The sequence below is a fragment of the Dipodomys merriami genome, unplaced genomic scaffold, assembly GCF_024711535.1.
Source record: "Dipodomys merriami isolate MVZ:Mamm:240054 unplaced genomic scaffold, mDipMer1.0.p SCAF_20, whole genome shotgun sequence".
NCBI lineage: Eukaryota > Metazoa > Chordata > Mammalia > Rodentia > Heteromyidae > Dipodomys > Dipodomys merriami.
The window spans coordinates 32,012,242-32,458,090 of NW_027203382.1; the positions used below are offsets into that span (position 1 = coordinate 32,012,242).

Sequence of the window (445,849 nt, forward strand, 5' to 3'; positions counted from 1 at the left end):
CTGGATATGTGGGTGAAGAAACTTTTAAAGGCTGGGGATGTGGCTTAGTTGTAGAGTGTACTTACTTAACATGTGTGAAGCCCTGAGTGTGATTCCCCAAGACTGAAAAAAAAATGACTCCAGCCTCTGCTTCCATCCCACTGGACTGATGTGAGAGGTTGCAAAAGAAAACCATCCAGTTGATCCCTCAATCCTCATAACCAACATTGCCTTGTAAACCAGTACAGTTTGGGTGTAGGTGGTTATGCAGTAATAGATAACTGATAAACAACTAAATCTCTCTGTCTCTGTCTCTGTCCCTCTCTGTCTCTCATAAGGAGACTTCTCATTTCCAAAGTTGTGGAGCAACTGAATATGTGATTCTGTGTCAGGATTTGAAGTTCTACTTCCACCTGCCTCGAGAGGATATGGATGCTCTGGGAATGGCAAAACGTCTTCCTTAATTTGCTATCCTGAGGTGATATTCTCCAAAGCTGGTGCTGATAGCATCACTCCAGTGCTGAAGACTAGCTAGTGCTGGCAATTCATTCTTAGATAATGTGATTTATTATTCATTTTAACTAGGCATAAAACCAGGCAATAATCACAGAAAGTAATGGAATGAGCCTTAAATGGAAATCACTTTGTTTAGAGACATGCCTGATAAGATAAACACAAGGGCACCAACATAAACTCTTTTTCCCAGATCACAAAGTCATGTGGTGGCAAGGTCATGGCCAGTATCACAGTATTTTATCTATTAATTTATGGTAATTTTTCATTCCTTGTATGTTTACCATGTGCTAGTGATCTGTGCAATGGAGTAAATATGGTAGTCCCTTCTTATCCAAGATTTTGCCTACCGCAGTGTCAGTTAACTATGGTCAACTATGGCCCCAAAATATTAAATGGAAAATTCTAATTGTACACAATTCATAGACTTCCAATTACTGGATCATACTATCATTGATTGTACTGTAATCGAGCATCTTACTAAAACTGTTCTGTTTTAATGATTATTGTTGTTAGTATCTTAACGTGAGGGACCAGATTATGGTGGGGCACATATGTGATCCCAGCTCTCAGGAGACAGATATTGAGAGAATCATAGTTTGAAGCCAATCTGTGAACAAAAGGCTAGCCAAGATGCCATCTCAACCCACAAGCCAGAAGTGTTTTGTGTTTGTAATCCTAGCTACATGAAAGGGCACTGACAAGAGGATCATGGTTCAAGACCAGTCTGAGGCAAAATTGAACTGTATCTGAAAAATAACTAAGGCAAAAAACTATATCTGAAAAAAACTAAGGCCTGGCAGCATATATCAAGGAGTCAGGCACCCACTTACAAGCCAGAGGTTCAGATTTTAACCCCAATTTTGCCAAAATATGTGTGAATATCTAGAATACTGGGCTTAATTTATAAATTAAAATTGATGATGGTAGGTATGCATTATGTATGTATAGATGAAGCGTAGTATGTGGAGGGTTTTTGGTGCTATTTGGTGCTATATTGGGGGTCTCGGGTGTAACACCCTGTAGGAAATAGGGGACTACTGGACTGACTCCTAGGTCCACTCAGAGAGCAAAAGGAGACAGTGTATGGAAATTACTGGACACTTGCTATGTACTCAATAAATGATAAGTACCTTCTTCAAGAGCCTAGTAAAACAAACTCTTTGGATTGCCATCCCAAGGGCCTTTAAATTGGAAGACTTTCCCCTACAAACAATACCCCAGGTATGAGAAATCCATCACTGGGGAGGACTACAGAAGGAACGCAACATCCACCCAAGGTCTAACCCAGACAAGTAGACATTTAAACGACCTGTGAGAAAAGAAAGGAGCGGGTGGTGGATAATTAGCACGAGCGCATGGAATAATTCACCCTGCTGCTAAGGCAAGCAGACAGGGCTGAGTCAGCTCTGGACATGAGAATTAGGGGAGAGCAGGCCTGGATGTCTGGAGTTCTTTCTGTCAACTTTTTATAAAAAATAAGTACCTCTAGCTGTCTGTCTGTCTGCTGAGGAGACGATCCATCACAGGGTCTGTGAAAGTAGCTTTCCTTGTGCCCGTCCTCCAGACTTCTGTTGTGGTTACACGTCTCACTGTGGTTATCCTTGTGTCTGCGTCTCCGTCTCCCTTGTATCATATGTGCTGCGTGTGTAAAACTCTTTATGTGGAGTCTGGGAATGGTTTTTAATACATTCAGAGCAATAAGCCAGAACCTCCACCTTAAATACCTGCTTCTGCCATTTCTCATCAATGGAGTTGCAAACACATATGGGAAGCAGCCGCCCGTGACCAGCCAGGGCCCCACCGTGCAAGGAGAAGCAGATGGGGAGAAAAGGGAGCTATTGTGCTGAACACCTGTCCAGCCATCGGGAGCAGAAGACAAGGCGCTCTAGGGGCCATGCCACACAATGGACAGAGCCCTGGTTTGTAGACACAGTCAACAAGTGACGCCACAGGTGTAACTTTCATGGCGATTTTAGATGATGAGCAGAAAAATCACTTGAACTAGGTTTTCTTTCTTTTTTTTTTTTTTTTGGTTCTTCTTTTCACATTGAATTCTAAGGTGAAATTGTTGAAGCTGTTATGAGATGCCTTTGGAGGTAAATTGATGGGTTCAAATTCCAGGTCTGCTGCTGGTTGGCTTTGAGATTTGTGGCAAGTTATTTAGCTTGCAGCTAAATTTCCTCACATTGCCTCTCCCCCACCCCCCGAAAACAAAAGTGGGAATAATAATGTCTGTCTTGCAGGCAGCTGGTGAAGCAGATCATGTGGCAATAGTATAAGCAAAGTGCCTATCCCTGCCCTGGAGTACTGTAGTTGCTTCATGCATTAAACATAAATTATTTATGTTGATAATGATTTTCATAATGAAGGGCAGAAATATTGCAGAGTGAATAAAACCAGCTTACACATTTTGATTAAATATTCAAGTCAACCTGTAAAAGGTCACTGGACCTCACTGCATCTATGAAATGAAGAGCCTTCTATCTGACATATTCACAGACTTGGTGTGCTAATGTCCCTTTGCTGAAGTCTTATATTCCTTTTCCCTGAGACATCCAGATGTCTGCTTCAAGAGATGTGAGGGGCCTCAGGATTATAGTCTAGGTCAGGATTCGTCTGACTCTGTGTAAAAGACAAACTCAGTTTTTATTTTACTTTGGGATGCTGGGGACTGACCCAGAGCTGTGCACAGGCTAGGCTTTAAAAAAATATTTGATGGAAAATTGCTTGTGTCCTCAAAGGAGAATGTTATAAACATCTACTACTATGTTTGTGCTTTTAAACTATTATTGTTCTGTTTACAGAGTAAAAAAGAACTGCTAGTCCTATGTTTTGCTAGCAGTTTTGTAATAAGTATAATAGTGAATAGCTTTTCTAGACTCAACTAATACAAAAGAGAATAACCATTGTTCACATGCCTGTGAGAGGTACCAGGCATCTTGACCTCCTCCGAAGTGGATACTTACACCCAATCTTACAGAGGAAAAATCTGAGGATAGGCATCTTGCCAAAATCCCTGCTGGGACTCAGTGGTATTGATTCCAAAACCTTTGCTCTTATCTGGTCCACTTGAACACCTCCAGGCTCAGCATCATTTACTTGATACTAACAACCAACAATAGGAACCTAGCTGCATGGCGTCTCTACAGTTGAGATTCTGCACACTATCCGTGCTTTCATCTTTGGAGTGACCCTGATGTTTCACCCTGGGTCTAGACGATAGAAACTCTCTACATATGTCAATTATTACAAGATGCTGAGTGTCAAACCTTTAATCAAGTATGTCACGGGAAGGCTACATCTGGAAAGAGTTATCCAGATGTTAGAAACCCCTTTGGCCAGCAGTTGCCAGGCTTCTGTCCAGGTGATGAGAACAGGACATCTCCCCCTCCCAACCCCCAGCCTCAGTATGTGAAAGATAGTCTGGAGTGACCGAGAGCTAGAAAACCGATAAGTACTGTTTCCCTGGAAGGGGCTTCAGCGACCTGGGTCACATACTTTCAAAAGCAACTGTATCCTGATGATGACTTGGAAGAAACTCTAAGCTCGAGAACAATTTGCCCCTTTTCTTTTCTCATGATTTCTGCCACTTACTGGGAAGAGGAGTGAGATTTACTGTGTCATGGCCTCACACTCAGGGCACACGTCCCCACCATGACCTGAAGGTAGGAGTTTATTTTTAGGTTGCTTTCCTTTCCACTAAAGAAGGAAGAGAATAGAAGAGAAAGGACAGGACAAGAAAGGAAAGGAGAGGAGAAGAGGGGGAAGGAAAGGAAAGCGGAGAGGAGAGAGTGGAGGGAGGGGAGAGGAAAGAAGGGAGAGGGAGAGCAGAAGGGGAAGGGAAGGGAGGGGAGGGGAGAGAATGCACGTGCAAACCCTGAATCCCAGAGCAGCTGGAATCATATAACATGTTGCAGAGAAATAAGGCAATGTGGGCAGGGCCTCTGCTAAGAGGACTAGCTTTGGTAAGAACTATGGCACCATATGAGGAGATTGGGCTCCCAGTGACTCACACAACTCCCTTATAAGACAGGTAACTGATTTCAGATCAAACTTTATGATGTGATTCAAATTACATGATCCTTTGCTTTTGGTCTCAGTATGCATTGCTGATATTTGTCGCTGATGGATTCTAGCCTGTTAATAGGGAAGCAATATGGCATCAAGTCAAATGACTAAAATGCACAGATGAAAAATGAGAACAATTTGCATTCAAATACATTACTGTCTACCTAAGTAATCAGGTATGAGTTAACTTTAGTTAACAGAAGTGTTAGTTTTCCCTTAGAACACAGGTATAATGTTAATACCAAACCTCATAGAATGGCCATGAGGCTCTAAGGAAAAGATGTATGCAAATCACTCGACACATGTAAGGGCTTAATGAGCCTCACTGTGGTGCTAGTGGTTGCTTTTGTACATTATTCTAAGAATGCTTCGTGTCTTCCTGTTAGTTGGAAGGCCACCAACCTCCTTTGGAGGAATGGTAGGGATTGGGATCACTTGTATGGAAACTCAGTTGGCTAGTGACTGGGGCCAGAGCGGGGAAAGACTGCTGGGAAGAGCTCAGAGCTAGCTGATGCAAGTCACATACTAGCAGACTCCACTTGTCATCTGGCTCAATCAGCTCAATTCAAAAAACCAGCCTTCCCACAGGAATTTCACACATGCAAATGAGTATTTTGATGGTCCTTGTAAAAGAACCTCTAGTTTAGTCTGAACAGTCCTTGCCATTTGCCAGCCAAAGTCCCCAAGATAGACCAAATTGCTGCCCAACTCCTCCAGTCTAAGCTCAGCCTCAGCAACCACAGAGGTAACAACTTTCAACCTTCCACTCCTCCAGGATGCTCCCACATCACTGTTGAGTGAACAAACCCTTGAGTTCTGTGAGAAGTGAGCTGTACAGCACTTAGGCCTAGAAAACGAAAGGGCATTCACATTCATGCCCACCTTTCAATGCTATGGTTCAAGGAGAAATGTCAGTGTAACCTTTAAGAACAAGAATTCTTGCTCTACAAAGCCAGTAGAACCACTTCGAGGTATGCCCATGTTTCTCGATGCATACAACATGTTGGCTCTCCTTTACATGTCTCTAATTATTTACTTACTTCTTTTTTCCTTTCCTTAAAAACAATTTTCAGGACAGTGAAATAATTGAGCTCTTGGAAAGATTGAAGCATAGTTTTGTTTTATCCGGTACATCTGGATTATTTTCACCCTAGGCAAAGATCCATTAGCATCACACAAAACAAAACTATATTGTCTTCAAACTGTTTTGTTGAGTAAAATTTCCACTGTAAAGCAAATGACATTTCTATGGCTTCATATAGAAAAGATTCATAGGTACTCTTACTTTTGGTATAGTCCTTGCTTGCTTTCTACTTCTCCCTCAAATGTAGGATTGTCCCAAAGATATATCCGGGGTCTCTTCCTCAGTCTCAGTGTTCCTGATTGTGGAGGTGCCAGCCAGAGTTATGCTGAGAGACAGAGGAGGAGACTGATCCCTACACCAAAACATTGAACTTTGGCCAGGCCACAGGACATCTAAGAGAGAAAAGTTTAGCAGATTCATTTCCCTTGAAGTATACAATACAGTCTTTAGCAAAAGCTTCATTCATCTTTCATGTAGTCATAGCTTGAAAAGGTTCCTATTTTAATATATCAAGAGTCATATCTGTTTGTCAAGGATGCAGATGAAATGTCCCTTTTGCTGACTTTTTTTCCATAAAAGCCTATGGGTCTCCTATGTCATGCTTCTGTGTAACAAAATGTTGCTTATAATGTCTTAATAAATCTCTGTGCTGTGGGATCATGTGGGCATGCTGATGGCTTGAGGGCTGTCCCCTGAGGATTATAACATGAGGGAGCAGGCAGGAGCTTTGCCTTTAAGGACATAGGTCTCTCAGCCTGAGACGCAAGTCAGGGTTATTGTTCTTCATGTATTTTAAGGTCAAGTGAGAGATTCAAGTTGAGAACCAAATAGAGTCTTCTTACATGGGTCCTGTCTAAGCCACCTGAGGGCTAGAGCAGAAAAAGTGCCCATGCCATCCCTTCCTCATTTGAATGTGAAGCGAATTACTTCTGTAATGGAAAACAAATCCTCAATGTCTAATTCTGAAGTATCATCTGGGAGCAGGTATAAATAAGTCTCCATTCCTCAGCTACTCCCTCAAAGTCAATCTGCAGCATTCTGGGAAGTTCTCAAAGTGGTCTGTTGTGCTTGGGTTAATATTTTGAAATCATTTCAACTCTATGTACATTGTGTGTATGTGTGTGTGTGTGTGTGTGTGTGTGTGTGTGTGTGTGTGTGTGTGTGTGTGCGCACGGGCATGTAAGTATGCATTTGTGTTGGTAGTACTGGAGGTATGAACTCAGGATCTTGTCCTTACTAGACAGACATTCTATCAGTCATCCATATGTCCATCCTCATCAATACTTGGTATTTTTTAGCTTACTTCTGGCCTGGTCTATACCTGGACTGCAATCTACCTTGTTTATGCTTTCCATTATAGCTGACAGTCACCATCACACCCAGCTACTGATTGAAAAGGGGATCTCCTGGATATGTCCAGGCTGGCTTTGAAATGTGATCCTCTCAAGTAGCTACAAAAACAATGTGAGCCAGAGGTCTTAGTTCTTTCTGGATGTATTGTCATTTTTTGTTGTTGTTGTTATTTTTTTTAGACAGTCTTGCTATATAACCCAGGCTGGACTTGAACTCTCCATCTTTCTGCTTCTGTCTTGTAAGTGCTAAAACTACAGGTGAGCATCACCACACCTATTATTGTTATCTTCTTTCATTTGTCAAATGCAGTGCATTTTCTCTAATGAGTTACTCTGTTAGAACATAATTCTTATGGTTATATTATACGCTTTTGGATGGACAGTTTATTTAGCTAGTATTCTGTTGCAAATTAGTTTTAATAATAAATAATTCTACCATAAATATCTTTGTACATCTTGAATTCTTGTCCTGTAAATAAATTCCTAGATCTTGAATTGGGTAGAAGTGTGCTCATAAGAAAGGGTTAAAGTTATTATTATAAATGAATAATATAATATAATATTAAATAGCATTAACCATTAGCCCAATGAATAGTGATTTTTCTAGAGAGAGGTCTTAAAATTGAAAAAAAATTACACAGTTTTAAAAATACATTTTAAGGAATAAGAACCATTCCAAATGGATTACTACAAAGAAAACAATTTGAAGTTTTGAATTGTCTTAATAGTTAACATCTTTGTTCTCTAAAATTTAAATTAGATATAGTATTCTTGTGGGGGAATGATAAACATATTCAAAAGAGAATAAAACAGACATCCTTTACTCGTTATATTTATAAACAAGTCATGCAAGGTCAGACAGACATTCTACACTTCATTTGAAAGCTAGGCATGCTAAAGCTTGTTCATTCTCTACTGGAAAGATATTTTAAAGTCCTTGTGGTCCATAAAGGATTAAGTGGAATGTATGACTTGTATCCTTCACTAAATTTTAAGAGAAAGGAGTTGTCACCAATGTACTTTGACCAAATGCCTTATTAAAGACACCACCAAGAATGGGGCCTGGAAGCCAGGAGGGCTGGCCCTGGCAGCTCCTTATTCTGTGCTTTAATAACTCATTGGCAACATGATGAAGTCGTTTATGTTCCAGACTTTGCCTCCTAGTATCTAGATTTTTATAGGTGTTTTGACTGAGGTGTAGAGAGACTTTTTTTTTTTTGGCCACTGATTTCTATTCCAGATTGTGGGATGTGAATAATTTGGTAAATTGACATCAATGGGTTAGACTGTTCTTTGTTACCAGAAGCCCCTGGGCTGCCTGTTCCACTGGATGGTCACAATAATTTGCAACCACAGAAGAATGGCTGCTGGGCACATATACCCAAGTTAAATTTCCTTTTGCACGTTTTCCCCTTCCCCCATTTTAGATATTTAGGTAGCCACGAAAGTCTGAGGCAGCTCTCTCTTGTGCATTCATAATTCTGGCCAAACTTAGGGCTTCCAAAACTAATATCAGGCAGGAAAGATCCAAACCTTAGTGCTTTTGTGGCTTTTTTTTTTTAAATTCTGGGGCCAGTTTTCGGCCATGTTTCCAATGATCAGTCTGTACTCCAGTTATATACTAAATACTTAAACTGTGTGTGTGCTACAAATGATGTTTTTCTAGCTTGTCCTTATAGCCTATTAAACCAGAATTGGCAGTTTTCCATCCCTTAGGAGAAGCATTTGGCATAAATAATATTGTCATTTGGGAAGGCTAGACATGGTTTGAAGAAGTGACCTTGTATAAATATTGTCTGAGGTATGACTGAGGCTAGTATAGTCTGGGCACTGGGCCCTCCTGCTAATGAAGTTGCTTCTTATAGCAATGGAGCCATCTGAACTGAAACTGTTATCAAATATATCAGAGGCTGTTCACACAGGAACCCACTTATTTAGGAATCCTCAGGGTCTGGAGGATGGCAGAGCAGGGCTGAGATTGTGTTGTCTTTTTAAAAGACAAGATGTCCTAGAAAGTGCCTTTGTCCTTACCACATAACTTCCCTCAGTGTGGAGACTGCTAAGCAGGCCAAGAGTTTGTTGATTTCCCCACCCACGTTTGGGGTGAGCTGCTGGCACTGAGTGCAGAGTCTAGGGTATTGCTGGGTATTGGCTGGGCTGTTCGTGGTTGACTTGGTATATCAATAGCACAATACAGTCCCCAAAAGACAGTTACTTTCCATTCCCTCTTTCAACACCCTAATTTAGGATTTCATTTCCTCTTTCCTGTCCTATGTTGCTCTACCGGTCTCCTAATTATTCAGAACTCCTTCCCTTCACTTTCTCTTCCTTCTATTAATTGACTTGCCAGATTTGTCTTTTCAAAAGCATGATTTTATTTTCAACAGTCTATGTATGTATCCATTCATTCAATAAATATTTATTGAGTGCCAACTGTGTGTCAAGCATTTTCCTCCCTCTTAGAATAAAATTTATAGTCTAGTGGGGGAGACAGATATTTGACAAATAACCAGGCCACTGGATATATTATAGAGTAGAGTTAGTGTTGTGTAGGCAAAATAAAGCAAGGTTCTTCAGGAGTATGAAATAAAGGAAGCTTACCGGGATGGAATGATGAGGAGAAACTACTGGGGAAAGAATGATCATGAAATTGTGCAGGTCTTGACTAGATAGAAGAAGGGTTGAGCCTTTGGGACAGGATGAGGTTGGGAGAGGGATTCCAAACAGAAGAGGGAACCAGCCCTGGCAGTGGGGGAAGTCTGGAGGACATGTGATTGAAGTAGACTGAGAGCACCACACTGGGAGGGTCTTATAAGGCCATGTTAGGAATTGTGGTCTACATTCCATCAGCAGAGTAGAATCACTTAGAGTATTCAAACAGGCTTACGCTTTGATAAGACTAGTATTTTGGTGGGGAAAAAAAAAAAAACTCCACAAAACACCTTGGGCTGCAGTAGGAAGACCTGAAGGACAATAGCTGAAGTGAGAAGTCACGTGATCTAAATACTAAGTGTGCAGGCAAGAGATAGACAGGTTTGAACACTGTTTATATGGAGGAAGAAAACCACAGATGTTGATATGAATTGGAGATGAAGAACAAGGGGAGGGAATTGTCAAGGATGGCAAGTTTCCCATTTACTCGTTTATTGATTATGGGAATGCTAAAAAAAAGAGAGTTAAAATTTAGGAGGAAATCCTGAACAAAGACCAGAAGCAGGAGCATACTAGATGATTTTTTCAGGGAATAGCACAGAGGACAGTAGTTCTTACTTTGAAAATCTTAAATCCAAAATACAATAAAATCTCAATCCTTTTGGGCACTAACATGATGGCACAAGTGGAAAATTCCACACCTGACTTATGTGACAGGTTGCAGTCAAAACACAAGTACACTAAAAATATTGTGTAGAATTACCTTCAGGCTATGTGTATGAGATATATATAAAATATACATAAATTTATAAATTCATATATAAACATACATAAATGCATAAGTAAAATATAAATAAATGTACAGAAGATACTTCATTATGTATGTGAATATTCCCAAATTCAAAACCATCAGAAATCAAGCACTTCTAGCCCCAAGCATTTCAAATAAAGGATTCTTAACTTGTAATAAAAGATAAAGTCATTCAAGTATGATGGAGAATACAACAGATTAGGTCACACAGAGACTTGTAGACCTTTAGAGAAAGATTTTAGCTTCTAACTAAATAGAATGAAAAGATATTTCAGGCAGAGCAATTTCATGATCTGATTTTTTTTGTCGGTCATGGGGCTTGAACTTTGGGCCTAGGCACTGTTCTTCAGTTCTTTAGCTCAAGAGTAGCACTCTACCTCTTGAGGCACAGCACCACTTCTGGTTTTCTAGTGGTTTATTGGAGATAAGAGTCTCACAGACTTTCCTGCCTGGGCTGGCTTTGAACCATAATCCTTAGATCTCAGCCTTCTGAATAGCTAAGATTACAGGCATGAGCCACCAGCACCTGACCTGAGTTACATTTTTGAAAGATTCCTAGGCTACTATACAAGAAATACTTTAGAAGTCAAGTTCAATTTCAAGGGGAGCAGTTGAGTGACAATTACAACAGTCCAATTACAAGATGCCAGTAACTTACATCAGGCTTGTAAGGTGGTAAGAAGTAGTGAGATCCTGGGCGGATTTCTGAATATGGAACCAGCAGCATTTTCTGATGGATCATATATAGGGATAAAGAAAGAGAGGAGTAAAGGATGACACCATATATATAATATATATTATATATATAATATATGTAACTATATATATATAACATATATAACTATATATAGTTATATATGATATATATAGTTACATATATATATATATATATATATATATATATATATATATATATATATACATAGTTACCAGAAAGATGGATTGCTATTTACTGAATGTAGACTTCTGTAAATTCAGAATTGGATTTTGAATATTAGGTTTGATATTCTTATTAGCTGTCAAATGGAAAGATTGAAGTTTCAATAGGTGGTTTATGTGGGCTAAAATTCAAATAAACAATCTAGAATAAAGATAGAAACTTTGGTACATTTAAGGTAAATGTAAATGGTACTTGAGTCTGTGGGAAAGCATAAGTTGACGAAGGGAATACATATAATTATAAAAGAGGAACAAACATTGAGAAGTAAAGTGTAAAGAAGAAGATGAATTTTAGTCAGTAGTGCTCAAGGTTAACATAACCGGTTATAAAACATAATGACAAAAAAAAAGAAATGTACTCATTACCTTGCCCATGTAATTGTAACCCCTCTGTATGGTATTTTCACAATAAATAAATAAATAAATAAAATAATTCGGTCAATAAAAAAAACATAATGACATCATATGTCCCCTGATATGACACACAAAATTATTTCTGAGGTCTATTTGCCAAAAAATATAACCATGAGAAATGATCAAACAAATGCAAAATTAATGCTATTTGCCCAAGTTAATTGAGGAGTACTCTTCAAAAGAGTTAAGATCATGAAAAATGAATGATTGAGAAATCGTTACAGCTTAAAGGAAACTAAAAAGCCATGACCAATACATGCAATGTGGGAACCTGGATTGGATCTTGGAACAGACAAAGGATATTAGTGGGAGAACTTAAAATTCAAATGAAGACTGTAGTTTTGTTAATAATATTGTAGCCATCTTATTTTCCTGGTTTTGATCATTGTACTATGGTTCTATAACATGTTAGCATTAAGAGAAGCCTGTTAAGGAAATGAGGGGACATTGTTTGACATTTACAACTTATTTGTAAATCGAAAGAGAAAAATTAAAGAAAATTAAATTTATAGCTTTCAGACAGGATCCTTAAGGATGTGGCTGCCCTTAGGTTCATTCTTTCAACTTAGCACAGAGAGACTGGAGAAGCTGACTAATCTATGGACTTTCAGACTTACCCCTAAGAGACAGTGAAAGGTTAAGCAGGGTTTGTGGTGTAAGATGAGAAAATATATGTATTTGTTTAAGGCAAATAAGAAAACAGAATAAATACTGGGTTAGGCCCATATTCAGGCAAACACCCAGTTACTTTCAATTATTCATCCTGTTCTCCAAACAGAATTGACCATGAGTTAGTCCATGACTCACAAGGGTGTTAGCACATTGTAACGTCTGGCCGGGAAGATTGCTCAAATCCCAAAGGATTATCCTTGAGGAACTTTGCAGCATCCTGTTATTTTTTTTTTCTCTCTCTCTCTAAAGTTCAGGCAGGAGAGGGCATTTGAAGCTTGTGGACTTAAAGGTAAGTTGTATGTAAAGTATATACACACCTGTCTCAGAGGATTCCATACTAAAGATGACAGTGGGATTCAGATACCAACCTGCATGGTGAGGAAATGCCAGGAGTAGACTGGGGAAAGAAGGAGAGACACTGAACTTTCTCTGCCAACTCTGCCTAGGGGGAGGAGAGAATAGAAACTTCATCACAGCAAAAGGGCTAGAGGTTGTTGAAGATGTTAAATGAGGAATGCTAGTGGTAAAATCATATATTAAACATTGGCTTTGGAGAGACCGCCCAGGAGTTTATAAAGAGGTTCGTAAAGGAAGAGTTGGGATTCAGTCCCTACTTAGAGAAAGGGCGAAGCAGTCAAAACATGTGCTCTTTAACCTTCCTACTGTCTCATGGGAACAGGCCAAGCATCCAGAAGAGTTTTAATCTTGGAGTCCAGGGTATGATCACCCCTCGATGGTGCCCTACCTCATTGCCTGACATGACAGGAAACCACAAGTCCATGCTCTGCCCTTGGAAACTCTGAACTCATCCAGTCCATTACACTAAGGTTCAAATCCTACAAAATACTATTATGAAATGTACCCACCGCTTTCTGGTGCTTACCTCATGCTAGCCTCTTTATATAATTGCGTCTAATCCTTTCAACAACTCATCCAAGTTGTCCTTCTCATCGCCATTTTAACGGGGGGATTTTATGGGTGAGGAAATCAGTTGAGCTCCTCCCAGTTCATACAACCGATTAAATAGCTGAGCTGGAATTTGAACCCAGGGCTGGCTTCTCACAGAGTCCCAGAGCTTTCCATTGGCCTGGTCACCTCCCAATCTTGGAGGATCATAGTACCAGGAGGAAGTAACCCCTGAGAAATATTAGCAGTTCTGAGGAGCACCATGGTTATCACTCGTGGAAGGCTGCTCAGTGTGCACACAACTGCAGGATTTCAGGCAGTTTTCCTGAGGAGAGGGCCAGCATGCCCCCCCCCCGGCCCCCTGCTGCCTGGCGGGAGTACTGAGGAGAGTTACAATAGTGCAGGCCAGGAAGAGTAAGGGGGCAGGGCAGGGAGCGGCCTGGCCTGCACACCTGGACTCCTCATGTTGGAAAATCATGAGGATGTTGTCAGTTTTGGCCTGCAGCTACATTTCTGGCTGAAATTTTGGGTGGCTTTACCAAGCCTCCAAGGCGGAAAGAACAAATCATGCTGAGAGAAACAGGGGCTTTGACAAGTGAGAGAGATCCGGGTGCTTGCTGGCCCTTTGCCATGAACTTGACATGTAAAGAGGAGCAGAGAAGTTTCCTTGTTACTGTCAAACTCTGTCATCTGCCCTGGGCATCCCACAGAGTGAGAGGTAGTCCGGCCTCAAGCCTGCTCCCTGGAGCGAGCTTCTTTGATGCAGAATTATAGAAGAGTCCAGGCCCCCCAAAGACATTGTGTAATGACCTACCACATAGATGAAATAGACCCGCTAAGAACTAGTTTCATTAAGTGCAAACGACAAAGGAAGGGTTTGTGTGTGTGTGTGTGTGTGTGTGTGTGTGTGTGTGTGTGTGTGTGTGTGTGTGTGTGTGTGTGTGTGTGTGTGTAAAAAAATCAGCATTTTCCCAGAAAGGTAAATGAGAAAAAGAAAAGAAAAGCAAGTTGAGTTCAGGTGATAGGTGTGGGGAAGCAGAACAAAATAGATTCTGTTCAGAAGAGAAGCTCCTGCCTGTCCCTAGTTTTATGTCACTTATTTTTCCCTTCCTTGGCTATATTGTTCTCTGGCTGCTCTGCTCTTACCCACTTGTTCCTGCTCCCACAACAGCCTTTATTCCTCCCCTTGCTGCCCCTCATTCCTTGTGTAAACTTATTCTCCTAATGGAGATGGAGTGACTTCTAAATGAATGCTCCTCTTCTGTAGCTCCTATTACTGTCTAGACAGAGTTCAGACTTAAGACAACAGATTTGACCCTTCCCTGTCTGTCTTTGCTCACCTGAGTCTTGTCACTCTTCATCTTCAATCCTGAGCCATTTGCAGGTGGTTTTGGCATATGGAACACCGCTACTGCCTCTTCCTCTTGCTGTGTAGCCCTTTGCTCTTAGGGCTCATCTTAAATGTCAGTTCTTCCAGGAAGACCTCCCTGGGTCCTGATCCCTGGATTCTCAATCCTGCCAGGCATTGGTCTTCAGTGCTTATCTCTTGTGGCCACTATCCTACCCTAAGGCAGGTCTGCTTCACTCCAACAGCTGTATGGACTCTGTGAAGGGAGATACTGGATCTTGGTTTCAATAACTCACACGGGGAGTAGCACAACATTTAATAAGCATTCATTAAATGAAGAAATAAAGGGATTACATTTAGGTCAAGGTTCTGACCCTGACTAATTTCCATCAACATATACATCATTCTTTGAGTGAGTTCATCACTTCTATAACATTGCCTTAATTACCCCTCCTCCCTTCTCTCCCTTTTTTCAAAGATTATATAATAGGTTTCACCTTCACACACACACACACACATACTTTGATCCTTAAAGATGGCATATTTTTGTGTATTTATTTATTTAGATATATTTGCATTACTGTACAATGAACTCAAGGCCTTGTACTTTCTAGGCAGATGTGCTACCACTTGAGTAATGCTTCTAGCCCCTTGTTAAGGTTGATTATTTTCCAGGTAGGGCTTGCTTTACACCCAGGCTGGTTTAGACTTAGATCCCCCTCCTTAATCTCTGATCATGGAGGGTGATTTGTGTGCACCGTCATACCCAGACACTGGCTGAGATCAGGTCTCACAAACTTCGTTTTGCATGGGCTAGCCTTGGACTCTGATTCTCTCATCTCTGCCTCCCCATTTTCTAGGATTGCAGGCTGGGGTCACTGTGTCTGGCTCCATGGTGGCATTGTAAGGACAGGTGACATAGGAGGGGGACATAAAGCGTAGCAGTTGTACAATCAACTTTCACTTTTCCAAAAGATATAAAGCCCTTTCTGAGGTGTTTGCCTTGGAGCCTCTTTTGAATGTGGTCAACACCCTGTCCCACTGTCCCCTGGACAGAATGCTGTGTCCCGGCGGGGCTCAGCTCTGCTCACTGGCTTTAGGGCTTGGACACAGCTCTACAAAGCCTTGTATTACTTCTCTAGCAGAGATCATCTGGGCTTAAGTTGGGGGCAGTAAAACAAATTAGATACACCAATGACCCTTCCAACTACAGCCACGAAAATAAAGTGAAACACATTTGTGGCTGTCTTTATTTAAAGCTATCTTTAAAGAGTCTTTAACCCCCCAAAACAAAATAATACTCTTCTTTGTTTCTTTCTTATTGTTGTTTGTGTGTGATTAATTGGAGGTAAGAGTCTCAGGCTGGGCTTCCAAACATGATCCCTAGATCTCAGCATCCTGAGTAGCTAGGTGTGAGTGACTTGGACCTGGCTAAAATGAAGCATAGAAATATACACAGCAAACATGAGGGTTAAATGAAAATATCTAGCATATATCTGATAACTGCATAGAGGAAATAATTTTTGAATGAAAGAATTTTTCAGAAGAATTTAAAAACTATAATCTCCCAATCTAGGAATGTAAATGATGCCCAGAAAGGATCAGGAAAAGCATGTGTACCTAAACATATACAGGTGGAACTGTAGAATACTACTAGTAGTACTGTTGCTGTTTCTGCTAATAATAATAATAGTACCAGATAAGATACTTTGGTAAACAGATAGATAGGTCCTCACTTTTAAACATGAAATTACTATGCCACCCAGCAGTTCACTGCTAGGTTGATAGCATAAATGAAAACACATATTTACATGAAACTTGTAGATAAATGTTCATAGTAGAAGCACTCTTAATTGCCAAAACTTAGAAACAAACTAAATGCCTATCAACTTATGAAATAATAAAATAGGATATGACATATCCACCCATTACTATTCAGCTATAAAAAGACATTGAGCCCCGATGTGTGTTACAACATAGATGAACCTTGCAATACCATACTTAAGTGAAAGAAGGCAATCACCAAAGGTCACATACACTCTAGGAGTCCACTAATATGTTATGTCCAAAGTAGACAAACCCAAAGATATAGGAAGTAGATAAGAAGTTTCAAGAAGGTGATGAAAAAGGAAAAGGAAAAGGAAAGATATAAAAAAGAAATGGTAGAGAAAGAGAGAAACTACTCAGACTACAGACACTGTGATTCTACTTATATAAGAACAAAACTTGGGGGCTGGGAAGGTGACCCAGTGGTAGAGCACTTGCCTTGCATGCATGAGGCCCTGGGTTCGATTCCTAAGCACCACATAAGCAAAAGGAAAAAAAGCCAGAAGTGGCGCTGTGGCTCAAGTGGTAGAGCACTAGCCTTGAGCTGAAGAGCTGAGGGACAGTGTCCAGGCCCAGAGTTCAGGCCCCACGACCGGATCCGCCCCCCCCAAAAAAAGAACAAAAGTTGGCCAAAGGAACTATCATACTAGAAAAGATGTGTATATTCTTGGTAAACTATAAAGAAGAGCAAAGGGTGATTAATGTAGTATCCACATGCTGTTTTTTTTTTCTTTTTTCGTTTACAGGGTGAGGTAATTAGAGAAAAGTATGCAAAAACTTCTGTGACACTGGTAATGTTCTGTTTTTTATCCTGGGTGGTGATTATACATTTCATTAGTATTTCTTTAACCTCTACAGAGAGACTATGTTAAGTTCTATATAGGATATGTTCCTCAATTATATACAAACTCAATTTTGTGATATTATGGCAAAGATTGGATGACACAAAACGCAAAAAGTTCCTAGCGTATGAGAAGTTCTCGAGATGATATGTGCATAAATCTAAAGACAGAATCAAACAACTTTTCCCTGAGACCTGCACCAGGTGGGTTGGGAAGGCACCACAGGGGTGGGGTAAGGACAGGGGACATCTTCTGACCCTCACTTAGGATGCAGAGACCCAGACATTGTCTGGAGCTCATCTAGCCCTTGAGGCATCTGCCAAGTGAGGTGAGCAGATGCATTCCAGAGGATGGCATGTTTACAGCCTCTTGGCCTGACATCACTGTCATAAAAGCAGCCAGCCCAATCCCTTCTTTCTCATGTAAAAATAAACCCCAGGTTATTTTACCATTGGTGCCACTGTTACAATTCTGACTGCTTAAGGAGAGATGACTTGCCTTACGATGTACCTCAGCACCCACCATCCATTAGAGCAGAATGTGAGGTGGCCACCAGGCAATGTTTGCTCACCTCATCTCTGCCCATGAGGGTTTAACACCCTGGCTGAAGGCCAGTTTTACTGGTGGTCCTCAAGGTCTTTTTCCAATCATCTTAACTGAGCACTTGATAAGAACAAGGCACTGTGTCAAGCACATGGTACTATGCATTAAAATTAAGACTTCTCAAAAGTTATTCACATTTTAACCCTAAGAATCTGTGAGGGTGACTTTATTTGGAAATAGGGTCTTTATAAATGGCCAAGTTAAGATGAGGTCATGTTAGAATGGGCTTTGATCCAAGATAAATGATGCTCTTATAAAAAGGAGAAATTTGGACACAGAGAAATGTGCACAAGGAGTATGCCAGGTGATTAGAATTATAAGGCCATAAGCCAAGGAACTTCCAGAAGCTATGAGAGATGTTGTCGGACTGTTTGTGTCCCTCAAAAAATTGTTTTATATGCCCAATGTGAGGGTATTGAGAGGTGGGAGGTGATTAGTTCATGACTCAGAGCCATCAAGAATGGGTTTAATTCTCTTATAAAAGACCCTAGAGGGTAGATACTGTGAGAAAATGGCCATCTGGGAACAGGAGCAGTAATCTGGCAGACACTGAATCTACCCACTTCTGATCTTGAACTTTACAGCCACCAGAATGGAGAGAAATACTGTTTATAAGCCACTCAGCCTATGGTATTTCATTATAGCAGCTTGAATGAACTAAGACAGAGACTTGTAACAGGTACTTCCACAGTGTCTTTAGAGGAAGTCAGACCATGAGCTCGTGTTACATAAAGGACAACACTATCACCTGTTGGGCAGTAGCTTCACTCATCATCCAACAAAAGCTCCCCGTGTCTACTTAGGAGCCAGATACCATAGTAGGTCTTCAAGAATAAGGCAGAGTTTCTGTCTATGAGTAGCTCACAGTCTTGGACCTTCCTGTGCTGAAACCAAATGTGGAAGAAAACAATGAGAATCCAATAAATGAGTATTGATACTGCTAAGTGTCAAGGGAGAGCTAAAATGGGAGTATTTCATCTTGAGCGAGCAATTCTGGCTTTTGCTGGTGTGGAGAGCAGGTGACATTTGAGATGAGGTTTTTTTGTTTTTGTTTTTTTGTTTTTTGTTTTGGTCGGTCGTGGGGCTTGACCTCTGGGCTTGGGCGCTGTCCCTGCGCGCTTCAGCTCAAGGTGAGCGCTCTACCACTTGAGCCACAGCGCCACTTCCTTGAGATGAGTTTTGAATGCTGAGTTTGTCAGGAAGAGGACTACTACAAGGAATAGAAAGAAATATGTACAAAGAAACATGACAAAACAGGTGACATTTAGAGAAGGGTAAATGTTTGGTGGGGCCAAAGCATAGGGTTCTGAATGAAGTGAAAACCCTGGGAAGCTGGGCAAGAGCACTTTGCAAAGATCTTTCCTTGTTAGTTCAGGAAACTCGTGTCATGATTGGCAATGTGGAACTTTTGAGGGACTTCTTGTCTTTTTATAATGTATAGTAAATAAGGAAGTGACATGTTAGGATTTGCTTTGAAACATCTAGTATTAATAGAGGAGGAAAGGGTAGAACAGGAAGGGCAATGTTTTAAGAGGCTGTTACCACATTATTCATGACCACAAATTGAAGACTAGAACTGGGTGGGTGATGGCAGAGTAGACTTGGGATGTAGAAGATAGTGTCAGTTGACGTCTGGGATGCTTTGTGGCCGCGAGGTATTTCTTGAATACCCTTGCTAGTTTGGGGAAGTGCCCAATTCACGAGTCTATCTTTCTCAAAGAAGCAACCAGAAATTCTCTTTCTCAATTTCCATGACAGATGGGTTCAAGCATGTGGTTCACCCAATGCCACAAGGCCTTTGATTTGAAAGAGGAGAGATCATGTGGAATTCTCTGTCAATGCTAGTGGAAAGACAATAAGTTTGAGAGGCAGTGGTCTTAGTAGCATCTGGATTTCCACTGGTGATTTCCCTGGCAGAGTGGTTGAGTGTTGTTCCTGTGGGCAAAGCCTTCTGCTTGGGCCTGCTGGCCCTCCTGAGTTTGTGAGCCACCTAATAATTTCAGCTTTAAAACTGTCTTTTGTTGTTGGTTAAACTAGCTAGAGCATATTTTGTTGTGTGAAAAATACCATAAAAATAGAAATTGATACATATGGAAATGATAGGACTCAGTGGATAGATTGGGGTCAAGGCAGAGGTGGAAATTTGGATCCCTTCTCAGCCATCTATTTTGGGTGCCCAGGTTGAGCAGTAAGTCATATGTTAGCTAAGCTTGGGACAATGACAGAGAAAGGAGAGCTAGCAAAGATCACTGAAGCCATAAAGAGTCCAGTTTCAACATGTTGCGTTTCAGTTTCTTTTGGCACGTGTTGGTTAAGGACAGAAATATGAATCCTCTTATCAGCAAGGAAAGCTAATACCAGAGGTAGGATTTGTCGGAATGTATATTCATATTAAGTTATTATTGAGTGCTTTCAGTGTACTGCACACAGAGGGAACTGTTGCGAATAAAGTCCCTGATCTCATAATCCATATGATCCAATGGGATAAATCAGAAATAAGTAAAAAAATATTTACAATGATCTTGCAAAGATCGTTGCAAAGAAAATAGGTCAGAATAAAGAGATAAAGGGTGATGGTAGGAAGGATGGAGGGATGGGTATGTGAGAAAGGGGTCCAGGGAAATCCCTCTCTGAGGAGGTCCCATTCGAGTAGAATTAGGGAGTGAGCTTCACCAAAGACAAAAATAGAAAAATAAGCTTAGAGCAATTAAGGAAAAACAAGAAGGATAATTTGGTTTGAGTAAAGTAAGGGAAAGGAGTATGGTCAAAGATGGTCTTAGAGAAGTGGACCAGGAAGGCCTCAGTTCACATAAATCTCTACTGCTGGACAGAATATGGAATTTAAAAAAATCTTACTCTAAGCTAGGTACCTTTGGCTCATGCTTGAAATCCTAGCTGCTCAGGTGGCTGTGATTTGAGGATAAAGGTTCAAAGGCAGCCTGAGCAGGGAAGTCTGTGAAGCTCTTATTCCCAATGAACTACTCAGATAAAGCCAGAAGTGGCACTGTGGCTCAAGTGGTTAAGCACTAATCTTGAGCTCAGGGACAATGCCTACTCCCTGAGTTCAAGCCCCAGGACCAGCATAGAAAAAAAAATCTGATTCTCAGTTTGACAAAAAGGCATAGAAAGTTTTAAGCAGGAACAGAAATATGCTGCCCATATTTTCAGGCATAACCGCTGCCATGGGAAATCTTTGGGTGTGCAAAGAGTAGAAGAGAGACTAGTTAGCAATTATGATGATTTAGACTAATGATGGTACTTGGATCCTGGCTGGCTTTATTTTTATATAGATAGACAGACAGACAGACAGACAGATAGATATTTAAGATGCCATTTATTTGTGGGTTGTGGGGCTTGGACTCTGGGCCTGGGTACTGTCCCTCAACGATTCAGCTCAAGGCTAGTGCTGTACCGCTTGAGCCACAACACCACTTCTGGCTCTTTCTGATCTTGTGGTGCTGAGAAATTGAACCCAGGGCCTCATGCATACAAGGCAAGTGCTCTACCACTGAGCCACCTTCCCAGCACCCTGGCTGGATTTAGAAGGCACGGCCATTAGGACTTGCCAGTGGGATTGTTAGGATGAGAAGTCTAGTTTGAGCCTGAGGAGTGAGAGGACCAGTGGTGTGAGTTACTGAAGTGTGGGAGAGAAGGTTTGGGAAATGGTGGCAAAAATAAAATATTTGGATTTGCATTTCAGTTAGAGATGCCCATTAGACCAACAAAAAAAAGAAATGCCTAATTTTGTCAATTGGGAAATCATCTGAGATAGTATTATGAGCCACAGGACGGGATAAGGTCTTTAGAAGGTGAATGTAATTTGTGTAGAGGTCTTCAGATCTAGCACTGTGTTCATACCCATAGTAGAGTTTAAGCAGATAAGAAAGAGCTAGCTTCTTATATTGGGGTGGCCCCTCAATATTGGGGTCCGTGATCAAAGGAAAGAGACTGAAACAAAGCGAAAGTCAGACAAAGCGGTATTTTGCGCCAAGCACTTAGAAACAGACTGACCGGTCAGGGCAGCCTCGCAGAGTGAACCCGCCCAGCTGCACAGGCTAATTTTTATAGGGAACAGTCCATGCAGTTTAGGCTGGCCACATGCAGGTGGCCAATAGTATTGCAACACTCACACAAAATTGCACACTCATGTTGGATCACACACAGGTGACCAATGAGGCTACAACTTATCCCTAAGCAGTTGTTTAAACTAGCCTACCACTTTGGTCAGTTTTGGCACGTGGGTTTGGGGGGCAAAAGACAGGGTTTGCATTCCTTGGTGGGTAGAGGGGGGTTACAGTAAGGAGTACATATGTACTCCTTACTGATTGGATGTGTCCACCTGACCTCTCGTCTTTGTTCTCTAGGCTCTGTTATCAGAGACTTGCAAACCACATTTTTACTGGCTTCCTAGACTTGTTTCTCAAGTTAGTTCCTCTAAGCTGATTCAGTTCCTCTGGGGTGGGGGTGGTGGTCCTAACATTAAGATGGGGTCCCAACACATCAGTAAATAGGAAGAAATCTGGAGACTGCTGTGCCACAAACATCAAATAAGAATAAGAGTAGGTTTCAAGATGGGAAATGTAATGAACAGTTTTAGTCTGGCTGCAAGTTTGAGTAAGGAAATGACTAAGAACTGGCCAGTGGGTTTGGTGGCATGGCGGTGGCTGGTGGCTCCTTGACAAGGCCAGCTTACGTAGAGCACTGGGGATAAAGCTCAACTAGAATGGACACAGCAGGGAGTAGAAAGTTAAACAATGGGGGTTAGTATGCACTCAGGACTAGGAGGAAGTGCAAAGGGGGGCCAGTGATTAAGTGTACACTTAGTACACTGAAGTTATGAGCATAGCTGAGCTTCCTCAGAGTAAATATGCAGATTGGTATGAGGAGAGAGTTGAAGAACAGAATCTTTAGGCATCATCAAGAAATATAGGCAACTTCCTCCAAAGATAGATTGAAATGAACTAGCTAGGTGGCAAGAGAAGCTGGAGAGAATCATGATCCAGAAACCAATAGAAGAGACAAGGTTGGAAGGCAGAGGTGGCCAGTGCAATCAAAGTTTGCAGATAGGCAAAGAACAAAGAACCACTGGAGTTGGCTATTAAGAAGTTCTTGATTATTTCAACAGGGCAATTTCAATAGTGGGAAGATGTGATCCAGGCTATGTCTGGTTAAGGAAGAAAAAGAAGGTAAAGCACAGAAGGGAGATGGAGGGATGGAGAGAAAATTGCTACAAAAAGGTGAGAATTTTAGTCTTCAGGGAGATTTCAGCAGAAAGTTTTGCTGGCAGGAAAGAACAAAAGGCAGTACAGAAATAGAAGGAGGCGATGAATATAAGAAAGAAGAACAGCAAGTAAGAGGTGGGAAGTCCTTAGCTGCTGGCCTTTATTTTCTCCTGAATGTAGGATGTCAGACAGTGGTGGAGGAGGAGAATATGGGAAGACACCTTCAAGGGTGCTACGCTAATACATTTACATACTATATGATTTACCTACTATTTTGGTGTTTCTCTCTCTGTATGTCTCAGCAAACCTTCCAACTTTCATCAAACCAGCTGTCTCCCCACCTCCTTCCTCAAATCCCACCTGCAGCCCTGGGAAAGCCTGCTGTCTGGGCTGAGTTATGGATGAAATCTTTATCTTTCTTCTCTGGCACAAGTCTTTCCCCAGGAGGTCTGTGCTGAACCCACCGCAAGTCAAACACAGAATAGGAAAACCAGAAAATCAGAGCGAGAACTTTTAAAGAGAAGCATGTTGTGATGCATTAGAAATGTTCAAAAAATAGGCTAAGTTTTGAGAGTGGGTTTAATAGATGTGTGCTACCTATTTGAGGATAGAAGCCTTGCTATAAGGCAGGGGTGGTTTTGTTTTGTATCTCCTTAGGAAGCAGTTTAAAGAAATGGTTAGGACTCTGGCCTTGGAACTTGGCTGGAAATGAGTCATCTTGGCTAGTTACTATATCTGTCAGTGTCTCAATGTCCTCACCTGCAAAAGGGGGATTGCAATAGACGTCCTTCCCAGGGATTGTTGTGGAAATTAAATGATTGAGTATGTATGAAGTCCATAGGACCGTGCTTTTGTTGAAAACAGTCAATAACTACTAGTTGTTCATGTTAAGTTTATAGGCTTGTGAACCCTATGATAGGAAGTAACTCAAGATGAGACTAAAATGCCCTTATAAGAATGTTATAAGGGAACTGGGAGATGGTGGCTCACACCTGTAATCCTAACTACTCAGAAGACTGAGATCTGAGGATTGAAGTTTGAAATCAGCTCGGGCTGGAAAGTCTGTGAGACTCCTACCTTCATGAAACTACCGGGAAAAAAAAAAGCCACAAGTGGAGCTGTGGCTCAAGTGGTAGAATGTTAGTCTTGAGCAAAAGAAACTTAGGGCACCCAGGCCCTGCTGCCACAAAAACAAACAAACAAACAAAAAATCCAAAACATATAGGGGTGATCTTGTGTTGGTGTGAGAAGATGGGGTTTGGGATGTAACATCTTCTAGTCTTAGATTCTTTTCCCTCACCAGGGCAATTTTCAGGCATCCTAGGAGTGCTCTGTGGCAATCTTGGGACAGAATGTGAGGTTGGTGAATGGGGAATTTCTTGGGCCTCCATCCATGGCCATTCCTTAGAATCTCCTTCCTGAAGTTGCTAACTGTTGCTCTAGAGCCTGATGATCTGCTTTGCTTCCTGCTCATCTGGGTTTCCTCTTCCTCATATTCCTATGTGGAGCCATTTTTTATGAGAACTTACCAGTCCTTGGTGTTGATTCTTCAGATGAGAGTCTTTGCTAGCCAGCTGACCAGAGGACTTGGGTATCTTTCCTTCTAGGCAATATTTGCCTTAATGCAGGTCACTATGAAGAAGACAGAAGGTTGGGTGACTGTGAGAACACTTAGCAAGGAGGTAGACTATGGAACCCACACTGGGCAGAGCAGAGAAATCCAGACTCAGACAGGTCCGCAGGACCCATGTAAGGATTTGAAGACCTTAGGAAAGTTATTCTAGAAGGTTTAAATTGATTTGAACTCTAAACCCTGGAAATAGAAAATAAAGTTTGTCTACCCAGTGGATGGGTGTGATATTTATATAAAACATTGGACTCTGAAAAAAATAGATTTTTGAGATCTATTTAAGAATAGATATTTAAGTCTGGGGATAAGAATAGCAAAAGTTCTTTGAAGCTGATTTGAATGTTGGCATCTTATATCCCCTATGATAAATGTATGCAGTTAAATCACTGAATAGAACACAGCCCAAGCCCCCCTCCCAGACTTCATAGTACCCTCTCCAGGTGATTCCTTCTAGAAGTAATTGGGTAAGATATTGCGCCCTCACATTCTCTCTCTCTCTCTCTCTCTCTCTCTCTCTCTCTCTCTCTCTCTCTCTCTCTCTCTCTCTCTCTCTCTCTCTCTCTGTTTGACAATGAGGAGGGTGGTTCTTGTCCAGCTATTTAATGAGGGAGAGGGTGATATCTCATAAGTAGAAATCTCAACACTTTTACTGGATCTTTGTGTAACTAAGAGAGCAGCCAATAAAAAGTTCACGTCCTCTGCCTAAAGAGAAAGACCGCCAAATATACAGTTTTTTTTTAGTGAGAGGAAAACAGTAAGAACTATAAAAGATATTTGGGGACAACCAGAGAAAATCGAATAGAGATAGCATATTAGATCATTGCTACTCAGAACATACTTGCCGTAGCAGCAGGAGAAGAATGGAACATGCTAGGAAGGAAGTGTAGAATTTCAGCCTCCAAATAAGTGATTTATAGGTGCACTGAAGGTTGATAAACAATTTTGTTGTACTGATGTTATATTGCTTGTAGTTAGTAATGGTGTGCAGGAGTGTGTATGTGTGAGTGTGAGTTTGTCTGCCTATCTGTACATTTGCTTTTAACCATATGAAGGTAAAGCCTATAAAATAACTAGATGCCAGAGTCTTGGATGGCACCAAATATTGTCCTTATGGAAGCATTAGAACAGAAACTTCTAGGTTGAAGAGGGCAATCATGAAGACATATGCTACACCAAAAAGAGAAAAATGCTAGAATTAGGCCAAGCCCAAAGGGATGGCGCTCTGGAGTCTCCTCACATGTGGGAACTCATTCTTGCTTTGGGCCAAGTCAGCAAGTTTAGGAGTTCCAGTGTGTCTTCTAAATTCAGTAGGAAATGCCTCTCCTCTTGGTTGGAGGACTGTTCATTTATTGTAATTTCCTTTGGTTTCCCCCAACCCTAAAACCACATACCCCTTCCACATTGTGTGATGATGAGAAGAGAGAAATGAGACCTGCCCAGTGTTGGTGGAGATTTTTGAAGAGGTAGCATCCTTGCTCCATGGGGAAGAAGTCCCTGGATTCCAGGTGGCATTTTTCAGAAGACAAACTGGGCTGTTGCCAGCTCCTAGGTCTCATTTAGTGTGCCATCTCCCCTGTCAATTTAAATGCTACCTTCATGGTTCTGGATCATTGCTGGGACTTTTTCTTTGTCAAATCACCTAAGCTGAAGGGATGAGGATGAACCTTTCCCAACCTCTTTATTTCTAGAGGACACTGACTCCTGGCATTTATTTTCAATAAAACCCAGCACAAACCAAAGACTGGGAGAAGTAGCTCCACCCCACTTGTATTTCCAAATTCCATTCTGGTTTGGAACTTATGTGCACAAGTTTCATTTTGAAATATGAAAAGGTAGAAGGATCCAACCTTTTTCTATTAACAGTAGACAAAGATAAGCATCTATCCACAAAGGTACAAAAGATGATGCTGCCCTTCTGGAATACTGGTAGCCAATTGAAGTTGTTTTGAAGCACAATGCTACCCAGGAGGCCTAAACCAAAAGAACCAGACATTCCAGATTGACTCAAATAATTCCATGTTTTACATGTAATGTTCTGGCACCTCAGTGATTTCCATGTTTGTTCCAGTTTTCATCACGCCCTGTGGTTTGAAATGGCAAGATCGATTGTGAAGTTGACTGCCTTCCTACCTTGTGACTGTCAGGTATAAGATGTTGTTTGTCAGGAATTAAAGAGGGGAAAAAAACTCTTTTAATTCAAGAATGCTCTTTCAGCAAGTATAAAGAGGGGAAAATTATTTTCTGGGGCAGCAGTCTTAACAAAGAAAAAGTCAAAGAAAGAAAATTCCCCATGGAAATTGTGGATTTTTGATGAACTTTTCCCTTTCTGCACAACTAGGCAATTACTAAAACTCAACATAAAAGCATTAAAAAAATTCTTATTGTGTCTTATGCAGTATTTAGTAGAGGAAGAAAGTGGTACTATTAACAATTGAACCATATGACTCTCAACTGCATTGTAACTTGACATTGAAGGCAAGTCACTATCCTTTTAGAAACTCCAAGTAGGAATGTTAAATCTTTTTTTTATTTTCTTTTGATTTGGAAATTCTTGCAACTCAGAGCTGAGATGTCTGTAGCACAGGCCATGTAACATAGTTATGTTGTCTCTGATTCCACAAAACAAATCTTGCCAACCATGCTGGGACAGATCGATCCTCTAGTAAGGCCTGTCTGCACGGGCCAGACTTTATCAGTCTTCAGTACTCCGTGTGATAATTACCTCTTGCCAAACATACTTGTCTGAATTATTCCACAAAACACACTTGATAAATGGGCTTCTCAAGACCATTATGTCTCGAAGAACTTAAATTAGTCCCAGATGATTTTCTTTTCAGTTAAAAAATGAATTTAAATAGAATATCAATGTAAATGCATTTCCAACTCCAAGTTCCCTTTCAACCACTGAAGAACATTCTGGCACTAAGTGATATACCTATTTCTGACATTTATGGCTTTTGTTTTTCTTGGACACAAACAAGATCTCAGGTGGCTGTATTTATTTTTTATATTTATGACCCTTTTGTATGTGTTGGAAACAAACAAGCTCTCAATTTTCTACCTGTAAAATAAAATAAGAACAGCTGCTGTGTAAAGATCTTAGGACGATTAAAGAAGATAATAACCATAAAGTACTGGGCATGCATTGGGTGCTCCCGGAATGTTATGACTTAATTCCATGAACTCTGCAACAGTAGACATACACAGATGTGAGGAGTTGATTGAACTAGAATAATCTCTCTTCCCAAATGAACAGATTTATCTTTCATTGTAAAATAATGGATTTCAGAGCGATTCAGGGCTAACTTTTGTGCATCAGCTAACTTTTCAACTTTGGGCTGAGGACATAGTTCAGTGGTAGAGCACTTTGCCTAATGTGTGAGAAGCCCTTGATTTGATTTCCAACTTCATAAAATATAATAATAAAATAAATCGACTAGTCTTCCTGATTTGCCTTTCCAGTCCTACTCCATGTCACTCCCTTCATGTTCCCAGTTGACCAGTCTGAGACATGGTGCCCCACCCAAACCCACGTTCCCACATCCTTGTCTTATGATCTCATTCTTTCTTTAAGGCCCTATTCAAACATCTCTTCTTCTACAAAGTTACTGTCATCCAAAGACAATCTCTCTCTTGCAGATATTCTCATGATATTCAGTGTTTTTGTAAATTGAAATTTAGAGTAGGATTAGATTTATAGTAAAGGTGTACATACATTCCTAAGCTCATTTCCTCTGTTCTTACTCTGGTGCATTTGGCACAACTAAGAATGTAATATTGGTATAAACATTGAGCGAGTTTTACTTATGGTGTTGATGAGTGCAAATTGCATTGCATTCACCTACTCCATGAATTAGAAATTGTAAACTTACTGAGATCAGGCACTGTGGTCCTCAACTCATTAATTTCTGTAATATGTACTAAGTCTGTATTTACCAATGAAAACAAAGTAGACACTGGCATATTTAATGATTGAAAAAAACAATTGCTTGAATTGCCTTTGTTACTCACTGAAAAAGTATCCTCTATTTGTTTGCCTTTTTGTTTTACATAAACTTATTATTAAAGTCAGACAGTATTTAGAAAAAAATGTGATTAGAAATGTAGAGCTCATGGAAAAATAAAGTTAATTAAAAAATTAAATAAATGTAGAGCTCAGTGAATCTTCACTCCTGTAACTCTCAACTATTTCTTAAAATAGAATATTGCTTTCATTCCAGAAGCCCTCCCCAGCTCTTCCAATCACTACTGCTCTGTCCATCTTAACTTCTCATACTGCCTTCACTTTTATTTTAGTAATGGGACACAGTGTGTTGGTCATGGTTATAACTTGAAACACTTTGACATTGTTCTAACCCTTCTGAAGTGGCTTGAACCTATTAAAAATTTGCAACTTGATTAAGATTGTAGATTTTCCAACAATCAGACAATGTCCATTGTCTCTGTAGTTTATATAGTTTCTGCATGAAGCTTAGTTTATAATTGTACCTACTTGACTTCAGAGTGATTCCAGTCCTGACAACATCAGTCAGACTAGTATAGGAAGTAGGACATAAACCATTTTCATTTCTGTTCCTTTAGAAACACATGGAACAAAATAATGCTTCCCAAATGGAAATATACAAAACCACGGAGGAAATAGATACTATTTTTAGGCTTCCCAGAGGGTATCACAAATAACTGGGAGGAGAGTGGAAAGAATTCCCAAAACAGGTGACCTTTTAACGGGACAACACAGGAAGGTCAACAACTGTCTAGAGAATGCATTGAGTTGGAGGAAGGCGCTGGGCAGTAGGAAGGATGCCATCCTTTACAAATGGGGGGGGCCTTTTTGTATTTTTAAAAAATCAGTTTACTTTATTATTATAGAAGTGATGTACAGAGGGATTACAGCTATATGAGTCAGGTCATGAGTACATTTCCTTTTGTGCAGTGTCTTCTGCTCCCTCATTCTCTGCTAGTCCCTCCCTCCTGTTCCCACCCATGGGTTGTCTCGTTCACTTTCACCAGTGTCCAGTAAGTTCCACTGCTGTACTTTTGCACCCTTTTCCCTTCCAGTTGTGTACTCTCCCCCAACTCTCCTGAAGATATACACTTGAATGCACCGTACATAAGGAAAAAGAAGACAGAATCATCAAAAAATAAAAATATAAAAAATTTAAAAACTGAAAAAAGAAGAGAGGTCTCTTGTTTCCATATCTTGTAGTTTGTTTTGAGATATATTATTATACATAATATGTTATATATATATTGTGTTAATATAAGGAGGCACATAGGCATTGAGCCTTTGTGTTTCTCTCTTAAGAGTATCCTCTTTTGGTCTCAATGTGTGTATCTAGACTCCTGTGTAATTTATCATATCCCAGTGTATTTTCCATCTAACTTACACATATCAGAGAAAACATGTACCGTTTGTCTCTCGGAGCTTTGCTTTCTTCACTTAACATGAATTGTTCTAGTTCCATCCATTTCCCTGTCAATTACATGATTTTATTCTTTCCAATGTCTATATAAAATATCATTGTGTATAGGTCCCATATTTTTTGGATCCACTCATCCATGGTGGGGCATTTGGGCTGTTTCTATATCCTGGCTATTGTGAACAGTGCACCAAGAACCATGGATGTGCAGGTATCCTTCTCAAATCCCGGCTCATGGTGTTCAGGGTAGATGCTGAGGAGTGGTATGGCTGGGTTGTAGGGAAGGTCTATGTTTAGCTTTTTGAGGAACCTCCAGACTGCTGTCCAGAGTGGTTGTACTACTTTACATTCCCACTAACAGTGTAGTAGGGTTCCCTCAGTGGGGAGGGGCAGGCTTAAAATCCAGTTAATTTGGAGATTTAGGAGTTGCTGGCTATATTGCTGGCAGCCAGTGTGGCATTCAGAAGGCTAGGGCTCCTCTAAGAGCAACTCTTCTACAGTGATGTACTCATGAATCTACTACAGTAGATTCTTGGTGGAGGCCACAGACTGGGCGAGCAATGGTGGCATTGTCAGTAGACCACATTGTTCCTGGGAGGAGATGGAGCTGGGTAAGCATCTCCTTTGCGTTTAAAAGGAAAAGAAAAAGCCCACGGTCTTTCTTCTTTTGAATTTGTGCCACTGCTTCACTGCTAGTTCTCAAATCACTCAGGAATCAATACCTACTTTGCCAAGAAGATCCTGATTACACAAAATTACACAAAAACCGATCAACATGGGATTGAGAAAATGGTTTCTTCTAGAGATAAATAAAGTGTCACACTTTCTGTCATAAAGAAAGACTCCCAGAGCAAACAAAGAGGGAGTCACCAAGCGTGGGTCTTTCTGCTATATAGCTCAGGTCACAGATAGCCACAACTCTGAACACAGGAGGGATCTACAATGCTGTGACACCAATGCAAGATGCAGAATGTACTGTACCATAAATGGGGACAGCTACTTTGGAGAAGGCAGAAATGCACCTCACAGCTACTACTCTTCCTTCATTTAGGCCCAGCTTCTTTTCCAGATTTTGTTCAAATCTTTTAGTAAATAGACAAAGACAGTTTTCCCAGGAATACATTGGAGCTTATGAGGAATAGAAGTAACACTGAATGTGTGACATCAGTGTTCTGAAAAATCACTAGCCTTTCTCTCCACCAGGAATTGTCCACTTAGGACCTGATGGATCTCCTCTCCTCTCTCCTCTCTGCCTGCTATCACCCATTAAAGCTCTCCACCTCCCACTAAGGTTGGTGACTTAGTTCACAGGTCTTACAGAAGCTTGCCAGCCTCCAACAATCAGCCTTTACCCTGGTTCTCTACCATCAACAATGAGGAAAAGAGGCAAGGTGTTCAGGTTTTTATAACTACTCCATATAGGATCAGAGTCTTTGTTTGGCTTGGATGCCAGAACAACCATCAAGTCTGAACAAACATGAAGAAGGCTAAAGGGATGGTGTTTCTGCTACCCACCATCTATTAGAAATGGCGAACATCAAAGATGCCCCAAAATGGCAGTAAGATTTAAGCGCTCTGAAGCAATGTTCTCTAAAAATGTATAAAATGTTTCTGCTAAAGTTAATCATAAGTGGGAAAGTAGAAAATTATTATGACTAAGTAATGTTAAACATTCGAAAATCTGTTGTAAAGGAAAGGAGAAAACAGATGGAATAGAGATGTATCCAAATGAGTATGTTCACCAGTGTGGAGGGATAGGCTTGCTAATTTTGGGGGTGATCCACAGAGGAATTCTGAACCCTCTGATGTGTGATTGGCTTATGGTGAGTACATAATTCTCTACCTTCTGATTTTATTGGGGGTACAATAGGCAACCATTACCAGGACACTATATCCTCAGCCCTAACTTTTCACCTTTACAAGAACATGTTCTACTTTTCAAAATATAAAACGAGGAAGAAAAATTTGAGCTTTGGAAACAGATGTTCCCGGAGGGTAGGGGCAGGAGGGATGGGAACGCGGTAGAGGATGAAGGCAGGGAAGAAGAAGTTGTAGCTGTTCATGTGGTATGGTTGTTACCTATACAGCCTGGGAGCCCAGGTCTCTCCAAGGCTGCTGGTTGGAGCCACCAAACAGGGGAATGGTTTATCTCTAAGCCCAATGATGTCACCTTAAAAAAAGCCAGAAAGTGTTGATTAACCATGAAATCTAGATTAATCCCCCAAGAGGAAGTGGGGGATGAATCCTTTTGGAGGATGCCCTTGAAGAGATTGCCATCTTGAATGCCACCAGGCACCATTGCCTGCAAAAGTCCCCCCAATAGTAAGACTCTCCTAACCAGTACTCCCTTTCCCCAATTTACTGTAGGCTAGGCAGTAACACATGGGCAGAGTCGCGTGGCAGCCTCTGCCAGCCTTCCCCCAGGCTGCATGCTCCTGTGCTTGTGTGGTGGGCAGGTCCCTCCCTGGGCAGGTTCATTCTGTACTGGCAGTGGTCAACACACACAGACTAGCTGTGCTCTTAAAGATGGCTATCATCACGATGGTGAGACAGTTGCTTGGCTAAGGCCTGTTCAATCCTAGAGCCAAAATGGGTAAATGAGGCCCTGGACTACTCATTGGATGACACTTTGATCGCCTTGCTTTTTGAAAGTATAGGATTTTACAGCCTCCTGTCATAGTGAGATCTGTACTATAGATACATGACCTTCATGCATTTATTTTTTTATTAAAATTGTGTTTAATGATTTCATCTTGTCATTAGGACACAGCAATCCATGCCTTTGAAGAGTAACCGGTAGGCTCTCCAAGTTGGCTGCTGGCAGGACTAGGGTCCTGTGTCAGGCTGAGGAAAGGTGGGTAAAACAGAGTGGGCGCCCACCAGCATGGAGGAACAAGAATCAGGCTTGCTGATTCTTGGAGAGGCCCACCGAGGGATTCTGAACCTTTTGATGTGATTGCTCTTTCCTCAGAAAGTCCTGGGAGAATTTACATAAAGCCAGTATCCAGAGTGTCAGTAGTGAGCTGGTGTTGCCCTCTGGAGTGGGTTTGCAAAGTGTTCTAAGAATTCTGGGTGCAACTGGACCTTGTTTTAGGCCATGCAAAGGGGGAAAAGAATGGAAGCATAGGAAATGGGAAGCCATTGGGCATCTTGACACCATCTTGACCTCAGTGTATTTCCTCTTGGGACAGATTGTTACAAAAAATTGGCCTTGTGGTCAGTTTTGAAGGGATCCTCACTTGCTTGATCATCTGTAGCAGACTGTCCCACCCTATTTGTCATTTAGTTGTTTAGGCAGAAGTTACATTGTGGAACACTGTTCTCTCCAACCTCCAGCTCCTTCTGTGGGCAGGAGGTAGGAAGGTATTTGGGGCTTGGAGATGGAATTTGGGTCCAGGTGGGCAGGATTGGCACCTCTCAAAAATATCCCTGCCCCACATTGCCCAGCTCATTTGTTTGACCACATCAAGGCTTTCCACAATCTTCTTTTTGATTTTCTTGCCTTTATTCTTTCTCTTACAAAACAATGGTCTCACTAGGGCTACCAGCACAGTAAGTGCTACAGCGTGTTAAGATTGCCTTGGCAGGGAGAAGGCCTTTCTTTAACTGCTTTTGATCACTGCTGGAGTCTCAGTTCTTTAAGTCTTTTGAACTCACATCTATTGTTCCAAACTAGCTGCTACTGATTCTATAATCCCTGTTCTCTTTTGATTGTATTTCATTGACTCAAGTATGATGTCCTCAAGGGGATGTGGGTGTAGGGCAAAGAAGTTCCTAAACTGTAATCAACATCTTGGTACCCTTTGACAGATTGGAAACACATACGCAGCATTCACAACTAACTGGGTTTAGAAAACATGGCAGGTTTATGTAGTCTGGGAAAGACAACCCGGGCCCAAGACATGAGAGGAACAGATAGGGATGTTTGGTGGCTGCTTACATCAGAACTTCTCAAACTGGGGTCACCATCAACATCACCTGGGAGAACTTTAAGACCTCAGAGTCCCTGGATTGGGAGTAGGAAAGATATGCTAAGGCAGGACTGCTCCTATGGGCCTTTGCTACCTCATATAGTGGCCAGGACTCAGATTAAGCAATACAGCATTCCTGGGGCAGAATGTCTGGTAAGAGCATCTAGGTTCTGCAGATATATCTGGTCTAGTTTTCCAAACTTCTGGCTTTGCTGTTGGGTGTGGCCTTACGATTGGGACTCATAGCTGAAGGGATGTGAGAAAGGAAAGATGCTTCTGATCACCTGAGTGACCTGAGGGGGACAAGGCTTAGCAGGTACCTAAAGGCACAGAGAAGGATCCAACGCTTTGGTGAGTGACCCGTCATTGGCAGGAACAGTAACAGAAGAGCTTTACAGCAATGTCAGGCACCTACACACCTGGTTCCCAGTCAGCCAGCAAAGAGGAGCTGCAAGATAATCTTCCAGGAGTCTAGAACAAATATTCTAAACTATTCCAGGGTTGACCAAGTCAGAAACAATAATAACCATTACCAAAACCAAGCCTATTTGGCTTAACACTTAACTGGGAACTCTGTTGAACACTTTACAAGTATTAGCTAATTTTATCCTCACAATAAGTGTTTGAGGTAAACTGTGTGTCCAGTTTACAGCTGTAGAAAATTGAGACTCAAGGTTTAGGCAAATCATCTATGGATGCCCAGCTAGTAGGTGGCAGAGGCAGAAGTTGATTTGAAGACTGTTTGATGCTGCTGGTGGCTCTGTTGATATCAGAGGGCTCATTTCACTGGCGTGGTCTCAGAAGGGAGGTGCATACAAGTTGAAGGGTTGGGGTGGTGATAGGAACTGAATGACAATAACCCTGAAAAATGCAAAGAGCAATTAGAAGTCACCTCTTAACTATTTGGGAGTCTTGTGTCAATTTGGCTCATGGTCTGAGTCCTTAATCAGTCTATGACATCTTCATATCAGCCTGAGGGTTAGATAGGGGCATTGTAAACCAAGGCAATGGACCCAGATGTTTGTTAAAATTGTATTTTAATAGATAACTATTCATACTTCTTTAGGATTGTTTAAAAGGAAACCAGTGTAATTTTGTTAATTTAATTTTCTGACTTAAGCAGTGTCTATAAAGGGCTCACCAGTTTGGTCAGTGGAGATTGGCAGTGACTTGGAAACCTCATTGTCCTTGTAATACAGACTAGATGGTCTAGCAAGGGAACAGTAAAGGAAATGACAAAGCACCTTTTGGAGGATGATGACAGAAATCTACGTATGAAAATAATCACACCTTGGGGATCTTGGAGGATCTGTAAGCGTCATCCATTACTCACCAGTTGTAAGATCTCCCAGCATTAATCCACCTTGGCAGAGGAGAGGACATTACCAAATGACTACACTGCCTGCTGGCTTCTTCCAGGCTCCTGGCTGGAAAAGCAAACAAGTGAATATTCACTCTGGAAGATGAAATTGTTTCTCATAGAGAGTCTACCTCATAGAGGTCCTTCAGGCAAGCAAACCAGGATTTGAAATTTTATTTTTTATTTTTTTCGTTGATCACATTCCAACAAACTCTGGAGCACTGGAGTCCTGGAGGCAGTTTTCTTTCTTTCTTTCTTTTTTCTTCTTTTTTTTTTTAAATTTTAATTTCATTGTCAAGGTGATGAACAGAGGGGTTACCGTTACGTAAGGTAGTGTTTACATTTCTTGTTAACTTGTTACCCCCTCCCTCATTTTTCTCCTTTCCCTTCCCCTAACCACCCCCTAAAGTTCTACAGATCATTTCCAACATATTGTCTTGTGAGTATCGCTGTTGCATTGGTTTCTCCCTTGTCCTTTGTCTCACATTTTGTTGTTGCCTTTCCCTTCCCTAATTCAGATAAGTGTATATACAATACCCAGGGTACCAAAATCAAATACAGTGACAACAGGGGATAAACCATAGGGTAAAAACACAAAAGAAACAAGAAGTCACGTAGTACATTGAGAACAACAAAGAAAAATCTCTTTTGTCTAGGTCTTGGAGTTCATTGTGCTTAGCATCATCTTATAGGGTCATATGTACATAGCTACTGAGCTATTCTGCTCATCTGCTAAGTTTATCCTAATGTATACTAATTACTACAAACATGGGACCTATGTTTCTTTGGGTCTGGCTTACTTCACTTAATATGAATTTTTCCAAGACTGGAAGCAGTATTCTTAAGGTTTGTCCAGATACACGTATGTCTATGATCACCAGGACTACTTCCTAACCTTGTAATAATTTTAGAATAATATATGAATGTTGAACCTTGCCCCTCCTATATTGACTGAAAAGGGAAAACATTTGTTTGGTTCTTGAAGTACCTCACCATTTTAGGTTAATAGTTACTCCATTTCTAGTCCATGTGATAGTGGGAGAAGAGATTACCTGTAAAAAAAAAAACAACAAAACACCAGAATGAAACATTTTTCCCCTTATTGGTGGGATATGATTTTATTCACTAACAAATAAGGAAAACTCAAAAGAAGATGACAAAGAGCATGGGTATTCAGATGCTGGAAGACTTCCTTGGCCACCAGAGATTTTGAAATGGCTGCTCTAGACAGGTTGTCAAGAGATAAAAAGATAATCCGACACACTCGACTAATTTAACATTAGATTGGTGGCACATTACTAACCCTTTGTAGGACAGAGGAGACTTTCTTTGGAAATGCTCTAAGAGTACTACCCACAGTTTGCAGATAGACAGCATTCCCCTCCCAGCAGGGTTTGAAAGCAGGCCTCAGACCTGGCATTGGGAGCACAGCAGCCCTCTAGCCCAGTAAAAAATAGGTCATGGGAACATGTGACTATCACCAGCCTATAGAAGAGATGCATTTTTCTACTCAGAGCCCACAGAGTTGACAAGAATGTCTTTGTTCTTCATTTTGTTGGGTGACCATAGGCTTGCTGGCTTGGTGCAGAACTGTGTTTCACCTGGTACTTCAGAAGATTGGCGCCCAAAGCCCATAGTTGTGGTCCTGGGCCATGACTACACCAAAGGTTCTTCAGTTGCTATTGAGTAACTGAACTCCCAGAATTTTCTCATCAACAAAGCTGGGGCTTTGGCACGTGAGATGGTTTGCGTCAGATTCTTGTCACTAAATCTGGAGTCTGTGCCTCACACCTCTGGCAGAAAGATAAATGTCTGATGGAATGTTTATTGTGGCAGCATTGAAGAGGCACAGGCAAGACATGTGGAAGAAGCAGCTTCTCCAGTTGCTGAGCACTTCAGCTCAGGGGCCATTTTATCCTAGGGAGGTTGGGCCAGGTTTCTCAGAACTGAGATCTAAGAACAGAGCTCACCGAAAACAGGCAGGCCAGGAACTGCTGGGAGAAAATGGAAGAAAGAAGAGAGAACTCTTAAAAAGTGGACTTGGCAGGAAGAAAATCATGAGTGATCTTTGAGCAAGAAGCTTTCAGCATTCCAGGAGGAGTCTGAGAAGTATTGAGGCTGTGGAAGAGTGACAGCCAAGGGGGAGGAAGTGAAGAATTTTACATAGGGCACTTGTCCTAGAGGACATCATTCACATCATCAGCAACTTAGCTTTGATACTTGGGTTAAAAATGGTTTCTGCAGATTCTTACTTTTTTCTGATACATGGAAGGAAGGAATCTTGGGGAACTAGTATATTTTTTCCAATTCATACAAAAGCACCATATGGATGAGCAATCATCCTGAAGGAAAAAAGTACAGTTATCAAGAAACCATTCCATGGATTAAACCGTATTAAAATGGTAGAAACAATGAAGTGTCCTAAAGAAGAAATATTTATTACCTTTATTAACTTTATGCTTCAGATGGAGGGTAGTGAAGATTAATGTGTGTGTGTGTGTGTGTAAGATAAGAAGATCAATGGGAATGAATCTTCTGGTTTCAACAAGTATGAGAATACAAGAACTTTTGTTCTGAAAATTCCCAAAGGCTTTTTTTTGAGGGGAGGCATCCTATTTTGCCTGTTGCACTCCTCCCCAGAAGGGCTTGAAGCCATTTGTTGTAGTTGCTAGATGGGTTTAGAAAGTAACTGGAGAGTGAAGTGGGAATAGAATTACTAAGAATGTTTTTTCTTAGATATGGCATCCTTGATGTGTTGCTTCACAAAGAACATGCGAAACAAGTAAAGTGCAAATTGTATTTTCAGTTGCACCACAACGGCCTCTAATAAAATCACTTCAATTTCTTATTTTCTATATCCTTTGAAAAAAACAAGTTTAGAAAACTGAGTTAGGCTGAAGACAAAAGAAACCATAGTTACAGTTTTTTTTTTGGGGGGTGGTGGTGATCCACTAATCTTTGTTGTGGGTATGGTTTGTGCTGCCAAACTAAAAAGGCCTCTAAGAGATTACATGTGGAAAACAAACATTCTAATCTTGATGTTCTAATGGAGGGCATTCCACTGATTAGGTTTTTGAATAACTAGTTTGTTCTCCTCTAACTTTGGAGTATTTCTTAGAAAATGATGGCTACGGGAAGGGTACATGTAAACACCTGGATAAATTACTCATTGTTTCAGTGAGTCCAACTGATTTTCTGTCTGATAAATAAATTGACCTGCTTAGACTTGGACCACTAGGAAGTCTTACCAGGATCATTAATTACCTTTTCCAGTCATGGAGTCATTGTGCTCAGGAAGGGTGAGGGGTGTACCCAGCAGGCTGGGAACTGAGAACACACGAGCTGTCGACTTGTGCTTGTGGCTTTGCAGGTTGATTACATAGTTGTACTTGACATTGTGCTATTGGTGAAAACTTCTACTATCAAAGAACATGGTGAATTTACCGAAGAGCTCATTTCATAAGGGAATTCTTAAGGTAATATGAGAAGAAAAATTAAGTCTATTTTTGTCATTTTAAAGTCTTATGTCCATGTTCATTCTTCAGCACTCTGCCTTAAGATAGTGTCTGTCCAGGATTCATCTTACAGAATAAATTGGGGGAGTTTATTTATAAAAAACACACACAACAAAGAAATCAAGTGTCCATCAGTTTCTTGGACCCCTAAGTCAGTACTTGTCATTTTAGAGGCCTGGGAATTGATTTTGACAAGATCCCTGACCTCTCGGAAGAATCTGCAGTACATTGACACATTTATAATGTCACATTTGTGTTCTCCTAGTAAGCAAGTGTGAATGTGTTCACACACACAAATAAGGAGGAAGAGAGGGAAGGAAAGAGGGAAAAAGAAAGAGAGAAAGGAACTGATTCTTAATTCAATACTAAATCATGAACAGAGACCTTAGGCTCTGCTAACCAATGAAATAGAGAAAACTTGAGTGTATACATACACACACACACACACACACACACACACACACACACACACACACACAGAGGCATGCAACTGGTTGTGTGGACTGATTTGATTGGACTGAAAGTATTTTAAACTGTAAATTTGCAAAACTATGAATTCTATTGATATTTAGAATGATTTTTTTAACAAGATGGAGCATAACCTATGTGTTAGTTTTCTGTCACTGTTACAAATGTCTGAGATAAATCAGCTTAAAGAGAAGAAAGGTTTATTTTGGCTTACTGCTTCCAAGATTTCAGTCCATGGTCACTTGGCTACATTGCTTTGGGACTGTGTTAACACAGTACCTCATGGTGGGTATGAATGGTAGAAAGGATTTTCACTTCATAGAGGTCTGTAAGAAAAAGGGACTGGAACCCCAGTATGCCATTCTAGAAGGACCCCCACATCCCAGAATTTAAAAAACTTTAAAAAACTTTAAAAAAAAGTTTTACTGTTATTATAAAAGGGATGTACGGTTAGATAACTTAGAGTACCTTTCTTTTTGGACAGTGTCACCTCTTCCCTGTCTCCCAGTTTTCCTCCCAACCCTAATTTAAAGTTCTGTTAATTTCCAGTTGGTCTACAGATTGATGACCAAGCTTTTAACACAGATTGATGAGCATCACTTTGGGAGGATGTTTATGATCTAAAGGATGGTACTCTGTCATCCAGCTTGTCAGAGTTCAACTCCTGATAAACTAGAATCTGAGTCTATTCAGAGTTCTACTCCTGGTAAAGTAGAATCTGGGTGTATTTCTAATGATGAATTTGATTCTTATCCAATGAGATACTTGAAATTTAGGGGGGGGGGAAAGTCTGAAATATCCAAAATAAGACTTGTATGTTCCAAACTTTTAAAAATTAAGGATTAGAAAACACAAGTAATGCTTGGATTTGGACTTAAATTCTGGCCTATACACAGGCTTTTCTCATGCTAATTTTTCAAGTAATGTAGGCTCAGTGCAATTTCTCATAATCCCATTTCATCTAATTTACTTAAACTCCTGTGCATCTTAGTTTACATTCCATAAAAGCAAACATCATTAAAGCACTGGCATTTTAGCCTTTTCACTGAATTGTGTCTATCTGAAAATCTGAATCTAGCATTCTTGATCCCTTTATGAAATTGGATTTAAGAGGTAGTCAATTTAAGTAGCTCTGAAATGATTAAGGAGCCCAAAGATGAGGCATTTGTGGTCTCCACATCCCCCCGCCTGTGGACCTGGCAGGGGCCTCTGGATGGGGAATTCAGGGAGGGGTCTCTTGGGGATTACCTCTTGGTTTACTCCTGTAGAGAGGCCGCCAGCAGCTGCTTTCCCAGGCCGTGAGGTTTCCAACCTTGGGTTGATGTGCGGTTTTACTCCTTTGTCTAGCCCATCATGACTTCCTGTTCTTTTTCTGTAATGTTTTTCAGATCCGCTTTTTCCTGTTGCCTTCCCAAGGCTGATTTGGGTCCAGACTCTAATTACCTCACACACACCTGCACTCTCCTAATATCCTCTTTTCTGTCTACAACTTTTCCTCTCACCATTTTTTTTTTTAAAAGAAATTCTTTTCACACAGAATCTTCTTCCTTCCCTGAAGCATCATTTCCATCGCGCTCCCAATTGCATTCAATCCTGATTCAGGTCTTCTGCTCCCAAACCTCTGTCACTGCCCGCACCATCCATCTCCTTTACAACTGAATCTCACTCCAGCCAAGCAAACGTCCTGACACTGTCTATACAATGCTGGAACATCTGCTTAATCCAGTCAGCTCTGTCAAATCTTCAGTTAATCATCTGGATGTTTTGTCTACAGAACGCCAAACATCTGGATTGACTGAAGAAATTCTCTACACTGATGGAGGTTGTTCTTTCTGTCTGTCTCTCTCTCTCTTGTAAATGGAGTAGACCAGATGTTTTGGCACCACGTAGACACATTGCTGTCTCTTACATTTGTCTTAGTAGCTTGTCTGCACAACCTTCTCTCCACCTGGAATATGACTCGTCTCCTCAATGCCATGTTCTCTCTCCAAAGTATGGTCCGCATGCCATCTGGTAGAAAGCACCTTTAGATAAATTCCAGTAACCCATCTTTTGGTCCATTCTAGCATTCAGTAAGTTTTTACATATGCAATTCTTTTAAACTGAAATAATTGTTTGCTTTTGGAACATTGTTGTCTTCTTCTATCTCATTAGATGATAGGCAAAATAGAAGGTTTGCCATAAAGACAATATGGCCTATGTAAAATGAGACTCAGTAGCTCCATGAACAAGGGCAGAAGCTCTAGAAGAGTCTTATCTTATATTCTCCTTACTTACTCTTCTACTTACTATGTGACCTGGAAAAATTAACTTTTTAAGCCTAAAATTTCTTCCTTATTTGTAAAATGAAGATAGAAACACAACCTACTTCCCAGAGTTGTCGATAAGGCTTAAATTAGCTAATTCAGAGAAGTGTTTAAAAGGGTGCCTGGCATAAGGTAAGTGTCCATTAAATGTTAGCACTTACTATTACAGATGGTTACTCTTGTTGAAACTTGTTTTGCTTGTCTATTTCTCCTTTGAGAGTAGCAGAAACCCAAGGGTCTACCATTGGCTTGTTTAGGTGCAGGTCTGAGGCCTCAAAACCCTTTCTACATTTTCTTTTTCTTTCTTTCTTTCTTTCCTTTTCTTTCTTCCTTTCTTTTTCTTCTCTCTCTCTCTCTCTCACCCCTCTTTCTTTTTCTTTTGTATTGGTCCCTAGGGCTTGAACTCAGGGCCTGGACACTGTCCCTCAGTTTTTTGCTCAACTCTAGTGCTCTACCATGTGAGCTACAACTCCACTTCTTCCACCCGACCTTTCTTATACTACCTGCTAGCCTTCTGTTCTTTCTGGAGTCAGGAATTAGAATATTTCTTGTTAGAAAGAGCTCCTGCTGAAGGAAGTAATATAGTGGGCATGTAAGTGTGTGTGTGTGTGTGTGTGTGTGTGTGTATAGACTAGAGGCTACTCCAAATTGATTTGTGGATTCTTCTTCATCTATGACAAAGTGCCTTATATGAAAATGAGAAAAGGGCAATGTGGTGGTGGTTTTCCCACAGTGTCATTTATACAATTGTTAGAGCTGTCCCTAAGGTCAGGTTGTACGCTTCCGCCATTTTTTTTTTTAGCATAAACACATCTTTATGAAATGATGGGGATATTAAGTTATAAAATATGTAATAACCTATTTTGGGTCCTCAAGGATTTTTGGACATATGCTGGTCCATTCATGCATGTGTTTATTATTTCTTAGGAATGGCTCTAGGCTCTGAGACAATTGTGGAGAACTTTGGAAAAATGCTTGATTTCATGAGGTGAGTTCTGAGGTGAGAGGTGGGAGCTAATAACTGCCTTTCTCAGATTTGGTTTCGTTATCTGTAAATGGACAATAGTTCTCACTTCGTAGGGTGGGACAGTTAGTAAGAAGTAGGTAGGTTAGTCAGCAAAGTGCTTAGGAGTTAATGGTACTGTTGACTAGTTGCAATGGCAGATGCAAGGCTGAGCATGGGGGTAGGGAGATTGTGGTGAAGTACAGTGGAGACTGTGGGCTTCATTAAGGAGGTGTCGCTTATGCAAAGGCTTGGAGTTGCCCATGCTGGTCCTGGGGCTTGAACTCAGGGCTTGGGCTCTGTCCCTGAGCCTCTCTGTGCTCAAGGCTAGTGCTCTGCCACAGCACCATGTCCAGCTTTTTTCTGTTTATGTGGTACTGAGGAATGGAACCCAGGGCTTCATGCATGCGAGGCAAGTGCTCTGCCACTAAGCCACATTCCCAGCCTGGGAAAGCATATTCTAGGTAGCTGCAACAGCCAGTGCAAAAGCCCTGTGATGGAATATCAAGTCTTGTTTGATGAACAGTAGGAAGGATAGTGTGGATGCTGCTGCATGGGGAGAGTAGTATGAAAGCAAATCAAAGACTGAGGGGCAGGTAGGGCAATGACATGGAACCTCATGTACCGCTGTAAGGACTTGGGCCTTTATTATGGATTAAATGAGGTTCCAACAGTAAAGCAATATGACTTGTATTTTAAAAGTTTTATTGCCCCCCCCATGTTAATCATAATTCATAGGGAAACAAAGGGGAAAGTAAGGACACTAGTTGTGGAATTGTCTAGTAATCCACATGGAAGTTGATGGTCTCCTTGATGAGGGTACTGCAGCACTGGAAGAGGCCAAGTAGTGGTAAGATTCTGAATCTTTTTTGCTTTTGGTCGGTGGTAGAGCTTGAACTCAGGGCCTGGGAGCTGTCCCCGAGCTTCTCTGCTTAAGGGTAAGTGCTCTACCACTTAGAGCCACAGCTCCACTTTTGGTTTTCTGGTGGCTAATTGGAGGTAAGAGACTCACGGATGTTCCTGCCAGGGTTGGCTTTGGACCACAATCCTTAGGTCTCAGCCTCCTGAGTAGCTAAGATTATAGACATGAGCTACCAGGGCCCAGCTCTGAATCTATTTTGAAGGTAGAGCTAAGAAAACATTGCAGCAAACTGAATGTAGATGGTAAGGAATCCTGGCGACTGGAATGACACCTTGCCAATAGAAAAACTGTGAGATAGGAAAACTGTGAATGAAAGTTTAGTAGAAGCAGGTAGGAAGTATAGATAGGCGTTCCTTCGGGATATATTAGGTTTGGCAGACATATTTGCCTCTGAAATGTACTTAGCCTTCACATGATGTGCTAGGTCACTTTCCTAAATTTTGCTTTTTTTTTTTTTTTTTTACATTAAAACATCTCTTGCTGAATTCTCTGATTGCCAGGGAGTTAAGACCCATTCTCAATCAATTCATTCATTTCCACCAGTAATATAACATTAAAAATTTCCAACAGAGATAGAATGGTCCTTTTACCCTAAAAAGATGTCCCTCCAATTGCAAATTAAAGAATTTGTATATACCACACCAAAGGGAGAAGGAAACCCACAAATTATAAGTTTATTGTAATTGTTTTTTTTTTTTTGGGGGGGGGTCTGGTCATGGGGCCTGAACTCTGGGCCTGGGCGCTGTCCCTCAGCTCTTCAGCTCAAGGCTAGCGCTCTACCACTTGAGCCACAGTGCCACTTCCGGCTTTTTTCCTTTTGCTTATGTGGTGCTGAGGAATCGAACCCAGGGCCTCAGGCATGCAAGGCAAGGGCTCTACCACTGAGCCACCTTCCCAGCCCAGTTTACTGTAATTGTTGAAAACTAAAGCATAAAGCATATACTCTAAAGTAGTTACTATTTCCTATCTCTGTGTCCTTCATTCAAAATATAGTTTAATTAAAGTATCTGAATATCATCAGAAATCTTCAACCAAGTTCAGAAAAATAAATGAAAAAATCACTATCGTGTTTCCTGCTTTTGAAATTATCCTGATTATCAAATATTATCCTGATCATTTAAAGGTGTCAGTACATTAGCCATGACTGTTATTTTTGGCGTCATGAGAATAAGAAAATAATACTTGCTAAAAGACCAGTAACGCCTTCTTTTTGACTGGTGCTGTGAGTAAAGCCTCCAGAAGATGTTTTTGCTGATTAAGTAACATGAATTAATACCATGACCTAATCTTAAGGAAATAATTTCCAGCAGATGTGGAAGAGAGACCAGACTCTTGTCTGCATTTTGTTTGGAAGCAAGGGTGCTTTTTCTCTCTCTCTTCAGGTAGGATTTCTCACTCTCTAACTTGAAAATATTGTTTTTTATGTACATATGACCATATAAGATGATGTTAAGTGAAATGAACCCCAAGATAGGGACACAACTTGTTTTTTTTCTTTCTTGCTGTTGTTTTTAATGTATCTAAAATGTATTGTGTGATTTTTTTGTTTCTCTTGTATGTACTTCCCCCACTGGTTTATAACCCCTGTTTTTTCACTGTATTTGATGTCGGTGCCTTGCATCTTGTATATACATTTTTCTAATTAGGGGAGGGGAAGGGAAATAACAAAATGCTGAAACAGGATACAGGATGACCCATTGTAACAATGAGATGTACAAGACACTATGTAGGAAATAAAATTTACAACTTCGGGGGTGAGAGGGGAGTTGGGGAAGGAAGGGATGGTAGGGGAAGAACAAAGGAGGAGGTAACAATGCTCTATAGGAAATGTACTCATTACCCTACTCATGTAACTGTAACCCCTCTGTACACTATTTTTACAATAAAAAACAGTAAAAAAAGTTAATTGATAGATTTGTATATTATCATTTACAGGGAATAACTTAAAATAATAATTATATTTATCTTCCTTTTTCTGTAGAATTTCATTGCTTTTTGAATTGGACAAAGGATTAGCTAGGTCAGAAAATAATGATAAAAATAAAAATAGAAATATGCATGAAGATCATGACCCTGGCAAAAAGCTCACAATTTTGTGTGAATTCTTTAATTTCATTGTAAGTTTTTAGTTAAGTGAAATCAAATGGAAGAACTAGTTGTATACTGGAGGTATCTTCGTTGTATTAAAGTTAGCTAAAGTGATGGTACTTATGTCATGATAGCTAGAAGGCTACAAATTAAAACTTCCCTTTCATTCTTTGTCCTTCCCTTCCATCCCCTTAACCCTTCTATTCCCTTACTTCCCTTCCTTTCTCCTTCCCTCCTCTCCTCTGTTCTCCCTCCCCTTCCCTTTTAGGGATTTAGGTTACCATCATACCACATAAAACATCTCTTCACATGGGTGGATGAAACTCTTGGCTCCTCCCTGATAAAGTTGTGACCTGTGGCTGTGGTAAGGGGTTATTTTTGAGAATTAAAGACTATTTTTTTTCTATGAACATAGAACTTTTAACACCCTAATAAGATCCTGAAATTTACTATTTTTCCCCCAGAATTCAAATGTTACCAAGTCCTTATTAGGAAGGATTTCTCTACAATAGGGTTCCCTTATCACTTCTCTTCATTAAAAGCTAAAAGAAGAAAGGATATAACATGTACTTGGAAAGACTCCTGCTTTCTAGTAAGTGGAAGTGGTGCCACCTGATAAAGTGTTTGGAGTTACTGGAGGAGTCACAACTCTTGTTCTGTCAATGGCAGTGTTGAAGAATGTAACCCCTCAACTTCTCTACACCCCGTCCATACAAATTGCTCATACTGATAGGACCCTCAATGGTAACTCACTTCACACCTTCATTGCCTTTCTGGCTATCACTAAGATTAGACAGCATGTTTAGGCAATATTCTGCATTTATCTAACCTTTTCTATATAGGCCATGATGACAGCACCCAACAGGTTTATGTACCTCACACGTCAGATCTTATCAAGAAACTGGGCTGTGACAGTTTGATAAGGACACCCACTGTGGCTCACTGAATACATTCTAAAAACAACGGCAGCAAAACGCTCATCTCACACTGGCTAATGACCTTGCTTTATGGTGTCCTCTGCAATTTTAGATGCAGCACATTCAATGGCTGTGTGGTTTCAGAGGATGCAGAGAATGGAGGGTATGTGACAATGTGGAATTTTATATTGTACTATTAAATTTTAGAGACAGCCACATTTCCCTAAATTACCCTTCAAGAAAGGGAAAAGTCCACATTTAATTTTAGTTTTCATTTTGCCAACAGCTTCAAACAGTGAGTCTCAATGGTGGCTTAATCCAGTAATCCTATCTACTTGAGAGGTGGAGATTGGGTGATTACAGATCAAGGCCAACCCCCCCCCCCCACCCCCCAGGAAGCAGCAGGGTTGGGGAGGGAAGACATAGGGGAAGAAAAGAAGGACAAAAAGTAAAAAACAAAAAAAAACAAAAAAAACAAAAAAAACTTTGCCAGATTCCATCTTAATCACGGGGTTGTGGATTCATCTGCCTACCAAGCATGAGATCATGAGTTCAAACTCCAGACACACACACACACACACACACACACACACACACACACACACACACACACACACACACACACACACACACACACACACACACACACACACACACACACACACACACACACACACACACACACACACACACACACACACACACACACACACACACACACACACACCAAAAGCTACCAGTTGTTTTTATCTGGGCTCCAGTCTTGTGATTGGCAATAAGGACACAGGATGACCCACTGCAACAATGATACCCACAAGACAGTATATTAGAAATGAACTTTACAACTTCCAGGGTGGGGGTGGGGAGTGAGGGAGGTGGGAGGGGAAAGGGATAGTGGTAGAACAACAAGGGAACGGGTAACAATGCTCAGAAAAAAATGTACTTATTACCTTACTCATGTAACTATAACTCCTCTGTATCGCATCTTTACAATAAAATAAAAATTTTGGAAAAGAATAATGAACAAGAATAACGACATTGTTATCTCAGAATAATGTCCTTGAGCAAGACACACAAAAAAAGACCAAATATAAAATTTATGAAATCTAAAAGTTTTTACTTCATTTTTGCTATTTTATGTCTGGTATTTTAATTTATATCTCATTGTAATCTTGTTGCTAGTTATTCATGTGCCTCAAACATGTTTCTATGTCCAAAGGCTTTATTATGAGTACATTTAATAGAATATTCAACAGAATTTAATTATGTCTGTATATTTGCCAAAATAGTTATTATTCAGTTAAACTCACAGTGAATTTTCATCCTAATATCTGTGGGATGGGACTTTCCTTGGAGATGAAGCAGGATGAAGAACACTTAATCAGACTGAGATTTATATCATATCAAATTATCTTTTTTTTTGCAAGTACTTAAGTCTGAATTGAGGACCTTGCATTTGCTCAGCTTGCTTGGCTGATTGATATTCTATGGCTTGAGCCACACTTCCAGCTTAGCTTTTGCTGATTACTTTAGACATAGAATCTCTTGGACTTTTCTTCCTGGGCTGCCTCTGAATCACAATTCTCTGGATCTCAGCCTCCTGCATAGCTTCAATTCCAGGTGAGTTACCAGTGCCTGGCTTCAATTATCTTTTAAAACTGAGATTATTATTGTGACCTGTGCCAAGAAGGTATGTGGGACCCTCTGTTCTTGTGTTAATACTGGGTTGGTAAAGTGGTCACATTTGAGGAGGAATGTCAGGGAAACATGGCACATTCACATAGCCTCAGCAGCCATTTTTTAAAAAATGACCAGTAAAGAATGTGTTTAGAAATCAAAGTTGCCACTTGTGAATAGCTGAAGTAAAACTGATAATACGGCCTTTGTGTTAAGGGGAAGATAGGGCACACTTCCAAGTGCTTGTTGGGTGGCTCTGAGACTGATTAATGTGCATTGGAGTTGGTTGACATTTCCCCAGCATATTTCTATCATCTCCCTCTCCTCTTTGAAGCTTACTTTTTCCTGAAGCAAAAAAAAGTTCCTGTTAATATGGACAACCCTTTCTGTCTTCTCACCTCTGGTTTTCTAGATAAGGACATAAACAAATGATGAAATACTTGACATTCAAAAATGTATGAAGAATGGGACTTAAGCACTGATCATCTAGCTTAAGCCCACATGAAGCCTCCTGGACACTCCTTTCTCCTTCTCAGAGGGGACCACAGATTTTCTGTTTTACCATACTTCTGTTATATATGTATATACCCATAAACAATATTTAAATGCATTACGTTTTAAAGTTTTAGATAGCTTATTTCCATTTTTCACATTTTTAGAGACAGATTACGTATAGTTTTGTTATTTATTCTTCACAAAATGCTGAGGCTCAAATTCAGGGCCTGGGATGTGCAAAGTAAATGCTCTACTACCGAGCTATATTCTGTGTATTGATACTTACCTTTGCATTTTATTCTATGGATATACAGTAACTTACTTATCCATCCTCTTAATGATGCTTCAGTGTATGCATGTTATCAACGTCTCCTTGAACAATGTGAAATTTCTTTATAAACCTAGGATTAAGAATTTTGGATTAGTGAATATACACACATATTTGAGAATGTAAGAAGTTTTAGCAGGGGAGTATAGCCACTCATATACCCTTGACCAAAGAATGTTCTTCTGGGACTAGGAAAGTGGCTCAGTGGTAGTGTGTTTTGCTTTGCATGCATGAGGCCCTGGGTTTGATTCCTTAGCACCACGTAAGCAGAAAAAGCCAGAAGTAGCGCTATGGCTCAAGTGGCAGAGCGCTAGGCTTGAGCTGAAGAACTCAGGCCCAGAGTTCAAGCCCCACCCCTGACAAAAAAAAAGAAAAAATAAAAGAATGTTCTTCTGTTAGGGAAGCTTTTCCTCCTTGACTGTGCGTGTGCACTTCTCATAGGTCTCTAAGTGCTACCTCTGCAGTAGTATTGTTGCGGTTATATTTTGAGAATATAGAGAAAAGTCTAGAGAAAAGTCTACTGGGTTATTATTATTATGTTTTAAGATTAAATGTTGAAAGACAGGCACTATTCAAAAAGTGGCTGGTGAAATTTTATTAGGTGACTAAAATTAGTCTTGTGGTATAATTTTAGCATTTAGAGTCTAGAATAGGCTAGCTAAAAATAAATAATATAAATAATATAAATACTCAGTGTGAACGATTGACATCAAAGGTTAAATTCTTAACAAGTTCCAATGGCAGCACGAGACCTAAGTATGAGCTGTGCAGAGGAGGACGGAATGACAGGTGTCCAGCATCAGGCTGTGGTGTGTAGTGGACCTAGCTCACAGTAAGTAGAGAGGCAAAGCATCCTGAAGGTATCCATAAAGTGCAGGCACTGCCTAGAGGAAGGGTGAACATTTACTCAGATTTCCTTATAACTTAAAGCATGAGGCTATGAAGTCTTACTAGTTTGGTTATTTTTACATATTTAGATGCACAATAAAACCATCAATACTTGTATTTTTATTTGATACTTTTTTAATTATATCCCGAAGTTAGTGCTAGAGAGATTTCCCTTAAATAGTCTCTCTGCAAGAAATTCTTATAAAAACATCTTGAAAAAGAAGCCTCACATATTTCAAGAAAAATGAGCACAATCAGGCTTGTGCAATGTGCAAATGCTTAACATATAAGCTGAAGGAAACAGATTTTATTTCAGATTTAGCACTATAAAAGGTCAGTTAGGAAAAAAGCACGAACCAGTAACCAAAGGCATTTGCTTACATCATTCCAGAACTTAAAAAACATAGTCATTGTCTTTTATAACGAGACAACAGGTTCAAAACTACTTTTCACACCCCTACGTGATGTGATGCTGTGGGGAACAATGGCCATTGGAAGGCCATTTATTGCTGGCATATTCTAGCATGTTCTGGTTATCTTCTTTCTTTTTTCTCTCTCATTAACTTCTTGCTTTCTTCCCTTCTTCTTTTATTCACTGGATTCCGAGGATCATAGATTTCAAATGTATCTGAATCTTGCATGCTTGCATCTTTAACTTTTCTGCTTTTATCCTCAAACTGGAGTACATGTGACATCCTAAGGATGGAAGAGAAATGCTTCAGTGATCTTTGCATGAGCACTGAACATAGAAATTTCATATCCCACTGTCACTGGCAAAATGAGCCATAATGGTAAAGAACACCGAACACCAAACACCACGATGGAGTTGCTGCTTATGGGTCTTGTCCCACACGGAAATCAACCTCTCAGAAAACACTGTAGTTTAAAGAATGTGCCTGGGGGTTGTTCTGATTGGTTGTATTTCTAGTAGTGAAATCTCTGTCTTGCCTTCACTTGAGGTTCCTTCCTGGTGGGGGGGAATGAGAGTTCAAGTGATCCTCAAATTGTGCTCAGAGAGTAAATTCTCCTCACCAGGTTGAAGGACAAAACGCCAGACAATAAACCACACTTATCTGATGGTTTATGTTTTAAGTAGTTCAATGGGTCAAAAACAAGGATTACATGAAGAAAACTCAAAATAGTCAGGTTTGGGATGGTGCTCAGTGGTAGAGCACTTGCCTACCATGATCCCCAGTGCCACAAATTTATTTGTTGTGTGTATATATACAGACACTTATATGTATATTTATAATGTATATTATAGTGAGAGTTAAAAAAATGAAAGTAATATTGAAATGGTGTCACCAAACTTTTCTGGACAGTTGCTGGATTAAAAGTGGTTTTGTTTTCATATAAAAAGAAACTAAAGTTTTGGCTTAACTCCACGGCATGGACTGATTTTCTCCTCATACTGTTGATTACTATAAATCTAACCATCCTGCGTTCCTATTCCAGCAAACACTTACTAGTCTTAAGGTATCAACATGTGCTTGAATCTAAAGTGGTCATAAGCTGTCTGTCCTTGGCATCAGGGAATGTGTAAGTGATTAACTGAGCCCCCATTAGGAGGTGTGAGGAATAAACAGAGGAGTCAAAAAGATCAGACTTCAAGGTGACTGGATGAATTTGGAAGGAGAAAAATTCAGTTTTATACAACAAAACAATGTTGTTAAGGTTTCTCTACCACTTAGTTAAATCAAAAAATTAAGGTGTCTTATTCATTCTTTGCTTCATCACAGCAGATAGAGCTAAATTGCCTATAGGACTAAATACTCTGTATATACCACTGCAACTTTCAGATGAAACTTAAATAGGCTATTAATTTCTTATGCCCTGTATCTATATATAAGCAGAGATCTGGCAGTAAGTCCTAGTAGAGAACACTCACTCTTTGCTTTCTCCTCAATAGCTAAAACAAGGAGTGACATTTATTTGAGGGGAAAACTGTCAATATATTCAGATTTTGAAGAATCCTAATGCTCTTGGGAGAGAAAGACTTGCCATTTCTGAGCATTGTAGCTGCTACTCCTCAGGGTAAGTGGAAGCGCTCTCTACCTCTTCTATTCCACTGAGAAAGCTCATGAGTACCAGTGATAGATGACCTAGAATCAACTTGAATTCACAAATGATGCAAATCATATTCATATTACTGTACGTTTTAATTAATAATATGCTATTTGTATCAGGTTGCATAAAATCTCAGTAGAGACCCATGTGATAGGTGACTGCTACTTTTTATGCTATAGTTGCTTTAGTAAACACTTAGAAAATGCATCATGTAGCCACTGCACATACAGATAGATTCCAGAGTCTGATTTTCTTGTGATTTCAATTTTCTACAGTGTTTTAAGAATTAGCCTCGCAAAGTAAGTAATTTCTAACTCCAAAAAAAGGTTGAATGATCTATAGTCATAGTAACAAATAACCAATGGAATCAGCAGGAAACATCTACTAGACTGAGCCAATTAATGAAGACTCACTTAGGTTTAAATGATCAGTGATACCACCTCAGAACATATATTGCTGAAAGCCAACTAACCAGCAAGAGCCACATGTTTTTGGAAGTTGGCCAACCAAGTGGCAGACTCACCCAGTGAAGTGCTTCTGAAAGCCAGCCAATCAGCAACAATCACTTTTGAATGCTTGTGCTTCTAAGAACTTTACATAAGATTTGCAACTGCTTTGCTTGGTGAGAGCTAGCCTAATAACATTGCTCATTATGATTTGAATAATCGAGTTAGTGTTTTAATTTTTCATCAAAAGTTGGTCTTTCTGGCTGCTAGAGGCTTACAGAGCCAGACTGGGTAGGAAAGTCCATAGACTTTTATATCCAAGTAATCATTACAAGCTGGAATTGGTGGTGTGGCTCAAATAGTAAAGTACCAGCTTTGGAAGAAAAAGGGGCAGTAGTCAGGCCTTGACTTCCAGTCCTAAAGATCGGTGCGTGTATGTGCATGTGTGCCCACATGTGTATACACACAGAATGTTGGTCTGTTCTTCAATATTTCTTATAATCTATAGTGTTCCCCATAAAGCGCATTCTAGAAATTCTAGGTATATTATTACTGAAGGGAAACAAATTAAGAAGAATGTCAAGACTGTTCATTTAAGGGTTCTTTGCCACATATCAGGATTCAGCCCCTACACTGCATTCCAACAAGGTCTTAGTAGCTTGCCACATACTTAGTGGTTATGTTGATACCTAAGTCAACAGGAGGAAGTAGCTAGAATCACATGCTGCCCTTTAGAACAACTTTATTCCGTACTCCTACATGGATATTTTCTTCCCATCCAACTAAGTTATTAACACATTTCCACATATACGTCATTCTATTTTAAAAATGATCCCATTCTTTATCCCAAAATACAGGTTTTTTTTCTTTTGTAGTATCAATTTCAGGTAGAAATGGTCCACGTTTCAAAAATGATTTTACCAGACTTTGTCAATTTAAAATCACAAAAGAACACCTTCCTCTTTTTATGCCACGAGATAATCTTGCAAGTCTTGGCTCTGGTGTAGGAAATAAAATCTAGACACGTGAACAGCAGCACAAAGTCGACAAGGAGAAACAGATTTTCTTACAAATGTGAAAAAATAGAAAGCCATAAATTAAAGGAGCTGCCTGTTTCAACTGTTTGTTTCATACACCACTGCACTAAACAAGTCCAACATTTTGATTAATAACAAACCTAAACCCAGAGGAAAGAAGGGGCTATCAGCTTACAAACTACTTTAGATTTAATACCATAATACTTAGCATGGCTGGTTATTCTGCAATAATATTTAATCTTTAAGAGAAATAAAAGCATAATCAAAAATGCTTCACCCATTTATCTTTCAACAGGCTTCGGTCACTTCATTTTCAAAAGGAAAACAAAATAGTTATTATGATTTTCAGCATAATAAACTCCTGACCTATGTGCCTCCATAAATCACAGACTGTACAAACTGCAAGCATACCCGTGCGTCATAGACTCCAGCGAGGATATTCATGTAGACGGGAACACAGACTTACTCAAGTACACGAGGGTTGGGAGTTTACCTTCTCCCATGGCCTAGAAACTGCAAAGCCACTCTTTGGCTGGGCAAAGAACTGGCCAAAGAAGAGCAATGAATTCTTTTGGAATTAATTATGCACCAATCAGTAACATGAACATTTCAGAACATGACCGCTTGAAAGCAAAGACAAAAATCTGGTTGTGACTAATACAAATTTTCACACAGGCTCAGATTCTTAAATAAGAACACTGATTTTCGTGAACTACAGAAATATAGAAGCTTATATATACAGAGGTTGTGTTAGGAATTTTTAAAATGGAATTGTGAAAAATTAAAACGTAAGTGATTATTCCTTGTATACCTAGTTTTTAAGGTTTCCACACAGTTATGAACTAGATTAAGATATAGATAGTACTTAGTATCCCTAAGGAATGATTCTCAAACTTATAGTAAGTATCACAACATAGAGTTCTAAAGTTGAAATACATTTAGATTATTTAAGATGATCTGATATAAATGGAAGGGGAGGGGAACAACAGAATGGAGAGATAAAAGGCAACCAATACAACAGAGATATGCACAAGACAGTATGCTGGAAATGATCTGTACAACTCTGGGGTGGGGATTTGTGGAGTAGGAAAGCAGGAGAAAAATGAGAGAGGGGGTAACAAGTTCAACCTTACATATGTAATTGTAACACCTCTGTACAGCACCTTTACAATAAAAATAAAATAAAAATAATTTTGTAAAAGATCATTCCCATTTCTAAGTCATTTTTTTGTTTTCGAAAGAAACATTTATTTTGATGTTTATTTTATAAGCAGGACTGAGGAAAAAATATCAGATTTTCTCCCATACAGACACTAGACCTTAAAAATAATAACAGAATGACATAAGTATAAAATGGAGAGGGAGGGAGGGCTTTTTGGGGGTGGGAACTAGTGAAAGAATGGAGCGGAAAGATGAATGAAGTCTATTTAAATGGTTTAAAAAGGGGGAAGGGAAAAAAAAGCAAATGTAATGGGGGGACTTAGAGCAAAGTACATTTATATTCATGTGTGGGAATAGCATACTGAGACAATAGACATTAATTAAAAAAGAGAAAAGATATGTTGTTGCAGGTACTTTAAATGTTCTACATCTGTACTGATTCTCTATCCACAAACTCTTCGGTATACTCGGAAGTATTCTTTATTGCACCTTTCTTTTATATCATCCTTTTGGTCAAGAACAACTGAAGAGAGTGCGGGACGTCTGCCTGCGGAGCTGTTATCCTTCCTGTGATAACGAGGAAAGAACGAACTGAAAATGGTGATGTTGAGAAAGGCAAGAAGATTTTTGTTCAGAAGTGTGCCCAGTGCCACACTGTTGAAAAGGGAGGCAAACACAAGACTGGGCCTAATATCCACGGTTTGTTTGGTCGGAAGACTGGTCAAGCATCTGGATTCACTTACACAGATGCCAGCAAAAACAAAGGCATCACTTGGGGAGAGGATACACTGATGGCGTATTTGGAGAATCCCAAAAAGTACATCCCTGGGACAAAAATGATCTTCGCTGGCATTAAGAAGAAGGGAGAATGGGCAGATTTGATAGCTTATCTCAGAAAAGCTACAGATGAGGAATAGCCACTGCCTTAGTTATTTACTGCTAAACAAATGTCTCATGGCTTTTTAATGTGTACCATAATTCAATTGATTTCTAATATCAGATTTCAGATCATGAATGGCTGGCAGAATATTTTTGGACAGTCCTGATTTAAGTAAAACTGGCTTGTGGCTAAGTGAATATGATCTTAAAAAAATACTGTCACTTTTTTCCCCCTTCTGTCATATGATTAGACTTACTAATGTTCAATTTTTCAGCAAGGTAGGGAATAATACCATCTCCAAATCTGTTAAAGATTGGTTTTATAGGGCTGGGAAGTTGGCTCAGTGGCAGAGCACTTGCCTTGCATGCCTAAGGCCCTGGGTTCGATTCCTCAGCACCACATACGCAAAAAGAAAAAAGCCGGAAGTGGTGCTATGGCTCAAGTGGTAGAGCACTAGCTTTGAGCTGAAGAGCTGAGGGACAGCACCCAAGCCCAGAGTTCAGGCCCCATGACCGGATCAAAAAACAAAAAACAAAACAAAACAAAAAAAGATTGGTTTTATATTCAGATCTATATGGCGAATTATGAGAACATCTTTAAATACTGAGGAAATCCCTTTACTGTCTAGAATCAAGCAAAGCTAACCTGTTAAAGGCAATGGCTGAAGATGAGGAACAGTGTCTATATTTTTGGTCCTGACTATACCAATTTAATTAGAATGCCCTTTCTCTGAGATCTGCCTTTTACTTTATTGAAAGGCATTTTAGTGTGGCTTATGTATAAATGTCAAACAAAGAATATTTAACACTTGCCACATTTTATAGTTGTCTATCAGTACAGATGCTTTTAAAAGTGACTGATAAGATAGAATACGGACTTTATTTTTGAATTCTTTACTAAGACAGACCAAGTTATAATTCTGGATTTTCTTTATGCAGCTGTTCAGAAACAAAATTGTGGAACTACTGTGTATATGTGATTGATAGTGGTGCTTTTTGCCAACTTCTTAGAGAAAAGGTTTCAGGTAGAGAGATAATTTGTAAATTATGTGGCCATAAGACTTAAGATAATTACAGATAAATATTAAATGAAAAAAAAAGAGAACTGAATACTTCACTGTGATGCTTAAAGCTCTGTAACACCTAACTGCTCCCTATCTCACCAACACTTACTTTGTTTCTCTCACCAATTCTTGCCATTTCATAATTGCCTGGGGAAAGACTGCTAGTTGTTTGCAGTGGGATGCTCAGAGCCGAGCACAGTGATTTGTGATGGGAACGAAGCCTTTAGCTCCTCTGTACTAGCCAAGCCTGCTTGGCTAAGTTTGCTAAGCTACACCTGATCACCTTTTGTGAACAGGGATTGCCTTTATTTTAATGAAATACTCCCTGACACATCTCAACTCCATTGTCTCATGTCCCAGCAAGGCTGACAGTTGCTCCTGCACTAAACTCATGACAGTGAATGAAAGGACATTAAATAAATCAGCATGTCAATGTATAGATCTAGAACCTTTGTATCAAATAAAGGCTGAATGTTAAAAACCATATGAATAGCTTCAAAACCACTAGTTCTGGGCTTCTACCTTGAGAGATATTGATTTGATAGTCCTAGGTTGGGGTCCCACCATTACTAATAAAAACAATTTCTGATTATTATTGTTATTGTTATTATTTTGGTGGTCATCGGGCTTGAACTCTGGGCCTGGGTGCTGTCCCTGAGCTCTTCAGCTCAAGGTGAGTACTCTACCACTTCCACTTTTCTGGTGGTTAATTGGAGATAAATGTCTCATGGACATTCCTGCCGGGGCTGGCTTTGAACCATGATCCTCAGATCTCGGCCTCCTGAGTAGCTAGGATTAGAGGTGTGAGCCACCGACACCTGGCAATTCCTGATTATTTTAAAGTGCAAAGTAAATATCACAGAACTAAAGTTTAAGAACGTTAGGAGGGATGAATAATAGAGGGGTGAATTTGCTCATAGTGCATTACATACATACATAGAAATACCACAAGGAAACTCCTTGTGTAATTAATATACATTTTAATTAAGTACATAAAAAAGAATATTCACAATGTCAGATTGCTTTGTTTCATTATCACTTGGTTTTGCCCTTTCAGAGATGTAAAATAGTTGCTTCTTAGTAATAACCTAACTCACATACATGAAGACACTTAGTGGCCATTATTGAATCTATTTTTCCAACTAATTAGTACCGAGGACATTACTCATTTCTGAGTACTAGAACTCTATTCACTCAGCAAACATTTCAGGACTTTTAAGTGTACAGCTAATGCTAAGTACTAGTGATACAAAGTAAGATATGACCCTGGCCCTGCACTCCTGAAGTGAATGGACAGAAGGAGATGGCAAATGCATATTTTGGAACCGCCTACAAAGCAAGAGACAATAATGAGAGTGTCCACTGACACACCACTGCAAATAGCTTTTCCTTGTGAATTTGATAGAGTAGGTAGGAATCATTCCCATTTCTTTCTTTTTGCAGTGCTAGGGATCTTCCAGTACTACAGCAGTTTTTTACACCCACAGAGCTGCTCCCTCGACTATCAGCCCAAGACTGAAGGGGGAGAAACACACAGCTGGTAAGATGTTGACCAGGTGCTTTCTTGAATGTCTGCAAACTTTCATCTTATGAAAATGGATTTAACTTCATTCAGGAATAAGTTGGAAATTAACCCAGTACTAGATCTAGAAAGGGAGATTAATAAAAATCAGATTGGGTAGTGCTTAATATACGGCACAAAAATTTAAAACTGTAGCTATAAAGGGACGCAAGTGATTAGTTGTATGGCACCCAGGCTGAGAAGTTCCAAAAAATGTCTTGAGCAATATGGGTACATGTTTGGAAAAAAGCTTACTTGAAAAAAACCAAGTGATAATAAAACAAAGCAATCTGACATCGTGAATGTTCTTTTTTATGTACTTAATTAAAATGTATATTAATTACACAAGGAGTTTCCTTGTGGTATTTCTATGTATGTATGAAATGCACTATGATCATATTCACCCCCCTATTCATCCTTCCTAAGGTTCTTTTTTTCCTCTATACATTTGTGTCCTTTTATTGCCTTAAATAACTGCTTTCTGGAATCTCAGTCTCACTTTCTCCTTGCTCTTTCTAAAATGTGCATGCCGGGTAAGACTCCATTCAGCTGGAAATCCAACAGGGGTAGAATCGAAGGCTCAGGGCCTGCTGCTATAGGGGAATGTGTCTGGCAATCTCCTTTCATGCACTGAATTATTACAGATTGCCTTGCGATCAATGATGATCTCCAGGTCTTTTTTTCTCCATATATACATGCATATATATATATATATTTTTTTTTTTTTTCAAAAAAGCTGTGAATCTAACCATGAAAACCTTTCTGGTTTAAATCCTTCGGTGCAATGTCTACATAAGGAAACTTAAATTTCTTATGTGGCTTTTGTAATTTGGCCTTTGCTCCCCTCATTGATCTTCTACATCATCTCCCCACAACCCATCCCCATTACATAGTATGCTCCAGACATTCCAAATTCTTTCAGTTTCCTGAAGAAATCCTGCATTTTCTTGCCTCTTTCTGCCTCTCCCCACCCAATACACTTTTCATCTTCCTTCCCTTAATGAAGAGAACACCCTGATTCCTATCCTGGCCTACCCTTTCTCTAGCAGCATCAAGCCTTCTGGGCTCCCAGAAAACCCTGCCCACAGCTCTAGTTTTGTCTTCCTCACACTGTAGTGTAACTGCTGCTGCCCTTACTAGGTTATGTGGACTCTGAAGAATGGATGTTCTGTTTAATTGGCTTTTGTACCAACATTGGTCAGCAATAGTTGGCAAGAAGAATGCTCTCAATAAATGCTTATGAATACATACATATTTCTGAGAAGTTGGTTATCTCCAAAATCTTTGGCTAGAACCCTGGATTTTGTTCCCATTTCTCCTTGGTAGTAGTAGTACATAATTTCAATTTATTTAGCAATTATGTTTATAAACTTCTAGTTTTGCAGGGGATAGAAGAGAGATGGGGAGAATGATGAAAGGGGTGACTGATCAAGAAGCACTGGACATTTAGATAGACATGTTAAATTATAATTTCTTCTTCTTCTTCTTCTTCTTCTTCTTCTTCTTCTTCTTCTTCTTCTTCTTCTTCTTCTTCTTCTTCTTCTTCTTCTTCTTCTTCTTCTTTTTTTTCCCCCCGATTGGTGGTAGGCCTTGAACTCTGGGCCTGGGCTCTGACCCTGAGCTCTTTAGCTCAAGAAGAACACTCTACCACTTGAGTCACAGCGCCACTTCAAGTTTTCTGGTGGTTAACTGGAGATAAGGGTCTCATGGACTTTCCTGGCCAGGCTGGCTTTGAACTGTGATCCTCAGATCTCAGCCTCCTGACTAGCTAGGATTACAGGCATGAGCCACCAGCACCTACCAACTGTAACTTCTTTGTACAACCTTTTAAGTTTCAAAAAAAAAAAATCAAAATCCAAAATAATAGAGAAAAGGCTACTACTCAAAAAGCTGAAGCAAGGCGTTTTCACCAACGCTGAATTTATGCTATGAAATTCCAACACTTCCCTTTCTCAAATGGGCCTGGGAAACTGCTTAAAGATAACTGTTTGCCTTGCGTCTGCTTAGCTCTGACAGCCTTCTCTTCCTCACCACTCTGAGAATGGCATGTACAAAATTTGTCATACACATAATTTGTGTATTGTGTTGACAGTTTCTCATTTCTTTATTAAGTTTGAATTCTTAAAAAAAACCCAACTAAATAGTTCTTGGTTATTACTTATGTCTGTCATTCTATGAGACTGTGAATTACAAACTTAAATGATCTGGTTTAAGATTTTTGGTGGACATGGCTTCAAAGAAGATTTGTACTTTGAAACACAAAACCATCTAATTTTGTTTTTAAATAAAAAAAATCGAGCAAGACAAAACAATTTTCAAGTGTTACCCATGTTTTAGTTCTTTAAAAGGACCACACTGTTCTATATCAGAGATGGGCTGCAGCACACTTCTGTCCACGTCACTTCTCCAGAATGCTGTGTTACCTCCTTTCCATGGTATATGTTTTTGGTCCTTTCCAAGCCCCATTCAATTTCTACTTCCGCAAAATCTCTTCTGTCTGCCCTGGGCCTTATGATATGCCCCTACCTTTGAATTTCTGTAACATTTTCTCTAGAAAACTGTGGGATGAAGTCACACTTGAGTTTCAGTTACAGGTTAGTCACTGAGTGACTGTAGGACAGTTACATTGCTTCTCAGGGTTCTGTTTTCTTGTCTGTGTAAAGATGCACCCTATTTACTTCATATGGCTAACTGAAGTGATGAAAAGCCACCTTTCTTGCAAAATGGTACCTTTGCAAATAGCAAAGGGTCCCTGGATATTTTCCATCATTTTGACTTACATTGTACTTTGTGATTTACTCACATTGAGCCAAAACCTAATGCTATAGACTGAATGGATTAAAGATCAGGATGGCTTAGAGAACAAGATCAAGCAGTGAAAGGAGCTGGTACAGGCTTTCTCCTGGGGCTGCCTTTATAGAATCAATTAAGGTTAAATGAGGTAACTAAGACTAAACTCTCCTCTAAAAGGACTCATGTCCTTGTAAGAAGAGAAGAGTCATGAGAAACACAGGGGCATGGAAAAAAGGCTCTATGAGGGTACTGTGAGAAGGTAGCTATCTGCAGAAATTGGCCTTACCAGCATCTTCTTTTTAACTACCTAGAGTCTAATATGGTGAGAAAATAATGTCTGTTAAAGCCACCTAGCCTGTGGTATCTTGTGACTGCAGCCCAGAACATTCAGACTTAGCTTTTACCCAACTGTCTTTTTCTCTTCCAAGATCTCATTCCTCAGAATGAGATCTACTTTCATTTAGTCGGCACATTCTATTTCCTTGTTTTTGATCAATTTTATGGTTTAGGGGAGCACTGATCAAGCATTTATTAGGCCACCATATCACTGGAATTTGGTATTTTTCTTGGAAGACTTAGCTTACAAGAGAAAGATCACAGATACAAAACAGCATTTATAACATCGCATCAAGGGTTCATACTATTAACATGATTCATAATGACTGAGAGTAATTCAATTACCTTGCTAAAGTAGCACTTCCCAGATTTTCCCATATACATTCACATTTATTTATTTGTTTTCTTCTTTCCATGTTGTACCCATCGGAAGGAAAAAAAATCACTCAGTACAATCTAAACCTAAGGAGTAAAGAATTATCCTTCTTTATTCTTCATTCCCTCCTCTCTTACCACCCCCCCCTTCTCTACTTTCTTTTGGGGGTTCTAGAAGATGGAACTCAGGGCTTCACATATACTAGGCAAGTATGCACTATCACTGAGCTATACCTCTAGTCCCTTATTATTGTCGTCGTTGTCTTCGTCGTCATCATCATCACTTGTTGCTACCAGGGTTTGAACTCAGCGCCTCATACTTGCTCAGCCTGTTCCTCTGCTGGGGCTTAACCTCTTGAGTCATGCTCCAGCCAGAAATTTGTTGGGTATTTTGGAGATAGGGTCTTGAGAGCTTTTCTGCCTAGGCTGGCACTGAATCACAGTTCTCTGGATCTCAGTATACAAAGAAGCTAGGATTACAGGTCTGAGCCACTAGTACCTGGCTCCCTTATTCTTTGTATTAAAAATGTGATTACTTTTGCTTTTATCCTTTCTCTCTCTTCTTCTACTGGTATTCTTATTTGGATTCTATTAAGTTTAAAGAATAATTTTGTGCCAGGCATGGGTGGCTCATGCCTGTCATCCTAGACACTCAGGAGGCTGAGATCTGAGGGTCATGGTTCAAAGCCAGCCTAGGCAGGAAAGTGCAGGAAACTCACCTCTAATGAACCACCAAAAGGTGAGAAGTGGAGCTGTGGCTTAAGTAGTTCTAGCTTTAAGCACAAAAGCTCTGGGACTGCGCCAAAGTCCTGAGTTGAAGCTCCAGGACTGACTCAGAAAAAAGGAAGAAAAAACAATAATTTTAAAGTAATTTGATTTTAATAAAAAATTAACTATACTATACTAGAAACATACTACTTTTTGATCTTAATAAAAAGTTGCAATAGTCTTCATTTACATGAAGATTCTGATTGTTTCTTGATCATTATCATTTGGTGAAATAGATTCTTCAGCAACTGATGGGAAGCTACTGAAAGGCAGAGAATTAGCTACCACACTGAAGTCAGCTTTCCAGTTGACAGTATTGAAAATGCAGATACCCAAATATAACTAATACTGATACAGATACTTATGCTGCTAATGACAAACAAAGACCATAATAGTCTCTGGAGATTTGATAAAACTATGCTAACAGACATTTGGTACTTGCTATAAATAGCTATGTTACAAAAGCAAATTAATATAAAAATAAACTTTCAGATTCAGTTTGAGTGAATTATTGATCCTTAGCCATATAAATAATAGTGATTTTACTAACCCCAAACATGGCAACTACTTTTTCTTCTATGATTCTCAGTTCACTTTAGTCACTACATTTTGTGGCTGTTTAGAAAATTTGACATTTTCTTATGCTTTCCAGAATGTTTACAAACACCAATGAGATACTTTCATTTCTTCATTTTGATAATCAAAATGTACTTTTCAGGTAAAAACCCTACAAGATTTAAATTTAGGGCTTTTCTCCATCATAGACTACAAATCCTAGCTCTCACAAATATTTAAAGCTTTTTTAGTAATTAAGAAATCAGAGGGGTTAAGCACCAGCACATATGAAGAAAAGAAGTGTGAACTTTTTTTTCTTTTAACATAAACTAGATGGCAGAGATGACAATAACTCATATGAAGAGGCAGGGACAGGTAGACAAAACAGGAACGACTCCAGAGATTAAAGTATGTTTAAAGAAAAAAGAGTTCAAGTCCAGTGGAACAGGGTGCACAAGGTAGTGAGGACTGAGGAACCAAAGAGGTATAAGAGAAAGAAATCAGGAAGAGAAGTGAAGATGAAAAAAGACTTAAAATGAGCAACAGAAATATTCACTTAAAGGAAATAGAAAAATGCAGGCAGAAACAATAGCTAACAGACAAAAACAAAACTAAGAAGAGAGATCTAAACACTGACAGGAGAAAAACAGGAACAAAATTTTAAAACACTTCAACAAACAAACATAAGTAGAAGAAAATAGAACATTTGGAAAGCCAAGAAAGTATGAAAAATAGACACAGACTTTTGGAAAAAGAAAACAAAGAAGAAAATCAGTGGATTTTCTTTTATTGTTCATTACTAACATGGAAAAAACTCTCCTTTGTTCCGAATTTTGAAGGAATGTTAATATTGCCCCCTCAGTTTGGGGTTTTGAAAAGCCAACTCTAAAAATGCCTTTTGTTTCCCCTAGTTAAAAAGATTACATTATAGAGTGTCTTTAGTAAACACTGAGTATTGTTGGGCTAAATGTGAAATATGTAATTTTTAAAATATCTCTGGCAACAGGGGAATGCAGTTTCCTGGCTTTCATGCCTATCTAACTGCTTAACACGCAGCAGGACACAGGTGGAAAGATTTAAGAGGCTTTCCAGAATAGATCTGCAATATGCATTCTTACACCTGCCTTGGGGTTTAACCAACTGCTCAGCCAGTACGATGTAATCTATGGCCACTGGACTAATAGCTCCACATAGGGAAGACAGAATTTCCAATCAAAATGGCCTGGTGAGCAGCTGGAGTGCATGGCTGGCTGGCCACCTCTCTCAAATCAGGCTTGTGAACAAAAAACAAACTTCCTTAATGTGACAGAAATTTATTTCAGGGCAAATTGTAAGAAATCACGGAGAAGAGCTTTCTTCATCCAGAAGAAAAAGAGCAGAAAAAGAGGTGACTTCAGAGACTGGACAGAGAGCTTAGAATTAAAATAATCACCATCCAGGGTCAGCAACTCTGAGGAGGACCTATTTATAAAGAACCACATCGGTCTTTTGCAGGATTATTTATAGTCTTGTATAAAATGAACACTAACCAGGGAACTTGGTCTATAATCATCTTCTCTCTTGCTTCATTTTTATCACTACCTTAGAGAAGTTGGCCAAGAGAGAAGAATGGAATAAAAACATTTACATTTCACTGAGCTTATAATTCTATGCTCTACAGTGATGAGACACTTCTGCTTTACATTTAAATTGAATTTACAGTGGGTGATCCTATCAGCGTCTTTCTTCAGCTCCCACACTTTAAAAATTAGAATTTTTTTTTGTCAGTTATGTGGCTTGAACTGGGCACTATCCCTGAACTTCTCTGTGTTCAAGGCTAGTGCTCTACCACTTAAGCCATACCACTTCCAGCTTTTGAGTGGTTAATTGGAGTATCCCAGGAAATTTTCTGCCTGGGGCTGGCTTCAAACTATGACGATCATATCTCAGCCTTCTGAGTAGCTAGGATTACCTACCCAGCAGCACCTGACCCATACTTCTTTTAGTAGAACAGACAGTACTTATTAAGGAAGCATTACTGATCATTAACAAACACAATAAAATTAAAGCTCAAATTTACCTTATCTCAGAATATTAAGAATTGTGATAGAAACTAAATGAAAGATAACCAGTGTGAACAATCTTGGATTAACTAAAAAAAGATCCCTAAATAGTCAAATATCATAGGAATGGTATAAATTCCAACCATCATCATTACAGATCTACTGACTATAGTCAATTCTTAAAAATAATGGTAACATAGAAGATGAGAATGATGAAATATTTATTGGCACTGATTGTTCTAGATACCTTACGAAGTCTTTAAAAAGAGTTTCTCATTTAATCCACGAACTGATCTATCTCAAAAGAGATAGAGAAAAAGGATAGAGGGGTTATGTAATTTCTCCAATAACACACAGCTACTAAAATTTCCAGTCAGATTCTAAATTCGTATGCTCATACCATTTTCTATTTATATTCCTATGAAATATTGCAGGCAAATGATGCTGCAACTTCTTGTTCAAGTTGAACAAGCTTTTAAATAGCTTTCTGAACTTTGAGTATCATGGAAATATGAAATTTAACATCTTTTAAGACTTGAAAGAAGCTAGACAATTTTTAGCTTCCAGGTTAGTACAACCCTAAAGTCATTTGTAACAAAACTGCTGCATTAGAAAATTGAAAAACATGAAAGCAAACTCAGGGAAACTGCTAAGTGGGAATGCCATAAACACTGTCACATTACGTTGTACCCTATAAGCTGGGAATACTTTTCTTTTTAAACAACAGAGAATGTGATGAAATTACAAGTAACAACCAACAACAATAACGAATTACAAACAGAAGAAAAGATTTTGGATGCAAATAAAATCAAACTATTGAGCTCTGTCTGAATGACTGTTTCTGAGCACTTCAACTCCCTAGCTATGAGATTATGACCAGATTAATTTTTTTTGTGCCTCAAGTATCTTCCATATAAAATGGACATGGTAAGAGCTCTTAGCTTGTTGGTTGAAACAGAGTGGTGTTTGTAAATGTAAAAGTTAGCTGCTTAATGAAACTCCTATTTCTACTAAAATATCAGCTCGAATCCAACCGTTTACTTATCATTGTCAGATGAATTAGCTACATATAAAGAACTGCATGAAATTCAGAAATATTGAAATGGTTCCCTGTATTCTGTCAGACCACAATGGAATAAAATTAGAGCTCAACACCAAAAGCCATCATAGAAAATTCTTTAACTCATGGAGACTGAACAACACATTGTTGAATCACCATTGGGTCACTGAAGAGATCAGAATGGAAAATCAAATATTTATGGTATTTAACAAAAATGAACACATAAAATACCAGCTCCTCTGGGACACAGCAAAAATCAATAGTATTCTGTAGGCCCACAATGAGAAGAGTGAGGCTGAAACCAGGAAAGCAACTCCTTTTGCCATAGCCTCAAAAGAAAAACAACAACGACAACAACAACAACAACCTGGGAATTAACTTAACCAAAGATGAGATGGACCTCTATGATTAAACTTAAAACTTGAAAAAGGAAATTAAAGCAGATTTAAGGAAGTAGAAAAACTTCACATGCTCCTGGATTGGGAGGATTAACATGGTGAACATGGCAATACTGCCTGAAGCTATTTACAAATTCAATGCAATACCCATTAAAATACCAACAACATTCTTCAATCATATAGAAGAAGCAATCCAAAAATTCATATGGAATAACAGAAGACACTGAATAACAAAAACAATGCTTAGCAGGAAGAACAGTGCTGGAGGAATATTAATATCAAACTTCAAACTTTTATTACAAAGCCATAGTTATAAAACAGCCTGGTTACTGGCACATGAACAGGCCTGAGGACCAATGGAATAGAATCGAAGACCTAGAAAGGAATCCAGAGACCTATATATAGCCACCTAATCTTTGATAGGGAAGCCAAAACACAGGATGAAGGCTGGGAATGTGGCTCAGTGATAGAGTGCTCGCCTAGCAGGCACAAAGCCCTGGGCTTGATTCCTCAGTACTACATAAACAGAAAAAGCTGGAAGTGGCACTGTGGTTCAAGTGATATAGTGCTAGCCTTGAGCAAAAAGCAGCTCAGGGATGGTCCTCAGGCCCTGAGTTCATGCTCCAGGACTGGCAAAAAACCAACCAAACAACAGCCAAAAAAAACCCCAAAACCACAGGTTGAAGAGATAGGCTCTTCAACAAATGGTGTTGGCAGAATTGGCTATAGAAGAAAGCTGAAGTTAGAGCCTTATATAGCACCTGCACCAGAATCAATTCCAAAAGGATCAAAGACCTCAATGTAAGACCAAATACCCTGGAAATATTACAGGAAGGGATAGGGGAAACACAGGGTTCCTTGACACAGGTCAAAACTTCCTAAGATCCAGAAACACAACAAATCAAAGAAAGGCTGGATAAATGGAACTGCATTAAACTCAAGAGTTTCTGCATGGAAAAGGACATAGCTAGTAGGATAAATAGAAAGCCCACAGACTGGGAGAAGATCTTTACTAGCTATACATCAGACAAGGATTCATATCTAAAATACAATTAGAACTCAAAAAATTGAACTCTCCAGAAACAAATCCTCAAAGAAACAATCCCATCAATAATAAGTGAACTAAAGACTGAAAGACTTCTTTGAAGAAGAATGGCCAATAGACACATGAAGAAATGCTCAACATCTCTGGCCATAAAAGAAATGCAAATCAAAACAATACTGAGATTCCACCTCACCTCAGTTAGAATGGCCTTTATCAAGAAAACTAATAGTAACAGATGCTGGCAGGGATATAGCCAAAGGAGAACTCTACTATACTATTGATAGGAATATAAACTTGTTCAACCACTCTAGAAAGCAGTATGGAGGTTCTTCAAAAAACTAAACATAGACCTTCCATAGATAGACTCAGCAATCCCATTCATGCACATTTACCCAAATGACCACAAACAAGGCTACACTAACGCTACAAGGACAACCACATTCACTACAGCATTGTTTACCATAGCTAAGATATAGAATGCCTCTCAGTAGATGAATGGATCAAAAAAGTATATATGTATACAATGTATATATAGACAATGGAATTCTATGCTTCCATCAAAAAGAATGACAGTTGTAAGGAAATGGAAAGAGCTGGAAAAGATTATATTAGTGAAGTAATCTAGACCCAAAGAAACATATGCTTCATGTGTCTAGGATATTCTTAGTAGAGGATCACAATGGCTCAATAGCATATGACCATATAAAATGATGCTTACTGAAATGAACTCCAAGAAATGCAAACAAGAGGTTTTTTTAATTGCACTGTTTGCAGTTATTTCTTTTTAATTTTTTCCTTTGTTTTATTGCCTGTTGCCACTGTTTTTTTTTTTTTTTCATCCCTCTACCCTTTGTCTTGTAAGTTCATCTGATTTGATGAAGGGAAGGGAATCACAGACACAGTGGGACAAAGGGCAAACCAATTCAACAATGATACTAGCGAGACACTATATTGGAATTAAATTTTACAACTTGGGGAGGAAGGGAGTTGGGAGAGGAAGTAGGAGAAAATGAGGGAGAGGGAACACTGTTCAAAATGAAATGTACAGCCAGGCGTCGGTGGCTCACGCCTGTAATCTTAGCTACTCAGGAGGCTGAGATCTGAGGGTCATGGTCCAAAGCCAGCCCGGGCAGGAAACTCCATGACACTCTTATCTCCAATAAACCACTAGAAAACCAGAAGTGGTGCTGTGGCTCAAGTGGTAGAGCACTCACCTTGAGTTTAAGAGCTCAGGGACAGTGCCCAAGCCCAGAGTTCAAGCCCCACAACCGACAAAAAAAAAAAAAAAAAAAAGAGAAAAAAAGAAAAAATGTACTCATTACCTTAGTTATATAACTGTAACCCTCTGTACCTTAACTTTACATTAACATTTAAATAAAAAATAAAGAACTGCACATTACTCCTACATTTAACTTGACTGCATAATACCAGAGAAAAGGACTGGAGGTATGCCCCAAGTAGCAGACAGATTTAATATCCTGTACCACACACATACACAACAAAAACAAAACCAGAGAGGAGAAGTGATCTGACTAATTCAAATGACAGTAGCTGACAGATCATCAAACATGTCTAGAAGAGAATTTTATGGCTGATATTTATGTGTGGCTATCCTATGTCCTTAAGATTCACATAAGAGAAAACAGAAGGGCCTAAGGGCACCTGCTTGGAGACTTTGTTAATCATTTGTGCTTTCATTAGAATACCAAAGAGATGGAAAAACTTCTGAGGAAGAGACACACACACACACACACACACACACACACACACACACACACACACACACACACACACACACACACACACACACACACACACACACACACACACACACACACACACACACACACACACACACACACACACACACACAAAAAAAACCCAAAACAAAACACTTATATACCTTTATCAGAACATGAATAGCTTTAATTCCTCATGCTACTTATTTTCCATATGTGATCTTTTCCATTACTTTGAAGAGTTTCTGAAAACGAATTATTTTCCTTCTTGGCACCACCACTGCAATTCAGGTAGTGGTCACCTGTTAAATAAAGGAGGCTTTAAAAAAAAAAATTGATTCTATGGTCTACTGTCTAAGCTTTCTCCAGGTGTGGATAACTAAAAGAGAATAAGAAAGTAGCATATTACTCACTAATTTAAGCTTTGAAGGTAATAATATAAACGTAGAACAATAAAGGTCCAACTTGCTTACCAGGTACTACACAGGATTATACACTACAATAATTAAACAGTGGAACAATTGCATAGGGATAGGGGCCACCCCCAGCAACATAAAGTAATGAAACAGACCTAAAACATAGTAAGACTTCTCTCTATAATAAAGGTGCATTTAATATCAGTGGGAGGAAACAGAAGTGTTCAGTTGTGGTGGTGTGCCATTTAGAAAAAAAACAAAAAGGTAGTGGCGCTGTAGCTCGCCTTGAGCTGAAGAGCTGAGGGACAATGCCCAGGCCTAGAGTTCAAGCCCCACGACCGACAAAAAAAAAAAAAAACAAAAACAAAAAAAAAAACAAAAAACAAAAAGAAAACCCCTCCAAAACCCCCCTTGACCTAATAAGTTAAATAAATTCCAGGTGAGTTTTTGTTGTTAATTAAAAATAAAACCACAAAAATATCATAAAAGATGTATCTATATTTACCTAATCTTGAAAATTTAAAGACAGAAAAGGATCAGCATATGTTGTTGTAAGTATTTCAAACTCCATGTTCCACATAAAACAAAACAAAAAAACCTCCATAATTATATGGCCATGACAAGCTGGTTAAAAACAACTTAAACAAAAAGTAATATCCTTAATATTTAGCAACTTTTGTAAATAAAAAAACTTATATATATAACAGACTAGACAATTAGCCACCTCTATCCACAACAAAGAAATATAAATGGCCAGCTAATCCATTGCAAAAGTTCAACTTTATCATTAAACAAAGAAGTACAGATCATTCTAAGTGAGATGTTGTCAAAGATAGTCGACTGACTGTATCTGTGATTACTACATCTACAATGTACATGTGTACTCACATAATACCTAGGGAGAGGAGAACCAGCAACTTTTTACTGCTGGGATGGGTAACAATGACTCAACCTTCTGGAATGCAGTGTAGTGAAAATGTTATCAAAGGTTTGCGGAGTCTGCACAGAAAGCACTAGTGCCTGGTAGAGAGCACCAGTTGGAAAGTAGCTGAAGGAATTCCTGGGGTAATGTAAATGTTCTTTATCTTGGATTGATGGGTTTACATGAGTGCATGCAAATATCAAAATTCAAAAAGTGACTAGATAACTGTGTGCTCTCGTTTTAAAATCAGGATGCAATTACATTTTTTTCCCGAAAAGGAACCTGTTTAAAAAATTTGTTTTTTCCCTTCTCCCCAAATTATACCAATATCAAATACAGTGAAAACAGGGGTTATACCATGGGGGAGGGACATACAAAGCAACAAAAAAAATCGCATGGTATTCAGCAGTTTTATTTCCTCTTAGTTTAAGGAAATAACAATGAATTTACTAAACTTTTAACTACTGCTCTAGTATTGATGAAAAATGAGATTTTTTTCATAAAAGGACACACATTAATTACTATAGGCTTAGGATAGAATATTATATAATCATCAAACGACATAATGTAAAGGCATATTTGACTAAAAAGAAAGAATAGGGGAAAAAGAAGCATGGTATATTTCTACTTCTGGGAAAAGCATTTGTACACAATGTCTGGGGGATAGATAAAAACATTATGATGACTCTCTGTGGGACAGGAAATTAGAGCTTTTCCCCCCCTCCATCTTTCCCTTTTTACATGTTTTCTATACTAATATATATTAACCCAAATCATGTCATTTGAAAACACCAGAGAGGTGTTTTCTATAAAAAGAAACTGACAAGTTATTTAAAATTACCTATCAAGAAGTAAGACAATAAGTAAATACTATACATCTTCTTTCACTAAAGTTCACCTAAGGATTTTGATTTATTCTGTTTTGCTTTGAGTAAGACTCTTCATTGGTAATTTCTTGGTAGCCTGTATACTGTGGTAGTTTGGTGCAGAGGAACCAACCCAGGCCGCACACATGTGCTCTACCACTGTCCCATGCTCACAGCCCAAGCTTTCACTCTGCACTGCTTTGTTGTTATTCATGGTTACATGTTACAACTATGATGAAGTAACTTTTTTTCCCTCTTTTTTGGGGGGCTACTTTGTGCCAATCCTCAGAATCTCTGCTCTTTAAACATTCTTTCCAATAGAAGTAAATGACTTAAGCATGCAGCACAGCTTTTTGCAGTTCCAAGATGTTCCTGTCAACTAAAATTAAAAGAAAAAGAAAGAAAGGAAGGAAAAAAAGACTCTGGAGAGAGTCCACAATCCATACTGTATACTTGTATCAAAGAAAAGGTAATCTCTTCTGCTTTCACCGCCCCTTCTCTCTGAAGGCTAAATTTACATTAGTTAAACTCAGTTAGCTTCAGTATTTAAAATCTGGATTCAGCTAAAGAATATACTTTTTTTAAAAGGCTATTTTTTATTAGCACATTATCAAATAGCATCATCAAACTACTAACAAGTTTATACCTTTCTCTAGGTTTAAATTAACATGTACCCTTTCTTCCTGTAGTACCTTTCTGTCAGGTCGTTAGGTTAAGAGAACTGTCTAAATAGCCTTTCACCAATTTAATTTAAGATGTTTTGTTGGTGCTGCTTGAGTAATCTGTCAATCCTCACTGTACTGCCCCAGGTACACAAATGCCTGTCCTCGCACACACTTAGTATTTCCAGAGCTTTTGCTAAGAGTTTGGCACTGTGTAGAGTGCTTTTGATGCTAGCAACCTTACAGGTGAAGAAACTGAAGCTTGCAGTTTTGGCTGATCACTCAGGTCCTTAGGCAGTGGTCACAGCAGGAACTTGGACACAGGCCATCTGATTAGACAGCTGCCTGGATTATGACATGATAATTCAGAATGTGGGGTGAGAGAGCAGGTTCTCATCTCAGAACTCTCAGTGGAAGAGAGGAGTGACTGTTTCCAAGGGTGTATTTTTTGTTTTAAGCATGTACAAAGTGTTCCCCCAGGCGAGAGTGGGTGCTCATACTAGCAGAAGATGGATACTGTTGTTTTAGATCAAAAGCCTCTCAAAGCCAAGCTGAATTTTTCCTTTGTGCTATTGATGATCATTTCCTGTTGGGCACACTGCTGGTAGAAGCAGGAGTTCATGATTCTTGGTGTGATAGCCCACCACTTGTTTCCATGTGGTTTGGGCAAATAGCCTCATTTCTTTGAACTGTACTCATTTATAGACTGGGAATGATGTTGATTATCTGATGGAGTTGTGAGAAAGGGTCCCTACCCTACATGTAGCTCTGGTGAAGGTTAATGAGACAAGATGAATAAAGGTAGGGGCACCTGAAATATATTCCTGCAAACATGTGCCCAAGAATGAACTGGTGGCATCCTAGGCCACTTCACCTTCTACTGTAAGCAGAAAAGTCAACATAAAGAGTACAAAGCAAGGATATATGATTTCTACAGTTACATTCATAATTGTATTAATTTGAATAAATACTTAGCTAAAATATACTTAATGAGTAATTTCAAATGAGATTTTACATTCAAGTAGCTTATCAGATATGCCCCAACAAACCTATAAACATATATATGCTATGTTGGGAGGCAGAGAAAATTTACGTGGGAACTTTTATTTGGTTTCTTTTCCGTGCATGTGCGCGAATGTGCGTGTGTGTGTGTGCGCGCGTGTGTGTGTGTGTGTGTGTGTGTGTGTGTGTATTGGAAGATTTTGAACTCAGAACCTCATGCCTGCTAGGCTAATGAGCCATTCCCAAAACTTTGCACTTCAGTTGTTTCTCGGGTTGGGTCTCTTATTTTTGTATAGGACCAGTCTTGGATTTTGATCCGCCTATCTATGCCCTTTGTGGATCAGGATTAATAGGCCTTTACCATCTTGTCCAGTTTGTTGGTTGAGATAAGGACTCACTAACTTTTTGCTCAGGTTCACCTTGATCTAAGATCCTTCTGATTTCTACCTTCCAAGTAGTTGGGATTATATCAGGTCACCATTTGTTTTAATGTAGTGAACTGAGAAGAATCAAATGAGCTTCATAGATTTTAGAACTTCTCATTGGTTAAGTAAATAAAGGGTCATTTCCCTGGGCTCCTGCCTCTGCCGTGTTACTATCTACTCTCTGAACCCGAAGTCTCAGTCTCCTCTTTGGTAAAAGAGGCAACAGTCTCAACAACAACTTTTCACAACTTTATGAACACAAAGTTTCTTGCCAGTGACTGAAAGCACTTCATCATTGACTCCCAGTTCCTGTTTTAAGCAGAAATCTTCCTCACAGTGACATCTGATCTCTCTTGGGATACTGGAACGTAAATCCAGTGTGGATATATGTCATGTCTGAGGTTATTTCACATTCCACACCTCACACACTATTTACATTAACAACAATCAAATGAAATCAGGATAGCTTGCAACATATGGCAACTGAATTAACTTGACCTATGTGAATAAGTAGAAACCTTTAAATACTGTGCGCAACTCTAGTGCTGTTGCAAACTTTAGCTTTGCTTGTTAATATCTATACAAAGCTCAAGGATTCATAATTATATGCTATTGGCTCTACAGGTTCTAAAGCATAATTGAAGACAAAATGCGTATTATCTGGCATTCTTTTTTTTGGGGGGGGGAGGGTCTGGTCATGGGGCCTGAACTCTGGGCCTGGGCGCTGTCCCTCAGCTCTTCAGCTCAAGGCTAGCACTCTACCACTTGAGCCACAGCGCCTCTTCTGGCTTTTTTTCCTGCTTCTGTGGTGCTGAGGAATTGAACCCAGGGCCTCATGCATGCAAGGCAAGCACTCTACCACTGAGCCCCCTTCCCAGCCCCTTATCTGGCATTCTTAATTGGTAAGAGTATAGGTTGTAAGACAGCTGCAGTTTATTGAGCAGAAAAGGCTCATTATCCAAATGTAGGAAATCAGACAGCAGGATTTACCTACAGGATGGAAATTTGAATTTCTGAATTAAAGAAAGAAAGCATAGGAACAAAGAGAAACTCTAGAGCTCTGCTATAAGCTACTTGAAGCATAATTACAGTAACTACTGAAAGAATTACTCCCCAAAAGCTGATGATGAATGAGTATTTGGTTTGTATCTGATTGCTTAGTTTAAGTTTTAATGTTAAGGGGTTTCCTAGTTTTGGCAAGAAGAACAAGAGGGAGTACTTTACAGCTAGTGAGTAAAAAAATAGATCTAGTTCTTTTGAGATTATTTTGCAATACACTTTAATAGCAAAATGCATTCTCCTTTTGACTCTAAGAACTACCAATATTGCTTTGTTCAGATTAACTGAGCCAAGTACATTTTATTAATTTGATTTATGGCTTCAGGTATTATTGTATTATACACTCTTTCTCTCAGCTGGGGACCTCTGTACCCTTCCACAGCCCACAGAAACCTAAATCCTTCCAGCATTTTTTTGCTAACTGCAGCATGTCTTATGATGTTCAGGCCTCCCCTGCTTCCTGCACTCTGGCTTTCTTTGGTGTACACTATGTGAAAAGAATTGAAGTCTCAGTTCTCCAGAGTCTCTAAGCGAACACTTTATACCAAGTTTAGCTCCAATAGAGGCTGTTAAGAGATCCTGGAGATGTCATATCATGCATTGCACCAATCAGTCCACTTGTCTCACAGAAGCAGTTTGCTGATCACTTTTTGTGATTTCAGTATGCTGCTAAGGACCTACTCTTCAATCTGTGAGGCCAACAATGCACAGAATTTTCCCGAAGATATACATTACTCTTACTGAGGATAATTCAGAGCCAATTACTAAATATTTTAAAAAGAGAACAATGTCTTTCATGCTAAGAATGATTCACTATACAAATTTTCTTTTTTTTTTGGGGGGGTCCGGTCATGGGGCCTGAACTCTGGGCCTGGGAACTGTCCCTCAGCTCTTCAGCTCAAGGCTAGCACTCTACCACTTGAGCCACAGCGCCACTTCCGGCTTTTTTCTTTTGGCTTATGTGGTGCTGAGGAATCGAACCCAGGGCCTCTGGCATGCAAGGCATGCGCTCTACCACTGAGCCACCTTCCCAGCCCTCACTATACAAATTTTCTTTAAAAACACTGAAATTGCTAGATGTTGACCTGAAAGAAATGAAATCCTGTTAGGCATCGTCAAACTATTCAAAATGATGAGGATGCAGTAGACAACTCAGCACCATGCAGTTTGAGACAACCTAACAGTCATGTATACATCTTAAAAGAAGAATAGCTGCATGGTGCAGGTTTCAGAATCTTCAAAGAGAAAAAGGGAGAACCGGTATCCAATTCTGAAGAGTTGTGGTTCCAAGCGGGTAGGATAAAATACAGTGGTTCCTCACATCCCTTTCCTACCTCAGTTTAGCCCTGATTATGGACACAGTGCAACAAGTGCAAGGCAGAACACTAGAACGAATGTCCCAACTTCACTAGAACGAATGCCCCAACTTCCTGGCTAGAAAATGGTAAAGGGGAGACCTAGGATGGTAGGTGTTAGGGAGACTGTGAAGAAGGAAAGAGATCCCATAAAGTCAGTACACTTGGGGGTTTGATTCTAAACTTGATTCTAAGCTTTGAGAATTTAAGTAAGAGACAGATTCATCGCCAGATCCCAGGCAGGCAGTGGCCCATGTGAGAGACAGATAAAAATAGCAAAGTAGAGACCCTATGCACAAGACTGCCACTGAAATCAAGCCCTTTCCAAAGCTGGAGCTGGGTGGGCTATCTAGTATGGCAATGGTAACATTAAACATAAGATTTAACAAAGACTCTGAAACCCATTGTATTCAAAACAGTGAGGATAAAATAGACAACTATCTTGCATACAAGGATTAGGAAAATCTCAGCCTGAATGGGAAAAACAATAAACTACCAACACTGAGATGAAGACCCTGGAATTACCTGATAGTTTAAAATAGTTATTGTAAAAATGCTCCAAGAAACAAGAGCAAATACTCTTGAAATAAGTGGAAAGACAGAAAGCTTCAACCTAAATAGTAGATACTAATAGAAATAGAATAATTGAAATAAAAAACCCATCAAATAGGCCCATTAAAGATGACTTAGGAAAGAAAAAAAAAAGTCAGTAATTCTGAAGACAGATCCTCAGAAACAACACATTATAAACTGAAGAGAAAAATGATTGGAAAAACAGAAACAAACAGAGCCTAGGGAACCATGGAGAAACACCAAAAGTCTAAAATTCAAAATAGTAAAGAAAACTTAACATAGCAAATATGTTCATTCTCCTCAGATTTATCAATACACTGAATGAAATTCAAATAAAAATTCCAGGAAAGTTTTCTATAGATAGACAAATGGATTCTAAAGTTTATACAGAAAGGCAAAGAACTAGAATGATCAAAGGGATTTTGGAAAAAAGAAACATAGGCTTTTAAGAATCATACTATTCAATTCTAAAGCTTACTATAAAACCATAGTAATCAAGCTTATGTACATGATGATGAGACAAACACACAGACTGATGGAACAGATGGGAATACCAGAAGAAGACCATCTACACACAGTGGACTGACAGGAGACCTCCCTTCCACACCCATATACAGAAGACTGATCAGGAGAATCCTCACGTATACACAGAGGACTAACTAGGAGACCTACCTACACACAGTGGACTTCAGGAGACTCCTCACCCACACACAGCAAACTGACCAGACTGACCAGGAGAAGCCTCACATACATGCTGTGGACTAACTAGGAGACCTACCTATAAACAGTTGACTGGTCTTTGATAAAGTTGCAAAGGCTACTCAACAGATAGTCTTTAAATGTTTTTACTGGAACAACTGGACAGTTATATGAAGAAAATTAAATGACCTAAGACTCACACATTACATGAAGTTTTACTCAAAAGAGATAATAAACCTAAATGTAAAATGTAAAACACTAAAACTCAGTGAGGGCAGAATGAGTGAGATCACTAATGGAAGAAGTACGAGGTTCCAGAATAGAAGATCCTGACATTAAATGAGTGGGAGAAGATGTGCCTAAAGAGAAAAGGAAAATCAGGACTGGCTGTACTTACAGAAGCCAAAGCAAGAGAATATTTGGAGCAATCTATCAATATGACCTCTAAACCAAGATGTATCTGGTCTTCAGACTCATGGATTTTAAATGAAAATGTATGTGTTAGCATTGCTGGAATTCTGTCAGAGCAGTTGTGTGCAGTCAAACCAGTGAAACTGCTGTACAATCCTTCCATCTAAAATAAGGGAGGAAGCTAAGAGGAAGAGGTGGTTGTTGTTGTTTGATGGGAAAAGGCTTGACTCATGTTTAAATGATGATGAGGACAAGTCGTCAATGGAGGGAGAAAGAGAGAGAAGAGAAGCTTATGATGAAGCAGGATTCCCGGCGAGAGAAAGGAACAGGGTCAACAGTACGGGGCTAATGTCCACACTCACTAAAGAGCAGACAAGGAAAACAGAATGGATCCAGACAATTACTAATGAACTATTCGTTATCAAGAGAATAAAAGCAGTGTACCCATGTAAGATACATCAGCAACATTCCTAGAAGCCCAAAGTAATGAACTATATATATATGTATATATATATATATAAAGTATATAAAATATATTTTAGAAAAATAGCTAACGACAGCACAAAAATAAGACAAAATTTCAAAATTTTATATGTTAAAAACAAATCTGAAAGGTAAGTCATAGATGGGAACAAGATACTTGGAATACCTATGGTTTCCAGATTGTGTAAAGAACTACAAATGAAGAAGAAAAAAAAAAAAGAAAAGAAAAACCTATTAAGTAAAACCTTTAAACAATACTGTGTAAATGAAGAAAAATAGTTAAAAGGAAACAAAACCACAAAATCAAATGGTATGTAGATCACTTGAAAACAATTAGACTTAGTGAAGTATTGCTGTGGGAATGTCCAAGATTCTGCTGTAGCATGCCTAAGTTGGTGATTCTGTGCACACTGAATCTCAAAAATACCATAGTGACATTGCTTGAGAAGAATGACCAAACAGAGACATGGAAATAAAGCTTCCCATGTCCTATAGATTGGGTCACATCCACACAGGATGATGTGGGCACTCCAATTAAAATATTTGTTTGCTGCCATTGTACTTTTCATTCGCGATTTGATGGAAATATACACAAATGATTCTGTAAATTATGTGTATAAAGTACATACTTAAAGCTTTACCAGGAGAAGCAATGAGAAGAAGCTATGTTCACTAACAGTATCTTATAAGGTAGAGCCAAAAGTCAATCATCTTGCTTTTTTTAACATCTGTATTATTAAAATTTCACTGGATATTCAGACAACTGGTATTTATTTCTTATGTACTATGCTAACTTCAGAGAAACACTCTCCGGTTCATGACTTTCAAAACTTCCATCTCTAGCAAAAACAGTGACTGGTGTATAAAACTGATATTAAACACAAGCCAGAATTTAGTAGTAAAACTCTGGAAAAAAAGTCCAGACTTTACAGTTTTAACCCAGAATATTTAGGAGGAATTTTTCAGAACCAAGAATAAGACAAATCAGAGATGAGGCTTCTGACAAGAGCTGTGTCAAAAAGTGTGTAGTTTTATTAAAAACAGAAGCAAACCAGACTGAATGTGTATTTTAAAAATTCTTACAAATGTAATTCATTTCTCCTAAAATGTTATTTTCTTTCACTAAGCACTGCAAAGAACCTTAATCAATCCTTGAGATTCTAACTGCCTTACAGGCAAGTCTAAACTGAGTTGGGAGTATAAACTAGAATGACGTTTAGGGCGGGCCATTTGAAAGTGTTTAGCAGAAGCCTAACATGCACCCTCACTGACTTAGCAATTCCAATTTTAGAAATTTATCTTGAGAAAGTAGACAGTGGAACAGATAAAAATGTTCTTCTTAACATTATTTATAATAACAGAAAGTAGAAAGAGCCTAAGTACACACAGGCATGGTCATTAATAAGACAACTCAGACTATGTTTATCATATAATAAAATATTATGGAATACTAAATACTAAAATCATTTCACAACGTCATGTATGACAGGGAGACGTAGTCACTATACATTGCTGAGGGGAAAAAACAAGGATAAACTAAAACATATGATCCTATTCCCTCTTAAAATATACATGTACATAGAAATGTCTGGAAGAGTATAAATTAATATGTACAAATTACTAATGTAAATATTTACATATATTTATAGTATACAAATTAATATGTGCATATTAGGTATTTGATTTTGAGATCACAAATTGTTTTAATTTACTTTTGTGATGGGGCCTGTGGTCTGATTTTTCTATAGGGAATAGTATTTTCCTCATAATAACCATTAGCAACGTTTACTTCAGGCAACTATGCAACATTAAGGTTTTTCACATATTTAAAATACTGAATACTGTATGTACAATGGAAGAAAGGGGAAGGGGAAGAAGAAGTCAGACAGACCATTATAGTATTTAGTGAAGTTTAAGACAATCTTGCATTTAACAATCTGGAAAGACATTTTCGAAAGAGTATGTTAGTGAACAGTTAATGTTCACAAAATTTCAGTCTGCACTCAGATTTAATTTTTTGTGGTAAGAGCAGGTGGCTTTCTTTTTTATAAGTCTCTCCACTGCCTCGTTAGCTTTAGCTCTCTCAAAACTTTTCTTGGGAGCTAATCAAGCTTTATCTAACCAAACCCAAACTGGCATATGGACTTCATCCACATGGTCACATGAATGCTTTGGCTGATGCCTCCTGCCATGTGTCTAATCCATTTTATGAAATCCCCACTTGAAGATTGTTCTATAGCTGTACAAATTTGGTGCTGTAAAACTAAGAAAACACAGTGGCAAAGAGACTATCCTATCTGCAAAATGATAATCCAGTGTCACCTAACACTATCACCAAATATTGATGGTAAATAGCCAAACAAAAAAAAAAACAATCTTACTAATTCTGAGTGAAAAATGTCCACCATGTACTTCAGCTTAGTCTACTAGTAACACTTCTTTAAATGCCTTGGAAGACAGTAAAATCTGGGACTAATTATCAAACACCATACACATTGTTTACAGTAGAATCATATTTCTTTTCTTTCCCCTCCCACTTTTTTTTTTTTTTTGCATAAAAAAGTAGAATGCTGCTGAATGGTACCCAAATGTCTGTTGTATACCATGCCAATACAGCAGCTCAGCCAAAAATGTGAATAGGATAGCTTGCCAAGTAAAAGAAAACATAACAAATTGGTAATGGTTTCTATCTTGACAGAAAATGAAAATGATCCCTCAATGTGTGGCCACTCATGCGGACACATAAAAATGTCTTAGAAGCAATCATTTTACCTCAGATAACAGACCCTGACAGTGTAGTACAGCAGACTGGCTGGCTTTCCCTTCTTAGAAAAGCGGCAACCATGACCTACAAAATCATCTGGGAAGCATGTAATTTATGCATAACACACATGCACATGCCATGCACTCATAATATTTGCTATAAATATTAGAATATGAGTCTCTTTTCTTGTGTAGAATATAGTTTTATGAAGAGGGTCTGAATCTCCAGAGACTTGATAAAGCTGAACTGACTTACTTGTGAACAGAAATGATGCTGTTGCATATAAGGTTACAAAACCAAGTGGTCTATATTGCGATAAAAAGGAATCACAGAAGGACCCTATGTACATCATTCTACGTAGTGCTTTGAACACTAAAGGAATTTTTATTATTAGATGAAACAAATACCAAAAATATTATGGAGGTGCAAAATACACAGATCTGATTTTCTACTTATGAGATGACAATTGAAAACAGAAATAAACCCGTTGATGACCTGCTGATGGTTCTTCTTATTTTTTTTTCTTCAGACAGAGAAGTGGCCAACAAGAAAGATTTTTTTCCCCCTCATCTGGTGAAATTTGCCCGTTTGTTTAGCTTTATATTGGGATGTTAGATGGAACGTGGATGTATGGTCAACTCCATAAAAAACATGAATGACACTTTTAAAAACACATAATTGATATCTGAAGATAATGAGCAATTCAAAATGAGAGAGCACTGAACCAAGGGGCTAGGAAGAACATTGGGAAGTGAAATGATCTTGCCAAGTTGAAAGTAAATTTGAATCCTGTGGGTTAGGAGTTTCAAATGAAACTTCTGGGGTTTGAATTTGTTGGTGACTTTCCTGTTCAATAAAAAAGGGCTTAAATGGCTTATAAAAAGGTTAAAAAAACTTATTGGGCATCACACTGCTCTTACAAAACACCATCTTGATGAGTTAAGTGTAAATGAATCAGAAACACATGGGTCATATTTCCTTAAAAAATGCATATGGATTAAAAAATAAGGGGACGAGAACTTGGCAAAACATTTTTTGTGTGGTGGCTGAACCGAAAACATTTGAAAGATATTTTGAGACATTCAAGGAATCCAAAATAAAACTAAACCTGTCCAGTCATATAAAAACAGAAAGCTCTTCTATGCAGTGTACATTTATTTCCATGGGTCAATCAACACTCAATGAGCCTCTGCCTTTGGCACAGAACTGTAGGAGAAGCCAGTTTCTACCTTCAAGCAAGTTTGAATTTAAGTATAAACAAATAGATAAGTAACTGAAACATGCTACAAGAGATCAAGGATTTTCTAAAACTTGGCACCATGACCCAGATCATACGGAAAGTATAAATTAATCAAGGAGTAACTGTTTTCAGGGTGCTCAGGTAGGTAAGCTTCTTCATTCCATTCAAATGATCACTCGTTCAGCCTTTTGGTTAAACAAGTATATACAGTTATAGAGCCTTACTTGTTTAAATGTTTTCTCAGTAAGTGTTTTTAAGTCTTTTTAAAAAATATGTGTCCCAGTCCTCCTTCCTCCACCCTCTAGATTTGTGAGTATTCAACAGATCTTGCTAACAGGTTTCCTAGAGATGCAAATGCTGAACAATTCTGTAAGAGGGGAGATACTGTTTGGGAGGCCATGGTTCTGAGTTGGGGTAATGGCACATGTGATGGTCCAGAGGCCCCAGGAGGTGGGTCATGTGTAGGGGGTGTTGCACTCGCTTGACTGCTTTCACAGGCCTCAGCCAGAGTGCTGTGGGAAGCAGTTAGGTGTGGGAAGGCCTAACATACTTCAGATGAATCAGCATGGAGACAAAGGGGCACAATATTCTTAAAAGCAATTTATTATTTCATTCTGCCAGCATAGGATAAAGTTCTAAGCACTGGGTAGGTACATGCCATTATTTTCTTCATTTTCTCTCTCTCTCTCTCTCTTTTTTTTTGTGTGGAGGGTGATGAGGAGGAATGGTGCTGGGGCCTGAACTCAGGGCCTGGATGCTGTGTTTTAAGGCTGGTGTTCTACCACTTGAGCCACACTTTCACATCCAGCATTTTGCTGGTTAATAGGAGGTACAAGTCTGATGGACTTTCCTGCCTGGGCTGGTTTCAAACTGTGATCCTCAGATCTCGGCCTCCTGAGCAGCTAAGATTACATGCATGGACCACAGATACCTAAGCTTATTTTCCTCATTTGCTATCAGGGTCTTTAAAAGCTGAAAAGTATCTGAAGCTAAAATATAATTAAGTTCATATTGCTAAGGATCCTGTAGATCATAAACTTGAATTGGAAGCCAGTAGCAAATAGATTACTGAATAAATTACTGAATCCTAAAATGTTGGTGGGAAAGTTTAAAAATCACTGATTTATTATCTTTTAAAGTTGTTTCCTAGCTACTTAATGTGTGTCTTATCTTTCTCACAATTTTCAAAGTTACTTAAGGCAGAAACAGTGGCAAATATTTGTTGTTCTTTTACTACAGGCTAGCACTACACTGGCATTTACTGAGTGGTTAACATGTTCACTGATCACTTTAAATTGAGCTGAGATGAAGTAAAAGGTGCAGAGTCTTTACAATGATGGCAACAGGATCTGAAAAGAAAGTGTATGACATAATGGAAATATCCCCATAAGTGTCTCTACTTTGAGCCTCTACTTTGAGTGTCTCTACTTTCAGCGTTAATGCAAAGAAGTCAGAGCTCTTACCATCCTTCATCATCGTCTACTTCTGTTTCAGAAATGTCATTTTCAGGATTTTCCGCAATTGCTTGGGTGAGTTTAGACTTGAACTGGTTCAGCAGTGCAAGGGTCTGAAATAACGTTTTTTACTGGTAAGTTTTCTGATAAAGATAAATATAATTCTACAAGAAATACTTGAATTTGGTAGAAAGGAAAATAACTCACTTGGGTATAAAACATTTAAGATAAATGTTTGAGTTTTGAAGGAAAATGACAAAATTGCCTTCAGGCTACAATAATGACATTAATAAACTTGGATGCTGTCATGTTTGGTTCTCCACTGACATTTTTCTCTAAGATATTATTCATGGTTTTGTGATTCTAGGACTATAATTTATTTACATGGTAGACACTTCACTTTTAAAATATACACTTAATAGTTAAGTTTTAAATTTTATCAAATAGAAAGGTAATTCACTAAGATATGTGGAATAAAAAACCAAATACCAAATACAAATACTAGCCTTCAAAAATTTCCACAATGTAAAAATATGAGTATCAGGAAGGTAAAATGAATGAACACATTAACTACTAGAAGATGGGTAAATTGAAACTAGTTTTATAAGCTGTTGATATGTATCAGAGACTTTATGATGATTATTCCCTCTAATTCAATAAGTCCAATTCTGGGAATCTATTCTGGTAAAACAATGTGGAAGCACAAGGACATTTCTTATTAGCAATATTTGTATAACAGAACATGTCAAATGTTTATCAAAAGGAACTAGATAAATTTGGTAAAAAGCAATTAATATGTTATACTGTTAAATTATATACATAAAATTGCATACTGTTCTAAATTTCTAAGTGAAAGAAATATCATGATGACCTCCCCGTCCTTCTCCTGCCCTCTCTCCTTCCTCTCTCCCTCCCTCCCTTCTTCCCTTTCTTCTTTCTTCCCTTTCTTTTGTGTGCCAATACTGGGACATGAAGCCATACTCTACTTCTGGCTTTTTGCTGATTAACTGGGGATAAGAATCTCTTGGATTTGTTTACCTAGGCTGGCTCTGAACCACTGGTACCATTCTCTCTCTGTGTCTTTCTTTCTCTCTTCCTCCCTCCCTTCCTTCCCATTTCTCTCTCTCTCTCTCTCTCTCTCTCTCTGTCTCCCTGTCTCTGTCTCTCTGTCTCTCTCTCTGTCTCTCTCTGTCTCTCTAAGGTTGTGGGGCTTGAACTCTAGGCCTGGGTACTGTCTCTGAGCTCTTCAGCTTAAGGCTAGTGCTCTACCACTTGAGCCACAGCACCACTTCCAGTTTTTGGTGGTTTATTGGAGATAAGAGCCTAGTTCAGAATGTGAGCAGAGAATAATGGTTAGAAATTTTTTTCCTATTCTATAGTTTTAAAGAGTTTACTTAGTAAAGTGGCATAAAGTACTACCTGTCTGATAAAGGACCAAACATATTGAATTCAATACTAAAATGCTCATACTTCATAGGAAAAAGATAAGGAATGATATTTCTACATTATTATATGTAGGATCATCATTTAAATTCTATTCAATAATTTAATTTTTCTTCAACATAATTGATTATATTATCTAATATAATAACTGGATAACAGGTATGATAAATCATAACAAGAAATTAGCTATAAAAATTTATTTAATGAATGTTAGGATTAAAATTCATGAAAAAATAAATATTAGGCAGTCAAAAACCTGCACTTAAAAAACAAGAAGTGTCAAGATATCTGAAAGAAATAATTAGGTTACTGCTACAAAATGACAGTGGAAAGAAAGTGCATTTTTACAAAATTTAATGATTACATACAGAACACCTGAAAACACACAAATTACTATAGCTGCTGAATGAGATTTGTGAAAATGCCAACAAAATATCATAGACATTTTGAGAGCTGCCAAATGTGTTAGGACTTTGGCATTTTTTTTTTCTGTTTCTAGATAGATATTATGGAACTAAGCCTTCAAATAATATCAAATCTTGAGATTTAAGCCCTATTCATTATAAAAATCTCTTTCATTTATACATTTTATTGGATTCACTTTAAATAAGAAATAAGTTACTACAGAAATATTGGATAATAGAAGCAGAAACAACTATTAGCACTATACTATGAGTAACCATTGTTAATATTTTAGTGTGTATCTGTTTCTTGTATCTGCTTATATAAACACTCATCCATCTAAATTACATGAGTCTATCTATCTATCTACTTTTCATTTATCTATTTAGTTTGTACCTTAAAAATATCAACCCTATTAATTATTTTAGTTTGGCTGTACTGGGGTTTTGAACCTATGCTTGCTTGTTATGCAGGTGCTGTACACAGAAGTAATGTCTCAGCCCCACCCCCTTTCTATTGTAAAGATGCTGTACAGAGGGGTTACAGTATCATGAGTAAGGCAATGAGTGCATTTCTTGTCAAACATTGTTATCCTCTCCTTTGTTTTTCTCCCACTATCCCTTCCTGTCCCTATTCCTCTCCCCTCCCCCATCCAGCCCTTTTTACAGTCATTATTTGTGTGTCTCCTTTTTGACCTGGATGCACACCTGGACATTGATCTGCCTATTTTAAGCTTTCTGTTGTAGGTGTAATGACAGGCATGTGATGCCATGCCTAGGCTTTTTTCCTTTCAGATGGAGTCTCACAAACATTTTTGTCTAGGTTGGCCTGGAACCCTGATCTTTCAAATCCCAGCCTCCCACCTAGCTGGGATGACAGGTATATACCACTGTGCCCAGCTACTGGTTGAGAAGGGATCATGTATGTGTGTACTAGATGGATTTGAACCATAGTTTTGATTTTAGCCTTGGTGTGAGCCACCAGCACCCAGAAATGTATCAGCTTTCAATGGTGGACTTTGCAAAATGCCTTTCTGAGTACATAAAGAACAATGAAAACAAAGGACATTTCTTCATGGAATGAAATTCTAAAAATTTCTAGAAAATTACACCAGACCTGGATCTTTCTCCCAGAGTTAAAAGTGGCAAGGCATTTTGTTTTCAGAGCCAATTGGCATGCTATTGGCATTTGCTCAAAATTAAAAAACTAACAACAAAAAAATCCTCTTGGTCTTTTTTTTTTTACCTTCTTCTGTATTCAAGATGAAATTCTGTGAGCTCCATTGTAAAGCAAAAGAAGACACCAGGCAGAAAAGAAAACATCACAACAATACTGGGTCACATGATAAAGAAGATAGAATCTCCATGGAGGCATTTCTGTTTGGCATCTGCTAGGAATTACTCAGTCTTCTGGCTTTTGCTGAAGGAAGAAGTTGCCAACCACTTACAGCATGGTTCTTTAGCATAGCAAGAGACTTTGCATGAAGAGGTTATGTTGAAGACACCCAGCTTGGCAAACAGTCTGTGCATAGCTACACACAAGCATCTCCTACACAAGTTGGCCTCTGTGTCTTGACTCCAGCCTACTCTTGATATTGCTGCCAGGCTGGAGGGGTCTTCTCTCAATGCAACTGAGATCACATCCTTCCTCTCTCAATGGTTTCTTCATTGCCTGTAGGCTAACTCTAAATCCCTAATATGGCACAAAAATACCATACATAGGAAAGGGATATAACTAAGTAGATGAGCATTATCCTAACATATGCAAAGCCCTGTGTGAGTTTGATCCTTTCTGCAGTAACACACACACACACACACACACACACACACACACACACACACACACACACACACACACACACACACACACACACATTCATTAACCAAAAAATTGTATGGATTGACTTACTGCTTACCTCTTTTCTTCTCTTAGTTATGTTATACTCATACTTGTATTCTTTTTTTAAATTAAACTTTCAAAGCTCAGCTGATAGAACATTTTCTTAGGGAGACCTTCCCACATTCTTAGCCATGTTTAGGTTTTACTGTTACATATTTACAAGTTCCCTGTATTTATTCTTTTACTCTCTTTCTTGGTATTACTTGTTTAATTAGATTTTTTTTCCTATAGCTCAGAGGGGAGGGAGGTGTATGCTTGGTGACTACCAAATGATTACTGCATGGTAGTTTGAGAAGGGGGGGGTAGGGAAGGAGGGAGGGAGGGAGAGGATGTTGGTACTGGGTTTGAACTCAGGGCCATATGCTTTCACTTAGCTTTTTCATTCAAGCCGCACTCTATCACTTGAGCCATAGCTCTTCTTCCATTTTTTTGCTGGTCAATTAAGGATAAAGAGTCTCATGAACTTTTTGGTGCGCAGTTTTTAAAATGTGATCCTCAGATCTCGGCCTCAGCTAGGATTATAGGCATAAGCCAGCACTGCATGTCCACAAGATAGGTTCTTATTAATTATTTGCATTGAGGGGAGAAAGAGAGACAATCATGAATAAAGGCGATCATCAGTATGTTTGATGGTCATTACAGTTGCTATTTAGAAGGCTTTGAGATTCCATGAAAACAAGTTAATGTACTTAAAAAGTTCCTCAAAAGACTACATATACAACTCCCCTATGACTCAGCAATCCCACTTCTGGGCATTTACTCAAATGATCACAAACAAAGCCATATTAAAGCTACTAGCACAACTATATTTATCGCAGCATTTTTTCACCTTAGCTAAGATATGGAACCAACCCAGATGCCTCTTAGTAGATGAATGGATCAAAGAAATGTGATACACACACACACACACACACACACACACACACACACACACATACACACACACACACACACATACACACACACACACACACACACACATTGGAATTCTATGCTTCCATCAGAAGCATAGAAATTCCATTTGTTAGGAAATGGAAAGACTTGGAAAAAAAATCATATTAAGTGAAGCAAGCCAGACCCAAAGAAATACAGGTCCCATGGTTTCCCTTATTTTCAATAATTACTATATGTCTAGGATAATTTTATCAGATGAGCAGAAAGCTCAAAAGCTATGTCCATATGACCAAGTAAGATGATGATAAGTGAAATGAACCCCAAGATATACACACAAGAGGTCTTTCTTTGTTGTTGTTGTTTTTAATGTACTATGTGATTTTTTTGTTTCCTTTGTATGTTCTTCCCCCTATGGTATATACCCTCTTGTCACTGTATTTGATTTTGGTACCCTGCATCTTGTGTATACACTTGTCTAATTTGAGAAGGGGAAGGGGAATAACAAAATGCTGAAACAAGGACACAGGATGACCCATTGCAACAATGATACCCACAAGACACTATATTGGTAATGAACTTTACAACTTTGGGGGTGGGGGTGGGGAAGGGAAGGAATAGTGGGAGAACAACAAAGGAGGGGTAACAATGATTGACAAGAAATGTACTCATAGCTGGGCGCTGGTGGCTCACGCCTGTAATCCTAGCTACACAGGAGGCTAAGATCTGAGGATCGCGGTTCAAAGCCAGCCCGGGCAGGAAACTCCGTGAAACTCTTATTTCCAATAAACCACTAGAAAACCGGAAGTGGCATTGTAGTGGTAGAGCGCTTGCCTTGAGCTGAAGAGTTGAGGAACAGAGCTCAGGCCCAGAGTTCAAGCCCCACAACCAAAAAAAAAAAAAAAAAAAGAAAGAAAGAAAAAGAAAAAAGAAATGTACTCATTACCTTAGTCATGTAACTATAACCCCTCTGTACAGCATCTTTTCAATAAAATAAAATTAAAAAATTCATTTGGTATGCTATTTCTTTTGAAAATTACATATAAATTAGTGCACTGTAGTTAAAATTCCCTATACCCTTTTGTTGAACTTTTCCTATGATTATTTTTATTCTAAGTACTGATGGATGATTCTTCCTTACCAATAATAAGTCATTTAAAAAGTTTCTTAATAGATTAATTTAACCAAATAGATTTGGGTTTTAAATTTACCTTGATTTTGCATATTTATTCATATGCCTAGAATGGCATGTCCAAATATATATATATTGATACATATGACAAAATAAATTAATTTTGCTTTTGCTTTGTCCTTATCTTTTCAACATGAAGGGAGCTATAAGAGATTTCTTTTATCAAGTGCCAACTGCCTCCCAATCTCTGATCTAGTTCTATCTCTACCTATTTATTCATTTAGTGCTGATCCTCACACAGCCCCTGAACTTTTTTTTACGCCAGATTAGTGCTCTATCACTTGACTACAGCTCCACTTTCTGGTTTTTTTTTTTTTTGTTTTGGATAGTAAATTGGAGATAAGAGTCTCACTAACTTTCCTGCCAGGCTGGCCAAAATCCTCAAATCTCAGCCTCTTGTGTAGCTAGGGATACAGGTATAAGCTACCAGTGCCCAGCTTCTCTTTGAATTCTTTATTTTTATCAGTTTTTCATATTGCTACCTAAAACTTCAGAAATTACTTGCAACAAACAGGGTTTTATTGAAGAAGACATCAACTAGTGGGCCAATGTCTCATGTCCAGGTAGTGTAATTTCAAGTTGAGCTGGCTGTTTGGCATTTAATTTACTGGGCTGGAAGAGAGACTCTTATCATTTGCACTTTTTACTTCTCCATTTCATAATATTCATTCTACATGAATTTCTAAAGATATATGGCTTTAAAGGGTTTCTGGGCTTGATATGGGAGGACCAGGCTAAAATTTGGAAGTTTCAGATTTTTAACCTAAATGTCTGGAAAGAACTCTAGAGTTTGAACTCTTAGGAGTGGCCAAGGTTCTTGGATCCCCACCAAGGATGCATAAATTCATCCTTTTTAATTTGTAAGAGGTAGTGCCTCCCCCATTGTCTAGTCAGCCCTGAAAGGCAATGATTTAAATACGTGTTTTTGGTTTCTGAAGTTACCTGGTCTTCCCGGGAAGATCCTTTCTTTGGTTGTTGCTTCCTCAAAGCCTCATACTTTTGCTTTTCTCTTCGGTATTCTGCCACAGCACCATCTGGAGTGGCTTCTTCCTCTGGAAAACAGTAAGCAATACTTACAAGTTAGAAGTACACAGAGGTTCCTACTAATGCAAATGCTCACATCACTAAACAGAAAGTAAAGATTTGGGCTTAGGTTTCCTCCATTTAAAAACAAAACTAATAAGATCCATTTATTCAGAGAACATTTGTGTTCTCCTTTAGAAGGTAACTGGTGTTAATTTATTGACTAATTTTGCAAACATCTTTATTGTTTTATCTATTTATTTATCTTTATCTATTTTAATTGTTCTTCTCACTTGTATTTGTTAAATGTGATTGTAAATCACCTATCTTAGTTTTAAAATAACTAAGGCGCCCTAAAGTTAGCAGCTACACTTTCTTATAAGATATAATCTTCCAAATATGGGTAGATATTTCAACTACCTGACATTTTAGTTCACCAGTTATAACAACAACAGACTCTAACTTGATTATACTACATAAAATAAACATATATAAGTCAAGATAGACAAAAGAAAAAAATTCTTACTAAGATTTAGAAATTTATGTATTTGGTCCTACGATAATCCCATGTGAAGTAAATTAACGTGGGCTTATAAATTATAGTTTTATATATGTATATGTGTGTATATATATATGTATTCTGTATATTGGAAAATTTGTGACTAAAAGCAAAACAAGTAAGTCTAAACAATCTCTTCTTTGGCTGGTAAACCATGATGAGACAATGTAATAATGAAAGCCAGTCATCTTTCTACTCATGAGTGAGTGAATCAAAAGTGAGTTATCATTGTCTCACTGTTACCTAGTTTGAAGAACATCGTAAATGTGTACTACATTAACAACAGTAATTTTATTCAAGAGATCTTCTAGTTAAAATAAAATACATGAACGAAGAAATAATTGGCTCTTTTTGTGGTTACTTAATGTGATTTTGATGGCACTTGAAAGAAATGATCAGCTTTATAAGTAATTTTATATGGGTGCTTTTAAAGTACTCTATGTCCAGCTCTGTTTTCAAGACTAACAGCTGTAAATGCTGAGCATATTGATGAAAAAGAAACTATTAAATACAGAAATAATAAATCATCTTAGTGGGTTTTGAAGTTTTTCATGTATTTCTTTTGAATTATATCTTTGAATCTTTCTTCTTATCTTATAATGGTTGGATTTGCATACCTCAGGATTCCTATGAAACAGTTAATGCATTCCCTTTCCCCCTTTCTCCCACTCCCCTCAGTACAGGAGACTGTGTGCATTCTAAGCAAGAATTCTACCATTCTACTCCCATAAGGACATCGGCAGACCTAAAGATTTCCACTCTAATATCATCTTTCACAGCTTCTTTGTTGCATTTACCTCACAGTGTTATCACTTGCTTTCTATCGCTCTTTGAATATATCTTGCTGTTGTCTTCACTTTCTAATTTCTGCACCTCCTGTTTCTTTTTTTCTGGAACATGATAAACATCCCTCTTCTATTCTCCGATTAATGTTCCTTGCTTAACTCCTGCTCAATCTTTAGTCTCATATTGGCTGGCACTCCATTAAAGGATCTTTTCTCATTACAGTCACTAAAGTTAGATTTACGTGTTCCTTCTTTGAGCTTTCAGGGCACTCAGCACTTTACCACACTTCATGGTAACTTCTTGTTTACTTTGCTTTTACCTTCAGTGGACATTAAACGCCTTTGAGAAGTCATGTTTCCCCAGCACTCAGGGCAGCACTTGGCTCAAATACTAGAATCACGAAGAACAGTCAAATGATGGGATGAAGTAATAAATGGAATTGGAGAAGAGGAACATAAAGAGGTAGCAGGCCAATCTGGCCCAACCTGATTTACAGCAGTAGTACTTCACATGTGCCTGGAAGCTCCAGTTCCATCACTCTAATGCCTACAGCCTTTACCCACCATTTCCCAGTGACAGAATTTCATGATGTTCTAAGGAAAATTCTGGTGAGTATTCTTTGAAATACCTAATGCTTTCATGGTTGAAACAAATACACAAAAGATAAATTCTTTTTTTTTTTTTTTTGCCAGTTCTGGGGCTTAAACTCAGGATCTGGGACTGTTCCTGAGCTACTTTTTTTGCTCAAGGCTAACACTCTTAACACTTGAGCCACAGGGCCACTTCTGTGTATGTGGTACTGAGGAATCAAACTCAGGGCTTCATGCATGCTAGGCAAGCACTCTACCATTAAGCCACATTCCCAGCCCCAAAAGATGAATTCTTCACACACACACACACACACACACACACACACACACACACACACACACACACACACACACACACACACACACACACACACACACACACACACACACACACACACACACACACACACACACACACACACACACACACACGGGGGTACAAATGACTGAAAACCTTTATTTGTGGTGAGAATTTGAAAATAAATGCGAAGGCTAATAATGATGAATTCAACTATCTGATGTCACAGTAAGTCAAGATTAAAACATTCAAAACAAATTCAACTATGCTTACTTTTATTTTCATGTATTCCTTTCCATATGGTCTCTGTTAGTAAGGACCAACCTTTTGATTGCACTTTTCAGGAATGTGTAGCAGTGTTTTTATTCACTTTTTTGGAAACAGGCTCTTGGTATTTCCCCTGGCTATTCCCAAACTCATAATTCACACCGCCCTTACCCACAGCCTCCTGATTGCTGGGATTATAGTCATACACTCCATTGCTCACGTATTAGAAATCAGTGACAAGTAAATTGCTATGACTTCTGTTTATTGTTCACTCTAAAGATCTATGATACTATGATTATTAAGTCTGGTAAAGTTCTATTTAGATGGCATAAACACTAAAATTCTAACGTATTCAAGGTACATACAACCAAATGCAACAACACCTATATAAACACAAGTGCACCAAAACAGTTGCTCAATTTTTCAATTTTCTTACTGGGTATAAAGTATAATAACTAAGACTAATCAGAGTATATTCCATTTTCACGTTTTCATTTCTGATCAATACATTCTGAGTAATTTCCTTAACTTTATATTTCAGTTGTCTTTCCAGTTGTATCTCATCAGTTTTTAAACTATATCTGAGTTAATATTTTTATTTTACAAATTGTATTTAGCTTTTTTTTTTCCAAATTCATCCATTCTTTACATGACCTTAGTTATTCATTATTATTTTTATTCTTCAAAAAGTCTCTATTTTAAACATAATTATGTTTTATCTTTCACACTGTTCTTAGGATCCTTTTGTTTATGTCTTCTGGCTCTTCAGTGGTGGTCATTTTTGTTTTCTAATAATTTATTATTGAGATTAAGTGATTACATAAATTTCACAGTATTGTGAGACAGTAATACTTAATTAAAGTCACAAACACATTTTAACCTTCACAAGGCAAACTGTCATTAACATGGTCTATAAAGTTTGTGAATTCTATGAGCTTTGCAACAGCTTACACTAAGCTAAAGGAAAAAAATGTACATATTACCCGACGTGGAAGAAACAGTTGTATTATCAAAGCTAATTTTTTTTTATTGTGAGTTTATTTTTGTCTGAGGCTACCTCTTCTTCACACTACACAGGAACTCTTGGCACTCAAGATTGTGCAAAGGCTCCTTCAAAGAGGATTTGCATTATTTGCATTTCATTCTGCAAGATAATCAGAGGTTAAACACTACCTTTTTCTATGTTAAATTTTTGATTTTGGATTCTATACCATGTGAAAACATTCAGTATTTATACATTCAGACTTTCAGACCATATCTGTTAGGTAGTGTTTAGTTTAATTTTTTTTTTAATGAGACATTCTTTTTTCCTTCCTTCCCTCCCTCCCTCCTTCCTTCCCTCTCTGCTCCCACCCCAGCCCCCTTTCATTCCCTCTAAAAATGGAAAGGATTTTTTTGGCCTTCTTGACCAAGTGTATAGTTTTCTGTTTCCTACCTCTTTATATATACCTAAGGCTGTATCTTCTATCCAAGACAGAAGATGAAAATTCCAGATTCTAGCTATTAGAACCTACAACAGAGTCGAATATCATTCTAGCAACCTGAGTATTAGCATGCTCACTTAATATCCTGGTTATGTCTTCTTTTCGTTTCTGGTATCTAGGAATTTCCTTTCCCTTCCTCCTTCTTTTCCTACCTTCTTATTCTCAGTGTCTTTCCCTCGTGCCCATCATATTTTATTTATTTATTACATAAGAAAGAAGTTCTGTGTTAGCTCAGTCCATGCTACAGAACAAGAAGTAGTACACTCATTTCTCATGTGCTTGAATTCTGAATAAACAAAAATTAAAAAAGTAACTGGATAAATACAAATCTGGCTAATATAATGCAAAATACTTTACAGAATTATTTAAGTATGGAGTTCTCTACTATGGATTTTATTATAAATCTCAATGATAAATCTGAATGATTAAAATAATATGCAATATAATAACTAATCCTTAGCTGAAATTTCTGTGAAACATGCTAAATGAGTACAAACTAAGGATAGACTAAAAAAGGCACATTTATTGAGGAACTACTATATGTTAGACACCATGCTAAGATCTTTGATTACCCATGAAGGAGTATCCTTGGGGCTGTTTTACAAATGAGGAAAAAAGATAGGGCCATATATGATAAAAATAGGATACAATTTCAAGTCTGTAAAATATTAAAGGCTCACAGTATATCATACTGTCTTCAACTAATGTTTAAATTGAGAAAATGAAGTGCATTCTATGTGTCAGGTACTTGGAAAGATACTCTGAAAAAAATACAAACATATCTGATAAAGACTTATTACTCTTGAAATGAATCTAAATAGTAAAAGGAATTTAACATATGTGAAAATATTGAGAAATTGATGGGTACCAGTGGCTCAAGCCTGTGACTAGCAAATCAGAAGGCTGAGACCTGAAGCAGCTCAAAGTATCTGGTAGAAAAGTCTGTGAGACACCATCTCCAACTAACAAACAAAATGCTGATGGAAGTATTGTTCAAATGGTAGGGTACCAGTCTGAACAAAAAAAGCTGAGCAAACAATGAAGCCACTGACCAAAACCTAAGTATCAAATTTTGAATTCATGTGTGATATCAGTATCAGAAGGCTAAAGATTATGTATGTTCATGATTCCACAAACAAGGATCTAAGCATATACACATAAACTGACTAAAGGATGGTCTATTGATGGGAGAAGTTCCAAGGTGTAACTCCTCTGAACAACTAAAGAACTGGTTATCAAAATGAATATCAGGAAGCAGAAACATGTTTTTGGGGAGAGATTAAAGAAGGGAGCACACAAGATGAGCAAATGCAGTCATTATATTCATTGTACACTATACAAAACTGAATCATGTAACTAGGGGGTAGGAATGGGAGGGGAAATAATGTAGGAGCATGATGAAGGGAGTGAGTGACAGTGACAATGGCACATTGTACTCATAACCCGACTAATGGAATTGTAACCATTTTGTACAACTACTTAATGATACAATTACATTGTTTTCACAACGAAGATTATGTATATTATGGTATGAGTAAAAAGAGCTAGATGGGGCCTTGAGAATCTTCTAATTCAACTTTCCAGTGAAGAAACTAAGGTCCAAGTAAGGAAGTTATTTAGCTAGCTAGTGTGCCATGTGGGTGAGCAGCAGACCCTGAGCTAAAACATTCGAACTCCTAATTTAGATGACAATCCCTGGCAAAGACTAAAAGCTAATTCTATACTGAATCTTTTCTTCTGCATGGTAGAATGTCCACAACCCTTCCACAGGGGCTAGCCAAAAACTTAATTCTTGCTTCGCTTGCATCTCTCTACTGCTATGTAGTTATTGAACCAATAGCACCTATCCACAAATTTAGATAAGTGTTTAAACTCTCTCTTGACTCAGGACCAGAACTCAGGAGCTACTTGTTTCAAGTAGCTGATAAATAGATATGTATTTATGTGTGTATGTATATATACATATATAATATGGGCTCTTAAATGCCAGAATTAGTTAAAAAGGCTTATGAATACCTTAAGTTTTAGTGAATTTATTCCTTCAATATTAAACAAAAACTTTTATATAAATCAAGGTTATGAGGTAATAACAGTGAACATAATTTAAATACTGAAACAGATTTGTTGGACACAAAGTATTAATGCTACTGATGTGGAGTTATATCTTAATACACATTCTGAAATTACAACATTTTAATTAGATTTTTTAATACAGCAGATCTTGGTTAATTCCAGGAAAGGTACCAGACTTAAAAACAGCTAACACGACAGTTAACATTTCAAGTACTCACTGTATGACAAACACCAGTAATTGAACGACTTGTTTAATCCTTTTTATTAGCTCCATTTTTCTGATGAGTAAATTGAGGTAGTAGTAAGAGAGAAAGGAATTTATCTCAGGGACTATAAATCTGGGGCTACAAACCCCTGAAGTATGGCTATAAAATACAAACTTTTAACTAGCTTAGTTAGTTCTTCATGCTTGGAGAAAAAAAAATAAAGAAAACTTAAAAAGACAAACATTGCAATTGTACATAAAAGGCACCCAGGTAACACATCAATGTCCTGGTGAAGTAAAATCCCATAAAAATGGGGTAGGGGGCTAACTTTCCACTAGACCAGAACATATAGTTTAATGGATAATGAGAGAATAAGAGAAGAACAGCCTGCCGAACATTGAGTTTATGCAAGAACTTTCCATCCAGAAAGAACCTTATGGCTTCATCTTGATTCTCCCTGCTTAACTTTCCCCCTCATTCTAACCTTTCAAACACACGGCAGCAGTTCAGCATAGAATGGCAAGTGCCTTATCTGAATCATCCCCTAGGCTGTAAACTCACATGGCAGGCACAGCCCAGCTAGCATAGCATAGGCCTTGCATTTATTCTGTTAGTAGATGAAAGGACAAATCAATGGGTGAATCATTTTAAGTCTTGTATTAGAACAGTGTCTAGAGTCACCTTAATGCCAGACTAAAGAGAAGATTTCTGCGGAGTACACAAGGTGGGTCCCTACAATAGATTATTTTTAAATATTTTTTATTGTAAAAATACTGTACAGAGGGGTTACAGTTACATGAGCAAAGTCATGAGTACATTTCCTATCAAGCATTGTTTCAAGATAGTTGCCCAATTAAATGGAGCTATAACAACTAGATAATTTTGAAATATTGCTAAACAGAAGCTAGATGAGTTGGTGAAGCCAACTTTAAGTAAGCTAGCCTCGATTAAGGTCCCTAGGTATTAAGCTTTTGGATAGAATCCCATAACAGTTGCCATTCTCCTTGAAGAGGTCTTGGGGATAAATGACATATGTCCCCTTTTTCATTCAGAATGCCTTTGCTTCTGCCTGTTTTTAAAGAAAATTTGTTATGGAAATTATTGCAATGGGAACAGTCTGTGACATGAAAATGACAGCCTATATGTTTATATATATATGTGTATATATATATATATAAAACGATCATTTTTCATAAATATAGCCTTTAATATTTATTGTGTGACCAGAAGTTAAATCCTTACTATGTTTAAAAGATACTTACTTAAAAGATAAATGCTTGTCCAACAACCACGAAGCCCTGAGTTCAATCTCTAGCAATATGCATGCGAGCACCACCCCTCTGCACATACACCACAGGTGCACACACACACCACACACACACACACACACACACACACACACACACACACACCATTCACACTTGTTTGGATGTTATCTTCCAAGAGTAAATAAAAGAAAAAAAAAACCCAGTCTATCCAATGAATGACAAAATGAAAGAATGTTCATAACAAAGAAATAAGTTAACTATTTTCTATGTAGAAGTATATTTACAAAGAGTTGGCAAAAGGATGTTAAAAGTCTATGTTTTCTGTATTATGAACTCTGATAGGAAATCCACCATGTATTCATTCTCATTAATCAATTTTTATTTTCAGCATGTTTTCATGCCCCAAAGGAAACAATACTGGCTCCATCTGGTGGTCAATGAGCTGCTACAGTTTCATTAAAACTAGACGTGGTTAAACAGTGTAGGTGACTACCTGAAATACACTTGAATAATAAAGGTTGTTTAATTGTTTCATATTATTTTGGGAATTAAATTAATTTTTGTAAATAATGCAAAGCTATTTCCCTCTGTCTATTAGTTAATTTGAGAAATGTGCAAGTTATGAACTGTCTCAGAGAATAAATAAAGTTGAAATATATTGAAATTTTCAGATAGGATTATGATTTGGACTACATAAAGATATTTACTGATTTCCAGCTGTATTTCCCATTGGACACTTTGAGAAGAGACCCTTTATCTTGACTTTTAAATTCTGTATTAGAGGAATATATCCAGAATCACAAAAGGAAATACTAGCCTTGGGTGTTCTTAAGTATCAAACACCTGCTAATTTTAGAAATGAAAACCTGAGGTTCAGAGAAGTTCAATGATGGTGCTGGGCTGGAAATATCAGAAACCAGGTTTTCTGATGAGCCAGCACTGTTTGCTTTTGTACACACTTTCCTTCATGCTGAAGACTCATTGCAGGTGTACTGCACGCAACATAATACCAATTTTGGAACTATATACTTTATAGCCCAGTGTGATAATTGAAGAAATGGAATGTGGCTTTAATATAACTAAAATTCTCTGATTAGGAATTTCCTTTTTTAAAAAAATATTTTTCTTGTAAAGGCGATGTACAGAGGGGTTACAGTTACGTAAATCAGGTGTTGAATACATTTCTTTTTGAACAGTGTCACCCCTCCCTTATTTTCTCCCAATCCCCCCAGGAAACTTCTTAATTTTATGTATTTTCCCTTAAGGCATTGCAGATTTCTGAAAGTTTGTTTTAAAGCTCCAATTCTATCAAAATATAAAATCCTCTATTTTCAGAAATATATTGCTTTGTTGAGTTTATAATTCAAAAAGCAATCATACTGTTAATAACTTCTAGTCATAAAAGCATATAATTTAGGCTACTACAAAATATTACACTAAAATTCAAATGAATTGAAATAATCTTACCTAATATATTCAAAGATAAGGAAAGCCAGGTGTGGTGGTACATGCTTTAAATCTCAGCACTCAGGAGGTTGAGGAAGGAGAATCATGAGTTCGTGGCCAGCTAGGGTCAAACAGTGAGGCCCGGTCTCAAAAAGCCAAGAACTGTTGGTAGTTTAGTGGTTGCCTAACACATGCAAAGCCCTGAGTTTAAGGCCTCAATTCCTAGCACCAAGAGCAAAACAAAGAATAAAACGAAGCAAGCAAGCAAATAAACAACAACAAAAAAAAAAAACCCCAAAAACCTAAATCAGTAAAAATAGGTTCTGAATAAAAGCCACCAAAGTGGTTTAAATTGGGCTTAATTGTATTATCTTTTTCTAGAATAAACAGCGAGTTTACTCTACAATCTTAGGAGACAGACTGTCAGACAGATTCTATCTGATAAGTAGCTTTTTACCAGATGTTTCTCCATTCTTCTTAAAAAGGATTAAAAAACTGGAAACACAAAACAAAACAGAACTGTAACATACACATGATGATTAAAGTTTATTGAGTATTATTGAGGGACATGAATATCTTTTCTTCTGGGGGCTCCAGCTTTCTACTTTATAAGCTGTAGCTTGCTGCTCCTGTTCAAATTCCTGTCCCTCACACAGATTGATTGATGTTGCCCCCAGGTCCTTCAACAGAGCATACTTTGTACTTCTCCAGATGGTATGAACCACAGTCTTGTAGTCTGATGGCCACTTAGACAATACCTCCATGCCTCCCTGTGTTTCTGGATGTGGAAACTACACATTGTGTACACTATTTTGTTACAATAGAACAAAACAAAGCAAAATATCCAAATCCTTCAATACTAAAACTAATATTATGCCAGAAAATCAACTATTACAGAATATCTGCATGTCTATCAGTATTTAAAATAGGTTCTACTGTTTCATAATAAATCCATGAGATAATTTTTTCAAAGTACTTTACAAGAGTTAACAAACTGGTTCACATCAGTCCTTAAAACTTTTGCAAGTGTACTATTGCAGGGTATTAAAAAATATTCCCTAGGTGATTGTGGAAATTCAAGTAATAAAGTGGCTCCCCAAAATACAGATCTGAGACACAATACTAAGAACCCTGTGCATGCTCTCTGGCTTTCCCTAATTCTGTAACAACAGAAGGGGATTCTTCTCCCAATTTTATGCATGAGAGAGCAGAGGTTCAGAGAGGTTAAATCTCTTGCCTCAGGTTATATGGCTAATAAGTGATAGAGCAGGGGTTTGAAATCAGGGCTGTCAGACTTCAAAGACCATGCTTTTTCTCCTCTATTACACAGCAAACACTAGCGATGGCTGGTGGGGGGAGGTGACAGGATGGATGGCAAAGAGGGAAACAGTGACAGCTCCCAATGCTAAAAAGTCTGTATGATAGAGAAGCGTAACACACACACACTGCTAACTGTATGGATAGGCAAATGAGGTAAGATATGTCCTGGTAAAATATTTGTGAGGGGAGAGTCAGACAGAAGGGAGATCATATGGTATGAAGAGTACACAGTGTAGGCAACCTATTTTCTTCTTTGAAAATGAAGAATTTTCATTTCAGGTGTAAGTCAGATGGAGAACAAGAGAAATAAGACAAAAGTCTGATCATGAAAGTCCCTGAGTACCAGATTAAGTATTGAAACTTTATTTTTTGATGGGCAATGAGCAGCCATATTTTATATCCTTCTATACTGCAATGAAATAATTCATAAGTGTTTGTGAACATTCATAGAACTAAAGAAAGTGTGCTGAACTACTCTAGACTGTTAAATTGTTTGAATTCATTTTCTAAGATTTTTTAAAGGCTTATTTTCTTATTGCAGTACTTGCTGTAGTTAGTTGATAAAACAGGGTGTGTGTGTAAAGTTCCAAGTTTTTTGGTACCCACAATTCTCTTAAGTCAATGAACAATGCATTCCTCAATAATTCAATAAATTGTGAGAGAAAATGAGAGACACAAAGAGAGAAAGGTACACATGTACACACAAACACACACACACACGTGTGCGAGTGCACACACACATACTTGCTCCCCAAGATTTTAGGAAGGAACTTTGGAAAACATTCTGGTAAAATTATTTTTCCATACCTATCAGAATATTCTAATTTATACTGGAAAATATGTGCAACTATTTTAAAGCACCATGTCCAGTTGTTTCTGGCTCTGTTTCAGTGTCTCAGAATTCTTTACCTGCCTCAATCATGTTCTCTACCCAGATACTCAGATTCAAGTTCAGATTGCATGCCTGCCCCTAACTGTTATGTGTAGTGAGAGCTCCATCTCTTTGAGATGAACTGAAGGTATGGAAAAAGTCATCTAACTATGTTTCATCTGAAGTAAACTTGTGTCCAAATGGACTTTCTGGAACCAGAGGCTGGAGGGGGAGTTGGACCGGGGTCACCGCTCAATTTTAGTGGTAATTTGGTGAATTGTAGGCTAGCTCCCAGCCTGCTGATTCTGGCATCCAGCTAACAGGTCATGTTGCTTGTGGTTTATTTTATTTTTTAAGGAAACAATGCTTTGCAGTTTTACAGTGGAAAGAATATTGGATAGAAGTTCTAACTCCTCCTAAAATCTAAATCTAAGTTAGGGCAAATACTAAATATCTTCAATGTTTTGTTTCTTCATTTCCAAAATGGAAAGTACAATTCTTATTTAATCTACTCACAAATGTCGCAGAACTGAATGTAATGAAGCATGTGATAGAACTTTGCAAAGTGTTTATGTTATATAAATATGAAATGTTATCATTTGGCAGTGATCATTAGGCATTGTATTTTATGTCTGTAAGTAACTTTGTAGTTATGACTCCTTTCAAATAATTAAATCTCACTGAAGAATGAGTGTCGATACAATATTTAAAAACACTTGTTTAAATAAAATTCTGCACATTAAGTCTTATTTTCAAAGCACCAATAAAACTCTATAAGTGGAAGAAATGTGGAAAATTCTTTTATGAGGTGAACTATCAAAAGTTAATCTATATTTTCTACAAATTTGGATGCTCAAATATAGTAGTACTTGTAATAGGACTTAAAAAAATTTCAATTTGGCCAGGTGTTGGTGGCTCACGCCTATAATCCTAGCTACTCAGGAGGCTGAGATCTGAGGATTGCGGTTCAAAGCCAGCCTGGACAGGAAAGTCCCTGAGACTCTTATCTCCAATAAACCACTCAGAAAACTGGAAGTGATGCAGTGGCTCAAGTGGTAGAGTGTTAGCCTTGAACTGAAGAGCTGAGGGATAGTGTTCAGGCCCAGAGTTCAAGCCCCATGACTGACAAAAAATTTTTTCAATTTGCTCACAGGACAAACAGCATCTGCTAACATGCTAGTGTGATAGAAAAATCATTCTGTAACTCCTACTTTTTAGTTACTGCTTGTGCTTTTACTTACAGAGCCTTTCATGGGCCAGGCAGTATTTGAAGTACATAAGTATAATGGCTCATTTAAATGCTACAAAGAAGTAGTTGTTACTGGAAAGACCAGGGTCTTATACTTTAAAACCTATGCTTTTGTTAAAAGCTGAAAATTGTACAAGGATGTGAAGAGTAAATGTGGATGAGATCTAACTGAGGAGTCCACCAAAGTCAGATGCATGAATGTGAGCTTCCTGAGGGCAGAGACTTTTCTCTTTTTCATTGTTTTTGTGTTTGGAGCCTAGAAAAGTACCTAAGCTATCTCTCACCGATAAATCCTTAAAAGAATGAATGATTTGGTTTTATAAAAGTTAATTAATTTTTCTTAGAAAAAAGAAGTTATGAATGGAATGCTGGGTGCAGTGGTCCCAGCTAACTGGAAACAAAGGAGGATGCCTGAGAAGAAATGCACTCATTACCTTGCCCATGTAATTGTAACCCCTCTGTATGGTATTTTCACAATAAAAAAAAAAGAGTTGTAGGTCAGTCTGAGCAACACAGAGAGATCTCATGGTGGGAGGAGGGAGTGGGAGCAGGGAAGAAATAGAAAAAAGGAATGAAGATGGCAGAGACAAACTAGAGTAGATTGAAGGCTTTCCTTGTCTCAAACCTTGAAGCACTGTCATATTAAGTGCCTTTATATTTCCTTTTTCTGAACATTTCCTATGATGTCCCGAAAGTCAAAAGAATGATTAAAAAATAAAGTCCCAATTAAAAAAAAAACCAAACAGTTAAAAGTCTTACTCTTGTATTCTAAGAGCACATTTTCTGAGGAAAAGACAAATAAATATTTAAAACTATTTTGTTTTGAAATGACATTAATTAATTCTTTAATGTACAGGATTATTTGGGTTTGTCTGATAAGTTCTGTAAACTGAATTTGTCACTAAAAGCAATCTTATTCTTTTTGTTTCTTTTCCTGGTGAAGTGAAACATTTCTCACCCTCTTATTTTAGATTAGAATATAATTGCAGACACATTCTCACTGATTAATTGAAAAAAAAAAAACTCTTTGGCTTAGTCACTACATAAAACAAATGTATTGAGTGCAATGGTTCACATTCTATTCCCAGCTCTGTCACTCACTGGGATAAAAGCTCTAGTCTGTTTTACAAATGTTTTGTCTCTATTTTCTAAAATAAAAAACACATTAATTACTATTGTCTTCAAGGTATGCAGTAAATTAACTTATGTAATACACTATTAAATTACCCAGAAAAATAATTTTGAATGTAGAAAAATAAGTAAGCCAACCTTGAGAAATATTTCTGAGAAACTAAGTTCAGTAGTTCTTTCCCAATAAACTTCCCAGCATCTTCACAAAATACATACCACAGATTAACAAAATGTTGGCAGTAGTACAGCAAATGTTGCAACCATTTTCCCTTCAGCCATAACCAAATGGGTGAGAATAAACATGATTATTTTTCTATAAATATCTCAAATGGCAACTTAGAACAGTATAGAATAAAGTATCAAGGGACTTCTCCATGGGTTTATAGAAGAAAAAACACATAGGACTTACATTTGATAATGTTTTTCTTTAGCAGATCAGGCCAGAGACCTGAAGTCTCAAATGATACTTTACCTCACATATTCAGAAATAAGCCAGAAAAACGGAAACAAAGAAACCGGTGGTGCTAATTCTTGATTTGGATTATTTGAGCCCAAACTGTAAGAGAAGGTCTAGTAATATATAGTAATATATTATCATAGATACTATTTATCTAGTGTGCAAGGCCAAATCATAGTAATAGAACTACACACATAGCATAATAAATTTTTTTGTAGGTCGTGGGGCTTGGGTGCTATCTCTGCACTCTTCAGCTCAGGACGAGAGCTCTACCACTTGAGCCACAGTTCCACTTCCAGTTTTCTAGTGGTTCATTGGAGATAAGAGTCTCACGGACTTTCCTGCCTGGGCTGGCTTTGAACCACGATCCTCAGATCTCAGCCTCCTGAGTAGCTAGGATTACAGGTTTGAGCCACCGCCACCTGGCTCTAAAATTTTTATTTAATATTCTTTCTTAGGTATTCTAAGAACATATAGATGCTCTGTGATTATTATATATATTATATATAATATATGTATATATAATATATATGTTATATATGTTATATATTATATATATTCTCACTGCTTCATTTCAGAGCAATAAGGCATACACACACACACACACACACACACACACACACACACACATACACACACACACGAAAAATTAGGATTACATGTAGAAAATTCAGAAAATAAATCTCAAAGCCTATGAAAAAAGTTACCAATTTGTATCAATGAGAAGGCAAGGTTTTAAGACAAATTTACTATAGAAAATTCAATGTATTTCTATGTACTAGCTGTAAACAACTGTAAGTTCAAATAAAAGTATTTATAATAACATCAAATAACATAAAATACCTAGGGATATATTTAAAATAGGTGAAATATGTGTAGGTAGCAATATAACACAGCTGAAATTAAAAAGGCATAAATGGAGAGATAAACCCAATATTGTCATCATATCATTTTCCCTCCATTAATCTGCAGACTCAACACAATAGCAAAATTCTAGCAGGAATATTTGTAGAAATTTCCAAACTGCTTGTCGTTGATGATTTAGAACAGCTAAGACAATTTGAAAAGCAGGCAAAGTTGGAGGATGTTTTGATTGGAGTAGTTGATTTCAAGATTAATTATAAAGGTAAATTAATGAAGATAGTATGGTGCTGGTATAAATATAGCTATACAGAGAAATACCTCAGTCAATGTTCAGAAATGGATCCAATTTTTGCACTGGAGATTGAACTTAGGGCCTGGGTGCTGTCCCTTATTTTATTTTATTTGCTCAAGGTTGGCTCTCCACCCACAGTTTTTGGTGGCCAATTGCTTTTTTGATGGCTAATTGCTTTATTTTGATGGTTAATTGAAGACGAAAATTTCAGACTTTACTGCTCTGGCTGGGATGAACTGCTACCTCAGCCTCTCTGAATAGCATAACAGGTGTGAGCCAAAGGAGACAGGCTCAACTGGGTCTTAATACAGATGTGAAGTAATTCAATAGAGCAAAGGATAGTCCTTTTTCTTTTCAAGAGTAGTGCTAGGACAATTGGGTAACTATTCATATGTAAAAATAACAAGGACAATGACAACAACAAAAAGCTTGGATCCTTACCTCATTACTTTTATAAAAAACTACTATAATTTCATCACAAGCCTAGAAGAAAACAGGAAATCTTTACGTTTTAGGACTAGATAAAGCTTTCTTATAAAAGAAATCTTTGGAAACTGGAATCCATTAAAATTAAAATTGCATGCTCTTTGAAAGTACTATTAACAAAATGAAGGGCAAGCCACAAACCAAAAATATTTGTAAAACATAGATAAAGGAATGGTATCTAAAATATATATATATAAGGATGACTTTCAAGGCAATAACAACATGACAGCCCAATTCTATATGAGGAAAGTAAAAAAAAAAGACAAACTAATTTTAATAATGGTCAAAAGTCTGAATGGAAACCTCAGGAAGGAATGGGAAATTAGCACATGAAAAGATGTCCAACATCACTCATCATTAAAGAAATGCAAATTAAAACCACAACTGTAATGCCAATATACATTCTAGCTAAAGTTAAAAGACTGGAAATACAAAGAAGTGGCAAGGATTTAAAACAACTAGAGCTGTCTAAGTTGGTGGGGGGAATGCCACTGGGAAAGTAGCTTAGTGGTTTCTTATAACAGATGGCTCTCATATGACATAGAAATCCTACTTCTAGATATTTATCCAACAGAACGAGTGCTTCTAACAAATTTCTTCATATCAGTTTAAAGAGGAAAATAATAAAAATAATTGATAAATAAACATGTTACAGTAAATTTATAATGTAATACAATCATTAAAGAAGGAAGGTGAAAGAAGCCAGACATATTCTATACAGTACTATTCAGATGAAATCCTAGAGGCATCAGAGTATACCAAGAAAAAGAGAGTAGGGTAGTGGTGGCCAGGTCTCTAACTGGAGACAATCTGAAAGGGGACTTTTGGGGGATGATAGAAATGTGCTATGTTCTGACTATTCTGCTGGTTACCTACCTGTATACTTCAGTCAAATCTCATCATCTGCATTGGTGGAAGTTTTTTGGATAGAAAGCATATTACCATAAAGGACATTTTTAAGAGACACATTATTTTACTTCTCCACAATGAACGAATAGCAAAGTAATTCAAATGGTTAAAGCAACATTGGGTATAATTCTCATTCATCTGCAATCGGTACTGTGTAATATTTTTATTTGTTATATCATTATTTTGCTTTCTTAAGGCATTTTACAAAAATTCAAATATTTTCTAAATTAATAAATAGATAAATTAATACCTTATGGCAAAAATTCTCACAAAATGTGTTTAGTTTTTCAATGAGGCAGAAAAAAATCAGAAAAATTAACCTCATATGTACATATTAAGTCAATTTCATAGATGGTTATAAAACAATTTATCTAATAGTTATATGATACTTAATGACTGGGATGCATTCTGAGATGCACTGTTAAGGCAATGCCATCATCATTCCATATTACACAGTAGATGTACAACCCTGGAATGCAAATATGGGTTAATAATTTGACTCGATGTAATCAAGAGATGCAGTAAGCAGTAAATGCACAAGGCTGCTTGCTACTGACTTGAGTTACAGCTCTTGAGTTACTGACTTGAGTTCTGGCTTTTTGGTGGTTAACTGGAGATAAGAATCTCACAAACTTCCCTGCTTGGGCTGGCTTTAAACTACCATCCTCAGATCTCAGCCTTCTGAGGCACTTGCTTTACAGGAGTGAACCACCAACACCCAGCACAAACATTTTTTAATAAGTAGAAGGAATATACCCTAAAACAGCAATAGAAAGTATAGAATAATCACAACCTATATCATTAGCCTAGTTATCAAGTCCTATGTACTGTACATAGCTCAGTGTCCCAGTATTTTTATATTGGCAGCACAAAGACAGATTTATTTATGCCCACATCACCACAAACCATGACTAACTTGTGCAACTGTTTTCCTAAGTGTTAGGAATTTTTTAGTTCCATTTTAACTTTGTGGAAGTACTGAGGCACATGCCATCTTTTGTTGCCTGAAGTGCTATGTGGCACAAGAAAGTATCATTATATTTATTCTAGATCTGTAGTATCCAATGGAAATGTAATGAAGCCACAAGCAGAATTATAATTTTTCTAGTGATTATAATAAAAGTATAAAAAGAACTGAAAATTAATTATGAGAATTTAAGCTGATATATAAAAAATTATCATTTCAATATGTAATCTAAGTTACCAGTGAGGGAGTTCATACTTTTTGGCTTTAATTCTTCAAAATCTTGTTTATCAGCTGGGTGCTGGGGGCTCATACCTGTAATACTACTAAGGAGGCCAAGATCTGAGGAGTGAGGTTTGAAGCCAGCCCAGATAGAAAAGCCTATGAGACTCTTCTTCCTAATTAACTACCAAAAAGCTAGAATGGAGCTGTGGCTCAAATAGTAGAGTGCTAGTGTTGAACAACAACAACAACAACAAACAAAACTCATGTTAGTTCCCAGGCTGAGTTCCAGCCCAGGATGGGCACACAGATACACACACAATCTTGTTTATCATGCCCATAACTCAGTTTAATATAGACCATTTCAATTGCATTAAAATCACTGGTGGAGCTTCAGAATGTACCTATGGTTGGGTCTACCCCTCAGGCCTTGCAAATTTCGAAGTGATGACTAAATTGCAGGGGTTTGACAGTCGAGTGATAAAGGAGCCATCAGGAAAGGTATCTTAGAAAAATAATCTTAAACAACAAATTGAATATTGACACTTACTAGATACAAGAATTCTTCCGAGGAGAAGGAGATGTAACAAAGGCCATTATGGGAAGTAGGTTTGTATGTAGAAGAATTTAGTCTTTAAGGATCATGGTGAGATGGGATTACTGTGAAGGCAAAGCATAGGCCAGGCAGGGCCCCACATGCCATGCAAAGGACTTTATCCTGTAGGAAATGAGACACCATTAAAGAACTTTATAAAAGGGATTGACACATGATCATGCTTATGTTTAAGAAAAGCCACACACAGAACAAATTGGCAGGATCTGAGATTAGCAACAAGACCTGTTGGCAGCCAGTTAGCAGGTTGTTAAAATAGCCTAACAGAAATACTGTGGCTAAAATGGTCATGGTAGGACATAAGGGTCTGACTAGAGTTTGCAAGAGAAAAGTAAGAAGAATATCTTTTGAAGCAATTTCAGAATTTTGCGATCTAAATTCAGTTTTGTTTACTCAGAAAAATATAAAAAAGACTAAATCCTTATTAATGAATTATGTGTTTCTCAAAATATTTCTAGATATCTATACAAAGAAATAATTCTCAAATAATCATTTTTAGGTCTTAGATTTCATCTTCAAGAAATCTTATCCAATTTTTAACTTGCAGAATAAAACAATAATTCCACTGAATAATCATTTAATAATTTCAATATTTCCTAAGGTTCCTAAATTTTTTTAAAAATCATATTTAAAAATATGAATAAAGCCAGGCACTGGTGGCTCACGCCTTTAACCCTAGGTACTCAGGAAGCTGAGATGTGAGGATCACAGTTCAAAACCAGCTCAAGCAGGACAATCTGTGAGACTCATATCTGCAATTAACCACCAGAAAACCAGAAGTGCATCTGTGGCTTAAAGTGGTAGAGCACAAGCCTTGAGCAAAAGAGCGCAGGGAAAGTGCCCAGGCCCTGAGTTCGAGCTCCAAGACACTGCCCCCCCAAGTATAGTATGAATGAAAATACAGCTGATCTATATGGTATTATATGCTCTAAACAAAGATTTCACAAATTTCCCCAAACAGTATGCCCTTGACCACATTACAGACACTGGATTACAAAATTAAACTGTTTTCTAACTCAGGATTTCTATTGCACATAGGTTATTTCTATGGAATCACATCTTTAGATGACTGCTACACTCTTGTTACAGAAATGAAACTATGTCTTCTCCCACTCCCTCATCAGAGTCATCTTACCATTCACCTCACTGCTCTGAATGTTTCTGTAATTCATCAGCACACCAAATTTTGGTACTAAAAATACTGCCTAGTAGTTATGAATATTGCATAAATATGACATACAATCATTAATACTTGTTACATATTACTTACAAGATGCTTATTTCAGATGAATCAGTCTGTTATACCCAGCACAGGCTAGCTCCTTCAAAATTCATAGGAAGTGTCTTAAAATTTCTATGGGCTCACCAAGGTGTCACTAGACATTTATTTTAACTCAGTGGCACATGTGATATTACTCTGGTGTTTCAGACTCTATGCCATTGTGTTACATTAATATATATATATATATATATATATATACATATATATATGATCACAACACTTCTGATTCCAGACCCACCAGTGAATTACAAGACTCTGCTCTACCCTTTAACCTGGAGACTAAGATTACTTCCAATGTAAGACTTACATTAATAGAATAAAAGGTTTCTAAAAGGCTCACAATTGCTCCAGAAGAGCAAGATAAAGATGAAACAAGAATTAATAATGATGTATCTTGCCTAGCCAGAACTGACAAGGATCATACCAAATGTGTAAGATTAAAAGACTAGAGATTTTGACTAGATCTTTTCTGATTTGATAGAACTGAACTGATCATGCAATATAGAAGGTGGCTGACTGATAATGTTCAGGATGAGGATTAGCCTTTGGAGGATAATGTTTATATGCATCTCTCCAAAATTATTTTCTGAATAAAAAATATGTGCAATGTCAGATTTCTTTCTACATCAAGAAGAAGCCAGTAGGGAATGTTTCTGCCTGATGTTTTCTTGCCATCTAGACGATCACCATTGTGCTAGGTGAGCTGAAACTCTATACTGTATAACATTTATGAAAGTGAAATTTTCCTTGAGCTGAAACTCTATACTGTATAACATTTATGAAAGTGAAATTTTCCTTGTTCTGTTAAAACTAGTGAAATGGTATAGATAACAGATTACAGACATGATGTTTTATTTGGCTTAGTCTTTTAGCTTATTTAAAATGATGTTTATATAAAGATCACAAATAAAAGCTTAATTATTAACTGAAAACCAGAAGACACGTGTTCTTATCCAAGAACTCAACCATTGTTAGACAGATGCCACTTGCAAGGGACAAGTGTTACTTCCAGCACTGAGGTACAGCTACATTAGCAGGAGTGTAGGCACACAGGCAAATATGGAAACTGTAAGAAAGCTGTTAGCCTACATTGGTGCTTGGATGATATGCACGCATACCACCCTCCTCATCCTTTATGTTACCAACAGCTATTTATCTGATGGAACAGTGTTGACAGAACTTGAACTGGTGCCAACCCAAATGATGTGAAACAAGGTGGAAGAGTGCTTGCTGGAGGGAATGTTTCCTTTTTAGGAAGCAGAAGTAAGATGTTACATAGAAACATGGTTGGAACAGACTAGCACAGGTTTTAAAAAGCAACGGATCAAAGAAAGTCAAATAGATGGTCAATGGATACAAGAAGGTACTCAAATACTCATAGGAAAAGTATGTTTCAGGGAAAGGATAAATGATCATCTAAATATGTATATTAGCATCTCAGGTGAGTTTTAGTTGGTATAAGATGCTGCTAGTCTTCTTTTATCAGGCAAAAGCAGTGAAGACTAAAATAATAAATTCTAATCTGCTGAGAGGCCAGAGTACTTACAATGCCATCAAAACCCACACCCAACCTAGAATGTGAATATAAAAAGCAGACTAAAGTCAATCTGCTTGTTTAATTGCAGGAAAGAAGTAACACCTGATGCCGTTAATGGCATATGGAAACAGTTTCATTAATAAACCTCTTTCTTACTCAACAGAGATGTATTCCAGTCCCACAACAGAAGCCAAGGGTTTTCACCTCTCCTGTTCTCTCCTCTCATGTTAGTACTTGGGAACGGACACTGTGTTTCTTTCACTGGACAGTGAATGCAAATGCTCACCACTCTCTTGTCAAGCTTTGTGAATGTAAATAACCAATTGGTTATCCATGATGCAGTAACTGATGTCCCACATCCACAAAATCCAAAAATGTGTTCTAAATGTCAAATAGGAAATAAAAGACTAAATAAATTCTGTATCGTTTTAGTGTTATATGTTTTATTATATGAATTGTATAATGTATACACACTTAGGATAGTGTTTATGGGTACATATAAAAAAGCTAATATATGAACAATTCAGCATACTTTCTGTAAGTAATTTCTTCTAGATAAAAGAGTTTACAAATGTCCTTTTCTCTTCCTATCACCTAACCAAATACCATTATGAATACCATTATGTTAAAAAAGCAAATCATGACCTTTCTTGACTGGCTTAAGATAAACTTATTTAGTAGTTAGGTTATTCTGACCATGGCTTTGCTTGAATAGCCACTTAAGGAAGTAACTTCTGGTTGAGAAGAGAAGGGGATGATGTGGGTGAAATATGGAGCAATCTGATGGCAAAAGAACATATTTTACATTCCACTCTGTAAAAAGATACACAAAGGCTGTAAATGAGATATATGTAACTAATTTATCAAATATTATAAAAAACTTTTATCCAAGATATAAAAAAGCCCCAGAATCCTAAAAATGCAGTACGAAAAAATTCAAATGACAGACAAAAAGTTTAACAAAAAATAAAAAAAAATGAAGTGATTTGCAATCACTATTCTACAGGGTAAGGATTTTTTTCTTTATATAAAACATTATGCAGTGTTTTATCACATAAGATGTTGACTATTACTGCATGCAAAAAGGACTATACTTGTTGTCAGGTGATTTCGGTCCTATCAGCTAGGTTGTTGCTTTTAGGGAAAAATCAGTTAACTTATCTGAGTCATGCTTTCATTGTGTAAAATACCACTTGTCCTACTTTCCTTATAGGCTCTTGCCTGGGAGAAATGAAGGGAAGGCCCAAAGAGGGGGTTGGGTGGGGAGATGGAGGAGATGCAAGTATAGGCTTTTGTTAGGTATAGTTTGGCGGTCTAAGCAACACTTCTAACTTCCTTTTATGCTAACAAAATCATATATGTTTTAGACAACCAAGTGCTCATCAGCCAATGAGAAATGACTGTGTAAAGTCACTTTACTTCATCATTCACCTTATTCATTTTCCAATTTGCTTTGCAGAAGGCCTGATATTGTTATGGGTATTAGGAAAACAATGATAAAAATTCTAATAGGGAAAGCAGAAAACAAGTGAGTAAAGCATAGAACATAGCAGAAAGTGGTAAGAGAAAAAAGAAGTAGGGAAGGGCACCTGGGCTGCTAGACAGGGCACTCAAGGGCTCAATGAGATGAGACCTGGGAGGTAAGGAATGAGCCATGCAGTTCCTCTATCCAGAGGTTAAGAAAAATTCACAGCATAGTCATGGTCCTGAGACAGGCCTCATGACATGGGTTCAGATCAACAGATGCTGCTCAGGGTAGAACAGAAGCAACTGAGAGCAAAGTATAAGGAAATAAGACCAGAACGGTAAAGAGGGGAGAAAGGACAGATTATGAGAAACATAGAAGTAGATACATGTAGAACCTTTGATTTTTATGAAGCCCATTAATGAGTTAAAAAAGTGACTAGATCTGAATTAGAATTAAATTCCTAAAAAGAGCCCATTGTGCTATTATGTTGACAATAGCCTTCTCAAGAATACTGGCAGAAAAAACAAAGAGATCATTTAGGAGGTAAGTACACTAATCTTAGAGAGGAGAGAACTATCTCTAACCAGTTGTTAATGGAGTTAAGTGCTCAGCTTCTATATCCTGGATTTGCTGATCAACCAGATTATGTGAAGGGGAAAAGAAAAACATAGTCAATAATGACTGTAAAATGGAGAGAAAGGATGATTTCAGGAGGTACAGATTTGGAAGATAAGCTAGGTTGCTTAGTTTGGGGCACATTAAATTTGAGGTGCCGCTTTGTTAAAGATTAGCATATAGATAGTATGTAAGTTCTTGAAAGTGAAAAATACTGTCAAAGAATTAAATGTGTCCAGTGTAAGAGAGAAGAAAGTAGAGGCCAAGTAATAAAGGTGTTTCAAAAAGTAAGGTAAACAGTATAGATTCTGAGTAACAGATTACTTAAGAAGAGGCTAGGCATTTGTCTTGGCATGAAAAGTCTAACTGGGGTAAATTTAAGAGGTAAAGCCTGGAGAAGAAGTGGAAATAGTAAGTAGATATATTCTTTCAAGGAGTTTTTCAAAAAGGGGAACAGAGATAAAGGATACTAGAAATAATGTGAAGCCAAGAAATTAAATTTTTTTGGTGGTACATGGATTTGAACTCAGGGCCTCATACTTGGTAGGCAAGAGTTCTGCCATGTATACCACAATCTCAGGCCAAAAAATACATTTTTTTTCATGGAGAAAATAGTGCAAGTTTTCATGCTGATGGCAAATAAAATAATAAAGAGAGAAACCTGATGCAGTGGAGAATGGAGAGTGATACTTGCAAGTAGGTGGAGGGGGGTAGCGGGTGCAGGATGTAAGGCCCATGTTTAAGAGTTGGCCTAGGACTACAGAGCACTCAGGTGGTTACAGGAGAGCTAGCAAGCAAATGGCACAGGTGTAGGTGAGTTGGCAGTTGTAGTAACAAGATTTTCCCTCTGGTTGCTCACAGTTAGGAAATGTCACTCCTTCCCAGGGATGAGTCTAAGTCATATGATTATCCCACACTGTGTTCTGGCCAATGGCAAGTCTGTCAGGCTTTTTGCAGAGTTACTTCCTTATATTAAATACTAAAGGAAGGCCCAAAGGAGCAGGCCTTTGGCTTCTACCTTTCTTTCTACTTTGGATGTTGCTCCATCATGATGTAATGTGTGGAAATGCAGGACATCTTATGACTAGAAGAGAAAATCTGTGTCAGGAATTTAGTAATCATATGTAATATAAAAGGTTCATGAAGACAGAGATCTTTGTCTCCTTATGTATTCAAAGTGTCTAAAAAAGAGACTGGCACATAGTACTCATTGAATAAATGAACTATCACTGAAGTGTGCCATGCTTCCAGACTCACAATATAGTGATATGCATCAGCTGGGAAGGAAATAATCCTATTCTTATGCTAGAAGTACAGTAAAACACAGGTAGCAAACGTACAGGAGCCCTTTACTTTGAACTAAAATATACTTCACTGAATACTTGACACTGTTTTGATGATGATTTTTAAACTACACTATTCCCTATCGGTATTTTTTGTTAACTTCTCTAATTTCTTTAGAAAATGGAATTGAACATAAATATATTTCATAAATCCTTAGTAAGATACACATAAGACCATGCTGTGGACTAACATGTTTTATTCATTAACTTCATTTTCCCCCTTGTCTCCATTTTTTTTGACCTAGAAGTACAATCATACTGATGAAACATTTTACCACAGCTATCACCAGTTTTTATTGAAAAGCATGCAAGATGCCCTGTTTTAAACATTTAATAGCTTCAATGTCTGCTTTTTTCCTTTAGAAGAGTTATATTTCTGTGACCCATGCCAGCATACTCCCCTCACCCCTTTCATTTTAGCAGATACCATTATCTTTCTCTTCTGGAAGAATTTTTGTATACCTGAGTACAATGAACTCCTTCACCACACAACAGAAGAGAAAGTATTTATAATTTTATTATATAAGCACACATGTGGCATTATATGCACAGACATACAATTAAAGCTGAAATGTCCAAAGTCTGGACTAAAACCATATTTACACTGCTAAAGGCAAGAAAAATTATTTAGTCTACAGTAATGAGTAAGTAGCAGCAAAACAAATATTTGGTTGACTGTGGAAAGCCAATGTTTTCATTACTTGTTATAAGCATAAAAGCTAAAAACAGGCTGACCCAGCACATTCTGCCAGCAAAGAATACATGTATTCATCAACCTTTTGGCGACTATAACTCTGACTCCTAATTTATTGATTTTTACATGCAGTGAGGGCATAATCAATTTTGTACTCAATATATTAGATATTATGCACACATATGTAGATGCTTTCATATTATCCATTAAAAAAAAACTGAATGTGTCTAAGTGCTAGTGGTTCATGCTTGTAATCCTAGCTACTCAGGAGGCTGAGATCTAAGTATTGCAGTTCAAAGCCAGCCTGGGCAGTTATTTCCAATTAACTACCAAAAAACTGGAAGTGGCACCTTGGCTTAAGTGGTAGAGCACTTGCCTTAAGCAGAAGAGCTCAGGGACAGTGCCCAGGCCCAGAGTTCAAATCCCATAACTGACACATACACATACACACAACAAAAAACAAAAAACAAAAAAACCTTGAATGCAAATTCTTTGTTAGATTAAAATAGAACATTTCCTGTCCTGAAAAGTATTTTAATCTTAGACAATATATTCAATATACTAAGAAACTTATTAATGACCCACCTTGTCTATACATATAAATAGTTTATTTGATAATCTGCAAAATGGTTATAATGTGCTGGATTATAAGAAGCTTATAAGATGATTTACATGCATTTAAATATCTTATATCTAGTATATGTAGTCACTCCTGTTCCTGTTTTACAGATAAAGAAGCTAAGGCTCAGAAATGACATGCTTAACATAATGACTTTACAACTTTGGCGGGGGAGGGGGGAGTTGGGAGTGGGGGAGAAGGGGGAAGTAGGGGGGTAGGAGATGGGAAAGGGATAGGAAGGGGAAACAAAGGAAGAGGCAATAATGCTTGATAAGAAATGTACTCATTACCTTGCCCATGTAATTGTAACCCTTCTGTACAGTATTTTCATAATTAAAAAAAAAAGAAGAAATTACATGCTTAAAATTGCTGATCCCCAAATCAGAGTCCTCAACAACAGGAACCCTGAAATCATTCTATGAGCAAAGCAGAGGGAAAAATGCCCCACAGTAGTAATTAACATTTAGTAACTTAATTCCCATTTGAAATAAAGTACAAATATCCATTATGCCTACTTTAAAACAAAAACAAAAACAAAAACAGTCCTGGGGCTTGAACTCAGGGCCTGGGCACTGTTCCTGAACTTCTCTTGCTCAAGGTACTCTACCACTTGAGCCACAGTGCCACTTCCAGCTTTTTCTGTTTATGTGGTGCTGGGGAATTGAAATCAGGGCTTCATGCATGTAGGCAAACACTCTACCACTAAGCCACATCCCTAGCCCCATATGCCTATTTTTATGCACATGTATTCAGAGAATACAAAAGAGCTGGGAATTAATGGCATTTCTATGAGTGAAAATAAAAGTTTATTTATTTACTTATTTATTTTTTGCTGTTCCTGGGGCTTTAACTCAGGGCCTGGACACAGTCCTGATCTTCTTTTGCTCAAGGCTATCACTCTACCACTTGAGCCACAGTGCCACTTCCGGCTTTTACTGAGTGGTTTATTGCAGATAAGTGTCTCACAGACTGTCTGGCTCAGGCTGACTTTGAACCACGATCCTGGGATTTCAGCCTCCTGAGTTGCTAGGACTATAGATGTGAGCCACCACGCCTAGCAATAAGGTATTTGCCTTTTTGTTTATGTGGGGAGGAACAGTACTGGGGACAGAACTTAGGACTGCATGTCTGCTAGCCAGGTGTTATGTACTTGAGCCACTCCATCAGTACCTTTACACATTGGTTATTCCAAGACAGAGTCTTGTTTTATGTTCATGTAGTCCTGGACTGTGATCTTACTATTTGTGATTCCCTTTGTTGTTGGGATGACAGACACGTGCCACTGCCCAGTCATTGTTGTTTCCCAGAAGCTTGATGCCTAGCCATCAATTGAGTTGGAGTCTCACAAACATTTAAGACCAAATGACCTCAAAGCATTATCCCTTGATTTCTACCTCCTAAATAACTAGAATTACAGGTTTGAGCCACCATGTCCAGCTTCCTGTGTCCTTGCAATGCATTTCCATTATTTTTTGAGTAGTTTATTATTTTCTGATTTAGAAAGATATCCTAGGTTTTTATTATACTTTCCAAGTCCAGAAATCACCTTTTTTGGCTAAGAAACTCTGGTTACTTTAAATGGAAAACAGTAGATTTTAGAAAACAAGATTTGGAAGTTGCTACTGCTTCTAGATTTTCTCAATAACCAGAGCAAGGAGATATCCTCTTAGTAATTGTAGTTCCACACCAGAGTCAGTCCTGTCCTCTCTGTCCATGTTCATAACTGTTCTCAGCAGTAAAATGTTTTTTACTCCTTTGCTTCTTATTTTATTCAGGCAAATGTATTTATTAAAAAATCAATCATATGCTGGATGCTGTAATCCTAGTTACATAGGAGGTTGAGATTTGATGAGTGCAGTTCAAAACCAACCAGGGCAGGTATGTCCATGAGACTCTTATCTCCAGCTAATCATAAAAAGACAAAAATAGAGCTGTGGCTCATATGGTAAAGTGTTAGCCTTGAGCATAGAAGCTCAGGGACAGGCTGGGAAGGTGGCTTAGTGGTAGAGCGCTTGCCTTACATGTATGAGGTCCTGGGTTCGATTCCTCAGCACCACAAAAGCAGAAAAAGCTGGAAGTGGCGTTGTGGCTCAAGTGGTAGAGCATTAGTGTGGAGCTGAAGAGCTGAGGAACAGTGCCCAGGCCCAAAGTTCTGGACCCACGACCGGTAAAAAAAGAAAAAAAGCTCAGGGACAGTGCCCAGGTCCCGAGTTCAAGCCCCAGGACAGGCAAAGAGGTAACAGCTAGGAAGACCCATACCAAATAAAACATAAAATATTATTTTGATACACAGAATAATTAATATAAATAAATTATAGCCCATGATATCAGGTTCCATGAGTTTTTACTAACAGGGTAGGTAAATGGGGAGGGGGAAGGGAAAGCTCTTGTTTTCTAGGGAGTGGCTCTTATACTCAAAGTACTGAGCCTGTTAGGGAAGGTTTCTATTGCTCTCATTCCCTAAATATCATCATATACATAAAATGGTTTATCTACAGTACTTCAGAACCTCACAATGTCAAGGTCAGATTTGTTTACAGTACTTTCCTCAGAGAATACTGTCAAATCACTGTGTCAGAGTTTGAATTGACTTTGTCTTTCTTTCACTCCCTCAACAATGTAATGTTAATCATTTGATACAGGATTAGGTTTGTTTCCATTTTTGTTTGATTTGGTTTCTTTCTTCTGCTGAGGCTTGTTGACTTAATTTTTTAAGCATATAATTGGTGAAAGTATTTCCAAAGTTAAAACTATCCCCAAAGATAAACTCAGGAGACATTACTACTCACCAGTTAGTGAGTCTAGTTCCTTATGCTACCCCATTGTTAATAACCAATGTCATTTTTTTCTGATTTGTCTTTCCTAAGTTTCTTCCTGAAAAAGTAAGTGGTGTGTATATGTCTGTGTATGTGAGAGAGAGAGAGAGAGAGAGAGAGAGAGAGAGAGAGAGACAGAGAGACAGAGAGACAGAGACAGAGACAGAGAGACAGAGAGAGATTGTTTTGGACTTCGTATCTTTCACTTAATTTCAAAGAACACGAAGTTTAAATCCTAACATGCTTTTTCCCAGACAGCTTGGGAAGGAAGTGGTAAATTACTGCTTTTATTTGAAGCCTACCACTAATAATCCCCTTTCAGTACTAGCTGCCTGGCAACACACAGACTGCTAAAAGAAAACAAGCGAACAAACAAAAAGCTTTCAGAATTGTCATTACCAAATATTATGTTATATATTTTTAACTGTTTCTTTTTTTGTCATAGAAGAATAAGAATGTGTTTCAGAAAAGCATTAGAGATTTCTACCTTGGAAGCCTCAAGAGGCAGTGATGGGAAGAAAACCAATCAAGTTCCTCAAGGGAGTAAGTTTGAGGCATGAGAAAAGGCAGTGAGTACTAGTGATTTTTGCCCTACCAGTCCCGCTTCCTTTTATTAAGTGCTCTTACTGGAGCTTTAACTCAGAGCCTCTTACTCTTGCTTGGCTTTTCTGCTCGAGTGGGGCTCTACTACCTCAGCTACATGTCCACTTCGGGCTTTTGCTGGTTTAATGGAGCTAAGAGTTTTACTGATTGTCTGCCCAGGCTAACTTTGAACCATAATCTTCAGATCTTAAGCCTTCTGAGTAGCTGGATTACAAACAGGAGCCACCAGGCCTGGCTGACTTGATTTTTAGGAACAATTTCAAGATGGTTTGAATGTCAGTGATATAGTCGCTAGGCAATGACCGGCAGTTGTCAAGGAGGGATATGAAACTACTGTTCACAGAAGTAAGTTCTGTAGTGGAAGGCAGAGTTCAGAAGGGAGCAAGGTTTAAAAAGTTTGCTTTGAGGTCAGAAAGAGATGAATGGGTGTAGACACAGGGGAAAAAGCAGCTGTGGGGAGATTCTGGCAAAAGAACAAGGAGAAGAGAAAGTTGTTGAGGATTCTGGAAAGGGACTGTGCAGTTAGTTTTGAAAATAAGTGGGGTCACTTTGTCCTGAAACAAAAGACAGGCTGGAGAAATGTGTGGGGACACAGAAATCCAGTGTTTCAGAGGAATGAAGATGAGGAAGCCCATTTTTCCATGAACTATCTAACAAGGCAATCATGAGGTCATGTATAAGGATTAGTACAGGAGGCTGGGTTGGCACTGGAAAGTAAGAGCCTTGGGAAATATCTGGCCAGAGAGGCCAGGCACACTACAAACACTACAACATGACAGTCTATGTTGGAATTTCATTGGCTGTGAGATTTTAATAATGTAGAGTACATTTATCTACAGTAAAATTGGTGATGTTGATGACAAGTAATGATGTTGATTGGTGATGTTGATTTTTCTCTATTTAAGTGGAACACTTGCTGGATTTTTAAAATGATGTTAGCCATTCTAAAAGTGTTGCCATCCTCCTATTATTTAGCAAAGAATTTTAAGCTTGTCCATAAAGTCATGAACAATTTGTCAAACTCAACTGAAAACAAAGCTTATAAAAGATACAGTGTTTGTTCAATCTGAATTAGAAATAATGTATATTTGTGATTACATATACCCATTCTATTTTCATGTTATTTTAAATTAGTTCTAATGTCAGCAATCTACAAAATTGTATCTCTTATCACATTAACGTGGTAGGAGAAATTAAATTTTGATTTTCAATGAACATTGCTGTCACATACTAAAACTTGCCATTCTTGGAACTAGTTTCTAGAGACACTCTTGAGTTTTAGAACAAATCAAAGGAACCTAACGTTTCATAGCGGCTAATTCCAGCTCAGGCACAGAGATTTTAAAAAGTAAGGGAGTAAAAGCTCAAAGACATTTTTTAGAGTAACTCTAAGAAAAACATAGTGTAATATGTTTTGAAATCTGAATCCTAATAATTTCCTTCTCAACACTAATCTTACAGAACAAAATTTAAAAACAAACAACTGACAACTAATAGAACTGCCATTATCTATCTTGTGATTATACATTTACTTCTTTACTAATTGGCCCTATTTACTTGATATCCAATTAGAAAATAAACCTGATAGGTTAGATATTTTATCAGTTGGTTCTATGATTTATTCTCAATGCCTTGAAAACTGCTTAGGATGAAGGGACACAACCAATATGGACTACTTAACAGAAAATCTAATATAGAGTCCTAATTAGAATTAAAATTTGCACGGTGTATTATTAAGAATTGGATATGTTTGGTTTGATCTCTAGCACATGATCCAAGTAATACATGTGCTGTGTGTGCTCATCAGGGACTATGACCTGAACCACGATTCAAAATGAGTTAGGCCAATCTAACAATTTTCTTGGGTTCATAGAAAAAGGAACAAGATGGTAGGTCATTATTAAATATCTAAGATATCCTAGGTCAAGACTTTGCAAAATTCTTCTTTGTTGTTGTTATGGTTCTGGTGTTTTGAACTTTTGGGCCTTGCCCTGGCTAGACAGTATTTACCACTGAGCCATGTTCCCAGTCCTTTTTTGTTACTTTAGATTATATTTCAGATAAGAGCTCATATTTTTTTCTTGGAGACTAGCCTAAGACTGTAATCGTCCTACCAATTCCTACATGAATGTTGGCATCACAGGTATGTAACATGAGAGGGGGTCTTGCTAACATTTTATCTGGGCTGATCTCCAACTGTGGACCTTCTAATCTCTGCCTCTTCAGTAGCTGTGATTACAAGTATGAACTACTGTGCTTCAACTAAAATTTTTTTATTAAAGTTTTTAGGTTAAATTTCATCTTGAATAAGATAAGTACGTTTAAAGTTTAAAAAAATGTATCTTTATTTGAAATTAGATTTAAGTTAATGAAATCAGTATTTCATTGAGTATATGATATAGATTGATATAGAATGTTAAAAGGAAGAATATCTTAAGTAGCATAAGATGTTCACTGAGATTGTTAGGTGTTGGAAGCTTGGAGATAGAAATGAATACTGATGAATCATCTTTGAAAGGTATTAGGAAGTATACTTTTTTGGGACTTTGGATAGAATCTAAAGGAGTTTGGGAAAGTTTCACAGGTGATGAAAGTATCTGAGCTAAGATATAAAGAACAAAAATTCCACAGGTAAAATGATGGAAGCTGTTTAGGCTAAAACTCTGTCCAAGTAACATGACACAGGTAAAAAGAGTAAGGCATAGTCAAGAGCCCATCAAGATTGTGAAACACATAGAATCTATATGGGGAAAAATGGAGGAAAGGACCTATCACCAGAACTCTAAATGTTTGAGAGAGAAAAGGATGGGTACACATTTAAGGTGTTGCTTACTTTATCTGACACAGTCCTCTCAATCATCATGTAAAGTTGGTATCTCCACGATGGTGGACATCATCTCTCCCTGTACTTCAGGGTCCATGTGAGTTTTGTAGTGCTGCCTTATCGCTAGCACATGACTCCACACTGGCCAATGGGAGCTTTTTGTACATGATGGAATCCAAATAATATGATTTTTTTTTTGAGATTTCTGGGACAAAAGCAAAAATTCTTCTCCCTAGGATTCAAATCTGAGAAGAGCAAGAATATGCTATGTTCAAACCCATGGAGGGGTAGGACTGTCCCCAGGAGGACACAAACAAGGAAGTATATGAAGGAGTTTGGATGGGGAAAGCAGAATGATAAGATGGAGAGGAGAAAAGAAAATCTAGTTCTTCTTGACATCATTTCACAATCTTTTGGTCCATAATGCTAAGTACAAATTTTTGTGAGAGATGTCATGTGTACAAACAAAGTTTTGTGTGTAAGTGTAAAAACAGCATAGGAAAGACAATGAATGAAAAAAAAAATTTTAAGCTGGGCGCTGGTGGCTCACACCAGGAGAGGCTGAGATCTGAGAATTGCGGTTCAAAGCCAGGCTAAGTAGGAAAGTCCATGAGACTCTTATCTCCAATTAACCACCAGAAAACTGGAGGTGGTGCTGTGGCTCAAGTGGTAGAGCACTAGCCTTGAGCTGAAGAGCTCAGGAACAGTGCCCAGGCCCAGAGTTCAAGCCCCATGAACACCACCACCAAAAAAACAAAAAAACCCCAAAAAACCCAAAAGCAAAAAACAAAAGCAGTTTTAGTTGGTTGATTCTGCAACATTCCCTGAGCACTATGCTAAGGGATTTACATGAAATTTCTACAGATGCCAAAGCTGGGACACAACTAATACATGAGCTGTGTGTGCTCATCAGGGACTCTGACTTGAACAGCCATTCAACATGAGTTGGGCCAGGCTGGGAAGGTGACTCAGTGGTAGAGTGCTGAGGCCCTGGGTTTGATTCCTCAGCACCACATAAGCAGAAAAAGCCAGAAGTGGTGCTGTGGCTCAGTGGTAGAGCACTTGCCTTGAGCTAAAAAGCTGAGGGACAGCGCCCAGGCCCAGAGTTCAGGCATCACAACTGACAAAAAAAAAAAAAAAAAAAAAAAAAAATTAGTTGGGCCAGTCTAACAGTTTTCTTGGGTTCATGGTAAAAAGGAGCAAGATGGTAGCAAGAATGAGGACATTCAAATTTGGAATGGTCATTTTAAACCAGGTGCTATACAAAATTCTAAAGGATTATATAAAAGAAGAAGACTCAGTAGAAAGGAGAGTATGGGGGGTAGATGTAGAAGTCAGGAGAAAATTAGCTGAAATTAGATGAAAAAAAAGCCAACTGAAAGTTGAAATTAGGTTTACTTCAATGAAATCAGTATTTCACTAAGTATAAAATACAGATTGATGCTGGAGGTTCATACAAGGAGTAGATGTTTACTTAGGTGTCTAGGTAAGTAGTTTTTAAAATGCATGTTTGAAGCTTGAAACTAGAAATTAAGACTGATGAATCATAGTTATGAGAAATTTTGGGAGTTTAACCTGCACTTTTCATTCTATATAACCCTCTACAGTTTAGTTCCTATCTGAGACTTAGAGATTCCATTATATGCTTACAAGCATCTCTCCTTTACTTACATGAATATAAGCATAAAATCAGTACAGAGTAAAACAATACATCATCAGTGAGCTATCAAAAGGACCATACATTAGTTCTTTGCAAGATAAACAGGTTCAGAAAGTGAAGGAAACTTCCAAAAAGAATAAGATGAAACTGGGAGTAAAAATCTCAGGCTTTGTATCCTAACTGTACATTGTGAGACTAAGTAAACTAAAAATACCAAAGACAGGAAACCAATTAGGAAGTAACTACAGTATTTTTACAAGGGATTCTGGGGAAGGGCAAAATAGGGGGAGGAAGAACAAATATTATATTCAATATATATTATGTAAGTATTGAACTAAGTAGCTTGAGTAGAGATGCAATGAGGAAAGATGGAGAAAAATGGAGGCACATTTATCAAGAAGCACTGTACTCATAATTTGACTTGTAGAATTGAAACCTTTTTGTACAACTCTCAAAAAAATAAAAATAAATCAGATGAGATACTGAGAGATACAGCTAGAGCAATGGATGAAGTAACTCATGACAAAACAGTAAAAATGTAAAAGACTACAGATGGAGGAACAGATGAGCGGTAGTAAATAAGTAAAAGTCAATTTTGAAGATGTTATCAGTCTGGGTGCGCAATTCATGCCTGTAATATGAGTTTATTCAGGAGGCTGAGATAGGAGGTTCACAGTCCAGGTCAGCTTGGCAAAAAATGAGATTTTATTTGAAAAATAATTAACACAAAAAGGGCTAAGAGTATGACTTAAGTGGTAGAGCCCCATCTGCTAAGTGCAAGGCCATGAGTTAAAATTCTACTACTACCAAAGGGAGAAAATATATGAAAATGTTTTGACTTTGCTGATTGTATGAACAGTAATGATATTTATAATTGCAGTGGGGATTTAAACTGGCAATTGTTATTATGGGAGAAGAAAATGCACTTAATTTTAGTCACTATTAGTTTTAATCTTCATATAAGAATTAAATGTTACGTTTAATTCGAGTTCTCTTTTCAAATTGACTCTACAGTGACAAATTTACTGGGTCCTAATGACAAAAAAAAAACAACAAAAATCAGCTATTAAGTCTAAATAAAAGGCATGCACACATTCACATAACCATATACAAACATTCACAACCAAAACATTTATATCTTTAATGGGTATAAGAATGCTTTACATTGACAGGGAAAATACATGGAAATAACATAATAAAAATGACTTGAATTTATGCCCCGGATTTCTCTATGGAACTTAAAATCCTCAAGCAGACATTATCTCATTGTTTTAAGAACTGCTATGAAACAATCTGACATTTATAAAACACCATTCATTCTTATAGTCTTAAAGGCTAGAGAAGGCCTGGGAGAATGATATCTTCATATCTACGGAGGGAGGCAGGGACAGAGGGTGCAGGGGGGATAGAGCTGTGGTAGATGTTCTATACAATGGAGAGAGAACTCCACTTTAAAGAGAGCTAGTGGGAGACACTGTTAACCTGGAAGCCATCAGTAAAGAAGAACAGAAATGATCCAAACTAAGATTATATTATACCTGTCAAATCTAGGAAATTGTTGAACACTAATTGGTCTTAAGTATACAGTTTTTATTAATTTTACAAAGGAGGAAAAAATAAATAGAAGTCTTATTTAGCTTATAATTTAAGTTAACTTAAAAGATAAAAGTATTCAAAAAACAAAAAGATTCAAAACTAAATATATTTATGGTATGCAAAATGGTGTTTTGAAGTATGTATACATTGGGGAATGACTATTAAAATCTATTATATATATATATACATATTTATTTGAGATTTTTAAAGTATGTAACACTGTTAACTATCTATAGTCACTGCACTGTAGACTAGATCTCCAGATTATTCTTCAAGTGAAATCATGGATCATTAAATCGCCATCTCAATCCCACCCATCCTCTGTCCTGGTAATCATTACTCTGCTGTCTGAACAACTTCTTCATCTTTAGTGCTTTCTGTGAGGGTAGTGGCTTATTTTCTGTCATCCCATCAGGAATGCTAAATTGTTGATTTAACATCTTTGGGGGGGATTATATATTTTTTAAAGACTCCTCTTTCCTCCTTACATTCCCTTTAAGACTGGGACTATGTTGCTGAAAGAAATTTACCTTAAAAAATAAAATAAATGCTGGGTGCAGGTGGCTCAAATCTATAATTCTAGTTACTCAGGAGGCTGAGACATGAGGACAGTGGTTCAAAACTAGCCTGGGCAAGGAAGTCCCTAAGACTCTTAACTCCAATTAAGCACAAACATATAAAGCTTAGTTTTAAACTTATGGTCTGTTTAAGGTTATGCAGAGAAACAGAACCAAAAGGTATGTGTATGTATGTATATGTGGAGCTTTATTACAAGCAATTGGCTTTAATGATTAAAGAGGTTGAGAAGTCTCAAGATCTGCGGTCAGCATCCTACAGCCCCATGAGAGTAGATGATAGTTCCCTTCTGAGTCCAAAGGTCTGAAATCCAGGACAGCTGACACATTTAAGTTACAGTCAGCAGGCTTAAGGCTCAAGAAGAGTCCATGATTCAGTTGATGTATGAAGGTAGGGAAAAAAAAAACTTAGGCCCAACTCAAGGCAGTCAGTATGAGTTTCTCCCTATGTTAGGAAGGTTATCTTTTCAATTTTATTCAGATCTTCAACTAGTTGGATGAAATCCACTGATATTAGGCTGGCCTTAAAGTAATATTAAATGTTAGTATAATCCCAAATCATCTCCAATAACACATCCAAAGTAATCATTAATGAAGCATCTGGTGTTCCAGTAGACCAGTGAAGTTGATACAGTAAACTAACCACTAAATTAAGTTATAAGGGCCTCTGATCCATAGAAAAACTAACAGAATTCACTTTTCATGAAGCAGCTGGTGTCAATGTAATAGTTCTTATAAAGGAGCTATAATCAGTCAGGTGCCAGTGGCTCATATTGGTAATCCTAGCTTCTCAGGAGTCTTCAATCTAAAAGATTACAGTTTGAAGCCATTCCAACCACCCACTCCCTCAAAAAGATCATGAAACTCCATCTCCAAAATAACCAGTAAAAAAAAACTGGATTGGAAGTGTGGCTCAAATGGTAGAGCACCAATAAGCAAGCTGATCAAGCCCAAACCTTGAGTTCAACCCCAGATACTGGCAGGAAAAAAAAAAAAGAGAAAGAGTGACAGGTTCCTTACTTGGATTGGAGTATCACAACTAATACCAAAAACTAATATCTCACTTGTCTCCTCTAGACAAGAAAGAACCCAGAAGGAACCAAACATTCAGATCTTTCCAGCTCCACAACTATGTGATATATGTCAGCCACATGCTAACTATTTAGAATGGAAATTGCTGTTACTGAAGTAGAGGTTATTAGTCTGAGTCATATGGCATTGTTGAAGGTGAACCAGGAAAAGGCCATCGAGAAGGGTCTGGGAATAGCACAAAGTTGGAAGCCAAGGGAATAAAACTAGTGTAAACAAATCTTTAAGTATATTTTGCTATTGTGTGCATGTTCCATCTTGTACATATCATGAAATGTAAGATACCTACCCAAACTGCACAAAGTTAAATATGCATGGAGGAGCTACAGAAGATGGTGGCATTTTACTTGGGAACTTAAATGGAAGTAGAGGAAATACAAGGGAAGATATGGACATCATAAAATACTTAAAACTAATTTCTCAGTCCCAATCATATAACTGTGAGAGAACAGAACAAGTTTTCTCCAGGAATGAGCATACCAACTCACAGATACATGGGGATTTTGATTATCCCTACAAGGACACCTTTGTTGAGGGCACTGGAGTTGTCCTGATGTTCCTTCTCCTCTTGAAGCTTGGACTACTCAGTGCTTAGTTTTATTTGGTGAAATACTTAAGAATCTCAGCCTATGCCTTAAATTGTGATTGATTGTAGGCTGGGAGGCCTTATAAATATATAGATATGCTATATATTATGTAATCCAAGATCACAAGGGCATAAAATGGAAGAACTGACTAAAATCTAGACTTTTCTGAATTTAGACGCTGTGATCTTAACCATGACACCACATTGGCTTTTAAAAATCAAAATCTCACATTATTATTTGCCACCAAAAGAAATTACAGCATTCTACATACTTTATGTCTTGGATTCTTTAGTAGATTTTTTAAAATAGTTAAGTGAGCATAGAAAAACATAAAATGAGCTCATAAAATATAATTTTATTGTTGAAAGAGAAAAATCTTTAGTGGGTATATCTGAGTAGGTTATTTGGACATTGTGTAAAAGAGACAGCCAAAGATGGAAGAGAATGGACTTGAGCTGTGTTCTTTTTCAGTGAGAATGAGAATGAAATCTTCAAAGAGAGGTGCACAGAGAGCATGGGCTTTCTGTTGCAGGTTACTACCACAGAAAGAACCAAACATTCAGATCTTTCCAGCTCCACACTCTGTGATATATGCCTGCCATGTGCTAACAATTTATGAATGGTAGTTGCTGTTACTGACATAGAGGTTATTGGTCTGAGTCATATGGCATTGTTGAAGGTGAACCAGGAGAAGGCCGCTGAGAAGGATTTGGGAATAGCACAAAGTTGGAAGCCAAGAGAATAAAACTATCTAATGTAAACAAATCTTTAAGTATATTTTGCTGTTGTGTGCATGTTCCATCTTGTACATATCATGAAATGTGAGATACCTACCCAAACTTGACAAAGTTAAAACAAGCAAGTTAGTCCAGAGATGCTGTAGTTTGCTAGTCCTGCCGAAACATTGCTGTGGCCCTCTGTCCCCTACAAGAGCTGCCATTATCTATTCCCACATGGGAATCCCAAACTCCTTTTTTCAAACTTTTGCCACGTATACACATGCTACTAAACAGGAATAGTTTCTTAAAAATGTTGTACGAAAGGGTTTCAATTTGACATATCAATTTGAGTATAATGGATCCTGATTAATGTTGCCCCTTCTATTGCTTTCCCTTTCTCTCCCAATCCCACCAATCTCAAGTTACCTAGTCCATTTTCACATATGTACATTGAATATTATGACTGTATTTATTCTAACATTTACATTTTGCTAATGTAGAAATGGATATTGCATAAAAGAGACAAAGTTATGAGAAAATAGTACAAGCCCACACTCTGAATTGCACAGAGTAGATGAACACCAACTAAATGAATATCTTGAATGAAAAGAAATTAGAGGACAACCCCCCTGCATCTGTTCTAAAAACAATTAACATTAATTTTTTCAAGCAAATTGTTAGTAATATTTTAAAAAATCTATAACAACTTGGTTTTGTGCATACCAGCTGAATGTAATTCTATCACTTACTTCTGTTGGTGTTTGCCTTTTGTTGTTCCACATTAGGTTTGTAAAACATGTCCATGTTTCTGTGTGTAGTTATAGTAACTTTGTTTTCATGGAAAATAGTATTCAATTGTATGAGAAAGCATAGCACACTTTTCCCATCTACTATATATATATATGACATATATGTATGTATGCTGTTTATTGCTTCTAGCTATTATGGAGGCACATTAACGTGAATACTTCTGCACACATTATACATTTCTGTGATTTTTTTTTTTTTTTTTTTTTGTCAGTCATGGGGCTTAAATGCTGGGCCTGGGCACTGTCCCTAAGCTCTTTAGCTCAAGGAGAATGCTCTACCACTTGAGCTACAGCACCACTTTCGGTTTTCTGGTGGTTTATTGGAGATAAGAGTCTCACAGACTCTCCTGCCCAGGCTGGCTTTGAACTGCCATCCTCAGATCTCAGCCTCCTGAGTAGCTAGGATTACAGGCGAGAGCCATCAGCACTTGGCTACATTTCTAATGACTATGTAAGAGTAGAATCAGTGGTTTATGGAGTATGTGTACTTTTAACTTTGGCTAAAGATGGTTATTGCTTTCTAAAGTGAATGTATCAATTCGTAGTCCCAATACAAAATAATGGGAATTCCACTGTATTACATTTCTAGTAACAATGGATATTGTTACTCGTTTTCTCAAAAGTTATTTCTGGAGGCTGTGTGGTCTGGCTTTGATTTACATTTTCTGAATATTTATGAAATTGAGTAAATTTTCTTATAATTATAGGACTGAGTATTTTTCTTTGTGAACGGTCCATTGAAATCTCCTGCCAATTTCTCCCTGGGTTATTTCTTTTTTATTAAATATTAATTTTTTCCTTGATATCATGGCTATGCTGTATTTCTCTTCCCACTATCTGCTCCTGTCTCTCCACTCATATCAGATGCCTTGATGAACAGGGGTTCTAAATTTTAAAATGATAAAAATTCCGCCTATTTTCCTTTTATGATTATTTTTGCGTGTGCTTATGTCCTAATCCTAAACAAGGCTATAATGAAATTCTCTTAAAATGTTACCTAGAATTTTGCTTATCAGCCACATTTAAATCTAGATTCCATACAGAATTGATTTTTATGCTTGGTGATTTATAGGTCCTCAAATTAATCCAAAATCTGACCATCATTACTAAAAATGGTCTTGGTTCTCCATTGTCTTGAAGTGCTACTTTTTACATGTGTGAGTCTCTTCCTGGCTCTTTTGTTTTGCCCTTGATTTTATTCATATGATCTCTAGTGTTTGTTTTAAATTAAAACAAAAGGTGGTTTACAATTTTCTTTCATAAATGCCTTTATTAAATATTTTCAACATTGCATTAATTTCCTACATTTAACAGCAAACTGTGTCCGCTTTTATACTCTAGAAGAGTTTGTATAAATTAGTTTATTTGAGATAGCTCTACATTCAGTCTCTCTACTGAATAATATTTAGTATCCTATTTCTTAGATTAGCCTCAGAAAAGGGAAGTATTTTTAGTAGCAGATATTTATATATAATAAACCTATACTTTAAAAATGCTTACAGATTATTTGTATTTTATTTTCTTGTCCAATCTCACTGAGTTTATTGAACAGTATTTTTAAAAAGCCAGCACTTTGCTTTGCCATCCCCATGCTATACATTTTTTTGCTTTATTATTTCCTTTATCATTCAAGTTCAATTTTCTGTTAAAGAATCTTTATCGATAAAACTATTTTGACTATTTACCCTAAACATTTGTATATTTATTTACAAATTATATACACCACTAATAACAATTTCCTTGATCTTCTCTATTTGTCTTTCTAGACTAAAAGATAGATTAATAGACATAGAAATGCAGATATGCTCTTCCTTCCTTTACTGATATGGATTATCTTTGTGCCATTTTGGTCTAAGTGATAGGAAGAAAATAAGCTGGTCCTGCATGGACAAGAAGCTAGAAAAAATATAGCAAGAGGAAGTTGTGTTGTGTGTGTGTGTGTGTGTGTTTGTATGTGCTAGTCCTGGGACTTGAACCCAGGGCCTGGGTGCTATTCCTGAAGCTTTTTGCTCAAGGCTAGTGCTCTACTTCTGTGTTTTTGGTGGTTAATTGGCAATAATTTCACATACACTCCTGCCTGGCTGGATTCAAACTGTGATCCTCAGAGCTCAACCTTCTGAGTAGCTAGGATTACAGGCATGAAACATTGGAGCCTGGCTCCTACTGAGCTTTTAGTGTCAACTATTACATTAAAAACATTTATAGACAATAACTTTTAAAGTCTTAATTGTTCTTTATATTTTTCTATACGTACACACATATATTTACATATATTTAAATATTAAGACTTGAATTTAAAGGTTTGTTCTGGCTAAGTGTTCTACCACTTAAGCCATGCTGCCAGCCCATATTGTTATTTTTCAGTTAAAATCTTGAATTTTGCCTGGGGGCTGGCAGGAATTCTTTAACTTACACATGGTGTGTTCAACCATTTGAGATAGGATATCACTAGTGATTTTTGTCCATGCTTGCCTCAAAGCACAACTCTCTCATCTCTGCGCCCTACTAACACGAGCTATAGGCATGCACCACCATAGCGGCCTCAAATTTTAGTATAGGGAAACAACGCTGGTCTGGAAATTAGAGTCTTGAGTTCTAATTCCATAACTTTGCTTGTGATGTTGGTATATCCCTAAGCTGGCTGGATTTTAGGTCAGCCTTTTATTTGACTGACTCCTATGTAGCAGGTGGAGTAGGATTATGTGTTCCTTCCAGGACTAATACCATGATGATTACACTGGTATGTGCAATATAAATAGAGCACACTACATGCAGAATTACTGGTACTTAATATATTCCTTCAGGATAGCTTGTTTTCATATTTAAATATACAATATCGTAATCTTATATCATATTATGGATTTTTTCTAAAAACAAAACCACCCCAAAATATTACTAATATTTGCTATTTTGTTAGTTCTGAGAACTCATTATTCCTTTTGTCCTTTCTGCCATTTCCGTTTTTTATGTAGCTCTTAATAATATAACCAAGGGCTTATCTTATTTGGGTGAAAAAAATACTAATACTCAAATGCTGTAACTGTACCATTTTCTGGGAGTTTTTGTAAGGAATTTTGAAAATAGAACTATTTAAAACTGTCATCATATTACATTAATCATTTAAGAAAATCAGTCTAATGCCTCACAGATTAAATTGTCTAAAGTCAGTTTAATGCAACATATTCACAGGTTTACACTATGAAGTTGTGAAAAAGAATATCTTTTTCAAATTTGATTAAGTGCTGCAAGATGTTGAAGAAACTCAGCACTCAGATGAATTACTGTATATGCTTGATGTCATTTTTGGCAAACCTCAGAAAGTGTCACATAAAAGAAAAACATCATAGTTAAAATAAGGTCTTGACAGCAGTCTGGAAAAGTTAACAATTCCATTCCCAAAGGGGAACTTTTAATCAAACTTTTAACAATGATATAAATTACTCCCATGAGAGAATCTTAATACCAAAACAAAATAATAAATGTGTCTTATTGTGGTGTGGGTACAAACACTTGTGAGCACACATACACACATAAACATACACACATATCACCTCTTTTACTATCTAAAATGGACATACTTATAATTATTTCAATTTAGCCTCCAATCTGATTCTAATGTTTATCCAATGTTTCCTTGCTGAATTATCAGTGGCAATTTGAGAAAGAAAGAAAAAGAAAGGAAAAATGAAATAAAGGAGGAAAGAAATTTAAGGGGCAATATATGTCAACATTGGCTAAGGAATTTTAGAAACTGACTTTTTCTTTTAAATGACAAGTATAGGAAATTCTCATCAACAATGAAGACAGAGTTACAGAGTTCCTGGCTATCAATTCTTCAACATATCTTAAACTCTAGAGTTGAAAATAGTGGGAATTTTCTATTTCTTATCTACATTCATATGATCTTTTTTTTTTTTTTTTTTTGGTGGGTCATGGGGCTTGAACTCTGGGCCTGGGCGCTGTCCCTCAGCTCTTCAGCTCAAGGCAAACACTCTAGCACTTGAGCCATAGTGCCACTTCTGGTTTTCTGGTGGTTTATTGGAGATAAGAGCCTCACGGACTTTTCCTGCCAGGACTGGCTTTGAACTGCGATCCTTAGATCTCAGCTTCCTGAGTAGCTAGGATTACAGGCGTGAGCCACCAGCACTCGGCATTCACATGATCTTTATATCATGTTCTATGTCTTATACTAAGAGAATGAAGAATATATATATATATATATTTTTTTTTTGCTAGTCCTGGGGCTTAAACTCTGGGACTGGGCACTGTCCCTGAGTTCCTTTTGCTCATGGCTACTGCTCTATCACTTTGAGCCACAGAGCCACTTTTTCTTTTCTGGTGGTTAATTGGAGACAAGAGTCTCATGGATTTTCCTCCCTGGGCTGGCTTTGAATCATGATCCTCAGATCTCAGCCTCCTGAGTGGTTAGGATTACAGATGTGAGCCACTGGTATCCAGCAATGAATTATTCTTAATAAAGCATCTGTTTACTACTAAAGCAAATTAACCACTTATGAGTAATTTCAATAAAAAAGATTTTCAAAAGTATGTTACAAATTATAATAAAATTACAATATAGAGGCAAAAATATACTAGTACATTTTTCTGTTATGATGATAAAATTCAGAAAAGTAAACATTACAGTATTAATCATCTTATCTTTGGCAAAAGTAATATGTATCATTAGGTATTATTTCACTTTTTATTTTTTATGCTTTTGTACATTTCTGCTATTTTTTCCCAAAGGATATACTGTTCATTTACATAGTCATTTATCCACTCATTTCCTCCATACTTTTTTTTAATCTTAAGGACATCAATTGTATGAGAAAGCTAAAAGTATACTGACATCCGTAAGCTTTCACCTAGATTCACCAGATGTCAATATTTTACCACTTTTGCTCAAGTTATTGCCCTCTTCCTCCCTTCTCCCCTATTACATAACATGATTCTTTATCCTAAGTAGTTGATGGTATCTCCAAAACTATTATCATACTAAATAATTTAACATCAATACCCTAATATTATGTATTCTACAGACTTTATTCAAATTTCTCCAGCTGCCTATCAAAAAAGTCTTAATCATTTAAAAAAAGGCCATGACTTGGTGAGGATTTTTGTTTTCTTTTTTGGGTCCAGACGTGGGGCCTGAACTCTGGGCCTGTCCCTCAGCTTTTCAGTTCAAGGCTAGCTAGCGCTCTACCACTTGAGCCACAGCGCCACTTCTGGCTTTTTTTCTTTTTGCTTACGTGGTGCTGAGGAATCGAACCCAGGGCCTCAGGCATGCAAGGCAAGCGCTCTACACTGAGCCACCTTCCCAGCCCCAACTGGCATGTTTTTTAACTGGTATGTTTTGGTACATTATTTGGATGTAATCAGGTTAAACATACCTATCTCTTCAGTTCTTTATGTCAAAAAAAATAAAATTCTCCTAACTTTGTGAAATATATAGTACATAATTGCTAGCAGTAACTATTTTATTACTATATATTTGTGGTGCTGGGGACCAAAACCAGGGTTTTGCATATGCTCATCAAATTTTCCATCTATTGTGATCCATATTTTTTCACTTTGTATTACAACTTGCTCTACTTTTATAATTACCAAAACTTTGGGTTTTGCTTTTCTAGTTATTTATCTTTTAAAAACATTGAAAAAAATTGAGATATATGACACATACCATAAAATTCATTCTTTTAACTTATTCTTTAATCTGTTTTGAATTTAAAAATCCAGATAATGAATTTGTTAGCAACACCCTCTAAGTGAGAGGAAATTGAAAATGACAGATGATGTGTAAGGCTCTCTGAATCAAGTAAAAATATACTTTCACATTCTCAAGTAAATGAAGTAAATCAAGTAACACCGAGATGAAGCGCAGACTATTGGGAAAACGAAGTCCTGATACTTTCAGTCTCCAAGAAAAAATGATGATCCAATAATACCTTAACAGAACATTAACAGCCCTGAGTAAGGGACCTCTTTGCTCAATGAGGATTAAATCTGTGTGGAATAGGTATAACACAGCAAGTGCTATGGGAGAGCTTCTGTTTCTTATAAAAACCAAGACAAGCTGGTTTAACATTATATATTTGATGGAAGAAAAATAGTCAAAAACTGTAACTTTCATAGTATATCAAGCCTGAGGGGTCCTAGTGTGATTTAATCGAGTATTAAAAAGATAGTGTAAAGCAACTGGAAATGGCCCAACGAAATTTGAGAGGTATTAAGAACCTAAGGGATGTGTTTCATGAAGAGGCTTTAAATTTTTTTCCTTGATTTATAAGCTCAGATTGCCCTCTTCCTCTAATTTCTGGCACTAATCATAGAGCAAGCATTGTCTGCTCAGGATCTGACATTTTATCTCCCTAAAGCTGATTAGAGAATATGTTTAAACCTGAACCCCTATGTCACTATGTTCAGTCTGTCACTGGGTTTGAAATGACGAAACTTAAAAAAAAAAACCGACAGGACTTAAATATAATTTAATGAAAAGGATTTGGTAGTTTATTAAAGAACCTGAGAGAGCCAACACAGGAAACCAACTTTATCTCTAATTAATTATCAATCTCATTCAAAATTTATTACCTCCCAAACCAGTCCTATGGAGAGGCTGGAGTGATTTAGAATGGGACTACAGATACTTCAGGTTGTAAATAGGAGTGTCCTGTCATACATTTCTTTTTAGACACTGCTGCTATCTAAAAAAAAATATGCCACACACTTTATTTACCTAAATTGGGGCACAGGGTAGCCCTGCTGCTGATTTTGCATTCAACTCAGAAAACTAACTGTTCTGAAATTTGCAAAATTAAGTTTAATGCTGTTAAAAGTCAATTATATATGACTAATTATTGCATATTATTTGATATTGTTTCCTTTATGTACTAAAACATTGTCATATACATTATCTTGAATCTTTAAAAGTAAATGATAGAAAAGTGCAAAATCATAGTTACAATTATATAATATGTATCTCTAAGTATACATAATCTATTACATAACATTCCTATGATACAAGGAATAGAAGAGGCGTTCAAATTTATATATTAACATGTGATGTCAGGAAAATGAACCCTTAGATATGTATTTTAATGTTTTTTTTCTTTCATGCATGTGTTTCTAATGCATTTATAAGATTATCTCTTTGTTGCTTTGTATGTCCCTCCCCCACAGTATAACCCCTGCTTTCACTATATTTGATGTCAGTATAACTTGAGGAGGAGATGGGGAAAAACCAGTTGTTTAAGGATACAGGTGGACCTGTTGCAACAATGAGAAGTACAAGTTGTCATGTCCAAAACGAGCTTTACAACGTCGGTGCGGGGAGGGGGGGGAATGGGGGGGAAGGAGAAGGATTGGGATTGGGGGGGAGGGGGGAGGCTGGGAAGGGACGTGAAGGGTAAACAAAAGGAGGAGGCTGCAATGCTTGGTAAGAAATGTACGCATTATCCTGCCCATGTAATTGTAACCCCTCTGTACAGTATGTTCACAAATAAAATAAAATAAAAAAAAATTTATATATTAACAACAGATAGGTCTAGGTTTTAAAGTAACTTGTGTAGTACAATAGAGTAGATTAAAAAATACAACTATGACTAGATGTCATTCCTTAATTGTCACTACACATTTGGGTAAAGAGTATAAAAATCAATGAAATATTATTCTCTTGATCAAAGAGACAACAGAATTCCAGAACAGAATCCTAAAACAATGGAATTCCTAAAGAAAGTATCATGCCTATTAGAGCACCTGGCTTAATGGCAGAACTGCATTCATGTAAGCATGCCCACACAAGTATTTTAATGCATAGACACTAAGATACAAGTTTTTCTTGGTCTAATAAGTACTTCCCAATGATTCCAAGCATCACAAACTAAATTCTAAAATGAACTGTCAATAGTCAGCAAGTGTTAGGACTTTTCAGGTGGAATCATAAAACCAAAGCTTTACTTAAGCATTACCGTATTCACACAGACAGCTTGTGAAAACAAAGAGTATTATTATAGAAGTACAATTTTGAAAAGCATGAACAGGAAATCTGCTCTGGGATTTTAAGTATGTCAGATGTGTTGGTATGGCTTTTGTCAGATTTTTGTATATGGGCTTTAACTATGTTAACACAGTATTAAAGCTCATATTTTCAACTTATAAACTTTAGGTAAGAAACAACATGAATCTAGGAATAGCCATTTTTTTTCTTCTTACAAATACAAAATTCTTGTTTATAGAGTAATATAGGTTTATCAGAGGTTTTCTTACTGTTTAACTTCCTATAGGAAAGCTAAAGAATTATGAGGCATTTTACCCCTGCATTTACAAAAAGAGAATCAGTTGGATTTAAATAACTCCACTGCTAGTAACTCTAGGGATTCTAATATTTCCCTACTTATTTTATGAGAAAATAGAGCATTCCAAAATACTGGACAGCACTGTCACAAGAATTATCATTAATAATACCAAAGTCATGTTTGTTTTTTCTCCAGTCCTAAGGCTTGAACTCAGGATCTAGATGATGTCTCTTAGATTTTTCTCACTTCCAACTTTTTGGTGGTAAACTGAAGATAAAAGTCCCATAGACTTTCTTGCCTGGCCTTGCTTTGAACCATGATCCTCAAGTCTCAGTCTTCTAAGTAGCTAGGATTACAGGTGTGCGCCACTGATGCCTGGCAAAAGCTAATGTATTTCTAGTATATACATATTTCCATATACTAGGAGATATAGCACATGCAACAGGTAGAAATTCATGTGGCAATCTTGTTTATATTATACAATGATTTGCTACTTTAAATTATCTAAAAGGCATTTAAAAATATTAATTATCTGCTTCAAACTTTACTGGCAAATTAATATGTTTTTTGTTGTTGTTGTTCAAAAGACTAAGTCATACAGAATTACCAGAACACTTAGATAGTTCAGTGTAGTGTTAGACTAAAATAAAATGCTTTATAAAAGCCAGATATGTAAGCCACATAGCATAATCAAAAAGGCTTTCCTGAACAGGTCCAAGAGAGTATTCAGTTCAAGTGATGCATGAAGTTTCAGAGTCAAGGTCAAATAACACTTTCCCACTTCTTTTTAAGTGAAGATCCTTACTATACAACTACACATGAGAACTTCTGGATGTGTTCCCAGAATTCAGTTAGCTTTATCCTTGGAATATCTACAGCCTAAGTTCTGATATACACTGAAAGATGTTTAAAATTCTGCTTTGTTTCTATAATGTTATGCTGTAAGATAGCTCATGGTATCATTTGTAATCGCAGAGTAAAAAATACTTCCAGTCTTAAAAATTGCATAGCTGAAATTCACAAATCTTCCACAATAAACAATTTTCTATGATTTATTAACAATACTATCCAACTTTAAAAGATCAAAGGAAGCTTACTAGAAATTTAATTCCAAGAAAAAATGTAATGCATAATGTGCATCATAAATACATTCTAAGAAAGGATATCATTAAGCCTTCTAACAAGGTGGTGATAACATGGCTCCTAATAGCACTTTAAAAATATCAGAATCAAAATAAGATCTAGCTTGTGGGTTCTAAAGGCAAAACCTGGCTGACAGGAATCAGCATTTCTTTGTGATTCCAGAAGGGAGAATGCAGGAGCAGCCTGCAATACCAGAAATTAAAAAAAAGTTCAAGGGATAGTGGTAAACTGAAAGGACCAGGTCCTTATGAAAGACATGCATGGCTCTTGACTATGAAAGATCTTAATATTGAAAATACATGGGAGGCTCAGACCTGAGGACCGTGATTCAAAAACAGCTCAGGCAGGAAAGTCCATGAGACTCTTATTCCCAATTAATTACAGAAAAAGCCAGAAGTGGTGCTGTGGCTCAAGTGGTAGAGCTCTAGCCCTGAGTAAAAGGAGGTCTGTGACAGCACCCAGGCCCAAAGTTCAAGTCTCAGGACAAAAAAAAAAAGGAAGGAAGGAAGGAAGGAACGAACGAACGAACGAAGGAAGGAACGAAGGAAGGAAGGAGAAAGAAAGAAAAAGAAAGAAAAGAAAGAAAAAAAGAAAGAGAAAGAAAGAAAGAAAGAAAGAAAGGAAGAAAGAAAGAAAGGAAGAAAGGAAGAAAGGAAGAAAGGAAGAGAAAAAGAAAATACATCTCACCAGAAATGGAGCCTTGGCTCAAGTGGTAAGAGAACTAGCTCTGAATGCAAACGCTCAGGGAAGTTCCCAGGCCCTTAGTTCAAGCACCAGAAATGGCATAAACACATAAACACATAAACACACACACATACACACACACACACACACACACACACACACACACACACACACACACACACACACTCACACACACATAAATCATGGGAACTGGATTATTTTTGCAACTTTCTGGTAAGTCTTGTATTTTTTCAAAATAAAGAATATAAAATGGGCTATTCTAAAATCAGAAAACAAAATCAAAGCCAACAAGTAAATTACCCCCACTATTTTGGAAGCCAGTTTCAATTGTCACTCAGAGTTAAGGAAAATCCAGAAATTTTTGTTGAGGAAAATAACATTCAGAAAAATAATTCCTCATAATCTCTAACCATGACATTCAAAAGATTTTAGAGACTATCATCATTCACCTACATGGACTAAAGATTCAAATATTAACTTTTGTGTTAAAAATTCAGTCTTTTAAGATTCAAATCTTTCTTAATTATAATTAGTATCTCAAAGGCAAATAAATACACATATAGTCTTTCAGCTGTGCAGAATTACTATAATTATTTTTTATTGCATTTATCTCATTCCTATTTGATCATGGATTACAAAGGCAAGCACCATGCATTTCTAACTTCATAACCTAACTGTGGCACCTTTCCCTTTTTCTTTTCTTTTCCTTTCCTTTGACTCTCTTTCCTCTCTCTTTCCTCTCTCTCTTTCCTCTCTCTCTCTCTCTCTCTCTCTCTCTCTCTCTCTCTCTCTCTCTCTCTCTCTCTCTCTCTCTCTCTCTCTCTCTCTCTCTCTCTCTCTCTTTTGTTTTTGTGTGTGTTCTAGTCCTGAGGCTTCATTGAACTTCAGGCCTGGGCATGGTTGCTGAGCCTGTTTACTTAAGGCTAACTAGCACTTTACCATTTGGGCCAAAGCTCCATTTCTGGCTTTTTGGTGGTTAGTTGGAAATAAACGTGTCATGAACTTTTCTGCCTGGGCTGACTTTAAACCATGATGCTCAGATCTCAGCCTCTTAAGTAGCTAGGATTATAGGCTTGAGCCACTGGCACTCTATGCTGGTACATTTGTTCTTTTTTGGGGGGGGGAGGGCGCGGGTCCAGTCTGAACTCTGGGCCTGGGCGCTGTCCCTCAGCTCTTCAGCTCAAGGCTAGCACTCTACCACTTGAGCCACAGCGCCACTTCCGGCTTTTTTTTTTCTGCTTATGTGGTGCTGAGGAATTGAACCCAGGGCCTCATACATGCAAGGCAAGCGCTCTGCCACTGAGCCTCCTTCCCAGCTCAATGCTGGTACATTTCTTAAGGTACAAGGATATTCATGAATATTACTTTACTCAAAACAAATAAAAATTATAAGCAAGTGATTGATCTAGTTCAATGGATTGCTTTCAGGTGTCTAATACAGTTATAAGAAAAAATTCCCTGGGGGAAAATATGTATAATTCAAAATAAACAATAGTTCTTCAAGCTTTCCATATTGCTGGTACATCTTGTTTTTATTCTAGGTTATAGTGCTTGAACTCGGAACCTTGTGTTCTTGCCTAGCTTTTTTTTTTTTTCCATCCATCATGGGGCTTGAACTCTGGGCCTGGGCGCTGTCCTGCACTCTTCAGCTCAAGGTTAGCACTCTACCACTTGAGCTACAGTGCCACTTCCGGTTTTCTAGTGGTTTATTGGAGATAAGAGTCTCACAGACTTTCCTGCCCGGGCTGGCTTTGAACCATGATCCTCAGATCTCAGCCTCCTGAGTAGTTAGGATTACAAGTGTGAGCCACTGGCACCCGGCTTCAATTGCTTAGCTTTTTTGTACAAGGCTTATGCTCTAACGGTTGGGCCAAATCTCTTACTTCCTTCAAGTTATATGTAAATTTATCTTTTCTTTTAAATATAGTTTATAATTTGTGCTATTATAGATGAGTTAATTTTGTATTAGCAGTTAGTTTCATTCAAATATATATTTTATTTCAGTGGCTTTCAAAACTTCATGAAATGTAAGTAATTGAGGATATAGTTCAGAGTTATGTAGTCTTACTTCTGTTTCTTAAAACACTAATATGTTGTTTGAATTATGCAGTTTTGTTCTGCATCAGAACACACATTCTTTATGGCAAGATATGTTTCATCTTTTTTTTTTTGTAATATAGTATCAGTGACTCTCAAAACTCTAGACCATAGGAATCTTCAAGCTTCACAAAAACATGAGAATACAGTGGATATAAGTATGCAAAAGCAAATCTATTACATCAAATTTAGTACATGCTTTTACAGGCAATGGAATAAAATTTCTAATTTGGTTTAAAAGTGAATCTACAGTACAATTTATTATTTCAAAAAGAAAACAGACTTGAGAGTTCTAAGCCGTAGTTTCGGAAATTAACCTTTATATGTTTTCAGGTAAAAAAAAAAAAGTTCTATAGTAAATTAAAGATTTTTTTTTCGGGGCTGGGAAGGTGGCTCAGTGGTAGAGCGCTTGCCTTGCATGCATGAGGCCCTGGGTTCGATTCCTCAGCACCACATAAGCAAAAAGAAAAAAAGCCAGAAGTGGCGCTGTGGCTCAAGTGGTAGAGCGCTAGCCTTGAGCTGAAGAGCTGAGGGACAGCGCCCAAGCCCAGAGTCCAGGCCCCACGACTGGACCAAAAAAAAAAAAAATTTTTTTTTTTCATGAAATAAAATAGCTTTTCTAAAGCTATTCTAGCTTAATAAAATTTATAGTGAATCACAGACTATATTAACCAGCATAAACAGCAAGGTATTATTTTGATCATTTTTATCAATATTTAGATCTTCTATGTCAACATAAAGTAAAAACAAGTGAAAACCAACATTATGTATTTAATACTATCCAAACCAACACACAAATGTTCATATAAACCTTGAACATAGGTCCCAAATACTTCTCTGAAATGTTTTAGAGTACACACATACAAAAAATGAACATTTCATTCTTGTCCACTTACAATCCAGTTATGTGCTATGGTAGCATTAAGTTTTGTTTTATTTTTAATACTGTTAATGCTCATTAAGCCTGCTTGCCTGCTTAAGAGCCATAATTATAACCATCTTTCCATCGAACTTTCTTCTTTGAAAAATGCTCTAAATTTCTATTTATTTTATTGGCTACCTGTTCAAAGCAAGTAGGGGAAAGCAAACAAAAATCTCAAGAAGGAGGGAAGTGGGAAGCTGGAATGGAGAAGGAAAGAAGGAAGCTGGAGGGGGGGTAAAAAAAAAAAAAACCAACATCAAGAGAAACTGCAAAGTCCTTACCTTCATTTCTTTTCTCCACTTTTGTTGCATCTTCTAGCTTTTTTTGTTTTGCTGCTAACAATTCCCTCTTTAACTGTCTAGCTTCTTTTCTGAGCTCTTCACTATAAAGAAAAAGAAAGTTATTTTTAATCATATAATGTACTAGCATTATATAATTTACTTGTTTTGCTAAACAAAAAAAGTGAATGATGTAATTTTATTTCTGTATGCAATTATTTGTTATAAAGAAACATACCTATAAAAGAAAAAGAAGAAGAAAGAGGAGGAGGAGGAGGAAGAGGAGGAGGAGGAAGAGGAGGAGGAGGAGAAAAAATAAAAAGACATGATGAATTCCTGGATTCAGGATGTTTTAAGCACTACTGATCAAGGTTCACGTATTGGAGACTTGGCCCCAATGATGATGGTATTTAGTGGTGAAGAGGTGTCACAGTGGGAGATCCTTAGGCTAATAGGGATGGAAGGGGTCTTGGTACATCCAAGTATCTCTACTTCTCTGTTTCATGGTCATCTGTCATGGAGTGACCCAGCAGGTGTTGCAGATTGTCCTGTCAGAGTCTCCTATGCTATTTGGCCTTCCAGTATCCAAAACCGTGAGCTAAATAAATATCTTGTTTGTAAAATTAGCCCATCTCAGGTATTTCATTATAGTAACAGAAGTTTGATTAATGTAAACCTTTAGGGTCACCTGTGAATAGTTAAAGCTCTTCATATTGTATCTTTGAATGTCAAACATCAACTCTACAGCCAGCCACAGCTAGGCATGGCTCATGGAAGGCCTCCCCTTCTGGAAATAAGAGTCAAAGTTATTGAAGCGAAGGATTAGTAAAATCTAAAATCTAAATCGTTCCACATTGAGTGAACATTTAGGGATTCTTCTTGATTTTAAATCCCAGGCCTTTCTACCATTCACTAACCTGTATTAGATTTAGAAATTGACAGGCCTCATGACATCAGATACAAATAGTCGTATTTTAAAATCAGCCTTCAAGATCTTTGAATTCTGAAACTACCCTTTCAGATTAAAAATCTACTACCTTTTAAGAATCCACTACCTTTTAAGTCTTTTTATCCTTTTCTTCCTGCTCAAGTTGCTCATACTCCTAACAATCAAAGCCAACTCCTTAAGCATAGTTCCTGGTCTATCACAGCACCATAGTGATTCTCATTGGCTTTGTATCCACTCTAGGTGATAACTATGGCATGATCAGTCTTTTTACCAGTGATTCATTAGTTCTATTAATTTTCTCAACTGCCCTATGGACACATTATAGCTTCTCCTGGGAGAAATTGTAGATCTAGGTTAAGCATTTCCCCCTAGGACCTGTTCCAGAAGACAAAACTGCTGGGAATACGTAATGTGAGCCATGAGATGTTGCCATGGATCTGCCTTTGTAACAAGTTCTACTGATGATTTCTGTGTGCATGCAGGCTTGGAACTTCACAACAGAAATTAACTTCTCTCTCTTTACAATGTCAGGCTACTCCTACTCCTTTCATTGAACAAACAAATATGCTTAAGTTTCTCTGGATTCTATTCAGATCAAGTGATTATCTTCACAAATGGATTCTGTTCCTGAAAGGATAGTCTATATGTAGAGTCTACTTCATAATCTCTTGCAATCTATCTCTCTTGTACTCTACCGAAACTGCTTCGATATATATCACACAAATTCAATGGTCTTTTCTCAGTTCTTCTCTTCTTTGCCCTCTCTATCATTCAACAATGTTAACTACTTCCTTCCTGAAATTCTGTCCTAATCAGACTTGTTAGCATTTTAGCATCATGACTTTTCAGTCCTCCAGTTTACTTTTACTTCCTACTTATAAGTTGTTAGCATTTTTCTTCTCTATCCACTGTACTCAGACATTTTTATAAAATCTCATAAGATAAACTAACACTCATACATAGGTTATTCTCAACTCTAGATCTTTTGCCTCGATTTGGGGCCTGCATTTGTAACCATCTGTTACAAATCTTCATGCTAACCAACAGAAATTTAAGGTAAGACATACAAGTAATTTAAAGTTTTCCAGAAGCTACATCTTTCCAAAGTAAAACACACACACACACACACACACACACACACACACACATCCAAACTTTTAAATTATCCTTAAAATTCTATACCAAGCAATATAGGAAATATTAATGTGACATTTTTATATTTTTGTACAAATCTTTAAAATCTGGTATTCATTTTGCTTGTATAGCACATTGCATTACTTACATTTCAAAGACTCTGGTCTAGAAAGAAAACAGGTCAGATATTTTAAAATAATATATCCTACATTTATTCCTTCTAAAATAAAACTATTGGTCATGAAACCATTACCAATGAATGACCAGGCCCTGAACTTCTCCTAGACTCTCCCTTTCCTCTTCAATGAATTAGTATAGAAACAGATTTCACCATACTGCAGCTCCTCTTACTACTTATGGTCACTACCAAGTTCAGTTGCTAGAAATGTACATCTCAAATGGATGCAAGTACTTTTTATTTCTTGAAAGTTTATAGACACAATTCTAGAAATCTAAAGTTTAGTTATCTCAAGGAAAATGTAACTGGATAGGCCTCGCACTGGTGATAACAACTATATTTTTCCTCTATCTACGAGCCACATCCATTTCTATTATACTACTTTTCACATTTTTCTTAATTTGGTAAGTAATTCAGGATGGTATTTTTTGAATGCTAAGTCTTTGAGGTGGAGATTAGTTTGCATGTCTTAAACAGGAAATGATATATTTCTAGGCTTTATATATACTTCAAATTTGAAGTGTACAAAGAATGAAGCAAAGTTCACACTGTATAAAACACTACTGCAGAATCAATAGAACAGTGATTAAACAATTAACTTGGATTCAGAAAGGACTAATTTTAAAAGTCATCTCTACCACTTACAAGCTGAGTAACATTAGTTACCTAAAACTCAGTATTTTCTCATTATATAATATGGATAAGGTATGTATATTATTGAACATACATAATACATATTCAATAAAAGTAGCAACTATTTACAGGTCTATGCTTAAAATTTATTACTGTTTGTCATGGAGGAATAGCTATTGATTATATTATTTATTGTACATGAATCTTACTTCTACTTTGCATAGAGACTTTATAATTTTAAAGAGAAAATGAACACATGCTTGCTTCTAAGAACCTATCCTTAAACAGTCAAAGATTTAGATATGCCATTGAAGTATCATACAAAGTGAACAATGATGAATAGAAATTCAAAAAAGACAAAGTGAGACAGAAAAGGGTCTATACTGATCATTAAAAACTACTTTAATATACTGATTTTTTCAAGTGACTGAAGATTTACAATGTTGTCACAATCTTTCAGACTATTCATCATCACCATTTGTTAGTACTTGTGGAAAGTATAACTTTTCAAAAAATTAATCTTGACATCATAGACTAATTTTAGGATTTCAAATCTTACATTTTTCTGGAATATAATTCTGTCCATTGGCACTAAAACACATTTCAATCTGTTAGGATAAGAAGGAAAATTAAGAGTACATGCCACCATGTACTGCCAAACCTTGGGCTTTTGTTTGTCTAGGGAGCATCTTTTTGGCCCCTCCAAAGCTTAGTTTCTGTTTGGATGATAATGTTTTTTAAAAAATAAATATCTTTACAACTGAGGCTACTAAGGCATAATAATTTTTTCTGTAACTGTTTTTTCTAAGGTATATTTCTAATTTGAATATATTTAAATTTTATTATGGTTTGTTCATAGCACCATTAGTCATCAAATAATTCTGCATATATATAAATATACTAAATAAATATACTAAATAATATCTTCTGTGGAAGATATTAATGGAAGAAAGAATTCCTTTTATAAACAATAGCAATAAAACAACAGTAATCCTAATGAACTAATAACAGCCTAGAAATTAAGGTATCCTTTATGATTACAGTAATAGCAAAGAAATTGTTAATTCGATAATTTCTAAAAGTTGTATGGTACTGAGCTATAGGCAAAGAAATCAAGATGAGTAAGAAGTGAAGAAAATCCATCTTTGCTAGATTCTGTAAATCATGTATCTTTCCCACATCATCATCATCATCATCATCATCATCATCGTCGTCATCATCATCATCATCATCATTATCATCACCATCATCATCATCAATGCAGTACTAGAGTTTGAAATGTCGGCCTCATAGCTTGCTAGGGTAACACTACCACTTGAACCAAAGCTCTAGTCCTATGTTTTGCTGGTTATGATGGAGATGAGTTGAGTAAACTTTACAACTTGGGCTGGTGTCGAATCACAATCTTCTAGATCTCAGCCTTCTGAGTAGCTAGGATTACCAACAAAAACTACTGGCATACTTCTCATTTCTGACACAGGCATTTTACTGATAAGAAAGCTGAAATTTAGGGAGATGAAATAAAAACTTTGCCTAAGTCATATAGTCAAATGTAAAGGAACTCGAAACTAAAAATGAGACCTCTTAAATTCTAAGTCTGTACTTATTCCAGAATAATACAAAGACACCTGAACAAACTTTCTGTAAAGCTTCAATTCCATGTACATTAGTAATAAAAGCAGCACATGATAAAAAGTAATAACCTCCATGACAAAGAAATGACTGAAGTATTTTTAGTTTTAGTATAAGATTACTGAGGCTATGGAAGAGATGGTTTTAAGGAGATATATGAACTAGGCCCAGAAAGATGGGACAGGAATTAGACATGTGGAGACAGTATGAAGAGGGACCTAGTCAGTACATATAACCTAGAATGAAGGAAGAAAAACACAAGGTTATGTTAACAGGTATTTGTCTGTAACATAAAATAATACAAAGGGCACATTCCCTGAAGCTGTGAAGAGCATCTGGGGTATATGTGAGTGGTCAGAATATTTTCCTTTAAGTTTTTCATAATCTTAGGTTTCCAACTTTCAAGCAAGCAATTCCCCAACTGTTCTTATTGTGTTCATTTTACTCACTATTTATCCATTTCATTAAGTTACAAGTAATACCTGTATTCCTTAAGTTACTCTCTTAGAAGTAACTTGTGACCTATAATTTATCATCACAAATTCCCATATCTTTTCATCTTGGCCCCTCAGAAAACTCTAACTCTACTGATCCCTTTACCTTTCTCTGCCTCTCAAACTCATCTCCTCCCACCACTTTGACATCCTTTTCCTATTTACCCTGGCTTTATATTTCTACCTGCTCAAGAGTGCAGTCTCAAAGCTCTTTTCTCATTCCTTCTTAGAAATTTCAACTACACTGAGAATTTCAATTCCATTTTACCTTAATGCAACCAATATACAAAATACCCTTCCACTCTCAAGCTTAAATTCACTTTCCTAAGTATCAACTGAATACATAAAAGCACCAAATTTACCATTTTTGAACTTGGATTGATCTCAAAACAGAGTACCTTTTCCTATCTTGCTTATTTTTGATAAAGCCACCAGTGTGCTGGTGATCAGGTCTACCTTCTGATATCACTCCCTTTCTTTCTTTTCCACTCAGTATTCTCAACCTTTCTATGGTTAGTGTCAGCACTACTGCCCTGTCCTTTCACAGTTCCTTAAATCCTACCAAATTATTTCAAATATTTAAGATCCTCTCATGAGCTAGCTTCAAAATCCCTTTTTGTCAACTTCCTCTCTGACACATCTTCTATGTTTACTTTTAATTTAACTCAAAACATAGCAGTCATAATTACCTTGACAAACTTTGAGCTTCAGTACACATTCCCCTTAACATATGGGAAGTGAACTCAAGCATGACCATCTGTAACATTTACCTTAAAAAAAACTGGTAAAGATTATCTCAACCTGATTTTTTGACATGCCTTTGAAGAAAACATTAATCAACAAAAGTGAAATGAAATATACAGTGAGTTTCTTATAAGATGGTAAATAAATTTGCTAAAAGACTTTTGTTAGCAAGCTAATGGTTAAACATAGGTTTACTGAAGTCATTATTTCTTGTCATAGATGTTGCTCTCACACTTTAAGCCTAATGTTGCCAAAAATCTGATAAGAAAAACATATGGAAATGATTGAAAACTAAACATTATATCTTTCATGATTTTTAGTCATTTCATGGATTTTACCACTAGGCTTTCAAATCTTTTCATAATGAAACAAGCTGGTTGATGAACTCCTAAAATCACTACAATAAAAATTCACCCGAAGTATTAAGACTGTAGATCGTAAGTATTAAGACTGGAGCAAGATGTAGATTTATCATTTCTCAGAAGGTATCCATACACTATGTCTGAATTCACACACACAAAAATATATAGAAAATATTTAACAAAACTAAAAGGAAATCCCAATGTGTGTTTAAAACTTTGTTATTATTATTAACAGATTAACTGTACCTGTTATGATGGCATTGGCCAACAAAAACAAGCAATCTAAACCTTTTCTTTATCTCAAAACCAGAATGACAGGTTTTTGTAAAGTAATTCCATGTCTTGGAGTTGATTTTTGCTTAGGATCATCTTATATGATCATATGTATGTAGCTATTGAGCTATTCTTCTCAAGAGATTTTTCTTTGCTGTTGTTGTTTATAATGTACTATGTGCTTGTTTCTTTTGTATGTTCTTCCCATTATGGTAAATCCCTTGCTGTCACTGTATTTGATTTTGGTACCCTGGTATTGTATATACATTTATCTGAATTAGGGAAGGAAAGGGGAACAATAGAATGGTAAGACAAAGGACAAGGAAGGAACCAATAAAACAACAATATTCACAAGACAGTATGTTGGACATGATCTGTGCAATCCAGGGGGAGGGAAGTAGGTAGGGGGGAAGGAAAGTGGGAGAAAAGGGAAGGGGTAACAAATTTGACAAATGTACTTATTACCTTACTTATGTAACTGTAACCCCTCTGTACATCACCTTGACAATAAAAAGTTAAAAAAAATAAGAAAGGTAATTCCATATGAATTCATTTAAGTAATACAATGCTTGGCTTAGAATATGTATTCAACAGAAATGTGTTCCTATTAATAATAATTATTATTCTCAAATCTATTACCAACATTACTGCTATTCTTCATATGTATAGACTATAAGAATCAATTTCAGATTAAAAATTCTTAGATTAAATAAAAAGATTAACAAGGCAACTCTTTCCATTTTTCCACTCTCTGGATGTGTATATTTCAAACATGTACTGATATGGTTTTGTGTTCAATACAAGACTTAGATTAAAAACCATTTGCTATGAAATGGGGAACTAAGCATTAAAATTGAAAATAACAAAATACTCATATTTCAGTTATGATTACTAAACACTGAGAATAGAATTGCTTATTATTTTATTATAATCTAGTTTTAAAGGGTAAGAATAAAACAATCTTTCAAAGAAGTGTATATGTACTTAAAAATCTTATGAGGAAGGCTAACAGACAGCTTACATTGATTCAGTCTTAAGTGATCTTGAAAGGCCTCTTTCAGATGATAAATTTAATCTGACATTATCTACATAGCCTTTATAATCGACATAATAATTAGAAATAAACTAACTCCTACCCTTAAGCATTTTGCAATTTTGAAGGAGACAAAAAGGAATCTATATACATATGCATAGCCTTTATACTGATAATCTTGCTCCTTTTATGTTATAGCTCACATGTAGTTTTAAGTAGGAAGATGAAAGAACTGATATAGGATGTCATCAATCTCTAAACTCTTAAGATTTTTTTTGAAACAAACTAAGCACAAACATAAAAACAAAATCAGAAAATAACGATACATAAAACAATAGGCAATTTTTGCTATTCTAATAAGTAAAAGAATCAAAGATGTTATTTTATAAGACCTTAGCTTAGGCAATATTTAACAGAAGTAAATTTGTTTTGGCAGAAATTCAGTGGTAGAGCGCTTGCCTTGCATGCCTGAGGCCCTGGGTTCGATTCCTCAGCACCACATAAACAAATAGAAAAAAGCCGGAAGTGGCACTGTGGCTCAAGTGGTAGAGCTCTTGCCTTGAGCTGAAGAGCTGAGGGACAGCGCCCAGGCCCAGAGTTCAGGCCCCACGACCGGACCCTCCCCCCCCCCCAAAAAAAATTCAGTCTTTAGTCATATGACTATTCTACAGTCCAACTTTAGAAATGATATTAATTCAATATGAAAAACAAATGAGATTTCCAATTCTAGTAATACACTAGTAGACAATATACTAGATAAACTGAAAAGTATTATATCAATATCAAATACAGTGAAAGCAGGGGTTATACCATGGAGGAGAACATACAAAGCAACAAAGAAATAATCTTATAAATATGATAGAAACAATCGCAATAAAGAAAAAACATTTGAATACTTATCTTGGAGTTCATTTCACCAAACATCAACTTATCTGACCTTTTCTGCTTGTCTCAGACATATACCATATAGTTTACTTCACTTATGGCTTACTTCACTTAATATCATTTTTTCCTAAGTCTTTCCATTTCCTAACAAATGGGCAATGTCATTCTTTCTGATGGAGGCATAGAATTCCATTATGTATATATACCACATTTTCTTGATCCATTCATCTACTGAGGGGCATCTGGGTTGGTTCCATATCTTAGCTATGTTAAATAATGCTGCAATAAACATAGTCGTGCTGGTAGCTTTAGTGTGGTCTTGTTTGTGATTATTTGGGTAAATGCCCAAAAGTGGGATTGCTGGGTCATAGGGGAGTTCTATATGGAGTCTTTTGAGGAACCTCCATACTACTTTCCAAAGTGGTTAAACATGTTTACACTCCCACCAACAATGTAGTAGAGTTCCCTTCTGTCCACATCCCCTCCAGCATCTGTTGTTATTAGCAAGATCAATAGAAAGCCCACGGATTGGGAGAAGATTTTCACTAGCCATACAATGGACAAGAGTCTCATATCTAAAATATACATGGAACTCAAAAATAAATCCCCCAACAACAAATCCTCAAAGAAACAACTGCCCAATAAATAAGTGGGCTATAGACTTAAAGACAAGCTTCTCTGAAGAGGAAAGAAGGATGGCCAATAGACACATGAAGAAATGCTCAACCTCCCTAGCCATAAAAGAAATGCAAATCAAAACAACAGTGAGATACTACCTCACCACAGTTAGAATGGCTATAATCAAGAACTCTAATAACAACAGATGCTGAAAACTCTCTTATGATCAAATACCTAGAAGTACTAAACTCAGTATAGTTAAAAAACACATAGCCTAGAAACCAAAGAATTATCCAGAGTTTGAAAAATGAGAAGAGGGCTTAAAACCAGAGCAAGAAGCATTGAAATTATTATTGGAACACTGAATTGCTAGTGTCAGAAAATTAAGAATGTGGATTTTAAACAATTATGGGGATGGATCTAGGGTTTCTACATAAAATTAGAATCCTTCCTTCACTAAAAGTATGGGAATAAACATGCCTAATAACAAACACAGGAAGACCACCAAGAAGTTAGTCTGCTCAGGTCTATGCAGGTAAGCAGGATTTCAAGCTAATTATCATTCCCAGGATATCTGAAGAATATTTCTAATTAAAATCCCCAATGATCTGTAATATGCTGAAGCATCTGTTAGAACCAAAGGAAAAAATCTTCTCTGAAGGAAAGCATCCTCAATTTATATTTCACAGAACTCTGAAAAAAATGAGTTTTAAAAAGAAAATTAGGTGCCAATACAAAGATTTCATAATATCAAAGAGAACAAGGCCTTGTAAATGAGAATCAGAGAGCAGCAAATAACCTGATACTCAAAACTTCAGGTACTATAAAAATAAAATGTGCATTATATGAAGAGAATGAGAACAGAGCATTAGATGTGATCTACAATGTTAACTAAAGAAATGAATAAAGTTAAATTCAATGAAAAGTTAAGTAGCTGAACTGGCACAGTAGCTAATGCCTGTAATTTTACCTTGTTGGGAGTCAGACTGAGAGGATCACAGTTCAAAGCCAGTTTGGGCAAAAGTTAGTGAGGGCTCATCTAAATAAATAAACCAGGCAAGGTAATATGTGTCTATAATCCCAGATACACAATCTGAGGCTATTCCTATACAAAAATGCAAGGTCCTACCTGAAAAAATACCACAAAGGCAATCAAACAAAAAAGCATGAAATAATGGAAAAAGTGTAGCTAAAGACAGAATGGGTGAACTAGGAGATACATTTGAAAACACACAATACAGGATGTAAAACAGGAAATAGGATGTAAAACAAAACAGGAAAATAAGCTAAGTATAAGAGGTTAAAGACATGGCAGACAAAAGGTAAGACAGTATATTACAGATATAAGTGGAATTGCAGGACAAAACAGAGATTGAGGTGTAGCTGAAACAATAATATCTGAAAATATTGCAGAATTGATGAATCTAACTAGTCCTTAGATTCAGGAAGTTCAATAAATATTAATCAGGATAAAGAAAATAAACATATAGACATATATAGTTAAAATGAAAAATAACAAAGACAAAGTGGTCCCTAAACAACTAGTAAAAAGTAATTAAAATGCATTACTCAAAAAGTTCATACTTATTTGCATAGAAAGTAGACCGATCTAGTGTAGAAATAAAGCTGTAATGGACTTTCAGGTGACATAAATTGTATGTCATTATATCTATTAAACCAAGAACAAATAGTGGCTGGATGTTTAATAATAAAATGATTATTTCAAGTGTATACTATAAAAGAGGGCAAAGCTAAGTTTTCAATACATTTGTAATAAGATATTGTAGACTAGATTCTTCATCATATTCTGACATTTTTACTCATGACTTACAGTTGTTCATAAATGTTTCTTAAGTTGATGAAAGAATGAAATCATTCTTAACAAATTCATGGATATGAAAACTGAGAAACAGAACATATTTTAAAAGAATCCTAAGAACACTTGAAATGTTAATAAAATTTAATAGTAAACATAACGTGCTATTGGTACTACAAGCACGAAAAAGAGAATTAGAAACTGTTTTAACCATGGGATATATAGATGGGTCCAGAAAGGAAGAAATTTGGAATATCAGCAGTATAAGAATGAAAAATAAAGAAGGTTTGCAGTTAAGTCAACACTGCAGCAATTAACTTCTTCACAATAATTTCCAAGTAATGGATTAAGAATTTAAATGTCTTCAGGGCTTTATTCCATGCCATACTGATTTCTATAATACAGTTTATAATTCTGTTCACAGTAACTGTAGTTAATGGCCCCAGATCCCTGTCTTTCTACTTGGCCCCTAGTGGAGCTGGGATGATAGGTACAAGCCATTACACCAGCTTTATGTGTTGAAATGGATTTTTGATCAATTTTTCCCCAGGCTGGTGTTGAACCACAGTTCTCACAATCTCCACCTTCCTTGGCCCATCAAAATGGAAAATTTTATTTTAAAACTCAATTAAGGGGCTGGAGACATAGATTAAGTGGCATAAGAAAAAAGGTTCTAAGTTCAAAACCCCAGTACCACAAACAAGTATAACTACTATCTTACCCTCATATTTTTGGGGGGAGGGAGAAGACATTCATATTGTATTTTCCAGCAGCATCAGCAGGTACAGATCCCAGAGGACTTCCCTCGGGCCCCAAATTCATTGGCAGGCTGTTCAGCTGGGCGGGGCAGTGAGGAGCGCCTCGGGGTGCTGGGTTCCCCAGAATGATGCTCCCTTCATAAGGTACACAGGTGAGCCCCAGAATTACAAACACTTACAATTCTAGAAGGAAAGGCATGACTTGACAAGAAACAATCTTTCTAGATCCTAAAGTCAGATGCGGTATGGAAGAGACAAAATTTAGGGTGTAATCTTTGTCCTTATTCCAATATGGGGGACTTTTGACACAGTGGAGGGGGGACTCTGCCCCCCAGAGGCTGGGTCCTTCCTCCTCATGAAACCTTAGGCCAACCTCCCATTCATCCACCCATGTTGTCCCATGTATGTAAAAAAGAAGTTAATAATAAAGCAATCAAATACGTCATGAAGGTCTAACTGTTCCCACCCATACATCAACTCAGCTTTTCAGACAAGGCCTGGGAAGCTTCATTGGTCATCAAAGGGGAAAATAAGAGAGTGCAGCTACAAAATAGTTGTTTTTTTTTTTTTTTTAATGAAGTAGATAAATTAAAGCTATCATACTCAGAACTTGGCCTGGCTCAATTTGAAGCCTTTATAACTACTATCTTCTGAAAAAATAAAAATCAAATATGCTTTATCACTTCTTAAAAAAAGAACTACTTTTAGGAAATACTTGTAGGAAACTTGGAAATGTCTTTAGTCTTATTTCCATTTAGTATTATTGTATGTTAAATAAGAGTATTTTCTTAAAATATCCCATAATTCTTTTTTTTATAAAATTTTATAAAAAAATTTTAAAAATAATGACCAGGCAAACTTTTTACTAAGAACTAACAGCATTTGGAAAAAAATTAATAAGCTAATAAACAAAGGCATACATTAAGGGAAAATATTATCAGAGTACTAATCCTGGAAAATTTCAGAGGAAAAGGTGAAGATGTGTTGTAAAGAGTAGGATTTTTGTGAAAAGAAAGACATCTCAAATGCAACACCTACAACAGAAATCACTAGGATAGATGAATTCGACAAAAGGTTGCATACTGAAAAAGATAAGGTTATTTTTGTGAAGGCCACACTCCCTTGAAAATAGCTATCATTACAAATTTACATAATTTAAGATTTTCCATTTCTCACAGTCCTTGCTAAACATTTTTTACTGACATCAAAATGCATTTTTCTCATTATGTAAAAGAATGAAAACATGGCAAATGTATTTAAATATAATATACATGATATGACTTAAATAAGGAAAAAAGATGAAATGCAAGTTTTTTTTCTAGTTGATAACCTATACTTAGATCAGTATGGATCAAAATGGCTTCTAGAAGATCACAAGTTGTATTCAGTGTTTCACAGAGTTGTATTTAAGCAATCCTCTTAAATCACTAAGACTTCCCACACTTTAAGTTGTCCCTGTCTTTTTCATCCAATGCATTTCAGATGCAAAAGATCCTCCATCAATTAAAATTCCTTTATTTTTAATTCTTGACCATTTAAAAAGAGGTGAAAAGGTATGATATTCTGATGGCACTCAACAAGGTTAAAAGTGAGCCATCCTGCTTTGGATCTGTAATCAAGTATACCTAAATGGAGTCCATAATAACTACATGCTGATGATGTTGATGACTCTTACTTGGCTGGCTGTTTTTTCTAGCTTCAGATATTCCTTACTTGGTAGCTTGTAGTTCCCTAATTGCTCCAGAAAGTACTTCATTTGCTTTTTTTAGACAGAGCCATTACATAAATGTGATTTTTACTTACCTTACTCTGAAAACAGCCTTTCCTTCTTGTCTTATCTAACTGCTCTTCTCTCTCAGAATCAGGTATGTTAAAGTTCACCACACATGGTTAGTAGACTGCGTTTGCCTCATTCGAGTTCCTCTCCCAAACTAGAGCCAGGGTGTGTTTTATTTTTTAAAGCTTAATTCTGGCCTAATATTCTTGGTATTGCACCCTTTAATTCTCCAAGTCCAAACTCATGAACCCTGCTAGGTTCTTCATGGTCTCAGCTCCACTTTGTTTCTATCTCTAGCTCTTGCCTCAACCCTTGCATGCATCCCACATTTAATCTAAGACACTTCTCCTTCCCACATTCCCTCCCTAATAATTGTTCAGACCTCAGTGTTCATGCTACTTTCTCCACAATTCTTTTGTGACTCCATCATTGATTCATGAATTCCTGACATATATAATGTATTTTTTCAAATATATATTATATAAACTATAATATTATATATTAACATTATATATTACATGTTAATATTTATATATTATATATCATATACATTAGAAAAAGAAGTTCCTTTGGGTATTGGTAAACATTTGAATTCATTAGTCCTTCTTTAAAATTAAAACAAACATAATAATTAAAAATAACTTTAATCATATAAAATATTCTATTTTCAGGATACTTAATGAACAATCTTTTATTTAAGATCTAGTTAAAGCTGTGTTATCTATAATACTCTCACTGCATAATCTCAGATATTTAGGAGTACATAAAGTTAAGAAGAGAGTACAGTATATTCTGTCAAAAAATCAAGAACAGAGTATGGCATAATCTGTGGGATGAATGAGTGCATTTTATCACAGGGTGTATCTAATGTGGTAAGTAGTAAGTCTATTATGACAATGACAATAGAGATAAAACTTTAAACATAAAACAAATAATTTCCAGCACAACTGCATTATACATCCATAAAGGTAGATCAAATGGCTGGAAGATCTGACTTGACTGAAAGCCCAAATTGCTTTAAAACGGGAACAAAATTTGCTCTTCTCTCTCAATCAAATATACTGATAACTTGTTCTGAGAACAAGTTAGCTTTTGCCAAAAACCACTATGTCACTAGAGGTGTTTTGGGAGAATTAAGATAAACTTTCACCCCCCCCCTTTTTTTTGTTAACTTTTTGCTTGTTTCCTATTCTTAGCACCATGGAGGACACAGCATAATGAGGCAAGAAGAATGAAGTTTCTGTAATTGTTCAAACAGTAAACAACAGTTCCAAAGTCAGAGAAAAGAGAAAAACGCTTATGACACAGCACATTACAGCTTCATAGACACTGTAGGCACTAAGACCTAGCAGGGGCTGCTGCCTGACTTGAATGAAAACCCTCACCTACACTGACACTTTAAAATTCTGCTCTAAATGAATCTGTGGATTCTCTGACTGAAACCCTGCCTGGCACTTGATTGAAAATAAGCTGCATCCTTTCAGGCACCAGTGACTGAAGGCAAGATCTGACTTACAACCAGGCTACTGTTGCAGAAAGCACCAGGTTTTCTTTTCCACAAGCCTATGTTGACTTCATCCTAGGGGGTTTCCGAGACTTTGTTACCACCTGGCAGACAAACACCATGAAAAATCTGCTTGAACTGTACTAGACCAACCCTTCAAGAAAATATGGACAAGATGGGAGCCAGGAAAAGCACTTTGGAAACTACTTGCACCTAATAAAAACATCTTTTTAATTTAGCTAGTGTAAGATCCAAAGTAGTGCAGTCCAAATGGAAAAGATGCTTTATTTATATTTATGCGGGTTCTTAATTTAGGCTTGATTCATGCTTCATGAATAAGAACTACCATTTTATAGAGTTAGGTGAACATTTGGCTTTTCATGTACTCTCACTACCCTTCATTGAACCAATATGACAAGTGGAAAGATCCACTATTTGACCTTAATTTGTGAGTAAACAAAAATTTTGTTTCATAAAGCAAGGTCATTAAAATTATAGTTAATAAAGTAATATAAAGTTTCACATGACTGCTTTTTTTCTCTATTTCAAAATGTTTCCAAGTACTGTGTTAAGTACATCTAAACATAGTATTTCAATAAATCTTCTGAATCTACTGAGTGTTATTTTTACAGGTGGTAGATCAGAGAGAGGATGGTATACTCTAAGACAATACGGGGAGAAACATTAAGGTTAATGAAGCAACAAATCAGCTCTTCTGTAAGATAATCAGAACTACAAAAAATAAGCTCAGGAGAAAAAAAATGTTGCGTTTCCTATGATCTGCATTGTATATACTGAAACAAAAGTTGCAGTGGACAAATAAAAATAAAAATCTCTTTAGAAATAGTAGGGATAGAGAGAAAACATTTTCAATGAAATATAGTTTGAACAGCATTTCTAAAACCTTAGCAAACTATAGAACCGAACCACCTGAAGGCTTGTTAAAACACAGATTGCTGACTCCTGAGTTTCTAATTCTGTAGATCTAGGGTTTGGCCAGAGATTTCCACTTAGAACAAATGCCTTGTGAAGCTGATGCTACTGGTCTGTTGATCATACTTTGAGAACAAATGGTTCAGAGAAATAGTGCATATATAAGCAATTTTATTAATATTTTCTTAGCTTTGAAAACAAATCTATACAAGAGGCTCACAAAGGTAATTACATTTGGTCAAACTACAATATTTATAGATGGACACACTAAAAATTTAGACAACTGGGAAACAGTGGAAAAGGAAAGTTTTTCTTCTCAGGTAATGTCACTAATAAACAAGCTCTGACATTGCCCAGGAGCCAAAGGAACACAGGAGCCCCTCTACGAGCTTAACATGCGTCATTATTGCATTTTGTAAAGGCAATTTTTAGAATGACTTTTCTAAGATGTGGTTTCGGGGGAAGTAATACTTTTTGGGGGAGGAGAGTAGTCTAAAATTTGACATTGCTTGAGTTTTCAACTTGTTACCATCAGTTTTGTCAGTAATGCTATACTCTGGGGTATTAAAGTATATAGAATTTGCACCATAACACTACTTGTTCAAAAAGACACATACTTAGTAAGTCATATAACAGTAACTATACAAAGCTAATATAATAATAAATGAAAGAATAACAAATGGATTTTGGAAAGTACTTCCTTCCTTCTCTTCCCCTGAGGAGCTTCCCGTGACCCAAAGTCCTCAAGATCAACACTAAATGGTCCCTCTAGCTCTCATTATGCTATAGGTAAGTTAAGTTCTGTTATTCAGTGATGTTTGGTTTACACTTCACATGAAGTCAAAGTTCTTTAAAAAGTTCTAGAATAGTCAGGTTTCCATAACTCACACTTGTAATCCTAGCTACTCAGCAGGCTGAGATCTGAAGATCCTAGTTTGAAGCTAGCCAGGGCAGGAAAAGTCATGAGACTCATCTCCAATTAACTACCAGGAAACTAGAAGTGGCACTGTAATGCAAAGTGGTAGCCTTGAGTGGAAAAAGCTCAGGGACAGCACCCAGACCCTGAGTTCATGCCTGACAGCCAGCTCCCCCGGCACCCCCAAACAGGGCTAGAATATTACAGCAAGTTTAATTCCTCATGTTCCATTGATTTAAGAGTAACTCCTTATGTGACACTGGAAGTTTGCCCTGATGCTAAGAAGGCTTTCTTTGCCAGGACTTCTGATTCACTGTGTAATCTTAGACTCACTGTAGTCTTTTACTTGGATTAATGAAGCACTAACTGCTTTATTAGATCTCCTAAATTCCACATGAAAAATGTGCCAACAAAACAGAATCTTACTCTTGTTAAACTGTAAATTCACATTGTGATACCTCTTATGTAATGATACTCTACAACATACATATTTATAATGACAATAGTACTACTACTACTACTAACACTAAAAGCAAGTATCTCTTATATTTCCCATTTGTTAAGTGCTACATAAAGAGATCACAAGCTTTGAAATCACAAAGTTAGATTCAAGTCTGGGCTTGAAAGCTCACTCACAGTACAATACTAAGAAAGTTTACATAAAACTCCCTAAGGCTACTTCCTAATATGTAAATAGGAGGAACTTCTAGAGTAGTGTAGGATTTTGAACTTACCTTGATGGTTTCTTCTTTTTTCCAGCCTTAAGACTAACTCAAATTGTTACCCTTTTTTTTTTCTATTAGTTGCAATATTCTACAATCCTTAGGTTTGGGACAAGTTTATTACATACTTCAATAAAACAATGTGCAAGGTAAAGTGTTACACATTTCCTTATATTCTTCCTCATATATTGCAGTGAGTGATCACAAGTATGGTGCTGCTGGGCACTGGTGGCTCATGCCTGTAATCTTAGCTACTCAGGTGGCTGAGCAAAGCTAAGCCAGGCAGGAAAGCCTAGGAGATTCTTATCTCCAATTAACCATCTTGAAAGCCAGAATTGGACCTGTGGCTCAAGGGGCCTTGAGAGAAAAAGCCAAGAGGGAGTATGAGACCCATGTTCAAGGCCCAGGACTAGCACACACATATACAAAAGAAAAAAAAGTGTGGTACTATAATCTATAGAAAACTTTGCCACATTCTTTCCAAGTGTATATGAAACATTCTCAAGATAGACTACATGCTATCCCAAGAAACAAGCCTCCACATATTTAAATGGATTAAAATAATACAAAGCATGATCTCCAACCATATGGAATAAAATTGGAAATTAATATATTCCCAAACAATCAATGGATCAAAACAGTCACAAGGAAACCAAGGTACTCTGAGGTGAATGAAATGAAAGTAACATATTTAAGTTCATAGGATATAAAGAAATTCACAGCAGTAAGTACTTCCATTAAAAAAAGAAACCTCAAATCAATGATAGAGTTTTCTATTCTAAGAAACTAGAAATGTACTTTGTACTGTTTAGGCACATTTTAGGCTTATGTAAACATAAGTTACAACCTCATACTCTTTGTTTTTGTTTTTCCTTAAAAACAATCATATATTTAGAGAGAGAGAAAAAACAAACAACAACAGCCAGTGACCTACTGATTGTCAATGGTACAGTTGGGAATTGTACTTCTCAATGTCCTCAAAGTTAAAGTGATGAGCTGAAGATAAAAATTATTCTCCTTGGTTTTTGATTCATATTTTCAAATTACATCCACAAAGTGTGTATATTCATATAATCCATTGAATCCCAGGGAACAGATATAGATGGCTTATCATCTCTTTTACAGATGAGGAAACTGAGTCTCAAGAATCTTCCTTGACATTGTCTCAATTCTTAGTGACTACTATAATCTGTGATATATGCACACTTGGATTATTGTTACTATGGTTTTCTCATGTACTTTGGTTATAATGAATTATTTTGAGTTCTAAACATTTTAAATCTAGATTCATTTTCTTGTATGTACAACATATGACAAATGTAGATAGATTATTTCAGAATGTGTAATGCTTTTAAAAGATTATCTAAGATCTGTTACTTTAATATTAATATTTCAAGAAGATAATGTTTATATGTATGACTAGGCTGACTTACCATATACTGAAAATTATATACCAAATACTGGATTTTTTTTGTTCATTTCTTGGCTGTTAGGACCCAGTACAATTAGCAAAAAGTATAGTTCTATGAATAAAATCTTCAATGTTATAAACTAAAATTACTATGGGATTAAATGTTTAAATTAAAATTAAACCACCTTCATTCTAAAATTAAGGCAGATCTGTTTGCTCTCAATAATAAAATTAATTACTGATTTAATTATTTAATTTTCTGTATTCAACAATTCAATTTCTAGTTAATCCAACCCCAAAGTCCTTGTTTATGTCACACCAAATCTGTACGAATCAGGCAAGGCTATGCCAAATCATGCATCTTGACGTCGTTTCTTTCCCTTTATAGATTTATAGCACACCACTTGTAGGTGAATATTAACTTTTCTACTGAAGCCCATCCAACTACCTCCAAAATTAAAAATGCAATTCTTAGAATGCGACTGAAAACTGTGCCATTTGGGCCTATTATACTAGCTGTTTGAGTTTGATCTTTTTCTTTTTTAATATTTTTATTATCTTTAAGTACTTGTACAAAGGAGTTGCCATTCAACAAAGCAATTTATGAACACAGTGCCTCTTGATCATTGTCACTCCTTTCAGCATTGTTACTTACCCAACCCAACCCTCCCCTTCCCTCACTTTTCTTAATTTTTAGGTTATGTACTGAATATTTTTGCCGTTTAACACAGTAGCTTATATATACAAAGCATCTTGATCTATGCCATCCTTTCAACATCTTCCCTATTCCCCCCTTAAGCTACTGCCTTCCCTTATAGTTCTCAATTCTGTGGTATATACAGTGCATTCTTCCTGCATTCTACTTCCTTCCCCACTTCATTCTTCTACCTCTCTCCCCTTAGCTCCAGCTCTTACAAGTACCCATTTCCTGGTACTTACTTTGTTTGGCTTTGACTTAGTCTTTGTGAAGAATTACACTATTTGTGCTCTCCATACAGCTATTAGTTAGATTTTTTTCAACATATTAAACAACAGAACCATATTCTGTCAATCTCACTAAACAGAGACAGAGACTCCATAGCTTTTATTATTTTTTTAATGTTGTTACAATGTGAATTATGTTTGGGGTCAGATACATGGTTGCTTAGTAAATATTTGTGGAGCAGCTATTTTAACAATAATTTAAAACATTTCTTACCTTGCTCATGTAATTGTAACCCCTCTGTACAGTTTTCTCACAATAAAAAACACTTATTAAAGCATTTCTAATGTTGTTACTATAAACACAAAGGCAAACATATTAGCTTGATTTAATTATTCTATTATATACATATATGTGTATGTATATATGATATTTAAATATATGTCCTGTAGATACAATTATTTTTTGCTAATTAAGTAAAAAATAAATCTGCAATAATGATTTAAAAAAAAAAAACACATTATAGCTAGGCACCAGTGACTCACATCTGTAATCCTAGCTACTTATGAGGCTGAGATCTGAGGATCATGGTTCGAACCCAGCCCAGGTAGAAGGCATGAGACTCTTATCTCTAGTAAACTAATCAGAAAAAGCCAGAAGTAGTGCTGTGGCTCAAGTAGTAGAGTGCTATCCTTTAGCACTAAGAGGATCAGGAAGCTGGGCGCTGGTGGCTACTCAGGAGGCTGAGATCTGAGGATCATGGTTCAAAGCCAGCCTGGGCAGGAATGTCCATGAGACTCTGATCTCCAATAAACCACTAGAAAACCGGAAGTGGTGTTGTGGCTCAAGTGGTAGAAGGCTCACCTTGAGCTGAAGAGCGCAGGGACAGCACTCAGGCCCAGAGTTCAAGCCCCACAACCAACAACAACAAAAAATGAGGCTCAGGATTAGCAACCAGGCCCTGAGTTCAAGCCCTAAGAAAGGCAAACAAAACAAAACAACCCATTAGGTGCCAAGGACATAGATTTATCATAACACAGATATCTATTCATCTATTTAAAGAAAGTAAGCTATAAAATGATGCCTTATCCTCATTCTCAAAATGATAACAAACAATCCTAATTATTCCCTAAAATATATTAACACATGAGTAGGTGAATTTTGGGAAATGAGTTGTTTCTTAGGAAATAAAATTTGTTGGTTGGGAATTTGTTGGTTGCATTTTTTTGTTGAGATCTGATCCTACCCTGACTCTAGGCTCGACCATATATGAGACCTGGTAGGAAAATATAAATACAGAAAACTGGTTGGAAAATCTACTTTGGCCAATAAACACTAAAAAATAATATATAAGACAATGCTTAATAATCACTAGATTATTGGGGTTTGTACTTTTGGAATATATCCTCTTGGAATCTGAGATTAGGTTTTGAGATAATCCAAAGACAATATATAGAAGAAACTAGAGGAACTGGTCAGATAGGCAGAATCATGACCCAGGACAGATAGCACCAGTCACGGTCCCTATGCACTGTCTCAGGTAGCTCCAAGACACTCGACCAACCTTGACTAAAGTCTCACACACTGCAGAACAGACTGCACCATCCATTTGTACCTGTTTGAATTTCTGACTCACTAAGTATAAACTTTTTGTTTTATTTACTAAATTTTGGGATTTTTTAAAAACAGCAATAGACAATTGAAATAAGACTGTAGTATGGTATGTCATCATATGTATTTTGAGAACATGCCACGTTTACTTAATTATCAATTCATGATAAGAAATTCGCCATTATTTATGTTAAATCCTGCCCACAGTTAGAACAAAGTATTTAGAATACTGGAGAAAATAACAGTGCTTATACTATAACACTTAAAAATATTATTATATATGTAGAGTTCCTACTCACAAATTTATTTAGGAATTTTATGACAGAAAAATTGATGCTGCTCCATTAACAACATTAAAAATCCAAACTGATTCTAAATGAGGTCCTTATGTTGAACAAGTACAATCATAAAACAGTCAAAACAACCAGAACTAGCACTGAAAATCTAGCCTGAAAATCTCAAATACAGGCTGACCCTTTTGTCTTATCTGATGACATCTATTACATGATGTTGAGGTGCTCTGAAATAAAATCCTGGGCAGTCTATGTGGTGACACAGCCTCTGCCTTCATGGCTTGAATAGGCAAAAACTTTCTCTAAAAAGAATCAATGTTTGGAGGTTGTTTTACTATAAATGTTAATGACTTTTGCATTGTGTTCACATTGAGGGCTTAAATTCATTTTAAAATATAATTAAATACTGTTAAATACTGTAATTCTTCCATTAATAACAATCCACTGAAATTTCAATAAATGAATAAAATCATTAAATTGTAATGACTTATTGGTATTAAGAATATACTGATGGAAATAGGGATACAGGTGGACCCATTGCAACAATGAGACATACAAGTTGTACAAGTCGTATGTCTAAAACGAACTTTACAACTTTGGTGGGGGGGGGGAGGGTTGGGTGGGAGAAGGATGGGATGGGAGGGGAAACAAAGGAGGAGGCTACAATGCTTGATAAGAAATGTACTCATTATCTTGCCCATGTAATTGTAACCCCTCTGTACAGTATTTTCACAATAAAATAATAAAATAAAATGGGAAGAAGAAAAAAAATATACTGATGGGGTAAATATGGATAGTAAATGGAGGGTTATTTGAGGTTAGAGTACTGGGTTGGAATTACAGCTCTGATACTTTGTAGCTTATGACTTTAGCTCCTAAACTAAAAAATAAAAGGGTCTAATAATAACTACTTAATAGAACTGTGTACACAGGTGTGCCAAATAGCATGAACTTTATGTATCCTGAGTGTTCAGTTTTTCCCACTAGGGAAACTGGTCTTCTTGAAACTATGTAACTGTGGATACCAAGGGACTTCTATAGTAAGTTTGTAGATACAAGGTTTTTTGTTTGTTTGTTTGTTTTTAAATCAATTATACACATTGCAGATATTTTCTCCTAATCTGTGTCTACTCATTTTCTTACCAATATCTTCTGATAAACAGACATTTTAATTTTGCTGAATTTCTTGCTTTTCCTCCAAAATACACTGATACTGAATTTATTGAAGATGCAATTAAAAACCTAGTAATTAGTTATTAAATCATGAAGAAAATACTTGACCCAAGATGAATTTTCAAAAAGAAATTTAGATATATCACTAACTCTTAATCTTACGTTTCTATTTTAGCCTCCAACATCTGAAGTGAAATTGTAATTTTGCTCATTGCATTTTTATTTTTGATTTGTAGTTCTTTAGCAAGGCTATCTTAATTATGCAAATATACTGAGTATTATTTTGACCCCTTTAATTAAAAAAAAAAAAAAAGAAAAACCTTGACATTTCAAGGACCAAAGCTACTAACAGGTCTTTTCTGGGTTTGCTTCTTAAATTACCTAGGAGTAGGTCCCTGACAGAGGTCTCACTTGATAGGCTTTGTATTGCTGCTTGGTAAACCTGGTAGACATCACGTAGCCATCCTGACTGCTCATATTCTGCCCACACAAAGGCATCTGTCTTTGTCTTGTTTTGGACAGGTTTGAAAAACAGTCAGTGAATAAACGTGGTGAAAAGGAAGTACAGTCTTTATTAGGCAGTGATGAATGAACTGAATACTGAAATTTAAACTTGTAATAAATGGTGCTGCCTAGACTTTACTCCTCAAAACAATATATTGACCAGCTGTTAACTTACTCAAACCTTAAATCAAACACAAGCTTACAATGTCACCAATCTGGTACCTTCTCAGGAAAAATGGGACTGGAAAATTCATTGTCAGCTGATGTTTTTTTTTTCCTTTCTACTAAAATATCACTATTCTTTATAGGCTCTTACAAGCACATTTATAGATTTTTATCAACAGACTTATATTTGCAACTTGGACTAATTACATTTAGCCAGCAACATCTGGTTCATCACAAGATGTTACTGTATGAAGATCATTTACAGAAATAATAAAATTTAAAACATAAAACTGGGACATTCATATACAGAAAGTTTGTGGAAAGACAACTAAACTAAGAATAAGGTAATTTCTCTGCCTGCAAATATTCCTCCAAATATTTATCTTTAATTCAATTTCTAATCCTTCAAAACTATCACCACTTAAGATGATCTTTTCTTGTAATGGACATGGTATCCCTAATGATCCAAGTCTCTCAACTCTTTTGAAATTACTTTTTGCAACTTGAGTAATAAGCCTCATAAACTTCTTAAACCCAAATGTTAACAGCAGAAAGCAAAAAACAAAAACAATAAACCCCCAACAAACTAATTTAAGCCTAGACAATTCAAAACTCAAGATTCAAATCCAGGAACTGTTTACATCATACACAGTAAGTTTGCTGAAGTATATTAGTAGTTAAACAACTCTCAAAATATAAATATAGGATACTGTTTTAAGAAAACTTTAACAAGGGAACTCCATATTAGAGTAAATGCTTATTACTATTTCATCTATACAAATCTGCTTTTGAACATATAACCACACAAATTTTAATTTAATTTTCATTTAATGGCAATATACATATATATTTAATTAGCAATAATTGTTCCTCAGATAAACCTCATTTGCTTCAATACTGCCACTGCACAAAGCTGTATAATTTTTAAAAGCTAAAACAATTTGATCCTATCAATTTTTGTGTCCTTAAGTATTGATAGCAAGTAGGGCTTGCTACTGAAAACACTAACTCATAAAATGACACTTATTTGCTTTTGGAAGCTAATGTTCAGTATCTGCTAAGAAAAATAGTTTGAAGTCATATGTGTATATATATGTAATCTGCATGAAAAGAGAATGATTTGCAGCTTTTAAGCTAAAGAGACAGATGCTGCTAATATTTTCCTTAGACAATTTTCCTCTAAATTTTCATTGAACTATTCACATTTCAGATTTCTTACGGTCATTTTCTTTCTTTGATTCTTCCTGTAGTTCTAAAGTAAGACAAAGAATTTCCTTCTCTTAAAGAAAATAGGAATAAAAAAAGGAATTTTATTCTCTTAAAGAAAATAGAAGAGAAAAATACCCAAATAAAAAAGGTATTTATCCATATGTCTGCGACCTCATCTTTCTTGTCCTTTTAGGTAAAAAAGAGAATGTGAAGAATCTTTCTGAAGAACCTTTTTGTTCCCAGTGATTATAAAATGGTGGTGATGGAACATAAATAGGTACAAGGCTACCAGATTATCCCAAACTGATCATTGTGCAGGCTGTCTCTTGGCCATTTTTCAAAGCTGAAAGAAAATGCTTTATTTGTTTTGAGTCCCATAACATTTGGTGTCTACTCATAAAGTATAGTTCCCTTGTACACAATTCTTATGTTGTTTTGAATGAAATAATACATGAATTGACATCTCCACGTTTTAAACACAGAACTAACCAAGTCCTGTTCTACACCAACATTAGCTAAACAAGGCAAGACAGCTACAAAGCACCTGCTTTGCCATATATTCAGAGAAAAACACACATTTTCTAATGCAAAAACAAGTCTCAGGATGATAACTTCACTTATTGCTAATAAAATACAACTTTCTTCTACAATAATGACTTGGGAGTGAAAACTTACTGCTCTTTTTAAATTTATACCCAAGTAGTTTTTCCCAAAGATGACAACAACAATAAATCTCTTTTTAAAAGGCCAAGAATTGCTATTGTTAGACCATTAATATTGAGATTCACTAAGAATTATTTCAAGATAGTAAAAGTTTAAATATGATCGCAGTAACTATAAACTTGGCTCCGAGCACCAGTGATCTCATATCAGCCTGTAGGCACTGAAGGGTGAAAGAAGAGAAAAACTAAACAACATAGCTCCAAATGTATTTAAAGAGATTGTTTGTTTCTGATATCTTCTTTTTAATAAAATTTCAAAACTTAATTCTTAGATGTAGCTTAGGTGTAGTTTTCTTTTAGAGGGATTTGCACATCTATCTTTTACACGTGTTATAAAAAATGTTAGAATCAAGAGAAGAATACTAAAGTCATGGGTAGTTTTAACCCTAAGCAAGGACAATGAGAGTACTTTCATAAAGTAACACATAAAAACCAACACCAGGGCTGAAAATTGAAGTAACCGAATAAACTAAGAGCCATAAGAACAGTTACTTCTAAGATGTGCATCTCTATATTTTTATAGCACCAAAAAGAACACTGGTGTTATTAATACTCTCTATCCAAGGTCAGTTTTATAAAAGAATGCAAAATATTCAAGTACATCTCAGCTATGAGCTTTTAAGAAGCAGTTACTATCTGTAGGATATTGTTAATACATAATATACCAGTATTCTATACATGCTTTAAGATAACTATTATTGAAAGCCAAACAAGCAAGCAAACAAACAAAAAAACCAAATAGAAAATAACAGGTGTTTGAGACATTAAGAGAAACTAGAACGATATGCTGTTGGTGAGTATATAAACTGATGATATTGCCACAGAAAATAGTATGGAAGTTTCTTGAAATATTAAAAATAGACTTGTCATGCGAGCCAACATATATACCCCAAAGAGCTGAATGCAGGTTAACAAAGAGGTATTTGCACATTTATGCTCATGGCAGCATTCTACACAACAGCCAGAAAACAGACATAATTTAAGTGTCCATGAGAATAAGAAAATGTGGTAACAGAAGTGAAATATTATCTCGCCTAAAAAGAGAAGGAAACTCTAGTATACAAAGAGGATAAAAGTTGAGGAAAATGTAAATGAAATAATCCAATCACAAAACACCACATAATTCTACTTCTGAGAACTATCTGGAACAATTCTTTTAAATCATAGAAACAGGAAATACAATGGAAGCCAAATGCTGGGAGAATGGTGCAGCTCATCAGTTGAAAATTTCTGAGATCTAGTTGAGCATATAGTTAATACTACGGTACTGTACACTTAAAATATCTATGATGGTAAATTTTCTATTTGTGTGCTTTACCATAATTAAAAATGACGCTTTTTTTTTTTTTTTTTTTTTTTGTGGACAGTCCTGAGGCTTGAGGTCAGAGCCTGCCACTATCCCTGAGCTTCTTTTGCTCAGGCTAGCACTCTACTATGTGAGCCACAGCGCCACTTGTGACTTTTTGTAGTTGCACGGTACTGAGGAATCCAACCCAGGGCTTCATGCATGCTAGGCAAGCACTCTACCACTAAGCCACTTTTCCAGCCCCAATATGACTCTTAATAAATGAAGGGAAGAGATTGTGCCAGAGTTTGCAAATGAGAGTTGCTTTATAAGTAGTAAATAAACTCTTAAGGAGATGCAAAATAATGTATAGAAGTCCCACATTTTTCCCTCAGAGGAAAGTAGAAGTTCATCATTCAAGTCAAAAGGAGCTTCCAACCTCCACATCCACAAAGAAAAATTCCACCCTCTAGCACCTCTGACAGAGAACCAGTAACTACCATTTGAACAACCAGTACCCTGTAGCACTGTAGCCTCATTCTGCTAGAAGAATTTTCCTCCTTGTTGAACCTCAATGTGTCTCCTAGTAAATTTCATTGACTGATCTTAATTCTATCCTCAGTAGAGAGAAAAGAAATAACTTAGTACTGGTTTCATGTGAACACTTTTACTATAAAGAAGCTGGGAGAGAATGCCAATATTATAGTTTCTAGTTTCTTTGCCAATGTGTCCATTAACCCAATGACCTAAAGCATAAGCAAAAAGACCCACATAATTCTAAGTCATTTTCTCTTAATACAGAGTTCAAATGTTATCAGTAGTTTTGAAAGGAATGCTAATTTATTAAAAATCACTTATGTTTTAGATATTCTTTGTTTGAAAACACAAATATGAAAGCCCTTAATCTAAGAACCAAAAGGTTGTATCACCTGTGGCCAGAACCTGAAATAGTATCTGGCTCTTTTGTTCTTTCCCCAAGTAGTTCTCAGTCAAAAAAATGTCTTAGGCTGAAGATTAGAACAGAAGCATATTATCTTCTTATTTATCATTCATTTCATTTCATTTATGTTAAAAATTTAAACTGTTCAGCACAGCTTAAAGTGATTAACATGTGTTCAGTCAGTGTGATCTTTGTGCTAACTGTATATATACAAACATAAACTAATACTACATGCTAGCGGCAAATGTTAAATGAATGAAACACTGTACTCAATTACTTAGGTTTTCATCTTTAAAGAAATGACTTGTGTTTCAGTGCCAATAGAAAGCTGTTTGAGAAAATCAGGAAAGTAGGCTTTTTAAATTATACTGATAGACTTTATCAAGCCTTTTATGAAAGTTTGGTTTCACATGCTTAACTGAAACTTTATTAGCTTTTAAAAGGGTTGGAATTCACCTAAAATGGAAGAGCAAATGAGTAAGATAAACTGAATATGAGCAAATTTTTCAATGAAGTATGAATAAATGAGCATCTAGTGTATTTTTATACTTATTGAGTGTTCACCAAATCTTCAATAAAGATTAGCAAAAATTTTTACTTTGTATTTTTGCATAAGTAGTATTGTAAACAAATCATACCAATAAATTTTAATATTTAAAAAAATTCTAGTATGTTTATCTTTAAAAATCATGTAGGTATTTCAATAACTAAAACTACATTCCCATTTTGATTTTTCAGCACTATCAAAATTCTGCTAGTGTTCAGGAAAAGATAAGTAAATAATGAAAGAGAGTATCACTCACTGGCCTAATGAAATCCACTTTGTTCTCTCTAGTTTTTTCCTCTTGAGTCTTTGCTTATCATCTTGAATTTAAAAAACTACAGGATTGACAATAGCTTTATAAAGGACAGAAACTACCTCCAAACAGCAGTAGACCTACCAGGAGAGATCCTTGCCACCCCCCAGTGAGGGCAATTATCCATGAAAATGAAGTTGCATCCTGGAACAAGAGTAATCATCTCACAGAAACCTAGACTATTTCCCTCAAGTGATGACAATGATAACTTCTACAGAAGCCTTTGTAGAATCAGAATGAGATAGTGATCAATCAAACCACTGGTATGACCAAAATTATACATCTGTCAGCTATGAAAAGAGAACTAATTTCTGGATACTTCCCATCTTCCTGGGAACTGTGTCATTAGTGGAGTTTAATTTGGAAATGAAGTACTTTATCCCACAAAAAAATCAACATGATTTAATTAGAATTCAGATAATAGGCTCAATAGTCCTACATTTATGTAGTAGTTCCAATTTCTCTTGCATAAAAAGCTACTGACTTCAATTGTTTCTACTGTGATGTATCTGGAAGTCAATGAAAGACTCTCTGAGTTTCCTGATTATATATACCAGTAGTGATTTTAGGATCTCAAAATAAATACAAACAGCAGAAGTTTTAAAAGCTTTGAAGAAAACCTCAGAGTTCTTTCTGAACAAGTAAAGCAAACACATTTGGCATCTTCCTTCTTACTAACATATGCAACAACAAGCAGACAATTTTTTCAACAAATAGTATTTCATACAAACAGGGTTCCAGTGGGTCACACCTATAATGCTAGCTACTGAGGAGGCTGAGATCTGAGGATTGTGGTTCAAAGCTGGCCTAGGCAGAAAAGTCCATGAGACTCTTATCTCCAATTAACCACCAGAAAACAGTGGCGCTGTGGCTCAAGTGGTAGAGCACTTGCCTTGAGCTGAAGACATCAGGGACAGTGTCCAGGCCCAGAGTTCAAGCCCCACAACCAACCAACCAAACAAACAAACAAACAAAAAAAATAGACTCATCAGGAATGCTTTTTACACACTTTGAACAACCTCATAACATTAAGGAAATTAAGTGTTTTAATACAAATGAGATTCATTTGAAAGTGATGACAAGGATTTATTGACAATGGCATTTTGGAGAAGAATTTGATTTAAAAAAAAATTGTACTAGAGCCCATTACCTGCCATGCTACGGAGTTGGCTTTTTGTTCAAATTGAATTTTGTTATCTGAATGGAACTGTACTAAAAAATACATCAACAAGGGAGGCGGACATAAATAGAACAGTGTTTTCAGAAAGATGACTCCATCAATATAGCCAAACAAAGACCAATAGCAGACAAATCAATGATGCTACAATATTATGAGGCAGTAATGCAAAAATTTTCTGTAGAGGGACAGATCACAAATATGTGGCTAACAAACTAATCTGTCATTATAGCATAAAAGCAATAATAGGTAAGATGTAATTTCACAAGTGTAGCCATTTTCTATTAAACTTTATCTCAAAAACTGAGGGTAAGTTGGATTTGGTCTGTATTTGGTAGTTTGCCAATAATTCATTGAGGGCAAAAATAAATACCTGAACTTAGTAACTAAATATGCCAATGAAGTGATAAAGATGTAAAGAGATAGGTCTTTAAGATTTAACTATGATTTGATAAGTTTTGCTAACCTTATAGAATTAGGTAATTAAGGAAAGTAAGAGTCTATGACCATTGCCAAGTGTCTAGCCTGGGTAAACAGGGAAGTACATATATATTTACTGAGAGAGGAAATCTAAGTTGGAGAATAAATTGAGGTTGATTGTAACTTGTTTGGAAATGTTGAACAAGTTTATGTGGTGCATACAACTAAGATCGTTACAGAATGCTTTTTCCTCTCCACAACTTATCAGTTACCACATCCTTCCAGTTCTTCATAAAGCTCTCAGATCCCTCTGATATCTCCTCTATTCCCAATGCCTTGGTTAGTCCCTTATGAGTAAGCTGCAGGATGTGCTGTCCTGTGACCTATGGTCCATACTAAGTATACATTTGGTCATGCTTCCCAGCAATGCACAAGCTCATGTATGATCTGACTCATGCCTGCCTCCTGTAAACTGCTGCTAACAGCAATCATAGTATCCCTTTGTCTCTATATGATATATTCTGTTACCTTCAGCTGAAAATAAAACCTTCATAGAAAGACTTGTAGTCATTATGCTAAAATATTAACAGTTTAGTATAGATTGAGAAGATCTAGATTTTTCATCTTTACTTTCTATAATGTATCTCATGAATACATATTACTTTTTTAATAAAGAAGATCAAGTTAAAAACATCCACAAAGGCCAACAATAACCAACATTCTTTTCTGCCAACTGCTCAGTGCTTGGAAAGACTTCATGTTTCCATGCACTATCCCTGAAAACACTGCTTTACGTACAGCACACATCTCTCCCATATGGCTCCTGCTACAGGTCTGCCTGGGCATCTCAGCTCCCACAGAGCTTTTAGTTATTTAGCTGATGATTCCTACAACACTCCTCCAACTGACTCTCAGCCACAGATGCAGAGGAGAGCCTGAAGGGCTATGTTACTCGCAGGCAACCTATCTGCAGTAGTTTCCTCCCAAAGACAGCTCTTAGAGAACTGATCTAAGGGAACATTTAATTATAGTATTTTGGCCACAACAGACTTTCCTCAAGCAGTTACCATACCCTTATAAGAAGCATAAATAGTCCTCCTCTCTGGCCACTCAACCAGATGTCATATCTAGTTGCCATTCGTTCTGAACTCCTCTCTGGCCACTCAACCAGATGTCATATCTAGTTGTCATTTTTTCTGAACTCCATTTCTTTGTTTTTAAGTGCTTGTCTGCATTCTGACTTTGATTTTGATTCTGATTTTGATTCTGCATTCTGATTTTGATTCTGAATTCTGATTTCAAGTGTTTTATTCTCTGCCTTATATAGTTAGCACAGACACCTTCCTGATATTTATGTCTCTAGTTTCCCCTCATTGTAATCTACTTTTTTAGGAAATTATCAGAAATCTTAAATATAGCCCCACCAAAGGAATCAGAAACTATCTCAAGATCTATACATTCTAATCCAGTACTTCTACTGCCAGTATTTGCCTTATACTTGGACCTTTCCTATTTCCTGTGCTTTCTTGCCTTTGGGTACTTTCTCAAGTCCCCTCCAAAAAGGAATAACCTCCTCCTACCTATCTTCAACCTGTTAAGTTTTTAAAACATAGCTTAAATACCACCAATTCCATTAAGCTTTATTCACAAGTCAACTATTCTTGTCCTGAATTCTTTTAATACTGCTGATATCCACATATATACTCACCAACATCTGTCCTTGGCTCTATTACTTTCTTACATTATACCAGTTTAACCCTTATCTTCTTTATTCTTAGAATTTTCACATTCAACTAAAATTCCACAAACAGTAAATAAATAGTGAGTGAATGTTTCATCCCAAGAAATATTTTAAGGGCCAAGACTTTGTCCTCAAACATATATTCACTGTGTATCTAATACATTTAAGGGCCTAACCAAGCACTTAAAAAATGTAAGTACCTCACTTATTCATTCATTTAATAACCATACCAGGCACAGAGGTTACAAATTCACAAAACGCATTAAAATAAAAATCTGAAAATGATTCAACCTTCCATTGTTTTGAAAGATGTTCTTTTCTATCAGACATCTTCCTGGCGCCTTCTGGGAACACACTATGATGATTCATTATTTTGCATAAATACTCTCTGTAGAAATGATCACATTTAGACAAAGTGTAAAAATCATTTCAAATCCAAACCTAATTGATTTTATGAATTTAGATTACCAGACCTCTGTTTCTTTTCTCTGATGCAAAAAAATAAACAACAACAAAAAAACCCCAAAACAAAACAAAACACTTGTTATTTTAAGATTCAGAGTTATAAAATTCAGCTTTAATACTTATGGGGAAATGGGCTTTCCAGAACACTTGTAAGTCAGAGGCAAAGGACACCTGGGTATTAATTCTGCTTTTTCCCTCAGGATGAGAGAAAGTGTCCTTGCTGTTGCTGAGTTTGTTTCAAGAACTAGCAAAGTCTGGTAATTATAAACATTCCCTTAAAAGGAAGCACACAGATCGTTAGTTCAAGTTCTTCTGGAATAGTGATGAAAATGGAATAGTCCACAGATTGTTACTGCTTTCAGGATAGTGAATGTAAAAAGGGCATTGACAGTAAGAAATGAACTTTCCTGACTCAGGAATTCTATTTTGCTTGTATATTGTTATTAGCAGCTGTTTATCCCTATTAAGGTCACTGGAAAGAGACAAACTATGGTAAGACAAACTGCATCTGTTTCTAACTGACTTAAAAAAAATACACTAAATCTTTGGTTATTCAAACTGGGAAAATAAATCCAAAAACACACATATGTACATAAACATGTATGTGTATACGTTATATTCCTGGCTATCTGTAACCTACTCAAAATACTGTATAACATTTAGAGAAACTATTTTTATTGGATAATTATGCTAGTTTCTGAGGACAAAATCAATTACATACATCAATTAACTGCAGAGCATTAGGATAAATGTCTATATTCAAAAATCTCTAGGTAAACTGGGCGCCAGTGGCTTACACCTGTAATCCTAGCTACTCAGGAAGCTGAAATCTGAGTATTGCAATTCAAAGCCAGCCCAGGCAGGAAAGTCCATGAAACTCTTATCTCCAATAAGCCACCAGAAAACAGGAAGTGGCGTTGTAGCTCAAGTGGTAGAGCACTAGCCTTGAGCTGAAGAGCGCAGGGATAGCGCCCAGGCCCAGAGTTCAAGGCCCACGACTGACAAAAAACAAAAATCTCTAGGTAAAACATCCCAAACACTAGAAAGGTTAAAATTCCTTCCCAAGAAAACACTATTGAGGGTTTTTAAACTCAAAAATATTTGAAATGCAAGGGTTTATAAAACAGTAACAACTATGTCAGATTTTATACTTTGGAACAAGTATGACAACATTTTACATTAAGTGGTAAAAAAGATATCTGTGGGGTAAGCAATTTTCTTTCTTTTTGTTAAAAGTCAAAAACTGGAAATGTAGCCAGGTGCCAGTTGCTCAGGCTGAGGTATGAGAATGACAGCTTTGAGTCAGAAAACAAGACATATTCAATAGACTTTTGTCTCCAATTAATCAGCAAAAAATCTAGAACTAGAGGTGTGGCTCAGGTGGTATAGCACCAGTCATCAGTGGAAAAGCTAAGTGAGAACATGAGGTCCTGAGCTCAAGTCCCAGTACTTCCCCAGCCAAAAAAACAAAAACTGAGAGAATAAGTAACAAAACAGATTTCTTTAAGACTGGACCTCTTTCTCATTGGGCTTGCTCAGGAAAAGCCATTTTGCTACTTAATGGTAAGTGATAAGACTAATATTATACATAATGACTTCATTTGAAATCTTTTTTTCTCCATAAAAAGGAAAAATAATTAACATCTCATAAATTTTGAAACAGACTTAATGTTTTAGTAACTAAAGAAAGCAATGGAGTCAAATTAATAATTTTATCAGTATAGAAAAGCACTATTTAAAAAAGTAATAGAGTATGCTATTGAAGTTCTTAACATCTTTAAAACCTGACCCAGCAAGCCAACATTTAATTACATATGTTTAAGATTATAGGACAACCATTTCATACCAACGTGTTAGAATTTCTTCAGGAAATAAAAGACCTTCTAATAAATACATTCCAAAAATGCAGACAGACTACTAACTTCTGAGGGATCTTCACTTTGTACCTGGAAAAAACTTGAGATTGAATGACTCATGAACCACAATTACCCATATCCACAAATGCCCTGTTGCATACCTGGGTATTTGTTTGTATGTGACATTTGGAGGGGATAAAGTGGCAAGCACAAAACCCTTCTGAAACTTTTCCTTCTGTATGGAAAATTTAAAACAACTCCTTTGGAATAGAAACACTGCAGTAACCTTGCTTTCCTTAACTAAACTTAGAGCACTCAATGAGGGGCAGATTTTCTGGGCTCCGCCTTCTGCAAACAAATTTGAACATACTGAAAATTAGCCAGGTTTTACATCCTAGAATCTTAGATTTAGGGATGAAGACTGGAGAAACATTACAAACAGTACTGTTATTCTGTTGGGTGATTTAAACAGTAAGATTTATTATCTTCTTCTAGGCCAAATTTTAAGGCATTGGTTTTGTCAAAGTTGCATACTAACTCACATCAAATTAGTCTTGATGTGAATGGGCCAACTTACTCTACCCACATACTAAAAGTAGGAAAATGATTTGTTTCTTCTTCTTCTTTTTGTTTTAAAGGTCACATGCCTGGGACCTCTACAAATAGCATTATTATTAGGGGACATTTTTATGTGGTTCAAGGAATGGTAAAAAAAAATTTTCACAGAGCAAATGTTGATTAGCAATCGAATACAAGTAAAAATACAACAGTAAGTGAAATGTAAAACTAGAACATCTCATTCAATGCTCTACAAAGCAACAGCAAGAAATCAGTGCTACGGTGCCTAACTGCCTTGAAGTTCATCTGTCTTCTTTCCTGTCCCTGTCTCAGAACCACTGAGGAGTGAGTATTAGACTATCTCAAAAGATACAGTACTTCTAAGCACTTTGAGAAAATGTGTGGCCTTGGAATATTTAAACTTAGTTGCAAGGCATAGGCTGAAGGTTCATTATGATACTATTATCCAAGTGGTTTAAATGTGAAAACACAAAATACTCAAACATTTCCAAAACTGGATATGGAATATAACTTATAAGCTAGTTTTCTGCCTCATTAAAAATCATTTTCTTAGGTTATACAATTAAGTCTATGTACTTTATCACTAAAATTAACCTCACATGTTTTATGTCTTTCTTTGATTTTGATTGTCCATGTTTCAACAGTGGTAAGAAATGGATAGGCTTGAAAGAAACAGAAATAATATACATTATCACAAAACTAGAATCTTTTTTCCTTAGTCAAGAATACAGTGTTCTCTTTCATAAAAATATAAAAATACCATATAAAATAAATCAGAAAAGCCTCATCAATTTTCCTAGAGTTTTTCATTCCAAAAAAGTTTAGAGAGAAAAATTATTAAAAGAGATTGAATGTCTCACACAAAGAACAAATAAATAGGTTACATAAAAAACCTGCCTATGAATTTGTGGCACACTATTCTTTGTAATAGGAATGAATCCGAATTCCCTATATTTAGCAAGATAACATCATAGAGCAATATACAGCTATTTCCACTGCTAATTTACATAACGGAAAGTGGAAAAGTTTGCTGTTTCCACATCCCAAGCCAAAGTATATAATTATCTTTGCCAAATGTTCAGCAATGTACAGAGTTTGATTGAATAAGACATCCATAGCCTGTATTATATCTGTTTTGTAGACAAGCAAAGGAAAGGGAATACTGATTTAGTCTACAAACCTGTAAAATGTTTAAGACTTTTATTTTAGATAGGAGTTATTTATTCAGTAATTTTTTGAAAACTAGAATTTCCAGCAATAATATTTTATCTTACATTTTAAAGATACCATGTAAAAACAAGTGAAGAATTTTAGGGAAATATTCCAGTTTAAGAAAGTTTCTTAGGTCTACTATTATGTGCCCGAAATAATAACTTTTTATTTATCAGAATAAAATGAACTTGTAAGTCTGACACTCATAGGAAAATATACATTTTAATAGTCTTCTCCATTTCTGTTTTATTAATTCAGATTTTGAAAGATGTGTCTCTGTATGAAGGGATCTATACAGGCTCCAGGAACCTTCAGTTTTGGCCATGAAAACCAGGGGAACTCCCAGAATTGCAACTGCTTTTCCTGTTCTACAACTGAATCCAAGGACAATCTTTAGAAACAATTCTTGCTTCACTAAATATGAAGCTCACTTCTGGAGATGGCTCAGGGGAAAGGATTAAGAGCTTAGGTGTACACAAGTAAGAAATAGCATATTCTAAGCATATGAATGGGAAATGTTTGGAACCTAGGTATAGAATACATATGTGTCCTTGGAGTCTATAAAGAAATGCTTTAGTATATTTCAGACTAAATAAAAGGCAGAAAATAACAAGGACAGACATCAGTAAAACTAAAGGCAAATGCCTGTAAGTCTCCCCTTTCCTTCCGAAGGTGTCACTGCACTGAGAGCATTGCCTTTTGGCAGACTGAGAAAAGTGATTACCATCTAGTCTAACTTAGAGTGAAAGGCATTCCATAGAACTCTAAAACCCAAATTATAAACATCAGGTTAAAACAAAATATGGTATTATTCCAGATCTCTTATACGGACCTAAAAAAATAACATTAAAGTTCCTTTGGTTTAAAAATGGAAAGAAAGAAGAAAGAAAAGTTCCTTGTGTTTATGATATGTACAAGAATAATGAGATAGTATGAAGAGACATAATATCAGAGCTTTATAGAAGAGTTCATTTAAAGTTCAAATCAAAAATGTTCAGGGTTAGGCTGCACTTTACAAAGATGACAGGAAAAAACGCTGAAGTTATTACAGTATTATGCAAACAGATACAGTTCAGTAAGTATGCAAACTTTCCAATAAACAAATTTGATTTAGTTTCTTTAAAACTTAACAACTTAAATATTAGGGGTATCATTTTTTAAAAAACAAAATTTGAGATTGCTTTTGTAAAAATTCATGTAATTGATATTTACTATTCTAACAAGATGTTTCCATCCAGTGTCGTAAATCAATAGCACAAAAGTTCCAGCTGTGCTCTAAAATATAGCTAAAGCTACTTTTCCTTTAAATCAGAAGCTCTGCGAATATATTCAAGAAATACAGGAGCAATCAATAGCCTGTATGTCTTGAACAAATAATAGATTTTACTTAAGACAATGATTATACTCAAAATTCTCTTCCTACCTTGTATAGGAAGTAAGTCAACTAATCTAGCAAAGACTGTGGATGAACACCATAAGAAAAAGAGAATTAAAACTATCTGAATAAGTCACAGAGCCATAGACTTTCAAAAAAAAAAAAAAAAAAAAGCAGGTTCCAGGGGCTGGGAAGGTGGCTCAGTGGTAGAGTGCTTGCCTTGCATGCATGAGGCCCTGGGTTTGATTCCTCAGCACCATATAAGCAAAAAGATAAAAGCTGGAATGGTGCTGTGGCTCAAATGGTAGAGTGCTAGCCTTGAGCTGAAAAGCTGAGGGATAGCGCCTAGGTCCAGAGTTCAGGCCCCACAACCAGCCCCCCCCCCAAGAAAAAAAGCAGGTTGCAAAGAGCACATGAACTGAGCCAGGTGCAGGTGGTTCACGCCTGTAATCCTATCTACTCAGGAGGCTGAGATCTGAGGATCTCAGTTCAAAGCCAGCGCAGGCAAGCAGGAAAGTCCACGAGACTCTTATCTCCAATAAACCACTAGAAAACCGGAAGTGGTGCTGTGGCTCAAGCAGTTAGAGTGCTTGACTTGAGGTGAAGAGCTGAGGGACAGAGCCCAAACTCAGAGTTCAAGCCTCACAATGGACCAAATAAATAAATAAATAAATAAACGCATGAACTGAAAGCAAAAACCTGAGAGCAATAAAACATATAACCTTTAGGACTTGCATAGTTGTGCCATCATTTAACACTCAAGTCCAAGACAATCTAACTACCCCTTTATATCACATTGCAAATACTTCTCAAATCAAACCACTAGAGGAATCATCTCAAAGGCACACAATGAATAATAAAAGAATCCAGTTATAGAACACAGATAAAAGCAATACTCCTCCATCATTGCTTTCAGAGGAACTGGAAGTTACTATCACTTGAGATACTCTAAATAAGACATGCAAAGAACATTTCTTGAGGTCTTCAGAAATAACATATGTGTTGTCTACCTGGTCTGGTTTAAGTATGCATTGATTCAAAATCAGTGAGATACACTTGAAAAAAGCTTTCCAACACCAGAATTAATGGAATACATACATAAATCTCTATGAATAACACAATAATTTGCAATTACACAGGCTTATTACATACCAGGTACTGTTAAAATAGTTCATATATAGTAACTCACTGATTTATATACTAATTTTTATTGTAATATTTGTTGCTGTTTTTCCTATATATGATTCCTATTGCAATCAGAACTTCCCATTGCTCTTGTTAAGAGTATCTGGGTCCAACTACCCCCCAAAAAAAATGACCTTAAGGGAGGAAAGACTTGTTTTATTCAAAGTTCTAGTCATTACAGTAGAAGGGTTTGGCAGAACAGCTCAGGTCATGTCTGTAACAGAGAAAGCAGTATCAGGAAGGGACCGGGGCAAAAGACTAAGCCCCTAGGGCTGGGAAGGTGGCTCAGTGGTAGAGTGCTTGCCTTGCATGCCTGAGGCCCTGGGTTCGATTCCCCAGCACCACATAAGCAAAAAGAAAAAAAGCCAGAAGTGGCGCTGTGGCTCAAGTGGTAGAGTGCTAACCTTGAGCTGAAGAACTGAGGGACAGCGCCTAGGCCCAGAGTTCAGGCTCCACGACTGGACCCCCAAAAAAAAAAAAAAAAAAAGACTAAGCCCCTAAAGATATGCCTTCAGTGATCAACTTCCTCCAACCAGACCTGAACTTTCAAAGTTCCACAGCTATATAGAAATATATTTCAGAAATATATTCCAAGTCTGAATCTATCAATGGATTAAACCATTCATTAGGTCATCTCTGGAAATCATCCTCACAGACTCACCCAGAGGCAAGCTTTGCTAATCAGGTGTTTCTCCATCCAATCAAAATTAACAATGAGAGATTTTTGGATCTTTCCCTTTCCTCCCCTCCCCTCCCTCCTCTCCCTTTCTGTTCTCTTCCCTTCCCTTTCCTTCCTTTTCTCTTTTCCTCCCTCCCTCTCCTCCTTCCCTTTACATTGCCCAAGTGGCTGGCCGGGACCTCCTAGTCTGTCAGTTATAGACTTCGGTCACAGCCTTATCAGTAGCTAGGACTACTGATAAATACTGCTATACCAGGTATTTTCAAACTAATCCTATTATACAGTGATATTAAAGGCTTACTTTACAAATGAGAAAACTGAGGTGACTACTTGCTCTTATCCCAAGAATTTAGAGGAAGGCAGGACTTTGGCCCTGGAGTGTGTGCTCTTTTCAATTAGCAGAATAGGAGCAGTTCAATAGTATGGTTGACAGACCCCTGAAACCTTCTCAAGAAAGTCTATGAGTTAAAACTATTTTGATGCTACTACCAAGATACAATTTGCTTTTTCTTTAATGTTTTGACATTTGCACTGATGGTACAAAAGCCATGGCAAGTAATATGCTGGAAGTGTAGCATGAATTAAGTCCAAGGAAGCAAACTGTTCTGAAAGTCTGTGCATTTATTTTGTCAGGCACTAACAGTAGCAAAGAAAAAGAAAACTAATAATAAAGGCTAGTTTCATTTAAGAATATCCGCCAAAAAGCAAAAATTTAGTAAGTTTATAAAACTGCAATCATAAGCACTATATTTTGTGTGATAAAACAGAACTATGAATAAAACACTCTTAATTGAACATACAATCAATTACAAGGAAAACACTATGCAATTTAAGTTATGAGCTAAACCTTTTTTTTCTTTATAGCATACCTAAAATGAAAAAAAAACTATTCTGATTTGGAAACAAAAATAAACTTCTCACTTCAAGGATGACTGAAGATATCAAAATCCAGTGAAAAATGTGAGCATTCATGAAAAAATCAGAAATAAAACAATTTCAGACCCACTATTGTGAAACTGACCAAACAACCAGAAGGCTATTTTGGAGATTAGTGATAATTTTAACAAATGTGATCCTTATATAACAAAATGTATCAACATTTGGAAGATCTGAATAACCTGATGAATCAGTACTTTCCAAATGACCAACACATAATGTTAAAGTCATGCATGGGCGAATGATTCATTCAAAGGGTAAAATAAACCAATGGATTTTAATGGATAACAGATTATGGAGAGTTTATTGAATTGGTTTTAGACTTCACAGTGTCAATAACATAAGAAATTACTACCTGTTGAGTTTTTGTACAGTATCAAAGAAGAATAACCACAATTATCTGAAAAAGATGCTAAGTAAATGTCCTTCCTCAAACCACATATTTTTGTGAGACCAGATTTCCCTCTTATAATTTAACCAAAACAACAAAGTGCCTGCAACAGACTAAATGAAGAAGCAGATATTGAAATCCAACAGCAATTAGAGAGATTTGACAAAAAATAAAAAGGAGTTGAGGAGGTTGGGAGGGAAGAGATGGCTGGGGAAAAACAAAGGAGGGGACAACAATGCTCAAGAGGAAATGTACTCATTACCTTACTCATATAACTGTAGCCCCTCTGTACAGTATCTTTATAATAAAATATACATAAAAAACACTCTTTTTACTAAATAGAATATATTAAGTATACAAAGGAGTTTCATTGTGGTATTTCTATAAGGTAAATAATGTACTGTGATCATTTTTTTCTGATGTTTATATCATTTATTTTACCACTTAATGGAATTTATTGCTACTTTTAAAAACTATTTGATGTGTATTTTTAAATATTCATAATTTTAATTTCTAATAAATATTGATAGAAATAATCCAAAGAAAAGCTCTTTGGAGCTATCAATACTTTTCAACAGTGGTCCTGAAACCAAAAGGTAGAAATTATCAAAGTTTAAAAAAAATTGGTATCTAAGCAGAAGACAGTAGTAATGAATTGTAAGGCTATTAAGATAAAAAGGCCAAAAAAATGAGGCTGAACACTCTGGAATGCTTGGAAGAACACAAAAGCAATGTGTCATTTGTAAATAAACTATATTTTGTGAGTTTGGGGGTTTGTTAATTGTACTTTTTTATGGGGCTTGAACTCTGAGCTTGGTTTCTGCCCCTCAGCTCTACAGCTCAAGGCTAGCGCTCTACCACTTGAGCCACTGTGCCATTTCTGGTTTTCTGAGTGCTTTATTGGAGATAAGAGTGGGGGGGGGGGGACTGGGAAGGTGGCTCGGTGGAGCGCTTGCCTTGCGTGCTTGAGGCCCTGGGTTCAATTCCTCAGCACCACATAAGCAGAAAAAAAAAAAAAGCCGGGAGTGGTGCTGTGGCTCAAGTGGTAGAGTGCTAGCCTTGAGCTGAAGCGCTGAGGGACAGCGCCCAGGCCCAGAGTTCAGGCCTCACAACTGGACCAAAAAAAAAAAGAGTCCCACAGACTTTCCTGCCGGGCTGACTTTGAACCTTGATCCTCAGATCTCAGCTTCCTGAGTAGCTAGGATTACAGGTGTGAGCCACCAGCATCTGGTTTTTAATTGTACTTTTATTTATCTTTAAGTTAAAGGGGTTACCATTTAACATACCAGTTTATGAGTTCACTGTATCAATATCAGATCTTACAAACCTTACAAATCTTATAAATCTTTTATATCATATTTTGAATGAAAAACAAACACTGATATAAGCATAACATAATGTAATATTTCACTTAGATAAATCCTGCTAGGATACACAAATATCTTAAAAATGTGCTCTAATTGCATATCAGATGCTTAAGAATTGTTAATTGAAAAAAATAGCTGGGAAGGTGGCTCAGTGGTAGAGCGCTTGCCTTGCATGCCTGAGGCTCTGAGTTTGATTCCTCAGCACCACATAAGCAAAGAGAAAAAAAAACAAAACAGAAGTGGCGCTGTGGCTCAAGTGGAACACTAGCCTTGAACTGAAGAACTGAGGGACAGCGCCCAGGCCCAGAGTTCAGGCCCCACGACCAGCCCCCCCCCCCAAAAAAAAAAAAAAGAAAAAAGAAACTACTTTAAATAATTTTTTTTCTAAGACTTGCCTGCTGAAAACAATCAAGTATGTTGTTTTAGTGTAGTTCCAGTGAAATTTCATAGATTTCATATACACAGAAATGCATACACATATTTGGATTTGTATACAAATATATGTTAAATATTTAATTCTTGATATCAATTTTTTCCTATAGCAATTTTTTTCCAATGGCACCAAACTAAATTTCTCAATAATAAGTTACAGCTTGCTTCTATAGGAAACATTTCCTTATAGTCTAAATAACATACAAACAAAATTGCACATTATTATCAGTAAGTACCCTGAGGTTGAGACAGTGACTCTAAAACTAGAAATAGACTGAATTTTCTGGGTGTAACAAATAATCTCACAAATAAAAGTTAAAACTGAATCATAAAGTATTCAGGTAAGAATTGCTTTTAGAAAACTCATATCAAAGAAAATAATTTTATAAGAAATGATGCTAGCACAACAATCATGCTATTTGCAACAGAATGTGTTAAATCAAGACAAAAATACCCAAAGTCACATTTTTATTATTAACATCTATATGACCATATAACATTTGTGCACAAGTGGTTGGATATCACTGCTGTGACCAGCTTTCTAATAATGGCTTACAGGCCTTTTTGTTTTCCATGAACCCATTTTATTATTCAATAGGTAAGGAAACAAAAAGTGAATCTAGAAGCTGCTTCTGAGTATAATGTACCGTAGGCTGATGATGGTTTGAGGGCTTTCAGAAGATAATTCAGGAAAAAGTATTCCAGATCCTGAAAATACCATCTACGTTGTCATTAACAAAATGACCTTGAATACATAAATCACTTATCCTCTCAAAACTTTATCTGTAAATAAGAAATTTTCAGTGCTATGCTCTGAATATTATATTCTCATATATGGAATCCTCACAGAAAGGATTGGTATCCTTAGAAAATATAATGGTCCTAGATGTGTCTCTTTCCTATAATGCCACAGAACAACACAGTGAAAAGATAGTTGTCTAAGAACAAAAGAGTGTGCCCTCACCACACACCAAATTTCCTAACCTCCAGAACTGTGAGAAAAAAGAACAACAACAAAAAACACTTTTATGTAAAAAAGCCAACAAGTCTATGGCTAAGAAATTAGGAGACAGTTGATATGCTTCTTCCACCTTCAAGCATCTATAATTTATTAAAGTGATGCAAAGATTTAGAACAGGGAGACTAAGTGGGGCAGATTATATACTTTCTAATGGGAAAACGACAGTAGTTTGAGAGATTCATCCTAGCTATTTAAAAATGTATATCATACATCAGCTATTTTCCCTTGAATTGATAATATATAATAAAATGAACAATTTTAAGAATCACCAGAAAATCTAGAAAATATGTCACAGAATAACTTTCCAATCTTAAAAACAGAGTAAAATATTACAATTGATGTGATTTATACAGCTATGATTTATTGAATGCCTAACTCATCATGATAACAATCTGAAAGATAGGCATTGCTGTCTTCAGTGAAGAAACCGAGAACCAGAGAGATTATTAAATAACTCATCCAAAAGAAACTAAATTAAAAACTGTCCTAGATGACTGTGTCTCACTTAAAGCAATACTGTATTACAAAAACATAAAGCATTTATGATTCCTATAAGTACTTATGTTATTATTACATTTTAATGACTAATAACAGAAAATGGAACAGTATGGAAAAGTAAAAGGAGCAGTATGGAAAAATAAACTACACAAATACAGCAAAATAACTTAAAACATAGAAGAAACACTAATAGTAAAACTTCCAAAATTGGGTGAGATATGGGATTAGATGGCTTTTTAAGGTACATTCCAAATCTCAAACTTAAAAGTTCCCAATTCATTGAGGCTTAAATAGGTTATTTAATCCGTTCTTCAACTGACTACAGGAAGTAATAACTTTATGTTATACAAATTGTACATTAACCACAAATGGCAAGTATAATATTTAAAGGAATAATACGGGAAATTATATAAGGAAAGATTGAAAGACCTGTTATTTTTAACTTTTTATTTTCTTTCATTGTGCTTTCTAAAAGAAAAATATATTGACAATTCCAAAGAAGAGTTTAACCTAGTTACTCTCATTTTCATAAAATGAGGGAAATTTGGTTAGTAGAACAAGACTTCATTTTTCATTTCTATTTGATTTTTTATACTTAGGATAAGACAAAACATTCTCCACGTAGATACAAAAAAATGTTCCCAAGAAAATACCAATTAAAATTTAGTTTTTGGAAAAATCAAAAGAAAACTAAGATTCCTATGTATTATATAAAAGTGTAAAGAGAAGACAACAAACTAACAATTGTTATTATGATCTGTAGCAAGAAACAAAACAAAAAATTACTAACTTTGTTAAGTGAAAGAAGTCAGAATATAATCTCCTATGCCTTTCGTGGTCCTTTAGGTTTTAAGGAATGTTCTCCTTTCAAAAAATCTGACTGGCCAGGCACCAGTGGCTCATCCCTGTAATCCTAGCTACTGGGGAGGCTGAGATCTGAGGAACACGGTTCAAAGCCAGCCTGGGCACGAAAGTTTGTGAGACTCTTATCTCCAATAAACCATCAGAATACTGGAAGTAGCACTGTGACTCAAGTGGTAGAGTGTGCTTGCCTTGAGCTGAAGAGCTGAGGGACAGAAACCAGGCCCAGAGTTGAAGCCCTAAGACCAACAAAACAATAAAAAAAATCTGACTGATAAACAAAATCTGCAAATTGTGCAGTACAATATAAACATTAAAATGCACATCTAAGGGGCCGTAATAAATATAGAAGGAATTTATAGAACAACTGCAACAGAATACATTCTTTCCAAGTACACATGGAACATGTGCGTGGCCAAAACACAAAATCTCAGTAAACCTAAAATAACCAGAATCATATACAGTACATTGTCTCATCACAATGAAAATTTTAAGTCGATATCAGTAATAGAAGCTACATAGAACATTCTCAAATATTCAAAGTTAAACAGCAACTTCTATATAACCTATAGAACAATGAAGAAGACATAATGGAAATTGGGAAATCATTTGAATTGAATGAAAATAAAAATACAACTTAGTACAGGTTCAACTACAGAAACATGCAATGATAAGTAGAGGGCTGGGAAGGTGACTCAGTGGTAGAGTAATGATTGCCTTGCATGCATGAGGCCCTGGGTTCGATTCCTCAGCATCACATAAGCAGAAAAGGCCAGAAGTGGTGCTGTGGCTCAAGTGGTAGAGCGCTAGCCTTGAGCTGAAGAGTTGAGGGACAGCACCCAGGCCCAGATTTCAGGTCCCATGACCAACCATAAAAAAAAAGATAAGTACATAGAGAGACAGACAGACAGACAGACAGACAGATAGGTAGATAAATTTACTGATTCCTGCAGTTGTAGACAAGGCTCAGATAAGGCTGAAATCTACAGAGCAAGTAGGCCTCAGACTGACAAGCTGCAACTTTCTGGGTACACACTAAAGCTGCTATTTAGGTGGAAATTCTTCAGATTTTCAAAAGACTGAGTCAGCCCTCCAGGTTATCTGGAATAATCTAATTTATCTAAAGTTCCCAAGCTACCTTTACACCAACACTTAGATAAATGATTAACAATTAGAATCTGTAGCACAGCTAAGCTGACTACAAAACTGATCATAACAATACACTAAACTTGGTGAGATGAAGAGAAAGCAGTGGTTATGGAGAATTTCAGAGTTATCTCAGAACAGTCCAATATCAATTCTCTAAACATTCATCATAGGAAAATTTTAAAATACAGACAAGATAAGGAAAAAAGATATGAAAGAAAAAAATTCAATAAGAGTAAGTATGCTGAGCCAGGTGATCGTGGCTCACATCTGTAATCCTAGCTACTAAGGAGGCTGAGATCTGAGAATCACGGCTCAAAGCCAGCCCAGGCAAGAAATTCTGTGAGACTCTTATCTCCAATTGACCACTACAAAACGAGCAGTTGTGGTTCAAGTAGTAAAGCGCTTGCCTTGAGTTGAAGAGCTCAGGAACAGCGCCCAGGCCCAGAATTCAAGCCCCATGACTGACAAAAAAAAAAAAAAAAGTATGCTGTACAACTACCTATCTCAAGAAATACCATTATAGATCATGATAGATCATGTAGAGTTTTCAAAGACTAATGACACTAAATTTTCTTACTGTGTTCCAGAGTTAACTTCAGAGTCAAAAGTTGAGAGCTAGAAGTATCCTTTAAAGCAGCTAATTCCTTTTTTTTTCTTTTTGTCAGTACCAGGGCTTGAACTCAGGGCCTCAAGTTCTTACTGAGTTTGCTTGCTTATGGCTTATGATCTACCACTTGATTCATACCTCCAGTCCAGCATTTTGCTGGTTAATTAGAGACAAAATCTCAAGGGCTTTTCTGCTTGGGCTGACTTTGAGTCTTGATCCTCTGATGTCAGCCTCCTGAGCAGCTAGGATTACAAGCCTGAGCCACTGGCTCCTACTTTCAATTCCTTCATTTTTTAAATGGGTGAACTCTCCCAATAGTTCTCACCATTGCAACATACTGCCTTCAAGCTGCTTTACATTTTACTGAAATATCTATATACCTAGGACACGTCATCATACTAAACTATTTCTTTACTTCTATTTTTTAAATTCATCCACAGGCATTTTGTGAATTAAAAAAGTTCCCTCCTTCACCCAAGAAAAAATAAAACAAAAAGAAAATAAATTAACATCAGCAATAAAACCTACTTTCTCCAGGTTAAATGCATCTATTTCTTGGGGCTATGGTTCAGGGAAGAAGGTTTGATGAGATGAACCCCAAAGTTACACCTCAGGTCTACACTCCACATTTCACATCCAAATCTGCATACCCACTTTCAGTAGCCCTGCTTACTAACCATACATCATTTACCAATGGAGAAAATCAATTGGGTATTCCATAAAAAATACTATATTTATAAATGAGTCACATATAGGAAAAAAACTTTTAAAACCACTATTAAAACTCTTGGCATACCCAAACTCTAAAATTTGTAAATAGTCAAGCAAAAACACAATGTTAAGAATGAAATAGGAACACTTTATTGCCAATGGTTTGTTTTAAAAGGTGACATTTTGTGTTTGTTTTCTTTTGTAAGATCAGAAATGTTTCCATAAGTGCTATATTTGAAAAACATAGATGGAAAAAAATAAAGCAAAGCATTTCCCTAAGCAATAAATGTCACTGGATTTTCACCAGGACATTTATCTTTCTAAAATAAAACAGTTGCATACACCAGCTAGTTAAAGTTAGCATGTTATCTTTTCAATTTATTTCCTTAAGTGAAAATCTCTATAATCACATTTGTAGATATATTATTGTTGTTTTATGAAATTGTCATAACGTTTTTATTACAAAAAGATGCTCTCAAAAATAATCCTTTCAGGGTCTGGGAAGGTGGCTCAGTGGTAGCCTGCTTGCCTTGCATGCATGAAGCCCTGGGTTCAATTCCTCAGCACCAAATAAGCAGAAAAAGTCGGAAGTGGTGCTGTGGCTTAAGTGGTACAGCACTAGCCTTGAACTGAAGAGTTGAGGGACAGTGCCCAGGCCCAGAGTTCAGGCCCCACAATCGACAAAAAAAAAAAAAAAAATCCTTTCATTTCTATAAACATTCAAAAATAAATAAATAAATGAGATTGAAAAGAATTGATGACTTAAGTAAAATATAATCAATTTACATCTTTTTCAAAGAGACCTTTCTTTTCATTTTATTGGTAAAATTTCTCATACATTCTACTTAACTGGCTGCTGGCAGTATAAACTTCCCTTAAAATACACCTTTGGGAAAATTATTTAACCTTACCTGACTTGACATTTTACTTGAGATTTCCTTTACATTTAGAGTAATGGATTTATCTATACCATTTTATACTGAAAGTTAATTTTATTGTTATTAAGGTATTGTACAGAAAATTTACCATTTCATAAGTCAGGCAATGAGTACACGGTTCTTTTTTGGACAATGTCACCCCTTCCTTTGCTTTCTCCCAGTTTCTCCCTCATTTGATACTTTTTTATCATTGTTGGTGGTCATGGTAGGGCTTGAACTCAGGTCCTGGGTGCTATCCTTGAGCTGTTTCTGCTCAAGGCTAGGCTCTACAACTTTGAGCCACAGCTCCACTTCCAGTTTTCTGGTGGTTAACTGGAGATAAGACTCTCATGGACTTTCCTGCAGGAGCTGGCTTTAAACCACAATCCTTAGATCTTAGCCTCTTGTGTAGCTAGGATTACAGGCGTGAGCCAATGGCACCCTGCTCATTTGGTACTTTTCAACATTTCTTTCTTAGATAATATGATGGGTTTATGTTTCACAGAGGTGGATATTTCATCAACTTCATTTGATACAGAACTACAATCTCTATAGCTAAAAGAGAGATTTAGGAAGTGGGAGAGCCAGGATGCTTAGATAGGATGAAAGCTACTACATTTCTAAGTAGTTTTAAATTACCTTTCCAAATGATTCTCATGGCCTGAACTTGTCTCCTCTACTTCATGCTCATTATACCATTAACTACATACAGCCCATTAAGTGCTACTATGGTTGCTATATATGTTTGATAACTATTATTAGCCACTTGACAAATTAATTTTTTATTTTACTGTGAAATACATAATGGCTGGTGGATATTAAGAGAAAGTAAGTTACTTGAGAGAGCTATACTGTGGGACATGAAAGATCCTTTAAACTTTATAATTAAAAGCCATCATTATTTCATTTGACCAGGAGTCTGAGATAGGAAGGGTGGGTACTTATCACAAAGGAAACAGGTTCAAAAACATCGCTTTCAAAATTATATTAAGTGAAGTAAGCCAGGCCCAAAGAAACATAGGTCCCATGGTTTCCCTTATTTGCAATTACTAGTACATGTCTGAGACAAGCAGAAAAGGTCAGATAAGTTGATGTTAGGTGAAATGAACCCCAAGATAAGTATTTAAATGTTTTTTTTCTTTCTTGCAATTGTTTGTAACATATTTATAAGATGATTTCTTTGTTGCTTTGTATGTCCCTCCCCCACAGTATAACCCCTGCTTTCATTATACTTGATGTTGGTATAATTTGTGGAGGAGAAGGGCAAAAACAAACCATTTAAATAGGATACAGGTGGATCCATTGCAACAATGAGATGTACAAGTCGTTAGGTTGAAAACGAACTTTACAACTTTGGCCGGATGGGGAAGGAGGCGGGGGAGATGGGAAGAGATGGAAAGAGATGGGAAGAGATGGGAAGGGATGGGAAGGGACGGGAAGGGTAAACAAAGGAGGAGGCAACAATGCTTGATAAGAAATGTACTCATTATCTTGCCCATGTAATTGTAACCCCTCTGTACGGTTACAATAAACAAAAAAACATTGCTTTCAGTCAGGTCTCATTTCTAGTACATAATGCTAGGGTCTTCACAGATCATGGAAATAAAATAATATGTATCAAATAAATGGTTAAGATAGTGCTAGACATAAAATTTGTGCTCAGTTTTCCAGTGTGCACAATAATTCCTCTCCCTCAGTCTTTGCTCATTACTGTAGTTATTTGGTATTCCTTTTAAAATAACATAATTTAGAAATCTCACCAAATCTTCCTATTCATATTAATGTTCTCCAGAAATATAGAAAATCCAATATTCTTCCAACTTTGAACCTTTCAAATTGATTTAATTTAGTTGAAAAGATTTATTTATATTTATCATATATTTAACACATCAATAAAACAAATAAACTATGTTCATATTTTGTTACCATGGAAGATTCCTCATAATTTGGTCCCAACCTATCTTTCCAGATTTACTTCTAGCCACATATACTCCTCTAGTCACAATAGAATGTTACCCAAATACACCCTGTATTTTTCTCAGTTTCCTCTGCTGGAAATTCCCTTCCCACCCATTTCCTCTTATTCAAACTCAATTCCTTCTCCAAGACCTGTACTAGTACCATCTACTTGTATATAGGCAGGCTTCCTGATCCACAAAAATTAAAATTAATCTCTCCTTACCATATGAAGCTACTGTACTTTCTCTGAACTTGTGCTTCATTTAAAGTTCACTGGGTACTGAATGGAGCTGGCTCTAAAAGCTGGTAACTTTTTTTTTTTGTAACAGGTACTATCATTATCTTTACATGATTATATGGGGATAGTAGATACTTGAAATTTTTTATTGAATGCAAACAGAAATCTGCCTTATTTTAGCTTGTTTTTTTTTTTGTTTGTTTTTTTTTTATCACATCTGTTTCCTTAACTTCTACTCCTGGTTCCCTCCAGCTTAGTTTTCATCACTACAACGGGCATCTCTATAGACTTAATCATGTCATTTTCCAACCTATATCTTTTTATTGTTCCACATCATCTAAAGGAATACAGTTTCCAAACATAGTCATCATGGTGCAACCTTTACGAACCATTCTAACATCACATTCAATAAACTGTATCCCAGGGGAACATGTATGTTTAAGTCTTGGACTGCCCTTTACTAAAGTTGTAAATTTTTTTGTTTTTCTGATTATGTAGCCCAGGCTGCCTTCCAATTTGCAATCCTCCTGCCTCAGCCTCCCAAGTACAAGGGTTACAGGTATAAGGCAAAATGCCTGGATGAAATTGTAATTGTGAGTATGTTAAATTCTGAAATTACAACTGGAAAAAGGCTGGAAAGCTCTCTAGCTTCACCATTTTCTCCCTATTTTCTTTGTAACTTTCTAGTCTTATGTGAAATTGAGTAAATTCTGCATCTCTGAAAAACACAAAAGTTAGCATTAGAATCTAAGCTCTAGGTTCCTCAAAAATTAAAAGGATTACATTCCAGATTTTAAAGCAAAGAAGCTTTAAGTGCTGTTCATTTCTGGTCCCTTATTCATAATATGATGAAATGTGATAATATATAGAAAAATTTAAATCATGTTTTACTTACAATAGTGGTACAGCACTGGGCACCTGTGGCTCATATCTGAAATCTTAGCTACTCAAGAGGCTGAGATCTGAAAATAATGGTTTGAAGGCAGTTAAATCCTTGAGACTCTTATCTCCAAATAACCACCAAAAAAGCTGGAAATGGAGCTGTGGCTCAAGTGTTGGTAGAGTGCCAGCCTTGAGCACAAAAGCTCAGGGTCAGAGATAGCACCCAGGCTCAGAGTTGAAGCTCCAGGACCAACTAGCCAAAAATAAAAAGGCACATCCCAACAAGAATGTGAAAATATTTTATTTTCATGTTCACTTGTTTATATGTCTTTTTTGGTGAATACCTGTTCAGACCCATTGACTATCTTAAACATTGATTTTTTAAAATTTCTTCATATCTTCATTTGTTGTCCTACTCTGTCCTACTCTGTGTGTGTGCTGGTCTGGAGCTTGACCTCTGGGCCTGGGCTCTGTCCCTGAGCTTTTATGTTTAAGGCTAACGGTCTATCACTTGACTGCAGTGATCTGAAGTAGTTAGATTGCTGGTACATACAACACTGTAGTAAGGCTAGACAATTGCTCTGCCTGAAAACTGGGAGCTTGTTAACCTTAAAGAGCCAAATAAGATAAATACCTTTGGCATAGTCTACTTCTATGTCAGATTTATAGCTCTCCGTAAAGGTTTTATTTGTTTGCATTTTGTTTTAGCCTGTTTAGGTGCCAGGTGTTCATCTAAAGTAATCCTCAGCTATTTCAATACTTTAAAAAAGAAAAGCATAAATATACATAATAAATTTCAAATATTCTTAAACTCTTAGGGTTTTTTTCCCTTTCTTTTTTTATTTTGCCAATCCTGAGGCCTGAACTCTGGGCCTTGGGGCTGTCCTTGGGCTCCTTTTAATCCTTTTACTGTTCTACCAGTTGAGTCACAGTGCCAATTCCAGCTTTTCTGGGATTTAATTGGAGATGAGTCTCACAGACTTTCTTGCCTTGGCTGGCTTCAAACTGTGATCCTTAGCTCTCAGCCTCCTGAGTAGTTGGGGTTATAGGCATGAGCTGGAAGTGCCCAACTTAAAATCTTAGTTTAAAAAAACTACAATTATTTTTTAATATGAACATAAACTTTTATGTCTTTGTTAGAAAACCAATATTTATCAGTGTTTTGTGAAAAGTGACTTAAATAATAAGAAGTTCTGAGTCAGAGTAATTTATATATCCTGCCATATTATGACCATACCCACCAACCCCAAAGGAGCAATGCTACCGCTAACTGTCCCCTTCGGCAGGCTGGGGTTACGGGTACTCAATTTCTTTTGCTAGATGAACTTACATGCTAATTGAAAATGGTCCCAAATCACGGACACAGCTTGAAAGTAAAGATAGTTGGGCAAGAAAAGGAACAACTATTTTATCTCTGTAGAGTGACCATTGTTTTCTATGGGCATCTGACTCTAGCATTGAGAAAGACAAAATAATCTATATTCCAACTTGCCTTTTAATTTTATTTATCCTACTTTGCTATTCCTCCAACATACAGGAAAAGGTTAAGCAACAAAAGGTACTTTTATCTATAATTAATTGTATTTTATCTCTAATATTTAAATATATTTCTATCTCTAAATTTATTTGTCTATATAAAATATGAACGAAAAATCATTCACTGAAATACCAGTACCTTTGTTCCACAATTCTTTCCATACTACACAGCACAGAATAAAACAATAAAAGGAATAGAATATAATTTAAAGTATTTTCCAACTTAAGTGGAATACATTAAACTTTACTGAGACTATAACAATAAGCATAAAACCAAATAAAATACTGGGAATACAAATCATTACCTATGCCATACTAAATGTACTTTCTCAGGTAAATTACACAGGGGATAATGCAAGTACATACAAACCACCTAAAACTAAATCTTACCAAACTGCACAACCTGTATCGGAACACTTTGAAGCTAAGGCAAGGGTTTTCTTTTTAAACAAAGCTGGCCTTCAAGATATTTTAAGCTACTGTCAATAATGTGAACAAATAAGCATATCTGGAATTTTTCTATTAATTTGTAATGATTAATAAAACTAAAAAAAAACTAAACACTCATCTAAAAGAAATTGGCAGAAAGTTATTATATAACTTTTAAAGTTAAGAAAACACTCCTTTCATAGAATAAGAAAATCAAATATACAACAAAGAACAAATCTTACTTCCTATCTCATGAGTACTTATATACCTTTGATCTAATGCATTTCTAGAACAAATTGAAAATTCAAATTTAAAGAATGATTCTGCAATGTAAATTTATGTCAATTAATACCTACTTCTGACCACAAGAAATTTGTTCTTTCAATCAGGTCAGAAACCTGCCAATTATCATATAATAATTTTTGAGACTATTTAAAACAAAAACTCTATAAAGAAGCAGCTAAATAAATTATCAAAAACTGGAAAGCAGAATAAGTTAATAAACTTAGGAACTAGGAAAATATGTTATTGGTCTTTTTTAAAAATTGAGAGTAGAAGAAAATAAATCATATGATATGCTTCAAAGTAAAAATGGATATCCTATTTACGGTTTAACACATATATACATTTAAAGACCAAACATATTTAAATTAGCACACATTGAGTAAACTGAGCACATGTATAGCTATATCCATCTAATAAGAACTAGGGAATGAAGAGATAACAAATATTATTAATATATCAAAAATCAACAGTTGGGTAGAAAATCACTGTAGTAAATTCTGTGTGGTATCTGAGAAACTGCAAGAAGGACAATAGACCTGTACAAAGTAAACAAAGCATGAAGTGGATGGTGGTTTCCCAAAGAATGTGAGAAGGAGAAAGGATGTGAGCTCTAGGGCATAGAATAAAGAAATTGCCTAGGAAGAAGAACATAGATCAAATGCAGATAGGTAGATTTCTTCTAGGAATATGAATAAACTCTCTCACAGTTTCTGGTTTCTTAATGATATAACAAGGTAACCCACCAAAACTGAGAAGGGTGGGAATGTTTGGAGTTGCAGACTAATATGACTGTCTTCCAGGAAAAATAAGAAAATCAATTAAGAAAGCTAGCAGAAATAACAAAGCAGTTATTCATTTCCTCCCTCCCACATTCCCACCTGCCCTAGTCACAGTCATGAAAGAAATACCCTTGCTGTATCATGGAGATTGAGGTTCCGATGCACTAGAACAGACACCCCTAAAATGTAACTGAGACAACTTGAAGATTATTTTATCTCATGTGGAAAAGGCCAAAAGTAGGATATTCGAGATGGAATAGTAGTTCCACAAAGTCTTCTGGGGTATAGGCTGTTTGACCTCTCTAAAGTGCGATTGCTGGTCCAGCTGACCAATCTGTGTGCCTATTGGCTAGAGGAGGAAGGAGTGAAGGAGGTACTCCTCTTCCTTTCTTTCCTTTAAAACAGACTGTCAGACGGTTGTATTTCTTTTACTTCATTGGTCATGGGGCCAATGCTAGTTAAAAGAAAGATAGTGAAATGTCTTTTACTGAGGTAGCCCTGAGTCTAGCTAAACACCAGAGTTCTTAATACTAAGAGAAGAACAGATACTGGAGGGCTGGAGGGACAAGCCATCCTTGATATATCTATGTACCTCATGGCTTCCTAATACCCTCTCTACTATCAGTGCTACAGTGAGTAGACATCAGATCTACGCCATGCCAGATTCTCTCTCCTGAGTATTTCTATTTGGGACACAGCAATCAAGCCAATTTTTTTCTGAGGAAGGAAAGGCAATTCAAGGCTGCAGTAGAAGAGAAAACATAACTGAAAATGTGCTTTCCTGTAAAAGCTGTAAGCAATTCTTTTTGTATAGGTTTGGTTTTTAAGACAAGGTCTTGCCATATAACTCAGCCTGGTGTCCAACTTGTAATCCTTCTTCCTCTACCTCCTTTGTGCTGGGATTACAAGGCTTACAGTACCACTACTAGCTATATGTAATTCTTTATCTGGATTTGTACACCTCTCCTATTGTTCTATATAGAAATTTCTTCCCTTGACTTACTTTGAATGTATTTAGCTCTCTACAATTAAAGAATTCCTTCCAGGCACTAGTAGCTCAGGAGTATAATCTTTGCTACCCTGGAGGCTGAGATCTGAGGAATGAGGTTTGAAACCAGCCCAGGTAGACAAATCCATGAGACTCTTTTTTTTAAATTTAATTTAATTTTATTTGTGAACATACTGTACAGAGGGGTTACAATTACATGGGCAGGATAATGCGTACATTTCTTACCAAGTCCATGAGACTCTTATTCCAATTAACAAGCAAAAAGCCAGAAGTAGAGGTATGGCTTAAGCAGTAGAGCACTAGCTTATGAGCAAAAAGCCAACCGAAAGCACAAGCCCCGAGCTAAAATCCCAGTCAACACCTACACTAAATAAATAAATAAATAAAACCCCAAACAGAATCCTGATAATAAGAAAGTTATGATTGTAAGAACAAACTGCCCTCCTTATAATATAGTAAGAGCAATACAGGTTATTCTCTTTACTCTGGAAGAGGACAAATTAAGATACCAGGAAGGTGATGAATAAATTTACTATATAGTCACAGTTATCTACAGCAGTTTCTTTGTTCTGGTGAAAGCACAGAGTCTTTGGTATACTGTACTACTGTTCCCAGCTGCTCTCTGTTCTTCTATGTGAACTGTCTAAACATTCAGTGGCATCAGGTATCTACAGCAGTTTCTCTGTTCTGGTGAAAGCACAGAGTCTGTAGTATATTGTACTACATTCCCAGGTGTTCTCTGTTCTTCTATGTGAACTGTCTAAACCTCTTCAATGGCATCAGGCTTAATTACATCACTCCCTCTGGACAAAAAAAAAGATGAAGCAACTTCTAAGCAAAACCTTCTAAAGCTAGCATTATTATTCCATAAATCCATTATAATTCCAGTAATTCCATCATTATTCCTTCCCCTCTGACATTAGGAGGAACACATCTTCATCTCGGGTCTTGGAATGAAGATAGTATGAAGCAGATCCATAGTTGTTTAATGAAATGTTGCTGTTCCTGTTGCTATCATAGCATCATAATGTAAGATGACTAATAAAGGAAACCGTTCAGGATGTATGCTATATATAGGCATTCTCAGGTATGCCAGGAAGGACTAATAGAATAAAAATTTGATACCCGTTACCTCCGTGTTCTAATGTTATCACCACTGCTTAGTTAATTTATTAAGCTAGTAAGCTAACAGTTGTTAGCATATGTCTTTATTCTTTCAGGACTTCTATATCTAATTTGTTCAAAACTTGATAATTAGCCACCTTAACATCCTACAAATAGTAAGGTAGTTCCCTATTACCTCTCCCTTTGGCTAAAGTAATAATCCATTAATTTATCTTTCTGCTTCAGCCTCCTTCTGTGAATCTATCCCTACATTTATATAGATTTGTAAATACATTTACAACATCACATTTTGTTAGAAATTTTTTATGCCAATCTTTTTTAGCTGGACACAGATGAGTAAGTGCTTACCAGCCTCTTTCCAGGCTTTGCAGAAATGTCAGACTGGTACAGACTCAACTACTACTTGCTAATTTCTAGCCATGGACTATAAGAGAAGTCACCCCATCTTGGAAAGTCCCAGTTTGGGGTTTTTTTTTATTATAAAGCAAGAACCATACCAAAAACTATATTTTATAGTTTTATGGTGAGGGTGAATAAAATGAGTGGCTGCCTCCATTGCAGAATATAGCAAATATCTGTGGAATAACGGAACAACTCACTATAAACAATTCCACAGCCCTCATTTATTTATATGACTATCTTCTTTGTTAGACACTAAGTAAAATGTGAGAAGACCCTGAGACTTACGCAGTTGTATCTTGGGAGCTAGCACAGTATATATTCACAAAGCAGAAACTCAATGTTCACAATCCAAGTGGTAACATCTCTGAAAAGTTAGAGGGAAAGAAGACAGATGAACTAGAAACAGCAAAAATAAAGTACCTGACCATAATTTTCCCTCAGGACCTTGTGTGATTTCATGTGCAAAACAAAGGATTTTGTATCATGGTGGGCATCTCTTTCTTAACATGCCCAAACTATAGCCTATTTAATTTACAGGTGAATTTATAATGTAATGCCCAAGATGGCAATAAGTATCTCAATATTACTCACTGTGTTTACAATTGTTCTGGTTTAAAGAATACTTTGTCAAGTACAGAATAGTTTGAAGAAATGCTCCTTGTATACTATCTCAGTGATGTTTCAGGTTTTATTCCCTATAAGCTGATGCTTCAAGATCAATAGATAATAATTCTCAAGGGTAATACAAACAAAAAAAGATCCTAAAAAGATGAAAATACTTCTCCATTTGACAGGAGATTCTTCCCCCACATCGCTTCCTGTCTGCTGTACAAAATCTAATTGTAAAAACAGTACGGCCGTCTTACTTCTGGAGTATTTAACTGAAGTTCAAGGATTTTTTTGGTTTTATTTTAAAGGTGAGTCCTTGAATATGGATTAACTCGTTCCCAATGAATTGACTTGACATTTTAAAAGTGGTATTTTATTTCAAATAGCCCAAGAAACAGTTTTGCTGAGAATATCCAAAAATTCTAGCTCTAAAAATCCAAACAGAAGAAAAAAGGAAGCTTGCCAGAAATACCAAACTATGATATGGTTTGTATTATAATTGATACTATTCTAAGCTTTTAACCATAACAGAGAAAAACAATAAAACAAACCATTCCATCTACTTTGGGAGATTATGAAACATTAATTTAAAGAAGTATACTTAATGTTAAAATGTTATTTCTTTAAAATAGTGACCCAAGCTAGTGCTGGTATCTCAGGCCTGTAATCCTAGCTACTCAAGAATCTGAGATCTGAGAGCTGTGGTTCAAATCCAGCCTGAGCAGGAAAGTCCACAAGTCTCTTATCTCTAATTAACCACTAAGCCAGAAGTGGAGCTGTGGCTGAAGTGGTAGCACCTAGCCTTGAGCAAAAAAGCTCAGGGACAGCACTCAGGCCCTGAGTTCGAGCCCTAGCATCATCAGCACACACACACAAAAAACAAAATCAAAATAGTAGCATCAGGGTGATACATGTCAAATGGCTGATATGTGACTGATCTTAACTTGTAAAAATGGCAATTTTATTATCAACTCTGTGTTGCTTGTTTTTAAGACAGAATCTTACTGTGTAGCTCAGGCTGGCTTTGAACTTCCCATCCTCCAGTCTCAATTTACTATAAGTTGGGACTGTAAGTAAGTTTCACCATAGTTCTTCTCAACTTTTTAAACCTGGTTTTGATCTTTTGCTGAAACATAGATAATTGTTTACTTAATACCCATAATATTTTATAGGTATATCTAGTAGGGTACTTGTGATGATAAATTGTAATTAACTCCTTACAATTCTTTTTTTTTTTTTGGGGGGGGTCTGGTCATAGGGCCTGAACTCTGGGCCTGGGCGCTGTCCCTCAGCTCTTCAGCTCAAGGCTAGCGCTCTACCACTTGAGCCACAACACCACTTCTGGCTTTTTTCTTTTTGCTTATGTGGTGATGAGGAATCAAACCCAGGGCCTCATGCATGTAAGGCAAGCGCTCTACCATTGAGCCACCTTCCCAGCCCAACTCCTTACACTTCTTATTCCTACTTTGTGGCTATAATAGAATATCTGGAGATTGGAAAACTCATAAAGAACAGAGGTTTATTTCTTACAGTTCTAGAGGCTGAGAAGTCCAAATCTGAGGGTTCTACAACTAGTAAGGAACTTGTTGGACGATATTTACATGATCTAAGGTGGTAAGGTACCCATGTGTTCAATGTGCATTTGCATGAGAGGCAGAGAGGGGGGCAGAGGAAAGGAGGGAAGTACAGAAAAAAATATACTAGACCCTTCCTTTTATCAGAAACCCATTCTCAAGATAACCTGCTCATTCTGGCAGTAGTCATATTAATCATTGATTTGTCTTCATTATCTAATCACCTCTTAAAGGATTCATCTGTCAACAGGATTACATGGGTTGAAGTTTTTCAAACACATGATCATTTGGGGGTACACATTCAAACCACAGCAAGAATGTAATAAACATATACAGGCAGAAAGCATTTCTGTATTTTCAGGTACCAAGAGTCTGGAATATAGTAGTTCTTATATAGCTGCTAGATACAAGAGTAACATATATTTATGAATAGAATGGTTTAGGAAAAAAATATGTAAAGCAACTATTAAGTTTGCATGCAAACATTATCAAAACCAAGACTGATTTAAATGGTTAAAATCTGCTGTTGAACCTAAACATTTCCTTAAAATACATTTGGTCCAGACCAAATTATTACTCCAGACCAAAGAAACTGTAGATTTCTTTATTCACAAACCAATAATCCTACATTTCTATTTCTTTTCTTCTTTTGTTTTCTATTTCTTTCAGTATATTACCTGGAGGCTAAAAGAAAATGAAAGGAGACAGAAATGCTTTACATAGGTGATACCCTTCTTTATATACATTTTGATGAAAGCAGTAGATGATCAGTCCAATCATTTAAATTGGTTTGTTACAATGTCTGTGGATTCCAGTTTTTATTGTGGTACTATCTCTTAAAATTTGTATTCTAATTTGAAAATATGTACTATCTTTTCAATTTTTGAAATTTAAATATTGAAATTTTGTTTTGAATTTGCTAAAGAAAACCAAGTTTATACCGTACAGATAACCACATAGTTCCTGTCTGATCATAAAGCAAACAAAACCAGAACACAAAGTACAGAAACATTCACAAATTTTCTAAGGCTAAGAGAAATCTTAAGTTTTTTTTGAGGTGTCTAGAAATTCTCAGAAAAAAAATTCAAGTTTCCACAAGAAATCCGGGCTATATGTTACAAATCCAACAAACGAAGACAGAGTGAGACTAGCATTAGTAACTGTTCATTTATGTGTCCAGCCTCTGATCTTCAACCTCAATACTATCATTATAATACGATATTTCAAATTTAGTCAAACTAATGTAGTTCATGAGGAAAATAGCTGAACTGTACCAAATGAGAGGTCTGTTTCATGAAAAAGGAACTCTATTATCAGCCAGGCCCCGGTGGCTCATGCCTGTAATCCTAGCTACACAGGAGGCTGACATATGAAGATCAAGGTTCAAAGCCAGCCCGGGCAGGAAAGTCCATGAGCTCTTATCTCCAATAAACCACTAGAAAATCGGAAATGGTGCTATGGCTCAAGCAGTAGAGCACTCACCTTGAGCTAAAGAGTGCAGGGACAGCGCCCAAGCCCAGAGTTCAAGCCCCACGACTGACCAAAAAAAAAAAAAAAAAGGAACACTATAGTCATCCATGTATGTCAGATAAATAAAACATGGCTGATAAACAAGAACCTGTTCAAACACCAAAACTAAACTCATTCTGGTTAGCCTTGAAAGATTTTTATTAAATCTTTAGCTAGACACAGGTGGCTTACAACTGTAATCCTAGCTCTCAAGAGGTTGAGATCCAGAAAGATGTAAGTTTGAAATCAGTCCAGGCAGAAAAGTCTAAGGCACTCTATTTTCAAAATAACTATCAAAAAGCAGAGCTGGGGCTGAGCAAGAAAGCAGAGTGAGTTTGTGGCCCTGAGTACTGCCAAAAAGAAATTTTAAAACATTATTACAAAATCATTAATAGTGATTTGAGAATGTTTCATTATTTCTTTGATTTACAATTCAAGGAAAATACGTTAGAAGAATCACAATAAAATTAAATGATAGAAAGTTTATAAAATGACAGTATTTTCATTTTGACTAGTTTGCTTGTTTCACCTTATTTTTATTATTCAGTCATTTATTATCAGATACATAGATGCTAGAAACTAACAGGCAAGGATGAAAACTCAATTTAGTTTACATGACTAACTTGCAGCTGCTGAGCTCCACCTACAGGCAAAAGAAGATTCTTTCTAATAAGCTTTAAAATAAGACTAAAAGACAAACTATCACAAGCTTTCAATCAACCCGAATGCACATTAAAACAGACTAAATTTTTTTTTCTCATGGCCTAATAGCAAAACTTCTTAACTTAGTCAAAGGTAGGACCTCATTTCATATGTTTAAATGTTCAAATATTTTTACTAGAATAAATTATTTAAAAATTGTAACTATTTACTCTGTCTTCTAAAATTATGTGCTTTGCTACACTGACATTTAATGTTTTTCAAGACTCAAACCAAGTTCAATTGATATATGTGCCTATCTGAGGTGATGCTATGAAATATATTTTTTTTCTACATTATTTCATACTGCAGAAGGAATCAAGGGAACATGAATTTGTTGGAGGAGTAAGAAATTTCTACTTTATTCAGTTTTGGTTCACTCATTTGTACAAATATTTGAATACTATCCTATAATGTTTGACTATGACGATACAAATATAAATGGACACAATAAAAACTGTAAAGAAAGCATAAGAATATACAAAGAAGAAGAAAAAAATTAACTTAAAGTCATATGTATTGAAAAGAAATGCGAGGAGGGTACAAATGAAGAGTTAAGAGAATGTAGTACCACGTTGCTGACCTTGTAGTTAAGATATTAGCTTCTCAAATAGCAATATACTTTCTGTACCAATCAGGTGTGAGGTGGGCCAGTCTAAAGTCCTTTCCCCTTTTCCCTGCCCTTTCCTTCCTTTCTCTCCATTTCCTTTCCTCCTCCCCTTCATTTCCTCCTCACCTTCCCCTTCTCCTTCCCTTCTCCCTCCCTCTCCTCCATCTCCCCATTCAGGGCCTTACTTGTTAGACAGGCATTCAATTATCGTGCTCTCTTATGTTAATGGACCTCAAGGTAGAATTTTGCTTTATGCCAGGGCTAGCCTTTGGCTGCAATTCTCTTCTCATTTCACTGAGGATGACAGGCAAGCCACCTTACTCAGCCACTATACTTTTATCATAGTTGGAATAACAGGTGTGCACCACTACACCCAGCTATTGAGTGAGATAAAGTCTTACAAATTTTTATGCCCAGGCTGGCTTGGGTGACCCTGATCTCCACCACTCAAACTATTATGATTATAGGCTTAAGCTACTTTGACTGGCTTGAAACTCCCCCCATGTGAAATAAATGTTCCTGGACAACAGACAACAATTTAAATGGTAAGGTTCTTGAAGGATAAAATTTCCAAGGATAAAATTTACACCGGAAACCAAGGAAGACAATTGAAAAACAGCTATTACATTTATCAGTGAAAGGAACTGAGTTTGTTTCAGTGAAGGAATTGAGGGAAAGACAATTTGTAATTAGAAATAAATGAAAAGTCAGTAGGAAAATAAAATGGAGAACTTTTGTTAACATGGGGAGAGATTAAGCCTATTCATAAATTAAGGTGGGGGAGCAAGTCCAGCAAAGGGAGAAAACTGAAGACAAAGAGAGAGAGTCCAATGAAGGATTCCTCTCCTTTTAAAGAAAAGAAAAAGACTGGTCTGACAGGGTAAGATAAGAAAGAGAAAGGGATAAGAGTTGAAGTTTCCTTTTAGTTCATGAATCAGGAAACCCGGTGGTGTGCAGAGATTGAATTGAGATTGGAGGGGAATCTGTAAAAACTGTGGGGATTGAGTAATAAATATATTTGGAACTAGAAATCCAGAGAAATCAGAATAGTTCATAAGAGCCGAAGAGAAGGGTTTTGAATTTTTTTCACTGTGAATCCCCTAAATTCTTTACTAAGACACAACTACACACATTTCTCATAATACATTAGAAGAGTAAGATTCTACCATATATAAATTTGTTGACAGTTATATTTTAAAGAGGACTCCCAAACTTAAATGTCAGTCCTGATTGCAGGACTAACATCCAAACAATAAATAGTTTTAACAAATTCTAGATGTGAAATCTAATTGAAATAATTCCACAAATTTTCAGTAAAATTATACTTTAGCTTACCAGTAGGCTACTCTAGTCTTTGCCCACTTCTCAGATTAGAAAATGACTAAAGGATAACAGAGTCAAAAATTCACAAACATCTAGATGACAGGTTTGTACATATCAAGAACACTGATTTCTTTTTTTTTTTCTCCAGTTGTGGGGCCTGAACTCTGGGCCTGGGCACTGTCCCTCAGCTCTTCAGCTCAAGGCTAGCGCTCTACCCCTTGAGCCACAGCGCCACTTCCGGCTTTTTACTTTTTGCTTATGTGGTGCTGAGGAATTGAACCCAGGGCCTCATGCATGCAAGGCAAGCACTCTACCACTAAGCCACCTTCCCAGCCCCACACTTATTTTTTTTTAATGATTTTACATAGATATCCTAGTTATCTCCACACCTCAAGTTGAGTAGAGAATTTCTTTTAATATAATAATCATTCTATCATATTATGATATTTTAAGACTTTTAGTCTCTTTTTGTTATTATTGGTGGCATTTAACCAAAAATCAACTCCAAGATTTGAGACATAAACTATATGAAGCTAGTATAACTAACCAAAAGCACTGATGATATTTAAAAATTTCCTAAATTAATATGTAAATGTCTAGACTATATTTTCCTTCGAAAGCAGTGAGTTTAAAAAACACCTAGTGGCCAGACACATGTGGCCCATGCCTGTAATCCTAGCTACTCAGGAGGCTGAGATCTGAGGATTGTGGTTTAAAGACAGCCAGGGAAGGAAAGTCCATGAGACTTTTATCTCCAAAAAAAATCACCGAAAAACCGGAAGTAGCACTGTAACTCAAGTGGTAGAGTGCTATTCTTGAGCTAAAGAGCTGAGGAATAGCACCCAGGCCCAGAGTTCAAGCCCCATGACCAACAACAACAAATAAAGAACACCTAGTGATAACATAAATAAGTATTTTTTATCTTCTCTATCTTGACTGCCTTGCTTTTATTTTTTTTTCTTGAAGCCTTATTTTATTGGCACATTAGGTCAGTTTACCTCAAGATGCATAAAACTTATTTTATTTACCTAAACAATGACTTTTTTTCTTTTGGGTGGGTCGTGAGGCCTGAACTACTTTCTGCTTTTTCTGCTTATGTGGTGCTGAGGAATCAAACAAGGGCTTCATGCATACAAGGCAAGCACTCTACCACTGAGCCACCTTCCCAGCCCCTAAACAATTACTTTTATAAGCTTAATTTTCTTTAATTTTCATTGTAGATTAGCAAAGTACTTGAATACAGTTGTTTCTTCTACAGTGTACAAGATGCTCATACATTTAAGATTGTCTGCTTTTACTTTTATACCCTTAATCAAAAAAAAATTCACATAAATAGACACAGCAAGAAGGTAGCTGTTAATAAGTCACAAAGATGGCTCTAATCAAGAACTAATTGTGCTTGAACTATGACATTCAACTTTAGCCTCAAGAACTGTCAGAAATCAGTGTTTGTTGTTTAAGCCACTCAATCTGTGGTATTTTATTAATATTTCAGCAGCCAAAGGTGCTCCTACATTAATCTATTCTCTATACAACACATAATCTCTATGTGTCATTTAGTTGTAGAAACTTTTCAATGGCTCTCCACTATCCTCAGGACCACAAAGTTATTCCTACATTAACCACTAATGCAATTTTATGCTTAACAGGATACCCTACAAATAAGGAAGCTTTGAAAGTTAACCTTTTGTTGTAAGGAAGCACACACTTTTGAGAATATACTAAAATGTCATAAGTATACAGTAAATAAGCTTTACCTAGTTATGAAGAATTCAATTTTACTAAATCATTTTAAATTACATTGTAAATTTACTAATGTATATGATCAATTTTACTAACTTCTAAGGTATGTACTTGAAATTGTATTAAGGATAATGCGATGAGTAGTGGGGTTTAAGAAACACCTAATGATAACAGCAGTATTTTCTATTAGAAATCTAGTCTTAAAAAAGCTCCTAATTATTAAAATTAGAAAATATATGAATGTAATAAAAGAAAAAATTATATGTTTATGACTAATTCATGATTTGACTTAGTTACAGAGCTAAGGGCACACTTTTTTTAAACATACATTAGCTAGACAAGGGAGGATTTCTTTGTGACATTTCCACACATCCCATCACTATGAGAGGCTCTTTTAACATCATTAATTATGAATCATGAATATGACTATGAAAATCTTCAGCCAATATTGGCCTGAAATTAATCTATATTAAATTATTCAATAATGATTACTTGAGGAACAGGTGAATGTTGCTGAAAAAATGGCTAATTAAGGTGATTTCTGTGTGCTATTTCTGAGTTGAAAAATGTTTTACCTTCAGTGAGAATTTCTGGGGATCACTTTTTTTCTGGTTATATAAAGGAAAGAAAATGAGGGACTAGTGTAATGAAAAGGGTTTATTCCTAACCTTCATAAGGTTGAGACATAATAGAAAAATGTAATTTATATATAGTTCTGTCTGTCTTATCCCAAACTCAGACAAATAATATTCTAAAGTATTATTACTTTTTAGAAGCAGCATTATTTAAAATGTATTCAATAAAGTAGCAATAAAAGAATCATACTGAAGGCTTTTACTTGAGTTAAATTTCAGGAAAGAAAAATGGTGAGTCACAAAATTCAGTAAAATTTATCATCAGACTGAATTTTTTTCATCGACTGAAATTTCTTTTATGATACCACTGAGATTAGGAAGGGTTTATAGCATTATGTATTTTCAATCAGACTTGAGACATTTAAAAATGTCTTTGGACCCATACAGTTTATTCACAAGTTTTGACATATTTTACTCACCTAAATTATTTTGAGGCCCTCTCTTTCCTTTTAATGCAAATTACTCAAGTGTTCTCATTGGTATCAGACAAACACAATAGCTATATGTAAAAGTATGGAGAGCCATTTTTAAAAGATACGTATTTAAGCCTGGTCTCTTTTCTCCAAACAGGCCAATCTGTACCACTGTTAGATTTATCAAAATATTACCAAATAATAAATCTGTTTAATAGAAAATTAGTTTAATAAACCACTGAATCTCAGTTGAGTCGAAGTATAAAAAGATAAAAGTTCTGATACCCAGAAGCCTAACAACAGACTCACCTGCGGCTCACTGGTTTCTCCTCCACTTCTCCCTCTCCAGCTGATTTCACATTTGTACTTATGTCCTTTTTTAATTTCTTTGCAATTCTTTCTCTCAACAGGTTCTTCTCATCACTGTCAATATATTCATCTTCTCCACATTCATCTTCTCCATCCTGAAAAAAACTGAAACTGAGTATCTGCCAGACATTCTATTTTCCTTTCATTTCCACAGATTTATCTCTGACTCTCATTGTATAGTCCAGGTTTGTCTTGCTTCGTTTCCCTTTGCTTTGTTTTGTTTTTAACCAGAAATGTTCAAAAGAATCTTCTCCAGGTGGGAATACCCCTATGGTCTTACTATGTGAGAATAAGAATAACTCAGGAAGAGTTATTTACTCAATGTATGTCCAGCCTCTCTAACAAATTGCTCCCTCTATATATTATGTCTGTATATTGTGTCTATCAACATTTCTACTCTTTTTTTTTGGGGGGGGGGTCCGGTCATGGGGCCTGAACTCTGGGCCTGGGCGCTGTCCCTCAGCTCTTCAGCTCAAGGCTAGTGCTCTACCACTTGAGCCACAGCGCCACTTCTGGCTTTTTTATTTTCTGCTTATGTGGTGCTGAAGAATCGAACCCAGGGCCTCATGCATTCAAGGCAAGCACTCTACCACTGAGCCACCTTCCCAGCCCAACATTTCTACTCTTATGCCAGTGGAAATTGTGTTTCTTGAGGCACTTGGCTAACAGACTGACAGGTTAATTCAAGGAGAACAGGTATAGTGAAGAAGTTGAAATTTATACCTATAACCTAAATTATAGTTACCAGTATACTTAAAAAACGGCAATGGATCACCAATTCACTCAAAGCCTTAACCTGTCTCTGACATATTCTAGAACTCTAGCTCAGCAACACTAGTTAACTCTGCAGTTGTTCTTTCTAGCCTGAAATACTCTTCTTGTAGATACCTATCTTCTTGCCCATCGCTTTCCTTCACCCTTTGTTCATATGCTAACCTCTCAGTGATGTTTTTCTTGATAATTCTAAGAAATGGTAGAATCACTTTCTACGCCTTCTTCAGAGGCTTCCTTTCGAAATGTGCTTATTATTTATGATTACTGTTTCTCATATAATAAAGGAAATACTCCATGAGGGCTAAAATTCTTGCCTGTTTTGTTTACTGTTATATCTTTAACTTTCACAAGAACTTTAGCACTAATAATTGAAGAAGACATAAAAGAGAGAAAAGAAGGAACAATCTATACTAAGTGGATCATTTTCCTCTTGTGATTATTAGACCTAGTGAGTCTTGATAAAGCATTATTCTTGAGTGAGGCTTGTGAACCCCAAGAATAGTGGTCTTGGATATCAGGTTATTAGCATTCTTACATGGCTATATGTTTAGTCTCAGCCCCTATTGCAGATTCAGTAAACCAAAACTTCTAGTGAGAGAAATTGTGAATGCTTTCAACAAGATGTTAAGGTAATTCTTAAGAACTATTTTTTTTCAAAACTGCACAAATATTAATATAAAGTGTTACTTTTAAAGAAAATATTTTATTTTGAAAAAATGTGAGCTTTCTATAAATTCAAGCTGTATTTACATAAAATGAATACTTACATCATCCAAATCTCCTGTTGTATCACCTTTTTCACTATAAAAAATAAGTAAAAGGAATGTTACCTTCAAAGTAAATTTTTTAGTAATTGCTAGGATTCATATTCCAAAAATTTACCTCAATATACGAATCTCAAAACAGCACTGTAGAGCAGAGGAAATGTCTTACAACCGAGTTGATATTTATAGGCAGAATAAGACATATGCTCCATTAGCAGATATGTGAAATCACTGGATTTTTAACAAAGGCTTTAAAAAAATCCATAAGGATATTTTGCCTGCAGAAAACAATTTTTTTCTAATAAAAAAGATCCTAAGAAAAGACTTTTGGAATTGAAAATGAGCTGAACTCAGTATTCCAATAGTATTTTAGATCCCCTTTTTAAGACACTGGCCTAATATATCATCTTCATTAAGACATCTTTCCTTCTCAGAAAGAAGCAACAAAGACAGTAAGACAACTTCCTCTTAACACCTGAGTTTATGTGAGAATGTTTACTCAGTGAATTGGCCTAAAATATAGTAACTTCTTCCCAAAACCTTACACTCTGATTTGCTTGCCCATCATACCAACTGAGACAAGAACACTTCAACAAAAAAGCAATGCAACGTGCAATTAAATATTCAACTGTTAAAACAAACAACTTTCCAGTAATCACACTATCCTAAGATGAAATAAACTAACAATTTTAAGAGTAATTACTTCAACAGAAGTAGCCAGAAAGAAGACTGAAAGTGGCAACACAGTTCTTCCATCATGCTAGAGACTCTATAGCTTTTTATCAAAATATGGTTGGTTTGTTTGATCTTTTAGCTAGGTTTCTAAATTTGGATTTATGGGCTCTGACGATTTACTAATAAAGGAAGGAAGAAAGAATCTGAGCTTGAAAATAAGAACTTAAGATCATACCAGCATCATACTAACCTGTCAACAACTGGAACAGAACTGAGATGTGGATCATCCTTAAGGAGATCATGACTGCTTTTACTTTTGCCCTTCATGCTCTGGAAAAAGATGTACAATACCATTAGTGGAAAAACAAACAGTTTTCCAGAAGCACAAGATAGTCGTTACATATTAAACACATTAGTGTTTAATAAAAAATATGTCTCTGAAACATTCAGGAAAAACTAAAATGGACTGATAACTCAATTATCACTCCATTGACTGATAATAATGATCTTACTTAATTTATTTCAAAACAATTTTTTAAGACCAGGTCTCATTAACTAGGTAGCCTTGAATTTGTAGTCCTCCTGCCTAAATCTCCAAGAAGTGGAATTGTAGGTGTGCTCTATCAAAACTACTATTTGGAAACATCTTTTTTTCTTTCTCCACAAACTGATACATCATTAAAAATAAGTCTACTGATGACCAATTCTGACCTAAATCATCACGATTCACATATAGCTAATTAATTTTATAACCAATATATAAGAACTTAGAAGATAAATAAGAAGAATAATTTGAAAGTAATATATACTATGAATCATGAATCACTTTTTAAAATATACCTAAAAATATCAGATAAAGATGCCTACAAGGTGCTATTTTTAAAATGGTAACAAGCTACTTAGAAGACCCGCAAGCATAGGGCATTCATCAGGGTCTAAAAATTTATTAAATTTCATAATTTCAAAGCTCATGTTCTCAATAAGTTTCCATTATAGTATGGAAATAGGCATAAAAAGAAGACAGAACTAGAGCAATAGTGTAAGAAGTTACTATAGGAAACAGAACTAAAAATCACTACCACGGATGCTATTATTCTAATTTATCAAGTACAGGCTGTATGCCAGGCATCATGCTACAAACAGTTACGTCTAACATTCATAATCCCTCTCTCTCTCTAAATTAAAGAATATGAAGTGGTCATCATTAGCCCTGTTTTATAGATGAATAAAGAGATTGGTTTCTTAGGAGTCACAAGTTAGTGAATGGAACTGGGCCTAGGACTTAAATTCAGATCTTCCTAATAGCAATAATGCACAAAAAAATCTAAATGTATTATTTTTCTTGCTCTATTGCCCCTTCCACTTCAGACCCAGAACACTGGCTGGATTTCAGAGCTGGAATCGCACAGGCTACAGACTTCCCCACCACATGATAGGACCTGTGTCCTGGCACTGGGCCCCACTGTTAATTTTGAGAACAGCCCTTAAATTTGACAGGTGTATACCTTCAAAATTATACTTCCATGACAAAAATAATAGGCCAAATTTTTCTATATTATCATGGAGTTCTCTGGGCTTTAAAGATCTAATCAATTAATACATGGTTACAGTCCAGTTTTACCAGACAAAACAAAAAGTGTTTCTCAAACAGTACATCTAAATATACTTTAAATTGTAATTTAGTCTATACTACTAACTCCACAGTCTTTGTTAAAACTAAGGAGTTATGAAAAAGAAAATGTCAACTAATTATTGGATTGCATCTGTGTCCAACTATAAAAACTGTTCAAAATCAGAAGGCAGTGTATAAAAATAACATAAGGTAAGAAAAATGTAGCCAGACGTGGCCAACTATATCTGTAGTCACAGGTACTTTATGCTGATGTGGGAAGTTCATCTGAGCTCTAAAGTTTGACACCAAGCTGGGTGACATCTTCAGACTCTGTGTCAAAATAACAAAGAGGTAGTAGTTGGACCATGTAAAAGTTTTAAGATCTAATATTCCCTGAGTTTACAAGTTTTATTCCACAACTTGTACTATTTTTAAAAATATAGAATGACTTCTTCAGAATGTTGATCTTCAAAATGGAAATGGTACTCTTGGCTATTTTACACAAAAGGAGTGAATATGTATAAAACTGAGCACAAAGTGATCTAAACTATAATAAAATCTGAACATTTATTATTCAAGCCTTTGTCTCCCTAACATTCCTTTCTCCAGCCCTCAGGTTATCTTCAGGAATTATAAATTTAATTATGCATTTTTTCTACCTGGCTCCCTCCTGGAATCACAATCATAAACATGTAGTTATTTTTAAATAAGTCTTGTATGTCAAAAATCACAATGTTTTTTTGTTCTTATCATACACAAAAAATGAGCGGTAATGTGCATGTTAATTAGCTCACTTAATCTATTTACATATTTTAAACCATCATGTTGCATATGCAAATATATGCAAATTTCCATGAAGTTTAAATTATTAATAATGGTGAAACAAGGTTCTTAGCAGATGCCAGTGGCTCATTGCTGTAATCCTAGCTGCTCAAGAGGCTGAGATGTGAGGATAGAGGTTTAAAGCCAGCCCAGGTAACAAAGTTTAAGAGACTCTTATCTTCATGAAACCACTGTAGAGTGCTAGCCTTAAGTGAAAAAGATAAGGAACAGTATGTAAGCCTTGAGATCAATACTCAGTACTGTCTCCTAAAAATTAAAAAAAAAAAAAAGGTTCTTCCCAACTGTGACAGTAAATGCCTATAATTCCAATATTTGGGAGGCTATAGCAAGAGGACCTTGAATTCAAGACAAGTCTGGGCTGTAGAGGGCAAAAGGAAAGAGATTAGGTTTATGTCCCAAAACTTACTTTAAACAGCTTAAGGGGAAAAAACCAATGTATTTCACAGTAATTTAAAAGAACCCTTGACAATAGGAGGAAACTGTGAACTAACATAAGTATTACTATTCCAAATTTTAATTAACTTTTTAAAGTGAATTAGCATGATAATATGTGATCAACAAGTTCTTTAGGTTTCTTTCCTGCTATACTTAGTAACCGTCTGCATGCAAAGAAAACAAATTAAAAAACTGAAAAACTTAGAAGACAAACCCAAAGAATGTAAAAATAAGTTGACTATCTTTAAATGCCTAATCTCTCTGAGTGGGCTCAGGCCTAAAAAGTTTACCTGGCAGAAAAACACACTAAATATACTTAGTGAATTCAGTGCCAAGAGTCCCAAACAAATTCAAAACTGTCTGCAAACAAATCTAAAAATGATCATCAAAGGAAATAGGGGAAATTTACATTATTATCAGAAGTTCATAATACAGAATAAAGCTGCAGCAAAACAAGAACTAAATAGAATATCAGAAGAAGGGAGGAATGGAGGAAAGAAAATAGAAAGACAGAGATAAAGTGGTACAGAAGAACAACATGGAACAGGAAGCTAGAAGGTCTGGTGTAGTAGCTAATTTTATGTGACAGCCTATCTAAGCCATGGGGCCTAATTTTTCAGTCGACATCTGTCTAGATGTATAAGAAAATATTTTTTAAATGCTTTAGACATTTAAATGTTTAAGCTTTGAGACAACCCTCCAAAATGTGAACAGGCCTTATCTAAGCAACTGAAGACCTTAAGGGCGAGTATGAGGATTCCCCAAAAAGGCAATTCTGCTTTAAAATTGTAACATACAAATTTCTGCCTGATTTTCCACCCTACAGACTTTGGACTCATTAATTATTCCCAAGTCTACTGTACATATTTTGGAGTCGAGTTCCCACAATCATATGCCTAATTGTTATACATATATAAGATCTCTCTTCTTTTCCTCCTCCCACTTCCCTTCTCCTTTGCCTTATTTAATAAAGGGATCAACATCTAGGCCAAAACCAAAATAAACACAGAGTAATTTGGTTTTAGATGTTATGGTTTTGTCATGATATTGTCATATAACAAAACCACTCAAATCTCAATGGCTTTGTGGTAGACAAAATAGCATTCCTCAACTTCTACCAAATCAATTTTGAACTTTTGGCCTCCAAAACTGCAAGATAATAAATTTGTAATGCTTAAAACCACACACACACACACACACACATTCGTGCGTGCACACGCACATGTACATACACACAGACGCATGCATGCACATACATAGAGATTTTTATATGTGTAATTAAATATAGTCTCCCACTGAATGCAGGATCTTCATGATATCAGTGCTAACGTGTTAATCCATGTTTCTGTACTAAAAGGAGCTTATTAACACACATACCCACAGATGCACACACGTGTGCATGCTTTTAGCATTAGAAAAATACTCCAACTAGAGAAAAAAGGTGTGTATAACTTCTAACCATGCAATCAACTATAGTTCTATCTTCTGGAACTACAAATGAGCTACAAATAAGTTCTGTTAAGACATATATATATATATATATATATAAACTTATTTTAAATCTAGAAAGACAGATTTATGGCTCCCAATGATGTCCTTGTCCTAAGCCCAAGAACTTGTGAATACAAAGGAACTCTGAAGGTACATTAAAAAATTCAAGGTGGGCTGTTTATCTTGGATTATCAGAATAGATCTCATGTAATCACAGAGTGCTTAGAAGTCATAGAAAGAGAATCAGAGTCAGCGTGATACAATGAGAAAAAGACTTTATCAGTTATTGATGGCTTTGAAGGTAGAAGATGGGGCCACGCCAAGCAACACAGAAAGTTTCTAGAAGTTAGAAAAGGAAAGGAAATTAATTTTCCCCAGAGCCTCTTGAAAAAAGGCAGCCCTGCCAATACCTGCACATAACCCAAAAAAGCTTATTTCAGACTTCTAATCCCCTGAATACTAAAATACTGTTTGTTTTGTTTCAGAGTACTAAATTTGCATCAATGTTAGAACAGTAATAGGAAACTAGATAGATAGATAGATAGGTAGGTAGGTAGGTAGGTAGGTAGGTAGATAGATAGATAGATAGATAGATAGATAGATAGATAGATAGATAGATAGATAGATTAGATAGATAGATAGATAGATGTCTATATATATATGAATTCAAAAAATCATTGAAGAACTAGAAAAGTAAGTACATTTGAATACAATTTGATGTGCCAAATACTTTACAAATAAGACTAACACTATGACGGCCTCTGTGCTAGCAGACTGGCAGTCCTCTCTATACTATGCTCATAGCAGTCTCCTAACATTGAAGGTAAGTTTAATTTCATAGGATAAACTAGAATAGGAAAAACATTCTAATTAATCTAGAAAGTGGTTTACCTACTGTCTATCAATTTAATTTTGCCTGGATGAGGGAAAAAAACTCTTCTATAACTCTGAGTTTGAAGTAAAAATGTTAACATGTCTTATAGGAAGAGACATACTCCCTGTATAGCTGTGAACAAGGACAATTTGACTGCTCTTTTAAAATCTAGCTACTGAAAAACTTTTATAATGGGCCTGCCACTTGATGTAATCTGTCTCATGAAAACCACTGTGTGATTATAAGCTTTTATTAGGGAATATGTTTAATATTTCTATATGTTATATAAAAGGATACAAATAAAAATAAAATGGAACTATTAAGAAAGTAGTATGAGGAAAGGGATCTTACAGATACAATTTTCTTCAGATATTTGAAGTCTTATTGTGAGTCAATTTTTACTTCACCAAGTTTTTCTGCTCCTCAACTACTCCCTGTGTGAATTAGCTTTTAGCTTAAACTCCATCCTTCTCACTACCTTCCTTCTGACAGCTGTAATGAGTTTGCTGGAACAAAATATGTAAATGCTGCAACTGTGACCTAAACAATAAAGAAAATGTTAAACTCTTTATTCTAGACAAGGGTTTATACTAAATAATTCATCTAGGACTTATTAAGTCATATATACTCAGTTGACTTTATTGAATGGAAGTAAAAATTTACATTTACTCCTATTACATTTCAACTTCATTGTTCAAAAACTCAGGCACAGATTAGCAACAAAGCACTCTTTGGGCAGAAGCATTCAGTTAGCTATAAGTCTGACTGTATTACTCCCAGGTCACATTTCTTCACACTGCCCAGGAGAACATCATGACAAAGTCTAATAGTGTGCTTTTCTGAACTCAAGATACTATTATTAAGGCATCTTTCTATCAAAAAAAATCCTATCAAAAAAGAAATGAAGTTAGTCTGGAAAGTCACTTAACCAGTCTGCTTCCTCGTTTATTAAGAAAGGAAGTTGAACTAGGACCCCTCTATGCTATAAAATTCTATGGCTCTAAAGAGATTTTATCAGGTAATAGAAAGATACTGAAATAAGTAATGAAGGAAAGTTAAGCCATGTGAATGGGGTGAAGGAGTGGCTGAAATCCCACCTCGATAATCCATAAACCAGAGTGGACTCTGACATAAAGCAAAGCTGCAATTTAGACTGTACTGGCTATTAACTTGTGATCAGTCAGAAAGGTTCTGGGAGAAAGCTTAGCACTATAGAGGCACCTAAAAAGGAAACTTGATAAGCAACTGACTAATGAAAATTATTTTAAACCCTATAGAAATATTTAATTTCATTCAACCACTGAAACTACAAGTTGTTTTTAGCAATTTAAAAACTTAGTTACTGGCTTTGGCTCTAGTTATTTCATGCATTTGAAAATAGTAAAGCTAAATTTAAAAAACAGCAACTTGCCCTCCTTTTTCAAGATTACATTTTACCACAAAAACAACTGTAAAATGTATGAGGCATGATCATAATTTGAAGACTTGCATATAAATTAAATAAGCAAAAATACACTTGTATTCACATTTTTCTTCCAGAATCTATCTCATGTACTCAACAGCAATTGCTTTCCATTAAGCCAGTAAATTTCAATATTTTTTGTTCCATTTTTCTCAAACTTACTTATTTGACAAAAAGTAGACAAAACAGCTATATGCCAATTACAACATATATTGTTCTATTTTAAAACATTTGACATTCAAAGATATTTTCAAAATTCGGAAATGTGTTAAAATGAAAACTAGCCATGTCCTTAATTCATAACCCTAAGTGGTGGTATGTATGGTGTGTATACATACATATACACATTCACTGTATTTGATGTCGGTATAATTTGTGGAGGGGAAGGGGAAAAACAAATCGTTTAAATAGGGATACAGGTGGACCCATTGCAACAATGAGATGTACAAGTTGTTATGTCGAAAACGAACTTTACAACTTTGGGGGGGGGAAGTGGGGAGGATTGGGTGGGGGGTTGGGAGGAGGATGGGAAGGGATGGGAAGGGAAAACAAAGGAGGAGGCTACAATGCTTGATAAGAAATGTACTCATTATCTTGGCCGTGTGTTTGTAACCCCTCTGTACAGTATTTTCACAATAAAAATAAATAAATAAATAAAAGAAATGTGCATAATATGCAATTCTGTTACAGAAAGAACAACTGAAGTTCAGAAAGATGAAGTTATACAAAATCACACATCATTAGTGGAAAGTAAAGTTGTCATATGTTTATATGATCCCAATTCCAAGCTATTTCTACTCCAAGACACTTCAGTCAAAGATGAACAGAATTTACCTTCGAGGAGATTGCAGCCCAAAAGCTAAACAAAGCAGAGAATAAATGGTGTGATGCTGGCCAGGGCCAGGTAGTGAGATATTCAAATAGAAAGGTGTCTAGTAGGCAGCTGCAGAAAATAAGGAAAGCAAGCCTAAAGATATGGGTATGAGAGAAACTATATCACATTAAACCCCCTCGTCTATTAAAGAATCAGATGAGAGAAATAAATAGCACAATATTAGGATAATAATACTCATTTAATAATTAACTGTGAGTTGTAATTTCTTGGCAGAGAGGAAAATTTAGCCTTTGCAACCTTGGTAATGTTTTTCAGGGTGAAGACAGAAAATAAAGAGGTCCCTGGTATTATCTTGCTAGTATCTTTTCACATTGAATCTTAGACCAAACACAGATTGCCTTTGGAGGGTAAGTTTACAATATTCAGTATAATTTCAACATGTTGTTTTTATTTTAACTTTTACAGTAGAAAGCAGCAGAATAAAAATAATTTTTGAATATTTAAATGCATTTATTAGGAATAGAAAAATTGAAATAAATTTCTCCTGAAGTTTATTTCAAGATGAAAGTGAACAAAGATTCCAGTAGAATAGAAACTTAATTTTTACACAAATAGGCATAAATCAGCTCATTTCTCCTATCCTTGCTCTCCACAGCTGCTCAGCCTACTGAGGAGGCAACTGCAGCTTCAACCCAGAATGATGTATTACCAATGAAATTTCTCTGCAGTGTCTTAGATGGCTTGGTCTTGAGAGAAATAGCTTTTTCATCATCCACAATCATGTTACAGACTTAACTAGTTAAAAAAAAAAACTCTTAAGTCCAAAATTCATGGCCTACAACTCTAAACAAGCAATTTAACCTCTCTGAGTACTGATTTCTCTAGCTGTAAAAGAATAACCTCTATTTAACATGACTTTTGTAGCAACTACATAAACTAAGTATTGAGCAGAGTTAGAAGATGAATAAAATAAATCACAGTAATACTGCAGATATAGTGCTTGAGAGCATAGGAAAATTACGACTGGAAGAAATTTCTAGTCCAGGCTTGGTTAAAGATTGCTGGGGGGTGGGGGTGGGGAGTGGAAGTAGAAGTAATCAGGAGGTAATACTAAAGCCAAATGTTAAAGAAAAAGCTAAAGTGTAGATAAGCCAAGAGTGTTGTCTCCAGCCTGTCACCCTAAGTACTTGGGAGGTAGAGATCAAGGGATTATGGTTTGAGGCCAGTCCCAGCATAAGAGTTAACTATACTTCTCAACCAGTAGCTGGGCACAATGGGACACATCTTCTATCCTAGTGACAAAGGGAAGCACAAATAGGAGGTATGCAGACCAGGATAGCAAGGGCACAAAGCAAGACACTACCTTGGAAATAACCAGTGCAAAACGTGTTGGCTTAGTAAGCCTGAGGCTCTGAGTTAAAACTGTAGCCCAGCCAAAACAAACAAATAAGCAACAGCAGACAAAGAAAGAGAGCATACTTCATCCAGAACAAAAGAAAAATGAATGAGCAATGCGATAGTATGCAGGCAACTTCACATTTAGACATTTTGGTGTTTAGGACAAGGTCTTGCTATATAGCCCAAGTGGCCTCAAATTTGCAATCTTCCTGTTTGTGTGTCCCAAATGCTGGGATTTCAGGTGTGTGTCATAATGCCCTAGAGAACTTGACAGATTTTCGGGGGGGATAGGGAGACGACTGAAGCTTGAACTCAAGGCTATACACTTGCTAGAGAGAAGGTACACCACTTGAGCCATGCATCCAGCCCTTTTGCTCTGGTTATTTTTAAGATAGGGTCCCACTACTTGTTTATATCAATCTAGACCATGATCCTCCTATTCTTGCTCCCTTCTATTGCAGGATGCATACCACCATGCATAGGTATTAGTTGAAACTGAGTCTCAAGAGCCTTTTGCCTGGGCTGCACTAGAACCATGATCCTCCCAATCTCTTCATCCTGAGTAGCCAGGATCACATATGTGAGCCACTGACACCTGGAAGAACTTGACATCTTTAGATATTAATGAAAGGGAACCCTGGTAATTCCCAGATTGAACCCATATAATCATGACATGTAGTAAATCTTTCATTTTGAAGAGGTGTAAATTTGAATTACAAAATAGGAAAGGCTAACTAATGCATAGAGGTATAAAGAAGATGACTTCTGAGAAAGCAAGGTGAGCAGAATGATTGATGATACATATATATATATATATATATATAGAGAGAGAGAGAGAGAGAGAGAGAGAGAGAAAGGTTTCTATGAAAATATGAATTCAGTTTTGACATTTAAGTGCAGAAAGACATTTCTTAAAGAGACTAAGAATGAGAGATAAGAATTCAGAAAATTATTCAGCCATATCTCTCAGAGTTTAGAAAATTCATGTATGGACAGGAAGTAATTGAATCAATAGTATCAAATAAATTATTTAAGGATACTATAAAGAGCAAGAAAACTATGACCAAATTTGTTTATTTGGGGGAGGGGGGTCGGTCGGTCATAGGGCTTGAACTCAGGGCCTAGGCGCTGTCCTTCAGCTTTTACGATCAAGGCTAATGCTCTGCCACTTTGAGCCACAGTGCTACTTCTGGTTTATAGTTAATTAGAGATATGAGTCTCATTTACTTCCTGCTCTGGCTGGCTTCAAACCCAGATCCTCAGATCTCAGCCTCCTGAGTACTAACATTACAGGTGTGAGCTATTGGCACCAGGCCAAATTACTTCTTATATATGCCATTTTAATTCAGACTTAATGGAAGTAAGGTAAGCATAATGTTTGCTCTATGCCCAACATTAACCTCTCCAAACCATGCTCACTAATGACGGAGGTACTAGTAAAAATAAGTAAAAACAAGGGTGACAAGAATGTGCTTTTCAGTCAATGTTATTATTGTTAATATTGTTATGAAATATGTGACTGTCAAGCAAGTATGCAGAGTTAGGTTACTAAGTTTTAACTGTCATGATAAAGATTTTGAATCTAATCCTTTAGGTTTCAGTGCTCACTAATTTTCAAGAAAAGAAGGCATAGCAGAGCCTTTGTGAATAAAAAGCCTCATAGATGATTTCCCTGGAGAACAAATACCAGAATTTGTTCCAAACAATGGGAAGGAGCTATAGACATTTCAGCATTGAGTTTTGTAATGAAACATAAATTGAGGAAAAATCATGGGAAGGGCTGATAGAATAAAAGGTCAGGAGGCAATATACAATCCAAAATCATGGATTTTAGTTAGACTGGTTCAAACCCAGTGGTAACTATACTAATAGCTTATCTATAACTTGAATTCACTCACAAGTCAAAACACTAGTAACTATTTCAAAGGGCTGGGATGAGAATTAAGGAAGCAAATACAATAAATGTAAATAACATTAAAATGAGTATGAGTTTTGGTCTGTGACCGTATTTTGTAATAATGATAAAAACAACTGTCACCTAGCAAACCAGATTTAAAAAATAGAACTAAAATCTGAATTTTAGAATTAAACCAATTAAAAAAAACTTCAATCCCAGTTTCAATTGGTATAAAAAATAAATTAAACAATTTTAAGAGAGCAAATCAACTCATGTTGTACACACCACAGAGCAATTTAGTTTATACTTAATATGTATCTAAAATTGCTGTGCTAGCTAAAACAGGAGAAGATATAAAAATAAGAAAAAGTAAGATGCTAATCTTTTATAATTCAGAAGAAAGGCAAGCTAGTTAGAAATTACCTGACTAACTCGATTTACTTCTTCCTCTTCTTCTTCAGCTTCTTCTCCAAATGAAAGTAAACTAAAATTTCTAGTAAAAGTGAAAAAACACAATAAAGAAACAAAAAAATAAAAGAAAATTAGGAAGAAAAAGTTAGACAAAACTCATACACATCCTATTTTCAAAGGAAGAGAACAGACTAAAAAGAGGAACATTGTGACTATTTAATGATGGTATTATTTAGATAATATTACAATATTACTCAGGTCATCAATACTTCATATATTATATTGAACCAGTGACCAAAATCCATCCTGAGCATGGTTATGTACTGAGTCAAGCAAGATGGATATAATTAAGCTTTTGATATTTACCAAAACTAGTGGCAAGATGTAAATTTCTGAATAAGTAATACAGATGCATAAAACAGCACAAATATGGAACAATGTATCTTATTTTAAAATATATCTTATTTTAAAATTAATAAAGAACACAAAATGTCCAAACCAAAAAAAATACTAAATTCATGGGGAGAAAAGTCTCCTTTGATCCTTCAAATTAAAAAACAAGAAACAAAAAAAAAACCTCAAATAGGATACATAAATTAATTAAAGCTTTCTCAAATATTAGAAAAAATAAAGATCTGACAATAAGAATGCTTTTTCACAATGTATTACAAGAAATGACTACCACGTCATCCCTAATATATTTGCTATTCATGGAAACAAAATACACACACACATACACAGACACACAACTTTTGAGCTACTGTCAAGATAAATCACAGAGGTGTAATATTATAAATGAATATAGTAACAATGACCTTTCATAAGAATAAAAGAGTAGGAAGCAGAGCTATGTCTCAAGTGGTAGAGCTCTAGCCTTGAACAAAAGAAGCACAAAGAATGCATCCAGGCCCTGAGTTTAAGACCCAGGACCAGCAGGAAAAAAAAATAATAATAATAAAAACTGAAACAGTTAAAGAAGCCTTTCCCTCAGATCATCAAGTGCTTACTAAGCTATCTGGCTTACCACTTAGTTTATAAAAGCAACTTTATTTATTTTGTAGGATATGAAAAAAAAAGAAACTATTATATATTGAATACCTATACTAAAAAGAAAACAAACTAAAATTTCTAGTAAAAAACAATAGCAAAAACTATAGGATGTTTGCACATAACCTTTCTGACTTAATCTTCTCAACGACTTGATGCTGAACTTGTTATAAGCTCTGTTTCATATAACCAGGTACCTGAAGCTCAGCAAGATTAGTAAACTTTGCTTTTTATTTATTGGGTATGTCAGGATTATACTTATTGTCTGAACCTAACATTTATCTAAAAGTGTTGCTGTAATTCAGTAAAAGAGCAAGTTGAAATCCAATTCTTACCTATTTTAGTAAAAATGAGATATTAATAATGTGAAGAACAGTGTCACAAAATATTAAAATTTATTTTAAAAAGAAACGTCTACTTTTATAATGCTATCTTCAGTAAATAATACAGAGTTCTAAATGAAACAGCTTTACTTAAAAATATTTATAAGATTGCTGGGTGCCGGTGGCTCACGCCTGTAATCCTAGTTACTCAGGAGGCTGAGATCTGAGGATCGTCCAGCTTCCCAAATTCTTTATAATGAATACCTATTAATTTTTAAAAACAAAGTTTTTCACTAACTCACTTATATTAAATATATATCTTACACAAATTTTATATGGCATCTAGGACGGCACAATTTTAGCTAGGTTTAAGTTATATAATATACTTAAATATGAGAAATGTTCTATTGAAAATAAAACCCACACTCAAAATTCTGAACACTCCCCCACTCAAATTGGCTTTTCACTTACTAGTAAATATCTACCAAACCAAACTAAGTAACTTAGTGCCACTTTTAAAGTTTAAAATGAATATTTCCACTTTGATTACTTTGTGCCTTTAGGTTTCAATTTCTTGACTTCCTCCTCTGGTTTCTCCTTTTTGATCTTTTTAATTTCCCTTGGAATGATGTCATCAAAAGGATTAAACAAAACCTACAAAATGAAATATTTTGAAAATGTTATTCTAGTTTTAAATTCCACAAAAAATTAAAAACAAACATTAATTGTATTGACATTACAGTCTAAAATTGTCCTCATATATACATTACTAGTCTAGTGATAAATAAACTATACAGAATACTTATACTTACATGACCTATTTGTATCTTCCTAATAAGCTATGTGCTACTTAAATAAAAGTAGTGTATTTTATCCTTATTCTACAAAAGCAAAAAAGATAATTAGAGAATTTAAATAAGATACAGGAAGAAAAACCAAGATAGTCTTAAGAAACTTGCTTCCTCTATATGAGGTAACTTTTAAGTCACCTATGAAATCATTTCTTTGGGCTAACTAAACCTAATTCCTATAACATTCCATTATAAATGGAGCTTAACATTCATTGGATTATCATCTAAAGTTTCATCTTTGAACTTAAAACCCCCCAATTAAAGTTTTGTTTTGTATGTTAAATTTGTTTAGTTGCTTGGTCAACAAAATCAATAAAGTGAGAAATCATAATTACTAAGAAAGTTACTTTTGCCATTGACTAGGACCACTAAAGAGATGGCTGAAGAATCAGAGAAAAATTATTTTTAAAAAATAAGAGAAACATTCTTTTACCCATTCTTTTACTTCATAGGTACAAACTAAAGGATATCTCATGAAATAAAGACATGGAAGAGTCAGAGGAAGAGAACGCTCAAAGTATAGTAACCTTGTGCTCTTTCTCCTATGTCACTGACTAGTCACAGGTTGTTCATGCTCAGCCTCATCTGTAACCACAGATGTTCAATCTCTCCATCTCTGGTTAGGCTGTTACTAGAAAATCAGTGCAGCGCCGGGCACTGGTGGCTCACGCCTGTAATCCTAGCTACTCAGGAGGCTGAGATCTGAGGATCACAGTTCAAAGCCAGCCCGGGCAGGAAAGACTGTGAGACTCCTATCTCCAATAACCACCAGAAAACCGGAAGTGGCACTGTAGCTCAAGTGGTAGAGCGCTCGCCTTGAGCTGAAGAGCTGAGGGACAGCGCCCAGGCCCAGAGTTCAAGCCCCACGACCGACAAAAAAAAAAAAAAAAAAGAAAATCAGTGCAGCTACCTACCTCATTCGAAAACATTCTTACTTAAATACTGTGTTTAAATAAATCAGGATCATGGTATACTTAGTATAAACCTTCATCCAATAGTTTCAACTTATGAATGATTAGTTCTTCTTAAATGACAATATAAGTCCTCTATTGCATAATAATCATGCTCCTACCTCACTACTTCTGATTTTGTGTGGATTTCGTGGTCTTTCATCTTCATCAACATCAACTTCGGTTAGCCGCAGCATGTTGTATACTGTGTCCCCTGTAACCTTGCAAGTAAAAATATAAATTATTGCAATTGTTATATTTATCCTTTAATAGAGAACTTTTGTAAACACTTTTTGTAAATAATTGAAAGGGAATTTCACATTATTACATCAGAATATATGTAATAAATAATTAAAATGAAGTAATTTCATTTTAAGGGGAAAACAAGATAAGTTCGATCACTCAATAACGTTTCTTGAAATTTTCTATTACAGGCTTAATACTTAAAATAAAAATAAATGACAACTTTTATGCAAATATCATCAGCAAATTAGATTTTACAATAAGCAAATAGTAACAATGTGATAGATACTTTGCAAATATCTCACTTAATCTACCTAAACACACTAAACAAACTATCATTATCCTCTTTCAATAGCCATGACATCTGAGTCTCAAAAAGTTACAGACCCAACAACGTGGTTTTCCAATTCACAACCTATATACTCTTTGTTGTCTCTAACTACTCTCTAATGATAAATTTTAAAAAATCAATTTTCTGCATAACTTAGTCAAAACCTGTATTGGGAGTGACACAAAAGAATAGAACAATATATATTTCCTTACAAATGTTAAGAATTAAGCAACAATGTTAATTTAATTATTTGTGTCACTCTTAAATTAAACATTTCTTAAGATTTTAAAATACCAACTCCCCAACTGTACTGTTTGTTTTCTCTAACCCATTCTGCTTAGGAAATACGAAAGCAATTCTTACTGAACCAGCAGAGGGTGCTGACAAGCTACTATTGTTTAACATGTCTAAGAATTAAAATGTACTGGAATGTATTTATATTGAAACATACCGGAATATATTTATATTTATGAGATGAGAAAGTGTGAAAGAAGGAAACATTCAGAATGCTTTTTAAAGAAAATCGTTGAAGACTCTGTAGAAGAACATTTTGTCAGATGACACTGTAAGTTACCAGGAGTAAATAGTCCTATTCAAAGTAGTATTTCCAGTAAACTTTCAACATTAATATAACTTCCACTTTAAATTTAAATTAATTCACTTCTAAAAGAAAATATAAACTATAAAATGTTACTGCCTGAATGCCTTTCTAAAAAACTTAAAAACAATATTGGCTGAGTGGGAAAGCTGCTAATATTACTAGTCTGATTTTAAAGGGAGCACACATTGCAGTCATAACAAATGACCGACTTGAAACATGCAATAGTGAATTCAGGTAGTCCTTTCCAGTTAATATTCCAACCTAATTAAAAATAATAGATAAATATTGGGAATATTTTCAGGAAGGCGGCTGTTAAATAACTTGATCCTATGTACCACAGAAACATAACAACTAAGATTTTAAAAGAATAGGACAGGATGACTTGCCACTAACCTTTCCGAAGATGGTGTGCTTATTATTAAGTTCATCTGCTCGACCCAGTGTAAAGAAAAACTGGCTGCCATTATCATGAGGACCAGCATTTGCCATTGCAACCAAACCTCGCCGATTAAAACGCAACCGAGAGTGAAATTCATCCTGAAGCATAAAGATTTAGTGAACACCTCAATCATAAAACCTTTCATATTCAATCAGACCAGCACTGACAAAAATGATTTCTAATGAAAAGTGCTCAGGTTTGGTTACCTACTTTTCAAGTATAATCAAATCAGTTTTCTTATGACATTTACTATTTCTTTCTGTATATAAACCTAAATTCACTAGCCTCCAGGTATCTTCTAAATATACTCAGCCACAAACATATATAGCCCGTTCTATGGAACTCTGTTTACTTATGAATAGAGGAAGGATACACAAAGGAGAATAGATTTTTAAAGCTCATTGCTTTGCCAGGTGTCGTTGGCTCATGCCTGTAATCCTACTACTCAGGAAGCTGAGATGAGGTTCAAAGCCAGACTGGGCAGAAAACTCCATAAGACTCCTATCTCCAATTAACCACCAGATAACTGGAAGTAGCACTGTGGCTCAAGTTGTAGAGCACTCGCTTTGAGCTGAAGAGCTCAGGGACAGCACCCAAGCCTAAAGTTCAAGCCCCACGACCAAAAATCAACAACAACAACAACAAAAATTCATTGCCTTATTCTCATCCTTCAAAGTTCTCTAAATTTGTAAGTCCTATTATTTTTCTAAGAGACCTGTCTTTGAAGCATTATGAAATCTTCACTTAATCCTATTCCCTACCCCACTGTAATAGAAGCAATTACTTTCTTCTTTTAATTCAAGAAATACACCATGATTAGTTAATTTGATTGTACTGCATTTATTAAGTCCTAAATTGAATCTCCCCTAACTGGGACTAGTTAGGAGATATTAATTACAATTGGCTGTCTTCAAAGGAGCAAGTTATAGGCTGTTGACAGCAGTTCTCTCCTCCTCATAGGCTCTTTAACTGATTCCTTAATAGCTTAGTAGAATTTCTCTCTAGACCTGACAATGGAATCATATATACTAGTCATTCTATGTAATTCATTATTTTTGCAAAAGAAGCCATTGTCCCTTTATAAATAATTTTAAGAGATCTGAATTCAATGGATCACAACTGTGTAGTACATTTAAAAGGACCTAATTGAAAAACTTAACAAGAAAACTATGTTACCTGAAAATAAGAAAGTAAAAATCTCATAATAGGATACAGGAATGCTTCCTAACAGGTCTAAAATTATAAGACATGGCTCTGGTACAATCTAAAACACTTAACAGTGACATTTGAGGATTCTTTAATGACCATTTCATATTTTTAAGGCCATTATCATTTGGAAACTAAATCAGTGAAAATATTTTTCTCAAGAATCACAGTAAGACCCAGTAAAAGATATAAGAAAATCCAGAAACTCCTTCTCTTAGAGTATGTGTGTAGTTTTCAAAAACTCCTCTTAGAAGATTTGCTTATTCACTCAATAATGGTACCATGAGATTAATACCAAACATAACTTCAGTGTACTTGGATCCACTGTTGCTCCTAATCTCTTAGGTCTATAATTTTTTTTTTCTTAGATCCCTACTGGCAGTTAAGAACCATTAGCCTGGAAGTGGCGCTGTAGCTCAAGTGGTAGAGCGCTTGCCTTGAGCTGAAGAGCTGAGGGACAGCGCTCAGGCCCAGAGTTCAAGCCCCACGGCCGACTAAAAAAAAAAAAAAAAGAACCATTAGCCTATACTTGACTAATACATCTCTTTTCTTACTTTCTTTATGTCTCTTCTTCCTTCTGTTCTCCTTGTGATTTTCTATTATAGTATGCATTTTCTGCCACAGAGAACCATTTATATAGTTGGTGATAAATTTTACTATAAAGGACTGAATTGTGCCCTTCAAATTTTTTATATTGAAGACCTATCCTCCAATGTGACTCAATCTAAGCTTGTGAAGAAGTGCTGAGAGTAATAAAGATGAAATAAGGACATGAGAGTTGGGCTCTACTTCAACAGAGCTCATCTCCTGGAAGAGACACCAGAACTGGCTCTCTTTTTCCCCACATGAAGACTATAAGGCAGTCATCTGCTACAAGAGAGACCTCAACAGAAGCCACATTGGCAGACTTCACAGCCTCTAGAACTATGAGAAAGAAATCCTGTTGTCAAAACCACCCTCTCAAGTACTTGGTCAGACTACACTAAGTAAACTACTACAGATTCCAGATGATGTAAATAAAACATTATAAAATAAAATATTGTATGCAATATTCTAAAAAATTTCTCAATTATAAACCTGCAGAGATTAGATAGAGTCAGACATCAGGAAATAAGCTCTGTGGGCCTTCTTTTCTGAGTCACATTTTTTTCAAAATCATTTTTAGCTCCACCTGAATTCAATCTAGCATAAAAGGTTGAAATAAGAAACTCAGAAAGAATGCTTGACAGCATAATGGCTGCTGTTATACTGGCATAATTTTATACAGCTGATTTTGTATACTATGTGAGATGGTTTTTCTTCTTGTGGGACATAATCACTTTTGATTAAGCAATCGAAGCTGACTTGCAATAATAATAGCTCAGTTTTACCTTGAATGGAGCTCCATAAATAGACTCTCCTCCAGTCCCGGTACCGGTAGGATCTCCTCCTTGGACTATAAAACCAGGTACAACTCTATGAAAGATGGTGTTGTCATAATACGCTGAAAAAAATAAAAATTTAATATATAAGTTTCTAAAATTAACTATATCTATAATTCTGTAAAACTAAAGCCATAATAGTTATTTTCTAGAATATTCATACCAAAACCATATCTTCCCTACTTCTTATAAAATACTCTTCATAGAACATTTTTGTACATAAACCAAGATTCTCAAACTCTGGATTACTGTTTACAAAATAAAAATTAAGAGGGTAGACAAACACCATTGGTTCTCAACTGAGGGGAAGAAACAATGCAAAGTTGTACTCAGTATTGCTGGCTCACATCTGTAACCCTAGCTACTTTGCTTGAGCAGCAAAGTCCGTGAGATTTTTGCCTCTAATTAACTACCAAAAAACAAAACAAAACAAAACACCAACAAAAAAATGGGTCTATGAGACTTATATCTCTAATTAACCACCAAAAAAGAAGGGCAGAAATGGATCTGTGGATCAAGTAAACTAGGGAGAATAAACTAAGGGAGAATGACAGACTGAGTTCAAGCCCCAGTATGAGCACACATAAATATATATATATATATAAAACATGTTATATATAATACGTATGTATGTATATTTTATATATATATATATATATATATATATATATATATATATATATGTATTTTGAGTTCAGCATTGGATTTGTTTTCTCAAAACAACAAACTGCCAGCATATTGAATAGACTCAAAGGAGAAAGTTGGAGAAAACAAAAAAGAAACTATCATTCCAACATTTAGGAAGCCAGACCTATAAGAACCAGATATATTAGATGTTAGGGAAGGAACATGAAAGATGTTTTTATTACTCATGTTTCAAACTTTAAAATCACTTCGTCCTATTCTTTTTCTTCCTATTCCCATTAAGTATTTCATTATGTCAGTTTTGTAATTCAAAGTTTTCTTTAAAACTTTCCTAGGAGGATAGTGTTCTAGACCCACCGAGGCAAAAACAGACCTGATTTCAAAAATGAAAACAAAAGGAGTCAGAGGTATGGCTTAAATAGTAGTATATCTGCCTAGAAAACATGAGGTCTTGCATTCAAATTCAAATTCCATCCCCCCAAAAAAGAAATGTCTTTTAACTTGTGCCTTATTTATTTAGTTATTTAGTTATTTATGTTCACTACTCTTAAGGAATTAATGACTATTATTTAGTAAATAGAATCTAATGTAACTGATAAAAGACAGACAATGAAGAGACAAAGCTGAAATAAAGGTGATGAAGAGATGAATACCTGCATAAGTTAATTTTATTCTCTCCTCATGCTTTATAGAACAAATGGAATTATCATAGTTAACTATTAATGGAGCTATTGGTTTCCTTTAGTTTTATTAGTTTCCATTCTCACCTGTACAGTAATTTTTTACCCTACTTTTTCAATTGACAGTTTTACAACTTTGTACTTATAGATTGTGGACTTCTTTTCAATTGTGATCACAATTTTAATTGAGGGGACTATGTCTACTTACCCATGCTTTTATTCGTTTGCTTCTATATTCTAGAAATTGCTTTTTGTTGTAGTTGGTATATTGATATGAGCGTTACAAGATCTCGGTACACTATGACTTATTTAAATCACACAGTCAAAGAATTAAAAGGGGATTCTCTGAATTACAGTTTTAAACCTTGATTTTATCATTTATTAATTTATTTATTATAGTTAGGAGTGTTGTAGTCAATTCAGACATCACGCTAGCATTTCCAATAAAAAATAACTCAATCTCCTGACTGTTTAACTAAGAGAATTACTCTGCTTATTTTTCTTATTATTTTTCCATTCTCTTTTCTTCTTCCTTGTACTTTTATAAATCAGAGAATAACTTTCTGTTATAATTGAGCTTCATCATCATCCAGCGAAAGAAGACTCTCATTTTCTATTTACTCAGAAATAGATACCCTCTGTTTCTTCCATTCACCTGGTCATAAGTTGCAGTTTTACCACTCATTCTTTCTAATGTTTTTGTAATTTCACTCTCCTGTAAAATTTGAGCTTCTGATTCATCAAAACATCTTACCAGAAACAAGTCTGAATTTTCTGTCTTTTGTTTCTTAGCTTTGTTGACAGTTATTTGAGGTCTCTCTAACTAAACTACCTGTCTGAATCTATTTCCTTCCTGCCTGCCATAGCAATTATTAATAATGATCATTGCAGATGTCCTTCCTCTTCTCTCTCTCCTCTCCTTTGTTTCCTCCCTCCTTCAACCCCTCACACCCATTTTTTTTTATTCCTTGGTAGATAACTATTTGTTTAATTATTTGGAGAGTCAAATATACCAACCACTGAACATTGTGGATTCTTTTTTCTACCTTGTTTCTGATCTAAAATGCTATTTTCTGGTACCCTGAATAACATTTAAAATCAGGAATAACTTTGGAGGACAGTGATTATCCACCACTATCAATATTTTAAACAATACATGATATATCCCAGAAGTCAAGAAGAAACTGCAAAAAATATTTGAGCGAGGGGCCAGTGGCTCACACCTGTAATCCTAGCTCCTCAGGAGGCTGTGATCCAAGGTTCTCAGCTTGAATCAAGCCAAGGCAAGAAAGTCCACGAGACTCTTATCTCCAATAAACTACTCAGAAAAAGCTGGAAGTGGTACTATGGCTCAAGTGGTAGAGCACTAGCCTTGAGTCAAAGAAGCTCACCGACAACACCTAGGCCCAGCGTTTAAGCCCCAGGACTGGCAAAAAAAAAAAAAAGTAATAAAATAAAAATATTTGAAATGCTTACTTCCATAAGAAATTGTTCAGAAACAAAAAACATTCAAGTGAAAAAAATATCCTTATATGATAGAAATCTTAGAAACAAAACAAAACAAAACTAGAGATAGTGATAAGAACAACAGTGAAGTGCAGAAACTGGAATTTTGAACCAATAATTTAAAAATAGGTAGAATTAAGTAAAATAAGAGAAAAATATACCAAAAAAAGGAAAACTAGTATGAGAATAGGAATGGAAGTACGAGTGGGAAGGAAGGGTTCAAATATAAAGATAATTATCACAACCACATGGTTAGTATAATGAAAAACACAGATGGAAAGGTAGAAAGCCTGAAGATTTAAATATCAGATATACAAATGGAGGGGAAAGAAAGAAGGGGAGAGCAAAAGACTAGATAAAAGGCAATTGTAGCCATCAAGGTAAAAGTCAAGACTGCTGAGAGAAGAAATTGGTACATTTAGTTATACCTTGGTTTAGCTGATAGTGGAAGCTTCCAGTCCACTAAGCAATTAAATAAATTAGTGTTAAGAGGGAAGAAATAGAGTTCTGAAAATGAGAGTCATTTGGATGGAAGAAAACAACAAAAGAGTAAAGGCAGATGGCTGCTGGTAGCTCAAGCCTGTAATCCTAACTCCTCCAGGGGATGAAATCTGAGGATCATGGTTCAGAGCCAACCTGGGCAGGAAAGTCCGTGAGATGTTAACTCCAACTAACTAACCACCAGAGAACTGGAAGCAGAGTTGTGGCTCAAAGTGGTAGATTACTAGAATTAAGCAGAAAAGCTCTGGGACAGTGCCCAGGCCCTGAGTTCAAGCCCTATGACCAACAGAAAAAAAAAAAAAAAAAGAAAAGAGACAGAGAAGAGAGAATGTGAGGCAAACTTGGGAATACTCTCATATTTAGAGAATGAAAGAGAGAAAAACAGAGGAGTTAGCAGAGGAGACCAAAGAGATCAATTTCTCTGTTTATAAAGGATATAGATTTATTTAGGAAAGACCTGATATCCTTTCTATTTCCCCACACATAGCTTAATGTCACATAATGCTATCTAACATGAGTCTTCACTGTTGTGAAAAATACAATGCAATTTGTCTTTAAGTAAACAAAATTTTTTTCCCACAGAATACTGCTCAAGTTGTACTTACCTTCCAAACAAAGCTGAATGAAATTCCGGCAAGCTTTAGGAGCTTCTTTTGACCACAGCTCTATATCAATATCTCCAGCTGTAGTTTTCAGTAAAACCTGTAGGAAGAACATATCACTATATTAAATTTTCATTTTGCTTGAGGATCAGTTGAACTCAACTTGCAGCTTTCATTTTCAGTTTTAGAAGAAATACTATAATCTTTACTAGGCTTTTTTTGTTATAACAAACAAATTGTCAGATATTCATGGCACATTTAAATCACTCATACTATTTTCAGAAAAAGATCAAGATTTAAGAAAAATACTACACAAATAGTATATGCTTTCTTCAATTTTTGCAGTATAGGGGTTTGAACATTAGGTTTGGAGTAGATACTATCCCTTGAGTTCTGAAACAAGTCCTTTTTGCTCATTATTTTCACAATATGGTCTTTCTTTTTGCCTGGGCTAGTCTCCAATTCTATGTTTCCCAATCTTGACCTCCTGAAAAGCTAAGATTATAGGCATGGACCACCACGCTAAGCTAGTATATACTTTAAAAAAATACTGGGGTAGGGAGGTTATTAAACTTCAGGGCTCACACTTGCTCAGCTGGCAATTTACAACTTGACCCATACCTCCAGAATAGTGTTTTTTGCTAGTTATTTTTGCAGATAGAGTCTCCCAAACTTTTTCTACTCCAGCTAGCCTCCAACTGTCATGCTTCAAATCTTAGCTTCCTTAGTAGCTAATTTTTTTAATCACAGGAGAAAAAAAAGCATTCATTTGAAAACCAGTAATGCAAACTTGATTACTAAAGAGTTTCTTTTTCTATTACTGCAATAAGATTTATTCAGGAAACTAAATAACTTTAAAAGACATGAAATCCTTGAATTAGTACACATTAGACAGTTTTATAATTACTCATTTTGCAATTACTCTACCTTCGTATTTAAAATCATGCTATTCCTAATTTAGAAAATAATATTTTTTAATCTAATATTGTTGATGACTTCTTAAATGTTATGCCTTAAAAAAATCAAAAAGCTAAAGCCATTTACTCTAAATTCAGGAGCGAAACAAGGATGTCCACTCTCTCCACTTCTCTTCAATTTATTATTAAAATGCCTAGCTAGAGGAACAAGACACAATCCAAATAGGGAAAGATGAGGTAAAACTCTCCCTCATTTCTGATGACATGATCTTGTATTTAAAGAAGCCCATAAACTCCACTCCGAAGTTACTCGAGCTGATTCAAAACTTTGGCAAAGTAGCAGGGTATAAAATTAACCCTCAAAAAACAATGGCTTTTCTGTATGCCAATAATGAGAAGAGCGTGGCTGAAATCAGGAAAGCAACTCCTTTTGTAATAGCTCAGCCCCACAAAAAATAAAATACCTAGGAGTTAACTAAAGAAGTGAAAGACCTCTATGATGAAAACTTTAAAAACCTGAAAAAGGAAATCAAACCAGCACTAAGGAAGTGGAAAAACCTCCCAGGCTCCTGGATTGGGAGGATTAACATCATGAAAACGGCAATACTACCAAAGGCTATCTACAAATTCAATGTGATACCCATAAATATCCCAACCTTATTCTTCAATGAAATAGAAGAAGCACTCCAAAATTCATATAGAACAATAAAAGACCCAGAGCAAAAACAATCCTTAATAGAAAGAACAGTGCTGGAGGAATATCAATATCAAATTTCAAACTCTACTATAAAGTCATAGTAATCAAAACACCTTGGTACTGGCACAAGAACAAACCTGAGGACCAATGGAATAGGACTGAAGACCCAGAAATGTACCCACAGACCTACAGCCACCTAATCTTCCACAAGGGAGTTAAAAAAAAAATAGAATGGAAGAAAGACAGCCTCTTCAGTATCTATCACCCTGCACCAGAATCAACTCCAAATGGATCAAAGACCTCAAAGTCAAAGCAGACACTATGAAAACATTACAGGAAGGAATAGAAGAAACTCTAGGGCCCCTTGGCACAGGTCTTAATAAAGACCCAGAAACACAACAAATCAAAGAAAGGTTGGACAAATGGGATTGCATGAAACTGCAGAGCTTCTGCAGGCAAAGTACATAGCAAGCAAGATCAATAGAAAGCCCACAGATTGGGAGAGGATCTTTACTAACCATACAATGGACAAGGGTTTCATATCTAAAATATACTTAGAACTCAAAAAATTAAATCTTCCAAAACAAATCCTCAAAGGAATAACAGCCCGATTAATAAGTGGGCTAAAGACTTAAAAAGAGACTCTCTGAAGAGGAAATAAGAATGGCCAATAGACACATGAAGAAATGTTCAACCTCTCTAGCCATAAAAGAAATGCAAATCAAGACAACATTGAGATTCCACCTCACCCCAGTTAGAATGGCTATAATCAAGAAATATAACATGGTCTCCCTGATAAGCGGATGATAAATCCAAAATGTTAGGTGATATGACAAAACTAACAGGACTTAAGAAACAAAGAACTCCCACTCATCTGGTTGAACCACTACTAAATATCCCCATGCTGCTGATCACGTGTATGGTATATAACATATGAACACCGTTATATATCACAGACTGTGATAGACAATTTGCTCCAGGAAAGTTAGAATGAACGTGTGACTTTAAATGAGCATCATTATTCCACAATACTGTGAATTTCCGGAAATTAAGTAATCACTTAATCACAATCAAAAAAAAAAAAAAAAAAAAGAACCTTGGGGAAGGGAGGGAGGGAGGGGATGGTAGGGAGAAAACAATGGAGGGGGTAACAATGTTCAAGAGGAAGTGTACTCATTACCCCACTCATGTAACTGTAACCCTCTGTATAGAATCTTTACAATAAAAAAATAAAAATAAAAAAAAAGAAATATAATAACAGATGCTGGGGGGGGGGGGGGGGAGAGGGAGAGATGTGGCCAAAAGGGAATCCTATTGCATTGTTCGTGGGAGTGTAAACTTGTTCAACCACTCTGGAAAGCAGTATGGAGGTTCCTCAAAAGACTACTCCCCTACGGCCCAGCAATCATACTTTTAGGCATTTACCCAAACAATCACAAACAAGGCCATACTAAAGGTACCAGCACAACTATGTTTATCGCAGCATTATTTACCATAGCTAAGATATGGAACCAACCCAGATGCCCCTCAGTAGATGAATACATCAAGAAAATGTGGTATATATACACAAGAAAATGTGGTATATATACACAATGGAATTCTATGCCTCCATAAGAAAGGATGACACCTCCCATTTGTTAGGAAATACAAGGACTTAGAAAAAATGATACTAAGTGAAGTAAAGCATGCCCAAAGAAACATAGGTCCCATGGTTTCCCTTATCTGCAATAACTAGTATATGTCTATGAGAAGCAGAAGAGGTCAAAAGCTATATACATATGACCATATAAGATGATGCTAAGCAAAATGAACCCCAAGATAGGGACACAAGAGGTTTTATCTTTCTTGCTGTTGTTTTCAACATACTTATAATATGCTATGTGATTTTTTGTTTCTTTTGTATGTTCTTCCCCCATGGTATTACCCGTTGTCACTGTATTTGATTCCAGTGCCCCACATCTTGTATATACATTTTTCTAATTTGGGGAGGGGAAGGGAAATAACAAAATGCTGATATACGGATACAGGCTGACCCATTGTAACAATGAGATGTACAAGACACTATGTTGAAAACAAACTTTACAACTTGGTGGGGGGGGGGAGGGAGGAGTTGGGGAGATAGGGAGGAAAGGGATAGTGGGGGACAAACAAAGGAAGGGATGACAATGCTCTATAGGAAATGTACTCATTACCTTGCTCATGTAACTGTAACCCCTCTGTACAGTATCTTTACAATAAAAATACACCTTTAATTTTAAAAATCACCATCAATAGTAAATAGAATCCTTTGATCTCTTGTCCACCAGCTCCTAACTGGTAATGCATTGGTGGAAGCAGCCATCTTACAACAACTAGAATTCCTTCCTTTATGTCTTACTTTTTCTCTTTGAATCAAGGATTAATCTCATACATGCTAGCACTCTAGCTCTAAGCTATAACTCTAGCTGACTAGAACTCCTTCTCAGTGCATAGAAGGAAACAGCTTATAAATGGCTTACAAACAACTACAAATGAATGAAAGGAATAGTTGGTTTGTAAATTTGAACACCGCAGCATAGTTGGAGCTCAATTTCTCCAGGATCATTTCCCCTTTTTTGCCTCCAGTGTAAAAAATGTTGATTAATGTCAACAATCTGTGGCCACCACTGTCATTTAGGGTGTCATTTAGGAAAATTATTCCAGAATAATTTTCAAAATATGACTAGTTTTCATGGGAAGTCAATTATCATTGATATGTCATTCTTTTTAACCATCTAGACAACTATTTTTTGCCATTCCTGGGGTTTGAACTCAGGGCCTGGGCATTGTCCCTCAACTGCTTCTATTCAAGGCTAGCAGTCTACCACTTGAGCCACAGCACCACGTCTGGCCTTTACTGTTTATGTGGTACTGAGGAATCGAACCCAGAGTTTCAAGCCTGCTAGACAAGCACTCTATCACTAAGCCACATTCTCAGCCAAGACAACTTCTTTACTAAGGTTCCACAAATGTGTTTGGGGAAATGGAGGAGGCTTAAAAATATATTCAAGCCAAGAGTCAGTGGGTCACACCTAAAATCTTAGCTGCTCAAAAAGGTGAGATATGGAAGACAGTAGTCTGAAGCCAGCCTGGGCAGAAAAGTCCATGAGATTCCTTCTCCAAAATAATCACCAGAAAGCCAGGCTGAAGTTGTAGGTTCATGTGGTAGAGTGACAGCCATGAGCAAGCAAGTAAGTGTGAGGCCCTGAGTTCAAACCTTGGCACCCAAAAAGAAAAGAAAACTATTCTAGCTAGCTTGTCTTTTATGAATGACCCAAACTCAGAGAAGTAGTTGTAAGTTGTTCCTCCGTTTTTCCTACAACTGACTTTCAATTTCTGTTTCAGAAGCCCAGATAATTCTGCCACAAATTTACAGAATACTGATAAGCATGTTCTATCTTTTGGGGATTTTTTTTTGGGGGGGGGGGCTAAGGAGTTCTCCCACAACTACTCTTCAGTGACTAACAGAATGGTAAATTTTTAAATGGCTCCTATAATCATGCATAAAAATTATAAAAGAATTGGAAACGTTGGGAAGGGGAAACAAAGAAGGAGGCTACAATGCTTGATAAGAAATGTATTCATTATCTTGCCCATGTAATTGTAACCCCTCTGTACGGTATTTTCACAATAAAAAAAAAAAAACACAACCAAAAAAAAAAGAAAGAATTGGAAACGTAAACAGGTCTGATTTTTTTCAATGCTTTATAGTTCCTCTTCAAAAAATAAGCAGCATGCAATGTGTCAACTTCTGTGAAAGACTCTTTATATTTCTTATCCTATTTAATATTCACCTGCCAGGTAGAAATTTTTAATGCTATTTTACAGAAAAAGAGGTTTATTCAAGTCCTTTATTCAAGGGCTCTGAGTGTATGAACCTGAACCAAAAATGCTCTATGACTGCAAAGACTGTGCCTTTTCTATATCATTATAATGTTCTCCATATTTTCATACAACACTGGAAAAATAGTCCATCAAGTTCTAGGACTCTGCCATGTATAACGAAAGAAATCTCCATGGCTGCCATAGTTACAACTAATACAGAGAACAATGCCTAAATCAAAAGCAATCATATACTGTCTGACAATGAGCAAGACTTTCTAACTAGTCTTGACATGAAATATACCTAAAAGTAATATCCTGCATTGGATGGTGACAACACAACCCAAGCTTATTCTCATTCCCCTGGGAATGGATATAAACAGAGTCTGGATAACTCCCTCTACCTCAAAAAGTATCTGAATAGTACTATGTACCATCTTCTGATGTTCCATGAGAGCTGACGTTCATCATGTCCTATTCCCTATTCAATGAATTTAAGAACAGTTGTTTACTTTGTAATTTTACAGCAAAGTTCTCCAAGCTTTTCATAAATATGCCCCATTATAAGCAAAAGAGAGGGAAAAAAATGAAGGGATGGAGGCTTGAGGAGCAGTGAGCACTTGGAGCTAAAACAACCAAAATATGTATATTTAAATACATAGTAGACATTAGTATGTATATTTTCAAAGTTGCATAAAATAAGAAATTTATTAAAAGTATGTATACAGAAACATAAGAACTGCATTTTAAAAGAGTTGTATTTTAAAATAATTTTAATTGTATTATTGATACATTATATCATTTTATAATATTTTGAGACATAACCCTCATATCATTTGACCTTAATAGTCATACAATTTTACAACCACTACCACTAATTCCAAAATGTCATCACCAATGAAAGAATTTCTGTCCCCATTAACCATTACTTTTCATTTCTGAAACCTAACATAGAAATTGACATGGGCTTTGTAATATGTGTGTATGCATATATTTATACATATATGTGTATATATATGTGTGTGTGTATATATATATATATATATATACATATATATATATATATATATATATATATATGGCATGATCTCCTGATCAGAAATGTATCCTTGTTAAAGATTTTCATCTACATGAAAATGTCAACTCATATTCTAGAGTTAAATAACTAAACTTGCCTTTGGCCAGCATAATTTCAGTATAATTTCAAACTCAACGGTTCTTAATACTTCTCAGAAACTAAAAGAACATAGAATTACTATTCACCCATCCATCCATTTTTTTCAGCACTATTTGAACTCAACTATGTGTCAAGAACAAGTCTAGATGCTGGTTTCTGTTTTTATAGTATTTGTGTTCTATAGGGGGAAAAACAGGAAATAATAAATAACATTGATACTACAGCAAACACTAAAAAGGCCAACAGGGCCAGAAATGCTGGGATGAAGGACATGAATGAGTTCTAATATTTCATAAGAAAATAGATAAATGCCTGTTTGCTAAGGTTGACACTTTAACAAGTAAAAACGACAGGAAAGAACAAGTATGAATGACTTGGCTGGCAGGATAGGCAATCTAAATTATTCCATCTGTATTTATTAATTGGTGTGGATAATGTCCTCAAGAAACATTTCGAAATTTATTTTCATAGTAAAATAAGGTGGGGTGATGTAAGAGTAGAGGGTAGTGCTCTGGAAAAGATTCCAACAAGAAAGAATCTAAAGAACAGTTTTATCTAAAACACCCACAATTTAGAGCAAGGGCTGGGAATTATAGAACTTTTATTTTTGCTTTCAAATTGTACTTATTGCATTATCAGTTTGTGTAATGTAAACTAACATGTCAATTTCAATTTACATAAAAATGTATATATAATTTAGCATGAAATGCAAAAAGACTATCTTCCAAATTTACATTATCCCTAATTCAAATATATGTTGCTTGTTTGTTTATTTTTGCAATGTTGGAAATCTGTTCTTGGGCTTTGTGAATGTTAGGTAGGTAAGTGCTCTACTGCTGAGCAACATTCCCAGTTCCTTAACTCTGTATATTCTATTCCACTAATTTTTCTATTATGCTGGTTCATCAAAGACCAAATGTAATATAGATTAGATTTAGTTTAAAAAAATTCAGTTCACACACCCCACAGTTGACTGTTTAAGTTCAGACTATAAACAATCACATTGGGTGGGTAGTGACATACCCTGGCCATGAAATCTCTATTAGAAATTATTTTCCTTTGAACATGGTTACATTCCCCACGCTCTCTGACTATTCTCTCATTTTAAAACCAGCTCAAAAGCTAGTATCTGCATGATGTTTTCCTGGGATTCCCAACTGCTCAGTCCTCCTTTCATAGCAATATAATCTTCCAACCTAAAGCAAACCTATCAAACCAGGCGTAGATAGCTCATACTTCTAATCCTAGCTACTCAAGAGGCCGAGATCCAGTCTGCCAGCCTCGGAAAAATCCAAGAGACTCTTATCTCCTATTAACCACTAAAAAGTCAGAAGTGGAAGGCTGGCTTATTGGTAGAGTACTAGCCTTGAACAACAACAACAAAAAAAAAAAAAAAAAAAAAAAACAACTAAGAGAAGAGACCAGGCCCTGAGTTCGAGCGTCAATACTGGCTGGCATACTGTGAGACACATCACTGTAAGGTTTTTCTTTACTCAAACTGAGTTAAGCTCTTCTGTCGGTAACAATCTTACCCACCCATCTTTGCATCACCAGCACTTAGTAGTGTGAGGTGCCTAGCAGCCGTTCAAAAAACGCTTGCGCAGAGAATATTGTCCAAATCACGTAAGAAAAAAAATATATACATCTTTTTAAAAAGAATCAAGAGAAGGCGCCTGTGTGACTTGGATTGCACAAGGCAGGAGATGTCTGGATCTCGGTTTCAGGACCCATTAGAGTAAAAGCTGGTGAGTTCCGGGTTTTAGATGTAACCCTGTCCCTAGGCCCCCGGCAATCCCCGACCCCTCCGCGTCAGGGCATCGCTGGGGGAAGCCTGGCCACACCCAGGGGAACTCAGGCCTAGGCCTCCTCATCAGGGTACCCGAGGGGAACCCAGGCGTACGCCGCCCAGTCAGGGTGTCACTGGGAACCGGTGGGGGTCTCACCTTCCCATTCGTGGGAGGTTCCTGGATGTAGATGTTGCTCATCCTGGCCAACGCTCAGAGATGCTGCTCTCTGGAAACGCACGCCGACGAGCGGTCACTAGAGCTGTCCGCCGACCAGTACCGGATTCTTCAAGTTCACTCCGCCCGGGAAAGTTTCCCTGGGTCACAAGCTTGCACTAGAGCAAGACCGAAGCTAGCGCCTCACGGACGCCGCCATGTTGTTTATGGACTAGAACACCGCTAATCCTGAGAGGGGGAGGGATTCCAATGTCCTCCAGAGAAAAGGCGACAGTTCCCCCACCAGATTGACATCAGTTTAAATGTGACTTGTAACAACGTTAAAACAGAAGAGTCTGAAACCATCGGGGTTGTGTTCACTTCACTTTAGGCATGCGCAGTTCACACTCACCTCTTTCCCCCCCCCCGATATTGGCAATAATGGTTCGGACCAGGTGTGTCATGAAATGTGCCTCTCCCGGAAACTGCATCCGCAACGACTTGGTTCCGCTATCCCTGGAGGCGCCCTAGGCCTTCCTGCTGCGGTGTGGACACGGGCCCCGTGTGGGTGAAAGAGACTGCCTTGACCCTGTGGTGCCTCCGCAGCCAGCGAGAAGAAAACGCATTTTTCCACATCTGCTGGATCCAGTGACTTCTGTTACCAGCGACATGGCAGTGCCAGGTGAAGACCAGCAGCGGGATCCCTGCTTTCCAGCTTAGAAGGAAGCGGGTGGGGTCAAGTGGGCTAGGGCTCAGTGGGGAAGGGACAGATTCATGGCCTTAAAAATCGACAGATTCTGTTGGTTTACCTTTAAAGGTTTACGCTGCAAGTCTAAAGTAAAGAAAGAAACTCTCCTTCCCGCCCCCAGCCGGGTCAGCTGCGCAGGATTACAGGGAAAGTCTCCTGTAGACGGACAGTGGATTATAGGCCTAGCCGGGCGCCGAGGGACCAGGACCATTGGCCTTGAGTTTTTTGTGGCTTGAAAATAAAATCTGAAGTGGAAACACGTGGTTCTCCCCGGGAGCCGAATGCCCTGTGTTCGTACGGAAAGTGCGTTCTTGGGTTCCCTCCATTTCTAGTTCTTCCTGTTGTGTGGCCGCAGAACTTCAGCTTTGCCCTTCTGGGGCTCAGTTTTCCTATCTGTCAAAGAAGGCGCTTTGTTGAGTTCTATGTAAGGTCCTTTCTAGTCCCAGTTTCTGTATCCAAACTCTGAGGACTAAGTTCCCAAAGATGTCCTCTTTAGGGATTCAGTTTCTTAGGAAATTCAGGTGGGATTGGGCACCTCTTAAATTGGCTTTCCCACGGTGTATCTGCAGGACACTGTTTACACCCCAGCGTGGGGATGCAGAGTGCCCTTTACTGTAGAAAAGATTCTGAAAAGTATTGTTTCAGAAACGCTTTGTTTAAACCTGCCTCTCTCCGCATTGGTTGACCAGTTTATTTGATCCGTGGCAGCTTTTCTGAATCTTAATTTTACAGGCAGTTTTTAAGGGAAGAATTTTGTGCAGTTTGAAGAGGAGCACATCTGAAACTGAGAGAAGTGTGCATTCTTTATTAAGTTCTTTCTGTGTGCCAGGCACCATCCTAGGTAGACATAATTGCTCTTCACACAAAACTTCCAGTTTAGCAGTGAAGAGAGAGACATGGAGCTAGTGTCCCAGCAAGGAAAATTCAAGGTGTTGGGGAGCAGATAGTAAAACATCTAACAGGGTATAGAAGGGACCATCAGCACTTAAGAGACCAAAAGAATTGTGGGAAAGATGAGTACTTATAGGGGAGATTGCAATCAGAGGTAGAGGAAGAAGATGTATGTGAGAAGAGAATATGTTTGCTATGGATAATACTCCACTTGCAAATGTAGGAAAGTGAGTAATTAAAGAGCTAATAACTGACCTTAGATAGTATAGCAAAGATTTCAATGATCTTCTTTCACTTTTTTCAACCTTGCTGTGAAAAACACTAATGTTCCCATTTCACAGATGAAGAAACTGGGGGACAGAAAAGTCAAATAACTTACCTATTTTGAGCTATGAGTGACAAGTCATTTGGGCTCCTCTATACCATATGTGTGAATTCATCTTGCCTCAATATTGTATAACTTAACATAAATGACAGATATCATGGAGAATAGGAAGCCACTTAGGATTTTCATGCAGATGCACACTTTGGATAAATAATTCAGGTTATAGTGTAGTCTGGATGAAAGTTCATTAATTAGGAGTAGTTTTGGTGAGCTATGATGGTGTCTAGCTTAGCTTTGATCTGAGAGAAGCAAATAGGTTCGAGATGTATTTTTGATGATAGGATCACTAGAAATGATTGATTGATTCTATGAAGATGAAAAATGGAAATGTAATTAACCTAGGTCTCACTGTTAGTTGGGTTAGGACTAATTTCTGATAACTCAAAGCACAGTTTAGAAGGAAGATGACTTTACTTTGGAGCATGACACTAAGTATAACACAAGAATAGAAATATCTGATAGTCTGAGATACAATCTGTCTCTTAGGAAAGAAATCAGTGTCAAAGTCCATGATGTAGGTATCAGCTATACATGTAATGATTAAAGCTATAGAGTAGATGACTTTGCTCAGATATAGAGTGTAGATTATGAAGGGAAGATCTATGACAAGTCTAGAGACAAGCCTGGATAGATTGTCTAGGTATTCTCATAGGCCAAATCACTTGTGTTGATCTTAGCATCACACAAGTTGACCCTTTATTGAGAAAGTTTTGTGACTACCTGTGTAGTATGGGCATGCAAAAGGATACAACCTTGAAAACTTCAGTAATGGAGATTGCAGAAGGAGGGCTAAAGTAGTTTCTTCAAAATTTTCTTTGAAATTCCCAGAAACTAGGCTACAGATATATACCTTTCAATTCAAAATAACACTTTGAAGCCTATAGATAAACTGTTTTAACTTAGCAAAAATTGAGACAATAATCATGACAGGCACTATACAAGTACAATGCAAGTGCCTTAGGAAATACAGATAGAAAATGTTAAGGTAATTTCTTGAATGATCGATCCAGACAGTGTATTAAAGAAAATAGGGCTCCTTTGAAACCTTTAGACGAGATCATCAAAGAGAACAAGTATTATGCTGTGTTCTTTTATTTTAGGTATAAAGGATTCAGCTAGGCATTTCTTGGGGGTAGTTCTGCTAGTGATTATTACAAAGTGTGACTGTAAGATAATAAGGCTGCTTTCCACATACCACAGAAGAAAACTGACCTAGTCTGTTGGATGTTCACGTGCTTCAGCTGTTTTTTCTTAGCATTGTATGGTAAGCTTAAATCATTATGTAGATAACAATAGCATATTATAGACCCTTAGAGAAATCTCAGGAGCTTTGTTGTTATTAGAGAAATGGGAGTTGAACATAGGACTCAGTGAAACTTGCTTTGCCCATTTACAGTTGTTGAAATTAGCTCAGGTGTTGAAATCTTGTGAGTGATTCTCTAGGAAGACTTGGCCTGGGATAAGTGGCAATGTATGTTACTGGTGTGGTTGGCACAAAGCTCTAATTTTTGGTGGTGAGTTTTTGTTTGTATTTTGTTTTAATTGGGGGGGTGTCTTTTATCTTTCTGTGAAATCTTTAGAGCCAAGTTAGGAAATCACCAATGGCTAACAGAACATTTCTGTCTGATTACCACAATGAGTGAGATTCTTAAAAACATCACTGTAGCATCTCAGAATAGATAGAATTCCAAATTACACTATAATTGTTTTTTCTTTATAAACTATACTATTGGTAATTTATTCTCCAATTCATGTTGTGTTTTTGTAGGGTTTTTTTGGGGGGGGGAGTGTTTTGTTTTGTTTTTTGCCAGTCCTCGGGCTTGAAATCAAGGCCTGAGAGCTATCCCTGAGCCTCTTTGTGTTTAAGGCTAGCGCTTTGAGCCACAGAACCACTTCCAGCTTTTTTGGGTAGTTTTTTGGAGAAGAGGCTCACAGGGACTTTTTTGTCTGAGCTAGCTTCAACCTGTGATCCTCAGATCTCAGCTGCCTTAGTAGCTAGAATTACAGGCATGAGCCACCCGTATCCAGTTTATGTTGTAACAGTAATTTTCAAAACCATATATCCTATCATTTGTAGGATTTTATTTTAAATCCATATCTGTGAGTTTTGTAAAATTCTTTTTAAGCCACTTAGTTTTTCAGAGGCTTGGTTTCCTTGTTTCCATAATGAAGGGATCGATGGCTTAGAATTCTTCAGCTTCTAAAGTATTAAAATGCCAGTTCCCCCTCTCTTCAAGAATGAAGCAGGATTGTGTGACAGTGGCTCACTCTTAAAATCCTAGCTATTCAAGAGGCTGAGATCTGAGGATCGTGGTTCAAAGACAGCCTGAGCAGGAAAATCTATGACTTATCTCCAATTACCCAACAAAAAGCTAAAAGTGAAGCTGTGGCTCAAGTAGTAGAGTGCTAACCATGAGCAAAATAGCTTAGAGACAGCACCTAGGCCCTAAGTTCAAACCCCAGGACCAGCACAAAAAAAAGAATAAAGTGCATATTCCTGAAGATGGCCTAATCACCTTTTCTATCTTTTTCCTTCCACCACTCTTGCATATTCTCTAATGTTGTGAAAAATCTGTGGTTTTGGTTGTTGTTGTCACCCCTTTTTATTACACTTGCCTACATTTCCCTGTCTTTCATCTTAAAGTCTTGTCTGTCATTTCTTCATATTTATTAACAGAACCAGTGTCCTTATGACACCTGCATATTTTCTCATATTTACAGCCATGAGTGCATTATTCTAGACAGCATAGTATAGTGTAGCTTCCTTTAATGAGGGATTTTATTCATCTCTATGACTACTCCAAATCCCAATTCAGAATTGTATCCATAACAGGTAAATAATAAGTAAGCAGATTTATCTGGTCAGCAGTATTGATTTTTCTTTAGTTCACAAATTAAATTTCTCTGTTATCTTAAACCTGTACCTGTACAGCATCTTTTCTTCATAGATCATTATATGAGACGAGTGGATAAAAGTTATATGCATTTACTTAAATATTATCTTTCTCATGCCAATAGTTAAAGCAACTCTTCGTTTTGTTTACTTTTATCCCTCTTTTGAAGGCCAGATGATTTTGAGGGTTAATTTTATATGTACAATTAAGACATCTCCTGTTTTAAAATATTTTGGTTGCTAGATGCCTATGCCCGATGTGTAATCCTAGCTCTTAGTAGGCTGAGATCTGAGGATCACAGTTTAAAATTAGCTGTAGCACAAGTCTGTGAGACTCCTATTTCCAATTAACCAGTAAAAAGCCAGAGGTAGAGGTGTGATTCAAGGGGTATAGCAAAGAAGTTAAAGGAGAGTAGACTGGCTGCGAGTTTAAGCCCCAGTACACTTTCTTTGTTTGTTTGTTTCTTTCTTTCTTTCTTTCTTTCTTTCTTTCTTTCTTTCTTTCTTTCTTTCTTTCTTTCCTTCCTTCTCTCTTTCTCTCACACACATGCACACACAAATAATACATAAATAAATAAAAATGTGTCTTTGAGATCATTACATTTCATTTAAGATGATCTTTGTTCCTTAATTCCAAAATTTGTCAGACTTCTATTTAAATTTTAATTATCTCCACTCTTATAAACTGTGTCGCCATGAATGACTTCATTTGTAAGTCAGTATGCATTTGTAAAAGTAAGTTGAGAGGGTTAATTCACAGGTGTGGAATTGCTGGTTGAAGGCAGTCTGTAAATTTATAGTCCTGATAGATTACACCAGCTTGCTTTCTGTGGAGATAGTTCAGTGATAATTTACACTCTTGGCAGTGGCAGCAGTATCCTTACCCAAGCACCCTCTTCAACCTTTTCAATCTTTCCTATCATGAGAAGTGAAAATGGAATCCTACTACAATTTTAATGGATACTTCACTTATTATAAATAAAGCTGAGTGTTTCAGAGTCACTTCTACTTCCTTTTCTGTGAACTTTCTGTCCACAAATTAATGGTTTGCTGGATTTTACACAGTAGGAATAATTAACCTATGTTAGTATTGTGAGATGCACATATTTTTTTCACAAAATTTAAAGTGTCTTTTTAGTTTGGTTTTGATAAGGTTTACATTTAGGGTTTTTTTCTTATTGTGACAAAATTTAGATTGTAGGTCACAATTGAAAGAACTTTGAAGCCTGGATTGGAGAGAGGCTATGAATAACCGTTACAAACTTCTATAAAGGAGAGGAATTGACACCATTAGGTATCTTAGCTGAGTAAGGGTTTCATAGTACAATTTTCTGATTTATTTTGACCAAGGATTTTGAGTTCTGGCAGACTTAATCAGAAAAGGAAAAACAGGGAGAAAATCCTGGAAAATAATGCTCACAAAATAGACAAAGCCAAGGAAACTTTAAGAGTGGCATCATTATCCCTAGCACTGGTCCTCAAAACAGAATAAACTACCCCTTTCACTGTGCCAGTTCTCTCAGATTGAGGCTGTTATTTGCCTGAGATTAAATTGCAGAAAGAAGCATTCAGGTGGTCACAGAAATTAAAGACAACTGATGCTGTGATCTTAATTTAACTAATGGCTAGTGAGGAAATAGTTAATAGGCAGTTACATTATAAATAATGGGTTTTGTTATATATTTTTATATAAAAGTTTCAACTTTGTGAAAAAAAAAGATGGCCTGACTTGAAGATGTTTCATATTTTATTTCCTTTAAAAGTATGATATACTTGAATGATTCGTATCAGTGGTTTTTTTGTGTCATAAATGTATTTAATACATGCTGAGATGAGATTGTTTCAAGTCTATCTGTTACAACATTCTTAGTCTGTTGCAGGGACTATAATTGTGCATTTAGCACAGGTTTGTGCAGCATTATTCTGCATCTTTGGTTTCTATGGAAACACACAACATTGACCCGAATTCTCTGAGCTTTTTTTTTTTTTTCTTCAATATGCGGTTGATTTCATAATGAAAAAGCCTCAGATAGTATGAATCCAGCTTTATTCCAGTCATGGTTTTTCTATAATGTGGCATATGCATCCTTATACTATGCAGTAATGTCCAGTTTATGGAGACAAAGGGATTGGGCCATAGTGCTCAAAAAGTTTGGACTTAATAAAAAGTGACATGGTGTTTTGCACATGTTAAATGATTTTTTTTTAAAAAAGGCATTAAATACCATGTCAAATTTGACACTTTACCTTTAAAAGACTGGAGGGTACTGATGAAGTTCTTCTTAGAAGTGCTCAGCCTGTGAGCTGAGTGGGACAGAGATGATGTGAAATCAATGGAAAGTTCGATCACCACTTGTGGATGAGCACTGCTGCCCATGATCCTGAAATGACCTGAGGTCTTGAAGTCTTCTGAGTGCAGTGCTTGCGTCTTGTATATTCCTGGCAGCTCAGATCAACCCACTGATTTTCATGGAGGAAAGTCAGATTTTTATGTCTAAATTGTTCCCAAATATGTTGGTTATGTTTTTACATTTACGTTTTAAAAACAAGCATTCTAGCAAAACTGGTTTTACTAGAGCAATTCAATATTTGAGAGAAAAATGTAAATTAGGAAAAATAACCATTATATTAACCTCATAATATTAAGTAAATAATTTTGGAGGGATTTTTTTCTTACAAATTAGTACTATTTTCTGTTCACACTTAGCCATTTTAATATATATGTTACACTGAGATAGTATCTCCACTTGAATGGTTTAGAACTTAGATGCCCGTCAGCAAGGAAATGGAATAAGACTGAACTGAGCTTTATTGAACTCACTATTGGAGGTCACTTGGAGGTTTAAATAAATTTTAACTGTGTGTTATTCAGTCATATAAAATAATATTAATAAGATAACTGCTCAATATAGATGATCCTTTAAAACATTCTGCTAAGTAAAATCAGACTAAAGATAGTGTAATTTCTCCATGCATATGGGAAATTCTTTTTATATTTTTGTTTTAGTAAAGGTGAGGTACAAAGGGCTTAAGTCAGGTAATGAATACATTTCTTTTTCAATAGTGTCACCTCTTCCCTCATTTTCTCCCAGTTTTTCCCTCCTGACCACTCCCACAAGTTATATATCTCATTTTCAACATAGTGTCTAGTGAGTATCACTGCTACATTTGTTTATGCTTTGTGTTAACATTTCTGTGCTCTACTTTACCCTCCCCCAAACAGATAAACTTACATATAAAACCAAAGGTGCAGAAAACAAAAATAGTGACAAAGGAGAAAAGATGCAAAAAAAAGAAAGAAAGAAAACCTCTTGTTTTCATTTCTTGGAGTTCATTTTGATAACTAGCTATGTGCATATGATCATAAAAAATGATGTTTATCATTTATGTTTATCAAAATGAATTCCAAGAAATGGAAAATTCTTTTTTTTTTTTGGAAAATTCTTAAAAACAGAATAGAGATAGCCAGGGACTAAAGAGAAGAGAAGAGAGAACTTGTTTAATGGGTACAGTTAATGCTTGCAATGAGGTAAATCTTTTAGAAATAGGAAATGGTTGAATGCTTGTGCAACACTGTGAATATATTTTTATTCTATTGAATTGCAACACTATGAATGGTTATGATGGTAAATTTTATGTTGTATATATTACTGCCATTTAAAAGTCAGTTTTAATTTATTTCTAGTACTTAAACTTTCAGTATTGCCTCATATACTACAAATATTTGTAAACATTTATCAAAATTAGGCACATGAGTAGTTTGTTTTGCTGAAATTTGTGGTTGAAGTTAATGCTTCTTATAATATCTAAGCATTGCAGCCACTGTTCTGTAATTTCACTGGCAAAGTGCTTACTTAGTATATAATAAAGGCCCATGGTTTGATCCTAGGCACCACACATACACACAAACAGATACACACACACATGTGCACATGTGTGCACACAACACATACACAAAGAAGGAAAAATATATTATTTTTAATTTCTCATTTATGAATAGTAAATTAACAGTTTTCACATTTGAATAACAAATATTTTTCCTTACTGTTGTAGAATTCCTGAAATGTTCTTGACTCTACTATTGAGGGGGTAACACTGTTCCACAAGAAATGTACTCATTACCTTATTTATGTAACTGTAACCCCTCTGTACATCACCTTTACAATAAAATAAAATAAATTTTAAAAATAAAAACAAATTTAAGTATCTCTCAAGTGATTTGAATAAATTCAGTCTGAATAAATTGCTTTTAAGAGTCAGAATAATTTAGTAGTATTACTATAATGTATCAGAGATCATTTTTTTCTATTCAAGAAAGTTTTACAAACAAACATTTCTAATTTCATGTGATAAAGTCTTTATGCATCTCAGAAGACTCATCCAATTTTTTTTTTCAGGTTGCAACAAGGATAATGTCAGAGCTGGCTGTAAAAAATGTGGCTACCGTAAGTACACATTGTCTATAAAGTTTGTGAATTCTAAAAAAACAAAAAACAAAAAAAATCATCCTACTTTCTTTTATTTATAATGAGTCCCTTTCAACCAACTCTATTTGTTTATGAGTTTGTTTGTGCATACCAGTCTTCTAGCTTCAATTCAGCCTGGCACTGTCCATGGTTTTTTTTTTTTTTTTTTTTTTTTTTTCCTCAAGGCTGTGCTCTACCACTTGAGCCACAATGCTACCTCAGGCTTATTATTTTTATTTATTTATTTATCTGGCCAACACTGAGTTTATACTAATAATTTGATCTCTCTATGTATAACATATTTGTTATTGTAAAACTGTTTAGGGGGACTAAGAAGGGATAGAAGAGAATGTTAAGGAGTAACCAATAGCAAAATATATTTCATCTGGGAATGCAAATGGGAAAACAAAACTTACTGACTGTTGAGTAATTCAAGGTTAGGAGGATTGGGCAAAGTGAGGTGTTCAATTTGATTACTGTACATTAAAGATACATTAAAGTATATACGTGTTTGAAATACCATACAGAACAATTGTCATATACTTAAAAAAAAAATGTCAAGAAGAGTAGTACCAGGAGGGAGTAGGAGAACAGAGGTGGTGAAGGAAAGTTCATGTGGTTGGAATACTTTCTGTACATGTCTAAAAATTGAACAATGAAATTTATTGAGATTGGTTTCAAAAGGAGGGGAGTGGGTGAATGTGATCAAACTACATCGTATGCATATCTGGACATGTCAGAATTAAACCCTCTTGTACAACTAATTGATGCTAAGACTCAATAGACTTCTCGATACTTTGAAGAAGCCCCACCACTAGTCAGTCCTACAGATGGGAGGATGTAGGAGAGGCTGAAGTTCATTTCACCCCTAAACTACAAGGTTCAGAGAGTATCTTGTTTGTGAAGGTATCGAAGTCTAAGAGTTTGGTGATTTGGGACCCTATGTTTCATGGTCTTCAGTCTATTTTGAGTTAACTTTTGCATGTGTCCACCTTTCATTCTTCTGTATGTAGAGAACCAATGTCCCTCAATTATCTGTTGAAGAAGTTAGTCTCTTTCAATTGAGAGGTCTTCACACTCTTGTCCAGATTAGATTGAATACTACTGATATTTAGCTTTTACTCAAAGAAATGATAGTATCATATGATACAATTTCATAGGATTCATAACAATTAGAGCAGTGGGAGTGGAACAATTTTTACTTTAATACTTGGACAAGAACAATTAGGTAAAAAGTTGAAAAATTAATTATCTCAAATGTGTTTACTAATGGCTCAATATGTATAACAAAAACTGAATTATCAGGAAAAGTAGATAAATCAATAACATATTCTAAGTACTTCTGTCAAGTATTTAAACAACAAAATATACATTACCATTCTCAACAAATAGTGTATATCCTTATGAAATGCTTACCAGCTCTCCCCTAAATTCACTATATACCAAGCCACAAAAGAAATCTTATCAGTCACCAAAGAGCATACATACTAATTGTATTCTCAGATAACAGTGTAATAAATTTTAAAATCAACAATAAGAATAAGGTCTGAAAATTCTATGTTTGGAAACAAAAAAAAGCATTTGTAAAACTTATAAATGATGCATTTGGAAGGATTTTGCAGACTAGCTGACTGAGTCCTTCTGCTCTACTGAGATGGAAACTCCTCCAGCTACTTCAGCCCTTGGCAGGTATTTGCTACAGAAGCAGTAGATGACTCTGAGCTCCAGGCCTTTAACAGAAAGACAAATTCTATGCCTTGGGGGTAGTTGTAGGCTTTGACAGCCAGGGTTGCAGCACATGGTTGCAGGCATTAAGGCTCACGCTGAAGCCCCACTGTTACTACTTTCTAAGACTCTGGCATGAGACTTCTCAGTTGCTGATCTTGGCCAGCATGTCAGTTCTGCTGTCAGCACACTCATGTTTGTTCCTGTCCGTTCTTCCCTCAGGTACTTATGACTGTCCTACCCACGTGGATAAGTTATACATATTGGTTATATTATTTTCTGTACGTGTTGGTGTTGTATTCTATTTCTTACCAAGCTTTTTTATTAGCATGAATTAGTTGTACAGACGTAGTGTCTTTATATTTCTATACATGCATACCATGTGCCCATTAGCTCTCCCTCTCCATCACACTCGAATATATATCATTCCCTCTTAAAATAATTTCAACAGTTTTCATTGTTCTACTTTCATACATGCATATAAAGTACTTCAAGCATATTTATCCTCATTCATCTTCCCCTTTTGCTTTGCCTCTTCCCACTGATACCTGCCCATGGTAGAGTTGATTTTGCTTTGTTATTCATTTTTTAATACTATGCATTGAGTGTACTACAGGATTCACCATAACATTTCACATGTGCATGTATTATATTTTAATCAGGTTAGTCTCCTATATTGCTCTCTAGATTTTTTAAAATTATAATAGTTATGTATTTTTAGAAGGGGAAAATATAATTCATATCCTGAAATGTATAAGTACTCCCCAAAATATTTATTGAATTAGAAGTTTCAGGAAGAAATTCTCTTGTAGTACTGTGTTTGGGGGGGGGGGATATATATATATATATATATATATATATATATATGTATGTATATATTAAAAGTAACCAACTCTTTAAAAGTTAAAACTTTTTTAATTATTGAAATGAATTGTTTTCTGCTATTCAAAAAAAATACAAAGTGAATCTATAGTTATGTCATTCTATTTTTTTTTTAATTCAGCTGGTCATCTGACCTTTGAATGCCGCAATTTTCTTCGAGTAGACCCCAAACGGGACATAGTGCTCGATGTCAGCAGCACAAGCAGTGAAGACAGTGATGAAGAGAATGAAGAACTAAATAAATTGCAGGCATTACAAGAGAAAAGTGAGCAATATTTTTTTTACTCCATTTGCTAAACATATTTCTAAATGTTCCACTTTTTAATCTTATTTTTATATTGCATTTATCATTAAGATGTCTTTTCTGTTCCGTGTATAAGTTTCTGCACAGGTGAGAAATAGGCTGTAATAGACTAAGTAATTTGCCTAAGATCAAACACTGCTCAGCAGCAGGCCAACTGTTTCAGATTCCATAGACCATGTTTCTTTCCTGCCTCCCATTGTATCTGGATTTTGATATTAGACCAAAGATTAGATTGTCAAGTCACAATAACCAGCAATCTTGCCTAGTACCAAGCACTTTCTTTCCACTTCAAGACCAACTGGTCAATTTAACAGACGTTCCTACATTATTTTAAACATATACAAAAAAAGATCAGTCATGAAACATTTCTATTTTATGCCACATCTTGTGTATAAAATGGCTTATTCTTGCAATGGGATCAAATTTGGTGCTATAATTTTGTAAACTACATAATTCCATATATTCCATATGGAGGTTTCACACAGAAGTAAAATAAAACCTATTTCAATACAGCTTTAAGTATGGGATGAGAGACTTTTAATGGTTAAGCTCCATTTTATTTTAGTTGATCAGAAAACATTAAACAATGAACTTAAAAAAATGTTTATTTTCCATATTACTTCCAATTAAGAAGAAATCAAATATCAGGTACTGGGACAAGTTGAAAACAAAGAAGAAAGAAAGGGTCTCAAAGACAACAAATGAAAATCATGTTGTTTATGATAATTCAGTTGGTTGAATTCATGCACGTACTTTTGCTCCTGTTATGCCTTGATTATAAAGGATTCCCCCAAAAGCTCAACTGTTGCAGGTTTGATTCCCAGTTTATCTGTGTTCACTAGGGGCTTTGGAGAAGTGAGTGGATCATAAGGACTCTGATTTCATCAATGGATTTACCCATTGATAGATTCAAAATACGAATAGGTAATAAGGAGCTGTGGAATGTAGGGCCTGATCCTGATCTGAGAAAGTGGATCACTAGGAGAATATTCTTCAGGACTACCCATATCTCATCCTAGGCTTCTTCTGTTCTGTCTGCTCTACAAAATGTTCCATCACTGCCGTCTCCATGATATTTTGCCTTGCCATGGCCCAGAAACAATAATGCCACCAGTGGACTAAAACTTCCAAAACCATAATTCACAATAAATCCATCCTCCTTCTAAAATGTTTCTCAGGTACTTGTTTACTGCCAAAAAGTCTGATTAACACAACTCTCTACTGCAATATCACTAAAATGACAGTAAACAAGAGCTAAATAATAATTTCTTGTTGTTGTTAAAGGCATAAAACATTAAGATCAGAAACAATGGCAGTAAAATTGTAGAAACAGAAAAGGAGATTGATTAGTGATAATTCTTTGCACAATCCTTTGGCCTTGCTAGTTTACCATTAAAGTCTAGTGTTCTAAGCATCACTTGCTTAGTGCTTCCAGTCAATATTTTGGGCAATCAAGAGTTACATTTTTTAAAGAGAAGAATCATATATGAAACCTGGGCATAGGTCACATAGCAGTGATACATGTTGAAAATCTATCTTGGGCATTTTTGTCATACTGTGAACTGTATAACTTGTACTCAGGAAAGCCTATGTGGTAGAGCCTACTACACACGTAGGCTATATGGTAGGACAATTCAGTCCTTCATTGGCTACATCATCATAATGTGGTCCATGACTGTATATAAACTAGCAAGCAAAAGAGCTCGACTTGAAACGTTCAGTCTGTGCATGGAGAAGAAAACAAAAGACATTCAAGGACAAAAAAGAACTTGTAGACATTAAAAATGACATGATTAAATTGATTGAGTTGGAAGATAAAACTGAAGCAAAAAGAAAGAGGGGAAAAAAGATGAATGGAGTATCAGTTTAGGAAATGTTGCATTCAAATGAATCCTAGGAAGAAAAAGGTTTTAGATTGAAAAACTTCTACAGTACCAGTTCAGTGATAAAATATAGACCCATACAAAGTCCATATTTTTCAAAGTTCATTTCATAGAAAACAAGAAAAAAATACAATTCAAGCTGTAGAGTTAGGAGTTAAACAGGGGTCATCAATGAAAGGTCAGGAATTAGAATTGCTTTATGCTTCACTATAGCAGCATTAGACATTAGTAAGATATAGGTAATGCCTTTGGATTTTTTGAAGGAAGATTATGTGTGAATTACTATGGTTTTTCCAACAAAAGTAACCAGATATAAAAATAAAATAGTGCTTTCAAAATTTCAGTATCGAAATAACCTTTAAAAAGCTTTTTCTCAAAGAGTATGTAGTATCAGGAATAAATATGGAATAAGCTTTAATATAAAGGTGTAGATCAGCCAGGTTCCAGTTGCTCGCATTTGTTATTCTAGCTGCTTAGGAGGCAGAGGACTGGAGGGCCTTGGTTTGAAGCCAGCCTTGGCAGAAAAGTCTGTGTTCAATTGTCCAGCAAAATACTGGACTGTAAGCCATGCCTCAAGTAGCAAGGGTGCCAACCAAAGTGCCAATCAAGAGTGCCACGATCATAAAGGCTGAGCAAGTGCACAAGGCTCCAAGTTCAAGCCCTGAACTAGCACAGGAGAAAAAAAGGGGATTGGTAGGAAAGCAGTAGACCAAGATAAAAAATACATGGATTGAAAGTAGAAAAGAATACAAAGAATAGGAAGACAATATCTATGATACTGTAGATCATTTCTTAAGTATTTTATGCCTCTTCTACTTTTTTTTTAACCAGTACTGAAATTTGAGTTCAAAGCCTAAGTCAGCTCAGCTTGCTTGCTTTGCTGGGACCCTACCACTTGAGCCATGCCACTAGTCTGGATTTTTGCTGGTTATTTAGGAAATAGTCTTGAGAACTTTTCAGTATAGGCTAGCTTGAATCAACCTCCTGAGTAGGTAGGGTTATAGGTATGAACCACTGGTTCATGGGAGTGATTTGTCATTGTTGTTTTAATACTATTTTAAGAGGGGTTATTTTCTTGAATACCTTTTATAGATAACTCCTTGTTATTTATGTATAGAAACACACCTTATTTTTACATGTTGATTTTGTATCTTGCATCTTGACTGAATTCACTTACTTAAACCAGTTTTTTTTTCTGAAACTTTCAGAGTTTTTTGCATACAAGATTATGTCATGTGCAAAGAGATATTTTTCTTCTTTCTTTCCAATTTAGATGCCTTTTCTTTCCTAATTGCTCTGATGGGCTTTCAGTACTATGCTGAATAGAAAGTATCATGTCATTTTTAATGTCCACAAGTTCTTTACCTTAAAAGAAAAGCTTTGAACTTTCCATCATTATTATCGTGCTAGTTATGGGCTCGTCATATATACCCTTTATCAAAACAACATATATTCCTTTATAATTGACTTGTTCATTTATTGTCAAATGCTTTTTTCTATGCCTGTTGAGATGATTATTTGGTTTATATATCCTTCATTCTGTTGAGATGATTATTTGGTTTATATATCCTTCATTCTGTTCATGTTGTGTAGTATATTCATTGATTTACATAAATGTGACTATCCTTGCATTGAAGAAATAAATCCCACTTGATAGCTATATGCAATCTTAATATTCTGTTGTATTCTGTTTGGTACCATTTTGTTGGGGATTAATGCATACATGTTTATCATGCATAATGGCCTATAATTTTGTTTTCTTGTGGTGCCTTATTTAGCATTTTAATTAGGGTAATGGTAGCCTTGTAAATGAGTTTTGACATTTTCACTTGACTTAATTATTTGGAAGTATTTGAGAAGAACAGCTTTAGTGCTGCCTTAAATATGTGATAGAGTTCACTGGAGAAGTCATCTGTTTGTATACTTTTCTATATTGAGAGGGTTTTGATTACTGACCCAATCTCTTTCTTTTTACTAGTTTGCTCATATTTTCCATTTCTTCATGAATCAATTTTAGCAAATTATGTTTCTAGAAATTCATCCCTCTTTTTCTAGGTAGGTCAAGAGCTATTGGAATAGAAATAATCCTTTATAGCCCGTGCCAGTGGCTCACACCTGTAATCCTAGCTACTCAGGAGTCTGAGATCTCAGGATCTCAGTTCAAAGCCATCAGGAAAGTCCGTGAGATTCTTTTCTCTAATTAAACACCAGAAAACCGGAAATGGTGCTGTGGCTCAAGAGGTAAAGCACTCACCTTGAGCTGAAGAGCTCAGGAACAGCGCCTAGGCCCAGAGTTGAAGCCCTGCAACCAAAAAAAGAAAGAAAGAATCCTTTGTATTTTAATAGACATCCACTGTAAATCTCTTTTCAGTTTATTTATTTGGGTCTTTTCATTTATTTTTTATTTAGCTAAAGCTTTATTGATTATGTTAGTCTTTTAGAAAACACTCAGGTAAGGTATAGGAGAGAGAAGCCAGAAGAGTGCAAATTGCAGGCTAATCTGGATTACATAAGGAGTTCTGTTCTTTAATCTTTTTTTAAAACGACTTTTCATTTCTTTTCTTCTCTAATCTTTTATTTCCTTCACCTAATGAGGCCAGTCTTTTTGACTGAATTTGTTGGTATTTGGATTTTCCTTTTTGTTCCCAGTTTGTGTGTATGTGTTGTGTGTGCACATTCATGCATGTGTGTTTTATCTGTGATAGAGATTAAACTCAAGGACTTGTGCATAGTAAGCTTGTATGTTCCTGGTTATCTTACTAATTTTCTGTGTGACTATACCTATTGTGGACAATGGACAGTGAATTCCCCTACTATTATACAGCTGCCTCTTTCTTCTTCAGTTCTATTACTAATCGCTTTATGTATTCTGGTGCTCTGATGTGGACTGCTGCGTGTATAATTATACTTGTTACATGTTCTATTGAATAAGTCATTTGTCATTGTTTTTATGACATTTTCTCTTGTGACAGTTTTTGGCTTCAAGTATGATGTAAGTATAATCACTGGTGTTCTCATATGGTTATCATTTGCATACAGTATGTTTTTCCATCCCTTTGTTTTTAGCCAATTACCCTCAAAGATAAAATGAGCCTCTTGAGTGGCTTATGATTGATTCTTGTCTTTTCATCCATTTGTTCATTCTCTGCCTTTGATTGGGACATTTAGTCCATTTAAGATTAAAATTTTGCTAGGAGAAGACTTCTGCCATTTTATTCACCATTTTTGTCTGGTGTTTGCTTTTGTTTCTTCCACTCCTCATTTGTTATTTGAAGTTTTTCTGCAGTGATATATTGATTCCTTTTCTTTTGTGTATCTATAGTATATATTTTTCTTAGGACTCTTATAAATCATCTACACTCATGTATAAAAAAACTATGCTTTTACTGTTATATACACTTTATTATTCATATCACAATTTACCTCTTTATATTGTGTGCTCATTAGCTAATTTATGATTATTTTAATAATTTTGTATTTTAATTTCTGTATTAAAGTTAAACGTGACTTATATACCATTATTATATTAACAAATACAGTATTGTGTATTTGTCTATGTATTTACCTTGACCAATATATTTTAGACATTACTTATTGATGTTTCAGTTTCCCCAGTTCTGCCCAGGAATCTGGTCTTACCCGTAGCACTTAACACAGAAGGCTATGAGGTAGGTACTGACATCACTGATGACAAGGAAGATAAACATTTAGTCAGTCGAATGGCAGGCAAAATGCTCACAGCAGCCTGAAAGTGGAATGAACGGTGTTTAATGTTTAATTTGGTCCTGAATAGCATGGAATGCTCTCATCACAAGCTAATAACTAGAAGAAATCAAATACTTGATGTCTCTCTTTGAGTCTGGTCTAGAATTTCTCCCATGGTTAGGGGAAAATAGCACAATTAGGTCCTATTTCAAATGATAACAAATAGGCTGATGATGAGGATGACATTAAGAGCCTACTCCCCCTATATCAACAAGACAATCTCATTTATACTGAGAATATAATTGTTTCTATCAAACCTAGTGGCCAACAGACAGATATATAGAAGATCTTTAAGAAAAACAAAGAAACTCCCTGGAAAAACAGACATGCTGCAAGGAGCTAACCCCTTTCTAAAAGGCTACCTTGGCCTTTGGTTTCCTGGACCTGCTCAAAGGGAAGGCAGACAAGCGAGAAGAGTACACTTCTACCCCGCACAGCCCATCCCAGTGCTGTTTTCCATCCTAGCCATACCATCCAGCACTCAAGTTGTCCAGTGGCAACCCCCCCCCCAAACTATACCACTACGACCACAATGTCACCCCTTGCATACAGACGGGGAGCAGCACTGAAAGAATGTCAAACTGATTTTTTTGTACCTTTCTTTTTTGTTTGTTTGTTTCAACTGGACATGACTTGGAGCAAACAGCCATTCAATGTATTTACCTGTGGAGTAATCACCCATAGATCTTTCTGAAGCTACCACAGAAGAAGCACCACTTGCTGGTCTGGTGGCCTCTGTTCCACATCTGAGAAGAGACCTAAGGATGACTTTCTGCGTTGACTACCTTAAGCTTCTTGAGGTTCACAGTTTTTCCATCCAGAAAGAAGAGTTGTTCCCATGATGGACACATCTCCTGAGAAGCTGGAATGACTGGTTAGAACAAAGCTCCCCTACTCTCCTCAGGAAACCTGGCCAGCAAGCGTCCACTCCTCTGGCTTCAGGAAAACATCTTCTCTCCAATTTCATGTCTCAGCTTAGGATGTTTTCATGCCTATGTCATTAGGATGAGCAAGCTAGACTGTCTGGGGATAGAACCCAGGAACTCTTAAGGCAGTCAGTCTACCACTAAGCTACATCTTAAATAATGATATATTTTGTTTTCTTTTTTGTAATGCTTTCTTCCCTCATTCCACCTTGTCTTTATTCCTTTTGCCTTTTATTTTTCACAATTTAGAAAGCCAGTCACTGATAGCATTCAAGAAAGATATGGTCCACTCCAGACCCAGAAAGAAAGGATAACTAAGAACTACAAGGTGTTAAAAAAAAATATTCCCCAAATTTCAGAAAAATTTTCCTTTATAATACATTGTATCTTTGGTCGGGACTTTTTCCCCCTTATGTCAGTCACATTTCTCTAATCTTTGTATATTAAAAATATGACCATTCACATTGTCTTACACTATAAAAAAAAGATGTATCTTTAAAGGTTCTTTTGTTCGGCTTTACTACATGTTCCTATTTTTGTCATCTTCTCTATCTAACAAACAACTAAAATTAACATATTTACACACATAACAAATCAGTATAAATTCATGGTGACCTGATTTTTCCAACTTCCTTTTCCTCCACAGGAATAAATGAAGAAGAAGAAAAGAAAAAAGAGAAAAGCAAAGAGAAAATCAAATTGAAGAAAAAGAGGAAAAGGTATTTTAACAGCATATTTATAAAAATAAAAGTTACAATGTTAGTCCAAAATGATTATAAAATTTTTTATGTATTAATATTCAACAGTTGTAGTTTTATACCAGTAACTAAATTTTTTAATTGGACACATGTCTAAAGTCTTCATGTACAGTTTGTTCTCATATAGATGAAGCTGGAACTTAAATAGTACATGTCTACTATTAATAGAATCCGTCAAGCTAAAAATACCTTCAGATTTTTCAGAACCTTTACCAGCTACCTGTGAATTTTACTGTTGACTTTTAAACAACTGACTAATTGATCAAGAGTAGTAAGAATCAATATCTTCTTTGATTAATAACTACAGTTTCATTTGTTCATATGATTATAAATACACACATATTGACATTGCTTAGAGCACTTGGTCATATTTAGATCTGGTTTGGACCTAGTTCTCACTAAATTTATAGGTCCTATAATTCAGGTATTATGACTATAGTTTTCATAAAGCATTTAATAGCATGTTTTAATCATAGATAATTTATAAAGTAAAAAGGTTTACTTTTTGTTATTGGGATTTAAATAGTAATGTTTTTAACATAACTGCTAGAATCATAGAACTCAGGGTTTCTGACTGGTTTATTGTTGGATAATTTGTGCTAACACAGCAAGGTGAATTGCTGACAGCAAATGAGATTATTATCTTCCAAATATCTTCAGATAGTTTCATTTTATATTAGACCATTTATTCAGATCTCTCTATTTCAAGCCTCTCAGAACTTAGGGCCTGAAACTAAATTAACTTTTCTATGCATGTAGAGATAGTGCCATTTAATACCAGAGCTTAAAATTCTGCCTTAAAAATGAGAATCCAGGAATGAACCAGCCAAAAATAGACAACTAATAATCATCTAAAAACAAGGAAGAAGCTATAATCAGAATCCAAGGGGTCAAGTCGAACAAGGTATTTAAAACAGGAAATGAGACAAACTTAACAAAAATAGAGCTAAGGCAGAACCACAAGACTAGATGAGAAGATAAGCTTTGCAAATGGTTGAAGTCCCAAGTAGATAGACAGACCAGACAGAGAGCACAAGAGTAAAATGAAGGATAGCTCTGAGTTGGGACACAGTTCCTTAGACACAGAATCACTTGAAATCTTGTGGTCATATATGATTGTTTTCAGTCTGGGTTTACCTGCTGAAATTTAGGTCAATAAGCTAGCTAAAGACACCTGTGTTATTTTAAGTGAACTCAGTTTCTGACTTGTCACATGTTTTTGTTTTGAGTGTAGTTAGAATGTTAAATACCACTTAACATAAATCTACAAATGACTTTTTCTTTTTTTCATTTCTTTCTATTAGCAGTGCAGGAATTCTATTTTTTTCCAATTTCTTGTCAGAATGATATTAGAAAATAAAGTCTGATAAAAAGCCAACCTCACTCATATCTGGAGTAGTTAAAAGAATCCTCTCTGCATCTAGCAGAAATTATTTTGCAATTCAAGTGTTCATTGTATCACTCTGCATGTAAAGAAAGCCCTATGTTAATGTGAAAGATCAAATGAGTTAGAAATGTGCTTTTATTTTGTTAATTTTCAGCTTTTCTATGGAAGCACAATTGCAGCCTTTTATATGTGCATATAATTGCATCGTTTGTGGTTCTTGTAAGAAAATATGTTAACAAGTTAGATATACCGTGTATATAATGGAGGTTGAAGAATAGTGCTTTGTTTATCTTTTAAGATTTTGAAGGGTACTACAGCATGAAAAAAAATGAAAATCATAGGAAAAGAATTTCATCTTTACTGAATTGAAAATTCACAGTTGAACACAATAGAGGTGGTAGTGTTGTCAAGTTTCTGTGACCAAGCATCAAAAATTCTGCATTTAGCATCTGAAGTGAAAACAAAGCACATTTTGAGTTTATGTTTATATCCCCTTTTTATTCCAAGAGAAGTTATGTCAGCTAAAATCCCACTTAAAGTTACCTAATCAGTTATAAATTTTCAGTGTATATTATTGCCCATAGGTCTTATTCCAGTTCCACTGAAGAGGACTCTTCAAAACAAAAGAAACAAAAATGTCAGAAGAAGGAAAAGAAAAAAGAAAAAAAGAACAAATCAAAAAAAGGGAAACATCACAAAAAGGAAAAAAAGAAGAGAAAAAAGGAAAAGCATTCTTCTGCCCCTAATCGTTCTGAATTCAGTAAAAAGTAACTGAAACTGTGACCTAAGTCGTGAAATTTAAAAATTCATTTGCTCTTCCTTGGAACGTATTGTATAATTATGCTTTGCAGTAAATCCCCTGCTTTTCCGTATGTATATTTTTCATATGTAGAACCATCATCCCTCTGGCTTTATGTCAGTCTTGTTACTTAATAGCCATACTTCAGGACATAGATATTTGTACATACAAAACACATTTTTAGTATTTGTGTCTCTGCATGTTGTCTTATTTTTTGTAAGCTGATTGTGAAATGGCTTCCCTGCTCTAATCTAGCAGTTAAAAGCTGCTGAATCAAGTGTCTGCCTTCCAGTGAGGAAGCTAGCTATGAGGTAATGATGTACTCTTGATATTGAAATTTTTAAGAGCTTTATGTACTGTGATGTAATGTAGAAAGATAGTGAAATTCTTAAATCGCTAGGATTTTTTTTTTAACTATCATAGGAGACAAAGCTTTACTGGGTTTGAGTAATACTTTTTAAATGAATGGTATCTGCAGGAAGATAGGGTATTTATAATAAGTTTAATTGTTTTATACAATGCCAAGTTTCTAGTACCTGCCTCCTTTGTTTTTTTGTAACAATTGAAGCATTTCTTCCTGAGACTAGTTCATCCTGTTAGAAAGTAGCAATGTGGGTCAGGATTTTTAGAATGGACTCATGAATTGTGTGACAAATGTGCCATATTGGCGTCTTACAGTGATACCTCAAGAAATTTTGTTTAGGAAGACAGGAAAATCTTTATTAGAAATTATTTTTACTGTATTTAGTATGTAAATTTTATGAGGCTTTGTTAGTAAATAGTGTGGAGATATTTTATAAATGTTATTAGCACATATACTTCTTTGGTCTGAAATGATTTTTAATTCTGAAGGAAGTTTCATACTGAACTCCTGATTTCATAAATAACCAAGTTGAAGTGTTGCCTCTTTTTCACTTCTGTCACAGATCTCAGTAGCAAGGGCAAAAAAAAATTCAGAATTTTATTGTCCTTTTCAAAATTTAAGAGCCAGGGAGCTGTATCATGAAAGCCTTTATATAATAATTTTATATAAATGTGCATTTCCAAACACTTGTTAGCAGATATAGATGTTTACCTTTTTCATTTCATTGTGATAGTATTAATTAGTTTAACATCTTAGTATCCTTGATGCCCAGTAAGTTTGATACATATTGTGCTGTAGCAGCATTGAATGTCAACCTGTTATCATGACGTAGCACCAACGATGACAAGTACCCACTATGGTGCACTTGTAAACTTCCAAATTGGTAACTTGCAAATATGGCTACAGTTAAATTCATGGTGGTGAAATCAGATAAGTACACTTGGCCTGCCTGGCTTGTAGGTTTCCTGATTCTCCTTCCCCCTGGAACCCTGCTGGCATGCCCTGAGTAAGACAGAGGAGTCTCACTCAACTCCTCTTAATATACACATCCTTGGGAGTCTGAACCCACATTCTGTCCCCACATTGCAGCCATGCTTCTTGCTTTCCAGTCACCTAATTTACTGATTTGGCTCCTCAAAAATTAATTCTTCTGTTTCGAGTTTAATCATTTGCTAGGAGAGAAACATAAACCAATTATATTTGATTAAACCTTTGCTAACAGTTCTTTTGTTCAAGATTTACATAAATAAGTAAATATAAATAAGGAGAGCTTTTTCCACAATGATTATAGCATGTCTTAAGAGATGACCTCTATCCCCCTGGTTGTGAGATGATTTATATTGTCAGATGGTTAGTGATAGTAGTTACAGTGAAAATTTCATGAAATTAGTTCATAAATTTTACTTTTAGTAATTGTAAAGATTATAAATTGTCTCATTATGTTTTTTCCTGAATGGTAATACAGTGATTCCAAATACTTATATAAAAGTAAGCCCTTTTAACTAATATAGTACAGAAAAGTTCTAATAGATCAGTAATTTTTCTCCTAGAAATAATAGAATTATTCCCTGGTAGATTTCCTGTAATATCAGCAAGGTTTATGAAAAATATCATCTGAATAAGCCATTTATTTTTACTAAAGTAAGATGATATAAGTGGGATTGGATGCAAGTCTCACTAATACAGGAAGAGTTTTAACATTTCTTCCTAGGCAGTATGTAACAGGAAAAACTAAATTTAAGGGTAATAATCTAGATGTCCTGGCCATTTTAACTGCTTGTATAACCCTCAACAAAGTGATAGAATTTTCCTAGACCTTCTTTACCTTTAAAATATTGTACTTATCTCAAGATCATGTCTAGTCTCTAATGTATGTAGTCATTGATATTTTTATAAAATCTAAATAGTATTCATTTTAGAAGTTACAGTTGGTATTCTATAGTAGTAAAGTTTAATTTTATTTTTAGAAGTTGCTAAATCCATTGATTTCTTTAAGCGGACAATGATATTTGCTTTAGTTTTTTAACACCCAGTTTATGTCATTTTTCATGAGACAGAATATATTTAGATTTCCATAAGCAAACTAATGATCAACTTGAAAATACTATTTGTAGGCTGATGGGCTTGCTCACAATTTCCCTACTTCTTTTCTCTGTATTATCTGTTTTCTAAGAATTCTCAGAGGTATTCTCAGTCCTTTACACTTAATATTCTCCATTTACATCTTTAGTTCATTGTGGCCAAGGCATCAATAAATGAGAAAGTAAAAACAACTATGTGTCTGTACTTACTATTCTGTCTTAAGTTATATTCTTAGTTACCTTCAGTTGCAAAATTGGTGAAGGAGTTAATAATGTTGGTAAAAATGCCAGTGAGTCCACTTCAGCAAGCATTTACCTAATACCTGCAATGTAAATACAGGTAAGTGGTAGGGATAGTTATTTATAAGACATTCCCCTAGGGAGTTCACAATCTAGGTAGGAGAAGAAACACTGGAAAGTGGCATCATACAACAAGTTCAGTAACTGACGTGAACAGGGGCTCAAAGAAACAGGTTTTAGAGAGTAATGCTTGGATTGCAGTGTGGTTGAAGCTGGAGTAGAGAGAAGAGGGAGCTTGGCATTTCCTAACAAAATGAGTGCAAACTGTAAGCAATCTGGTGTTGCTACTCTCATATATAAGGCAGCAGGATGTAAGAATCATGGTTTCCATTGTAGGTTCTAGGGGTATAGAGGAGCTCTTGTGTTCCCTAATGAGGATCTTGGGCTTTTATTGGCTTTTGATTTCATCTATATTATAATCCTAATCTACCGTTTTAAAAAGATGAAAATGCTATATTATTAGAAAAGTTTCATAGAAAATAATTTCACTTTATGCTTTATTATTTGTATCATTTTGTGGACCACTCTTCTAAGTGCTAATTGTGTTTATCAAGAATTTTCAGTAATTCGTATTGTCTAAAAGTTACTAAAACTCTACTGTGTTCTTTACCAGACCCATTTCCTCTAAACGATAATTACACGTGCATTTTTTGGTGTATTTTGCTAGCTTATTTTTACGGCTTAAATTTATCTATTTATTAGGTCCAAACAAATTACTTAAAGCAGAATATATTTTTCAATATGTATACTCTGCTGTAACAATAAGGCTTGCTTTAGTATTTTGTCTCAGTTTATGAATCACAACTATAAAGATAAACAGTTGGTGCATGGTGGGTGCCCAGGGCTGCTTCCTCCAGTAACCAAGAGAGAAGCATCTTCAGCAGGAAGAACAGCCAGGTCTCTGGCTGATCCCTAGACCTGGATTCAAACTTCGTGGTGACCAAGAACAGTAGATTTCTTGGACTACTGCACAGCAACTCCAATTGTTAAGCCCAGAGTCTTGACCTCACTGGTCTTCTCTCAGCTTCTCTAAAAGTACAGAGTGTAACCAAACTAAAATTGGGATGCCTCTTCTGCAGCACAACCTATGATGCATCCAACCATGTCTAGCCTGTTTTGTCTCTCCCACAAATTGGAAGGAGCTGAGCATGTTGTTGCTCTAAATTCTGTGTCATTTATGGCATCGCCCTTCCCTTGAGCTGCAAAAGTAGATCCAGTGTTAATCTTTCAGCCTAAAGTTTCACTTCAAACAACTTAGTAAAATTATTTTTAGTTGCTGAAGACCATAGCATATTTTCTGAGAACTTAACAGTGTAAAAGATCAAAAGTACTCATGACAGCTCAGAACTTTCACAAAAGTAAAGACCTTTGCTTTTATCATCTCATGAAATGTCATTTTTGTAATGAAAATTATTAACTTTCAAACCACGTATACTCTAAGCAATTTAATCTTGCAAAATTATCCTTTTTTGAATATCCTACTAGTAGGATATTACAATAATTATCCCAAGGACTCTTCTGTCAATATAGACACATAGCTATTTATATTAATTAATGAAATAAAAATATAATCCTACACTGATACTAGCCTCATTTTAAGGGCCCACTAACCACATGAGTTTAGTGGCAACTGTATCAGACAATGCAAATACGAAAAGAAGATTTTTATCATCTTGAAAAATCCTATTCGATAATGCTGGTCCAGAGGGTTCTTGGTAGAAACTTTTACAACCTATTAAAGAAAAACCTCAAACTTGAATCCAAGAACAGTAGGGCATTCCTTTTTAATGTTAGACTAGAGAAACTGTTTGGCACATTTTGAAAGACCAGTCCTCTGACTAACAAAGCCTTATACAATACAGGAAACCTGTGCAGCAAAGCTGACTTACAATTCTTCCTTTTCTTTTGTTGAAATCCATTGTAAAATCAGATCTAAGTTCTTACAATAGAAATTATCTTTATAGATAAAAACTCTTTTTAAGGCACATATAATTTGCAGAAATGACATACCATGGAACTAAAGAAACTAGTTTTATAACTTGCAAACAGATTCTACAGGAAGTTTATCAGTAAAGGATTTTTATTAAGGTTGCCCCTTGAAACACAGAAAACATTGTATAGATTATGCAGTGTGATATTTTTGTTATTGAATATTAACTTTATAATGATAATGTGTTTCATGAAAATCATCCAAAGTGGTAGGGACTGACTTTTTTTCTTTTTCATTTTTTAAAAATAATGATTTTTAAGTAGTATTATGAAGGTGTTTCAACTCAGCATGTCAGTTTAAGAATACAGTGCATCTTGATCAGTGCACCATCTTCATTCTCTATCTGTCTCAATCCCACTAATCCCTTCAAATTACCTAATACTATTTTCACATATGTACATTGACTACACCCTTCCTCTCTCCATTTGTCTGACAGAGGTTGATTTCTAAGAGACTTAAGACCATGACACCCTAGTTCAAAAGACAATTTCCTCTGAGAAATTGCTTATCTAGTGCCATTACTTATTGAAAAAAAAAAACAAAACAAATGAACTAAAACATTTGCCTGTTTTAAAAATTGTAAAATGCTGGTAGTGTGATAATCTCATTTGTTGTTTGCATAATTGGTAAATTCATTAATTTCTTCTGAATAACTAGCATAATTTCCTGCAATACAGAAACACCTTAACAAATAAAAGTAAATGAATGTAGATGACAATCTATCAAAACCATATTGTTCTATGAATTAATCAAAAATGCAGTTGTGTTTTATGTTGTGAGTGATGAATATTGAAAAAGCAATATTTGAAACTATAGTTTGAAATGCATTCTTTATTCTTGCTGCAGCTCCAATAATCTTTTAAAATACAGGCTTTTTCACTAATATGCAGTATTGATTTGTGTTGTATCTGTTGTTTTTTCTTGAATTATATCATCAGCTTCATAGGATGTTTCATTTGTTGAATTTGATGTTGCATGTGAAACGAAGGGTCTTGTTTTTGTATTTAAGTAGTCTGCAAATACACAAACAACAGGAAATTATTACTCAAAATTGTGTTATAAAAGTTGCTTTTGACAGGCTGGGAAGGTGGCTCAGTGGTAGAGTGCTTGCCTTGCATGCATGAGGCCCTGGGTTCGATTCCTCAGCACCACATAAACAGAAAATGCTGGAAGTGACACTGTGGCTCAAGTGGTAGAGCGCTAGTCTTGAGCTGAAGAGCTGAGGGACAGTGCCCAGGCCCAGAGTTAAGGCCCCATGACCAGAAAAAAAAACAGTTGCTTTATGAAATTTGTACTTAAAGTTTTGAAGTAATGTTGAAAATATGGCATCCTGAAAGTACTGTGTAGAGATTCATAGCTCAGTCATTTCAAGGTTGTTTAGTCACAAAAGCAAATTTTATTTCCATGCATACCTTTCTCCATGCTTCTATGAGAAACTATAAGAATGTACCATTTTCAGAATCTTTTAGTAGAAGTAAAATTACCCCCATCCTCTGCATAAAGTGAAATAACTGCATTAAAGCCAATCCTATTAACTTGCAGCAACCCTTGTAAGCAATTTAGGTGTGTTCAAACATAAACATATTGCCACAATTTCATTTATATGTTGCATTAAATGAGTCTAAAATTAGCAAAATAGGAGAATTTATTTATAATTTGCAGAAACTAGATTTTTTTAAGATATCTAATAATACTAATTGATAGCATAAAATGGAACAAGAGAAATGTATAATTCACATATATTCTTCAGGACGTTTATCAGGAAAGGATTTTTGTTAGTTACCTATTGAGATACAATAAACAATTATAGTACATATTATATGTGTGATTTTTTGTTATGGAATATTAATTTTATTTGTAAAGAAAATGTTTATGTCCCTAGAAAATCTTTTTTATTTTTTTGGTCAATCATGGCGCTTGAACTCTAGGCCTGGGCACTGTCCCTCAGCTCTTCAGCTCAATACTAGTGCTGTACCACTTGAGCCACAGCACTACTTCCGGTTTTTTGTATTGTTTATTGGAGATAAGAGTCTCATGGCCTTTCCTGCCTAAGCTGGCTTTGAACCACGATCCTCAGATCTCAGCCTCCTGAATAGCTAGGATTACAGGCGTGAGCCACCATGTCTAATGTCCCTAGAAAACCTTTTGTGCATCAGTTAAGACAAATTGATAACAAAGAAATAGGTGGCTATTTAATAAGTTATTATGGCATTTGTATCTTATGTAAGCACTTATTTAGACATCTAAATTTTTAATACTTTATTGCAATTTAAGAAAACCTAAAAATTATAAGATGATTAGTTCAAGTCCTTCATATTTCTTAAGATATATAAATTTATAAAATTAGAATTAAATTTTTGAGTGTTGCTACTTCATCATATCCAGTTCTTTTTAATTGATCGATTGATTGGTTGGTTGGTTAGTTGATTGCTTGGTTGCTTGGTTGTCAATACTGGGAATTGAATCTAGAGGTATCAGTATCAACTTAAAAAAAACTGGGTAAAAAATGGAAAGACTTGGAAAAAATCATATTAAGTGAAGTAAGCCAGACCCAAAGAAACACGGGTCCCATGGTTTCCCTTATCTGCAATAATTAGTATACATCTAGGATAATCATCAGATGAGCAGAATAGCTTAATAGCTACATACATATAACCATATAAGATGATTCTAAGCGAAATGGATACAAGAGGGGTTTTTTTTGTTATTTTTAATGTACTGTGTGATTTCTTTGTTTCTGTATGTTCTTCCCCCTGTTGTCACTGTAGTTAATTCTGGTACCCTGGTATTGTATATACGTTTATTTGAATTAGGGAAGGGAAGGGAACAACAGAATGGTGAGACAAAGGACAAGAGGGAACCAATGCAACAGCAATATTCACAAGGCACTATGTTGGAAATGATCTGTACTACTTGGTGGAGGAGGAGGGAAAGTAGAAAATTGAGGGAAGGAGTAACACGGTTGACAAGAAATGTACTCATTACCTTACTTATGTAACTGTAACCCTCTGTGCATCATCTTGACAATAAAAAACTGGGCAAAGAAGTCAGGATATCAGGATATTATTTCCTAACTTAGTTATGCTGGGGTTCTCTTTAAATTATCTCCATTCTGACAGCTTTAGTTTCTGTTATTTATTTCTGTTGCAACAATTGAAGGAATTTATCTAGCATGTCTGCTGCCCTCTGAGGTATAAAGCTTTTTAAAATGACATTCCAGTATTACACTAGCACTTTTAAAGACCCTCACCTCTCATCCCTGACTCATTTACTTGCAAGCTGAATGCTTCCAGTAGTGTTAAGGACAATGCTAATTCCTTAGACTGGCTTCCTAAGCCAAAGCAGTTTCCCTAACATAGTGAAGATATGGAACCAACCCAGACACCCCTCAAGAGATGAATGGATTAAGAAAATATGAAACACACACACACACACACACACACACACACACACACACACAGTGGAATTCTATACTTCCATCATAAAGAATGGCATTGCCCCATTCAAAAGGAAATGGAAAAAACTCGGGGGAAAAACTGTATTGAGTGAAATAAGCCAGACCCAAAGAAACAAAGGCTCCATGGTTTCCCTCATTTGTAATAATTAGTAAATGTCTAGGATAGTCCTAGCAGAGGATCACAATAACTCAATAGCTAAGACTATATAGAATGATGCTAATCTAAATGAACTCCAAGAAATGGAAACAAGAAGGTTTTTTTTAATGTACTGTATTATTTCTTTTTTTCTTTTTCCCCCCTTTGGTTTATCCCCTGTTGTCACTGTTTTTAATTTTGGTACCCTGTATTTTGTATATATGTTTATCTGATTTGGGGAAGGGAAGGGAAATAACAAAATGATGAGACAAAGGACAAAGGATGAATCAATGCCACAGAGCTACACAAGATACACTACTGGAAATGAACTTCACAACTTGTGGGAGGGGGAAGGAAAATGGGAGAGGAGAACTGGGATAAAACAAGGGAGTGGGTAACACTGTTCAACAAGAAATGTGCTCATTACCTTACTTATGTAACTGTAACCCCTCTGCAGTCACCTTTATAATAAAATAAAAGTTCAAAAATAAAACCCAAACCAATTCTCTATGTGAACAGGAAAGATCTGTTAATAAACACAGAAACACTTCTAGTGTTCACTCTTATCCCACCACTTGTCAAAATTCAAAAGCACTCCCAGAAAACATTCCACTAGTAATTCAGAGTCTGGAGGTAGGAAAAATGACTACAATACATTGAGACATAGTGATAATGGGTGTCCAGATAATACCACTTTGGGATAATTTTAAAATAAAGAAAAGACCTTCTAAGCAACCTGGTTTTTCCTACGTTCCCTGTGATAAAATAGAAAGTAATTTCTTAAATAGGAATAGAAGCAGCTGCTTATTTTCCATCACAAGGTTATTACAGCATGGGATTGATTTTAAATAAGAAATCTGTAATACTGTTGAACCTCTCCAGGGATTTGTTACACATAAAAGAGTTTTCTGATTTAATTCCTCTTAGTTTTGTAGTAGAGTGCAATTGCCAAGATGCAACTTCACAGTTCTTTCCTGGATTGGCACAATCTGTTGCCTTTGAGGTCTGGTCATTAGATGTCCATCTCCGGTTTCTTTTAATCCTATGCCTCCCTTTCTGGCATTTAAATTAAAGCTTTGGCTTTTGCTGAAATTTAAATCCCATTCTTACAGAACCTTTATACCTGTCCTTATCACAGTGAAGCCAAAGGCTATTTTTTTCTGATAACTGTTTAACTTCACATTTACTTTCAGAGCCTTTCCTTTCTCAGAGATCCTGGAAGTCTGTGAATGCTGTTCTTGTCTGCCATTTAAAAATATCAAAAGAATACTGAAGATCCCTACATCTTATTTCTTGGCTCTCTTGAAGAACTATAATGGAGCTCTCCTGCTATTTATCTCCGCTTCGGTCTAACCATTCTAAGTCCTTCAGCAGCTTCCAAATGTTCATCTACCTGGATCACTTTGGGAAACAAGCAGTCTGAATACATACCCTAGTAGTGCTTTTGTTGTTGCTGTTGTAGTTTGTAAGAGAATGTTTTCTGTATGAATTTCATGTGATGGTCATAGGACTAAATCTGAAGGTCTACTGACTTCTCTCTTCAATGCCCTTCAAGTATATATGCAAATATATTATATCATATAAACACACTTTGAAGCTGGGCACTAGTGATTTATGATTCATCCTAGCTACTCACAAACTGAGATCAGTGGATCACCGTTCAAAGCCAGCCCAGGTAGACAAATCTATGAGACTCCAATTAACCAGTAAACAGGTCAGAAGTGAAGGAGATGTGGATCAAGTGGTAGAGTGAAAGTCCTGAGCAAAAAGTCAAGCAAGAGTATGGGGTTTGAGCTCAAGACCAGCACCAGAAAAAAAGGGGGTCGGGGGATTAACAAATCATTAAGAAAGTATGAATAGAAACAGTTCTACTTAGATGTATTTTCCTATCCTAGCTTGGTATGTAATCCTACCCTGCTCAAAGGCAGAGATAGAAAGATCAAGTCCCAGTGTTAGTTCAGGCCTTGGAGTGATAACCTATCTGAAAAGCTAACCACTAATGTGGCTCAAGTAGTAGAACATTTAAGGAGGCCTGAGATCCCCAGTACAAAGGGAAAGGAAAAGAGAAAGAGAAGGAATTTTTTTCCTGCCCCACTTCTTTTTCCCCCAGAATTGTCATTTCCCCCCCACTTTCCTGCATTGTTAAGTTTGTCTAATTATTGATTATTAATTTAACCTACAAAGGAATTTAGTGGATGCTCAATTCTTTAAATATTTCTCAGTGGAAGATTGGCTTTTATAGTGCTTATTCGTTCCTGGATCAGTCAGTAGGGATTGACTGATATTCTACCTGCAGGAATGCATTTAGCACTCACAAACACTAAGTACAGTAGTAGGTCTGCTGAGCAATTTGATTTTCTACCTTCTGGAAACAAAAATAGTCACTGGAATTCCTGGTTTGTTATTTTTCCATTGGAAGTTCCTTTTAGGGGACATTGGTGGCGTTTTATGCCATTGAATCCAAATTTCCCCATCTTTGATTAAAAGATCGATGAAAAAAAATTTTTTTGGAGGGTCCGGTCATGTGGCCTGAACTCTGGCTCTGGACCTGGGCGCTGTCCCTCAGCTCTTCAGCTCAAGGCTACCACTCTACCACTTGAGCCACAGCGCCACTTTCGACTTTTTTCTTTTTGCTTATGTGGTGCTGAGGATTCGAACCCAGGGCCTCAGGCATGCAAGGCAAGCGCTCTACCACTGAGCCACCTTCCCAGCCCTTCTTGGGTACTTTCTTAGATGAAATTTTTAAAAGCCTTTCTGAAACCAAGAATTGCTAAATAATGTACCAGCCTAATTACTAAGCGTTCTGAGCAGTTTTACTTTTTCCTGAAGTCTGTAAAGCCTATTCAGAAAGTTAGTTCCCAAATTTATCTCTACACTTAGTATTAAACATCTCATTTTTTAAAATTTGACATTTTGATCTGATTTTTTTTAAAAAAATTGAATATTAAAAGAATAACCAAGAAAATTTTTTTAAAGAATAAAGGAAGGAATGAGAGAGGCTCTTGCTTAATCTGATACTAAGATAAACAATGCAGCAACAATAATTTTAAAGCATATTACTAGTGTAAAAGTAAACAGATTGATAAGTTTAATAAGCATAAACTCTAAAAACAGGCCGTAGTATATATAAAATTTTAGTTTATGAATGAGACAGTTTTCATTGTCAAGAGGAAGATGGATTATCCAATAAATGTTTAAACAACTGACTCATTAGAAAATAGAAATAAACAAAAGTAATACAATTATTTACAACAATATAATTCTGTACTAGATAATAGGTAAGAAAAAGTTCACTATTAAGGAGGTCGGGTGAATACTGACATATAAATTAAGTAATATTTCTGTCAGTTATACTTCTTGAATATGATAAATGTACAAGATTCCTGCAAGAGGAAAGTATACATTCTAGGTAATGACCTTCTCTCCTATTTGTAGTTAAAAAGACAGTTCAGAAAAGAAATCATCTCTCAAAGAAGTGCCAAAGATGAGCTAAGTGAAATAAAACACTAGCAATTAGTAAGTATGAGAAAAACTATCTACTTGCTATCCAGAAGTATGAAATTGTACCAAAATTGTAAGATTACGGTACTCCATCAAACTAAAAACATTGACTTAAAGTGGTAGCACATGTACTCATTTCTTGAGGGAAAAAAGAGCAATATTATATAGTGACAAAATTCCTATAAGACCATTTTCCCTATTTTTTAAAATATACATGCATCAATAGATGAAGAGAAAAAAATCTGTGAAGCATACTTGTCACTCTATTAATATCTACTATGTGTGTGTGCTGGGCTCATGAAGGACATTATTTATTTTACTATATTTTCTAGTTTTCCTATAATGAGCAAGAACTGAAAGATAGGTTTTGTGTCTAGGAAAATAAGTGGGAGACAATGTGGAGGGTTCTTCTAAGAAGAAAGACTATTCTAAGCCAGCCCAAGTCCCATTTTGTTCACAGGGAGAATAAATGATTACATGATCTTCCAATTTACTGTCTCAGTATTCAGTATATAGTTTGCATTGTTTTCTATACAACTGTGCCTTACTCTAATTTATTCACCCTATTTCATCTGCTTTTTCACAAAAAAAAAAAACAGTCTTGAGGATGTTATTTCTAGTTAATTGTACTGCTTTATTTGTGTAAAGCAGCTCTACTAATATCTGCTTTTCTAATTTTTATCAAAAATTCTGCATCTTTTGAGTGTCAGTGGCTTATTTCCTGTCATCCTAGCTACCTATAGGAACTGAGATTTAAATGCTTGAAGTTCAAGGCTAGCTCAGACCTATATTCAAGAACCTTCATAAGAAATAGCTGGACATGGTGACATGCATCTGCCCTCCTATCTCTGTGTGAGGCTGAAATCTGGAAGATGAAAGAATCCATCCAGGTCAGAAAAGTCCATGAGACTCACCATGGAAGAAGTAGGGCCTGGTGGTGTGCAACTGTTTTTCCAGATTAATGAGAGGCCTAAATCCATAGATGTGTTCCTGAGATATTCTTCAGCAGGAAGCAAGACCTCCATCTCAAAAGTAACCAGTGCAAGAAAGGACTGAAGGCATGGCTCATTGGTAGGGTGCCAGCCTAGCAAGTACAAGGCTCTGAGTTCAAACCACCAAATTTATTTTTTAGAATCTGCCTCTTAGGACCCTCTTTGTGATACTCCCTCATCACCTCCACAACACCAAGTTACCAATGAACATTTGAAGCCATTTGAAGCTGTATCTTCTGGAGAAGAAACTTAACTCAAATTACAGTTACAGGAGGTAGGAGATGCCATTATTAGAGTGAAACAAGCCACTGGGTTCTTCAGTCAAAGTGAAAATTCCCATAATAGTAAAAACAAGGGACACTTGAAGTTATTTAAATTCTTAAGGTTTAAATCAAGCTTGCCTATTCTAGCTCTGAGAATTCTGGTGGAAACAGGCTCCTTTCTGTTAGAACTTTAAGAACACTCCATGGAAAAGCTTGCAAAGCAAGGCTCTGAGACATTCAACACTTTGGTTTGTCTTCCATTTGCCAATAATTTTTCTCCAACCTTGAGATGAGCCCTACCCTCAGGACTGTCTGTACTCAGCAAGCTCTTCACATAGCTAGGAATTGTCCTAGAGAAGTCATGGTGCTCTTAACCATTGGCATTTGAAGAGTGCATCACCTAAAATGCAAAGGTTGAAAAAGAAGAAAATGGTGATAAGATAAAATTTTAAAGCCATCAATTGCCTAGTGACAGGTGATCTGTGAAGAATAAATGCTAGAGATCCAATTAAGGTGATAGTGACTAGCAGAGAGGGATTTTACTTTTTTTTTTTTGGAGACTTAAATTATATACAATAGAAGTCAAATATGAAAGAATGAAGATACACTATGGAAAAATCTTGGCCAAATAATCTAAGATCAGACTCTAAACTTTGTCATTTTTAGAAAAAATATCCCGTACTTTAAGTCAATTTTAATAAGATAAACAAGAACATGTTTCTATTGAATCCATTTGAATTGCCTGTAAGGAAAACAATCTCTATAATAATTAATCTAGAATGATTTACACATTAAACTTTGGGTCTTGGAAATAGGTAGTCTTGAAAGAAAAGGGCTTTAGTTGGTAAAACTAATTTTCCTCTGGTGCACTGTTTACTTGCTTAACTTATTATGCAAGTATTTTATTATGTCTCTAACATTTAGACATATCTTAAATGCAATAAAACACCAGACTTGTTTTCGCAATAGCTTGAACATCTCCTGCTAGTGGCAAAATCACCACAATGGAACACAAATATTTAACAAAGGGTACAGCAATGTTTAATTACCACTTCAAAAGATTGCTTCAAATTGAAACCATTTTCTATTCCAGTGGCATTTGGGTTACCTTCATTTGTTTGGGGCTATCCACTTCGTCTAATTTTAATAAAATTTACCCAAGGGACTAAAACACCTATTTGAAAGCAACTGGAAGGCATTGGTTATATTAGATCTTACCTTGACAATAGCAAGTACTCAGGAAAGGTATATTGAGGGGGTAGCATGGGCATATTTCATTGAAAGAAAAGTCTCATCCAACTTTATAAGAAGTACATTAACAGGCTTCCTCAATTGATTGACAATAAGAAAGCTCCCAAAGATGTAAATCAACAAACCAATTATTATGCTGCTAAGAGCCAACATAATCTACAATGTTGGAGCCATCCTTGAGCTAAAATAATCACTTTGTATTTAGTACTGTGTGTTATGTAGGAGTACTCAATACATAGCAATGCAAAGCATTGTCAATATTTCTCAGAATACATTTCTTTGATCACCTAAGATTGAGATACAGTGCTATTTCAATCTATTCATTCAGGAAGTATCTAAGTGTTAGAGGCACTGGAGCTAGTGGTGAACATACAAGACAGAAGTTCTTACTTATCCTGGAACAAAGTTTCTGTAAGGTCTGCCCCAAGGCCATGCAGGCCCAGTGTAGATACCTCACTACCTCCATCACCCAGGTAACTGGCACACCTGGAAGCAGTCACCTCCCCCTCCTGCTAGGTCACATCCTGGGCCACCCTGATTATGCCTCCCATCTGGCCATAGGACAGACCCTGAGATCACATCCAGATCCAGTGTGGCCACACCTTTCCCCCACCTGGCCACACCTCTTCCTGTCCCTGGTCTAGATAAGTCCTGGCCTGGGGGTGGGTTTCCCCTTTTTGGCCACGCCTCTCCACTATGCATGGCAGGGACAGCAATTTGGTAAATATACTTTTTTTTTCATGCCTGAATACTGTGTAGTGTTCTCTTCATCAGATACCTAATGAAACCTACATATTTAATATACCTTGCAGTTTCTAGTTGGAGTGGAGAAAACTTAGACAACACATAAATAAGATACATAGGATATTCGTGTTAAATACATAGGAAAAATTAAGCAGGAAGAGGGTGTGAGGTGTTGATGAAGAATTAAGAATGCAGAAAGGGAGCTGGGCACTGATGGCTCATGCCTATATTCCTAGCTACTTAGGAGGCTGAGATCTGAGGATTGAGGTTTGAAGTCAGCCCAGGCAGAAAAGTTCCCATGAGGCCCCTATCTCCAATTAACCATGCATAACCCAACAGTGGCACTTTGGCTCAAAGTGATAGAGCACTAGCCTTGAGCAAAAGATCTCAGGGACAGCACCTAGGCCTTGAGTTCAAACTCCATGACCTACAACAACAACAAATACAGGAAGGGGACTTCAGGGAGGATTTGGAGAAAGTAAAGGTACAAGTCAGGCTGATATCTGAGAGAATGATGATAGCATATACAAAACTTGTTAATCAAGAATTTCAAGGAACAATGATTTGGCTAAAGGTGACAAATGGTATAAAGGTGACAAAGGGTATAGAGAACAGTCACAAGAATGTATCAGTTGAGAGAAATGGAAAGAGATTAGGGTTTTGATCAGAGAAGAGATGTGACCTGGCCTCAGGTTAGTGGGAGAAGTTGTTGGTCCTGAGGTTTAAAATCAGGACTTTGCACATGCTAGGCAGTGTCAGGCACTCTACCATTTAAACCATCCCTCATTTTTTTTGTCAGTCATGGGGCTTGAACTCTGGGCCTGGGTGCTGTCCCTCAGCTCTTCAGCTCAAGGCTAGCACTCTACCACTTGCGCCACAGCACACTCCCAGTTTTCAGGTGGTTAATTGGAGAGAAGGATCTCCGGACTTTCCTGCAGTGGCTGGCTTTAAACTGTAATCCTCAAATCTCAGCCTCCTGAATAGCTAGGATTACAGACATAAGAACCACAGGCACCCAGCTACCATCCCTATTTTTTTTGTTCCCAGTTTTGGGGCTTGAACTCAGCCCAAGCTGAGTCTCAAGCTTTTTTTGCTTTATCACTTGAGCCACAACACCACTTCCGGCTTTTTCTGTGTATGTGGTACTGAGGAATCGAAGCCAGGGCTTCATGCATGCTAGGCAAGCACTCGACCACTAGGCCACCTACCCAGCCCTATCCCTCATTTTGTTTTATTTTCCAGGTAGGTCCCTCATTGCCTAGGAATGGAGCCTAGACTGTGATCCTCCCATACAGCTGGGACAGTAGATATATTTGTGTGTAACACCGCAGCCAGCTAACTGATTGACATGGCCTTATATATAACATTTTGCCCTGACTGGCCTTGAATTGTGATCCTCCCAATTTCTGCCTCCCAAGTCGCTGGGAATACAGATAGGAGCCACTGTGTTTGGCCCAACATCATAGGTTTTAACATATTTACTCAGGTTGTTCTGGGACAAATAGCAGAATCAAGAACTGATTTGCTTGAAAAGACAGCTTGGAATCTGTATTTTTAACGAAATCTCTCAATGATTTACAGACATTGTTAGGGTGTTCTCCTCCATTTTGACTTAACACCTGCCATCGTAGGTCCACAGCCCTTTCCCTGAAATCAGGTGACCAGACCAGGCCTGGCCACAATCATTAATTCCCACAGATTTGTGTCCGATTAGCCTCCAGTTGCAGCAGTGGAATGCCTTCCACCCAAACCTAACTGCAAAAGTTGCAATCAGTAAACCAGGCCCTGGCTACATGTTATCTTTGGCCCTGCCTGCAACTGCAGAGTACTCCCCGCTCCTAGTCTAAAGATGCCCCCTTTGCACAAAGACACGCGTGGCACTCAGCCCAAAAGCACAGCCTTGTTAGCTTGCTGACAATAAGCTTTGCTGTGTGTGGCTTGGTTTCCTTGTGGTCCTTTGGGCTGGAGCTTTCAGACATAGCAAAATTTAAGAACTATGACCTAAAATCATGTAAGCATTTAGACGATTGACTTTATCATCTCATTATTTGGTCATTGCCAACCTACCACATTATTTTGCCTGTACAGAAACTGGGTCTAAGTCATTTGGACTAAATTCAGCTATCAGGTTTTCCATTTGGCCATCCATTCTCCAATCAGAGCTCAGGAAGGATGTTAGCCCTGGGCTCTGTAGCCTAAGACACCCTCTGAGAGAGGAGGGAGTTCCTCTCCTTCCCCTGCAGAGCTAATGCAGCCACAGCATAATGTACTGATGCAGGCGCCAGGGACCAGGTTTCAGCATTCTCTTAAATACATCCCGTGACCCATTTTTTTCTTTTTTAAGATTTTTATTTTCTGTCAGGTATGGTGGTGTATGTCTGTAATCCCAACACTCAAGGGACTGAGGCAGGAGGCTAATATGAACTGCAAAGCATGATCTTGTCTCAAAAAGGAAAAAAAAGAGTTTTGCTTTCCTTATAAATTGGAATAAGTTAGCACTTGTGTATATATATGGCTGTGTAGATTCTAAACTGATATATTCTATAAATTGTAAATACATTTATTCTACAGTGAATATTCTATACATAGATATATACATGTATGGAAATATATGTGTAGAGAAATGTATATCCAAATAAAGCTCATGATTTGTGCTTCTTTTTTTTCTTTTTTAAAAATTATTTTATTTCATTTAGTCGGTCGTGAGGCCTGAACACTGGGCCTGGGCACTGTCCCTCAGCTCTTCAGCACTTGGGCCACAGTGCCACTTCTGTTTTTTTTCTGCTTATGTGGTGCTGAGGAATCAAATCCAAGGCCTCATGCATGCAAGGCAAGCACCCTACCACAAGCCACCTTCCCAACCCAATTTATGCTTCTTAATATACTAATGGTAATTTACTTTAACAAAACTTCAACAATGTTTTAGTTAGGCACCACTGGTCACCCCCTCAGACCTGAAGGATTGTGGATCAAGGCCAGACTGGATAGAAAAGTTCTGTAGACTATCTCCAGCAGAAAGCTGGAATAGAGTGGTGAGTCAATAGTTTCATGCCATTCTTGCATATCTGAAGTCTTGAGTTCAAAGCCCAGTATTGTCAAAAGAATCCACTGCAAGCATTTTTGATGAATCCGTAATGATAAATAGCATTTGAGTCATACACTTCATAACTGAAATACCATGCATAAAAAGTTATCACTTCCATATTCTATGGGTAGAAACATTCTGAACTAACCACTGACTGATTGATTTTGAATTTTTGGAGATTTTGTTTCTCTATTTATTTGACTTTTTGGCTCCAATAAAAACCAAAATTTAAAATTTTCAAGAGGCACATAGATATATTAAAGTAGATTTGCTGAACCAATGATTTACTTTTCATAATAGCATTTCATACCGTAGCTGTTTTTCTTGGCCACAGTTTCCGTAAGGCATCATCATTAAGGCCTGATGCAATGTAAAATTTTTACAAACACACATAATAAATTATTTTTTAAAGCATTCATTATAATCTGTTGCCTAGGTGTAGATTATTCTTTTGATAGAGTACTGTGAACTGGTTAGACATAAAGGATGTTGATTACCTTCTCCAATAGAAGAAGCGTCTAGGGGTTGAAGTTTAAGTCCAGTGTCTATTTTTTGAGGCTTTGTATAGAGAAACAAATAACAAAGAACACAGACGCTGATGACAAAGGCCAGTAAAACAAGGGCAGCAATTCCCAATCCGATCAGAGCACCAATGCTGAGGAACATAGAAAAAAATCATGTCATGCAAACTGGTTTGCACAAAAACCAAAGGCAGGGGCTACAGATTGATTCTTGTTCTCAACTATTCATAACCAAATTATATTTTAACATAGCTAATAAATAATTGAAATCTGCAGCAAATTTTTTCTTACCATCAAATTCTTACTATGTTTTCTCTAAAAGTTTTCAAGACCCTTTTAAATTTATATGTTAATATTAGTGAAAATGCCACATGAATTCATCATAAAGGTAGAAGGTCAAATGATGGTTCAAAAATACCTGTTATGTAAACCTCCATCATTGCTGTACCTTAAAAAGAAAAATTCAAGTTCACTAATAATAGATTAATAGAAAAACATTTGCTGCAAAAATGTTGGGAAACAAATATTTATTGGAAATGTAAAACTTTTCTTTTGGAGACATATATATGAGATACCATTTATTGATCTACAAAACCACAACCTTTACCAAAAAAAGGTTTGGTTAAAGGAAAACCACATTTGTGAAATACAGATGAAGTACATGTTCAGTTTGAGATCTTTCTGTCTAGAAGAACATAATATCTAAGGCTTCTAGTATCGAAAAGAAACTCTTGTGCTTTTATCCAAAATTAAGGTGCATACACCATTATATTTGCTCTGTGCTTAACTTGTAGTAAATAATTTCATGAACTTACCAATAAGGCTAATCATTTGAGAAGCAATACAGTTTTTATAGAAAATCCATGAATTTAGTACTACTAAATGAAAAAGGAGCTTGAAAAATAAGCATCACCTACTAATGCAAAGATATGCATCTTTTGTGTGTATGTGTGTATGTGTAAATATATATAATTAAATATATAGATTACATTTGAAGCTGTGCAAACTGAGACATTTCAATTAACTTTCCTACTGTTTCCCATTATGTTGTGCACAAGTATTAGAAATGCTCACATTCTTAACCTGTAGAAAAATTTCATAAGTGGAAGGAAATACTAATTGCTTAATGATTGATCAAACTGTTATCATTTGGAACATTTGAATCATTGAAAAGTAATGTTCCTTTTTTTTTTTTTTTACTCTTTCTGGTTTCCTTTAAGGCTCTTTCTCTCTCCCAGGGTTTAGGGCCTAACTAACTTGACTTGTATCAAAGGAGGGAAAGAGGAATTTGATCAAGTATGTTAGGAAGTATGTTAGGAGAATGGTATTGAAAAATGAAAGGCTTGATTTGATGAGAGAAAGCGCCCTTACAAATAAGAGATTGCTTCTTGAGCTACAAGATGAAGGCAGACTTCTAGAGGTTTTTGTGTTTAGTTTATTAATATGGCCCTGCACACAAGTGAAAACTGGTGCTTGTATGGCAGAACCAGACCAGGGTTATATATTTTAATCTGAGGCTGATGTGAGCTGGTATACTCTCCTTTAAGGGGATAGACTGTCTGTGTCTGACCGTGCACCGACTAAGGGCAGCCAAGGTGGACCCATGCTATTTCTGTAGATCGTGGCATGGAGGGTTAAGATGGCTTCACTATACACACTGAAATGTGAGAATGTAATCCAGTTAATATTATTTAGTGTACAAAGCAGATAACAGATTAAGATATCTGGATATATTCCTGAAACCAGAACCCCACTTATTAAAAAAAAATCTACAAAATAAAAAAAAAGTGACTCAATTAACAAGTGAAATTGTCAGCCTAATTAAATTCAATACACATACTGTGAACTTTCAATGTACAAATTAAGAATCCAGGACATGCAACTGAAAAAAAAAAAACAGAACCAAAGCATGCTATGTCCTTTTTTACCCTTTCATGTTGTTATAAAAGGAAAAGACTCCATAATCTAGACAATGTTTCAGTGTCAGCACTCCACATCACAGAAACGCTGCTTTATACATGCAAAACTCTAGGTATCGACTCTTAGTGGAAGTAGACCTGTAGTTGTCTCCCAAAATACCCATTTGAACAAAGTTATTGAGCATCTATTTAAGCTCACCCTTCTCTAATAGGCATGATCTTTCCAAGATCTTAGAGAAAGCTGTCAAAGGAAATCCTAAGAATGTAGAGATTTGGGGGAAGAGAAGAAATGGGAGTAGGGCAGACATGGGAAACACTGGAAAGAGTTGCTTTTCAGCCCTGAGAAAGGGTCTGAAGCTGCCATCTTATTATTGCAACCATGCTTGTATTTAGCAACTTCACTTACCTTTTCATGGTTACTACTGACTTTCTCTAGCAGCTGCAGAATCTCAATATAAGTGACTTCTGCCATAGTTTTCACAGTTGGAGTATTTTCAATTACAAGTGACAAGGAAAGAATAGGAGGGAAATGAAGCCCTAATAAATTTATCTCCCCATTGTGTCCTCAGAGCTCAATAACTCACAAGAACCCCAGGTTTAATGTTACCAAGCAATGCTCTCAGTTAAAGTGATTTTTCTATTTCCTGGGAACCTGGCTAACTGGCCATTTGTCAGTTCTGAATGAAAGTGCCCCAGCAGGCTGTTTGCCCCTTTGTGCCCTCATAAATCTTAGGAAGGTTTTATATTCTTAGCTGCTTGTCACTTTGGAACTATTTAGAGATCTGAGATTCTCAGTCGCAGGTTCCAATTGAATTTGGCTTAGGCATTACCAGTCTCCATTGGAAACACTTTTGCCATTATTAATACTGTCAAAGACTCGGAGATGAATTATTGTAATATTTCCCCAAAGGCCAGATAATATGCTGTGGGTGCAACAGAGTTCTTTAATCTAAGAATAAGCTGTGTTCTGGCATTTCCCACTCCAGCAAAAGTCTGATAATGGAACTTAGAATGTAGGTACTCTTATTGAGATGTTTATTGAAGCCTGAAATACAGAAGAAAATACTCTTATTTCAAGAAATAAGATGTGGTCATTGATGAAAACCTGATGTCTAACAAACCCTGGATAATGCTAGAAAATGGTCAGAAATAAAAATGTACCTCTTGCTAGCAACTTTCTCTCTCTCTCTCTTTCTCTCTCTCTCCCTCTCCCCCCTCTCTTTCTCTCTCTAATTTGTAAGAAACAGTTTAAGGGGGCGTGACAGTTCTTCCCTACAATGTTAGAACTCCACTTGAAATATAGCAATTATCTTCAAAGCTGGCAATATCTTGAGTAGAAGTGGGGAAAGGCACTTCATAATAAAAATGTCTGCGTAAATACAATGGATGTGAAAAATTCTCATCCGAAAAAGAAGCAAGAAAGACTTCCTCTTAGAAAGTCTCTACTTTCCAGCAATGGTCTGATGGCTCAGGTGTTGACAGAGAGTGTCTGGGAAGGCTATGCAGAGGGTGTGATGGGGCAGCTAACTCTGTTCTTTCTGTGGGTGTCTCTTCAGTTTGGTTGGGCAGTGCGACTGTTGGATCGCCTGAAAAGAGCAAGTTTTACACACACACACACACACACACACACACACACACACACACACACACACACACACACACGTCTTTTTGATATTTTTAAGGAATAATGCCAATTCCTAAAAGAAGCGGAATATTCTGGTCTTTAATTAATGCCTTCGCATGATTCCCCCAGGAGCTCCCTTTCTGTTCAAAGACCAGTCAAAAAGAACCATTAAAATCTATACTTGAACTTATTTGCACGCACGGCTAGTTGGCCAGCCAGAGAACTGGCGTCGTGCCTGGGCCAGGTCGGTGGAACGGGCCCGGGGTGCGCCCTGGGCGCAGAGCCCCGCGCTCCTCCAGCGCCTGGCAGAGCTCGGGCTGCCCCTGGAGTTCCGAGCCGAGGTGCGGTTGCTCTCCCCTGCCCTCCCTCGCCCTTGGAGGCCCCGCATCCCTGCGGAGGGACCTGACCGGGACAGGAGGCAGAGTTCCAGTTGGCCTCCGCGCCTCGGGCCGGACACGGTCGCCAGCCCTCCCCCGCCCCGGGGCTGCCCTGCCCACCTGAGGCTCCACATGTAGCTGTGCTTGTAGGGGAAGTAGCTGCCCGGCTCGCTGCAGCAGTACTTGAGGTCGGCGAAGCCGCAGCAGTAGAGCAGCGCCGCGCCCTCGCCGCGCCGGGGGCACTGGAAGGGCTCCACGAAGCTGTGGTTCACGCTGAAGTAGCCGGAGCACAGCCGGCTGCTCTCGCCCATGGCGGGCGGCTCTCTGCGGGGGCTCCCCTCCCACCCCGGCACCCCTGGATGCGTCCGCGCCGAACCCCCAGCGCCCCTGGGTCCCTCCGTCCCGCTCGCCACCACCCGCCCCCCTCCACCTCTGCGATCCGGGATCTGGCGGTCCGGGCGCTCAGCCTCCGCGCGCGCCCCGCGGCTCGCTCCCCGTCCCCCGGCGGTGCCCGCACGCCGCGCTCCCGCCTGGCCGCGGGGCTCCCCCCAGGGTGGAGCTGGCACCTGCGTGTCTCCACTTGGTCTCCAGCTCCCTTCCACTGTATTATCTGCGCTCTGCTGACCCTCACCTCTTCCCCCTCACTCCATCAGTAGTCTAGGTGGTTGAACAGGAGCGAGCGAGGAAAGGCTGGCCGGGGAGGGAACTGTGTAGGGCTTGTTTTCACATCTGGGCTGATGAAGTCAAAAATCTCAATCCTCTTTCTCCAGGGTCTGGGCAGGTCGGTTTGGACACACACACACACACACACACACACACACACACACACACACACACACACAGCCTTTACTAACACACACACACACACACACACAGCCTTTACTAACCAACACAACACGGTCCACGGACTTCAGCAGTGGGGAGTGGGTTGAATAAAGGCAGATGAACTGATAGTGTGGTGTTCGTTATTTTTTTCCTTTTAAGAAGTTCTTGTGACACAATGTGTTAGTTTTGAAGTAGACAAATTTTCAACACAAATCAGCCACTATGAAAGAATACTACCGCCACCCTCTGTGCTCATCCAAACAGCATGGAAAAGAAAAGAAAAAGCAACAGATAGAGGTTTGGAACCTTCCAGAAAAGGAGGCAGAACAAATAGACAAAGAGATCTTCGATCAGCTCTGAAGTGCTGTAGTAACTACGTGTTCGCAGTTTCCTAAACTGTTTGTCCAGTCTTTAAAAATAACTATAGTCACAAACGCTTGCTGTGATAAGTCAAACAATACCTACAAAAAGAAGAAAATAAGCTTGAGGCGAGAGAGTGGGAGACTTTAATGCTTGTAGATTCTCCAAAGTAGGTAGAACAATGTGCCTCCTTCCCTCATTTTCCACTTCCTTCTCTTGGCCAGAGGTTTGATTGAACAGCAGACTTTATCTTGTGTGCTAGATATTTTTGTATTCCTATAAATACTCTTGTGCTCTGGTCTGGGACACAGTCACTTAGAAACAGTTTGATTCATTCAGACTCACTTTAGAGCTTTGTTAGATAGGACTACAGTAGACTTGAGAACTAAAAAAATTTCCCTATTTAACTAAGACCCTGTTGTTCCGAGCACTGTCCTCAATACTTACAAATTACACAACTCACTGTTCTGACTGGTGGAAACACACACTGTTCTCAGTCCTTAAGAACTCTGTTTCCTCTCAGTGTTTCTTTTTCTGGCTTCAAGTACCTTCCTCCCAGGCAAGTACTGAGCAAGCAGTACTCAGTATTGGGGATCTCCTAAAACTAGAACAGGAACTCTAGTCTGGTGCTATGTCCACTACCTCTGGCTTCTGTGGCTTTCCTGGATTCTCAGATCTATTTCCTGTATTCATAGAGACCATTGGGGGCCCTCTCCTCACATTGCAACCTGGAAATTCTGCCCAGTGAACCAGTCTTCATGAAGCTCAAGTCACTTATCTCCATCTGCCTGGGGATTCTATCTTACACTATTGAATATCCTTGTCTACAACCCATGGTATCATAGTATTGTACTTTAGTTATCTCTGGAAAGGGACTAAATCTGGTTCTCGTGATGCCATGGACTTTGCCAAGTTAGGCCAGCAATGGTCTCTTTCATGATCTGGAATTCCACAGGTGTATAAAAAGCCACTTGAAAGAGAAAAGTGAACCAGGGAGGAGTGGAGAAGATGGGCTGATAGAATAAAATTGTTTTGTAATGCTTATCCAAGTTCTTTCCTGAGGACCACTACTTCCCTACCTTTGAGATACCCATTACCTAAGAGCAAACTCTTCTTTTCTGGTTAAAGTGCATCTAAGTTGGTGTCTCCTGCAGATATGCAACAGAAAATAACGTTTTAGTCAATGTTGGATTGGATATCCACAAGTAGTCCCATAGGATTATATCAGTCAGTGACATTATAGTGATAGTTTATGTAAGGTACTCTATGATGTTCACACAACAACAAAGTCACCTAACAATGCATTTCTTAGAACTGGTCCTTAGGGAGTGATGCATGACTGTTCTTGCAAGCACAGTGTTCTTACTCACCCAGGACATCTTCAGGCAAAGGGGAGGGGAGGTAGCAATTGAAATGAAACAAATAAGGGGAGAAGTAGGCAGCACAGGTAGACTTTTCTTCCTGTGTACAAAAAGAAAAGAAACTTGCAAATTTAAAAAAGGGCATCTTTATTAAGAAAATTTTGGCCTGTGCCAAGGAGCCCTAGAGTTTCTCCTATTCCTGTGATGTTTTCTGCTTTGACTTGAAGGTCTTTAATCCATTTGGAATTGATTCTGGTGCAGGGTGATATTTGGGGATCCAGCTTAATTTTCTACAGGTGTTTAATCAATTTTGCCAGCACCATTTACTGAAGAGGCTGTCTTTCTTCCATTCTATGTTTTTAGCTCCCTTATCAAAGATTAGGTGGCAATAGGTATGTGAGTTCATTTCTGGGTCCTCGGTTCTATTCCATTGGTCCTCAGGCCTGTTCTTGTACCAGTACCAAGCTGTTTTGATTACTATGGTTTTGTAGTAGAGTTTGAAGTTTGGTATTGATATTCCTCCAGCACTGTTCTTTTTGTTGATTGTTTTGGGTATTTGGGATCTTTTATTGTTCCATATGAATTTTTGGATAAGCACAACAAATCAAAGAAAGGTTGGACAAATGGGATTGCATGAAACTGCAGAGCTTCTGCATGGCAAAGGACATAGTTAGCAAGATCAATAGAAAGTCCACGGATTGGGAGAAGATCTTCACTAGCCATACAACAGACAAGGGTCCCATAACTAAAATATACTTAGAACTCAAAAACTTAAATCCCCCAGCAACAAATCCTCAAAGAAACAACTGCCCAATTAATAAGTGGGCTAAAGACTTAAAGAGAGACTTCTCTGAAGAGGAAATAAGAATGGCCAATAAATCCATGAAGAAGTGCTCAACTTCTCTGGCCATAAAAGAAATGCAAATCAAAACAACATTGAGATACCACCTCACCCCAGTTAGAATGGCTATAATCAAGAAATCTAATAACAGATGCTGGGGGGGGGGGAATGTGCCAAGAAGGGAACCTACTGCATTGTTGGTGAGAGTGTAATCTTGTTCAACCACTTTGGAAAGTAGTATGGAGGTTCCTCAAAAGACTACTCCCCTATGAGCCAGCAATCACACTTTTAGGCATTTACCCAAATGATCACAAACAAGGCCATACTAAAGGTACCAGCATGACTATGTTTATCACAGCATTAAATTCACCATAGCTAAGAAATGGAACCAACCCAGATGCCTCTCAGTAGATGAATGGATCAAGAAAATGTGGTATATATACACAATGGAATTCTATGCCTCCATCAAAAAGAATGATATTGCCCCATTTGTTAGGAAATGACTTGGAGAAAATTATATTAAGTGAAGTAAGCCAGGCTCGAAGAAACATAGGCCCCATGGTTTCCCTTATCTGCAATAACTAGTATATGTCTATGACAAGCAGAAGAGGTCAAAAGCTATGTACATATGACTATATAACATGATGCTAAGTGAAATGAACTCCAAGAATAGGAACACAAGAGGTTTTATCTTTGTTGCTGTTCTTTTTATTGTACTTATAATGTACTATGTGTTTCTTTTGTTTCTTTGTATGTTCTTCCCCCATGGTACAACCCATGTTGTCACTGTGTTTGATTCTGGTGTCCTGCATCCATACATTTTTTCTAATTTGGGGAAGGGAAGGGAAATAACAAAATGCTGACATAAGGCTATAGGATGACCCATTGTAATAATGAGATGTACAAGACAGTATGTTGAAAACGAACTTTATAACTTTGTGGTGGTGGGGGAGAGGAGGGAGTAACTGGGGAAGTGGGGAGGGAAGGGACGGTAGGGGAAAATAAAGGAGGGGGTAACAACGCTCAATAAGAAATGTGCTCATTGCCTTGCTCATGTAGCTGCAACCCCTCTGTACAGTATCTTTACAATAAAAATATATATTAAGATAAAAGGCGGATGTGCTTCTGGGAAATATTTGTTGTGCTCATATAAAAGTCTTCTGTAGCACATGAGGCAAAGTACAATTTGAGTACTTATTTGAGTACTTAATGAGCATAGGAAAGATTGAAAGAGAACGCTATGGGACCAGAGCTGAGTATCACAAAGATAGAGAGCTTAATTCAGTTTTAGTTAGAAGACAGAGCTTCAGGAAGAATTTCTCTAACAATGAATGTCCAACCTTCTAGATGTAAGAGTGGAGGGACTGGTCAGGACCTTCCCAGGATCTGTAACAATCATAATAGTATTCAGCCCATTCAATCTCCAAATACACAAAAACAAACAGCGGGTGAAACCCCACCACAAAGATAGCTTCATGAAATCCAAATACTATAATAAAATACTTAATGAAATTTTAAATACTATTGGAAGAGAGGGTGTGCAAGAGAGGTTGAGGGAAGATAACAGAGGAGGGTAACTTACCGAAAGTATACGATGCACACCTATCTGATTATCACAATGTAACTCCCTTGTTCTGTTAGAGTATACCAATAAAAAATTTAAAAAGAACACACAAGAAGTCAGGTCCATAGCTGCCACACTTTGCCAAGCATGGACTACCTACAACACACTGAAGTTCAAGTCAAAAGGGAACTTTTGACACACAAGGCTAAAGGGTAGTATAAAGGCCATGGCTTAGAACCAGTGCAGAAGTTGCTTACTGCGGCCTTGACTTTGCCTACTTTGTGATTTGAGCTCTCTACCTCTTCTGACAGGAATTCAGACGAGGAGAGGGTACAGGTGGTCCAACAACAAAAGACAGTCACAAATTACATCTTTTATTTTTGCCTCTTCTTGTATCCCAATGATTCTCAGCAAAGGAGGTGCTCTACTTTTTGGCATGTATTTTGGAAATAAGGACACTCTGAAGTATTAAGATGACAGGGTATCCTTGTAAAAGTGAGAGCTGTGGGTTAAGGATACTAGATATCTCCACATCCTTCAAGAAGTATAGAAAAATGAAGGACTGTGTGACTTTCAAATGTCCTACAAGACATTTGCTTAAATGGAAAGCTTACTTGTAATTATCTATGTCTAGAATCTATCCTTGTGTTACAAAAGAAAAAAATTCAAGGTACCTCTTGAATTTTCCAGGAACGCAACTGCCATGTGTTTACTGGCGGAAGATGATTTGTTTTGCTTGGAACTTCCCCAGGCGTTATTCCGTCTTTCAGAAAATCACTTGCCAAAGGTAATATTGCTCAAGGTTTGTGTTTGCTTTGCTTTGTACTCTGTGCCAGGCTGCATTCACACTGCCACTTCACAGCCACCACAGTCGTTTCCAAATGTTGCTTGCAGAGTATTACTACAAACTTTAGAACTCACGTATAATAATCCTTGAGTATTTACATATGGAGGTACAGATTTTACTGTGAATGATAGTTTACTAATTTCTTCTTTTATATTACAATGAAGTCACTTCATTCAGCTAATATATTAATTTGTAGGACTGCTATAATAAAGCACCATAGATCAGAGAGCTGGAGCACCACAAAGTTATTTTGTCACAGTTATGGAGGGTAGTGGTCTGAGATAAAAGTGTGGGACAGGCTGGTTCTGGCTCCCTGACTTGTAGATGTTTTTCCCCTGGCATGAGCCACCAGCACCCAGCAAATTCTGTCTTTTTATAAAGACATCTGTTACATTACATTTCTGTCCACTCTAATGACCTCATTTTACCTCCTTAAAGGCTAATTTCCAAATAGAGTTACAATCTGAAGTAGAAGGATTAGGACTTCTATGTATAAATTTCTGGGAGGTGACAGGACATAGCTCAGCCTATAACAATTATAGGTAGGTAGTTATGTCATTATTAGACATAAATTTCATTTTAATTCTTAGAGATACTAAGGCTTGACCTTTCTAGTCAGGCTCTCTACCAAGGAGTTATGCCTCTAGCACCCACAAATTTTATTTTGTTTATTTTTTGCAAGTCCTGGGGCTTGAACTCAATGCCTGAGCACTGTCTCTGAGCCTCTGTATTCAAGGCTAGCACTCTACCACTTGAGCCACAGAGCCACTTCCAGATTTTTCTATATATGTGAGGAATTGAACCCAGGGCTTCATGCATGCTAGGCAAGCACTCTACCACTAAGCTACATTCCAGCACCTGCACCTATAAATTTTATTTCATGATAATAAGGGGAGAAATACAAATTTTTGTATGAAAAGGGTGAGATTTAATCTGATAAGGTTGAAAGCTGCTGGTGTCATTTCTTAGTTGGATGATAGGAAATAGTATGGCACATAGCTGAACACTGCGTTTACTTCTAACTTCTAAGCCAATAGGATTTGCACTGGATTGCCATGATAGGACAAGTGGACAGAGATTAGAAAGAAGAGAGAACTAGCTACTTGGTGAAAGAAGATAAAGTGTCTAAAGAAGCCAATTTATCTATAGGTAGCATAAAGAGACTACATAAGTGCTTTGTTAATTAACCTTTAATAAACCATTAAGTGCAGAGTTTAGAAAACTAATGCCACTGTACTTTGCATAGTTTATTTTTTCTTATTTATCTCCAAGATGTCTACTGCTCTGGTGAACATATCTTCTATCTACTCCAGAAATAATTTCATGCCTGCTTTCCTATTCAAGGAATTCTGTGCATTTCTCCTTTCTCTCCAATCTTATTCAGTTTTGAAAGCCCAGATACAAGATTTTCTCAGCACGTAGTTCCCTGAAACTGATGGAATCAAGCCATTTGTAGTAGAGTTGAATCTGATAGGCCAATGAAACAGGAATCTTGGGCGACCTGAAAGTGTGATTTACAGGCTGTTAGACATCAACACATATAAACATGTAGAAGACCAAAAAGAATGAAAACCCAAAAAGGATTCATTAGCAGTAAGAGGAGGATTAATCACAGAAAACAGAGTGACACACTATAATGTGGGATGCTGGTGAATTCTTGCTGCTGAAAGTGTTAACCAACTCTGGCACTGAGCTGAGCTGCGTTCTTCACAATACCAGTCTTCACTAGAGCTAGCTACTTGTTGATTCCTGTGATCATCCCATAAGTGGAATAGATGTAAGTTCTCCTTAATGTTTTCCATGTTACAGCAGTCACTTACTCGTTGGAAACATGAATCTAAAACCATAGAACCTCAAATACACATTCTTCTATATTTATTTATGAATGAATTGTTCTTAAAAGGCTCATGCTTGGTTCCTTATGAAACAATGTTCAGAGGTGGGACTTTGGGGACCTGATTGGTTCAAAAGGGCTCTGACTTCATCAGTGAATGCATCAATTGATGAATTCACAATGAAATATTATTATTGGAAAGTGGTGGAAACTTTTGGATGTGCAGACTAGTTACAGAAACCAGAGCGAGTATCTTTGGGGCTTATCTCTTGTCCTGTTTCCTGTGCTCCCTGTCCACTGCGGATGCCCATCTTGCCAGAATTTCCTCAGTGGAGATGTGACGGGAACAGTGCTCAGTTAAATCTCAGGATCCTATCTTTTATCTCATAGCAATCTGTGATGCAGTTGATGTGGACAGACCCACACTACCTCTTACCAGTTTCTCTGCCACCTTAAAGCTTGTGTATGAGGCTCACTGCACCAACTCTTCTGTACTGGGGTCCATGGATCCATGATGTGGCTTCCGATAAGCTCATGGGATGTTGATGGAATTGACATTATTTTGCCACCAGCACTGACTTCTTTAGGAGTACTGAATAGAGTTAAGTGAGAATGGATGCTTACTAGAGTGTGTCCAAAAGCCACAGAATTTATTCTGCCCTTCTGAACAATCCTTGTTCAAACTTCATGTGCTGACTGATACAAGCTATATGAAATGTAAATCGAATGTATGGTGGAACTTTTTTTTTAATGGACCAGCCTGAACAGCAATCCTTCTATTTATACTTCCTGTTGTAGATGACAGGTGTGCAGCCATGCTCAGATATTTTTTTTTCCATTGAAATAAGGCTTTGTGAAGACTTCTGTTTGGACTGGCCTTAAACTACAATCTTCCTAGACTCTACTTCCTGAGTAGCTAGGACATCAGGAAGGTACCACAGATTCCCAGCTGTAACTATATATATTGAAAGGTCTTACTATGATCTCTGAGTTAATCTGTCCTGTCTTTCACTCCATGCCTCATTGTCTCACTCTTTTTTTTTTATTAATTTCTGGTAAATCTTTCCAATGTTCATGGAAATATTCATAAATAGAAATGTATGTTCTGTCTCCTGTATTCTTTAATCAAAGTTTAATCAAAGTCAATGGGTTAAAAATTATTCTTGGAAAAAAATAAAGTGTGTCCATGGGAGGAAAGGCCATTTGATGTCATCCAGTTGCCATGTTATCTAAAATCCACTGCTATGCCATAACCCCTTTTCTGTTCCTGAGCTCCTCCAATGATTTGAGAGGTGATATTCATCTTCATACTTTTAAATTATGCATGGTATTTAGTTGTCATGTATAATTTGTCTCTAAAATGATATATTGTATATTATCTATCTTATTATTATTTAAAATAAAAAATAGTCTTTACAGTTTTACTCCTCTGAAAGGATGAACTTGCTGGTAGTCATCAAGAGACTCTCAACATTTGTTCCTTGTCCTTGATGCAAAAGTAGACTTTTTCCTGAAGAAGCTTCATGATAAAAGTGCAGCCATGGTAAATAGAGGGGTTGGGTGGGGTTGAGAGAGATAGGAGAGAAGCATGAAAAGGCTGACACTGATCAAGATACTCCGAATACAAAACCTGACTGCTGAATTGAAACCTCTTTTTACACTAGGTAAAGATAATTTTAAAAAGTAAATGAAAGTGCAGCCATTTTTAGAATTCATAATTGGGTGAAGAAAGGAGTGTCAAATTTTATCCAAGATATGAACATACTTAGCAAATGATCTTGTCTATGACTAAGCTGCAGAATATTTTATCACTGGCTGTCGAAAATTGCTAGCAGTGGTGATATTTTTTTTAAGCAGAATGACTTTAAATCAGCATTATTATTGTTTTTAATTTTCTACAAAAATACACAGGAATATTCTGTGGCAGAATATTCCTGCCAGATAGTTTTGGTACTAGTAAATTGTTTTCAGTTACATTATCTCTCCAGGACATTTGTACTGTCAGAGGGTGAGGTAATGGTCTTCTAATGCTTGAGCAAGAATGAATGTCCTACCACGTAAATTGGTGTTACACATCAAATTGTGTGTGAGAGAGAGAAAGAGAGGGGAGTAGGGGAGGAAGGGCCTGGGTACTGAGCTACTTTGCTCAAGACTAGTGCTCTTTTCTCTTGAGCCACAGCTCCACTTCCAGCTTTTTGGTGGTTAATCGGAGATAGGAGTCTCAGGGACTTTCCTACCTGGGCTAGTTTCCAACCAGCCTCCTGAATGGCTAGGATTACAGGTGTGATTCACTGGTGCTCAGCTCAGATTGACTATATTTTAAAAAACCAATTAAAAGATTCTTTTCTTCATCTGAATATTATAAAAATAAATGCACATTAGTTATAATAATAGTGTCAAAAACCTAGCTTAACTTAGGCAATATATTACCTGCTTAACCATTTCATTTTTCTAAATAAAAATATATGCATATCAGATAGGTAAATATAGGAATATATGGTCAAATTTTCTAAATCTTGTAATTAAACCATAGAATTTTGTATTTTTTTCTAGAGAATTCTTCCAAAAATTCTACACACATACATATGAAGAGAAAGTAGCTGTTTTGCTCATGGGCAATATATGAATGCTCAGGAGCAATGGAAACTTCTATTTTTTCTTCCTTATCTTGATAGTGACTAAATGTGTTTTCAAGCTTGAAAATTACTCAGCCTGTGCTTTCCTGTGTTACACCAGTCTAAGAATAAAATAGGGTTGTATAAATAGTAATTAAAAGTGTTTTTATGCTTCAGTTCTACCTATTTCAGCACTTTACTTTCCACCCATCCAGTTGCCTACATTTATTTATAGGTGAATTCAGGAGGCAGCTACAGTTTGCAAACAAATGTATCCTCTGAGCCAACATTAGCCTAGAGATCTCTACTGCTTCTGAAGTAGTAGAGCCCCCAAGACTGCAAATTGGTATTGGCTTTCAAATTGGTGCTCTGCTTACATTGGGGTTATCAGAGCAATCTGCACAAACCTATGACACCTCTACAGCTATTGCTGTCATTGCTAATATAACAATACAATGGCCTCACTTAGCCTTCAGCGATGGACCTCTATGGAGCATGCCAAGTTAGTAACTGCACTTGAGCTTGCAACCAGAATTAAGAATGTGGAGTTTATTTCAGGAAGAGACCGGAAGAAATGCTTCCCAGACAACCTGAAGGATCTGAGGGGATGGAGGTCATGTGCTGTATTGATAAAATGGTCATTTTTTGCCTAGACAATTCTACTTTTAGCCTATTTTTATTGAACAAAATTGTCTACACACCTTCCTTGGGCAAGGTAAAGTTCAACCTCCCTATTTTGTATTGTATCATTAGAAAATGAGTTGAGATGACAAAAAAATTGGGGATAATGTATATCATACTTTTGCTTTGATACTAGAAACATAAAACATATGTGGTGATTCAGTTTATTTCACTAGCATAAGAAATATCTGGGTAAGGGCTGGGAAGGTGGCTCAGTTGTAGAGCACTTGCCTTGCATGCATGAGACCCTGGGTTCGATTCTTCAGCACCACATAAGCAAAAAGAAAAAAGCCAGAAGTGGCGCTGTGGCTCAAGCTAGCCTTGAACTGAATTGCTGAGGGATAGCGCCCAGGCCCAGAGTTCAGGCCCACGACTAGACCCCCCCCCCAAAAGAAATATCTGGGTAACTGGTAAATCAGTATTTATGGGTGTTTCTGTAATGTATTTCCATAAAAGATTAGCATTAAACATATAGGCTGAGTAAAGAAGATTATATTCATCAGTATGGGTGAACATCACTTATCATCTACTGAAGACCCAAACAGAACAATGGAAATGAAGGAAAATTGAACTTGTTTTCTGCTTAAAGCTTTGACATCTTCTCCTCCTCTGGAACATTAACATTCCTGGTTCTAAGACTTTCAGACTTATGCCATCAGTTCTCTGTTTCTCAGGTCTGTGGAATGGGCTATATATACACCAACAGCTTCTCTGAGCCCTCAGCTTTTAGATGGCAACAGATTCCATAATCATATTAGCTAATCTCTCATCTCTCTCTTTATCTTTATCATCTCTATCTCTCTCTATCCATCTGTAATCTATATTCTATATTCTGTTGTCTCTGGAAAAGCCTCACTAAAACAGATTTAATGATTCTCTTGGGTTATCTTGCCACTTTAGTCGAGTGCTGTGGACTTTTATTTAGAGAACAATTCTAGGAAGCACAGAGCTATCAATTTAGAGAAGTAAAAATGATTGCATTTGTAGTACCCTCAAATCACACAAGCATAGAAAAATCATAGTCCACTTGAGTCATCATTTGTTAATTACAGTTTGGCTTTATTTTTTTGTTAGATAGAACAGTGCTCATTCCTGATTATATTATTGTTCTGTGGTCTTGTCGGCATAATGTGATATTTTGAATAATGTGGGTGATACTGTTTCTTTGATGATAACAAAAAATAACAATTTTCTAAGATAGAACACATCAATTAAACCCAGGGAGTTTAACCATGAGTGTTTAACCAACTAAACACCCAGTTGCACTTAATATTATGTGAAGAGCTTGGCTCATCTTACAAACTGTTGAGTTTTCTGCCTTAGAATATTCTCTTCTCAATGCTGCCTTCAGTTTTCCATTCACATTGTGATTCATACTAAATCAAGATGACTAATTTTCATATGCATATAAAAAACAAGTTACTAGTTCTATTCTGATGCTTTCACAGCATTTGGTAAGGGAAGAAAAATCTACTATATTGGTAAGACTGGACTTTCTTGGGAAATCCCAAGTGCCAAAGTAGCCCTTTAGTTTCTGACTCCATATTATGCCAAATTTATCATCACAACCCTGCTGCCTACATAATCCAGTCTTGAACCATACGTAGTCTGTTTTCCTGAGGAACCTCTTGGCACTATACTGCTGGGCACATAATAGTATGCACTTGGAAGTGCTAATTCCTTTCTGCTTTTCTCTTCTCCTTCATTGAACTAATCAATGAACAAATGAGTCAATGTCTCAAGTCAATTTTATCTGTTCTATGGCCAAATGGTGTAACATGCTGATATACAGTTTTAGGTTTTTACATTTTGTTTTCAGGCATAAGAAGGCTGCTTCAATTCTTGCAACCCTCCAATTAAATAACCTAGGAAGGAAAGATCCTTTTGTTGTTCAGGTACACTTACTGAGTTACCCCAGTAGCCTCACGGTGTAATGGTATGCTTATGTATATAGGTGAGGAATAAGGAACAAGTCCCCCAGAGAGAATTCTTGCCAGAAATTCCTGCAGGTTTTTCCATTCTTGATTCTCCCTTATCATCTTGGTATTGTCTCAAATTTTTCCTGTTCCAGATATGATACAGCAAGTTTCCTATGACAAACATAGATCATATTACTTCACTATTTCTTTAGCATTTTTAAAGGTCAGTTTAAATTTCATTTAATGAATTAAATCTTTTTCTACTGAGCACATTGACAGTGTAGGCATCTGCTCTAACTTCCAACCAGCTGGACACTTCAATCATCCCCTCCAGGTGGCAAAAACAGAGATCAGTGTACTTTTAAGTTATAGTTAACTCTTTGCATATTAACAGCGCCCCCTAATTCCACTGGTCCCTGTTAGAAATGAAGGAAATTCTCTTTTCAAACACTGAAGCGCAGTCTTGAACCTGGGTTTTCTATTGACTACTCAAATCCCATCGTCTTACAGAGCCAGTTAAGATAAAGTACTGTCTGTGAGTCTGGATGGGATGGGCTTTGTGTAGGGGACACAAGAACCCAACTACAATTTCAGTGTGAATGCTGAAAAATAGGTCCCTATAGAGTCAACGGCTATCAGGGAATGAACTTTTTCGAAGGAATAAAATCCCTTTGTAAATTAAAGAATCTTCTGATAATTCACATATAATGTGGCCTATGCTCTAGGATATGTTACAAGAAATAGCGAGGCCTGCATGATTTGAACAAAGGATCTAGATAAAGACATCACATCCGGGAAAAAATAGACAGTTCCATCATTCCTCAGGATGTATCAGAGTTATGGATTCTGGATTCTGTGGTGTATGTGAGGAAAGGGTGGCAGGTGGAAGGAGAAGAGATGACAAAGTCCTAGTATTGATCTCTTCAAGTCAGCCAAGGAAAACCCTGGACTAGAACTTAGGAAAGATCCAAGAAATGGTCATTGTCCACCACAGGCCAGGGAATATATAGGACACTCCAAACATATGGGGACACAGTGGTGGTGAAACTAGAGAAGGCAACAACTGGAAGGTACAGCTGCCAATACTGAACTATCTGTCCAAGGCTAAGGTTAAGACTAGAGTCTAAGAACATCTCAAGAGTAAGGCAGGGACACCAAGTGATACCATTGAGAAGCCAAAGTTTAGGAAAAAAAAGTATGTCAGAAGGAAAGAAGAAGGGATGGAAAGGCAAGATGGTTACTGAGGCAGAGGGCTCCCATTATCAGACAAGGTATTGGGGGAGAGTTGAAGCTAGGACTTCCTGGATCTCTGCATTCAAAGCTCACCCTGCACCTGCATATTAAATGGTCTCCTGAGGACAAGAAGTGATTGGCAGGCCTTTATTCCTAGCACACTGCCAAGACCCAAGAACAAGGCATCCTGCCTGCTTTTCTGTTGCTTAGCAACAGCCACCTCCTTGATAGTGGAGTTGTCATAGTTTTTTCTATAGCTATCTACCAGGCGCATGGGGCCTACAAAGAGCGCAGCAAAGACCTAGTTGCTCAACCAACTACAAGCTGACTTGTTGGTATAAGCAAGTACACACTCAGTACAGGAAGCACTAAGTACAATGAGTAACGAGACTACACCCAAACTGTGGACCAGGGTAAGGAGGGAAGGAAAGAAGAGAATTTGACTGATTCTGTAAAACTCAGGTAGGAAAGTGGGAGGGTGAGAGGAAAAGGGAGGGACAGAGAGAAAGAGAGATAGAGGGAGAAAGAGAGGCTAAAATACATGCAAAAACTATAAAATATTAGTTATTTTAAATATTAGAAGATATGTTTTAAATTCACATTACCATTTCTTTACTAATTGCTCTCATCCTAATATAATGGCTATTTCATTTTGTCAAATGCAAACAAAAACATGCTGGACACTTGTGGCTCACATACTGTTAGCTACTCAGGAGGCTGAGATCTGAGGATCGCAGTTCAAAGCCAGTCTGGTCAGTAAAATATGTGAGACTCTTATTTCCAGTTAACCACCAGAAAACTGGAAGTGGAGCTGTGGCTCAAAGTGATAGAGCACTAGACTTTAGCAAGGACAGATCCCAGAATTCAAGTCTCACAACTTGCCAAAAAAGAAAAAAAGAAAAAAGAAAAAAAAAGAAAAGCATGTTTGTTATTCAAAAAGTATAAAATATCTCTATTAAAATAGTGAGAGATGTTTCTCAAGAATTGCAGTGTGTAATTTAAAACTGACATTTAAAACTGTTGGGAAAGTCTGTTCTCTGCAAGGTAGAACAAGGATTAAGACATTAACTAATTAACATTAATACCCAAAAGAGGTTTTAGAAGTCAAGAAGAGAAAGGAAAAAAACATTTGAATATATCTTACAAGTCGTTATGTCGAAAATGAACTTTACAACTTTGGTGGGGGGGGGGAGGAGGGTTGGGTAGGGGGGTGCAAGGGATGGGAAGGGGAAACAAGGGAGCAGGCTACAATGCTTGGTAAGAAATGTACTCATTATCTTGCCCATGTAGTTGTAACCCCTCTGCACAGTATTTTCACAATAAAAAAATCAAGTCAAGAAGAGAGATCTGAAACTTTTATCCTCCTCACAGGTCATCAGCTGCAAAATATACTACATCCATTGATGAAGTCCAAACATATGGCAACCAAGCTTATAAGAACAGGAAATTTAGTCTCTGACCAGTAGAATACTTAAACTCTGTATTCCTTAACCACAGCCAGCAAGAAAATATTCTTGATCATTTTTCTTCCCTTAATCATGAATGTGGAATTTTCTTTTAGCATTAGGAATCATTGGCACTCAGACTCAAATCAACACAAGTTATCATGCAAGTAAAAAAAGTGTTTTTGGTCTTCATGTGCTTAAATTATTTTTGTTTGCTTCAAGAGAGAAATTTTGACCATTTCATTTACCTATTTATTTAAGGAGGTATACCTTAAAAAAAGAAACCTTTCTGCTCATGTTAAGATGAGTACAGCTCAAAGTTGCAGCAGAAGAAATATGGTAGAAGAGGAGAAAGGGAGGAGGAAAGAAGAAGGAGAAGTGGAGGCAGGGAAAAAAGATGTGGGATGACATGGATCCGTAAGATGACCTACTCCTCAGAACCTAAAGAAGCTAGCATCTGAACTTTCCCTACAGCATGGAGACCATCCAGGCACAAGACCGAGAAAATATTTCTTTTTTTTTTAAAATTGAATATACCACTCTGGAAAGCAGTATGGAGGTTCCTCAAAAGACTACACATAGAGCTCCCCTATGACCCAGCAATCCTACTTCTGGGCATTTACCCAAATGATCACAAATAAGGCCGTACTAAAGCTACCAGCACAACTATGCTTATTGCAGCATTATTCACCAGAGCTAAGATATGGAACCAACCCAGATGCCCCTCAGTAGATAAATGGATCAAGAAAATGTGATATAGATAGATAGATAGACAGACAGACAGACAGATAGATAGATAGATAGATAGATAGATAGATAGATAGATAGATAGGAGTTCTATGCTTCCATCAGAAAGAATGACATCACCCATGTGTAAGGAAATGGAAAGACTTGGGGAAAAAATCATACTAAGTGAAGTAAGCCAGGCCCAAAGAAACATAGATCCCATGGTTTCCCTTATTTGCAATAATTAGTATACATATAGGATAATCTTAGCAGGGGAGCAGAATAGCTCAATAACTATGTACATATGATCATAGAAGATGATGCTAAATGAAATGAACTCCAAGACATGGACACAAGAGGTTTTTCTTTGTTGTTGTTGTTTTTATTGTACTGTGAGATTTTTTGTTTCTTTTATATGTTCTTCCCCCTGTGGTATAGCCCCTGTTGTCACTGTATTTAATTTTGTTACGCTGGTATTGTATATACGTTTATTTGAATTAGGGAAGGGATGGGGAACAACAGAATGTGAGACAGGACAAGGGTGGGGGGAACCAATGCAACTGCGATATACACAGGACAATATGTTGGAAATGATTTATACAACTTGGGGATGGGTGGGTGGGGGAGGAAAAGTAGGAGAAAACTGAGGGAAGAGGTAACAAGTTTGACAAGAAATTATTACCTTACTTATATAACTTTAACCCCTGTATACCTTGACAATAAAAAAGAAAAAAAGTTGTTATTCACTGCAGTCCTACATTAGAAGAGATGTAGAACAATTTTATCTTCTCTAAAGCAGGATTAAAATAAAACAGTTACTTGGCATAAGAATTGAATATAAGCAATGTTTATTTAAATTCAGCACGACTCCAAACTACTTCTTTTAAGAGTTGCACATAAAGTGATACCCTTCTTAGATAAAGTAGAAACAGCAAGCTGAAAATACTCTTAATAACCTCTACTATGCAGATACAACACCACTTAAGAGTATCCCACTAAACAGTAGACTCTGTAACAGATTCTAAGTAAAGCAAAAATGTGAACCATTAGATTCATTCTTACAACCTCTTAATCAAAATTAAGTTAAAATTGTTGGAATAGCATCCCTAATAGAAAGGCTAAGCAATGTTGATACTATGAGGGTTGATCTATCACTTTTTCCCCATTCTGATCCCTTTTGTCTAATTAATTTTTACATTACTACTATTTCAAAGGTGGCAACAGTTTGTGCAGATATCAAGACTCCTGCATGATATCTTTCATTTTTTTCCCTTTTCCATCAATTTTCCTCTTGGCAATGAAGAAAATGTTTCTTATTGCTACTCTTGATGTGCTTTTTTCTAGACTATACTATATACATTTTTTACTATAGAAACTATATATAGAGATATACTTTGTATTAGACTACACATTTTTATATATAGTATATATCACTATATACTATAGTAAATAGAAACCATAGAGTATACTACATAATTTCTATATAGCTTCTACTATACCTTCTTATAGTAGAAACAGAAATTTCTCGAGAAATTACTGCCCCCACATTCCCCTCCTGTTCCTTCTGTAGAATCAGACTCATTTTCTGTGTTTTTTTTTATTACATTGTTGTTTCAACTTTTAGTTTGTTGAGAATAAAAACATGACCACATACATTAGTCTAGGCCTACACTGGGTTGGGATCGTAATCTTGTCCCCTTACGCGTTTGTAACAGGCAATGCAGAGCTGCCCATGTTTCTGTGGAAGGAATGCCTTCTTCTTCATTCCCCCTGAAGGATCTGCCAGAAGATGTTCTTCACAAATATGTCCATGTGGTTTGTTTCGTTGCTTCTCTTCTTCATCATAGAGTTGTGTGGAAGAAGACAGTGCACCACACACCTTCCTAGCTAGTAGTAAAATCCTTTCCAGGTGAGGGGCCATATTTTCAAATGTTTTAAGGAATTGGTTGAGGTCCATGAAAGCATCTGCTAAACGCTTCACTATGAATTTTCTTGGGAATTGTTTTTCTTTTCTGGCAGCTTCTTTTTTTCTTCTTCTTACTTCTCCTGCAGCTGTGCATTCCTGTTGAAATTCCAGCATCTTTTCAGTCAGTTCCTATGGAACTACCTCAGTGAGGAGCTCCTCCACGCACCTCTACACCCTGGTTAAAGTCATTTGACATGTTAACTATGGCCTTGTTGATTTTACAACTTGGAAAATTCTTTGAAGTCATGTATGATTCTCCTGAGATTCCTCTTCTCCCAGATGCCATTCATACACTCCTTAGTGACCATCAACCCTAATCCCAAGTAAAGTCTTGCATGCAGTCGTAGATACAATTCTTCCAGGATGACACCCAAGCCTTTTCAATGTCTTCTCACTTGCAGCAAATAGCATGAGAAGTGGTACTCCTAAAGTAAGAGGCTTTAAAAGCTCTTGATTCAATATTAGCCTCAAAGAAGTGGTATTTGGACTGAGAAACAGCATTTCAAAATTGTGATGAAGATCATTACTGAAAGGAAAATATGTTTGGGGGACTTTATCAACAATAAGCAAAATCTTGAAAGGTATATTCTTCTTGAAAAGGGAGAACAATCTATGACCTGTATTGCTCCCCCATCCACTGCAGTGTGTGCTTGTTCATACTTTAAGCCCTAGGTTTTCACTGTGCTAGATCTCAATTTGTATGCTTTCAATTTGTAGTCTGAAACACAGTCCCCATGAAAGATTCTTATTCTGTCATTAAAATCCTTGAAACATGGTGTTGATTTGGACTCTTTAAAAAAATTTTTAGTTTGTTCAAATAATTGTACAAAGGAGTTTCAATTCAATATACTAATTAATGCATAACGATGAATCTTTTTTCTTCCTTATTTTTTTTTTTTTTTTTTTGCTGGTTCTGGGGCTAGAACTCTGGGACTTGGCATTGTCCCTAAGCTTTTGTGCTCAAAGCTAGCACTCCACCACTTGAACCACAGCTCCATTTCTAGCTTTTTTTCTTGGTAACTTAGTGGAGATAAGAGTTTCAAGGCTGGATTCGAACTGCAATCCTCAGATCTCAGCCTCCTGAGTAGCTAGGATTACAGGTGTGAGCCACCAGTGCCTGGCTTCTAATAGTGCATCTTTGTCAGTGTCACTTTTTCCATTATTTTCCACCCAAATCTATCCCAATCCTAGCTGTCCCGTCAAGTTTCCTAGTTGCATTTTCGCTTATGTACATTAAGTATTGTGACTATATTCACTAATAATTTTACTCTCCATTTGTCTGGCCCCTGCCCTTAACTCCTATTCAGACTCCCTTCAGATAAGATATGGTTCAGTTTCATGCTATACATTTTGTGGAATTGTTTTTTAATTATTCAAAGAGGCTACACCATGCAAATTCAACTCTGCACATACCATACTATACTCAGTTTGCATATTATAGTCAGTTTGATCACACACACACACATATACACATGGCCCTGTGTATGTTCTTGTATATGTTTATATTTTAGATGTAACTTCTACATAATGACAGAAAATATGTACCCTTTTTCTTTCCAAACCTGACTTACTTCACTCAAAATAACTTTTATCCAAGTTCATCCATTTGTCTGAAAATTTTGTATAATATTATTCTTCCTGATGGGTGAATAAAATCCAATTGTTTGTGTATAGTATATGTGTACAGGTATTATATATATTGTGTATGCATACAGTATACGTAAACAACCCACCCATATTCTTGATCCATTCATTGTTTATAAGGCCTCTGGGTTGTTTCTGTTGCGATGAATGCAGCGATGAACATGAATGTATAGGTGACTTCATTGTATCCTGACTTGCAATCTTTAGGATACATGGTCAAAAGTAGTATTGCAGGATCATAAGGTAAGGAAGTATAAACATTCCTCAAAAAAAAAAAAACAAAAACGGCACAACTAAAAATAGAATTGGTCTTTTCATGCCATTCAGGCATCTATTTCCAGAATAGTAGGGTTTCATCTCTAATGAAGAGTTTCCAAAAATTCTTCAGCTGCCTTCATGTCAGCACCTGCAGACTAATTTCTGACTTTCATATTGTGTAATCAGTAATGGTTCTTGAACTGCTTTTACCACCCAAAGCTTGCATTCAGTACCACAGTCAAGCTCAGCCTTTGGTTTCAAGGTTTGGGACATGCTAGTAATGGTACTGAGACTAAAATGCTTCAGCGTCTGGTCTTTAATTCAGGTGATTACATTTTTCCATATCTAACAGATTCCCATTAGTCCTACTCCTCCAACAAAGCAGATCTTTAATAGTTCTCATCAATTTCTTCTTGTTTTTCAAGTCTGTAGCTAGGGTGGGATGAGATATGTCTGATTAAGGGGTGATGTCCGCAACTAATCTTCCACCTTTGTAGTCTTATCTTTTAATTTTGTTTCCAGGTTGATCCCTTGACACAATCCGTGCCTGGCCCCTATATACCTGACTGGCAATATCAGCAGTTGAGTTTGTGTGCTTAGGGTCTATGGCGAGCAGAAACTACATGAAATTATACCAAGTATGAGAGAAAGTGATGCAATCGAGAGACACAATAAACACAGTATGTATAAGACACTTACCAGTCCAATTCAGCATACTGTTTTACAATACATGTTTGTCTTTAATAACTAGTTGTATATTCTAAAATAATGATAAAAGGTAGAGTTTAGTATAGTCAATATGTAAATCAATAGCATACCCATTGATAGTCATTGTCAAGCACTGTACATAATGGTATTGCTGTGATTGTGTACAAATGGCAGCATAGTAGGTTTGGTTTGTGCCAACAACACCAGAGCATGTGAGAAATGCATTGTGCTGTGACAATACAAAAGCTACCACATTGCTAGGTGAAAAGACTTTTCATCTTCCTCATAATTTTATGGTTCTACAGCTGTATCTATCATTGATTAAAATGTTATTATACTGCACATGTCTGTACTTCTATTTGTGAAATATTGATTTATCAATTTTAGATGTTATATGGGTTTTATTATGATGTAGACAATTTAGCTTTTCCAATATTCCTTCACTTTCCTTTCCTTTCAATATGGTTATATCCTCTTACTCTCTTTTACTTATAAAAGTAACAATGCATGATTATAATTCATAATGGTTGTAATTGTCCTCGACCAATGCAAGTAATTTAATGTACCCATGCTTTCTTGTGCCTGTTATTCATTTTGAAGTTCTGTTGCTTCTGATTGCTTATAACCTCTTCCATTTTCTCCTAAGCTCTCTGGGTGTATTTTTGTCACTCTCTTTCATATTAGACTTTTCTTAACAGTATGGTTACATTCAAATTTTGTTAATAGTAAAATGTCAAGGCTCTGTGAGTTATGCGTACTTGTCAGATTTTACCGGGAAAATAAATGGTTGATGTCATATGGTTCCAGAAACCTTTGTTGTAGGGATTCGGTTTTTCTAGAAAAAAAATCCTAATTTGCTCATGCCTTCCTGTCTGTCTGTGTGTGTGTGCGCGTGTGTGTGCACACGTGTGTATATGTGTGTATGTGTGTGAAGAGACTATAGATTTAGATTCAATGTGCGCATTGTCACTTTTGCCACTTCTCCAGGTCACGGTTACCTGTGTTTTGTCTACATGTTTGCCACTAACCCCTGCCTGTATGAGCCTCGGGCTTTGCCAAGCTCCCAAATGTCTGTCTAATGAATATCATGTGATCTAGGGACAAATGTCTCCCTGACAGCTGGACAGAGGCTAGACCAATTGAGCCATACCTCTAGTCTTTTCTGCTTCAGTTATTTTCGAGACTGGATCTTGCTTCTTGCTTTCTTTTTTCATTTCAAATAGAAAATAGTCAAAAAGTTACAATAGAGTAATGAATCTGTGTGAGCAATAAAAAATAATATGAATATTTTAAACATTGAAAATAGAGCTTCTTTTGTAATTGATAGAAAAAATGCATAAGAAAAAAATATGACCTATGAGGTAATTAAAATAATCTTCTCTTTAAGGTCTATTTTCTATGGAATAACTTTAAAAAATAATTCTCAAAGAAATTTAGAATCAAAGCAAAACAAAATAAAATCTAACAGTAACAAAAACACAAAAAACAAACTCCTACAAGAGTGTTCTTGGTGGCACATGTACAATTTTAATTCCCAATTTAATAAACTGAAACTTTAATAACTATAGAAAATACATTTTAAGAAGAAATTATGCATGTATGCACATAATAAGTTATGGAATTTTGATGTATAATGAAATTTTCTGTAAGGTCTGCACAAGGACACCTCCCTCCCTCTTGGCTAAGTCTCCGCCTAGTATCTGTTACCTAGGAAACTGGCAGACCTGGAAGCAGTCACCTTCCCCTCCTGCTAGGTCACAACCTGGGCCACCTCTGGTCACAAGTCTTCCATCTGACCTTAGGAGGGTCTTAGACTCTGAGGTCACATCCAAATCCAGTGTGGCCACATCTTTCCCCCACCTGGCCACACCTCTTCTGTCCCTGGCCTAGATAAGTCCTGGCCCAGGAGTGGATTGCTTCCTTCCCCCATTTTCCTTTTCCAGCCATGCCTCTCCACAATGCATGGTGGGGACAGCAGTTCCGTAAATAAATTTCTCATGGTGTTCTCCTCATCGGCTACCTAATGAAACCTACCTATTTAATATACCTTACATTTTCAAGCTGACAAATATAGTATAAAAATCGATTGTTAATATATGATCAAAATGAGTTCTAGAAATGTCTTTTGTCTCTTTCTACCAAGAAAATTAAAACATCAATAATAGAGAACTAACAAAATCTTGGGAAGATTAATTAGGAAAAGCAGAGGAACAAGAATGACAAAAGGTAAAAGTTTAGTAAAATAATACGAATATACAGCAAAAAAGAGAAAACATTTGATTTCACATGAAATGCCCTTAATGCATATTTTACACATTAAGGAATTTTGGTGTTAAAAACTAATTATAGTTAATAAAATAGAAATAATCTTATACTTTTAAGAATAAGCATAGGGAAATTTCTACATTTTCTTATCATTGCTCTTTAAGAAATTAGGCTTTATCTAATTCTACAATACCTTAAGCATACTTCCTTGATGCAAACAAAATCATGTTTCCCAAATAAATGTACTGATTGTTCTTTTGGTTTGGAGAAAATGGTAGATAGTTGCATTCATTTCCTGTAATAACTGTAACATGAATTAAAAACTAAGTGTCTTAGTTTAAATGAAAGTTATTCTTTCAGAATAGTTTTGGAGGCTAAATTCAATGTCAGCAAAGCCCAGAGTTCAGGCCCCACCACTGGACCCCCCCCAAAAATAATAATAAATAAAAAATAAAAACAGTCAACATATTAGATGAAACTTTTTTCATGATGGACTTGCATAATTAAATTTCCCTTTGAAGATCCTCAAATTTTAATTTCAGCTTTAGATAGCTTTACAAAAAATCCATTTTTATTTCTCATTGAATTTTTTTAAATACCTAGAGCATAGTATAAAAAGAAAGAACATTGTAACTTTTTACTTTGATCCTTGTTTAGAGTTGAATGGTGGTACCCAAATTCTTTTTTTTTTTTTTTTTTTTTTTTGGTCGGTGGTGGGGCTTGAACTCTGGGCCTGGGTGCTATCCCTCAGCTCTTCAGCTCAAGGCGAGCACTCTACCACTTGAGCCACAGTGCCACTTCCAGTTTTCTAGTGGTTTATTGGAGATAAGAGTCTCACAGACTTTCCTTGCCCAGGCTGGCTTTGAACGGTGATCCTCAGATCTCAGCCTCCTGAGTAGTTAGGATTACAGGCGCAAGCCACGGGCGCCCGGCCTGACACCCAAATTCTTAATTCCTGAGAAAGTATGAACCCAAACAGGATCACTGTATTTTGAAAAATCATCTTATAAGATGTAATTAAGTCAAGGTTCTTGAGATAAGAAGATTATCTTGTACTTTCCAGGGAGATCCTAAACCAACTATCCAGTGCTTTTACACAAGAAAGGCAGAGAGAGACTTGAGACAGGAAAGAGAAAGATTGAGAAGAGAATATGACCATGGTATCAATCAAAGCATCGTGGTTTTAAAATATTTTTATTGTAAAGATACTGTACAGATACTGTACATGAGTAAGGTAGTGAGTACACTTCCTATTGAGCATTGTTATCCCCTCCTTTGTTTGTCCCCTACCATCCCTTCCCTCCCCACCTCCTCTATGCCTCCCTCCCCTCTGCCTTCCCCCAGTTGTAAAGTTTGTTTTCAACATAGTATCTTGTACATCTCATTGTTACAATGGGTCAACCTGTATCCTTATTTCAGCATTTTGTTATTTCCCTTCCCCTCAGAAAAATGCATATACAAATGCAGGGTACAAGAATCAAATACAGTGAAAGCAGGGGTTATACCACCGGGGAAGAATATACAAAAGAAACAAAAAAAATCACATAAGTACATTAAAAACAACAGCAAGAAAAATAAAACCTCTTGTGTACCTATCTTGGGGTTCATTTTGCTTAGCACCATCAAAGACACAACCACTTGATTAATAAGTGGGCTAAAGACTTAAAGAGAGACTTCTCTGAAGAGGAAATAAGAATGGCCAATAGACACATGAAGAAATAAATGCTCAACCTCCCTAGCCATAAAAGAAGTGCAAATCAAAACAACATTGAGATACCACCTCACCCCAGTTAGAATGGCTATAATCAAGAACTCTAATAACAACAGATGCTGGAGGGGATGTGGCCAGAAAGGAACCCTACTGCATTGTTGGTGGGAGTGTAAACTTGTTCAACCACTTTGGAAGGTAGTATGGAGGTTCCTCAAAAGACTCCACATAGAGCTCCCCTATGACCCAGCAGTCCCACTTTAGAGCATTTACCCAAATGATCACAAACAAGACCATACTAAAGCTACCAGCACAACTATGTTTATTGCAGCATTATTCACCATAGCTAAGATATGGAACAACCCAGATGCTCCTCAGTAAATGGATCAAGAAAATGTGGTGTATATATATATATATATATATATATATATATATATATATATACATATATGTATATATATACACATATGTATATATGTATACATATATACATATATTTACATATATACATATATTTACATATACATATATATATATAATGGAATTCTAGGCTTCCATCAGAAAGAATGACACTGCCCCATTTGTTAGGAAATGGAAAGACTTAGAAAAAATCATATTAAGTGAAGTAAGCCAGGCCCAAAGAAACATATGTCCCATGGTTTCCCTTATCTGCAATAACTAGTATATGTCTAGGACAAGCAGAAAAGGTCAAGAGCATTGTGTTTTAATTGCTTCTCATTCACTCCCTTGGAGAAGGGAGGATTCCTCCTCTAGAGTTAGAAGGGCAGGGGCAAGCATGAGACATCCAGCAATAGACAGATGAGCTCAAGAGCAACTGATTAGTCATGTACTCCCAGAGCCTAAGGAAGAAGAGATCACATGGTTAGCAGGGCTGAATGAGGACCGCACTTGTTAACAAAATGAAGACCACAGGTTGTGAAGAGCAGGCTGTGCAGTGGCATACGGAGAACAGAGTACACCGTGGTTTCTGCAGGGGATACAATTAGCTTATTTGTATAACTCTGAGAGGGGGGCAGAGAGCTGAAACATGCAGCTCAAAGACAAATAGGTAGTGATTTGCCTCATTCATAAGGATGGCATTCTGTCTATAACTCTTATCTGCAGGGGCAGAATGGAGGAGGGAAGCTTACGGGCAGACCATTAAAGGCTCTTTGACTTCACATCCAATTGATATCAAGGCAGCATATAACATTGAGCCTTTATTTTAGACATTATACTCTACCTACAGCCACTAAAACTGGCAAAAACAAAGAAGATATTTTCTGGTAGAGCCTGCAGAAGGTATGTGCCTGGGCGCTGTCCCTCAACTCTTCAGCTCAAGGCTAGTACTCTACCACTTGAGCCACAGCGCCACTTCCAGCTTTTTTTTTTTGCTTATGTGGTGCTGGGAAATCGAACCCAAGGCCTCAGGCATGCAAGGCAAGCGCTCTACTACTGAGCCACCTACCTAAAGCATCATATTGAGAAAAATTCTGAGGTGTGTCCTCTCCAATAGGACAGTGTCTCTTCAGGTAAAAGAGTTGCTTTGGCAGAATGAATAATATGAATTTTCAATCCCCAAACGTAATGACCTCTAATCATTCTTGCAATTCCCAATATACTCCAGGTTGACTATAAATTACTCATTCCTGTACCTAAGAATAATCACTCTATCAGTCAGGGTTTGAATAGAAAGCCAAACCACTAGATGCCAATTTGTGAATGGGATATGAACTTATGCAATTGTGCGAGATGGTTAAATAGTTCAGGACAAGTGCAGTATTTTGTCCCTGGAGCTGCAGAGCAAGCAGTCAGCAGGGAAGATGGGAACAAGGTGAGAAACTGGGGGAAAACTGGATCCTGAGAGAATAAGTGAAACATTTGGGATGTGTTTCTCACTGATGCCAAGCCTCAAGCAGAAATGGACAGAATTTATTCTGCGTGTGATGCTAATGGTTGAATCAAGCCCAAGGCTTCATAGTGCTATGTGAATATATATTCTGTTACTGAGATGGATCTCCAACCTGGATGAGATTTTTTATGTCTCAACTTAATTACAAGGTAACCATATATTTGTTAAAAATTATTTCTGATACATCTGCGAGGGTGTTTATTATGAGATTAACATTTGCATTTAGAGACTGGGTAAAGCAGAAAGTCCGCCCCAATATGGTCAGGCACCATTCAATTCATTGTGGCCAGAGTAGAACAAAAAGATAAAAGAAGGGAGAATTTGCTCCTGTTTGGATTGTTTGATCATCTCCTGCCCTAGACTAGAATTTTCATCATCGGGTTCTTTTGGTTCAGAAACCTTAAGACTATGGCAGCACAAACTCCTGAACTCTGGGTGGCAGTCCTGCCCACTGAAACCAGGAGAGCAGACTAGAACTCCACAGCCTGTGCCCCCAGGCTCACGGTGGTAGTGTTGGTCTGGCTGGTCTGTAAGCTACTTCCGTGGTAATTCTTAAAGAATAGCACATGCTCACAAGTAGACCTCTTGTTGGCTCACCTTAAAGAATCCTGCAGGTAAACCCAGAAATGAACCTACAGACCTATAGCCATCTAATCTTCGATAAGGGAGCTAAAACAATAGAATGGAAGAAAGACAACCTCTTCAGTAAATGGTGCTGGCAAAATTGGTTAACTACATGTAGAAAACTTAAGCTAGATCCTTATATATCACCCTGCACCAGAATCAACTCCAAATGGATCAAGACCTTGAACTCAAAGCAGACACTCTGAAAACATTACAGGATGGAATAGGAGAAACCCTAGGTCTCCTTGGCTCAGGCCGAAATTTTCTGAATAGAGACCCGGAAACACAACAAATCAAAGAAAGGTTGGACAAATGGGATTGCATAAAGTTGCAGAGCTTCTGCAGGGCAAATGACATAGCTAGCAAGATCAATAGAAAGCTCACGGATTGGGAGAAGATCTTTACTAGCCATACAACGGACAAGGGTCTCATATCTAAAACCCCCCAACAACAAATCTTCAAAGAAACAACTGCCCAATAAATAAGTGGGCGAAAGACTTAAAGAGAAACTTCTCTGAAGAAGAAAGAAGGATGGCCAATAGACACATGAAGAAATGTTCAACATCCCTAGCCATAAAAGAAATGCAAATCAAAACAACATTGAGATATCACCTCACTCCAGTTAGAACGGCAAAAATCAAGAACTCTAACAACAACAGATGCTGGAGGGGATGTGTACAGAAAGGAACCTTACTTCATTGTTGGTGGGAATGTAAACTTGTTCAACCACTTTGGAAAGCAGTATGGAGGTTCCTCAAAAGACTTCACATAGAACTCCCTTATGACCCAGCAATCCCACTTTTGGGCATTTACCCAAATGTTTACAAACAAGACCACACTAAAGCTACCAGCACAACTATGTTTATTGCAGCATTATTTACCATAGCTAAGATATGGAACCAACCCAATGCCCCTCAGTAGATGAATGGATCAAGAAAATGTGGTATATATACACAATGGAATTCTATGCCTCCATCAGAAAGAATGACATTGCCCCATTTGTCAGGAAATGGAAAAACTTGGAAAAAATTATATTAAGTGAAGTAAGCCAGGCCCAAAGAAACATAGGTCCCATGGTTTCCCTTATTTGTAATATCTAGTGTATGTATGAGTCAAGCGGAAAAGGTCAGATAATGTGATGTCAGGAAAATGAACCCTTAGATGTGTATTTTAATGTTTTTTTCTTTCATGCATGTGTTTCTAACGCATTTATAAGATTATCTCTTTGTTGCTTTGTATGTCCCTCCCCTACAGTATAACCCCTGCTTTCACTATATTTGATGTCAGTATAACTTGTGGAGGAGATGGGGAAAAACCAGTTGTTTAAGGATACAGGTGGACCTGTTGCAACAATGAGAAGTACAAGTTGTCATGTCCAAAACGAGCTTTACAACGTCGGTGCGGGGGGGGGGGGGGGGAGGGCGGGGAAGGAGAAGGATTGGGATTGGGGGGGAGGGGAGGCTGGGAAGGGATGTGAAGGGTAAACAAAGGAGGAGGCTGCAATGCTTGGTAAGAAATGTACGCATTATCCTGCCCATGTAATTGTAACCCCTCTGTACAGTATGTTCACAAATAAAATAAAATTAAATTAAAAAAAAAAGAAAAAAAAAGAATCCTGCAGGTGTAACAGCCTTCCTTTGTTTTGTCCCATTTCAGTCCTCTTCAGTCCATGCTGGAAGCATTTCTGAGGTAGTTGACTTAATCTCTGAGTCATGCCTGTAAATCTCTTTAGCAAGCATCTACCTACCACTCTTCACGCTCTTCTAAAACACTTTCGTTTTTTTAAATTGTGGAAAGGCTGAGAGTTTTCTAAGTCTTCAAATTCTGATGCCTTCTTGCTTAACAACTGCTTCCTTGGTTTAGTGGTTTCTCATATTTTATTATGAATAGTGTGAAGAAATCAGGACTCATCTTTAACACTTTGCTTAGAAACCACCTTTCAATTCTCAATCTTAATATTTAAATGCAACATACCATGATTATGGTAATAGTTTTAAAGGTGGGACTTAATGGTTAAACAGCCCTGAAAAAAAATTCTGCCAAAACCTGCTATGTTAACTTTTAGAAAAAAGGGAATAATGAATGGATCATGCTATTTATTCCAGTGTGACCTCAACTTCATACTCTAGTCATAATTCACTGTAAGAAAAAATGGGTTACCATTTGTGCTAATCAGTTTTTGAATACTATAGCGAATAACTGAAGAAAGGTTTATTTTGGCTCGCCATTTTGGAGGTTTCAGTCTATGATCAGTCCCATGACTTCTGTGTCTGAGGTGAAGCATCACAGCATGGCAGAATTGTGTGGTGAAGCAAAACTGGTCATATTATGGCTGGGAAGCCAAAGAGAGGAAGAGGAAGGGGCTAGAGTCTCACTATCCCTTTAGTAGGAAGCCCTTTGGTGACCTGAAAACCCAACATTAGACCTATCTTTCAAGCATCACCAGAGTGGAGACTAAGACTTTGCTACATGTAGAAATTTTCGGGACAGACATCTGAACAATTAGTGCTATCTCAGTAACCTGATACATTTTTCATAAGCATCTATGATTATGGAGAGGTCCTTAAGGCTGTTGCAGAAGATAACTGAAGGCCCAGTGCTGGTGTCTCATGTCATTGTAGCCACTCAGGAAGCTGAGGATTGTGGTTTGAAGCAAGAAGGGACAAGAATGTCCATGAGCCTGTTATCTCCAATTAACCACCCAAAAGCTAGAAGTGGAGCTGTTAAAGAAGTGGTAGAGCACTAGCCTTCAGCAAAAAAGCTCAGGACAGTGCATGGGCCCTGAGTTTAAACCCCTGAACCAATAACAGAAAAAACAAACAGTTAACTGATGCATATGCAGAGAATAGGGATAGTAAAAACATCCCAGAGTACCTAGGACTTTCAGTATTCTGCTCTCAGATTCCAGTGAGACTGAATGAAACCCAGTTCTAACAGGTATTTGCATTAGATAATACTGGGTTTCAAGAAATTTCTCTAGGGAAGGCTGTGTGATTGTGGTAAACACATTTGAATACCTTAATTTTAAAAAAAAACCCTGCTTTCAAGCTATTGTGCTTTACTCTTGGCAAATGTTCAGTTTTCCAACATTTTGGATATTTCACTTCTGAAAACCTTCAATTTAGTCCATTTTGTAATCTTGATAGTTGTCATTAAATCTATATAGTAAATAAGAGGAAGCTTTTGAGATGAAGCAATTTGTGTTCTGTTAGGAAACCAGTAGGGTGGCTATTTAGATAGGTGTCATGATGCCATACAACTGCCCACCAAGGAAAGTGGAAAGTGCCCAAAAGGGATTTTGGAAAGCAACATGTTGCCTTTATCTCTAGGAATAGCATTATATACCAAATACACGTTATCTGAAAAAGAGACATAGAACAGTGAGCTATTTTAGTCATTACTTAAACAATTTATTTTATTTATTTGTTTTTAACTCGTTACTAGCGTATGCAAAGGACAGTCAAGGCCTCAAATTTATTTAATGCCACCAGATCATAAATAATCTTGACTGTAGCATGTCTGTATGTGCCTATGTGATCTACACATCACCCAGGTGTTTACCGGAGCATTTGAAACTCACTATTGATAGCTCATCCTTTTTTGCTGACCAGTAGCCTAATAATCTACTTGTTAGATTGCATATAATCAGTGACAGAATAAAAGGTAATAAATTCAAACTTATATTAGAAAAGAATGCATAAAGGATAATTTAAAACCTGATGTTGGATTGTCAGTAAGTCAGTGTCATAGAAGTCAGTTTGTACAATTTTCTAACTCATGATGCTGTCATTCTCCCCTTCCCAATGAGTTCATTATCTCTCTGTAAAAGTTTTAACTTTTATCTGAAGAGAAATTATTATATGAGATACCAGTCATTGACCATTTCTTTCCCTGCTCCTTCTCTGTCTTTTCCAAACCCACTGTTACCATCCTAATTACAGTCTAGTGTAGAATTCTGCATTCTTCCTAGCTGGTGTCTCGCCATTCCCAAGCTTGCTTCCCTACAGTTCATCTACTTCCTTATAGAGACACCCATCTCACCTTAAGAAAAAAAAGAAAGGCAGACTCACACATTAAAGAAAGCCACATAGCCCTTCATGAGGAAAAGCAGTCAGACCACCTGAGTTATAAAGCAGACTTTGTCAAGGCTGTGGGAAACCTTTGCTCTGCACATCTTCTGAAGGTGCAAAACTCAAGGGAAGGGTTCATGGAGCCAAACTGTGCCAAACTTACCAGGATGGGTTCTCTCTGCAGGATTCAAAAGGGAGAATTCTGTCCTATGAGCCTAGGAATTACCAAGCCAGTTTTATTTCTCACAGTACATAGATGAATTGAATTCTTTGAGCTTATTTTGGCTCCTGTGAATTTTAATGGTGATTACTTTCTTTCATCTGTTATGGAAACAAGGCCTGGGGACGCCATCCTGCACTGAAATGATACCTTTCCAAAGTGCAGTTTTAATTATGTTATAATTCTGCATGAAAAATTGTCTTGACTTTCTAACTTCCTTTCAGCTCCATGTACCTTTCCTCTTCTCAGTTCTCCGTTAGGAACTCGTCCTCACGCTCCAGGCAAACTGAATCATCTAAGCAGCACATTTTCCTGCTGATTAATTTTATGCTTAAGCTGGGCACTCTGCCTGCACACGCCCATTGCCACCCTCTTATCAAGACCTACCACCTTACCTAGTTAATTCCATTTGCTCTCACATGTGTGCCCATCCCTGCCATCTTCCTTCCTCTTCCAGTCACAAATTTAATTATTCCCTTTGATACGTGCTTCACTGGTATGAAGCTTTCCTATCTGTTCCCTCGGTCTTGAACTTTCTACTTGCCCTTCCCACTCCTACTCACATTTTGTTCATGTTGGAATTTCAATCTCTTCCTTGAGAACGTTGTCTCTAATTCCATAGCTTGAACGCTGTCTCTAATTCCATAGCTTCAGTGCATATCTCGATACGCATTTCCCAATAACAGGCTCTTCCTGAGTTCCAGGATCTATCACACTGCAGTTGTGTGCTCCACGTCTGATTCCTGCTGCTCTTCTTGAATGTGAGGACAAGTCTAATGTATTCCCTTCTGAATATCTAGCCTGTAGCTTGCAGACTGTTATCTAGTTCATGATAATATGTTTACCAAGTATTGAATGACTTCAGTGGCAATTCAACATATTTTATTAAGCTCCTACAGTGTGCCAGGTAATGTTCTGGTGTCCGGGGTACATTCATGTAGAAAAGAGACAGCAATCCAGTCCTTATGGAGTGCAAATGCTACAGGGGACGCACAGGTAATAAATATAAGTAAACTATGCAGTGGGTTAGAAACGGTAAGCGCTAAGGAAAACAAAAAATGAAATAGGGCATGGGGTAAGCAATTCACAGCATTGAAACAGGTTGTCAAGATGGGGTTCCGTTGTGATGGTGGCATCTGAGCAGAGACTTGAAGAAGTCAGTGATGCAGTCATCTGGTGGAAAGAGTATTCTTGGTGGGAGAATGGGCAGAGTAAAGACCCTGAGATAAGAACATGCTCAGTATCGAGGGTGGGAGATAAGAAAAGGCTGTGTGCATAGAGCAGAGTGAGCTAGGTAGAGCCCAGTAGCAGAGAACACATAGTCTGGGCTAGAGTTTGTAAGTGTTGTAAGGACTTAAGTTTTTATGTTGAGTTTAAAAGAAAATCACTTGAGGGTTTTGAACAAAATAATGACTTGTTCTGACTTAGGTTCTTAAGAAATTACTCTAGTAGGTTTATAATAGAGTACAAGGGAGGGGTAAAAACATAAGCAGGGAGACCAGTTGAAAGGTCCTTTAGGGCTGGGAATCTTGCTCAGGGGTAGAGTGTCTGCCTAGCATGCATAAAGCCCTGGGTTTGATTCCATAGGATCACATAAATAGAAAAAGCCGGAAATGATGCTGTGGCTCAGGTGGTACAGCACTAGTCTTGAGCACAGAGAGGCTCAGGGACAGAGTCCAGGCCTTGAGTTCAAGCCCCAGGACATGCAAAAAAAAAAAAAAAGGTTCTTAAACCAACCTGATCCTTCAGCTTGTTTGGATCAGAATAGTAGTGGAAAGACAAGTCATGAATAAAAATAAATAAATAGAAACCAGTAAGGAGAGCAAATCCTGTAAGATCCTGTAATAAATTAGTTATAGGATATGAGAGAAAGAAGAACCACACATGAGCCCAAAGTTTGGGGCTTGAGAAAATGGAAGGGCAATGCTGCTGTAAACTGAGAAAGGGCAATTGTGGGTTAAGCAGGGTTTCAGAAGGAAGATGAGGAATTTGGGTTTGAACATGTATCTTAGATGTTTATTAGATATTTAAGCAGTGTTGTTAAGAATCTAAGCTCAGGAAAGAGTCTAGGTTGGAGATATGACTTTGGAAGTCATCAACAAAAAGGGGTTTTTTAGTGACAAGCCTACAAGAGGTCATCAAGAAGTGAGTGTGGGAGGTGAGATAATCAACAATTAAGTCCTGGAACACTCCCACAGGAAGAAATCTAAGAGGAAAGATGAGCCAGTAAAGAGAGAATGAAAACCAAGCCCATGTGCTGCTGTCAAAGCTAGAGAACGAGACTATTTTAGGGAGAATGATAGAATGTGAGATGTTATACTAGGGTTAGATAAACACTGAGAACTGACCATGAGAATTAGAAATAAGTCAAAGGTAACCAGTTTTGGAGGAGTGTGGGAGTAAGAACCTGCAGAGAATAGTTTAAGGGAAAACAGGAGGCAAGATAATAGAGAATGAATGAATGCATCCAGCTCTTCATTTCATTCTACATTCTGCCACCACCATCATTCCTTCATCTTGTGTCTTTTACAGTATAAACTAGTTGAAGATTTTAAAAGGCTGTGTCTTTTTAAGCTGCACAGCTGCCATAAAACCTGTTGCTTGAACCCAGCAGGTGCTTAGTAAATGTTGGTTGAACATTAAACGAAGATAGTCTTGGGTAAAGTTAAGTTCTTCCTTATTGTTTTGGTGTTTGTTCATTTTCTTTTAAAATATTTCTCTCAGCACCCTACAGCCAGACAAATATTTCATATTACATCATGTATTTATATAACTAATGCAAATCTCCTTCTAACTGGCCTAGCCTTTCCTCTTCTCCTTTCCCTATATCACTTGCTTGACACCCATATTGAATCTACACCGTTGGAAAAAGTGAAGTGGGTGAAGAGTAAGATAGCAATCTCATAAAAGAGCATCACCTTGGAAACCTAGCATTTCATAGGCATATCAATAAATAAAACCTACTTAAGAAAATATACTAATACTGAGTAGTAACTAACAAGAATATTCACCAGCAAGACCAAATGAATCAGAGCACTACAGAGCTCTTCTCAATTGCATCCCCCACTAAGTTTTGTAAGTTGTAAAATAGCATTTTTAAATGAGGCATGTATCTATTTGTTTAATGATTTAAGCTATTTTCCTAAAATTAGGTAATACAATGGAATCATTCTGAGCAGTTCTTTAATTTTGGAGTACCTACGCAACTTGAATGGCTGTATTTTATTCATTCACTCGCAAGGACTACTTACATGTTAGACATTGAAGATGGAAACAAAACCAGGCATATATGGTTCATACCTATAATCCTTACTACTTGAGAGGCTGAAATTGAGAGGATCACAGATTGAATCCAGCCAGGCAGAAAGGTTCTTAAGACTCCTTCTCAGCCACCACTCGGTGCAGTAGCATGCACCTGTCATACAGGCTGGTGGGAAGCTGAAATTGGGAGGATGCATTCCAGGACAGCCCAAGCAGAAAAATTCACAAGTCTCCATCCCAATAGATAAATCTGGGTATGGTAGTATGCACCTGTCATCCCAGATATGGTGGGAAGTGACAAAAATAGGAAGATTGTACTTTAAGAGTATACCCAGCAGGGAGCAAGACTCTATCTAAATAGTGCAAAAAAAGAACTAGAGGAATGCTTAGTAAGTGCTCCAGTAACTGCCTAATAAGTGCAAGGTCCTGAGTTCAATCATAGTACTACAAGAAAGAGAAAGGAGGGAAGAAAGAAGGAAGGAAAGGAAGGAAGGAAGGAAGGAAGAGAAAGAGAAATAGGAAAAGAGAAAGAAAAGAGAGAAAGGAAGAGAGAGAGCAAAGAGGAAAAGAGAGAAGAAAACAAACCAAAACAAAAAATACATTTAAAGAAAATATCAGATAGTATCACATTAAATATTAGCGGTTTCTGTTGCCCATTTGTGTGGATAGGCTTTAACTATTTCCTCTTGTTCCTTTTCTATCTTCTCCTTTGCAATTAGGAAATTCAACCATAATCCTCAAACATTTATACTCATAAATTCTGAGTAATTTAATTCTCAGATAGGAGCAACACATTATTGCAAATGAAACATTAAAGCAGAAAGAAGGAAATGGACTTCATTTTAGGTTATTTCACAACTTACATGCAAGAGAGCTTGTGCAACTGAATTATCCAGGTGTGAAGTCTGAAGCAGTTTGATAAATACCTTCCACCAGGGCGATGGCAAAAACTGTATAAATGCAACAAAGAAACTTATTTCCACAGGGAGAAAGCACACAGGAGGGGTACTAAAAACTTTTTTTTTTTTGCCATCTGCATATCATTTTTTCCAGACAATTAGCAAAGTGCAACCATGTGATTTTATTTCCTTGTTTTACAATGACTGCTTAGAAGACAGAGTTAAACATCTGGGATAATTGACAGGTCACGGGAAGGTGAATGGAGCAAAGAGTGATCTGCAAATAATAAGGAAATATTCATTAACATTTGACTCAAAGAGAAAATAAGAAAATGAAGTGAATCATAGGTAATGACTTTTTTTCAGGAAATAAAAGGAACATCAACTCAGCATAGTATAACAATCATGGTTCAGTTCATCCCAAAACTCTTTGTGGTTCAGACTAGGCTGCACTAGTGGTAGCAATTCAAGCTAGCTCTTATATTCAGAGGCAATTTTGCAGTAGGATAAAGAGTTAAAATACTGGAACCCTTTCCATTTCCTTTTGCTCCTCTTCCCCCAACAATCTGGCTCTATTAGAAGAGCAAAACAAAAACAAAACAATCTCTCAATATGATTTTTCCTCCTGTCATTATTCTCTTTAGGCTGAACAATCTTTTTTTTTTTGACAAGAGAGTATTTATCTTCCTTGAAATAGTTGGATTCATGGTCTTAGGTCATCTACTCTCATAATTATTTTTTTTGGATAAAGGAGGAAAAAGAAAGGCTGTTTTGAAAGTCAATTTGTAATTTTTGCATGTTCCCACAGCTCCCAAATCCATTTCAGATGGATTAAAAAATTGACTAACAAAGTTAAACAATCAAAATAAAATGGAATATAACAGCTTGAAGATTGTAAAAAATATTTTTGAGATAATACATTTAAAAGACAATAGGCAAAATAATAACATACTAACAGATTTGAATGCACATGAATAATAACATCTGCATGTAAAAAACGAAGGAGTCAGACTTTATTTCATACAGAAGCATTGGAGGCAGCTCCCTGTATAGCTCCCTGTACGCCCTGGCTCTTTTATTATCACTGTTATCATGCTATGAAGACCTTTTATAATGCACTTTGCAAAAAAACTTCAATGTCAATCAAAGTAAATGAATAAACCATAAATCAAAATAAATTATGAAAGGCTGAATAAAATGAGAATACGTCTAAGCCTAAAATAGCTAATGAGCAAATACAATGAATAGTCAATTCTCATGAGAAGAGAGGCATTTACTCAATAAACATGGGAAAACATTTCAACCTCATTAGCGAACAAATAAATGCAAATCAACCAGTGACATGCACTTTTTTCTCTATTAAATTAGAAATAAATAATTATACATATTGCTAATGAGCATACAAGATAGTGGACACTATGATACATTCTAATGATTATACAAATGGCTCTAATAATGTTGGTCCTTATGGTAATGCTATAGATCAAGACCAATAAAAATATTGGCTGCTTTCTGCCAAGATGACAGATTAGCCTGGGTTGCAGAAGGCTATGCCTAGAAGCAAACTGAAGCTATTGCAAAGTGAGAGGGAGGCATAGATTCCAGGAACAAAGTACCAGTATGAGCATCACTGGAAAAGTTGAAGCCTATGCTTTATGACTTGCGGGGAGGGGGGGGAGGTGCAGTAGTTCACATAGTGAATGGGCAATGGGAGAAGAAGCTGAAGAAACGTGTATGTTTTCTTTTTTCTTTCGTAGTGCTGAGGTTTAAGCTCAGGACATTGCACTTGCTAGACAGGTGCTTTGACACTTCCACCACTGCCTTTTATTGGCATCAATTAGTTGTTTGCCAGTATACAAAGGGGTTCCCTTTTGACATGTTTATAATCGTATACAATGTTCCTCCATGAGACTCATCTACTGTAGATACTTCCTCCACTCCCTTCCCCCTCTCAAACCAGACTCAACAAGCTACATTGTTGTATTTTCACACACACTATATATTAATTATTTTGCCTATATTTATCCTCTTTCACCCTCTCTTCTGGCCCTTTCCTTCCCACTAGTAGACACATCCCAGACATTGACATACGCACTTTCGTCATTTTTGAATCTTGCACTTTTTGCCCAGGATGGACCAGTGTCAGCTTGAATCATCTTACTACTACCGCTTGAGTAGTTTAGATTACAGACATGCACCATTATACCTGATCTGTTTTTCTAAGCTAGGGATTGCTAACAAGCAAGCCACTGTGCTTGGCTTTTATAAGTTCTGCTCTTGCTTCTTTTTGGGTTTCTTTGAAGGTCAGACATAAAGAAAAATAAAAAATTACAATAAAATTAAACTTCTAGATATCATTTTTATCCACAGGAATTAAAACGGGGAGTACTACAAAGACAAGAGAATGTGTTCAATGGATTCCTGTTGCATTAAGTCACAGGTATTGATGAATTTAAGAATCAAGGGAGTGTGGATAAGAAGTTAAAGACAACCACCAAAAGGGATATACATGTGTACTGTGTATGTGTGTATATATGTATAAGTACATATATATACATACATATACACATACAAACACACACACATACATACATACATACATACATACATACATACATACATACATACATACATACATACATACATACATACATATGAAGGGTAGTTAATAATTGTGTCAGAAGACAGTTCCTGAGTAGAGAAGTACCTGTTCTATAAAAGAGAATGAGAGCCTCTACTAGACAAAGGGAGAACAGTGGGGTTTGTACTAGAAACATGCTTGGGTTTTTTTGTTTACATGTTATTTTATTTGTTTTTAACGGATAAAGCAGAGATTTTTTTCTTATTATGTAAATTCTGGTAGTTGGAATCTTGTGTTTTCAGGAAAAGTTGGTGAGTTTTTATATCTATCTACTTTCTTAAGTCTTCTGATTGATTATAGGATATTTGGCCCAAGTTGGCGGGGGGCGGGGGGGAGGGAGTGTTGGGGTGATGGGAAGGGATGGGAAGGGGAAACAAAGGAGGAGGCAACAATGCTTGATAAGAAATGTACTCATTATCTTGCCCATGTAATTGTAACCCCTCTGTATAGTATTTTCACAATAAAAAAGAACAGATTTTTATATCAAATGGAAAGGTATGAATAAATTTGTCATGCATTCTACAAGTTGACACTATCAAGGGTAGCCTTCCTATTTTGCTCATTAAAGTGAGCTAATACCCCTTGAGCCCTAGGAGGAAAGCCTTCAAAGGCTTCCCCATTCTGCTCGTCTGGACAAATTCTTGGTATCTTTACGCATATATGGTTAAATCAGACTTCTGTGATTCTTTTATTTTAAAATTACACACACAGGTTTTTCATGTTTGTTTACAAAAAAGGTTTTCTCTTTCTACTATGTTGCCAAGCAATCTCCAGAACGAAGATGTAGACCTTTGCATTTTACTCCTATAGATAAGAGACTCTTGTTTGTTTGGTTGATTTTGTTTAGCTTTGCTTTGTTTAAAGAAGGGTCTTTCTATGTAGCCCAGAATTGCCTTGAACTTTTGATCCTTCTGCCTTAATGTCCTAATGCTAGAATTACAGGTGAATACTGGCTCAACATCTTTGGCATAACTTGCATTTGCCAGAACAATTTCATGGAGTGAGTACAGGAGCAATTGAGTCAAAGCAGCAAAAATTCCCACCCACATTCACCTCTTTGCAGCTACCCAGAGGGGGAGCAACATCCCTTCCAGGGGGAGGTAGGCAAAGTGTTCTGGAAGCAGCTATTGTAAAGTGGATAATGGTCCCTGAGGATGCTAAAAGGAGAAAAGCAACTGTGAAATGAAATGGGCTAGGCATAGGCAGGAGACAAATTCTATTTCCTCCTAAATTAACTGGAAGAAAGGCAACTCAAAGCAGACATACACATACACACACACACACACACACACACACACACACACACACACACACACACACACACACACACACACACACACACACACACACACACACACACACTATTGTGACCTCACAGTCTCTAATGAAATTCTGGCAAAATGGAACATAAAGCATTTGAATTTGTAGCATGGTTATATAACCTTTATTTGATTCTTTCTTTCTTTCTTTCTTTCTTTCTTTCTTTCTTTCTTTCTTTCTTTCTTTCTTTCTTTCTTTCTTTCTTTCTTTCTTTCTTTCTTTCTTTCTTTCTTTCTTCTTTCTTCTAGAATAGACGACATCATTGCCTATTAGTGCTGGCCTTGGGATGATTAAGTGCTTTTAGAAAGTGTACCCTGGGAATAAACAAAGGACGAGTACAATCTGGTAACTGAAAATGGCTCCCTAAGAGGATAGACATGTCCTTTTCCTTTCAGCCTCCTCCAAGGCCTGCAGATGTTTCCCTGGCCCATGCTCACCTTCACAACCACTCCTCTAACCTCTTCCCTGAAGCATTCTTGTTGCTCTTGATGGACCAGCTGTAATATTATTTGAAGTGTTCTTTGGTTAAGGTTAAATTTTGCTATGTTTCATTGTGCTATATCCAATTAGGATCCATCTTGGGACACATAAATTAAGACAGAGAGGTTTGGCAGAAATTCAAGACGTTTTACTGACCACATAGAATCCATCACATCAAAGGAAGTTAATTTTTGTGCCAGGTCAAACTAATTCAGAGAAAGGATTTTTATTATGGCTTTATAAACTACCCAAATAAAACAGCAGTTAAATACCTATAGCACAAGTATTTTATATAAGGTCTCTTTGCTAATATCAATTTATCTAATATCCACTATTCTATTGTCCTCATTTTGAAGATTAAATGACTGAGACCCAAAAATACCAAGGCTAGACATCAAGCAGTTGGTCTGAATCCAAAGGCTATATGATCTTAACTGGTGCCATACTGCCTGTTACAGAAAATTTAAAATCATGGTGTACAAATTTCATTCCTCTAAAAACAAAATGCTATGTTGCAAAGCTAAGGAGATTAGACAAAATGAAACAGAATTAGGAAAACTTATTTTCTTCCCTTCTCTAGGTTTGGCCCGCTTTTTACAATATAAAGTTTATATGTTTGTTAATACCAAAGGATCTAGACCTTTACTGTGTGTTGAATAATAAGTTTGTTAAGGTAATTATTTTGACCCTGTTTTGGCAAATGGAAAAGAAGACATTTACACACTCAGTCACTCTTTCTTAAAGAACTACTTCAGTTATAGTATAAGGAAAAGAACAAAATTGAAACGTGCCTTTTCTCTTGTATCATTCTTTCTATTTTAATATTTTACCTTTCTGAATGATAAATAAAATTTATTTGTGTCTTGAATATGTAACTGTTTGCATTTCTTTCATTTTTTTTCTTCCTGAATGGATCAACTAAAGTCTCAGACTGAATCTTCATAATTCCACATTACCTTGCACAGTGCCTTGTATGTAAAGATTAATTGAATTAGTTTGATCAAGAACATTAGGTACATGTTACATCTGTCAAGGTTTGAGAAGGAAATAGAACAGGAATCAAGAAGAGCCAAAGGAAATTAAAATAATACTCCTTTTGATTCCCTTACAGAGATGTGGGTTAAGAGAAGGTGATGAGGCAAAGAAGGACAACATGGATCAGATGATTGCCTCCCCATCCCCCATCATCAATATTAAAATCCTAGCCTCAAGGTAAGAGGTGGGGACTTTGGGAAGTGATTATAAAAGTAGAGGCCTCAAGAATAATATCAGGAACAGTAAGCCCCTTGTATAACTAGTTAAGGATAATAAAAACATAATTAATAAAAGAATAGTATTGGTGTTTTTATAAGAGACCCTTACCTCTTATCATGATGCCAGAAGAGGCCCTCACCTTTACCTGACCATGTGGATCTTGGACTTAGGGCCTCCAAAACTATGAGGGAAATTCTCTGTTGTTTATGACCTTTGGTATCTATGATGCTTTGTTAAAGCATCCTGAATGGTGAAAGGCAGAACTAATAAGAGCAGGAAGCTATCATCTCCCCTAGCTCTAAAGGAATAAGAAGACAGAGTAGCTAGTGGAATTTGGCAAGAATTGTGACTGTAGGGAAAAGATTGTGAACTAGGTGATGAGAAACAGTCACTGCAAAAGTGCAACCCAGATAGAGTGAGAGATGGTAGATGAGAGATCTGGACGTTAGTCTTCCCATTGTTCAATCTCCTGTAAAGGCCACCTATTGGCTAAACCAACTGGAAACCAACAGAGAGAGCTGCTATGGTTGGAGAGTAACCCAAAGGGTAATTCTGTCTAGTAGATGTACAGACCAAGATTCAATGATGCATTCAGTACCTACAGATCATTTAGTGATATGAAAAGGACTAGTGTCTGTAATGTGGGAGAAGCAGTTCTGAAAATGGCCCTGTTTCTGTGGAACTAGTTATTTGCATCTTTGGAAGGGATTCAGAATGGATTTTAGTCAAAAAAGGTTTTGCTTTTTCAAGTGTTCCCAATAATATATGCCATAGTTAAAATGGGTAATGGAAGTGACAGCTCCTTCCTCTACCTCCTCCCACCAGTCCTTCTTAGAGGCTGAGTTTATTTAATTTTGGAGATAATCTTATAAGTCCAAAAAACATTTCTACTTACTTTTTGGTTGAACAACTATAGACACTAATAACTTCTTTCAGAGGATTGCTCCCCCTGTGGAAAATAACCCCAGAAGAAAGACCCAAATAAAAAAAATCGATTTTCAACCCCACTTCTATCCAATTACCCAGATTCAAGGTAACCAGTCAAGAAGCGCCTCCCAAGCATTCAGAGCATCTAACCTGCTTTTAGTATCTCATAGTTGGCTTAAATTTGGTATTTAAAATAGTAATAGATAAAATAATTTAATATTCTAATGCTTTTATGAACATTCTTCTCAACACAAAGTAACTGTTTTCAAGGGTTTTAGCTCTTCCTTCTGTATCTATACATTGCTAACATTTTAAACACATCTATGAAAATACTCATCTTTTATATTTCTCCTTTTTTTAGTGCTTATTTCTTTAGATGAAGTTTCCGAATGAAAATTCAATACCTTAAACTAACGAATCACAACTGAGCCTAAGGAATAAAGCAAAATAGCCACAGGTATTTAAAGCTTATAGGCTTGAGACATATATGGACTATATGAACAAATTGATACTTTAAAATTAATATTCTAAGACACTTATTTTTATTTTTTATAATTTTTATTGAGATTAAGTGATTACATAAATTTCACAAGTTCCATAGTATTGTGTGATAGTGATACTTAAAGTCACAAAAATCTTTTAACCTTCACAAGGCAAATTGTAATTATTATGGTCTATAAAGTTTTTGAATTCTGAAAACTTTGACAATACAACTATTTCTTCCAAATTGGATGATATGTACATTTTTAGATACTTGTTTTTTAAGATATATTTGTATACAGGCATTTTTCAAAAATTATATTCATATCTCTGTATATTAGTCTTATGTTTCCTCATTCATTCTACTCCAAAACCATATTCACTCTTTAAAAAAACTCAAACAAAAATCCAGGCACTGGTGGCTCATTCCTGTAATCCTAACATCTCAGAGGCTGAGATCTGAGGATCATGGTTTAAAGCCAGCCTGGGGAGGAAAATCTTTGAGACATTTATGCCCAATTAACCACCAATAAGCTGGAAGTGGAGCTATGGCTTAAATTGGTAGAGCACTAGCCTTGAACAGTAAAAGCTCAGGGACTGCATTCAGGCTATGAGTTCAAGCCCATGGCTGACTAAATAAAACTCAAACAAAACCAAAATCTATCAATTTGCAACTTACTAGGCAAATAAAGTATTTCTATTTTCTTGCCTTGCATATTGTAATGTTTTCTTTTTTTAAGTAAATCACCCAGGTTCTGTCTTTATCATCTCCTTTGGATTCTAAACATATTCTATGATGTAATACTGCATTTTTTTCAAAACTATATCTATATACTCTTGGTCTTTATGCTTTGTTCAATAAATATGTAAGGATATTGTGTTCTAAAGTTGTTTTTCAAAGAACCAATTCAATTCCATTTCTGAAGACCATATTTCCATGTCATTACAAAAATCTTTTTGAAGGCATTTTTTTCAGCTAAATGGATTGCTATGGTTTCTATTTTAGGCATATGAGCAAGCAAAAATTATTTTCTACATCAGAGCAAAGTATTTAAATTACAGCTGAAAATTCCATTCAGTTCCATAAACCTTTGTCTATGTGGGTATGGATGTTTTCATCACAAAATGAAGTGCTGAAATGTAGGCATATGTAAGCAGGATACCTGAAGACAAGAAGGTTATGATGTCTGGAATGATGCAGAGATAAAAGAACTAACATGAGATATATGAAGTTGAAAGCCAAAATGAGAGATTGCAGACAGTATTGCTCCTAGCATTTCTAAAATATGTGGGAAATCAGTGTAGGGGTGACCTATTTTAACAGTGATTTCATGCAATTGCTGAGATCAGTAAATCTTGAACAATAAGTTGGACCATGATGGGCAGGATGGAACTCTGAGAATAAGACATAGTGAAGTCATTGATTTACTGTATTCACTGAGAGCTAAAACAGGACCAGGAAAGGAGGGACAATGTGGGACATTGGATTGATTTTGATTATAATGATTCCTTGTCATAGATCTCCCAAAGACACAGGCTTCAACTTATACAGACTGTGCCTTTAAAAATGTTGCCTATTTGCATGCCAACAAAGTTTAGCCATGAGAAAAGAATTCTTTTGTTTTGTTTTGTTTTTAATTGTGAAAATACCGTGCAGAAGGGTTACAATTACATGAGCAAGGTAATGAGTGCATTTCTTATCAAGCATTGTTGCCTCCTCCTTTGTGTCCCCTTCCCATCCCTTACACCCCACCCCACCTGCTATAAGAGAAGAATTCTTTGATGTGTGTAGAAATGCAAACCATCACAGGTCAGGCAAACTTCTAAAAGGAAATCTGTGAATTTGCACCACTTCCATTCAGGTTGCTTCAGGATTGTTTATTCTGATCCCACTGTCTTTCTTCACCACCCCATTTTCCTCATTTTCCTCTTTTGCATTATGGTCATGATTGGAAGCATTCTTGAAAGACAAGATTGGTGCTGGGAGAACCACTTTTGCCAAGATTGTGCCTGGCATTCGTAGCTCATTAGACTTCACGTTTATGCTGAAATGGAAGCTGCAGGTGCTGATATAAAAACAATTTAAAGAGGGGGGACCAAGATGGCGATGGGGAAGTAGGGAAATGCCACAGCTCTCTCCAACCAAAAAGAGAGTTCGAGTTCCAATGCTTAATCTCCCCAAGAGACCGACAACAACAAAAAGAAGAACACTCAGAGAAAAACCAGAGGCGGAAAATAACAAAAAAAGAAAGAGAGGAAAAGAAGAATTTCAGAGAAAAGCGAAGACCCCTCCCCCAACCTTTACTGGTCGCGCGGCAGTGCGCCAAGCCGCCGGCCAGCCGGCCCGGTGGGGGCTGCCGGAGCCCCAGACACACAGGGGGCCGCTTGCAGATCACCAGGTACTGGTTTGCAGAACAGCAGATCGCCAGGAACAGAGAAACCTACCAGCGGGGAGTCTGCACGAGGATCCCACCCACACCCCTCACTTTCCACCGGAGCAGAGAGGCTCCATCCCGCCAAAGCCGCTTGGCACCAGCAGTGCGACAAAGGGACCTGTCAGCAGACCACCTGCCCAATCGCGATCGCAACGACCCGGCAGGGCCGCCCGGGTAGCAGAGGCACCGCAAAGAAGCTGCCTGAGCGTGGACACTTTTGACCCAACAGCTTCGACAGAGGCAGAGACAGAAAAGAATCACACAGAGCCACCACCGCCCAACCCAGCCCGCAACCACCCCAACTGAACTCAGATTGCAACAACAACTGACGACCTATACCACACAGAAACAACCAGCTCCAGGGTAAGTACCCCACAGGGGACAGTGTATCCCTCAAGGGAGACCAGAGCTGGAGGGAATCCCCAGGCCCTGACCTAGACTCCCTACCCCAACACCCGGACCACAGGACCCACTAAAACTGGGAACTGTTTGAGAGCTCCACCAGCCCATGGAGCACACTCTGCTGGCCAGGCCAGAGCAAGAGTGCCCCTGGAAGGGAGCTTAAATGCCCAAGCCAGGAACAGCGCCCCTGGGTCAAGACTACCAACAGTAGAAGAAATTTGAACTGTGTCCCCCAGGCTGTATAACCTAGGTGGTATACACATCAGCACAGGCCTAACGAGCGTGCTCCAGGCTGGGGCCGGAACCAGGCCCGGGGATCCGGTGCCTGAACAACACGACCAACTCCTCCCAACTGAAGTAAAAAGCTGAGCATATGCCTCAACAGAGGGGAGAAAACCAGGAAACAACACTCCCCGGGAAGCACGCCTGTGACAACAAAAGACCTGGAGGCCCAGGACAAGAGAAGCCCAAACCCCACTAAAACTCCACCCATATACCCTAGACTGGGAATTGGGCAACACAGGCTGCCAGCACCTGATAGTAAGCAGGAGCTCAGACTGTTAAGGCGGCTCAGCAATAGAGTGATAGTCTTGGATGTATGAGGCCCTGGATCTGATTCCTCAGCATCACAAAAGCAAAAAGGGTCAGAAGTGGTGCTGTGGCTCAAATGGTAGGGTGCCAGCCTTGAGCTGAAGAGCTGAGGGACAGCACCCAAACCTAGAGTTCAAGCCCACAACCAGCCCAAAACAAACAAACAAAAACACATCAGGAGCCCATAGCAGACTCCAGTATTTGGGAGAGTGTATCCAGAGCATCTGTTCTTCACAAGAGCACCCGTAGGAGCAAACACAAGCAGTCAAGGCTGCTCAACCCTTCCAAAGGCGGGAACTGCCAGCAATCTACAGCAGAGAGCTGAGAATCCTAAGTAAGTCAGAATACCAGCTGGAAATAGGCTCTTAACAGAACCCAGATCAGGCACAGACTCTCTCTACCAATACAGAATCAGCAACCAAGCAAAGACAGACACACCAAAACAAAATTGAAGAGCAGTCTCCTGAACCTCCATGCGAAAATCACAGAGAAAAATCACAAGGTTTACCACCACCCAGGACAGCAAGCTCACCTCAAAAGCCAGCAGCCACGCAGGGGAGAGCCCCAGTGGGAGCAAAGCAGGAATGGAAGACAAAAGCTACATCCAAGGGTTGCTGGAGGCAATGACTCAAGAAATAAAGTGAGAAATTGATCAGAAATTGAAAGAGCACAAGGATGAACTATCAAAAGAGATACAGGATATCAAACAAGAGTTGGATGCAAAAATAGAAGCTGCACAAACCTCAGTAAGAAGTGAGATAAATGCCAAATTAGAGGTAATGCATACCTCATTGAGAGGTGAGATCAGTACTCTGAAAACCAACATTGAATCCATAAAGGGATCCATTTCCTCCATGCAAACCACAATAGAAGCCACGATCAACAGAGTGAATGAAATGGAAGGTAGAGTGTCAGATACAGAAGACAGAATACACCTACTGGACCAAAAAGTGACAGATATGGAAAAATCACTCAAATTAAACCAAAGGGAAATTCAAGAGCAAGCAGATAATGCTAAAAAATTTAACCCTCGCATAATCGGAGTGGATGAAGGTGAGGAATTCCAGAGCAAGGGAATGCAACACCTATTTAACAAGATAATCAATGAAAATTTTCCCCACCTCAAAAACGACCATCTTCACTACATCACAAAAGCTTATCGAACACCCAACAAGCAAGACCCCAGGAGAAACACTTCTAGACACATTATAGTAAAAATGATAGATCTGAATAATAAGGAAACAATCCTGCATGCAGCAAAAATGAAGAAGGAGCTATACTACAACGGGAAAAAAATTAGAATCACTGCAGATCTCTCCACACAAACAATGAATGCAAGAAAAGCCTGGGAAAGCACCATACGAGCCCTGAGAGCCAATAACTGCCAACCCAGACTAATATACCCAGCAAAGCTAGCATTCACATTCGATGGAGAACTGAAAACTGTTAATAGCAAAGAAAAACTAAATGAATACATAAACATTAAGCCAGCATTACAAAGAATTCTAAGAGGGGGGACACAACCTGAAGAAAGCAACCAGGAACTGGGGCCTGCCCCAAACAGGCGTTACTCACAGTCTAACTGAGCAAGCACAGGAGGAAAGGAAAGAACAACCTAGGAAAACAGAATGGGGCAGGGACAACAATGCATCTCTCTATACTTTCTCTTAATATAAATGGGCTGAATTCGCCAATTAAAAGAAAACGAACTGAGGACTGGATCAGAAAACAAGACCCATCCATCTGTTGCCTTCAGGAGACCCACCTCTCAGCCAAACATACAAACAAACTCAGAGTGAAGGGGTGGAAAAGGATCTACCAATCAAATGCCCCCAGTAAGAAAGCAGGTGTAGCTATCCTGATATCTGACAAAATAAACTTTTCATTAAAATCAGTACAGAAAGACAAGGACGGACACTACATATTAATAAAGGGAACAATCCAAGAGGAGGATATAACCATCATCAACTTATATGCCCCAAATATTGGTGCACCCAGATATGTCAAACAAATGCTCTCAAACTTACAGAATGAAATAGATCCCAATACGATAATACTAGGAGACTTTAACACACCACTCTCACCAAAGGACAGTTCTACCAACCAGAGGATTGGCAAAGAAGCTACCGAATTAAGAGAGGCCATACTCCAAGCGGAATTAACTGACATCTACCGAGTATTTCACCCTAAAACAACACAGTACACATTCTTCTCAGCAGCTCACGGAACTTTCTCCAAAATAGACCATATCATAGTTCATGCAAGGAACTTAAGCAAATACAAAGGGATCGACATAATCCCCTGTATCCTATCTGACCACAGTGGAATCAAGCTAGCTCTCAATAACAAAGCATACCGCAGAAATTTCTCTAATACATGGAAATTGAACAGCACACTCCTTAACAATGCCTGGATAACAGAAGAGATCAGAGAAGAAATAAAGCATTTCCTACAACTCAATGAAAATGAAAACACCTCACAAAGAAACTTGTGGGACACAGCAAAAGCAGTCCTGAGGGGCAAATTTATTGCCCTCAGTGCCCACATCAAGAGAATAGAGACAGACCAAGTAAATAATCTCATGTTGCAATTAAAACAGCTAGAAAAACAAGAAAAAATGGGACCTAAAGCTACTAGACGAAGCCAGATAACCAAATTAAAAGCAGAGATTAACCAATTAGAAAATCAGAAAACCATAACCAAAATAAACCAAACAAAAAGCTGGTTCTTTGAAAAAAATAAACAAAATTGATGGCCCATTGGCTAGATTAATTAAAAAAAGAAGAGAGGAAACCCATATTAATAGGATTAGGGATGCCACAGGAAACATCACAACACGTACCCAAGATGTCCAAACAATTCTAACAGACTACTTTCAAAAGCTATACTCTCTAAAGGAAGAAAATCGGGCAGAAATGGATGCATTTTTAGAGAAATACAAGTTGCCCAAACTGAGCAAAGAAGAAGTTAACCAATTAAATAAGCCAATATCCTATAATGAGATACAGGAAGCTATCAAAAGTCTTCCAACAAAAAAAAAGCCCAGGACCAGATGGATTCACAGCAGAATTCTAAAAGACCTTTAAACAAGAACTAATACCCATACTCACAAGAACTAATACCCATACTCCTCAAGCTCTTCAGAGAAACAGAGAAGGAGGGAGCTATCCCAAACTCATTCTACGAAGCCAATATCACACTCATCCCCAAACCAGGCAAAGACCCAACCAAAAAGGAGAATTACAGGCCAATCTCCTTGATGAACACAGATGCAAAGATCCTTAACAAGATTCTAGCTAACAGAATCCAGAAACACATAAAAAAAATAATTCACTATGACCAGGTAGGCTTCATCCCAGAGACACAGGGATGGTTTAACATACGTAAGTCAATAAATGTAATCCAACATATCAACAGAGCCAAGGTCAAGAATCACATGATTATCGCCACAGATGCAGAAAAGGCCTTTGACAAAATTCAACATTCATTCATGCTAAAAGCTCTGGAGAAAATAGGAATAGAAGGAACATTTCTAAAAACAATAAAAGCCATTTATGACAGACCAATAACCAATATTATACTTAATGGGGAAAAGCTACAACCAATTCTCCTAAAATCAGGAACAAGGCAAGGATGCCCACTGTCTCCACTCCTCTTCAATATAGTCCTAGAACCCTTAGCCAGGGCAATAAGGCAAGAAAAAGACATTAAAGGGATCCGCATAGGGAAAGAAGAAGTTAAACTATCCCTTTTTGCAGACGACATGATACTATACCTCCACGATCCCAAAAACTCCATCTCCAAACTCTTAGAAATCATAAATCACTTCGGCAAAATAGCAGGATACAAAATAAACCCACAAAAATCAGTTGCCTTCCTATACACTGATAATGTACAGGAAGAGAGGGAAATAAAGGGAGCAACCCCATTCACAATAACCTCCCAAAAAATAAAATATTTAGGAATTAACCTAACCAAAGATGTAAAAGAACTATTTAATGAGAACTATAAAAAGTTAAAGAAAGAAATTGCAGAAGACACTAGGAAATGGAAAGACCTCCCATGCTCCTGGATAGGCCGACTTAATATAGTAAAGATAGTAATACTTCCAAAACTAATATACAAATTCAAGGCAATTCCTATTAAAATCCCAATGACGTACATCACTGAAATACAGTAAACAGTCCAAAAATTCATATGGAACAACCAAAGACCTAGAACAGCCAAAACAATTCTAGGGGATAAAGACAATATGGAAGGGCTATCCATGCCGAACTTCAAACTCTACTACAGAGCTATAATAACAAAGACAGCATGGTACTGGCACAAAAACAGACCCGAAGACCAATGGAACAGAATAGAAGATCCAGAAATAAATCCATAGGCCTACAGCCAGCTGATATTCAACAAAGGAGCCAAAGACATACAATGGAAGAAACACAGCCTCTTCAACCGCTGGTGCTGGGAAAACTGGGCAGCCACATGCAGAAAACTAAAAGTGGACCCCAGCCTATCACCATGCACCAACATCAACTCAAAATGGATTAAAGACCTTAACATTAAACCTGAATCTCTGAAACTACTGCAGGACAGAGTAGGAGAGACACTTGAACTAATAGGCACAGGAAGGAACTTCCTGAACAGAGTCCCAGGGTCACAACAAGTTGGCGAGAGACTTGACAAATGGGACTACCTTAAAACAAAAAGCTTCTGCACAGATAAAGCTATCGCAACCAAGCTAGAAAGACAACCAACTAATTGGGAAAAATATTTACCAGCAATATATCAGACAAGGGGTTAACATCCTGTATATACAGGGAACTCAAGAAACTAATCCCTCCCACACCTAACAAACCAGTTACTAAATGGGCAAGGGAACTAAAGAGGGACTTCTCAAATGAAGAAATAAAAATGGCAAAGAAACACATGAGGAAATGTTCATCATCCCTGGTGGTGAAGGAAATGCAAATAAAGACAACCCTGAGATACCACCTTACCCCAGTCAGAATGTCCCACATCCACAAATCAGCCAACGACAAATGCTGGAGGGGATGTGGAGAACGAGGAACCCTATTACACTGCTGGTGGGAATGTACACTTATACAACCACTTTGGAAAGCAGTCTGGAGGGTCCTTAGAAAGCTAAATATTGACCTCCCTTATGACCCAGTCATACCACTTCTAGGCATCTACCCTGAACAACAGGAACCAATATACAAGGACACATGCACCTCCATGTTTATTGCAGCACTGTTCGCAATAGCTAGGATATGGAAACAACCTAGATGCCCCACCACAGATGAATGGATCCAAAAATTGTGGTATCTTAACACAATGGAATATTATGCAGCCATTAGAAATGACAAAATAATGGCATTTGCAGGGAAATGGATGGAGCTAGAAGGAATCATGTTGAGCGAGGTAAGCCAAGAACGAAGAGACAAACAGTAAATGGTCTCCCTGATAAGTGGATGCTAAATCCAAAATGTTAGGTGATATGACAAAACTAACAGGACTTAAGAAACAAAGAACTCCCACTCATCTGGTTGAACAACTACCAAATATCCCCATGCTGCTGATCACATATATGGTATATAACATGTGAGCACCGTTATATATTACAGACTGTGATAGACAACTTGCTCCAGGAAAGTTAGAATGAACTTGTGACTTTAAATGAGCATCATTATTCCACAATACTGTGAATTTCCGGAAATTATGTAATCACTTAATCACAATCAAAAAAAAAAAAAGAACCTCGGGGAAGGGAGGGAGGGAGGGGATGGTAGGGGGAAAACAATGGAGGGGGTAACAATGTTCAAGAGGTAGTGTACTCATTACCTCACTCATGTAACTGTAACCCTCTGTATAGTATCTTTACAATAAAAATTTTTTTTAAAAAGCAATTTAAATATATGGCAAAGTGTTCTCAATTGGTACAAAATTAGAGTTGCTAAGACTATCTAGAGTTAGAATAAATGTGATGAGAGTGAGGATTCTCTGTGGTTTAACAGTAGGCCAAAGCAGGTCAATTCACTGAAGGCAATTTATCAAAAGACCAGTTTGTTGAAAAGCCAATTTGCTGAGCATTGGTTTGCCAAATAGTGATGTATGGACTGGCAATTAGCAGATGGAGTAATTTATCAAAAGATCTATTTGCTGAATTATCAATACACTAAACATGGTTTTCTTTGAACTAGTATAGCAGAATGGCACAGTCTACTGATTCTGTCAACAAAAATACAAATAAAATGTAGCTATTTTATTTTCAGACAATTAACCAAATCTTTCTTGTTAGCCTTATTCTATTGAGTAGTATGGGCCAGGGAACTTCAAGTAGGGATTTTATCATGCTGCTATGATTTCAGCTATCTCCTTTTAGACATCACCCTTTTCTGTTTCCCACAGAGCTTTATCATTTGCTTTGTCTCTGGCAAAGATGGCCTTCTGGGGCCTTGGCCTTGCTGTGTTCATGAGACATTGGTCGGGGATGAGGATGAAGGCATCTTCTTGGTTTCTCAGGAAACCATAGCTTCTGCCATTGTCAAGTCATTGCTGATCTCGTGGCTGAAGTCACTGGAGACTTCGTGGCTTGGCTTCTTTTGGGATGTTCTTGCCTGATGACTTAGACCCACCTCAGTTATTGGGGATGCTGCAAATGCCCCCCTGTGATCCTACAGTGTACTCCCATTTGGTGCTTACCTTGGTTTCTGGTCCTGTAAGCACATACCCACTGTAGGATAGTCCAGAGAAACATCTCCGTGACATCAACTCCTTTATGGCCCAGCACTGAGTATAAAGTACAGGGAAGCTGCTGGTTACTTTCTATACTACTCAGAGCTGAGGAAGAATAATTGAACTGCCAATACCATGGTCATACCAATACCCAGGACAGTACAAATTTCCCTCCAATAGCTGAAGGCCATGCACCAGTGTTGTGCATCCAGGGATTGCTCAGGGACCTTTGTCCTCAGGGGTCTGCAGATAACTCTGTGAAGTCTGTAGCTTTCCATTCAGGCTGTCTAGCTTCTTCTTTTCTGCAATATCAGCTCCAAAATCAGAAGTCAGACAAAAAATATGCTGTATCTTTCAATATGTCAAGTTTTCACAAATTCTGTTCTCTTCCTAGCTCCCTAGTCTTCTAGAGCCTCCAAAAGGGACAATTGCCACATCTCTCTTGCTGGTTAGAACTTCCCTGAGATTCTGTCCTTCTTCCTGAGTGGGCTTTCTCACTTTCCTCTCCCTGTCTGTGCAGCATGACTCCCTGCCTGAGAACTTAATTTATTAGAGAGAAGAGAGCCTGCTATTTTCAAAACTTCATTTTCATTGTATTTCCTCTCTAATTTCCTCTCTCCTCACCTCAGCTGGACTTGAAGGACTGCGTACTTGTGTGTTGCAGGGAACCAAGAGGAATTATGGCTGAACTTTTATAGGTTCCATGGGGGAGAAATAGCCAAGGTGGGGCCAAGTCTGGAGAGAGGGACCTGAGGCCCTAACTAAGCTGGAGAGGATTCATGGGAACAGATCAGACACATAGTTCATCCACAGATACAGCACTGACACAGGAGAACAAACATGAAATGAGAGGCCACAGACACAACTGACACATCTCCCACATCTGGAGATGTCATCTTGGTTATGAAACAGGGCGGGGCCATCTGAGAGGCAGCATTGCCCAGAAAGCTGGCAGTGAAAAGAAATAATTGAAGTGGAACAGATTCAGACATGTCAGAGTGGGCAAAGATTAGAAAAGCAATGGTCACTTGAATGCATTTGTAGCAATTCACTTCTCAAAGGTGCTATTTGATTTCTAACAGATTTTAAAGCTCATAATTGTTGATATTTTTAGTTTCAGAATTTTATAGGTAATAGACATCAAGCATTTGAGGGAATTGTTTTTGTTATTTCAAAGCATTTTCTATCTAGTCTATTGGTTTCTTTTCTTTTCCTTCCCTCTCCCTCCCTCCCCCCCTCCTCCCTCCCTCCCTCCACTGTCCTTCCTTCCTTCCTTCCTTCCTTCCTTCCTTCCTTCCTTCCTTCCTTCCTTCCTTCCTTCCTTCCTTCCTTCCTCAGTCCGGGGCTTGAACTCTGGGCCTGGGCACTGTTCCTGAGTTCCTTTTTGCTCAAGGATAGCACTCTAGCACTTGAGCCACAGCGCCACTTCCAGGTTTTTCTGGTGGTTAATTGGAGATAAAAGTCTCAGGGCCTTTCCTGCCTGGGCTGGCTTTGAACTGCAATCCTCAGATCTCAACCTCCTGAGTAGCTAGGATTATAGGTGTGAGGCACTAGTGCCAGTCTCTATTGATTTCTTAAAGCACTTAGCAATTTTGCTCTCAGAAGTAAAGCATAATGAGGAGTCATCATGGCCACTGGAAATAAGTCAGGGGCTGTTTCCTCACATTTGTAGGCATTCTATTTGTGCAAACACCTGGCTCTCCTTTCTATCTGACTTCCTCAGAAACACCACCCTTTTCTATGTGGCAGAGGAATGCATCTCTTTATGTATCTGAGGTAGTTACAGGGCAATGAAAGGAAAGGCTAGCCATGCTCTGAACACTGATGAAGAACTTATGTCTTTGAAGTGTGGAAAGGTTTTGGTTTGTTTCACGTTGTGTGAGGATAGAAACAGGTAGAGAAAGGCTCTTCTACCCTCAATAACTTTCAGCTCCTGCACTTCACTGCACCCTCGCAAAAAAAAACCCAACCAAACAACAATTAAAAAACTGCCTCAGAAGAGGATATTAAAGCCATGGACATTTGAACAAAGCTGATATTAAGTTGGAAATTGATGTCAAAATGGGATGGGTTGTGGAGCCTGGAGTCAAAAAGAAGAAGTACAAAGATTATGTCTTATCTAGGAAACATTTGGAAAAGGCTTCTTCTGCCTAAACAGAACACAGCACTGAGATATAATTTCAAAGGTGTTATTGACTAGTATTAAGTGAAAGGCAGTGTGCAAGGGAACACTTGGCAGAGCTTTTGTAGAACTTTTGGACCACCAGGGCATCAATGGACAATAGGTCATTCAAGAAGCTCATCACCAATGACCTGGTCTCCTTAAGACTGAGGCGGGGGGGCAGTGCCTGGAACTGAAATTGAGGAGCTAAGATCAGTTAAGTCTTTGACGTACTGGGATGTGTTGGCCACTGTATTTATACAAGAGTTTCAGCCCCAAATTTTGTGATTTTAGTCCCAAATGTCTGTTGGATCATAATAATCTGTGATGTTTAAAGCAAATTATTGGACATCTAGACACTTATTTTTCTAAGCAAAAGTGGGCAGGGAAATAAATCTTGGTCTTTGGAAAACTGGTTGTATTGATTTAATAGCTAAGTGTCTTTGAATTAGACCTAATGGATCTCTGAACCTCATTACATATAATGAAATAAACATCACACAGATTTACCATTAGTATTAAGTAATTTGAGTGATGATATTTGGTATGTGTTAAGTATTATGAGGATGTGAGATCTTATTTGTTTGGAGACATATTTCTGTAACAAGAATAGAATAATAGAAAACAAAAAAATCCATTTTTTCATTCTCTCAAAGATAAAGGTTTTCCTCAATATGTTTTATAGTTTAGCAGAAATAAAAATATAGCAATAAAGTATTGCTATACTGCCATCTTTAGGGCTTATTTTGAAGTACATATGTGTGTAGACTATTTTGCAAAAGCAAAGGAAATTATGTATTAAGTGAAACCAGCAATGGTTTAATTATGGCTCCTGATAAGAGTCTGGAATCACTACAAGGCTACTAATCAATCAATCACAAGTAATTGGTTCAACAGTGACTAATGCTTGTCACCGAACTCTGTTTACAGATGAGGCTGGTTCCTGGAATGATTATGGCTAAAGCTAAAATTGACGTTAGACTTTGGTCCTTGCGGATGGCTTTCTGTCTGCTTCCCTTGATGGGAAATAAACCTGGGGATTCAGCCATGAATCCCCAGCAAGGGGGGAATAGCCTTTCTGATTCTTGGTTCTGTCTCAGTTGAAGGTAAAAAAATCAGAAAATCAGGGGCTGGGAAGTTGGCTCAGTGGTAGAGCGCTTGCCTTGCATGCATGAGGCCTTGGGTTCAATTCCTCAGCACCACATAAGCAAAAAGAAAAAAGCCAGAAGTGGCGCTGTGGCTCAAGTGGTAGAGCTCTAGCCTTGAGCTGAAGAGCTGAGGGACAGTGCTCAGGCCCAGAGTTCAGGCCCCATGACCGGACCCCCCCCCAAAAAAAAAAAATCAGAAAATCAACCTCAAAGTCTCCCATGCTGGGAACATGCATGCTACCCAGAACCCATCTACCTAATGATGCACAGTGGGACAGGATAAAAAACATTCAGATGGCTGAATGAGGGAAAACTCCTTTGAAAGATTCCATGGTTTCCTTGGGTTGCATAATTTGTGTCTCCAATGGAATCTGCGCAGCTATTTTACCCAAGATTTCAGGTAAGTGAATGATAGCAGCACTGAGTTGTGCTTATGTGTGTTGGGGAAGAAAGGAAAGATGAGGAAGAAAAAGTCAAGAGCTGTGCATTTGTTTACTACCCTAGTAGATCATTTCAGTAACACTTAGAGTTTGATAAAAAGGTTCTTTGCCTGGACAAATTTCAGTCAGGTTTTGAACTTCTTCCTAGACCCATCTGTGAACTTCTATATTAAGAAAAAAATCCAGTTTTAGCTAAAATTCCTGCTAAGTCAATTTCAGGGAACTCTGTGCTTGATATATGATATCTATCAGCATTTGATCAAGTTCTTCATTATTCATCTATTCTCCAAGGTGTGCCTTCAGGGTCAGCTTAGCTTGAATCCTCCTTAACTCTGATTTTTCCTCCTAGTAATTTTCCATCCAAGGATCCCCCACAGTGCTCCTGGCCTACGATTTCTCCCTAGTTCCATTTTTCATGAGGAATTGAGCCCAACCCTTCTCCCCCCAGTACAAAATGCTGTTGCACAGTGCAGAAGCCCTTATACATGTCTCAATGGTTCTTCATAGTAATACTGGTTCTACCTTACTGTCCTTTAGCAAGTGTCACTGCTGACTTCTTTTCTTAACAAACTTCAGAGGATGCAGTCACCTTTCTTCCTCATTCTTGTCCATCTGTACACAGCCCTCTTTTTTGCTTCTATCTTCCCCAGAACACACCAGTTTGTCCCTCAGGATAAAGGTTCTCTGCTCCAGCTCCTTCTTGTCTCCAAACTCTGCTCTCTGAGGCTTTGTCTGTAGACCAGTAGATTCCTCCTCTATTCAGTGCATGCAATGTTCTGTTGGGGGAAGGGTAAGTTGACATCTGCAGAAAAGGACAATTATTCACAACCAGTTTGATTTGTACACCTGTTAAAAGAATTAAACTTATTCCAAAGATTTGACTGTGACAAGGAGTACATTCTTCCTATTAACAAAAACTTCGATCTTACCAGTGAGTCTAGAGACAGACAGCTTTATTCCTGCACTACAAAGAATCTTTGGATCTGGCAACTGCCATTGACCGCCTATCAAATTTCTTTGGGACTAGGCAGGGAGGGAGCTAGGGCTCTAGGTCATTCTGCAGGTAGACCTTATTTCACTCCCCAGAAAGAAACCCTGGAGTTACAATAGTTGCTAAATGGACTCTATCCGGAAGTAGAGCAGAGGGCTCAGTGACTCTTCATGCATTTCACTGTTATTGTTGAGCAGTGGCATAAGCTGGAAGATCCACGGTAGACAAGTGGCATTGGAAAGGCTTCTTCAGAAACATTCTTTAAAATTTTGTCATCCCAGAAATATGACACTATCAATTATTAACAAAGATGTGGAAGTCCTGGCATGTTTGGACATTGCTGTTGTAAGTGTGAACTAGTGCCACCATCTTATAAAAATGATACAGTCACAGTTACATAGTAAGGTAATGAATACTCATACAGTGAAATACGCACTTGTTTTCAGATGCAACAATTCTCCTTTTAGATATATGTGCAAAAAAGTGACTACATCTTAAATAAAGACTGACACATAAATATCTGTGGCAATCTTATTTAACTGAAGTAAGCAACTAGAAATAAATATCCATCAAGAAAACCTTGGATAAGCAAATTGTGGCACGTACACACACACACACACACACACACTTCTTCCTAATAATAGTAAAGTACTTATGCATGAAACAATGTGTAAAATGCTCAAAAATATGCAAAGTAAACTGTCAGATGCAAAATAGTTCAGGCTTTATAATCCTGTTTACATAAAGCTAAAGAGTGAGGAAAATTACTCTATGAACACAGAAATGATATTATCAGTTATTTTTTGTCTTGAGAGAGTCATGAAGGGAACTTTGTAGAGTGAGATTGTTTTTATATCTTGATCTAGTAGAGATCACACATACAGTTTTTTTCACTCCATGCAAATTATGGTATAGTAAGATGCTATTAAAAAATCTCTTTTCTCCCTCGAACCTTCCAAATGAAATTCTACTGGATTTACTAGCTCTTTTATTCTTTGCTCTTCCTTCCTTCCTTCCTTCCTTCCTTCCTTCCTTCCTTCCTTCCTTCCTTCCTTCCTTCCTTCTTTCCTTCCTTCCCTTCCTCCCTCTCTACCCCCCTCCCTCCCTCCCTCCCTCCTTTCTTTCTTTCTTTCTTTCTTTCTTTTTTCTTTCCTTCCTTTCTTCCTTCTTTCCTTTCCTTCCTCCTTCCTTCTCCCCTCCTTCCCTCCCTTCCCCCTCCCCCTTTTCTTTCTTTCTTTCTTTCTTTCTTTCTTTCTTTCTTTCTTTCTTTCTTTCTTTCTTTCTTTCTTTCTTTCTTTCTTTCTTTCTTTCTTTCTTTTTCTTCCTTCCTTTCTTCCTCTTTCTTTCTCTCTTGCTTTCTCTCTTCCTTCTCTCCTTCTCCCTTCTTCCTTCCCTCCCTCCCTCCTCCCTCCCTCCCTCCCTCCCTCCCTCCCTTCCTTCCTTCCTTCCTTCCTTTCACCATGGTGTAAGGTCAACCTGAACTATAATAGTTCTAAGGAGCAAGGGTGATGTCAGAAATTTCCAAAGACATCTGCCCCCTCTTTCTAAATTTTCTCAGGAGTCAAATGGTGGCAAGCACTTCAAATGTCACAGAAAAAAATCTCCACCTACTCCTTGCCTGTGCCCGGATGGCTGTGGCTAGAGAAAAACAAAAAACAAAAAAAGCAAACCACAGCTGGGCTAATTTGATTTCTCACATTACATTTATCCTCGCAAATCTCAAGTGAGTCCTCTGCAGAGCCTTCCAATTCTGATATATTTCATGAGTAAATTTGAATTCTTATTTCTTAAAATATTTCATATCTTAACCTCCTCCCTCCTCTCTCTGCACATCCATAGCATCCTCTCAGCTCAGATCTTGTCCCTGAATCGCTTAATTTAAAACTACAAAATTGCCTCATCCGGGTTGCACTGGTCTGGCAGGCTGTCTATACTTGTGCTAGCTTGACCTGCCTTTCTTCCTACTCCCAGACATCAGTGAGTTTCCAGGCTGGTTATTTGTAGAATTAAAAGGAAATATGCTACCCAAATCCCAATCCTACAGATTTTGGATTGTCTGGTCTTCTTTTGTTTGTTTTCGTTCCACTACTGTCTTTTTAACCTGAAAAGATTGCTTTCCAAAAACCTCACTCTTTCAAGAATCTCTTCTCTCTCCTACATTTTCAAATTGTCCCTCATTCATAGGTAAGTCTGACTAATATACAAATATTTTCTAATATTTCTTTCTTTTGTATTATCTTTATTTTTAATTTAATTTTATTGTCAAGGTGCTATACGGAGGGGTTACGGTTACATACGTAAGGTAATGAGTACATCTTTTGCCCAACATTACTATTTTTTCTGAATAACCCTTTTCTTAATAACCCTCCTGTCTTGATTCTACCTTTTCTTTTTTTCCCTTTTTTTGGGGGGGGGGTCCAGTCGTGGGCCTGAACTCTGGGCCTGGGCACTGTCCCTCAGCTCTTCAGCCAGCTCAAGGCTAGCGCTCTACCACTTGAGCCACGGCACCACTTCAGGCTTTTTCCCCCCCCTGCTTATATGGTGCTGAGGAATCGAACCCAGGGCCTCATGCATGCAAGGCAAGCACTCTACCACTGAGCCACCTTCCCAGCCCTACTTTCTCCCCTTATAGCAAAACCTCCAAATGGTTCTCTAAACTGGCTGTCTCCATTCCATAATCTCCAATTTTCTCATTTACCTACTTTTTTTCTCTATAATTCAGTATTTAAATCATCCTACACATTGGCAAACCTAATGCTTCTGTTCTAAGCTTTGATCCATGTCATTGTTGTGACACAGTTGGGTTTTTCTCAAATGCTCTTCCACTGGACTACCACATCACCACTACCTTCTTTCTTCCTCACAACTGCTTTTTCTCACACTTCTTTGCAAACTCTCTCTTTTCTTTCTAAGTTTTAAATAAACTCCAGATGATCTCTCTGGCTCAGCTCTGGTCCATAATCTTCCCCAACCACACAGTTTCTCGAGATAACGTCATCCAGTTCCATAAGTGGGTGTCTCACTCATACATGTCTTGAATGCTCATCTATTTCCTTTCCCTTTCTTTCCTTTTCTTCTTATAGCTGAATGAATTTTCAATTAAGTATAAACTGTATAATAAGCATTCAGATCAAGATCTAGAACATGTTGAAAGCACAAGATTGTCTTATGTATTTCCAGTCAATACAATTTCTTCCATTACAGCAGTCACTTAACTACTGAATTTAATTATTAAAAGAAATAAGAGGTGACATTGTTCCAAAAGCAATGTACTCATTACCTGGCTTATGTAACTGCAACCCCTCTGTACATCACCTTTGCAATGAAAACTTTTTAAAAAAGAAAAGAAATATGGCCTTATTTGGGCCAAAAATACAAACATACTTTCTTTGTCCTCATGCCTTTCCATCTACTGTAGCATGAATATTTTCTTTTTTTTCTGAATTGGCACATGGAGCCCATTTGTCTGTATTTCTCACGCTCTTGTTCATCACTTTTCTAAACTCTGTCACTTCAGAGAGATTCATGTTCATACAATTCTTTATTTTATGATATGTGTTTATAAAACTCGGGTAAAGACCTTGAAGCTACTAAGAGGGTATGACGGTATTGAGTCTAAAGACAGGCTTAGGCACTAGACATGCGGCAGTGAGGGTCCTGGCCTCAGAAGCAAGCAGAACATGGAACCTGTCATAGCTGTGTGGATGCTAACACCCATCCACGATGCATTTGAGTAGGACACAGGAAGGGGATACACTGGCTTTGGCCTGGGGGCCCTAGCAATGAGGCTAGGTGGAACTGGGTGGTAACTGATGAGGGAAAGTAATAAGCTTATAACAATCAATAATAATTAATATTTGAAGGTGTAAGAGTTCCTTGGACTCTTTGAACAAACTTGTCTTCTATAGTTGGAGGACAGACAAGCCTAAAGTGATATTAGATATATTTGTGAGAGGAATAGGTTCAGTTCATCTGAATGTTCTTTCTAGAGAACTTTTCATTTGTCTACATCATGTTCACTGGACTTGGTGAACAGGAAGTGCTCTGAGAGCACATGAACACTGTAGGATAGTGGAGAAACCTCATAAAAACAAAGAGATCTGTTTGCTATGGTAGTGAAGTTAGGAACTTAGTGGCCCTGTGAGATGCTGAGATATCTTGTCCAAAGTGAAATTAAGTTAGTGGTTCTTGAACCTACAGTTTGACCAAACTTTTCACATTTTGGAGGCATTGTACTTCACACTGGTGGAAGAGCTCTGACTCATTTATCAGACAATATTAGGAATACTGATTTCAAGGGAGTCCTGCAGCGAGGAAGGGCTTCTCAGCAGGCTTATGCTAGAGCCTAAGCAACCATGTCACTTAAGCCATATCATCTAGCAGGACATATATCAATAGAGATATAGAGATATTAAATAATGTTATGGAGACTCTGATAAATTTTCATAGAAGCGTCACAGCACATATCCTTAGGATTTTGAAGCAAGGCCATGACATGATTTGACAGTCAAAAGTCAGCTCCTTGTAGGAATGGAGGCTAGGAATGACTGTAGCTGCATAGATTTGTAGCTAACAAAGTAATGATCACCTACAGTGGTTCTCCTCCTAATCTCTAGAATCTGTAAATACATATTCTCACATGCCAATGGCACTCTACAATATGAGGATATTAAGGAAGAAGGAAGAAGAAGTGATGATAGAAGCAGGGGAAGGGGAGACAGACAGACAGACAGACAGAGAGGGAAAGTTAGAGATACTGACTTGAAGATGAAAGAAGAGGCCACGAGTCAAGGAATATAGGTTTTTAGAAACTATAAAGGAAATAGATCCACCTTTAGAGACTCTAGGCCTGTTGACACTTTAATTTTAGATAAAATTTCTGCCTTGATAGTGCCTTAGCATTTCTTTCCCACATCTCATTGCTCACATTTTAGTAACAAAAAATAAGTCAAGCAACGGTGGGAGGGGAGGAGAACAAGCTGTGATTCAAAATGTCTTTCACGTCAACAACGGACAAATGCAGCCAAAGTATTCAATGTATACATGTGCAAGTGGAGCCAGGTAACTTGAGGGGAGAATGGGGTTGGGGAGATGGGTGAGAACAATGGAAGGGGTGAGTCTGATAAAGCTGCCTTGTGCTTATCAATGAACATATCACATTTAAACCCCTTTGCACAACTACACAAAAGGTCGTTTAAAAATGTCTTTTCGCATATAAATATTTTTAAAACTTTTATTATTAGTTTTTATTACACAAGTAATACATGTTGTGGTAGAAAAATTAGAAAACACAGAAAAGCAAAAGGAAAAATAATCACCCATAATCCCACTACCCATAGGTAAGTGCTATTAACATTGTAGTGTACGTCCTTCTAGCTTTCTTATGCATATATACATACATAGATATATTTATATATAGTTTTCTTTTTTTACAAATATTGTGTAATACTATATATACTATTTTGTAACATATTTTTCATTTAATATATATTGTGAACATCAGTGTTCATTCCCTGAAAAATTATACAGATACAACATGCTTATTGTGGAAAAATCAGAAATTACAGATATGCACAAGAAAATATAATGGCTCCAAATCTCACCTCCCAGAGATAAATGCTGTTATTCTCTTGGCAAATATCTTTTCAGATTTGTGAATGCACATATGTGTATGTTTTGATAAAAGGGATCAATTCTAGACATCCTTCTAAAACTTGCTTTTCTCCACTTTATAATATAGCTTGGACATGTAAATAAATACACATGGATTGAAGTACAGTATTCCATTAAAAGATAATGTCACATTTAACCATATAATATCGATTTATTTACAAAACATCCTTTCTTGTGTCATTTTTTAATATAATGGATTACTGTTTTGTATCTCACTTTTATGAACCTTTTAGAGGAGAATTTGCCTAATTGGAATTACAGGACATGAAGGAAGACATATTGCCAAAGTATTTTTCATAAAGGTTGAATTAATTTATACTCCTATTGACTTTATTTCTATATGCACTTTTTGCTCTAGGAACTATGAGTGTTAATACTCTCTGCCCTTTGGAGATATAAAAAGAAGTGTATGGAATTTGCATCTTGATTACTAGTATATTCAAATACTTTCCTACTTATTATCACTGCTACTTTTGTCCTTAGACAATTTTTCTACTAGAAAGTTGGATTTCTTTTTGAGCCACATACTATCATTCATGCCAGTCATTCACTAGTTACTGAATCAATAAATAGGTTTCCAATATTTACTTTGTATTTAGAACTGTGAAGAGTCAAGAAAACAGCATTTAGCAAAATAGATGCATGAGATTAAGAATTAAGCAATAATTCTTGGTGTATATTAGAGATCAAGACTTTTGGTAACATGTATGACAAATATTATTTTTTCTTAATGTGGGTTATTTTTTGTATACAGGGTTTGCATCTTTACTTTGTCTAATCAACATTTCTTTTCTTCATATTATTCCTATCCTTTGGTATTATGCTTAAAAAGTCTTCATTTTTCCAAAATAAAATGACATATGTTTATATTGTCTGCTAATCTTCTTTTTGATTATTTATATACTTTTACATATACATTTTAATTTCACCTAAAATATATTTTAATAAAATTTATGAGGTACAGATGAATAGTTCTCTCATTGAATGGCTAATCAGGTATTCTAATATAGCAAGTATAATAATCTAACCATTTCTCATATTTTCAACTTTGTCTTTATAATGTATTCAATTCTAGTCTTGGGTCAATAATGGATAGCATATTTAATGTTGTATTCTGTGGCAGTAGCACTGTTTTTCCTCAGCCTATCTAGTTATCTAAAAGTTGAGCATCTTCATTTTGTAACATTCTAGAACCACACACACAACAAAGGTAGACCCTACTCAAGAGTGTGCGTGCTCTGTGTGTATGTGGGGGGGTGTGTGATAGTTACAGTGAGCAGAAATCAGAATTGAATTCTTGCAATGTTAAGAGCATCAGAGTCAGAAGTTACTGACAACATCATTGTTGAGCCTGTTGTATTACTTTATATGGTGTGTACTTACATTGCCACTCAGAAACTGAGCTGTCACTAGGTGGCAGTATTGTCAAACATTCTGCTTTACAACCATTTTTTTTACAGGTGTATGGGAGAAACAAATGGTCAGGCAGGGTTTAAAAAGTCTCCCAAGAGTTTAACTCCCTAGAGGAGGCTTCAGGATTGTGCACTGCTGAACTTTTCTTTATGCACCAGATGAATGGCACAACCAGAAGTTTGCTATGACTTTGAATCTGGATACATGCAAATCATCAGAGGACAGATTTTTAAAGTGACATTTGGCCTTGTCTACATGTATCTTATCTCAATGTGTCTGGAGCCTTTCCCCCTAACTGATTTAAAGCCCAGAAATAGGGTCATTGTGGCAGAATTCTGGTGAGTTTTATTTTTCACATATTTGGTGGTATATTCTAGATTTTTCCACAAACAACATATGTCCTCTGTAATGTGGGAAAAAGTCAACATGGATATTAAAAGTATGGTTGAAAATGAGTAAATGTGTGCTACAGAAGGCTTCATCCTTTTCTGTTTCAAGTGCGTGGGTGTATGTGAGAAAATGGGTGTGACGTTCTCTTCTAACCTTAATCTCAAACCCAGTTACAGCAGGAAGCCAAGACAGCAAAACTTTATCTCTAGGACTCACACCTGAGAAGGTCATTTGGAAGGTGAAGGAGAGAGGGCCAGCTCCTAAAGATGCACAGACACATCTGATGGGAAGAGGTGAATTGCCTATTGCAGCCAAGAACCAATGTCGAAGTGGTTTCAGAATTCGAGTACTAAATGTCATTTTAGGACCTATTACTGAAAGAACATCTATAAATCTTGGAGTGTGTCTCCTGGAACTATAAAACTGAGCGAAGTCTGGAAACAGGCACTGAATAAAAGATAAAGTGGCTGAATATATTACCTTCGATATGGAAAGTCTGGCTACGTAATTAAACAAGTTCCCATGTCCCTGAATAGCTACTACAGCCTTTTCAGACATGGAGGTGAGACTTGAATTTATTAACAGTCTTCAGCTGTACAAAGGACAATTGCACAAAAGGTAAATGTTACTTCCACACAGAGACTAAGCCAGAATGAGCACAAATTAGAGCAGAAGTGATTTAGGTCAGGCATTTTAAAGATCGTGCTGAACAGCAAGGTTGGGCTGCATTAGAAGCAAGGAGGTTGACGCTAAGGGTTCCATACAGTCCAAGTTCAAGAAACAGGGGCAAAGGGTGTGCTAACTTGGGTATTTTTGACCCTTAAATGAAATATTCTTCAGGTCAAAATGAACGAGAGCCAGGAAACAATATGTAGCTTTAATCAAGTGTGATTTTGAAAATCAAGGTTGGCAGGCCAGGTAACTATTGGAGTGGTTACTTGTTTGTTCAAGTAGTATCCACTGTAGAGTGTTTAAGGAGAATATTCTCACAACTTTTTTTTGCAGGTATTTGATATAGAAAATGATGATTTTATTATATAACTTGTCAAACATACTTCTCTTGGTGAAGCCAGGCATGCCTGTAACCATGCATTAATTCTTGCTTCATTGGAACCCAACTCTGGATGACAAAAATAAGGCCAATAAGCAGCAGGTGTGATTTAAATAGAAACCTATCATTATCTTTGGAGAGCTATCTTTTTAATTTTTTCACTTTCAACACAAAAAGCTAGAAGATAATTTTAATTATGTATAATACACCGTCTATTAGGTTGAACCATCATTTTGGAGGTCAAAACAATCAAATATCAGCAATTTCATCTAATTCAACCTAATGCAATAATTATTCACTCCTTTCATCGTCCCTAAAGCTAAAGGTTGAATATAGTTGGTCTTTAGATCAAGATATTTATGTACATATACATTTCTATGCAGAGTTGACATTAAAGACATGTTTGGAGTAACCAGTTAGTATCTAGCTCATCTTTCTATTGTACTAGACTCTGGTGCCTTCTGTTTGACTTGAAGATTTTCAGATCAGGGAAAACAAGAGAAGAAGTACAAAGACTTGATCTTTTGACCCATAGGAAATTCTGTGTAGAGGATGGGTCCAGGAAGAACATGGGGGAGAAATATAATAAAATTTGTACCATGTTACAAGTTTAATAGAGGACCACAACAAAGCTGGGTGCAGAAAAAGCAAAACATGTGGCTTCCTCCTTTCTAAAATATAATATTGCTTAATGTGTCCTGCTTCCAATATTCTAAGCATAAGACAAGACACCAAGTGCACATTGGAAAAATCACATCTGCATAGTCATCTAAAATGAGACAAGCTTAGCTTAACTAAAATTTTGTTATTATAATGTAAAATGTTAAATATTTGTACGATCTGAGATAATTCCAGCATGCCCTATAAGATTTAACACTATGCTGATGTGCAAACACCATGCTTCAGATTTCAGTTTGAACAGAAGGTGATAATATTCAATTTTACATCTGAGGGTAATTGTATATGTTACTACATCATTTCCTAACTGGATAACGTCATTCTCCAAAAAGCTGAAAAAAGACATCATTGGATCAAAAGAGAATTAGTTGCCCATATGCATTGTACGAATGGATTAGGATTATTGTGTATTTACAAAATGTAAGCATTGTTTCATATATGGTTCCTGTTGCATTATAAATTAAGATGCTTTTATGTTGAAGCTTTTAGATTCTGACAGACTGGAAGACTAAATGTAAATGAGTGCAGAGAAAGCAATGGGTGAGGTGGTACCTGTTTGATTATAATATTTCTAACGATATTCCTAGATTGAATTTTTGAAGCTTTGCAGTTTTAAAGTAGATTTCTATGTTTAAAGACATCTTTCATACATGACAGATTGCTACCATGAGATCAGCAAGAGCTATAGCTATACTATTATATGTGAAATACCTTTTCTCTGTGTAATACATTTTAAAAACCTTCAAATCATTTAAAAATCATAATTCTTGCATCAGTCACGGCATAGTTTGGAGCAGACATGCACAATGTCAGTTTTAAAAATCCTTTTAGAAACAGCCTTCTTTTGGAATTTGTTCTCCCCTCCCCCCACCCTTGATGGCAGCTGCTTTCAGGTGTAAGATCATTGAGAAGGATAGGGAGAGGCAGATAAAAGGAATAAGGAAGCATAGAAAACATAGTCAAAAACCAATCACTGTATAGTTCAGCTGTCTGGAGGTCCTTGGGTTTGGTGATGTTTTTCAGGTATTCCTGGTGGTGGGTTTCCAGAAGAATCTGCCTAGCTTGAGACCAGACAACACAGCCCGAAAAACCTTCTCTTACGTCTTCTAACCAGTGGATAGGGAGTTAGATTCAGAAGGCTGCTGTCATCTGTGATGGGACAGAAGGTGCACATGAGTGAAACATAGATACAAAAAAAAAAAATCTGTTTTTTTTTTTTTAAGCAAGTGGTTATAAAAACCCAGCCTCCTTTGGATCAAGGTTTTTGCATCTTCAGCACTGTTGACATTCAGGTCTAGATAATTCTTGGTTGCACTAGGCTGTTCTGAGTACGTTGCAAGAGATGCAGCAGTATCCTTGGTCTATACTTACAAAGATGCCCAGAGTACTATAGTGGAGACTATCTTAGACAACCAAAAATGTTCTCCGAATGTCCTCTAGAGACTGAATGTCGTCTGGAGAAGGAACAAATTCACACAAGGCTGAGAATCGCTGCTCAGAATTAACACTATTTAGAAGCAATCTTTCAGTTGGGAGAGGAATGTGGCTTATTAAAAACAGCTCATGCGCTGGATCATTTTCTAAACTTGCCTCTGCTATTTACCAGCTTGAATTGTGACTTGGAACATGGAACTGAAGTTTGCTACATTTCAATTGCCCTATCAACTCGGGTTTAATAATGACTGCTACTTGCCTTAGGTGAGGATTAAATAAAGCCATCTGTGTAAAGCATTTAGCTTAGGTAGATAATTTAGGGACACCTTGCTAACCATGAACTATTTGCCATTACATGGGATCATTTCCTTGGTTCCATCCATTTCCTTCATGTCTAAGAAAGAAGTTCCATCTATTTCCTGTCAAGTCTTCCTACAACACTTTCTGATGGGCATTGAGAAGAGATTGCTAACTGTTGAATTCATAAGTTTTGGGTTGAAACTTTTAGCATGAAGAAGAAATAAACCAGGAAGCTAAATCTTGTTTAAGTGCTCATCTGTTTAAGTGCACACCAAATTAATTTAATCCCATATACAAGTTTTCTTTTAAAGCTCAGATTGTTTTTAATATGGAGAGAAACAGGGCTTTCCTTTCCATATTAAAAATAATTTATGATAATATAGATATTAACATTTTGAGAGCTAAAGATATCTTTCTTGCTCCTTCCTTCCTTCCTTCCTTCCTTCCTCCCCCCCTCCTATCCCTCCCTCCCATCCCTCCTCTCATGTAGGGTCTCCAACTCAGAGCTTGTTTTTGCTAAGCAGGTGCTCTGCTGTTGAGTCATGCCTCCAGCCTCTCCCCTCCACCCCTCACTGGTTATATTTCAGGATGGGGTTATGTGTTTTGTTTTGTTTTGGTTTTGCCTGGGTAAACACATACACAACAATCCATTCTGTTTAATAATTTTTTTTAGTTCTTTAAAATTATTTTCCATTTTTTGTTTGTTGAGATGATTGGTATGCACCACCACATCCAGCTTCTTTCTATTGTGATGGAATCTTGTGGGCTTTTCTGCCTGGCATGGCCTGGAACAATGACTCTCCCAATTTCAGCCTCTCATGTAATTTAAGATGGTAGGCATGTGCCTATCCTTACCACTGTGCCCAGCTATAGATTGAGAAGAGATCTTGTGAACTTTTCTGCTTACCGTAGTGTCACACTGTGATTGTCCTGTCGTCTCTCCCCCTGAGTAGCTAGGATGATAAATGTGAGCCACCCGCACCCAACTGGACAGCTTTCTTTTATAATTAACTTGTCTCCAAAGAGTCAAAACAGTAAAAACAATGTCAGATAAAATGCCTTGGCCTCAGTTTTCAAGGAGTTCTCAGAGATGAATAATGATATATTTAGAACAGAAAGGACTCATAAGGACTCTCTCATTGTTTCTAAGATTCTTACTTCTGTAACTACTAAGTGATCAATGAAGTTAACCTAATTAGATGTGTGGTAGACTCTGAAGGGTAAAAAATTAACCTCTCAGTAGTCCTTTAGATATTGACAATACTTCTTGAAACTCAAGTTTACCGAAAATTCAATGCTTTTCTGAAACAGAGACACCAAAATGAGGAAACTTATGGAGAGAAAGATTTGATATGTCTATTTTTTCAAAACTTGGAAGATATATTTTCTAAGATATATTTTTCTTTGATCTTCCCCAAGTACTTAATATATTTGAGGAAGGACTTAACTGGTCTTCATATTTCATAAGATGGAATCCTCATGTATATTACTCCTATTGCATGAGGAAATGTCTACTACAATATTGCATTTACAAAGGGAATAATGTGTGCATGTTGTGGACATATGGTTACTCCTCTCTTCTTTATATATTAAAACAGATACTATATGCAGGGATTATGATATGTTTATCAATAGGGACCCCTTTTCAGCCATTACAATGCATCTAAAAGCATTTTGGTAGAACAGCCTTCTATGGTACTGAAATTCTCTTTGATCAGTCTTCTTTGCAGTTAGATTATATATATATATATATATATATATATACATATATATATACACATACATATTCATTAGGTATACAATATATGTGTACACATACATTTATACAATATATATTTACAATTCTCAATTGAATAGAAGTGTTAGGATTGGCGGCAAAGTGCTCAAACATTAAACAAAGGGCAGGCTCTCCACTAATGATAGCTGCTGGTGTGAGACACTTCGTTGTGCATTTGTGACACCTTTGTCTAGCCCAGATCTCCTGCAATCATCACCTACGGCCAAGGAGACACAAAAGCTCAAAAGTTCTTGGCAGAAATTCAAAGCAGCTTTCTGCACCATAGGAAGTTGACACATACCATAAGTGCTAAAATTTATCAAGCAATAAAAATGCCTGGAATGGTTTGAAATGGATTCAACCCCAAGGAAAGATGTCTCTCCATACTGACTGATTTATGTCTTGGAACTAAAAGTCTACTGAAGAAATGTGAGCAAAATGGAAGATTTACCCAGTCATTCCAAATTTTCTGGGAGAGTCAACTTCAACTTGTTGGGAAATGATTGGTTTTTATTGCAAATGTTTATTTGGATATGGCATAGTAAGGCTTTTTATCACGTTTTCCCATATGAAAATGAAAAGTAGGAAAGGGAAGGATAAGAAGGAAAGCATGAGAAAGAGTGACAGAAAATCAGGACAAGAAAACCTAACCATACATTGGATCTTTAGTTTTTGTATGCTACAAAAGCCAGGGACATTACGATCCCAAGACACATTGATACCATTTCTCTATTGCTCAAATTCATTTTGATAATAAAAGATTAGTATATAGATGATATGTAGGGAAAAAGAAGGCTATGAAGTTTTCAATAAGAAGAAAATTTCAAATAATAATAAGCTGTATTTAAAGAGTTGTTCTCTGATAAAAATCAAAGAAATGCTTACAATGGAGCTGTGTTACAAGTTTCTATTCCAGGGGGATAAAATGTAAAAGGAGAGAGACTTTCATTGAACTCAGTGATCCTCAAATATTTGCCTCAGCAGCATTATCGGAGGTGTGTTCATGCATAGACTGCTGACTCCACCTCTGTAGTTTTTTGAGCAGTAGGTCTGGGATGGAGCCACATAGGCAATATTTCTTTCAAGTGCCCAGACATGCTGCTGCTGCAGGACTTAAGATCACACTTTAAAACTCACTGAAGATCATCTAAGTTTCAAGGCCCTGTGCATCAAAATGGGTTTTAACAGAAAGATGGTCTCTGGCCTCAAGTAACTATGAGCTTTCATTAAAAATACCTCAAGAGAGATACAAACACGGTACTATGAGAATTCCTAAGGAGAGGGACTAATGGGGACATTACTACTATTAAGCGGAGAAGAAAAACATCTGTGGAAGATTCCCAGAGGTCTTGTTGTTCACTCCAGACCACAAAGGATGAGGAGAATGTGAGTATTTGTGGAAGGAAGTGGGCATTCTTAACGAAAGGGACAGTATGAATAAAGATACGGAGTGACTAATAGTAGCCTAATTTTCGGTTCAAATAACTGTCTACTGTGTTTATGAAGGAGAAGATGGTACAAAAAGGAGCCACTTAGGATCCCCTAAATACATCCATACTGTCTTATCCTTCCTTGCCATTACTATTACTTTAGCCCTCTCTCCTTGGACTAATGATCAGTCTCTCAAGATTAGCTGCAAAACCAGCCGCTGGTGACTCACACCCAGCTACTTAGGAGGCTGAGATCTGAGGATCTCAGTTCAAAGCCAGCCCTGGCAGGAAAGTTCGTGAGACTCTTATCTCCACTTAATCACCAGAGGAAAAAAAAGCTGGAAGTGGCACTGTGGCTCAAGTGGTAGAGGGCTTCCTTTGAGCTGAAGAGCTTAGGATCAGTGCCCAGGCCCAGAGTTCAAACCCCATGACCAGAAAAAAACAAATGAGCTGCGAAGTCTTCGCATACCAGTTTCTTTGATAAATGACTGCTATAGGCCCTGGCACACTGCCTAAACCCAACTTTGTCCTCTCATCATACTAGAAGCAACTCTTCTGGAAAATCTTCCTAAAGTTATCCGAGCTACCCTAGCTCATCATCTGCAGTTGCTTCCCAACCTTCCTCAGGCAGGCTTCCCTGCCCCCAAAGTCTGTGACCCCTGCTTTCCACCACACTAGCGAGTACTTTTCTGTTAAATCCTGGGGACACCTGCAGTTCTTATCCAGCTTATCATCTTCACGATGCAACTTTCTTTAATCCACTTCATAACAGTTTCAGGATTTTCTCTTTAAGTCCCTTGGTAAATTGCTTTCCTTTTGTCTCTAGCTTTAAATTCTGGCATTCTAAGGCTCTTTTCTGCACACTCCCCATGGGTGATCTCACCTATTTGCTAAAGATGTTCAGATCTGTTGCAAGTTCACTCAGATCCCATGTCTCACTTCAACATTATGAACCACTGAGCACTATTCCAGGATGTCCTAAATGCCAATCATTCTCTACTCTTCTGTTTCTCCTCTTTTCTCTGCCATCTAATGACTACTCCATCATCATTCACTTTGCTTTCCAAGCAAACCTTGAGCTTTTTCCTTCGTTCTGCCTTTTCCCTTCTGTACTATATCTGAGTGATCATATCTTCCTCCATAATTGCCTGGCTTTATTCAGATCTTAGGTATTATGCACCTGGAATACAGCAACTGCCACCTAACTGTATCCTTCCAACAGCTCCAGAATAAAATCTGCTTTTCTCACAGGGGGTTTGGGGGGGGGCGTGTCTTAAAGATCTCTTCCTAAGCCTCTATGCTTCCTGCGTTGCCACCTGCTGCAGTGCTGGTTTATATATAACAGAAAACAAAACAAAACCCCAAACACCCTGTTCCTTCCTCTTTCCAAATACCTGCTCACAGCCAGTATCTTCTGCCTAGACTGTCTTTTCTCCATCTTTTTTTGGGGGGGGGGTAACTCCTACTCATCCTAAAAAATCTTAGCTCAGATGCTTTTCAAAAAAGCAAGTTCTAATAATTTCTCATTTTTGACTCAAATCTGAGCTAGGTGAGAATACCACATGGTCTTGTTGCAACCCTTGCCTAATTCCGATGACATTTTGATGTGCTAAGTGTTTATTGCTTTGTCTTTTTAATAACGTGTGTGTGTGTGTGTGTGTGTGTGTGTGTGTGTGTGTGTGTGTGTGTGTGCATGCATGTGGTTGTTGTCTTCAAAATTCATAGGCCAACCCTGAAGTAGAGCTCCAGCATGACCTTTGTGAGGTGAGGTAAAAGTCATTTGGAAAAGAATCACCTTTTCAGGTCATTCTTATCTAGTTCTGCCCTCCTGAGAGGCAGAGAGAGACATCCCCAGCAGCTAGACAGAATTTGTTGCATCTTAGTGACCGTGATGTGTTGGATTATGATAGGGACAACAGAAACAGGTGTGGAGAGTTCTATTCAGTAGTGAGTCAACACTTAACAGTTGTGAGTAGGGACTCAATACTGCCCAAGGAAAGAAGGAGGGATTACATAGCTCACACTGAATCTTGAATAGGTCATAGAGATTACAAAGAATAGGTGCTGCTGGCAAAAGTGCCCCCCAATCACCTTCCAACACCAGATGGAAATACAAGAAATCTTCATATGAGGCATTGGGAAGCATATCTAAAAGGTCACCTCCAGGGTAAAGGGTGACACAGCTGTCCCTAGGTTCTAAGAGTTCTTAGCTATCTAAGAGCTCTTCTCTCTGACATGGTTAGCTTGATTCTGTTTACAGGGTCCACATTGGAGTGAATGAGCGAGATATATATGCAAGAACGATTAGTAGGTTCCATGTCCGCAGGAGTACCATTGCCCATAGGAGGTTCCACATCATAGAATAGATTCAATTCCTGATTTACCTAGTTTCAGACCGATTCTAACACATTCTGTCAACACCAAATTCTGTGCATGAGTGACCGTGCCAACACATCCCACAGCGTTCATTTAATCGAAATTTGAGAAAAGGTGAAACTATCTTTCAGGCTTACTTTATTTCTGCCAATTTTCATTTCATAACAGTGTGTATTTAGAAGATGCATGTCCTTCACTTTCCAAATTCTTCTTAGCCTTTGTGGCAGACCTTGTGGGCTCTCTACAGGTGGTTCCATTTGTAATCTCTTTGACACAGCAAGACGACCATAATTAATGAAGCTCCCTACAGCACTGCCAATGACCCAGAATAGAGGACAGGAGGGGCAGTGAAGCAGGGGAAACATAATGGGCCGAAGGCCAGGAGACCTGGATGTCACTCACAGTCAGTTGCCACAGAACAAGGGTAGGTTGCTCTTCTTGGGTGCACCTCTTTTTCACTAGTCTCAAATTACAAAGACAGGAAAGAAAAGGTGTAAAAGGAAGGCATCACCATCAATCATTAAAATGCCTGCCCTTGGCAACCACGTTCTCTTATTTTCCCTACTGAAAATCAAGTAAACATATGATGAGTTAAGTTTTGACTACACAGGAAGTTAGGAAGATTATGATTAAGTCTTTTATTACTGAAATAAATCCAGAACAGTTTTTGAATCAAGGAGCAAGATGGAGACTAGGGTAGAATGGAATCTGAGCTGACAAATGTTTTTAAGGACAGGGTAGTCAGGGTTCCAGAAAGGAAAAATGAGGACCCAGGTTGGTACTTTCCTCTCTCTCTTTGTTTTCTGTTTCAAACATACAGGAAAATGGAAGAAAGAAAAAGGAAATAAGAAGCCAGAAAGAAAACAGAGGGCTTCCTAAAATGGTTGCCAACCAGTGAGCCTCATGTTTTGACAATAAAATTCTACTGAAAAGATCTGAAATAATTTCCCACACTTGACCCCATACTATTTTTCTGCACATATTAACCTAGACCTGTGTAATCACCAGAATTGAGATGCTTCTGAGATGGATCTCGGTCTACAGCGTTTGAATAAGCTGGTGATTGACTCATTAAAATGATAGCATATGAACCTATCAAAAGAGCCCCCCAAGCCAGGTGCCAGCCAGTGGCTCATGCATGTAATCCTAGCTACTCAGGAGGCTGAGATCTGAGGATCACAGTTCAAAACTAGTCCAGGCAGGAATGCCCGTGAGACTCTTACCTCCAATTAACCAACAGAAAACCGGAAGTGCTGCTGTGGCTCAACTGGTAGAGTACTCACCTTGAGCTGAAGAGCTGAGGGACAGCACCCAGGCCCAGAGTTCAAGACCCATGACCAACAAAAATAAATCCTCCCCCTCCCTCCAGAGACCTGTTCTCCTGCCCTCAGCCTGTCTGGATCCTCTAGTCCATCCACACAACCCCTTCCCCACTGGTCAGCAGATTAAACATGTGGAGAGCAAAGATGGGCCTTTACATAAGGAAGGATTCCATTTCTCCCTCAATTGAAGTCTGAATTTCCAATAATCCTCAACCTCCAATTATATTTTTACTATTAAACCTTACAGAACCACTCTACTTCCTTCTCGCTAATTCCAGGCATCTCTAACTTCTCATTGTCCAAAAGGGTCTGGGTTTCATGACTTGGTATCAGTTATTTGCTTGACCAGTTCCTTTCCACTTGTATGCTTTTGTTCACATTGTCAATCTTTGTCATTATCGTTATACTTAGAAATGGATGTAGAATTCTAATTCTTTTTCTGTTGATTAAAATAATATAATTTATATTCTACTTGTTATGATTATAAAAATGATGGGGAATTTTCCTGCTTTTTCTTTAATTCATGGTTCAGAAACTGTTGGATGAATTATCAGTGGAAGTGGAGATAAGAATGTTTAAGATAACTTGTTACAATAAAAATATTTTTAAAAAGATAATTTGATTTAAAACAGAGGCTTCCTGGCATCTGTGAAATGAAGACTGGGGGATACTGAGCTAGCCACACTAATAGGCAACTGAATGTAAGGTTAAACAAGAAGCCCGTGTGCTGGTGACTGGAGAGACACGTAAACTGTATTGATAATGAGGCCATGCACCACATGTAGAGCCCCAGAGGCCAATGGCTTCACCTAGGGGCTCAAGGCTGACTGTACATGGACAGGACACAATCTTGGACAGGGTGAGTAGTAACCATAGACCATTGGGCAGTAAGTTGGGGTTCTCCTAAATAACAATGTTCTTAAGACTATAAAATAAGGAAATACTATTTGCATTATTAAGGCTAAAACAGGACATGATATGTGAATAATGATAGTAGCAACAATGAAGTTTTGCTGTTAAGGCTGAGTGTGAACATTTGGCATATTTCTTCATTGTTCTTCATGACAACCCTGGCAAACAGGTGCTATTGTCCCCTTTTCTTGAAGGAGGCCACTCAAATGTCTTGAGGTTGCTGAAGGAAAAAATGGCAGAGCCAGCATTCCCAAGGCCCTTGGTCCTAAACCCCAACCCCACGCTTATTTCTGACCATGTTGGGGTGAGGGCATCCTGTCTTCAGTATAACACGCCTACTTCCTTTGCACTCTATAAGGCACTCCAGATGGCTCAAGCCAGTTGGCCTTGGAAGCCAGGTCCTTCAGGGGTATGTGGGGGTACCTGAGGTGCTACATCTCCTGTCTTCTACTCTCTGACCCACACCCCTGTGCCCAGGAACCCCCCCCCACCACTCCTCAGCCTCTTCTACTGGTGTTCTCACTTCCACCTCTCTACCTTCTGCCCAACTTCTTCTGAAGCCAAGAGGCACTTCAGCTCCTCTGCCAATTCCTCCCTTTCCCTCCTCCTCGCTCTGCTCCCAGGCAAGCAGCGCCCTGTACTCCCTCCCACCCAGGCTTTGCTCAGTGGAAGCGGGAGGCGTTTCTTTCTTGTCTCTAAAGATCCTTTCCCACTCTCTAGGTGCTACTTTCTGAAGCTGATGCTTCATCCATGGATGCGCTGGCCAAGGATGCTGTAGCCATGGATGCATAGTAAAGCTGTTTGTTATTCACGTTTCATATACATCCCTCAGGCCCAGCCCTGCAAAGCTAGGTCCAGACTTAACAAACATTATTGTTGGTACCAGGGGTTATTCTTCTAGTCTTAGGCTCTATTCTTTCTTTTTTTTAATGAGTTTTTTTTATTGTGAAAACACTGTACAGAGGGGTTACAGTTTACATGAGCAAGGTAATGAGTCCATTTCTTATCAAGCATTGTTGCCTCTTCCTTTGTTTTTCCCCTACCTACCAAGCTCTATTCTTGATAATGTGAATATAATAGTTAACAAAAGCATAGAGAGTCCCTTTCCTCATTCTGGTGAATCTCGCCACTTCCAGTTCTGTGTCAGGATTTATACTCCTAAAATAGCTTTGGAGATGGAGTCTTGAGTTCAGGTTCCCAATCCAGTTGTTGTTGTTTTTTTTTTTTTCTGGCTAAATTAACTAATCTCTTGAGTCTTTATGTCCTGAAAATTGGGAAATAGTAATAGTATTTTCCTCAAAGTTATTGTTAGAAACTATCAAGGGTTTAGGGGATGCAGTTCAGTGGTAAAGCAGTTGCCTATTTGTAGCTCCCTAGCAAGGACTAATAATTAAAAAATAATAAATATAATACAGTGAATACAGGTAAAGTATTTAGGATAGTGGCACATTGAAAGTTTTCAAAATACATCTTCCTTTGAAAATGTCCCGAATTCCTTCCTCTCTGCTGTAAACCACACTCTGGCAATGGTCAAGTTAGTTCGTTGTGTGGCCACCCCTGGCAGAGTGATTTCTATAGCATGTGATAGGAGCATCTGGGGAGGGATCTGTTTCCAGGTCAGAGTATATCTCAGCCTCTTTCAGAGCAAAACCCTGTTCACTCAAGAGACTCTCATTATGACATTTTTAAAAAGGGCAAATGACACTCAATATCATTTTCTATTTGTGGAAAATACTTGCTTTGCTTTCTAGGAAATAAGTCCCAGGTTTATCAGTTAAAAGCCTCCTCTGCTTCAAGGGGAAATGACAAGACTCACCTTGATTTTTCAGTGGTAAAGGCATAGTTTCCCTGAGTTTGCTTAAAAGGTTTTTCATTTCTCGCATGTCTCTGTAAAATTGATGAAAAAGAAAGAATAATCAGCTGTGAGATTTCAAAGTAAAATCTCAGTCTGTTCCATAAGACATCTGAAGGGCAAGCATCAGTGCCTAATTGTACTAGCTCTGGTTTCCAGTAGGCAGCGATAGAATTTATTTTGCTTTCACAAGTAAAATATCTGAGACAGACTGGTTTTAGAAGGAAGGGAAACTCCCTTGCCAAGCATTTAGACTGTGTATCTTCTGCAGGAGCTCTGAAGTGGCTGAGCTTTGGTATTAAGGGTAGTACTTTCTCTTATCAGTAGAGACTAAGAACTGAACCCACCTACTCACGGAAAGCGGAGTGCTGGAAAGATTATGGTTTGTACATGTTTCTCACAGTTGACTGGATCTAAAAGCTCCTCCTTACTATGGTCAGAATTCAGCAGGACACTAGTTAAGTATTCCTGAGGGTTTTACTAAATTAAATGATGGAACAGTAATCTATCTATCTGTCTATCTATCTATCTATGTATCTATCTAATCTATCTATCTACCTATTTATACATACATTATATACATTACATATTACATATACTTATATCCATATGTATATATACCAATACTCACCAAGCCTTATCCCTGTCCCTTGTTTTTGTGACAGGGCCTTGCTATGTAGCTCAGTCTAGCTTCAAACTACTGCCTTAGTGTACTGAGGTCTGGTATTAGAGGCGTGTATTAGGCATGCCTGGAGGATGATCAATTCTAAAACCTCTGGAGAAAAGCTCTTCAGAATAGTGGCGAGTGTGCGAGGGACCACTTGAGGGCTGCTGGATTCTCTTTAAGTCCCTTGCCTGTCCTTCTAAGCTCCCTCTCACTCCTTTGCTCAGAGCACATCATGCCATTGTGGACCTGAAGCATCCACCTTCATCTCAGAGGTCATACAATTTTAAAACCCCTGCTCTGTAGAGCATTGTAGTCTAGGACAGGAGACATCTGGCCTGTTTAGACCCTTGGGATAGTAGTTTGCCCACATGTCTAAGTGGTTGAGCAGTGAAGACAGTGCTCTTGAACCCGCAGAACAAAGTAGTAGTTTTTGTCTAACACAGTAAAAGGTATCACATGTTGAAAAACTAAGAAATACGTACTAATTATCTCCAGAATAAGGAAGAAATAACACATAGCACAAGCTTAAGAATGAATTCAGGGAAGAAAAATTTGGAGACTTTCTACCAACATTTTTTTTCTTTTTCTGGCATTTGAAGAAAGAGCTATCATTCTGTTTCAAGTATGAAAACTTCAGTCCATTTCGCAGTGTACTGCTGTTGTACTGGGCATGACTTGGAAGGCCACTGTTTTGGTGCACGCGGGCAGGATGTCAGAGACATCAGAGAGCCTGCTCCTCAAGAATATTAAGGAACTCAAGTCTCAGGAAGGGAAGGAAGGGAAAGTAGCCTCATAGTTCTGCAGAAATACCTTTGTACAACCTGTTTGGTAGTATAAGATTGAGGAATGTCTATTAGCATTTTATACAGATGAGGTGAAATTAGAGGGATGGCAGGGAGGGAGGGAGCTTCCTCCCTGCAAGACGTACCTCTGCTTTCAGATAAGATTTATAGGATAGGCAGGAGGGATGGGGAAGGATGGGAGGGGGGGGTCTTCCTGAAGAGCACCAATTTTTCCATAGATTGACACAAAGAAGTCACCTGTGTCTTCATCCTACTCCAGGAGGACTTCTGTTTTCAAAAGCTCTCCTAGTCAGTTAAATGCACAGTGCAATTACCACCCACTGACCTCAGGACAGAGAGCTCCAAGAAGAACTGAGGAGGTCTAAATCATTCAGGGTCTTTTGGGCCTGCTTTCCACAGGCTTTCTATCTCTTTGTCCAGAATCTGGACTTGAAATGGTGACCAGCCTGCCCAGAAACATTCTATTTTCTGGGATATCCTACTCTAGTTGTACTGCTGTCCAAGTTTGCTTTTTTAAAGCTTAGGAGGTTTTGATATAGCTGCAGTTCAAGTACAAGGTATCTGAAAAGGAAAAATGGCTTTGTGAATGGTTTCTCCTGTGGATATTACTCCCACACTCACCCTTGGGAAGGTACACAAGAAATGTTTCAGTAATAATTTTAATAATTAAATATACAACTCTTTCATCATTTGTCTGTAGTCCTACCAATCTGAAACAAACAAGTTTTATCATTTGAATTGTTGGATATCCAGGCTTTTACAAAAATCCTAGTGTTATTAATAGTACATAATTACCACATGCTCCAAATTTCCATAAACCCAGAAATTTGGTAATTAGCTTTAGAATTTATTTGAATATGAAAGTAGAGCCATGATCACTATAAATGCCATTGCGTATTTCATTTCTAAAATTAAAAAAAATAAAATGTTCATTATCTTGTCAATGACTCACCTTCTCTCCCCCCCTCCCCAATACCCAGTGAAATTGTCTTGTATTTATTCAGCTGGTTTGTGCCAGATCTGAGGACATTAGTAGCAAAGGGCGTTATTGATGGGAAAGCCAGTAAACAAAGGCTTCATCTTTCAGTCCCTCAGACTGGCATTTTTAGCATCTAAATGGGACATTAATGACACTTATTTTTGTATTGTTATTGCTACCTTTTCTTCGATGCAACAGAATCACTATAGAATTTCAAATTCCCTACAAAGAAACGTATTCCCTAGAAGTCAGCCAGCTGATGTTACAATAAGACATTAACCTGCTTTGATCATTAAGGGCCACTCTGAAGAGGAAGAGGATATAAGAGGAAATGATCTTTTTGAACTGGACAGAATGCTAAGCAAGGCTTACCACATGTTTGAAATCAGAGCATCTATGGGAAGCATCGCCACATGATTTTATATTCTTTTCTCTTAATCAAATGGATATTTTAGGAACCAGTCTAGTGGGTGAGCTGTAACAGTAAGCAGGTTCACTTTTCTTCCTTCCAAGGAGGTATGCTACATTTCTATTTATTTTGAGATAGGATCTCACTATATAGCTCATAGTAGCCTAAAACTTGTGGCAGAAAGTGCCACAGCCTCCTCATTTCTGGGGTTACAGTTGTGTGCTGCTATATCGGGCATTCCTGCCTTGTTTTCATTTTTCATGGAATGTGATATGCTATCCTGTACCTACTGGAGCTCTTGCTACAGTCTGCCTAGAGAATTTAGATTATGTACTCTCTATGATGGTTTGGATATAAAATGGCTCCTAAAAAATAAATAAAATGGCTCCTAAGGCTCATAGAATTATTAAGAAGTGATTGGAACATGAGGGCTTTGGCCTAATTGGAACATGAGGGCTTTGGCCTAATCAATGAATCAATCCATTTATAGGCTTATAATTGATGGCATTATTGGGAGGTGGTAAATAAAACTAGGAGGTGGAGACTGGTGGGAAATAGGTCACCAAAGGTGTTTGCTTGAGGGGTATTTATTATCTCTGGCCACTTCTGCTTTTGCTCTGCTTTTTTTGTTGCCATCAACTGAGCATCTTCACCACATGCTCCCTGCCCAGGTGTTGACTTGGCTCAAGAGTTAAAGCAGTGGAATCAGCTGAACTTGGACTAAAACTTCTGCAACCATATTGTTTTTATGAGCTATTTTGTTAAAACAATGCAAAACTGATCAATACACCTACTCACTTATAAAGTTTTCTCATAGTCTCTGAGGTCCCTGCCAGGGCTATTCTTCTCTGCAGACCAAACCTTTTGTGTTTTCTGAACCTGAGGTAGAAAAATGCTCAACACTCCATAGCCACTAAGAAGATGAACTGGGGGAGGATTGGCAATCTATTCAGGGAAACTTCCCACTTACCTTTCAGTGTTCTCAATGTCTGTGGAAACCTGCCAGGAGTGCTGCTGAGTTTCCACGGGGGAGGGGGAGGAGTCCTCCAGGGCAGGTATTTCAGCACTCTCCTCAATTTTGCCATCCAAACTTTTTACTGTCCCACCAGCTTCCTTTCCTAAGACAGGATATTGTTGGGAGAGAGAAGGAGAGAAGAAATTGTGACTACAAATTGCAGACCCAGGATGTTACTGAAAATGTTGGCTATGCTTTGAGTCAAATGATATGTCAACTGTAACAGCTTTGTTACAGTAATAAAATAATTATGTGTATGTATGTGTGTGTCTGTGTGTGTGCATAGTATATAGGCACACAATCCAAGAAAGGCAGTTGAGGTGAATGCAACTGAAATCAAGATATAATTAAGGGTCTTACCTTTGTTGATGTCTCATAATACGTTGGGAATGAGTTAGGACAAATTAGCTTGGAAGTAGAGATTTGGCCTGTGAAACCATGCTGTTTTTGGTCTCAGATCCAGGACCAGAAGCTGGTGACACTCAGCAGGAAGAACGGGGTTCCAGCTGTTTTCTCTGATTCCAGATATTGGTTCTCTCAGTCTGCAACAGGAATTGTGGAACTATCTTCTAGTTCCTTGGCTCTCTAACCTCTTTTAGTGCATCCTTCATTGAGAAGCGATCCAAGCCACGTGACCCAGCATTACTGAAGTGCTAGGTGATGGGACCCATGGTGGGTAGCTATCCACAGCAATGCACAGCCAGTGCACTAAGACTTGTGCTATGACTGAGTTCATGTGAGACCAATTGCATGGTAAATCAGGACTTTCTGGAGATAAGTCTCTAGAATGATTTAACCGTAAAGTTACATGGCCCAACTACTCATCAATAGTTGCCTCTTATTTTACTTCGAAAGTCATTGTATCCACATGAGGTATCTGGTACTCTGAGAAGGATCTACAAGGTCAGAATCCTAGGTTTTTAATCTGGCTTTGCCATTTGTTCAATCACCTGCTCATTGCTTCACTTGCTTACAAAAACTTTGCAAGTTTCAGATAGATACCAAGCACTAGGCTTGATGTTAGAAATAATGAAAGTGGATTAAAGACACAGTATCTTTTTCATGGAGTGTTAAGTGCTGGAGATGGATAATAACAAAGATTTTATAAATAATTGCAAAGTTGTTATATTATCAGAGTAGTTACTTTGTGTCTTCTATTCTTGCACCTAGTTTTGTTTCAGTATGAAGACACAACTCTGGATCAGTTAAGAAACTGTTATATCTCATATAATTGAATATTTACATTACAGAAGCTACACTTGTAATTTCTTAGCTAAGTCTCACAAATCATGCTGTGATTTTTTTTTTTACATTAGAAAACTCAAGCAAACTAATGAAGAAGATGACTGTCCCTAGTAAACTCTAATAGGAAGTTTTGCCCATTGGAGTCTTTATCAAAAAGGAACTAGCAAAAATCTCATCCTTGTCATTTTTAATCCATGAAAGTAGCAGAACAAAGAGAAAGAGACAGGCAAAATAAATGGTAACTATGCATCTTTCAACAAAGTACAGCAAAAATGGGCCTCTGAACCAAAAGCAAGGTTACTAGTGACACATTTTGGTCTTTTGCTATGTACTTTACGCACATTGGTCTTGGGGGATAAAACTTGTCTGAAGAATTGTTTTTCCAATTTTATGGTGTGCTGTTGGGTAGAAATTAATTAAGCACATAATTAACACATTACCATTTCACAGTTGGAGGGCAATGACCTCTTTAAAGCATTTGCATTATGCCTCTGGTAGAGTACAGAAAATGCAGTCCGTTCATTTGCTACCCAGTGTTGGGCAGAATTAGCCTGGGGATGTGAGCTGAGCAGAGTGGCTGAGATCTTTTAAGAGCACCCAAAGGGGGCTCCGCCCAAAACAGCCCTCTGATTTCAAACCTTTGAAGAACAGGGTAACCTGACAGCATCTGGTAATCCTGGACTATTTCAGGCTAGATCCATGGAATGTAAAATTTCTTGCTGTTTCTATGACCTAAAATATATCTGCCTTCCCCTCTCTTCTTTTCTTCTCACATTTAAATCTTATTGGCTGAGTACAGAGATCTAGGTTCAAGCTAAGTTTCGGAACTGGGATGACATTGTTCTCTTAACTTCTATTTATATCTCAAGATTGCTTTGTATGTAACCTGAAAAAACTGAGGATGTAATCTTCAAATTTTTTGAGGTCTAAATTGGCTTATAAATATGCTCAGGCATGAATCTTTATTATATGAAATTTTCCTCAATTAGTATTTTGATTAGAATTTGTGACTTATTTTCCCTAATTTGTTATTTTGAAAGAAATTATAAGTTTATATATAAAATTATACATATTGCTTTGTGATGAATCACTTGAGTATGTTGAAGATAATAACATGTTATCCTAAGTATTTCCACATAGATCTCCTGTCGAACATAGATGTTTTATTACTAACCTCAAAGCAACTACCACACTGTAACCATTTGTAAACTTTGATTAAATATGACAATTTGATATACCATTATTATTTAATATGTAGTCTATATTTAAACTTGTCTAGTTGTTCCAGTAACTCTAAAACTTTATCTTTTGAGGATCCCAACTAATAACTATGCACAGAATTTAGTTGTCATGTTTCTTTATTTCTTTATCTGGAAATCTAGAAGAGTATCCTAATCTTTTCTTTTTCAAATCATGGATATATATATTTTAATGAAGACTAAAGGTCAATTGATTGATAGGATTAATAGGACTTCTCTGATTGCCCATGGATAGGTTCAGAGTAAATAATTTTGGTTAAGAATATTTTAGAAGTGACATTGGGTCCTTCTAACACATGATGTCAGAAAACACATAAATTAGTATGTCCAACTAGAAATGATATTAGTAATAATATGGTTAAGGTAGCTTCTGCTAGCTTCAACTATTGTAGATATACCCTTTTTCCTTTGTCATTATTAAGTATTTGTGAAGTGCTTCATTGAAATAATATGATCTTTTGATTTAAGTGTTTTGGACTCTTTGTAGCTATAAGAATAGTTTCTCTAATTTTTGTAGTTACATTTCTCAATTCTCTCTATTCTTCCAGAATTCCTATCTCATATTCCCATCTCTTGGATTTATCTTTTGTATTTGTTAACGTGCCTCTATAATCTATATTTATCTTTTGGACTGAATTCTGAGAAAATATCTTGCCTTGATCTTCAGTTCATTCTTTTAGGCTCTCAAGATTTCCATTATGTTAGTTAATAATTGTGAAGAGTCAGAGATTTTTGCCAATTTGCAAGCCAGCCTGGTACAATTTTGTGGATAATGAAAGATGACATAAGTTCCTGGGTCAGTGACAAACATAGTTTATTACTCAGAGTAGTTCGCATGTCAGCATTTGTGCTAATCTCTTGTGTCCTAGTTACCACAAGACAATCCAAAAGGGCCAGATGGTATCTAAACACATAGTAGGCTGTGACAAGAGAAAGTCACAAAGCTTAGGGTTCCAGTGCCTCATAGGGAGACATTTTTTATTATATTAAGCATCCCATTTCCTGGAGGGAGATAATCAATTTTTCCAAAGCATTTTACTAAATAAATGTCCTTGAAACAATAGTGCAAAATAAGAACAATCAGCTGGGTGCTGGTGGCTCCTGGCTGTAATCCTAGCTACTAAAGAGCCTGAGATATGAGGATCACAGTTCAAAGACATTCAGGCAGGAAAATCTGTGATACTTATCTCCAATTAATTAATCGCCAAAACAAAACAAAAACCATCTATGGAGCTATTACTCAAGTGGTAGAGTACTAGTTTTGAGCAACAAAGTTCATAGACAGCTTCTAGGTCCTGAGTTCAAGCCATGCAACCAACCAACAAAACAAACCAAAACAACAACAAAAAAAAACCAAGAACAATCTTAAATTCACTTTGCAAGATGCACAAAATATAACAGACCAATGGAGAATTAGCTCTCGGTATTGGCTTCTTATTCAATTAATAGTATTTTGCATTTTCAATAAATCTAGCTGTTTCCTGTGTGATGCAGCTATTGTTTCATAGATACAACAGACTCATAAATCTCTTTGCCTAAATCGATTGTATACATTTAATATTTTTCATCACCATAATATTGATTATTCTATTACTGGTTGTCTGTTGCCTTTGGTGTTTTCCTTTTATAATTGGTCTTTTATAAGAACTTTGTTTCTCCTGGATGTCTATTCAGACATGTCTTGACTATCTCTGTTTACATATCATCCTAACAGTACTTCTGATAAGAAGGGTCTTGTGGGCTGGGAAGTTGGCTCAATGGTAGAGCGCTTGCCTTGCATGCCTGAGGCCCTGGGTTTGATTCCTCAGCACCACATAAGCAAAAAAGAAAAAAGCCGGAAGTGGCGCTGTGGCTCAAGTGGTAGAGTGAGTGCTAGCCTTGAGCTGAAGAGCTGAGGGACAGCACTCAGGCCCAGAGTTCAGGCCCCACGACTGGACCTCCCCCCCAAAAAAAAGGGTCTTGTTGTAGGCAATGTGTGTCTAAAGCTTTTGGGGGCAGTTATGTAGGAGTACCCATCTGAAGGTTCTCTGCCTATTCTTTCTTTTTTATTGTTAAAGGTCATGTGTAGAAGGGTTACAGTGGCATATGTCAGGTAATGAGTACATTTCTTTTAGAACAGTGTCACTCCTTTCCTGGCTTTCTCCCAATTTTTTTTCCCTCTGCCACCCCACTAAGTTGAGTAGCTCATTTTCTTTTCTTTTTGATAGCCATGGGGCTTGAACTCAGGGCCTGGGTGCTCTGAGCTCTTTTGCTCAAGGCTCGTACTCTATGACTTTGAACCACAGCTCTTCTTCTGGTTTTCTCATGGTTAATTGGAGATAAGAATCTCATGGACGTTTTGCCTGGGCTGGCTTTGAACCACAATCCTCAAATCCCAGCCTCCTGAATAGGTAGGATTACAGATGTGAGCCTGGCATATATTGATTTTCAACATAGTGTGCAGTAAGTATCACTGCTACATTGGTTGACCCTTTGCCCCATGATTTGTGTGTTCCCCTTGACTTTCCCCGCAATGTATGGAAAACAAAACCAGCAACAAAAAATGAGGGAAGGGGTAAGTTTGATAAAAAAAAAATGTACTTATTACCTTACTTATGTAACTGTAACTCCTTTATATATCACCTTGACAATAAAAAAATAGCAACAGAGGAGAAAAAATAACAAAAACCCTCTTGTTTCCATTTCTTGGAGTTCATGTTAATAAGTATCATTTTATATGGTTATATTAACGTTGCTATTGAGCCTTTGGGTTCTTCTCTTAGGAATAGTCGTCTTTGGCCTCACAGCGTGAATGTAGAGTCCTATCTAATTTATCATGTCCAAGTGTATTTTTTGTGTTTCCCCATCCAGTGTGATTACTTTTTTTGGATTAATGTATTTTATTTTATTGTATATATATTTTTTATTGTGAAAATACTGTACAGAGACGTTACAATTACATGGGCAAGATAATGAGTACATTTCTCATCAAGCATTGTAGCCTCCTCCTTTGCAGTGTGATTATTTTATAGGCACATTCTAGTTACAACAACTATAATTTTTTCCAAGTCTTTCCATTTCTTTATGAATGGTATAATGTCATTCTTTTTGATGGAAGCACAGAATTCCATCATCTATATATACTCCATTTTCTCGATCCGTTAGTCCATTGAGGGGGCATCTGGTTGATTCCATATCTTGTCTCTGCCTATTCTTTTTTTCATTGTAAAAATACTGTACAGAGGGGTTATAGTTACCTCCTCCTTTATTTTTTCCACTACCCTCCTTTCCCTCTCACCTCCACAATTACATTCCCCTCCTCCTCTTTCCCCCCTCCCTGCCTAAATTGTAAGGTTTGTTTTTCAACATAGTGTCTTGTACATCTCATTGTTACAATGGGTCAACCTGTATTCTTATTTAAGCATTTTTTCCCCTTCCCTTCCCCAAGCTAGAGGAGTGTATACAAGATGCAGTGTATATACAAGATACAGTAAAAACAGGGGTTATAATGTGGGGGAGGAACATATAAAGAAACAAAAAAATCACATGGTACATTATAAATACGTTAGAAACAATAGCAAGAAAGAAAAACACTGTGATCCTATCTTGGGGTTCATTTCACTTAACATCATGTTAACTGGTCATATGTACATAGCTTTTGACCTTTTCTGCTTGTCCCAGACATATACTAGTTATTGCAAATAAGGGAAAACATGGGACCTATGTTTCTTTGGGCCTGGCTTACTTCACTTAATATAATTTTTTCCAAGTCTTTCCATTTCCTAACATATAGGGTGATGTCATTCTTTCTGATAGAGGCATAGAATTCATATATATCATATATATATATATATATACATATATATCACATTTTCTTGATCCATTCATCTACTGAGGGGCATCTGGGTTGGTTCCATATCTTAGCTATGGTAAATAATGCTGGAATAAACATACTTGTGCTGGTAGCTTTAGTATGGTCTTGTTTGTGATCATTCGGGTAAATGCCCAACAGTGGGATTGCTGGGTCACAGGGGAGCTCTATGTGGAGTCTTTTGAGGAACCTCCATACTGCTTTCCAAAGTGTTTGAACAAGTTTACACTCCCACCAACAATGCAGTAAAGTTCCCTTCTGTCCACATCCCCTTCAGCATCTGTTGTTATTAGAGTTCTTGATTATAGCCATTCTATAATGGCTATAGTGAGATATCTCAATGTTGTTTTGATTTGCATTTCTTTTATGGCTAGGAAGGTTTAGCATTTCTTCATGTGTCTATTGGCCATTCTTATTTCCTCTTCAGAGAAGTTTCTCTTTAAGTTTTTAGCCTACTTATTTCAAAACTAAAGCCATTTCCTCTAAACTCAATTTAGTATTAGAATGCCTAGCTACAGCAATAATACAAGATGCAAACAAAAAGGGGATCCAAATAAGGAAAGATGAAGTGAAACTCTCTCTCTTTGCAGATGACATCATCTTGTATTTAAAGAACCCCACAGACTCCACTTCAAATTATTCAAGCTGATTCGAAACTTTGGCAAAGTGGCAGGGTATAAAATTAACCCTCAAAAATCAATGGCTTTTCTGTATGCCAACAACGAGAAACTGTGGCTGAAATCAGGAAAGCAACTCCATTCATAATAGCCCTACAAAAAATAAAATACCTAGGAATTAACTAAAGAAGTGAAGGACCTCTATGATGAAAACTTTAAAAACCTGAAAAAGGAAATCAATGCAGAACTTAGAAAGTAGAAAAACCTCCCATGGAAGGATTGGAAGGATCAACATCATGAAAATGACTATACTTCCTAAGGCTAACTACAAATTCAATGTGATACATATCAATATTCCAGCCTCATTCTTCAATGAAATAGAAGAAGCAATCCAAAGATTCATATAGAACAATAAAAGACCCCGAATAGCAAAACAATCTTTAACAGAAAGAACAGTGCTAGAGGAATACCAATACCAAATTTCAAACTCTACTACAAAGCCATAGTAATCAAAACAGCTTCGTACTGACACAAGAACAGACCTCAGGACCAATGGAATAGAACTGAAGACCCAGAAATGAACCCACAGACCTATAGCCACCTAATCTTTGATAAAGGAGCTAAAAACATAGAATGGAAGAAAGACAGCCTCTTTAGTAAATGGTGCTGGAAAAACTAGTTAAATACCTGCAGAAAACTAAAGTTAGCTCCTTATATATCACCTTGCACTAGAATTAACTCCAAATGGATTAAAGACCTTGAAGTCAAAGCAGAAAACATTACAGGAAGGAATAGGAGAAACCCTAGGTCTCCTAAGCATAGCCAAAATCTTCTCAGTAGAGACCCAGAAACACAACAAATCAAAGAAAGGTTAGACAAATGGGATTGCATGAAGCTGCAGAGCTTCTGCATGGCAAAGGACATAGCTAGCAAGATCAATAGAAAGCCCACAGATTGGGAGAAGATCTTCACTAGCTATACAACAGATAAGGGTCTCATATCTAAAATATAAGTGGAACTCAAAATATTAAATCCTCCAACAAATAATCTGCTTATTCTTTAGGCATCATGTCTGTCCTGAGTTTCTTGGTTAGAAATCCAACTCTAGAAAGAAATACTGAACAATTTGTCCTAGTATAAAACTCTGCAGTCTTGACTTCACTGTCTTTCTCTTCTATTGCTGCTCTGGGAGGGAGGCCCAGAATTATTTCACACTCTATTCTGCTTTGCTGCCCAGGACTGACATTCTCCCCAGGCCTCTTCCTGGGGCAAGCATTGATAGTTGGTTGCTCAGTGTGGGGCAGCCTAGTGTTTCTTGCAGTTTCAAACAGTCATTTCTCTGACTACATTTCTAGAAATCTTTCCCGTGGCTTGTATTTGTTAACTGGGTTTGAAGTATCTCTGGAATTGACTCAATTTTTGCAGAAATATTCTCCCGCTTGAATTACTTCTATTTCTGCCTGAATTTCTTATCGGTTCTGTTTTCCTCTGGTCATTTATTTCCACCAGTTCTAACTCAATTGCTTCCTAGTTTAAAGAAATGTCTCAGAATTTCTGGTCTCTTGCAGTCATCCTTTGTTTTTCAGGGTCATGGGAGAATGTTCTGTTTTTACTAACCTCTATTTTTGTTTCCTATTATAGTTAGAAAGCACCATGTTACTGAGTTATGGCCAATGTGCCCTTTGCAGAAATGATGTACATCGCTTTCAGATTGGCAACTAAAGTTCCTTTTATGGGATCTACTATGCTTTCTAATGAATACAGACACAACTTCACCCCCCCCACACGCCCCTCCTCTCCCCCCCATCCCCCCTGCAGAGGGATGCAGAGAATGGAATGGGAATGCTGTTTTGTTCCATCTCAGTTCTGGTCAGAGGACTATGACAGGAATGAAAAATGAACTCTTCTTGTTAAAATCCACTAAGGTTGTGGCTGGGAAGGTGGCTCAGTGGTAGAGCACTTGCCTTGCATGCATGAGGCCCTAGGTTCAATTCCTCAGCACCACATAAGCAAAAAGAAAAAAAAAAAGCCTGAAGTGGCGCTGTGGCTCCAATGGTAGAGCGCTAGCCTTGAGCTGAAGAGCTGAGGGACAGCGCCCAGGCCCAGAGTTCAGGCCCCATGACCAGACCAAAAAAAAAAAAAAAAGAAAGAAAAAAAATCCACTAAGATTTGGTTTTATCTCAAGCTATACTTTAATCTAGAGCTAATATGAATTTATTCTTTTCATTATTATGTTTCTCTTTATTCCAGTAGATTTTCAGGAGGAAAGGAAATATGTGCATGAGTTCTGTAGAACATCTCTGGATAAATTTTTTCTTTAATTACATTCTTTGTCTTTGACAATAGGTGGAAAATGAAAGCAATTTATCTCTTTATTTAATAATCATTAATTGAATTTTTACTCTGCTCTAGGCACTGTTCTAGATGCTTGGGATATAATCGCGAAGGTACTGATGATTATCAAAGTCTAGAGAGAACAGACAAGAAACCTGGAAATGCCCTTTCAAGGTAATATGTGCCATTATGTGTCACAGAGATGCCTGGGGGCCACATGGAGGGGACATCAGCTCAGCTTGGAAGGTTCAGAGAAGTTTCCTGGAGGAAGTCGCATCTAAATTATAACCCATATACAGCACAGGGATGGGTCAGGAGAAAGGGATGGATGGGAGATTAGGTGAGATGGGATAAACTTATGAGCTGAGTTCCTTGAAGTAGTTGGAGATGTCCTGAGTATGGCAGGACAGGTGTAGCGGCAGGTGGGAAAGATGAGAAGTTGAAGAACTTAGCCAGGTCAGTTCATAGCTATTCTCTTGAGCCACGTGAAGGAGTCAGCAGAAGAGCTATCTTTTCACAACCCCAGCTAGTTCAATTTGAGATCTTTGGTCCTAGCTCCCTTCCTGTGCCTGACTGTCTTCCAAATGGAGTGTCTGTTCCCTGACATCAGGCTGGGCTCCCTGCTCCACTCTCAGGAAAGCAAGCAACATGCTTCCAGGCAGTGACTCCAAGTCTATGTTTTGCTTCACTCAAGGGAGAGAACGTGCATTTAAAATGATTTCTTATTATGAAATGAAAAACTCTGTCCTTTGGGAAAAAAAATCAATTTCAGGCCTCAGTGAACAAGTATTTGCTTGGAGAGGGGACAGGGCAAAGGGAGAGAGAGCCTTTAGAACACCTTGAATTCATACTAGGCTAGCTGTGTCACTGTTTAAAACTAGGCCATCAAAAACTTGGCCAGGAAGTGGCGCTGTGGCTCAAGTGGTAGAGCACTGGCCAGGGACAGCACCCAAGCCCCACAACTGACAAAAAAAAAAAAGAGAGAGAGAGAGAGTCTCACAGACCTTTCCTACCTGGGCTGGTTTAGAACTGTGATCCTCAGATCTCAGCCTCTTGAGTAGCTAGGATTACAGATGAAAGCCTCCAGCACCCAGCTTACTTAAACTTCCAAAGAAACATAGGTCCCATGGTTTCCCTTATTTGTAATAACCAGTGTATGTCTGAGTCAAGCAGAAAAGGTCAGATAAGTTGATGTTAGGGAAATTAACTCCAAGCTAAGTATTTTCTTTCTTGCAATTGTTTCTAACATATTTATAAGATGATTTCTTTGTTGCTTTGTATGTCTCTCCGCCACGGTATAACCCCTGCTTTCACTGTATTTGATGTTGGGATAATTTGTGGAGGGGAAGGGAAAAAACAAATCGTTTAAATAAGGATACAGGTGGACCTATTACAACAATGAGATGTACAAGTCGTTATGTTGTAAAACGAACTTTACAACTTTGGTGGGGGGGGAGGATAGGGTACGGGGGGGGTAAGGTGGGGTGAGGGAAGGGATGGGAAGGGGAAACAAAGGAGGAGGCAACAATGCTTGATAAGAAATGTACTCGTTATCTTGCCCATGTAATAGTAACCCCTCTGTACGGTATTTTCACAATAATAATAATAATAATAAAAAACTTGGCCACTTGCCTTAGGGTCCTGAAAAACTTTTAGCCTTTAGCTCCTTGGGGATTTCCATGTATTTTTAGCCTGTTTACACATAATAGAAGAGACATGTTTGAAGAAATGTTAAGGGAAACTACCCATGAAGCACATACTGGTGATTCTTATATTCGTGAGAAATAGTAATTCAGCAGAAACAAAAACACTTCTGACCGTGGGGACCATCTGAAGGGTGCCACCAAGCACTCAGCCCCAGAATTTCAGACACTGCCACCAGAGGATAGGACAAGTGACCTTTCATCACACCTATTCTAGTCGTCTCTTCCTGTCTTCTTTCCCTCTAGTTGTGCTTTCTTCTGTTTATTTTCTCTCGTTTCCCTTTTCTTCCATTCGTGCTATCTTCCCTGCCCTTATCGTGGCAGTGGGAAGCAATACCACACACAATATCACCATGGAGGTCCTTGGTTTGGCCTCCAAAGTCCAGCAAAGTCAGTCTCACCAGTTGAAGTACCTTTATCCAGGAATCAAACCAAACCAAACCAGTCTTCTGTGTGCTAATTCTCTATCACTATCTTACCGTTTCCTTAATGTCAGGAACCTTTTTCCTACCTTATTTAAAACATTTTTAAATTATCTTTAAGTAGTTGTAGAGGGCAGGTATCATTTAACAAAACAGGATATGAACACAATGCATTTTGATCTATGTCACCCCTTTCAACAATCTCACCCTCCTTCAATCCATCCCTTCCCTTACATTTCTCAATTCTGTGGTATATGCAGCATATACAATGAATTCTTAACTGTGTTCTCTCTCTACTCCACCCTTACCCACACCTTCATGTCATACCTTCTTTGTGATCTTGATATCTAGTCTGCTGTGGTACTTTGTACAGAGCAAGCTTTCAGGACAGTTTTTGTTTTGTTTTGTTTTTTGGTCAGTCGTGGGGCCTGAACTCTGGGCCTGGGCACTGTCCCTCAGCTCAAGGATAGTGCTCTACCACTTGAGCCATAGCTCAGTGGTGCTGAGGAATCAAACCCAGGGCCTCATGCATGCAAGGCAAGCGCTCTATCACCTTCCCAGCTCTCAGGCAGTTTTTATACTGACTCAATGTGAACCACAAAATGAACATGGCTATGACTGATGCTTAGGCACATGTCTACAGAGTACTTCTCATTCTCAAATGCTTCTCATTTTCTAAGTGGTAGGGGAAGTGATATGCACCATGAAAAGAATGGGAGAAATGTAGGCCATCAATTAAGTAATCCACTTTTACCCTCATGTTTCTAGAAAGCATGCAATAACTGGAAACCAGTTATATTGACTCAGTGGTTTATCTATGTTATAAACAGTTTCAAAGGCTCTTATATGTAATAAGGAGATATTCTTTGTGCCATAAAATAAATGGCAGGAAGTAGTAACTATGCCATATAGAGCGCTCTATTCTTGCCTATGTACGAGGAGATAAACATTTTTCAATTCAGAAGAGCTGAGGCACTATCCGCTCCTCCAACTCCTCCTCTGATCTCCTTGGGCCACTTAGTTACATCATCTTTATGTGAGGCCTTCTTCTGTCCTTCTCTAGTGTAGCTTAGTGGGGCTGGGCTAGAGTGCTGGACCAATCACTCGCTTTGCAGCAGGACCACTGTCATATGTCATCTTGGGCATCTTACCTCATGGTTTCAGGTTCTTCCTCTGTGAAATTGGGGAAATAATATACTTAGCATAAAATAAAATAATAATATAGCTAAATATCTGGTAAATAAAAAATCCCCAATTAAAGATTACCATTGCTATTCTTTTACTCTTCAGCTTTGACCTACCCACTTGTATATGAAGATATAGAGACTGAGTAGCAGATGGTGTTATAGAAGTTGGCTTTGTATATATTCATCATATACTACAAAGTCCTGCTATAGTCTTTTGTGTCAGATAGCAATGTTCATGAAGTTTTTTGCTTTATTTTATGAAATCAGATTCATTGTTCCTTCCTTCCTTCTATCTTTCCTCTTTCCTTCTCCCCTCTCTTCTCCTCCCCTCCCCTCCCCTCCCTTTCCCTCCTCTCCTCTCCTCTCCTTTCCCATATATATATATATATATATATATATATATATATATATATATTCTACATGAACAGAGAACTCTTTGGCTTTGATGACCTAGTCCCCAACACGCAGAACAGTGCCTTGCATATGACAGCCACACAACAAGTATTTGTTTAGAGAACAAATGCATGTCTACACTTGGGCTTTGAAGCACAATCTATTTTAGGATTCATTTCTTCTAGCTCACTGTTCTATTTTGGTGTTAGATGCCTCTTACATTGGGAAATAAAGCATTTACTTGTGGCTAAATTCTATTTCTGTCTTTCTGTTGCTTGTTCCTTTTGTTGGTGTGGATCATTTCTTGGTATGATGCTGAGTAAATACACTGGCGTCTTATTGTCTGGATTTCATTCTTGCCTTCAGTTCTTCCTGTATTTTGCTGGACAGCAGTTCACGAATCTCTCATTAGAACATCTTTTTTTTTTTTTTTTTGTCAGTTATGAGGCTTGAACTCGGGGCCTGGGCACTGTCCCTCAGTTCTTCAGCTCAAAGCTAGCACTCTACCACTTGAGCCACAGTGCTACTTCCGGTTTTCTGAGTGCTTTATTGGAGATAAGAGTCACAGACTTTCCTGCCCAGGCTGGCTGGCTTTGAACTGTGATCCTCAGATCTCAGCCTCCTGAGTAGCTAGGATTACAGGCGTGAGCCACTGGCACCTGGCTCATTAGAACATCTTGAGCTCACCTCTCAACAGGCTTTTGTTGTTGTTGTTGTTGTTGTTTTAATTAAGTTTTTTATTGTTAAAATATTGTACAAAGGGGTTACAGATACATGAGCAAAGTAATGAGTACATTTCTTATCCAGCATTGTTGTCTCCTCCTTTGTTTTAAAAGTATTTTTCAACTTTCAGCATTCATCTATCCTTTTCTTCTTGTGATTATATCTCCTTTGCATATTTTATCTGTACATTTATCATAGTGGCACATTTTAGGAGAAGAACCCATATTGTCTTAGGGAAAAGAAGGGAGGATGATATACCCTCAAAAGACCCAGGGACATTTTTTTATAAGCTATGGAAGACAGGCCAGTGGAGCTAGAGAGGACTAGTGATAGAGAAAAGTAAGATGAAAACAAATATGCAATAAGTGAGCTCAAATACAAAAAGACTTCCTTCCAAACTTGTCATATTGCCATAATTGATAGAGAAAATGACAGGATAGCTATGGTTGAAACACCAGGGTTGCTAAGTGTTGGTGGCTCATGCCTATAATCCTAGCTACTCAGGAAGCTTAGATCTGAGGATCACTGTTCAAAGCCTGCCCAGGCAGGAAAGTCTGTGAGATTCATCTCCAATAAATCATCAGAAAACCAGAAGTGGTGCTGTGGCTCAAGTGGTAGAGCACTTGCCTTGAGCTGAAAAGCCGAGGGACAGTGCCCAAGCCCAGAGTTCAAGCCCTATGACCGACCAAAAAAAAAAAAAATCAGGGTCTTGTTCCCTCAGAAATCTAGCTCAATTTTCTGCCAACAAAGTGAATGAAACTTGTAATCTCTTTTTATTCAGTGCAGGAAACAGGCATTAATGGTCAATGTGATACATGGAATTGGTAATGCAAAATGATTTCTTACCTAGCTAAATGCGAAGAAGCAAGAACAACCATTTTTCACCATAAACACAGAAATTAGACTTTGTCAAACAGTGCTCCAATCTACAACTTACAGCGTTAGAATATGAGATGATAAAATGACCAAAATCATTCCCATCTGTCATTTTCTTATACAAACACAGTTTCTCAAGCCACTCTACCTGATATAACCCAATAGCCTTTATTAAATGTAGATTTTTACCATACATCACTGCAATTTAACTTTAATTTTGTTGGCCATGTGGAAGGAAATATTTTGGTGATGTTTTTCTTCATTTCTTTGGCAATAGCATGATCTTGTACAGTATAAAAGATACTCAAATAGATTGTACCAGACTTACTAGACAGCAAAAAAAAAAAAATCAGAAGTGTGGTGCATGGAACAAACAAGAAGGCCCAGGGAGTAAAGGTATTAAGGATTAAGGACACTTCAATTGTCCTAATTGGAAGAGAAAGACAATTTGCATTTCTAAACTCAAGAGCACTACAGAAGCTTTAAAATTATTTGAGGCTGACTTTTCCAGAAAGAAATAATAGATCACCATAGTGACCTTATAAGCCCTTTGTTCTCAAAGAGTAAACTCATGTCATGACTACTCAATGCAGTAACAAAACTAAATAAGACAAAGAGGAAGTATTAGAGGAGTCCCTGCACTTCTGGTGACAAGGAAATGTGCATAACAATTAAATTGAAGGTGCAGATTACTGTGAAACAACTTGGTTTTAGGATTTAATATTAACAAAATTGACAAGAGACCCTTAGATGGAGGCAGCTCTAATTACTTCTTAATCATTTTTCCTTTCCTTGATGAAAAGAAAAGTTAAAGAAGAGGGGAGTGGTCAACCTTCAGCCACTCACACAGAAGGAAAATCAATTGGCTTATTTAAAAAATATCAACTCTTATTTTCAAATTAAAAGAAACAAAACAGATTTTAAGCAAAAAGGGAGTTTGAATGTTACAAAATCAAACAGGAGACAATTTTCTTAAGACTCTAGGGGACTTATTCCTCCAGAGAAGGGCTTTAGTAAAGGTTGTCTGGATAGGCTACTTCTTAGCATGAAATCACATCATAAATGCCATTGTTTGGTTAAAGAATATATTACACTGGATATTTTAATGTTATGTTGGAATGGACTTTTTCATTGTGTCAAAATTCTTCCTTTAAAGCATCCACTATTATTAAATGAATTCACTTAACTATCAGTGTATTTCTGTTTAACCTGGCACTATTTCTTCTTGGTATTAAGATTTTCTGTTTGGTATGTCAATAAAATAACAGTTAAAAGTGAAAAAAAGAGAACATGTTACATTGGAAAACTACTCTGGCAGCTTGAGTCTCGGTAGATACACTACTATCTAGTGTATAAGTGTTGGGGTTTTTTTGCTAATATAGGATACACAAAACAATACATACATTTCTATTCTAGGGAAAGGAGATGGGCTAATTTATTTTTTTTGTAGTATCAACATTTCAACTTGGGGCCTTGGGTTTGCTCAGCTTGCTTCCTGGGTTTGCTTGCTTACTTGGCTTGCTTGCTTTGCTGGTGCTCTGCTACTTAGCCACACTTCCAGTCCTGCTTTTGAGTTATTTTAGAGATAATGTCTTTGAATCATGATCCTTTTGATTTCAGTCTCCCGAGTAGCTAGGATTACAAGTATGAGACACTGGTGCTTTGCTGAGACTGATTTCTCCATCCACACTTTGTTTTCTTTGCCACTTCTACCACCTTGCCTGAAATTTGGAGTCACCTGCACTCCTAATACAACCTATGCTCTGTTAATTTATTTAGTGAATACATATACTACACACACACACACACACACACACACACACACACACACACACACACACACACACACATACACACGTATGTGGGGGGGTGGTTTATAGTTTTTTGCTTACTCACATACCTTGAATCAAAGTTTGGTAAATCCTATTTGCAGAGCAATCTTCCCATCCTCCCCCACTTCTTGTTTTCATAAACAGAAAGAACATTTGCCTGTTCTCCCTTTCTGTAGAAAGGTTTGCTTTTGTTTTTTTCCTTGCTGGTTGGTTCCCCTCTGTCAAGGTTTATGTGGGGTTTTCAACTTTAAGGACAACACAGACATTGTCTCTTAATTTGTTCAACTTTTTCTTGGAGTTTAATATTCTCGTGTTATGTATAGTCTGTGGACTAATTTCTTCTTCAATTCATTATTTTGGCAGCCTATGGTCACTGAAGCCAAATATTTGCATTCTTTTTAGATGGGGTCTCTCAGGAAGTCTGCAGTGTATTTTATATATTTAACATGTATTGACTGGAGGCTTTTGGAAACAGGCTATTCTATGTATTTCAACGTTGTAAAAGAACAAAATCTAGTGACAGCACTGAGATTTGTCAGTCAGAATATCAATGATGACAAAGGAGCTGAGCAGTTTAAGAGGTGACATACTTTTACATTTGTGCTCCAAACCAAATTTTAAGCAGAGAGTAAGCTGAGAAGAACTTTCCTTTCCAAAGTCAATTGTGAAATGACAAATGTCATGGTGGACGATAAAAGAAGATCAGGTTGCAGACCAAGGACTTAGAAAGGGTGTGGGAGTGGAGGTCCCTGTGTGTTAAACACATGTCATTAGCGAGGAAGATTCCAGTGGCAGCAAAGGCAGAAATGCTGCAGGTGTAGACCATACAGAACTGGAGAGTAAAACTGCCTGTGCTCAGTCTTCTCTGTAAATCATTTAGGATGATAATACTATTCTGTTTGGGTGCCATTCTCTCTCTCTCTCTATCTCTCTCTGACAGAGACAGAGTCAGAGACTGAGGACACAGAGAGGCAGAGGCAGAGACAGAGATAAAGGAATCAAAGAGAAGAGTAAAGGCATCAAGCTTTTACTCAGGATATTCTGAGTGTGTCTGAGTGTTCAACTTCCAGATCATGCATTAGGAGTGTCAAGGCGCTAATCCCTCCAAACACATTCTCATATTAATAACAAATAAAGAGTCATCATTCTATTGGTATATATTCCTTCATATTCCTAGTTTCTCCAAGGCTTTTTATCATGGAGGCATTGAATTTTATTACAGGCCTTTTCTGTATCTTTTGAGATTATTGTGTGATTTTTGTCACTGATTCTATTTATGTGCTGTTTTGATTTACATATGTTGGGATATCTTTATATCACTGAAACTAAACCTGCTAGATCTTTTTTTTAATTTAATTTAATTTTATTTGTGAACATACTGTACAGAGGGGTTACAATTACATGGGCAGGATAATGCGTACATTTCTTACCAAGCATTGCAGCCTCCTCCTTTGGTTTACCCTTCACATCCCTTCCCAGCCTCCCCCTTCCCCCCCAATCTCAGTCCTTCTCCTTCCCCCCCTTCCCCCCCACCCCACCCCCCGCACCGACGTTGTAAAGCTCGTTTTGGATATGACAACTTGTACTTCTCATTGTTGCAACAGGTCCACCTGTATCCTTAAACAACTGGTTTTTCCCCATCTCCTCCACAAGTTATACTGACATCAAATAAACAGGAAATAAATGGTCCTAATGAATTTCACAGGTCATGAAGATCAAACAAACTAGTATCAATGGTTAGCAACTATTATATAAACTGAAAGTAATATAATGCCTAAACAAACAGCAATCTCATTTGCTTCTTCATTTAAAACCAGGAATAAGAGCATCTTTAGCCCACTTATTAATAGGGCAGTTGTTTCTTTGAGGACTTGTTTTTGGGGGATTTAATTTTTTGAGTTCTAAGTATATTTTAGACAAGAGGTTTTTCTTTGTTGTTGTTGTTTTAAATATACGATATGATTTCTTGTTTCTTTTGAATATTCTTCTCCCTGTATATCCCCTGTTGTTACTGTATTTGAATTTGGTACCCTGATATTGTATATATGTTTATCTGAATTAGGGAAGGGAAGGGGAACAACAGAATGGTGATACAAAAGATAAGGGGGGAACCAATGAAACAGAGATATTCACAAGACAATATGTTGGAAATGATCTGTACAATGTGGGGGGGGGTTGGGGGAAAGAAAAAGTAGGAGAAAAATGAGGGAAGGGGAAACAAGTTTGACAAGAAATGTACTTATCTTACTTATGTAACTGTAACCCCTCTGTACATCACCTTGACAATAACAAAAAGGAAAAAAATAACAAATAAAGATAAAAACTCTTGCAAGATTAGTCTTTCAAAGAAAAGGCAACAATAAGTATTGAGAGAATGTTTTCACGTCTTTGAAGCATTATAACTGTATTCTGTTTTTAGTTCTACTGAATACACACACACGTGTGCGCATACACACACACGTGCATGCGTACACACATACATATATAGACATATAGGTGTGTGTATACAATATTTGTTTTTTACAAGTAGTTTGAGTTAATTCTTCCCAATCTGGAATGCTCATTTGCTTTGAAATCTTTATCTGCTTCTTTACTGATTTATCGCTTAACTCTCCTATTGCTTAATTTAAATCACAAGTAAGCATTACTTTCTATGCATTCCTCCCCCATTTTCCTGAGCTCAGGAGCAAAAGTTTGTATTCAGGAGATTCCCAATAAACTGTCATTTGGTGAGTTAGTAAAGAAAATAAAAATCAAGTCCTTCAGCAGTGGAAACTTTTTTTTTGGGGGGGGTCCGATCGTGGGGCTTGAACTCTGGGCCTGGGCACTGTCCCTCAGCTCTTCATCTCAAGGCTAGTGTTCTACCACTTGAGCCACAGCACCACTTCAGGCTTTTTTCTTTTTTGCTTATGTGGTGCTGAGGAATCGAACCCAGGGCCTCAGGCATGCAAGGCAAACGCTCTACCACTGAGCCACCTTCCCAGCCCTAGCAGTGGAAGTTCCTCTCCAGCTTCTTTCCCCCTCTACCCATCTTGCAATAGCACTGGCTGGGTGGGCTTCACTTCATTTCCAGCTCTATGTGTGGGCCTTAATTGTCTAAAACAATTCTGGTCTATATATAGTCCAGCCAGAATGAAGCCCAGGACTTTTGTTCTATAGTTGTAAGAAGTTTTCTCTCATTATATATGTGATGACTAGAGCCATAGTAATTAGTTTGTTAATGTGGAGGATGCCAGCTGGACTGTAAAGTCAATATCGAGAAGAGCATTACCCAGACTGGGAAGCCTGAAATCTGACTATAGCATGCAAAGACACAGCCAATGTTGAAAGGTGTAGATATCTGAGTCCATATATTCCATTTATAGTTATTTTTGTTTGCCTTTTTTCTTTTGAGACAGGATCTTGCTATATTGCACAAACTGGCCTTGAATTTATGATCTCCCTCTTTTAATCTCACAAGTGCTGGCATTACAGGTTTATGCCAGCATCTTGGCTTTCCCAGCATAGGTTAAGCCAGGCCAGAAAATGAGCTATTCTATTCCTTACATGCTGCATCTCTATCATCTGTTGAGTTCACCCTATTTTAAAATCTTTGAGACAAAAATATTTGTTTGTCTTTTTACAACTCAATTTATCAAGAGAAATTGCAGTACTCTTGAGGACAGATATACGCTACAGTTATCATTAGATATTTTTGCTGCTTCTGCTGATTCTTTTTTTTTTTTTTTTTTTGGGTCCGGTCATGGGGCCTGAATTCTGGGCCTGGGCACTGTCCCTCAGCTCTTCAGCTCAAGGCTAGCGCTCTACCACTTGAGCCACAGCACCACTTCCGGCTTTTTTCTTTTTGCTTATGTGGTGCTGAGGAATCGAACCCAGGGCCTCAGGCATGCAAGGCAAGCGCTCTACCACTGAGCCACCTTCCCAGCCCCTGCTTTTGCTGATTCTAATGGAAGTCATATTCTCAAGTGGTAAAATAATAAATTTAAGACTCTTACTACACTTTTGAATCAAAACAATTAGTGTTCCTATGTACTTAAAAGTAATATGGACTTTTAAATTTTAACTTAGAGATCAAATATTTCCTGAGCATGTTAAATTCATTCAACTTGTGTATAGATGGGAAGGTATTATTTCGCATATCATTGCTTGGTGTTTTTCTGGTAATCTATCAATTGTAGATACCTTTTCGATGAAACTGAAGAGATCCCAGCAGACAAATAGATTTTAGCATCTCTGTTGTATACATTTCTAAGCAGCACTGCAGCTGTATGTAAAGTCGACAGATTTCTGGATGAATTTCACCATCTTCTGGGCTATAAAAGAATGAAAGAGAAAAGTTGTGAGTTGCCTCAAGATTTTACTCATCAGACATTTGTTTCACTCTGAAAGGAGAAAAATGTTTCATAAAGATTCCATTAAAGCCTTGAGTCTAAAATACAGGGCTTCACGCTTTCCAGCCAATAACCAATGTGACAGTTGTTACATAACTGTCTTTCTGACTAACTCTCTTCATCAGCAAGCTTCTGCTGAGAACTTGAAATCATAAATGCTTTAAGTAATTGCAAAATATCAGACATTTTCAGTTTATCTGTTGGAAGAAATTTCCCAAATATATTTAAGCCATAACAATCTCAGACTGTAAAAAGAGAATAAAATCCTTGTTTTTAGGGAAACTAACAAGATCTGTTCAATTAACATTTGTAAGTCAACTCTTTAATATGAGGTACCCAGCATAATATGATTAAAGAGCCAATTTACAAATTATTTTTATTGAAGATTTTTATCTTACTCTACAACATATTCTTTTATTGTTTGCTATGACTAATTTATGAAAAGTCCAAATGTTTTTTAATAAAAAATAAATATTTTATGAAAAAAGAGAAATCTAATATAATTCTAATAATTGCACTGAGAAATCCAAAGCTAAGTGAACATTGAACTCAGGCTCAAAGAATTCATTCTAACTGGGTGTCAACAGCTTATGCCTATAATTCTAGCTACACAGGAGGCTAAGATCTGATGATCATGGTTCAAATACAGCCCAGCCAAAGTCCATAAGACTTTTATCTACAATTATCTACAAATTATCTACAACTGTCTACAAATACCAGCAAAAAATGCAGAAGTGGATCTGTGGCTCAAATGGAAGAGTGCTATCTTTGAGTGAAAAAGCCAAGCAAGAGCAAAAGGTCCTGAGTTTAAGCCCTAATACTAGCACATGCATGCACACACACAGGCACACACACACACACTCACACACACACACACACACACACACACACACACACACACACACACACACACTACTCCCTGAATGTTTCTCAGTATATGTCATTAAATATGCAATAATCACTTGTATCTTTTGGCTAGAGGTGGAGAAATCCATTGTTGATAAAATAACTTTATTTGATATGCCACTAAAATAGCATATGTTGACCAATGTAAACTAAATAACAAGGGTGATGTTTATAAATAGATTTTAAAAGAAAACTTGAAAATGAAGTCTGTCAAGTGTCTTTATTATTGCTCCTTTTACCCCCATCCATTTAGAATGCAATGAAATCTGATTAAATAATGTAGCATTTTGACTTGATTTGTAAAAATAAAGTGGGCCAGTGGCAAAATGTCAGGGATAATTATCAGAAAAAAAGGATAACTTCCTTTTTACATGGAATCACAGTGAAACGTTTTTGTATATATCCCACACTTGGCAATGGTAATTAATTTTCATTTTCAATATTTCTTTAGCCAATGAGCAAGTGTATATCTAACCATATGGCTTATATAACTCAGGAAAAGCAAAGTCTCTGCTTCAGTATTCATGACGCCTGCACAGTCACCCGGGGTCTTTCTGGGTCATGTAGAACAAAGTGCTTTCAAGAACTGCCATGCAAAATTTGATTTGATGTAGACATGAGAAGACCATGCTACCATTTCATTTTCTCATTTGCCCTCAGGGACCAGCCTTGGACCAACATTGATTGCCAGGAATCTGAGGTGAAAGTTTCAGGTATTCTCCTACAACTTCTTCCCACAGACACCTTCCATCTTCAGCTCACCTTCAGGCTGAAGGCATTTCTGCCAGCCCACTCTACCCTACACAGACAGACAGACAGACAGCAAACAGACAGACAGACAGACAGCATACAGACAGACAGACAGACAGACACACACACACACACACACACACACAATTTCAGAATGTATTCAAACTGGAAATGTCTCTGATTATCTCCCTCTACCGGCCCTGTTAGATCCTAAACAATTGATGAGAATGAATAGCTTTATAATAACAAGTGATTTAGGTATATTATCTAAGAATATATTGCTTTTCATAGAAAAACTGAAGAGACTGTCTTATTCCTAAGGCAAGTTAGAAGAAAGTATTTTAAGACACCCTGCTTCATCATTCCAATCACAGCCGCCTGTTCTCACCAACACATAGGTTAGCCCTGCAGATTAAAGAAACAAGTCCCTGTGATAATTCTATTATATGTATTAAGCATTTTATAGGTAGGACAATTAGCCAGTATAGTATCATTTCAGGCCATGAGGTCTTATTATTTTCAGAGACAAAACATACATGCCAGTGACTTAGATCCAATAAGTATGTGAACCTCGTGTATAAACAATATTGGACATCAGTTGACATGCTGAAAGGAAACCTCTTTGTACAACTATTTAAAGATGATGCAAATGATTAATAGAAAAGATGATATTTGATTTAATTTAAATAAATGTAACAAGGCATTCATATATCATAAGAGCCAATATATTTTATCATTTTACAAATAAAAAATGTTCTATTAAGTGATTTTGAAAAAAGGCAAGTCAGAACAGAGATTGAAGTATCTAATTCAAAATGTTTCCTCAGGCATCACTTCCCCAACACCTCTGTCTCCCTTGGAGATTCTAGAAAACCATTCTAGAAAAACATTGTGCCTTTCCTAAGTGTTATGTGGAACTGAACAGATTTCACCAGAAATAAAATCTGTCTAATAAAAATTAAGTGACGTTAAAGCATGCAAGATATTCTGCTTAAAATTTATTCACAGTCTCATATATTACACTTTAATATCTTGGAAAGTTATAGAGAAAGTATTTAAAAAACAGTAAAAAAGCTAAGGTAACTTTCATACTAGTGTTTTGTGATGCCAGACCAGCTTATATTAACCTCTTGACTTTTACAGTTTATTTCTTCCATTTTAGAGCTCTAAAAACTATATTGCTGTAATTGATTACTTAAAGTGCATTAAGAGACAAATTGTCCAGTGGGTTATAATATGTAGTTGAAAGCATCAAAACAAAGACAGGATTATGAGTTCTGGAGCCAGAAAACAGATTTACAAATACCTTTAATACTCAGAACTGTGATCTGAGGCACAGCACTTTAATTTCTCTGAGATTCAGTTTCCTTTCCTGTGAAATAGCAATAACAGTTGTAAAGTATATCTCCAGGTTTCCTGTGCAAGGATCAAATGATATTGTGCATGGGAAAACAAATAAAAATGAGAAGAATTCTAAAAAAGTTGCCACAGTCCATCTTACATCAGAATTTGTGTTTCCTTGGCCTTACACTTAGAATCCTTGGAATCTTTAACTGAAATTATCTGCTGCTTTTTATTTACTTACACTCCCCAAACAGGGATTTGGTGAAGTTAACATTCGAGTAGATGGAAAAAAGAAAGGGACCTCATTAACAACCATGCTGCATGTTACAGATTTTGGCAATGACAAATAAGCAGGTTTTTTCAAATGTGCTAGCAGTTTGATTTATTTCCAGAGAAAAGAACATGTCATATATGTCTCAAGTGTTTGAATACTAGCCTTGAGCAAAAAAGTTCAGAAACAATGCCCAGGCCTTGAGTTCAAGCCCCAGGACTGGCAGAAAAAGAAGAAGAAAAAGAAGAAGAAAGAAGAAGAAGAAGAAGAAGAAGAAGAAGAAGAAGAAGAAGAAGAAGAAGAAGAAGAAGAAGAAGAAGAAGAAGAAGAAGAAGAAGAAGAAGAAGAAGAAGAACAACAACAACAACAACAACAACAACAACAACAATAACAACAACAACAACAACAACAACAAGAGAAGAATAAGAAGAAGAAGAACAAGGAGGAGGAGGAGAGGAAGGAGAAGAGGAAGGAGAAGAGGAAGGGGAAGAGGAAGGAGAAGAGGAAGGGGAAGAGGAAGGAGAAGGGAAAGGGGAAGGGGAAGAAGAAGGAGAAGGGGAGGAGGAGGAGGAAGAAAAATAGGGATTGTAAAAATAACTTGAAGCTCTGACTGTGAGTACATAATCTTGGATTTACTTTGTGGCTACAGTGTATAGAATGAGTCTATGCCCTGTGGTTTCTGTAAGGAAGAGTGGTATAGGTGAGGAAAGGCATAGGACAGTTGGATCTGGGTCACTACCTCATGCCTTACATGTCATTTTCTTTTACAACTTTGATCACTTCTCATTGTCAAGGTAGTAATGTCATCAGAGGTACAACCTGAACTTCTTCTGTCCCTTTCCTGAAGTTTAGTCCAGCAGTTGGTATTTATCAGCTTGCAGAGATAAAAACTAGACGGCCTGTCATAACAGATAATAATCTAAATTTTCATTTTTGGAATCAATTTTGTGGTTGGGTATGAAATCAAATGACAAGGAAAGATTCAGAAAACCAAATAGGATGAGGGAAGGGCAGCACACTGGTGGCTCACATCTGTAATCCGAGTTACCCAGGAGGCTGAGATCTGAGGATCACAGTTCCAAGCCAACCCATGCAGAAAAGTCTATGAGTCTCTTATCTCCAATTAACTACCAGAAAACCTGAAGTGGAGCTGTGACTCAAAGTAGTAGAGCTCTAACCTTGAGCAAAAAAACTCAGGGATAGTGCCCAGGCCCGAATTCAAGCCCCCTGACTGACCCCCCTCTTCAACATCTTCACCAGTTCCTCTTGGATAGATTCTGCAGACCAGAACATTCCCTAATTCTATGCCCCCTTCAGAGCTCAACCTTCATGGTTTCAGAAGACTAATCAAGGCAGTCTCCTACATCTATATTATTAATAGATAACCAGGAGCCAAAAGGTGACACGTATTTGTGTTTGTGTTATTTTAAGTTTTAAGCTCTTATGGTAATCATAGAGTCTCTCTGAGTTCACAAACACAGCACAGATGCCAAGTACTGATTAAATGGCTCTACTGCTTTATAGACAATAAACACATCTCCATAAAAAGAGAAATTCAGGCAATTGGGAGAACAAAAGCAGAACAATTTTCAAGGTGCCCATACATATGATAGTCAAGTTTCTCCCCAGGGTCTTCATTTGCCCAAATCATCCTCCTGTGAGTTGTTATGAACTGTGTGCTGTAGGTGGAAACCTCCTGTATTTTCCTAGTAGAGTCTTAGCAAGTTTGATGTTCCCAGGAGGCTTTGAAAAAGTAATTGCAGCATTTCCCCTCACTGCATAGCATATCATTTCATGGAAACATAAGGCTGCGTCTGTGACTTCCTCTCAACCCAACATGATCTGAGATCAAACTCTGTCCTGGAGCTATCTGCTTTCTGTCACAAATAAAATTTGACTTTTAAAAGCAAAAGGAAACCCGAATATAACTGAATTATCATTTGGTGACTACTTGGGTGCCTTTATATGAACTCATGGGACTTAGCCAAGCACCTTCTACAACTTCGGGTTATGTTCTAGTCTCCATCTTCCCATTGCTTTTTGCTTGCTTTCTGCTAGGATCTTTGCTGTATCTCTATCACCCAGTGGAAAAGTTCATAAATAAAATAATGGTTAGTGTTACCAAGTGCCTTATTCATTTTTGTCCATTTAAAAAGTTGAAAACTGTATTTAAACACTTAAAAAAATCAATAGTCATCAGTTTTCCACCATTTGGATGATTTCAACAAGTCTAAAAAGTATTGCTATTGGATTATTAATCTTTTATTAACCATAAGTGTTGGTGTTTAAGGCAATCTAAGGGGAAGCTTGGCATTCATGGCAATCCTGATGAGGCCACTGGGGATTTCTCAAAGCAGGAGAGGCTGAAGGATTTAAGAGGTTGCATATCACAGCATCTTGTTCTTATAACAGGAATATCTTGCCTGGAGCTCATGTTTTCAGGTTAGGGAAAAAGTAACATTTATAAGGAAACACTCTCTAATCTTACAGAATGTATTTCTTACTCTGTCTTGGTCTGTTTCTGACCTATCACCTCTCAGCCTCCTCTTAGATTCTCCTGACATTTCCCCACTCCATACTGTCTGACTGGGAATCATAGGGTGCCTGCAATTACCTCTTTAAGAATCTTGATCTTCTATTCTGTCCTTTAATGTTTTCAGGGTATCTGCTTTGACTCTGAGGTCTTTGATCCATTTGGAGTTGATTCTGATGCAGGGTGATATATAAGGATGTAGCTTTAGTTTTCTACCAGTGATTAACCAATTTTGCCAGGACCATTTACTGAAGAGGCTGTCTTTCTTCCATTCTATTTTTTTAGCTCCCTTATCAAAGATTAGATGGCTATAGGTCTGTGGGTTCATTTCTAGGTTTTCAATTCTATTGGTCCTGAGGTCTGTTCTTGTGCCAGTACCAAGCTGCTTGGATTACTATGGCTTTGCAGTAGAGTTTGAAATTTGGTATTGATATTCCTCCAGCACTGTACTTTCTGTTAAGGATAGTTTTTGCTATTCAGGGTCTTTTATTGTTCCATATGAATTTTTGGATTGAAAAGTAGTATGGAGATTCCTCAAAAGACTCCACATAGAGCTCCCCTATGACTCAGAAATCCCACTTTTGGGTATTTACCTGAACAATCACAAACAAGACCATACGAAAGCTACCAGCACAACTATGTTTATTGCAGCATTATTTACCATAGCTAAGATATGGAACCAACCCAGATGCCCTTCAGTAAATGAATGGATCAAGAAAATATGGTATATATACACAATGGAATTTTATGCCTCCATCAGAAAGAATGACATTGCCCCATTTGTTAGGAAATGGAAAAACTTGGAAAAAATTATATTAAGTGAAGTAAGTCAGGCCCAAAGAAACACAGGTCCCATTGTTTCCCTTATTTGCAATAACTAGTATATGTCTGAGACAAGCAGAAATGGTCAAAAAAGTTGATGTTAGGCAAAATGAATCCCAAGATAAGGACTCAAATGTTTGTTCTTTCTTGCTAATGTTTCTAACATATTTATAAGATGATTTCTTTGTTGCTTTGTATGTCCCTCCCCCATGGTATAACCCCTGTTTTCACTGTATTTTATGTTGGTATAATTTGTGGAGGGGAAGGGAAAAAACAAATTGTTTAAATAGGGATACAGGTGGACCCATTGCAACAATGAGACATACAAGACGTTATGTCTAAAAACGAACTTTACAACTTTGGCGCGGTGGGGCAGAGGGAAGATGGAGGGGATGGGGGGGGAGAGTTGGGAAGGGATGGAAAAGGAAAACAAAGGAGGAGGCAACAGTGCTTGATAAGAAATGTACTTATTACCTTGCTCATGTAATTGTAACCCCTCTGTACGGCATTTTCACAATTAAAAAAAAAGATCTTGATCTTACTAGGTCTTGTAATTTGTTAAATAGTAGAGGCTGGGAGCTGGGAGAGTATGACTTGGATCTTCAAGCTGTTGCTGATCATAAAACCATAGATTGCATGGTAAGAACTTAGTCCTTTTCCTGGCAGTATGGCTCCCTGAAAGTTCTTCATCCGTGTTTGTTGAAATGGACTAAAGTGAACATTCAAGGCTGGAGTGGAAGACAGACAGTCCCCCTCACCCACCAGGCTGACTAGTTCCACTGATGGAAATGGACTTGACTGTATATAGTCTATGCAGTATCCTCAAAGAGGCAAGGCTAGTAATGAAGGAAAACAACAGTCATGTGCCTGTTGGGGAGGAGAGTGTACTCAAACATGGTAGTTCATGATTTCCAAAGGGAGGAAGGAAGGAATAGGAATAGAAAAGCCATTTTTCAGACTTCACACAAAGCCTAAGTGATCTGTAGTCAAATAGTTATATTTATACCTTAATTTCATTAATATGAATGTGTGACTTTGGGAAAGTTTCTTAAGCTTTTAGTACATCAAACACTGAAACAAGATAGTAATGCCTACATTCTTGAAAAGATTTAAGTGACATATGTTGGTCCTGTGGGAACATATATGTAACAACTATGCATGGATTTTGGTGAGACATCCTTACACTTTGGTTACAGGTCTCCCACTACTGATTATTGAGTCAAAGCAACAGTATTTATGGAGTTCCTCCTATTCAAAAAAGAGTGAATTTGGGAAGAAAAAAAGAAAATAATGACCTTTTCTTAAGTACTTACATAAGCGTTCATGAAAATTCTCATTATTATCTTAGGGTATTTTTATTTGATGAGAACATATTATAAAGTCTCCTGTAAACAAATTAAGTTTTTTGAACAGTGATAGGAAGCTTGCAATCATCTATTTCTTCCTTGATACAATATCATTTTATGACCAGTAAGTTTTCAGCTAAAAGGTTCCATTGTGGAGATCAACATGACTTTTTTCCTAAAGGATGATGTTTAAGATGCCATCAGGTGAAATAGAACGGAAAGCCTCTGCACCTTTGCCAAGGATTAGCTCAAGAGCAGAAATAGCTCTTTGGGCAGACAGACATATGGGCAGAAGGAGATAGCAATTAACAAATGTTTAGGTCAGTCTCTCCAATGGGCCCGTGTCACTTTTGATTTTCAAAACAGTATAAATTATGTAAGCTCATGAGCCCTTGGCTAGGAAAGCAAAACAAAACAAAGAGCTTGGTGAGTTTCCCTCTTGAAGGCTTTGAAAGTAGGACCATGCTTTCATTATTTCTTGGCATTTGATTCAACATTAGCAAGATAATGTTTACTGAGGATTTATCATGTGTAAGACACTCTGCTAAACTTTTATATCCTATTTCATTCTCATAATGAATCTAATGAGGTAGCTTCTATCCTGATCCTCATTTTATAGATGGAGGAAAACAAGGCCCAGGATAGTTTAGGAACTTGTTCAAGACTGTACCAATAGGAAACTCAGGAATAAGAATCAAATCTGTATTTACAGTTTATAAATATGCATATTATACATATAAACATATTAGCTGTTGGTTGCATTTTAACTTCACAGAAATAGAAATTTTAGAGGAGAATAGGAAATGCAAAGCTATAATATTTTCGTTCAGTTCATTTTGCATCATGTCACTTGGAAGTCTTCAGATTGACTGTGAAGATCCTCAAAAATCTCTATGCCTTTTAGTGTGCTTCAGAATAATCTAGGGGTCTGGTGAAGCCAAGGAATACTGGGCTCTGTCTCTAGAGTTTCCAGTTCAGAGGGTCTAGATGGGGCTTGATAATTAGATTTCTGTTACGTTCCCAACTGATTCAGGACCCACACTTTAAAAACAACTGGGCTAGCTTGTTACAATACCCCAGGTGAAAACAACAATTTTTCTTAATGCTGGTACTGGGGCTTGAACTCTTGCTTGGCTTTTTTTGCACTTTTTTGAACTCTTGCTTAAACTCTTGCTTGGAATTTTTTTGCTCCATTTCTGCTGGTTAACTGGTGGTAAGAGTCGTATAGATTTGTCTTCACAGGCTAACTTTTAAACTGTGATCCTCAGATCTTTGCCTTGTGAGTAGTTAGGATTACAGGAGCCAGCCACCAATGCCTAGCTAATTTTATTTTGTTTAATGTTAGATAGGGTGTACTCTGCAACATCACATTAAGTTGTGATGAATAGGTAGTTTAGAGTTTTTAGTTGTTTGTATGATATAGCTACTGTGAATTACATAGGATTTTTTTTTGGGGGGGGGGTCCGGTCGTGGGGCCTGAACTCTGGGCCTGGGCACTGTCCCTCAGGTCTTCAGCTCAAGGCTAGCACTCTACCACTTGAGCCACAGCACCACTTCTGGCTTTTTTATTTTCTGCTTATGTGGTGCTGAAGAATCGAACCCAGGGCCTCGTGCATTCAAGGCAAGCACTTTACCACTGAGCCACCTTCCCAGCCCCTATAGAGGATTTTTTTTATCAAATGATTAATATGATTTGCTAAATTTACACACATTAGAATTCAAGTATTTAAAATGGTGATATCACTGAGAGTAGTGATACCACTACTCTCAGCAAAATTTTATCCATTCAGTTCTCGGGATTTTTGCCCAATCAGTTTAAAGAAGACCTTTTATTATACTTAAAATTGACAAATTCTTTCATTTAAAAAATACCTACCCTTGCTGGGCACTGGTGCCTCACACCTATAATCCTAGCTACTCAGGAGGCTGAGGATCGTGGTTCAAAGCTAGCCTGGGCAGGAAAGTCCATGAGACTCTTATCTCCAATTAACCACCAGAAAAACCAGAAGTGGTGCTGTGGCTCAAGTGGTAGACTCACTGAGCTGAAGAGCTCAGGGACAGCTCCTAGGCCCAGAGTTCTGGCCCACAACTGGCCAAAAACAACAATAACAACTAACAAACAAACAAAAACCTACCCTCATGTTTGATTTGTGTAAACACCAGATAAATGCAGATAAATGCAGGTGCATTTTAAAGCAGGAACTTACGTGTGTGGAATTTGTTTGGCTTTCTTCCACTTCTTCCATTATAGGTCTTCAGAGGCTTCCTCCATTATTCCCTTTCCTCTCACCCCATTCATTATTATTGTGTTCTGTCTTTGCTTTTATTTTCTATTCATTAACATCAGATAAGATATTAGGCTGAAACAGGGCATGGCACAAGAGACACTCTCATTTAAAAGGGAATTATGGAGTGGATGTCTGTAATCCTGGGAAGTGGAGGATGGAGAATCTAGAGTGTGAAGCCAGACTGGACAAAACAGTACCGAAATTTTTCTCATAAACAAAATGAAAACAAAAGGTTCATGGGTGTAGGTCATATAAAAACACTTGTCTAGCAAATATGAAACTCAGGGTTTAGGTCTCAGTACATTAAAAAAAATTGGGGAAGCAGCTCACATTTTAGTGTCTAATGAAAGAAGTAATCATGCTATTATTCCATGATAACATTTAAATCAGACAACCTCATACAAACAATGTGTCACATAACATAAAGCCAACTCCATTAAGTCAGGATAATTACCACTAAGGAAAGAATAACTTCAATAAACATCCAAGAATGTTCTACGTGAACACAGGAAGAGGCAAGTGTTTTTAGATGCTATTCAGGATGCACAGTAGAGATGTCTCAGGAAGTCAATCCAAACCCACACCTCAGCACAAACTTGAGCAGATGGAAAACCATGGGAGGTTCTAGAACCACAGTGACAGGCATATCTCATGACAAGCACCCCTGAGAAGCCAAGCATTGCTTGGCAGATAATTCTGCAAAGTCTCCTGGAGAGTATGCATTCAGGTTGCAAATCTTATTTGGTCTGCCCTCCAGGTTTTACAGGGCAAAGCTCTATCCTAACATCAGAAATGTCCTGTTTTCACATTTTTGCTTCATTTTGGCCTTCTTGTCTTGCAGTTATTATGAAATGACATCATATTGCAAACCAAAGTAAAAGTAGCCATGCCCACCTTAGAAATTAGTGTGTACCTCAAAGAGCCTCAAACAGTGAGGTAAGTAGTTAAGTGGCTGTGGTCCAAGCATGAGCAAGGGGGAAGATAGAAACAACAAACCCGGAGGCTTTCAGGACTGTTTATTTGGAAGCAACTGGGAAAGAAAGAGGCTGCACAAGGCATGTTATGGCTTACTCTACTAAAACTCCAGAGATGCATACAGTCAGTAGGCCCACAGCTGATGAAATCTGCTTGAAGGATGTCAGGTCAACGCGTTGGCTGGGGCCTGCAGTCTCTGTGAAAAGGTTTGAAGACAGCTCCTGCCTGTTTTGTTCAATATAAAAATTTTGGCCGTGTGGTCTGGACTTGCTGCAAAAAGCACTTGTACCAGGGGTGAAAACAAAAACAAAACCCATTATATAGCAGGGAATTTGGAAAAGTTGGTCCAGGTAGGATATGAAAGAGCAAGAATTGTGACGGACAAGGGAAGGCCCCTTAGGAAAAGCCACGGAGCTCTACCACATTTTACCAGAGGAAGTTTGTCCATGGTGGTTGCTAATGGTGCAGTACAGCCTTGTAACACAGCCAGTCCCCGCCTCGTGGCGCTGCCCCCTGCCCCCCCCCCCCCCCCCCCCCCCCCCCCCCCCCCCCCGCCAAGGATGGAGATTAGCAGGAATAAATTTCCACTTGATTTTTGTGTCATTTATTTTTCTGGTCAGTGCAGTTCCATTTTTTAAAGAACATCATTTCTTTTCCAAGCTGACTACTTAAAAAGTCCAAAGCCCAGTGTTTGCTTTAAGCTCCATTTCCAAAACATGTGCTAGTAAAATCTCCAGCGATATACACAAGTCATTTTTTCCTGCTATGAATTATGAAACAGTCTCTTGCATTTTAAACGTGCTGTCTAATTAAACATACAAATCTTGAGATGATTTTCTTCTCGTCCCATTCTATTTTACTTTTACATTTTAGATACACATGACACATACACACAGAAACATAGGTTTTCTTCTAAAAAAATAATTTCTAAATTATTTTGGCCAAGCACACAGTGTTCCACCAGAAGGGAGTAATGTCAAATAAAAAAATAATAGTAGGGATAAAGAAAAATAATCACCCAGTCTACATGGAGCCAAGAACACTTAGAAAATGGAGTGAAAAATTTTAGAATAATTTTCCCAAACCACAACTAAAACAGTCTTTGTTTTGACCCTTGAAAATGAATAAATATATTATGCCAAAACTGGAAACAATGGTAGACAAATGGCTTAATGTATTTAACTATTATAACAAATTTTCCAAATTTGAAAGAATTAAATTTGATATATAGAAACAAAATGAGAATAATGTTAGGTTTATAGGTTCAATTGTATTTTTAACTTTTTTGTTTTATAAATGCAAAAATATTATTGGGAAATTAGTACAGAGAAAAAAAATAAAGTCAAAGTAGAAGAAATAACCCTAAGAATAATAATAAGATATATTGTACTTGAAAGAAAATTTCAGAATGTTATTAGTAAATAATGTAATCTAAAAAGTGGATGCATTTTGGAAAGATATGTAGAAAGCAGGTTGGGCTTTGGAAAAATAATCAGAAATAGTACTAGAAAAGGAGTAACCATTTCTTTTTTTTTAATTTAATTTAATTTTATTTGTGAACATACTGTACAGAGGAGTTACAATTACACGGGCAGAATAATGCATACATTTCTTACCAAGCATTGCAGCCTCCTCCTTTGTTTACCCTTCACATCCCTTCCCATCCTCCCCCCTTCCCCCATCCCAATCCTATTCCTTCCCCCCCCCCCCACACCGACTTTGTAAAGCTCGTTTTGGACATGACAACTTGTACTTCTCATTGTTGCAACAGGTCCACCTGTATCCTTAAACAACTGGTTTTTCCCCATCTCCTCCTCAAGTTATACTGACATCAAATATAATGAAAGCAGGGGTTATACTGTGGGGGAGGGACATACAAAGCAACAAAGAGATAATTTTATAAATGCGTTAGAAACACATGCATGAAAGAAAAAAACATTAAAATACACATCTAAGGGTTCATTTTCCTGACATCACATTATCTGACCTTTTCCACTTGACTCATACATATACTAGATATTACAAATAAGGGAAACCATGGGACCTATGTTTCTTTGGGCCTGGCTTACTTCACTTAATATAATTTTTTCCAAGTTTTTCCATTTCCTAACAAATGGGGCAATGTCATTCTTTCTGATGGAGGCATAGAATTCCATTGTGTATATATACCACATTTTCTTGATCCATTCATCTACTCAGGGGCATCTGGGTTGGTTCCATATCTTAGCTATGGTAAATAATGCTGCAATAAACATAGTTGTGCTGGTAGCTTTAGTGTGGTCTTGTTTGTAAACATTTGGGTAAATGCCCAAAAGTGGGATTGCTGGGTCATAGGGGAGTTCTATGTGAAGACTTTTGAGGAACCTCCATACTGCTTTCCAAAGTGGTTGAACAAGTTTACACTCCCACCAACAATGAAGTAAAGTTCCTTTCTGTCCACATCCCCTCCAGCATCTGTTGTTGTTAGAGTTCTTGATTTTTGCCGTTCTAACTGGAGTGAGGTGATATCTCAATGTTGTTTTGATTTGCATTTCTTTTATGGCTAGGGATGTTGAACATTTCTTCATGTGTCTATTGGCCATCCTTCTTTCTTCTTCAGAGAAGTTTCTCTTTAAGTCTTTCGCCCACTTATTTATTGGGCAGTTGTTTCTTTGAGGATTTGTTGTTGGGGGGTTTAATTTTTTGAGTTCCAAGTATATTTTAGATATGAGACCCTTGTCCGTTGTATGGCTAGTAAAGATCTTCTCCCAATCCGTGGGCTTTCTATTGATCTTGCTAGCTATGTCATTTGCCCTGCAGAAGCTCTGCAACTTTATGCAGTCCCATTTGTCCAACCTTTCTTTGATTTGTTGTGTTTCCGGGTCTCTATTCAGAAAATTTCGGCCTGAGCCAAGGAGACCTAGGGTTTCTCCTATTCCATCCTGTAATGTTTTCAGAGTGTCTGCTTTGAGTTCAAGGTCTTTGATCCATTTGGAGTTGATTCTGGTGCAGGGTGATATATAAGGATCTAGCTTAAGTTTTCTACATGTAGTTAACCAATTTTGCCAGCACCATTTACTGAAGAGGTTGTCTTTCTTCCATTCTATTGTTTTAGCTCCCTTATCGAAGATTAGATGGCTATAGGTCTGTAGGTTCATTTCTGGGTTTTCAATTCTATACCATTGGTCCTGAGGTCTGTTCTTATGCCAATACCAAGCTGTTTTGATTACTATGGCTTCATAGTAGAGTTTGAAGTTTGGTATTGATATTCCTCCAGCAGTGTTCTTTCCGTTGAGGAGCGTTTTTGCTATTTGGGGTCTTTTATTTTTCCATATGAATTTTTGTAACCATTTCTTAAAGTGAGAAAAAAGAAAAAAATCTACTCATAGGAACATTTTTAAAATCTCATTTTGGACAATATTAAGAGGTAAACTTTTGTGATCATCAAATACATTTGAGTATTTGAAGGAATTCAGTTTAGAATGTGCCTAGAAAAATGGAGAAAATAGAATTCTGTAGATAATAAATAAATTTTAAGTTTTTAAAATGTTTGAAGACACACAGATCTGGATTTGAACCCAAATACTAATTAAGTTTGTCAGGTATTACTTGTTTACCTAAACTGGTTCTAATTTTGGAATACAGGTACACTTAATGTGAGGATGTTTGGTGAAATAGTTTTTTGAAAAGAAACTATGAATAAATAGGATAATACCTAATGGCAATACCTGAAAAGGTTGTCCAAACATTTAAAACTAAGAGAATTTTTACATTTCTTACTATAAAGAATATAAAATATATACCAGACAGTAACTTAAATATTAATAACTCTTTAACATCTAATGAAAGTACAGAAAGATGTAATACTTCAATGAGGTGCATATAAATGTAATTATTTTTGGTTGACCTACAAAAGATCAGATCAGAAACTGCATGGAAAAATTCCTTTGGTTTTATTAATCAAATCCTGGTCTGAAACACATGTTTTTCTGGACGTGTGATATTTCTAAAAATGAATCAAAGTACATTCTGTTCTGCTATAAGAATGCTTCTATGGGGGGGGGGGAAGGTAGTTGTAGAGGTAGGAGGAAAGGGATGGTAGGGGGAACACAAAAGAGGAAGCAACAATGCTCAATAGGAAATGTACTCATTACCTTGCCTATCTAACTGTAACCATTCTGTACAGCATTTTTACAATAAAAAAAAAACATAAAAAATAAAAGAAAAGAAAAGAAAGAAAAGAAAAGAATGCTTCTATTGAGTACTGTGTTACTGTGTTGCCAGAAGGGGGCACGCTTTTTAACGTGTGTCAAACAAAGCCAACTACAGAGGTTGTAATGATTGACTTCTTTGGGGGAGGAAGTGGGAAAGTGGGAGGGGAGAGGGGAAACCTGTCAACAAATTAATGATATGATTTTATTCTGGTTTAAAAGTTTTAGAAAATACTTTAAAATCATTTAGACCACCTCATTTTTCATGTACATTTGTTCTACAAAGCAAGTTATGCTTTATGCTATAGATGGAACATTTCACCCACTGCTCACCATTCATATATTGAAGCCCTAAATAATTTCATGGTACCCATTTCATTATGTTCATTTAATATTTTTCATAGAAAGAGAGGTAAAATTTATTACTTTTTAATTTTAAGATACTTTTTTCAGTATTCCAATTAAGTATCATCTTGCTTATGTGCAATTTGTTTTTTAAAAATTCTTTAAAACATCTTTACGCAGTTGTACAAAGGAGTTGCCATTTAACAAAGCAGTTTATGAACACAATCAGCTTGATCAATGTCATCCTTTTCAATACTCTCACCCACTATTCCCCTACCCAACCCTTCCCTCATTTTTCTTAATTTTGTGGGATATACATTAATTTCTTGGGCAGTTTCTTTTCAAAGCATATTTGTCCACTGGATATCTTCACATTATGTTTTCCCGCATTCGAAACTTAGAACCCAATTAGGTTTCCAACGGCCTGTCTGATACCTTACAAATTTGATCAGTATTTTGGGTTCAATTCTGGAATTGGATCTTCATTCAATCATTTTGAAAACTTAAAATGTATATTTATTTCTTATCTATAATTTTTTCCCGAGGTGAATTCCCTCTAACACTCAATTGAATATATCTTCTGATGATCACAAAATGCTATTGATGTGTTTTAATGTAAACAATTAGAAAAGTTTACCTCTTATATAGTATTGCCCCAAACCAATTCCAAGTGCTAGCCAATTCCATGGGGCCTACAAGGATTATGACAGAGCCTTAAACTCATGAGATCAGGGGCATTAGAAGAAGTGACCCCGGAGAACTTGTTCTTTCTCTCTCAACTCTATGAAGACACACAAAGCTGTCTCTTTGCACAGTGGATGCGAGCCTCCTCACAACTCAACCATGTTAGCATCCTAATGTCAGACTTGTAGGTTTCAGAGCTGTGAAAGTTAATTTATGTTTTTTAAGCACTTGGACTAAGATACTTTATTTTGGCAGCCGAAGTAGTCTATCCCGTTTTATTAAAAAGGGAGAACTCTATTCATGTCAATGTCATAAGGGAAGATGATAAAGTCTGTGAAAGGCACAGTTTAATAGAAGCTAAAGAGAATATGACACCTAAATGAAATATCTGACCTAGAAGAGACTGTTCTAGAAAGGAGAGGCATAAAGGGTAGCATTATTCAGCTCACAAAAAACACCCCAGAAGATAGAAGATTGCAAGATGATTGTTTGTTCAAGTACATTTATAAATTTAGTAGTTATACTGCTTATGTAAGAGACTGTTCTTAGAAAATACAAATATTTCATAGTGAAAAACCATGGTGTATGGAAATTACCTTCAAGTGATTCAGATAATGATCATAGGTATAATGATTCTTTTATAAAGTGAGCAGGGTAAAATATTTATAATAGGCAAATAATGTTAACAATAAGTATGTTATATCTTTGAATTTCTTTGTAAATCTTTGTTATTTCAGCAACAATTTTATAAGCCTGAAATGTAATAGCCAGTCTTAGGGCTTGAATGCAAGATCTAGGCACTATCTCTGAGCTTCTTTTGCTCAAAGATACCACTGAAGTCCCAGCTCTACTTCCAGCTTTTTTGGTAGTTTATTGTGTTTTTTTTTTCATAGTTTATTATTTAGACTTTTCTACCAAGGCTTGGCTCCAGCCTCTCAGGTAACTAGTATTACAGGCATGCGTCACAGATGCCCAACTAAAATGATTTTTAAAGAAAAATGCCTCTTTCATGCATGTGTTTCTAATGCATTTATAAGATTATCTCTTTGTTGCTTTGTATGTCCCTCCCCCACAGTATAACCCCTGCTTTCACTATATTTGATGTCAGTATAACTTGTGGAGGAGATGGGGAAACACCAGTTGTTTAAGGATACAGGTGGACCTGTTGCAACAATGAGAAGTACAAGTTGTCATGTCCAAAACGAGCTTTACAAAGTCGGTGGGGGGGGGGTGGAGGGGAGGGGAAGGAGGAGGAAGGAGAAGGATTGGGATTGGGGGGGAGGGGGGAGGCTGGGAAGGGATGTGAAGGGTAAACAAAGGAGGAGGCTGCAATGCTTGGTAAGAAATGTACGCATTATCCTGCCCATGTAATTGTAACTCCTCTGTACAGTATGTTCACAAATAAAATAAAATTAAATTAAAAAAAAAGAAAAATGCCAGCAAATGAAATGTACAAGTTGTTATGTCGAAAACGAACTTTACAACTTTGGTGGGGGGAGGGGAGGAGGTTTGGGTGGGGGGCAACAGGAGGATGGGAAGGGATGGGAAGGGGAAACAAACGAGGAGGCTACAATGCTTGATAAGAAATGTACTCATTATCTTGCCCATGTGATTGTAACCCCTCTGTACAGTATTTTCACAATTAAAAAAAAACTTAAAGTTGGAAAAAAAAGAAAAATGCCAGCAAATTAAAAATTAGTAAAAATCATTTTGTTTTGAAGTTGAAAATAATAATAATAATTATTATTATTGTTTTAGTTGGTCGTGAGGGCTTGAACTCTGGGCCTGGGCCCTCTCCCTCAGCTTTTCAGCTCAAGGCTAGTACTCTACCTCTTGAACCACAGCACCACTTCTGGTTTTTCTTTTGGTTAACTGGAGATAAGGGACTTTCCTACCTGGGCTGGCTTTGAACCATGATCCTCAGATCTTAGCCTCCTTTGTAGCTAGGATTACAGGCGTGAACCACCCGCGCACAGGCAAATTTACATTTGTAAAAAATTTAAAAGAGTTTTTAAAAAAATTTAAAATTAAAAAAATTTAAAAAAGATTTCCTTCAGGGGAGAGTTTAACTAAAAGTGTACTTAAAAAAAGCTTAAAGGAGTCATAATTGTCTCGGTTCACATGAAGCCCTTCGTAGAAAACTGCTTAGAATAAATATGCTTAGAATAAATAGCTCTTGAGTGGCCATGGGAAAGTAAGGAGCCCCTACTCATGCCTTCTCTCTTTTGATAGAAATGAATCAGCTCATTAGGGTGGTCTACTCTTCGTTCAATTAGAAAAGAGAGAAGACTTGTTTCAAAGGCTTTGTAGCATTTTGTGGAGCCACATGGGAAAATACTTCATATTTACTGAAGATTTAAACTAGACAGACATATAGCAGAAGCTACTATCAAGTTTGGTTCTGAATACTTCTCTTTGTGGCAAAAGTAAGTGTAAAGCATGCTAGTTAAAAAAAAAAAAGCTGGTGCTGTTTGGTGGCTCATCAACCAGCATTATAGGTGGCTCACCTGTAATCCTAGCTACTCAGGAGGCTGCGATCTGAGGATCATGTTCAAAGCCAGCCAGGGCACAAGGTCCCTATGAGACTCAAAAACCAGAAGTGACACTATGGCTCAAAGGCATAGAGTGCTAGCCTTGAGCAAAAGAGCTCAGGGATAACACCTAGGCCCTGAGTTCAAGCCTCATGACCAAAAGGAAAAAACAAGTTCTTCTTAAATCAGCAAATCTGCCTGATTGTTCTTTTTTCAGGATAATATATTTTCCTTGATAGGAAATTATTACTATGTGCAAATTCTAGAATCTTTGGAAAATAACCTTAGTGTAAGGAACATAAAACGCCTTCCATAATTCCATGTAATGATTTATTTTTATTGTATTTTAGGTGATTTTCTAGGTAAATATGTAATTTGTAAAATCCATGTTTTTCAAAAGATATCATTCTCTTTATTAGTAGGATTGATTCAATAGTATTTTATAATCTGCTTTTAGACAGTACTACATTTTAAGCAATTATCCATTTAAGGAAAGATCAGCTATGAACCTTTGCAACACATGACTATTTGAATAGATTATTACAATAGTAATATCTCATTCATAGACGGGAATTTTTTTGTTGTTGTTGTTGTTGGTTGTGGGGCTTGAACTCTGGGCCTGGGCGCTGTCCTTTAGCTCTTCAGCTCAAGGCGAGCGGTCTACCACTTGAGCTACAGCGCCACTTCCGGTTTTCTGGTGGTTTATTTGAGATAGGAGTCTCAGGGTCTCTCCTGCCTGGGCTGGCTTTGAACCGCGATTCTCAGATCTCAGCCTCCTGAGTAGCTAGGATTACAGGCGTGAGCCACCAGCGCCTGGCTAGATGGGAATATTTTTAAGGTTTTCAATCAATGTTGCTAAATAGTCACTTGTTTATCTTCTATTGGCCATTTCTGAGAATACATGAGTTTACCAATTTCATTCATTCTTTGGAAATTTGAGTGAAATTTCATTATTAACAGTGAGTGAAAAAGTTTCTCTGTAAATCTTCTGGTCATTTTAATCTTTCTTTCAGAAACGGACACTTTTTGATCTTTACTTATTTTCTTCCTGAGGTATTTGTCTTTTCTACTAATTGGTAAAAGTTTTAAAGGTAAGATATTAACTCATTTCTCAAACAGTCTTTTTCTTAATGTTTATCTTTAAACTGCTAAAGAAGAGCTACAGGAATTAATTTACAGATTCTGTATATTCTGAAAACATTCCTACTATTGTCTAATATGTTACCAAAACTTCTCAATGGTCTCAATGTTCTTCAAACAAATTAAAACTAGGAGTCAATTAAGTTTCAAACAAAGTTGTTATAACACTTCAAGCTGTTTATAATCTAGAATTACCGCATAGCTTTTTTACTCATGCCATGGATTTTTTTTAAGATAAGTTAATTGTTTGAGCTTATGCTTCTGTATAGTGTTAAGTTCCACGGAGAAATTTTAACTTATTATGCCAGCAAATGTATTAATGGTTCAATTATGGTCATTATTTTTAGTGTCAATTTTAGAAAGGCCTTTCTCACTTAAGTCTATAAATGTTCATAGATATATATGTATATATACAATACTCCAAATTTCTTGTCCACATATTCACCTATTCATTTATTTTCACCTATTCATTTATTTTATTCTCACAATGGTCATTGCTAATACATTTAGAAATGTTTACTTCTCTTAACAAATCAGAGAGGTTACAGATTACTTGAAACAATAGAAGTGTTGTGGAGTTTGAACTTGGGGCCGTGTCACGTTTGTACTCTACCATTAAGCCATGCCACCAGGCCTTTGTGCTTTTAGTTTGCTTTTTATTTTATTTATTTTATTTTATTTTTTGTGCCGGTAATGGGGCCTGAACTCTGGGTCTGGGCGCTGTCCCTCAGCTCTTCAGCTCAAGGCTAGTGCTCTACCACTGGAACCACAGCGCCACTTCTGGCTTTTTCTGTTTATGTGGTGCTGAGGAATCGAACTCAGGGCCTCATGCTTGCAAGGCATGCACTCTACCGCTGAGCTACCTTCCCAGCCCTCTTAGTTTGCTTTTTAGAAGGAGCCTTATGCTTTTGTCCTGGGCAGACTTTAACCATGATCCTCTGCCTCCTTAGTAGTTGGGATTGTAGGCATGAACCGTCATACCCCAGCTTGTGTTTTTGTTTGTTAGTTTGTAGTGGTACTTGAACTTAAAGGCTCACGCTTGCTAGCAGGCACTTTACTAGTGAGCTGAGCTAAGTCTCTAGCCCTTTTGTACACTGGTTGTTTTTGAGATTGGGTCTTGCATCCTGCCCCTGCCTGGCTCAGATCCTTTTACTTTAGTAACTGTGGTGACAGGTATGTGCTATCATCATCCTTGGCTCCACTTATTGAAATGGAGTTGTGTGGACTTTTCTTCCCGACTTGACCTAGAACCAAGATTCTCCCAATCTCAGTGTCCCCTATGGCTAGGATGACAAGCATGATCCTCTGGTGTCCTCTGGTGCCTGGCTTGCTATAGGTATTTCTATTTCTATATAGGGTCTTTTATTTATGCCCAGAGTGGCATTTAGCTTGGATGAAAGGCACATGCTACCACATCTAACTCTTTATTGGTTAGGATGAGGTCTCATGAACTTTTTTGCCTGAACTGGCTTTGAACTGTGATTCCTCCAAATATATTTAATGCAAGAAGAAGTCAGATAGCTATCTGAATATATCATACATGTATTTTCAGATGTCATATATGTAGTTTCAGACGTTGTGAAAGACTATCAAAGAAAAAGACTGTTAATCAAAATATAAAATGATCGTATCTAGTTATGCATTATTCTATTGCCTTATTTTCATGTATGTGTATGCGTGTGAAAGAGAGAGAGAGAGAGAGAGAGAGAGAGAGAGAGAGAGAAGAGAGAGAGAGAGAGAGAGAGAGAGAGAGAGAGAGAGAGAGAGAGAGAGAGAGAGAGAGAGAGAGAGAGAGAGAGAGAGAGAGAGAGAGAGAGAGTGTCCTGGAGTTGGAACTTGGGGCCTGGGCCCTGTCCATGTGCTTTTGTGTTCAAGACCAGTGCTCTACCACTTGAGTCACAGCTCCACTTGCAGCTTTAAAAAAATTTTGTACTTAATTGGAGATAGTCTCACAGACTTTCCGGTCTGAGCTGACTTTGAACCTTGCTCCTCAGGTCTCAGGTTTCTTAGCAGTTAGAATTACAGGCGAGAGCCACTGCCATCCAGCTCTATTTCTTTCTTTTCTCCCCAAAGACCCATTAGTGTTCTTCAAAGTAGAGTCTTTAAACCTCATCACAGTAAGTCACGATTTGAAATATTGCTCATTAAATTGAAATTGAGAAAAAGAAACTTAACATGTACACAAAATGTAAATTGGACTAGATGTGTCAGTGAGGAATTTTCATCAGCCTAAAAGCTAACATCTCTTGGCATTATACTTGATGATAAAATTGACTATATATTCATAATTTGGAATGAGACTTTTCTGTTAGGACTTTCCTGGTCGTCCTATTATAATTTAGCTACCTCTAAAGGAGAATTAAATAATGTCTTTCTCATAAAACATCTTGAATTATGTTTGTATGTTTTAAATATTAGATTTGGTTTAGTGAAGAGCAATAGCTAATGATGGGAAATACTTAAGGAAGAAGGCTTTGAAATTTTTATAAGTACTGACTGAGAGGCTGTGGTTTATCATCTTGGATGATCTAACTGAGAGAATCTGCTTGTCAGAAAGCTGAAATTAAAGAGGTAATGCCAGGGGTAAGAGAGTTGCGGGGGGGGGGGGGAAGGGACAAGGGAGGAGGTAACAATGTTTGACAAGAAATGTACTCATTACCTTCCTTATGTAATGGTAACCCCTCCGACATCACCCTTACAATTAAATTTAATTTTAAAAAGAGATAAAGCTATGCTTATGTGAGAAGGTTCTCCATACATTAATATTAGGAGTACAGAGGACACAATTCTTTTTGAAAACCTAGCTGTATTAACACAAGCTAATGATATACCTACTCAATGATCCAGCATTTTACTCCTTAGATATTTACCTACGAGGACTGAAAAAACCTATGTCCATCCAATACACACACACACACACACACACACACACACACACACACACACACACACACACACACACACACACACACACACACACACACACACTATTTCTAGCAGCTCTATTCATAATAGCCCCAAACTGGAAGCAACTCAAATGTCATTTAATAAGAAACTCTTGTACATTCACACATTCACATAATGAAAACTTAAGAGTGATAAAGGGAAAAAAATAAAAGAAACCCTACTGCTACTTGCCACACATGGATGAATCTCACAGATACACCAAGGGATTTCATTTGCATAGAATTTAGAAGACAGTAAAACTAACTTATGGTAATGGAAATCAACAGTACTTATTTTCCTCTTGGGAGTGAAGTCGACTGGGAAGAGATATGAGGGAGCCTTCTGGGCTCTTGAAGTGCCTTCAGCTTGATCTGAGAGGTATTTACACAGATGTACATCACATAGGAATGAGATGATGTGCAAACTTAGATTAGTGCATAAACTCACTTTACTATCTGTATATCCTGTTTCAGCAGATAAAAACTTCCACCACTGATGGTTTTAGCCTCGGAAAAGTTGAATTCAAGCTTCTCCCCTGGTCATTTCCCAGTGTTTTCTGATTTTTCTCCTTCCATTTACAAAGGTCTTTCAAAGACATCTTTCTAACCTCAAATCTTGCTTCAAACACTATACTCTTTCTTCCTCAAAACAGTCTGTTCCTAGATCCTTGGTATCCTAACTATCAAATTTAATGAAAATTTTAAGTTGCTTTATTGACCAGTCTGGAGCACTTCATACCCTTGACCTCTTCCTCCTCCTTGAAACTCTTCATTGTTGCTGTGGCTCTTCCCTTCTTGATTTTACTCCTACCTTTGAGACTGATACTTCTTATTCCCCTGTGCTGGTTATTTGATCTGTTCTCGCTCCTCCAGTTTCTGTACTAGTACTTGTCACCTCACATCACCAATCTCATCCACTCCTGTTACTTCCATTAATTCTCATAATAGTTGCTTCCACCCAGATCACTTACCTGAACTCTGGACCTATTTATCCACTAGTCTATCAATTTATCCACTAGTCTCCAATTTTCTAGGCATACTCCAAACTTGGAATCACTATCCTGTCTCCATATCGTTTCTTCTTGTATGTCTTCCTTCGAGGAATGGCAACCCCATTTACTCACATTACCAAGACAGAACTTTGTGAGGCACCCTTAAATTATTCTCTCCTTTCTTGCCATAGGTGCTTTAACTAGTTGGATTCTGTCTTCAAAATTATACTAGATTTCTGTTGCCTTGCTCTCTTCTTTCTTACTACAGTAATAGAGCTCAATCTGCCACTACTGCCTCCACAAATCACACCAACACCCTCTCCCTATTCAGTTTCTACTGCCCTGAATAACCCGAGAAAACGTTCTATTTTGATTATATTATTCCTTTGCTTAAAAACTCTTTCATGTAGCTGGGTGCACCAGTGGCTCATGCCAGTAATCCTAGCTACTCAGGGATGAGATAAAAGGATCCTGGTTCAAAGCGAGCCTGGACAGGAATGTCTTTGAGACTCTTATCTCCATTAAAACTACCAAAAAAAAAAAAAGCTAGAAGTAGAGCTGTGGGCTGAAATGGTAGAATACTAGCCTCAAGCAAAAAGAAGCCCAGAAACAGCACCCATGGACTGACACCAAAACAAAAGCACCACCACCAACAACAAAACTCTCCCATGGTTCCCCCTGGCCCTGTGAGTAAGAGCCAATCCTTAGTATGTCTTACAAAATGGTCATGACTTACCTCTCCAGCAGAAGATAGTTTTATATTAAAACTACATTCAATTCTAACATACCATAATCCCTTTCCTTCTAAGGAAGATATTCTCTACTGGTTGCTACACTTTTCTCTACTTCTTTTTTTCTTCTCACCAGCTCCTGTACATTTATTAAGTTTCATCTTAGCTGTCTACATCATTTTCTGTGGGAAACCCTGAATTACTACTGCATGCCTGTTTGCCTCTCTTGGTTTCTCTGTCTCTCTGTGTCTGTCTCCCCTGCTAATCCTGATGAACATAAATTATAGTCTTGTTTTATAAGGAGAGGTCTTTTTTAGAGGTCTTTCTTACATGTCCACAGAGTGAGCCCTCTACCATTTTTCACGTTCAGAGGACAATGTTTTGTGAAATACTTCTTGTAACCCTACTTAGGGCTCTAAAATGTTGATTATTTTCAATGCATGTTTCTGACATAGTTGATCTTCCTCAGTAGTCTACGACTTTTATACCAATGATTGCTATAGAAAGGAAAAAGAGAATGCATAAATTTAGAGTTCTCAAAGCTTTTGAGCATTTTTCACCCTTTGTTGACTGTCAGGATGAGCTTTATTGAAAAATTGTTCTATTTTTTAAAATCTAATTTTATTACCAAGGAGATGTACAGAGGGGTTACAGTTACATACGTAAGATGGTGAGTATTTTTCTTGTCGAACATTGTTACCCTCTCCTTCATTTTCTCCCTTTTTCCCTCCCTCAAGGCCTCCCTCAAGTTGTAAAGTTCACTGTTCTTTGGTGTTCTAAACATTTGCTTTAAATATGAACTACTGGTGCTTTAACACTTACAAAATATGGATCTATCTCCTCTGATGGTTCAAAAGAGTCTAAATGTGATAATAATGTGTCTGCTTCCACAAAGAAGAAAATATCTGGAATAGAAAAAAAGGAATTTTCCCCTAATATTGACTATTCAAAGAATTATGTGGGGACCAAAGGAGATGATACATAAGGAAGAAACAAGTTACCCCCACATAACTTTGAACTTATCTTTTGAGTTTTTGCTGTTTTGAGGATCCCACCCAGAGTTTTGTACAGGCCTGGCAATCACTCTAACACTAACACTATGCATATGTATATATGTGTATATATACATATATTAGTATATATATTTTTTCATTCTTGTCATGAAGATACAGTGTCATAAAAAGCTGATGAATTCAAGACGTAGAATTCATTTTATTCAATTTTGTACTGGGGCAAAAAAAGATATAAAAGAAACCCATGTATGTTTTCTTGTACTAGAAAATCAGTGATGTCCATATGGGAAGTAAAGAGCCAGTAGTATCTAAAGACTCCCTCCTAACTACTACGGAAATGTGATGGACTTCAATGGAGCTCCTTGTAAATGTGCTAATGGAATTGACTAGTGGAAAGATACCAAAGAGTCCTGATCTAAAATAATGCTTTTTTGGCAGCACAGACCTGGTCTGTCTAGACTGTATATTGTAAATAAACTTGTGGTTTATGTCTTTATGGGGCATGTCTGTCTGGAGATTGAGAGATGGCTATGTAAGCATTTTCTGTCTAACTGAAAAAAAGCATAAAACTGAGAACCTCAAAAACAAAATGGAATTTTTTTTAGAACAACATGTTCACATGAATTGTTCAGAACTCAGCTGTTAACTCTGAAGGGAAAATATATTTGAATGCAATTTGAGCAAGTGAGTTTTAGAAAGCTTTGTCTGATAGACTTGGGCTCCTCTAGAAAGAAATATGTCTTTTGTGTTAGGTTTTGTTGTAGTCTCTATGTGTCATTAGTAATGTCTGGGGTTGGCTAAGAGGTATAATGCTCATGAGTCTATTTTGAACTTTCAATTATATGGTCAATGGAGCCAGAAATTAAAGAAATAAGAAGTTGATAATTGTAGAATATCAGAAGAAAGGAAAAAGAAATATATATAGAGAGAGAGGGGGGGAAGGAGAGAGAGAGAGAGAGAGAGAGAGAGAGAGAGAGAGAGCCCTCGAGTTCTTCTAATGCTAACTGGGCAAATGCTCACAATTGTCTTAACCTTAAAAGAGCTGTCAGGACCATTTAATCTCCCTTATGCTATGGAGAAGCATGATGATCTTGCTTCGTTAAAAGCCAAATGAATTTATTCAGGTTTTAAGTAAAAACAAATAGGAAAGTGAAGAGGCCTTACTTTATACTCTTTAAGATTAAAGCTTGGGCTGGGAAGGTGGCTCAGTGGTAGAGCGCTTGCCTTGCATGCATGAGGGCCTGGGTTCGATTCCTCAGCACCACATAAACAAAAAGAAAAAAGCCAGAAGTGGCACTGTGGCTCAAGGGGTAGAGCGCTAACCTTGAGCTAAAGAGCTGAGGGACAGTGCCCAGGCCCAGAGTTCAGGCCCCATGACCGGACCCCCCCCCAAAAAAAAAAAAGATTAAAGCTACTTTGGAAGGTCTTTCCTAAGGGTTCATAAACTTCATTTTTTTTTCTTTCTAGAAATTTTTAAGGGATCATATAATTTTTCTTTTTTATTGTCCTGGTTAAATGGGGAGGTGGAATTAGTAGGGGGGCATCTTTCCAACAGTTACTCGTGTATGGGGGTTAACCCAGAGCCAATTTTATTCCAAGCATTCAATCAAGTTTCTGGTGGTCATAACCCCAAGTGGATGTACTGAATAGATGTCATTTGGATTGAGCTCTAGCATGTAAATGTATTCACTTGTGTTCTGATAAGCAAAAAATGTGCACATTGTAATAAATCTGTTAGTTCACACGTCTAAGTCTAACTGTGCTTCCAGAAACAGCAAAATGCAGTGAGCATACCAATAGCTATGCCCTTCAATTTCTCACCTATCATGGTCTCTTTAACTACACAACTGGGTTTCTGTCTCCAGCACCGCACTGGTTGCTCATTTCAAGGTTAACATGAACCTCTCATAAAATCTGCAGTTCCCTCTGTCCTCACCTTGTGTGACATTTTGACAGCATCTGCACAACTGTCACACCCAATATACTTTGTCTCTTAACTTCCAGGGCTCTGTAACTCCATGTCCCTGTCCCCTCTTCAACCTCCTTTTTCTGCATCTTTCTCTTTTACCTAAACTTTAAGAGCACTCAGCCCTTAGCTCTCTTCCATTTTCTGTCTTATCTTCCTAAACTAACTCATCCAGCCACAAACTTTTAAATACCATGTCTGTACCCATGTCTTCCAAATTTAAATTTATAGCCCTGACCTTTCTTCAGAGCTCCAGAGTGGTCCCAATGGACATTAGCTCCTAATGGATATTAATGGATGCCTAAAGAAATCTCTTAAGTTATTAAGTTGAAACACAGCTTTGGATTTGTGTTCTCACCGCCGCTACCTCCCCCAAGTGCACCTCACCTAGACCTTCCTGTTTCACGGCATGGCGCCCTAATGGAGTCAGTTGCTCAGGCCAAATCCAAGGACTCACTTTTACTCTGCCCTGTCTCCCATCTTCCTCGCTCCTCGTTCAAACCTTTAACCCCCCCTGGAAGTCCTTATGCCCTAGGCTTTGTAACAATACCTCTAAAACATGCTCCTATCATCCAAGGAATTGATTCCTTTCCTGACCTGTACAATCTTTTTCTATGCATTGAAAAAACATAAATCTCCTCCTGTAATGGTTTTTGGCTGCATTTTAAATCAAATCCATTTTTCTCTGCTACCTAGCAGGGCTCGTAACTCTCCTGACCTTGTCCTGTCTGGTCCTCCCATTCCTCATTGCACTTCAGTCTGCCAGGTGCTGGAACTTGCCAAGTTTGTTCCTGCCCCAGGATCTTTGTGCTTGACCCTCCTTCTGGCTGTCACGCTCTGCCCTACATCTTTCCATAGTGAGATCCTTTGTGCCATTCAAGTCTCACCTCAAATGCCACCTCCAAGTACCTAAATCAGCTGCCCTTTCTCCCTCTCTAGATGCCCCATACTTGCCCTCACACTGTGGTCACTGTACACGTATTTATATGATCTTCTCTTGTGTTATTTATTTAGCGCATGTATGTTCTAACAGACATAAAGTACAGCAGAGCCAGCTACAATTTCTTTGATTTGTGAGTGCCCCCCAGGGCCCAGCACTTTGGAAGTGCTCAATAAATCTTTTGTGGAAAGAACAGTCGTAGCTCAGAAATAAACATGGGATGGGTGAAGACATTGGAATAACCTCCAGACTTTTAACACAATGTTACTTCAATATGTCTAACTGACAAGAGGCCTAGCACTTTAGGAGTGTGTGAAATTAGTTTGAGTCTCTTTTGAGGACCACACATTCATTAAAGGAAGAGAAAAATCTATCTTGTGATGACCTTTATGTTTTTTGTTTGTTTGTTTGTTTTTGTCAGTCGTGGGGCCTGAACTCTGGGCCTGGGCACTGTCCCTCAGCTCTTCAGCTCAAGGCTAGAGCTCTACCACTTGATCCACAGCACCACTCTGGCTTTTTCTGCTTATGTGGTACTGAGGAATTGAACCCAGGGCCTCATGCATGCAAGGCAAGCGCTCTACCACTGAGCCACCTTCCCTGCCATGACCTTTATGTTTAATCCCTATTCTGCCCCTTTCTAAGTCAATGGTTCTGAGTTGGTTGTGGATTAGTATTACTCCATGAGCTTGGGCCTCACGCCCACTGATACTGAGGTAATTGATAATGTGTTGCATCAGAATTCTCTCAAGCAACCCAGGTGATTCTAATATGTAGCCAACATTCTTAATTGTTCATTTATTTTCTTCTTTAGTGGAATATAAAATTTCATGAAACTGAACTATAATAACCACTCTATTTGCTGGGGTTCCCTTCCTGTTCTAAGAGACATTTTGGATCTCATGAAATATGCTTTCCAAATCCCATGGAATCTTGAAAATACAGCATTTTGTCTGAAAATCAGGTTATTTTAGGTTTCCAGCTATTATAGGTTTCCAGCTTCTTCCTCATTACTACAGCCAGGTTCAAAAGACCAAACCCTAGCCAGGTATTGTAGGCTCACGCCTGTAATCATAGCTACTCAGGAGGCTGAGATCTGAGGATTGTGATTTACCACTAAACTGGGCAGGAAAGTCTGTGAGACTCTTATCTCTAATTAAATACCAAAAAATAAAAAAGTTGGAAGTGGAGCTGTGGCTCAATTGGCAAAGCACTATTCTTGAGCATAGTCCCTAAGTTCAAGTGCATGTGTGTGACACACACATACACACACACACACACACACACACACAAACACACACACATACATGCATGCATGCACACACATGCAAGGCCTAACACATCCAACTATGCTTCAGTATTACCAATTTCATCAGTCTCTCCAAAGCTGAGAAGGTTTTGTGTAGCCAGGCAACAAAAGAGAACTGAGGGCATTTCAAAAGCAATGAAAAGAGATCTATACACAGGCAGAGGATGAAGGTCCATTCAGAAGGAAAGAAGTGAGGGGTGCTTCAGTTAATAAACAGGTATGGTTATCCCCTGGCTCCCAGCAGTATATGCAAGAGTTCTCAGAGAGTGTAGCAAGAGGATATTGGGAAGGAAAAAGATTAACCCTTTAACAGCAGCCGTAAGTAAGGATTGCCCTGGGAAATGGAGGCACATGGCTGGGAGCCTGGATTTCCATCTGTGCATAAATGAATGGAACTGTGAGCAGAGAGCCAGAGACAAAGTAGCAAGAACAAGATTGGAGAGGAAAGTTTGACACATCAGGGCTTAGGTCTAAAGCACGGGCTGATGCCAGTGAATATGGGGAACAGTTCCTGGTACCTAAATACACCTGGGTAGGATGGCCTGGCAAGGAGGTGTGGGGTATGTGCAAGACAATAAGACTCCCCAAAGAATGAAGGCTAAGAGCTCAAGACATTGTATGGGGGCAGCTCCAAGGAGACAAGAATGTACCTCAGTGATAGGGTATATGCTGAACATGCCCTGGATTTATTTTCCCAGCACCCCGTCCTCTATAAAAGTAGCCTCCAGAAATGGAAGAATTTAGAGAAATTTGTTCATTATTTATAGGGGTATTTGAGAAACGGATGCTTTTACTTTAGCTATGAAAAAGGAAACTAGAATACCATGCTTCCACTTGCAAAATGGGATGGCCTTCCCAACAGTTAAAAAAGCAAACACACATGCTCTTATACTCAGCTTCCAGAAACAAAGGTTATTATTTTGACACTTGAAAAGGTATTTACACAATTTCTTCTAAGAATAAATAGTCTTTATAAAGATAATTCTGCCTCTCTTTGTGTTTGTCTATTAAGCCTCATTGTTCCAGGAGCTCTTTCTGTTTTGGTTTATGAAACAGACAGGAGCTGATACAACCCAGGTTCAGCTCCAGGGGAAAAAAAGAAGGAAAGGAAAAGGATATTGTAACAAATTGTGGTCATGCTTGGACTGTTTAGAAAAAGTCTTAAACCATGATAACATAAACTCATCGTTCAGCTCTGCCCATATTTGGCTCCAACTTTGTTCTTAAAACCTAAGTGAGCACAACTTTAAATATAAATCTGTCTTTGGTAAGCTTCTCCCTCTTAATTTTCTATAGTAAGCAGGCAATAACACCTAAGAAACAAAATCTTTCAAGACCTGAGTTTCTACCTTAAAATAGCACTAACTGATGAGCAATGGATATTTTTTCCATCTAGATGTGCATGTGTATATAGCAAAGATAAAGGGGAAAGCCCTATCAGATAGGAAGCTAATATGATGGAAACTAATACTGTCTAAATATGTTAGCATGTCTGCTACTTCAATGTGATTAACAAGGAGTTCTTGAAATTATCTACATTTCCTTTGAAGTTTGAAATATTAGATTATCCCTAATTCTCATATGGTACCATACATATATTGGAAAACATATGAGGATGAGCCCACACCACACATGGTACAAACAAGATGATTGTTTTCACCACATACAATTTTTTATCTTTTTATCTTCAGATTTCCAGAACCACATACTGAAGGTTGTAGGTATCTAACAGACAGAAAAGTACATAGTAAGTGATACTGAACAATGGATGAATTAGCAGCTAAATAAAGGGTGCGTTTCCAGACCGGCCCAAGATAAGATAGCCATGACCCTTTTTGCATGGAGTGACTTCAAATGAGTGCTTGATCTGGAATAGAAGTCACAGTGTAGACTCATCAACTCCCTCACTGGAGACATGACAAACTCTTTATGGGTAAAGTTTTTATTTCTGTTCAGTGTGCAAATTGACTAATGTTTCCAATTACCACAGATTTTTTTAAACTAGCAGAAGGAATAAACCCAGGTTCTGTGGCTCATGGCTATAATCCTAGCTATGCAGGAGGCAGTGATACGAAGATCCTGGTTTGTCACCAGTCCAGGTAGGAAAGTCCATAAGACTGTTTTCTTCAACCAGGTAAACACTGGAAGTGGAGCTGTGGCTCAGGTGTTAGAGCTCTAGCCTTGAGTGAAAAAGCTAAGGGATAGCTCCTAGGCCTTGAGTTCAAACACCAGTACCAGCTATGAAGAAAAAAATAAAACGAAAATAAAAAGAAAAAAAATATAAAAAAATAAAACATAATTTTCTTTGGAAGACTCTTCAATGAGATTTTTTTTAATGACTGTGGAAAAGCAGAAAGAATAGTATAGCTTTTTCAATCAATGTCATTCTGCAGAAGGTGTTCTTTTGGCTGCTCAACATTAATCTCTCTTCAATTCTGGTGATTTTGAGAGTTTGTGATAGCCACAATGGAACCTACTCTCTGCAGCCTGTGTCCTGTGCCAGTCTTCTGCACATGACTAACTGGATATGCCTACCAGAGCTTTGATGCTGGAGTACATGAGTAAGAGAAAGGGGAAGCAAGGATTTACTGGAAGTAGCATTATAATGGCTGTGGCAACATCACCACCACCTGTTTATGCTTTGAGATCATGCAGGCTCCTTTGTTTGTGTCTGTTTCCCAAGCCTCTGTCTCCATTAGGATCCTACCATAACCTCCCGAATCCTCTGATTTGCTTAAGGTATATAGAATTCTCTGCTCTTGCTTGAAAAAATCCCTAATTGACACATTTCCTCAATTACTATTCAGTATCAGAGCTAAGGCCTATTCCTGGTAGTTGTATAGAAAATGAGGTGAAAAGAAAAGAGATATAAATTGCCTAATAAGTTGAAAACATATTCAGACACTATTTGTGTGCTCTTTCTATGGCAGCACAGTGGTGTCAAAGTCTCGTGGCTTTTGAATCTGGAGGATGTGTGTTGAAGCACCGACCCTATTTATTGAGTACGTGACCTTGAACAAGACACTTGGCTTTGTGAGCTTCCTAAAAGCAGCTATAACAGAAGAATAAAAATATCACACAGGTATGTCCCAAGGACAATGTGAGATTTTTTTTTATCATGAGAGTACTTTTAAATCTTGAAGCTATTTTTATCTTTCCAGGCTAAGCTCTCCTCTAGAAAAATCTTATTTTGTATACCATCCGCATCCATGGTCTATTTCTTAGATCTGCTTTCAAATAGAATCTGAGGTGAAATTCTTCTGGCTTAAAATTCTAGATTGAAAAATTAGGATTAGATCATTACTTCCAATATAAGCAATAAAGACTAATCTATGTTGTAAAGATGAGCTGATGACTTGTGAGGCATTGTCTCCCAGGTTAATAGGTAAGTTTGTATTTGATTCAACTTCCTTTCCTACTGATAGACACATGCACAGACTAAGGGTGCTGTTGCAAAACTCAGTTCCTGGGGTTGGAGCTGCAGCCCAGGGTAGAGTGTGGAACATGTGTCTAGAAGGTACAAGGTCCCAACATAAAAATGCCAGCTCCTATGCTTGGGGAATCCTTCAAAACATCCATCCAAATACTTCAGCTTCGACCTAATATTAATGTGCTTGACATATGTCCTAGTTTGGTGGTAGTATGGAGTTAAAATCTTGCTCTGCCCAAGTAACACATTTACTTCATAAAAGCACATGTGAGTAAATGTAAATGTGTTGAAAGTTGTGGCAGAAGTAAGTTACTTTCATTGATGTCTTGGATTTTATCTTCATAACTACCGATATCCCAGGCAAAAAGTATGACCAGACTTTGGACTCTTGGGCTTCCTGTCTTTCTCACTCCTGACTCCTCTTTCAGTATTCTGTCCAAGGAAAGCAGGGCATCATCTCCAGCAGGACTCAGAACACAACCCATGTGAGAAATGCTTTCTCCGTTCTTCTGCCATCTCCCTCGATCTTTGTTTTATAGGAAGCTGAACAAGGCTAAGACTGATAGGCTTTTGTAGGTAACCTAGGGGGACAACAAAATCAGCAGATTTCTTTTTTTAAAAAACTACTTAATACATATAGAAGCTAAAACACAAGGGCTGGTGATATGGGCCAGTGGCGGAGCATTTGCCCTTGCAGGGATAAGGCCTGGGCTTTGCTGCTCCGCATCTCCCAAACCCCAGAACATTTTATTCAATACTGACATTCATAACTTGATGGCGTGAATAGATTTCCCTCTGTTAACTAGAAACACAAATACATAAAAAGAAGACAATAAGTCACTTATTCAGAAAGGAAAATTTTGGTGTACACTCTCAAATATAGGATATCTTTGTATATGTACATTTTATCTATCAATTTCACTGGGTTTTCCTGACAATTAAATGCTCAGCAAAACATCAGACATGTGTTCAATAAATGCCACTAATTATCATTCCAGTATTCCTTGTCCCAAAGTACTAGATTCATTGATAATACTTTTATTGCAGTCTTGAGAAAGAGAATTGTATCTGAAATGATGAATGAAAAAGATAATTTGGAAGATTGTGGTTTGCCTAGAGAAATGATTTTTTTTTTGCCATTTCAGTAACTTTATATAACTATATGTAAAGTTTATATATAACTATTTATAACTATATAGCTAGCCATAACTATGTGTATTTCATTTTATTTCAAAAAGTGAGGTCATAATGGCTTCATAATCTGCTATTTCATTTTAATTCCACTTCAAATGTCTACATAGTACTGGAATAACTGTGTATATCATTATTTGTTTAATCAATCTTCTGTTGGAGATGTAGATCATAACTTGTTTTTCACTGTTACAAGCAAAACTGTAATGAACATACAGATTTTTGCAGCCTAAAGGAAACTCAGAAATGATATGGAAATTACAGTTCAAAATGGTCAGGAATTGATCAAAATTACACAGAGGTTGGGCAGAGGCGACAGATGGGGTCTTCTGATGACTGCTTCTGGTCTCTTGACACCAGCTGTCAGTCCCCATTGTGGTTTCTCAAAACACCTGTAGAACAGAATTGATGTTTTGTTTTGTTGTTTTTTAATGTTTGAGTATCTATCTGATCATTCTCTCGCTGAAAGACATTTTGATTTAATTGATCTGAGGTGGAGCTCAGGAATCACTATTAAGGGTTAAGAGTCACAGTGCTCAGGATCTCATATGGCTGCTCAATTCAAGACCTCTCACAGAGCTGTCCCAACATCTCAGCATTAGCTTTTCACAAGTTAAAAGGGAACTGGATAATAGAGCCTCTCAAAACAACACTTTCTTGAGCTAACAGTATTTGAGTGCACCACTCTGGTGACTTCTTAGTCAATTTTCACATGGTATTTGGTCTTGAAAAGTGGAGAAGTATATATTTTTGTAACCCACTCGGTTGTAGAGAACTTCGAGTGCTTGCTTTAAAACTGGTACAGGGGAAGGGCTGGAAAGCAAATGAAGAGCAACAATTTAATGGAAATTGACCTGTGTTAGGCTTTTCCCACTTGTACTCAGAACTATAAAGCCATCAGCATTAGCTCTCAGATCTAAACTAACCTGAATGCCTACCTGCTTGAATGGAGCCAGCCACTCCTGGCATGTCCAAGAGCCTTAGGGTATATTTCTGCAAAGCATTAGGAAGTATCTAACAGGTATTATTCATTGCTCACTGCCACAGTAAGCTGGGTTGAGCGTCTGTAGCCTCAGATCCAACCGCTCAATAGAGGTATCACTTGACCAGCACTGCAAGTGCCCCTTCCTGGCTTCAGTGGAGTTGGAAATGGAGTATGCCTCGAGGCTAGGGAAAAATGAAGCTCGCCCATCACTTTTCCAAGCCAGAGATTGCTAGCTAAATTCTGTTTGCCATGACTCCCACTTACTTGGAGAAGAAAGAAATTTCACTGGACTGCACAATTCTAGGATCCAGTGATAGACTGTTAAATTGAGTTGCATATATGACTCCTCCAGGGCTTCAAGTGTTACCCAAGCACCAAGCGCCATTCCATTAGAAATGACAGAGAAGGGTTCGATTGCTTCTCTCTTGTGGTAGATTTGCTTCTGGGGACTTCCTGCTGTCTCTCCTGTGATCAGGACTCTTGAGATTTGCATAATTCATTAGAACTACAACTGAAGGCAAATGAAGAATGAAAAATGAAGGAGATAGAATAATAACAAAAGATAGAATAATTTGCTTGATCTAGCCCAGAAATCCCTTAAAGACAAAGAATGGGATGACAGGAGAGGGATGCTATGGAGGAGTGGGCAAGGTCATGGGCTGGACATCAAGGGCAGTGGCTTCTCCTGCCAGCTCTCCTTGTAAGCACCCAAACTGTGTGACTGTAGGAACTTGTCTTTCCCCTGACAGTGTTCGTATGTAAAGTGGGGATGTTGATTTCCAGCTCATAGAAGCCTAGAAATGGTTAAATGACCATGGAAGCACTTTCTATAAAGCAATAGAATACCTATAATGATTGTGGGTTCCATTTAGCCAGTGAAGGGTAAGCAGGGGCCTCAAAGGGTCCAGGAAATAAAAGACATTACCCAGCACCCACGTTAGCTCTGCAGTTGGAGGGCAACTCAGTGATAAGAAGACTAAGGGGCTTCATGAGAAACCTGGGAGGGAATAGGAGCCCAGGAACTGTTCTCTCAATTGTCTATTTGACTCAGTTGGCTGAGCTAGGGTGATGATGTCCTCTCATCAAAGACACCCTCCCTTCCTTATCGCTGGCCCTTTTGTTATCCTTTTCTACCGCCATTGCTAGAATTTGCACCTCATGAATATGCTCAAAGCATATAATTTGTCCCTTGGAGGGTGGGGAAATAAATTTGCATTCAGAAATAGAAGAGGACAGTTGGGAAGTGAATGATACCTAATGCCTGAACCCTAGAATAGATGCAGTGGGATAGAGTAGAGGTGGACACATTAATAAATATGCCTGCAGTTGGTAAGCACAGACTTTTCAAGTCCCAGTTCTGCTGCATGGAGATGGAACAGAAGCCATTCTCCTCACTTTAGGATGGCCACCAGCACCACTCTACCACCCCAGAGGACTGAAAGACCACTTCATCACCTAGATTTGCCAGGATGATGCTGTGGAAGCTGGGCTGAGGTGTCTCATGGGTAGTGGGCACAGACAGCAGAAGCTGAAGCAGGATATGGAGATAATAACTATAGTTGCTCCGTGATTCCTATGGTATCACATCGATTATGGGCTCATGTGCACCCTTTCTTTGGGGACTTACAGAATAATAAATAATACTAAGCCAGGTGCTGGTGGCTCATGTCTGTAATCCTAGCTACTCAGGAGGCTGAGGTCTGAGAATTGCCGTTCAAAGCCAGCCCAGGCAGGAAAGCCCGTGAGACTCTTATCTCCAATCAACTACTCAGAAAAAGTAGGAAGTGGTGCTGTGGCTCAAGTGGTAGAGCACTAGCCTTGAGCAAAAGAAGCTTAGGGACAGAGCCCAGGACCTGAGTTCAAGTCCCAGGGCCAGCAAAAATAATTATAATTATAAGCAATAATAAAAAATTTAAAGAACTCCAAAAGCTTAAGAATTGGGGAACCACCTGATCTCAGCAGTTATAATTGCATTAGCAATATAATTTTGGTGTTTGAAATGGTGATGCTGAACCTCAGGTATAGGTGTTGAATCCATGAGCATAAAGAACAACCAAGGCAAACTTAGATTGTCATAGACTATATGTGTCTTGGAATTTTTATGAACTTAATAGGTCAGTATATGATCCAGCTTCTCTCCAAATTTCTTCTCGAAACATTTTTCCCCTTGCAGGTCACATCTATGCCTTTCTAGACCTGGTCTTCTCGCTAGTGTTTATTTCATTTGATTGGAGGAATAAGAAGAAAGTAGAGGGAAAAGCAAAAGAAGACTGGATAATATTTTGGGTGCCATTCAATCTTGAGTCTTAGAATAGGAACAAGTTGAGTATTAGAAAAATTTGACATTGATTCTATACCTGTAAGCAGAAAAAAAAATGGCCATAGAATGAGCACTCTGCTGAGAATTCAGAAATAGTTATATAGAAATGGCTATAACTCTTTTGTACACATTGAAATTTGTCAGCATTTCATACACAGTGTTGTCTTTCAGCTAAACCCTACCAGCTACTAAATCATATAAATAGCAAGAAATCAGGTTGAGAATTTCTTCCCTCAGGGCCTCATTTGATTAAAATAAAAAATGCATCCCAATATTTGACATGGATGTGGATCTCAACCTCTTATAACACCTGGCAGACCATTTATCTTGATCTTGATTGTAATAAGATTAATGGGCTCTTGTCTGATGTAAAAGAATAATATGTAAGCCATATGATAATTTAAATAATTATCTTCTTGGCAAAATAGAGAGGCCTTTCAAACAATTTGACTTTAGGACAAAAGTACAAATACCATTTACTTTCTTAGGTTCAGTTCCAGAAATGCTTAATTTCCTAGGGCTAATTAACTGAGTTTGGCCTACATTAACTAATGGCTCAAAGCCAAAATGCATTCTCCTTTTTCTATATTTTAGGGTTTTTTAAAAATTAAATACGGTAAGACATATTGACAAGCTTTAATATTCCACAATGTAGCATTGTGAAGGCAATAAAGAAATTAAGAAGGTGAGAAAGATCACAGTGACTAATGCAAACACAAAACAATAAAACATTCAGGCATTTAATTATACCTAACCAACAACCTGCAAATAAATATTCTGAGCAAATAGGCAGGTGATAATTATCAGAGCTAGACACAGGCTGAGGGTCCATTAGTCAAAAGAAATTTCCTGTTAGTCAACATAGAAAAACCTTGAGATTTCACACACAAACACAAATTCATGGAGTCGCTTAAGAAAAATAAGCTGCAAAAATAGCACACTTGACCCACATTTCATATCAAAATCAGCAATCAATGAAACCACCTGTCTCAGCTGCACAGGCCTGTGATTACAATTCACCACCCCCACAGCACCTGCTTGGGCCCATGTAGGTCCTCAGGTTAGAGATCTTGAGTTGTACACTCTCTCCAACTCTTGACTCTGAACCTGGAGATTTCCTTCAACTCCATTCTTTCATCTCTTGGCAGTACCAACTCCTTAGTCAGCATAGTTCTCAGAGAACTAATTCAGCCTTCCTTCCCCATTTTCTTTCTTTTTTTTTTTCCAGCTGAATCATTCCCCTGCCTTGCCTTGTTCCCCCTCACATCCCACAGAATTTCCTTCTCAGAAGCCGGAGAATACTTTAATCATACTGAAGCAGGAAGCCCGACTTTCCCTGGGATGAACTGTAATGGCACTGCCTTGGAAAAGAATAAACCTAAGTAGATACCTGAACTTGCTTCATGTTTTCACTTAAGAAGTAAGATCTGCAGTGGTGCCTGACCAACAAGCTAACACAAAATAAAGAAGAAGAGAAAAAACTTAGAGAATGCAATACCTCTGAATCTGAACAGATTTGGTAGCTTAAAACATATTTCATCCTGAGAAAACAAAAGATTGAATTTATGAATATAAAAACAGTTGAGACGGCTTGTTTTATGGAAAGAACATTTGCCGAGTGATTTTGCACAACGGTGGAGGCTGTGGCCTAAAGTAATCTGAGCAGTTCCCTCATTATTCAAGCATGGTACAGTACTAACAGATGCAGCCATTTGCGATCAAACTTCAGCTTTGGCTTTGAAGGGGAAAACATTCCTGGGTGTCACCCTGTTTGAAAGGCACAGCAATCTCTCCAATCTTGCTCATCCGTGTGAAGTTATTCACGGGAGAGCAATGAATTCTGCCTTGACTCCCAATTGCATGTTGACAGCAATGGCTACTTAACTCTCTTTTCTGACTGTGCTCTCAGAAGTTTCTTGAATGTCCTTAGGTGACTGATCTTTCCCACAGCTATGCTTTGAGAATGATGAATTCTGGGATTGTAGCCATCTGCTCTGGTCAAGGGAACTGACCCAGCTGGAGAGAGACCTTCTCTCACCCTCCAGTAGGCTGAGCATTTCCCTCTTCTATGGAAGGGACAGCTGTCCTCATCCTAACTATAATTCCCTAGCCACAGACCCAAAATGATTCTGGCCAATTATTTATCTCATCTAGCTCACTTGGGAATGAAGACTTTGTGATGGTCAGAGAGAAGGCCGTGCTTATACTGGCCATGATTTGAGATCAGGATTCAAACTAAGATCCTCACAACCTTAAAACAAATACAGTCTCATGAAACTTAATCAAGTGCTAGTAGGGGTAGACACTTTCCAGTTACTAATGTTTAAGGTACAAAACTCAGGAAAAATTGTTTACTATGTATATCAGGGATCATTCTGAGGGGAAAATGTTTTGATTTTGTGTTTTTTAAAAATATTTTTGTGAGGAAAAAAGGGGGATTTTTTTATTGCAGCAGAAATAGAACTGTTTGTGATAATTGAAAAATAGCAATGTAACAGAAATGTTTCAGATGATTGAAAAATAGCAATATCATATTAAAGACAAAAATGCAAAAGTATCTGTTTACTGATGAAGAATATCTGAAAGAAAAAAACAACTATCAGCTTTGAATATTTCTTCAGCCCAGTGGGTAAATGAATGTCAAGTATGGAAATACTTCTTTCTTAGAGTTCTGGTCCCCTCACAGAAGCTGTCAGTCAATCCTGTCAGTTCTTGCAGTATTTGGTACCATTCTTCACTTTCCCCTTTATTTCTCTTTTTACCTGCTACACCCATTGGTGTCCTGGAGGAGACCTGGGTGACCAATATCATTGTGGTGATAGATGTCCTACTTCTGCTAAAATATCATCTGCTGAAAGAAAGCAGGTTGATTCTTGAAATATCCAGAATTCAGCTCATCCAAACCTGAACCAATGTCCTACAGGGTTATGTCTAGCACTTGCCTTGTCGGTCAAGAAAAAAAAAAAAGATGCTTAAGGAAGAAGCAATTTGAGTGGGTGTGCTTATGGTGGGGATAAATCTAAAAAAAAATCGGGGTCCAGAGCAAAATGCTGAGCCCTCAAGAGTGAAGAACCAACATTCATTGCTGTTTCCTGGCAGTTCCAGTAAGTCCATAATTTTGTTATTTTTCCTTCCTGCCTGTTTTCCTCTTTTGAACAAACCTTAGAAGACTCTCAAATCAGCTGTGTACCAGCTGAAGAGATCCTTGTGAAGTGTGTTCAGGAGAGGAGAGAGATTCTGAGTGGAAATAATAGTCTAAGGCAATGGAAGGAAAGGGAAGCAATCCTGGACAGTCCAAGAAAGGAAAGAGTCAGGTTCCAGAGAGACCACTGTTCAAATCCTAACCTCACAAAATATTGTGACTAAATGCCTTAATGTTTCGAACCTCAGTTCACAGTGTAAGAGTTTTTGTTTTTTGTTTTTTGTTTTTGTCAATCCTGGCGTTTGAACTCTGGGCCTGGGTGCTGACCCTGAGCTCCTTTTGTTCAAGGCTAGCACTCTACCACTTTGAGCCACAGTGCCACTTACAGTTTTTTTAGTGATTAATTGGAGATAAGAGTCTTATACTTTCCTGCCAGGACTAGCTTCAAACATCAATCCTTAGATCTCAGCCTGAGTAGCTAGGATTACAGGTGTGCGTCACTGGCACCTGGCTTATAATGGAGATTTTTTTTAAATAACAGTTTTGCTGTTCTGGAAAGTTTTGGTCTGTGTTTCACTTAGAATGTGGAGATAGCTAGTAACCTAATTTGCTCTGAAGCGATCTACCAACCAGGACTCATCAGGGAAAACTCCAAAGAGCACCAAAACCCTGACATTCTTGAAATAATTTAATTTCCAACCAAGTTATACAGCTGGCTTTATGAGTAAGTCACTTTATGAAGAGACTGAATGATCTCTGTTCCATGCAGGCAAATATGCTCCCCAAACAGCATGTCAAACTCTAAAAATATTATCTCATTTGTAATTAATATTGTTTTCAAATGAACTCATTTACACATGAAACAATATGCACCAAGAATATGCAACACATAGTAGGTTCTTAGCACACTTAAACCCTATTTCTCACTACATGGGTTGGGCCTGTAGTTTGTGCTACTTGGTAAGCTAAGGGATTGTTTGTACCCAAGAATTCTAGGCCAGCATGAGTAATGGAGCAAACACCTATCTCAAAATAAAACAAATGACAAATAAATACAAACTCTTAAATCTGTTTGCTCTTGATTCAAGATTGAATGGTTTCTCCTGAGGTTTACTCAAAGCAGGATACCCAAGGGCACAAGGAATAAGTACAATGGTGAAGTGAGGCTCAGGTAGGCAGCATCACAACCATTCTGACGCCTTTCTTCTTCACCAAACGTACCAAAGCAGAGCTGATTGCTGCCTCCTTTAGGCCCCTATTATATTCTCTGGACATTTCTATTGCAGCATCAATGACAATGATTTGCAGTGATTTTTCACAAGCCTATCTCTAGGTAGATGTGAGGCAATCAAATTCTCAAGGCCAGGAACTATGTTTTATTCATCTTTATACTTCTATAGCCTAGATCATGCCTACTCCATAATCAGTGCTCAATGTTTAATAAATCAATGAAGAAACACACAGACTCAGGAGGAAACAGACAGGAGGGAGAAGGAGATGCTGAGAAATTTCCTCCCACTTTCTCCCCATTCCCGCATCTTTTTCCTTACTTCTCATATTCAAGTCTCTATTTTACCTTTCCTCTGACTTACTAAAGATGCAGATATAGCCCTCAGTGAGCATAAGACAGGCTTATAAATGAAGGAAGTTTTTTTTTTCTCTCTAGATGGCTGTGAAGAGAGATGTATGTAAATCGAACTATAAAGTTGCAACTAGGGAAGTCATATGACACAGTCCTGGCCAATCAGATATTTATGGGAGTTGCTGAATCTTCTGAGACTGTTCCTTAGAAAGGGACACATTTAACTAGCTTATATCTTTGCTCCTCGCTCTCTTTACTTTCCAGATTATAGACAAAATTTCTGGAGTTGCAACAGCAAGGTCATGACCTTAATGGAAAGGGTGTAATGTACTACAAAAATCTCAGTCCTGATATCCCATCAGGGATATCTTGAATATCGATGTTTTTCTCCTCCTATTCCTTGGGTTTAAATATGAGGAAAAGAAACCTTTATGTGCTTAAATCACTGATGTTGGTGACCTGTGTTGTTGACCTGTGTTACTTATAAAATTCTGAACTGATAATCTAGTCCTCTTTCTTCTCCTCAGATATGACGAGTTCAGTTCTTTCTTAGGATAATTTCACTTGCCTCTTTTCCCCTCTGCCTAAAATTCTTTTCTCTCAAAGATTACTACACAAATTGTCCCTTGTCAAGGTCAGCTGTCAGGGCAGAAGTCACTTTTTCAGAAGGGCCTTTCTGACTGCTCTATCAAAAAATATTTATCCGTAGGCAGTTCTAATCTTTAATAATATGATCCTGTTTTATTTTGATCATTGCAGCTATCACTATCAAAATTAGTCTGTTTTGCTTATCTCTCTCTAGGCTTCCCTCCCACCCCACCATCAGCATGAATGCAAGGATGTTTTCTATTTGTGCAGGGCACCTAAAAGAATACATAGATGGTGCATTCTCAGAAGGAGACATGCTTTCCAACAGCAAACACTATCCTATATGTTGAGGAGGTTAACAATTTAGGTTAAATATAGTAAATGACCTAACTTTATAGTATAGTTTGCAAGAGATACTGAGATTCAAGTTCCACTTCCTTTAATAGACTCATCATCTTGACTGTAGATCACCTTGCAGGTTGTCCTGCTTACTTGAATTGTGTAACTACCTCCCCACCTTTTTATTCATAATAGCTCGTCAGAGTTTAACTCAATGAATGTTTTTTTTAATTTACCATAGAAAGGTTAATTGTTTTAACAGTACCATTCCATGTCATGTGAGTTTTTAAGAACTGCTATCTTGAGTGCCATTACTTGTACTTCTTCCAGGCCTTATCCATTTTCATATCCTGCCTCATGAAAATTACACTCAAGTCCTTTCAAAGGCACCTTACCTAACTTCCTGAGCTTTCTGAGTTTTGTCAACCTATCTTCTCTCTGTGTCCGTTTAATTTCTGTGCACAATTTCCTTCATCCTGTTAGGTTACTTCCCTCTCTTTTGATTTTCAGTGTGAGAAGCAGGCAGATATAATGAAACTCTAAGTAAGACCTTGACATTCAGAAGAGAGAATTATGTCTTTAGCTAAGAGCCTGTACATGTAGAAGACATGTATCTAGACTAATGTGATCAGGTTATCCTCTTACACAGACAATAAAATAAAAGTAGATCAGTTTGAAGAAGTAGAGAGTCTAGAAGTTAAATGGTAAAAGCCACGCTCAGAAAAATTAAGGCATGGTACTATGCCAAACATTGTTAGCTCTTTCCCAATGTTTACTTTCTCTCTTAGTAATATTGTCCTAATTTCATTTAAGGTAGCAATGGAAAAAGATTGTATTGTGCATGTACAGTTAGGTGTTCTGGAAGTTCTTTTTGGAACTGGTTAAAGACAACTAATCCAGCAGGGAGTATGGCTTCTTGGCTTTCCTCTTCTCATCCTTCTTCTAGCCTTGAGCCTGATGGCTGGAAAGTGAAGTTGAGGGTAGAAGTCATAAACCAAGACTGAGAGACACAACCATGGTTTCATGAGCCACCACACTGGGTTCTGGATTATTCATTCTAGGGCTCTTCTTTGAAAGAATAAACTCCGGTGTATTTAGGTAACTGCTGCCTTGCAATTTTTGTTAAATATAGCTAAATATAGTTCCTTCTGATGCAGATGCTGATATAGGAAGCTTTAAGTAATGCTCCTAACGTCCAGGCTGCATCCCAGACCAATTAAATCTGGTGCTCAAGCACTAGAAAATGTTTATGCTACCCTAGTAGTGCCCCTGTGCTGTCCAGGATTAGAATCAATGCCTGAGACCCGCAGGCTTGTTATGTAGCCAGTTCCAGAATCTCCTGGGGGAGCCGTGAGGCTTGTTAACAATTTGGATTTCTAGGCCTCACTCTCAGAGGTTTTCAGTTCTTTAGGTCCAAAAGGAGGTGATTCCAACACAGACAAAGAGGGATCACATCTGAAGAACACTGCTTTAGGCAATGGACAGTCTTTGGAAGTTTTAGAGCAAAGAAATAATGAGATCAGAGGAGCATTTTGGGAGGATTAGCCTGGATCTAGTGAATAAATTGAGGACAAGAGGTGGAAGACTGCAGGCAAAGAGATAAGTAGGAGGCACCACAGTTAGTGGATGGGTGGGAGGGTCCATTTTGTATTAAGAAGATGGAACTGAAATGGGGGAAGGAAGGCAGGGTAGAGGGCACAATAGATTCTACGAAAGCTGAAACCTGGGAGGATTTGGTAACTCAGGGATTCTGAGTCGGGGAACATTAAGATAACTTTGGTGAGTGAATAATACACTAGAAGTATTTTTTTTTTCTGGGATAGTGTGTGTCTATCTCCCTTTGCCTTAATTCAGTGAAACTAGGGTGGACTATTAGCATACTATTTGTCTATAGCTACAAATGTTAGGTTGATTTTTTTGTAAATCTGATTGGATCTGATCTTCCAATAGACCAGAGACATTCATTTACTAAATCAGTTCTATGTAAAAGCTTGGATGCTTTATCCCACTAAAAAAAGCTGATTTTACAAGTGTAGTATATGTATGTGTATGTGTGTGTATATAGAGAGATTATGTGTGTATGTGTACATTATATATATATATATATTATATCTTATGACTTACTAAAGTCTTCACTTTAGGTATATAACTTAAAACTATCAAATAAATTTAGTGAACAAACAAGATCTACATGCCATCACTGAGCTTATCACTCAAAATGCAGAGATGAATAAAACACAAATTTACTCCCTTGAGCTTTTTCAGTTAAATAATAAAGTGACAGTGTAGTTTCCTAAAGTTTGTCTTAGGTCTCTCTCTCTCTCTCTCTCTCTCTCTCTCTCTCTCTCTCTCTCTCTCTCTCTCTCTCTCTCTCTCTCTCTCTCTCTCTCATTGGAACATCTATTAAGAAAACACTAACCAGGTACAAGTCAATAGGTCTGTTCCAAACAAAGAGGCAAAACTTCAAGGCAATAGGAAAGCAATTCTCTAGGTTCCCTATCATACTGAGCTTAGTGGCTCTTTTTAAATCTGATGTGTTTTAGTATCTGGTCACTTGCTATAGTGCATGCTTGTGGTCATTATGCAATAGTATTATCACCACGGAAAGAGTACCATCTTCCCAGTCCTTTCAGTCCTGCAGAGAAAGTGGGTGGTGCTCCATGTATGGACCATTAGGTGCTTTACCGACTCTGCCCAGTATCCTCCCTTCTAGTTATGCTTTTGTTCCACCTTCTGAGACAGCTAGTTAGATTGTTCAGAGTGAAGTGCTAGCCATTAATGGAGATTCAGTACCTTTGTGAATGTATCATTTCCATGCAAGAAATATTTTATTCTCATAATCAAAAACTCTACTGCTAAGATAAACTGTAATCTTGCAACAGGCCGTAAGACATCTTTTTGTGCATGTGTGGAGGGAGATTATAGAAGGCCCCAGGCAAAAGTGCACCTTGATTTCCTACCTCTCCTATAGGCAAAAAAACCCTAAGTGTGCATTATGCTGCAAACAGCACAAGGTATTCTGTTGTGTGTAAAATTATGTATTCCTCAAATTCACATGTTAAAGTCCTAATTCCTGGTAACTTAGAAGGTGACTCTTCTTTTCTGGAAATAGGCTCACTGCAGGTATAATAAATTTTAATGAGGTCACACTGGAATACAGTGGGCTCCTAATTCAATATGACTGTTGTCCTTGTATGAAGGGGAAAATTCAACATAGAAATACAGGGAAATGCTGGAGATGCCTGCATCCATAAAATACCAGTCATCCATAAGAAATGAAAATAAAGGATAGAGTTGGTATGTCTACCAACCATATGTCTCCATGGACCACAGGTATCTGCCTACTTAAGACCTGCTTCATTTTATGGTTCAAAGAAATCTGGGAGAGCTGCCTCTATGGCTGTCAAGTTCTTCTTCACAATATCCCACCCCATGAAACTGCAGTGGTCTTGTATACAGGGTCAAAAGGGGGAGTTCTCTATTCTTTCTCCCTTCCTCCTCCTGCTTCCCAATTTCCAGCCAGTGAGACATAGGAGATCATAGAACCCAAAAAGTTGAATAGAAAAGAAATAAGATCAAAACAGACTAATGGGTGGCAGGAGGGGGGAGGTGGGAAAGAAGAGAAACATAAACCTGGCTGGTCAAGAAATTATTGCTAGCAGGCAAAAATCTAATATCTGTACTTGTATATCTCTAGGATATCTGTGCCATTGCTTTCCATAGCCACTGGGAAAGGAAGATTCCTTTTGTGAATGAAGTATATGTTCAGATACCATCAATTATTTTTGGAATTTAATTATCAAGCTCCCTGTGCGGTTCTCATTTTTCATAGCTCAGTTCTGTAAACAAAAATCCGTGTGATTCCACATCAATTAATGTAGAATACCGGGATGATAAAGGCAGGAGACTGCGAAGGTATTCAATCTAATCCTCTCTTTTCAAGGTATAGGGAATTCAACAGACTTGTCCAATGTCACACAGCCTTTACCAGAATGGAAGTCTTATGCAAATTTTATGAAGTTTGGGCTGTTTTACACAAAGAAAATATTTTAAACTTAGCTAGTTTTAAACATTTACATGTTTATATAGGTTGTAAGGTATACAGGCACAGGGCCTTTCATACCCCTTGGAGAAATTTCTATCTAGAAAATTCTTCAGAACATAATGTATGGTATATGCACATGAGAATTCCAGCGGTATAACTCCTTTTAACAACTAACTTTCAGTCTAACTTTCAGGGATGTGGAACTTGTAATTTTAGGGGCTAAGGTGATGTCAGGGGGAGAAAGATAGACAAATGAAGAGAGAAGCCATCAGAGAATGCAGTTATAATATTCAATGTATGTATGTGAAAATATAACTAGGAAAATTGAGGGAATGGGTGGGGCTGGGAGAGATAGCATAGTGAAAGGAGTGACATTGATCAAGATACTGTATTCTAAAAAACTGGCATGTTGAATTGTAACTCCTTTGAAGAACTACTTAAAGACAATAAAATTCTAATAATAAAAAGAAAAATAAACACAAATGACAGCAAATAAAAACATTCTTTGTGCTCATCTTCATTTACTAACTGCTATCACCAGTACCAGAAAAAAAAATAACATTAATCTACTCTCTGTCCTTATATCTTTAAGTTTTCTGGGCATTTCATAAACAGTAATATAATATGTGGCATTGTGTGACTTCTTTCAGTTAACCTATTTTCTTTAAAGTTTATCCATATGTTAATATTATTAACACAATTAGCTGTTAAATCTGTTAATTAGCTGGATTGTGAAAACAAATAGTGCACATTCAAGAAATGTAGGCTTTCTATCTACTTTCCCCAAGAACCTTTGCTCTCCTGACCCCTGGTATTTCAAGGGAATCTTGTAGTCTCCATACCAGCCTTCACACCAAGCTTGAAATAACCCTTATAACAAACCATATCAGAAACAGAATTCCACCAAAGGGAATCACATCCTTCATTAATGGAGTCCAGATGGTGAGGTACTAAAGGGATTTCCTTTTGTTATAGTGCTGTCATTGTTTATAAAGAATGCAAAGCTTCATTTAATTAATTTTTAAAGGAAAAATGTGTCAAATTCTATCCTAGACCATTTTGTGGACTTCGTGTCTCCTGTGCAAAGATCTAAGAACACCATCCTTCCCCCACTAGTTCTTTTAAAACTCATCCCTTAACATTTACCGTCAGATAAGAAGTAAGCAAGCATTGAAGGGCTGCAAAACCCACCGTAAATATAATCCACCTCATATCTTCAAAACTTAACTTTTAGTCAATAATTTTAGGCTTGTTCCTTTACAAGAGCTATATTTCATGCATACAGCAAAATAAACCCTTTTTTGTGCTTTTTTTATTGTAAAGATACTATACAGAGGGTTACAGTTACATGAGTGAGGTAATGAGTACACTTCCTCTTGAAAATAAACCCTTTTTTTTCTGTTCCCCTTCTCTGAGGAGACTTGCCCTCATTTTGAATTTCAACTTAAAGCGATCCTGGCTATGACCCATCCATTCTTGGGCACAAAGGTTTCAGAGATGCCAATTTTCAGCCCCAGCATCAATTTTCCTATACTTTCCTTTGGGGTTATTATTTTTCTATACATTTTTATTTATCAAGACTCTCCTTTATGCTTCTCCTTATTTTCTTCTTCAGATATCTGGAGTTTATCACAGCTGTATTTCTGGAAATACTTCCTCTTTACTTCCAAATTTACCTCCTGTTCAATACAGGGTAACAGGAAAAGATTAAGTTTCTCTATGTTACTGCTAACTCAAAGAGTTTTGTAACCTATTTTTAATCCCTTACTTCAAGGACATTAGGTAGATGGATTTTTTTCATGATATAAATTGCCTGTTGTCAAATGTGAAGTATTTTTTAAGAAAAGCACCATATGTAAACTGTATATTAGTGAAAGTCAATGCATGAAAGATGACAAGGAGAAATTAGATGTTTCCAACAAGTGATCAATGAGCAGCATTACCAGTTGATCCTCACTGATATGAGCTCCAGTTTTATAAAGCCTTACATGGATAAGCAGATAAAGGCTGTATCATCACTGAATCAAGCACTTAAATTACATTGCACAAGTTCACAAAGACCTTATGATAGCTTGCTGTAAGTGCCTAGCTTGACAATAGCAACTGTTAATAAATCTTTAACTTTTCTTCCAATATTGAGATCAAACAATAGGTAAGTGTCTCAGGACAGAATTTTCACTCTATTATCACTTCACCTGGGCTAGGGAATCAAAAAATGTGATTAAAAGGATTTGAAGGTTCTCCAATTTGTTAAAAACTTTGTTTATATTCAAACCTCCCTTTCTTTTTACCACATTAAAGAGAATAAGTTGTAGCTAAGATTTTATTTTACGGATTTTATTTTAAGAGGTACTATAGGAATTTATCTCATGGTATCTGAGTAAATAATGAGTAAATATAAGTCTAGTAAATGTGGGTTTTAGCAAAGATTTTGCCTTTTGTTACATAGCAGATGAAAATATAACCTTGAAGCAAGATGATTTAACTTTACTTGATGACCAAACTAGATTACCAAATATTTCCCTTTGTCCCCCCAAATTCCACTAAGAAGCCAGCTGATTAAAAATTATCCTTTACAAAATCTTTCAGCAGTGTGTGTGTGTGTGTGTGTGTGTGTGTGTGTGTGTGTGTGTGTGTGTGTGAAAATAGCATAGCCTTCAGATTCTGATTTCACCTATAGTTTGTTTAGATCTCTCTAAAGAATCCAGATCTCTGAGCTCGGAGTGATTGGTTAGAACCCCAGATTTGCTAAGATCACCTCAGAGGCCTAGGCCACCATAACAATGGGTCAACATAACATGCGTCATATACACAAATCACCAAATAATGCCGCGGGTTTCCTACCCTGATATGGCAGCCAGCTTTTGGTGTGCCTGACGGGCCATTTCACAGCCTTTGGTTCTTGTCTTGTGCATTTCCGCTCGGAGTGAGGGACAACTGACCGAGACGTCCCCAATAGAAATGACCAACTCTCGGTACAGGGCCACTTGCGTGTTGAACTCTTGGACCAGCTGCAAAAGAAGCCAATTTCTTTCACCAAACACTTGTCGTCACAAAAGTTTCCTATTGTGGTGGTGCATCAATGGGACTTCACTGACCTCTCAAGCCAGCTCCCTACATCTCCAGCTAAGGAGCCTAGGACTTGTCTAAAGCGTGACACAAAGATGCCAAGTGTCTTTGTCCGAAGCAAATGTTTGTTTTCCATTGGCAAGCCTGGCCATGGAAGCTCCATTTGCAGAACTACTTGCCCCTACGGGCTGAGCCTCGGCTTGTGAAAAGCAAGGACATATTTGGAGAGCTAGCAGGCCACTCCCAGGTCACTAGAAAGAGAGGCTGGACAGAGAGGCTGGGGCAGAGATGCCCTCTGCCCCCCCACCCCTAACGCTACAGCAAGGATCGGAAGTAGCCCGAGGGGAAAAGACCCCATATGAGGGCCAACTGACAAACCGGTCACCACCTGCGGGGGGTTCCTGAACACCCTCCCCCGCCCCGCCCCAGCTTGGAAACAGGATGGAAAGACTGGACACAGCCACTGCGCCGAAACCTCAGTGGGCTCCGCGACGCCCGCCCCGCGCGCTCGGTTGGGTCTGTTTGTTACAGTCTCACTCCAACGCTGCCTTCACAGCTTTCCAAGCCCCCCACCCCTCTCCCCGCCCCGCGAGCCAGTATCACCCTGGCTTTCCTCTCCACCGTTCTCCCGGGGGGAGGGGGGTGTTAGAGGCACAACCTACAGCCTCTGTCTCTCCCCCCGCACCCCACCCCCGGGCTCGCGCTCCCCGAGAGCCCGTAGGAGGCCGTGGGGTCATTACGACCTGGGTGTCACCCCGAATCTGGGGGTGTGCAGATGTAAAAATAGGACACGAGCACGTGATCGACCCGGAGGAGCTGCGGGTGGGGAGTGGCTGGCACTCAAGCAAACGATGCACAGGCAAGACTCCCCACCCCCCCCTCTCGGAGGAATAAACATCAAAATGAAAAGAGGCGCCGTTTTCACCCACCATCTTGCAGTCGTCCAGGGCTCGTTGGGTTTTGTGGGTGCCTTCGCCGCCGCTGCCCCTGCGCTCCCAATCCCCGCTCTGCAGCGGGGGTTTGCTGATCTGGAAGATCGAGGAGCGAGTGGACCGGCTGGGGCGCTTTTTGCGCCCATTCGGTGCAGAACTCATGCATACACATCCAGCAAGCCGAAGCCCGCTGGTGCAGTGCGCCCCGGCGCGGGCGGCCCGGTGGTTGCCCTGCGCGCCGCCGCCGCCAAGCAGCCGGAGCCGGGACCCGAGGCGCGCCGGCGGCTTCACCAGGCTGGGGCTGGCTGCGCGGCTGGGTAACCTTCAGCCTGAAGGAGAGCCGGGGTGGCGCTGGCCGGGCCGTGCAGCATCGCTTCGCCTAGCAGCGAGGAGAGGGCGCGATCAAGTTCTGCTCAGCAGCATTGCGGGCCCTGTCCCGGGAGCTGGGTGCAGGCGCGGGCTCGCACCTCCTTCCTCTCGGCATGGATCGCCGGGCTAAGTGAGGAGGAACGCGCTGCCCGGCGGTTCCGAGTTTCCATTCAGATGGGGGGTGGCGGGGGGGTGCGGGGAGTGCAGCTTGCAAAGGTGTGGGGAGCCGCGAGCGGGATGGGGTGTCGCTGGTCCTTCCGTGTCTGCCCGCCGCGGCGCTCAGTGGTCTCTCCCCTCCCTCTACCGTCGGTCGACAGGCCTGGCTGGGCTGGTTGTCCCTCCCCCCGCTCCCCCCCCCCTCCACCCCTCTCTCTTTACCCTCCCGCCCCTCCAGCAGCAGGCAATTGGCCCTAATTGGCTGTCTTGATCCCTAGTCTCTACGGGCTCGTCTGTTAAGGATCCCAAATGAATCTGTGGCGGGACTGGCAGACGCAGGGAATGGGTCTGGCTGACGTTGGTCGCGGCCCCGCACATTGATAGGACAGGAATACTAATGTGATCCAGCCATACAACCTCCTTCCCCTCCACAGTTTATGCACTTATCCAATCAAATCCCCTGGAACATCAATTGCAATATTACTTCATCTGCTCTATTATTAGAAACGAGAAGTGTCATCAGAGTGGAGCACATTGCCACATGCTGGGACCTAAACATGGATTTTTTTTATTTATTTAAATAAACCAATGTGGGCTTCTGGGCCCTCACCATCTGACACTCATCTGAAGGCAGTTTTAAGACTGGAGGCGGGAGGGGAGGGGGGGAGACAGTAGGGAGTGAGGCTTTTGCTTCAAACGAAATCTTGTTAACACCAAAGGACAGTCTTGATTCTCTGAATTGTTTCTCTCTCTCTCTGTCTCTCTGTCTCTCTCTCTCTCTGTCTCTCTCTGTGTCTCTCTGTCTCTCTCTCTGTCTCTCTCTCTGTCTCTGTCTCTGTTTCTGTCTGTCTCTCTCTCTCTGTCTCTCTGTCTCTCTCTCTCTCTGTCTCTCTCTGTGTCTCTCTGTCTCTCTCTCTGTCTCTCTCTCTGTCTCTGTCTCTGTCTCTGTCTGTCTCTGTCTCTGTCTCTCTCTCTCTCTCTCTCTCTCTGTCTTCCTCTTTCTGTCTTTCTTTGTTCATCGGAGTCAAATTCACAGTCACTCAAATTGATCTGTGTCCCCATCCCATTTGAACTAGTAAAACTCTTGGCCTTTTATTTCAGTTTTAGGATCCAGCTCTAAGATTATGAAGAAGCTCCGGGACACTCACAGGACCCTTTTCTCTCTTCTGGGTCATGTGTAGCTCAGAGGCCTGCAGGGAAACCAGTGATGTCCTCAGATGCCTAGGCTTAGCTTTGCTACTGACTGACTTCCTAAGATCCACTGACTTTGTAAGGTCCTTCTGGGAGTAGACATTCACTTCTGATGCCCTGAGAATATTTGTTTGGAGGACAGAAATGAGGGAGTCTGCCCCAGGAGCACTAATCATAAAAGAATATGAAGAACAAATCAGAGGTTTTACTGGGTAATCTCTTAAAGGGATGTGGAAAGTAGACAAAAAGGGAGAGCCAGAAGTATTGAGGAAAGTTAAGGTAGAGTTAACCAGGTAAGCATACTGAGTGATATTGTATAGATAAACAAGTCATTTAAAGATACAGGTGGACCCGTTGCAACAATGAGAAATGAGAAGTACAAGTTGTCATGTCGAAAATGAACTTTACAACTTTGGTGGGGGGGGGGGGAATTGGGTGGGAGGGTGGGGAGGCTGGGAAGGGATGTGAAGGGTAAACAAAGGAGGAGGCTGCAATGCTTGATAAGAAATGTACTCATTATCTTGCCCATGTAATTGTAATCCCTCTGTACAGTATGTTCACAAAAAAAAAAAAAGGAACATATTTGGCCCATGTTTCTGATTCCTGCCATGGAGTTCTTAACCCCCTTAAGATATTACCCAAGTATAGAAGCACTTTAGTTAGAAGCTTGGAACTTTCAGCCCTAAACCTCTACCTTCAGAGAAGGGAGACAATATTATCAGTGGTGAATTACTTAAGCAGTTGTAGTTATGTAAAGAAGTCTTCATAAAAATACCTAAATAGGGTGGAACTTGGGGATCATCTAGGTTAGGGTAAGCTTTCAGTTGTGACAATGAGCCCTGAAACCTGTTGAATCTGATGCCACTTCTAGGTAGTTAGTAACAGGAATTAGTTGGACCCTAAGACACTCATTGTTGCTGGAGAAGCAGAACAGAATTGGGGGGGGGGAATCATGCATTTGTTTGCAGAGGAAAATCTAAATCTAAAAGGTAGATATCTGAATATTTTGTTTCATTTGCATGTTACTTCACAGAAGGCTGACAATCCGTTTTCTCTATCAGAGGTTAGTTAGTGGAGGAAGCAGCTGGTGCTCCTACCATTGTGTGCTGCTAACCTCTAGGTTCTTAGATGGCCCAGAGAACAGTTTGTTGGCTGCCACTCCTCAAATATAGAAAGAGAGGCTATCCCTTAACCAGTTTCCTAATGCTTGCTCTTGTTTTCAATCTTAAATAGGTTGACCAAATATTCGGCATTTGCTAGGGGTGAGGATGTGGATGGGGCAGGAGGAAGACATCCAAGGAGCCAGGGGACATCAAGTGAAATGAGAGATACTCATTTGTAATTATAAATCCTACTTATCATCATCATTTCTCCCTTGTGGATCTGTTCTGACCAATGGTTGATGAGGGTTTAGAAACCAAAAGGAGAAGGTGCTACCTTTTACAGTTGTGTGGACACAGGAAACATGGCACTGGAGCTTAGTCTGCTGAAAATCTTTCATTACTATTATTTTATCCGTTCTCTACAAGGAAACAGGGACTTCTACTATTCAAGTATTTCAGAACTACTGGGTAGTAGGTTTCTACTCCAGCTAACCATCTGTTTCCTACCCCCTACTTCTTCTGCCTAGAGACAATTTCAACAAATTAAAAGAAAAGAAAAAAAAACCCAGCAACACAATGGCAACGGCCCTGTTACCATGCCATATTTCATGCACAAGAAGGAAGAAGGGAAAGAAGGAGGACTAAATAGGTCAGATGTAATGCCATGTGGGCAAGACTACAGCCTTGGACACCTGCTGGGAGATTAAGCAGAAATTGTCATTTGCAGGTGCCCCTCGGCCTATCCTGATACACAGTCCGAGCCATTTTCCTGAGAGGGGAGAAAAATAGCATCAGTTCCAGAGCTGTCTCTTACAGCGACAAATGCTGTAATCAGAATAGCAGCAGGCAGGCTTAGTTCCCTCACCTTCCCCCACACTCAAAAAGGCATGAATTTACATTCCTATGACTGTCTGACTGCCAAGCAGAAGGGTAAAGCAAAGTTGGAAATTCAATAACAAGGGT

General features: G+C 37.4%; 4 protein-coding genes and 2 pseudogenes across 5 annotated transcripts; 2 read left to right on the forward strand and 4 right to left on the reverse strand.

Annotated features, from left to right (window-relative positions):
* Positions 1-50,510: 50,510 nt before the first annotated feature.
* Cwc27 (CWC27 spliceosome associated cyclophilin) lies at positions 50,511-243,116 on the reverse strand. 2 transcript variants are annotated; one of them, XM_070031387.1, is made up of 14 exons: positions 242,909-243,116; positions 234,338-234,434; positions 230,350-230,462; positions 227,728-227,871; positions 226,282-226,380; positions 224,909-225,012; positions 223,001-223,070; positions 211,981-212,060; positions 211,059-211,092; positions 209,458-209,612; positions 143,361-143,461; positions 90,650-90,759; positions 83,890-83,993; positions 50,511-50,919 (listed from the first exon to the last, which is right to left on the reverse strand). In XM_070031387.1, exons 1-14 carry the CDS (start codon positions 242,948-242,950, stop codon positions 50,757-50,759), a joined length of 1,416 nt encoding a protein of 471 aa, XP_069887488.1. In that variant the 5' UTR covers positions 242,951-243,116; the 3' UTR covers positions 50,511-50,756. The 2 variants fall into 2 exon arrangements, with proteins under 2 accessions (XP_069887488.1, XP_069887489.1); XM_070031388.1 differs by lacking the exons at positions 50,511-50,919; positions 83,890-83,993; positions 90,650-90,759 and adding an exon at positions 109,111-109,190.
* Positions 51,002-55,851, forward strand: LOC138832789 (cytochrome c, somatic pseudogene; annotated as a pseudogene).
* LOC138833037 (U4 spliceosomal RNA) lies at positions 167,630-167,712 on the reverse strand (annotated as a pseudogene).
* A 291-nt stretch (positions 243,117-243,407) lies between the features above and the next one.
* LOC138833031 (protein SREK1IP1) lies at positions 243,408-267,354 on the forward strand. Its single transcript, XM_070031390.1, has 5 exons — positions 243,408-243,587; positions 252,220-252,267; positions 255,017-255,160; positions 262,420-262,492; positions 264,503-267,354. Exons 1-5 carry the CDS (start codon positions 243,575-243,577, stop codon positions 264,687-264,689), a joined length of 465 nt encoding a protein of 154 aa, XP_069887491.1. The 5' UTR covers positions 243,408-243,574; the 3' UTR covers positions 264,690-267,354.
* A 2,911-nt stretch (positions 267,355-270,265) lies between these two features.
* LOC138833030 (protein shisa-like-2B) lies at positions 270,266-287,650 on the reverse strand. Its single transcript, XM_070031389.1, has 3 exons — positions 287,443-287,650; positions 283,379-283,536; positions 270,266-270,465 (listed from the first exon to the last, which is right to left on the reverse strand). Exons 1-3 carry the CDS (start codon positions 287,631-287,633, stop codon positions 270,332-270,334), a joined length of 483 nt encoding a protein of 160 aa, XP_069887490.1. The 5' UTR covers positions 287,634-287,650; the 3' UTR covers positions 270,266-270,331.
* A 62,682-nt stretch (positions 287,651-350,332) lies between these two features.
* On the reverse strand, positions 350,333-442,904 carry LOC138833032 (regulator of G-protein signaling 7-binding protein). The gene is made up of 6 exons (XM_070031391.1): positions 442,065-442,904; positions 440,911-441,077; positions 390,218-390,348; positions 369,550-369,697; positions 365,686-365,756; positions 350,333-355,467 (listed from the first exon to the last, which is right to left on the reverse strand). The coding sequence occupies exons 1-6, from the start codon at positions 442,227-442,229 to the stop codon at positions 355,376-355,378; spliced, it is 774 nt and encodes a 257-aa protein (XP_069887492.1). The 5' UTR covers positions 442,230-442,904; the 3' UTR covers positions 350,333-355,375.
* Between the last annotated feature and the right edge of the window lie 2,945 nt (positions 442,905-445,849).

Coding starts and splice junctions, on each gene's coding strand:
- LOC138833032 (XM_070031391.1), bottom strand. CDS start 442,229: ATGAGTTCTGCACCGAATGGGCGCAAAAAGCGCCCCAGCCGGTCCACT. Junction 441,078..442,064: donor CCCTGGACGACTGCAAGATG/GTGGGTGAAAAC, acceptor CTTCTTTTGCAG/CTGGTCCAAGAGTTCAACAC. Junction 355,468..365,685: donor TTTACCACTGAAAAATCAAG/GTGAGTCTTGTC, acceptor GTCCCATCACAG/ATGACAGCAGCCTTCTGAAT.
- LOC138833031 (XM_070031390.1), top strand. Junction 255,161..262,419: donor GCAGGCATTACAAGAGAAAA/GTGAGCAATATT, acceptor TTTCCTCCACAG/GAATAAATGAAGAAGAAGAA. Junction 262,493..264,502: donor TTGAAGAAAAAGAGGAAAAG/GTATTTTAACAG, acceptor TATTGCCCATAG/GTCTTATTCCAGTTCCACTG.
- LOC138833030 (XM_070031389.1), bottom strand. CDS start 287,633: ATGGGCGAGAGCAGCCGGCTGTGCTCCGGCTACTTCAGCGTGAACCAC. Junction 283,537..287,442: donor AGCTACATGTGGAGCCTCAG/GTGGGCAGGGCA, acceptor TATGTTCCTCAG/CATTGGTGCTCTGATCGGAT. Junction 270,466..283,378: donor CGCTTCTTCTATTGGAGAAG/GTAATCAACATC, acceptor GTGTATTTGCAG/ACTACTTAAATACAAAAACA.
- Cwc27 (XM_070031387.1), bottom strand. CDS start 242,950: ATGAGCAACATCTACATCCAGGAACCTCCCACGAATGGGAAG. Junction 223,071..224,908: donor TTGAAACCTAAAGGCACAAA/GTAATCAAAGTG, acceptor CACTTTTACTAG/AAATTTTAGTTTACTTTCAT. Junction 212,061..223,000: donor AAGTAAATCGAGTTAGTCAG/GTAATTTCTAAC, acceptor ATCTTTTTCCAG/AGCATGAAGGGCAAAAGTAA.